The 505535-nt window shown below is 41.6% G+C and overlaps 5 protein-coding genes and 2 pseudogenes across 16 annotated transcripts; 3 read left to right on the forward strand and 4 right to left on the reverse strand.

Annotated features, from left to right (window-relative positions):
* The first annotated feature begins 10156 nt into the window (after positions 1-10156).
* Tc2n (tandem C2 domains, nuclear) lies at positions 10157-92914 on the forward strand. 8 transcript variants are annotated; one of them, XM_076921387.1, is made up of 15 exons: positions 10162-10311; positions 17335-17410; positions 18357-18387; positions 21498-21611; positions 23847-24077; positions 41392-41559; positions 42880-42971; positions 46184-46259; positions 46948-47048; positions 51223-51339; positions 68641-68832; positions 83218-83332; positions 84907-85121; positions 86851-86925; positions 89882-92914. In XM_076921387.1, exons 4-15 carry the CDS (start codon positions 21545-21547, stop codon positions 89993-89995), a joined length of 1563 nt encoding a protein of 520 aa, XP_076777502.1. In that variant the 5' UTR covers positions 10162-10311; positions 17335-17410; positions 18357-18387; positions 21498-21544; the 3' UTR covers positions 89996-92914. The 8 variants fall into 8 exon arrangements, with proteins under 8 accessions (XP_076777507.1, XP_076777501.1, XP_076777506.1 ...); XM_076921388.1 differs by having other exon boundaries at positions 10163-10311; positions 17335-17352; XM_076921386.1 differs by lacking the exon at positions 17335-17410 and having other exon boundaries at positions 10158-10311.
* LOC143436566 (elongin-C pseudogene) lies at positions 90450-93288 on the reverse strand (annotated as a pseudogene).
* Positions 93289-99555: 6267 nt separating this feature from the next.
* Catsperb (catsper channel auxiliary subunit beta) lies at positions 99556-242665 on the reverse strand. Of its 3 annotated transcripts, XM_076921394.1 has the most exons (27): positions 242491-242665; positions 237645-237723; positions 227343-227431; positions 217143-217283; positions 212606-212666; positions 204166-204261; positions 192590-192739; positions 180053-180148; positions 179811-179929; positions 179090-179122; positions 165173-165239; positions 164708-164754; positions 163984-164133; positions 161522-161680; positions 158081-158225; positions 150058-150212; positions 147113-147267; positions 139264-139457; positions 124619-124954; positions 120499-120638; positions 118329-118526; positions 116033-116143; positions 112323-112433; positions 105591-105726; positions 101050-101150; positions 100486-100560; positions 99556-100225 (listed from the first exon to the last, which is right to left on the reverse strand). In XM_076921394.1, exons 2-27 carry the CDS (start codon positions 237721-237723, stop codon positions 100034-100036), a joined length of 3336 nt encoding a protein of 1111 aa, XP_076777509.1. In that variant the 5' UTR covers positions 242491-242665; the 3' UTR covers positions 99556-100033. The 3 variants fall into 3 exon arrangements, 2 of the variants coding, with proteins under 2 accessions (XP_076777509.1, XP_076777510.1); XM_076921395.1 differs by lacking the exon at positions 212606-212666 and having other exon boundaries at positions 99838-100225; positions 242491-242662; XR_013106641.1 differs by lacking the exon at positions 105591-105726 and having other exon boundaries at positions 99841-100225.
* Positions 242666-248537: 5872 nt separating this feature from the next.
* On the reverse strand, positions 248538-252588 carry LOC143436567 (protein disulfide-isomerase TMX3 pseudogene; annotated as a pseudogene).
* A 9073-nt stretch (positions 252589-261661) lies between these two features.
* On the reverse strand, positions 261662-265745 carry LOC143436628 (chromosome-associated kinesin KIF4A-like). Its single transcript, XM_076920898.1, has one exon. The coding sequence runs from the start codon at positions 265678-265680 to the stop codon at positions 262015-262017; it is 3666 nt and encodes a 1221-aa protein (XP_076777013.1). The 5' UTR covers positions 265681-265745; the 3' UTR covers positions 261662-262014.
* Positions 265746-319932: 54187 nt separating this feature from the next.
* On the forward strand, positions 319933-361683 carry Ppp4r3a (protein phosphatase 4 regulatory subunit 3A). Of its 2 annotated transcripts, none has more exons than XM_076921396.1 (15): positions 319933-320881; positions 331401-331456; positions 335416-335514; positions 342079-342696; positions 345086-345163; positions 345269-345385; positions 346983-347138; positions 348906-349037; positions 349132-349234; positions 350645-350803; positions 356137-356306; positions 357207-357349; positions 358332-358522; positions 358893-359119; positions 360391-361683. In XM_076921396.1, exons 1-15 carry the CDS (start codon positions 320740-320742, stop codon positions 360502-360504), a joined length of 2505 nt encoding a protein of 834 aa, XP_076777511.1. In that variant the 5' UTR covers positions 319933-320739; the 3' UTR covers positions 360505-361683. The 2 variants fall into 2 exon arrangements, with proteins under 2 accessions (XP_076777511.1, XP_076777512.1); XM_076921397.1 differs by having other exon boundaries at positions 319937-320881; positions 346983-347099.
* A 15789-nt stretch (positions 361684-377472) lies between these two features.
* Ccdc88c (coiled-coil and HOOK domain protein 88C) lies at positions 377473-495659 on the forward strand. Of its 2 annotated transcripts, XM_076921398.1 has the most exons (30): positions 377473-377640; positions 378068-378168; positions 384136-384244; positions 423033-423102; positions 434181-434239; positions 434962-435045; positions 436995-437135; positions 437547-437731; positions 438637-438718; positions 439015-439173; positions 450698-450844; positions 451489-451633; positions 454690-454874; positions 457418-457555; positions 459410-460471; positions 463436-463563; positions 464282-464423; positions 465197-465379; positions 466258-466419; positions 467473-467750; positions 469969-470112; positions 472818-473004; positions 474496-474641; positions 477649-477738; positions 479177-479415; positions 484770-484958; positions 486500-486568; positions 489395-489463; positions 490858-491147; positions 493453-495659. In XM_076921398.1, the coding sequence occupies exons 1-30, from the start codon at positions 377581-377583 to the stop codon at positions 494434-494436; spliced, it is 6027 nt and encodes a 2008-aa protein (XP_076777513.1). In that variant the 5' UTR covers positions 377473-377580; the 3' UTR covers positions 494437-495659. The 2 variants fall into 2 exon arrangements, with proteins under 2 accessions (XP_076777513.1, XP_076777514.1); XM_076921399.1 differs by lacking the exons at positions 377473-377640; positions 378068-378168; positions 384136-384244; positions 423033-423102 and adding an exon at positions 428886-428999.
* Positions 495660-505535: the final 9876 nt, after the last annotated feature.

The following is a 505535-nucleotide window of genomic DNA, read 5'->3' on the forward strand; positions in this document are numbered from 1 at the left end:
AAATTGATGGACCTAGAAAATATCATCGTGAGTGAGGTAACTCAATCACAACAAAATAGTCATGGTATGTACTCACTGAGAAGTGGATATTAGCCCAAAAGCTTAGAATACCCAAATATAATTCACAGACCACATGAAACTCAAGAAATAGGAAGACCAAAGTGTGGGTACAGGAGATACAGCATCAAAGTTTGGAGCAAAGACTGAAGGAAAGTCCATCCAGAGACTGTTTCACTTGGGGATCCATCTCATATACAGTTACCAAACCCAGATACTATTTGTGGATTGTGCTTGTTGACAGAGGAAGTGCATGCTGACAGGAGCCTGATATACCTGTCTCTTGAGAGGCTCTGCCAGAGCCTGACATATACAGAGGCAGATGCTCATAGCTAACCATTGAACTGATCATGGTGTTCTCAATGGAGGAGTTAAAGAGAAGACTGAAGGAGTTGAAGGGGCTTGCAGCCCCAGGGGGTAATTGACAATACCAATCAACCAGAGCTTCCAGGGTCTAAACAGCTAGCCTGGGAACACACATGGAGGTACCCATAGCTCCAGATGTATATGTAGTGGAGGATAGCCTTGTCAGGCATCTGTGGGAGATGAGGGCCTTTGTCCTGTGAAGGCTGGATATCCCAGTGTTGGTGAATTCGAGGGCCAGGAGGTGGGAGTGAGTGGATGGGTGAGGACACACCCTCATAGAGGTAGGAGGATAGTGGATGGGATAAGGGGTTTCCAGGGGGAATGGGAAAAGGGAATAACATCTGAAATGTAGATAAATAAATTATCTAATAATAATAATAATAATAATAATAATAATAATAAACCCAGATAATGGAATTGGCTATCACAGTCGACCATTTGAAACTTTTTGTCAGCAAACTAATATTACCCATATTACTGGGATTCCTTATAATTGTCAAGGACAAGGGACTGTAGAAGTGACTTATGGAACTTTAAAACAATTTCTTTATAAAATAAAAAAAGGGTGAGGTATATTCCTCTACACCAAAAATTTATTTAAATCATGTTCTTTTTATTTTAAAATAAAAAAAATATTTGGATGCCAACTTTCTGCTGAGTGTCTATGGCACTCTACATCTAGCCATACTTATGCATAGGTGAAAGGAAGGATCCACTTACTGGCATATGGCATGATCCTGATCAGGAATTTAATATGGGGAGAGGGCATGTTTGTGTTATTTTCTGCAGGATGCTGAAGGAGTATGGTGGCTGCTAGAGCAATGGGTGAGACATGCTGATGCCAGGACCAAGAATGATGCTGAACTGTAAGCTTGCTGAGTTCCCTGACAGTGCTGACTGGGAAGCTATATTGGACATATGTTCCCAACCTACCTTTGCTTACCTATACCCCAGATGGAACAAGCTGCCTTGTCTCAAGTTTTTAGACCTTGTGGAATAGAGAATCAAAAACAGAAGTTATAATGATTCTTGTATTTTTCTTAAATGTGACCAGTTATTTGGATTCAATCATAGACTGGTCTAGAAATCAATCCATTTTTTGGAAATAACAGTCTTCATTTGGAAGGCTGGTTCTGGACATTTTCAGAGACATATTTGGAAGTTAGCTGTAGTTATGTTATGTTAACAAGAGATAAAGCTGGGACAAGGTCTGGGTTTCAGTCAAGTGTTAGTACATGTGTCAAAGCTCTTTTAATTGTCAAGTTAAAATTACTTTTGTTTCTTCTACAGTATTTAATGTAAGTTGCATTGATTGTATACTTTCTGATTGTGTTAGTATGTTGAAACCTGGCATGTCTGTTACAGAGGTTCATCAACCAGCTTTTCTTTTATTGCCCTGAGCATCACAGAGCCTTGCTATTCTGAAAACAAGCTTGCAAGTACTGGAAGAAGTGAGTCAACCTTTAACAGAAGCAAGAGGGTAGTGGGCTTGATTATTGCTGGTATAACAGTTTTAATTACATTAATTGCTAGCACCACTGCTTCTGCAATTGCTTTGACACAAGAAGTTAAGACAGCTACTTTTGTTAATCATTTAGCAAAAATGTTACTAATGTGTTGAATATACAAGAGGATTTAGATAGGCATTTGGAACAATGGATTGATGCTCTTTATCCTATTCAAATTATTGGAAGGAGGGTCAGAGATTAAGAGTAAAGAGCCATATCAAGTATCATGCCAAATACCATTGGATTCATTTTAGTTCTAAAATTTACAGTGATAGTCATTATAATTAGGAAAATGTTTAAAGACACTTGCAGTGTATTTGTTATAATTCTAACACCTCTCTGGATGTTTTAACTTTGAATAGTGAGCTTACAAATTTAAAGAATGCTGTTCTTCTGAATGTTGCTGTGGCAGATACTGCTGATAAAATTACCCATAACCTGAGGTCACTATATCTATTTTGGTCAAGCTTCAAGAATGGTATATATAGTTCATTTTGTCCTGGGAATATTTTTATTCCTGCTCATCATGTTAAAGCCTGTCTTTATCAACATCAGCATGTTGGCAGCTAAAGTACATGGCTTGTACCTGAAAATGGACCCCAGACAGAGTTATTAAAACAAAAGCCTGGCAAGCCAAGGACTGGTAAGATTCTGCACAGAGCCTAACCAACCTAAGACAGAATTGCATTGCTTTTGATAATGCATATTCCATGATGGGTAAGGAAGGCATTCTTGGCAGAACGACCTAAGAGAGGCTCAGTCGTGTTTATGAAATAAAAAAGGGGGAGAGGCAGAGAACTTTTGAGGCTGCTTGGCAATAATCTGTCATGTGCCAAGGACAAGAAACGGGCTGCTTTGCAGGAATCTGACATTGGCCGAGGACAAGGAAGTGGGTTTCAGGCAGGAGTATAACAATAGGCTTGATCAAAGAACTAATATCAGGCAGGAATCTAACTCTTAGGCTAGAACAAAGAAGTAATTTCAGGTAGGAATCTAAATCTTAGGCTAGAAGAAGGAAGGAGGTTTCAGACTTAAAAATGACTTGGGGCTACGACAGGAAAGCAGGCTCAGATATTTTGGTCATCCTGATAAGCCCTTAGAAACAGTGGTCACAGGAGTGATCATGGAACTTTGTTTATTGCCTTGCTTGTTCTTTGACTATTTGCATTGTATTGCTAGTATTGTATTGCTAGTATTGCATTGTATTGCTAGTTCCTCAACGTAGAACTGTCCTTAATACTTGCATGTAATTAAAACAGTAATTAAAAGCAAATGGAGGAGGGGGGATGGCATAGGGGGTTTCTAGGGAGAAAAAAATAGGGAAAGGAGATGACATCTGAAATGTAAATAAATAAAATATTCAATAAAAAGTAAAGTGGAAAACAAAACAAGAAAACAAAATAAATACAAAAAAGAAATAGAAATGCTTGCTCCCAGGAACCTGCTGTAGCTATCTTCTGAGAGGCTCTGCCTGAGCCTGACAAATACAAAGGTGGATGCTCACAGACAACCACTGTACAGAACACTTTTACCTTATCCCTCTTGAGCATACATGGTAGCCCTGCTCCTCTGGACTCACTCCATGAATACACCTTATGGCTTCAAAGGATCTTTTGTACAGGTTCTCCCATGGTTAGCCTATTACTCCTCAGATGACTTTTTCCATTTATGGAACCAAGAGGAGCACCTTTCCTGGACCTCACCCTCAAGACAGGATGAAGTTCTCCTCCGACAAAAGCAAGAGCCCATCATTGCAGTGACTGTTGCAGACATCTTGAGGCTGGGGGGCAGTGGGCGCTGGGACTGGAATTTCCTCCCTTTTCCTCTCCAACCGCTACTACTCTGAGCTTAGTGCCACCATTGATCAAGATGTTAGAGAGCGACAGCAGAGCAGCGAAGCCCTTAGTGAGTCACTTTCTTTTTTAGCTGAAGTTGTCCTCTAGAATACACGAGGTCTAGCTCTCTTGCTCCTTCAACAGGAAGGACTGTGCACCGCTTTAAAAAAAGAGTGCTGCTTCTTTGCAGATTAATCAGGGGCAGTAAATGATAGCATGCACAGAGTTCGAGAGGGCTTAGAGATAAGAAAGAAAAGAAGAAAAGAAAAGCGAGAGCTGGTATAAGAACTGGTTCTCTACCTCGCCTTGGCTTTCTTTCTTTCTTTCTTTCTTTTTTTTTTTTTAAGATTTATTTATTTATTTTATGTGATACACTCTAGTTGTCTTCAGACACACCAGAAGAGGGCATCAGATCCCATTACAGATGGTTGTGAGCCACCATGTGGTTGCTGGGAATTGAACTCAGGACCTCTGGAATAGCAGTCAGTGCTCTTAACCACTGAGCCATCTCTCCAGCCCACGCCTTGGCTTTCTACCTTGCTCCCTTCCATCCTTGAACCTCTTCATTGGCCTTCTCTTGCTCATTTCTTTTGGCCCCTGGGCCTTCTCCCGCCTTACTATTCTCATAAAGATCCAGGTAGACAACCTGGTGGCCAAGCCACTCTAGGTCCATTACCTAAAATTGGACTCTGATGATGAACTCACTTCAGAAGTTGTCAAGCGCCAGCCCCGACGTGGTGCTTCAAAGTTCAGCCCCCCCCCCCGCGCCCCCAATTCCCTAGAGCAGCTGCCTTTATGGGGCATCTTAAAGGCACCATCCTCTGTAAAGGGGGATGCTGGAGGGTGTGAGACAAAGTATTGCAGGGATACCTCTTTCTTTGTGCTCAGAGATGGGATCCCGAGAAGCATGCCTGATTGCATACGGGTTGGCGTAGGTCACTCTGTCCGTTCCCTTGAAAAAGTGCCTGGGAGGCTGGGGCTCGGTCTCCCCAACCAAGGATTGCTTAGACCTTCAGCGCAATGCCCAAAACTTAGAGGGGATCAGGCCTCTACTTCCCCCTCCATGCTTCCAGTGCTCTATTATACAGGGAAGGGGGAGATGTGGGAAGCCATGGCAAGGCCTTACTCTTGGCAAACACTCACCCTTGGCTCTCCTATCTACTATTCTTCTTTCTGCTTACCTTCCATGATTCACTTGTCAGTTCTCAGAACTTCAAACAAGGCCTCATAGCAACCCACCTTAATAACCCTTCCTCCTGATCTCTAGATTTAGACAACATTCTGCTAGATAGATGTTTTTAGAACCCCTGGTAATGGCAAGGTATTGTGAGAACAACAGGGTATAACTTAGTTAGACCCCACAGCTGTAGCTAGCTTCCTCCACCTGCAAAGCCCCTTTTCCTTTCCTACCCCTCCCCATATCCTGTTTTTAGAGTATATAACCTGTGTGAACAATAAAATCTTTGCCAGCTTGATCACACTTCTTGACTTGCTGTGCCTCCTTATTTTCTCACGCATCTCAGTCCTCTCCACAGGGTCTAAGGGTCCCACTTGATTGTCCAGTTGGCCTGGACACAATATGAATCAACCAACTGAGAGCTCTCACCCAGAGCTCTCAGGGACTAAACCACCAACAAAAGAGGACACATGGAGTGACCCATGGCTCCAGCTGCACATGTAGCAGAGGATGGCCTTGTCAGGCATCAATGGGAGGAGAGGCCCTTGGTCCAGGGAAGGCTCTATGCCCATGTATAGAGGCAAGAGTGGATGGGTGGCTGGGAAGCAAACACCTTTATAGAAGGAGTGGGAAGGGAGATGGAATAGGGGGTTTTCAAAGGGGAAACATAGAAAGGGGATAACATTTCAAATGTAATTATAGAAAATATCTGATAAAAATGATCGAAAAAAATAAAAGGGCAAATGGCAACCCATAGATTGGGAAAATATCTTTACCAACCCAATATTTGATAGAGGACTAATATTCAATATCTATAAAGAACTCAAGAAGTTAGACTCCAGATATCCAAATAACCCTATTAAAAATAGGTATACAGAGCTAAACAAAGCATTCTCAACTCAGAAAACTCAAATTGCCGAGAAGCACCTAAAGAAATGTTCAACATCCTTAGTCATCAAGGAAATGCAATCAAATAAACCCTGAGATTCCACCTTATAACAGTCAGAATGGCTAAGGTCAAAATCTCAGGTGACAGCAGATGCTGGCAAGGATGGGGAGAAAGAGAAACACTCCTCCATTGTTGGTGGGATTGCAAGCTGGTACAACCACTCTGGAAATCATTCTGGTGGTTTGTCAGAAAATTGAACATAGTACTACTTGAGGACCCAGCTATGCCATTGTGGGCATATAATCAAAAGATGCTTCAACATATAACAAGAACACTTGCTTCACTATGTTCATAGTAGCCTTATTTATAATAGCCAGAAGCTGGAAACAACTCAGATGTTCTTCCACCGAGGAATAGATACAGAAAATGGGATACATTTACACAAAGGAGTTTACTCAGTTACTAAAAACAATGAGTTCATGAAATTCTTAGGCAAGTGGATGGAATTAGAAAGTATTGTCCTGAGTGATGTAACCCAGTCACAAAAAACACACATGTTATCTACTCAGTGATAGGTGGATATTAGCCCAAAAGCTTAAACTACCCAAAATACTATTCAGACTACATGAAGTTCATGCAGAAGGAAAACAAAAGTGTTGGTACTTCAGTCCATCTTAGAAGTAGGAACAAAATACTCAAGGCAGGAGATACAGAGTAAAGTGTGGAGCAGAGACTGAAGGAAAGGCCATCAAGTGACTGCCCCACCTGTTGATTCATCCCATATACAGACACCAAACCCAGACACTATTGTGGATACCAGGAAGGGTTTGCTCAAAGGGGGGATGATATAGCTGTCTCCTGAGAGGCTCTGCCAGAGCTTGAGAAATACAGAGGAGGATGCTTATAGCCAATCATTGGACTGAACATGGGGGCCCCAATGGCAGAGTTAGAGAAAGGACTGAAGGAGTTGAAGGGGTTTGCAACCCATAGAATGAACAACAATACCAACCATCCAGATTCCCCAGAGCTCTCAGGGACCAAATCACCAACCAAGGAGTTCAAATGGAGAGACTCAGGGGTCCAGCTGCATATGTGGCAGAGGATGGCCTTGGTGGACATCAGTGGGAGGAGAAGCCCTTCTTCCTGGTAAGGCTCAATGCCCCAGTGTAGGGGAATGCCAGGGCAGGGAGGCTGAAGTGGGTGGGTAGGGGACCACCTTTATAGAAGCAGGGGAAAGAGGATAGGATAGGTGGTTTCTGGAGGAGAAACTGGCAAAGGAAATGACATCTGAAATGTAAATAAATAAACTATCCAATAAAAAAATGAAAATACTTTTGGCTACAACACAAATACCAGGATTATATAAGATGACTGTCAAAAGCTTTGTAAACAACACAGAACTGCATATTGGTGGTAAATTATTGAAGGTGAATGTTCTAGTACTCCAGCGCTGTTTGTAAAAGTGTGATGATGATGGGAATACATATTTCTCAAGAATAGAGTTCTGTGATTAGATTTGGAAATGTAAGATTAGCAAAATGAAGCATGTTTTTTAGGTTGTAAGATGTGAATTTTAAGGGAAACAACTCTACTGTCTCTTGTCTTAAATCACACTTCTCATGGAACAGCCCAACCTCTTCAGGACCAGCATCTCCAGCACTCATTTCAAAAAGGATATGTATAATATTCACATTTTAGTAATATGGAAGCCTGATAACAATTCTGTAAATTTATGAGATAATTGTTCCAGCATTGAGATACTGACCATGGAGGAAAGTGTCAGCCTTTAACAAAGTTAACAGGCATTCCCTCTTACAATTGTCACACCTATGGACAGTTGATTTTTGACAAGAAGCCAAAACCATACAATGGAAAAAAAAAGCATCTTCAACAAAAGGTCATGGTCTAACTGGATGTCTGGATGTAGAAGAATGCAAACAGATCCATATTTATCACCCTGCACAAAACTCAAGTCCAAGTACATCAAGGATCTCAACATAAAAACAAATATACTTAATCTAATAGAAGAGAAATTACAAAATAGCCTTGAATGCATTGGTACAGGAGACAACTTCCTGAACAGAGCACCAATTGCTCAGTCCCTAAGTTCAACAATTGATAAATGGGACCTCATAAAACTGAAAAGCTTCTTTATGGTAAAGGACACTGTCAACAGAATAAAATAACAGCCTAAAAATTGTTAAAAGATCTTTACTAACTGTACTTCTGATAGAGGGCTAATATCCATAACATATAAAGAACTCAAGTAGTTTAACTCCAACAAATATAATAACCCAATTAAAAATGGGGCACAGAGTATTCTCAACAGAGAAGTCTAAAATGGCCAAGCAGCACTTAAAGAAATGTTCAATATCCTTAGTCATCAGAGACTTTCAAATCAAAACGACCCTGAGATTCCACCTTTCACACATCAGAATGGCTAACATCGAAAACTCAAGCAACAGCACATGCTGGGAAGGATGTTGAGAAAGATGGACACTCCTCCATTGCTGGTGGGATTGAAAACTTGTATCTACACTCTGGAAATCAATCTGGCAGTTTCTCAGAAAACTGAGAATAGTTCTACATCAAGATACCAGCTATACTGCTCCTGGGTATATACCCAAAAGATGCTTCACCATACCACAAGGGCATGAGCTCTACTATGTTCATAGCAGCTTCATTTTTAATAGCCAGAAACTGGAAATTCCTCAACCGAAGAGTGGGAACAGAAAATGTGGTTCCTTTACACAATGCAATAGTATTCAGCTATTAAAAACAATGATGTCATGAAGTTTGCAGGCAAATGAGTGGAACTAGAAAAATATCACGAGTGATGTGACCCAGACCCATATGGACAGGCATGACAGGAGCCTAGTGTAACTGTCCTCTGAGAGGCTTCATCCAGCAGTGGACTGAAACAGATGCAGATACCAACAGTCAAACGTTGGATGCAGGTAGGGGACACTATGGAAGAGTTGGGGTAAGGATTGAAGGCTCTGAAGGGAACGAGAACCCCACAGGAAGGCCAACAGCATCAACTAACCTGAACCCCTGGAGCTCTCAGAGACTGAGCCACCAACCAAAGAACTCTCAGGCTCCAGGCACATATGTAGCAGACAGGCAGCTCAGTCTGCATGGCTGCCTCATGTGACCTCAGTATGAGAGGATACTCCTAATCTGGTAAAGACTTAATGTGCCAGGGTGGGTGGATACCCATGGGTGAGATCTCAGAGGAGAGAGAGGGAGGAGACAGGGCTAGGGACTCCATGAGGGAGGGACTGGGAGAGGAGCTTTTGGGATGTAAACAAAGAATGGGAGAGGTACATGGTGTTGTAGTTGACACATTCAATAGTCTATTTCAGGGAATATTAGCAGGGCAGTAGACCTTGGACTAGGAACAAGAGACTTGGAGAGAAGAGAGACTGAAGAATAAACGTGATTTAATCACACTATGTCTGGTCCCCATTCTTCGAGTCTGTCCTCACTCTATCTCTTGCTGAACCCCGACCTGCAGACTGGAGCAGCTTGGGGCAGTGCTGGCTCTAACAATTTAGCCCCCAAGGCTTTTGGCAGTGCGGGTTCCAATATTGATAGATCGGTCCGCGACATTTTGGCCTCCAAACGTGGGGTAGAGCGGTTCTCAACAAAACTTCATTTCAGTTTACAATTAAACGTTTTATAAAGCATTAAAAGTCCCCAAATCACAACTTCTCTGTTTTGAAAAGAGGGTACAGACACCTCCAGCAAAAAGACTGAGTTTTAGGGGGGTCAAATTCAGAGTTCCTCAGGCCAGTAGCTTTCCCTCTTTACTTCCCCTTTTGTTTCAGCACCCTTGAGGCTCTGCCCCGTTGGGTTTAGTCTTTCAGGAGCGAGCTGGCAAAGGCCTTCAGCTAGGGGCTGCGGAGCAACCAAGACAGCTGGAGGGCCGCAGTTTTAGGTGCCAGTGCTGAAAGTCCCACCCTGAGGGGCGGGGCGGACGCGACGAGGGGCGGGGCTATCCTGGGAGGCGGGAATTCTGAGGTGGTGGGGAGGGGTACCTGGTGAGTGAGTGTGTGTACGTGTGAGTGTGTTTTTTGTGTGTGCGTGTGTGTGTGTTTTCTCCTGGGGGCGGGGAAGCCTGAGAGGAGGGGGAGTAGCAACTTAAGAGCATAGGCCGGGCTTCCCCAACGAGGGCCCGGCTGGCTAGAGGCGGGTACCTGGGTGGGGAGCGGCCCCTGAGGGTCGAGGGGCGGGGAGCGGTTTTGTTGGTCGGGAGCGGGCCTGGGCTGACAGAGGCGTGAGGGGCGGGGCAAGGGGTGTGGCCGCGAGAGGTGCTGGGAGGAGCTGAGCGCCGCGGACGCAGAGCGCGGGTGTCAGTCACAGGTAGCAGGCTGAAGCGGTGGGACGCCTCCTCGGCCGTGGCCGCAGCGAGGGCGCCCGCGCCTCGAGAGCCCCGAGGGAAGACGCCGGGAGGAGCGCCAGGCCTCGGCGACGCAGGTGCGCCTCTCCCTCCGGGCGGGCTTCTGGGGGCTGTGAGGCGCGTGAGGGCGGCCCCGTGCCCGCGGAGTTCTGGCCGAGGTGCCGCGGAGCCGGGTGGTTTCGCGCTCTGCGCCTCTGTAGCTTCCGTCAAGGGGCGCGGTGGCCTAGGTGCACCGGCTGTTCCCGAGACCCCTTCGGACGCCCGCGGTGCCGAGGCCGGTTCCCCGCGCGGCTGTGAGACGCGGGACCCGGACCGCGGCCGGCCGAGCGAGCGCCCACCCAAGCCTGCCCCTGCCCGCTCGGGTTCCCGAGCCCCAGGGGCACTCCTGCCTGACGGCGGAGGCGAGCGTGGCGAGCGGCCCGCGGGGACTTGACCTGCGGAGCTTCTGAGACTCTGCGAAGCTGAGAGGGTGTCAAGTGCCAGTTTCCCGTTTCTTTTTGCACTTCGCGATAGGGTTTCTAGCTCTTCTGTGGCTTTTTCCCTCTCTCTCTCTCTACTATGATTTTTCTTCAATATAGGGAGATAGAATACTGAAGTTGTGGGATAGATGCCAAGCCAAACATTATTTAGAATATTTTAAAGAAAGAGCGTATAGGTTTTGCTTTTGTAATTAAAATATTTTGATTCTCACTGCAGGTAGGCAGTCGGAGTTGTAGTTCCCCCTTTGCCATAACAGAATCTACAACGACCCCCATTTTTCCTACCTGTTTAATATGCAACTTGATTAAAACCATCTCTAGAAGGAAGTTAATAGTATTTGGCTCCGAGATTCGAGGAAATTTGTTTTTTATCGTCTTTGTAATTTTTTTTTCTGTAAGGTCATGACCATTTTGCCCTTATAACTAGGAGAGAGTACTTTTTTATCCTTCACAAAAATTTAACTAGGTTTTGAACTTTGGTTCAGTTGAATTATAATTATTCATGAATAGAACTTATTGATGAAGAAATTAACTCAGGTTGAGGGAAAACGAATTAAGATTCCTTTAGGACATCTGCCTAGGCAGTATTTAGTCGGCAGCAAGATTTATTGGTAGTATTAGGTTTTTTCTGAACCCAGACTCAGAAATCATGTAAAGGTATAGAAGATCATTTAAGTAAGTACAGAATTAGAAGAGAGCAAGACCATGGAAATTATGAATATTTAAGTGATGGGTACAGACAACCAAGGAGACTGAAGAGGCTTTGAGAAAATAAAAAGAGAGATTCTAGAAGACAGTGGAACTTAATGAGTCAGGAAAGGAGAGTTTTAATGATGTGTCAAGTGACCTGAGTCAAATGGATCAGGAAATAAAGTGCCTATTGACTTTAGTAACTAGTGGAGGGTGTCTTTGCTTTCAGCACACATAAGCACACATAATCACACATAATTTGAATGAAATAGTAAAAGCAGAAGCTAAAGTTGAATTGATTTGTGTTGCAGCCCAAGCTGCCCCATGTTTGGGGGCCAAGATGTCAGGGACCGCTCTATCAATGTTGGAACCCGCACTGCCAAAAGACTTGGGGGCTAAATTGTTAGAGCTGGCACTGCCCCAAGCTGCTCTGGTCCATGGGTTGGGGTTCAGTAAGAGAGAGAGTTAGGACAGACTTGAAGAATGGAGACCAGACAGAGTGTGATTCAATCCTGCTTATTATTCAGTCTCTCTTCCTAGTCCAAGTCCCAAGTGTTCCTAGTACCTAGTTCCTAGTCCTTAGTGCCTCCAAGTTCCAAGTTACTTCTTCCGAGTGCTAAGCGCCTAATGTCTAATTCCAAGTTCTTCCTCCAAGTGCCTAATACCTAATAATAATTTCTTCTGTCTGCCAGTCTTCTTTTATATGTCTCACTTCTAAGCCACACCTTTAAGTCACACCTTTAAGTCATGCCCTTAGGTCTTGTCTCTAAATCTGATCTCTAAGTCATCCCCTTAAATCACACACCTTTAAGTCTCACACACTCAAGGGAAAATCCTGGGTATCTAAAACAAGATTTTATCAGAGTGTGCTCAGCTGTTGTAGGCTATTGTAAACAAGTCTCTTGTCAGGGTATATGGCTCAAGATGGCTGCACGGATGATAGCCGCCTTCTGTTGGCTCCCCACAAATTTGAGTTGTAAATAGAGGATAAAGAAGTAAAAAATAGTGAGTGTAGAATCTGTTTTGAGAAAAATTAGGAACAGTGTCAACAGTGGTTATTAGAAGGGAGCTTATTGTGAAATTGGAAAAAATATAAAGACCATAGAATAGCTTTTTGTTAAAATTCATTTTCTTCTCTCAAATTTTGGAAGCTGAGGTCAAGTAGCTAATCATAATGAATAGCACTATTTATAAATTGTGAATAATGCTACTTTAGTACTTCATTTTATATATTGGGCTCAGCAGTTGTTATTAGTATTTAAGCTACAAATATGAACTGTATCAGACTGTATTTCACTTGAAGTCTAGTCATTTGACTTGTTCAGGTATGTCCTAATGATTCTCCTGGATGTCTTATGTGGAAATCAGGTATTTTTACCAAATCACAATTGCTGCATACATTAATTGGAGCCTTGGGTTTAATGTGCATTTACAGGTAATGCTCTTGGATTTACAATTTCTGTATTCTGTGTTCCACTTTGCTCTCCATTTGAAGTTTTGTTGTTGTTGTTATTCTACAGTTCAGATGAGTATTTAAATGAATATATTTCTTAGTAGTATGGAAAGGGTGGTTCAAACGGAAAGTCTAATTACCAACTATTTAATATGAAACTCTGATACTTTTGCTGGTGGCAGTTTATTGTAATCATTTTGAAAACCCTTTTTTTGGTAGTATATAATAAGGTAAATAAACTATATGGAAACAATTACCCAACAGCATTCTAGAAAATGTTGTAAACCAACACAACAAAAACCACATTAAATTATTACAATGAAAGACTGTAAGTAGGATGGATTAAAAGGGAGCATTGGCTAACTTTTGGGAATGTTAGATATATTAACTTACTGGATTGTGATAACACTTTTCCCCAAATATTCATATATGGCTTATTTAACTGTAAATTTAAAAATGTGCAGTTTATTTTGGGACAGTTTTGTACATTGATAAAGTAGGAAAGTAAATAAAAAGAGGAAGAAATGCCATTATTTGAGTATAGTTGCTTCCTTTAATAACTATAGTTATGTCAGGATGATAAGATTGTGAATATTTTTAATTTTCTTTATATTTTATACTCTATTGTTAATATATAATTGAGAAATTATTTCATATATGCAAAATGACATTAAACACATCTACAGATTTAAAGAATACAAATACTCATATGCTTAAGAAATAAGACAGTATATTTAAAGCTATTCATTGTATTCTATTTTTTTCCTTTTGATTTTTCTTTATGATTTTATTAGATGGCTATGTGTTTCTAAAAATTGTTTTGTTTAGTTTTGTCTCTTTTGTAGTGTAATATAAAGTAAATTATACTGTATGATTTCTATGACTTAATTTTTATACACAATGTCATTATGTAGCTCAGATTGGTCTCAAATTTGCCATTCTCCTGTTTCAGCCTCCCAAGAGAAGGGATTATCACATCATTACATCCTGCTTTATAATTTCAATACTTTATTTGTTATAGTCTTCCATGTTCATATGTTATAGATCATTTGCTTTTTATTGTTGTGTATCATCCTATATGTAGGATATTCCCATTTACCCATAATCCTGCTGATAGATGTTTAGGTACATTTCCATCCTTTTTTTTTTTTTTTTTTTTTTTAAGTTTTTGCCATTAAAAGCTGTTTTGTGATACTCTTCCAGTCTATGATTCTTTATATCCATATAGATGCATTTCCTTGGCTTTTAAAAATCCAAGAGTAGAACTGTGGATTTTTGTTTTAGCTAGCTAGTACTGAGTTATTTTATGTGGTGCTTGCACCAGTTATACCATCATAAGTTAGTGTTCTCTCTGTTCTTATTACCATAAGAAATTTGCACATTTGTAATTGCCTGGAATTTTCCTTTTGACAGTCTAGTGTATAAAAAATAGTATCCCTTTGGGAGGTTTATTTTATATTCCTTTAATTATAATGTTGAATCATATGTAGTTCTGTGGGGTGTCTTTTCTTTTTTATCTTCTTCTAGAAGTTCTTTATCTGATTTTGAACTTGATCATTTACCAGTTATACATGTGGTTTTTTTTTCAGTAAATAGCTTGTCTCTTTAGTTTGTAGTGACTTTTTGAAGAATGTACCATTATGTTTTAATATAAATGTCTGTGTCAACTTTTTTTTGGTTTCTACTTTTAGTGTATTGTTTAGTCTTTCGTTTCCTTCATCTTATAAAAATGGAACTTTCTATTTTCTGCTGAAAGCTTTAAAATGTTATCTTTCAAGGTCTATATCTCAATTTTCTGTAGCACCTAAAACTACAATAAAATACTCTATTAAAAACTGATCTTAGGCCAAGGGGATGGTTTGGAGAGTGAAAATGCTTGTTCTGCAAATCTTAGGACCTGAGTTTTGATCCTTGGAACAGAAGGAGGAGCAGTAGAAAGCTGATGGATTTATAATCCCAGCACTTCTATGGTGAGATAAAAGGAAAAGTCTGCCAGTAGCTCATGGGCCAGCTAGTCTGGAGTTAGTATAGTGCATGAAACAAGAGAGACCCTTCCTCAAAACAAGATGGAAGGAGAGAACCAACTCTTCAAAGGTTGTTCTTTGACTTCTACAAGCACAGAGTGATATTTGTGCCCTCATGTATACAATTAAATAAGTTAATTTTGAAAAATCCTATCATACTTAGGAAGTATGCTATTATAGCAGGAAGCCAGCTAGGCTACATAGCTACTTCAAGGTAAGCCTAAACTACCAAGTAGCAAAACCTTGCCTCAAAAACCCAAGATAGGAGTATTGCTTAGTGGTAGAGTGTTTGCTAAGTATGTGCAAAGCCATAGGTTTCATCTTTAGTACCATAAAAAGGGAAAAATTCTTTCATATTTATAGTCTTAAGCTATGTGTAATTGTTTTCGTGTGTGTGTGAAATCCAGGTTTGTGTCCCCCCCCCCATATAGGTAATTCATTTACTGAATGCTCTAATTTTCATCCTAGTGATCCCTGTCATGTGCCAAATGTCTGTGTATTTGTGAATGTGTTTCAAAGTTATTGCTTCTTTGAACTGTTTATGTTTCCTTACTTTATTGGCTTGCATTCATTGTAGAAAGAGCCTTGACACTATTCCAAAATCTTAAAACTAGACTTCTAAAATTATTTTACTTTTCCTTTTCCCTTTTAGAAGTAAACTTTTTTGTAATGTATTGCTTTAGTTTTGAACAAGTACTGTGATCACCTTAGGTGAAAGACAAACAAAAAACAAATAAACAAAACCCCTAAAGGCACTCTAATGTAAACCATATTGGGTGTAAATCTTGTCCTATTTCACCAAAGCTAATTTTAAGTTAAAAAGTAAACATGGAAATTAATTTAATTTGGAAATATAATAAGTTGCAATTTGGAGTATATTTTACATAAAAACAACTAAAGATGCTATATCCTAAGAAATGGGAATTGACACGTCAGAAAACTAAAAGAATGCTGGAAATACGAGAGTAAGGAGCTCTTAGATTCTATTTGCTTGAAAGGTATTTGCTTAACCAGGGTAACTTGATGGCTGTGAAATACTTGGGTATTTGTAGTGTCAGGGATACTTGGAATACATCCAGAACACCTTGAAGATAAGTTAAAGACAGAGGTTCTGCCCATAATTCTAAGATCCCAAGGGCTGATTGGTTGAAAAAGAAGTAAAAAATTACTCTACCTTCTTCAAAGAAACAACACTGCAAGCAAAATGCTGTGATGCCTAACTAAAATAGAAAGTTGAGAAAAGCCTATCTTTGGCAAGTTGTGACCATCAAATAAGCCAAGTAAGGATTGGTGGAGTGGGGGGTGTGGAGAGGTGGTTATCTTTGATAAATTGAAAAAAATGATCTCATTTTAATTAAATTCACCCTGTTAAATTATACCGTCTAGGAAACCACAAGACTGCTTGTGGTTCCCCTAAAATAGTAGTTCTCAACCTTACTAAGGCCGTGACCCTTTCATACTATTCCTCATGTTGTGGTGACCTCCAACCATAAATTTACTTTGTTGCTATTACATAACCATAATTTTGCTATTGTTATGAATCACAACATAAATATCTGATACGCAGGATATGATATGGGAGCCCCAAAGGGGTCATGACCCACAGGGTGAGAAATGCTTCCCTAAAAAGAACATTGTATCCATTTGTATTATAGTAACTTCCTAGTTTCTCTCCTCCAGCTTCTAGCAACCACTTATTTATCTTGTGTCTCTAGATTTGCCTATGAACAGAATTATGTAATCTGATCCCCATGTCTTACTTCTTTTACTTAACATATTGTTTCCAAGGTTTCTCCATGATAGAGCATGAGAGGTACTTCTTATTTTTTTGGTTGAATAATAACTACTGTTTAGGCAAATATATGTCACATTTTATCTTCTCATGGATGGTTGGCTGTTTCTATTTCTTTAGTCTTTCAAGTAAGGCCACTATGAACATTTATGTTCAGATTTTTCTCTTTGCATGAAAATATGGTTTTCATTCTCATAGGTACTATTAAACAAGAAATAGGATTCCTGGGTCATATGGTAACTTTTAGTGAAGTTTTTGAGTAAGATCATGGTATTCTTTTAACAAAACATTTGCACCATTTTACATTCTTAGCAGTAATGTGATGATTCCAGTTTTTCTTGATAGACTTTGTGTGTTTTCAATTACACTTTTTAAAGTGATATTTCATTGTAATTTTACTTTTATTTTCCTTATAGTCATTGAAGTTGATCCCTTTTTCATGTTTATTAGCCACTTGTTAATTTCGAGAAATACCTTTTTTTTTTTTTTTTTTTTTTTTTTTTTTTGCTCATTTGGATTTGGTTCTTTCAATTCAAAATATGAATGTAAAATAATCAAGTTAGGTAGTATAAATACATATCCTTAAAGATGTCAGTTTTTATAAATGTCATTTTTATAAATGTTCTCAATGAAAATGTCATCAAAATTTTTTTCTCTTATAGCTAGACCAGATTGCAAAGGTAATTGATAAGATCAGGCAAGTATGAATAGCAAAGAAAAAGCTGAAAGTTAAGAGCAGTAAGTATGGCTAGCCCTACTATACATTTTAATCTTTTAAAACTAAAATTACATGGTATCAATACAGGAATACATTGACCAATGGAAGAGAATAGAAAATACAGAAACACATTCAATAATACATGGAAATTTAGTATTTTAACAAAGGGAGCATTCTATTGGTAGTGAGAAAAATAAAAAAATTAAAATATGTATTTTACTTATCTATTTATTTACAAGGGTGTGCATGTCTGTGTGTAAGCTCCAAGTATGGAGGTAAAAATATGGACTGCCTTACAAATTTACATATCAGTTCTACATAAGGGCCATCCTAATCTCCATCTCACTCTAGTTTTAATATATGTGCTGCTGAAGTAAGCATATGGGATTTTGAATAACTGGTGTTTGTGGTACTGGGATAATCAACTTGGAAAGATATGTTTAGACACATTTTTCATACCATGCACCAGGATGTACATACAAAAATTTAACATACTAATTAAAATAACATGAAGGAAAAAAGGGTAAATTATTTATGACCTAGATATGAAAAAACTTTACTATGATTCAGTCTAGCTGCAAAATGAAAATAATAGATATAATTACATGTGTAGGTATATAGTTAAAATATTTATATATCCAAAGTGCTTCAGAATCTGAAACTTCAATGTTAATATAATGCTATAAGTAGAAAATTTCACACCATAGAACTTTGTTTCCTGTACAAAATAACTTTTGGTTGCATAAGGTGTATATGTAAGGTGTATATGATAAAAATTATACTTAGATCTGGTTTCATTCCTATGCATCTAATTATTTTTGTTGTAAATGTTGCAAGATCCAAAATGTGAAACACTTCTGATCTCAAGCATTTTGGACAACAGTTACTTAATTTGCATATATGTATGTAGTATTTTTGTGTGTATATATATATATATATATGCATGCATTTTGGTGTTTGTTGCAGGGGATCAAATCTTGGACTTTGCAGCTTGTAGGTAAGTACCTTGCCACTGAGCTACATCACAAACTTATATAAATCCCTTTTTCATAAAAGAGATCATAGTAATCAAATCAAGAAGCAAATGATAGATTAAAAGAACATTTCTCACTTATATAATGGACATGAGTTAATCTCTGAAGTACATAAAAAATCTTCTAAAACTAGATAAATGGGAGCTTGTGAACACAGATGATTCATGTAAATGGCTGTAATTTTGGCTTATGTGTTAAATGATACCCAACATCATATTTTAAACATATATATATATATATATATATATATATATATATATATATGTATTTTGACAGCATATATGTATGTGTATCATGTAAGTGTAGTGGCAGTAAAGGCCAGAAGAGGGTGTCAGAGTTACAGACTTACTATCTATTGTGTGGATGTTGAGAATTGAATACCATTCCTCTGAAAGAGCCAATGTTCTTTTTTTTCTCTTTTTATAATATTTATATTGATTATTTGGGAATTTCACAACATGAACCTGGATTATACTCATTTCTCAGTCCTCCCAGGCTCATCCTCTTCAAATAGGAAAAGGAAAAGGATGAAGAGTAGGAGGAAGGGGGGGGAGAGAATGGAGAAATGAGAAGAGAAGGAGGAAGAGGAGGAGATAGAGAAGGAAGAAAAAGAGGAAGAAAAAGAAGAAAAGGAAGAGGAGGAGGGGGGGAGGAAGAGGAAGAAGAAAAGAAGTAGTAGTAGTAGAAGAAGAAGAGGAAGGAGAAAAGAAGAAGAAGAAGAAGAAGAAGAAGAAGAAGAAGAAGAAGAAGAAGAAGTTGTTGTTCAATTTGTGTTGTTCATATTCATTCTCTCTCTCTCTCTCTCTCTCTCTCTCTCTCTCTCTCTCTCTCTCTCTCTCTCTCTCTCTCTCTCTCTCTCTCTCGTTTTTCGAGACAGGGTTTCTCTGTGTAGCCCTGGCTGTCCTGGAACTCACTCTGTAGACCAGGCTGGCCTTGAACTCGGAAATCCGCCTGCCTCTGCCTCCCAAGTGCTGGGATTAAAGGCGTGCGCCACCACTGCCCAGCGTTGTTCATATTCTCAATGAAGCATGGTCAGAATAAGAGGGAGAGAAAAAGGAGGAGAAGGAAGAAGAGGAGGAGGAAGTAGTTGTTCAGTTTGTGTTGGCCATATTCTCAGTGGCATATGGTCAAACTCCTGGTGGTCAGCCTGTTAAAGAAGACTGAGTCTTTCCCCACCTGCATCCCTACCAGAATCCAACAGTTAGCATCTTTATACAGATTTTAAGAGTTATTTTCTATGGCTTTCTTCAGGCTGTTATTTTTGGGGGTGGGGGTGGGGGGGATTCACTTAGGGGTTGTCATACAGGAGTTCTGTGTCTCTTTTTCTCAACTGTGAGCCTGCAGTAGTCAATACCATGGAAAAAGAAGCTTCCTTGCTTTTTACTGTCAGTGGAACATGCATCATGGACTTCTACATGATCTCTGACAGCATCGTATACCTGGACCTCATGATGGTCTTCAGTGGCAGTACAGACCACAGACAGCAACATGGTCCTCTGCTGCAGCACTAGCCATGGACACCATCATAGCCCTTGGCAGCAACACAGGCCAAAAAAAAATCAACATGGCAATAGGTGCAGCTATTGTTTTTAATCACTGAGCCATCACTTCAGACCTTCCCAACATAATTTTTAATAAGAGTGATGCAAATTAAAACATCAAAGTAAATCACTTCTTTCATACTAACAAAAAAGCAACATTTGAATAACATTGTGTTGGCAACAAATATTAGTTTACATAGTTCTGTTGTAAATATAAAATGATAGCAATTTAGAGAAATTTTAGCACTAAAAACAGAATTACACATGTACTTTATGATCCAGTAGTCCTATATCTTACAGATATATGCTGACAAATTTATGAGTAATACATACACAATAGTACATAGAACTAGTGGTAATATTTCTAACAGCAAAATGTACAACAATTTAATTTTATCTTGAATTCAACAAAGCAACTCTTAAAAACTAGAAATCATAGGTGAAACTATATAGTATATAATATATTAACATATTATATATTATATTTAATATATATTAATTTATTAATATATAAAAATATATTAAAATTTTCATGTCTTGATATTAAATTTTTATATGTGATAATGCTATTGTGATTATTTTAAAAAAGAGTACCTCTTAGAAATGTTATAATTTATTTCAGATGTTTTAATACTAGCTAGTGAGAGCTTTTCAAAAGTTAACTCCAAAGGCCTTCTGTCACATCTTGTACTGATTACTACATAAGCATTTTTTTTTATTAAATTATGTTTGAAACTTATTTCAAAGTAAGCAGAAAGTATAGGGCAAGTTAGAGGTAGAGATAAAATAAGATTTACCATGGGTTGAAGATTGTTTAATTCAGGTGATTTTGTTATTGTTGGTTCTCTTGTGTGTGTGTTTAAATTTCCCACAAAAATGTTTAGAATTTAGATATATGTAAATAAACAGAGTTCCTTGGGAACCGGCACATTGGAATTAGGGTAGGAAATTGGACAAAAAATTCTTGTGCACTATGTTTCTGATCAGTATAATACATAATTCATTTGTAATATATCTTATTTGTGTGCTTGCTCTCTTTCTTACCTGTATATGTGTGTGAATGATACAGTATTTAAGATATATTTTTATGTCAGTTTAATTCTTAAGATTAAGACAATTTACAAAATTTATAGTGATTATTTTTGAGTCTCAATTACAAAGGATTTTGGATATCAAAAAGATTGACATAGAGGAAGTAAAAATTTTCTGTCATACTTTTTATGACAGCCATATTTTCAGATTTTGCTTGGACATACATCTAGATGTATCAGATATAAAAAAATATTGAAAAGGGAATTTTTCTTTTTCAAATTGTAACATTGAAATTGTTCATTTAATAATTTTAAGTATGCTGTTCTGATAAATTGTAATTCTGATAATGTATTGTATAAAATCATATAGAAGAGTAAAATTGTATCTTTTAAATATTTTTCTTCAGAGCTGTCATGCATTAGAAAGGCATAGTATGATTTGTTTAGATACAGCCAGTAGCATTAACCATGATGATTTTGTGCTTTCTCTTTTACAAATAGGTTGATATCAAAATTGGAAGTTTTCTAGTTATTAGAAATTGAAAGTAATGGCAGCAGAATTTATAAAGAGTTGTTGTAGAGGATGTTTCTATGGTGAAACAGAAAAGCACAAGTGTGAGTATCTTTGATTTTGGTAAACAGTGCCTTCTTTGCCATTTTATAATATATGAATAAATTAAGAATGTCTTCTGACTTTGAAGGGAAGGCCAAAAGGGAAAGCATACTAGATCATTATTTCAGAAACTCCTAGGGACCCTGAAGTATAGTGGAGAGATTGATTAAATCAAACCACAAGACAACCCTGGATATCACTATAAAGATAGCATTTGCTGTGGGAGCCTGAATAGGACTTAGCAAGCTGTTGGGAAGAAGGAAGTATGAAAATAGAAGAGTTGGACATAGGCAGATAAAGGAAATATAATCAAGGTAAGGAGAGATTGTGCTTGGGGAACAATAAATTCTGACAAAAGTTTTGATGCAAATAAAGACAACTTCCACTTTATATACAGTACATTAAAAATACTTTGTGAACAAATGATCACGGTGCTAGCTAATTTTATGTTAACTTGACACAAGTTAGATTTATTTGGGAAGGGGGAACCTTAATTGAGAAATTGCCCCCACAAGATTTGCCGGTAGACAATCCTTTTTTGCATTTTCTTGATTTATTATTGATATGTATGTATAAGGGGAGGGCACCTCACTGTGGGTAGTCCTGGTGATTCTGGGTGCTATAAGAAATCAGGTCCAGGAAGCCAATAAACAGCACTCTTCATGGCTTCTGTTTTAGTTCCCCCTTCAAGTTTCTGTCCTGAGTTCCCTTGATAGTGGACTACAAGCTATAAGCTGAAATAGTTCTCTTTCCTCCTTATGTTGATTTGGTCATGTAAAAACTCCAAGACAATCACTGAAGAAGAAACTCATAACTTTATCAAGTCTTGCATTTATGAAGGATTCCTAGTCTAACTATTTCCTTTTATATTGTATAGTTACTTATCGCTCTGGGGTTAAGATTAGAACTTTGTTTTTCTCTGGCACTTTTATTTCTAGAACTTCTTAGTATATATCTTGATATGAAGTTTTATTATTTTTTATTTTATGATACCAATAATACAGTACATCTGTTATTATTGGATAAGATATTTTGACTCACAGTTCTGAAGGTCAAAGGTGATGATTTTTGTTGTTGTTAGCAGTATCCTGAGGCAGTGCAGAGTATCATTTGATAGAAAAATGGGAATGAATACATGTAACTTTGTTTCTCTCTGTTTCCTACAAAGCCACTATCATTCAACTATGGATTCTCTACCCTCTCAAAGGATACTAATCCCAAAGGCCCCACATCTAAACACATGATTTGGTTTAAGTTTCCATAGAGAATTTTACATTCCTTACAGTGGAGATTGTAGGTTAATATCCTTATAGTAGGGATTAAATATCAACACATGGGGATACACTTAAACCTTTATCCAGTCCATAGCAAAAAGTTTCTTTTTTTATATTAAAACATTCCACAAATTCCTGTAGTATGGTAGTTGTACTTCTATTCATTCTGCAGATTATACTGTTATCATACATAAAGATCAGCTGTCCTTTTACACTTTATCTTATGTTGTGCAGTTATATATATACTATTTTAGAGAAAGATAAAATAGTCTATAGAAGCTCAGGCAGAAGCAGTTGCTAATATGATAAATATTTGGTCAGTATTCATTTTATTTAATGATTTGATGGAAAGTTTTATAGACTTGAAGATTTTTGGCTTCTCAGGATTATGTATTTGAGACTCAGGTTTACCCATAAAATTGACAAAAATTGCTTTGTTTATAGCATTTAAAAATGTCTAGATTTTTTTTAATTGAAGACACTACTTATTTAACTGTGAAATAAACTTTGCTTTCCATGAATGAGCTTTTATGAAAATGACTCTTAAACTTCTTTTCCCATTCTAATAGGATAATGCGTTTTGGCAATAACATTAATTGATCAAATCTTGGTTGGCCAAGATTAATGTAGATTCCAGAAGAGGTTGTTAGAACTCAAGAGTAGCTTGAATCAGGATGTTTTTCTAAAATTGTTTTTAAAAGGCCCAGCTGGCATATTCTGTTGTCCTAGCATTCAAGAAGTAGCAGCAAACAGCAGATTCTATCAGATCTCTGTGAATTCTAGGCAAGCATAGTCTCCAGTGCAAGTTCTAGGCCAGTTAAAGATCCATAGTAAGACCTTGACTCAAAATAAAACAAAATAATAAAGTTATTTAAAAAGTTCTAACCATTCTGGGTTTAGATTATTACATATAGTCTATATGCATAATTGTGATTTCTTTCCCATTTTCTCTTTTTAATGCAGTTTCTGTGGAAAGAGACTTTAAAGCATCAGCCTCAAATAACCAAAATACCATTGGTATACCTCCATTGACTTCTGTTTTAGTAAAGCCCCAAGTTGGTTGTAATGAGGATTATTTGCTTTCCAAATTACCATGTGATGGTAAAGAAGTACCATTTGTGGTGCCCAGGTTCAAATTATCTTATATTCAGCCGAGGACACAAGAAACTCCTTCACATCTGGATGAACTGGAAGGTAAACAATAAAATATCAGGATTTAAAAGTCAACATGGACAGCCGGGCAGTGGTGACACACGCCTTTAATCCCAGCACTTGGGAGGCAGAGGCAGGCTGATTTCTGAGTTCGAGGCCAGCCTGGTCTACAGAGTGAGTTCCAGGACAGCCAGGGCTACACAGAGAAACCCTGTCTCAAAGAAAAAAAATAAAATAAAAAATAAAAGTCAACATGGAAAAAAATAAAAAAAAATAAAAGTCAACATGGACCACTTAAATGCTATTAATATTTTTTTTTGCTTTTTTTATATCATTCACAGAAAGTTTATATAAATATTTATAGTTTGAGTTTTATAAGTTCTTTTCTGTAGAACTTATAAATGAATAGTATTTTTGAAATGAATAGTATTTTTCTTAAAGAATAGTATTTTTGAAATATCCCATTGTAGAAACTGGCAATAATATGTCACATTTATATATAGTTTGGCTTAAAATGATTTATTTTTATTTGTATATATGGATATGTTTGTCTATGTATACCACATACATTTTGACGCCGGTGGAGGCCAGAAGAAGGTACTAGTACTAGGATCTCCTGGAGCCAGAGTTATAAGTGGTTGTGAGCTGCCAGTGTGGATGCTGGGAACTGAACTTGAGTCCCCTGGAAGAGCAAGTGCTTTTACTTATTGAGCCATATCTCCAGTTCCTCCTGCTTGACTTTAAAAAGTAGTTATATTATCATAGAAAGAAAAAAGTAAAAGAATTTAATCAGTAAATAATGACACGGAAATAGCTTGCTTACTATTTTCTAAAATTTGGTACAGTTAAAACAGGAAAAATTTTAAGCATATAAAGGAGTTGAAAGAAGGTATACTTTTATATCTTAAATTTAAATTGTCTCATTAATGTTTTACTATATGTACTTTTTAAATCATTAATCTATGTAACCCCATACTTCTATCCAACATTAGCCCTCTTTTTGTCAGGGAATAGGTGAAACATTTAAGAATAAATTGAAGCAACAATATATTCCTTCTAAGTACTTGTAGATATTATTTATTGAAGTTTACCAATCTAATTACAACTTTATTTTAACTTGTACCTTAAGTACAATGTACTTTCTAAAACTATTTTTGAATTTTGTGTGTATTTGTTGAGTTTCAAATATGTTATGTATTCGATAGTGACAAATACATATTAATATAGTAACATTTTTAGTTACTTTTTAAAGAGTGGTAAGCTATCATGTAGTGTTACATTCAGTTTTGTAGCATTTTGGTTTAGTAAACTGAGATAAATTCCAGTTGAACCTAAGATGTGTATTGTCTGAAGAAAAAAATTGAATTCTTTAGTGAGTTAATTGTATGAAATAAAAATGAAATGAGAATATTAATTATATTTTAGGGATAGCTTATAAAAGTTATGAGCCATCTTTGATGGACTGAGGATCTTTAGTAATCATAATAACTATAATAACTATTATTTATTTGTATATAAATTTATTTATATGTTATATATAAATATATATTATATGCTATATGTAAAGAAAATGTTTTATTTATATTACATAAATATATAATTTAAAATTATATCTTATATAAAATATATCATAATTATGATGATAAGTAGATAATGCTCTTAGGATTATTGCTATTTTGTTGCCATAAACTAAGACTTGTAGTAACATTTTGTTTATGTGCTAAGTGATTTAAGTGTTAGTTTATAAGATATATAAATAGTGTCTCTTAGATATCACAACTTTTCAGAATCTCCCAGCTCTGTACTATAGTTGGATTGTGCACAGCGTTAACTGAACCAGAGTGAAGATAAAATTTCATCTAATATTTTCTTTTCTGAACTCAGTGTAAATAATTTGTTTTATCATTTAACTTAATTCAGAAAATACCAGTTTAAACTATAGGTTGAATTTTAAGTAGGACAAAGTAGGACAGAGAAGCAAAGATGACAATAATTTAAACTTTTTCTTTTATAATTTTTTGTGTGTTTGTGTGTGTATAATGTATGTGTGTGTATATATCTGAATGTGTGCGCATATATATGTGCACAAGTTTGTGGACATCAGAGATTGACACTGGTTGTCTTCTTCTATTGCTTTCCATCCTAATTTTTTGAGGCAATGTCTTTCTCTGAGCCCAGAGATTATCAACTGGCTCTGGAAATCCTCCTGTCTTTGTCTTTTCAGAGCTAGGATGACAGACAAGTGCCAACATAATAGATTCTTATGTGAGTGGTGGAGAGCTAGATTCAGGCACTCCTGTATGTATGGCAGGCATTTACTGAGTAAGCCATCTTCTCATCCCTTAAATTTTAAACCTTTAAAAAATATATGGGTGTGTATATGGGTACATGCATATATGGAGTTCAGAAGACAACCTCTGGTGACATTTTCAGGAACATCATCTGTAGTAGTACCCAATTTGTGCTATACAAATCAACAGAGGCACACACACACACACACACACACACACACACACACACACAGCTTTAATATTTTAATATATCTAAAACTGCTCAATGGTTGGGCCAATTCCCTACCTTCATGTGGCTGATCAGCCCCCTCTGATACTCCTGAGTTATTACTTACTAAAATCTATATTCCATCTTTGCTGCCCTAGACCCAGACATTCAGTCCTCTTGGGCTATGATCCCTGGAACCTATCTGCACCTCTCAGACATGATGTTTCCTCTCCTTCCCTGGCATGGTAGCTGTCATCTTCCTCCATCCCTTGCCCAGGAATCCTAAAAGATCTCCCTCTGTCTTCCTGCCCAATTATTGGCAACTGGAAAATTTATTTACCAATTAAAACCAACTGGAGGCAGAGTCCCTCAGTCTTACATGCTGGACACTACAAACAGGTTTCTGAGAAACTTAATTATCATGAGAATAGTAGCGGCTACATTTCCCCCTTTTGTCCATTAAAAAGGCTTTTCTCTCAGATATACATTCGCCTTCTGTCTTAGTCAGGGATTCTATTCCTGCACAAAAATCATGACCAAGAAGCAAGTTGGGGAGGAAAAGGTTTATTCAGCTTACACTTCCACACTGCTGTTCATCACCAAAGGAAGTCAGGACTGGAACTCAAGCAGGTCAGGAAGCAGGGGCTGATGCAGAGGCTATTGACTGATGTTACTTACTGGCTTGCTTTCCTATAGAACCCAAGACTACCAGCCCAGGGATGGCACCACCCACAATGGGCCCTCTCCCCTTGATCACTAATTGAGAAAATGCCTTACAGCTGGATCACATGGAGGCATTTCCTAAACTGAAGCTCCTTTCTCTGTGATAATTCCAGCTCGTGTCGAGTTGATTCACAAAACCAGCCAGTACAATTGACCCGTTTTAACTTGACACACAAACACATCACTATTAAGTCTCAACCCTTACTTTCTTATTCATCTCCAAGATCTAAATAACTTTAAAAGTCCCACAGTCTTTGCAAATTCTTACATATTAAAATTTCAATCCCTTTAAAATATCCAATCTCTTTTAAAATTCAAAGTCTGTTTACAATTAAAAGTCCCTTAACTGTGGGATCCACTAAAATAGTTTCTTCCTTCAAGAGGAAAAAACATATCAGGGCACAGTCACAATCAAAATCAAAATCAAACTCCAACTGTCCAATGTCTGGGAACCACTAACGATCTTCTGGGCTCCTCCAAGGGCTTGGGCCACTTCTCCAGCCCTGCCCTTTGTAGCACACACCTTGTCTTTTAGGCTCTAGCTACCTGTACTCCACTGCTGCTGCTGTTCTTGGTGGTCATCTCATGGTATTGGCATCTCCAAAACACTGCTGTCTTCTGCTATAACTAGGCTTCACCAATGGCCTCTCATAGGTTCCTTTCATGGTGCCAAGCCTCTTTTGGATGACCCCTTCAGTCCTGGGCCATCAATTGCAACTGAGGCTGCACCTTTACCAATGGCCTTCCATGGCCTCACAGTACCCAGTCTCAGCTGCTCTTCATGACCCCTTCATGCCTTCAAAACCAGTACCACTTGGGTGACTCTTACACATTACCAAGTCCAGCCACAGCACAAGGTACAACCTTGGCTATCTCTGGAACACAGCCTCTGTGCTTTCAGAAAACATTTCCCAGAAGATTTCACCTCAATAATGCTAGTCTTTTCTTAATTGCCACAAATTTCTTATAAGGCTCCAGCTAACCAGCACCAATAGTCCCAGTAATGCAAAGTTTTTGTTTTTGTAGTTCTGATATCTTGTTAATCACAGCTGATTTTTCAGCCCCAGCTAACCAAAACCATAGAATCTTCACAATCAAAACAGCAATGATCCTAATAAGAGTCCTTAATCTTCCCTCTGAAATTTCACAAGCCAGGCTTCCATCTTCTGTACTGTTCTCAACATTATCTTCCAAGCTCCTACAGAATATCCCACAGAGCTCTTAACATCCCAATGGTTCTTCTAGTTCAAGGTTCCAAAGTCCTTTCACAGTCCTCCCCCCAAACATGGTCAAATTGTCACAGGAATACCCCACAATGCTGGTACCAATTTGTCTTAGTCAGGGTTTCTATTTCTGCAAAGAAAGTGTGACCAAGAAGCAAGTTGGGGAGGAAAGGGTTTATTCAGTTTACATTTCCACACTGTTGTTCATCACCAAAGGAAGTCAGGACTGGAACTCAAGCAAGTTAGGAAGCAGGAGCTGATGCAGAGGCCATGGAGGGATGTTACTTACTGGCTTGCTTCCCCCTGGCTTGTTCAGCTTGCTTTCTTATAGAACCCAGGACTACCAGCCCAGGGATGGTACCACCCAAAATGAGCCCTCCTTCCTTGATCACTAATTGAGAAAATGCCTTACAGCTGGATCTCATGGAGACATTTCCTCAGTTGAAGCTCCTTTCTCTGTGATAACTCTAGCTTGTGTCAAGTTGACACACAAACCCAGCCTGTACACTGCCCCTATATATACAGATGGGGGTAGGAAAATTGGAAAAATTAGTTTGATTTAAGAAAGCTAGCTTTAGTATCTGTTTTCCAGTCTCTATATGCTTAAAGGGTTTAGGGCTTGAGTGAAGTTGTGATTGGATCTGTTTGAAAGACTGGATGAACCAAGTTCATAGGGAATTAGCAGCTGTTCTTGAAGATGTTCTGGAAGCAAGTCTCTGGAAACAGCATCAGGTGAGGCAGAATCAGGCAGGGAGCTGGAATAGCAGGTCTTTTCAGCATTTGTGAAGATGAATCTGGCCAGAGCTGCATCTTGTTGTTTTATTCTGCAATGTGAATCTTACAGCCAAAGTTTTAGTACTATAAAGATATTCATATGGATTGTGCAAGGTACACTTATCAGTTAAGGATCAATTTCTGCTCCTTGTTTGAGCAGGTGAAAGACAACTATGTTTTTTTAATGAGTTAATTTGATCAATAGCCAATTTTAGTAAGTTTAATTTCATGCTATGTGAAGGATGGCATAATGAATCTTAAGGATTCTATAAGCAGCAAGATTTATTGTCTAATTTTAGCTAAAGTTAATTTTAGCCAAAATTTTGGCTAGAGACATTTTTATGTCTAAGCCAGTTTCTGGGCTGTTCCCACAAGGAGGGATCAACATAACATGTTACCTGTCCTGTTTGGTCTTGAATTTTTATTTTATCTCTGTAGCCAAGATTTTCAAGGAGTTTTCCCTATCCTATTTTATCCATATCACTTTGGAACGGGTCTAAAGCATTTACTTCTTTCCTGTTATTACAGATACAGAGACTCTCTCCCAATATAGCAGCACCTGAAATCTTAAAAAGCATAGATATATTCAATTTAGCAGCCTCCTTTTTCTTTAGAGCTGCTCTATTTTGACCTCTCTCATAGAGGATTTGTAATACCATAATTATCAAATTTATAACCATTTGCATTTTGATAATTAAGACAATTCTAAGCAATTAAAGCAATCTAAACCATTATTATTCATTGAGGATAATAGCTTTTGGGTTAGGAATGGGGAATCCATTTGGTACAGACTTGTGGAGGTCCTGTTCATGCTGTCACAGTTTGTACATGTGTGCATTGGTCATGCTCTGTTTAGAAGACCTTTTTTTTTTTTTTTTTCCTCTGTCACCCCTGGCTCTTACACTCTTTCTGTCTCTTCTTCTGAAGAGTTCCCCAAACCCTCAGGGGAGAGATTTGATAGAGACATCCCATTTAGGGTTGAGTGTTCCAAAATCTCTCACTCTCTGCACATTATCTAACTGTGGGTCTCTGTATTTGCCCCCATCTGCTGCAGGAAGAAGCTTTTCTGATGATTATCGAGCAAGGCACTGATCTGTGAGCATAGCAGAATGTCATTAGGAATCATCTTATTGCTACATTCCTTTAACAGCACAGTCATATTTGACTTTCACCAAGGTCCCTGGCTTATCTTGTCTCAGATTCTTGACTACACAAACAGTGTCAGATATGGGCTCTATCTCAAGTAGGGGCCCTTAAATCAAAACAGATATTGGTTGATTATTCCCACAGGGTTTTTACCAGTGTAGCACCAGCATATCTTGCAGGCAGGTCATCACTGTAGATCACATGGTTTGTAGCTGTGTTGGTGTTTACCTTTCTTCTTTGATAGCATGCAGAATACTTTCCAGTACCATGAACACTAGTTTATAGGGGTAAAGGCACTATGTAGGCATCAACTCATTTTCTCCATGGTCAATGAGTTATGTAGGTGTTTTCAGCAATGGGTCCTTACCATAAGTTTGTAGAGAGCAACCAATAGCCTTGTCAATAGCCTGGGTTATTTGGGGGTTCTCATGGGACCCCTTTGGCCAACAACTTGATTATTTTGCAATTCCATTTATATAACCTTCATATATGTATATATTTTTGGAAGCTTTTACTGTTTTAGGTTTCTATATGACTGCTCAAATGACCCTTAGTTTTAGCTATTCCTTCTTGTATTCCCTCTTTTGCCCCCTCTTCCCTTCCTGTTTAATCCTCCCATCCCAGCCATCACATCTATCCATAGCTATCTATTCTATTCCCTCTACCTAAGGAGATTCCCTCCTGACTACTCTCTTACTCTCTACCTAAACTCTGTGGCATATTCAGATTGTATAGCAATATAATATATTATATTGCTTATCAGTGACTTAACAGATAACATTCACATATAAGTGAATGCATACCGTATTTGTCTTTCTGGGTTTGAGTTACCTCACTTAGGAAGATTTTTCTAGTTCTATCCATTTATCTGTGAATATCATTTCATCTTTTTCATTGGTTATTTTATTTATTTATATTTCAAATGTTATCCCCCTGGGTCCTGTTTACTTATCCAGACTGTTAGTCTATGTCTTTTTATTGGAGAATTGGGTTTATTGATGTTGAGAGATATTAAAGACCAATGATTGTTGCTTTCTGTTATTTTTGTTGTTAGAGGTGGAATTATGCTTGTGTGGTTCTCTTCTTTAGGGTTTGAGTGAGATTAGTTTCTTTTTCTAGGGTGTAGTTTCCTTCTTTGTGTTAGACTTTTTCTTCTATTATCCTCTGTAGGGCTGAATTGGTGGAAAGATATTGTTTGAATTTGGTTTTGTCATAGAATATCTTGGTTTCACCCTTTATGGCAATTGAGAGTTTTGCTGGGTATAGTAAGCTGGGCTGGCATTTTTGTTCTCTTAGGGTCTCTATGACATCTGCCCAAGATCTTCTGTCTTTTAGAGTCTCTGTGGAGAAGTTTGGTGTAATTCTGATGGGTCTCCTTTTTATGTTACTTGACCTTTTTCCCTTACAGCTTTCAATATTCTTTCTTTGTTCTGTGCATTTGGTGCTTTAATTATTATGTGATGGGCAGAATTTAGTTTTAGTCTCATCTGTTTGTTGTTTTGTAGGCTTCTTTTGTGTTTATGGGCATCTCTTCCTTTAGGTTAAGGATGTTTGCTGGCCCTTTTATTTGGGAATCTTCACTCTCTTCTATACCTATTATTTTTAGGTTTGGTCTTTTCATTGTGTCCTGAGTTTCTTGAATGTTTTGAGATAGGAACATTTGCTTTTTGTATTTTCTTTGACTGTTGTGTCAATATCTTATATGGCATATTCTATACCTGAGACTCTCTCGTCTATCTCTTGTATTTTATTGGTGATGCTTGCATTTTTGACTCCTGATTTCTTTCCTAGGTTTTCCATCTCCAAGGTTTCCTCTGTTTGTGTTTTTTTTAATGTTTCTATTTCCATTTTTAGATCCTGTACAGTTTTGTTCAATTCCTTCATCAGTTTGATTGTGTTTTCCTATATTTCTTTAAGAGATTTATAGTTTCCTCTCTTAGGGCTTCTACTTGTTTACTTGTGTTCTCCTGTATTTCTTTAAGGGAGTAATTTATGTCCATGTTAAAGACCTCTGTCATATTCATGAGATGGGATTTTAGATCTGATTCTTGCTTTTCAGGTGTGTTGGGGTATCCAGGGCTTGTTGTGGAGGGGGAAATGTGTTCTGATGTTGTCAAGTAGCATTGTTTTCTGTTGCTTATGGTCTTGTGCTTGTCTCTTGCCATCTTGTTATCTTTAGTGGTAACTGCCCTTGCTGTCTCTGACTGGGGACTGTCCTTTCTGTGAGCCTGGTTATGTCAGAACTCCTGGGAGTCCAGCTGTCCCTGTGATCCTGTGATTCTGTGATTCTGTGATCCTGAGATCCTGAGATCTTGGGTGTGACAGTGCTTTTGGGAGTCAAGCTGCCTCTGGGATCCTGAGATTGTGGTGTGTCTGATCTCCTTGGCATCAAGGTTTCTCTAGGTGTGGCAGGAGTGGGTGGGGATCTAAAGTTGTGGGTCTGTTCCAGGCATAGGTACAAGCCTGAAGGAATGTGTGCCTTTTCCTGGCTGGGGTTTCTGTGGGGATTGCATTTACAGTGGTTGTTGGGGCAGATGTTGTGGCCTCAACTGTGATCTTGGGTGTCTCAGATCTCCTGGGAGTCGAGCTTCCTCTGTTTTCCTGTGATCTGGGTGTGTCAGAGCACCTGAGAGTTGAGCTTCCTTTGAGTGTTGTAGGAATGGGTGGAGAGACAGTGCCCCGGGTCTGCTAAGGGCACAGGTTCAAACTGGAAGAAACTTGTGCCTCTGGCTGGGCCGGTATTCCTGTGTCTCTGGTTCCTGAGGGTCTCAGTTATGCCCGTGTTGGAGCAGATGTTGTGGCCTCACCTGTGATCCTGGGTGTCATTTTATCTTTTTATAATAGCTCAGTAATACTCCATTGTATAAATATACCACATACCACATTCTCTTTATCCGTCCTTCTGTTGACAAACATCTAAGCTTGATGTGTCCAATTTCAGGCTGTTATGAATAGAGCAACAATGAATATGATTGAAAAAGTGTCTCTAAAGTAGAATAAAGCATGCTTTGTGTATACCCAAGAGTGGAATAGATGGGTCTTGAAGTAAATAGATTTCCATCTTTCTGAATTATTGCCATGATGATTTCCATTGTGCCTGTACAAGTTCACACTCTGACCAGCAATAGATGAGTGTTTCTCATACTCCACAGCTTCACCAGCATGAGCTGTCATTTGTTTTATTGATATTGGGCATTCTGATTGGTGTAAGATAAAATCTTAAAGCAATTTTGATTTGTATTTCCTTGATGACTAAAGATTGAACATTTCTTTAAGTGCTTTTCAGATGTTTGGGTTTCTTCTTTTGGAATTCTTGGTTTAGATATGTACTCCACATCTTAATTGGGTTATTTGTTTTCTTGATGCCCATTTTTTGAGTTTATTATGTATTTTGGATACTAGCTGTCTTTCAGATGTGCAATTGGTAAAAATATCTTTTTATATTCTGTAGCTCATTGCTTTGTCCAAATGATGGTGCCTTTTTCTGTAAAGAAGCTTTTCAATTTTTTGAAGTCTTATTTATTTATTTATTTATTTATTTATTTATTCTCTTTAATCTTTTCTTACAGTCCAGTCATTATCCCCCTCCCGTTCTGCGCTCTGACAGTTCCTCATCCCATTACTTTTCCCCCATCTCCAAGAAGATGCCTCCCCATTCCCTGGGGCCTCAAGTCTTTCAAGGGTTAGGTGCTGCTTCTCTCATTGAGGCCAGACTAGGTAGTCCTCTGCTGTCTGTGTCGGGGGCCAGCTAGTATATGCTGCCTGGTTGGTGGCTTAGTGTCTGAGAGATCTCGGAGGTCCAGGTTAGTTGAGACTGATGGTCTTGCTATGGGATCGACCTCTTCAGCTTCTTCTATCCTTTCCCGAATCCAACCACAGGGGTCCCTGGGTTCTGTCTGTTGGTTGGATGTAAGTATATGCTTCTGTCTCAGTCAGCTGCTTGTTGGGCCTCTCAGAGGACAGCCATGCTAGGCTCCTGTCTGTAAGTACATCATAGCATCAGTAATAGTTGTCAGGCTTTAGAGCCTCCCCTTGAGATGGGTCCAATATTGAGCCACTCACTGGACCTCCTTTCCATCAGTCTTTTCTCCATTTTTGTCCCTACAGTTCATTTAGATAGGGACAATTCTGAGTCAGTAATTGACTGCGGGATGGCAATGTGATCTCTCCACTTGATGCTCTGTCTTTCTACTAGAGATGGATTCTACAAGTTCCCTCTCCCCACTGTTGGGCATTTCATCTAAGGTCCCTGCCTTTGACTCTTGAGATTCTCTCACCTCCCCCATCTCTGGTATATTCTAGTAGGACCTCCTCCTCCCAAGGTTGTATATTTACATTTCTTCTGCTGTCCCTTGGGGCTTCACTCCTGGTTCCCCAGTACCTGATCATGTTACAATTTTTTTCATAACCCTCCCCTTTCCCGCTCACACTCAGTTTCCTACCTCCTTCTGTCCTCTGATTCCTTCTCTCTCCCCAGTGGAATTGAAACATCCTCACTTGGGCCCTTCAGCTTGTAAACCTTCTTGAGTTCTGTGGATTATATCCTGGGAATTCTAAATTTTTTTGACTAATATCCACTTATTAGAGAGTACATACCATGCATTTCTTTTTGGATCTGAGTTACCTCACTCAGGACGATATTTTCTAGTTCCATCCATTTGCCTGCAAAACTCATGATGTTCTCATTCTTAATAGCTGTATATTATTCCATTGTGTAAATGAACCACATTTTCTGTATCCATTCTTCTGTTGTGGGACATCTGGGTTGTTTCTGACTATCACAGATAAGGCTGCTATGAACAAGAGGAACTTGTTCCCTTGTGGCATGGTGGGGTATCTTTTGGATACCACATTTTCTTTATACATTCTTCATTTGAGGGACATCTAGGTTGTTTACAGTTTATGGCTATTAAGAATAAAGCTGCTATGAACATAGTTGAGCAAGTGTCTTTGTAGGATGATGGGGCATCTTTTGGGTATATGCCCAGGAGTGGTATAGCAGAGTCTTGAGGTAGAACTATTTTCAGTTTTCTGAGAAACTGCCAAATTTTTTGTAGTCATTTTTAAAAATTGGATATTTTATTTACAATTCAGATGTTCCCCCCACACCCCTAGCCCAGGAACCCCCTATCCCATCGACCCTCCTCCTGCTTCAATGATGATGTGCCCCCACCTAACCCCCCCACTTCCACCTCCCCACCCTTGAATTCCCCCCCCACACGACGTCCAGCCTCCATGGGATCAAGGATCACCTCTCCCACCTATGCCTGACAGGGCCATCCTCCCTTACATTTACAGCTGGAGCCATGGGTCCCTCCCTATGTGCTCCCAGGCTGGTGGTTTAGACTCTGGGAGCTCTGGTTGGTTGGTATTGTTGCTCTCTTCATAGGGTCACAAACCCTTTCAGCTCCTTCAGTCTTCTCTCTAACTCCTCCATTGGGAACCCCTTGATCAGTTCAAGGGTTAGCTGTGAGCATCCGCCTCTGAATATGTCTAGCTCTGGCAGACCTCTAAAGACACAGCTATATCAGCCTCCTGTCAGCATGCACTTCCTGATATCCACATCAGCATCTACCTTTGGTGACTGCACATGGGATGGATACCCAGGTGGAATGGTCTCCAGATGGCCCCTCCTTCAATTTCTGTCCCATACTTTGTCTCTATATTTGCTCCCTTGAGTATTTTGTTACTCCTTCTAAGAAGGACCAAAGCACCCACACTTGGTCTTCCTTCTTCATGAATTTCATGTGGTCTGTGAGTTAAATTTTGGGTATTTCAGCCTTCTGGGATAATATCCAATTATCAGTGAGTGAATACCATGTGTGTTCTTTTGTGATTGGGTTACCTCACTCAGGATGATATTTTCTAGTTCCATCCATTTACCTAAGAATTTCTGGAATTTATTGTTTTTAATAGCTGAGTAATACTTCATTGTGTAAATGTACCACATTTTTGTATCCATTCCTCTGTTGAAGGACATCTGGGTTCTTTCCAGCTTCTGGCTATTATAAGTAAGGCTGCTATGAACATAGTGGAGCATGTGTCCTTGTTATATGTTAGAGCATCTTCTGGGTATATGCCCAGAAGTGGTATAGCTGGATCCTCAGGTAATGCTATGTCCAATTTTCTGAGGAACCGCCAGACTGATTTCCAAAGTGGTTGCACCATCTTGCAATCCCACCAACAATGGAGGAGTGCTCCTCTTTCTCCACATCCTCGCCAGCATCTGCTATCACCTGAGTTTTTTTATCTTAGCCATTCTGACTGGTGTGAGGTGTGTTTCTAAGATCAAGAAACTGTCAAATTGATTTCCAAAGTGGTTGTATAAGTTTGCACTCCTACCAGCAATGCAGAAGTGTTCCTCTTGTTCTACATCTCACAAACATGTAATGTCACCTGAGTTTTTGATCTTAGCCATTCTGATGGGTGTAAGATGGAACCTCTGAGTTGTTTTGATTTACATTTCCCTGATGACTAAGAACTTTGAACATTTTTAAAAGTACTTCTCAGCATTCAGTAGTCCTCCGTCAAAAATTCTGTTTAGTTCTGTACCCTATTTTTTATTGGGTTATTTGGGTTGTTGGTGTCTTACTTCTTGAGTTCTTTGTAAATTTTGGATATTAGCCCTCTGTGTGATGTAGGGTTGGTGAAGATCCTTTCCCAATCTGTAGGCTACCAATTTTTCCTATTGACAGTGTTCTTTGCCTTACAGAAGCTTTTCAGTTTCATGATGTCCCATTTATCAATTGTTGATCTTAGAGCCTGAGCTATAAGTTGTATTCTGTTTAGGAACTTGTCTCCTATACCAATGTGTTCAAGGGTATGTCCCACTTTCTTTTCTATGAGATTTACTGTATCTGGTTTTATGTTGAGGTCCTTGATCCACATGGATTTGTGTTTTGTTCAGTGTGATAAATTTGGATGTACTTTCATTCTTCTGCATGCACACATCCAGTAGTACAGCACCGTTTTTGAAGATGCTTTCATTTTTCTATTGTATGATTTTGGTTTTCTCAAAACTCAAGTGTTCATAAATGTGTGGATTTTTATCTTGATCTTTACTTCTATTCCATTGATCAATGTGTTAGTTTCTATATCAATACCATACAATTTTTAATCATTCTGTTATTATGTTTGTAATCTCTGTACTTGAGGTCAGTGATGATGATTCTTCCTGGGGAATTATTGTTTAGGATTGTTTTGGCTATCCTGGCTTTTTTGTTTTTTTCATATGAAGTTAAGATCAAGTAGGCTTCATCATAGGATGTAAGGATGGTTCAATATATGAAAATCCATCAATGTAATCCAACATAAAAAACAAACTGAAAGAAAAAAACATGATTATCTCAGTAGATGCTGAAAAAGACTTTGATAAAATCTAACACCCCTTCATGTTAAAGGTTTTAGAGAAATCAGTGATACAGGAAACATACCTAAACATAATCAAAGCAGTATACAGTAAGCCAATAGCCAACATCAAAGTAAACAGAAAGAATCCTAACGCATTTTCAATAAAATCAGGAACAAGACAAGGCCCACTTTCTGTTTCTTCAGTATAGTACTCAAAATTCTAGCCAGAGCAGTAAGACAACTAAAGGAGATGAAGAGGATACAAATTAGAAAGTAAGAACTCAAAGTATTGCTATTTACAGATGATATGATAGTATACATAAGTGACATAATTAGAGAATTAAGTTCTCTAATTGTATTAGAGAACTCCTACAGCTGATAAGCACTGTCACCAAAGTGGCTGGACTCAAAAAGAAATCACTAGCTCTCCTTTATATAAAATGATAAATGGGCCAAGAAAGAAATTAGGGAACCAACACCCTTTAGAATAACCATGAAGAATATAAAATATCTTGGTGTAATTCTAACCAAGCAAGTGAAAGATCTGTATAAGAACTTGAAGTCCCTGAAGAAAGAAATTCAAGAAGATATCAGAAGATGGAATGATCTCCCATGCTCATGGGTAGGTAAGATTAACATAGTGAAAATGGCCATCTTCACAAAAGTAATCTACAGATTTAATGTAATCCCCAGAAATTCCAATTTTTAATTTAACTTGAAGTCTCATTTACTAATTGTTGTTCTTAATGTTTGTGATATCTATGTTCTGTTCAGAAAATGTTTCCTTGTTCTGACCTTTATTTAAATGAAATGACATAGTCAGCATATATTTCTTTGTTTTTATCTTTTTTATTCTCCATTATGCTTATGAGATTTCTTTCAAGTAGCTAGCAATTTTTTGTGCTTTATATCCAAACATAAATGTGCTTTATAGTGTATTATTTGTCTTAAATGGCATAAGCTATTGTAGTATACTTGTACAGAATACTAGTGTAAAATATTTTTTCATGACAGATATATGCTGTTTTTTTATTTCACTGTTGGTGGACTTTGGACTTATTTTTCCTAATTTTTGGATACTAAGGATAACAATAGTTGTGAACCTCCTTGTATATGTATCTTTCACATATATAGTAATTGTAGCTTTATATGTATGGAATAGCATTGTTGGGTCATAGAGTATAAGTATATTCAGCTTTATTAGAAATTACCAAGCTCTTTCATAATGATTGTATAGATTTACATTCACACTAGTAGAATACAACTGTTTATATTGTTCTACTTTCTTGTTTCTTCTGTTATTGTCAGTCTTTTTAGTTTTAACCATTTTGCTTCTGTTTCTGTCTCTGGGGTTTTAAACCAGACTAATTAGATTTGTAACCTTCCTTCTAAGTGCCTGTTTAATTGTAATTCAATTTGTATAGAGGTTTATCTGTCTTCTTATTGACTTTTGGAGGTTTCTCAAGTAAAGGGCCAGTTATATTTTGTTGCATGTGTCTTTTACCATTCTGGATTTTCTGTGTACTTTATTAAGTAGCCTTTTAGTGAAAGTCTTTTAAATTTTAATATAGTTAAAATACTTTTATAATTAATAGTCTATGTTCAAATAACTCTCTTCTACAAATAACTATAGGAGGTTTGTCTTTGATGTTGACTTACATAATTTAAAAATAAATATGATTAAATTAAGTATTTTCCTCCATATTAGTTTTCAATTATCACTTTAGTGAGAAGACCATACTTTTCTTCTCTGCTAGATGAGGTCATGTTGGCTATATATCATATGTCCATAAAATAAGAACTCTTTTAGGGCCTTGTATTCTGGTCCATTAATCTCTTTTTCTATCATTATACCAAAGTTCAATATGCCCAGTATAAAAATAAATTTTTATTTTTATTTTCTTCTTTTTTGTTTTCTAAAGATTTTTATTCATATGTATGTGTGTATGTGTCATGTGTGTGTGTGTGTGTGAATGTGAATTTGCACACCTAAGGAATATAGAAGATGAATCCAGGTACTCTGGAGCTGGAGTTACAGATCGTTGTGAACTGCCTGACATGGGTACTGGGTTCTAAACTCTAGTCCTCTGGAAGAACAGTGTCTTAGTCAGGGTTTCTATTCCTGCACAAACATCATGACCAAAAAGCAAGTTGGGGAGGAAAGGGTTTATTCAGCTTATACTTCCACACTGCTGTTTATCACCAAAGGAAGTCAGGACTGGAACTCAAGCAGGTCAGAAAGCAGGAGCTGATGCAGAGGCCATGGAGGAATGATACTTACTGGCTTGCTTCCCCCTGGCTTGTTCAGCTTGCTTTCTTATAGAACCCAGGACTACCAGCCCAGGGATGGCACCACCCACAATGGGCCCTCCTTCCTTGATCACTAATTGAGAAAATGCCTTACAGCTGGATCTCATGGAGACATTTCCTCAGCTGAAGCTCCTTTCTCTGTGATAACTCTAGCTTGTGTCAAGTTGGCACACAAAACCAGCCACTACAAACAAGTGTTCTTAATAGCTGAGCAATCTCTCAGGTCCCTTGATTTTTTTCTTGTTACATATTTTCTTCTTAATTGTTACATTAAAAAAATTCTTGGTTCTTAGTATTTTTTTTTTATTTTATTCTCTCATGTATTTCATCCTATAGTTTCATCTCCCTCACCATTCTCTTTTCCCCACCTCTCCTCTTCCCCAGCCCCCAACCACCTCATTCTATCTCCCCTCAGAAAAGAGTAGGTCTCTCAGCAACATCAAACAAACACAGCACAACAAGATAAAATAAGACCAGGCAAATACCATCACATTAGGGTTCATGAGGCAACCCAGTAGGAGGAACAGGGTCCCACAAGCAGGCAAAAGAGTCAGAGATGGCCCCAGCTCCCACTGTTATTCCCAAGCTTTTTAGGTATAACATTTATGCAGAGGACCTAGGTCAGACCTTCATAGGTCTCCTGATCTCTATGAGCCCTCTTGAGTCCCAGTCAGTTGATCCTGTGGGATGTGTTCTTGTTGTGTCCCTGACCTCTCTGGTTCCTCTGATAGGTACTCCTGCTTATCTTTAGGATTCCCCAAGTTCTACCTATGTGTGGTTGTGGGATTCTGCATCTGTTCCCAGCAGTTGCTGGATGGAGTCTTTCTGGTAGTTCTTAGTATTTCTGTAAAAATTTTCTATTAATTTTGTTGTTGTTATTTTTCAACTTAATTGCACTGTGGTCAGAAAATTTTTGACCTCTTCTGAGTCCTTTTGTTTTGAGTCCTTTCAAATAAAAGATCTGCTTAGTGTAGCTTATTGTATCTGGTCAATTTTTCAATTGTTGTCTTCTTAAAAAAGTATAGAAAACTAATTTCATTTAAAAGATATCATATATATATATATATATATATATATATATATATATATATATATATATATATTCAGGTCATGAACTACAGAATTTTGTAGAGGGCAAAGAAAAATGCTAAAAATTTGCCAGGCTGTCTTGAGAGCAGAACACTTGGCTCATTACTTTTATATATCATGAAGTTAGAATTCTATAAATGTGTGTTGGTTAAGGCATATGCTTTAGTATCATTTATGACAAAGTATTTTTAACCTGTTTCTTCAGTATATCAGCTGTTGGTTATAGAAACACTTGCTTTCAGGATCTGCTAGAGCATGTTTTGGAGATCAAAAGACAGAACTTTGTAGTTCATTCTACCATGGACCCAGCTATGATGTGTATAATCCATGCTATATGTATCAACACTTTTCACCTGACTTAAGTAGGCGTTTTCGTCCTCATTGTGAAACAAAAAAGTTATATGGATCTGGTAAGAAAACAATTTTTTTTTTGCATTTCCTCTGAGCTTATCTTTAACAAATTTAGAAATTAAATTTAAGATCCTAGCAGAAATAGTTATTATTAAGAACAGTTTTAAAATAAGAACAAAGCAGACTTCACAAATGTATGATGGGTGTCACAACTTTTTTCTGGTGTTATAATTAGTATAGATGTTGTCCTTATAAGAGTTGTTTCAGTCATGGTATATGTTCACAGCAGTGAAAACCTAACTAAGACAACCACCAACTAAAGAATATACATGGAGGGACCCATGGCTCCAGCTGCATATGTAGCAGAGGATGGCCTTATCTGGCATTAGTGGGAGGGGAGGCCCTTGATCCTGTGGAGGCTCAGTGCCTCAGTGTAGGGGGATGCTAGGGCAGTGAGTCAGGAGTGGGTGGGTGGGTGGGTGAGCACCCTCATAGAGGCAATGAGGGATGGTGTAGGAGGTTTGTGTAGGGGAAACCGGGAAGGGGTATAACATTTGAAATGCAAATAAATAAAATAACCAATAAAAAAGAAAAAAGATGGATAGATAATGTATTATGTCTGCCGATAGTTCCAAATTCCATTTCTTTTTTCATTTTTAAAAGTTTTTATTACAGATTATTTTACATAGTTTTTTGTTATATACTTAATAAATTCCACAATAGATATTTATAATATTTTTTGTTCTAATCAGGTAAATGACTTTTAGAACTCATGATTGGAAGTATACACAAAGAGAGTAGAAAATAACCAGTAGTTTTTAGTTTGATATTTGAGACTATATCGATTATATGAACTACCATATGTATCTTGGATTCATAAAATTTTCAGGTTTTCAGGTTTTACAAGTCTATTGCATGCATGAATCATTGTCACTGAAAATAAAAAAATATTTTATTAAGGGTCTGCTCTAGCACTGTGCTAGAACACAGACTTGGTGTGTAAAGTTCCTTTTTTAAAAGATCTTACAGTTTGGAGGAGAACTAGAAATATAAGAGCTCATGGGATTCAATATTGAAACATAATGTTATATGTGCTCATAAAATCATAGTTGAATTACATTTGTCAAAGAGTACTTATATCCTGTTAAATTACTTTTTATGGATGAGGGATTGGGGAATATAAGCAAACCCATGCTTAATATTTAATGTGGATATGAAAATGTATTGTTTGACTACTAGAGATTTCTGCATTAAAGATTAAAATAATTTAACATCTTTAGATTTTACCAAAACTTTTTAAAATGTAAATTTGTATGTAATATATGTGATGAACTCCTACTGTTTTGTTTTTATTAAAACCCCCCTTTTTCCTTTTGTAGTTTGTGATTTAAGGACCAGTAAACTTTCTGGTTCCCCTGGGCTAAGCAAGTCTATGCTCGATCTTACAACTTCATCTCAGCGATTCATCCAGGTATAATAATTATATAATTTCATTATATGTGAACTATTTCAAATAAAAATCAGAACTATGTGAATTGCTTTAGGAATCACATGTATTTCTTTGACTATGTGTATTATAGTATCTGAAGAATAAATACTTGTCATTTTCTATATTCATTAGGAAATTTTCAGTGGTTAATAAAAGGTATTATATTTCTTTCATTTTGCATAATTTTATATCTCTTAATTGGTATGCACTGAAGTATCTTGAGGCAATTGGGATTTGTAATTGTATAGTTAAAAGTATTTACTTGGGACTTCTGGTCTGGGCTCGAGCACTGAGCGGATCACGGCAGTAGCTCTGCACCCAACCTCACAAAACCCAGAGGAAGCAGGGCTCCCAGGAGCTCTAACCCGGGTAATATCTCAGGTAAAAATGAATCACCTGTGATGTCTGCTGTTAGAAGTTCTAATCCTGATGCTGGCCTCCAGACTTATACTACTCAAACCTTCAATGGGCCTTTGACAAGGACATAAAACATCTAGCTACTGATATCACTAATCTGAAGAAATCCCTCGTTTCGCTGTCTGAAGTGATCTCCAAAAATTGCAAAGGACTTTATTCGACTTGCTTTTCTCTTTTACAATAGAAAAAACTGTGTACAGCTCTAGACTATGTACAGCCTCTAAAGAAGAATGTTGCTTTTACATAGACAAAACAGGGACGATTAAAGAGAGCATGAAAAAGGTCAGAGAAGGCCTTGAGAAAAGACAGAGAAAGAGAAAGATGAGAGCTGGTACAAGAATTGGTTCTCAACCTCTCCATGGTTGTCAACCCTACTTCCTTCCATCTTGGACCATTAATTGGGTTAGTTTTACATATTTCTTTTGGTCCCTGGGCTTTAAATAGGCTGACTAACATTGTAAAACAACAGATAGATAATTTGATAGCAAAATCTATTCAGATACATTAACATAAGTTAGCTATGGATGGCCACGAGACTCAAGATGAGGTTGTTACTCTATCCAGGGTGTTCTCAAATCCCATCTCCACCTAACCTAAAAGAGGGGACTTCAGCCCCTAGACCAAGCGGAGAGGGGCCACCCAGAACCCCCTCTGACTGGCGATCTGAATTCTTGCTTAGGCCACAAGGCTAAGCACTGCAAGGGAATATAAATAAAAGTTAAAAATATCTTTCTGAGTTCATGGAGGGACAAGCCTGACAGCATAGGGGTTGATGTCAAAAGTATCCCCTCTCCAGAAAAAAGACATCAGGATGGGTGTGGCCTTCATGCTTCACTGGACAACGACAGGAGGACCAGAGCCATTACAAGGTCCCCTTTAATTACTGGAGGTCAGGCCTCTATCCCCACCTTGGCAAGATTAGAATCACTGCGGCCCTTCTATACTTGGAGAAAGGAGGAGGTGTCAGGGGCAGCCCTGCTTATACACTGAAGGCCTAAAATCAGCCATAAGCCTAAAATTAGCAATAGGCCTGACATACATGCCTGCTAACACAAAGTCTTGGGTTTCTGTGGAAAAACACTGAAACAGATGGCTATAACCTATTGTAAACAGGCAGCTTCTGTGGAAATTTACCAGCCTGAGTAGTCATAGACTTTGTAAATAGGCAGCCTTGGTGGATAGTACCAACTTAGATAAGGATAAATGAATCATAGGGAGAGTCATAGTGACCTGTCCCCTGAACCTTTACCCAGCTGATACCCTTTTCTGAAAGATATCTGTACTCCCCCTGAACACCTATGCTCCTGTGTCATCCCCTTCCCCACATCCTGCCTTTTTGTTTTTATAACCCCTGAGTTAAAAAGTAAAAATTATGATTTGATAATTAAAAAATAAACTTAATAAGAAAAAGAGAAGAATCAAAAAAGTACTTATTTAACTTTACTTTTTGAACATAACCAGGCAGTTAGTAAGAATTAGTATTTCTACTGAGGTGTAAGACTTCAATTTTTATTAATAGCAATATAGCATCCTTTGATAGATTTAATGTTTTCTTTTTAGTTCAGTTAAGTTCTGTTTGAAATTAGGACATAAACCAGAAATGATTCCCTATGTTTGTAATCTCAGCATTTAGAAGGCTGAAGCAGGAGGATCAATTAAGAATATGTGGCCAGCCTGGGTGACACAGTAATAAAACTATGTCTGAAAACACCAAAAAGGGAAATAGCAGTAGAGTAAAGAAAAGTTTAAAGTAAGGTCATCTGTCTTTCTGTAAATGAAAGTAAAAGTACTCTGAACATCTTTTTACATATATTTATGGGCTTCTTTTTAAGTTCATTCTCAATTAGCCTTAATAATTCTATCATTGATTTTTAAATAATTAATTCTTATACCAGGACTAAGACCCACCAGCAATACGAATAATGACACAGAGGCATAATAATATTTTAAAGCCTAGGTCTTTGGCTGAGCAGTCTCCAGACTAAACCTGGCTCTTGCCACATAGTCAGGTGTACTTCTCTGCCCAGCTCTTGTCCATCTGTCCATCTTCATGTCAGCTGGTACCTCTGCCTCTGATTTCTTCTCCTGGAGTCTCTCTGTCCAGAAGATCCACCTTCCACTTCCTCCCCAGCTATTGACCAATCAGTTACAATTCTAGAATGCCTTAGGTAGGTAAGGAAGAATGAATATTTACAAAATATGAAACCAGTGATGGGCCATTAGCTCTCTGCTAGTACAGAATTAACAATTGAATATACAGAGACATACCTTTACACAGTATATCCCAACTAATGCTCTATAATAGCACTCTTTAAACACACATCTGAATTGTTTATTTTGTTAAATACAAAATGCCAAGGCTTCATTTACCCCTAGAATTTTCAATTCAGTAGTCCTGTGATGGTTTCTGAATTTTTATTTGTATAGTTTGCATGATGCAAATGCTCTTGGTCTAGAGGGATTAAGCTATGATAATAGTGTTTTACACTTTTAGGTTTCTGGACCCTTCTGGTAATGCATGCAATATGAAAATTCAGACCAAACCCAAAATACTAAAGTTTTTCTAATGTTGTTAACTACTAAGGTATTTCTCAATACGTTACAAGTTTCTTTCTTCTCCTACAAGCATGGGAAATTTGGACCAATAACATTGACAAGTTGATTAACATCAAGTTTGATACCAAGGTGTTTATTGGAGCATAAGTATGAACATTTTTAAAGTTTGATACTCAGTTTCTGACTGAAGCATATTGTTGCTATTGTTATTGTTGTTGCAGAGATATGACTCATTTTCCAGTGTGCCTAGTAGTTCTTCTTCAAGAAAAAATTCTCAGGGCAGTAACAGAAGCCTGGGTAAGCAATACATTGTCCTATTTATACTGTTCAGCAGGTTATTTCTACTTAGTAATAGCTTTCCAGTGTTATAGTTGGATAAAGAAAAAAGTGTGCAATACATTTTGTTTGCTGAGTATTGTACCAATGTCGATAGTATTATCACAAATTGATATCAGATAGCCCATGACTCAGTGTTCCAGCAGAAATAAGTATTTTTTAAATAAGCTGTTACATATCTTTTTATTTATGATTTAAAGTACATGGATTAAGGAACTTTCAGAAGCACATCAACCTGATAAATGCTGTTTGCAGAGTTTTAACTTAATTCCTCACAGTTCTGTTAAATTCCTAAAAGATACGCATTCTTAGTGTATTTTATTTCTAAGACTTCACTACAAAACACAAAAGTGTGATTTTTATCTTACTACCTTGAAAACTTAAAAAACTATATCAGTTATTGCTAGGCATAGTGGTACATTTCTTTAATTTCAGCACTTGGGAGTGAGAGGCAGACAGATCTCTGTGAGTTCAAGGCCAGCCTCATCTACAGAGTGAGTTCCAGGACAGCCAGGGCTACATAGTAAGATATTGTTTCAAAAGTCCAAAACATTTGTGTTATTTGTGCTTTCAAACTTGGTTTAAATCAAAGGTTAATTGGATTAACAATATTGCCTGGAATTTTTATTCTTTATCCTTTATAATTCAGATACAATTACCCTATCAGGAGATGAAAGAGACTTGGGGAGATTGAATGTGAAATTGTTTTATAAATCTTCAGCAGAGCAGATCTGGATCACAGTTTTACAGGTAAATTAGTGTAGTTAATACTGATTTTATTATAAAATTGAATATTTATATTTATTTTTACATAATTGATGATAAAAATTATTCAATTATTTTATATTCATTTCTTTATATTCATTCAATTATGTTATATTTTATAACCTACAAGTATGGCTTTCTTCTAAAATAAGGGCTAATAGCTATCTTTGAAATTTAGGATTCTATTGTATTTTCCAGAAAAGAGTGTTTAATAAAGTGTTTAACACTGAAACTGCTACAAGAAAACAGGGAAAGCACTTCAAGATACAGGCATAGGTGAAAACTTTTTGATTAGAACTCTAAAGCACAGTAAATTAACAACATTATCCAACCCAGAGATTAACAAGTGCAATTTCACAAAATGTAACTATTTCTGAACAGCAATGAAACTATCGGCAGAGTGAATGGACAATCTGCAGAATGAGAGAAAATCTTTGCCAGTAATTTTTTTAGGCAAGGAATTAATATGTAGAATATATAAAGAACTGAAAACATGAAACACCAAATCCCCAAACTGCCAAACAAATGAGCTAAGAATTCAACAGATAGTCCTTTAGTCCTTGAAAGGAGAAATACAAAAGGATAATACATTCTAAGATAGTACTGGGTGGGACTGGATTTGTAGAAGCAGAGATACAGTTCTACCTACTGTTGCCCTGGTTGGAGTGGACAGTTAGTTGGTAGGGGGTTTCTTCTGGTACTACACCTCTTATAATGGAGAATAGATATATGTTTCTATGGATATATCTTGATCAAAACTACATGTAATGGATGAGTCAACATCTTTCATTTTGATGTCACAGAAAATTTGGACATTACTGTGTGATTTATGACATATATGACATGTTCTATTTTTTTTTTTTTGCTTCACACTGTCATGAAGAATTTGAAATTAAAAATAACACAGATTCCAAAAGCTTAAGGACATGACTAAATGTCCTAGCTCCCATGATGTAAAACCATTTTAAATATGAGGAAAGGACTTATCTCAAAAATATTTTATTTTGGGGAACTTGTGTTCATTATGTAAAATTGCAAGAATCAGTGTTACAGTCCAACAGATATACAGAAAATACATCGGAATATAGAATTACTTTATCCCTCATCTCCCAAACTCAGTTATCATTACAATGTAGTCAGGTTTACATTGTCTTTAGTTTCCACATCAAAGGAAGAACAGGTGGTTTTTGTTTTTCTTATATTCATTTTATTTTTCCACCTTTCTGTCTCTGACAGTGTATCTGTCTCTCTCTGTCTCTATGTATCTGTCTCTCTCTTTGTCTCTCTCTGTGTCTCTTTCTTTCTCTTCTGCCATCATACTGAACTTTTAAAAATTAAAATAATGTTAAACTTTTCACATATTGTATGTTAGGCATATGCTCCCTTCCCTTTCTTCCCATTCCCTTCTCAATATTCATCTTTTCCCTATCATTAGTTTTCTTTGTACTCTTAAACAGTTTTACTCAGTTCATGTTATAAATACTTTTATGAATCTACATAAAATTAAAATCCACAAATATGAAAACATATGTATTTGTCTGCCTAGATATACCTCTCCTGGAAATTTACCTAAATGACTCCAAGTCAAGATATAACAGAGGTAGTTGCACATCAGTGTCTATTGTAACACCACAGAACTAACCTAGGTGTTTATATTAGTCAGAGTTCTCCATAATAATAGAAATTGTAGAAAGTCTGTCAGTATCTGTCTGTCCATCCGTCTGTCCATCCATCCATCCATCCATCCATCCATCCATCCATCTACCCATCTATTTATCTGGACAAAGAATTTATTAGAGTGGCTTATAGACTATGGTTCAGCTTTCCCCACAATGGCTAGAAAGGAAAGAAAAATCTAAGAATCCAGTAGTTGCTCTGTCCATGAGTTTTGATATCACAGCTCATCTTCAGTATACACTAGAGTACCAATGAAGTAGGCCCTTATGTGAGTGAAGGAGTGGATTTGCTAGCAAGGCAAGGGCAGAAAGGTAAAGAACAAATGATTCCCTGTTACATGTCCTTATATATATGTAGGCTTCTAGTAGAAGGTTTGGCTCACATTAGATTGGAATGAAAGCCTTTCTTTTTTCAGGTCAAAAGATCGGTATTACAGATGTGCCTTTCTACATAAAAGATTTGGTATATAAGTAGATATTCCTATGTCATATTAAACAAAAATCCACTCACAGGTGTGCTCTGAATTTTGGGTATTTAGGTCCAGATGTGATGTAGTCACGTTGCCAACCAGGACTAGCCACCATAGTGTCCATAAACAAAGGGAATGTGTTATTTACACAATGTATTTCTTTTCAAATATAAGAAGGATGAAGTCTTTTCATTGGCAAGGAAATGGGTGCAAATGTAAAAATCTCTAATGAGTGATCTGCTTCATTTAGTATTCCAATTAATGTTAAGGATATACTGTGCTGCACATGATAGAACTAAATTCTTTTTATGGAAGAATAATATTTTTACATACATAAATAAAGCACATGATCTACATATCTATATATTATTCCATATTTTATGCTACTTGTTATTAATAGTATTGCAGTAAATATGAATATGCAGCTGTTTCTTTGATATATTGAGTTCATTTTACACAGATATGAGAGGGTTGGACCACATGGCCAATATATATATTGGTAGAGTGTCATTTAACTTCTGGATTTCAACAATACAGACTTCATTTAGTTCCCAATGAGATCAAAGTTTATGTCATAAAGACAAAGAGTATGTCTTAAATGGTCCTCATGTATTTTATGCAATATTATAGTAAAGTTTACTTTTATATTAAGATACCCCTTAATACTGAGGTACAAACACTTTACTGGTAGAATGTTCCAACTCATTCAATATTTTTACATATATTGAATTGAAAAATATACATATATATTTTTTCACTCTATCTCTCTATATATAATTTATAATTCATTCTCTTTCTCTTTATATACTTATACATATATTGACCTATTAAAATTAAAGAATTTAATAAAAAAAAGAATCTTCAGTATCCTCAGACATCAAGTAAATGCAAATTAAAACTTCTTTGAGATCCTATCTCATCCCAGTCAGAATGGCTATCATCAAAAGATGAATGACAACAAATACTGGTGAGGGTGTTAGGGTAAAGGAACCCTTTGCGGGAGTGTAAACTGGTATAACCATTATTGAAATCATTGTCCAAATATTTAAATAACAAAACAAAACAAAGCCCCAAACACCAAAACCAAAAAATGATCAAAACAACCAAAACTTGAAATAACCCCCACCCCCAAACTCAGAAATAGAACTACTAAAGGGTTCCATTCCTAAGCATATACCCAATGGTCTGTAAATCCTACTACAGATATACTTGCACCTTCATGTTTATTGTTTTACTATTTATAATAGAAAGGAAATTAAATCAGCCTAGATGTCCATCAACATATGAATTGATAATAAAATATGGTACATATACACAATGGAATTTTATTTAGCTATATAAATTGAATTGTGAATGTTTCAGGAAAATGCATAGATCTGGAAATTAAGAAGTGAGATAAACATGACTCCCAAGACTATTACATGTTCTCTTTCATATACTGACCCTCCTTTTAATTTTGATGTTTGTACTTATATGTATATAAGTCAGGAAATTAGAAAGAGGAACATAAAGGGGATGGATTTTATGTATTCTTTTTTCATTATTTGTTATGGAAAAGAGTTTTTAAGGAAGGATTTAGGGATGATAATGGAATACTTGCTACTTAAAATCTAGAAGAGGACAATTGGGAACAAGTGAGAGGCACGGTAAGGAGAGGAGTAGAGGAAGAGTGATAAACTAAGACAAAATATGTATGATAATGTCATGAAGGAAAATGTCAAAATGTTAATGTGGATAAAGTGTGAAATCTTAGTATTCTAAAATTTATTTAAAAATTTTAGCTAAAAATAATTAACTCGGTAGGCACGGTGGCTCATACCTCTAATCCCAGCACTTTGGAGGCAGAGGCAGGTGGATCTCTGAGGCCAGCCTGGTCTACATTGTAAGTTCCAAAACAACCAGTGCAGTGTAAAGAGACCTTGCCTCAGAAAAGTTATTAACTCAATAAATATATATTTGTGTTGTCAGAGGCCTTTGTAAAAACTTAACTTATACTTTCATTTTCTTTTAAAGTGCAGAGATATAAGTTGGCCCTCTAGTTTTGGAGACACTCCCACAATTTCTATAAAAGGAATTTTAACATTGTCCAAACCAGTACATTTTAAATCTTCAGCCAAAGAAGGTTCTAATGTAAGTGGCTCTTTGTGTTTGAATTTTTCATTCTTCTCTTATTTGTTAATTTTATTTATGTAAAATGTGAGAATAAGAAAGTGTTTTAATTTGGACAAGCTAAAATGTTTTGGCTTTTAAAAGATATTTTTAAATCCTAATAGTATTTTTTTAATTTCATTGTCTGATAGTAGATGAATTTAAAAAGAAAACTAATTACTAGCATATGTAGAAGATTAGCAATAAGTAAGAAACTTCTTTACTTGTTCCCAGCAACTTGGCTTTGAAAAGTCATTGCAAAATTGTAGTTAATCTCTTTCTCAAAATCTTCCAAATATTATAACTAGAAGTTTTATTATCTTGAGTTTTGTTTTATGAATTTTTTCATATTAATTTAAAGACATGCTTATTATTGTCATTTGATATGGTTAAAAGTTAAGTTTTTACATACAAATGAAATGATATTTTAAAAAATATTTAAAATCCTTTATATTTAAGTGTGTGTGTGTGTGTGTGTGTGTGTATGTGTGTGTGTGTGTGTGTGTGTGTGTGTGTGTGTATGTGTATGCACACAGGCACACATGAAGCCAGAGGATTGCATCTCCTCAAGCAAAAGTTAAGAGGTGGTTCAAGCCACCTGAAATCGATGCTGAGACTTGTACTCAGGTCCACTGCAAAAACAGTATGCACTCTTTAATAATATATATATATTTACATCCCAAATACTGTTTCCCCTCCTGGCCCTTCCTCGTCTATCCCCCCTTCACCTCTAAGAGGGTGGGTCCCCCTGGATATTCTCCCCACCCTGGTTCATCAAGTATCTGCCAGATTAGGCTCATTTTCTCTTGCTGAGGCCATGGAGACTGAGCTACATGTCTGCTACATATGTGCGGTGGCCTCATTGCAGCTCATGTATGTTCTTTGGCTGGTGGCTTAGTCTCAAAGAGCTCCAGGAGTCCAAGTTCATTGACTCTGTTGGTCTTCTTATGGGGTTCTCTTCCCTTCCAGGACCTTCAATCCTTTCCCCAACTCTTTCATTAGTGTCCCCGACCCGCGTCCAGTGTTTGGCTGTAGATATCTGCATCTGTTTCAGTCCACTGCTGGGTGAAGTCTCTCAGAGGACAGTTATGCTAGGATCCTATCTGTAAGCACAATAGAGTGCCATTAATAGTGTCAGGGATTGGTGATTGCCCATGAATCGGTTTTGAGTTGGGCAGGTTATTGTTTGGCCTTTCCTTCAGTTTCTGCTCCATCCCTGGATTTCTTTTAGACAGGACAAATTTTGGGTTGAAAGTTTTGTGGATAGTTTGGTGTCCTTATTCCTTCACTGGAGGTCCTGCTTGGCTATAGGAAGTGGTTTGTTTATGTTTCATGTACCTGCTGTTAGGCATCTTGGCTAAAGTGCCCACATGGACTCCTGGGAGCCTCCCCTATCCCAGGTCTCCTGGGACTTCCTAGAGATTCTCTCCTCCACCCTTACAACCAGCATCTACAGATTTCCATCCATTCTCCTGGCCCTCTAGGCCTCTTTTCTGTCTCTCCCCACACCTGACCCTGCCTCCCCATTCCTTTCCCCTTACCCTCTCCAGCCTTGGACCCACCTTCCCTCTACCTCCTATGATTATTTTGTTTCCCCTTCTAAGTGTAGTTTGAGCATCCTTGCTTGGGCCTTCAAACTTGTTTAGCTTCTTTGAGTCTGTGGGGAGTATCTTGGGGATCCTGTACGTTATGATTATTATCCACTTATCAGTAAGTATATGACATGCATGTCCTTTTAGGTCTGCATTCAGAATGATATTTTCTAGTTCCATTCATTTGTCTGCAAAATTCATGATGTCCTTCTTTTTAAATAACTGAATAGTATCCCATTATGTAAACAAACAATGTTTTCTATATCCATTCTTCCATTGAGGGACATTTGGGTTGTTTCTAGTTTCTGGCCAATACAAATAAATGTTCTAGGAACATAGTGAAGCATGTGTCACCTTGTGGTATGGTGGAACATCTTTTGGGTATATGCCCAGGAGCAATATAGCTGAGTCTTCAGTTAGAACTATTTCCAATTTTATGAGAAACTATCAGATTAATTTCCAGAGTGGTTGTACAAGTTTGCACTCCCACCAGCAATGGAGGAGTGTTCCCCTTTTTCCATATCCTCAACAACATGTTTGATCTTTTGATCTTAGTCATTCTGATGAGTATGAATGAACCTCAGAGTCATTTGGATTTGCATTTTTCTGATGACTAAGGCCATTGAGCATTTCTTTTTTTCTTTTTCTTTAGTCTTTAATTTTTTGAGTCCAGATTTTATTCCCCTCCAGGTCCACCCTCTGTTCCATATCCCATACTTCCTACCCCCATCTCCATGAGGATGTCTCCAGCTCCCCCCCACCCACTCCACCAGACCTTCCCACTCCCTGGGGCCTCCAGTCTCTTGAGGGTTAGGTGCATCATCTCTGACTGAGTCCAAACCTGGCAGTCCTCTGCGGCATATGTGTTGGGAGCCTCATATCAGCTAGTGTATGCTGCCTGGTTGGTGGCCCAGTGTCTGGGAGATTTCAGGGGTCTGGGTTAGTTGAGACTGCTCGTCCACCTACACATGAGGGATGGGGTAGCCATCCCACAAGTAAAAAAACTCTGACCTATAGTTGTTTTTATCTGAAAGAACTGCAGGGACAAAAATGGAGAAGAGCCTGAGAAAAAGGAGGTCCAGCAACAGGCTCAAATTGGGATACAGCTCAAGGGGAGGCCCCAAGACCTAATGCTATTACTGAGGGTATGAAGCGCTCATAAAAAGGCACCTATCAGGACTGCCCTCCGAAAGACCCGACAAGCAACTGAAAGAGTCAGATGCAGATATTTGCACCCAACCAATGGACAGAAGTTGTTGACCCCTGTGGTTGAATTAGGGAAAGCAATGTTCCTCTGTTGAGAAAGTCCTGTTTAGTTCTGTACCTCATTTTTTAATTGGGTTATTTGGTTTGTTGGTGTCTAAGTTCTTGAGTTCTTTATCTATTTTGGATATTAGCCCCCTATATCTTTTTCCAATCTGTAGGTTGCTGTTTTGTCCTGTTGACAGAGTTTACCTTAAAGAAGCTTTGCAATTTTATTAGGTCTCATTTATCAATTATTGATCTTAGGGCCATTTTTGGTGTTTGGTTCAGGAAATTGTGTCCTGTATTAATGCATTCAAGGCTATTTCCCACTCTCTCTTCTATTAGAGTCAGTGTAGTTGGTTTTATGTTGAGGTCCTTGATCCACCTGGACTTGAACTTTCTGCAGGGTAATAAACATCAATCTATTTGCATTCATCTATATTCAGACATCCAGCTAGCAGTACCATTCATTGAAGATGCTTTTTTTAAATTCTTTCATTTTTTGGTTTTGGCATCTTTGTTGAAAATCAAGTGTCCATGGGTATGTGGGTCTACTTCTGGGTCTTTGATTCTTTTCTGTTGATCACCCTGTCTGTTTCAGTACAAGTCCCATACAGGCTTTTGCTGTTGCTGCTGTTGTTGTTTTTCTTTATAATCACTATGTACTACATCTTGAGACCAGGTATGGTGATGACTCCTCCAGAAGTTCTTTTATTGTTCAGGGTTTTTTTTTTTTTTTTTTTTTTGACTATTCTGGGCTTTTTGTTTTTTCATATGAAGTTGAGATTGCTCTTTAAAGGTATGTAAAAAATTGTGTTGGAATTTTGATGGGAATTGCATTGAATTTGTATATTGCTTTTGGTAAGATGGCCATTTTTACTATGTTAGTCCTATTGATTTATGAGCAAGGAAGATCTTTACATCCTCTGATATCTTCCTCATTTTTTCTTCAGGACTTGAAGTTCTCGTCATATATGTCTTCCAGTTGCTTGGTTAGAGTTACACCAAGGTATTTTATGTTGTTTGTGGCTACTGTGAAGGGTATTGTTTCCCTAACTTCTTTCTCAGCCCATTATCACTTGTGTAGATAAGGGCTACTGATTTCTTTGAGTTAATTTTGTACCCAGCCACTTTGCTGAAGGTGTAGGAGTCCTCTGGTAGCATTTTGGGGAATCACTTATGTATACTACCATTATAACTTCATTATAACTTCTTTTTTTTGATTATCTGTTCTGCAAGGTCTAATAATTTGAGGCAAGGTAGCTTGTTCCATCTGGGGTATAGGTAAGCAAAGGTGGTCAGGAACATATGCCTAATACAGCCTCCCAGTCACCATTGTCAGGGCACTCAGCAAGCTCATAGGTTAGCATCATTCTTTATCCTGGCAGCAGCATATCTCACCCATTGCTCTGACAGCCACCATGCTCCTTCAGCATCTTGCAGAAAAAAACACAAACATGACCTCTTCCTCATATTAAACACCTGATCAGGATCATGCCATATGCCAATAAGTAGATCCTTCCCTTTCACCCATGTATAAGTATGCCTAGTTGTAGAGTGCCATAGACATTCAGTTCCTATAATTCTGGGCATGTTAGAGCTTCTGGGAGTCCAGCCTCCTCTGGGTTTGGGGGGATTGGGTGCAGAGCTGAAGCCCTAGGACTGCTCAGGGCACTAGCACAGACTGGTGGAAGGAATTATTTCAGTCTTCTTGTGTCTGTTGAGGCTTGCTTTGTGGCCTATTGTATGGTCAGTTTTGCAGAAGGATCTATGATGTGCTGAGAAAAAGATATATTCTTTTGTTTTGGCAAAATGTTTCCATTAAATCCCTTTGGTTAATAACACTGGTTAATTGTTCTCTGTTTAGTTTCTGTTTCTATGAACTTTCCTTTGGCGAGAATGGAGAATTTAATTTTTCACCATTATTTTGTGGGATTCAATGTGTAATTTGAACTTTAGTAAAGTTTCTTTTATGTATTGTGTTTTCCTTTGAATTTGGAACATAGATGTTCAGAATTAAGACTTCATCTTGGTAGATTTTTCATTTGATGAGTATGGAGTGTCCTTCTCCGTCTTGTTTGATAACTTTAGGTTGAAAGTGTATTTTAGGAGTTATGAGAATGGCTACTCCTGCTTGTTTCTTAGGTCTTTTCTAGCCCTTTACTCTGAGATAGTGTCTGTTTCTTTTGCTGAGATATGTTTCTTTATGCAGAAGAATGGTGGATACTGTTCACATACCCAGTCTGTTATCCTGTGGTTTTTTTATTGGTGAATTGAATCCACTGATGTTGAGAGCTATTAATGACCAACAATTGTTAGTTCCTACTGTTTTGTTGCTGGAGGTGTGTGTGTGTGTGTGTGTGTGTGTGTGTGTGTGTGTGTGTATTTGTGTATGTGTGATTTTCTTCTTTTGGTTTTGGTGTGAGATCATTAAGATGATTAATTTCTTATATTTTTTTGGGTGTAATTGCCCTCCTTGTGTTAGTGTTTTCCTTTTAGTATCCTCTGTAGAGTTGGATTAGTGGAAATATATTGTTAAATTTGGTTTTGTCTTGTAATATATTTGTTTCTTTGTCTATGGTGATTGAGAGTTTTGCTGGTTGTAATAGTCTGGGCTGATATCTGTGATCTCTTAGAAAATGTAGGACATCTGCCTAGGCCCTTCTGGATTTTAGAGTCTGTTGAGAAGTCAGGTGTAATTCTGGTAGGTGTGACTTTATATGTTACTTGGCCTTTCCCCCTTACAGCTTTTAATATTCTTTCTTTGTTCTGTACGTTTAGTGTTTTGGTTATGTGGTGGGAGGATTTTCATTTTTTGGTCCAATCTATTTGGTGTTTTGTAGGCTTCTTGCATCTTTATAGCCATCTATTTCTTTAGGTTAGAGAAGTTTTCTATGATTTTGTTGAATATGTTTTGTGGCCCTTTGAACTGGGAGTCTTCACCCCTTTCTATTCCTATTATTCTTAGGTTTTGTCTTTTCACAGTGTCCCAAATTTCCTGCATGTTTAGAGTTACGAACTTTTTACATTTGGCATTTTTGTTGACCAATATCAATATCTTCTTTGGTATCTTCTATGCCTTAGATTCACTCTTCCATCTCTTGCATTCTTTGGTGACGCTTGCATCTGTAGTTCCTATTCTTTTTCCTAGGTTTTTTATTTACAGGGTTTCCTCTATTTGTTTTCTTTCTTGCATCTATTTCCATTTTTATGTCTTGGGCTGTTTTATTCATTTCCTTTTCCTGTTTGACTGAATTTTTCTGTATTTATTTAGAGGATTTGTTTTCTCTTTAAGGGCTTCTACATGTCTGACTGTATTTTCCTTTGTTCTTTTGAAGGGATTATTTACATCCTCTTTAAAGGCTCCTATCATCCTCATGAGGTGGGATTTAAGGTCATAGTCTTGTTCTTCAGGTATATTATGATATCCAGGACTTTCTGTAGCAGGAGAGCTGGGTTCTGATAGTGTCATATCGTATTGGCATCTGTTGATTGTGTTCTTGTACTTGTTTTTCACCACTTGGTTGTCTCTGGTTTTGGCTGGCCTTTGGTTTGTGTCCTGGGTTGGGGCAGGCTTCCTGGGAGCTGCTGGAGCTGTTTGTCTCTTGTTTGAGCAGGCCTCCTCAGAGGCTGGCGGAGCTGTCGGGTGGGGCACCTTGTGCTGATCTGTGACTTCTGCAGGTATAGGTGTGTACCAGAAGGAAGATGAATCTCCATCAGGGTGGGTCAGTGCCATGGGGCTAGGCTTGCTGGGGTCCCAGCAGAAAGGGTAGTGGTGTGGAGAGGCGTGTATCTTACCTGTGTGTGTTGGGTTAGAGCCAGCCTCCTGGGAGGCAGGCAGAGCTGTGGGGTGGGGCCTGGTACCCTGATCCAAAACTGCTGGAGGTGGAGGTGTGAGGTGTGGACCAGAAGGCCAGTCTGCAAGCTCAATAACTAAGCCATCTCTCTAGCCCTGAAAAGATAGTTTTCAAAAGAACATGTCATCCTAAATTTATAAAATTCATGTCTAAGAATTCAAGAAAATTCATTTTAATAATTAATCATAAAATACATACTGATTTTTTACTTAATATAATTAGGAAAATTTCACTGAGAAAAATTTCACATATTTTAATCATGCTTTTTTCCTTCTCTGACTCCTCCAAGATCCTCTGAACCCACTCAGTTCCATACAGGAAATATTTTTAATGACTTTAAAACAGTGATTCTCAACCTGTGGGCCATGATCTCATTGGGGGGGCTCACATAATAGATATCCTGCATATCAGATATTTACATAATGATTCATAACAGTAGCAAAACTATAGTTATGAAGTAGCAAAGACATTTTATGGTTGGGCTATTACAACATAAGGAACTGTATTAAAAGGTCATGCATTAGAAAGACTTAGAACTACTACTCTAAAACATACACATTTTAGAAACATTATTTTGATAACATACCTCAAACCTAAAAATATTTACAGTTATTAACATGGATATTTTATTTGAAATATGTTCCGTGAACATAATCTAAGATGCAAACAAAAGCATATATAAAATGTTGGTAATTTTGTGTATAGTAGTAGAAAAATTGAAATAAAATGCCTAAATGTAAATAAAATAAATAAAAAAAAATAAAGGCGTGCACCACAAAAAAAAAGCTCCACCAATGATGTAAAGAAGGAAATTTATAGCTAAGAGCAATTTTGCACTCAGTCTCTTTTTTTGTTCTTTTCTTATTTTATTTACATTTCAGATGCCATCCCCTTTCCCCATTTCCCCTCCCTAGAAAATCCCTATCCCATGCCCCCTTTTCCTTTTTACTTTTATACAATTTTTTAAAATGTTAATCAAAGGCTTTATAAGTTTGGTAATGCTCAATCAGAAGTGTTACCCAATACCCAACCTAGATATATAAACTATCTTTGACTGGTGGAGACAGGTGAACATCTGCCTCCATGTTCCCCTCTCTTTCTCTCTCTTTCTCTCTCATCACCTAGCTTCTCCTCTCCTTTATCTTCTCTCCTTACTCCATCTCTTCCTCTCGGTACTCCTTCCCCCTTAGCTCCTCCTACATATCACCCTTCCTGTTAAAATAAAAATTTTCTCTTAAAATACAATTAGAGCATAATTATTCCTAATTGTACCAGTGAGGTACAAGATAGTCCTAATACCCAGTCCATCATTTTGTTGACTAACCAGAACCTCTGTCATTTCTCTTAACTAAAACACTTACTTTTGAACCTGGCTTTTTCTTGGCTTTAGAATGAATGTCAACTGAAAACCATCCACTCAGATCTTTTCTCTCAAAGTAAATAGCCAGGATTGGCTATGAGACTGTAGGTCTTCAACCCTGTCAGAAATCCAGAATGACTGAGTTAACTGAAATTATGGGAAGCACTAAGCATAGCTTCTAAAACTTAGCCAATTTATAGAGACCGCTGAACACCTGAAAAGCCCCTATACTATGGAACGTTGGAGCATCAAATCTTCAGCCTTCTGGCCCAGAATCATCTGACAGACCTTAGTGATGTAGAATTATTAAAGGCTGATTACTCTGTCTAGGCAGATATAATCAGTCGACTATTCTGCATGTGTGTCCTTTTCTGGACAGTAATTTGTCTGTAGATGGAGAGAGGCAATTCTTGCCTAGTGGCTGTCACCACACAATTGGAGTAACTCCAAGGATGCTCAATTTCTTCTTAGAATCCATGACAGGAAGCTGTCAGGAGCAGACAGGTCTCTAATAAAAATGAACATTAATATAGAAATATTTGTAACATCAATTCTATGGACTTCTGATGTTTTGAAACCCAACTATCCATGTAAGGCAATTTGGACTGTTGTCTGTTAACTCCTCTCAGCTATTTCTAAATAAAATATGGAAAACACCCTAACAATAAACTCAAAACCATGAATTTGCTATAGTCCCTTAACTCATAGGCTAACAGTCCCAAATCAGTTTTAAAAAGTTAAAGAAGGACTGGGTCTAAGCCTTGTATTCCTAAATGTGTTACACAGGCACAATGCCCATGAGAGTATCAATATTCATCTCACTTTTATATCAATAAGAAGCTCGTACCAATGAAAACCTTAAATTTGAAATCAAAGTAAATTTTATACAATTTAAGAGATTATACCTTCATCTTGATATTAATTATACAGATTTCTATCAATAGGTTATGGCTATGCAATAAGTCCTAGCTAATCCTCCCTGTTCCAACAAAACCACTACTTTTCCCTAGAAAGACAGACCAATATTAACCACCTCAGTCCACAAGCCCAGGGAATAGGGGTTCTGACTCTTCTTTAACTTCTTCAAGCTGATTAAGGGCATTGAGATATTAGAAGAGGGGTGGGGGGAAGAGTAAATTGATAAGCCTCTGACACTGTGTTTTCACTGCATCCAGATGGAATTCCAGGACATCGGAGGTTTGGGCAGGTCTGCTCAGTATGCTTGATAAGTAGATACACCAAGGCTGTGTATTCTGCAAAATACAATTCTCAGAACAAGTTTTAGTATCAAGAAAAAAAATTTTTTTTCCTAGAGGGCTGACATTTTTTTTTAAAGATGTTGGTTCTAACAACTTTTCTTTTTTTCCCCTTTTAAAAATTGGTTCTAATATTTACATTTCAAATTTTATCCCCTTATCCCATTCCCCCCACCACCCAGGAACCCCTTATCCCATCCCCCCTCCTAGTGCTTCTATGAGGGTGTGATTTTCCAGTTTCTATGATGCTGTTTCCATTAACATAAACTGCCTCCTTAATTTCTAAATTCTTCCCTTCGTGTTATTAAATCTCCTATTTTCTTTTTTCTTTCTTTTTGTCTCTTTTTTCTCCTTTTTTCCTTTTTTTCTCTCTCTCTTTTTTAAAATTGGGTATTATATTTACCTTTAAGATTTTATCCCCTTACCCCACTTCCTCCCGCCACCCAGAAACCTCCTATCCCATCCCCCCTCCTCATGCTTCTATGAGGCAGTGCCCGTACCTACCCCCCACTACGCCCTCCCCACCCTCACATCCCCCCCCCCCACTCTGTGTTCATTTTTCATGGGACCAAGAAACTCCTCTCCCACCTATGCCCAAAAAGGCCATCCTCCCTTACATATACCGCTGGAGTTTGTGCTTCTAAGGCCTTGGGAGGTGTGTGGGTTCTCCTACCTGCGGTCTGTGACCTCCCTAGGATGCCTTGGTACTCAAGTTTCCAGAGGGGAGCAGATCAGCTGGGAGACTGCTCCAGCCACAGGTATCCAGGCCAGGGCCACTCAGTCTCTTTTAAAAAGGGAATTCAATTCTCTTTATGTGAGCAACTTGGATTTTTTATGCTTAGTAAACTTGTATATGAAATTCTTGAAATATTCTCATAAAATTTTGAAAAATTGTGATAAATAGCAAGAAATGTCTATTAGAAAACCAAGATAGAAAAATAATCTAATTTTCAAAATGGCAAAGCTGTATTCTGGTGAGGTTATTTTTAATAAGGAAGAATTGTAGAGCTAAATAATACAGTAAAACAAGAACTCTGTTTTCATTTTTAAAATGGTTTTCTTTTTTATTGATATTTTCTTTATTTACATTTCAAATGTTAACCCCTTTCCAGGTTTCTCTACCCCCCATCCGGAAAACCTCTATCCCATCTCCCCTCCCTCTGCTTATATAAGAGTATTCCTCCCCATGACCCCATAACCTCCCTCTCATTCTCCTACACTGGGGCATTGAGCCTTCACAGAACCAAGGGCCTCTTCTCCCATTGATGCCCAACAAGACCATCCTATGCTCCATATGCAACTGGAGCCATGGGTCCCTCCATGTGTACTCCTTGGTTGGTGGCTTAATCCCTGGGAGCTCTGAGGGTTCTGGTTGGTTGATATTGTTCTTCCAATGGGGTTGCAAACCTCTTTCAGTTCTTTCTCTAACTCCTCCATTGGGGACCTGGTGCTTAGTATAATGGTTGGTTGCAAGCATCAGTCTTTGTATTTGTCAGTCTCTGGCAGATCTCTCAGGAGACAGCTATATCAGGCTTCTGTCAGCATGTTCTTCTTGGCATCCACAATAGTGTCTGGGTTTGGTGACTGTATATGAGATGGATCCCCAGACAGTCTCTGGATGGCCTTTCCTTCAGTCTCTGCTCCACACTTTGTCTCCATATTTCCTCCTGTGAGTATTTTGTTCCCCTTTCTAAGGTCCAAAGCGCCCACACTTTGGACTTCCTTCTTGAGCTTCATGTGGTCTGTGAATTGTATCTTAGGTGTTCCGAGGTTTTGGACTAATATCTACTTATGAGTGATTGTATGCCATGTATGTTCTTTTATGATTGGATTACCTCACTCAGGATGATATTCTCAAGCTCCATCCATTTGCCTAAGAATTTCATGAATTCATTGTTTTTGATAGCTGAGTAATACTCCATTGTGTAAATGTACCACATTTTCTGTATCCATTCCTCTGTTGAAGAACATCAGGGTTCTTTCCAGCTTTGGCTATTATACATAAGGCTGCTATGAACATAATGGAGCATGTGACCTTGTTATATGTTGGAGCATCTTCTGGGTATATGTCCAGGAGTGGTATAGCTGGGGCCTTATGTAATACTATGTCCAATTTTTTGATGAAGCACCAGACTGATTTCCAGAGTGGTTGTACCAGCTTGCAATCCCACCAACAATGGAGGAGTGTTCCTCTTTCTCCACATCCTCGCCAGCATCTACTGTCACCTGAGTTTTTTATCTTAGCCATTCTGACTGGTGTGAGGTGGTATCTCAGGGTTGTTTTGATTTGCATTTCCCTGATGACTAAGGATGTTGACTATTTCTTTAGGTGCTTCTCAGCCTTTTGATATTCCTCAGTTGAGAATTCATTGTTTAGCTCTGTATCCTATTTTAATAGGGTTATTTGGTTATCTGGAGTCTAACTTAACGAGTTCTTTGTATATTTTGGACATTAGCCCTCTATTGGATGTAGGGTTGGTAAAGATCTTTGCCCAATCAGTTGGTTGGCATTTTGTCCTATAGACAATGTCCTTTGCCTTACAGAAACTTTACAATTTTATCAGGTCCCATTTGTCAATTGTTTATCTTAAAGCATAAGACATTGGTGTTTTGTTCAGAAAAATTTCCCCTGTCCCCATGTGTTCAAGGCTCTTTCCCACTTCCTTTTCTATGAGTTTCAGTGTATCTGGTTTTATTTGGAGGTCCTTGATTCACTTGGAATTGAGCTTTGTACAAGGAGATAAGAATGGATCAATTTGTGTTCTTTGACATGCTGATCTGCAGTTGAACCAGCACCATTTGTTGAAAATGCTTTCTTTTTCCCACTGGATGGTTTTGGCTCCTTTATCAAAGATCAAGTGACCGTAAGTGTAGGTCCTTATTTGTGTCTTCAGTTCTATTTCATTGATCTTCCTGCCTGTCTCTGTAGCAATACCATGCCATTTTTAAATCACTATTGCTCTGTAATACAGCTTGAGGTAAAGGATGGTGATCTCCCCAGAAGTTCTTTTATTGTTGACAATAGTTTTTGCTCTCCGTTTTTTTTTTTTTTTTGTTTTGGCTATTCCAAATGAATTTGAGAATTGTTCTTTCTAACTCTATGAAGAATTGTGTTGGAATTTTGCTGGGAATTGCATTGAATTTGTAGATTGCTTTCAGCAAGATGGCCATTTTTACTATGTTAATCCTGCCAATCCATGAGCATGGGAGATCTTTCCATTTTCTGAGATCTTTTTTGATTTCTTTCTTCAGGGATTTGAAGTTCTTGTCATACAGATCTTTCACTTGCTTGGTTAGAGTCACACCAAGGTATTTTATATTATTTGTGACTATTGCGAGGGGTGTCATTTTGGTAATTTCTTTCCCAGCCTGTAAATCCTTTGAGTAGAGGAAGGCTACTGATTTGTTTGAGTTAATTTCATATCCAGCAACTTTGCTGAAGTTTTCTTTATCAGGTTTAGGAGTTCTCCGGTAGAATTTTGGGGGTCACTTAAGTATACTATTATATCATTTGCAAATAGTAATATTTTGACTTCTTCCTTTTCAATTTGTATCCCTTTAACCTTTTGTTGTCTAATTGCTCTGGCTAGGGTTTTAAATATTATACTGAATAGGTAGGAAGAGAGTGGGTAGCCTTGTCTACTCCCTGATTTTAGTGGGATTGCTTCAAGTTTCTCTCTATGTAGTTTGATGTTGGCTACTGGTTTGGTGTATATTGCTTTTACTGTGTTCAGGATGGACCTTGAATTCCTGATCTTTCCAAGATGTTTACCATGAAGTGGTATTGAATTTTGTCAAATGCTTTCTCAGCATCTAATAAAATGACCATGTAGTTGTCTTTGAGTTTGTTTTTATAGTGGATTAAGTTGATGGATTTCCATATATTGAACCATCCATTCATCCCTGGGATGAAGCCTACTTGATCACGATGGATGGTTGTTTTGATGTGTTTTTCGATTTGATTTGTGAGAATTTATTGAGTATTTTTGCATTGGTATACATAAGGGAGATTGGTCTCAAGTTCTCTTTCTTTGTTGGGTCTTTGTGTTGTTTAGGTATGAGCATAATTGTGGCTTCATAGAATGAATTGGGTAGTGCTCCTTCTTTTTCTATGTTGTGGAATAGTTTCAAGAGTATTGGTATTGGGTCTTCTGTGAAGATCTGATAGAATTCTGCACTACAACCATCTGGTCCTGGGCTTTTTTGTTTCAGATACTTTTAATGACCACTTCTATTTCTTCAGGGGATGTGGGACTGCTTAGATGGTTTATCTGATCTGGATTTAACTTTGGTACCTGCTATCTGTCTAGAAAATTGTCCATTTCATCTACATTTTCCAGTTTTGTTGAGTATAGGCTTTTGTAGTAGGATCTGATGATTTTTAAAAATTTCCTCAGTTTCTGTTGTTATGTCTCCCTTTTCATTTCTGTTTTTGTTAAATTGGATACTGTCTCTTTGACCTCTGGTTAGTCTGGCTAAGGGTTTATCTATCTTGTTCATTTCCTCAAAGAACCAGCTCCTGATCTTGTTGATTCTTTGTTTCTACTTGGTTGATTTCAGCCCTGAGTTTGATTATTTCCTGCCATCTACTCCTTTTGGGTGTAATTGCTTCTTTTTGTTCTAGAGCTTTCAGATGTGCTGTCAACTGCTGTTGTATGCTCTATCCAGTTTCTTTTTGGAGGTACTTAAAGCTATGAGTTTTCTTCTTAGCACTGCTTTTATTGTGTCTCAAAAGTTCTGGAATGATGTGCCTTCACTTTCATAGAATTTTAAAAATTCTTTAATTTCTTTCTTTTATTTCTTCCTTGACCAAGTTATCATTGAGTAGAGAGCATTGTTCAGCTTCCAGGTGTATGTGGTCTTTCTGTTGTTTTTGCTGTTACTGAAGACCACGCTCATTCCTTGGTGATCTGATAGGATGTATGGGATTATTCCAGTCTTCTTGTATCTGCTGAGGCCTGTTTTTTTGACCAATTATATGGTTTATTGTGGAGTAGGTACCATGAGGTGTCTGGGGGTAGGGAAGCAGTCTGATGTTCCCAGGGACAGAAAGAGCTGGCTCGGGTGTCCCTGGGCCTGCAGGGAGGCTGGGGCCATCTTGTTCTCAGACCCTTGTTCTCAGGCTCGTGGCCATCCAGGCACCATTGGAAGCCACAGAGGAGCTGAGAATGAAGTGGGGTCCCTGTGATCTAGATCTAGCCTGGGGCCAAGGGAGAAAAGGAGGAGTGTCCCAACTGTGTCCTACAGAGAGAGTCCTTGGCTTGTTGGTAGGTGGCTGGCTTGGCTTGGCGGAGGCCATGGCTGTGAACACAGAGAGGCTTTGTACTGGAGATGTGTCTTGAGGCTACATAACCTGTGGTCATGTCCTATACCTGTGGAGGGGCTTTGGGTATTGCCCTTATGTGACTGATGGCCAAAAATCTATGGAGGTCTGTGGCCTCCTGCCTGTATTTCCTGTATGCAGCAAAAATGTTGGGTCCTGTATATATATCCAGATCTGTTAGTCTATGTCTTTTTACTGAGGAATTGAGTTCATTGATGTTGAGATATTAAGGAAAAGTGATTGTTGCTTCCTGTTATTTTTCTTGTTAGAGGTGGAACTATGTGTGGCTATCTTCTTTTGTTTGTTTTTGATAGAAGACTATTTTCTTGGGTTTTCTAGGTTGTAGTTTTCCTCTTTGTGTGGAGTTTTCAATCTATTATCCTTTGTAGGGCTGGATTTGTGGAAAGATAGTATATATTTGTTTTTGTCATGGAATATTTTGGTTTCTCCATCTATGTTAATTGAGTGTTTTGCTGGTTATAGTGTCCTGAGCTGGCATTTGTGTTCTCTTATGATCTGTATGACATCTTTCTAGGATCTTATGGCTTTTATAGTCTCTGTTCAGAAATCTGGTATAATAATGACAGGTCTGTTTTTATATGTTACTTGACGTTTATCAGTTACTGCTTTTAATATTCTTACTTTGTTTTGTGCATTTGGTGTTTTGACCATTATGTGATGGTAGGGATCTCTCTTCTGGTCCAGTCTATTTGTAGTTCTGTAGGCTTCTTGTATGTTCATGGGAATCTTTTTCTTTAGGTTAGAGAAGTTTTCTTCTATACTTTTGTTGAAGATATTTACTGGCCTTTTAAGTTGAGAAATTTTGGTCTCTTCTATACTTATTATCCTTAGTTTTGGTCTTTTCACTGTGTCCTGGATTTCCTAGATGTTTTGGGTTAGAAGCTTTTTGCATTTTTCATTTTCTTTGAATATTGTGTCAATGTTTTCTATGGTATCTTCTGTGCATGAGATTCTCTCTTCTATCTCTTGTATTCTGTTGTTGATGCTTGCAACTGATCTCTTCTAGGTTTTCTATCTCCAGGGTTGTCACCCTTTGTGATTTCTTTATTGCTTCTATTTCCATTTTTAGATCCTGGATGGTTTTGTTCAATTCCTTCACCCATTAATGTTTTCCTGTAATTCTTTAAGGGATTTTTGTGTTTTCTGTTTAATGGCTTCTAGCTGTTTGCCTGTGGCCTCCTATATATCTTTAAGGTTATTTATGTCCTTTTTAAAGTCCTCTATCATCATCAGGAGAAGTGATTTTAAATCTGAATCTTGCTTTTCTGTTGTGAAGGGGTATGCAGGGCTTCCTCTAGTGGAAGAACTGAGTTCTGATGATGCAAAGTAACACTGGTTTCTGTTGCTTATGTTCTTGTGCTTTTGTCCCACCATCTGGTTATCTCTAGTGCTACCTGCCCTTGCTGTCTCTGTCTGGGTCCTGTCCCTCCTTTGATCCTGGTTGAGTCGGAACTCCTCAGATTTCAGCTGTTTCTGTGTTCCTGTGATTCTGTGATTCTGAGATTCTGGTTGTGTCAGAGCTTCTGGGAGTCAAGCTGCCTCTGGGATCCTGAAATCCTGGTGTGACCAAGCTTCTGAGATCTTGTGATCCTGGGATATTAGAGCATCTGGGAGTCAAGCTTCCTCTGCGTGTTGTGGGGCTGGGTGTGGAGCCAGAACCCAAGGTCTGCCCTGGGCAACATCTCAGACTAGAAAGAACCCGTGCTACTGGCTGGGTGGGGGTTCCTGTGTCCCTGGATCCTGGTGATCCCAGTTACTCCCAGTATTGGGGCACATGTTGTGGCCTCCTCACTTATGATTCTGGGTGTGTTAAAGCACCTGGGTTGAGCTTTTCCTGGGTTTTATGGGGCTGGGTGCAGAGCCAGCACCCAAGGTCTGCTCAGGGCACTGGCTCAGACTGGAAGGCTATTTTCATTTTTAAAAAATATTTATCTGTATTCTTTTTTCACAGTACAGTCATTATTTTCTTCCAGTTCCGCCCTCCAGTAATTCCTCATCCCATTTCTCCTCCCCCTGTCTTCAAGAGGATGTCTCAACACCCCTATCACCACACCCCACCTTGCCAGGTTTCCCTACTTTTGGGGGCCTCAAATCTCTAGAAGGTTAGGCATGTCTTCCCTCACTGAGGCCAGACCAGTCAGTCTTCTGCTGTATATGTGTTGGGGGCCTCGAATCAGCTAGTGTATGCTGCCTGGTTGATGGCTCAGTGTCTGAGAGATCTCAGGGGTCCAGGTTAGTTGAAGCTGCTGGTCTTCCTGTGGGGTCACCCTCTTCCTCAACTTCTTTCAGCCTTTCCCTATTTCAGCCACAGTGGTCCCCAACTTCAGTTCATTGGTTGGGTGCAAGTATATGCTTCTGTCTCAGTCACCTGCTTGTTGGGCCTCTCAGAGGGCAGCCATGCTAGGCTCCTGTCTGTAATTACATAATAGCATCAGTAATAGTGTCAGGTCTTAGAGCTTCCCCTTGAGATGGGTCCCAATTTGAGCCAGTCACTAGACCTCCTTCCCTCAGTCTAAAAAATACTTGTAAAATATATTTTACATACTTTTCTTAGGTATACAAATTTATTCTATAATTGCATATAAACTTTTAAAAAGTGTTTATGTTTAATATTTTCTTGTTTTATAAGGCTATTGAATTTATGGAAACATTTGTATTTGCTATTAAACTACAAAATCTACAAGCAGTGAGACTTGCATTCAAGATTCAAACCCAGACTCCCAAGAAGAAAACCATTGGAGAATGTTCTCTTTCACTCAGAACTCTTAGTACCCAGGAAATGGATTACTCGTTGGAAATAATACCACCTTCAAAAATTTCTGTAAGTTGATAATAGTATCCAATAATAGACATAGTTCACATCTTTAAAATGGTTTATTGAATAACTTTCATTTGTTGGAAGATAATTTGAATATATATTGAAATATGTGGGAAGACTATGTAAGTTTTCAAGAAGTAATATTATTTAAAATATTATTTTAGAAATAATTATAAAACATTGACATAATCATTTTCCTTCATTTTCTTAAAAAAAAAATCATGACACCCCTTTCCCCACATTTTTCATTAGTGTTTGCTGTAGTAGTGGCAATCCTGAAAGTAATAACAATGAAGTATAAATATCTTCAAATAATTTTCAAAAGATTTTAGTAGCTGATGACTGAGAAAAAATAAGAATGAATCATAAAATCCATATGCAATCTGAGATTACTATAAAGTGAAATTAATAAAAATGGTTTTAATTTTAGGTAAGCTATGTATCTGTTCACAAATTGGTTAGAGTGTAATTCAGGTCCTTCCTGCACCTCCTTACGAGGGATGGAGTCCAGGACCTTATATGTTGAACACATTTTCTGCTGCTGGACTATAACCCACCCTCATCACAGAATGAAAGTTTGTTTTCATTTTAATAAGTTTTTGCTTTTATGTCAAAAATGTTTGTATTATTTGAGGAAGGAAGATGTATTCTATAGCATGTGTGAGAGGTCAGAGGACAACTTGTGGGAATTCTCTTCACTGTAGGTTCTGGGGATCAAACTGTGGTTGCCAGGCTTAGCACTAGTCACCATTAGACTGAGCCATCTCTTTGGACCAAGCATGGGTATTTTTAAAGTTAACTTTTTAAAAATTTTTATTGCTACAAAAAGTGCTTCCTTGACTTTTGAGACCTGATACTTTCTTCTCTCAGACAGTTAAACACTATCATTATAGTATTTAGAAATTCTTAATTATTTAACTATAGACTTTTTCTGTTGGGATAACAGTTTTAGAAATCAGTCTTAAGCTTTAACCTTTATATGATTTTAAATTTATATAGGATTTATATTTTATTTCTTTAAGAATATTTAGGATGACTTGAAGTAATAATTAAAAGAGTTTCAGCTATATATTGGTATCATTTGGAAACTTTAAAAGCATATCCACCTGGCTTTTTTCTTGGCTTTAGAATGAATGTCAGCTGAAATCCATCCACTCAAATCTTTTCTCTCAAAGTAAATAGCCAGGATTGGCTATGAGATTATAAGTTTTCAACCCCATCAGAAATCCAGAATGACTGAGTTAATTAAAATTATGGGAAGAACTAAGCATAGCTTCTAAAACTTAGCCAATTTATAGAGACCGCTGAACACCTGGCCAGTCCCTATAATACAAAACTTTGGAGCATCTGATCTTCAGCCATCTGGCCCAGGATCATCTAACAGACCTTAGTGATGCAGAATTATTAAGGGCTGATTACTCTGTCTAGGCAGATATAATCAGTTGACTATTCTGCAAGTGTATCCTTTTCTGGACAGTAATTTGTCTGTAGATGGAAAGAGGCAATCTTGCCTAGTGGCTGTCCCACCACAACTGGAGTAACTCCAAAGATGCTCAATTTCTTCTTAGAATCCAATACAGGGAAAAAGACAGGTTCAGAACTAAGTGTTTTAGTTAGGAGAAATGACAGAGGTTCTGGTTAGTCAACAAAATGATGGACTGGGTATTAAGACTATCTTGAACCTCACTGGTACAAATTGGCATAATTATGCTTTAATTGTATTTTGAGAGAAAAGTTTTATTTTAACAGGAAAGGTGATATGTAGGAGGAGCTAAGGTGGGAGGAGTACTGAGAGGAAGAGAAGGAGTAAGGAGAGGAGAAGGAGAGGAGAAGCTAGGTGATGAGAGAGAGAAAGAGAGGGGCGTCATGGAGGCAGATGTTCACGTGTCTCCACCAGTCAAAGATAGATAGTTGATATATCTAGGTTGGGTATTGGGTAACACTTCTGATTGAGCATTACCAAACTTATAAAGCCTTTGATTAACATTTTTAAAAAGTGTATAAAAGCAAAAGGGAAAAGGGGGCATGGGATAGGGGTTTTCTGGGGGGGGGGGGAATGGGGAAAGGGGATGGCATCTGAAATGTAAATAAAATATCCAATAAAAAATTTTTAAAAAGCATATCTACACCTAAACTAATAAGATTAAAATTTCCTAAGTGTCAGGACAAACACATTTGTAGTCTTCAATAACTTCCCCAGTAGTAAATCTACTGTGTTGTCTGGCTTGAGAACCACCAAAGTGGGAGACTAAAATGAATAACAGAACAAAACAAAAAATTGTTAAAGTGGTCAGAAGAGTTAAACTTTCTTTTTTTTAAAAAAAATGGATATTTTATTTATTTACAATACAGATGTCATCTCCTTTCCCCATTTTCCCTCCCTAAAACCCCCTGTCCTATACACCCTCTTCCTTTATGCTTTTATAACATTTTGATTACATGCCTGTATTAAGGTCAGTTCTAGGTTGAGAGTCTAGCAATACAATAGATGCAAATAGTCGAGGAACAAGCAATAAAATAAGCTCAAATAGCCAAAGAAAAAGCAAGGCATTAAACCCACTTACATGAACACTCTCATGAACACTGTTTCTAAAGGCTTATCAGGATGACTGAAGTATCTGAGCCTACTTCCCTATCCTAGCCCAGAGTCATTTTCATTCAGGACAAAAGTTCTATCTACATGTGACCTAATGAGGATAAAGCAGACCTTACTGAATACACTGTCATGGTTGCAAAAAAAAAAAAAAAAAAAAAAAAAAAAAAAAAAAAAAAAAAAAAAAAAGTTCGGAATTGGTAATACATGTTCTTATCCCTATTCATCGTCTGTTTATAGGAAAGGGGAATACAAGTCTCATACATTGTTGTGGAGAACTCAGAAGCAGGGTGTAAACAGTTACTGGGCAGATTCCTTGGAGACTTTCTCAAAAACTACATAAAACAAGAGAAAGTTGCTTCCCATGGCTGATGACCCCATGCAGAGCCTTTCATGAGTCACAGAAAAGGAGGCAGGGAGAGTCTTAACATTAAACTGTCTTTCTAGTTGTTTTTTGATGATATTTTTAATCTCGGCTCCCAGTGTGTGTGTTTATAACATTTGTTACATCATTTTAAAACTTATTTAAATTACTTTTTTGCTGTTAAATCACAGTAATTGTGACAGAAATTTGTCACTGGCATCAATTATAATAGCTTAGTAGATAGTAATATGCAGTCATATTTTATTGAAGATATAAATATCAAATGGATGTTTCATATATCAAATGCTAAAGATAGGTTATATCAGAAGATAACTCAGTGAAAGAAATTGAGAAATTATTTTCTTTGAAGAATTTAAGGGCATGGTTATAGATATTTTCTTGTTTTTTAGAAATAAACTTTTTTGTTGTTTTTTTTATTAGATATTTTATTTACACTTCATATGCCATCCCCTTTCCCCATTCCCCCCTTAGAAAACCCCTATCCCATGCCCCCTTTTTCTTTTTGCACATATACATTTTTTAAAAAATGTTAATCATAGGCTTTATAAGTTTGGTATTGTTCAATCAGAGGTGTAACCTACTACCCAACCTAGATATATCAACTATCTTTGACTGGTGGAGATACATGAACATCTGCCTCCCTGTCTCCCCCTCTTTCTCTCTTTCATCACCTAGCTTCTCCTCTCCTTCTCCTCCTCTTCTTACTCCTTCTCTTCCTCTCAGTACTCCTCCCACCTTAAATCCTCCTATATATATCACCCTTCCTGTTAAAATGAAACTTTTCTCTCAAAATACAATTAGAGCATAATTATGCCAATTTGTACCCGTGAGGTACAAGATAGTCCTCATACCCAGTCCAAGATTTTGTTGACTAAGCAGAACCTCTGTCGTCTCTCCAAACTAAAACACTTAGTTCTGAACCTGGCTTTTTCCTTGGCTTTAGGATGATTGTCAGCTGACGACCATCCACTCAAATCTTTTCTCTCAAGGTAAATAGCCAGAATTGGCTATGAGGCTATAAGTTTTCAACCCCGTCAGAAATCCAGAATGACTGAGTTAACTATAATTGTGGGAAGCACAAAGCATAGCTTCTAAAACTTAGCCAATTTATAGAGACCTCTGAACACCTGGACACTCCCTATACTATAAAACGTTGGAGCATCTGTTCTTCCACCTTCTGGCCCAGGATCATCTGACAGACCTTAGTGCTTCAGAATTATTAAGGGCTGATTACTCTGTCTAGGCAGATATAATCAGTCAACTATTCTGCGAGTGTGTCCTTTTCTGGACAGTAATTTGTCTGTAGAAGGACAGAGGCACTTCTTGTCTAGTGGCTGTCTCACCACAACTGGAGTAACTCCAAAGATGCTCAATTTCTTCTTAGAATTCAATATATGAAGCTGTCAGGAGCAGACAGGTCTCTAATCAAAATGAACATTAATACAGAAATGTTTGTCATGTCAATTCTGTGGATTTCTGATGTTTTGAAAACCAACTATCCATGTAAGGTAATCTGAACTGTTGCCTGTTAACTCCACTCAGCTATTTCTAAATAAAACATAGAAAACACCCTAACAATAAACTCCAACCCATGAATTTGCTGTAGTCCCTTAACTCACAGGCTGACCGTCTCAAATCAGTTTTAAAAAGTTAAAGATGGACTGGGTCTAAGCCTTGTATTCCCAAGTGTGTTGTACTGGTACAATGCCTATGAGGGTAACAATATTCATCACACTCTTATATCAATAAGAAGCTCGTACCAATGAAAACCTTAAAATTTGTAATCAAAGTAAATTGGTGCCATTTAAGAATTTATATCTTCATCTTGATACTAATTATACAGATTTCTACTAATAGGTTATGGCTATGCAATAAACCCTAGCTAATCCTCTCTATTCCGACAAAACCACTACTTTTCCCTAGAAAGACAGTCCAACATTTACTACCTTAGTCCCCAAGCCCAGGGAATAGGGGCACTGACTCTTCATTAGCTTCTTCAAGCTGACTATGGGCGTTGAGATATTAGAAGAGGAGTGGGGGGAAGAGCAAATTGATAAGCCTCTGACTTTGTGTCTTCACTGCATCCAGATGGAATTCCAGGACCTCAGAGGTTTGAGCAGGTCTGCCCAGCTTGCTTGTTGAGTAGATACACCAAGGCTGATAATTCTGCAATATACAATTCTCAAAACAAATTTTAGTATCAAGATAGTTTTATTTTTTAAAGAGGGCTGACATTTTATTATGGATGTTGGTTCTAACCACTTTTCTTTTTTTTCCCCCTCTTTTATTGGATATTATATTTACATTTCAAATTTTATCCCCTTACAGCATTCCCCCCACCTCCCAGGAACCCCTTTTCCCATCCCCCCTCCTGCTTCTATGAGGGTGTTTACCCACCTACCCCCCAAACCCCCTCCCCACCCTCAGATTACCCCCCCCCACTCAATGCTCAGCCTTCAAGGTACCATTGACCTCATCTCCCACCTATGCCCAACAAGGCCATCCTCCCCTACAAGTACAGCTGGAGTCATGTGGCTCTCCATATGTGCTCCTAGGCTGGTGGTTTAGACCCTGGGGAGCTCTGGCTGGTTGGTATTGTTGCTCTCCTCATGAGGCCACCAACCCTTTAGGCTCCTTCAGTTTACTCTCTAACTTCTCCATTGGGAACCTTTGATCAGATTAATGGTTAGCTGTATCTGCCTCTGGGTATGTCAGACTTTGGGGGACCCCTAATGAGACAGCCTTATCAGGCTGCTGTCAGCTTTCCCTTCCTGACATCCATATCAGCGTCTATTTTTGGTGACTGCACATGGAATGAATGCCCAGGTGGAATGGTCTCCATGTAACCTCTCCTTCAGATTTTGTCCCACACTTTGTCTGCATATTTGCTCCCTTGAGTATTTAGTTACTCCTTCTAAGAAAGACCTAGGCATCCTCACTTGTTCTTTCTTCTTCATTGAGCTTCATGTCGTCTGGTAGTTGAATCTTTGTTGTTTCAAAATTTGGGCTAATCTCCACTTATCAGTGAGTAAATACCATGTGTGTTCTTTTGTGATTGGGTTACCTCACTCAGGATGATATTTTCTAGTTCCATCCATTTACCTAAGAATTTCTCAAATTCATTATTTTTAATAGCTGTGTAATATTCCATTATGTAAATGTACCACATTTTTTGTATCCATTCCTCTGTTGAAGGGCATCTGGGATCTTTCCAGCTTTTGGCTATTATAAATAAGGCTGCTATGAACATAGTGGAGCATATGTCTTTGTTATATGTTGGGGCATTTTCTGGGTATATGCCCAGGAGTGGTATAGCTGGGTCCTCAGGTAGTGCTATGTCCAATTTTCTGAGGAACCGCCAGACTGACTCCCAGAGTGGTTGTACCAGTTTGCAACCCCACCAACAACGAAGGAGTGTTCCTCTTTCTTCACATCCTCGACAGCATCTACTATCACCTGAATTTTTTATCTTAGCCATTCTGGCTGGTGTCAGGTGGTATCTCATTGTTGTTTTGATTTGCATTTCCCTGATGACTAAGGATGTTGAACATTTCTTAAGGTGCTTCTTGGCCATTCGTGTTTCCTCAGTTGAGAATTCTTTGTTTAGATCTGTACCCCATTTTTTTGTGTTTTTTTGTTTTGTTTTGTTTTGTTTTTCGAGACAGGGTTTCTCTGTGTAGCCCTGGCTGTCCTGGAACTCACTCTGTAGACCAGGCTGGCCTCGAATTCAGAAATCCGCCTGCCTCTGCCTCCCAAGTGCTGGGATTAAAGGCATGTGCCACCTCCGCCGGGCTGTACCCCATTTTTTAATGGGGTTATTTTGTTGTTTGGTGTCTAATTTCTTGAGTTCTTTGTATATATTCGATATTAGCCCTCTATCAGATGTAGGATTGGTAATGATCTTTTCCAAATCTGTTGGTTGCTGTTTTGTCTTGTTGACAGTGTCCTTTGCCTTACAGAAGCTTTGCAATTTGATCAGGTCCCATTTGTCGATTCTTGATCTTAGAGCATAAGCCATTGGTGTTCTGTTCAGGAACTTTTCCCCTGTGTCTAGGTATTCGAGGGTCTTCCCCAACTTCTCTTCTATTAGTTTCAATGTATCTGGCTTTATGTGAAGGTCCTTTATCCACTTGGAGTTGAGCTTTGTACAAGGGGATAAGAATGGATTAATTTGAATCCTTCTACATGTTGACCTCCAGTTGAGCCAGCACCACTTGTTGAAAATGCTGTCCTTTTTCCACTGGATGGTTTTAGCTCCCTTGTTAAAGATCAAGTGACCATAGGTGTGTGGGTTCATTTCTGGGTCTTCAATTCTATTCCATTGATCTTCTTGTCTATCTCTGTACCAATATCATGCAGTTTTTATCACTACTGCTCTGTAGTACATTTTGAGGTCAGGGATGGTGATTCCCCCAGAAGTTCTTTTATTGTTGGGAATAGTTCTCACTATCCTAGGTTTTTTTGTTATTCCAAATGAATTTGTAGATTGCTCTTTCTATCTCTATGAAGAATTGATTTGGAATTTTGATGGGTATTGCATTGAATCTGTAGATTGCTTTTGGCAGGATGGCCATTTTTACTAAGTTAACCCTGCCAATCCAGGAGCATGGGAGATCTTTCCATCTTCTGAGATCTTCTTCAATTTCTTTCTTCAGAGATTTGAAGTTCTTGTCATACAGATCTTTCACTTGCTTGGTTAGATTCACTCCAACATATTTTATTTTATTTGTGGCTATTGTCAAGGGTGTCATTTCCCTAATTTCTTTCTCAGCCTGTTTATCCTTTGAATAGAGGAAGGCTACTGATTTGTTTGAGTTGATTTTATATCCAGCCACGTTGCTAAAGTTGTTTATCAGGTTTAGGAGTTCTCTGGTGGAAGTTTTAGGGTCACTTAAGTATACTAGCATATCATCTGCAAATAGTGAAATTTTGACTTCTTCCTTTCCTATCTGTATCCCTTTGACTTCCTTTTGTTGTCTAATTGCTCTAGCTAGGACTTCCATTACTATATTGAATAGGTAAGGTGAGAGTGGGCAGCCTTGTCTAGTCCCTGATCTTACTAGGATTGCTTCAAGTTTCTCTCCATTTAGTTTGATGTTGGCTACTGGCTTGCTGTATATTGCTTTTACTATGTTTAGGTATGGGCCTTGAATTCCTGATCTTTCCAAGACTTTTAACATGAAGGGATGTTGAATTTTGTCAAATGGTTTCTCAGCGTCTAGTGAGATGACCATGTGGTTTTTTTCTTTAAGTTTATTTATGTAGTGGATTACATTGATGGATTTCTGAATATTGAACCATCCCTGCATTCCTGGGATAAAGCCTACTTGATCTTGATGGATAATTGTTTTGATGTGTTGTTGGATTCGGTTTGCGAGAATTTTATTGAGTATTTTTGCATCAATATTCATAAGTGAGATTGGTCTGTAGTTCTCTTTCTTTGTTGGGTCTTTCTGTGGTTTAGGTATGAGTGTAATGGTACCTTCATAGAACGAATTGGGTAGTGTATCTTCTGTTTCTATTCGATGGAATAGCTTGAAGAGGATTGGTATTAGGTCTTCCTTGAAGGTCTGAAAGAATTCTGCGCTGAAACCATCTGGCCCCGGACATTTTTTGGTGGGAAGATTTTTAATGACTGTTTCTATTTCTTTAGGAGTTATGTGACTGTTTAGATGGTTTATCTGCTCCTCCTTTAACTTTGGTACCTGGTATCTATCTAGAAAATTGTCCATTTCATCCAGATTTTCCAATTTTGTTGTGTATAGGCCTTTGTAGTAGATTCTGATGATTTTTTTTAATTTCCTCTGTTTCTGTTGTTATGTCTCCCTTTTCAGTCCTGATTTTATTAATTTGAATACTGTCTCTGTGCCCTTTGGTTAGTCTGGCTAAGGGTTTGTCTATCTTGTTTATTTTCTCAAAGAACCAGCTCCTGGTTTTATTGATATTTTGTATAGTTCTTTTTGTTTCAGCTTGGTTGATTTCAACCCTGAGTTTGATTATTTCCTGCCGTCTACTCCTCTTGGGTATATTAGCTTCTTTTTGTTCTAACACTTTCAGGTTTGCTGTCAAGTTGTTAATGTATGCTCTTTCCAATTTCTTTTTGTGAGCACTTAGAGCTATGATTTTTCCTCTTAGTACTGCTTTCAGTGAGTCCCACAAGTTTTCATATGATGTGTCCTCATTTTCATTTAAATCTAAGAAGTCTTTAATTTCTTTCTTTATTTCTTCCTTGACCAAGTTATCATTGAGTAGAGCATTGTTCAGTTTCCCAGTGTATGTGGCTTTCTGTTGTTTTTGTCCATGTCAAAGACGAGTCTTAGTCCATGGTGGTCTGATAAGGTACTAGGGATTATTTCAATCTTTTTGTATCTGTTGAGGCCTGTTTTGTGACCAATTATATGGTCTATTTTGGAGAAGGTACCGTGAGGTACTGAGAAGAAGGTATATTCTTTTGTTTTAGGATGAAATGTTCTATAGATGTCAGTTAAGTCCAATTGGTTCATAACTTCTGTTAGTTTCATTGTGTCTCAGTTTAGTTTCTGTTTCCATGATCTGTCCATAGCTGAGAGTGGGGTGCTGAAATCTCCCACTATTATTGTGTAGGGTGCAATGTATGCTTTAAGCTTTAGTAAAGTTTCTTTTATGTATGTGGGTTCCCTTGCATTTGGGGCATAGATGTTGAGAATTTCGAGTTCCTCTTGGTACATTTTTCCTTTGATGAATATGAAGTGTCCTCCTTTATCTTTTTTGATTACTTCTGGTTGAAAAATGATTTTATTTGATATTAGAATTGCTACTCCAGCTTGTTTCTTGGGACCATTTGCTTGGAAAATTGTTTTCCAACCTTTTACTCTGAGGTAGTGTCTTTTTCACAAAGGTGAGTTTCCTGAATGCAGCAAAATGTTGGGTCCTGCTTACGTATCCAGTCTGATAGTCTATGTCTTTTTATTGGAGAATTGAGTCCATAGATATAAAGAGATATTAAGGAGAAATGAATGTTGCTTCCTGTTATTTTTGTTATTGGCAGTGGAGATATGTTTGTGTAGCTACCTTCTTTTACGGCTTTTGGAAGATTACTTTCTTGCTTTTTCGAGGTTGTAGTTTCCCTCCTTGTGTTGGAGTTTTCCACCAATTATTCTTTGAAGTGCTGGATTTGTGTTGAGATACTGTGTAAATTTGGATTTGTCATGGAATATTTTGTTTTCTCCATCAATAATGATTGAGAGTTTTGCTGGGTATAGTAGTCTGGGCTGGCATTTATGTTCTCTTAGGGTCTGTATGATATCGGTCCAGGATCTTCTGGCTTTTATGGTCTCTGGGTGAGAAGTCTGGTGTAATTCTTATAGGTCTGCCTTTATATGTTACTTTGCCTTTTTCCCTTACTGCTTTTAGTATTTTTTCTTTGTTTTGTACATTTGATGTTTTGACTATTATATGGCGGGAAGTATTTCTTTTCTGGTCTAAACTATTTGGAGTTCTGTAGGCTTCTTGTATATTTATGGACATCTCTTTCTTTAGGTTAGGGAAGTTTTCCTCTATAATTTTGTTGAGGATATTTACTGGTCCTTTAAGTTGGGTATCTTCCCCCTCATCTATACCTATTATCCTTAGGTTTGGCCTTCTCATTGTGTCTTGGATTTCTTGTATATTTTGGGTTAGTAGCTTTTTGTATTTTGCATTTTCTTTGACAGTTGTATCAATGTTTTCCATGGTATCTTCTGCACATGAGATTCTCTCTTCCATCTCTTGTATTCTGTTGGTGATACTTGTGTCTATGACTCCTGATCTTTTTTTTTAGGTTTTCTATCTCCAGGGTATTGTCCCTTTGTGATTTCTTTATTGTTTCTACTTCCATTTTTAGATCCTGCATGGTTCTGTTTAATTCCTTTTCCCGTTTGGTTGCATTTTCTTGCAATTCTTTAAGGGATTTTTGTATTTCCTCTTTAAGGGTTTCTGTCTGTCTACCAGTGCTCTCCTTAAGTTCTTTGAGAGTGTTATTTATGTCTTTCTTAAAGCCCTCTATCATCATCATGAGAAGTGATTTTAATTCTGATTCCTGCTTTTCTGGTGTGATGGGGTGTTCAGGGCTTGCTATGATGGGGGAACTGGGTTCTGATGATGCCATGTAACTTTGGTTTCTTTTGCTTGCGTTCCTGTGCTTGCCTTTTGCCATCTGGTTAACTCTAGTGCTGCCTGTACTTGCTGTCTCTGACTGAAGCCTGCCTTTCCAGTTATCTAGCTTGTGTCTGATCTCCTAGGGGTCCAGATGTCTCTGTGATCTTTTCCAGCTGCACTGATTACAGTGGTACCTCTAAGATGCCTCAGGATATGGTGCCTCCAAGGTAGTAGTCCAGCTAGGTGTCTGCTGTTCTGGGTGCAGTGTCTCCTCTAGAATATCTCAGGATATGTTGTCTGATGCTCTGAGTTCAGTTGTTCCTCTGTGGCTCTGGGTTGAGTGGACCTTCCAGTATGTCTCAGGTGGAATCTGGGGTCCACACAACAGCAGACCTGGCAGAGGTCTGATCCAGGCCTCAGATTTGAGAACTAATTTCTAAGACACTGTCCAAGTTAGAGCGCCTGGGATCCCTGCTTCCTCTGTGTTCTTGGAAGTTGGGGACAGAGCTGCCTCCCAAGATCTGCTCAGTGCTCTGGCTCAGACCGGAAGGAACCAGTGTTCCGGGATGGGAGTGACTTCCCGGGTCCTTGTGGGTCCCAGTTACTCCCTGTTTAGGGCGGGCCCTGCTGTCTGCTTACCTAAGATACTGCCTGAGTTAGAGTGCCTAGGATCCCTGCTTCCTCTGGGTTCTTGGAGGTTGGGGGCAGAGCTGCCACCCAAGATCTGCTCAGTGCTCTGGCCCAGACCGGAAGGGGCGTCTTACTTTTTCAGAAAGCCACTTCTTTTGTTGAGTTTCTGTATTGCTCTTTATTTTATTATTTCCCCCTAATATTTTTAATTTTTTATTGGTTATTTTATTTATTTACATTTCAAATGTTCTCCTTCCAGGTTTTCCCTTTGAATTCCCCCCCCCCATCACATCCCTCCTCTCCCTGACTCTATGAGGGTGCTCCCCTACCCACCCACCCACCCACCTCACCACTCTAGCAGCCTCCTATGCTGGGGCACCAAACTTCCACAGGTTTAAGGGCTTCCCCTCCCATTCATGCCAGACAGATAAGGCAATCCTCTGCTACATATTCATCTGGAGCCATGAGTCCCTCCATGTGTACTCTTTGGTTGGTGGTTTAGTTGGGAGCTTTGGAGGGTCCAGGTAGTTGATATTGTTTTTCTTCCTATGGGATTTGAAACCCCTTCAGCTCCTTTAGTCCTCCCCCTAATTTTTTCCATTGGAGTCCCTGTGCTCAGTCCAATGGTTGGCTGCATACATCTGAGTCTGTATTGGCCAGGCTCTGGTAGAGCCTCTCAGGGAACAGGTATACCAAGCTCCTGTCAGCAAAGTGTTTCTTGACATCAGTAAGTGTCTGGGTTTGGTGTCTGCAGATGGGATGGATCCCTAGGTGGGGCAGTTTCTGGATGGTCTTTCCTTCAGACTCTGCTCTACTCTTAGTCCCTGCATCTCCTTTTGACAGGAGGAATTCTACATTATTATTTTTGAGGTGGGTGTGTGAAGAAAAGTTATTAACAAAAATAAACAGGATTAATGGTTTGAAATGATTTGTGTTTTGTGTTTTCTTGAGTGTAGTTAGCCTCATTGGAGGTTTTCTTCTAGTTTCTTCTGTAGTACTGTATTTGTGGATAGATATTGTTTAATTTTGGTTTTGTTATGGAATATCTTGGTTTCTCCATCTACAGTGATTTAAAATTTGCTGGGTAAAGTAGTCTGGGTTGACATCTGTAGTCTTGTTGTATTGGCAATAGATCTTCTCAGGCTCTTCTAGCTTTTAGCGTCTCTGAGAAATCAGGAGTAATTGAGATAGGTATGTCTTCTTATGCTCCTTTGCCTTTTCCCTCTTGGTTCTTCTAATATTCTCTCTTTGTTCTGTACATTTAGTGTTTTGATTATTATGTGGTGGGAGGATTTTCTTTTCTGGTCTAGTCTGGTGTTCTGTAAGCTTCTTGAACAATTACAGACATCTCTTTCTTTAGGTGAGAGAAATTTTCTTCTATGATTTTGGTTAAGATGTTTTCTGTGGTTTTGAGTTGGGATTTTTTTTCTTCTATTCCTATTATTCTTAGATTCGATCTTTTCATAGTATCCCAAATTTCCTTGATGTTTTGTGTTATGAACATTTTAGATTTTGCCTTTTCTTTGACTGATGTATTGATTCCTTCTATTGTATCTTCTGAGATTCTCTTCCATCTCTTGTATTCTGTTGGTGATACATCTGTGGTTTCTCTTCTCTTTCCTCAGTTTTCCATCTTTGGGATTACCTCAGTTTGTGTTTTCTTTACTGCTTCTATTTCCATTTTCAGGTTTTGGATAGTTTTATTCATATCCTTCACTGGCTTGATTATATTTTCCTTGATTTCTTTAGATTTGTTTGCTTTGTCTTTTAGTGCTCTGCCTGTTTGATTGCATTTTTCTATACTTCTTTAAAGGTTTTATTCATTTCCTATTTACAGGCCTTTAGTATCTTTGTAAAATTGGATTTAAGATCCTCTCTTGTGCTTCAGTTTCTTTAGGATAGCCAATATTTGCTGTAGCAGGATAGTTCTCTGGTGGCGCCATATTGCCCTGGGTCTTGTTGACTGTGTTTTTATGCTATCCTTAGGCATCTGGTTTTCCCTGATGCTAGCAGGATGATCCTAATGGCAGCAGGACTTCTCAGGAAAACGGGGGAACTGTGGGCCAGACTTTGGAGGTCAGGGTACCTGACTGTTGGCTGTGCCTCAAGCAGAACCCATTGACAAGGGATTGGTGGGGCAGTATTTCAAGCTGGTAGTTTATTGGAACCCTTGCAGTCCTCCAAGGAGAAGCAGGATGATTTTGGGGTCCCACAAGGCCATTGGAACCAAAGAGTGGGTCCAGAGCTAGACAAGTGAGGTCATGGATCCCCTGCAACTTGCCTCTGCTGGCTATGTCCAGGGCAGACCTGACTGGGAAGGGATTGATGGAACATGATTCCAAGCTGGTTAGTCTCCCCCCAAGGCCTCCAAAGAGGAAGGAGAATAGTCATGGAGTCCAACATGGCTACTGGGGGACTTATTTTTTGGTATCAGTTATTTTGAAGTTCACTATATAGATATGTCATATATTTTCAGATTCTGTGCAAGTGAATATATTTTTGAAATTCATGGTATTTGTCCTCAAAACCTCTCATGGCTGCTGAGTTTGGGTATCAGTAGAAAATAATACTTTGAAAATTTTTTACTCTAGCTTTTTATGTTAGAACTTTTGAAATATGTCAAAATTCTATTATGAACTGTCAAATGATGTTTTTTCATGTATAGGTTTGCCAAGCAGAACTTGAACTGGGGACTTGTTTTCAAGCAGTAAATAGCAGGATTCAGCTGCAAATTCTCGAGGCACAATACCTTCCAAGTTCATCAACACCTCTGGCTTTGAGTAAGTGTATCAGTGGTTCAAAGAACATACAATGTGAAGAGGTTCCAGTAGAATAAGATCTAAAAGATGAGTGAATTAAGGTTTGTGTCCTTCTCTGAATGTTCAACTAGGGACTGTGATACATTGGTGAGCAATGCTTAGTTCACCAGGTCACCCTTATAGCTATATGTTTGAGAAGAACCCTATATTAACAGCTAAGAGTGGGAGGAAATTATCCTCCCCCAGTAAAAGTATTTTCACTAAGAAAGATAAAAAAGATATAAAACTGACCATTCAATTTAAGAAGTTAGAAAAATAAGAAGTATTCAGAAAGCTGAAGTTGATAAATAAAAGTTAAGAAAAGACAATATAACCAAAAGTTTTTTTCTTTAAAGGGACCATTAAAATAGAAAATTTTGTAGGGAGTTGGATGAAGCAAAGTAGAGGAAACATGAGTAGTATGCTGAACAGTGAATATTATATAATTTTAAAATAAGAAATTTGTAAGTCAGAAATTTAATAATATGCAAGACAATTTTGTACCAACTATGCTAACTCATTTGTACATACACAGAAATTAAATGATGTCCTTAAAAATTCACTGAAGAATAGGAAGAATCTGAAAAGAATAATAAACATGAAAAAGTGAAGAACTCCTTGTAAAAAGCACTAAGCAGGACTAGGGTGGGAGATGGCTCAGTTGGTAAAGTATTTTCTATACAAACGTTAGGACTTGAGTTCCGATCCCTAGGGCCATATAAATAGATCCCATTCCTTTTCCTGTGATCCCCCACTTTCTAGCCATTTCCTCTTGACTCTCTTGCTGCCTTTTTAGCCCCAGTTATACTAACTGACTCCTCATAGTAGTCAGACAACAGTTGTTGCTTAAGCTATAGTCATTTTGTATCACATCGAAAATTATGGTTAGGTGAAAAGATACTTTACCCACAGTTTTATCCAGGGCAGTTCTCTAGTTGATATTCCTGCTCCCAACTTCTTTAATATCCTTTTCTCCCCTTTGCTTTAAATAACAAAAGTTTTATTTTCTCCAAGCTCTAAAGACTGAACATTCCAGTATTAAGAGCGAGCAGAGTTGGTTTTGAGGGATCTTTACTGGTTTTTTTTTTTTTTTTTTTTGTATTGTTCCTAAAGTTCTTAATTGTTATGTTTGGTAATAGTTCATACAAACTATTTTATCATTGTCAAAGTGCTAGATCTCAAATTTATGTAAGAATATTTACTCATTTTATTCTAGTGCACATACACTTGTGGCATCACAAGCAGAGAAATTTACCTATAAAATTGTGAAATTAATACCTCTGGATGTCCACAGAGTTGACACTTTTCTTGTAATACTTTTCAATGTGTTTTCCTTTTAATAATTGTTTATTCTGTTTGATGTCAGTTAGACCAGAGGAATATTAAGTTCATTTGAGGACACAGTAATTATTTGTAAAGTGTGACAAAAGTTTTGTGTTTTATAGTCAAATAACAACCCAGAAGACCTTTCAAGTTGATTGTTTATATTTTATAACAATCCATATGTAGATAAAAATCCTTAGGTAGTATTTCACATAAAATCTTATAAACTATAGCTTCTTGTTTCCTAGGTTTCTTTGTGAAGGTAGGGATGTTCAGCTCAGGGGAGCTGATTTATAAGAAGAAGACACGCTTACTGAAGGCCACCAATGGAAGAGTAAAATGGGGAGAAACTATGACTTTTCCACTTATACAGACGGAAAAAGAAATTGTTTTCCTTATTAAACTTTACAGTCGGAGCTCTGTCAGAAGAAAACATTTTGTAGGCCAGGTTAGTATATGTTACTTTGAATTTCTCCCTGATACATCTCTGTGTGTTACTGTGAAGTTTATTAACAAAGGAAAGAAGATAAAATTAAGAATGAATATAGGAAACTTCTTCAACATTCTAAATTAAAATTCAGTATTGCCTCTGAATCAAATTTGTCAGATGTTTTGCTTTAATATAAAAAGATAATATTTCTGAGCAGTGAAGCTTATTTTTTAAGCCTTCTGAACTTTTCAACTTTAAAAAGAAGAGAAACCTAAATATGTAAAACACACTTAAGACTTTGAGTAACACATTTATTTTATTGTTTCATCTTGAACTTTTTATTAAAAATGATACTTTTATCATATTACCATATAATATATTAATATATTAAGATAACTTAGTTTTAATAGATTTTAATTTCTAGAAATTGTCAATTTTTAATAATGTTTTTTATATCATCTGGATAGTTGGTTCTACTGTGGATTAATTAAAATTCTGAGTAATTTGTATAGGGCTTGATAACATATAAATCTATAGAATTCTTTTTTATGTTTTCTTTTTTAAATCTTTGATTTGTGATAGCTATTATTTAGCTTTTTATCTTAATTGCAACTGTTTGTGCTACATTTAAATCGTGAAGTCTTTAACTGATGTTAAAACTTTCACTTGACCAAAAAACTGGTACTAGTAGTCTAGGTGAGATTTTCAGATTATGTGTATGATTTTTCAAAAATTTATATAATCTCTCATTTTATGTAATTAGACTGCTAATTTAAAGTGGTTTAGCTTTCTGTATTCTTATTTGGAGAGAAGCTTGAATTAAAGAATTCATGGAAATTTAATTTGCGAGATGATTTCCAGGATAGTAAAACTGGATTGCTTCTTTCTGGTGGCCTCAGGAGTCAGTCACCATAAGGGAATCCATATGTGGGATCAAGTTCTCCCAGTCTATCAAACCCAGTACTCTTAATGTTACCTGTGTTATATATTAGAGTTTATGTAAGATGTTGTTTAAAGTTCTTCTTAGGTTTTGATAGAAAAAGAATTGAAAACCAAAGATTTACTCAAATCTATTAGAAGAATTAGAAATTTGCTCTCAGGTAAGTTAATTCCAAGGTTACAGCATTTGTGAGTGTTATAGCCAAGACAAAGATTCAAGTTTTTTCAGTTGTTTGTCCATCTTGTTTCCATGTTATAAACTCTTTGTGATGCATTGTATTTGTACAATACTTCAAGTTTCTCCAGATGATTCACATGTATCATCTTCTATAGTTATAGAAGTAATCAGTATGATGAAATTATTATGGATTAAGAATGGCAATTTATTAGATTTCAATTAAGATTATAGTTTCCTTTAATGTAAAAGGAGCTCAAAGGCACATTTCTTCTATGTTAAAATCATTGCCTCAGTTTAGAAAACTTGGCAACAATGTTATTGAGTAATAATGATCAATTTTATTTGAGCTCCTAGATTAATTGAACAGGAAGGAGTACTCAAGGTGATTTTCTAGAATATTTCAGTTTTAATTCTTAAGTTGAATTGGGTCAAATAATCCAGGATGATTCAACAGGTTAAATATTTTAACATTTAAGGGTCAAATCATCAAGCCCCTTTTGAAAAAACGTGGAATGATACTTATTTAAAGATATGTTTCCAAACTTGTCAATATCTCCTAACAGTAAGAGTACTTATTTAAACTCAGTTGCTAATAATTATCAAGTTGAACGGTTGTACTGTTCTTTACAGCTCTGGATAAGTGAAGACAGTGATAACATTGAAGCAGTGAACCAGTGGAAAGAGACAATTACAAATCCGGAAAAGGTTGTTATCAAGTGGCACAAGTTAAATCCATCTTGAAGACTTCGGACATTAATTTAGTGAAGAGACAGCTTAACATTCTTTTAGAACATACTTTCTAAAACATGTAATGAGTTCTATCAGGCATACAAAGTGAATGAAATGTTTTAAAATAGTGCCAAAATATGATAAAAGGGTAGTAGTATTAGGCCAACTTAATGGATTATAAAATCTATAAAAATATCAATCCTAGATAGGTATTTCTATATTGGTTTTACTTTTGTTTTTAACATATTCAAAATCATTGGTGTTCTGTTCAGGAGCTTTTCACCTATGCCTAGGTATTCGAGGGTCTTCACTAACTTATCTTCTATTAGTTTCAGTGTATCTGGTTTTATGTGGAGGTCCTTTATCCACTTGGACTTGAGCTTTGTACAAGGAGAAAAGAATGGATTGATTTGCATTCTTCTACATGATGACCTCCAGTTGAACCAGCACCATTTGTTGAAAATGCTGTCCTTTTCCCACTTGACAGTTTTAGCTCCTTTGTCAAAGATCAAGTGATCATAGGTGTGTGGGTTCATTTCTGGATCTTCAATTCGATTCCATTGATCTTCTTGCCTGTCTCTGTACTAATACCATGCCTTTTTAAAAATCACTATTGCTCTGTAGTACACTTTGAGGTCAAGGATGGTAATTCCTCCAGAAGTTCTTTTATTGTAGAGAATAGTTTTTGCTATCCTGGGTTTTTTGTTATTCCAAATGAATTTGCAAATTGCTCTTTCTATCTCTATGAAGAATTGATTTGGGATTTTGATGGGGATTGTATTGAATCTGTAGATTGCTTTTGGCAAGATGGCCATTTTTACTGTATTTATCATGCCAATCCATGAGCATGGGAGATCTTTCCATCTTCTGAGACCTTCTTCAATTTCTTTCTTCAGAAACTTGAAGTTCTTGTCATACAGATCTTTCACTTGTTTGGTTAGATTCACACCAAGGTATTTTATATTATTTGTGACTATTGTGAAGGGTGTCATTTCCCTAATGTCTTTCTCAGTCTGTTTATCCTTTGAGTAGAGGAAGGCTACTGATTTGTTTGAGTTGATTTCGTGTCCAGCCACTTTGCTGAAGTTGTTTATCAGGTTTAGGAGTTCTCTGATAGAAGTTTTGGGGTCACTTAAGTATACTGTCATATCTGCAAATAGTGAAATTTTGACTTTTTTCTTTCCTATTTGTATCCCTTTGACTTCCTTTTGTTGTCTGATTGCTCTGGCTAGGACTTCCAGTCTATATTGAATATTAGGTAGGGAGAGAGTGGGCAGCCTTGTCTAGTCCCTGATCTTAGTGGGATTGCTTCAAGTTTCTCTCCATTTAGTTTGATGTTGGCTACTGGTTTGCTGTATATTGCTTTTTACTATGTTTAGATATGGGCCTTGAATTCCTGATCTTTCCAAGACTTTTACCATGATAGAATGTTGATTTTTGTCAAATGCTTTCTCAGCTTCTAGATGATGATGATGATAGCAAGATGATCATGTGGCTTTTTTTTTCTTTGAGTTTGTTTATATAGTGGATTACATTGATGGATTTCTGAATATTGTACCATTCCTGCATTCCTGGGATAAAGCCTACTTGATCATGGTGGGTGAGTGTGTTTTGATGTGTTCTTGGATTTGGTTTGCCAGAATTTTATTGAATATTTTTGCATTGATATTCATAAGGAAGATTGGTCTGAAGTTCTCTTTTTGTTGGGTCTTTGTGATGTTTAGCATGATTGTGGCTTCAAAGAATGAATTGGGTAGTGTTCCTTCTATTTCTATTTTGTGGAATAGTTTGAAGAGAATTGGTATGGCTTATGCTCTAAGATCAAGAGTTCACAAATGGGACTTCATAAAATTGCAAAGCTTCTGTAAGGCAAAGGACATTGTCAATAAGACAAAACAGCAACCAACAGATTGGGAAAAGATCTTTACTAATCCTACATCCGATAGAGGCTAATATCCAATATATACAAAGAACTCAAGAAATTATACTCCAGACAACCAAATAACCCTATTAAAATGGGGTACACCCTAAACAATTCTCAAGTGAGGAAGCTCAAATGGCCGGAAAGTACCTAAAGAAATGTTCAACATCCAGTCATCAGGAAAGTGCAAATCAAAACAACACTGAGATTCCACCTCACACCAGTCAGAATGGCTAAGTTCAAAAACTCAGGTGATAGTAGATGCTGTCGAGGATGTGGAGAAAGAGGAACATTCCTCCATTGTTGGTGGGATTGCAAGATGGTGCAACCACTCTGGAAATCAGTCTGGCAGTTCCTTAAAAAAGTGGACATAGCATTACTTGAGGACCCAGCTATACCATTCCTGGGCATATACTCAGAAGATGCTCCAACATATAACAAAGACATATGCTCCACTATGTTCATAGCAGCCTTATTTATAATAGCCAGAAGCTGGAAAGAACACAGATGTCCTTCAACAGAGGAATGGATACAAAAGATGTGGTACATTTAAACAATGAAGTATTACTCAGCTATTAAAAATAATGAATTTGAGAAATTCTTAGGTAAATGGATAAACAAGAAAATATCATCCTGAGTGAGGTAACCCAGTCACAAATGAACACACATGGTATTCACTCACTGATAATTGGTATTAGCCGAGAAGTTTGAAATACCCAAAATTCAACTCACAGACCACATGAAGCTCATGAAGAAGGAAGACCAAGTGTGGGTGCTTTGTTTCTTCTTAGAAAGATTTTCTAATGTTTTAATCACTTTTTACTCAAGTATTTTTCAGCTGAAGATGTATTGAATGTAAACATGTATATTTATTGTATCCTTGAAATTTTTATGTGAAAATGTAGATACAAACACTTGTGTTAATAGGTATTCTTAGAGAGAAAAACAATTAGGAGCCAATAACAATAACTGAAGTAGTATGCAAAAATCATTTCCTTTTGTATTTTTTAGGCTGTTCTTGACCTTTACTTACTTGTAACAAGGAAAAGGGAACCAAGATGCTGTTGGGAAGCCAGCTGGAAACCAATTAAACTTCACAACAGGAGGAGGATTATTCATTTATAAATTATATCATTTAATATATATTAAACTGTGAGAGAGAGAGAGAAGAGAGAGAGAGAGAGAGAGAGAGAGAGAGAGAGAGAGAGAGAGAGAGAGAGAGCACAAAAAGTTATAGACCATGTCAGAATATTACTATTTGGCATTGATTTAATTTTACACAATGCTATTCTCTTAATAATGTTTTTTTTTTCTGCCTTTCATTTCTTTTCTCCATTTTAAAAATGAATTGGTATACTTGTTTACTTCCCAGGTTTTGGAAGTATCTTTAATATGTTGGTATAACAAACACATTCCAATTCAAATAGCAACTACAAATTGGTGTGCAGAAGAACAGAAGTAATCTGTTCTACAATTAATTTGCTCAGTTGCATGCAAGCAATATGCTATGTGTGGAAAAATTACCAAATTACAGATGTTGAATACTAAATGATTTAACAGTTAATATGATTTATTTTATTTAACAATATAGGCAGTTTGAAGCCATCAGCAACTCCAGTGGTAATTTTAGGTACAATTGGGAGTTCAGGAATCTCAATGAAGCTATTAGTGTAGCTGACTTTGTGGGTAAAATATATGCATCTCTCAATAGCAAATGTGAAGGATTCTCTAAAATTGTCCTCATTGATTTCATTCTCAGCAAACTGTCCTTGCCCACACAGCATGGCCTTTATGTTTCATGGTATTGGTGCATGTTTGGTTTTTTTTTTTTACAATAAATTCATGATCTCCTGAAGGTATTAACTTGATATATATGGCATGAAGACTTTCTCAGCCACCATAGTTTTTTCCCCTCCACCCATTATGTTATTATAAAAAATTAACTAGTATTAGTAAATCAATTAATATTATATTATTATAAAATATTAATATGTTATTAAAATAAAACTTTGTAAGTTTTTCCTACACATTCTGGAGGACTAGAAGAACTAACTTCTCCCAGATTACAGCTATTTTCTGCAACAGGAAGGAGATTAGTCAACAATGGATTTATTTGTTTTTTTGGTTTTTTTGGTTTTTGGTTTTTTGGTTTTTTGTTTTTGGGTTTTTTTTTTTTTTTTTTTTTTTTGGTTTTTGGTTTTTGGTTTTTGGTTTTTCGAGACAGGGTTTCTCTGTGTAGTTCTGGCTGTCCTGGAACTCACTCTGTAGACCAGGCTGGCCTTGAACTCAGAAATCCACCTGCCTCTGCCTCCCAAGTGCTGGGATTAAAGGTGTGCGCCACCACTGCCTGGCGCCAACAATGGATTTATAAACTCAGATAACACAGAAAGTTACATCCCATGTCAAAAAATGACCTTATTACTTGGCATTCATTTAGTATATATACATAAATAGAAAATAAATAAAGGCTGTCATTCTGCTTCATCCAGAGCAAGTGTTTTTTCCAGATGCTTCAATTTTCCCTTTCCTGTCTTTCATTCTCTTTTTTTCCCTCTAGTTCAAAAAGAGTTAACAAGCTCCAAGCACCTCACCTGGCCAGTAAGGGGGTCTCAAGCCAGAAAGAAAAGAGCCCTAGCAACTAAAACTTCTTTACCTAGTCCTCTGCTGCTAACAGCACAAGCCGATTACCAGAAACCAGTGGCTTTTAGCCACAGAACAGCAAGAGAGTTAAATTTCCAGAGGCCATGAGCTTATGGCCCTTAGAAAAGTAAGAAAGACTTACAAGGCCAGACAACATCAGTATTTGACCTTTGTCCAATGATGTGTCTCAACTCAACAGTATTTGTAAAGATGGGGACAGCTCCCTGACAGGTGGCTACAAAGCTGCTGTACCATAAAGTCTTCATCCAGTGTAAATGATAGGTCCCCCATAACTATAAGGATGGAGTCTCCAATTAACCTTCTTCAGCATACTACATGCAATTAGCTCAGAGTTGCACACAAATGGCTCACAGGAGGACCTGGAATCCCTCATACACCCCTCTCCCCTCAAGAAATGTCCACAGTCAACAGTTCCAAACATAATGCTCTCTCAAAAGTAGGCACAGATGATCTCAGGAAGATTATAGCTGTTTTGCTTAGAGGACTATCTTCTATAACAACTATGTAGATTACAAACAGTTTTGGAGTCTGAGAAGCCTGATAACAAGGTGCTGATAAATCAGTTTCTGATGAAGGCATGCTGCCTCAGTCATATTCTTATGTAATTTTCCATGGCAGAAAGGCCAAATATCCATCACTCTTGACTCTGTTTTGAAAGAACATTTATCCCATCCATGAGAGCTCCATTCTAAAGACCTAAGCATGTCCCAAACACTAACTTCCTATACCATCCATTTTATAAGGATTGCAATTTCAACACACAAAACTGGACATTTTTTCCACTGTAATTTTTATAGGTTTCCTTTGTCAATATTGAAACCTACACTACAAATTATGTCTGTATAACTCAAAGAATCCAGTACAGGAAGCACAACAAATAGGGAAAACAGGGCCTAATAAATAGACCATCACCCTAGAAAAGGCTGAGAAGAATGGATTCAGAATTTACAAGGTCTGGCTATCCAACATGAGGTGGAAAGAATAGATAAAAGCAAAACTACACTTGTAGGTATGCTAGAAGGTAGTTGAAGGAATCCAAGCATGTTTCCTTTGAAAGCAGGAAATAAGAACCACTAAGTATTAAAAAGGGAGGTACATTAAAGAGTCAAACGAGTGGTATTAAAATTGCTTGTCATTGAGTCAGCTGACAAAAGAAACCAAGATTTCCAGATGGGCAGTCAGTAATGATGCGTTCGTGCTACCAGAGTTCTTGGATATGTATGTGTCAGTTAAGGGATCAACCAAACCTTTCCTACTTCTTTCATTTTCATTTAATTCTTTAATTGGATACACAAGGCATTTTATCCATACAGCAATTTTTTTCTTATAATCATGCTTTCTCTGGTTTACTTTGCAAATAAAAAAAACAATATAAAATCTCAATATGAACAATGATGTTTTATGTATTTAAATATGTAATGTGACTCATTTACAACTTTAGTCATTTCATGATTAAAACAGCATACATTATATAATCAAAGAAGTTAAAAAACCCAGAAATTAAACTGAAGGTCAACTTAGTGTCACAATCAATTAAACTTACTTTTGCTGAAATAAATCATTATATCATAAGAAGCAGACTTTTTGAAAAAATTATCTTCTATCCTCAAAACTGAAGAATGATGACCTTAAAATCCCATGACATGAGACTATTAAAAGCATTACTGAATAATTATCAACACATTTATATATATTTGTATGTATATATGTATATTGTCTCTAAAAAATTACCTCATACAACTATCAGGCAGAACCATTACAGCAAGGTAATTGATTATATGATTTTGTAAATACTAATACATTCCCATAAGTCCTTAGTAAGTTTAAGGCAATAATTCATGTCATAAATGATTAAGAGAAAAGGAATAACAGCAGAAATGTTTACATGTATTTCGATTAAGACTAGTATCTCACCAAACATTATCTGTTACTAGCCACATAAGTTCATTGTAAGTTAAAGCAATATTTTTTAAGATTTATTTATTTTAATATATGTGAGTATATTGTCCTGTCTTCAAACACAGCCAAAGAGAAGACATTGGATCCCATTATAGATGGTTATGAACCACCATGTGGTTGCTGGGAATTGAATTTAGGACCTCTGGAAGAACAGTCAGTGCTCTTAACATCTCTCCAGCACCAAAGCAATAATTTTTATGTCACAAGTTAGCATGGTTTTGTCAAGAGACATATCATCTGCCTGTATCTTATTAGTTTTGAAGTTTTGAATAAATAGTCAATATTTTATAAATTGTTCATTCCCAGTTTGGTTACTGGATAATGGTCTTATACCTAACCTAGAAGTAATGTTTTATTTCACCATAAATTTGTTCTAAACCTGTTTTCTTTTAGTGTGATTAGCCTGTGGCACATGAAGGTTCACAAAGCTCTTATTTGCAGCTTTTATACTATAGAAGACTTGAAATTACTTGTATAATTTTAGAAATTCTATAAATAATTTCAATAATTAATAAATCATAATTAATAATTATAATTAATAATAAATAAATATAATTTCATAATTAGGAATTATTAAATCATTCATTTGTCTATACAGCATCACTACATGAGAGTACATCTTCATGTTAGTCTGCAAAAAATCTACCCAATGAACTGGGCTAATGCCAGGAATCATTAGGGTATTTAATAGTGACAGAAAAGGCATATTCACAGCAGGAAGCAATTTTGGGATGAAATCTCTTGGGACTTTGCCTCACAGAGCTCACCCATCCTAGGCCAAGCAAAATAGTGGGCCATCTCTTGAAAATTCACTTGCATGTCTTTAGCCTTTCCTAGATGGCTTCTGACAGCTACCCACACATTGTAAACAACCCTAAGCATGCTCTGTAAGTGATCCAAACAAATCTATTAGTTCCCACTGGTTGGATTTTGGTGAACTTTGATTTGTTGTTGGGAACTTATCAGGAGGTTACTTATGTTTTCCTAGGGATGGAATTCTGCCAACACCATTTATTTTGTTATATCATTCAATAGACTAGGAAGAAAATTACATAAAACAGGGAAGAATGCAGTGTGCTTCTCAAAGTGTGTTCTCCCAGGTTCCCAAAGTTTCCTAAGGTATGCTTTATGACTGACTCTGTAAGTTAGAAAAAGCAAAGTCTCTTTGCTTACATTGGAATTCTTTTTTCCATTATCTCAAGAGTTTCTATTCTTTCTTGCTTTCACAAGGCTGATTCCACCCTGTCCCAGGCCCAGCTTTACTTCATATTCTAATCACAAGTCATAAGATTTCAGGTTCACCGTAAAAAATGTCTTATTTGGTTATGTGTTACAACTTGCTATAACTAACCCTTCCTCATAATTTTTCTTAGGATAGATCATAGAACCTAAGGGAGTATTTTATTTATATAGCAGTGTATTATAAAGCTTAGGAGCAGCCAAGGGAAAAGATGCATACAGTAAAGTATAGGGCATGATTATGGTACTTTGTATACACTGTACTGGCTACCTTAATGTCAAGGTGACACAGATTAGAGTGATGTGAGAGGAAGGACTCCCAATTGAGAAGATACCATTTTAAGAGTGCGCTGTAGGCAATCCTGTAAGGGCATTTTCTTAATTAATGATTGGTGTGGGAGGAACCAGCCCATGGGGGGATGGGGCACCCCTAAACTGATGGTCCTGGGTTTCACAAGAAAGCAGCTGAGCAAATCAAAGAGAGCAAGCTAGTAAGCATTATTTCTTTTTTTTCAGTTTAGATAAATAATTTACTTGAAATGAGGTTTCTGTGGCTTAGCAATGACAGTATCAAATGCTTCTAGTAATGCCAACTAAAAGGACTATGTATGTATTTCACCATAATGTCTTAGACCAAAATTCTCAAAGTTTAGAACACCAAGATTCTGTTGGTCAACTTAAAAAAACCGTCCTTAAGCAAAGGAGATGTAATGGATTCCTAAGTGACAGTTATTCCTGTGGCAGGGTGTCCAGTCCTCTGGAGAGACACTGCAGACACTGATTGTGTTCAACAGAAAAGCAGCCCCATTTCTAATTCCATAGAGCAGGGGAGCCTTATAAAACCCACTGAAGAAGTTCCAATAGATAATGCTCAAACACAGCAGCACTTTTATTAACAAGAACAGAGTAATCTGATCACAGCAAATATAGGTGTGAAATAAATGATATCTCAGGTGACATAGATGAATACTAAAAAAGAGGAGACACCCATGTGTGTCTCACAACTGTTGAGTATGAAAGTGGCCTGTTAGCAATGAAAGACAAGAGCAACATTTACACCACAGAATGACCGCAGACCAGGTCACTTTGAAAAAGGTAACGAAGGTCATGTCCCATAACCAGAAAGGGGAGCCATCTGATTATTAACTGGGCCAAATGCTCTTGGGAATTTCAATACTGCCTGATACTGTTTCCTCTTTGAGATAAAGAAGTCAAAGTTTATGTTCTTGATAGTGGCCATTAAGTGTTCTGACTGAGAAGCCTAAACCCATTCGCCCTCAGAACACTGGGTCTAAGAGTCAACTACTTGGAACACTGATACATTTTTTTTGAGGTCTTCGGTGGAACTAAATCAGCATGTTAACATAATCTGAAAATGAAAACAACAAAGGTACAAAGCAGTCAGATGTGCACAAATATACACACATGTGAAAGAGTCCCAGTTCCAGTATCACAGGACAGAATTTATGGTTAAGATTATTTTAGACAGTGAGTCTTTCTGGCCACTCAGTTACTAAGATCCCTTTTCATCACATGATAGCTCTAAACACATACTTGGAATGCTCAGAAGAGTCCACTTGTAGCCTTGTAAGATATAATTTAAGGTGAGACTTGATATGAACATGCATTATTTCTCTATGGCTTCACTATTACTGTTACCATCCAGTTTTTATTACTATTACTCTGTAGTAAAGCTCAAAGTCAGGGATGGTGTACCTGCAGAAGTTCTGTTATTGTTCAGTACTGTTTTAGCTATCCTGGGTTGTTCATTTTTCTATATGAAGTTGAGAATTGTTGTTCATGGTCTGTAAAGAATTGTATTGGAGCATGTGTCCTTGTTATATGTTGGAGCATCTGGGTATATGCCCAGGAGTGGTATAGCTGGGTCCTCAGGTAATGTTATATCCAGTTTTCTGAAGAACCACCAGACTGATTTCCAGAGTGGTTGTACCAGCTTGCAATCCCACCAACAATGGAGGAGTGTTCCTTTTTCTCCACATCCTCACCAGCATCTGCTATCACCTGAGTTTTTGATCTTAGCCATTCTAACTGGTGTAAGGTGGAATCTCAGGATTATTTTGATTTGCATTTCCCTGATAAGAACCCAGATGTCCTTCAACAGAGGGATACAGAAAATATGGTACATTTATACAATGGAATATTACTCAGCTATTAAAAACAATGAATTTGAGAAATTCTTAGGTAAATGGATGGAACTAGAAAATATTATCCCGAGTGAGGTAACCCAATCACAAAAGAACACACATGATATTCACTCACTGATAATTGGATATTAGCCCAGAAGCTTGAAATACCCAAGATTCAACTCACAGACCACATGAAGCTCATGAAGAAGGAAGACCAAGTGTGGGTGTTTTAGTCCTTCTTAGAAGGGGTAACAAAATACTCAAGGGAGCAAATATGGAGACAAAGTGTGGGACAGAAACTGAAGGAGGGGCTGTCTGGAGACCATTCCACCTGGGTATCCATCCCATGTGCAGTCACCAAAGGTAGACACTGATGTGGGTGCCAGGAAGTGCATGCTGATAGGAGGCTGATATAGCTGTCTCCTTAGAGGTCTGCCAGAGCCTGAAATATACAGAGGAGTATTCTCACAGCTAACCATTGAACTGATCATGGGGTTTCCAATGAGGAGTGAGAGAGAAGACTGAAGGAGCTGAAAGGGTTTGTGGCCCCATGAGGAGAGCAACAATACCAACCAACCAGAGCTCCCAGGGTCTAAACCACACAGCTGTATATGTAGGGGAGGATGGCATTGTCAGACATAGGTGGGTGAGGAAGTCCTTGGTCCAGTGAAGGCTGGATGCCCCAGTGTGGGGGAAATTGCAGGTGGGGAGGTGAGAGTGGGAGGGCTGGGGGAGGGGCATATTCTTATAGAAGCAGGAGGAGGGGGATGGAATAGGGGGTTCCTGGGTGTTTGTGGGGGGGAAGGGGATAATATCTGAAATGTAAATATAATATTCAATAAAAAGTAAAAAATAATTGTATTGGAATTTTGATGGTAATTGCATTGAATCTATAGATTGCTGTTGGTAAGATAGCCATTTTACTATGTTAATTCTACTGATCTATGAGCATAAGAGATTATTTCTATCTTCTGATATCTTCTTGAATTTCTTCAGAGACTTGAAGTTCTTGTTATACAAGTCTTTCAGCAAGATATTTTATATTATTTGTGGCTATTGTGAAGAGCACTATCTCCCTAACATCTTTCTCAGACTATATATCACTTATGTAAAGGAGGGCTACTGATTTCTTTGAGTTAATTTTGTATCCAGATACTTTGCTGAAGGTGTTTATCAGCTGTAGGTGTTCTCTGGTAGAAATTTTGTGATTACTTATGTATACTATCATATCATTTGTGAATAGCAATACTTAGACTTTTTAAAAAAATATGTATTGCTTTGACCTTCTTTAGTTGTCTTATTCTTCTAGCTAGGACTTCAATTACTACATTGATGAGATAGGGAGAGAGTGGCTAGTCTGGTCTTGTCCCTGCTTTTAGTGGAATTGCTTTAGGCTTTATCATTTAATTTGATGTTGACTATTGTATTGTTGTTTTTGCCTTTATTGTGTTTAGGTATGGGCCTTGTATTCCTGATCTCTCCAAGACTTTACAATGAAGTAGTATACTTCATTTGTCAAAGGCTTTTCAAGATCTAATGAGATCTTGTGACTGTGTTCTCTCAGTTTGTTTATATGGTGGATTGTGTTGATGGGTTTTCATATACTTATACTAAAGCATTCCTGCATCCTTGGGATGAAGTTTCATTGATCATATTGGATGGTGTCTTTGATATGTTCTTGGATTCAGTTTGAGAGTATTTTATTGAGTATTTTTGCATCAATGTTCATAAGAGAAGTCGGTCTGAAATTCTCTTTCTTTGTGAAAATGTGTGTTTTATGGATCTGGTGATTGTGGCCTCATGGAATGAGTTTGGAAATGTTTGTTTGTTTGTTTTTATATTTTATGAAATAGTTTGAGGAGTATTGGTATAGTTCTTTGAAAGTCTGGTAGAATTTTGTGCTAAAACCACCTGATCCTGTGCCTTTTTTGTATTTCCTTGGGGGTTATCAGATTACTTAGTTTACCTGATCATGATTTAACTTTGGTAAGTATATCTATCTAGATAATTATATATTTTATTTAGATTTTACAATTTTGTGGAGTACAGGCTTTTGAAATAAGAACTAATTTTTTTTTTAATTCTTCAGTTTCTGTTTTTTTTTTTCCTTTCTCCATTTTCATTTCTGTTTTTGTTAATTTGGGCAATGTCTATTTGTCTTTTATTTAGTTTGGCTAAGAGTTTTTCTATCTTGTTGATTTTCTCAGAGAACTACCTCTCTTGGTTTTGTTGATTTTTTTTTTTGTAATGTTCCCTTTGTTTATAAATGATTCATTTCAGCTCTAAGTTTGCTTATTTCCTGCCAACTACTCCTCTTAGGTTGTGCAAAATTCCACCCAGAATTCTGTGGACATTTGGCATCCCCTCCTACCCACACTCTGATCCCTGCTACATCCTCTTCAAATTTTATTCAGCACATAAACACTGCTTCTTCTAGAGTTTTCAGGTTTAATTTTAAATCATTACTGTGAAACCTCTCCAAGTTCTTTATGAATGCACTTAGTGCTATGAACTTTCCTCTCAGGACTGTTTTCATTGTGTCCTATAAGCTCTAATATATTGTGCCTTCACTTTCATTGAATTCTGGAAAGTCTTTAATTCCTTTCTTTATTTCTTCCCTGACAGAGAGATCATTGAATAGAGAGTTGTTCAGTTTTCATGAGTTCGTAGGCTTTCTGTTGTTGAATTCCAGCTTTAATTCTTGGTGGTCTGATAGGCTACAAGGAGTTATTTCAGACACAGATACAGCGACCCACAATCAAACATTAGAAGGAGCTTGAGGAAAGGTTTTCAGGATGTAAAATATTGCCCTATTTCCTCATCCACTGATGAGCCTCTCCATACCTGGCTCCCATTGTGTACTGATGCCCTCACTATATCACAATTTCATCTAAAACCTGGCCCTACAAAATGACCTCTAGAGCATAAAAGCTATATATTGCAGAAAACCCACTCCACACAGAATTGGTTATCACTTTATATTTTAGAAAACAATCCAAAAAAATCCCATTCCATGTAAGTACTGAAACAATGTTTTACGTATTTTAAAAATAAGAAAATGCAATGTGGAACTGCTGGCCATCAGGAACTAGAATTATAATAGTATAATAATTCTGTAGCATTGTGATTGTCATTTGTTAATTATATAGACTTTCAATTATGGGCTGACAGTTGTAGTTGAGGTAAATGTGGGATTTCCCCTAATACATCTCTTCAATGCTCTCAGTGGGTGGATGTTACGCAGCTGGAACACAAATGCTATAAAAATTAATCCCCCTAGCACTACAGATGTTGCAACAGCTATTAGTGTGTGTCCAGGAAAAGGCAATGGTACGTCGTCGACATAAATCTAAAAGTAAAAGCAAAGTGGTTATGTAAAACACTAGACATTGTCTGATCCCCACAACTAACCACACAGCAAAATTCTACCCAGAATTCTGTGGACATTTAGCATCTGCTACCACCCACACTCTGATCCCTGCCACACCCTGATCAAACCTTATCCAGCATACAAATATTACCCCTGTTGTCTTTATCCATAATTTGGATTGTTCAGAATTGTGTCATTTTCCCACTCATCTCATTTTGTAAGTTTTGCATTTACTATACCTGGAATTCTTCATTTAATTCACAAAAGCTGACTCCAGGAACCAGAGACACCTTGAAGTGAAACAGTTCAGAGCCCTGTGGAACAAACACAGATGGTCATCCTCAACATATGTGTTTATTTCAACTAAAGTACCCAGGAGAGCCACTTTTATGAGACTACATCTACGAGAATGAAAGAAACATAAAACTACTTGACTTTTAGGAACACTTTGTGTCACTACTAAATTTCTGTAGTTTTAATGTTTCTCCCCATTTCTCCTGTTTTCCAGACTTACTTGGGCTTTATTCCTGAGATCCCTAGCTAGTGGAAACAACTTTTCTGCTCCCCTTAGCCAACTGATCTGGTTTATCTCTTACAAAATAGTAAATTAACATTCCACTAAATATTCTGATTCATTGAAAAATAAGAAACCAAGAGAAATTTTTTTTAAAATAAAGATTTTTCTATATACTTTAAAGCTGCTATTTACACTATTCATCAGCTTGTAATCTTTCAATCTTACTTTATTATACATGCTTTACTTTGAACTCTACATGGTAAAAATGATAAAGCTGTCAATTTACCTTTATGGTTAAGTTGAGGCCTAAAGGATTATACACTGGAGTCTTAAGCAGTGGCTCTAAGTAATCCTTCATTTTCTTAACGTTTTCTGGCTCACTGTGTTCTGAAATACGTGGAATACATTTTAAGCATACTTATATTTTCATATATTAGCCTAAATGTTGTTACATGCAGTAAGGTACAACAAAATATTGTATTGTGTGACATGACTAAGGAACTCATGCTCTTAATTTTGAGTTGTAAGTATCCTTAGAGTTGTGTGTTCCTAAGATATTTTAATATAGGCTAAAGCAGAACAGCTAAGAAAAAAAAGAGACACCCAGAAGATAGTAAAATATACCAGAGCATGTGTATGGACATCTCAAAGAGTTGCAGAAGACAGACCCAAGTGTATGTATGGGCTCAAGAGAGACTTATTTTTATTTTCAAACTGTGTTTAGTACTTAGGGCTGGCAAGATGATGGAGTGACTAAGAGCACTGGCTACTCTTGTAGATGACCTGGGTATGATTCCCAATACCCATGTGGCAACTCACAACCATCTGCAATTCCAGTTCTAGGGGATCTGAATCTTGGCCTCCTCTGGCTTTTGAAGGTACCAGGTACTCAAGTGATGTCCAGATATACAGACAAAACACCCATATTCTTCAAAAGCAAAGAGATTCTGGTACTTGGTAGTTGAACCCCAGTGCCTTGTTCATAGTAGACAAGACCTCTACCAAACGACATACTTCAGGTGGAATTAGCTTAACTGCTCACATTGTTCCGATGTGCTTCTCAAGAAGGAGAGGACTTCTGCTCTCTTTGCTTTGGAGTGAGTTCTTTTTTTCTAGTCTCTGATGTATAAGAAACCCTTCTTGATATGATCATTCTTTGCATTTTTCATAGTGGTGGGCAAATGATTTGCCTAAGATGGCAGTAACCTTGCACAATAGGACCACTAAAGGGTTCTCCAAGAGAAGTAAATAGCTTGCCCCACCTATTTTTTATTTATTTTCTAAATAAGTAAGCTGGTGTATATGTTATAAACTACAGCAATATAATGGGGACAGGAGCTAAAGAAGATAATTCAATCTCTGCCTGTCTTAGCTGATTTCCCTTGGGAATAGTGTCACCACTGCTAACTCACTAGTTTAACACTCTGCTTTTAAAATGCTTATGTATTTAAAAGTCAATTCGCCAAACCTGGTTAAAGACACCAGGGAACCACAAAAACTGGGAATATTAATTTGGAAAAATGGAAGCTTTATTTTCTTCCCTGGAGTTTTCACTTCAAGAAAGCATTAAATTTGGCAGAGTAAGACTCACTGAACCAAATGTCTGCAAACTTAGTATTATAGTGGTGACTAATCAAATTTTGATTCAGTTCATCTACCCACTTCACTAGACTTCTCTGCCATCTTCCTGTCTTTTTTGTGGGGCAACACTGGAATTGGACCTAGGGCTTTGAGCATTCTATGCAAGCATTCTACCACTAAGTTTCTGTCCCAGATATTAACTCTTTTCTCTGTCTCTGTCCCTCTGTGTGTCTGTCTATCTATCTATCTATCTATCTATCTATCTACCTACCTACCTACCTATCAATTACCTGAATATATTCACACATAAATATGTGACTAAAATTATATCTTTGGGGTAAAACTGAATTTAAATAAATTTCCTTTTGTGTTGTATAATGTGTTTGTTTCTTTTTAGCTCTTTTACCACAAAATTCCTGTTCTATTTTCCTCCTCCTCCTCCTCCTCCTCCTCCTCCTCCTCCTCCTCCTCCTCCTCCTCCTCTTCCTCCTCCTTCTCCTCCTCCTCCTTCCTTCCTTCCTTCCTTCTCCTTCTCCTTTTCTCCTTCTCCTTCTCTCTCCTTCTCCTTCCTTCTCCTCCTTCTCCTTCTCCTCCTCCTCCTCCTCCTCCTCCTCCTCCTCCTCCTTCTCCTTCTCTCTCCTTCTCCTTCCTTCTCCTCCTTCTCCTTCTCCCTTCTCCTTCCTTCTCCTTCTCTCCTCCTTCTCCTTCTCCTTCTCCTTCTCCTCCTCCTCCTCCTCCTCCTCCTCCTCCTCTTCATCATCCTCCTCCTCCTTCTCCTTCCTTCTCCTTTCTCCTTCTCCTTTCTCCTCCTTTCTCCTCCTCCTTCTCCTTCCTTCTTCTTCCTTCTCCTCCCTTCTTCTCCCTTCTCCCTTCTCTCTCCCTTCTCCCTTCTCCCTTCTCCCTTCTCCCTTCTCCCTTCTCCCTTCTCCCTTCTCCCTTCTCCCTTCTCCCTTCTCCCTTTTCTCCCTTTTCTCCCTTTTCTCCCTTTTCTCCCTTCTTTCTCCTTCTCCTTCCTTCTCCTCCTCCTTCCTTCTCCTTCTTCTCCTTCTCCTTCTCCTTCTCCTTCTCCTTCTCCTTCTCCTTCTCTCCTTCCTTCTCCTTCTCCTCCTTCTCCTTCTCCTTCCTTCTCCTTCTCCTCCTCCTCCTTTCCCTTCCTTCTCCTCCTTCTCCTTCTCCTTCTCCTTCTCCTTCTCCTTCTCCTTCTCCTTCTCCTTCTCCTTCTCCTCCTTCTCCTTCTCCTTCTCCTTCTCCTTCTCTCCTTCCTTCTCCTTCTCCTCCTTCTCCTTCTCCTTCTCCTTCCTTCTCCTTCTCCTTCTCCTCCTCCTCCTCCTCCTCCTCCTCCTCCTCCTTTCCCTTCCTTCTCCTTCTCTCCCTTTTCTCCTTCTCCTTCTCTTTCTCCTTCTCCTTCTCCTTCTTCTCCTTCTTCTCCTTCTTCTCCTTCTTCTCCTTCTCCCTCTCCTCCTCTCCTCTCCTCCTCCTTCTCTCCTTCTCTCCTTCTCTCCTTCTCTCCTTCTCTCCTCCTCTCCTCTCTTTCTCTCCTTTTCTCCTTCTCCTCCTCCTCCTCCACTTCTCCTTTTCTCCTTCTCCTTTTCTCCTTCTTCTTTTCTCCTTTTCCCCTTCTTCTTCTCCCTCCTTCTCCCATCTCCCTTCTCCCTTCCTTCTCCCTTTCTCCCTTTCTCCCTTCTCTTTCCCTTCTCCCTCCTCCCTCCTCCCTCCCTCCTCCCTCTTCCCTTCTTCTCCCTTCTTCTCCTTTCTTCTCCCTTCTCCTTTCTTTCTCCTTTCTTTCTCCTTTCTCCTTTCTCCTTTTTTCTCCTTTTTCTCCTTTCTCCTTTTCTCTCTCCTTCTCTCCCTCTCCCCTTCTCTCCTTCTCACCTTCTCTCCTCTCCTTCTCTCCTTCCCCTTCTCCTTCTCCTTCCCCTTCCCCTCCTCTTCCTTCTCTTTCTCCTTCTCCTTCTCTCCTTCTCCTTCTCTCTTTTTCTCCTTCTCTCCTTCTCCTTCTCCTTCTCCTTCTCCTTCTCCTTCTCCTTTTCTCCTTCTCCTTCTCCTTCTCCTCCTTTCTCCTTTCTTCTCCTTCTCCTCCTCCTCCTCCTCCTCTTCCTCCTCCTCCTTCTCCTTTCTTCTCCTCCTCCTCTTCCTCCTTCTCCTCCTCCTTCTCCTTCCTTTTCTCTCTCCTTCTTCTCCTCCTCCTCCTTCTCCTTCTCCTTCTCTCCTTCTCCTCTCCTTCTCCTTCTCCCCTTCTCCTTCTCTCCTTTCCTCCTTCTCTCCTTTTCTCCTTCTCCTTCTCCTTTTCTCCTTTTCTCCTTCTCCTCCTTTTCTTCTCCTTCCTTCTCCTTCCTTCTCCTTCTCCTTCTCCTCCTCCTTGTCCTACTTCTCCTTTCTCCTCCTCCTCTTCCTCCTTCTCCTCTTCCTCCTCCTCCTCCTCCTCCTCCTCCTCCCTTTTGTCTCTCCTCTTCCTCCTCCTCTTCCTCCTCCTCCTTCCTTTTCTCTCTCCTTCTCCTCCTCTTCCTCTTCCTCCTCCTCTTCCTCCTCCTCCTCCTTCTCCTTCTCCTTCTTCTTCTTTTGAACAATGTCTCATGTATCCCTATTTCTTAAACTGACCTCAAACTTCTGATCCTCCCTTTACCTACCAAGTGCTGGGTTTATATCTGTGTGTTACTACATCCAACTAAGCAAAATTCTTCTTGAATCTTTACTTACATAATTAGAAACATATCCTACAAATTACCTGAAAACACTTAGAACATTTTGATAACTGCTGTGATAGTGATTAATAAAGACACACACACATCTGGTACACAATTCAATCATCATTGCTACTAATCTACAACATGAGTTTCAGATTCATTCTTTTCTGGCAAATTATTTGCTAAATATTTTTAATTATGCTTGTATGTGGGTATAGGCATAGGAATAGAACACCCTGCAGCTGGAGTTACAGACATTATGTGAGTTGCTTGACTTCAGTCCTCTACAAGAGCAGTGTGCTCCTTTAATACTGAGCAATATATCTAGTCCTGAGTTCAAATAAGAAAATGGCCTTAGTCAATCGAATTCAGGTTACCAGATGTGATGAGAACATAAAAGGACATGACAATGGTGTGAATGTGAACATGCCAATGACTCAACTCCTTTTTCAAATTCTCCTGATTATTTCTCATGTGAACAGTCTTTGCAATCCACTCATTTTTGAAAACCACTAATAAGAGAATGGCTTGTAAGATAAGCAGAGTAGAGAGAAAGTCATACTTAGTTGCCAGTTTTCCCTCATATTCACTTCAGTCATGGTAACTAAATATGGAGGTTCCACAGAGACTTTATCGTTTTCATTGAAAATTTCCAGAACAACTGGGTATTGTGTGACTGGAAACTTGAAACGATGAACCTAAAATACAAATTCCATGAATGCATATAAGAATGGAAAATGTAATAGTATCATTTCTGTCCATGAATGAATGAAATGTTCACATAACCTTGGCTATTCTAAGTGGAATGCTTCTTAGGATCTCTGCCTTTCAGATATGGAAATGGTTTATCACAACCAAATCCATGAAGATTCCAAGGGAGTAAACATAGTAATGAGATTCATAACTTTTAAAAACACTAAAATTAGTATACAAGATGATACATGCCATTATGGAGTTTTCTTACACACACATAATCATATATATATATATATATATATATATATATATATATATATATATAATTATAATTATAATTATCCTGGAATTTTCTTCCATAACTGTCATTGTACATTAGGTCTTTGTTTTGTACCCTCTACTATAAAATCCCCTTCTCCTGAGACAGAACTCCCTTCTGCTTTTATGTCACATAAATTTTCTTATCTATTTAACCACAAATTAAGATCTTTTCCTCATCTTGTATGGTTTCTTTTCTACTTTCTACTTCCCCCATATAATTTTAAGTGTAGAGTCTTCATATGAGGAAAAACATAGTACTCCTCTTCTAAGCCTGACTTATTTAACACAATGATCTGCAGTACCATCAAATGGTACTTTTCCTGCAAATGTCATGACTTCATGTTTTGTTTTGTTTTCTTTACTGATGAAAAATACTTCTGGACAAATATTGTTTATCCATGGACATTTAAGATAGTTTCATTTCTTAGTGATTGTGAGTACTGCAGTAATAAACATGTATGAGCATACATCTCTGTGGTATGTTGACTTAGGGTGTATATCCAGAAGTGGTACAGCTAACTCACATGAGAGAGCTGTTCTCCCAGGAGTAATGTCACTCCTAAGCTAACAGGTGAGATCACCATTTTTGCTCCAGTAACTGGCCAAAGAGGGGACCCATGAGGAGTGCACAGGGCACAGGAACAGAGGAGCAGCTGGATATAGAAGACTTCTGCTCTCCATTTGTGCCCTGGAGCTAAGGCTGTCCCATAGTCCTCTGTACTCAAATCCTGCCCTGAGAGAGTTGGTTTCCCAGGAGCACTGTCACTCCTAAGTTCACAGGTGAGATCACCACTTTTGCTCCAATAACTGGCCAAAGAGGAACCTGTCAGGAGCACACAGGGCACAGGAACTGCTAAACAGCTAGGGACAGGATCCTTCCAGTTTCAATCAGTGCCGGGAGCTAACTCTATAACACAGGTCTCCACAGTCAAATCCTATCCAGAAAGAGCTGGTTTCCCAGGAGTGATGACACATTAAAGAACATAGGCTCACAGGCCCACAGGAGGGATAAGCTCCAGTCAGACACAGCAAGATCAACTTGTACCAGAGATAACCAGATGGTGAGAGGCAAGTGCAAGAACCTAAGCAAGAGAAACCAAGGTGACTGGGAATCATCTGAACCCAGTTCTCCTGCCACAGCAAGCCCAGGGTACAGCAACACACCCAAAAAGGCAAGATTCTGATACAAATTCATATCTTATGATGATGATAGAGGGCTTTAAGAAGGACTTAAATGTAACTCCCTTAAAGAAATACAGGAGACCACAGGTAAACAGCTAGAAGCCCTTAAGGAGGAAACACAAAAATCCCTTAAAGAATTACAGGAAAACACATCAAACAGGTGAAGGAATTTAGCAAAATCATCCAGGATATAAAAATGGAAACAGAATCAATAAAGAAATCACAAAGGGAGAAAACCCTGGAAATAGTTAACTTAGGAAAGGGATCTGGAGTCATAGATGCAAGCATCAAGAACAGAATCCAAGAGATAGAAGAGAGAATCCCTGGTACAGAAGATACCATAGAAAACATTGACACAATATTCAAAGAATATGCAAAATGCAAATAGCTGCAAACCCAAAACATCCAGGAAATCCAGGACACAATGAGAAGACCAAACTTAAGGTTCATATGTATAGAAGAGACCAAAAATTCCCAACTTAAAGAGCCAGTAAATATCTTCAAAAAAATTATATAAGAAAACTTCCCTAACCAAAAGAAGGAGATGCCCATGAACATACAAGATACCTCAAAATTGTATTTGGTTACAGAACTCCAAATTGATTGGACAAGAAAAGAAATTTCTCCTGTCACATAACAGTCAAAACACCAAATACAAAAAAATAAAGAATATTTCTCAACAGAAACATGCCAGAAGATTCTGGGCAGGTATCATACAAACACTAAGAGAACACAAATGCCAGCCTGGGCTACTATACCCAGTAAAACTCTCAATTACCATAAGTAGAGAAACCAAGGCATTCCAACACAAAAACCAATTTACACATGTTTTCACAAATCCAACTCTACAAAGAATAATGAATGGAAAACACCAACACAAGGAGGGAACTACACCCTAAAAAAAGCAAGAAAGTAGTCTTCATTCAACAAACCCAAAAGAAGATAGCCACACAAACATAATTCCACCTCCAACAAAAGAAATAACAGGAAGCAACAATCTCTTTTCCTTAATATCTCTGAACATCAATGGGCTCAATTTCAGTATCCATCCCATGTGCAGTCACCAAAGGTAGACACTGATGTGGATGCCAGGAAGTGCATGCTTACAGGAGCCTGATATAGCTGTTTCCTTAGAGGTCTGCCAAAGTCTGACATATTCAGAGGCAGGTGCTCACAGCTAACCATTGAACTGATCAAGGGGTTCCCAATGGAGAAGTTAGAAGACTGAAGGAGCTGAAAGTGTTTGTGGCCCCATGAGGAGAGCAACAGTGCCAACCAACCAGAGCTCCCAGTATCTAAACCACCAGCCTAGAGGACATAGGGAGGGACCCATGGCTCCAGCTGTATATGTATATGCCCTTGTTGGGCATAGGTGGGAGAGGATATTCTTGGTCCCATGAAGGATGAACACCACGTGGGGGGGGGGGGGATTTGAGGGTGGGGAGGTAGGAGTGGGGGAGGGTAGGTGGGACACATCCTCATAGAAGCAGGAGGAGGAGGAGGGGGGATTGCATAGGGGTTCCTGGGAGTGGGGGAAATGGGGTAAGGGAATAACATCTGAAATGTAAATAAAATATCCAATAAAAAAATGTAAAAAAAAAAAAATAACCTCGGGTGTCAGCAGATGCTGGTGAGGATGTGGAAAAAGAAGAACTCCTCCATTGTTGGTGGGATTGCAAGATGGAACAACCACTCTAGAAATCATTTTGTTGGTTTCTCAGATAATTGGACATAGTATTACCTTAGGACTCATCTATACCACTCCTGGGCATATACTCAAAAGATGTCCCAACATATAACAAGGATAGATGCACCATTATGTTCCTAGTAGCCGTATTTATAACAGGCAGATGCTGAAAAGAAACCAGATGGCCTTCAACAGTGTAATGGATACAGAAAATGTGGTACATTTACAGAATGGAATACTACTCTGCTATTAAAAACAATTTCATGAAATGAGGTAATACAGCCACAAAAGAACACACATAGTATACACTCACTGATAAATGAATAACAGCCCAAAAGCTTTGAATACCCAAAATACAATTCACAGACCCCATGAAGCTCAAGAAAAAGGTAGTCCAAACTGTGGACACATTGGTTCTTCTTAGATGGGGGAACAAAATAATCATGGGAGAAAATACAGAGACCAAGTTTGGAATAGAGACTGAAGGAAAGGCCATCCAGAGACTGTCCCACTTGGGTATCCATCCCATATGCAGTCACCAAACCCAGACAATATTGTGGATGTCAAGAAATGCTTGCTGACAGGAGCCTGATATAGCTGTCTCCTGAGAGATCTGCCAGAGACTGACAAATACAGAGGTGGATGCTTACAGTTAACAAGAGGACCCCAATAAAGGAGTTAGAAAAAAGGACTAAAGGTGTTGTGGCCCACACTGCTCTGCATTTGGGGGCCAAAAATTTTGTGGACTGATCTGTCAATGTTGGAACTGGCACTGCCAAAAGCCTTGGTGGCTAAGTTGTTAGAGCTCGCACTGCCCCAAGCTGCTCAGGTCTGCTGGTCAGGGTTGAGCCAGAGAGAGAGAGAAGACAGATTTGTAGAATGGAGACCAGACAGAGTGTGATTCAATCCTGTTTATTCTTCAGTCTCTCTTCCTAGTCCAAGTCCCAAGTCTTGAGTTCCTAGTTCCTAATTACTAGTCCCTAGTGCCTCCAAGTTCCAAGTTACTTCTTCCAAGTGCTAAGTGCCTAATGTTTAATAATAATAATAATAATAATAATAATAATAATAATAATAATAATTTCTTCTGGCTGCCTCTTGCCTTTTATATATCTCACTTCTAAGCCACGCCTCTAAGTAATGCCTTTAAGCCATGCCCTTAGTTCTTGTCTCTAAATCTGATCTCTAAGTCACGCCCTTAAGTCACACACCTTTAAGTCTCACACACACAAGGGAAGATCCTGGGTATCTAAAGCAAGATGTTATCAGAGTGTGTTCAGCTGTTGTAGGCTATTGTAATCAAGTCTCTTGTCAGGGTATATGGCTCAAGATGGCTGCAAGGATGATAGCCGCCTTCTGTCGGCTCCCCACATGAAGGAGCTAAAGGTGTTTGCAACCCCATAGGAAGAACAACAATATCAACTATCCAGACCTTCCCTCCCCCCAGAGCTCACAGGGACTAAAATACCAAAGAGTACACATGGAGGGACACATGGCTCCAGAAGCACATATAGCAGAGGTTGGCCTCTTTGGGCATCAATGGGAGATGGAACCCTTGGTCCCATGAAGGCTTAGTTCCCCAATGTAGCGGAATGCCAGCACAGGGAGGCAGCACTGTGTTGGTGGAGGAACACCCGCATAGAATCAGGGGCAAGAAGAGAATTGGATAGTGGGATTCCGTGGCTTTTGTAAAACTCTGAAAGGGGATGACATTTGAAATATAAAGAAAGAAAATATCTAATTAAAAAAAGAAAATATCCTGAATGAGGTATCCCAGTCACAAAGGAAAATACATAGCATTTACTGATAGGTGGATATTAGCCCAAAATCTCAGAATACCCAAGATACAATTCACAGAAAATATGAAACTCAAGAAAGAAAGGAAGGAAGACAGACCAAAGTGTGGATTCTTCAGTCCTTCTTAGAAGGGAGAACAAAATATTCATGGGAGGTAGAGGGTGGGAGGGACTTTCAAGGAAGAGAAGAGGGGGAGGGGGAAAAGAGGGGACAGGATCAGGTATGGGGGGAGGATGATATACAGAGGGTCAGGAATTTGAACAGAGGTGTGTGTCAATAGGGGATGAGGAACTAGGGGTAGCCACCAGTAAGTCCCAGATGTCAGGAAAGCAAGAAGCTCCCAGGACCCAAAGGGAATGAGATTAGCTGAAATGCCCAACAAAAGAAGGGAGAACCTATAGAGACCATATCCAGAGGTTAGGCAAGGCTCCCAGTTAGGTGATGGGGCTACCCCCTCATCTCCAATTTTTTAAACCAAGAATGGCTTCTGTGTAAAGGAAATACAGGGACAAAGTGTGGAGAAACTGCCCTACCTGAGGATCCATCCCATATACAGACACCAAACCCAGACATTATTGCAGATGCCAAGAAGTACTTGCTGACAGAAGCCTGTTATAGCTGCCTCCTGAGTATCTTTGCCAGAGCCTGACAAATACAGAGGCTGATTCTCACAGCCAAGCATTGGACTGAACATGGGGACCCCAATGGAGGAGTTAGAGAAAGGACTGAAGGAGGTGAAAGAGGTTTGCAACCCCATAGGAAGAACAACGATATCAACCAACCAGATCCCCCAGAGCTCCCAGGGACTAAACCACCAACCAAAGAGTACACATTGAGTGACCCATGGCTCCAGCAGCATATGTAGCAGAGGATGGCCTTGTCTGGCATCGATGGGAGGAGAGGCCCTTGGTCCAGTGAAGGCTCCATTCACCATTGTAGTGGAATGCCAGGCTGGTGAGGTAGGAATGGGTGTGTGGGTGAGAGAGCAGCTTCATAGGAACAGGAGGAGTGGGGATGGGATAAGGGGGTTCTGCTGGGGAAACCAGGAAAGGGGATGACATTTGAAATGTAAATATATAAAATATCCAGTAAAAAAATAATTAGATTAAGTTAAATTTATTATTATTGTTAATTCTGTGAGTGTTGACACACGTGTATATGTGTCACATGAAATGGAGAGTTCAGAGCAGATAATTTTGTTTTACATCAGAGATAAGTTTTGATAACTAACTCTCCCATGTACAAAAGTCAGATCTTTTTAGTGGTGTCATATTTAGTTCTAAGTCATAATAGACATTACTTCCACATGTGAGATTTTATTTTTTTAAGATTTGTTTTTATGTATATGGAGTTTTGCCTGCATGGTTGTCTCTAAGCTGAGTCCATATACTGCCAGTGGAAGCCAGAAGAGGGCATCAGATCTCAAGAACTGGAGTTACAGAAGGTTGTAAGCTAGATGTAACCTGAGTCTTTGGCAAAAGCAGCAAGTACTCTTATCCACTCAGCCATCCCTCCAGCCCCCATGTTTGAGTTTTCATTTCTAATTAAAAGGCCTATTTCCATTCACAGGAATAAGAAACCACTCCATCATGAGGTAAATCCAAATTGCCTTACCTTTTCTTTGCAATCTGAGAAAGCAACATTATCTGCAACCTTTTGATATTCTGAGCAGTTGCACATTGCCCGATTGGTAACATTAGCACACTGTTTGTATTTACCAGTTTCCTGTAGACAGAAGCAACAAAGGTTGACTTGTTTTTATAATTTGTAGTTTTCCCAAAATAAGTGTTTAGGAAACGTTTATTCTTTGAATAATGAAGTTTCCAGAAGTTTAAAGAAGAAAATTCATTAATGACAAAATAAGAGGTATTGAGGGTATAGATCTGCATAGAGTACTTGCCCAGGAGATGACATTATGAAAGCTGTAATGTAACAATATTCCTGCATAATTCTTTCAGGTTACACACAGACATTTTATTCATAAACATTGCACAAAAAGACACAACTTCCTTCTTCTGACTTTTCCTTTCACAGTGAGTTTCTCTGACTAGTGTGCAAGCCCATAGAGATACCATTTGTCATGAGCAGGGATATAACCTTAAAGAATGGTAATCCGTGTCTGATAACACTAGAAATGCTGAAATTTATGACTGTCATATGCCACAAACCCTGTATTCAAAACCCTCTTAGGGGGCAGATGTGGTGACACTTGTCAGCAAACTCAGCACTTTGAGTTGAGATGATCAGTAGTTTCAGGTCAGCTTGGACTATATAGCAAGTATGTGCTAACCTGGATTATACAGTTAAGACCTTGCTCAACAATACAAAACAAAATAAAGCAAATGATCAAATCTTCCTCTTAATTAATTGATATGATTTAGGTTTATTTCCTATTTAACACTCGGGGAAATCATGGTGGGGAGATGTTAGGAGGATTGGGACATGTAACCTTAGAGGCAAATTCCTCATGAGGGTCAATTTGAAAATTGCCTGAGGGCCTAAAGATTCGTGACACAATGACAGCCAATCCAGAATTGCCACTTGGAAGACAAGCTTGCTTGGGACCAATGGGACATGGGCTGAGGGTATAAAGGGTGCTCTGGGAGATTTCAGCAGCATTCTCATGAGCTTGCTGTGGAGTTCTCACCTGCTACTGGAGTCTGAGCCATTGATTCCCTGCCACCCAATCTCCAACCCACTACAGTGAGTATGGTCTAAAGGCAGATGGTCCAGGGTATAAAGCAACAGGGGCAATCAAAGGAAAGTAAGGGTATCTAAGTAAAAATATCTTAGGTCAATGGAGGGACTTGGCATAGTAAGAAGACAGGTTTTTATCTTTGAAAGAAAATGTAGTTGGAGAACTCAGTGTCTTAGTGGCTCACTGTTTGGAGCAAAAATTCTTGCCCTTAAATCCTAGGAATATTTTGTGTGTATAAGAACATGCATATAGTATATATTATTAGTTTGTACATACTCTCTCCCTCTTTCTCTCTTTTGAGGCAGTGTCTATCTGAGGTTTCAGCTTACTGTGTTACACAAGCTGTCCTCAAACTTCTGATGCTCCTGGCTTGGGCTTAATTGCTGAGATTACATATATATGTGACATCATGATATATACTCATTCAACAGTTTCTGAACACTCCCTTGTCAGATGCTGTCTGGGCTATGTGGGATATCGTAGGAATAGGTCAAAACAAACAAAACCCTCCACTAGCATGTCCTAGGCCTTGGTTTGACCATTTGTATTAGGAAATACAAAGCAAACCAGAAAGAAATCAGCCTTGTTTTATGAGCTTACTTTCTTGTGAGGACAGAAGGACACAAAAATAAAACTAATGAGTAAAGTGTTAGAGTAGTAACTCCTGGTCTGGAGAACACAGGAACAGGGAGTCATGGATGGTAGAGGTGGGGCTACCATTCCTCAGGGTTTGGTCAAGGAAGGCCTCACTCTGAGCTGGGTATTAAAGCAAAACCCTGACATAGGTCACAATGAGGTATGACATATGACAGAAGATGGAGGGGGATTCTTGTAGCTGCAAAGGTGTGAGGTGGAAACATATCAGAGAAACAGAAAAGAGGCCAACATGATTTAGGATAAGTGAGCTTGGGTTTGTCACTTTGAAGAATGATGAAAAGGCAAGGAGAAGGGGAGATCTCTCATCCCAGAACCTAATATGGATTTCTGTTTGGCTTAGTGTCTAGAACTTCAACACATCTGACAAACTGAAACTACGACTTGGATTTGGAACCGAGGCAATAATCCTTTTTCTGCATGATCTGTCACAGCAGAATAGAGGAACAGTCAGCTGTGTGGGCTTAGGACCAGAAGTCATGTGACTTTTGAGTTTAACTATATTAGCACTTCATTCTCACCCTTGAATTTGAACAATGAACTGCACCAACCAGTGAACATCTCATTTACAAAGGAAATTCTCCTTTGACCAGCCAGACTGGTCAAGGCCTTGGCTTTACACCTCACAGAGAATTATCTTCCCTTGTCTTTAGCATTCTGGAATGTTGTTCCCAACACATTGGACAAAAGGAAATACTTAAGGGAGATAAACCAACAAGTACAACAAGCTTTTTTAAAAGCCTCTTTTAAAAACTTTGCTTAAGGCTATTTTTACTTCATCTTTGACAGGGTTGTAAATTGTGTCCTTTAGCAATGTGGTTTCACATGTTTCAGAAATGATATGACACTTAAGGTCCCTGTGTCTGAACAATAGTGCTTAACAATGCTTAAGTGTAAGGTATATACCAATGCCTTCCTTGACTTTACTGTCCAAACTGAGCTCTTCTTGGGTCTGCCTCGGCCTGGAATTCTCTTCTGTGGCATATTCAAGATTCCAACTCTAGTTACTGGAGGTCCCTAAGGGGAAACTCATCAGGCTTTGTCTTTCTGTCTCTCACTGACAAGAATGATGATGTCATACCTGTATGATGTCAAATCTACACTTTTACTTTGAAAGTAATTGGAAGACACTGAATAGTTCTCAGCAAAATAAATGCCAATTTGATGTAGTGTATGCCTATGTCTGTTTGTACATCAGACACTAGAGGTTCACCACCAAGTAACTTTTTCTCTGAACTCTAACATTTCTCTCTGTTCCATCATGCTTCTCTAACCTCCAGAGAGGTGGCTGTCCAGTTCCAAGGAGCCAGCCTATCTTCTAGGCATGATATAGCAGGAGTTTAAATGTGCCTGTGCTAGCACAAGGAATTGCTGAAGACATGAGACAGTTGTAAGTTCTTCTCCCCTTTGAAAGCACAGTGCTTTTTGTCTATGTGTCTCCTTTGAGATGTATTTGGGAGCTGAGAAGTCAAGGAGAGGGTCCATTGAGACTTCTTGGCTGGAAAGTAGTGTCTGAGAGTAGCTGAAAGTGACAAAGCAGTGGCTGAAAAGGGGGCAGCATAAGTCCTTAAGAAATATGAAAAATAGTTGAAGTATCTCACTCAGTCCTACAACGGTGTCCATCTACAGTATAAAGGGTTTCTCTTTAAAAATTGTAAGTATGTATGTATGCATGTGTTAAATATATATGGAATGTTTGTGTATATGCACATGAGCACAGGTGTATGATGCACTTGCATGTGCCTGTGTGTGTGTTAGTGTGTGTGTTGAGTTTGTTATGGTGTGTGGATAGAGTCCAGAGTAATCTAGCTGGAGGCAATTCTTTCCTTGTACTACTACTTCCTAGGGGTCAGTCTGAGATTCAGGCTTGATGGCAAGTACCCTTATCAGCTAACCTATCTAAATGAGGACAGTGATTTTTTAAAATATGAATCAAGCACTGCAGTAGTTCATTTATAGGCAAATTACTCACCTTTGACCTGTGAAATAGATTTCTAGGTATGGGTTTGCTAGGGTCTGCATGATAAAAATTATCTGTGAGTGGAATAGAAATTCCCATATGAGATGGAGGTCTGTAGTTTATCTGCAAGAGATTAAGGAAAGGAGGAGGGCTATGTGTTATTATTCACCATTGCATACATGTTTTGTTTTTTTCTAGACAACTGTTCTGTGCAAATACTTTTTAGCTGCAGGTACTAAAATATATTTCACCACTTGACTTTCTCTCCCACTCAGTTTCTGTAACTTCAAAACCTGACTCTGTAATGATGTAATTTGGATTTTATAAGGAGGTGAAAATGACTTTTAGTACTTAACTTTCATAAAGTTAATTCAGGGTTTGTCTAAGCATTTTTAGAGAAGAGTCTCAGTGGTGCACTTAGAACACAGTTTCAAGTTTTGATTATTTGGTTTCTGTCATAGACCTAAATGTAGTACATCAGCTAATTTTTAGGATTTTCTATGGCTCAACTTTTTTATTATTTTTTTCACTTCATTTTTAAATCAGTAAAGGAAACTGGGTCCTAGAAGCTGCAGTGAGCTAAGCCGCAGCAATTTTGTACATTCTTCTTTTGTTTAAATATTTTTAAAGTATCACACTGCTGGCACACTTCATTTGCATGAAATTCTGCACCATGTATACTAATTGTAGTAAAGTGATTTACTCCCTATACCAGGAAGAAAACAAAAACTTACTCTGGAAGATAATTTTCACTGAAATGTAATCAAACTTCATTAAGTGGATTGTGACAGATTATAAATGATATCATTTTAACATTTGGCCATCAACTTAAGAAAATCGTTTTCTATATAAATTCTTGCAATTTTTAAAGGTAATATATTGTACCTCCATATGGTCCTCAAGATTAAAGCATAATGAAAAGGAAAAGAATGCAACAGAGTGTTAAGTCATGAAGGTAGAGTATATACGGACTAGAATGCAGAATTCCATAGGGCCAACAAAGTAACAGTCTGTTTTGTTCACTTACACAGGCCAAGTGGAATTTGCAATTACCAGTTATGTTAAATGCACCAAATAAAGTTTCTAAATTGACACTATAAGGCACCACCTTATGGTTTTCAGGCTGCAACTGTGCATAATTTTAAAATGGTTTCTTATATGTATTTATTTTTTCTTTAAACATAACACGAGGAAGGTGTTAAAACTGGTGTAATAGCTCAATAGAATAAGTATTCCAGATTTTGGGAGGGATGAAGAGGAAGTTATTTGGAACCCTTCACCAGAATGCCCCCCACTTGACCATAGTGGATTACTGATGTGCTTTGTGGTTGGGGTTAGTCAGTGATATCAGCTTGACGGATCTTTCTTTGTGTACCAAATCCCATTGAGTTATCTGGTCCCCTTGGCTGATGAAGAACCATTAGCCGTGGAGCACTAGTATCTTCCCCACATAAAAAAACCACCATAACTAAATAGATGGCTGAGCAGATGTCTCAATTGTTAGGTAGTGTCTGCCACTCAAGTGTGAGCACCTGCCCACATTTGGATCTTGGTACCCAAGTGCAACCAACTGTGGTATTACTAACCCATAAGCCCAATGCTGGGGGCAGAAGAGGCCATTCCTGGTAACTGTTGGCCAATCTAAGGAAATTGATGACATCTAGGCTCAATGAGAAACCTTGCTTTAGGTATAAGGCAGAGAAACTATTGAGGAAGACATTGTATTGTTAACTACTGTCATATACATAAGCCGGCATAGGCAAGCACACCTGCACACACATACCTGCATACATACTTCCACATGTGTGTGCTGGCCATTCCCATACATACAAACACAACATTGAAAGACTTACAGATACTATGAAATGAAAGCAAAAATTATATATTGAAATGGGACTGTTCTCAAGAGAATTGAATCTTCAAGTTTATTATTTTGAGACTTTTTTAAGGAAAAACAATCAAAACATCCATACCCAAAGAGAATTAGAATCAGTCAGATATATTAGCATGAAACTAGTCATTTTAAGCCAAAATAGCTGCATGTATTACAGATGCCCACAGTTATACCCTCATCCTATTAATAATTACTGGTCATGAGAAAAGATAGTGAAAAAACAGTTATTTCAGAAAGGTTTCACAGTTTAGAAATGAATTATCACCATCAGGTTCTCAAAATGACACAGGATTTGAAAAATGATGGAAATGCTAGAGCCACTAAACCAGAAATGATAACACAGATTGGCCATAGATGCGCCTGGGACACATATATCACTTGTCCTCTTAAAGGTGCTATAGCTAGATTTCTTACCGGCAGAGTTTTGATCATATTGAAACCATGACTGTCCTTGTGAACTCCACTAATCCAGTCTTTAGGTGGTATGTTTCTGCCAGGAGTGTGTTTCATAGTCTTGAGGTAACTGCAGCTGCTCTTTATGGTTAACAGAAGTGCAGTAGTCATGCATGAACCTGATCCCTCCCAAACATTCAGTGTTAGTGTTGTGAAACCCTGGAAAGAGCCAAAAATGAGATTTAGAACATCCAAACTACATTGTTTTTAAAGATCCAGAGAATGACCTATGATAGCTATATTTTTGGTTATGAATGGATGAGTTTATTAAGCATATAGCAAGCTAGCCAAAGGAAAAGAATAAATGACAAGTAGAGAGATACAAAACATCAAATCAGGTATTCAAAATTCTTAATACAAATAGTCTTATCTTTTGTTTATTTGTTTTGTTTGCTTTTTCTTATTCTTTCTTACACTGGTGTATGTGTGTGTGTGCGTGAGTGTGTGTATGTGTGTGTGTGTATGTTGTGTAGTTCATAGGACAACTTGCATGAGTTGGTTCTTTTCTCTTTCCTTGACCTTCCAAGTACTGGGACTATACGTGTGCATTAACATACCTGGTATATATGATGCTGGGATATAACCCTGGGAAGACCAAAGTGTGGGTGCTTTGGTCCCTCTTAGAAAGGGGAACAAAATACTCACAGGATCAAATACGTAGACAAAATGTGGAGCAGAGACTGAAGGAAAGGCCATCCAGAGACTGCACCACCTGGGTACCCATCCCATACACAGTCACCAAACCCAGACACTATTGTGGATGCAATAAGTGCATGCTGACAGGAGCCTGATATAGCTGTCTCCTGAGAGGCTCTGCCAGATCCTGACAAATACAGAGGGGATGCTCACAGGCAACCACTGGACTGAGCATGGGGTCCCCAATGGAGGAGTTAGAGAAAGGACTGAGGGAAGTGAAGGGGTTTGCAACCCCTTAAGAACAATAATATCAACCAACCAGACACCCCAGAGGTCCCAGGGAGTAAACCATCAACCAAGGAGTACACATGGAGGGACCCATAGCTCCAGCCACATATGTAGCAGAGCAAGGCCTTGTTGGGCATCAAAGGGAGGAGAGGCCCTTGGTGCTGTGAAGGCTGGATGCGCCAGTGTAGGGGAATTTGAGGTCAGGGAATTGTGAGTGGGTGGGTAACACCCTCATAGCAGCAGGTGAGGGGGAATGGGATAAGGGGTTTCAGGGGGCAGGAAAAGGGATAATATTAGAAATAAAGAAAATACCCAAGAAAAAAAAAAGAAAAGGAGAGAGCAATGAATGAACACCCCCAGCTTAGTGCTCACATCGTACATTTTCATTCAGTCCACTGTCCATCCCATGAAATGCTGGGGCTCTATCCAGAGTGGGTATTGTTTCCTCTGTCAACCTAACTAAAATCATTTTTCTTAGGCATGCTTACGGGTCAGCTTAGTCTAGACAAAGTTCATTGAGACCCCTTTCTCAGGTGATTGTAGATTATATCAAGTTGGTAGTGAAAGCTGACTATTAGAAACTTAGCATTACTTAAGGAGGAAGAACCAAACTGACAGTAGCATCATCAAACTAAATCAGATATAAAAATATAATAAAATATATCAATTAAGGCCAAGTACTATACTATCAATAATCATATAAAATAAAATGACCAAAAATAATATAGAGTGAGAGTTGAAGTTTGAAATATTAAGGTAAAATATGAAACAATAAGGGGCAGAGGGTGGGGGAAAAGGGGGGAAGTAGAAATTATGATTAACAATTAAAGAACACAAAAGTTAACTTAGAAAAGAGGTTTAAAAATGTAAAAACATAAAAGTATTTTATTTTTTATTATTTTAAATTTTTTTTACTATGTAGCCTTGCATGGCCTGGAACTCAGTCTGTAGATCTGGCTGGGCACAGACTCTCATATATCTGTCTGCTCCTGTCCCCAGTATGCTGGAATTAAAGGTATGTAGTATTTCTGACCAGATCACATATTTCTTTTATCATAATCTCCACCCTGCCTTATAAAATACCACACATGTTAAATATGCTTACTTATGATGAATGGAAGGATTAAGTTTCTCTTTCATAGCTCTAAGTCAACATTTTCTATATCTAATAAACTGTTTTGTCATAAAAATGATAAAAAACACTTACTTTTTGAAAAAATTTGCCAGCTATGTGAACATTCAGATAATAATTATCATTGAGGTCAAAGGTACCTTGTGTCTTAACTTCCACCAATGCTGGGTTTCCAACCAGCATAGAGACTGAAGGGATAGGATATGTTGTTAAACCTATGGAATCAGTGCCAACAGTTAACATTACATAATGAAAATTATAAACACAACTAAATAATGATTGGCAATTTTAATAGTTCTTAGAAAAATTTACCTTCAGAGATGTTTTCCTCAGAAAATACTTTTTCTCTTTCACTCCTCCTTGCTTACCCTGGTTCTCAGATGGATAGCAAGGTTGCTTGGGTACTACTGCTTATGTTTCTGATGAGGCAGGTACTTGTAGGTACAATTACCTACAACTATGGAGCTGAGGAAGCTGATGCCTGTTAAACAACTATTAGTATCCTTGAACTCAGTTCTCTGCAATAGCCATGTGAGCCAAGTGCTCCTTTCAAAGATTTGCATCGATATGTACTGTTTTGTGATAATCTCCTCCAGAGAAATTGAAGGAAGCAGAAACAACAGCCCAGTCTCTCTGACTCACTCTTTTTAGGTAAGCTAGGGTAAACTTTGCTCATTGTAACACTATGTTTTCTGCCCTGTGGCATTTCTAACTGCCACATCCAGTTATGAACAATGCATGACCTTGGACTTGAACTGAGCTTGCTCAAAAATGTCCCCCTCCGTAAAACAGTCCTAGGTGAAGGATGTATAATTTTTCTCAGTAAGAACTTTTTCTTCTTTCGTTTTCTGCAGAGACATTGCTTAGGAAATTATTTCGACTGGATTCTTACTTGCTGGAAGAAGAAAGCCTTTTCTTCACACTGGCATCTCCTGCCATTGTTGATTAGACTTGTACCCACATAGAGGCAAATCTAAGGCAGTTAGTGACAGGCAGGGTACAGAAGATAAAGAAACTCTGGGCCCCTTATCTCTAAATAGATGTGTGTTACCCATAGAGATTAAAACATTGTGAAGTTTGGATTTCATATGTTAATATCTTTACATTTGAATTTCTGTAGATAAGACTCTGCCGCAGTGTAGGCAGTAACAGTTGTGCATGCTCCTTCATAGAGCTGTGAAAGCTTTGTGAAAAGCATTGACTCTTTACTTGAACTTGCAGATGTCTGAAGAGTGACTTAAGTGGGATGAGAAGTTTGACATCTCTGTGTAGACATTCCAGAACAGGGACCTAGAAACTTCTTTTGTTAAAAAAAAAAAAAAAAAAAAAAAAAAAAAAAAAAAACCATCGACTTCTATTAAAGTACACTTGGAAACTAGGAAGACAAAAGCCTGGCACTCCCACCTACATTTCAGATCTGTCCTTTACTTTGGGCCAGACACCTGCTTAACTTTGCATGCACATATTAGTTGTCCAAAGAGTATCCATAAACAAAGTAGCAATCCTATAGATAAAATATGATGCTCCATTTTCCATACACAGATGCCTTAGGGTTTCAGAGAAACATCAGATGTTGTGTCTCTCATCCCAAAGGCTTACTCCTGCTTGTCTGCTTTTTGGCTACCCTTCTTTCAAAGTTAATGCTTATCTCTAGTGAAAAATACAGGGTTAGGGTAAATACATTTGCTCTTTACAATTCAGATGGCCTGAGTCCCATTCTGGGGACTCATAGTTTAGACAGAAAGACATTACTCCCAAAAGTTGTGCTCTGATCTCCACACAGGCACTGTGGTCTATGTATGTAAACATATAGCCTCACAAACACAACCAAAACAAAGGTTAATAAAATCAAAACAATTCAGACACCCTACTATGTGACTAAATGCACATATTAAGAGAGGCCATGGTCTGGGACATGACTAAAGCGGATACTGGCACAGTTATATCACAAGGCAACATTCACAATAGCTGATGTCCAAGACTGAACATTTGCACAACAGGATGTGGGAATAAATTCCAGAGATAATGAGAGGAGTGGTGCACAACGGGTGATGAAGTTGAGATGTCAGATGGGAAGGACTGTACCTTCTGTAAAATCCAATCAGTGGGGAAGAGGGAGAAAGGACTTGTACTTGAGGCTATAGAATGGATGTTTCATGCTCAGTGGGGCACCCGCCACTTTGTTTGGGTTAGCAAGAGTCTCTCACTGAATCACCTGAGCTCATTATTATGAGCAGGAGGCCTGAAATCCCACAGTATCTAACGTATCTCAGGCCTTTTCAAAAATGAAGATGTAAAGTAAGAGGAACTGAGGCATTTTCTCCCAGTCTTTCCACATGCTGGTCAGAACTCCGTTCCGCATTATTGCCCTAAACCTGAAGTGGGAATAATATGAGCTGCGCACATAAGCAGGAGCAATCATCTCACAGGACCTGGTTTGTCTCTTCTGGCTTTGTGAACAGTGAGAACTTAGAACCAATATGTACTCGCAGCATTGAATAAGCAACTAGACTACACTTAACTGAAATTGCTTGATTATTTCTCCTGCTCCAACTCATCCTCTATTGAAACCTAATACATGTCAGTACTCTAAAGTGTGTATGTATGTATGTGTGTGTGTGTGTGTGTGTGTGTGTGTGTATATATATATATATATATATATATAATCTCACAATGGTCATAGCAGTACCACTGTCTTGCCTATGTATACAATTTCTATCCTATTAACTCCAACCAGAAAAAAAGTCTGGCAACCTCAAACAAGTACTTCTTATTGATGATTCATCAAGCTCAAGACAGCCCTGCTGTGAGTTCTCCCACTGCTCTCATCTACAATCTATGTCTTTAAATGTACACAATCTATGCCTTCCTCTTTTCAATTGCTACCTTGCCATACTGCCTATAGTTGTCCCAGGACCTGGTCCTTTCCTAGCTAATATTTCTAATGGCTCATTACATCCCATTACTTCAGAGAAACCTCACAACGTGGAAGTGTTGTTTTCACATACTTAAACTTCTTATGATTATTTACTAATTCATTATTGTTGTGCGTATACAATATGTGTGTGTTCACGTGTGCGTATATGAAAGCCATGGTGGGCATGTGCAGGCCAGAGAGAGTCACTTTTGGGAGTTAATTCTCTCTCTCAGCTGTGGAATCCAGCGGCCAAGCATGGGTCATTGGAGTTGCATGGCAACTACTTCCACCCACTGAGCCTTCTCATCAGCCCTCACATCTCACAGGTATTTTATTATTGCTGTAGTTTTACTTATTTTAAAATTTATTTGTTTACTTAAAAATGCATTTGCACGTGTGTTTCTGTGCACTTGTGAGTGTGTGTGTGCGTGCATATATGTGTGTGCGTGAGAGTGTGTGTGTTTGTGTCTGCATATGAATGCAGGTCTGCACATAAGATGGTGTTCTTGGGAAGGTCAGAGGACCATTTGTGGGACTTGGTTCTTAATTCTTCTCCTCCACTATTTTGACTATGGTTCTCTGGTGGCAGTGTTGGTGGAAAGTGTCCTAACTTGCTGAGCCATCTTCCCAGCATAGCTTCACAGGTTTTAAAATAATTATGTGAAAATCAAAGATACAGTTTATTTTGTGTAAAAAATGTTTGGCTTGAATTAAATACCTGAAATAGGGGCTGGAGAGATTGAGTGCTCAGTGGTTAAGGGAACTTGACATTTTTGCAGAGGAACTTGGTTTGATTCCCAACACTCACATGGTAGCTTACGACATGTATTTTAGGGGATCTGGAACCCCCTTATGGACACCGAAGTCAGACACATGGTGCAGATACATGCAGGCAAGACACTCATAGACACAAAATAAAAATAAACATGTTCTTTAAAAATACATAAGATATATAATGCTGTAACAAAGAAATTAAAGCTTCCTTTTAGAAAGACAAAAAAAAATCTATGCTAAAATATGACTAAAGTGTTTACTATGAATTTACCTTTATTTCCACATTTTCTTCCTTTGTTGTGATTATTGTCTAGATTTTAGGGTGATTATAAACATTAAAAATGTCTATAAAATATTCAATATAGAGCTTAGAATATAACCATAATTAGAACAACCTGTTAGTAGTAGAAGACTAGCAATCAGGAAAGCCAAATTGAATATCAGAATGTGTTTTATACTTAAGAAAAGAAACATGGATTTTTTTTTCAATAAAAGCAAGCTTACCTTTTGACTTTGGAATAAACTTAAATTTATAATCTATTTTGTTTCCCACATCAATATACTTCACAAGATTAAGAGACATAAAATCATGACTATCTTCTTGAATCCAATAATTACATGGTTTTGAGGTTATGGTCCAAGCCTGTCCTCCAACTGTGCCAAAGTTGAATATGAACCAAGAGCCTTCTGAAAAGTTCAATGTTGATTTTATTGTTTTAGGCATAGTAGCCAAGGCTGAAGCAGTCCATTGATCCTTAATTTCTGTGATCAAGAAGCTACTATGGCCAGGTACTAACACAGTCTTTTCTACATCTGAAGCTTTAAACGCATAGTTGGGATCTGAAGATAATATAGAGAAAATATAATATAGAAGAAAACAGTTAATGTTGATTAAGCAAGTGTGATCATAACTAACAAGGGTTTCATCTGGCTATTTAAAATGATTTTCATAGCCTCAGAACATTTTCCAAACTTCAGCTACAACTAAATTACAGTATTTTATAGAAACACTGTATTTTAATATGGCATATTAAGAATATGCCATATGCAAAGCTATTCTTTAATGTTTACTTTACAATCATTGTATAAAATTCTCAGCAGAAAGGCTAGAAAGATGGATCATTGGTTAAGAGCATTTGCTGCTCTTCCAGAGGACACAGGGCTGGTGTTCAAAATCCTCTGACTTCTGCAGGCATGGATAGTCCACATACATACATGAAAGGAAAACATGCATATCCATTAGCTAAAAGACATAAACCAAGACAAAATTTCTGCAGGAAAAAACACACACAGAAGAACCTACCTTCTCTCCTTTCCCCCCTCCTTCTTTACCTATCTCTCCTATCCTTCTTCTTGTTCCTTTTTTTGTTCTTTGTGAATAATAAATACTTACACTTCATATTTAAAAGATAAGCATTAGATTTCTTATCTGTATTTTTGTTTCATTGCATGTATGTAAGTGTACCACAAACATAATGATGCTTTCAGAGAAAGAAAAGAATGTCACAACTCCCAAACTAGAGATAAAAATGGTTGTGAGCTACGATGTGGGTGCTGGAATCAAACCTGGATCCTCTATAAGAGCATCGAATACTTTTAACTGCTGAGCTAACTTTCCAGCCCTGGACTTCAAATTAAAACCATACCATCAATCATGTCCCATTAAGGAAAAAGGAGAAGACAGAGAAATATGATTCCAAGGCTCTCCCTGTCCTTTGTGGTAATTAAAATCCAAAATGTAGCCTTCTGGCCAACACCTAGTGCCAAGGCAGACTGCTAGTCTATCTGTTTCCCTGAAGATAGCACAGCCTGAAGGCATCGCAAGAGTTCCACTGCATGCAGGGCAAATGACAACACAGGCTGAAGGCATCCCAGGTGCTCTGCTGCATGCAGGTCAACTGACCCAACAATCTGAAAGCCTTCCTGGAGTTCTGCTGCACACAGGGCAACAGACCCCACAGTCCAAAGATCTCCCGGGAGAACAGCTACACACAGGGCAACAGCTTGACTGCTCCTCTGAAGACCTAACAGTCTGAAGGTCTCCCAGAAGATCTGCTGCAGCCAGGGCAACAGATCAGCAGCTTCTCTGCCCCTTCAAAAACTCCACAGTCTGAAGGTCTCCAAGAAGAGCCACTGCAATCAGATCGACAGGTCACCAGCATATACACCCCTCTGAAAACCCCACTGGAGGTTTGCCAGATCCAGGGACACAGCTAGGGCTACAGGCCTACCAGGAGACCTGAAGGAACCCAGGGACACAAGAGGCAGGCTCCAGACAGAGATTCCCAGATTAACAAACACAAGGGATAACCAGATGGTGAGAGGCAAGCACAAGACCATAAGCAACAGAAGCCAGTATACTTTGGCTTCATCAGTACCCAGTTCTTCCACCACAGCAAGCCCTGGATACAACAACACACCTGAAAATCAGGCAGCAGATCAAAAAATACTATCTTATGAAGATAATAGAGTCATTTAAGGAGGATATAAATAACTCACAGAAAGAAATACAGGAAAACACAGGAAATTGGTAGAAGCACTTAAAGAGGAAAAAATAAATCCCTTAAAGAAATACAGGAAAACACAATCAGGCAAAGGAATTGAACAAAGTGGCCCAAGACCTAAAAGTGGAAGTAGAAACAATAAAGAAAACACAAATGGAGGCAACCTTTGAAATGAAAAACCTAGGAAAGAGGTCAGGAATTACAGATGTGAGCATCACCAACAGAATACAAGAGATAGAAGAGAAAATCTCAGATGTAGAAGATATTTTAGAAAATATTGACACAACTGTCCAAGAAAAAAACAATCCTAACTCAAAACATCCAGGAAATCCAGGATACAATGAAAAGACCAAATCTAAGAACAATAGGAATTAAGGAGAGGGAAGATGCCCAGCTCAAAGGACCCAAAAAACATCTTCAATAAAGTCATAGAAGAAAACTTTCTCAACCTAAAGAAAGATAAGGCCATAAATGTACAAGAAGCCTATAGAACACCAAATAAATTGGATCAAAAAAGAAAATACTCTCATCACATAATAATCAAAACACTGAATACATAGAACAAAGACAGAGTATTAAAAGCTGCAAGGGGAAGGGTTATATACCTTATAAAGGCAGACCTATAAGAATTACAGCAGACTTCTCAACAGAGACACAAAAAGCCGAAAGAGCCTGGACAGAGGTCATGCAGATCCTAAGAGACCACAAACGCCAGCCGAGGCTACTATACCAAGCAAAATTATCAATCAATGTAAATGGAGAAACCAAAATATTTCAGGACAAAACCAAATTCAAACAGTATCTAGCTACCAACCCATCCTTACAGAGGATTCTAAGGAAAACTCCAACATAAGGAGGGTACCTACATCAAAGAAAAAACAAAATATTAATCATCTCACAACAAAGCCAAAAGGAGAGAATCACATGCACATAATGCCACCTATAAAAACAATCATAACATGAACTAACAATCATCTGTCTTTACTATCTCTCAATATTAGTGGACTCAACTCACCTAGAAAAAGACATAAGCCAACAAACTGAGTATGAAAAAGGAATACAGGATTTTGCTGCATACAAGAAACACATTTCAATTACAAAGACAGACACTACCTTACAGTAAAAGGCAGGAAAAAGTCTTCCAAGCAAATGGTCCCAAGAAACAAACTGGAATTGCCATCCTAATATTCAATAAAATAAATTTTCAACCAAAAGTTATCAAGCAAGATGAGAAAGGACACTTCATAGTCATCAAAGGAAAACATTACCAAAAGAAACTCTCAATTCTGAAGATCTATGTGCCAAATGGAAGGGCACCCACATTAAAAAAAAAGAAACTTTACTAAAGCTTAAAACATATACTGAACACCACACAATAATAGTGGGAGATTTCAACTCCCCACTCTCACTAATGAACAGATGAATGAAACAAAAGCTAAATAGAGACACAATAAAACTAATAGAGGTTATGAATCAAATAGATTTAAGAGATATCTACAGAACATTTCACCTTCTTCTCAGAACTCATGGTACCTTCTCAAAAACTCACCATATAATCGGTCACAAAATAAGCCTAAATAAATACAAGAATATTGACATAATCCTATCCATCCTATCATGGCCTATAGCTCATCTTCAAAAATGACAAAAATAACAGAAAACCCACATATTTATGGAAGCTGAAAAAACTCTATTCAGTGATAATTTGGTCAGGGAAGACATAAAGAAAGAAATTAAAGGCATCCAGGAATTCAGAAAAAACTATACAAAATGTCAACAAAACCAGGAGCTGGTTCTTTGAGAAAAATCAACAAGATAGATAAACCCTTAGCCAGACTAACCAGAAGTAACAGAGACAGTATCCAAATTAATAAAATCAGAACTGAAAAAGGGAGACATAGCAACAAAAACTGAGGAAATTATAAAAAAAAAAAAAATCAGATCCTACTACAAAAGCCTATACAACAAAACTTGAAAAGCTGGATGAAATGGACAATTTTCTAGACAGATACCAGGTAACAATGTTAAATCAGGAGCAAATTAACCACCTAAACAGTTCCATAACCCCTAAAGAAACAGCATCAGTCATTAACAGTCTCCCCATAAAATAAAATTCCAGGACCAGATGGTTTTAGTGCAGAATTCTATCAGACCTTCCAGGAAGACCTAATACCAATTCTCTTCAAACTATTCCATAGAATAGAAACAGAAGGAATAATACCCAATTCATTCTATGAAGCTACAATGACTCTCATACCTAAACCCCACAAAGACCCAACAAAGAAAGAGAACTCCAGACCAACCTCTCTTATGAATATTGATGCAAAAATTCTCAATAAAATTCTGGCAAACTGAATCCAAGAACACATCAAAACAATCATCCATCATGATCGAGTAGGCTTTATCCCAGGAATGAAGGGATGGTTTAATATTCAGAAATCCATCGATGTAACCTATTATATAAACAAACTAAAAGAAAAAAAACACATGATCATCTCACTAGATGCTGAAAAAGCATTTGACAAAATTCAACATTCCTTCATGGTAAAAGACTTAGAAAGATCAGGATTTCAAGGCCCATACCTAAACATAGTAAAAGCAATATACAGCAAGCCAGTAACCAATATCAAACTAAATAGAAACTTGAAGCATTCCTACTAAGATCGGGGAGTAGACAAGGCTCCCCACTATTCAATATAGTACTGGAAGTCTTAGCTAGTGCAATTGGACAACAAAAAGAAGTCAAAGGGATACAAATAGGAAAGCAAGAACTCCAAATATCATTATTAGCAGATGATATGATAGTATATTTAATTGACCTCAAAACGTCTACCAGAGAACTCCTAAACCTGATTAAAATACTTCAGCAACATGGCTGGTTATAAAATCAACTCAAACAAATCAGTAGCCTTCCTCTACTCAAAGGATAAATAGGCTGAAAAAGAAATTAGAGAAATGACACCCTTCACAATAGTCACAAGTAATATAAAATACCTTGATGTGAATCTAAGCAAGCAAGTGAAAGATCTATATGACAAGAACTTCAAGTCTCTAAAGAAAGAGATCAAAGAAGGTCTCAGAAGATGGAAGGATTTCCCATGCTCATGGATTGGCAGGATTAATATAGTAAAAATGTCCATCTTGCCAATAGCAATCAACAGATTCAATGCAATCTCCAGTAAAATCCCAACTCAATCCTTCACACAGAAAGAGAAATTCTCAAATTTTCAAATAACCCAAGATAGCAAAAATTATTCTCAACAATTAAAGAATTTCTGGAGGAATCACCATTTCTGACCTCATTCTGTACTACAGAGAAACGGTGATTTAAAAAATTGCGTGATACTGGGACAGAGAGAGGCCAGAAGATCAATGAAATAGAATTGAAGACCCAGAAATGAACCACACACCTATAGTCACTTGATCTTTGACAAAGGAGCTAAAACTGTCCAGTGGAAAAAGGACAGCATTTTCAACAAATGGTGCTGGTTCAACTGGAGATCAGCATGTAGAAGAATGCAAATCCATCTATTCTTATCTCCTTTTACAAAGCTCACATCCAAGTGGATACAGGACCTCCACATAAAACAAAATACACTGAAACTAATAGAAGAGAAGGTGGGGAAAAAACCTTGAATATTGGGCACAAGGGAAAAGTTCCTGAACAGAACACCAATGCTCTAAGATCAAGAATTGACAAATGGGACCTCATAAAATTGCAAAGTTTTTGTAAGGCAAAGGACACTGTCAATAGGACAGAACAGCAACCAACCAATTGGGAAAAGATCTTTATCAATCCCACATCCAATCGAGGGCTAATGCCCAATATATACAAATACCTCAAGAAATTAGACTCCAGACAACCAAATAATCATATTAAAAATGGGGTACAGAGCTGTCAAGGATGTGGAGAAAGGAACACTCCTCCATTGTTGGTGGGATTGCAAGATGGTGCAACCACTCTGGAAATCAGTCTAGTGGTTCCTCAGAAAATTGGACATAGCATTCATTACCCGAGGACCCCACTATACCACTCCTGGGCATATACCCAGGAGATTTTCCAACATATAACAAGGACATATGCTCCACTATGTTCATAGCAGCCTTACTTATAATAGCCAGATGCTGGACAGAACCCAGATGTCCTTCAACAGAGGAATGGATACAAAAATGTGGTACATTTACACAATGAAGTATTACTCAGCTATTAGAAACAATGAATTCAAGAAATTCTTAGGTAAATGGATGGGACTAGAAAATATTATCCTGAGTGAGGTAACCCAATCACAAAAGAACACACATGATATTCACTCACTGATAATTGGATATTATCCCATAAGGTTGAAATACCCAAAATTCAACTCACAGACCACATGAAGCTCATGAAGAAGGAAGACCAAGTGTGGGTGTTTTAGTCCTTCTTAGAAAGAATAACAAAATACTCAAGGGAGCAAATATAGAGACAAAGTGTGGGACGGAAACTGAAGGAGGAGGCCGGGCGGTGGTGGCGCACGCCTTTAATCCCAGCACTTGGGAGGCAGAGGCAGGCGGATTTCTGAGTTCGAGGCCAGCCTGGTCTACAGAGTGAGTTCCAGGACAGCCAGGACTAAACAGAGAAACCCTGTCTCGAAAAAAAAAAAAAAAAAGAAAGAAACTGAAGGAGGGGCTGTCTGGAGACCATTCCACCTGGGTATCCATCCCATGTGTAGTCACCAAAGGTCGATGCTGATGTGGATGTCAGGAAGTGCATGGTGACAGGAGGCTGATATAGCTGTCTCCTTAGATGTCTGCCAGAGCTAGACATATTCAGAGGTGGATGATCACAGCTAACCATTGAACTGATCAAGGGCTTCCCAATGGAGGAGTTAGAGAGAAGACTGAAGGAACTGAAAGGATTTGAGGCCCCATGAGGACAGCAACAATACCAACCAACCAGAGCTTTCCAGGGTCTAAACTACCAGCCTTGGAGCACATATGGATGGACCCATTGTTCAGGCTGTATATGTAGGGGACTTTGGTCCTGTTGGGTATAGGTGGCAGAGGATATCCTTGGTCCCAAGAAAGCTAGATGCCGAGTGGAGGGGAACTCAAGGGTGGGGAGTTGGGAGTGGGGGGATAGGTGGGGACACATCCTCATAGAAGCAGCAGGAGGTATAGGGTGTTCCTGGGTGGTAGGAGCAATAGGGTAAGGGGATAAAATCTGAAGTGTAAATATAATACCCAATAAAAATAAAATAAAATAAAATAAATTGGAGATATCCTACACTAGCAACTTAACAGCACACCTGAGAGCTCCAGAACAAAAAGAAGGAAACACACCCAAGAGGAGTAGACAGCAGGAAATAATCAAACTCAGGTCATAGTCAAACTCATGTCTGAAACCAACTAAATAGAAACAAAGAGAACCATAGAAAGAATCAATAAAACCAAAAGCTAATTCTTTGAGAGAATCAACAAGATAAACACTTAGCCAAACTAACTAAAGGGCCCAGAGGCAGTATCCAAAATAACAAAATCTGGAATGAAAAGGGAGACATAACAACAGAAATGAAAGAAATTTTAAAAATCATCAGATCGTACTACAAAAGTCTATACTCAACAAAATTGGAAAATCCAGATGAAATGGATAATTTTCTAGACAGATACCACATACAAAAGTTAAATCAAGAGCAGGTAAACTATCATATCTCCTAAAGACATAGAAGAAGTCATTAAAAACCTCCCAACCAAAAAAAAAGCCCAGAGCCAGTTGAATTGAGTACAGAATTCTACCGAATCTTAAAAGAAGTCCTGATACCAATATTTCTCAAAATATTCCATAAAATAAAAACAGAAGGAACACTACCTAATTCATTCTATGAAACCACAATTACTGTGATACCTAAACCACATAAGGACCCCAAAAAAGAGAACTTAAGACCAATTTTGCTTATGAAGATCGATGCAAAAATACTGAATAAAATTCTCACAAACTGAACCCAATAACACATCAAAACCATTATTCACCACCATGAAGTTGGATTCATCCCAGGGATGCAAGGTGGGTTCAATATATAAAAAATCCATTAATGTAATCCATTATATAATCAAGCCCAAAGAAAAAAATCACATGATCATCCCCTTAGATGCTGAAAGAACATTTGACAAACTACAAGTCCCATTCATGTTTAAATTACTTGAAAGACCAGGAATTCAAGGCCCATACATAAACATAATAAAGACATCATACAGCAAACTAACAGCCAATATAGAATTAAATGGAGAGATACTTGAAGCAATCCCACTAAAATATGATACAAGACAAGGATGCCCACTCTCCCTGTAACTATGCAAAATAGTACTTCAAGTTCTAGCTAGAGCCATAAGACAATAAAAGGAGATCAAGTGGATACAATTTGACAAAGAAGAAGTCAAGGTAACACTATTTACAGATGATATGATAGTATACATAAGAGACCCCCAAAATTCTACCAGAGAACTTTTACAGCTGATAACCAACTTCAGCAAAGTGACTAGATACAAAATTAACTCAAACAAATCAGTAGCCTTCCTTTATACAAATGATAAGTAGTCTGAAAAAGAAATTGGGGAAACAACACCTTTCACAATAGTCACAAATAATATAAAACATCTTGGGGTAACTCTAACCAAACACATGAAAGATCTGTATGACACTAACTTTGTCTCTCAAGAAAGAAATCGAAGATCTCAGAAAATGGATCTCCCGTGCTCATGGGTTGGCAGAATTAACATACTAAAAATGGCCATTATACCAAAAGCAATCTAAAGATTCAATGCAATCCCCATCAAAATTCTAATACAATTCTTCAAAGACATCGAAAGAGCAATTCTCAAATTCATCTGGAAAAGCAAAAAACCCAGAATAGCGAATACAATTTTTAACCATGAAAGAACTTTTGGGGAAATTACCATCCCTGAACTCAAAGTATACTACAGAAAAATCATGATAAAACCTGCATGGTATAGGTACAGAGACAGACATGTTGATCGGTGGAACAGAATTTAAGACCAAGATATAAAACTACATACTTACAGACCCTGGATCTTTCACAAAGAAGCCAAAAATATACAATGGACAAAAGATAGCATCTTCAACAAATGGTGCTGTTCTAACTGGCAGTTTGTATGTAGAAAAATGAAAATAGACCCACATTTGTTACCTTGCACAAAGCTCAAGTCCAAGTGGATCAAGGACCTCAACATCAAACCAGATACACTGAATCTAATAGAATGTAGAAAAGAGCCTCAAACTCATTAGCACAGGGAGAAATTTCCTAAACAGACCTCCAATGGCTCAGACTCTATGATCAAGAATTGATAAATGGGACCTCATTAAACTGGAAAGCTTCTGTAAGGCAAATAGAATAAAGCCAATAGAATAAATCAGCAACCTACAGATATGGAAAAAAATCTTTACTAACCCCACATCTGATAGAGGGCTAATATCCAAAATGCATGAAGAACTCAAGAAGCTAACCACAAAGAAACCAAACAGCCCCATACAAAAATGGGGTTTAGAACTAAACAAAGAATTCACAACAGAGAAATCTGGAATGGCTGAGAAGCACTTAAAGAAATGTTCAAAGTACTTAGTGACCATGGAAATGGAAATCAAAACGACCCTGAGATTCCACCTTACACCAATCAGAATGGGTAAGATCAAAACCTTAGGTGACAGCACATGTTGGTGAAGATGTGGAGAAAGAGGAACACTCCTCCATTGCTGGTGGGGTTACAAATTGGTACAACCACTCTGGCAATCAAACTGGAAGTTCCCCAAAGAATTGGAAATGGATCTAACTGAAGATCCAGCTACACCACTCTTGGGAATATACCCAAAAGATGCACCACCAGGTCACTGGGGCCCTTGTTCCACTCTGTTCATAGCAGCCTTATTTGTTCATAACCAGAAGCTGGAAACAACCCAGATGTCTCACAACAGAAGAATGGGTACAGAAAATGTGCTTTATTTACACAATGAAAGACTATTTATCTACTAAGAATGAGGATATCATGAGTTTTGCAGCAAGTGGATGGAACTAAAAATATTTTGTGAGTTGAGGTAACTGAGACCCAAAAGGACATGCACTTATAAGTGGATATTAGCCAGAAACTACAGCTTAGGCACTCTACAATCCAGAGCCAAGGAAGCCTAAAAACAAGGAGGTAGGATGTTTGAGTCTTTCTCAAAAGGGGAAATAAAATAGATATGGGAGGTGTACTGAGGGAGGGAAATCAGTGGGAAAGGGGATGGGGAGAAGACCAGGTTGAGGGGATAAGTTGTAGGGAGAGCAAGGGAGAGAGAATGGAAATCAGAGGTTGAAGCCAGGCAGGTGGCATCTCTAGGATGGACCAGAGAACTAGGACGGGGTGGGGGAGATCCCAGGTTGTCTATGGGGGTGACTACTGAGACTATTAGCACTTGCAGATATGCATCATGAAATGGCCACTTCTAATAGCCAGGTAGGACTCCCAGTAGAGGAATAAGGATAGCAATCTACTCACATAATCATTGATCCAAAATATATGTCTTGCCTTTAAAATGTGCAGGGGCAAAAATAGAAGAGAGAAAGAGTGAATGGTCATCCATTGACTGGCCCAAACTGAGTCCCATCCCATGGACAAATACCAATCCTTGATACTTGTTTGCAGATAGGAGCCTAGCATAACTGTCCTCTGAGAGGCTCCACCTAGCAGCTAATGGAAATATATGCAAAGAACCACAGCCAAACATTAGATGGAACTAAGGGAGTCTTCTGGAAGAGTTGGAGGAAGGATTAAGGGGCCCAAAGAAGACAGGGAAACTACAGGAAGACTAACAGTGTCAACTAACTTGGATCCTTGGGGGTTCTCAAGAGTCTGAACCACCAAACAAAGAGTGAGCATGGGTTGGACCTACCCGCCCCTGCAAGCCACCACACATATGTGAAAGATGTGCAGCTTTGTCTTCATGTGGGTTCACCAACAGCTGGAACAGAGGCTGGCCATGAACCTGTTGCCTGCCTGTGGATCCTATTCCTTTAACTGGTCTGCCTTGTCTGGCCTCAGTGGGAGAGCATACACTTAGTCCTGCAGAGAAATGAGGTGATGGGGAGGGGATGGGTATTGAGGATTTATCCAGGAGGGTCTTTCTTCTCAGAGGAGGAGGGGAGAGGAGAATGAAGGAAGGTTCCCTGTGTGTGTGTGGAGGCGGGGGGGGGGGGGACTGGGATGAGAAGGTGGTTCCTATTAGGATATAAAATGACAAAAGAAAGAAAAGAAAGGAAGGAAGGGAAGAGGGAAGGAATGAAGAAGAGAGAGAGAGAGAGAGAGAGAGAGAGAGAGAGAGAGAGAGAGAGAGAGAGAGAGAGAGAGAGAGAGAGAGGCTGGAGAAAGGGAAGGAAAGAGAGACAGAGAAAGGGACAGAGAGAGAGAGACATACAGAAACAGAGAGAGAGTAAGAGAGAGACAGAGAGTTGAGATAATAGAGTTGTAGGTAAGATCTGGAAAGAGTTTGTGGGTTTTTTTTTTTCAATAGAAATGAACAAAACAGGCTTTTGCTATGTAGCTGAGACTGACCCTGAATTCATGTCTCTACTGTCTCTGAGTCCCAAGTGGTAGGGCTCAGGGGTGAACCACCTAGTGGTATTCAGGTTTATTCATTCTTTCTCTCTTTTTACCTCCTTCTTTTTGTACTGGAGCATGCTTGGCAGATGCAGGTTTGGCAACTGCATAAGTAATAGGAACCTAAAATGTAGCATGGTCTCCCACCTGATGACTTCCTTCATCTGGTTTTTCTGCTTTTCTCTATGGTTTGTCAATATTACCTGCCCAGTCACAGAAGACTTGGTGATCTTGTTCAAACTGTCACAACAGGTCATTTTCTAGCAAAATGCTCTAATGTCTTCTTGGTTACTCAAAACCTAAATCCATCATTAAATTAACAAGACTAATTATGTGTAGTTGTGTGTGTGTGTGTGTCCATGTGAGTATAGGTGCCCTCAGAGAGCAGAGACATTGTATCCCCTGGAGTTGGAGTTCCAAGCTGTTCTGAGTACCTGGGATTGGTGCTGAGAACTGAACTTGGGTCTTCCACAAAAGCAGTAAATACTTTATCATTGAGCCACCCATCTAGCCCCAAAGCCTATTAACTTCTGTTGTGTATCTATCATTAATAATTAGAAATAGAAATATCCTTTATAATAGAGATTCAAATACCTTTTGTTTGTTTTGTTTGTTTTCACTTTTTGGGACAGGGTTTCTCTGTGTAGCTCTGGCTGTTCTAGAACTCACTCTGTAGACCAGGCTCACATCAAACTCATAGAAGTCTGCCTCCTTCTGGTTCTGGTTCACAAATGCTGTGAGTAAAGACATATGCTACCACTGCCCAGTTCAAACTTAGTTTTATTATGTAGGGCAAAATTTCCATAATTTTTTTGAAAAAGAATGACACAAGTTACCAGGAGCTTCCCAGCCTGGAGTGGGTTGAAAGGAGACACAGAGTGGAACTCTGTTGTGTCTTTAATGACTGAGGGTCTCCAGATGTTCCAGCTCTCTATACTGAATGTTAATGATAACTTCTAAAAAGTCTTAAAAACATTCTTCTTAATTCTGAGGGTTGAAAGCCACTGTCTTAGGGGATTAACATCTGTAAACTAATGTGAGGCAGAAGGTGGGGGGTGGATTAAATAATTTGGCCTTTGTTCTATCTGTGCAGGAATTACATGGCTCTAACTTTCAACCTGTTAGTTGAAGTCACAGAAAGAAAAAGGGACACTTTGAAAAGTGAATTTAGCATTTATTTCTAAGATGTAAAACATTTCCTATGAAATCTCTCTAAGAAAAGGGGAAAAAGCAAAATGCTCATGATGATCCTAAGAAGGATAAGGGAAATTTGCACACTTCTGTCTTCAGCTCTCTATACTGAATGCTGATGATGACTTCTAAAAAGTCCTAAAAACATTCTTTCTAATTCTGAGTATTAAAAGCCACTGATCTAGGGTATTACAGAATACACCATCACATGGTAAAAAGTTCATCACAAGTTTACACATAAATTCAAATCATAACTTGAATAAGAAGTTTACAATGGAGAATGTTTACATGTATGTCCATTAGGAGTAATTATCTGGCTAAACATTCATCACCTCTTATAGCTCCAGAGATTCATGGAAAGTTAAAGGACCATAACTAAGTTAGTAGTGAGATTTTGTATAGATAGATACACCCAGTCAATATTTTATCTTCTGTCCTAGTACCTATAGTAAATCATTAGTTCCCTTTTTTATGACCTTTGGTTAATGGCTTATAGTGTCTTGGAATGTGCTCTGAGTACTAGAATGTCTTCTTACTATCTAAGAGGCAATTAACTGGTGACACATGGGAGACTGGCAGAATTATCATTGCAGTTTTGACTATCAGAAAAGGATCTAATAAGCAGTCCCACTAGAATAGAGCTTAGTAAATACTGATATAATTTTAGGAATGCTTATAGGGTCATCATTAAGAAATAAGACATCATGTATTTGTCTATATAGCATCACTACAAGAGAGTAAGTACATCTTCATTGTTTTGCAGAGATCTGCTCAAAAGTGTGGGCTAATACCTAGTGATTGTTATATATGTGATAAAACAGGAAAAGCATATTAATAGCAGGAATCTTTCCTGAAGTGATTTTCTTCTTGGCCTTGCCTACCAAAGTTCTATAGATTTTAATCTAAGGTGAAGTCATCTCAGGAAGATCCCGTGCTAGTTATTAGCTTGTTGGCTCCTGAGAAGTCTCACTATATATCGTTCGCTAGCTTGGAACTGGGTATCCATACTAAATTGCCCTGAAACTTACAAAGATCTGCCTACCTCAGACTTTGCCTCCTAAATGATAGGATTAAAGGTATTGCATCATCATTCCTGACCACTTTTTAATAAAGAGTTTTAAAATATTTCATTCAAAATATATTTTGATTGACAAAAAATTCTCATTTTCTCTAACTTCTTCTGAGCACTGTTCAAAACAAAATAAGTCTCACTATAATAAATAATAAAGACTACTTATTGAAAATATATTAATAAAGTTGTAGGTATATTTTGTTACATTACAAACAACTGATCCTATAACTTAAGTATCAGTAATCTTTGTTTGATTTCCAGTTGGACTAGAATTTGGTAATAAGGGGAGAACTGAAATGGTAGAGTATTTGTCTAATATATACAAGGATTTAGGTTCAATCTTTCAGCAACACACACACAGACACACACACACATTCTCATACCCATACACACATAAACATACATATATACATACACAAACATACACATACATGCACCCACACATTCACACACACGTGCACATACACACACATAAACATGGACACATACATCTATGTATATTCTCACACATAAACACACACAAGTACACATACTCACACATATACAGATAGCCACAAATACACACACTTATATACATATATGCACAGACTCACCTATACACACATACCACATCCACACACATTCACTATACATATGCATACACATTCACATACACACTCATATTAAAACTATTACATTAAAAAGAAATATGTAACCTTCTCAAAATTTAACTTTTAATTTTTGAAGCCAAAAGAGATAGGTTATATTGTTATACTTACCTTTTTTTTGAAGTGTAAGTGTGTAGTATATTTTTCCAGAATATTTAATTTCAATATTGTTAAGTAAACAAGGGCTCTCTGTTTCATTTTCCATCGAAAATGGGTCCATTAATTTTATGTGAATTGATGACTGAAATCCCACAGGCTCATCTTCATGTATAAATACATTTATAATATAAGCAATTCCAGCTTTACTAAAAAAAAAAAAAATCAACAACCATAAAAAAATGGATATCCGAGTGACTTAAAAGAGCAGCCACAATAATGTGTAATTTAAAAATAAAATATGTTTAAAAATAAAATAAAATGTTATGATTGATAATAGTAATATACCAGCTAACAAATGACTCTTTGTCTAACAGTTGTTCAAACTTTTTAGCTGTTGGCAAAATGACATATACAACATATTTTTCACACTGCAAGTGAGCAAAAGTTATCTATACATCTGTCTACCTATCTATCTATCTATCTATCATCTGTCTATCATCTATCATTATTTAGTGCTGGGGCTCAAATCTAGTCCTTCATGAATGTTAGGCAAATGCTAAACATCCATCCTACAAATATTTATAAATGTCAGCATTCAGAAGAGATGATACTTGAGTGGAAATAGATGTGAATTCACTATGAATATGAATATAAATTAAGTTTTCTAGAAAGTATTTCACCAGTTCACATTTGAATGAAAAAATTAAAAAAAAAAAAAAGAAAGAAAAGAAAAAGAGGAAATTACTGCTCTTAGGTCTGGTGGAGGGTAAATTTTATTGTAGATAAGATGAAGCTAATAGCCAGAGGCATCTGGAGGAGTACAGACTAAAGACAGACAGGTATAAAAGGAGGAGGTGGGGAGAAAGAAGAGGGAGCAAGCAAAGAGAATGAGGTATGGTAGAGAGGGTTTGTAATCTCAGGACGGCAGAGATTGGTTCAGGCAGATGCACAAACGTGCATGTGCATACACAGAGAGAGAGAAAGAGAGAGGGCAAAAGCAAGAGGAATTAGAGAGAAAGAAAAAGAGAGAGGTAGAGAGATGGAGGGAGAGAGGAAGAGAGGAAAGGAGGGAGGGAGAGAGAGTGGCAAGTAGATGGCAAATAAGGACAGAAAAAGCAATTCATCATCAGGGAACTGGAAATGAAAAAAAAAAAAAAACAGAAAGTGACAAAATAACAAAACCCTAACACTAACCATGCCAAATGCTGGCCAGATATGAAAGAAATTCTAATTTATTGCTGGTGGGAATATAGAAAGGTATGGCAAGTTAGGCAGTTTATTTAATCTCAAATTTTTTTTTATGCAATATTCTAGGTATTTACCTAAATGAACTGAAAAGACATGTCTATACAAAAACCTGCATATAAATACCAATAGCAGTTTGTTCATTGGGAGCAGCTGGAATGTCTTTTATTTGGTGAATAAGTTGGGGGTGAGGTGATAATCAGTATTTAACAGCACTGGGTGCTCTTCTAGAGGACCTGGTTTGGTCCTCCACATAGCAACTCACAAACACATGCAACTGTGTAGCAGCATATTTTCCCTGCAAGTTTGGAGGAGCTAAGGTGGGAGGAGTAAGGAGAGGAAGAGGAGAAGAAAGAGGAGGGGCTAAGGGGAGCAGAGATGGAGGAGGGTGGAGAACCACACATGTATTGGGAGCAGTCCTGGGTAATAACTTATATCTAGGTTAAATATTGGGAAACACCTCTAATTGTGTGAGCATCTAGTTAATTGAGCATTATCAAACATATAAAGCCTTTGGTTAATCTTTAAACTTTAGGGTCTCATTTCTACCAGGTACCACGTAGATGGCAGGATGGTCTGGGCCCAACCTAGCCTTGTGGAGACAGTGTGGAAGATTGGCAGAGCCATCTTCCATGCTGGTGTCTCGTGGGTTGCAGGGCCAGTGTCTCTGGCCACCTGAGCCAGTTGCCTGAGCTGGCAGCCTGAGCCACGACAGCAATGACAACATGCCTCTGCTCATGACCTCGGGCCTAGCCTAGTCGGGAAGATTGTGGCTAATTAAGAACAAGCAAGATTGGGAGCTGCTGTTTTAAATATCTCCCTCAACACAACTCTTCTAGCCTAGGGATCTCTTCTAGCCTCCATGGTCACTGAATGAAACAACAATACATAAAATAATAAAAGCAAATTTAAAATATGGGTGAATAGTTATATAAAATGTGGTCTAAACAGACAGTGGAATACGAATCATCACTAAATAATTATCAAGTCAATAAAAGATAGTAGAAATATTTTTTACGTTTTTTGGAATTAAAATATAATGAAATCACTTCCTACTTTCAGTTCCTCCCTCCAACCCTTCCCATGTCTGCTCCTCCCTCATCATGGTCCCTTTCAAATTCATTACCTCTTTTCTTCTAAATTTATAGATAGATAGATAGATAGATAGATAGATAGATAGATAGACACACACATGCTTTGCTTAATCCATTTACTGTACTTGTATGTGTGCATGATGTTTTCAGGGCTGAAAACTTGATACTGGATAACCAATGAAGGGACTCATGCCTGAGAACGACTAATTTTCCAGCTCTCAGCATTTCTTTTTGCCTGTAGTTCTTATCTAGTGGCGGGGCCCATGAACTTTCCCCTTCTATTGTTAGCGTTATCAACTGACTCAATAATTCTTATGGTCTTATTTAAGCAGGGTAATAGCAATTTTAAGGCATACTCTAAGTAGAAGAAGCTAACTTCAAAAGGGTATATAACTCCAACTACATTGTATTCTAGAACAGGCAAATCTAAGGAGATAGCAACAACAACAAAAAAGTTGCCAGGAGCTGGGACAAGGATTACCAGGTGAGACATGGGAAGTTTCATACAAGACTATGGTATGTACACTATAATGCCAATATACACTTGTTCCAACCCACAGAAAGGGCATCAAAACTGAAACCTAGGTTGGCCATGGAAGTACTCAGGTGGCTGAGGCAGGAGGATTGAGGATTTGAGGCCAGCTTTAGGCTACACAGCAATTTCCTATCTCAAAAAAGTGAACCCTGCCAGAGTTATGATCTGTGGGTGAAGTTATGTATGCATAGTTTATTAGTTTGAGCAAGTGTGCAATGTTTTCTAATTAATTTTTTATTTACTTATTTGTGTATTCTTTTATTTATTTACTTTTTTAATTTTGTGATTATAATTTTTTAATTTTTAATTTTTTTATATTATCAAATTGTAATTTTTACTTTTTAACACAGGGGTTATAAACACAAAATGGCAGGATGTGGGGAAGGGGATGACACAGGAGCATAGGTGTTCAGGGGGAGTACAGATATCTTTCAGAACAGGGTATCAGCTGGGTGAAGGTTCAGGGGACAGGTCACTATGACTCTGCCTATGATTCACTTGTCCTTATTTAAGTTGGTACTATCCATGAAGGCTGCCTATTTACAAGGTCTATGACTACACAGGCTGGTAAATTTCCACAGAAGCTGCCTGTTTACAATAGCTTATAGCCATCTGTTTCAGTGTTTTTCCACAGAGATCCAAGACTTTGTTTTAGCAGGCATGTATGTCAGGCCTATTGCTGATTTTAGGCTTATGGCTGATTTTAGGCCTTCAGTGTATAAGCAGGGCTGCCCCGACATCTCCTCCCTTCTCCAAGTATAGAAGGTCCGTGGTGATTCTAATCTTCCCAAGGCAGGGATAGAGGCCTGACCTCCAGTAATTAATGGCTAGGGCCAGCAGCCAACTCCATTATCAAAGCTGTCCTCCAACTCCTCCCATTTGGAGTCTCTAAGTGTCAAGAATTGCTATTAGGTGATCAGGTACTGTGTGGTTCAAAAGGAGGAGAGAAATAAACCTTAAAAGAAGAAATAAGGGGGACCAGGGCAATAAGGGATGGGCTTACATTAAGGGATCAGTGTGTTCTGGAGGTAACAATCGCTGCTGAGTAGACAAATGCTGTATTACTATGACTGTCATCAATGGGAATGGATACATCAAGTAACTGCTCTGATGCTCTAGCTTGCTTTTTGCCTGGATCCCATGTCAGTGAAACTGCTTCCATCCAGAACATTCTACCCTAGAGTACATCCAAATTTAAAGTGACTTCTTGGTCCTTATTTTAGCTACTCTCCCAGTGCTGGAGTGCTTTTGGAAGTATCCTGTTTTGGGTTTAGATGCCTCCTTCTAGGCTTTTCTATCCCTGACTACTCATTTTCAGCTTCACACCTGCCCCAGTCCTGTTACTTGAATGACTCTTCTTTATGTCATAATCTCCTGCAATAGAGTTACTCATGTGTATGTGAACAACTGCCACATGTATGTGTCTGCTCTTTTCTGCATAAAGAGTCATGTATCCAACTGTCCACTTCAGGTTGTCTTCACACTGTCTTTTAAATATCCAGCAGACATTTAAAAGCATTTTGCTTTTACCCTTTTTCTTAGAGAGCTTTCATAGGAAATGTTTTACATCTTAGAAATAAATGCTAAATTCACTTCTCAAAGTGTCCCCTTTTCTTCCTGTGACTTCAACTAACAGGTTGAAAGTTAGAGCCATGCAATTCCTGCACAGATAGAACAAAGGCCAAATTATTTAATCCACCCCCCACCTCCTGCCCCACATTAGGTTACAGATGTTAATCCCCTAAACCAGTGGCTTTCAACCCTCAGAATTTAAATTTAAATTTCTAATGTAAAATTTATATCTGCCAAATCTTCAAGTTCTTCATCTCAGAAAATGACAGCATTTGCTTGAGCTGCAAACCAAACTTCCCTAGGATTCTTTTAACAATTGATTTATTGTGATGCTTAAGGTATGTATGGTTTGTATCACGGTGGCCACCTGTGTGCATAGCACCTTTGGAATTGGTTTCTATATCTCCATTGTGGGTTGGAGGGATCAATTAGAAGTCATTAGGCTTGTACACCAAGTGTTTGTACTGGCTGAGTCATCTTATCAGCCACCTACCTGGTCCTTGATTCACCACAACTCTACCAGAATCCACCAAGTCCTGCCTTCTCTCACGTGCACCTGTTTCAGCACCATTACTGCTCTCTCTTCATCGACCCTGAAGTGTCTGCACCTTTTACTCTTACCCTGTTTCACCCTTTCCATTGTAGTCAGAGTGAATATTTATAAATATGAATTCTTTCATTCTTCACCATAGCATTTTGCAATGGTTTCTGCTGACACTCCTCATGCAGCCTGTCTACTGCTGTATAATATGACCTTTACCCTCTCCCCGATGTTATGCCAGCTCAACATACTTGCAAGCACTTGTCATCTTCCTGCTTATTAAACACTCCCCACATTATTTCCTGGCCACTGGATTCTCATCTGGATTTCTTTCACTTCGACAGCTCTCTGCTAGGCACTCTGTTATTTGTTCTCAGCATTCAATCCTTATATCCCATGTCTCTGTTTTGTTTTCTTCATAGTACATTTGAGATCTAATTGTTTTTTCTTTATCCAATTGTATGCTTTTGTCTAGTCATTAGAATGTTGCTATAATTTCTTTGTTCTTTGTATTTTATCATTCGTGTATTGAGAATTGGTTCCTTGAAATAACGTTAAGAGGTAGGGCTCTGTGATAGTTATATTATCAGAGTTTATTCTAGTTAGGATATATATTTGTTTATGGGTATTTGTGTTTTGCATACATGTATATATGTGCGCTGCATGTCTGCTTGGTACTGGTATAGTTCAGAAGAAGGCATTCAATCCCTGTGAACAAAATCTGTTTCCTCTGGAAGAGCAACAAATGCTTTTAACCACTTAACTCTTCAGCCTCCTGTGCTAGCTAGTTTTGATGACTAAATTGGCACAGCCTAGATTCATCTGAGAGGGAAGCCTGTTGGCCTGTCTGTAGGTTACTGCCTTCATTGTTAACTGATGTAGGGAGGCTCAATCCACTGTAGGCAGCACTGTTATCTGGGCAGGCAGATCTGAAGTGTGGGTGTGTATGTGTGTATGCACACACACACACACACACACACACACACATATCTAACTATATATACACACACATATATATACACACACATATATGTATATATATACATATATAGTCAAATGTGAGGCAGTGATGCAGCTAGCACACAGAATTAGAACTGTCCAAAGTGCTGATAATAAATAACTATTGGTATGGCAAGTGGACAAGTGCTTATCTCCAAATGGGCAATAAATGTCCAAGCTATATCACCTCTCTACAGCTCAGGAAACATTGGGAAATGGATGGCTGGAAAGAATGTAAGAACCAAAGGAAGGGGTAAAGTTGTAGGACTCTCTGTTGCATGTACATAAAATGGAAACTACCCCCTTGAAGTTACAACAGTTGTGATTATTCACAAAAGACTCTTACAAAGTAAGCCTATTTACATTCCCTCATGAAAGTCATGGAGATCTCAGGAGACTTTGAAGCCCCTCTCTGTTCCTAAGACATAATTAAAAACATTGCTTGGTCATGGCATAATCTGAAGAGAATACAATAGAATTGAATACTTCCGTGATAAACAGAACATGAGCTGCCAAATTCGTTCTTTATTTTTATAAGGTTTTCCATGACACATAAATCTTATGCTAAGTAAAATTGTGTGATTTGTTTCAGTTTATGTCAATTTAATCCTTAGACTCAGATATAAAAATTTCCTAAAAGGCCAGAGGTAAAACTTTTACTCCCCACAAATATATTCACAATAATTGACTGCATAAGTGGCTTTATTCCAAGTACATAGCGTTTCAAAACATTTCCAAAAGCAAACTTTTAAAGCAGATAAAATTACTATCCTAAGATTTTTCTAGAAAACAGTATTTATGAGGTTTTCTAATCTTGTTAATAGTGAAAAAAATTGTAGATAAACTTCATTTATGAACACAGATGCCAAAGTCCTAAATAGACTTAAGTCCAGAAATTCAGGATAGATAACACAAAATGATAAATCAGGAATATTGAATCAATAACAACCCAAAGTATTCATCAAAATTAAAGGTGTACTTTTATGGATTAGCTTAATTTATGTTTAAAACAAGTCAAAACTAAATATCCAAACCTTTGCCTGACATGGAACTAGTAACTAAACGTGGAACCTTCTGCCAGAACATTGTGACCCTATTAATTACTAAGCTATTGCTTCTGCCACATCTACATTTTTTTGAGACAGGCTCTCTCAATGAAACTAGAGATTACTAATGGACTACAAGGATTAGCAACCAAGTCAGGCATACACTGTATACCTCTCTAGTCACATGTGTTCTTTAGATCTGACCTCAGATGTGTATATTTGTGCAGCATATCTCCAGCCACCATATCACCAAATCATTTAACAAGAAAGAGATTTCATTTTTCAATGGGTTAAAAACTATAAAAGAGTTCATGTTATGGTGAAATGTTTAAAATATTCTTTTAAAACCCAGGAGCAACAAGGAAGATATTGTCTATATAAGGTGTTTATTATTAGGCCTATAAAATGTAATAGGACAAAGGTACAATACGCTAACAAATTTTAAGAAAAAAATTGAAGTTATTTGCAGGTAACATGTTTGTTTACTTAGAATTAGATCTAATTCTACTAGGAAAACATAAAGGAATATGAGGAAGATGCACCAGAATTATTTTTAAAAAAAATTAGGGAATGCAAATTTACTATACAATAGGAAATGACAGAACTTTTGCTTTTGTATCAGTTACAAGAAAATAAAAATATAAACTCATCTCTTTCCTTACAGACATCAGGTAGACATACTTTTAACATTATTTGTGCCCTTCAAGAGTTATGCTGAGCTTTATTCCTTTATATTTCAGTGCTGTGGGGTGGAGACCAGTAGAGATGTGATACTTTTTCTTGGTTGTTAACCTTGATACATTTTTAATTAACCACAATCATTAATTACCTTAACTTGACCATTTTCCCAAGTTGAAGATTTTTAAATCTCTTTTTCCACTGTATGTCTTTAGGCACATTCAGAGGTACATATGCAAACAAAAACATTTCTTTGGAGGAGATATATTGTGGAGCTAGAGCAGTTCTAATTGCCAAATCAGGCGACTGAAATTGGAGAAAAGAAAATATTGTATGATGAATGTCTAATGCTTCAATTATAATGTCATCCAAATAGCATGCCTGTTTCCCATTGATATCAAAATGATACTGCTTTACTTATTGATTAGTGTAATATACCCATATGATCTTTGGATATCTTTGAATATCTACATGTGTGAATGAGAAAAAAATGTGTAGAAAAAAAAGAAGTTTGATAAATAGACCCCAGTTTGAAGTTTCTGTACCTGTGTAGGAGGGTGTGGTGGTGTATGTGAGGAGATTGGAGGTGCAGATTTTTGAGTTGTGTTGTCTATGGTGACACCATCCTGAACACAGAAGATCTTGTCATGACTAGTTCTAATTGGAGCTCTCATTTGGTTCCAACTGGTAGTTTTGTCATGGAAGGTCCAACAAAGTGTCTTCCCTTTGAACACTGCTACCCAAGTGCCTTGATGGTTCTGGCTTTTGTCTCTGCCAGTATATCCTATTCACTGAATTCACAGAATGTTCAGACTATCTCTTAAGAGACTGTTTACCTAGATTTCTGACATCTAATTCTTTTATGCTGAACTGAACATCAGGTTTGGAGTACTTTCAGTGGGTGAAAATAAAAATGAATGCCAGCTTCAAAAAGGTTGTTGGAGTTGATCCTGCTGCTTAGGATATCAAGTGTATGTGTGGTTGTAAATAGTGTACAACCTGTTTGGTTTGGGACCAAAAGTCTGTTAGGGGCCATATCTATCCAATATTGACTCCAACAAACATTTCTGTCATGTTTTCTTCCCAGTGTTTTAATTTTTGGTACTCACCAGCAGTGAAAAAATTAAGAAAATAAAGTGTCTAAAAGGACAGACCCTGAACCAATTGCCTCAATAAAAAGCCCAATACCAATACCTCAGCTGTCACATAATTTGGGTAATTATTTACTCCCAGGGTCCCTTACATATGTAATAAGGAAATGGGGAGAAATAGTTGTTATAAGATGAAGAGTTCATAGCAGTGCCTGACACATAATAAGGGCTAGTGATTACTTTCTTCCAGAAAGGATGCATGTATCATTTGTGTGGAGGAAAAAATCATATGGTTAAGTCAGACTTTCTTCACTCTTGCCCCGAGTATAGAAATTCTGGTAGTTTCTCCATCTAAACAATTTCAAATTTTATTGAAGGGAACTAAGCCGCTTTCTGCAAAACAGTGATGTTAGTGAAATTCTGATGGTTGCTTTTATTGGGTATGTCTAGCAGATTGCTCACATCCTCTGCTTTGTACATTTGCCAAGTCCACAAGCTAGACTCCAGGTACATGGTGGCATGTCCCTTTCATGGAGTTCCTCTTTACTTTGTGTGTGCATCTCAGACAGAGGATGCTAAAACACTTTTCTCTTGATCTACAGTCCTAGCCTGGTTGGTGGATAGATCATTTAACTGATATGTGTCCTAGTTTACTTTCTAGATCTGATAAGATCTAGATAAGCCAGTCAGGGGAGGAAATAGTTTATTTCAGATTATATCTATTACACCGGGAGGGAAAATTAAGAATATGCCTTTTGTTGAGAACTTGGAGGCAGGAAAAGGAGCAGAGACCATGTAAGAATGCTTCTATCTGTGACTGCCCACATTAATCATTAATCAAGAAAATGCCTCAAAGACCTGGGTCTAAGCCAGATGTAGGCAATTCCTCAAGTGACAGTCCTCTCCCAGATGTATATAGGGTTGTGTCAAATTGACAGAACCAAACCAGCATAGTGTGCATATATGCAACATATATGTACCTACTGGTTTTAGAAGTCTTAAACATGTATTGGATATTCTGGAGCTATAGTTATAGATGGTTATGAGTCACTCTGTGGGTGAGCACCAAATTCTGGTCCTCTAGAAGAGTGGCAAATGCTCTTAGGCACAAAATTATCTCTCTAGGCATAAACTGACCTAGAAAGAGATCCATCCTTTTCAAAAATTTTCTTTAAGACAAATGAAACACATTTTAATCTTAGCTGCTTTGTTGATGAGTATTCACTTTTATGTCTATGTGCCAGTAATAATTTTCTTTGCCCCCCACTCTGGATATAACATTATATATTACAATCATGAAAAATATGTTGTACCTACTATTATCTGTGAAGGTCTGGAAAACTCTGCTCTATGTTGGCATTAAACAAGGAATAAACTAGTGATCAAGACTATTTAAAATGGAAGGTGTCAAAAATCATATTTCTTCAAAGTCAACTTTGGAACGTAGAAAATAGACTCCCCCAGGATCCAAGTTGCTTGTAACAGATCCAGTTTTAGATGTTTTTCCTGTTCTGCTGGGAAATCTTGTATGATGATGACTGGAGGGCACCTGTGAGACTTAGAGAGGATTTTGGAGGTGTTCAACGTTGTGTATAAAATTTTCCTCTAGCAAAGAATGTTTGTCCTGATGGATCTAAAAGTATGGCTCAGATGTTAGGAGCACACACTTGATCTTTGCAATGAATCTGAGTTTGGTTCTCAGGTACCCTACCAAGTGGCTTGCAACTGCCTGTAACTTCACCTTCAAGGTAGACTCAGCACACCTAACACAGACACATGTACTTATATGCACACACATATAATTTTAGAATCTTAAAGGGGGATGTATTAAAGAAAACACCCTCTCATAATACAAGCAAAGAAATAAAAAACCCAAAACAACAACGAAACAAACCCCAACCAACTAACCAAACAAACAAAAGAAAGCACCCTCTCATTAATGTGCACATAGACTGTGCCATCTGCTCTCAAAAGAAGGCTAACAGTTTCAACACACGTTACTGACCTTTCCAAAAATAGCGTGAGAATTTCCATGCCCTAAAAGATTTGTACCAGCATCAAAGTTTTGTGGAGTCAGTTTGTGTATGTATCCCAGATGATCATAGTACACTGTGAAAACTTCATCATCAAATTTCCCCAATATAGTATATCTTTTTAATCCTGTTAGGAAATAAATAGAACCCTGTTGTTACTGATATACTACAACTAGAAGAAATGTTATATTATACCTATGAAAAATTGTTTAAATTAGGGGTGGGAGTAGGGCTCTGAGACCTCTGATGTAGTAAAATACATGCTACTTTGTGTTACATCCTTGGAAAGCCTTTTACAGTTCCGCTTCATTATAGATCATGTTTGCCAAAGTAGAGGGTAGTAAAGAACAAAGGGGTTGTCTAATCAAAGAATATGGAAGTTAGGCATTTTGTTACCTTAGTGAGGTTTACACTCCCTGAGGCTATCAAATTGGATTTCTGCCTAGGTAGAAACTGTGAGAAAAGCTTAGGCTGGCAAACACAATCAGTAGCTATCACTAGGATGTTGATATCAAAGAGAGTGAGCTGTATATTATTTAAGCCAAATATCCTAGGAGATTTTCAAGTCAAGTCTGGCTTGATTTCTGAGTCCTATAACCAAGGAGCTTTGTGTTTTCAGAAATAGTGTCTCACTGCCTAGCTATGATAGGCCTAGAGCAATCGTAACACCCTATGTTGTTATGGAGACTTTTGGGGTTCTTGCTGACCAGTGACTCACAAGGAGTTATCCCAAGCCCAGCACTAAGATTTTTCTTTAATAATCAATGTTTCTGGGACTAGAGGGTGCCTGCATACAAGTTTCTTTTTAGAAAACTGTATTTAAAATTAACTTACAAAGTATTTCTCCCTTTTCTTTCAAACTCCTATTTCCATTTATACTTTAACCTCCAGTATTCATCCACTTCCTCCTTCATATCACACCTTCTACTATAACTACTTCTCACACTTTAATTCCCATTCTTTTCTAGATTCCTGATCTTACAGAGATTACAAATAAAACACAAATCTGATCTTTGAAGTTTAGATCCAGAACATGTGAAATTATCTTTTAGGGCATGGGTAACTATATATAGTATAATATTTTCCAGTTCCCCCATTTCATGAATAGCACAGGAAGAGATGCTACTTAAGACTAGAGACAGCTTTGTACAGGGAGCTAAGAATGGACCGATGGGCATTCTTCTACATGCTGTCCTCCAGTTGAACCAGCACCATTTGTTGAAAATGCTGTCCTTTTTCCACTGGACAGTTTTAGCTCCTTTGTCAAAGATCAAGTGACCATAGGTGTGTGGTTCATTTCTGGATCTTCAATTCTATTCCATTGATCTTCCTGCCTGTCTCTGTACCAATATCATGCAGTTTTTTTTTATTATTATTGCTCTGCAGTACAGCTTGAGGTCAGGGATGGTGATTCCTCCAGAAGTTCTTTTATTGTTGAGAATAATTATTGCTATCCTGGGTTTTTTATTATTCCAAATGAATTTGAGAATTTCTCTTTCTAACTCTGTGAAGAATTGAGTTGGGATTTTAATAGGGATTGCACTGAATCTGTAGATTGCTTTTGGCAAGATGGCCATTTTTACTATATTAATTCTGCCAACCATGAGCATGGGAGATCTTTCCGTCTTCTGAGACCTTCTTAGATTTCTTTCTTCAGAGACTTGAAGTTCTTCTCATATAGATCTGTCACTTGCTTGGTTATATTCACACCACGGTATTTTATATTGTTTGAAACTAATAGAAGAGAATGTGGGGAAGAACCTTGACTACTTGGGAACAAAGGAAAAGTTCCTGAACAAAACACCAAGGGCTTATGCTCTAAGATCAAAAATTGACAAATGGGACCTCATAAAATTCCAAAGCTTCTGTAAGGCAAAGAACACTGTCAATAGGACAAAACAGCAAACAACAGATTGGAAAAACATCTTTACCAATCCCACATCCAATAGAGGGCTAATATCCAATATATACAAAGAACTCAAGAAATTAGACTCCAGACAACCAAAACACCCTATTAAAAATGGGGTACAGTGCTAAACTAAGAATTCTCAACTGAGGAATCTCAAATGGCTGAGAAGCACCTAAAGAAATGTCCAGCATCCGTAGTCATCAGGGAAGTGTGTGGTACATTTACACAATGGAGTATTACTCAGCTATTAAAAACAATGAATTCAAGAAATTCTTAGGTAAATGGATGGGACTAGAAAATATCATCCTGAGTGAGGTAACTCAATCACAAAAGAACACACATGATATTCACTCACTGATAATTGGATATTAGCCCAGAAGCTTGAAATACCCAAGATTCAACTCACAGACCACATGAAGCTCAGGAAGAAGGAAGACCAAGTGTAGGTGCTTTGGTCCTTCTTAGAAGGAGTAACAAAATACTCAAGGAAACAAATATGGAGACAAAGTGTGGGACAGAAACTGAAGGAGGGGCCGTCTGGAGACCATTCCACCTGGGTATCCATCCCATGTGCAGTCACCTAAGGTAGACGCTGATGTGGATGTCAGGAAGTGCATGCTGACAGGAGCCTGATATAGCTAGCTGTCTCGTTACAGGTCTGCCAGAGTCTGACATATTCAGAGGCGGATGCTCACAGCTAATCATTGAACTGATCATGGGGTTCCCAATGGAGGAGTTAGGTAGAAGGCTGAAGGAGCTGAAAGGGTTTGAGGCCCCATAATGAGAGCAATACTACCAACCAACCAGAGCTCCCAGGGTCTAAATCACCAGCCTGGGAGCACATATGGAGGGACCCATGGCTCCAGCTGTATGTGTAGGGGAGGATGGCCTTATAGGCATAGGTGGGATCATTGGTCCCTTGAAGACTGGATGCCCAGTGTGGGAGAATTCAAATGTGTGGAGGTGGGTGTGGGGGGATAGGTGGGGGCACATCCTCATAGAAACTAGACAACAACAAATCAAACAACCCAATTAAAAATGGGATAAAAATGGGATACAGAGCTAAACAGAATTCTCAACTGAATAATCTCTAATATCTGAGAGGCACTTAAAGACATGTTCATATTCTTAGTTATCAGGGAAACACAAATCAAAACAACTCTGAAATTCTATCAGAAATAGGGTTTCTAAGTTTAAAACTCAAGAGACAGCTCATGCTTGCAAGGGTATGAAGCAAGGGGAACAAACTTGTACAACCACTTTGAAAAGCAATATGGCATGTTATCAGAAAACTGGAAATTCCTTTTCCTCAAGACCCAGTTATATCACTCCTGGGCATATACTCAAAAGATGTTCCAATGTACCACTAGGAGACTTGCTCAACTATGTTCATAGCAGCTTTATTTGTAATAGACAGAAACTGGAAACAATCTAGATGTCCCCAAACTGAAGAATGGAAAAAGAAAATGTGTTACATTTACATAATGGAGTATTACTCAGCTATTAAAAATAATGACATCATGAAATTTGCAGGCAAATGAGTGTACTGGCAAATATCATCCTGAGTGATGTAACCCAGACCCAGAAAGGCAAACATGGTATGTGCTCACTTGCAAGTGGATATCAGCTCTAAAATAAAGGATAACAATGTTACAATCCACAGAGCCAAAGAAGCTATGTAATAGGGAGGGCTTAGGTTGGACAGGGAATGTGAATCTCTTGAGGAGGAGAAACAGAATAGACATTGCAGGTAGATGGGAAAGGACACTGGAAAAGGGAAGGGACAGGGAGGGGAACAGGAGGTATCAGGTAGGAGAAGGATAAAGGGAGACAGTTCTAGGAGAGACAACTGGGAGGGGACAGGCATCTCTCAGATGATCCAGAAACCCAGGACTATAGTGACTTCCGGGAACTGATGAGAGTGACTCTTAGCAAAGGGGGATGTAGAGTCTGAACTGGTTGTCTTCTGGAACCAGGCAAGACTTCCATTGGAGGCGTTAGAAAACCAACAAAGGCACAAAAACTTCCACCTTCAATCTGTTCTGCCTACAAGATGTGGTGGTGTAAAGGTGGCATGGAGATTGCAGGAGTGGTGAACCAATGACTGGTGCAGCATGAGACTCATGCCATGAGAGGGAGTCCATGCCTCACATTGCTTGGAGGGCCAGGAAGCAGGCACTAGATTGCCCAGAGTCCCATGGTAGAATCAAACATGAATGGAAAAAAAATAAATGAAATGATTCTTAATTCTATTCTGCTATACCTAGATATTAGCATCTAGCATAATTGTCATAAAAGAGGTTTCACCCAGCAACTGATCAAAACAGATGCAGATACCCAGAGCCCCACACTAGGTGGAGCTTGGGGAATCCTGCAAAAGAAAGGGGAGAAAGATTTGGAAGAACCAAAGAGGTCAAAGACACCATAGGAAAACTCAGCAAAACAAATACATAAGGCCCATAGTGGCTCAGAGATACTGAACTGCAACTCAGGGAGTCTGCATGGGCCTGACATAGGCTCTCTGCACATATGTTACTTTTTCTTTTCCTGGGACTCCTAATGGTGGGTACAGGAATGGGCTCTGGCTCTGTTCCCTGCCTTTAAAACACTTTACTCCTTTTGAGTTGCCTTGCCTTGTTTCAATAGGAGCAGGTGTACCTAGTTTTGCTGTAATTTGCTGTGCCATGCTGGTGATATCCATTAGGAACCTGCCCTTTTCTGAAAAGAAACAGAGGAGGAGTAGATGAGTAGAAGGGAGAAGAGGGGAAGTTGTGAGGAAGGGACTGTGGGAGAGGAGGGAGAGGAACTGTTGTTGTACTATAAAATGAATAATAACAAAAACCACAATGTTTTTAGGAGATAAAAATATCAGGAAACAGAGAAGTTAAAGTATTCTAATTTGAAGATATGATCTCTCTCTCTCTCTCTCTCTCTGTCTCTCTCTCTCTCTTTCTCTCTCTGTGCTTATACATAAATGTCATAATGGGAAGTTTTTCAGTTCATAAACACTTTTAGAAAAGTAGCAGGATATAAAATCAACATAAAAGTTCACTAGCCTTCCTAGATACAAATGACAAGTACACTGAGAAAGAAATCAGAGAAACAATACCTTTCACAATAGCATCACATTAGAAAATATCTTGGGACAACTCTATCAAGGCAAGTGAAAGACTTGAAGAATAAAAATTTTAACATTGTAGAAGGTGATTTAAAAAGACAGCAGATAGAAAGATGTACCATGCTCTTGAATTAATATGGTGAAAATTGCTATTCTACCAAAAGCAATCTACAGATTCAATGGAATCCCCATTAAAATTCCAATATAAATTCTTCATAGACTGAAAAAAGTCAATCTTCAACTTCATATACAAATACACAAGCACAAACAAAACCAACAAAACAAAACAACCCAATTGTCTTAGTCAGGGTTTCTAGTCATGCACAAAATATTATGGCCAAGAGGCATGTTAGGGAGGTTAGGGTTTATTCAGCTTACACTTCCACACTGCTGTTCATCACCAAAGAAAATCAGGACTGGAACTCAAGCAGATCAGGATACAGGAGCTGATGCAGAGGACATGGGGGGATGTTTCTTACTGGCTTTCTTAGCTTGCTTTCTTATAGAACCCAAAACTATCAGCCCAGGGAAGGTACTATCCACAAGGGACCCTTCCCTCTTGATCACTAATTGAGAAAATGCCTTACAGCTGGATCTCACAGAGGCATTTCCTCAAAGGAGGCTCCTTTTTCTTTGATAACTCCAGCTTGTGTTAAGTTGACACAAAACCAGCCAGTACACCAACTTAAAAGGGTGTATATAACTAAACAGGGTTGTCAAAAGATGAAACAGAAACAAAAGCTTGACATCGTTAGCCATCAGAAATGCAAACCAAAACTAGTTTGTGATTCTGAAAGATAAAATACAAATGGCTGAGAAGTCATTTTAAAATGTTCAACAGCCTTAGTCATCAATGAAATGCAAATTAAAACTACTTTGAGATTTCCTCTTACAGCAGTCAGAATGGCCAGTGGCAGTCTTTATTTTCTTTTCCATAGATACTTGTTTGTCCATATTCATTGCTACTCTATCCATAATAGCTAAGACATGGAAACAACCCAGATGTCATTCAATTGACAAACTGATAATAAAAATGTGGTAATAAACACTATGGAATATCACTTAGATGTAAAGAAAATAAAGTAAAAATTTCAGGTAACTGGTTGGAAGTCAAAAAGATCATATTGTGTGAGAGGTAACTCAGACTCATAAAGACAGCTGCATGTTATTTCTCATCTCTGATTCCTAACTCCAACTTCAGATATCAGTAGACTACCTGAAATAATTACCTGTTTCTTGCAGGAACCAGGAAAGTAAAACGAGAACATAGAGAAAAGAAATAGACTGAGGAATCCCAAGGTAGAAGTGATTTGAAGGGGAAAAAAAACAAAGTACATTATTTAAGATGAGAGATAAAAGCCAATACGAAAGGACAGAAGTACAATAACAGTACTGATGTCTGAAAAAGTCATAAGGAATCATATTATTATCTTTTACAAAAGTGTGTGGTGTGGGTGTGTGTGTTTGTGTGGGTGTGGGTGTGTGCTTTTTTTTTTAAATGAAAAATTATCACCTTGGCTGATAATGCCCCAAGATCCATAGACTCTTTAACAAAGTCCTGAATACTAGGCACAAGAAACTCACTTTCAATTTGATGGTTTGTGTAAGTCCAAAAATTTCACAAACATTATAGCCTAGTGTTCCTACACTTGTGTAATGGAGTTTTAATCTGCCTACATGATTGTTCTGGCAAGGGATCATGGCCAAAGTCCTTCTGAAAATTTGTGTCCTTCTGGCTGGAATGCAGACACTCCACACAACTTTAATCCCTCTGGCTGGAATACAGACACACCCTGTGCATACATCTTTAATCACTAACAAAGACTTCTAATTGGAAGTTGATAAAGTGAAGAACGAGAGAAGGATTTCACAGAATAAGTCAGAAATAGGACATGCCAAATTCAAGAACAGCACTGGAAAGAGAGGCTACTTAAGAAGGCGGTACAGATCGCCCCATTGGTCTGCATCTCCACCTATACCACTAGCAGATCAGGGCGAGAAAATCTTCAACAAAATCATAGAAGAAAACTTCTCTAATGTAAAGAAAGAGATCACCATAAACATACAAGAATTTTACAGACCACTAAATAGATTGGACCAGAAAAGGAAATCCCCCCACCACATAATAATTAAAACACTAAGTGCAGAGAATAAAGAAAGAATATTAAAAGCTATAAGAGAAAGGAGCTAAGTAACATATGGAGGCAGACGTGAGTTTGAAAGAAAGAGGGAGGACATATATGGGAGGAGTTGGAGGGAAGGAAAGGGAAAATCACGTAATCATATTTTAATTAATAATTGTTAACAAAATGGAAACACTAATTCACTACAAGAAGGTTTTAAAAACTCAATGATAGAATGGCAAAATAAAATGCAGATTATAGGGATGCAGAAATACCAGGACCATGCCTTTCATGATTCAGGTACTGAGTCTGGCTAACCGTCTTCAAATATATTGGAAAGGAGCAGATGATAGTCGGTTTGGGTCAGTCACTACTAGCTTTTCTTTCATTGTGCAACAGACCAATAGGTTTGTGATCAAAAAACCTGTAACAATATGGAGACCAAACTATCTTTAATATGATATCACCTCTAACGTTTCTGTGACTTACGCTGTATCTACTTTAACAGCAAAATCAAAGAAAAATCACCTTTTGTCATTGTGGTTGTACGTATTGAATGATATGCTGTCTATGACATGTGAGACACAATTGTATGTTCACTGTGGCATCTATTATTATTTAGTTTGGGAGAGGGTAACAGTACTGGGTACATAGCATGCTAATGCAGGGTTCCTCTTTGGCATGGCTGTTCATATGATTTGTCTCTGTAAATCCAACCAATCCATTACCCACTGTTTGAGACCTTATTGTCAGTCGATTAAGACAACATGTTTTTCAGACAGCTTACCTTTCTGACCCACATGTAAAGCGAACAAACAACACCAAACAAAAAAAAAATTCCTCACCTGCCTTTGTCATGTAAATAGTTCCATCTTCTCCAATATAAATAATATCTAAAGTATAAGAGCTGTGAGAAGTCTTTTTTATATAGTGTGAGAACAAGTTACACAGCATTTCAAAAGAATTGCCACCATCCATTGAAAGCCATATCTAAAGGAATAAAAAGATAACACCTTACTAAGAACTGCCTCTAATCCTTAAATTACATATTAGCCTGATCTCCATACTAAGGAAAATATATGCAGTACGATTTCCTCATATCTCTATGTCTATCACGAACCCAGGTACACATCAACTACTTTCCCACTCACCCATTTGATTTACCTTTCCAGGGTTTGTATTGTCAAAGGTAATTAGTTCAAATAAGTGGTTGAGTGTGGTATCTTATTACATTCTGCTTCTCTCTCAGTGTGTGTGTGTGTGTGTGTGTGTGTGTGTGTGTGTGTGTGTGTGTCTTGCATGCACATGTATGGGTGAATGTGTAGAAAGACTACAGGATGAGACATTGGGTGCTCTCTGCCTTATTGAAATAGAGTCTTTTCTTGAACAAGAAGTTTATTTTTTTGGCCATACTGGCTGGCCAGTGAGCTTGCGGGATCTGCCTGTCTCTGCTTCCTAATGTTGGGGTTTATAGATTTGCAGAGTCACGCTCAGCCTTTTATACTGGTTTAGGAGATTTGAACTCAGGGCCTCATGTTTTCAGAGCAAGTGATTTTACCAGCTGAGCCACCTTCCCAGCACCACATACTGCATTTCCGATTTGTATTTTCTTGGAACTTAGGAATTGTAGCATCTCTTCACATGTTTATTTGTTTCTATTTTCATTTAAATGTGCCTCTTTGTTTCATTTCTCTTGGTATTAGGTTTTCCTTTTGAAAGTACTTTGTATAAAATCTTTCATTATTGTTATTTTTAATTCTCCCCTCCATTGTATTCCTTAAACATTGTGGGGTCTATATTGCATTTTGTCTCTCCAAGCTGGGACTAGTGTTATAGTTCTATAATACTAGCACTTGGGAGGCTAAGGCATGAAGGGCAAGGTTCTGATGCTGAGGTCCTGTTCCCCAGTTGGTTCCGGATTTGTCAGTAAAGAAGGCCAGGGGCTAATTGCTGGGCAGGAGGTACAGGCAGGAATTCTAGGTCTCAGGAGGATAGGCACACCCAAAGAAGGAGAGAGAAGTTTCTGTCATGCTTTGGAGGGAAAAGAACACAGCTAGTATGTGAGATCTCGAGGGGAGCTGAGGTCTGTGGTCACTAGTAGGCAGGTGGCCAGGGATGTTTGACAGGGGCTAGGTGGGACTAGTCACTGATGTTTAAGGCACGTGGAGAGGTGGAGATAATAAATTGGTAAGGGCATGCTTCTCCAGGTGGGGGATATCAGCACCCAGGAATTGTGCCAAGAAGGCAAGTTGTAAAGAGACAAACTGTGTCATGTCTATTGTCGAGGATAAAAAGGAAGCCAGATGGGGGCTGGTAGCACAGCTGTTCCTGGAGCAAAGGCAGTAGCATAAAACTATGTGCAATAGTGGCAGGCAGGTTCAAGACTAGATTGAGCTACATAGTGAGGTCCAGGACAGGCTGGACCAGAGTGTAAGACTCTGTCTCAAAGAGAAACAAAATACACTCATGAAAAGCTTGAACCATGGGGTCTTGTGGTAATATTCCTGACTTATATGCTTTTAAGCCATCAAATCTTAGTATAGTAATCGCTTTTAAAAATCATTTTCAATCCATAATACCGAGAATTCCAGAACTGAAGATAATGAAGCAGTCACATTGGCAAAATTTGACAGGAAACTGTTAGATGAAGTCTTAGAATTTGAGTACAGTTTGTGTGATACAGAGAATATAGCATGCAATTTATGTTGAGAAGAAAGCATGCTAAGGAATATAAGATGCTTGTCTACAAAATGTACAGAGTAATCTAGAAACAGCAGAATGATTGGGAAAAAATTCAATGGCTAGAGGAGAAATTAGAGGTTGTAAATTGTTAATATAAAAACCAAAATAAGGTAGTTTCAAGAAGCCCTAATACCGATAATATAGCTTTATATAAAGGTTAGAATCCAGGAATATTCTTATAGACTTCTCTGGTTCTACACTACATTGAACCTGTTTTATTTTTGTTTTGGGGGGGGGCCTGGGGGGCAGGTGCCTGTCATTTGTTATGTTGTTGTTGTTTGACATACGGAGGTATACTGAGAGAATAAATTGCTATAAATTAAATGTTTCAAAAACCCTATGTTGTGTCAAGTGAGAAAGACTGAATGAATTAACAATAAGACACAATGCTAAAATCAACCTAAACAGCTTTGGTTGGCCTTGTCAGTTGCCCAGGTTGTTTTTGTTGAGACGGAATCTCATACTAGAGCCAAAACTGGCTTTGTACTCACAGCAGTTCACCCAGCTCAGCCTTCAGACCGCTGGGACTGCAGTCTGGATGAGCCGTCATGTTTCACTTCCCTGATTGTTTTCAACAGCTTAAGGGTGGTACTCAATGTCTTTCTACATCTGTGTCTGCTCCAAGGAGTTGTTACTCATAAACAATGATGTTCTGAGAGAGTCATTAAGTGAGCAGAAATTCTAGGGTTCAACTGCCAATCTCTGAAATCTTTAACCACTTTCTATCCAAATAGAAATGTTACTCTGAAGCTAATGACTGAGGAGCTCATGTCTTTAAAGTAAAGCTGTAACCTGCGTCGTGATCTTAGACGCTCACAGAGAAACTCTGTTCCCTTTCTTGACTAAACAGCAGCCATTAAAATTTTTCATTTCCCAGGAGGAAATCTCACTGTGAAAGTAAACTGAGTGCTTTCCCTGGAAGATACCACAGCACCTCTTAGTTCTGAATGCCTTCAGGTTTCATGTTTTGTGACCTTACTTTTAACTTGTGTGATAACCATAGGTATTTGGCAAAGCTTCACAAAGCTTTCAGGTTACTGATAATAGAACTCTCTGACTGGAAACCCAAGAATAGAGAACATTACCAAAAAGAGCTCAGATATCAACAGAGCCAGAAGAGGATGCTTTGAGAAATCCAGGTAAAGAGAAGGCAAAACCTAATTGCAGAAACACCAGGTAAAAACCCTACTTTCAATGGATTAATGGCAAAATCTGTCTTTCAATGTTATAAAGAAATGAGTTATTCCCAGTATATTAAGAACCTTGGTGCCCCATGTCTCATTTTTATCAGCCAGTGAACAAATTGAAAGGTTACAACCAACTCCAGACTACTAAGCTTAACATACAATAAACAGCTGATAAGCATTTATTACCTCCCCTTCTACTTCTACCCCCTAGATCATCAGAGTACTTCAGTTCTTCATGTACATAGTCATGCAGTCTACCAAAGTTGGACTATCACTCTTATTCCAAAAAAGAAAGAAAGAAAGAAAGAAAGAAAGAAAGAAGAAAGAAAGAAAGAAAGAAATTTTATGTCTGCTTACCTGATTGCCATAAACATACAGAAAGTGGCTTCGGGGATGAAACACCATTCCAACTGGATGAATGAATGTGGAAGGAAATTGGTAACTAGGAAATTTGGGTCTAGGACTTGGTTTCCCATCCTTGAGCATAGATACAGTGACAAAGGTCTGTTTGGTATCCTAGATAAAGCAAAGGAAGACTTAAGATTTGTCCTTTTATCCTTTGTCCACATTAATAATTTCTAGACTTTTCCATTATTTCGGTTTTAATTGAGACAAGGGCATACTATAATCGGAGGAAAGATTTCAAAATTAAATTAGAAATCACTGATAACTCTACCCCACTAGCCCAGCTATCAGTTTTATTGATGCTGAAATGTAGCATTGGAAACTAAGGAATCTGTTCTAAACTAAAAGCAGCAAATTGTATTAAAGGATACTACCTGCCAGGAGCCTCCCAGCCTGGAAAGGGTAGTGGTGGTGGCACAGAGTAGGACTCTGGTGATGGCTTTAAAATCTGAGAGTCTCAGGGCTTTCTAGCTTTCAAACTGTACTGGAATGCTGATGATAACTTCTAAAAAGTCCTAAAAACTTTCCTGTTTTCTCTGAGTGTAAAATCTGCTGTCTTGGGTGATTAACACCTGTAGCCTAACAGGGGAGGATTAAGCAAAGCAACCTTTGTTCTATCTCAGCAGGAATTGCTGGGCTCTAACTTTCCTCTGTTAGTCTGAAGTTGCAGGAAGAAAAAAGAACACTTAAGTGATTATACAGTTTATTACTAAGTTGTAAAATGTTTCCTATGAAAGGTATTTAAGAGGAAAAGCAGAAAGATCCTAAGAGGAGAAAGGGAAAAATTCTATTCTATCTGGGGAAAGGGAAAAATTTCTATCTGTCTCATCTCTTTGTCCTAAGTTCTTATATATCTTTCAGAATACATGATCATATGTTACAAAGTTCATCACAAGTTCACACAAAAAAATCTGGGTAAACATCTATTACCTGTCTAGCTCCACAGGTTCACTGAAGCTTTAAAACCATAACTAAGTTATTAGTGAAGTTTTGTATAGATAAACTCAGGCAATATTTTATCTTCTGTCCTAGCACCTATAATAAATCATTAGTTTCCTTTAATGACATTTGGTTAATTGTTTTACAACCTCTTGGAATGTGCTCTGAGTAGAGGAAGTCTGGTTACTATCTAAGAGCAATTAACTGATGACACTTGGGAGACTGGTAGAGTTCTCATTGCAGTTTTGACTATCAGAAAAGGACCTAATAGCAGTCACACTATAAAACAGCTTAATAATGATTGATATAACTTTAGGAATTCTTTTAGGGTCATCACTAAGTCTTAAGAAGTCATCTATTTGTCTATATAGCATCGCTACTAGATAGTAGATCTCCATGAATCTGCAGGGATCTGCTCCAAAGGGGTGTGCTATAACTTAGTGATTGTTATACATGTTTAATAATAACAGGAAAAGTAATATTAATAGCAGGAATCTTTCCTAAAATGAATCCCTTACAGTGTTGCTTGATAAGATGCACCTGTCACAGATTATATAATAATCTGAAGCAGACCATTTCAGGATGATCTCCTGCTAGTTATTAGCTTGTCCCATTATGGCTCCTGACAACCACCACATTTCATCTCACAGCAGACCTATTCTCAGAAAAAAAGACAGTAAGTAATATCTACCCTAAATCATTTTCCAGGGAAGTAGTATGAGTCTGAGAGTGATACATATACAGGCTTATGCTACCACTTTCTCCTCTCTTATTGTTCTTCTGAAACCTATTTATCTACTAAAAAGTTTTGTTGTCTTTTTTTTTTTTTTCAGAAAAGCATCAGTTTCATCTAAAATACGTTCAGTTCAGCATAGGCAGGCATGGTGGTAAATGCCTCTAATTACAGCACTCAGGTTCACAGGCAGGCATATCCTGTGAGCTCAATGATACATAGTATTACATAGTAAGACTCTGCCTTAAAAATTTCAATTGAAAAAGCAGCTTATTTTAATGTTACATTGGGGTTTAGAGGGGTGATGTATACATCCCACTTAGGAGTTAGTGCCGAACAGCTACTTGGAGAACCTTTGGGTTTTCTAATGGTTTTGAGAATAATTCTAATTAATACTCATGGTTAAGGACTTAAGCAACAAAAATATACATCTGTGGCAACGGGTTCCCCTTCTTTGTCCATTTAACTAACCCTTTCAGGGAACTTTAAATTTATGTGGAAAATATTCAGCTTGTTTTTCCCTGAAGAGTGAGAAATGAACAATCAGAAAACAAGTAGCATTGTGCCTTTCATTTTATACACTTGAATGACAAATAAAAAGAAATGTGCAGGAGCAAACTATTCCACAAATGATTTCATCAATTTCTATGCCAGAGATCATGACAAACTGGAAATGAGGTCTGCTAAGACTGGTTTGTAGTGCTTGGTGACAGACAAAACCCCTCTGAGCTATAAGACTTACTTGCATATGTAAGAGATAAATTCCACTTTCAGTTTCTTGGTCAATAAGAAATGTTATCACATGTGGAGTGGATCCTTCATTTTTAGAAGTAGAATATAAGCAAGGTAACCACTGAAGAAATGGTTCTTTACTGAAAAAGCAAGAACTGGACTACAAAATAGAGAGAGAGAAAATTGTTTCTGAAACATAAATTCCAACTACTTACTGTAGAAAACAAGCTAATGGATCATTGTGTTCTTCTCCCCTTTTCTTATGCATGCATGCATGCATGGGTACACACACTACCATGCCCACGCGCATGCACATGCCCATGCACATACACAGACTGGTTCTTACTATGTGACCTAGGCTGTTCTAGATCTATGTAGCACAGGTTTGTGTGCCTCCACCAACTGATTGCTACAATGACATGTGTATAATTCTACACGTGGCTCAGAAATCATAGATTAAATTCTTTAATATCTATTCCTTTCTTCTGGGTGGATTTTATTTTTAGAAATGCTGAGAAGAAACTCTTCTCTGGCATGGAGTATTTGTCAAGAGCCACTACATACATTTATTTAGCTTTAACAAAAGTAGGTATCTGCTATTAAGTATACAAGGAGACACCACTGGGACTGGTTCAATATTGCTGTGTGTTCAAGTACCAAATTGCATATCAAGAACAGTTCTTGAAATCATGCTTAACAAAATTTCCTACCTTTGAATATTTTGTATATCATACCTCACTGAGGGTCCTGTTTCTGTTGAAAGTGATAATCACATAATCAACTGTAAAATACAAAGGTGCAAGAATTATGAACAACATCTATACCTCTTAATATGAAACTATTAGTGTTAACAAAGCTGCCTACATAAGATAAAATGGTAGTTTGTGCAATCTATTAATGTATCTTTGGACACAGCTCTGTTGCAATTGGGCAGCAGTGCCACTCTCATTCATTTCTAGAAAAGGTCTCTCAGCATGTGGCCCAGGGTAGCCTCATGTCTGCAGTGTCCCTGTTTCCCCAACTGAGTGTTAGAGAAATGACAGGTATACACCACTAGTAAACCTGGCTTTCTCATTTTTAGTCCATTAATTCATACCTATGGTTATCTTCATACTTTTTTCAATTTTGTATTTAATGCATTTTATTTGATCTATATAAGTAATCTATAGTGATAAAAATCTATTTGTCTTAAAATTTACCTTCAAAACTTTCTCTGTTTGCAAAACATCTTTCATTATACCACAGTTTTCCTCTGATATAGTCACCCTATATAAATATATAAATGAAAACATCAAGTGGGTCATATAGAGAGTTATATGTTAAACAGAAAGAAACTTACTTTAAACTTTGTAAGTTTTGATCATTTGTGGATGTGAGGCCAATTAAGAAAAATTTTGGACACATATAAGAGGGTGAAGACTAAAGTCAAGAAATTGCAATTTACATTGTCAACAGTAACTAAGAAAGAAATGCACAGGCATGATGGTGTTCTTGGCTATGAAGTGTCTTCTTAAAGCACCCAGAAGCTTCTTAGGTCTTCACCACACTTAGAATGGTGCATATGTTTATTTTTTTGTGATTGTTCCACATTTTGCTGCAACAGGGCAAAAGAAACCTGAACAGAAAACTGATAATGGCAAGTAACATCCATATAAAGGCACTAAGAATCAATCATAAGAAAGAAATGGTAGACAAGTAAAATGATTTTTGTTGAATGTTAATTATAATAAGATGAGAAAGTTTGTTAGGGGAAGGTTTCAACTTTCCAGTTGGGGTTCAGACAAGGAAACCCTTGTTGTTTTGATTTGTTTTTCAATTTCCTTTTTTTTTTTTTTGAAAATTTTTAAATTTTTTATTGAATTTTTTATTTACATTTCAAATGTTATCCCCTTTCTCAGTTCCACTCCTTGAAACCCCCTATTCTATCCTCCCTCCCCTGCTTTTATGAGGGTTCTCCCCCACCCATCCACCTACTCCCACCTCCCCACCCTCGAACTCCCCATACACTGGGGCATCTAGCCTATGTCCAATTTTCTGAGGAACAGCCAGACTCCCGGCCAAAATCCCCAAGATACTTGCACTTTCTGGTTTTGTCTGTTCCACCAGTTTTCTTATGATTTCTCCTGGACCCTCTCCTCATGGATGAACCTCCACTTCCTCTCACTCACCCACTCCCCTGGCTGGGAGGAAGTTCAGCCCTACTTTTTCCCCTGTTCCATCATTGAGTTTTCAGCTTTTATTGACAAATAAGGAAATAAATGGCTAGCAATGTTCATCATGTGTTAAATCAGGAGATACTTAGAATAAGCATTACAATGCCATGTCCAGATTGTAACCAAAGAAGTTGAACAATACAAGGATACTCTATAAACAGGGCCTAATAATATGCCTACATCTCCCCATTTTTATCCAATAAATGGCTCTTTCTCTTAAAATAATGTGATTTACCTTTATGTATTTGGCAACCTTAAAGAACGTATTCTATTATTTATCATATCTTGATGTATGAAAAGTTCTATACCTAAATTAATTTCTATCATCATGACATGTGTAGGCCTAAAAACATTTTATTAAATCCTAAACAATTTGAGCTTGATATACATACTGAAACTATCTAGTCTTCAACTGCATCAGAGACGTGAAAAGGAATAAATATTACCTGAATATACAAGTGTAGGAGGAGCTAAAGTGGAAGGAGTAATGAGAGGAAGAGGAGAAAAAAGAGGAGGAGCTGGGGAGAAAGACTAGGGAGAGGAAAAATGGCAGTGACCATGCACGTGTCTCTAACAGTCAAAGGTAGTTGATATATCTAGGTTGGGTATTGGGTTACACCTCAAATTGTGTGGGCATCTTGTTATTGAGCATTACCAAATATATAAAGCCTTTACATGTGGAAGATTGGCAGAGACATCTCCCACACTGGCGTCTCATGGGTGACAGAGCTGGAGTCTCTGACCACCTCAGTGGGTGGCCGAGGCTGAGCAGTGGTGGTACAGCCGCTCCTGGCCACAGACCTAGGCTAGTTGGGCACAGGGTAGCTGATTAAGAAAAGCCAGACTGAATGCCGCCGATTTAAATATCTCTTTCTACAAGTGATGCCCAATGTGAGGCACGCGTTCACTAGAAATTTAAGTCTATTCACCTGAGAGTAAAAGTTGTATTTTTATTTTTAAAGAAGAAAGTGAGTGAGTGGTTAGCGCTGATAGGAGTCATGTGACTCCTAGTGCAGGAACCCTGAACAAAAAAACTGCAGCTGAGTTCCCCTGCTGTGGGGAAATGCAGGTTGCTTTTTTGGTCAGGAAAAGAAGAAAGTAGCTGACTCTAGAGAGTACAGTATCTGTGAATTAAAATTGAGAGTGTTTGTTTTTAAGATAGATTTAGAAACAGTTTTGTCTGATTCACTTGGGGAATCTCGCCTGAGGCTCGGAACAAAGATAGGTAGAGGAAAATTGTTTGTGGCTCTAGGCACAGAACCACAGACAGACGGGTATACATTTTAGCCAAGAGAGCTAAATAAATAAGCCTCCCTTGTGGAGCAGTTACTGATTTAAATATAAAGTTAAAATATAGGGATTATTTGCTTTTAGGAAAGAATTTATAAACAGATTTGTCCAAATCATGTGGGGATTATTACCCGTGGTTTGGAATTTAGGAATAACTGTCACTGGCTCTAGAGTAACGAGTACAGTGTATAAGTGGAAGCTGCTCTAGAGTACAAGGCCAAACAGATAAATGGTATAAATAAAAAACTGTTCTAGGCAGAGAGCCGAACAGAAAGACAGTGTAAATCGGGTGTATTCAGATGACATAAAGTTATATTGCCTCACAGGAGACTCGGGTTCTATCTAATGTGGGCCCCACAGGGATTCTGAGTTCATTTCCTGCTTAGAAAAATAGAAAAGGCCTAAGAATAGGCATATACAGTATTTTAGCTATTAAATTGATTTTATTTTCAAGATGAGTGTGATTTTCAGTTTTGTGGTTATATTTTTCCTCCGGGAAAGAGGTCAAGAAAAAGGTTTTTCTGGTTACTGGCTCAAGGAGATTCTGTTTTGGGGAAAGGTTTTGACTGTGTGTTTTCATAAGAGATGATTGAGGTATTTTCTGGTTATTGGCTCAAAGACATGTGTTTTGGGAAAAAGGTTTTGTCTGTGTGTTCTCAGAATAGATGATTAAGATATTTCTACCTCCCAGATTTATATGGATTAGACATGACAGAGGCAGGCACCAGAAGACTAGATTCCAGAATTCAAACAAAAAATTATCTTGATACTAAAATTTGTTTCAAAACTTGTATGTTGCAGAATACATAACATTGGTGTATCTAGTCATCAAGGAAGCTGAGCAGACCTGCTCAAACCTCCAATGTCCTAGAATTTCAGTTGGATGCAGTAAAGACACATCGTCAGAGGCTTATCAATTTACCCTTACCCCTGCCCCTCTTTTAATATCTCAACACTCAAATTCAGCTTGAAGAATTTGGTTAATGAAGAGTCAGAACCCCTATTCCCTGGGCTTGGGGGCTGAGGTGGTTAATATTGGGCTGTCTTTCTAGAAAAAAGTAGTGGTTTTGTTGGAACAGGGAGGAATAGCTAGGATTAATTGCATAGCCATAACCTATTGGTAGAAATCTGTTTAATTGTTATTAAGCTGAAGTTATAATTTCTTTTTTGTTTGTTTGTTTTTTCGAGACAGGGTTTCTCTGTGTAGCTCTGGCTGTCTTGGAACTCACTCTGTAGACCAGGCTGGCCTTGAACTCAGAAATCTGCCTGCCTCCGCCTCCGAAGTGCTGGGATTAAAGGTGTACGCCACCATCGCCCAGCGAAGTTATAATTTCTTAAATGGTACAAAACTTATTTCGATTTTAAATTCAAGGGTTTTATTGGTATATCTTCTCCTATTAACAAAATTGGTGGGTACAATGCTTAGACCCAGTCTTTTAATTCTTTTTAACTGATCTGAGATGATTAGCCTGTGAGTTAAGGGCCTATAGCAAATTCATGGCTCTGAATTTATTGTTAGGGTGTTTTTTATATTTTAATTAGAAATAGCTGAGAGTAGTTAATGGACAACATTAATCCAGATTGCTTTACATGGATAGTTGGTTTTCAAAACATCAAAAGTCCACAGAATTGATGTTACAAACATTTCTGTATTAATGTTCATTTTGATTAAAGACCTGTCTGCTCCTGACAGTTTCCCTGTCTTGGATTCTAAGAAGAAATTGAGCATCTTTGGAGTTACTCCAGTTATAGTGAGACAGCCACTAGGCAAGAATTGTCTCTTTTCCTCTACAGACAAATCACTGTCCAGTTGGGAACATGGCGGCTGATTGAGAAAAGCCAGATTGAATGCCGCTGATTTAAATATCTCCTTCTACATACAGGAAGTGCAGGGAAGCAGTTTCCAAAACCATAAAAGTAACAGATAGCTGGCTGCCTGGAAAGTCCTCCAGAATTTTTCTATAACACAGAAACATCTATCTTCAGCTGAGACTATCTGACAGACGTTTCCATGAAGGAGGAGTTATAAAGGACTTGCCTACCTGTACTGGCACAGCTTGGCCATCAACTGCCCTGAATCCAGTATGTCCAGTTTAGACAGTATTCTGTCTGCATTTGAAGCAAGGCCATTTCCTTGCCCAGTTGCTAGCTTACTACATATGAGGCAAACTCCACATGAAGGTTCTTTGATTGCTTTTCATGTTCTTTGAAGCGGGATAAGGTTCTGCTAGGATCAGACCTATCTTACTAACAAAAATGTCTGAGATTAATAAAATACCTTTAAATGTCATATTCTGTATATCTCTGAGGTTTTTTGGAGACCATTTATTTGTGTTATGTACATCTGAATTGTTTTTTCTATTTATTATCTATTCAATCTAAAAAAACATATTTTTGTAGTTAACTAAACTAGTTTCTAACATGATCATGAGTTTCATTGTCTGACTGCTAAGTTCTGTTTTTTTAATTCTCCTAAACAGTTTGTAATAGCAGCTTTAAAAGGACTAGAACTTAACATTAAATTTTAAGTATTGCATGAATACAACACCTTAGCATGATGTAGCAAAATATAATGTTAAATCTGTATTAGTATACAAAGTTCTATGCAAATGTAACCAAATTTAAACTTAAATTGTATCACTATACAATGATCTATACCAATGTATCCAAGTATAGCTCTAATTTGTATCAATAGACAAAGGTCTGTGCCATTGTAAGATACATGGCTTTTTAATGTTCTTTGGTCTAAGAGTAGATTCGGTAATCTACCCCTTTGCTTATCATTTCTATAACCAAACCCCTAAAGCAACAAGAATCTTCCAACAAACTTTTATCCCACAGAATGACCAACATTTGGTTAAAGATGATTCTTTGTTCTCTGTAGAAGCAAGAAAGGCATTTTTTTCTTTATATGTTAGTTTGGGCTGCATAGCTAAGATGTAATATAAATTCTTATGTATGCCATTTGAAAGGATGGCATGAGAAGTAAATTTTATTCTAAGGCATCTGTCCATTCTTTACAATCTTTTTTCTTGTATCTCTATATTTTTAGTATCCTGTTTATTTTTGTTTATAAATTTTTCTACACCCACTCACCTCAAAAATAATAATGCAGACTTCCTCCTGTCAAAAGGAAATGCAGGGACATAGAGCAGAGCAGTGTCTGAAGGAAAGGCCATCCAGAGACTGCTCCACCTAGGGATCCATTCCATCTTCTGCAGATACCAAATCCAGACACTATTGCTGGTTCCAAAAAACACTTGCTGACAGGAGCCTAGTATAGCTGTCCCCTGAGAGGCTCTGCCAGAACCTGACCCATACAGATGGGATGTACACAGCCAAAGATCTGACTCAGAAGAGGGAACCCAATGGAGGAGAGTTAGGGCAAGGACTGAAGGAGCTGAAGGAGTTTGCAACCCCATAGAAAGAACAACAATATCAACCAACCAGACCCCTCAAGACTCCAGGGAATAAACCACCAACCACAGAGTCTGCATGGGGGGACCCATGGCTCCAGCTGGATATGTACCAGAGGATTGCTCTATCTGGCATCAGTGGGAGAGGAGGAGCCCCTTGTCCAGTAGAGACTCGATTACCCAGTTTAGGGAAGTGCTAGGGTGCTGTGGCTGGAGTGGGTGGGCAGGTGAGGGAGCACCCTCATAGAGGCAAGGGGTAGGGGAGGACACAGGGGGGTTGTGTCAGGGAAAGTGGGAAGGGGGATAATATTTGAAATGTAAATAAATAAAATAACCGATAAACATATGAAAATAAATAATTTTTTCTAATTTTTCTTTTAATGTTTGTATCTATTTTTCATACCTCTCCTTACCTTGTTTTGCTAAAGCCTTCTTTTTCCAGAAGGCATAAAAAATCAATACGATTATTAAGAAAAGATCACGGTTATCAATGGGAAAATAATCACAATTAGTAATAAGTCAGTTTCAGTTAAGTCATTTATTCCTTTCTCTTTCGTTCCTAGCTTTGAACCATTTAAAAGAGCATTTTATGAATTTCAAAAGTTTTGTTACTGTGCCTCTCATGTTTGTGTGTTTATTTTCTTTAAACTTATCAATTTTAAGTTATTCATATGTATCTATAAAATTTTCATATCCAGACTAATTCCTTTTTTAACATTAAAAATGTTTAAAAAATGACTTTATATATTTTTCCCCAGGTCAGAAGTTTTCTTGTTTTGATATCTTGCCTTCTCTCAGTCTGCCCCTACCTCCTGCTTCCTTCATTGTGAGTAGCCACACCCTGTCTTTTGGTTCATAGGGGGAGGCTTTTCTACCACCCAGCAGCTGCCTCACCAGATCCTAACCCCTCCTCCACTCTGGGAAATTGTTGTGTCCAGAGGTGTTGGCTCCTTTGGCCAGCATTGCTCCTTCTCAAAGGGACTTCGATTGCCAGTTTTTACTCAGCAGGAGCTCCATAAAGAATTGCCTCTTCTTTGCCTCACTGTTTTTGTTTGGTTTGGTCTGGTCTGGTGTTTGTTCATTTTGCAGCCAGCTATGGGCCTTTATGCACTATGGGGGTCTATTCTAGGAGCCTTGAAATCCTGCCTGAGAAACTGGTAACATTCTGGTTTTGTGTGTGTGTGTGTGTGTGTGTGTGTGTGTCTGTGTCTGTGTGTGTGTGTCTGTGTCTGTGTCTGTGTGGTGGTTGGCCAATAATGCTTGTCCCAGGAAGTAGCACTATTTGGAGACTGCTTTATTGGAGTAGGTTTGGCATTGTTGGAGAAAGTATGTCACTGTGGAGGTGAGTTTTGAATCTCCTCCAAGGATAGTAGGGTCAGTCTTCTAACTGCCTTCAGATGAAGATGTTGGACTCTCAGCTCCTCCTGCACCATGCCTGCCTGGATGCTGCTATGCTCTAGCTTTAATCATAATGGACTGCCATCCACATCAGTGTCTACCTTTGGTGACTGTACTTGGGATGGAGACCCAGGTGAAATGGTCTCCAGATGGCTCCTCCTTCAGTTTCTATCCCACACTTTGTTTCCATATTTGCTCCCTTGAGTATTTTTGTTACTCCTTCTAAGTAGGACTGAGGCATCCACACTTGGTCTTTCTTCTTTATGAGCTTCATGTGGTCTGTGTGTTGAGTCTTGGCTATTCCAAGCTTTTGGGCTAACATCTACTTATTAGTGAGTAAATACTATGTGTGTTCTTTTGTGATTGGGTTAACTCACTCAGGATGATAATTTCTAGTTCCATTCATTTACCTAAGAATTTCTCAAATTCATTATTTTTAATAGCTGAGTAATACTCCATTGTGTAAATGTACCACATTTTTTTTTGTATCCATTCTTCTGTTGAAGGACATCTGGGTTTTTCCAGGTTCTGGTTATTATAAATAAGGTTGCTATGAACATAGTGGAGCATATGTCCTTGTTATATGTTGGAACATCTTCTGGATATATACCCAGGAGTTACCAGGAGATATATATAGTATATAACAAGGAGTTACCCAGATATAGCTGGATCCTCAGGTAATGCTATGTCCAATTTTCTGAGGAACCACCACACTGATTTCCAGAGTGGTTGTACCAGCTTGCAATCCCACCAACAATGGAGGAGTGTTCCTCTTTCTCCACATCCTCGACAGCATCTACTATCACCTGAGAATTTGACCTTAGCCATTCTGACTGGTGTGAGGTGGTACCTCAGGGTTGTTTTGATTTGCATTTCCCTGATGACTAAGGATTTTGAGCATTTCTTAAGGTGCTTCTCAGCCATTCAAGTTTCCTCAGTTGAGAATTCTTCGTTTAGCTCTGTACCCCATTTTTAATGGGGTTATTTTGTTGTCTGGCGTCTAATTTCTTGACTTCTTTGTATATATTCGATATTAGCCCTCTATCAGATGTAGGATTGGTAATGATCTTTTCCAAATCTATTGGTTGCCATTTTGTTTTATTGACAATGTCCTTTGCCTTACAGAAGCTTTGCAATTTTATGAGGCCCCATTTGTCAATTCTTGATCTTAAAGCATAAGCCATTGGTGCTCTGTTCAGGAACTTTTCCCCTGTGCCTAAGTATTTACTATGTTTAGGTATGGGCCTTGAAATCCTGATCTTTCCAAGTCTTTTACCATGAAGAAATGTTGAATTTTGTCAAATGCTTTCTCAGCATCTAGTGAGATGATCATGTGGTTTTTTTCTTTGAGTTTGTTTATATATTGGATTACATTGATGGATTTCTGAATATTGAACCATCCCTGCATTTCTGGGATAAAGCCTACTTGATCATGATGGATGATTGTTTTGATGTGTTCTTGGATTCGGTTTGCGAGAATTTTATTGAGTATTTTTGCATCAATATTCATGAGAGAGATTGGTCTGTAGTTTTCTTTCTTTGTTGGGTCTTTGTGAGGTTTAATTATGAGTGTGATTGTAGCTTCATAGAAAGAATTAGTATTATTCCTTCTGTTTCTATTCTATGGAATAGTTTGAAGAGAATTGGTATTAGGTCTTCCTGGAAGGTCTGAAAGAATTCTGCACTAAAACCATCTGGTCTCATACTTTTTTTTTTTTTTTTTTACTTTTTTTACTGCTTCTATTTTTTTAGGTGTTGTGGGAGAGTTTAGATGGTTTATCTGCTCCTGATATAATTTTGATACTTGGTATCTGTCTAGGAAATTGTCCATTTCATCCAGATTTTCCAATTTTGTTGAGTATAGGCCTTTGTAGTAGGATCTGATGATTTTTTTTAATTTCCTCCATTTCTGTTGTTATATCTCCCTTTTCAGTTCTGATTTTATTATTTTGAATACTGTCTCTGTGCCCTTTGGTTAGTCTGGCTAAGGGTTTATCTATCTGGTTGATTTTCTCCAAGAACCAGTTCCTGGTTTTGTTGATAATTTGTATAGTTTTTTCTGTTTTTACTTGGTTGATTTCAGCTCTGAGTTTGATTATTTCCTGCAGTCTACTCCTCTTTGGTATATTTGCTTCTTTTTGTTCTAGAGCTTTCAGGTGAGCTGTCAAGTTGTTAGTGTGTGCTCTCTCCAGTTTCTTCTTGTAGGCACTTAGAGCTATGAGTTTTCCTCTTAGTACTGATCCTTCTACATGAATACAGTCCTGAAGTGGCTGAAACATAAACGGTCTCTAGCCAGAACTTCACCTATGCATAGTGAAAGGATCTTGTTTGTCCAGAGTTCTCAAGATTCATAATGTAATCTTTTCATATAGCTTGAATTGAGATTTATATTACAGTTTGGTTATATGTTCAAACTAACTCATAAAGAAAGTTGTCTTTCACCAGCTCAAACCTGGGGGAAAAATCATCTTTAACTGATCTATGCACTTTCCATACATTATAGTAGTAATAAATATATATATTATCTTTAAAAACTTTATGTTCATTGAAAAAAAAAAAAGAATATAGTCCTGACAGGATTCAGCATCAAGGATGTTGAGTTTTTGAGACCTGTGGCTCCATCTTCCTATTAGATTCTGCCTCAAACTGGTGCTGTTAGCTGTGCTTCTAAAACAGCTTCAAAAAAGGGCTGTTAATCCCAAATGACCTTGGTTCATCCATACTTTCAGACTGTTCCAGTCAAGATTTCAATTAAACCCTGAACTTTCTCAACACATACAGACTAGACAATAAATGCTAGAGCTAGTTTTCTTTTGACTTATCCATTTTTCCAATTTCTTACTGGGGCCCCAAACATGAATTCTTTGTCCCAATCCAACAGGAAGCAATTATAAGGAGATTGTCATTCCATTCCCTTAAGTCAAAGAGGATGGCTTGGGTCATTTTATAAATTATACGTATATTGTCATTTTGAGGGATAATTTATAAATAAGTATGGTCTTAGGAAACTATGGAGGAAATTAAATAGGGAGGATACATTCAGGGATTTCTATTTTTTATTTCCTTTTCTATGTTCTTTCCTCCTTACATAAAGGGTAGGGGGTTGAGAAGACAAAGAGGGGATATAGAAATGTTATATAAATTTTAAAAAATAGTGGTAGATTATTGGATCATCTCTTTTAAACAAAAAATATCCTATAGCCATAATCTTATATTGATATAGATCTTTATATATTGATGCAAAATTGAGGTTATATTTTGCTACATTCATACAGAATTTTGTATACAGATACAGGCTTAAGGTTTCCATTGGTATAAATCTTTGTATATTGATACAAAATTCAAGAGATTAATTGTGTTACAATATAATATAGGTATGTTTCAATTTTTAGTTAGGCATTTTGTCTATGTTACCCATTTAAATATACATGATTTAGTCCCAGTTCTTTTACTAGCTGCTATTTCAAACTGTTTAAAATAATAGGTAATGTTTGTTAATGGTCAGAGAGTCAAACTAATGGCCATGTGAGATATTAATCTAAATTGTACATCATGGATTAAATAGATAATGGGTAGCTAGGGACAGACAATTTTTGCTTGCTTAGGTATGCTATAAGTAGATAGATGATCTTCAAAAGCATCAGAGATCCACAGAATTTGGCATGTAAAATTATTTGATTATTTAAAAATCTTTGACTATGAGACAGGTCTGCTCTTGACAATACACCCATTCCACTTTAAAGATGATTAGCATCAATAACCTCCTTGTGGAGTTGCTTCAATTGAGGCAAGCTAGCCACTGGGCAAGAAATGCCCTAACCTCATCTACAGACAGAATGTTGTCCAAAAGAACAAATGGGCACAGGCTGGTCAACTGTTATGTTCTAACAAGATAGGGTAAGCTAATCCTTCATAATTCCGGCTTCATGTAAGGTCTGTCAGATGTTCTGGAACAGTATGAAGAATGTTGGATACTGTCCAGGAATTCTGCTGTCTCTGTCATTCCTATAATCTTGGGAAGCTGCATTCCTGCATACTCAAGTAATATTTATTCCTTCTCAGGTCTCTGATGGGCTTGAAGACCAACTAGTCATAGACTTACTATAAGCTTAATTTGTTTTCAATTTAAATAGATGTTCTAAGTCTGAGATGTTTTTACTTTAATAATACATACTAGAATAGAAAATGGTTTCGATATAAGACTCTAAACTCACCGAGATAGTATATATGATAGAATATCTGAGTTCTTGATATAAATGGACAAGCTTTTCTAAATGATTATCATACCTTATAGTTTTCATAATTGTTATAATTGTATTCAATTTATATCTAAGGAGAAAAAGAGCATTTTATTGGACAAACAAAAAAAATTGTTTGATGATCCATCTATCGCTAAGTATTGTAATGCTACATCGCTAAGTATTGTAATGCTACATACTGACCCCCAAGGCCTGCCTGCTCCCACAGGCAAAAAACATGTGCTTGCAGATGCAGCTGATGGTACATGGCCTTGTCACCCACACCAAGATACCTATGATTGCTGAATAAATATGTCTACAGCCTATAGCTGAGCAGAACTGAGTTAGGCAGTGTTTGGTGTTCTTAGTCTTGAGGGTCTAATGAGAACCATGAGGGAGAGAGACAAGAAGGTGGAGAGAGGAGGAAGCTATCATGGGGTAGGTGAGTCCAAAAAAATTATACGGTCATGAGGGTTAGCTAATTGGAGTTAAGAGCTAAGAGTTCCCAGATGGAACATGGCAAATTATAAAATGGCATTATCAAGGGGAACATAGCACAGAAAGTAGATATCTGCCCAGCTCTAATGCTGATTAAGGCTTATTACAATAATAAAATTTGTATGTCTTTTATCCAGGAACTGAATGCTCAAAGGTGTGGCAGAAACTTCCGACTGAGATTAATTATCTTCTATAACGTTGCAGTTTTCACTTAACCCAGCTAGTTCCCAAATAATTGAGGCAGAACTATTTTAATTATTTAATATTTGTATGGCACAACTCAGCAATATTGATCTATTTTAATCCCCTAAACTAATCTGCCTACCTCCCAGACCAAACCCCAAGATACTTGCATTTTATGGCTTTCTGTGCTCCAGCTGTTTTCTTAGGATGTCTCCTGGACCCTCTTTTCATGGATAAATTCTCACTTTATCCTTAGACCCTCACTTTATCCATGGACCCTCTTCTCATGGATAAATTCTCACTTTAACCCTGGCTGGTTGGAAGTCCAATCCTATTTGCTACCCTGCTCAGTCATTGGCTGATCAGCTTTTGACAAACCAGAGAATAAATGGGGAGCAATGTTGTGGTGGTTTGACCATGCTAAGCCCAGGGAGTAGTACTCTTAGGAGGTGTGGCCTTGTTGGGAGTTGGTATGACCTTGTTGGATGAAGGTGTCACTGTTTGCATGAGCTTTGAGACTCTCCTCCTTCCTGCTTGAGAGTTCCCCTGCTGCCTTTAGATCAAGATGTAAAACTCCCAGCTCCTTCTCTAGCACATGTCTGCCTTGATGGTGCCATTTTTTTTTTATCATGATGGTATTGGACTGAACCTCTCAAATTGTAAGCCCGCCCCAATTAAAGGTTGTCCCTTAGAAGAGTTGTCTTAGTCATAATGTCTCTTCACCTCAATAAAACCCTAACTAAGACAAATGCTTACACAGCATTGAGACAGGAAATACTTAAAATAAGCAGTACAATATGATGTCCCAATTACAACCAGACATGGGGGCAGAGAAATCAGCATTTGCATAATACAAGGATAAACTTTATACAATCAATGCACAATAATATTAGTCCCACAATAACTTATTCATGAAAACTGTTTAATGTCCTTAAATTGATTCTGGTGGTGATTACACAACACTACAAATACACAAAATACCATAGGGATGAACATATCAAAAACAGAACATTTATACGATGTGAATTTTACCTTGATAAAACTGCTAAGCAAAGAAAAAGACATTTCAAGAGTGAATGCCCCATTACTTATTTGAACCATGCTGTATCATTACTGAAATTATCCAGTTAAAATAAAACTTTTGCATTTTTTAAAAGCCTTCAGGTTTGTAGAATACCATAATTATCATTATTAATCTGGGCAATTTTAATATAGAACCATTATTGGGCCTTAAACTAAGCCATGCCGCTTCCTTCTGTTTAGATTATTCCTGCATTTTTCTCTATGAATCCAAACTGGAACAGCCTTAGGAATGATTTCACTTATGTGAGGCTGACCTCAGGCCAAGGATGTTCTGACCCAGAGTCACAGGATTAGTAGTTCTTAGAGTCATGAGGATAAGCTTTTTCTCTGCAGGATCCTCTACTTGCCTATCCTCTACAGCTCTACCATCCATGAGCCATGTCCTCATTAGTTTGGTTTGTATTCTATTGTTTAAAGTTGAGGGAAATAATTGCCATGCTCTAATTATTATGTTTCACTAGAACAACAAGTAAATGTTTGTGTACATTGAATATAATGTTGTTGCTTGGAATTGAACCCAGAGCCTGAACATGTAAGGCAAAGGCTCTACTATTGAGCTACATCTCCTGAATGTGAGCCATCTCCATAGCAACCTCAGCAAGTCCAGAGAGAACCAACCAGTGGGAAATTGTGGCTACTGAAATGAGAAGGGCCTGATAGCTATAGAGAAAAGCATTTAGTTTAAACTAAAAATAATTTTGGTAGCAAAAAAAAATCTAGATTGTGAATTATTGCTTTGCAAGTTACCAAGTGAATAGGTATCTTCTAAACCAGTATTAGGAAATCAAAAGTCTTACCTTTTCAAATCCACAAAACTCTGCTCTTGAAAGCTGTAAGAAGAAGACAGAAGAAGAAGGAGAAGGAGAGGGAGGGGGAGGGGGAGGGGGAGGGGGGAGGGGGAGGGGGAGGAAGAAAAAGTTTAAAATGTAGTACCTTTCAGAGTCATAATAAACTTTGTATTTTAATTGAGCCACAAAAAATCCTTTGTTTTCTTTTGTGTTCCAGCAAATATGTGGCCAAACAATGTAGCTGCTCCTTTAGTCTACTCATGGAACTTAATTGTATACATATAGCTCCATCTAAATATACGTTTTCCTTCTCTTCATCCCAGCATTATGTTAGCTTTTACTTTCTTATATGTCTTTCTGCCTGAGGAAACTTTCTATTCTCTGTAGCTAGGCCTGGATAAACAGTCCCCACTTCACTTCTACTTGCTTCTTGGTGGAATAATTTTCAGTTACCCTATCACAGGGGTTAGTATATTAATTTAATAATGTGAAGAAAAGTATATCAGCTGCAAGAAGCAATCCTGAGATCACTTTGGAACCTTGCTTCCTAGAGCTCACCCTCCACTGACCATTCAGTAAGCGATGGACCTCCTGCAGGAAAGCTATCTGCTAGCCTTAACCTATCCTAGATGGCTCTTAACAACTACTCATCACTCAATTTAAAAATATTTCTTTGTATACCACAGACAATATTAAGAGATAACAAGGAAATACAGAGCGTTTTTCATACCTTTATCTGTGAAGTGGTTGGATAACGAAGATCACTACTTACATAAAGACCCAAAGAGGTTAGGATAACTAAAAAATGATTTGTTAAAACCAAATCTATCACTGTGAGTCCTTGGTGTTCTGAAGGAAGAGATCAAGCCACACCATAAATTAGAAACAGTGAGCTCTTATCAAAGACATTTCATAAATACTGAATTTTGATGTAAGTAAAATGATGAAGATGAAAATAGCCAGAAAGATTACCATCATTAAGTTCTGCATAGATGATTTTTGTCAGATTATGCCATATGCATTCCTCATAGGTCCAAAATCCGGAAATGGTTTTGCCTATGTAAACACCTACCATGAAAATAAGTAATTAGAGCCAGGCAACTTTAAAGAACTCTGTAAACACAAACATGCTACACCTCCAATCCAGGCTCCTCCATGCCATTTTAGACAAGGTTGACTAGAACTGACAGAATGACTGTCTGTCTATCTATCTATCTATCTATCTATCTATCTATCTATCTATCTATATCTATCTATCTATCTTGAATATATATTAAGTCATCACAAATTCAAATTTCCAAATGAAATAAAACACATATGTGTATACATAATTATATATGCTTATATGCTATAAACACACATTTATATGAGGAAGGTTAATGATTAATTAAAATGTCATACAGTCTGTAATCCAGCTGCTCCAACAATGGCTGTTTACCAATGGAAAGTCCAGGAATGCAGAAATTGTTCAGTCCACCAGGCTGGGTGTCCCAACTGACTTGAGCTTATGCCAGAACCCTGACAAAGTAGGATCTACTGCCAATAAAGGAATGCCCTTTCTAGCAATTGTATGGGCAACAGGCAAAATACAAAAGTTTTCTTCTTCTATGTCCTCTACATAAAATGCCACCAGTGGATGTATCCCTGATTAAAGGTGAGTTTATTCACTTTATATGATTTAATTAAGAAACAAAATCCCTCACAGGTATATTCAGACTTTTTAGGTTTTAGTAGATTCTAGATGTAGTGAGGCTGACAGCCAAGAATTGCTATCATGAGTTTGCCTCTTGTCAATTTGACAAAAAATCTTAGTTCCTTATGTCAAGGTTAATTTCCAAATGAAACTAATAAGCAGGTCATAACTGTACCTCCCATGATATACCTTTTGCCCTTGTGGGGCTGAGGTACTGGGGAACTGGAAAGAGCTGGTCTGTAGTAGGAGTAGGGTTGAGCCATGTCTGACCCCAGAAATCTTGTCTTGAGATCAGTAGGAGTTTGGACCACTTCCTCCTCTGCCTCGGACCATTGTGTCCTGGCGCACACAATCACACACTGCCCCCTACCTTTGCCCCCAGCAGAAGAGGTCACATAGTCACAGCCAAGTTAAACTTAACCTCTGCTTATACTGTCATGGTCAAGTTCAGCCAAGTTAAACTCAACTTCTTATATTGTCAGGGTCAACAGAACTTAAAGTTGTGGGAATAGGAAGCAAAAATTTTTCTAGTGAGTCACTAGAGTGATAGTGAGTAGGACTATTCCCTTTATCACCCCTTGATTCGCAGACCTGTGGATCCTGGGTATAGGAGAGATATTACCATATATTTGATTCTAGTCAAAAGCATAAACCACTTAGCCCTGCCAATGAGTACACTTACCTGAAAACCTCTACCAACTCCCCAAAGGTTTTAATAACCTTTGTTTCCCCTCCATGTCCCAAATTAAAATGAGATTCTCAATGAAGCCTGCCTCCAATGAAATCTGTTTCTCCCAACTTTCACCCCTTACCTGAGGTCTCCGACACCCCAGACCATTCTGTCTCCTGATTCCTCTTCTCAGATTACCCTCATCCCACCACCACCACCACCACCACCACCACCACCACCACCACCACAACCCCTGGCTTGGTTCCAGTTGTGGGGCCAAGTTTCCCAGAAAGGGCAGTGCAAGTGGAGACCTAATGGCATCCATTCACAAACACAAACATATCATTTACTTAAATAGGTCATAATTAGGCCTAACATGCTATAGCAATGCTTTATACAAATGCAAACACATTCTAGAGGTTAGAATAGGGGGGCAATGTTCCTTGAGTAACATTCTTTTAGTATTTCAAATTTTCAAATACAATAACCACAATATCTCTTAATCAGTGTTATATTGCATGCTAAGAACAACTGAGGAAAAAAAAACCAGAAATACCTGCAAAAACACATTCTTAAGAAAATATTAGAGAAACATCAATTATACTCTGGGTTTCTTCAAGTGGTCACATGACACTAGCTAGTATTTATAACTATCTTCATCTACTATATTTTCTGTATTTCCATTCACATTCAGCAAGACCTCAGAAGTTCTAGGCTCTTGGCCTAGAGAACTGAGACACAGTCCTTCCTTCCTGATGGGTCTGTGTCCTTTGTCAGCCTGCCTAAATTAAGCTGTTGAAATTTCTCCTTGGACACAGGTATGGTAACACCAAGAGACACCCTAAAGGATCTTCTGTATGCTAGACATAATCTTTTTTACCTTCATTGTGGAGACGCATTTCAGTTTCTCCTTTTTAATATCAATCAATCGCTATCCTAACACTGCTTTTCCTTACTTACGCTTAGGGTTAAGAGCCTCAGAAACCAAAGTGACCACAGGAGAGTCTGAGTTTCCAGTTCAATGGAATACATGTTGTGTCTCCTGGCAGGTGCACTCCCCCCTCTGAAACAAAACCTTTTAGGTCAGCAGAACTTAGGGTTGTGGGAATTGGAAGCAAACCTTTGGCTGGGCAGTGGTGGCGCACGCCTTTAATCCCAGCACTTGGGAGGCAGAGGCAAGCGGATTTCTGAGTTCGAGGCCAGCCTGGTCTACAGAGTGAGTTCCAGGACAGCCAGGGATACACAGAGAAACCTTGTCTCGAAAAAAATGGGGAAAAAAAGGGAGCAAATCTTTTTCTGGTGGGTCACTACGGGTGATATTGTGTGGGAATATTCCCTTTGCCACCCCTTGATTCCTTTCCCTGTGCATCCTGGGTATAGGAGAGAATAGTTCTATATATTTGATCCTATCCAAAGCATATACCACTTTCTAGAAATTCTTGACCCAGCCCTCCAGGCTATTACTGCCACTTAATCTGTGCTATAGTTGTGTGTTCAAAATACCATTCCATTATTTTACCAGGCTAGCTGCTGCAGGATGCTGTGGAACATACTAAGACCAGTGAACATAGGCCCACTGTTGCCCTTCTCTGGCTATGAAGTAAGTTCTTGGGTCCCAGGCAATACCATGTGGGATATCATGATGTTTCTTAAGGCATTCTGGAATGGCACAGATGATGGTCTTGGCAAAACAATATTAGGTGCAGAAGAGGCAAATGCATACGTACAATAAATACCTACTCCAGGGTAGTTATCAGGGTACAAATCACTCTTGCTTCTCTCGAGGAAATTGTCCATTGTAGTCAACCTGCCACCAGTTTGCTGGCTGCTCATCCTGGGGAATGGTGCCATATCTGGTGGGTGGGTGGGTGGGTGGGTGGCTCAGTGTTGGTTTTTACTGTTGGCAGATCTGGTACTCAGCAGCAGTTGTGTCCAGGTCAGCTTTTGTGAGTGGCAGTCTACCTCTTCAAGTTCATCTATATCCTCCATCTCTGCCACCATGGCCTCATTGTTTATGGGATTGATGGGTAGTGACAAACACAGCAGGGGTAAGAAGCTAATTCTTCAGAAAAATGGGTCTTTTTATCTAAATGATTATTGAACTCCTTCCCAACTGAAGTTACCTTTTGATGGGCATTTACATGGGATATGAGTATGTTCACATCCTTTACTTTTTTGGAGAGACCTATCCTCATACTTCTTCCCAACATGTCTTTCTCAGAAAGTTTTCAACCATTGTTTTTCCAATCACTGACATCCAGCCATTCCATTGGCTACAGCCTATGAAGCAATAAACAACCACACATCTAGCCATTCCTTCTTTCAAACAAAATACATAACCATGTGTATTGCCTGATGTTTTGCCCACTGTGATGATTTCTCTTTGCTGGTGCCTTGATGCTCCTAGAAAGCAGGCTGTAATACTGCAGCTGTCAACCTATGCATTGTGCCTGCATAACCTATAGAACCATCAGTAAACCAGGCCCTACTCTTCTCTTCCTTAGTCAGCTGATATAGAGCACACCCAATGAGGCTACAGTTGCATACTTGGAAATAAGCAGCATTGTAAGAGGAGAAGAAACTCTGTGCATTTGGGAAACTTCTTCATGAAACCTGCCTATGCCTTCAGGACCTCAACAGGCCTGATCTTATATTTCATTTCCATTTAGTAATAGATTGCTAGTGTGCACATAGCTTCCTGGCTTTATGGTTCATAATGGGAAGCTCATTTTGCATGGTAACTTGGTGGTTCAGATTCCAGTAAGACCGTTAACAGGCCAAGAAGTATCTCTCAAAGAGAGAAGAGATGTCTGCAGATGATGGTTGAGTCTTGCTCCAAAATCCCAAAGGTGTCTTTGGTGATTCTCCTAATTAGGCCCTCCAAAGGCTCCCAATGACATCCCTGTCTGCAAATGACACCTCAAATATAATTGAGTCTGCTGTGTCATATGGTCCATGTGGTAGATCTACCTTCTCTGCAGCCTGGCCCTGGTAAGGCACCTTCTCCTGTGCTAGCCTTACACAAAGCCAGCAGCTCTCGGAGTCACTTGGTATATGGGCCAGAGTAGCACATTCAAATGAGGAATATGCTGTCTTTAGAATCCAAACAGGCTCACTAAATGTTGTGCTTCTTTCTTGGTGGTGAGAGCGGGCCAGGTACAATAACATCCTTCACGCTAGAATGAATATCTCTGCATACTTCATAGTAATGGACTTCTAAAACCTTCCCTGAGATAGGTAGAAGACCCTTGAATTTTGAATGGATTGATTTTCCATCTTCTGATGTTTGTTTCTGTTACCAACAAGTCCAAAGTGGTTGCTACCTGCTGTACACCTGTTCCAATCAGCATAATATCATCAATATAGTTGCCCAAGGTGATATTTGTGGGAGAAATATCCCTTCTAAGTTATGAAATAGGAATGGATAGTTAATACATACTGAGGTAGAACTGTAAATGTATACGCTAAGCCTTTACAACTGAAAGCAACTTGCTTCTGAAGTTCCTTATGTACATGTACTTAAGAAAAGACATTTGATAGATAAATAGATGCACACCATGTACCAGCACATGTGCTAAACTCCTCAAGTAGAGACAATATCTGGTACAGCAGCTGCAATCACTGTCACTACTGATACCTTTTTATAGTCAGCTGTCATTCTCTAAGAAATATATGTCTTCTGCACAGGCCAGTTAGGAGACTAAAGAGAAGATGTGGTGGAAACCACTACCCCAGCATCTTTCAAGTGCTTGATGCTGGCACTAATTTCTGCAATTCCTCCTGGGCTGTGATAATTGTCTTCGATTCACTATTTTCCTAATCACATGCTAGTCTAATAGATTGCACTTGACCTTCTCAACCATAACAGCCCTTCCTCCACAAGTCAGGAAATCAAGGTGGGTGTTCTCCCCATTCTCAGAATATCTGTATTAAGTATACATTCTGAAATGAGGAATAACTACAGAATGATTCGGGGACCTCCTTCAGTCAAAACTCCATTAAACATCTGACCTCCACAAACCACTTTAGTGGAAGGGTCACAGTTATTCATAGGCTCACCAGAAATCTGTGTCAATTATAAACCACTATCCAATAGATCCTGGGAAGTCTGAAATGTATTTTTTTCTTTTCTACAGTATACAGCTACCCTTGTAAAAGGTCATATGTTCCTTTACAGAAGGACTGAGGAAAGGCCAACAGTAAAACTCTTAGGTATTTTAGCAAAGTCCTTACTCATGAGGATCTGACCTTCCCTTCATTCAGTAGGTTCAGGATCTGTAAACTGGCTCAAGTCTGGAACTTGGTTAGAACCTGAGATTTTTTTTTTCTTTTGCTGCAATTCAATGTAATCTTTCCTTGATTTGTGAATGTTTCCAGTCATGTAGATCAGACAAAAATGCAGTAGAATCATTCTCTATTCCATGCTTGGAAACATTATTGATAGTCAGTTCTAAATGTCCACACCAGTCATATCACCATAAAAATCACTCTGCCTATGCTGTGCATGAGTCAGGCTATTGTGGATACTGTTTTGTCTCTGCTGCCAACTACAATCACCTTGTCTTTGTTGATTCAGTGCTGCTACCTGCCACCTGCTACTTCAAGGCTCAACTAATCCCTTTGCATTTAATTCCCCCAACCAAGCAGCAGCATCTTCATCCCAAAAGTCTGACACAAGGAAATAGGCAACAACTATAATTGGGGTATGTTCTTGTAACTGGGCTTCCTTTTCTGGCCTCAGTGGGAGAGGATGCCCCTAGCCTCACAGAGACTTGATGTGCCAAGGTGTGGGGATACCCAGGGGGCTTTCACCCAAATAGGGGAGAAAGGGATAGGGTATGGGGGGAAGGATTGTGGGAGGGGCTTACTGGGAGTGGGGAGTGAGATTGATGTATGAATAAGTAAAAATAAAATAAAATAAATTTTAAAAAGAAAGAAAGAAGATGGGAAACAACAAAGCTCTTCACATGTGCTGGTGCCCCTCTCACCATTTTCAGTATTATAGGGTTAGTGAAGAGCATGTCTTCTGGGCCTTCCTATTGTGTAGGATTAGGATAAACCATACCCACTCTAACATTGCTATTTCCTTCCTCAGTTCTAAGACAAAGAGTAACAGCTATCTCCAACCTTTTATCAGTAGGCCATATTTTGACAAATGCCTCAGCCAACCAATCAAACAAACTTTTGATGCCTTTTTGAAACTTCCATATTTGTGAGTTTCCACATTTAAGCCTGCGATCTTTACTCAGTGCACACATATCAATAACCTCAACCTGACTCAGTTTTATTCATCATTATCCCACACACTTAAAATCCATTCCCACACATATCCCTCAAACTTCTCCTTGAGTGAATTAGTTCTCTGATAGTATAGCACACATCTTCATGAACTACATTTTCTATCTACTTTCTAGGCGCCTGCATAACTAGAACTCTGGTTACAGGTCAAGAGGCAACTCTTGTGGGCTCTGAGGGATATTAGTATTGTCTTATCTGACATATCCTTCAGGGAAATTTACTGCTGACTTACCAGAAAATAAAGAAAACATTTTCTCACTTGTAGTTGGATAGGGCAATATTTCAGAGGTTGAAGCAGGAATATATCTTTTGGTGAAGGTGAAGAGACTACTTCCTCAGATGTGATAAACCCTCATGAACCTGAGGGTTCAAAGTTCCCAGCCTCACTAGGATACTCTCACACACCTCAATCCCAAGATACAGGATTTCATTCTTTACCAATAAAGCCCTTAATGTAATCGCCAACACCCACCAAGGCTGTGTATCTGTGTTACCAACAAGTCCAAAGGGGTTACTTCCTGCTGCTCACTTGGTCCAACCAGCATAATGTCATCAATATAGTGACCCAATGTGATATGTTGTGGGAGAAATAAACAGTCAGGATCCATTCTAAGTTATGAAACAGGGATGAAGAATTCATAGAGTTGTATTTTCGTTCTAATTCTGTCAATCTTACAGTGAGGGCTTTGGTTTGATTTTCTGCAACTGGAGTTCCATGATTCCTGGAGAGAAGATCCTCTTCTTGGGTAAACTTAGACACCTTTTAACTCTTTATGTACATTTGGAGATGGTCAACTTTATGTTGAGTTCATTTTTGTCTTTCACTGTATTCTGAGATGCTATAAATTGTTTGATATTATCACCAAGTCCTTCTTTTCCTTTGTCAGTTTATAAAGAGGTTCTTAGAACAGCCATCCAACAACATTTTTTTCTTTTTTCTTTTTTCTTTTTTCTTTTTTTTTTTAAATTGTCAAAACACTTAAAACAATCACTAAATCCCTTGCCTCTTATAATCAGCAAAGCATTAGTCTTGATAAGTCTGTAATATAGTTCACACCACCAGATTTTGGTACTCTCTAAGTATCTAGGAGAGCCTTTAGTAACTATAGCTGTCAGTAAATTCAAAAGTCCATTCCAGATAATTAAAAATTTTCATTCTTATTTTTTTCATTTTTCATCCTTATATTTCAATTGCTCTAAAACTACTTCTGGTTTATATAATACTAATGCAAAAATATATTAGACTGGGTTCTCTAGAGAAATAAAACATATATAAATTCAATATATATTAATTACATGGGACTTATAAGTGGTATTTGCAGACTATGGTCTAGCTATTCTACCAATGACTATTTACAAATGGAAAGACCAAGAATCCAGTAGTTGGTAATTCCTTAGGTCTGGATGCCTCAGCTCATCTTCAGTGTGTACCAGAATCCTTAAGAGGTAGGTGTGAGACAGTGGAGCACACCAGGAAACTTGGTAGGTGAGTGGGTTCAGAGTCTCCAGCACCTGGGCACCCACCTGAGATGGTAGGCACCTCCCTGCTCCCTGTCAGATTCCTGGCCTGGAATACTTCCTACATATGGAGCCGTGACCTATGGTCATGTAACTCCAGGACAGAGTTCTCCATGCTAATGAGGTATCTAGAGACCCTGAGGGTTTAGCCAATAAGCTTCCCTTCCCAGACATTCCTTACTGCAAAAAACATAATCTCTGGCCCACTCTGAGAAGTTGGTATGCATCTATTTTTCACGACGAACACTAGATAAACAGTAGGGATAAATAGTCTCTTCTATCAAAACCACTGCCCTCAGTGGAGCATGGAGAAGGCCTTTGCCTACACAGCTGTAGACGAAGTCTCCCATAGAATGCCTTTCTGCACTTCCTACAGCTGCTGCTAAGCTAAAGACAATCACAAAGGAGCTAATCTGGAGTTTCTCATTTGCCCAGCCCCAAGTTCGTCTTAGTTCTCGGCCTGTGGGCCAACCATTCTGTTCCCAACTCTTCTTGACTCGTCAGTGTCTGGATGTCCAGGAATTTGGAAACACCTGGTCCCATTTCTGGGAGTCAGGGAACCCCAGCTTCGACCTCTCACATTTTAAAGTGCCTTTCCCCACCCCTCTAAGTGGTGGTTGGTGCCTCCCTAAAGTCCAGCATCAGACAGCAGTGGTCCTGGGTAAAGGCAGTCAAGAGCACTCCTCCTCTTTTGCTTCCAAGTGGTCTATCCCACACTCCAGTGACTGGGCGGAACGTGGACCCACAGGTAGGGTCTAATGCCAGTGAAGGAATAGACTTATCAATGACAGCAAGAACAAGCAGGCAAAGAGCAAATGCTTCATTTTTACATGTCTTTTATTAAGGCAGCCACCAAAGGGTGTGGCCTAGATTAAAGGTGGTTCTTCCCTACTCAAATGATCTAGACAATAAATGGGTCATGCTGTATCCAATGAAAGGAAAATTCCCTGTGGGAATACCCATCTACTTGAGTTTTAATTAACTGCATATATAGTCAAGTTGACAACCACGAATAGCCATCAAAGAACATGAGCTTTCCTTTCCTCACTTTGCATCACACTCTCACTTTCCAAGACATTGGGAGGATGAAGAAGGTTCAGGCAACCCCATAACGTTTCATGAAGCACCTCACTGCCTCCTGTGACTATCGAGTGTTTCTCATGGTAGAACATGTAGTGCTGAGCCTGGCTGCCCTACTGAGGTGCATAGGGTGTTGGTTCGGGTAGAGGGATAAAGAGAAAGAGCTACCAATGGAACAAGGAGGGAAATAAGCTGAGTTTTCATCTGTGTTGACATAGTTTCTAGTATAAGAAAAACAGAGGGAGGCATGACAACATGATAATGATTAAACTAATTCAGCAGAAGACAGTTACACTTAGAGGTATTCAACAGACTCTAAGACATTAGGTGAGGAAATCATACTAAGACTTTTTCTATTGCCACTTTAAATACATTGATTAAATTTATTACTATATTACAAGGTACTCTAGGGAATTTGTGTGTGTGTGTGTGTGTGTGTGTGTGTGTGTGTGTGTGTGTGTGTGTGTGTGTATGGTTTGTTCTCAATCTTATCTCACAGTTTGATGATTCATTTACTGTTAAAGATGCTTAATTTTGACTGTATTCAGACACAGAAGGAGAAATTATTGCTTGGATTGATGGCATGAATCTTGTACATTCCAGTACATGACAAGTAGACATGGATCTTTTTAAGTCTGAAGCCAGCCTGGTCTGCATAGTGAGCTCCAGGATAGCTGCTTCAGCCAGCTACCCACTAATATCCTGTCACAAAACAACAACAAAGAAAGCAAAAGGTTTTACTGAAGTGACCTACATTTCTTGGGTTGCAGCTGCTAGTGTTTTGGCTTTTCTTCATTCTTTTACCCCATAGGTATTATTATTATTATTATTATTATTATTATTATTATTATTATTATTATTCTACAACCTCTTCCTTAATTTTCTTGGTGCGTTTTTTTCTTCATAGCAATTATATAGTGTCTTTGTTGCAGAACACAGGTAGTAAAAAGAGAATGAATGTTGGGAGCTTTTGATCTAGCATTCTTACATTCTTTGTTTATGAAGATGTTAGACAGTAAATGGAGGGAAACCATCTTCTTTAGAGAGATTGAAAATATCCTCTACTAATTCTCTTGGGCCACAACTGACAAAGTAAGAGTATCTATCAGTCTAATAAAGTGCTCTCTTGCTCTCTCTCTCTCTCTCTCTCTCTCTCTCTCTCTCTCTCTCCCTCCCTCCCTCCCTCCCTCTCTCCCTCTCTCCCTCTCTCTCTCCCTCCCTCTCTCCCTCTCTCCCTCTCTCTCTCTCTCCCTCCCTCTCTCCCTCTCTCCCTCTCTCTCCCTCTCTCCCTCTCTCTCCCTCTCTCTCCCTCTCTCTCCCTCTCTCTCCCTTCCTCCTCCACTCTCTTTCTCTCCTTCCCCATATCCTCAATCTGATATTACTTAGATTAGCATCCACATAGCATCCCTAAAGAAACTTACACATTCTGTCTTCAGATCTCCTTGGTTCATAACATGAATGACCCTTACTCAATAGCAGCCACACTCTGCACTGGGTCAAGACACCTTTCTTCAGTAGAAAGCCTTGTCATTCTGACAGTGTTCTCTTTCACTCTTCACCTGAACATCAGTAGCAACTTTTGCATTATGTACTTCTCATAGGAAGTGGGAAATTTGCATTCATTGTCTACTTTGATGAGTCTCTGAAAACTGGTGGCTGGGAAGGAGATATTCAGCTTCATCTCTATACAGCCAAGACCAAACCCTACTTTGAAGTTGAGACTTGAACCTTCATACCTAGGCCTCAAGAAGGGAGAAACCAGAGGCTGACTTAATGATTGATCATTCCTATGTAGTGAAGCCTACAATCTGTAAATTACAAGCTTTGGAGGAATTCCAGGCTGACATACATACCCATGTCCTGGGAGAGCATGTAATGCATTGCTATGGGACAGAACTTCCTGCGCTTAAGAATTGCCTAGATTTTACTCCCGATACCTCTTTGTTTGGTGTTCACCTTCATCCTTTGTAACATCCTTGACAGTACCCTGATACTGTTAAAGTGGAGAAGTAGAGAAGGAGAAATTCCCCTGATTTCTTTGAACAGACTAAAAAAGTACTGAATTTAAGAAGGGACTCAGGATCCTTTGATTTATAGCAGCCAGGTTAGAAGTACAGGCTACAGCCTGGGACTTGTTACTGGAATCTAAAATAGGAGACAGTGCTGTTTTAACTTGTGACTATTGATGGTGACTCTATCTTCTATGGCCAAAGGTGAATTAAATCTCAGGATGTCCACTTCGCCACTTCAGTAAACAGAAAAATTGCCCAGTGTTGGGAAATCCATACATTTGATGCTAAAAATATTATAAATGAGAGTTTAGAGAAAAATAGCTATTTTTACTGCATATTTCACTAGATATTTAACAATAGGTTAAAAATACCTTTTAAATAAATAGATGACTAAATAGTGTCTCTAGAATAACTATACTGATTTATACATGACATAATCAAAGATAGACTAGAAGCAATTTAAAAAATCTTTGTGTGGAGAGCTCTTGGTACTGCTTCAAGGGAATTGGCAACAATACTTGACATTAGGCTAAGACAAAGAAATAGGCTCAAGGAAAATTACAGCTGAGGAATGTATTCCTTATATCTTGATCATCCTAATAAGTCCCTGGATACAGTGATCATAGGACTTTTGTTTATGCCTTGTTTGTTTCTTGACCAAGAACAAACCCAATTTTTGCATATACTTTTTAGAGTTGTATAAAAGCAGCTTGGGAAAAAAAATACACTTGCTTCAGTGCTTGCTGGAGTCATGATATAGTGTTGTCTAATTGTCTTTTTTCTTTCATCTTCAATCCCTCTCTAGAGATGTCGTTGACTGACTGAGTGGGCTTGGTCATCTCTGGGAATATTCAACAAACTTAGAGAGCTGAGGACAACTCAGTCAGGACAGCTTCCTATTGATTGACTGATGGGTTTGCTTTGTTGGTTTTTGAAGAAGGGTTTAAAAGAAGGGGTTCAAGTTATCCTTAAACTTAGTCACTTTGCCTCAGACTGCCAAGTAGCTAGGATTATAAGCATATGCCACCATGCCCAGTTATAAATCACCATTCACATAGCAAAGGTTACAACAGAGCAGTATCTCTCCTAGCACAGCACACTGGCATGTAGAAGAGGCAGAGTGAAAAATGATACATTTTACTCTCTGCTTGTAATCGGTGTGTAATTCCACTTAAAACCACCCTTAATGACTACAAAACACTGGTTACTACTAACATTCAATTAGAAGGTAAGCTTACCATTAGATGATGGCTTCATAATTAAGCCCATTAAAGCCACATCATTGGCACAGGGGCTCCTTGTCACTTTGATGTCTTGCACCTCTGGATATAATTTTTTGAACTCCATCTCACTAAGTACAGTTCCAAGATTCCATTGAAGAATAGGCTCTGCGGATGGCAAATTTAGGCATTTAAATCAAAGCAGTATTCTTGAAACTGAAACACCAGTCCCCCTTTAAAAAGGGTGAGAGGTTAGAAAAACTATGTAATGGAAATATTTGATTGTCCCAAAGGTGTAGGCAACACAGTAGAAGCTGGAGAGATGTTTCAGCACTTAGGAACAATGGCTGCACTTTCAGGTGACCTGTGTTTGATTCCCAGCACACAGAGCAGCGCAGTATTTTTTGAAGCTCCAGTTCCAAGAAATCCAGTGCTCTTTTCCAGTCTCCCAGGGTACCAGTCACCACACCTGATGGACAAACATGTGTACAGGCCAAACACCCATGAACATATGACTTTACACATAATCAGTTAGAAACTGGTAAATGTTTATTATGCAAAGGAAAAAGAATAAAATCCCCTTAATAATTCTGTGGCAAAGTCACAACAGCTGAAGAATGTTTAGAACAGGAGATATTGTTTTACCCATATATGGCAAAATATATGGTCACATGGTCTGTGCTTGGAACACAACAGCTGGAACACAGAACAGGAATATTGATAATTTAGGGACCAGTGTCTGCTTCAAAATCAAACATGTCTGTTTGCTTCTTTTTCCAATTCTATCAAAACAGTAGTAGATAAATTAAAAAGAAGAATAAACCTAGAATATAAGCAGATGTTATCATCAGTGGCTAAAGTCTCTTGGAAATAGGTAGACACTGGGAGTGGATTAACAGAAAAAAGCAAGCCAATGTTAGACTCTTCAGCCAATCAAAGGATGCATATCAGCTCACATAGTCAGGGTCTTTCCTATGGCAAAGCATATTTTCCAGGATCTGGTGTTTTGTTGTTTTTATTTTTTTAATTACTCTGCTTTGCTTTTGCTAAATTCTAACTCAGAAGTTTCTGCTTTTCACCATATCTGTTCTTTCCTCCCTGAGAAGCATTCCATGCAATTTGAGAAGAAGTGGGGCTCTCTCTGGACCTCAGTGCAGCTGAGTGTCACTGGAACTCAAGAGTCATAATGTGTTCTTCCTCAACAGGCTGGAGTAGGTAAGGCTCCCCTTTGACAGATAACTGTTACAGTTTTAAAACTTAGAAATCCTACATGGATATGAAAAAGGTTGAAGTTAAGCCAAATTTAACATATATAAAATCAGTTTATTTTTCCTTCTGGTGAAAAGGAACACTGAAAACATTTTAAACAAACTAAGATATTTAAAAACTCCAGAAGAATAAAAAATTTTCTTCTTTTGAAAAAAAAAAAAATAAGAGACAAAGCAACAGAAATGTACAAATATAGCCCAGGGAGACTTGAAAGAATACTGCTGTGTGATTTTAAAGCAGTCAAAGCACTTCTAACAACAGAGACACCAATAATCAGTTCTTAGTTGTTTGTATTCTACAACATAGTTCTATCCCCTCAAACTGTCATAGTCATCTGCAGACACCAACACCGTAGGAAGGTGCACTCTTCCCCTGACTTTGCATAAAGGAAGACATGCAGTTGTATTTCTGTCTTTTGGGAGGTATTATTCAGTCTAGCTACAGCCTGGACGGGGGGAAAGCAATGTCAGCTACAAGAATTCAACAGCAGAAGTTGCTTAAGACTTCTGAGGAGCTTGAGGCAAAGAACTGAGTTAAGCATCAGACGCTGTATTTTAAATAGTCTTCCAAGGACTGGAGTAACTGTTAGTTACCTAAGCTGCAGGTGTGCTGAGAACTGATGTGGAAAGTTGATCTGACTGACAGAGGGCAAGAGCAGCACTGACACTTGTTGGCATTCACTACCTTTCAACTGCAGGGGAACTGACTTGCTATGGTAAAGACCATTCCTGAAGGTCTCCTTTTTGTCCATCCTAGTTAGGGTTTTATTGCTGTGAAGAGACAATATGAGTATAGTAACACTTATAAAGGAAAACATTGAATTGGGTCTGGCTTATACTTTCAGAGATATAGTTGATTATCATCATGGGGCAAGCATGGTGGCCTGCAGGCAGACATGGTGCTGAGGAGCCCAGAGTTCTTTGTCTTGACTGAAGGCAGCAGGGAGTGAGTGTGTCACTGGGTGGAGCTTGTGCATATATAAGACCTCAGAGCCTGCCTCCACATTGACACACTTCCTCCAACAAGGCCACACCTATGCCAACATTGCCACACCTCCCAATAGTGCCATTCCCTGTGAGCCAAGCATTCAAACACAGGCGTCTGTGAGGCCATTCCTATTCTAACACAGTAATCCTTCAACTGCCATGTGCACAGTTTCCACTCCTGGGGCCCTTCAGTTGTTCTGGTTATAAAAACAACTCTGTTTCTGGAAAATGAAAACAAAACAGGAAAACTAAAGAGTGCTTCAGGTTTGATGACTGCTAAGGTAAGAGAGAGAGAGAGAGAGAGAGAGAGAGAGAGAGAGAGAGAGAGAGAAAGGAGAAGTGGCCAATGTGAAGGTCACTGTTGACCTGTGATTAAAAAGCAGTTTATGTGCAGGAGACAGAATTTAATGCATGACTTGTCTGTTAGATAGGAGGCAGTAAGAGGATTGTTATGCATCCCTTTGTGTTCAGTATCGAGAAAAGAATTAGAACCATGCCCTTGCCTTTTCCTTGGCTCTCCCCTTTGTTCCCTCATATCTCTAACTCACAGTAACCGGTACTGCTCTACTTGATAGCTTCATAGCATTGGAGGAGTCATCCTTGGTCCTCCTAGTTCCTCCAGCCCCGGTCATCAGGAATCCCATCTGCTCTCCTTTACAAAGTGTGATCTTTGCGCTGCTATTGCTCAACTCCTGTACTCCATGCTCTACAGCCTGAGGATTACAGAGACCTCTTGGTTGTAATGATGCAACAGCCACCAGTTATGGCCTTTCTTCCATTCCTGCCATCTTTCCCCAGAGTCAGGTTCCTGGCTGACAAGCACCCAATACTGGGACCTTTTCTAAACATAACTCAGAATGTGCTTGTGTTTAGAAAGTACTCAATGTGCTCAATGCATGCAGTTTTGTTATAGCTGGTAAAATCCCACATCGTCTCCACAATCCCTGCCAGCCTTTACAAACTCAGAACACACCAATCATGCCATCATTTTCTGTGCTTCAGCAAGGAGTGGAGGGACTCTGGCTCTGGCAAGCAAGCAAGCTTGGTGTTGGCAGGCTTTGCCCTTCTTCCCCATTTCCTTTGCTTTGTTAAAAATCATTAGATTGCATCCCTAAAGCAGCCACCAAGATTTACTCCCTTATTGGTCACTTTCTCCTCCTAAATTCTAGGTATTACAGCTTCAAAGTCCAGACCCCCCCCCCCTTGGTTTACCTAAGGAACATGCTCAGTGAAAATCTGCAACTCCATCACAGCCCATTGTAGCACAGACCTCCCTTTCTGCTCTACTTTGAGATTACACCGCCAGGTCGTAGAATGCTGTTGATTTAGGTCATGATGCAGCCACTTAAACTTTTCTTCCTACATTAATAAAGGTTGTCTCTGTGAAACCAGGTATTTGGGTGTGGTTTCTGCTTAGTGTGGGGTCTAGTAGGGAACCCCCCCCAATGTGCAACAATTTCCCAGGAAGAGTTCTTTCAGCTCAAACAGACCAATCCTATTTCTGAAATTGTTATAATATTTCTAATGCCTCAGCAACTGTAATCATGAAAATTTATGCAGTGTACCTCAATATGTGAGATTTCAGAGTTTCTAATATTTGAAATGACATTTATATTGGCATTTTAAGGCTTAAAATTAGCATAAGTTACCCAAGTATTAAAATCCCAAAGCCAGTACTACAATTTCCATTGAATAAATGCCTTTTCTTAATTTTTAGAAACCATGAACAAAGTTAACTGGTACAATATTTTGTCAATTTACTTTTAGACATATTTTTTAAGGCTTGGGGAATCAAACCCAGGGCCTCACACATGAAGTAAAGCCTTCAACCACTGCACTACATGTACCCTTAGTGGCAAGTGTTTGCATTTTGTTTAAGCAAATAAAACAATACAGATACTATTTAAAATTTGTCAGCTTCTTTCCATAGTCCCATGCCAAATCTATAATCAAATACACAAAATACATGAGTGTGTGTGTGTGTGTGTTTGTTGTATGTTTGTGTGAATATCAAGGCCAAAAGGCAACTTCGATGTCACTCCTTAAGCACTGTCTACCTGTCCTGTTAGATAGAGCTTTTCATAAGCCTGGGGTTCTTGATAGCCTAAGTTGGCCTGCTAGTGAGTCCTAGGAATCCACCTCAGTGCTAGAATTAAAACTCTATTTGACAACAGCCGAAGTTTTTAGGTTTGTTCTAGGAATCCGATTCAGATCCTCATACTTGAAAAACACTTGAATATTTGAACTGTTTACTCCGCCCCCGGTCCATGTTATTACATGTTATGTTTTTACTACTCTTTACACATACATGAAGAATTCAGAGCACTGCTTTGTATAATTTTTGAAGTTTAATTATGGTATTTTTCTAATTGTTAAAGATCAATTAACAAGTGTGTGTGTGTGTGTGTGTGTGTGTGTGCTCGCGTGTGTGTTTCTTGTATATACAAATTTGTACCACATGATGCCTGGTGCCCTCAGAAGCCAAAATATAGTATCAGATGCCCCTAGAACTGAAGTTGAGGTAGTTATTGGCTACCATTTCTGTTCTGCGAACCAAACTTTGGTCCTCTTCAAAAGCAACAATTGCTCTTAGCTTCTGAGCCATCTCTCCAGCCCTTCTTTTAGAAAAAAATTTCACTTTCTTATATTGTAGACTCCAAGAAGGAGGAGCTTCAGGAGGCAAGTGAGCTTCTTGGAGATGGTTCACTGTTTTGCTCAGCTGTGATGGGTATACCTTGAAGAGGCACAGCCCCAGGGCCTTCATCTGAAGATTGCTTCTTGCTGCTGCTGTGCCTTCTCCTGTTTGTAAATTACTGTATTTCTCATCTATCTAGCATGGTGTGATGGGGAATGGGGAGACCCTCACTTCTTATAATTTGGTGAGATTGTACATCTTATTGGAAAATTGTCCTGCAAATCAATATGAAGGTGGACTTTCTTAAAATAATATTATTTAGATGAACTAATGATTTTACAGCATTCCTGACTCGACTTGAATATTTTTAGAATGTTAGGGTATTTGATACAAAATTTAGAAAGATGGCTTAAGTTGTTCTGCCAGAAAGATCTAATAAAATGGGAATCTAGAATAGAATGCCCCTCCTTGTAGAATATTCAGGGCCACATAGGTGAGGAAAGAGTATCATGAGCTTTATTTCCTTGCAAGTACATAATTGTATTTGGAAGAGAATAATCGGCCTCGTAAAAAAGTTAATGATTAAAGAAAACTTTTTATTCAAGGTTTGACTGAGTTCCAGAATCTTGTGGTCTAGGGATGTGACCACAGGTTTCACTGTGCACCATGAAAACACAGGGTTATGAATAAACAATAAATCATTATATTATAAGAATAGAGAATAGATGATTACCCAGTTTAACTGAAGAAGAGTTCAAATAATAAAACATAAGACAGATATTGATCTCTTTCTTGCTAGATACAAATTGTCATCAGCTAAGTATAGGAAAAAAAAAAAGCTGCTATGGACCAGCTTGCTTAGATTTTGTTAATCAATGACAAAGAATTATTGCTTTGGATGAACTCGTGCAAAGAAAGTTAGATGGAAAACATTTAGTTAGGTTTGAGATTTAAAAGCAGAATCTATAACCAAAGATCCTGTTTTAATTTCATCTTGTGTAATGATTTCAATCTGTTTTTGAAGAATATGTTTTTTGTGGTCATTGATTTTAAACAATATGTAATTTCTGGCTATGAGGTTATCTTTTTCTTACATACAGAACTTTGTCTTAGATGGTATTAAAAGGCTAAGAGAAAAAAAGTAAAGTTGTTGGAACTTGCTCATAGGGGTTTTGCTCCATCTATCCAATATTTCTGTCTATCTGTGTCTTTCCGTCTGTATATACGTATGTACAGTATGTATCGGTATATATATGACATTGTTGGAGCTTGTTTTGTTTCATCCACTCAGTGTGTGTGTCTGTGTTTGCATGTGTGTGAGTGTATGTATGCATGTGTGTTTGTGTGTGTGCGTTTGTGTGTGTGTCCACGTGTATATATTCTCCTTTTCTCTTTTCCTTCTCATCACACTTTAACGAGTTTACTGTGTTCAGAGAGTTTCTTTCGAGTCACAGAGAGAGCTGGCCCCAGAGACTCAAGGTTTATTTGTTCTTAGAATAGTCTGGTGAGTGTTGAATCACTTACTGCAGACTCAACTCTCTACAGTTTTCCTGACCTGTAAATCTGGCCTTTGGCACTTGTATTCACATGAGAATGATGTGTATCTATGTGTAGAGGCAGTGTGGGCATGTGCAATGTGAGTTCTCTTCTTTCACCATGGACTCAAGGACTTAAATTCATGTTCTCAAGTTTGTGAGACAAGTACTGTCTTAGTAAGGGTTTCACTGCTGTGAACAGACACCATCACCAAGGCAACTCTTATAAGGACAACATTTAGTTGGGGCTGGCTTACAAAATTCAGAGGTTCAGTCCATTATCATCTAGGTATGGCATACAGCATCCAAGCAGGCATGGTTCAGGATGAGCTGAGAATTCTACATCTTCATCTAAAGGCTGCTAGCAGACTACTCACTTCCAGGCAGCTAGAACTAAGGTATTAAAGCCCACACCCACAATGACACACCTACCCTAACAAGACAACACCTCCTAATAGTGCCACTCCTGGGCCCAAGCATATACAAACCATCACAAGTACTTTTACTGGTTGAACCATCTCACCAGCCCTCATATTCTTTTTTTTTTTTCAAAAAATTGTGTGTGGTGTGCATGTGTATGTGCATTGGTGTATATGTAGATACACATAAATATATAGTTGCACATGCACAAGGAGGCTCAAAGTTAATATTGGGCATTTTCTTTGATTGCTCTCCTGTTTATTTATTGTGGTAGGATCAATCATCCCCCAGACTTGAAAACCTGGTGCTCCCAGGTTCAGGCTAGTCTAGCTAGCTAGCTTGCCCTTGACCTCAGCTTGCCCTTGACCTTGTAAGATGGCCTCTGTCTCTGTCTCTGTCTCCCAGGTGCAATTAAGTAAGGGCAATTGCCACAGCTGCTCAATTTTTGCATGTGTCTCTGTACTCCAGTCCTCGCACTTTTGCAGGCAGTGCTTTATCCACTGAACAGTCATTCAGTCTCCCAAGCCCTTCCCTACTACATTGTGCAACTTGATGTTTTCACTCCATGTCTCTGAGGTCAGGTCTGTCTGACACGTGTCTGGTTTTGTACTTGAGTGGCATGTACCTGCATGCTTTTGTTCCTCTCCTTGTTAATAGACACAGATGTTGTTTCCAGTTCTTATCACAGACAAAACTGCATTAAAAAGGATGAACAGGTCTCTTAGACTTATAACTTATTCCTCGAGAGTCACTCTCAATGGGAGTTTGGTGGAAGACTTGCAAAAACTGAAGTTGTGTAGCCTATCTATAGAGATAGATTTAAATCTGTGAATGTATAATGGAGGCTAATGATAATCCTTTATTTTTGTAAGGTTACCAAAGTATTTCTTCCATAAAATGTAATTTTATATAGAGTTATAGCAGATTGGTATTAATACCAGCAAAAAATTAATGCAATTAAAGAGAGAAAACCTGAGGAATATTAACATCTTACACTAACTACAGTGCTACAGGTGATCAATAATATTAGGGCTGGGCATGGTGACACATGTCTTTAATCCAAGTAATTTAGGACAGAGACTGGTGGATTTCTGTAAGTTTGAACCAGACAGGGCTATAGGGTATATTCCAGGCCAAATGGAACACTTAACTAGGTTACATCTCAGAAAAATATTAAGCTGTTTCATGTCAATCAGATAGAAGCCTAAGCATTTGTAACACACAGTGTTCATGAGCTTAAAACAGCTAACCTTTAAAAAAAAATTGTCTTTTTTTCTTTTTTCTCTCTGTTTCTCTCTCTGTTTCTCTCTCTCTCTCTCTCTCTCTCTCTCTCTCTCTCTCTCTCTCTCTCTCAATTTTTATGTGCATTGGTGTTTTGCCTACATGTATGTCTGTGTGAGATCCCCTGGACCTGGAGTTACATATAGCTGTGAGCTGACATGTGAGTTCTTGGAATTGAACCTGGGTGCTCTGGAAAAACAACCAGTGCTCTTAACCACTGAGCCACCTCTCCAGCCTCTAAACCAGCTAACTTTTATTCACACCAATTAATTATTCTACTGGTTATAATGGCACCTGGCACTTGAGAGGCTAAGGCAAGAAGGTGGTGGTACCTTCAATATAGACTGAACTGCATAGTAAGATCTTGTGTTGAGAAAGAAGTTCAAGAACAATTTCAACTATTCTGACTAAAACTGAACAAGATGTTTTGCTGTTGTTCCTCATTATAAAAAGCATTGCAATGTGCTGGTGCTATAGTTCAGTGGTAAAGCACTTGCTAACAATGCTTAAGTCTTCTGGCCTAGGTTCAACCCTCACACTGAAAAAAAAAAGAAAAATGAAACCAACCAAACAATCCAACAATCTACCCACCAGAATTGTGCTTGTGGGCACACAAATATTTTTTTAATAAGCCTGTGATACAATGAAAACTTAGATTCAGATCAAATATATAAAAAGTTAACTTTATACAGCCACTGTTTTGAATGACCCCACAGATATCATAAGTAAATAAAAGTTTTTATAAATTACCTATTAATATATGTACATAACATATATACACACATATATATCATGTACATACCTACATCATATACATAAAATACATATGCACATACACACACACACACATGATCCAGGTGCAGTTCTCAGTGTCCTCATGGAGTCTCATAGCTGTTTGTAACTCCAGTTCCAGGTACTCAAACATGTCAGGAGCTAACAAGCTCAAAACTACCAAGAGATCTTCCTGAGGTGAGACTGCCTTGGATCAACCATCCATGACAGATTTGCTCCCCTAGGCAAAGCCCAGAGGAAATTCACTTTAGGAAAGATTGCTGCTATTAATATGTGTTTCCTGTTATTATTAAACATATGTCACCCTACCACCCCTTTCAAGCAGATCCCTGCAGAACTATGAAGATGTACTGTCTTATAGTGATGCTATATAAACAAGTAGATGATTTCTTTATCCTTAATGATGACACTATAAGCATTCCTAAATTTATAGTAATTATTAAGCTCTTTTAATACCACTGCTATTAAGTCCTTTCTGAGAGTCAAAACTACAGAACTCTGTCAGTCTCCAAGGGTCACCGGTTAATTGCTTCTGATAGTAAGCAGGCTACTATCAGAATAACAGCTGATGAACGTTTAGCCAGATAATTTCTCCTACTGGATATGAACGCAAACATTCTCTGTTGTAAAGTTCTTATTCAATTTATGATTGAATTTATGTGTAAACTTGTGAGGAACTTTTTACCAATTGATCACATACTATGAAAGATGGATAAGTGCTAAAAGCAAACAGAAGAATGAGCATTCCACTTTCCCCCTTTTTCTTAGAGAGCTGTTATAAGAAACTTTTTACAACTTAGAAATAAAAGCTAAAATTGCCTTTCAAAGTGTCCCCTTTTCTTCCTGCAACTTCAGCTAGCAGGCTGAAAGTTAGAGTGTGTAATTCCTGCAGAATTAAAACAAAGGCTACTTTACTTAATCTCTTGCTGTTTGAGGATGAAGTGCTAAATGCCAGAAACTGTAGTTTCTGGCCTCAGAGGAACAAAAAGGAATGCAGAGGACTACAGAAGACAGGTCAGCTACACTAGCAAAGCAACTTAGACTTAGATAAGTAAACTTTATTATTATACAGCTACCCTAAATATCTCTTTTTTATCATTTTTTTATATTTTATTTACATTTAAGATGCCATCCCCTTTCCCCTCCCTAGAAAACTCCTGTCCCATGCTCCCTCTTTCCTTTTTGCTTTTATACAATTTTTTTAAAATGTTAATCAAAGGTTTTATAAGTTTGGTAATGCTCAATCAGAAGCGTAACCCAATACCCAACCTAGATATAAAAACTATCTTTGACTGGTGGAGACCAGTGAACATCTGCCTCCATGCCCCCTCTCTCTTTCTCTCTCTCATCACCTAGCTTCTCCTCTCCTTCATCTTCTCTCCTTACTCCATCTCTTCCTCTCAATACTCCTTCCCACTTAGCTCCTCCTACATATCACTCTTCCTGTTAAAGTAAAACTTTTCTCTCAAAATACAATTAGAGCATACTTATTCCTAATTGTACCAGTGAGGTACAAGATAGTCCTAATACCCAGTCCATCATTTTGTTGACTAACCAGAACCTGTCGTCTCTTCTAACTAAAACACTTACTTTTGATCCTGGCCCTTAGAAATAGCTGAGAGGAATGAACAGACAACAGTCCAGGTTACCTTACATGGATAGTTGGTTTTCAAAACATCAGAAATCCATAGAACTGACGCTACAAATATTTATATATTAATATCCATTCTGATTAGAGACCTGTCTGCTCCTGACAGCTTCCTGTCGTGGATTCTAAGAAGAAATTGAGCATCCTTGGAGTTACTCCAGTTGTGTGGTGACAGCCACTAGGCAAGAATTGCCTCTTTCCATCTACAGACAAATTACTGTCCAGAAAAGGACACACATGCAGAATAGTCGACTGATTATATCTGCCTAGACAGAGTAATCAGCCCTTAATAATCCTGCATCGCTAAGGTCTGTCAGATGACTCTGGGCCAGAAGGCTGAAGATTTGATGCTCCAACGTTCGGTAGTATAGGGGCTTTTCAGGTGTTCAGCAGTCTCTATAAATTGGCTAAGTTTTAGAAGCTATGTTTAGTACTTCCCATAACTTCAGTTAACTCAGTCATTCTGGATTTTCTGATGGGGTTGAAGACCTATAGTCTCATAGCCAATCCTGGCTATTTACTTTGAGAGAAAAGATCTGAGTAGATGGTTTTCAGCTGACATTCATTCTAATACCCTAAATATCTCAAAGGCTTACCCTCATGTCTTGTAAGACAAAGTCTTACCCCACCCTCACCCCTCCACAGAAACTCTTCTCCCTCTGCTGCCTCTAGAGGAACCAGGAAGAAATAAGATCTGCCATGGCTGGCTCCTGGAACAAATACCCTCTTCTGGACTCTTTGAGCTTCCTACATGGTACACATGCATATATGTACACAACACAATCACACATATACAACCTTTAAAGTACTAAAAAACAGATGTCACTAGCACAACAAAAGATTACTCAAATGAAATTCATCCCAGAGATTCAAATATATTTATAATTTGAGTATATATTAAAATATACATTATATATTATATATAAAAGCAATGGTCCTGAACTCTGGGACTTGGCACTATGTGTCAATCATCAAAGTTTGTTCAAAGAGTATGTAAATGACATTCTACTTTTTAGGCTGATATTTACCTCGGACAAGATCCAATAAGGTCCCGTCAGTATCATAAATGTTTAATCCTTCATGCATTGTGATCTTTATAATCCATTGTTCTATAGCTGCGATGTCTAAAAATAAAAGATAAATAACTTTTTATGTGTCATGTTGGTGAAACTGGAAGCTATGTGAACATTACTCTTTTGAAATCATTTTGGGTACATGAATGTGTCAAATTTCATACATTTTTCTGCAAACATTTTTTTTCTGGTAAAATAATGAACAATTGTAAAATCATTTAGCTACCATCACAATGTATTCAATGCTAATAAGTTTAGATCATAATTTCTCTCTTATAACTATGGCAAGGACAATGAAAATCATAAGCCCTTTGTGAAGGGGTGTAATATTATTTTAAAATACTTGTCAGAGGAAAGTACAGGACTTGTGACAGTGGCAATGCTGAGTTTGATGAAACAGGTAAGGAAATGTTAACAACACTTCTCACTCAACTAGTCCCCAAAAATGAAGCAGAAGGGTTACTTCTAAATACATTCTACAACCCAGTATTATCCTGACACCAAACCAATAAGGACAGACCATGATGAGGAAACTCAAAGCCAACATTTCTGGTGAACCTTAAGGCAAAATATCCTCAAGCAAATACTCGAATGGTGGAAGCTGAAGAGATTGTTCAAGTTAAGAGCACTTGCTTCTCTTTTAGAGGATCCAGGTTTAGTTGTCAGCAACCACAAGGCCAACAGAGCCATCTGTAACTCCAGTTCCAGGATTTCAAACACCATGTGAGCTTTGTATGCACAAAATTGACCTGCCTACGTGCAGACATGTCTGGCCTTAGTGAGAGAAGATGCTCATAGCTTGCAGAGATTTGACATGTCAGGGTGGGAGGTCCTTCACCTCCTCAGAGAGGAATGGGAGGAAAGACAATGGAAAGTTTGTGGGAGGAGGTAACAGGAGCAGGGTAGAGAGTGGAATATAAAGTGAATAACAAACAAACAGAGAAAAAACCCAAATAGCCTTCCAGGTTCCATTTGTGCCTGGGAGCTGACACTGTGCTACAGCCCAATGCACCCTCGTACCAGTCCTAAAACAGAAGGATATATTTTCTTCTCAGCACCTCAAAGTACCTTCTCCAAAAGAGATCATATAATTAGTCACAAAAAAGGCCTCAACAGACACAAGAAGATTAAAATAATCCCATGCAGCCAATCAGATCACCATGGACTAAGGCTGGTCTTCAATATCAACAAAAATAATGGAAAGCCCACATACACATGGAACTGAACAACGCTCTACTCAAGGATGACTTGGTCAAGGAAGAAGTAAAGAAAAAATTAAAGACTTTTTAGAATTTAATGAAAAATGAGGACACATCATACTGAAACTTTTGGGACTCCATGAAAGCAGTAGTAAGAGGAAAACTCATAGCTCTAAGTGCCTACAAAAAGAAACTGGAGTGAGTATACACTAACAACTTGGCAGCACACCTGAAAGCTGTAGAACAAAAGAGGCAATTACACCCAAGACGAGTAGAAAGCAGGAAATAATCAAACTCGGGGCTGAAATTAACCAAGTAGAGACAAAAAGAACTATAATTAGAATCAACAAAACTGGGAGCTGGTTCTTTGAGAATATCCACAACATAGATAAACCCTCAGCCAGAGTAATCAGAGACCACAGAGCCAGTATCCAAATTCACAAAATCAGGAATGAAAAGAGAGACATAACAACATAACCAAGGAAATTCAAAAAAATAATCAGATCCTACTACAAAAGTCTATACTCAACAAAACTAAAATACCTGGATGAAATATATTAATTTCTAGACAGATACCAGGTACCAAAGTTAAGTCAGGATCAGATAAACAATCTAAATAGCCCTATAACACCAAAGGAAAGAGATGCAGTCATCAAAAGTCTCCCAACCAAGAAGAGCCCAGGACCAGATGGTTTTAGTGCAGAATTTCATCAGACCTCAAAAAAGAATCTAATACCAACACTCTTCAAACTATTACACAAAATAGAAACAGAAGGAACACTACCCAATTTTTTCTATGAAGCCACAGTTACACTGTTACTGAAACCATGGAAAGAACCAACAAAGAAACAGTACTTTAAAACAATTTCTCTTATGAATATCCATGCAAAAATACTCAATGAAATTCTTGCAAACTGAACCCAAGGACACATCAAAACGAATATCCACCATGATCAAGTAAGCCTCATCTCAGGGATGCAGGAATGGTTCAATATACAGAAATCCATCAATGTAATCCAATATATAAGTTAACTCAAAGAAAGAAAACCACATGATCATCTCATTAGATGTGGAAAAAGACTTGGAGAAAATACCCATTCATGACAAAAGTATTGGAAAAATGAGGAATTCAAGGTGCATACCTAAATATAATAAAAAGCAACATAAATCAAACCAATAGCCAACATCAAGCTAAATGGGAAAGAACTCAAAGCAATCCTAATAAAACCAGGGAGTAGACAAGGTTGCACACACTCTCCCTACCTACTCTCCCTACCTATTCAATATAGTACTGGAAGTTCTAGCTAGAGCAATTAGACAACAACAAAAAAAAAAAAGATCAAAGGGATATAAATTGGGAAGGAGGAAGTCAAGTTGTCACTATCTGCAGATGACATGATAGTATACATACGTGGTTCCCAAAATTCCACCAGACAACTCCTACAGCTGATAAACAACTTCAGCAAAGTGGCTGGATATATAATTAAACAAACAGCAGCCTTCCTCTATTTAAAGGGTAAATGGGCTGAGAAAGAAAGTAGGGAAATAACACCCTTCACTATAGTCACAAAAAAAATATAAAATATCTTCCTGTGTTTCCAACAAAGCAAGTGAAAGATCTGTATGACTAGAATTTCAAGTCTCAGAAGATGGAAACATCTCCCATCCTCATGGATCTACAGGATTAACTTTGTAAAAATGGCCATCTTATCAAAAGTAATCTACACATTCAATGCAATCCCTGTCAAAATTCCAACTCAATTCTTCACAGAGATAGAAAGGCAATTCTCAAATTTATCTGAAATAACAAAAACCCAGGATAGCAAAAGCTGTCTTCAACAATAAGAGAACATCTGGAGGAATCACCATCCCTGACCTCAAGATGTACAATAGAGCAATACTGATAAAAAAAAAAAGTGCATGGTATTGGTACAGAGACAGTCAGGAAGATCAATGGAATAGAATTGAAGTCCCAGAATTAAACCCACACACCTAGGATATCAAATCTTTGACAAAAGAGCCAAAACCATCCAGTGGATAAAAGACAGCCTATTTATCAAACAGTGCTGGCTGAAATGGTTGTCAGCTTGTAGAAGAATGCAAATGGATCTATTTTATCTCCTTGTACAAAGCTCAAGTCCAAGTGTATCAAAGGCCTCCATATAAAACCAGATACACTAAATCAAATAGAAGTGAAATTGAGAAAGGCCTTAAACACATCAGCAAGGGTAAAATTCCCTGTACAGAACACCAATGGCTCAGTCTCTAAGATCAATTATAGACAACTAAAATGGCATAAAATTGAAAAGCTTCTGTAAAGCAAAGGACACTGTCAACAGGACAAAATGGTAACCCCCAGATTGAGAAAAGATCTTTACCAATCCTACATTGGATAGAGGGCTAATATCCAAAATATACAAAGAACTTAAGAAGTTAGACTTCCAACAACCAAATAACCCTATTAAAAATGAGGTACAGAGCTAAACAATGAATTCTCAACTGAGGAAACTAGAATGGCTGAGAAGCACCTAAAGAACTGTTCAAAATCCTTAGTCATAAGGGAAATGCAAATCAAAACAACCTTGAGATTCCACCTCACACCAGTCAGAATGGCTAAGATAAAAAACTCAGGTGACAGCAGATGCTGGTGAGAATGTGGAGAAAGAGGAACACTCCTCCATTGATGGTTAGATTGCAATCTACTACAGCCACTCTGGAAATCAGTCCAGCTGTTCCTCATAAAATTGGACATAGTACTACCTGAGGACCCAGCTATACCACTCCTCAGCATATACCCAAAAGATGCTCCAACATATAACAAGGACATATGCTCCACTGTGTTCATAGCAGCCTCATTTATAATAGCCTGAAGCTGGAAAAAACCCATATGTCCTTCTTCAACAGAGGAATGAATACAGAAAATGTGGTACATTTACACAATAGAGTACTACTAAGCTATTAAAATCTATGACTTCATGAAATATGCAGGACCATGGATGGAAATAGAAAAAGTCCTGAGTGAGATAACATAGTCACAGAAGAGTACAAATGGTATGTACTCATTGACAAGTGTATATTAGAAAAAAAAAAATCTCAAAAAACCCACAATACAACTCTCAGATCATAGGAAGCTCAAGAAGAAGGAAGACCTAAATGTGGATGCTTCAGTCCTACTTAGAAGGGGGAACAAAATAACCAGAGGTAGAGGGAGGGAGGGACCTGGGAAGAAGAGAGCAGGGGGGAAGGAAATGGTGGCAGGATTAGGTGTGGGAGAAGACAGGAGATAAGTACAGAGTTTCAGGAAATTGAATGGAAGTGTGTAGCAGTGGGGGAAGGGGAAATGAGAGTAGCCACTAGAAAGTCCCAGATGCCAAGAAAGCAAGAGGCTCCCTGGACCCAATAGGCATGCCATTAGCTGAAATACCCAACAAAGGGGAGAAAGAACCTGTAGAGAACATATATTGTTGTTAGGCACAGCTGCCAGTTGACGGATGGGGCCACTCACCCGTCTCAAAAATATTAACCCAGAATTTTTCCTGTCCAGCTGCATATGTAGTAAAGAACTGCCTTAACTGGAATCAATGAGAGGCGAAGCTCTTGGTTTTGTGTAGGGCCGATGCCCCAGTACAGGGGAATTCTAGAGCAGTGAGGCAGGAGTGGGTAGGGGAGCACTCTCCTAGTAAAAGGGGGAAAGAGTGAAAGAGATAGGGAGTTTGCAAAGGAGAAATCAGGAATGGGGTAACATTTAAAATGTAAGTAAATAAAATAACCAATAAGAAGTAAAATTAAATTAAAAAAGAAAACCATCTCTCAAAATACTACAAACAAGTCTTTGTTATAGTAAAAGAAGACTCATGATGGAATACATAGTTCAGTAACAAGAGCGCAAACATGGGGAGGACTGCTCTAACCAAGATTGAGACCCTTGCCCCAACTGCTACACCACCTGTGACCCCAAAGAGCTCAGCAGAAGAGAGATCTCTCCCGTCCTGCTGGAGCCCTATCTCCCTTTTAGTCTGTACCTCTAACTGCGCTCAGGGCAGGTTGGCACTGCCACCTACCCAGCTCTGCCTGTCTCCCAGGTGGCTTGCTCTACCACAGACAAAGCACTGCCTACCTCATGTGAGGCCTGCTCCAATCCAGGACACCAAGGCCAACTAACACTAGAAACAACCAGAAGGTGAAAGGCAAGCATAACAACATAGTCAACAAAAGCTGATGCAATGAGGCACCATGAGAACACTACTTTCCTATGACAGCAAGCTCGGGAGACCCTAACACACATAAAGAGCAAAGTGATGACCTTCAATCCAATCTCATGAAGATGATGCAGCCCAATTTAAAAGGATATAAATAATTTCTTTTAAAAAATACAGGAAAACACAGTCAAACAGCTGGAACACTTAAAGAAGACACCAATAAAAATCCCTAAATGAAATACTGGAAAATACAACCCAACAGGTGAAGAAAATGTACAATACACTTCAATACCCAAAAAATTAGAAATAGAAACAGTAATAAAATCACAAATAGAGGCAAACCTGGAGATGAAAAACCTAGGAAAAAGAACAGGAACTACAGACACAAGCATTGCCAACAAATTACAAGAGTTGTAAAAGAAAATCTTAGGCATAGAAGATGCCATAGAAGACATTAATAAACGAGTCAAAAGAAGTGTCAAGGGTAAAAAGTTCCAAATAGAAAACATCCAGAAAATTTGGAACACAATGAAAAGACCAAACATAAGAATAATAGGAGTAGAAAATGTGAAGAGTCCCAATTCAAAGGACCAGAAAACATCTTCACTAAAATCGTAGAAGAAAACTTCTGTAACTTAAAGAAAGAGGAGACAATAAATATACAAGAAGCCTAGAAAACACTAAGTAAGTTGGACCAGAAATGAAAAACCTCCCACTATATAATAATCATATCACTAAGTATACCGAACAAAGAAATAGTATTAAAAGCTGTGAGGAGGAAAAAGGCCAAATATCATATAAAGGCAGACCTATCAGATTTACACCTGGCTTCTCAACAGAGACTCTAAAAACCAGAAGATTCTGGAAAGCTGTCTTGCAGACTCTAAGAGACTATAGATGCCAGCCCAAGCAACTATATTTAGCAAAACTCTCAACATAGAAGGAGAAACCAAGATATTTCATGGAAAAAACAAATTAATGATATCTTTCTACTAATCCAGCCCTGAAGAGGATATTAGAAGCAAAACTCCAACACAAGGGTGGTAACTAAATCCAAGAAAACACAGAGGGAAAAGGAGGAACATCAACTTCCAGTAGTTGGGTATATTAACCTAGAAGTAGCTATGCCAACTACCAAGAGAGAAAATCAATCAACAGGCCTACAGAGCTGTGATACCTACAGACCACAGCAATGACCAGCACAGCAAGATATTGCTTGAGGTGCAAGAGTGGCTCTTATCTCCTGTCTCCCCCATACCTAATCCTGCCCCAACTTTCCCTTCCCTCTCTCCTCTCTTACCCACGTTCTTCCCTCCCTCATCCTTTTATGAACCAAATAATTGAAGCATCCTCACTTGTACCTTCCTTCTTCTTAAACTTCTTAAGGTCTCTGGGTTGTATCATGGGTATTCTGTACTTTTTGGCACATATCCAGTTAGCAGTAAGTACATGCATCAGGAAAATGAATGAAAATATGCAGCTACTGGGGTTGGGGTAAGAGGAAACCTCTAGAAAGTTCGAGAGACTTGGAATGTGAGAGGATTCCAGGACTCCTTAGCCAAAATGCCCAGCAGTGGGAGATGGAACCTGAAGAGACTACCACCAGTAGAAATTCAGGGTTTCCAGTAGAGGGGTGGGTTCACCAATCTACCTTGAAAATTTTTGACCCCGAATTGTTCCTGTCTAAAAGAAATGCAAGGACAGAAATGGAGCAGAGACTGAAGGAAAGGCCTTCCAGTGATCAGCCAAACTTGGGATCCATCTCATGGGCATGCAAAAAACCCTGACATTATTACTGATGCCATGTTGTGCTTGCAGACAGGAGCCTAGCTTTAGCATAACTCTCCTCTGATAGGCTCTACCAGCAGCTGACTGAGACAGATGCTGATACTTATAGCCAGCCATTGGAAGAGTTGGGAGAAAGATTGACGGAACTAAGAGGACAGGGACTTCATAGGAAGACCAACAGAGTCAACTAACCTGGACCCTTGGGAGCTCCCAAAGACTGAATCAAAAACCAAAGAGTGAACACAGGCTGGACCTAGACTCCCTGCATATCTGTAACAAATGAACAGCTTGTTCTTCATGCAGGTCCCCAACAACTGGAACAAGGGCATTCCCCTAACCTGTTGCCTGCCTGTAATCCATTTCCCCCTAAATGGATTGCCTTGGCTGGCCTAATTAGGAAAGATGTGCTTAGTCTCTCAACAACTTGGCAGGAACTAGCAGGTGAGTGTGGGTGGGTGACACCTATCAGGGGGCTTCTCAGAGAACTAGAATGTGAATTTAGGGAAAAGACTTGCATAAAGGAATGCTGGCAAGAGAGGAGAGCTAATATTGGGTTATAAAGTGAATAAATACATTTTTAAAAATGATTTGATTGTATTAACTAAATTATTAGTTCATAATATTGAACAATACATATTCTAAAACAAACAAACAAAACAGAACAAAATTTCCTCCAGAGAGCTTGCCTTGGCTCAGCAACTTCAGTGGGTTAACCGAAAGATACAAATTCAGAGCAGAAAGGAAGTTTCTTGGGTACCTCCACCCAGCTGTGTAAGGGAGTAAATATTTGCTGAGATAGAGACTGACCAGACATCCCAGAAGAGAGAGATGTTCTGACTGTATGTCTGGACACATGCTTGTAGAGAGATATTGTACTGCAGATTTTGGGGACTCACACCCCATGTGAGGGTGGGCTTTCTAGTGATGTGGCTGCATTTGAGTTATCTGTATTTCTCCTAAGTAACCCCTCACAATATGCTTAGTTAAGCCTAAGAAAAATTCAGTTCACCAAAATGGACATGGTGTAAACCTTGTTCTTGGTCTGTTGCTGGCTTACTTCCTGGATTGAGTAGACATGTGTGTTGTATTTCTCCATGAAAAGTCCGTCATCAATAACTGAGGTAAGACCTGATTTATTTTATGAAGTCAGTGATGCTAAATTTGTCAATGCAGGCCCATGAGTATAAGAATTACTTAGATCACTCTTACCTGTGTTTACTGTGATGTTTTCTCTAGGAATATCAATTATCCACTGAAGCTGATTACTGAACTTGAAGACAGAGGAATCAGATTACATTATTTTGCAATGTTAATAACAAAACTTATTTTGGTGTATTCTGCACAACTTTTTAAAATTAAAATTAGTCAACAATATCCAAATACATACACATTTGTATACCTATAGAGAAAGGTCTTTCACTAGCAAATTTCACTGCTAGGGAATTTTCCACATGTACACTTACAGATGAATAAAATGACACACACTCAAGGATATTTTGCATCATTTTTTGTAATAGCAGATTGATAGCACTGTTAATAAGACATAACATTATATAGTTGCATTGAACAACCCAAGAAGAGTCAAGGAATGGAGCTGGCAGAACATTTGAAAAGTAAAGAAAGAAATTCCAGGAAAAAGAGAACAATAAGAATGGGGAGTTCTAAGATTTACAACAGAAAACATGTCTAAAGCCTCCTGCTACACCAATCCAAAAAACATCCCAGAACAGCTTTAAAAAGAAAAACAATGGAAGCCAAAATCAAACCACAGAGATAATAACCATTAGAACTATAGGTATGAGAGTTTGTGAGATTTTTTTATTGTTACCAAGGAAATCATCTGCCTTTTAAACTAACAGTAAAAATAGCACCTCTTTGAAGAACAAACCAGAATCCAGAGTCAACACATGTTTGCTTCAGTGTCCAGTTTTCAACAACAACAAGAAGAAACACGATAGAAAAATAAACAGACAAATGAAACTCATATTATGGAGGAAATGAAGACAATCAGTTGACTTAAGTTTCAGGGAACAGACAATGGATTAAATGCTGTACTTAAAAATCTGTGCAAGACATAAGGAAACTGTCCCAATGAGTGAGTGCATTGGTAATTCTGAACCGTAGAAAAGGCACACAGACAAAACCACGTAGAAACAATAAGGCTGTGAGGATGATAGCTGAAGTAAATCCACACTGAATAGGATCAATAGGAGACTGAATAAGATCAATAAAGAATACCTGAATTTAGAGATATATACAAGTGACCCAATAATACAAAAGAAGAAAGAAGGAGCATGGCTGAAGACAGTAACAAGGCACTACAGATTTTAAAAAGTTAAAGGGGGGACTTTAACATTTTTAGAATAAGACATGAGATATTGCCTTAAATAAAAAGAATACAACATTGCAAAAAAAATCAAGAACAAAAATGGTACATATTTGAGAGTGTATATTTAACCTAATGCAAACTTTACATGATATGCACATTTATGGAAATACCATCAGATACCCACTAATATGTACATTTTTATATATTTATGCATCAGTTAAATTTAGAAAAAATGAAAATGTCTATAAAGAAATATAAGAGTTTTAGAAATTTGTGGGTTGGACAACATCTTGCCTTCTAAAATTTGAATAATTAGCGTTCCAAGGAAAAAACAAACAAACAAACAAAGGGGCAAAAAAGAACACGAAAATAATTATTCAGGGCTTTCAACATTTGACAAACACAAATTATGGAGCTCAGATATCCAGACAAGAAGGTAGAAAGAGAAAAATTTGAACATGTGCAGAGACAAGTGACAAATAACATACAGAAAGAATGATTACATTTAAAGCCAACTTCTTATCTAAAAACAATAGTGGCAAGTGACTTTAGAATTGGGTGTTGCAAGTGCTGAAAGAAAATTAGGTCAACGAGAAATGGTATATCTGATAAAATTATCTTTCAAAACTTTGGTGACTAATGAAAATCTATTAGAAGTAACAATATATTTAGCAGAGTTGTAAAAGAAAAGTACACAAAAGTGAAATGTTCTCCACATAGATTTAATAGCGTAAATAAAAACGAATACCCTTGAATACCACATGACATTGTTGGAAGAAATCAAACGATATCTAAATAAATAAACAGAATGATGTCTTGCTCATCAGTTGGAAAGTCTACATTATAAAAATGCCAGTCTTAACCAACTTTATTTGCAGATTAAACACAGTCCAAGCAGCTTATTTTGTAGTCACTGGCAAGGTTATCTGAAAACTAAGGAAACAAAAGGGACTCAAACTAGGCAAAAAAATAGTCAACTGAGGAAGAGTGAATTGAGGCTTCTTCAATATTTAGCACAATGCCATGATATTAAGATCACATGTTGTTCAGGAATGGCATATATAGCTTGATCAGGCTAGTCCTTCTTGTCCTAGGAATAATTTATTTCTGTCCATTGTGTTAAAGCTTATCTTTAATAACATCAACATTTTGGCAGCCAAACTACATGGCTTTTACCTGAAAATGGACCTCCAGACATAATTATTAAATTAACAGGCTGGCAAGCCAAGGATGGGTAAGATTCTGCACAGAGCCTTACCAACCTAAGACAGAAGTGCATTGCCTTTGATAGTGCATATTCCATGACAGGTAAGGAAACCATTCTTGTCAGAATGACCTATGACAGGCTCAGTCTTGTTAACAAAATAAAAAAGGGAGAGAGGTGGAGAGCCTTTAGGGCTGCTTGGCAAGAAGCTGACATGGGCCAAGGACAAGGAAAGGGGCTTCTTGGCAGGAATATGACATTGGCCAAGGACAAGAAAGTAGACTTCAAGCAGGAATCTGACACTAGACTAGAACGAAGAAGTAATTTCAGGTAGGAGTCTAAATCGTAAGCTACAACAAAGAAGTAATCTCAGGCAGGAATCTAAATATTAGGCCAGAACAAAGAAGTAATTTCAGACAGGAATCTAAATTTTAGGCTAGATCAAGGAAGTAGGCTTCAGACATGAAAATGACCTTGGGCTAGGACAGGGAAGTAGGCTCAGATACTTTGGTCATCCTGATAAGCCTTTAGAAACAGTGATCACTGGAGTGTTCATGTAACTGGGTTTGATGCCTTGCTTTTTCTTTGACTATTTGTGTTTATTGTATTATATTGTATTGTTTGTTCCTTGACTATTTGCTTCTATTGTATTGCTAGACCTCAACCTAGAACTGACTTTAATACATGCATGTAATCAAAAAGGTATAAACGCATAAAGGAAGAGGGGGTATAGGATAGGGGCTTTTAGGAAGGGGAAGTGGGGAAAGGGGATGACATCTGTATTGTAAATAAATAAAATATCCAATAAAAAAATTTCTAAAACGGTGCTGAAGGGATTATTCTATTGTCCTTCTTAATCAAACTAAGATCAGCACGTCTTACTAAATCATATCATTGATCTGTTATTTAACATAATAAATAACCAATAATTCATAATGAAAACATTGTAAGAAAACAACTTAAAGCCACATATGCCCCAAACAAAAGGAATAAAATACCAAAGCTTGTCCAACCATAGACTTACCTAGACTTTAATGAAAATCAACATAAAGATCAGAATGACAGAGCCAAGAGTTACATTGTGGGCTCAGCTGAATTGGTAAAACACTTGACTAGCATAGTGAAGCCTTGGGTTTTATCCCCTGCACCATATAAGCCAGGAGTGGAGGTGGACTCTAATTCCAACACTTGGAAGGTAGAGGCAGGAGGATCAGTAAGTTGAGATCATCCTTGATTATATAGTAAGTGAGAAGCCCAGTCTTAAAAACAAATAAATGTTAGTATTGTTATAAATGAATGAGGTTATAAACATTTTCACAGGATTCCTTTGTATATTTTAATTTTTAATTTCTCATTTGTAAAATCCCTCATTTTATTTGAGCTTCCCTAATTTCTCATATAAAGAAACATAAATATTTTATGTCATTTAGGATACTATTACTTATAAATCACATTTATTTAAAGTATTTGGTCAATTAATACATAAAATATCCTTTTTATTTACTTGAATACATTACTACCAAATCAAAATCACAAATTATTTTCTTTAGTCCTTTAGTTCTTTATTCACTAAATAAACTTTATTTACTCTTTTGCATAGTAAAAAAAAAGATCACATGGTGTTAACATAAGGGTTAGACACACAGATCAGAGCACTAGTATAGTTTTCAACAGAGATGCTAAAAACATTACATCAGGATAAAAAAATCAAACAAAAGATCCTTCTCAATATAAGATGATGGACTGCACTCAAAACAATAACTAAAGCACCCTGGGGCTCTGTCCACATGCTGCAGCTCTCTGAATGGCCATGATGCACTAAAAGAAAAGTCCTTACTCACCAGGGAAATGCAAATCAAAACTATTATGAGGTTCCTTCTGATACCTATCAGAATGGCTAAGATAAAAAATAAGATAGCACATGCTGGTGAGGATGTGTAGCAAGGGAAAAACTCCTCCATCACTGGTGAGTGTCAATCTTGTACAATCACTTTGGAAATCAATTTGGAGTTTTCTCAGAAAACTATCATCATTTAAATTATGTTCTAATTATTTGAAAAAAACCCAACAGTATATTATATCATACTGTATTATTGTATTTAAAACATTTGTAGAGATACAACACTACTGATTTTGTAACTTGTAAAAAGACATCTAATAAGAGTGTGCTTCTTCTCAATAACATACCATAGAATAAAACAAAACATAATTACCGGAGTTAATTTAAAATTGTAGCCACCGTAGTATGTACTGTTCATAATTATCATGTTGGGAGCAAGGCCTCCTGATGTAAAACGACCCAAAATTTCCTTTGAAGGACTGTGATTTTCATTTTGGAAGAAACAGTAGACTTTCTTTAGGAAAGAAAGAAACATAACAGGCAATGAGACATTTATATAAAGAAGCAGACTACATTACTGAGAAGAAATTTGTGAAAAATAACTGCTGGTGTAGACTGCTATCTTTAATGAGTCCCATCTCCATGGGGAAAAACTCAGTTTACAAGCATGTCCTCAGAACTCAGTAACTTATTAATTTTCCTAAGGTTTTCCACTTTATCCTTATTAGAGTGTTCTTAGTAAAAAATATGGTGAGTTTTTATCTTTCATTCTCAGAAAATGAAAATGATCTAGTCACACGTGTAGAAAAGAAATGACTTTATTAAAAGAGTTGTTTTCTGACAAAGTAAAAAAGAAAGCAAATTATCATCCATTTCCCAGTTTTAAAAAAGATGTGAAATAACACACCATAATCATGAACTTTACTGAAAAGCCAAGACAGAAACTGAGATTTATCTGTTGGTTATCCTACTATTAGAAATATTTTGTTTCTCCTCCCACCTGACCCTGCTGGCACAGAGACCTGGTGCTGGACCCCATCCCTCACAGCACACACCCCAGTTGCTGCTCAACCTCTCAGGTATGTAAACATTTCCAGCTTCACAGGTGAGATCTTAAACCCCTCCCAGAGACCCACTGTACCAGGACCATGGGACCCTGGGAAGCATATTCCCACCTTGCTGGAAACACGGGTGCCTTCTGGCTCCCACCAGTGTCTCCCTGGAAGAGAGACCTGATTCTACACAGTACACACACCAGTGGCACCTCAATCCCCCAGCTTGACTCCCCAAGATAACTGGATCACAGAAAGGACAGTCTCCAATCAGAGGCAGGGAGGCTAGATAACAACAGAGAGAACCAGATGGCCAGAGGCAGGCACAAGAATAAAAGCAACAGAAATCAATTTGAATTGGCAGCATCAGAACACAGTTTGCCCACCACAGCAAGTCCTGGATACTCAATCCCACCCTTAAAACAAGATTCAGATCTAAACTCTCATTTCATGAAGATGATAGAGGACTTTAAGAAGGACATAAATAACTCCTTTAAAGAAATGCAGAAGAACACAAGTAAACAAATAGAAGCCATTTAAGGGGAAACCCATAAATCCCTTAAAGAAATATAGGAGAATGCAATGAAACAGGTGAAGGAATTGAACAAAACAGTCCAGGATCTAAAAATGGAAGTAGAATCATTAAAGAAAACTCAAAAGGAGACAGCCCTGGAGATGGAAAACCTAAGAAAGAGATAAAGAGTCACAGAATACACCAACAGAATACAAGAGATAGAAGAGAGACTCTCACCAGCAGAACATACAATATAACACATAGACACAACTGTCAAAAAAAATACAAATAGCAAAAAGCTCCTATCTTCAAAACATTCAAGAAATCCAGGACACAATGAGAAGACCTAATCTGAGAATAACTGGTATAGAAGACAGTGAAGATTCTCAACTCAAAGGGCCAGCAAATGTCTTCAACAAAATTATAGAAGAAAAGTTTTCTAACCTAAAGAAAGAAATGCCCATAAACATACAAGAAGCCTACAGAACACCAAACAGATGGGACCAGAAAAGAAATTCCCTTTGTCATATAATAATTAAAACTCCAAATGCACAGAACAAAGAAAGAATATTGAAACCATAAGGCAAAAAGGTCAGGTAATAAAAGAAAATTTTATGGGTCCCATGAATTATAGATTCTTTTTCCCTAGCCTGAGTAGCTAAAGTTGCCCCTCTGGTTTGCCAACCAGAGGCCAGTTAATCCGTAAACAAAGAATGCAGAGTTACAGGACAATGGGCTACAGAGGCATCCCAGGAATGAAGATCCTGATAAGGAACTGCTCCCTGCCCCCATGGACCGGTTTGGCCAGATGTTCAAAAATTGGAAAACAACCAATCGTATGCACCCGCGCGAAAGTTTCTCCTTTTCCCCACCCTGAGCTTATATAACCCTAAACCCTGGAGCCACGAGGTCGATGCCCCTGTCTCCCACATTGAGACACGTGTCGGCCAGGAACGTTCCGCCATTAAACTACCTCGTGTTCTTGCAGCAAGTTGGTCTTCCGTGTGTCCTTTGGGTTCGCGCCATCCTGTGACTCGAGTGGGGTCCCCTTTGGGGGCTTCCCGAGCCTTACAGTAACATATAATGTCAGACCTATCAGAATTACACCAGACTTCTCACCAGAAACTATAAAAGCAGATGTCATACAGACCCTATGAGATTTTTTTTAAAAATGCTAGCCATGGCTACTATACCCAACAAAACTCGCAATTACCATAGATGGAGAAACCAAATTTTTCTAAGACAAAACCAAATTTAAACAGTATCTTTCTACCAATCCATTCTTACAGAGTATAATAGAAGGAAAAGTCCAATGCAAGGATGGAAACTACACCAAAAGAAAAAAAAAACAAGTAATTAATCTTTTCACTACAAACCCAACAGAAACACACAAATGTAATTCCAACTGTAAGAACGAAAATAACAAGAAACAACGATCATTGGTCCCTAATATCTCTCAACATTAATGGACTCAATACCTCAATAAAAAGATATAGGCTAACAGACTGGATACTTAAATAGGATCCAGTGTTTTACTGCAAACAGGAAACATACCTCAGAGTCAAAAGATAGACATTCGCTGAAAGTAAAAGGGTGGGAAAATTTGCCAAGCAAATGGTTTCAAGAAACAAGCTGGAGTAGCCATTCTACTATCCAATAAAATAGACTTTCAACCAGAAGTTATCAAAAAAGATGGGGAAGGACAGTACATGTGCATCAAGGTATATATCTACCAGGATGTACTGTAAGTTCTGAACATTAATGCCCAAATGCAAGGGCACTCACATTTGTAAAAGAAACACTACTAAAGCTCAAAACACACATTGAACATCACACAATATTCAATTAATATCATGTATTCTATTAGACCACCACAGACTAAGACTGGTCTTCAATAGCAACAAAAACAAAAGACCACATACACTTGGAAGCTGAACAATGCTTTACTCAATGATAACTTGGTCAGGAAAGAAATAAAAAGAAATTAAAGACATTTTAGAATTCAATAAAAAGGAAGCCACAATATACCCAAACTTATGGGACATAATGAAACCAGTCCTAAGAGAAAAACTCATAGCTCTGAGTGCCTCCAAAAAGAAACTGGAGAGAGCATACACTAGCAGCTTAACAGCTCATGTGAAAGCTCTAGAACAAAAAGAAGCAAATGTGCCCAAGAGGAGTAGAAGGCAGGAAAAAAATCAATCTCAGGGCTGAAATCAACCCAGTAAAAAGAAAAAGAACTATAAAAAGAATCAATAAAATTGGGATGGGGTTCTTTGAGAAAATCAACAACATAAACAAATTATTAGCCAGAGCAACCAGAGGGCAAAAGAGTCAGTATCCAAATTAACAAAATCAGAACTGAAAAGGGAGACATAACAACAGAAATTGAGAAAATTAAAAAAAAAAAAAAAAAATCAGATCCTACTACAAAAGTCTATACTCAACAAAACTAAAAAACCTAGATGAAATGTAGGAATTTCTAGACAGATACCAAGTACCAAAATTAAATCAAGATCAGATAAACCATCTAAACAGCCCCATAACACCAAAGGAAATGGGTGCAGTCATTAAAAGTCTCCCAACCAAAAAGAGCCCAGGACCAGATGGTTTTAGTGCAGAATTCTATCAGACCTTCAAAAAAGATCTAATACCAATACACTTCAAAATTTCCACAAAATACAAAAAAAAAAAAAAAAGACTCAACAAAGAAACAATACTTTAGAACAATTTCCCTTATGAATATTGATGTAAAAATACTCAAAAAAATCTTGCAAATCGAATCCAAGGACACATCAAAGTGATCATCCAACATGATCAAGTAGGCTTCATCCCAGAGACACAGGGATAGTTTGACATACAAAAATCCATTGATGTAATCCAATATATAAACAAACTCAAAGAAAAATGCCACATGATCATCTCATTAGATACAGAAAAAGGCTTTAACAAAATATAACATACATGTTAAAAGTATTTGAAGATCAAAAATTTAAGGTACACACCTCAATTTAATAAAAGCAATATACAGCAAACCAATAACCAACATCATAAATGGGGAGAAACTCGCATCAATCCCATTAAAATCAGGGATTGGACAAGGCTACTCTCTCCCTACCTATTCAATCAAGTGTGGGTGCTTCAGTCTGTCTTAGAAGGAGTAACAAAATATTCATGGGAGCAAATATGGAGACAAAGTATAGGACAGAAACTGAAGGAGGGGTCGTCTGGAGACCATTCCACCTGGATATCCATCCCATGTACAGTCACCAAAGGTAGACGCTGATGTGGATGTCAGGAAGTGCATGCTGACCGGAACCTGATATATCTGTCTCCTTAGAGGTCTGCCAGAGCCTGACATATTCAGAGGTCAATGATCACAGCTAACCATTGAACTGATCAAGGGCTTCCTAATGGTAGAGTTAGAGAAAAGATTGAAGAAGCTGAAATGGTTTGTGGCCCCATGAGGAGAGCAACAATTCCAACCAACCAGAGGTCCCAGGATGTAAACCACCAGCCTGGGAGCACATAGGGAAGGATCTATGGCTTCAGCTTCATATGTAGGGGAGTACGGCCTTGTCGGGCATAGGTGGGAGAGGAGATCCTTGGTCCCATGAAGGCTGGACACAGAGTGTGGGGGAATTTGAGGGTCGGGAGGTGGAAGTGGGGTGTTAGGTGGGAGCACATCCTAATAGAAGCAGTAGGAATGGTGATGGGATAGAGGGTTCCAATGCGGGCTTGTGTGTGAATGGGGTAACGGGATAACATCTGAAATGTAAATAAAATATCGTATAAAAAAGAAAGACTATGGAGGCTTTTAAAAAAAGAGGTACTTACAGATAAAAACCAAGTAAATGATCAATGCAGAGGCAGATCCTTGGAGCCAATCATAAGGCTGAACTCAGGGAACCTGGTTGGGGAGCTGGCAGAAGGACTGGAGCAGTGGAGGGGGATTGTGACCCCATTGGAAGAACAACAAAGGTTGGCCTGACCACCCAGTTCTCCCAGAGACTAGACCACCAACCAAAGAGTGTACTGAAAGGTACCTTTGGCTCCAGATACATGTGTAGCAGAAGAGGACCTTGCCCAACAGCAATGAGAGGAGAGGCCCTTGGTCCTTGGGAGATTTGATGCCCCAGAGTAGGGAGATAATGGAAAGGTGGGGTAGGAGAGTGTGGGTGGGTGGGAGAGCACTCTCATACAGGCAAAAGTGAGGGGAAAGGGCAAATGTGAGATGGGGGTGTGCAGGGGTAACCAGGAAGTAGGATATCATGGGAAGGGGGAGTTGGTAGAGCAGGTATGCAGGAAGTGGGATATCATTTGAGATATAAATGAATGGAGTAATTAATAAAAAATTTTAAAGAATATTTTGTCAATGATGGCCTATAGAATGTGAAAAGATCTTCACCAATCCTATATCCAAAGGAAACTAATATCCATAATATATAAAGGATTCAAGAAGTTAGACACCAAACATCCAATTAACCCAATTAAAATAATAAGGAAAAGAGCTAAACAGAAATTTTTCAACAGATAAATCTCTAATGGCATAGAAACACCCAAAACATGTTCAATGTCCTTAGTCATCAGGGACATACAAATCAAAACAACTCTGAGATTCCATCTTATGTCCAAGAGCATGGCTAAGATCAAAAACTCAAGTGACAGCACATGATGGTGAGAATGTGAAGCCAAGGAACATTGCTGGTAGGGGTGCAAACTTGTACAACCAATCTGGAAATCCATTTTGTGATTTCTCAGAAAATTGGGAATAGTTCTACCTCAACACTCAGCTAAAGCACACCTGGTCATATACCCAAAAGATGCTAGACTATACCCCAAGAACATAATAGGTCAACTATGCTCATTCCAGCTTCACTCCTAATAGCCAGAAACTGCAAATAACCCTGATCTCCTGTAGCAAGGCAGGACTACCACTGAAGGGATAAGGACACCAAACAATCACAAAATGTCCCCAAATTTTCCCTGCATACAAGAATTGCAGGGAAAAGATGGAGCTGAGAAAAATGAAATCATCAATCAATGACTGGCTGAACTTCAGTCCCAACCCATGGTCAAGAACCATTTCCTGACACTATTAGCTTCCATGTGTACATGGGGTTTCTGTTGTTTTCATTGTTATTGAAGACCAGCATTAGTCTGTGATGACCCAATAGAATACATGGGACAAATTTAATGTGCTCGTATCAGTTGAGACTTGTTTTGTGTCCAGGTACATGGTCAATTTTGGAGAAGGTACCATGAGGTGCTATGAAGAAAGTATATTCTTTTGTTTTAGAGAGAAATGTTCTGTAGATATATGTTAAATCCATTTGGTTAATAACTTCAGTTAGTTTCACTGTGTCTCTGTTTAGGTTCTGTTTCCATGACTTGTCCATTGGTGAGAGTGGGATGTTGAACTCTCCCACTATTATTGTGTGAGGTTCAATGTTTGCTTTCAGCTTTAGTAGCATTTCTTTTACAAATGTGATTGCCCTTGCATTTGGGCATAGGTATTCAGAATTGAAAGTTCATCATGGTGAATTTTTCCTTGAATGTGTATGTAGTGTTCTTCCCCATCTTGTTTGATAACTTTTGGTTGAAAGTCTATTTTAATGGATATTAGAATGGCTACTCCAGCTTATTTCATGGAACCATTTTCTTTGAAAACATTTTCCATCTTTTTACTTTGAGGTAGTGTCTGTCTTTGTAACTGAGGTGTGTTTCCTCTGTGCTGCAAAAAGTTGGATTGTGTTTACATATCCAGTCTGTTAGACTATGTCATTTTATTGAGGAAATGAGTCCATGGATGTTGGGAGATATTAAGGACTAATGGTTGTTGTTTCCTGTTATTTTTGTTGTTAGAAGTGGAATTATATTTGTAAGGCTCTCTTCTTTTGGGTTTGCTGTGAAAAGATTAATTTCTTACTTTTTCTTGGGTGTAGTTTCTCTCCTTGTGTTGGAGTTTTATTTCTATTATCTGCTGTAGGCCTGGATTAGTAGAAAGATATCGTTTAAATTTGGTTTTGTCATGGAATATCTTGGTTTCTCCCCATCTATGATTATTGAGAGTTTTGTTGGGTATAGTAGCCTGAGATGACATTTTTCTTCTTTTAGGGTCTGTATGACATCTGCTTAAGGTCTTCTGGCTTTTAAAGTCTCTGTTGAGAAGTCTAGTGTAATTCTGATAGGTCTGCCATTATATGTTACTTGAACTTTTTCCCTTGCCACCTTTCCCTTACCCTTAATATACTTTCTTTGCTCTGTGCATTTGTTGTTGTGATTATTATGCGATGGGAGGAATTTCTTTTCTGTTCCAATCTGACTGGTTTCTGCAGGCTTCTTGTATGTTAATGGGCATCTCTTTCTTTAAGTTAGGGAAGTTTTCTCCTACAAATTTGTTGAAGATGTTTCCTGGACCTTTGAGTTGGGAATCTTTGCTATCTTCTATAACTATTATTCTTAGGCTTGGGCTTTTCATTGTGTTCTTTGTTTCTTGAATATTTTGAGTTAGGAGTGTTATGCTTTTTGTATTGTCTTTGACTGTTGTGTCAATGTCTTCTATGGTATCTTCTACATCTGATATTCTCTCTTCTATCTCTTATATTCTGTTGGTGATGCTTGCATCTGAGACTCCTGCTGTCTTTCTTAGGTTTTCCATCTCTAGGGTTGCCTCCTTTTGTGCTTTCTCTAATGTCTCTATTTCCATTTTTAGATCCAGGATGGTTTTGTTTAATTCCTTCATTTCTTTGATTGTCTTTTTCTGTATTTCTTTAAGATATTTATATGTTCCTTCTTTAAGGACTTCTACTTGTTTATCTGTGTTCTCCTGTACTTTTTAAGGGAATTCTTTATGTATTTCTTAAAGTACTCTATCATATTTATGAGTTGGGATTTTAAATCTGAATCTTCCTTTTCTGGTGTGTTGGGTTATCCATGGCTTGCTGTGGTGGGGTAACTGAGTTCTGATGATGCCATGTAGCATTGGTTTCTGTTGCTTATATTCTTGTTCTTTCCTCTTACTATCTGGCTATCTCTGGTGCTAACTGGCCTTGCTGTGAGTCTGTGATTCTGTGATCCTGGTTGTATCAGAATTCCTGGGAGTCCAGCTGTCTCTGTGATCCAATGATCCTGGGATTCTGGGTGTGTCAGAGCTCCTGGTGGTCAAACTGCCTCTGGGTGTTGGTGGAGTAGGTGGATAGCCAAAATCCAGGGTCCACAACCAGGCACAGGTGCAAACCTGACACTATTAATGATACTGTGTTATGCTTGGAGACATGAACCTAGCATAATTGTCTTTTGAGAGGTTCCACTCAGCTACTGATGAAAACAGATGCAAAGACCCACAGCCAAACATTAGATTGAGCTTAGGGAATCTTGTAGAAGATTTGGGGGAACAATTAATGGATCTGGAGCAGATAGGGACTCCACAAGAATACCGAAAGAATCAACTAACCTGGAACTTTGTGGGCACCCAGAGACTGAACCACCACCAAAAGAGGATACATGGGCTGGACCCCACTTATATGTAGCAGGTATCCACCTTGGTTTTCACGCAGGTCCCCCAGAAACTAGAGCAAAGGCTCTCACTGATTATGCTGCCTGCCTCTGGATCCTCTGCCCCTAACTGGTCTGCTTTAAGTGGCCTCAGAGGAAAGGAATGTGCCTAGACATGCAGTGACATTATGTGCTAGGGTGTGTTGGTACCCAAGGGTGCTCCTTCCCCTTCTCAAAAGAGAAGGGGTAATGGGAGGACAGACCACATCAGGAGACAGGGGCTCAATAGGAATATAAAGTGAATAATAAATTTAAATAAACTAGTGGGGAAAAAAGAATACTTTGTCTGGGACCAGAGAGATAGATTAGCAGTTAGGAGTGCTTGCTGCTCATACAGAGAACCTAGGTTCCATTCTCAGAACATACATGTTTACAACTGTTTGTAACTCTAGTTCTAGGGAATCCAACAACCTCTTCTTTCTTCTCTAAGCACTAGTCATGATACACATACATACATACATACATACATACATACATACATGGAGTGAGAATCCTCATGCACAGAAAATTAAATAAGTAAATCTTAATTGAAAAGAATACATTGTGAAAATGAATGAGGCCATGACCAACCACAACATGTAAAATATCTGCTATAATTTGGGTAGAGTTGAAGGTGCAGGTGATATATAAGGAATAAAACTTACAACATTCCTGCCTTTTTCTTAGAATTGACATTCTAGTTAAGGATGGCAGAAAGACAAATTTGTTGGTTAGAATAGTGTGTAAATTTACAGTTGTATGGAGGACAAGATAGACCAAGAAAATTAGTTTAGTCACCAAACATAGACTAAAACAGAGAAGGAGGAGTAGAAACACAGGTAATGGAGAAATTTGTTTTTTAAAAAATTATTACAATTGTGTGTGTGTGCCTACACATGCACACATACACATGTACACTTGTGCATGTTGTGTATGTTGAACCCAAGGCTTTGAATATAGTAGGCAAGCACTCTATCATTGTGGTCCCCTTTACCCAATGACTATCTTAATATTCTTTTTTATTTCATTCTGCTTGTTTGGTTGTTTAAAAATCTCCCAACAGTTGAATGAAAAGGTCCTATCACCCCTTCTACAAAATTGCAGCTGCTACATGGTTCTTGATATACAGGAAAAAATTTATTTTTTAAGATCATGTGAGGTATATTTCTCTGACAAGCTACTTCTGTCAATCTTCACATTGGATTCACATCAGATGAAGAGTGTGGCAGCTGAATTAGAAAAGAAAGGCAAGCATAATTTGCTTACAGTAGTCACAGAGCATGGCTACCCAGGTTGCTCAATGCTAAATGAATATATACTTCCCTATCTAACTACAGAAACAATTCCATAGAACCTCACCTTCCTGTGTGGACCGTGGAAGGTACTTGAGAGTACAATGTCACAGCTTTTCTATATGGGCTTAAAAGGAACATATAGGGCTATTGCAATACATGCAGTTGATGGACCTTACCAAATTGTCAGTGGTAAGAAACAACTTGATTGTAGGCAGGTCTGTGGGCATCCCGTCATCAGAACAAGAAAAGTGAGTTCGATCCTTACCTAAACAAACAAACAAACAAACAAAACAGATCAAGGGAGAAATCCTTATGTAAAAGGCACCACATTTTATCAAACAGACAAAACATTTTTTAAAAAGAATTGTACATTGAAAGCTGGATATGGACCTGCACATCTGTACTTCTACCTCTCAAGAGGTGGAGGTTCAAAAATCAATAGTCAGAAGCCATGCTTGGCTACAGGAGATCATGTCTAAGTTACTTTCCATCCTCCACAAAAGCAGAATTGTAATTTTGAATTCACTGACTTTAGAGAAAACCCAAACCTTGCACTTTTTCTTCTTAAAGCTATACTATCAGGAATGAGAAACAACTTATTGGGCTAAATCATTAAACTTGATGTTACTTTGTTTATTTGCTTGTTTAAAAATCTTCTTGAATAGAATGTTAATATCACTCCTTAAACAAACTGACAACTGAACAATGGTCCTAATTATAAGTAAAAAAAAAAAAAACGATGTCTTAAGATCATGTGATGCATATGTCTCTGTCAGGCTAAAGCATTAAAGTATAGTATAGGGTATGCTGGACCATGAATTCAAGTTTGCAGAGCGTAACAAAAACCAGGGCATGACTCTTCAGTTCCTCACTCTTCTTATGAGCATAAGATTATTAAAAGCTGGAGTGTGGAGAAAGATTTGGCACTTTTGTGACAAAATTTCATAGTCTTGTACTAGCTTGTTCTGAATTTGCTATGAAGTTCCGTCTTTTTCTTAATAACAGCCACCTTCCTGTCTTCACCCTATTAAGTGCTACGATTGTACATTTATACCATCACACCAGGCTGGAGAGGGAATGTAGAGCTCAGAGAACAACTGGCAGGAAGAGGTTAGAAGGAGAACCCATTCATATTATCTTGAAGGGAAAAGGTTGTAATGGGTACAATAGAAAATATAACATGTAATTCTCTAGTTGGAACACAGGCTGGGACTCCTGCTTAGCAAAAGAACAGGGTGCTTTGGCAGATAAGGCATGGCACTCTGAGAAAAACAGTTATTTTAGAAACCTGTCATGACCACAATTCTAAAAATTTCTAATTTTTTAGAAATACACACACACACACACACACACACCAGCTTAAGGTCACTTAGTGTCCTGATCTCAAAATTATTTTGGAATTACAACTGGATCTCAGCAGAATGTAGTCCAAGGAATGACTAAATATGTTTATCAGCTAGTGAAAGAATAGACAACTATTGGGGCTATGGAAGTTCCTTTCCAAGTTTGGAACTACTGTACTTCTGACATACTAGTAGTTCAGTGGAGCAGAGGGAGTATGAGGGACCTGGTGAAGCATCTACAGTTGGAGGGCAAACTTTATATCTGCTGGATCTAGAGGGTGCAATTGTGTGATTGTCACATCAGGATCTGCTAGGTAAAGCCAGGGACACCTTGGAGCTTATCCCTCCCCATCTTCAGTGTAGAAGCATAAAGTTTCAAATGTTAAGGCCAGAGAATGAAACAGACTTGGAATATTAAACTGAAGAGGAGGAAAGAGAAATGCAGGCTTCTTGCAACTAGGCCCAAACAAGGGGAAAGCAGCCTCTAATATAAAACAGAGTTGTGTTTGGAATGTTTCATAAGGCTGGAGACTTGATTTATAACTATTAGGACTCAAACCCATATCCATTGCCAGGAAATAGATCAGATTGCAAAAAATAAAACAAAATAAAATATTTCTAAGACAGGTCAAAATTTTGACTAGTGTTAGAGGAGACATTAGGATTATATTGGATTTTAGTAGTAAGAACTAAGAATAAATTTATTCTGCCTATTGTTTGTACAACACATATTGTTTCAATGTTGTTCTTAAATCTGTCTATGTAACAATATCAGTGTAAGCATGACACGTGGAGCTTAAAGTGTGTCAGAGAGTTATGGTAAGCAGTTTTGAAAGGACTTTCAGCTCACACATCTATATTCATTATCTGTCCGTCAAAGTGTTCCCAAGCTTGGTTTTAAGCTATAATTCACTTCTAAAATCCAAATTGCTATTTTGTCTGCTAAAAGTGGGCAAAAACCTCACTTATGATGCTTAATGAATAAGGGAAGGAAACCAAAAACCAAATCAAAACCAAAAAAAAGAATACCTAAGTGTTTTGAAAAATGTGATTTGAGCCACCATGGGGATTGTAAGCCATGTAACATCATTCCCACAATACTTTGTGCCATCTGTACCACTGTGACCCTTTAGGAAGAAGCAACTAAGATTTAAGTCATTCAGCTCACAAGTCATATACCTGACAATATACCTGACAGTAAGTCAAACTGGAAAAAGGTCTGTGAGGACCTTCATCTATCCTACCAGACAATCTTCCAATAAGCAGGCCCTCTTTTCACTCTTCTGAATTAAACTTATACCCAAGCCCATCCAAAATGCTACCAGATGCTTTTAACCCCTGTACTTTGAACAGATTTTTAACTTACTTTGGTCTTCAAATAAAAGTTGTCTACTGTTTTTCTCAAAGAAATTAACTGATAGTCTTGACTGTTGCATTATTTTGAGAGTTGTGTGTCGTATCAGCAGGCTCATTTGATGCTGGGGTACAAACGGTTAGTCAAAAATAGGTTGTAGCCAGAGACAGAAGCAAATTCTAGGGTTGTGCCTTCGCATGAAGAATCTTTCTAGAAACTCTCAGAGCATAGAGTTTACTAGATTTTTAACACTAGAATGGTAATAATATTTAAGTGCTTCTAGGAAAGATGGAACCAGAGATGTGACATCATTAACAATTTTAGACATCACAAATGTGTAATTCCTGAGGGATCATCTGTTCCAAAAAAAAAAATAAAGTGACACTCTGGGACAAACTTAGAGAACCAGTGTCATTTATTAAATGCATTCACTGTTCTGCTCACAGTTACACAGGTATAGTAATGAACATGTAGCCAGAGGCAACAAAACTCCCTTCTCTCACCAACAATTCAGTTCACACTGTGCTGTTGGAAGAGATCAGAAAATACTACCCTGAACATAAACCACTTTGGCATGGGGATTATTTCAAGCTTAAAGAAACTGTACTTTTCCTACCACCAAAAAAAAAAAAAAAAAAAAAAATGTCATTGAGTCTGCTCAAACCTATTAAAACAGTGTTTATCTTCCATCATTTCCCTTCTATATATTTCCTAATAGACTCATCCTCTGTTAATCATCCCCAACCCCTTTTTCTTCTCTTCTCCCATCTCCCCCAACTTGTTACTTTTTTGGTAATATGGTACATTATCATATTGGGTTAACCACTTCTTTAGGACCTCACTGCTTTCCTCAAAGATCTCGACGCTCCATAAAATATTGATATCAAATGAAATCCAGGTAATTTTTCCCATGTTGGTCTATCCTTTGTTAGATTAAGAACATCGGCCACAGAATATAACAAAATAGGGAAAAAGTATTTCTCACCCTATGTTGCCATATTGATTCAAACTCAAGCTATGGTATATCACTATTTCGCTGAGTTTATTAGATTTAAATAATTCTTTTTGCCACATGTGCATATACAAATTAGACCCATTTTAAAGTCTTAGCTGAACTGTTCTCTTTTATATGAAGCCTTCCTTAAGAACTTGCTTCTCCATAGCCAGATATAGTCACTCTTTTCTGGGATATCCCTCCTTCTAAGACTCTCCAAGATTAGCTTATATCCACATGTATGTTGGGTACCTCCTACTACTGTGTGAGAATTAAAAATCTGAATAATAAATATCTCCTTGGCATTGGTTTCTTCCGGTCTGGGCCTGAGCACTGAGCAGATCCTGGGTGGCAGCTCTGCCCCCAATCTCACAGAACCCAGAGGAAGCAGGCCTCCCAGGAGCTCTAAACCAGGCTGTATCTTAGGTAAGGAGAAAGCAACACCTGCCCCAAACAGGGATTAACTGGGACCCAGTAGGACCCAGAAAGACACTCCTGGCCCAGAGCACTGAATCCTTCCTGTATGTGCCTGAGCACTGGGCAGATCTTGGGCCCCAGCTCTAACCGCAGTAGTAACACCCACCCCACACAGTTCTGATACAACCAAAATAATAGGAAAGACAGGATCCTGTCAGAGACAGGGCAGGTAACACTAAGGTGATCCAGATGGTGAAAGGCAAGTGCAAGAACATAAGCATCAGCAACCCAGGGTACTTGGCATCATCAAAACCTAGTTCTCCCACAAAGAAATTCCTGAATTCCCCATATCACTAGGAAAGCAAGATTCAGATTTAAAATCACTTCTAATGATGATGTTAGAGGACTTTAAGAGAAACATAAACAATACTCTCAAAGAATTTGAGAAGAACACAGGTAAACAGGTAGAAGCCCTTAAAGAGGAAGCACAAAAATCCCTTTAAAAATTACAAGAGAACACAACCAAACAGGTAAACGAATTGAACAAAACCATCCAGGACATAAAAATGGAAGTAGAAATGATAAAGAAATCACAAAGGGAGACTACTCTAGAGATAGAAAACCTAGGAAAGAAATCAGGAGTCATAGATGCAAGCATCACCAACAGAATACAAGAGATAGAAAAGAGAATCTCAGGTGCAGAAGATACCATAGAAAACATTGACACAAATGTCAAAATATGCAAAATACAAAATGTTCTTAACACAAAACATCCAGAAAATCCAGGACACAATTCGAGGACCAAATCTAAGGATAACAGGTATAGATGAGAGTGAAGATTCCTAACTTAAAGGACCAATAAATATCTTCAACAAAATTATGGAAGAAAACTTCCCTAATCTAAAGAAAGAGATAGATGCCCATGAACATACAAGAAGCCTATAGAATGTCAAATACAGTAGACAGGAAAAGAAATACCTTCCATCACATAATAATCAAAACACCAAGTGCACAAAACAAAAATATTAAATGCAATAGGGAGAAAAGGCCAAGTAACATATTAAGGCAGACCTATCAGAATTACACCAGACTTCTCACCAGATACTATAAAAGCTAGAAGATGCTGGACAGATGTCATACAGACCCTAAGAGAACACAAATGCCAGCCCATGAGACTAAGTCTCAATTATCATAGATGGAGAAACCAAGATATTCCACGACAAAACCAAATTTAAACAATATCTTTCCACAAACTCAACATATACTCAAAGTATAATAGCAGGAAAGCTCCAATACAAGGAGAGAAATTATACCCTAGAAAGAACAAGAAAGTAATCCTCTTCCAAGAAATCCAAAAGAAGATAGCCACACAAAGATAATTCCACCTCTAATAACAAAAATAACAGGAAGCAACAATCACTGTTCTTTAATATCTCTTATAATCAATTGACTCAATTCCCCAATTAAACAACATAGGTTAATGGACTGGATATGTAAACAGGACCCAGCATTTTGCTGCATACAGGAAACCCACCTCAGTGACAAAGACAGACTTTACCTTAGAGTAAAAGGCTAGAAAACAATTTTTCAAGCAAATGGTCCTAAGAAACAAGCTGGAGTAGCCATTCTAAAATCTCCAGCCTGAGAACACAAAAAGAGGGACTCATGGCTCCATCTGTATAGGTAGTTGAGGGTGGTCTTGCCAGGCATCAGTGGAAATGGACAGCCTTGGTACCTGAAAATTTGGATTCCCTAGTGTTGGGGAATTCCAGAGCAGGGAGGCAGGAATGGGAGGATAGTGGGAGCACACCCTCATAGAAACCCTCAGAATTATATGAATTAGACATGACAGAGGGAGGCTGCCAGAAGACTAGATTCCAGAATTCAAAAAAAAGTATCTTGATACTAAAATTTGTTTTGAGAATTGTATATTGCAGAATACACAGCCTTGGTGTATCTACTCATCAAGCAAGCTGAGCAGACCTGCTCGAACCTCTGATGTCCTGGAATTCCAGCTGGATTCAGTGAAGACATAGCATCAGAGGCTTATCAATTTACTCTTCCCCCTGCCTCTCTTCCAATATCTCAACACCCATAATCAGCTTGAAGACATTAATGAAGAGTCGGAAGGGTGATGTGTAGGAGGAGCTAAGGTGGGAGGAGTAAGGAGAGGAAAAAAAAGGAGTAAGGAGAGGAGGAGGAAAAGGAGAGGAGGAGCTAGGTAAAGAGAGAGGGAAGACATGGAGGTGGATGTTTGAGTATCTCTGCCAGTGAAAGATAGTTGATATATCTAGGTTGGGTATTGGGTTACACTTCTGATTGTATGGGCATCTTGTTATTGAGCATTACCAAACTTATAAAGCCTTTGATTAACATTTTGAAAAATTGTATAAAAGCAAAAAGGAGAAAGGGGCATGGGATAGGGGTTTTCTAGTGAGGAAAAATTGGGAAAAAAGATGGCATCTGAAACGTAAATAAAATATCCAATAAAAATAAAATAAATAACTTTTAAAAAATAAAATACAAATTCAAGAGAGAAAAAAATATCTCCTCAATTCTGCAACACATCTGTGAATAGAAGGTCTAAATTCTATCTACCCACTTATTAAACACCACTGTATCCCAACATGCACTCTTGAATGCAGGAGCATCTCACAACTATGCACAATATGATCATATCACAACATGAGAATCTCATGTGCAGAAAACACCGTAGAAAACATTGACACACTGCCAAAGAAAATGCAAAATGCAATAACCTTCTAACCCAAAACATCCAGGAAATCCAGGAAACAATGAGAGGACCAAACCTAAGGATAATAGGTATAGAAGAAAGCAAAGATTCCCAATTTAAAGGGCCAGTAAATATCTTCAACAAAATTATAGAAGAAAACTTCCCTCACCTAAAGAAAGTGATGTACATGAACATACAAGAAGCCTACAAAACTCCAAATAGACTAGATCAGAAAAGAAATTCCTACAGTCACATAATAATCAAAACACCAAATGCACAAAACAAAGGAAGAATATTAAAAGCAGTAAGGGAAAAAGTAAAGTAACACATAAAGGATGACCTATAAGAATTACATCAGAATTCTCACCAGAGACTATAAAAGCTAAAAGATGCTGGACAGATGTCATACAGACCCTAAGAGAACACAAATGCCAGCCCAGGCTACTATACCCAACAAAACTCTCAATTACCATAGATGGAGAATCCAAGATATTCCATGACAAAAGCAAATTTACACAATATCTTTCCACGAATCCAGTCCTACAAAGGATAATAGAGGGAAACATTCAACACAAGGAGGGAAATTATACCTGAGAAAAAGCAAGTAATCTTCATCCAACAAACCCGAAAGAAGATAGCCACAAAACATAACTCCACCTCTAATAACAAAAATAACAGGAAGCAACAATCACTTTTCCTTCATAGCTCTTCACATCCATAGACTCAATTTCCCAATAAAAAGACATAGACTAACAGACTGGATATGTAAACAGGACCCAACATTTTGCTGCATACAGGAAATGCACCTCAGTGTCAAAGACAGACACTACCTCAGAGTAAAGGGCTGGAAAACAATTTTCCAAGCAAATGGCCTCAAGAAACAAGCTGAAGTGGACATTCTATTGAGTAAAATCAACTTTCAACCAAAAGTTCTCGATAATGATAAGGAAGGACACTTCAGGAAAAATCTACCAAAATGAACTCTCAATCTGAACATCTATGCCCCCAATGCAAGGGCACCCACATTCATAAAAGAAACTTTACTAAAGCTCAAAGCATACATTGCACCTCATATAATAGTGGTGGATTTGAACATTCTACTCTCGTCAATGGACAGATCATGGAAACAGAAACTAAACAGAGACACAGTAAAAGTAACAGAAGTTATGGATCAAATGGATCTAACAGATATCTATAGAACATTTCATCCTAAAACAAAAGATTATACCTTCTTCTCAGCACCGTAAAGTACCTTCTCCAAATCAACCATATAATCAGTCACAAAACAGGCCTCACCAGATATAAGAAGACTGAAATAATCCCATGCATCCTATCAAATCACCATGGACTAAGGCTGGTCTTCAATAGCAGTAAAAACAACAGAAAGCCCACATACACATGGAAGCTAAACAATGCCCTGCTCAATGATAACTTAGTTAAGAAAGAAATAAAGAAATTAAAGACAGAAGAAATAACACCCCCCATTTCTATGCAAAGGGTTTTTGATTTACAAACATGGCGAGAAGTAGATGCTCCAGTAGATACTCTAAATATGTAAAAAAAAAAAAAATTTTTTTTATTTAGTGAAGACATCATTATAGTGACCATGCAAGCTTTCTTCAAGTTATTAAGAAGATATGACAAGATGGACGCATGGAACCTGAGCATAGGTAACCAGCCACATGGCAGAATGTAGGTTAAAATAAATAGATTATTTTAGTTGTGATTTAATAAGAGAAAAGCCTAGCAATATTGCCAAAGTATTTGTAAATATATAAATTAAAAAAGAGATAACAGGCAAAAAATGCCTCGTAGGCAGTTCGTTATCTTGATAATCAATAAATAAAGGGAAACAATCAAAAAAAAATTTCTACACCAGCTGAGCTGTGGTGGAGCACAACTTTAGTCCCAACACTTGGGAGGCAGAGGCAGGTGGATCTCTAAGTCTGAGGCCAGCCTGGTCTACAGAGTGAATTCCAGCCAAGGCTATGCAGAGAAACTTTATAAAAAAAACATTCAACAAACAAAAAGCAAACTCCCAAAACAAAAATAAATTTTATAGCTTATTGTTAGCATATGTGTGCATGATGAGGGGGCAAGAAGAGTGGCGCACACATGAAGGTCAGAGGAAGACTTTGGGAGTCAGTCAGTTCTCCCTCCTCACCTTGAGTTTGGGGGACCAGACTTTCTGGTCTTCAGACTTGCATGGCAAGTGCTTTCACAAGTGATAAACACCTCACCACTCTGAGAGTATTTTCTGATATGACTTTTTCCACACTGTAATACTGGGTTACAGTGCAGACTAAAACATGTTAAAAGACTATTGAAAGCCAGTCAGTGGAGGTACACTCCTTTAATCCCAGCACTGGGCCAATAGAGGCAGGTGAATCTCTGAGTTCCAGAACAGCCAGGGCTACACAGAGACACACTAACTTAAAGAAAACAAAACAAAACAAACAAAAAATACACTTGAAATTTTTAAAAATTTTTGTCTGCTTGTATTAGCATTGCCCCTCACCCATTTTTTATATTTATTTTTAATTATGTGTGTATCTGTGAACATGAATGCAGGAACCCTTGGGGCTGGAGTGACAGTGGTTTTGAGCCACCCTGCACAGTGCTGGGAATCCAACTCTGGTCCTCTGCACAAGCTCTTTATCCCTAGGTCTTCCCTGTCTCCATCTTTCCCCTCACCCTTGTTTGTTTTCCTTTTTTTTTTTTTTTTTTTTTTTTTTTTTTTTTTTTTTGTTTCAAGACAGTGTCTCACTATGTACAACTCACTATGTAGGCAAGATTGGTTCACAGAGCTCTGCCAACCTCTGCCTTCAGAGTGCTGGGATTAAAGATGTGTCCTACCACACCTGGCTCTCCTTGTCAGCTGTTCATTGGTTGGTTACTTGGATTTGAGATGAGGTACCTTGGTGTAGTGCTGGAATCACAGACAAGTGGCACAGTGCCTAGCTGGATGCCATTTTTAATATTACATGTACGTTGAGAAAAATGGGAGAACTTAATACATATAATGTTGGTTATCTCTTATGAAATGTTTGGCTTAAAAATAATTATCCTCAGGCTGGAGGGGTGGCTCAGTGGTTAAGAGCACCGACTGCTCTTCCAGAGGTCCTGAGTTCAATTCTCAGCAACATATTGGCTCACAACCAACTGTAAGGGATCTGATGCCCTCTTCTGGTGTGTCTGAAGAGACTGACAGTGTACTCATAGACATAAAATACATAAATCTTTTTAAATTAAAAATAAATAAGTTTTTCAGCCTACTTCCATTTCCACATTTCTTTCATGAAATTCTACTTTTAATTGACTAGACAAATAACTCACTCTCACCATTCACACAAGAATTTTATATCTATTCAAATAATAAATTAATTCTTTTAATGTGAAGCATTCTATGACTTGAAGGTCAGAGGTGCTGTAGCAAAGGCCTGCAGACACAACTTAGTAACAATGGGTTCACAATAATTTTAGTACACACCTGCACCAGAGTAAATAGGTAGTACATGAGAATGACGAGAAACCCTTCCAGAATGAATGCTAAATGAAAACATTTCAACTAATATAGGGACGGTAATGAATATGAATTCCTAAGAAGGAAATAAATAATCATAGTCTGAAACTTACCCTTATTGATCAATACGCCTGATGAGTATTCAAATACATTCAAAAGCAAAAACATAGCATATATAGGTGGTGATTCCATCTGTTGAAATAAATATAAATTATTTCCATTCAGTTATTCTGAAAATACTATTTTGAGTTTTTAAAAAGTACACAAGGTAAGAAAACATCTTTTCAAGTGAAAATTATATTCTATTTGGGAGAAAACCGGATGATAGGGCTCGAGTTCCAGTGCATGCCTAGTAAGCATACAGCACTGGGTTTGAGCCCAGCACCCAAATCACAATTGGCCAACCAACACAACCCCGAATCACACACACAGCACTTTACCAAGTTCTAAGTCTCCTATTCAAGATTTAAAACATATAAATCTACAGTCATTGTGAGAGACAGATGGGGAGGGGCTCATGATGTTCCTCAATACAGATAGCTGTGTGAGAAGTGAGATTTATAATCTTGGATCAACTATATGATCCAGAACCTGGATCAATAAACACTCTAGGGAAGACAGAGATGACAAATATGTATATTTGTATTTTACTATTTTAACATTTATTTTGAGAGAAGTAGTCTACATAGTCCCAAGCATTCTTGCATGTTCTGCCTACAGCGACAATACAAGTCTCTGATGCTCTTTATCCATGGCTTTTGCACAGGTTCCTATTTCAAACAAACAGGTGTAAAGGAGTTGCAACAGCAGGCCAGTTTCTATGGTGACTCTCCTAATATTAGTGTTCTTCCCCTGTGATGCATCTCATTACCCATGAAAGTATCACTTACAACAAAATTGGCATATACAAGTAATAATCCCTAGAATGTGATTCTACTTGGAGAATAAGGTCATTGGTAATGCTCTAACTGAAAATGTCTAGTGTCCTTAAAAAGCTAAGTAACTTGGGCACGGGGTTGCACAAAGGAAAGTGGAAGAAAAGACAGAGTCAAGACAATCACCTACAAATTCCTGGGAGACCAGAAGAGATCATTCTCTCATGGCCCCTAGAAGAAATCAACCACAGAAACCCTTTGACCTCAGGCTTCCAAACACCAAACTTGTGGAAAATTTACTTTGGCTAAATCTGCCAAGTATGTGGTTCTTTGTCAAGGAACCTCACAAAATGCCTTTGGACTTTGGAAATGAAAGAATTGAAAAGATCTTCATGCTGATACACTACCTATGCTTTTTCTCTGTGAGTAATGATGCCTTTTGCCTCTAACCTAGGAATCTAATGGCTTTTACCAGCATCCAAGAAAACAGGCACTAGACTGAGTTGTCAACTTTAAGTAGACTGAAATCCCAGACTCTGAAGAGCTCCTGATAACTGCTCAAGTAATTAGGGGTTTCCCCCTTCAAACTTTGATTTGCTTATTTAAGAACATTTAATAACCAAGTGCTCAAATGTCCATTAGAATTTTGAATTTATGATTTTTATATTTTTAGGGAGATCTATTTTTTTTATTTACTCAGTTATTTTTAGAGAAATGGTTTCACTGTGCTGGTGAACTCACTATAGACACCAGTCTGTTCTTCAAACTACAAAGACATGCATGTCTCTGCCTCCAAGTGCCAGGATTTCAAAGACATGTACCACAGTACAACCTTTGAAAACTTTTAAAAGTCCATGTATTATTTGTTCTCCACAAACTACTGATAAAGTCTTACTGTTGAAGACAACACTTACATATTTCATTGAACAAGAAAAACTCAAGTTGAGCCTTCATCTTTACCAACTAGAATTCATAGTACTGAAAGGTACTTTTGCAAGCTATTGGAGAATGAAGGCAACCATCAACCCTGCTATAAACCCTCTGGTTAATTCCAACTAGAAAGTGATTGGGTTAAAGCCTACTCCGTGAGGTTCCCAAGAACCTGAAGCAGAACAGGTTATGGGATTAGGGAAAAAACAAGTAACATTGACCCCAATCAAATTTCCACTGTACCTATAGATGAGTGTCTCAACTCAGCCATCACCAGGGAAACTTCCTATTACAATAGGTGTTAACTAACACAGAGATGCACAACTGGACAATGTGCCAAGTGTGAGAGATTTTGTAACATTCAGTCCTCAAGGAGCTGTTTTCATCAAACCACCCTCCTCAGGGCTCAACAAGCTATGTAAAAGAGGAAGTGAAAAGATTTTAAGAGCCAGAGGTAATAAGTGACTCCAAGGAAACTGTCTGCTAGACACACCAGGGCTAATCTACATATGAAGTCACAGACACTGTGGCAGCATGTACAGGGCATGGGCAGGTTAAAGCCAGCTGGGATTGAGGAGGGTAATGGACATGGGCTCCCATCCATAACCAAGAAACTATCTCCTTAATTACATCAGCTTGAAAAGGAAAATTTAGTTTCTTTCAATGGACTCTCACCGGGCATACTAACCGCACTTCAGGGTAAGTTTTATGTCTAGCAGTACGTGGCCAACACAAAATAAACTCAGTGGTAATTTTGTATCTCGTATGGCTTGGTTTGTTTTGTTTTGTTTTTGTCCTACTGGTCTTTGGCTTGGTTGTTATGGTTTTCCGAGTTTGTTTTTATGGCTGTGTGTGTTATGGCTCTGTGTGTATACCTCTTTGCCTGTGTTTTTTGTGTTCTTTTCTTTTCTTTTCTTTTCTTTTCTTTTCTTTTCTTTTCTTTTCCTTATCTGTTTGTTTTGGAAAGGGATAAAGGCTAAAAAGGTATGAAGTAGGGTGGGAAGATGAGAAGGATTTAGGAGGAATTGGAGGTGGAGAAGCTCTCATCAGAAAATATTGCATAAAAACATGTTTACTCTATTTTTAAAAAAATAGAATAAAAAATGTTTTTGGTCACCCCCATAAATAAGTTGTCACAAGCCAGGAGGAAAGAGCTATTATGTTAAAGTATACCAGCGTGGTGCCAGCCTCAATTATGGTTTTGTGTAAGAATAAGTTAAACATTATGTTAAGATATGGTCATTGTTATTATCAAAAATCTTGTATTATTTACCTAAATATTTAAACTAAATGAGATAACACCATTAGAAACCATCAGCTTTTCTCTTCAGTTTAATGAAAATACATTATGCCGTAGGTATCCAGTTTGTTTGACCTACACTATTGTTATCCTCAATGTTGCTATAATCCTTTTTATCAGGTAGGCATAAATTTGCTATTTTAATTTTATTGGATTAGGATATGGCTTGTCTTTGACAGAAGGACTAATAATTTACTGTGAAAGACTTTAAACATTCATGTAGGAAAGAAATCTGTGGGAGTTACAAGAGAGACACATCAGAAGTGGGCTCAGGTTCCCTGTGACTCTTACTAACTGCACACCCGCTTTTTCAGGATTCAGCCTTTCTACTTATTCTTTGAGTTTAATGACAGAATGCATTTTTGGGTTTCTGGTGGTTTGGATGATCTCCCCCCCCCACCCCCCATTGTCTCAGACATTTGAACACTTGGTTCTCAATTGATGGCACTGTTAGGAGCTTTAGGAGATGTCACCTTGTTGGAGGGAGTGTGTCACTCAAGGTGGGCTTTGAGTATTCAGTCTCTCCGTTTTCTGCTTGTGGTGCAAGATGTGATCCCTCATCTTCCTGCTGGTTTTCCATGCCTTTGCTCTGCCACCATAGACTCTAACCCTCTGGAACCACAAGCCCAAACACATCCTTGCTTCTAAAGTTGCTTTGGTAATGTCATTTTATCACAGTAATAGAAAAGTAACTAACAAAAACACATTTCAACTTCATTACTACCTACGGACAGGTGAGTTTGGAACCATGATCTTTGTACTCCAAAGGTTTAATATACACTGGAAGATGCCACAAAGTTAAAAATTCAAGGATATAAGAAATATGCCTACAGTTGAATTATCAGTAAACCGAGCGACACCCATCTTTCTCTCCTTTATCCTTCAATATAGCAATCCTTCCTAACTTGAAATTCCCTCTTTTCAACAGTCACTTTATGTCTAGAGAGACTGTCTAAATTTTAGATTGAGTTAACCTTGAACAATTGAAGTACTTTTCCGTAAATTGCTTCTCTAAGTTCCCTTTTTATTCAGTAAGATTGGTGTCCCAGCTACTGCACAATGTCTGTAATTACTGTATGTGACAGCTTCATTACAGAAAATACTTTGTTAGTTCTACAGGTTCTTTCTTCTGTTATGTAAAGTTCAATTTCATACATCGGAATGTTACTTCTTATGAGGCAATTACGCTATTTCTTTCACTAGTCAGAATCAGACCTTGAAACCACATAATGGTACATGACAAAGTCTTTCACCCCTTTTTTCTCCTAAAACTATTAAACTGACAACAGCTGAACAACTCTGGCTCCCATGCCTTTAGTTATTGTGACTTTTATATAACTGTCTGTGATAAGTCACAGATTTGGAATTTCCCTCTTCTCTGGTACCAAACACTGGGGACTGTATGAAAGAAGGAGCCTAACTTCTCTCCATCTGCTTCAGTTGTAACTGTTCCATTGTTGTAGAAAAGTAATTACTTTAAATTAATATTATAGCAGGGAGTTTATTTTAATATTCATTACTGTAATTACCTCTAATTGCTATATGATTGCCTTTTCTTTTTATCTTTTACCCATGTTATTTGTGTGTAGAGTCTTCCCTGTAGACTGAAGATCCAGTATCAAAAACTGATTTTTCCAGTATCAACAACTCAATTTACCCAAGTGTCTAAGTCAAATAAGATATTTGGGATGATGTTTCCTTCTGTGATTAAGAACATTGTGAATTCAACGAGAGAAAAAGCCTAACTTCTCCTCATTTGAATCTCTTGTAGGAATTCCATTGGCACAGAAAAGTGATAACATCAAATTATCATTAGAGCAGGATGCTTATTTTAATGTTCTTCTCTACAATTACCTTTAATTGTATGTCTTCTTTGTTGCCTATCTTGTAGTTTTGTGTTCCTGTTTGTTTCTATCTTAGCCTTGTTTCTTCTCTACAGACTGAAGACCCAAGAATCAAGAGCTGAGTTTTCACAGTTAACTGCCTTAGCGGTCTACCTAACTTTGGTAACAGCCAATCAGCTGCTACTAAGTACAGAAGCCTGCTAAGAACAATCTTAATGGATAGGCAGTTGGAATTTCCAACTAAGTGCCTCTATCAAGAGTATCAGAGATTTTCTGGGGAGAGTTATGGGAAGTAGTAGTTCTCCAAACTTATATAATTCTTGATATAATATCTACTTTAGAGTGTTATTGAGTACTTAAGGAAAAACATCAAAGCCAAAGGGTCATTCTGTCTCTATACATTAAAGCTAAAGGCAACCATCAAAGAGAGCTTCATATCTGTCTTGGAAGAAAAATAGGCCTAAACCTAATGACTTGCAAATGAACTTATTGAAAGAAAAACCAACAAGCACACAAGGTGCAAAGACTGGGAAGAGCTGCACGTGCACAGAACTTTCCATCGTCTCCCATATTCACTGCTGTGTGGATGCTCTTTGTTGGGTGTACAGACTCACTAAGGGTCCCCAGCATGAAGCCAAATGAGTTTCTCAGTACCAAATAGTCATAAGTGGGCACAAAGCTGACAAGTAATGTTGCAATGATGCTAGTTAATCCCATTTTATAATCATACTTTCCTGCAAAAGAACTGTCACGTGACCACATAAAACCTACTTGTATAAATATCACAGAAGTAACCTGCTCACTGTTTAATGTGTAAGAAATACTCTTTTCTTCTCCTCTGGTGTACTTGAATGAAATAGGTTAGTCCTCACCCTGAAAGAAAGTGCAGAAAAAAACAAAGTATCTCTACTAGTAATAACAAAATGCAGTCCCAGATACTAGAGACTCCTTTCTGTTGTATGCAGTCTCTTGAACTAGACGGTGGTAAGCATTTTCCAGACAGAGTCTCTCACTGAACCTGGAGTTCACAGAATGAGGATACTGGGTGGCTTATAGGACCCGGGAATCTGTCTGTTGCTGCCTCCCCAGTGACCTATTATAATGGTGCTGGAGAGTAGAACTCAAGTCCTTTTTCTTGTCTAACAGGCACTCTGTTGAATGAAGTATTTCCCAACTCACTCAACCCCATTGCTCAGTTCTAAGAGAAAATGTCTTTTAAAAAATGAAACAAAATTATAACACTTTGGGCCTACAAATAATAATGATTCCTGTATATTCCTGAGTCCTACCCAGTGTCTGCTTATGTTTCCTCAGTTGTGTTACTCATAATAGTTCCTGTAGTTGTAGGAAACAAGATCCCATAAAATCCATACTTTGTTGCTGGTTGATGTGTAGTCACATGTTACTTAAGGTCAGGGATGCATCCTGGAAATTTGTCCTTAGGGGACCGCCCAGCTAGAGGCACATGTTACTTCAGGTTTGCACCTGTACCTGGAGTGGACCCAAGACTCTGCATCCCTGTGCGGCAGTGGACAGTGAGAGGTAGCCTGATTCTTGGTTGTGCTAAAGGCTTTGAAGCCCTGGAGACTGTGAAGTGACTGTAGGAGCTTCGCCTGCTCCTGGGCACCAGGCCCCTGTTACTAGCCACAGCCCCCCATAGATCTGTGGTCATCAGTCATAAAACAGCAAGGCCTCAAGCCCTTCCACATGTAGATGGGGCATCCTAAACACCTCAGACTAAGACAATAAGAAATGAGATGTGACCTATGGTCATGTAGGCTCAAGACAGAGAACTCCATGCTAATGAGATACCTAGAGGGCATAGCTTTCCTTCTCAGACATTCCTCCCCCAAAAAGGTATGTAATCTCAGACCCTCTGAGAAGTGGGCTAAGGTTTTATGCACCCACTTTCCACCATGGCAATAAATGATTTGGAACCACAGACTAATCTCTTTTCATTTGGATCCACCATGGGGAGCTGTGGAGAAGGCCTTTGCCTATAGAGCGGCTGTCTAATCTCCCATAGAAAGCCTCTCTGCACTCCAGTGCCAACTGCCACCAAGTCTGCTGCTGTTGTTAAGCCCAGTTTGTGGGAATCCCAGGAGACCACCAGGAACTGTGAGTCCAATGCAAGAACATGGAGAGTATTATATGAGTCTGACTCAGGTCACAAGCCTTCCCTGCTCCACAAGGTAGGAATTCGATGTTCAAGTCCCTGGGCTTGAGAGATACATAGGAGTGTGCATAAGCTGGAATTCTCGAGCTTTGATGTTACATGATTGGGGAGGGGATAAAGGAGTGCTGTCCTTCAAATCTGATAATGTTTCTTCAGACAACTGTTGGGAGATGACTTTTAGCAGAAAGCAGCTATCAACTTTGCAGCCATCTCCAGCCATATACCCTGACTAGAGACTTGTTTTTCAACAGCCTACAACAGCTGAAGCACACTCTGATAAACATCTTGTTTAGCCCATATATCTTGTTTTGCTTTTTAGTGACCCCAGCTGGATGGTTCGTGTGGTAAAGTGTCTTCAGCTGTGTTCCCCTGCTTGTGCTTATAAATACCCAGGATTTCCTTGCAATAGGGAGAATAAGAGGAGACAATAAAGAGAGAGACAATAAGAAAGAGACAGTAAATGAGACTTGACTACACACCCTGTCTTGTCTCCATTCTTCACATCTCTTCCCCTTCTTCCCCCACTCTCTCTCTTGCTAGACCCTGAACTGAAGACCGGGTCGGGACAGACAACTGGGTGGAACCATGCAACTGGAAAAGGACCTTCCTGACCTGGGAAAAAGTAACTTGCTCTGTTATCAGAATCTAGTGTATTTTACAAACGGGTCACAGCTGTCTGGGAATACTTAATTACCTTTTTCCTATAGTCTAAGAGTGGCCTTATATCACTCCAAGGATATTGGCTCCTGCCTCCTTCAAGAGCAGGAGCCATCTGCACCAGAGAAATGCTGGTTGTTAATCAAGATAGGTAAGGAAAGTTTAGGCGACTGGAGGCTTGAGGCTGGAGGCTAGGGTAGTCAGCCTTTCATCTGCTTCCAGAGGCTGGCATCTTTGGGGATGGGAGAGACAGAAGGGGTGGGGGGGAGGGAATGCTGGCCACTTTGACTCAGCATAAGGACAAGGGTGTGCGAGCCAAGGATGAATGCAGAGACAGGACATGTCTCTTCACTGTCAAGCCAAGGACAATCACCATGGGACTAGCCAGAACTCCCCTTCCCCCCACACCCTCAAAGCCCCAGGTAGATCCAGCCTGCAGGCCTCCAACTCTATTCTCAACTTTTCTGCAGATCCGAGCAACACCAGGGTGTCTGAGAGTCTGAGAACCAGACACTTCAGGCCTCATAGCTGGCCGGTGGCCAAAACAGGTCTGGCTGTTCCTTGCCTCAGACTAAAATTTCCTACCCTGAGCAATGCCTCTGTACTTCCCAACAGCCCAGCACACACCCTGCATAATGTGAGACAAGTGCACCTAAACTCCCTGCATCCTGCCTCCCCAGTGGCAGAACAAGCACTGGGCAAAAACAAAAGAAAAGAAAACAAAAGAACAACAACAACAAAACTCTACAGCTCCACACCAATTCCTACAACACACAGAGAAAGCTTGATTACCAGGAGCTCTGACACATCAGTATCTCAGGATCACAGAAACTTTGACATGCACAAGATCTCAGAGTCAGCATGACTCCCAGGAGCTCTGACAGACCCAGGATCTCAGGATCATAGAAACACAGAATCAAAGAGACAGGTGGACTCCTAGGAGGTCTGACACAACCAAGATCACAGGACCACAGGATCACAGGTTCAGAGGAAAGACAGACTCCAGTCAGAGACAGCAAGGGTAGTTAGCACTAGAGATAACCAGATGGCAAGAGGCAAGCACAAGACCATAAGCAACAGAAACCAATTCTACTTGGCAACATCAGAACCCAGTTCTCTCACCACAGCAACCCCACGATAATGCACCTGAGAAGGAAGATTCAGATCTAAAATCCCATCTCATGACTATGATAGAGGACTTTAAGAAGGACATAAATACCTCCTTTAAAGAAATACAGGAGAACACAAGTAAACAAGTAGAGGTCCTTAAAGAGGAAACTCATAAATCCCTTAAAGAAATACAGGAAAAACAAAATCAAACAGGTGTAGGAATTGAACAAAATCTTTCCAGGATCTAAAAATGGAAAAAGAAAACACGAAGGGAGACAACCCTGGAGATGGAAAGCCTAGGAAAGGCAGCAGGAGTCACAGATGCAAGTATCATCAACAGAATACAAGAGATAGAAGAGAGAATCTCAGGTGCAGAAGATACCATAGAAGACATTGACACAACAGTCAAAGGAAATACAAAAAAGCAAAAAGCTCCTAATTCAAAACATCCAAGCAATCCAGGACACAATGAAAAATCCAAACCTAAGAATAATGGGCACCCAATTCAAAGGGCCAGTAAATATCTTCAAAAAATTATAGAAGAAAACTTTCCTAACCTAAAGAAAGAGATACCCATAGACATAACAAAAGCTTGCAGAACAACAAACAGATTGGACCAGAAAAGAAATTCCTTGCTTCCTTCCAATTTCCATCTGTGCCTGGAGCTGATCCTGTGCCACAGCACTGTGTGCTACAGATGTCCAACCCCAAATACTACCAGGAGAGAGCTGGCCTTCTAAGAGTGCTGACACGCCTCTGAGCACAGGTAAGACCACCACTTCTGTTCCAAGGCCCCTCAGGAGGAGGAGGAGGAGCAAGCCCAGGGCTGATCCTGTGTCACACAGCTCTCCATACCCAAATACCACCAGGAGAGAGCTCCTGTCTCAGGATCTAGCTTTCATCACCTCTTGTGAGAAATCTGGTGTGAATCTGATTGGTCTGTCTTTATATGTTACTTGGCCTTTTTCCCTTATTGCTTTTAATATTCTTTGTTTGTTTTGTGTATTTGATGTTTTGACTATTATGTGATGGGAGGAATTTGTTTTCTGGTCCAATCTGTTTGTACTTCTGTAGGCTTCTTGTATGTTTATGGGCATCTCTTTCTTTAGGTTAGGGAAGTTTATTTCTATAATTTTCTTGAAGAGGTTTACTAGCCCTTTAAGTTTGGAATCTTCTCTCTCTTCTATACCCGTTATCCTTAGGTTTGATCTTCTTATTGTGTCCTGGATTTCCTGGGACATCAAACCAATCATCAACACCAAACTAAGTGGAGAGAACCTTGAAGTAATTCCCCCCAAATCAAGGACAAGACAAGGCTGCCCACTCTCTCCCTACCTATTAAATATTGTACTTAAAGTTCAAAAAAACATGATAAATATGACTTTTGAAAAACATTATTTTTAATTAATGGAAATTTTAGAAGTAATGTCAATATTTAAAATAAAATGAAAGAAAACAAAAATAGGAGGGTAATTTGGCTGAGGCAAGGTGGCCTAATGGGCCTCATGTTCCTATAGTGATAGATCATGTGCCCACTGACTACTACAAAGTCATGAGCTGAAGGTGCCATGCCCTGTGCATCTTGTCATTTTACAAAGACCAGTAATGACTGTTCCCCAACTTTATGAGACCATATGTTAATATTATAGTAAGAAAACTAAGTATAAAGTAAAAAAGCAACATTTTGATTTTAAACAGCAAGATAAGCACTCTGTACTTTAAAAAAAAATAGATCACACCATTTTTAACCTCAGGATCTCAAATTTGATTCAATAAAAAAGTTATTAATTTTCTTAAACTGACTAAATTTTAAAGGCTTAGTTTTGTTTGTATAAACCTTATCTAAACTATAGGAGAAATGTCATTGTATGTGGAAATACTATTTTTTTTACAAGTAAAACAACTATTATTACTGTCGTTATTGTTGTTGTTGATGTTGTTGTTCTTTGAGACAGTGTCCCTCTATAAAGCCCTAATTATCCTGGAATTCGCTATGTATTCCAAGCTGGCCTGGAACACTTCTATAGATAAGTAGGTCATGATTAAACCTCTAAGTTCAATAAATAGACTCTAATAATTTGAAATTCTATCAAATATTTTATATCTGTAAAGGCTCAATCTCCTTTCTTTTCTAATAATATACTGTTGGGCTCTTTGCAGTACAGATCTGCCACTGCTTGATTCCTGGTCCCCTCTATATGTTCCTAGTTTTCCATTTAGCTTTTAGACATACACTTCAGATCAGTCTCCTATTTGCCTCTCTCCCTGTACTAGCTGAGTGAATGCCATAGCGCTTGATGCTGATGACACCCAGTGGCAAGCCAAAGAGAAGCAGTCCATAAATGAATAGCTATTGAACACAGATACAATTGAAAATTTGACATCAAATACAATTATTTTTAATCTCTGCAAAATGCTACCCTTCCTTGGGCTGGTACTGTACCATCCAAAATGCTATTAATATACTGAAACCTGTCACTGGTTTCTTTATTATGCCTATTTAGCCAAAAGTATAGTTTGTCTGAAGTATTCGGTACAACTGCAGTTGAGATTGTCAATTCATCCATCAGCAAGGTATTTACATAGTCATTTCCACCCATATGACCAAACTAAAATTCTCTATCAAAGTGGTCTCTGTGATCTCTATCAACTCTCTGAATAATTGACTGGTATGTTCAAGTGATGACTTTTTCAATAACTACAGTGACCACAAGCATTCCCATGTCTCCAAGTTCCTTCAAGAGGAAGCCATCCATAGTTAGGTAGTTCTGAAACAAAGTAAAATCCCTTCCAACACATGGGTCCAACTTCAAACTCATTGTAAATATTGTACACAGAGGACAGAGGACATGCATTTAAGTGCCACCTACTAAGGACCTTCTGAGACAGAAAGGACTATGCATATACAATTAATCCCAAAGCAGCATCTATGCATTTCTCTTTCCAACGTCAGTCTTCCAACAGTATAAATCAAAAATACATGATGCTTCTTAGGCACAAGATCAAACACTTCCTTTGTAATTATATGTCAAGTTTCCCTTTAATAGTGCATTGTTAAGGAACCCCAAAATCCAAACTCTGAAGCAATGCACTGTCACAGAAAATTTGAATCTGTTTCTAGTTAGGGTGTGACTCAGAGACAACAATTATTCAGGAAAATAAAAGTTACTTTGATATATGGCACTCAACATAGTTGGAAGGAAAACCCAACATGATTGAAGAAGAAAGGCCACCAAAATTGCAGAAAGCAGAGGAATCTGACAGAATTGTTGCAGAGGACAGGAGACCTCTGACAGAAAGCTGCAGAGGATCATCTTCCAAGGAGCCATCAGTTCCACAAGTTCGGCTGGTGCCCAGAGAGGTCCAGGAGTCTAAAACAGAAGGAGCCTCAAGGCCAGAGCAAGGAAAGAGGCGAGGCAGCCTCAATGACAGCAAGTCACCATCAAATCATAGTAAGCCACCTTGAAAGACAGATTCTTCCCACATCGGAAAATAGGAAACACCGTTTCAGATTCCTTAAGAGCAAGGAAAAGGACTTGAGGGGATAGAAATGTTTCTTTAAAAAGACATAGCAGTACTCATTGCAATTGTGGTGACCAAAGTAACCTCCACACACACACACACACTTTTAATTGCAATCTTCATATTTTTCCACTCAAAAAAAGGTTGAAAAAATAATTACCATCAGAAAACTTAGCTATGATAATACAAAGGCTTGAGAGAGAAGCAGCAGAGAAATTAAGAGAACAAGAACTGCTTAATTGTGAACCTATGGTACATAATGAATTTCAGAATCAAGATAGTCAATCCACTGATGGTGAGTAAGAAGCCTGCCTTGCTGGCATGGAGCCCAGCTAACTGGTTGCTCTGGTCGCAATCTGGACATGGCATTTTAATGCTTAGTCTAAGAATCTCCTGTCTCAAGCCATTGGTGTTCTGTTCAGGAACTTTCCTACTGTGCCCAAGTGTTCAAGGTTCTTCTCCACCTTCTCTTCTATTAGTTTCAGTGTATCTGGTTTTATGTGAAGGTCCTGTATCCACTTGAGCTTTGTACAAGGGGATAAGAATGGATCAATTTACATTCTCCTACATGCTGACCTCCAGTTGATCCAGCACCATTTGTTGAAAATGCTGTCCTTTTTCCACTGGACGGTTTTAGCTCCTTTGTCAAAGATCAAGTGACCATAGGTGTTCAGGTTGATTTCTGGGTCTTCAATTGATCTTCCAGCCTGTCTCTGTATGAATACCATGCAGTTTTTATCACTATTTCTCTGTAGTACAGATTGAGGTCAGGGATAGTGATTTCCCCCCAGAAGTTCTTTTGTTGTTGAAAATAGTTTTCACTTTCCTGGGTTTCTTGTTATTCCAAATGAATATGAAAATTGCTCTTTCTATCTCTATGAAGAATTGATTTGGAATTTTGATGGGGATTGCATTGAATGTGTAGATTGCTTTTGGCAAGATGGCTATTTTTACTATATTGATTCTGCCAATCCATGAACATGGGAGATGTTTCCATCTTCTGAGATCTTCTTCAATGTCTTCAGAGACTTGAAGTTCTTGTCATAAAGATCTTTCACTGGCTTAGTTAGATTCACACAAAGGTATTTTATATTATTTGTCACTATTGTGAAGGGTCACTAATTTTTTTCCTCAGCCTGTTTATCCTTTAAGTGGAAGAGGGCTACTGATTTGTTTGAGTTGATATTATATCCACCCGCTTTGCTGAAGTTGTTTATCAGGTTTAGGAATTCTCTGGTGGAGGTTTTGGAATATATATATATATATATATATATATATATATATATATATTCATCTATAAATAGTGAAATTTTGACTTCTTCCTTTCCTATTTGTATCCCTTTGACTTCCTTTTGTTGTCTAATTGCTCTAGCTAGGACTTCTAGTACTATATTGAATAGGTGGGGAGAGAGTGGGCAGCCTTGTCTAGTCCCTGATCTTAGTAGGATTGCTTCAAGTTTCTCTTCATTTAGTTTGATGTTGGCTACTGGTTTGCTGTATATTGCTTTTACTGTGTTTAGGTATGGACCTTGAATTCCTGATCTTTCCAAGACTTTTACCATGAAGGGATGTTGAATTTTCGTCAAATGCTTTCTCAGCATCTAGTGAGATGATCGTGTGTTTTTTTTTCTTTGAGTTTGTTTATACAGTGGATTATATTGATGGATTTCTGTATATTGACCACCCCTGCTTTCCTGGGATAAAGCCTCCTTGATCATAATGGATGATTGTTTTGATGTGTCCTTGGATTTGGTTTTCAAGAATTTTATTGAATATTTTTGCATCATCCTGAGAGAAGTAACCCAATCACAAAAGAAAACACATGGTATGTATTCACTGATAAGTGAATATTAGCCCAAAAGCTCACAATACCCAAGATACAACTCACAGACCACATGAAGCTCATGAAGAAGGAAGACCAAAGTGTTGGTGTTTTGGCCCTTCTTGGAGGGAGTAACAAAAATACTCCTTGGAGCAAATATGGAGACAAAGTTTGGGACAGAAACTGAAGGAGGGGCTGTCCGGAGACTGCTCCACCTGAGTATCTATCCCATGGGCAGTCACCAAAAGCAGATGTGGATGCCAGGAAGTGCATGCTGACAGGAACCTGGTACAGCTGTCTCCTTAGAGGTCTGCCAGAGCCTGACATGTTCAGAGGTGGATGCTCACAGCTAACCATTGAACTGATCATGCGGTTCCCAATGGAAGAGAAGTTAGAGAGAAGACTGAAGGAGCTGAAGAGGTTTGAGGCCCCATGGGGAGAGCAACAATACCAACCAACCAGAGCTCCCAGGGTCTACATCACCAGCCTGGGAGCACATAGGGAGGGACCTATGGCTCCAGCTGTATACGTAAAGGAGGATGGTTTTGTTGGGCATAGGTGGGAGAGGAAGCCCTTGGTCCACTACAGCTGGATGCTCCAGTGTGGAGGAATTCAAGGGTGGGGTGGTGGGAGTGGGTGGGGGCACATCCTCATAGAAGCAGGAGGAGGGGGAATTGGATAGGGGGGTTCTGTGGGGAAAATGGGGAAAGGGGATAACATCTGAAATGTAAATAAAGTATCCAATAAAAAATTAATTAAAAAAATGATTTAAGCCCTAATTTACTTCTGTAGCAGCACTGTGTTGGCCTGCTTACTGCCATAATCCCTGCAACAATGGTCAGACACTCTAACCCTCTGAAACCATGAGTCCCAAATTAAATGCTTGCTTTTTTTTTTATTATGCTTTGTCATGGTGACTCATCAGAGGAATCAAAAAGTAACTAAAGCACCCATAAAGCTTCTAAATCTCTAACAATGTACTGAATAAATGTAGTAGGCTTATGGTATAAAAATATATCACTATTAGAGATCCATCAGAATTAAAAGTATAATCATCAAAGTCTAGATTATGGGAAAAAGAACTAGTTACTTCTTTAACAAGCTACTACTTGTTAATTCATTGGTTAATTTATTAGTTAAAACTACTCGGTCTCTTGTTTTAAAAGACAGACAGTTTGCTTTACTAAGAGGCTTCAAATCAAAATATAAACAGGTTTCAGATGTAGCTTTTTACTGCTCCTTTATTTAAACTTGCTTTGCTATAACTCTTCTCAGTCATAACTACTTGTGTCTCCGATAAATGATTGGATGGAAAGAAAAAGGTTCAGAGTGTTATAAGGCATATAAAGGTCTGAGGCCGTAAAAGCTTAGGTGCTTTCTGAGTGTCTGAAAATTATCTAAGGTGTATAAATGCAAGTTGCAGAGGTATAAAAAAGTGATTTAAAGTATCTGAAAAACGGAAAATGTTTCAGATTTCTTTCCCTCATCTGTGCTATTATTACCCTAAGATTTCAAAAGTTTGATATTTTAACATTGATCAGTGGAATTCTGATAAGCAAATGGGGCACTAGGGACTTACAATTCAGTCACTAGCTCAAGGTTTTAAATCCCCTTTAGCTGTCTTCTGAAGGTAAACTTGAAGGTGTTTTTCATTGTGCTAGAAACATCTCTGTTCAATCTGTGTATCTAGTTCTCTTGACTGGAGAAACAAAAGGTCCCATGCCTTTTAACCCAAAATTATAGCTTTCGCTAGGTCTCAAAGATGTAAGTCTACTCCTATTAATTTACAGATACCTTTTAACTGTAAAATAGGATTTCAATGCATGATAACTACTAATGTATATCTAGGTCTCAAAGACATACGTCTCCTCCTATAACTTTACAGATACCTGTTAACTGCTTTTTGTAAAATAGAATTTCAATGCATGATAAATACTAATGTATATCCTCTTGTAACTAAAGATCACATAAGCTTTAGAAAATCAAGAAGTCATAAGAGTTGGATCTACTTACCACAGACGCAGATGGATTTCAGATGCGTGTACCTGCCTGTTCTTGAGAGTGGGATTTATCCCTTGGTCTTGGGGTTTTCTTACCCTCCCCAATTACTTGGAAAATTTTAACTTCTATCCCTAGTTTATATTTGTCCCAGCAGATTTTCACATGGCTGACATCCAGGGACCACCCACCTGAGAACTGTAGATGGCTGACTTTGGACTTGCTGAAAGCTTATGATTAACCAGCCCAATTGATATGACTATTCCCTGTCCTTCAACTGGATCACCTAATCAGAAGCTTCTGATAAATCCCCCATTGTCCAGCCTTTCACTAACATTTCAGCCTCCTTGGGCCCCTATGACAGCATCCTGATGCCAACAGGAAGCAGTTACAGAAAAAAAAAATACCACATCCATTACCACCCTTACAAGCTGAGATGCTAAGTCAAAATGGCCCACATTTTGGCAATAACTTATGATTCTTAGGTCCCAGTTGACCCTGTGGCCAATGACTTGAACCTTGGGAAAAAGAACTGATGAATCAGTGACTTGATTCCGTTTCAAATCAGGGGCAGCAAATGAGAGGACTGAGTTAGCGCCAGGCTGACTTTATGACAGGTTGCAAACTAGCAGTTTGGGAGACTAGGCCTAAGTTTCTGTTTCCCAGAAATGAAAATCCAGATCCAAGCACCTGTGGTCAGCCAACGACAGCTGTGGGCAGCCAATCCAAGGATGCCTTGCCACCCTGGAAAGTCCCCAAAGTCCTAACAAATCACAAAGGCAACCATACCCATGAAAATAGAGCCAACCAATCAAGGGAAAGAAAGATAAAAGTCACCCACTCCTATGCTAATAGGCTTTAAATTGACCCTGCAAAGCATACACCTTTGTCTTTCATTTAGATGTGTGGTAGACCTCTGTATGCTGGTTCTCTGCAGAATAAATGTTCTCTGCTGTTGCACACTATTTGAGTCTGAGGTATCATTCTTCAGTGTGTAGTGCCAGGGAAATATTAATGATCCCCCACCCCCCAAACAGACAGGAGTTGATCCAATGCAATCACAGAAATGCTTTTTTATTTCTAAATTAATCATTTTATTTGTTTACATCTCAAAGGATATCCTACTTCCAGGTTACCCTCCACAAGCCCCCCATCCCACAACCTCCCTCTTCTCCCTCCCCTTTGCCTCTATGAGTGTGATTACCCATCCACCCATCCAGCATCCCCCTACACTGGGGCATCAAACCAACACAGAACCAATGGCCTCCCCTCCCATTGTTGTCAGACAAGGCCATTCTCTGTTACCTATGTATATGGATCTATGGATCCCTCCCTATATACTCCTTGGTTAGTGGTCTCAACCCTGAAGGCACTGATGGTCCTGCCAGCTGATATTCTTCCTATGGGGTTGCAATCCCCCTCAGCTCCTTCAGTCCTTCTGTCAGATCCCTGACCAGGGTTCCTGAGCTCAGTTTGATAGTTGGCTCCAAACATCCACATCTGCATTGGTCAGTTGCTGGCTGAACCTCCCAAGGAGCAGCCACATCAGGTTCCTGTCAGCAAGTGCCTGAGGGCAGTGTCAATAGTGTCAAGTTTGATGTCTGCAGACAGGATGGATCCCCAGGAGGTGCAGTCCCGGGATGGCTCTTCCTTCAGTCTCTGCTCCAGTTTTTTTTGTACTTGTTCTTCCTCTGAACAGGAACATTTCTGGGTTAAAAATTTTGATATGGGTATGTGGCCCCATCCCTCGGCCGGGGGCTGTGCCTATCTACTGGAAATGGTCTCTACAGGTTCTGCCTCCCTTTCTCTGCTAAAATAATCCCCATTAGCTCCTGGGGGGGAGCTCTCTTCTATCCCCTCCAGTACCTGATTCTGCTCACCTTTTTTCTTCCCCCTCCTCTTTCCCTCCTAGGTCTCCCCTCCCTCCACCTCCCTAGATCATCCTGTTCCATCTTCAATGCAGGACTGAAGCATCCACACCATGGTCTTCTTTCCTCCTAAGTTCCGTATGGTCTGTGGGTTGTATCATGGGCATTTCGAATTTTGGGGCTACTATCCACTTATCAATGAGTACACACCATGTGTGTTCTTTTGTGTCTGGGTTATCTCAATCAGGATGATATTTTCTAGTTCAATCAACTTTTGGGACTTTCCTGAAGTCATTGTTTTTAATAGCTGAATAGTACTCCATTGTGTAAATGTATCACATTTTCTGTATCCATTCTTCTGTTGAGGGACATCTTGGGTTCTTTCCAGCTTCTGGCTGTTGTAAATAAGGCTATTATGAACATAGTGGAACATGTGTCCTTGTTACATGTTGGAGCATCTTTTGGGTATATGCCCAGGAGTGGTATAGCTGGGTCCTCAGGTAGAACTATTTCCAGTTCTCTGAGGAACTGCCAAACTGATTTCCAGAGTGGTTGTACCAGCTTGTAATCCCACCAACAATGGAGGAGTGTTCCTCTTTCTCCCCATCCTTGCCAGCATCTGCTGTCACCTGAGTTTTTGACCTTAGCCATTCTGACTGTTATGAGGTGGAATCTCAGGGATGATTTGATTGTCATTTCCCTGAGGACTAAGGATGTTGAACATTTCTTTAAGTGCTTCTCAGCCATTCTAGAATCCTGTTGTGAGTTCTGTTTAGCTCTGTACCCCATTTTTATTGGGTTGTTTTGTTTTGGGTTTTTTTGGAGGTTAGCTTCTTGAGTTTTTATATATTTTAAATATTAGCCCTCTATCAGATGTAGGGTTAGTGAAGATTTTTTTCTCAATCTGTAGGTTGCCAAATTGTCCTATTGACTATGTAGTTTGCCTTGCAGAACCTTTTCAGCTTCGTGAGGTCCCATTTATCAGTTCTTGATCTTAAAGCCTGAGCCATTGGAGTTGTTTAGGAAATTTCTCCCTGTGCCAATGAGTTCAAGGCTCTTTCCCACTTTCTCTTCTATTAGATTCAGTACATCTGGTTTTATGTTGAGGTCCTTGATCCACTTGGACTTAAGCTTTGTGCAAGGAGATAAATATGGATCAATTTGCATTCTTTTACATACAGACCAACAGTTAGACCAGAACCATTTATTGAAGATGGTTTCTTTTTTCCACTGTATGGTTTTGGCTTCTTTGTCAAAGATCAAGTGTACATAGGTGTGTTGGTTTATTTCTGGGTCTTCAATTCTATTCCATTGATCAACCTGTCTGTCTGTACCAATACCATGTGGTCTTTATCACTATTGCTTTGTAGTACTGCTTGAGGTCAGGGATGGTGATTCACCCAGAAGATCTTTTATTGTTGAGAACTGTCTTGACCATCCTGGATTATTTTGTTTTTTTCATATGAAGTTAAAAATTGCTCTTTCCCTGTCTGTGAAGAATTGGGTTGGAATTTTGATGGGAATTGCATTGAGTCTGTAGATTACTTTTGGTAAGATGGTCATTTTTACTACATTAATCCTACCAATCCATGAGCATGGGAGATCTTTTCATCTTCTGAGTTCTTCCTGGATTTCTTTCTTCGGGATCAGAAGTTCTTGTCATACAGATTTTTTACTTGCTTTGTAAGAGTTACACCAAGATATTTTATACTATTTATAGGTATTGTAAAGGGTGTTCTTTCCCTGATTTCTTTTTCAGCCTGTTTATCATGTGTATAAAGAAAGGTTTTATACAAAGGAAAGATTTGTGAGAGCTAATTTTATATCCCACTACTTTGCTAAAGGTTTTATCAGCTTTATGAGTTCTCTGGTGGGATTTTGGCGGTCACTTATGTATGCAATCATATTGTCTGCAAATACTAATACTTTGATTTCTTCTTTTTCAGTTTTATTCCTTTGTTCTCCTTTTGTTGTTTACTTGCTCCATTGGGAACCTTTGATCAGATTAATGGATAGCTGTGGGTATCTGTCTCTTGGTATGTCTGACTCTGGGGGACCTCTAAGGAGACATTCATCCTAAAGCCAGGTTCAGAACTAAATGTTTTAGTTAGAATAGATGACAGAGGAGCTGGTTAGTCAACAAAAGGATGGACTGGGTATTAGGACTATCCTGTGCCTCACTGCTACAAATTGGCATAATTATGCTCTAATTGTATTTTGAGAGAAAAGTTTCATTTTAACAGGAAGGGTGATGTGTAGGAGGAGCTAAGGTAGGAGGAGTACTGAGAGGAAGAAATGGAGTAAGAAGAGGAGAAGAAGGAGGAGAGGAGAAGCTAGGTGATGAAAGAGAGAAAGAGGGGGGAAACAGGGAGGCAGATATTCATGTATCTCCACCAGTCAAAGATAGTTGTTATATCTAGGTTGGTCAGTGGGTTACACCTCTGATTGAACAATTCCAAACTTATAAAGCCTATGATTAACATTATTTTAAAAAGATGTATAAATGCAAAAAGGAAAAGGGGGCATGGGATAGGGGTTTCCTAAGGGGGGTCGGGGGGAATGGGGATAAGGGATGCCATCTGAAGTGTAAATAAAATATCTAATAAAAAAAAAGAAAGAAAGAAAAATCTAGTGTAATCCTGATGTGTCTGCCTTTATATGTTACTTGATCATTTTCCCTTACTGCTTTTAATATTCTTTCTTTGTTCTATGTACTCAGTGCTTTATTACGTGACAGGGGGATTTTCTTTTCTGATCCAATCTATTTGGTGTTCTGTAGGCTTCTTGTACATTTATGGCCATTTCTTTCTTTAGGTTAGGGATATTTTCTTCTATAATTTTGTTGAAGTTGTTTTCTGGCCCTTTGAGCTGGAATTCTTTGCCCTCTTTTATTCCTATTATTCTTAGGTTTGGTCTTTTTCTTGTATCCTGAATTTCCTGGATATTTTGGGTTAAGAGCGTTTTACATTCTGTATTTTCTTTGACTGGTGCATCAATGTCTTCTATGGTATTGTCTTAGTTAGGGTTTTATTGCTGTGAATAGACATTATGTCCAAGGCAGCTTTTATAAGGACAGCATTTAACTGGAGCTGGCTTACAAGGTCAGATGTTCAGTCCATTATCAACAAGGTAGGAGCATGGCAGCATCCAGGCAGGCATGGTGCAGGATTTGCTGAAAGTTCTACATCTTCATCTGAAGGCTGCTAGCAGAATATTCACTTCCAGGCAGCTAGAATGAGAGTCTTAAAGCCAAGACCCACAATTACACACCTGCTCCAACAGGAACACACCTTCTAATAGTACCACTCCCTGGGCCAAACATATACAAACCATCACAGGTATCATCTACTCCTGAGACGCTCTCTTTTATCTCTTCTATTCTGTTGGTGATGCTTGCATCTGTAGCTCCTGTTCTTTTTCCTAAGTTGTCCAGCTCCAGGGTTGCCTCCATTTTTGTTTTCTTTATTTTTTTTCTACTTCCATTTTTAGGTCTTGGACCACTTTGTTCAATTCCTTCACCTGTTTGCTTGTATTTTCCTTTATTTCTTTAAGGGATTTATTTGGTTCCCTTCTAAGAGTTTCTACCTGTTTGCCTGTGTTTTCCTGTACTTCTATAAGGGAGTTATTTATATCCTACATAAATAATTATAAATAATTTAACTGTAGCTGTCTTCAGACAAACCAGAAGAAAGCATCAGATCCCATTGCAGGTGGTTGTGAACCACTATGTGGTTGCTGGGACTTGAACTAAGGATGTCTGGAAATGCAGTCAGTGCTCTTAATCACTTAACCATCTCTCCAGACCCTATTTATATCCTTCTTAAAGGCCTCTATCATCTTCATGAGATGGGATTTTAGGTCAGATATTTCCTTTCAGGTGTGTTAGGGTAACCAATGCTTGCTGTTTGGAGGGAGAACTGGGTCCTAGTGGTGCCAAATTACATTGGCTTCTATTGCTTATGTTCTTGTTCTTACCTCTTGCCATCTAGTTATCTCTGGTGTTAACTGGCCTGAGTGTCTCTGACTGTAGCCAGCCTCCTTCGAGGCAGGTAGAGCTCTGTGACATAGGTTAGAGCTGGTCTCCCGGGAGGCAGGCTGTGCTGTCTCTGGTTAGGGGGTTTTCCTGTGTCACTGGTTAGAACAGGCCTCCTGTGTCCCTCGTTAGGGAAGACCTCCTGTGTTCCTGGTTAGGGCCATCCTCCTGGGGGGATGCAAGCAGGCTTTGAGTTCCAGGGGCAGGATCTACCCCAGTTGCAGATGAAGGTGCACACCAGAAAGACTGTGCTTCTGGTTATTGCAGGCCTCCTGGAAGACAGGCAGCCTATGGGGTTTGGGAGGGTATCAGTCCTGCCTATTGGGCCCATGTGGAAAATAAGCCAAGAAGGAATGTAGCTCTACAAATTTTTACCTTCGATTAATATAGTGTGGTATAAGTTGTTAATTAAAAGCCCATGTTTCTAAATGATTAGAACATATCAATAAAGAAAATAATGACAATGATGATGATGACGATGATGATGATAAAACGAATTAGCCTGGTATAATGGTAGAGAGACCTGAGAATTCCTGTGAGATCAAGGCCAGCCTGGAATACAAAGCAAAACACTCTCTCTGCACCCATCCAAAAAATAAATTATTTATAAGAAATGTATTTTAACAATTTCTATTTCTATTGCTGTCTATAGATCTGATATCATTTCCCTTTACTGTCAATTCCTTCCAGCATTTTGCAGTGGCAGTCTCCTGGTAGAGAACTCGCTGACATTGATCTATTAACACTTACAAAACTTTCACCTTAATTTCTAACAAATTTATTAAGATAAATTCCCATAGAATTCAATTCACCCACTAAAAGTATGTAGTCCATTGCTCTTTAGTATATTCAGAGGTGTACCAGTTCACTAGTATATAACTCCAGACCATTTCATCATCTTGAAAGGCAACATGAAGTCATTGCCTGTCATTCCCCATTCTCTTTATACATTCTTCAGCTCTGAACAGCCACTATTCTACTCCAGCCCTCTCTCCCTTTCTATAGATTTTCTAATTCTGCACAGACTGTGTAAATAAGATACAATACATAGTATTAGTGGATGTCTGTTCCAGTTTTCATAATGTGCTCAAGCTCCATAGAGAGCAAGTGAAGTGTCAGTGTTTTGTTAATTGTATAGCTAATTGTCTACTGTACACAGAGCACACTTTCTTTATCTAGCAGTAGATGAACAGTGGACTTTGTCTCTGTGCCTCTTATAGCTAATGCTGCTGTGAACGTTTGTGTACATGGTTCTCTATGTGGAAATGAGTTTTCATTTCATTGGGGTACCTAGCTAGGAATGGAATTGTTGGGATACATAATGAGGAATTGCTGGTTTACAAATTGGTAGTACTCTGCTTTTCTACCTTGGACTATTTTGGTCACAATTTTTCTACAACCTTACCAATGCTTAATATAATCTCCTCATGTATACAAAATTCTATATCATCACGGTTTTGATTTGCAGCTCCCTAATGCTTCCCATTAGTTCTCGTGCTTACTGACCACTTGAATACCTTCTTAGGGGAAATGGCTATTCTTATTCTTTCCACACTGTTAATTGGGTTTCTTAAATTTTCATTGTTAAATTGTGAGTGTCATTTATATAATGTAGGTGCAAGTCACTTATATATGATTTGCAAATACTTTCTTGTACTCTAGAGTTTCTGTTTTCACATCCTCCAACACATCTAAGGTTTTTTTTTTCCTTTTGAGGATTTTTAGATTTGTTATTTGTGCTCTTTCTCTCACATTCAGAACATCGTTGCCTGATCCAAAGTCTTAAAGGTTCCAGGTGTCTATAGTTTTCATTTTTTTCCTCTTTAAACAAATTTGTCATCCGTTTTTGATTACTACAGTAAAATAAGAGTTGATAGCCTTTTGTAAAATAGCTAAGGTTAATTTATTCAACATTTAAAAATGAAAACAATTTGGGGGTCCTGTGAAAACATTTAAAATCCAGAAAGAATCAGGAGAGATTTATCCCAGCCTGGTTCCTGAGGTGGGGTGAAGAAGTTGAGCCCAGCCTCCCATCTGGACCAGGCTTTACCATAAGCTGGCAGGCCTCAGGCTCGTACCTATGAGCAGATAGCATTAACTAATCACAAAGAATGAACTGCAATGACCTGAAGGTGGTTTCCTGAAGTGTCCATGGACCTTTCGTAGATGGCTTTCATTCTGAAGAAGAGAATAGTGGTCTCAATTGGGGGTCTGAAGACAAAAGGTACTCTTTCAGTAATACCTTGTCCCTTTTTCTCAGGGAAGATCCAGGGAAGTGAGTAAAAACCACTCTCTGCTGCAACTTGGAAGAGTCTGTCAGGGCAGATGGGGCTAGAGCTGACCATATCTCAGCAGGTCTCTTCTTTGGAAGGAGAACAGCCAGAGAAGAAGTTGCTATTGCCGGCCAGAACTCGTTTCTTCTTCTTCCCTGTGGCTTTATTTTCTTGGGATTCTACTGGTCTGTGTTTTATGTCTGGGCGGTCTAAGGAACCTGCAAGGCCAGTCTTCCTCAGCAGAGCCTGATCCATATCACACATCTCTTTAAGGAGCTTTGTATTGGGAGTGGCACAGACAGGGTTGAAGAAGCTCAGTCCTGGGGTCACCTCTGTAGGATCGTCCAGTTTGAAGGAGCCTTCAGAATCCTGGTTCCACTCAACAGTACCCAAGCTTTCTTCTTCTTGCTGGCGGTTCCTGCACTTTGTGGAGTCACAGCCACAGGCCACACAGCAGTCTACCCCTTGCTTCCTGCACCCACAGTGTTTGTTCCTACACCAGCCCTTGCAGGAACACCCTTGGATAGTCTTCCTGGATGCTTTAGCCAGTTTCCTTGGTCTCCACTCCTGATCATTTTCATCACTATCTTCAGATTCACTCACAGAATGCTCAGAATTAGCAGTGTCCATGCTTTGATCCAGGAACTTGCTTCTAACACGGGATGCTTTGGGTAGAGGTGGGATGTAGTCAAAGGTAGAGTCTGGAGATTGAAGGCCATCCTTGGGAAGATGAGATTTCTGGTCTTTGGCTCCTTGAAGGAGGCTCAGTTTCTGCCTGATGGCTTCATTCTCTTGGAGAAGCTGCTGGTTTTGCTCACACAATCCCTGCATTTTCTTAAACTGATCCTCCTGACACTGCAGTGTGCTCAACAGCTGCTGTTCCTTTCCACTAACTGACACCTCCAGCTGCTTCTCTGCCATTTGGCTTTGCTGCAGCTGGCCGAGAAGGTAGATAACCTTCTCTTGGTGCTTTTGCTCCACCTTGTGCAGCTCAGCTTTCAACTCTGTCTCTACCTCAACAAGATGACTTTGCTCCTCAAACAGCATCTTCTGCATTTTAGAATGGTTTGCCTGGCTCTGTTTCAGGTTGCTTTCAAGCTCACTGACCTGAAGTTTGGAGGAAACCACCTCTCCAACTAAATATTTCAGAGCACATTTGGCTTCAAGAACTGTGGCAATAGTTTCCCAGTGTCGTTTTGGCCTGTCTTCACTTTCTGCATCCAGGAGCTTTTGCTGTAGGTCAGCAATCTGAGCACTCCTGAGTTCCATTTCAGCCTCTAGGCTCTTAATATGCTTTGCAATAGAATCCCCGGGCTCTGAGATATGACCACATACTTCATCACTAGAAAATGTCCACTTCTGGAGCTTAGGAGGTGGGTTTTCCGCAGGTTCCTTGTTTTCCTTAAGTTGAGCCACATCCAGGGCTATTATCTTTCGCTCTTCCAGAAGGTCACTCAGGTGGCGTTTGACTTCTTCAGTACTGACCATAACTTCAATTTCATTGCTAAGCCAGTTCTTCACTCGTGTTTCTGTGCTTTCTATTCCACGGTTCTGAGTCTCTTTCCGTTTATCTGCTACTTCCCGTTGCTTTTGAAGGGCATCCTTGAGGCGCTTGTTTGCAGCTGCTGCCTCTTGAGTTTTACGCCTGAGCACGTTGGACTGTTTCTGGAAGTCTCTTTCAAGTTTAACCAGCTCATACCTCCTTTTACGGTCTTGTTCTCTTAACTGGATGACTTCCTTATCTTTTTGTTGTTTCCACTGTCTAGACTTCTCAGCATCTTCCTTCATCTGGCGCATTAACTGGACTCGCTGGGTTTTCATCATCTGTATCTCCAGAGTCAGTTTGGAGACAGTATTCTCGGTGGACTCTTTCAGTTTCAGAAGCTTGGACTGTTCGTTTAGTTTCCTCTTCAAATCAGCTATTTGACCCTCCAGCTCTTGGAGACATTTGCGGCGGTACTCACTCAACTTGGCTTGGTTGACATCCTTCTTTGCCAACTGAAGATCCAGAAGCAATTGTTCCTTTTCCTTCTGCAGACTGGTGACTTCTGATTCTAGACTTTTGATGTTAGCCTCATACTGGCAGTGAGTGGGCTGTAGTTGGCCACCATTGAAAGTTATCTTCCTAGCTAGGGCCTCTTTCACTGCAAGTGCTTGATTCAACTCAGTGAGTTCCTTAGACATCTGAGCCTGGCGTAGAGCATGCTGTGTGGTGAGGGCATCAGAAGACCTCCTACTCTCTGGACTGATTGCCACTTGAGCTTCTAGTTCCATTGCCGATTCAGTGGCCACAACATTTTCATCTGATAGATGAATAACCACTTGTTGCAGACTGTGCATCATCTCTACTTTTTCTATTAATTCCTGGTCTTCCAACGTCTCCATTAGCTTTTGGAGATCCACTTCACAGGCTACATGATGCCTGAGCTCTTGTAGCTTGGTGTTCAGTTTTTCATTTGCTTGCTCTGTCACAATGATCCTTTCCAACATCTGGGCTGTCTGACCAGCTGCCTCGCTCAGAGCATGACTTAACTTTTCATTCTCCTCTCCCAGGGACCGATTCCTGTCCATCAGAGACTGCAGACTCTCTGATGATTCTGCTTTTATAGATCCAGGCAGGATACCTCCATGGGCCTGTAGCAATAAGACTTGTAGCTCTTGTACCTGATGCTTAAGATGATTAAGTTCAACTGTCTGGGGATCCATATTAATAACAGGTTTGTTCTTGATTTTTCTAGCTCTGTCAGCATAGCGTAAGGTATTCAATGTTTCCTCTAGACTAGAGTCAGCAGGACTCACACAGGCGATCATAAGAGTGTGGCTATTGCCTCCCAGAGAATCTTGAAGCAAGCGGGTTAACTTGGAATCTCTGTAGGGCACAAAGCTGCCTTTTTTGCCATCCCCAAGAGCACTGATTACATTTCCCAAGCACAGGAGTCCTCGGTTAATATTAATACCTTCTCTCAGTCGATCCCCTTCAGCCTTGGTTTTCTTCTGCCTTTCTGATCCGGCAAGATCTACCAGACACAACTTAGAGTGAAAATTGCTGTTCTTGTCCATTTTCTTCCTTTCCCTTATGAAAACTGTGAAGATGGCATGAGATCGGGAGGACTGTGAATTCATAGCTGTGGCAGCTACAGTCCTGGCATTGTTTCCCTGCAACAAACAGGAAACCATGTCGGAGGCAACTGAAACTGTCTTCTCAGTGAGTCCCACAGTCTTTATTCCTGCCTTGGGATCTTCCCGGATATGTATTTGAGAAGCTCTCTCACAAGGTGAGCAGAGAAGATCCAAAATTTCTTCATTGTAAATCTCCAAGTAAGACACTCTCAGTGTAAACTCGGAGTCTCTCTTTTCTTCCATCTCTTTGAAAAGAAGTTGTATTACTCTAGGAATGATCCCGATGGTTGGTTCATTCTCTTGATCTGCACTATAGGCACCTCCCATAGAGTAGGTTTTTCCAGAGCCAGTTTGTCCGTAAGCCAGGACAGTGGCATTGTAACCTTTAAATATCCCTTTAATGAGTGGTGCTACTGCTGTGTTGAAGACCTCCTCCTGTTCAGTGGAGGGGTCAAACACAAAATCGTAGGTAAAGGATTTATCGGTACCTATCACCACCTGAGGCTTCCCAGGTACAAAGGAAAGGCACACCTGACAGCCCTCACCAATCTCTTTCGGGACCAGAGGACGACACCGCAATGCCACCCTTACAGGAATTCCCTTCACCTCTTCCTTCATCATACTAGTTCAACATCTGCTCAAACTAATCACTCAGCCCTTAGTCGTCCCTGCCTCCTCGTCCCCTCCCAACTGGAGTTTTAACCGCTGTTTCCCAGCCTTCTCAGAAGCAACAGCCAATCAGAGAGTAAGCAGCCTGTGGGCGGAGCCCCAGAGTGCTATAGTTATTGTTTGAGTACACTCCAGCAACTTATATTGACGAATACTGTTGTTGTTTTTGTTGTTGTTTTGTTGTTTGTTTATTTTCCTGATGGAATGGTTTTAGCATCTCTGTTGAAAACTATAATAGTGCTTTGATCTGCTTGTCTAACTTTTATGTTAATACTATGTGATCTTAATATTGTGGCATTGTTCTCAAGTTTGAAGAAGCCTCAATTCATTTTTTTTCCTCAATTGACTGGGTTTTTGTTGTTGTTGTTGTTGTTGTTGTTGTTGTTGTTTTTGTTGGTTTTTGGGTTTTGGGTTTTTTTTTTTGGTTTTTTGCTTTGTTTTGTTTTGTTTTGTTTTTTGGGTTTGTTTTTTTGGTTTTTTTTGTTTTTTTTTGTTTTTTTTTTTTTTTTTTTTGGTTTGGTTTGGTTTGGTTTGGTTTTTGGTTTTGGTTTGGTTTTGTGGGGTTTTTTTGGTTGGTTGGTTGGTTGGTGTTTTGTTTTGTTTTGTTTTGTTTCTTTTTGCCTAGACTGAGTCCCTTTGGTTTCCTTACTTTTAGGATAACCTTGCCAGTGACTACAAAATAGCCTGCTTGAAGTGTTTTCAGTCTGCAAATAAAGTTGGTTCACTTCCATTTTTGTAACATAGACTTTCCAACTGATAACTGTGAGACATCGTTCTGTTTATTTAGATCTTTTTTTTATTTCTGCCAACAATGTCATGTGGTATTCAAGTTTATTCATTCTTATTTACATTATTAAATCTATTCCCAACATTTCATGGTTGTGTACTTTTCTTTTACAACTTTGCTAAACATATTGTGACTTCTAATAGATTTTTATTTTTTTGGTTTTTTTTTTTTGTTTGTTTGTTTTTGTTTTTGTTTTTGTTTTTGTTTTTGAGACAGGGTTTCTCTGTCTAGCCCTGGCTGTCCTGGAACTCACTCTGTAGACCAGGCTGGCCTCGAACTCAGAAATCCACCTGCCTCTGCCTCCCAAGTGCTGGGATTAAAGGCATGCGTCACCACCGTCCGGCCTAATAGATTTTTATTAGTCACCTACGTTTTGAAAGATAATTTTATCAGATATACCATTTCTCATTGACTTAATTTTCTTTCAGCACTTGCAACACACCATTCTAAAGTCACTTGGCACTATTGTTTCTAAATAAGAAGTTGGCTTTAAATTTAATCATTCTCTCTGTATGTAATTTGTCACTCTTCTATGCACATGTTTAAATTTTTGTCTTTCTACATTCCTGTCTGGATATCTGAGCTCCAAATTTTGTGTCTGCCAAATGTTGAAAGCCCTGAATAATTATTTCCCCATTTTTGTTGCCCCTTTGTTTGCTTGTTTTCTTCTTAGGACTCTAATTATACAAATTTTGGAAAGCAAGATGTTGTCCAACCCACAAGTTTCTAAAACTATTAGATTTCTTTAGACACTTTCATTTTTTCTAAATTTAACTGATACATAAAGATATAAAATTGTACATTTAGTGGGGTATCTGATGGTATTTCCATAAAAGTACATATCATGTAAAGTTTGCATTAGGTTAAATATACTCTCTCAAATATGTACCATTTTTGTTCTTGGCTTTTCTTTGCAATGTTGTTTTCTTTTTATTTGAGGCAATATCTCATATCTTATGGTAAAAATGCTAAAGTCCCCCTTTAACTTTTTAAAATCTGTAGTACCTGTTACTGTCTTCAGCCATGCTCCTGCTTTCTTCTCTTGTATTATTGGGTCACTTGTATATATCTCTAAATTCAGGTATTCTTTATTGATCTTATTCAGTCTCCTATTGATCCTATTCAGTGTGGATTTACTTCAGCTATCATCCTCACAGCCTTATTGTTTGTATGTGGTTTTGTCTGTGTGCCTTTTCTACGGTTCAGAATTACCAATGCACTCACTCATTGGGACAGTTTCCTTATGTCTTGCACAGATTTTTAAGTACAGCATTTAATCCATTGTCTGTTCCCTGAAACTTAAGTCATTGACAAAATGTAACCATTATTTATACAGAGTTGACATTGTACTAGGTAATTTATATCATCTATCAAGGTATAATATAAAATATATGAGAATATACATAGGTCACATGCAAATACTAAATTATTTTTAAAGACATACATATTTATTCATTTATTATTGCATTGTATGGGTGTTTTACCTGCACGTATGTCTGTGCATTATGTGCTTACAGAAGCCAGAAAAATGATCGAATCTCCTGGAACTAGATTTACAGACTGTTGTTAACCACCATGTCCTTGACAGTCAACTTGAGTCTTCTGGAAGAGCAGTCGGTGCTCTTAACCATAGCTCTCTATCCCTAATGCTAAGCTATTATATGGTAAGGGACTTGAACATTCTCAGAGTTTGGTGTCTGTAGAGGGCCTTGGAAGTGCTACTGGGCAGTGAAACAATGTCTATAGTGTGACTGCCACCTGGTGGACAATAATCATAAGACACATCAATGATAAAATTTTTTAATTTCTGAATATCTAAAATATGAAACAAGTATATGATTACCAATGCTAAATAGCATTGTATCCGCAAATTTTTTATTAAAAAGTTCTCTAGATGCAGTGGTGGTGCACACCTTTAATCCCAGCACTTGGGAGGCAGACACAGGCGGATTTCTGAGTTCAAGGCCAGCCTGGTCTACAGAGTGAGTTCCAGGACAGCCAGGGCTACACAGAGAAACCCTGTCTTGAAAAACAAAAAAAAAAAAACAACAAAAAAAAAACAAAAAAAAAAAGAATTACAAATTTTTTGAAAAGATTTGAGCGGATGGTTTTCAGCTGACATTCATTCTAAAACCAAGAAAAAAGCCAGGTTCAGAACTAAGTCTTTTAGTTAGGAGAGATGACAGAGGTTCTGATTAGTCAACAAAATGATGGACTGGGTATTAGGTCTATCTTGCACCTTACTGACACAAATTGATATAGTTATGCTCTAACTGTATTTTGAGAGAAAAGTTTTATTTTGACAGGAAGGGTGATATGTAGGAGGAGCTAAGGTAAGAGAGTATGAAGAGGAAGAGGAGGAGTAAGGAGAGGAGGAGGAGAAGGAGAGAAGGAGCTAGGTGATGAGAGAGAAAGAGAGAGGGGGGCCAGACATGGAGGCAGATGTTCACATGTCTCCGCCAGTCAAAGATAGTTGATATATCTAGGTTGGGTATTAGGTTACACTTCTGATTGATATTGAGCATTACCAAACTTATAAAGCCTTTAATTAACATTAAAAAATGTATAAAAGCAAAAAGGCGAAGGGGACATGGGATAGGGCTTTTCTAGGGAGAGGAAATGGGAAAAGGGGATGGCATCTAAAATGTAAATAAAATATCCAATAAAAAATAAATTAAAAAAAGTTCTCTAGACAATGAGAAAAAAATATATAATTTCTTAGAAAACAATACTACACATAAAAACGTGAGTAAATATTTCTCAGAACATCATGATCAAATACACAAAAACTTGACCATTAATGATGGGAGGGGAAGGGCCTGGAGAGACATATCATTTGTTAAGAGTACTTTCAGATGACCCAAGTTCAATTCCCAGTACCACATCAGTCATAACTGTCTATAACTCCTACACCAGATGAACCAACACCTCCAGTGCACTTACCCACATGCAGACACACACACATCTTCACATAATTACAAATAATAAAATGAAACAATGTATAATGTGTTTTCTGTGCCTTCAGAAGCTAGAAAGTGTTGGGAGCCGACTCATAGCAGAAAGTGGCTATCAGCTTTGCAGCCATATTGAGCCATATACCCTGACATGAGACTTGTTTTTCAACAGCCTACAACAGCTGAAGCACACTCTGATATCCCACATATCTTGTTTTGCTGTTTAGTGCCCCCAGCTGCAAGGCGCACGTGGTATCCACGCCTGCAAGGTGCATGGTGCATGTGCTATCCACGCTATACACACCTGTAAGGCATACGTCATATCCACACCTGCAAGGCACGTGGCAAAAGTGTATAAATACCCCAGATTTCCCTTCAATAAACAAGACTTGATCAGAACCTCTGTCTTGTCTCCATTCTTCGTGTCTCTTCCCCTTTATCCCCACTCTCTCTCTTGCTAGACCCTGACCCGCAGACCGGAGCAGCTTGGGCTGGAACAAGAAAGGGATCAAATCTCCTGGAACTGGATTTATAGACTGTTGTTAACCGTGTAATTGACAGTCAACTTGAGTCTTCTGGAAGAGCAGTCAGTGCTCTTAACCATAGAGCCATCTCTCTATCCCTAAGGCTAAACTATGACACGGGTAAGGGACTTGAACATCCTCAGATTTTGGTGTCTGTAGAGGGCCCTGGAAGTGCCCTCTTCAATCCCCAAAAGCCAAACTTTTGCCATACCTAAAGGTGATCCAAAATAAGACTTTCTCAAATTAGCATGAATATAAGACTTGATTTATTTTCTATTTCATTATCATTAATATATATATATATACATATATATTACAATCAGAAATATTTTAAAGTAAATTATTTTATAATTCACTTAAAATGTGAAAGTAAAAGAGTATACAGAAGAGAGCCACCAAGCTTATCTGATATGCATGAAGCTTCGGTTCAACCCCCAGCACTGCGACAGAAAAGAAAAACTGAATAAGCATGAAAACACGGTAGGAGGACAAAGCAGAATACTTAGAAAACAAAACAGGACAGCCTCAGGTAGAACTGGTCCATCAGGATTACCAGAGGCATTGTGTATTGCCTTATTCCATAGCACTTGTTGGCAACCTCTTACATGCCCCACACTATTCCACTCACTAAAGATATTGTGATCCTTTTTCTCATCAAGCATGTACACTTGTCAAGAACTATTGATAGTTAACAGCACCAAAAAAAAAAGAGGTTGTATGGTTAGAGAGATAACTCAGTTAATAAAATGTCTGCCCTCTAAACATGAAGATTTGAGTTGAGTCCTGAGAACTCGTGGAACGATGCCAGATGAGTTGGTACATGGCTATAATCCAAATGCTAAGAAGCCAGGTCAGGAGAATCCCTGGGACTTGCGGACCAATCAGTCCAGCCTAATCTTTGCCCTCCAAGCTGACAGAAAACTTGTATATCCTCTGCCCTGTATATGCACATGTAAACACACACAAATGCTTGGGTGGATTTAAGATGTGTGTGTGTGCCTGTCTGTCTGTCTGTGTTGACACAGGGTCTCACTATGCTAGAACTAACTATGAGATCAGCCTAGCCCCAAATTAATAGAAATCTGCCCGCCTCTATCTCCCTAGTGCTGGTATTAAAGCCATGCACCACCTTGCCCAGATAGTTACTGTGTTAGTTAGTTTTCTAGTGCTGTATATGTGTGTATATATAATCAGTTAAAACATATTAATAGTGAATTATTAGACTTTTTTCACCATACAGTATAGGTAGTATGACAATGGCTGTCTTTACACTGGAAAGGCTAAGAACCTGGTAGAAGTATAGTTTATGAGTCTGAGGAGTCCCAGTCTGGCATCCTACTGAAAGGCTAGAGGATTCCTTGGAATCCACTGGTCTTTATTTCACATTGGAAACCAAAGAAGCTGTGTTCTTGTGTCACTAAAAGATGCCAGCAGGACCAAGGTAGAGGAAGGAAGATGAGAGGCCAAGGCAATCAGGCAAAAGTAAAAGTTTTTCTCATGGACCTCCTTTTATCTGGGCTGCCACCCAAAGGTGCATCTAGATTTCGGTGAGTCGTCCCACTTCACTTAAATTAATTATGGAAATAGGTTAGTTGATTACAGGTCCAGTCAAATTGATAACCAAGATTAAATGTGTTTTTAACTATGTTATTTAAAACTTAAAATGGGTTTATCAGCATATAATTTCATCAGAAGTAAATATATATATATGTACTTTAAAGCAAAACTTGATAAAATTTATTGATGTAACTGGTTTTATGTTAAAGTCTTTGATTCACTTTGACTTGAGTTTTGTACAGGGTGATAAATATGGATCTATTGGCATTCTTCTACATGCAGCCATCCAGTTGGACCAGCAACACTTGTTGAAGATGCTTTCTTTTTCCTATTATATGGTTTTAGCTTCTTAGTCAAAAATTAAGTGTCAGTAGGTGTATGGATTTATTTCTGGGCCTTCAATTATATTTTATTAATCAACATGTCTGTTTCTATACTAATACCATTCAGTTTGTATTACTATTGTAATACAAGAGTAATACAAATTGTTTGTATTGCTCTGTAGTACAGGTTGAAGTCAGGGATAGTGATACCTCCAGAACTTCTTTTATTGTTCAAGTTTATTTTAGCTATCCTGGGTTTTGTTTGTTTTTCCATATGAAGTTGAGAATTGCTCTTTCAAGGTCTTTAAAGAATTGTGTTGAAATTTTGATGAGAATTGCATTGAATCTATAGATTGCTTCTGTTAAGATGGCCATTTACTATTCATACCTATCCATGAACATGGGAGGTCTTAGCCTTGAACACATTGGTACAGGAGATTACTTCCTAAACAGAACACCCATGGCTCAGGCACTAAGATCGACAATTAATGGGACCTCATGAAATGGAAAAGCTTCTGTACAGTGAAGGAAACTGTCAATAGGATAAAACAGCAGCTTACCAACTGGGAAAAAATCTTCACTAAACTTAAATCTGACAGAAGACTAATGTGAGTTTTCTTAATGTGAAGTTCAAATTGCTTTTTAGGGAACTTGCCTTAACTTATAATCATACCAGTAGTGAATATTTCTATTTCCATCCAAGTATTATCTCTAGTGAAGAGTGATGTTTAAAAATATTTGTAGGCAGGAACACACCTCAGAAACCTCCCATACTCTTAGTTTAGACTCAAAAAAGCCACTGACACAGCTTCCTGCCCACCCTCTAACTCCACAATCCTGCCCTACCCAAACCTTGGTCAGATATCTTCTGCTCAGGTGCAAACAAAATGCCAAAGAAGAAAGATCCCCTGTTGGACCAAACGCCATACTAGCTGGCAGACGTCCAGCTCACAACTCTGACTGATAGAGACTCTCTGCTGAACCAGAAGCTATGAAGGCTACCAGAAATATAGATCAAAGAGACCAGAAGACCATAGAGGAAACAGAAACTTAGGAACAAAGCACACATCCAACAAAGACATCTGGATTTTTATAAAGAAGCCAGAAATATGCAATGGAAAAAGAAAGCATCTTCAACAAATGTGCTAGTCTAAATGGAAGTCTGCACGTAGAAGAAATGCAAATAAATTCATATCTACCACCCTGCACAAAACTCAAGTCCTAGTGGATCACATGCCTCAACATAAAACCAGATACATTGGACCTGACAGAAGAGAAAGTACAGAATAGCCTTGAACACATTGGCACAACAGATGACTTCCTTAACAGAACACTAATCACTCAGGGACTAAAATTGACAATTAATAAATAGGACCTCATGAGGCTGAAAAGCTTTTGTAAGGCAAAGGACACCATCAACAGGACAAAATGGCAGCCTACAGAATGAGAAAAGATTCACCAACTCCATATTTGACAGTGTTAGCCAAAATATACAAAGAACTCAAGAAATTAGATATCAACAAACGAAATAATCCAATTAAAATGAATTATAGACCTAAACAGAATCCTCAATAGAAGAATATCAAATGTCTGTGAAGCACCTAAAGAAATGTTCAAGATGCTTAGTCATTAGAGAAATGCAATTCAAAACAACTTTGAGATTCTATCTTACACCTGTCAGAATAGCTCAGATCAAAAGTGCAAGTGACACTGTCTCTACTGTGATCCATCTTCCAATCCACACCTCTACCTGCAATCCCAGATCTGCATGCTACTCCACAGGCCAGAGTTCAGCCTGCCTTCCTAGCCTAGCCTGTCTCCCTGGAGACCTGCTGCTGCCTGGGACAAAGAGGACAACCAGTTCTGCCTGCTTCCCTGGAGGTCTGCTGCTATACAAAATAATCAGTACTCTGCTGCCATTAGAGACCAGTTCTCTCTGCAGTCCCAGAGGCCTGTTACCAGGGACTACCAGGCTAGCCAACACCAGCAACAAACAGATGGCTAAAGAGAGTACAAAACACAGTCAACAAAAGCAAAGGCAATATGACACCATGAGAACCCAGCTATCCTGCTACAGCACTCCCTAAATATCCTAACACATCTGAGGAACAAGAAATCTCATCTTATGAATATCATAGAGGCCTTTAAAAAGGAAATAAATAAATCCCTTAAAGAAATACAGGAAAATATAATCAAGCAGGTAGAAGCCTTTAAAGAGAAAATGAATAAATATAAAGGAATACAAGAAAATACAATCAAATAGGTGAAGGAAATGAATAAAACTGTTCAAGACCTGAACATAGAAATAGAAGTAATTAAAAAAAACACAATTGGGGGCATCTCTGGAGATGGAAAACTTAGGAAAGAGAACAGGAACTACAGACAGAAACATCACCAACAGAATACAAGAGATGGAAGAGAAAATATCAGGCATAAAACATAAAATGGAAGAAATTGATATATTGGTCAAAAATGGTCTAAAAAGTTTCTAACACAAAAAATCCAGGAAATTTGGTATATTATGAAAAGACCAAACCTAAGACTAATAGGAATAGAAGAAGAGGGATCCCAGATCAACGGCCCAGAAAAAAATCAACAAAATCATAGAAGAAAATGTTTCTAATCTGAAGAAAGAGATGGTAATAAATGTATGAAAAGCTTACAGAACACCAAATAGATCAGACCAGAAAAAAAATCTTCTCCTCCACATAATAATCAAAACACTAAATGTACGGAATAAAGAAAGAATATTAAATGCTACAAGGGAAAAAGACCAGGTAACATATAAAGACAGACCTTTCAGAATTACAACTGACTTAAAAAACAGAGGCTCTAAAACCCAGAAGGGTCTGAACAGACTCCAAGAGGCCACAGATGTCAGCCCAGATTACTATACCAAACAGTAATCATAGATGGAGAAATCAAGATATTCCATGATAAAACCAAATTTAAACAATGTCTTTCTACTAATTCAGGCCTACAGAGGATACTGTAAGGAAAACTTTAACACAAGAAAGGTAACTATATCCAAGAAAACACAAGAAATTAATAATTCCACAGCAAATCCAAAAGAAGAGAAATATCTCTCTCTCTCTCTCTCTCTCTCTCTCTCTCTCTCTCTCTCTCTCTTTCTCTCTCTCTCTCTCTCTCTCTCACACACACACACACACACACACACTAATACCACCAACATCAAAATAAGAGGAACTAACTAACAATCATTGGTCATTAATGTCTCTCAACATCAATGGACTCAACTCAACAATAAAAAGACACAGGCTAACAGAGTAGATGAGTAAACAGGATCCATCATTCTGCTGCATACAAGAAACACACCTCAGCAACAAAGATAAATACTCCCCCAGAGTAAAGGGCTGGGAAAGGATTTTCTAAGCAAAGAGACCCTAGAAACAATCTGAACTGGCCATTCTAATATCTAATAAAATAAACTTTTAGTCAAAGAGATGCAGAAGGACACTTATACTCATTAAAAGAAAACTCCACCAACACCAAAGTGATGTCTCAATTCTGAACATGCATGCCCCAAATGCAAGGGTACCCACCTAATTAAAAAAAGCTTTACTAAAGCTTAAATCACAAATTGAACCCCACACATTGAGAGACTTTGACACCCTACTCTCACCAAGAGAAAGGTCATTGAGACAGAAATTAAACAGAGACATAATGAAACTAAGAGAAATTTTAATCAAACGGGTCTAACACATATCTACAGAACAATTCACCTAATCATAAAAAAATACATGTTCTTCTCAGCACATTACAGAATCTTCTCCAAAATTGTCCATGAACTTGGTCACAATGCAAGCCTCAACAGATACAAGAAGATTGAAATAACCCCTTGCATCTTATCAGATCACCATAGAATAAAACTGGAATTCAACAATAGAAACAATAGAGAGCCTACAAACCCATGGAAACTAAACAACTCTCTACACAATGATCACTTGGTCAAAGAAGAAATAAAGAAATTAAAGATTTTATAGAATTCAATGAAAATGAAGGCACAACATACGCAAACTTACAGGACACACTGAAAGCAATGCTAATAGGAAAGTTCATAGCAATAAGTGTTTTCATAAAAAAATTGGAGAGTTCTCAAACTAACTATTTAAAAGTATACCTGAAAACTCTAAATAAAAAAAAATAAGACAGAAAGAAAGAAAGATGGAAAGAAAGAAAGAAAGAAAGAAAGAAAGAAAGAAAGAAAGAAAGAAAGAAAGGAAGGAGGAAGGAAGCAATTAGACCCAAGAGGAGTATATTGCAGGAAATAGTCACACTTAGGGCTAAAATCAATCAGAAACAAAGAGAACAATACAAAGAATCAACAGAACCAAGAGTTAGTTCTTTGAAAAAATCAACAAGATAGCTGGGCAGTGGTGGCACACGCCTTTAATCCCAGCACTTGGGAGGTAGAGGCAGGCGGATTTCTGAATTCAAGGCCAGCCTGGTCTACAGAGTGAGTTCCAGGACAACCAGAGCTACACAAAGAAACCCTGTCTCAAAAAAAAAAAAAAAAAAATCAACAAGATAGACAAACACTTAGCCAAACTAACTAAAAAGCAGACAGTATCCAAATTAACAAAATCATAAATAAAAAGGGAGACAACAAACACTGAGAAAATTTTAAAAATCATTAGGTATTACTTCAAAAGCCTTCACTCCATAAAATTGGAAAACCTAAAAGAAATAGACAATTTTCTAGATAGATACCACTTACCAAACTTAAATCGAGATCAGATAAACTATTTAAATATTCCTAAAACCCTAAGGAAATATAAGCAGTCATTAAAAGTATCACAACCAAGAAAGTCCAGGGCTGCCAGGCGGTGGTGGCGCACGCCTTTGATCCCAGCACTTGGGAGGCAGAGGCAGGCGGATTTCTGAGTTTGAGGCCAGCCTGGTCTACAGAGTGAGTTCCAGGACAGCCAGGGCTACACAGAGAAACCCTGTCTCGAAAAACAAAAAAAAAAAAAAAAAAAAAAAAAAAGAAAGAAAGAAAGAAAGAAAGAAAGAAAGAAAGAAAGTAAGTAAGTAAGTCCAGGACCTAATGGTGAATGGTGTTAGCACAGAATTCTACCAGACTTTCAAAGAAGGGCTAATACCAATACTCCTCAAACTATCCCACAAAATAGAAACAGATGTAACATTAATTTACTGTTTTCTAAGAGATAGGCCAGATCAATTGGCTAAAGGGAAACAGAAAATGTGTGTCCTATAGCTAGGGATTTCAGGGATACATAAAAACCCAGGTAGGTGTGAAAAACAGGGGGAAATGCAGAGATATGTTAAAACGACAGAAATGTGGGCTAAATCAAAGTGTTTGTCTTAGTTAGGGTTTCCATTGCTGTGAAGAGACACCATGATCAAGGCAACTCTTATAAAAAACAACATTTAATTAGGGCTGGCTTACAGGTTTAGAGGTTCAGTCCATTATCATCAAGGCGGGATTCATGGTAGCATCCAGGAAGACATGGTACTGGAGCTGAGAGTTCTATATCTTGATCCAACTGTATCCAGAAAAGGTCTATCTCACAGGCAGCTGGGGTGGGGATCTCTTCCACACAGGGCATAACCTGAGCATAGGACCTCAAAGCCTGCCTACACAGTAATAGACTTCCTCCAACAAGGCCACACCTATCTCAACAAGGGCATACCTCTTAACAGTGCCATTTCCCAGGAGCCAAGCTTATTCCAACAACCACAATGTTCATAAAAGCCAAGCAGTTTTATGTTTCAGTTTCATTCTGAAAATAAAATTGTGTTACTGAATTCCTCTTTCAATACCTCTTAATTGTATATGTGATATATATATATATATATATATATATATATATATATATATATATCCAAGAGGCTTGGCACTCTTCATAGATGACATCTATGGAAGTGGCTCTCCTGGGTACTTTTGTTGAAATAAACACACGTGTTGAGGATGACCATCTGTGTTTGTTCCACAGGGCTCTGAGCTGTTTCACTTCAAGGTGTCTGTGGTTCATGGAGTCAGCTTTTGTGACTTAGATGAAGAATTTCAGGTATGTTAAATGCACGATGTACAAAACGAGATGAGTGGGGAAGTGATACAACTCTTGTCCATCCAACTTATGGATAAACGGGGGCAGTGTTTGTGTGCAGGATAAGGCTAGGACAGGGTGGGGCAGAGATGCGAATGTGGGTCATAGAAGATGCTAAATGTCCACAGAATTCTGGGTGGGATTTTGCTCTGTGGTTAGCCGTGGGGATCAAACATAACCACTTTTGTTTTTACTTTTAGATTTACGTCAACGAAGTACCATTGCCTTTTCCTGGACACACACTAATAGCTGTTGCAACATCTGTAGTGCTAGGGGGATTAGTTTTTGTAGCATTTGTGTTCCAACTGTGCAACATCCGCCCATTGAGAGCATTGAAGAGATGTATTTGAGAAAACACTGCACGCTCGTCAAATATAAGTATCAGTTCATAAATGAATGCTGAGGGCCAGCCCTAGCAGGTCTTCTTTCTTGGGTGTTTTGTTTTGTTTGTTTTGGTGGGGAGAGCTGGAAAGACTTGGTCATGTAAGATATTCAGGGTTGTTTGGGTTGCAGTATAATACTAAAACAGTTACCTGTATTAAGTCTAAGTCTGTTAGTCTGAGTTCCGCTGAGGCAAGAAACTGTTTAGCACCTCATCATAAAACAGGAGGGAATAAGTGAAAAGATTTATTGCTGGTGCTGCTTTCTCTGGTGAATCAACCAGAAGCTTCTCTGGCTAAGCTAGCTAACTTGTTGTGAACCAGAGAGGAAGGAAAGGAGAAGAATTAAGATGTTTTATACAGGCAAATATGCACAGACACATGTACATTCAAACATTCATATACCCACATGCTGGCCAGGCCTGACGACCTGTCACAATCAACTCCACAAGTATTCACACATGCTTACATACATACACATATACATACACACAAACATATAAACAAACATATACATTTGGATGGATGAATGGGTGGATGGGGCAAAGCTCCCCAGCCCAAACCATTTAACCAACAATTTTATTTCTTTTCTTTCATCTTTTTCTACCTTCTTTTTTTTTTTGCTTCTTTATTTTTTATTGGATATTTTATTTACATTTCATATTACATATTTCATATTAATATGTAATGTTATATTTCATATTACATTACATATGTTTCCCCTTTCCCCATTTCCCCCCAAACCAGAAACCCCCATTCAATCCCCCCTCCTCCTGCTTCTATGAGGACGTACACACACACACCCACTACTCACACCTCTCCACCCTCAAATTCCCCCACACTGGGCATCCAGCCTTCACAGGACTAAGGACTTCCTCTCCCACCTATGCCCAACAAGGCCATCCTCTCCTACATATACAGTTGGAGCCATGGGTCCCTCCCTATGTGCTTCCAGGCTGATGGTTTAGACCCTGGGAGCTCTGGTTGGTTGGTTGGTATAGTTGCTCTCCCCATGGGGCTGCAAACCCCTTCAGCTCCTTCAGTCTTCTCTCTAACTTCTCCATTGGGAACTCCATGATCAGTTCAATGGTTAGCTGCAAGCATCTGCCTCTGTTTATGTCAGGCTCTGGCAGACCTCTAAGGAGACAGCTGTATCAGGCTCCTGTCAGCATGCACTTCCTGGCATCCACATCAGTGTCTGCCTTTGGTAACTGCACATGGGATGGATACCCAGGTGGACCCGTCTCCAGACGGCCCCTCCTTCAGTTTCTGTCCCACACTTTGTCTCTATATTTGCTTCCATGAGTATTTTGTTACTCCTTCTAAGAAGGACCAAAGCACCCACACTTTGGCCTTCCTTCTTCATGAGCTTTATGTGGTGGTCTGTGAGCTGAATCTTGGGTATTTCGAGCTTTTGAGCTAATATCCACTTATCAGTGAGTGCATACCATGTGTGTTCTTTTGAGATTGGGTTACCTCACTCAGGATGATATTTTCTAGTTCCATCCATTTGCCTAAGAATTTCATGAATTCATTGTTTTAATAGCTGAGTAATACTCCATTGTGTAAATGTACCACATCTTCTGTACTCATTCCTCTGTTGAAAGACATCTAGGTTCCTTCCAGCTTCTGGCTATTATAAATAAGGCTGCGAACACAGTGGAGCATATGTCCTTGTTATATGTTGGAACATCTTCTGTGGTGATAGCAGATGCTAGCAAGAATGTGGAGAAAGAGGGACACTCCTCCATTGTTGGTGAGATTGCAAGCTGATACAACGACTCTGGAAATCAGTCTGGCAGTTCTTCAGAAAACTGGACATAGCATTACCTGAGGACCCAGCTTTTTCTGCCTTCTGATACAAAAGTTCTTTAGAAAATTACCTCATAGACAAAATGTTTCATAAAATTGGAGTTACAGAAAGATGTTAATATTGAGTTCAAAGCAGTGTTTAATTATAATATACTCATTAAAAGTTCAAAGCAACAGTTTTTATGTACCCTTGCCTTATCATAATGCACACTTTATCCATGACTCTAAATGTCTTTCCATGAACACAAAATTGTCCTGACTATTTGTCTTTTTAGTGTAATTATGTAATAATAAGAAAGTATATTTCTTATTATGCAGCCTTTACTTACTGTTCTGAGGAGTGGGCATATTCTATTTCTAATTCTAACTTTACTACATCTCTCTAGCAAAGCAACTAAAACCATCTCTAAAAACTTTCTTCCTAAAATAATTTTAATCAAATCAGGAATTCTATAGAATTATTACCTATTTGTCTATATAGCATCACTACAAGATAGAACATCTTCATAGGTCTGCAGGGATCTGCTTAAAAGGATGGGCTAATACCTAGTGGTTGTTATATATGTTTAATAATAACAGAAAAAACATATTAATAGCAGGAATTTTTCCTAAAATGAATTTCTCCTGGGTCTTGCCTACCAGAGTAACATCCATCATAGATTTTAACCTAAGGTGAACCAATCTCATGAAGATCACCTGGTAGTTTTTACTCCTGACAAATAAAAGCCTGGGTGGGGAACAAATGATAATTATCTTTATTTCATCATTCTATTAAACATGTACACACACTATATTTATATTTTTAAAATACACATTAGGTACAATGCTATAGAATTTATTAAAGTTATAGTTCAAATTGCTGTTGGCCAATAGTTCCATAGTTAATACATTGGAAATTATTTTATCACTTATATGGGTGTTGTTTCATTTTAAATTGTTTTGGAAAATATAAACTTATAATCAATTCTGTTTTGTTTTGTTTTGTTTTTTGGCTTTTCAAGACAGGGTTTCTCTGTGTAGCCCTGGCTATCCTGGAACTCACTCTGTAGACCAGGCCAGCCTCAAACTCAGAAATCCGCCTGCCTCTGCCTCCCAAGTGCTGGGATTAAAGGCGTGTGCCACCACCACCCGGCTATAATCAATTCTGAATGGAATGGATTTTCTGCATCATTCAGCTCTTTTGGTCTACAACCCATTGTGTAGAGCCAGGTTCTAGATAGATCAGTAGAACAACAAGGATGTTATTACACCATGTGAGTCAGGTAAGGAGAGGTCATCAGTGGACATGTTTTCAGAGCCCTAGGGAGGGGAGTGGACAGGAAGAAGGCCATTGGGTTTAGTGATGGTTTGAATGAGACATTCCCCCATCATTGTGGGCATCTTAATACTTGATTCCTACTGATGGCTCTGTTTGGCAGGACGAGATGGTATTATTGCTAGTGGATGTGTGTCACTATAGGCGGGCTTTAAGAATTTAAAGGCTCACATCATTTTGAGTTCACTCTGTTTCCTGTTTATGGTTCAAGATATGTGTTTTCAGCTTGTTACTCCAACTGTGGACCTGTTGTTTCCCTGCCATTATGGAATACTATGCCTGTGGAACCATCAGCCAAAGCAAACCTTCCTTCTATATGTTGTCTTGATCATGTTTATCACAGCAATAGAAGAGTAACTAATATAGGTTTCTTGAAGAAGCCAAAACCATCCTGTGGTACCCAATGACAGGGGATTATGACATCATCATGGAGTACTGGAGGAGTATAGTGATTGGGCTAGATGTTGATTTCAAACATTCAGCATACAGAACTCCAAAGGATATGTCTCTATGTATTTTTAGTGAACCTATTACCATGCTCTAGAAAGTGATGGCTACACCCTGGGATCAGATCTGGCACGCATGGAGGATTGTAAGTGAGGTCAGTGCTATGGGTACATTTGGGCATGGAGAAGAAACAGAGTAGACTATTCAGAAATGGCCAGCCCCCCAAGGACTGTAAAGTTTAAGGTCAGTGTCGTTTATTTGTTGTATAATGACCTCTTACTAAGCGAGATGACATTACCTGAATCAAAAGATCTCAGAGCCTCAACATTCATGGGCACTTATTAAGCATAAAATCTTAAGGCAATCTTGGAGCTAGAATGATGGCTCAGTGGCTTAGAGCACTTGTTGCTGTCCAAAAAACCCACATTCAGTTCCAAGCACCTAAGTGGCAGCCTGTTTCAGTTCCAGATCTAGGGTTTCTTCGGATCTCTGTGCCACCAAGCAGGCAAGTGGTGTACATACACCTAATAAATGGATCTAAAAAGTAAATTAATAATAATAATAATAACAATAACTTAAAGATAGTCTCAAATATTCTAAAATGATTCTAAGTTGTCTTTAGTGAAAGTTTTAATTTTTTAGGGAAAAGGTTAGCTGAATTGTTGCTATCTGGCAAAGCATACAAGTTTTCTGAAAGGGGTTGAGAAGTGTATTAACCAATCAGTGTTAAACCAACATTGACAACAAAGCAAAACAAAAGGACCATTCAAACAAGAATCAAATAAAACCCTTATTAACATTAAATGCCCAGGAGCATAAAGACAGAGAGGTGGAGTCACTGCCAAAGTGAACTCTCTCTAGTCAGGGAAGAAGTTGAATAGACAGGAGAATTGTGGGTCCCTGGGCAGAGAAGGGTGAGCAATAGACCCTCAGCCATAATTATTTTTGCTTTTTTGTTGAGACAAGGTCTCACTACATATCCCTGGCTGGCGTGGAATTTTTTATGTAGACCAAGCTGGCCTTGAACTCACATAGATTCCCTCTGACACTGCCTCCCCAGAACTAGGATTAAGGGCATGGGCCACCAAACCCAGCCCCAATTTTTCTCTACCCTAAAGTTTTTTGGTTTTTTGGTTTTTTGGATTTTTGGGTTTTTGGGTTTTTGGATTTTTGGGTTTTTGGGTTTTGGGGTTTTTGGGTTTTTGGGTTTTGTTTTTGTTTTTTTTGTTTTGTTTTGTTCTGTTTGGTTTGGTTTGGTTTGGTTTTTTTCGAGACAGGGTTTCTCTGTATAACCCTGGCCATCCTGGAACTCACTCTGTAGACCAGGCTGGCCTCGAACTCAGAAATCCGCCTGCCTCTGCCTCCCAAGTGCTGGGATTAAAGGCGTGTGTCACCACTGCCTGGCTACCCTAAAGTATTAATAGAAAATAGAGGTTCAGTGGTCCACTGGACCACAGGTTCTATTCTTTACCTCCTTCTCATTCAGAAACAACAACAAAAACAAATCTTCAATTTCAGATGCATTTTTAACCTTTGTTGTTGTTTTTCAAGACAGGGCTTCTGTATAGGAATTTTAACCCAGCAACATGGCTGCTCTGATCATATCCAAACACCTTCTTGGTCTATATGATCTGGCTGAAATGCAAACATGCTCTTAGTACATGTCTTTAATCCCAAACAATGAAGGTAAAGAAGATTTGTAGAAGAAAGCACCCATGTTTGAAAGCAATATCTAATTGAGAGGCAAAGTGACAAACCAGAAAAACATTTGACAAAATAGGATATGCCCAACTCTCATAAAAACAGAGAGGAAAGAGAGGAAACATAAGAGGAAGCAGCATAGTGGGAAAGAGGAAGGAGGCAGTTTTATTGGGACAGTTGTACAGAGAGATAGGTGGCAGCGAGAACAAGCTAGACACAGAAGAAGACAGAACAGGCCTGAGAATGAGATGGAGCCAAAGATTAGAACATATTGCCAAAATTAGTATGAGGCTAAGTAGAGCAATTCAGTCAGAAGCAGAGAGAAGCTAGTTTGAATCAGTCAGCTTGGAGAGCAGTTTGATCCAGAACAGCTGAGTTAAATGAGAAAAGAACTAAAAAGGGTGAGCATGTTCAGCAGTAAAGTAAGCTTCAGAGGCTGAGAACATCCTAGATCTGGGTAAGTTGTACAGAGACTAGAAGCTTCCAGGGCTAGGCCTAGGTTAGCAGATGGAGGCAGTAAGCCTCTGTGACAATTACTACAGGAAAATAGTTACATTTGCAGGTTTCTCTGTGTAGCTCTGGCTGAAACTCTCTCCACAGACTAATCTGGACTCAAATTCAGACATCCACCTGCCTCTCCCTCTGGAGTGTGGGTTTAAAGGTGACCATCTCCACACCTGGCTCAGATGTATTTTTTAAAAGGTATCAGGCATTTTCAATTGTAAGTTTGATCCTCAAATAACTCCTTCAGAGTGTTTTTATATTATTCACTGTAAGACATAAATGTCATTTTGAGTTTTTCAAAAGATTGGCTCACTTGAAAAGGAAAAATCCTCAATTTCTTGGGTCAGGAATGAGAAACATCCCTATATCCTGGTCCAGATAACAAGTGCACCACAAAGATCCCAGAGAGCCATTTGGTGAGCAAAGCATTCAAGACTCAAGGACCCTTTGAAATATATATATAAATTTGGAATTTCAGTTAAGTATACATTTAGAATAACTAATCAAATAGAGTCACATGCTTTAATCCCAGCATTCAGGAGACAGAGGCTGACAGATATCTATGAGTTCAAAGCCAGCTTGGTGTACATAGTAAGTTCTAGGCTATCACAACTACACAGACCCTGTAATGTAAGAGGGCCTTAGTCTGATCTGTAATATGGAGTAAGCTCAAAGTATTCTGAATGATTTACATAATTCTTCCTAAAGCCACCACCACTAACATTTCAGATATTATAATACATTGTTGCTATGCAGGTTTTTTTTTTTTAGGTAAGATTTATTTTTATTATTTTTAATTATATATGTATATGTAACATATATAATATATATTATGTAGCACATATATTATATATCATATCACACATTACATAATATATATGGGAGGACTTATATGGATGTGAGTGTAGGTGGCCACAGGAGCTAGAGAAATTGGGTCCTCCAGGAGCTGGAGTTAAAGAGAGTTGTGAGTTGAGTAACCTGATTTGTTGTGGTAGTAATTAATCTCAATCAGGATTTTCCACCCTATCTTTGATCATTCCATTCCCAGATAAAAGACACAAAACTTTTATATTCATAATAAGCCTTTAAAGCATTAGAGCTGTGCAGATATCCACTCTATGCTAGTATATCTATTTCCCTATCAATAACCCCAAGATATAACTTGCCTTGTAAGCAGTATTCCTCCCCAGCTTCTGCCTCAGCTTCCCTCAATGAATTGTAACACAGAATATGTAATCCACATAAACCCTTTTCTTTTTAAGTTATTTTTGGTAATAGTGTTTTACCATGACAATATAAACCCTAAAGCAAAAATTGGGTCAAAGCCATGGGGTGTTGCTGCCAGACCTGACCATGTGTTTTGAGAATCTTGTGGCAGCATTTGGACTTTGGGCTGGAAAATCTGTTAAGTACTCAGTGGACTATTCAAAGATAAGAGTGCTTCGAAGATGAGTGCTGAGAGAGATGCAGATGATGGAGACCTGGTTTGTGAAGTTTCAGAGGGTGGTATGAGAGTCCCTTAAACACTCTATTGAGGGCAGTTTAATATTTTGAATTAAGAATCTGTGTTTCTGGTTATCTGGAGCTGAAGGATTGGCTGTGGTTAACAAGAGAACCACAAAAGTGAACTTTTGCTTTACTGGGACAATAATACTGTTAACTGGGGATGAAGAATCATCTGGGATTAAGAAGAGAACAGCATCCCTAAGGTAAAAATCTCCTGGGATGTTTCCTAAGGGTCAGCACACAGGTGTTGTGGTCCAAAGGGCACCAACGCTGCATCTCATGCTGTCAACTGAATTTGATAATATGTAAGAGTCTCTCAGGTGGTACAGGTTTGAAGACGTAAAAGAGTCATGGATAGCTGCTAAGGTTTAGCACTATCAGAAGCCAGGAGAGGTCAGTTGGGAAGGTATAGCCTCTGTTGCAGTAGAAGCCCCAGATTTGAATGGGTCATGGAGAGAAGCTGAGATTTGGCACTAATTGGCAGGGTCAGAGTCCCTGAAAAGAAGCCAGGAGAGGCTATCAGTGAATGTACAGCCTAGTTGTAGTACAGATCCCCCTCGGTAAGGCAGGATGACCACCAAGTACAACAGTTGTGTAAGAGGCTAGAGGAACTGGCCTGAGCCTAGGAGATAAGCTGTGTGTAATGTGGATGGCAGAACCAGACAAATGCCAAAGCCCGTTGGAGCCAAGAGGATCCTGAGAGGATCCCAGGTATCAACATTTTAAACTATTACATTTTGGTTTTGCTTTGACTTGATTGTGGCTGTGCCCTGGTTTTTCCCTTTGGAGGAAGTATCCATAGTTGATAGATTTTGGAATTGTTGGGAGCTATCAAGAAGCAGCTAAAAACTAAACTAGCAGGTGATCTTCCTGAGATGGTTTCACCATGGACTGTAAAGCTTTGATGAATTCACTCCTTTAGGCAAGGCCAATGAGATTACATTTGAGGAAAGATTCCTGTTAGTAATATGCTTTTCTTGTTATTAAATGTATATAACAATCATTAGGTATTAGCCTACCCTTTTGAGCAGATCTCTGCAGAACCATGAATATGTACTGTCTTATAGTAATGCTATATAGACAAATAGATTAGATAACTTCTTAATTCTTAATGATGGTTCTATAAGAATTTGCAAAATTATATTAATAACTATCAAGCCCTTTTAAATAGGACTGCTATTAAGTCCTCTCTGATAATCAAGACTGCAATAAAAAATTCTGCCAGTCTTCAAGAGTTAAGTGTTTCTGAGATAGAAAGAAGGCACTTACAACTTATCCAAGAGGTTGTAAAACAATTAACCAAAGGTCATAAAAAGGGAACTAAGGATTTATGGTAGATGCAAGGTCAAACAATAAAATATTGAGTTTATCACTACAAAGCTTCAATGATAACTTAGTTATAGCCTTTAACTTTCCATGGACCTGTAGAGCTAGTGACAGATAATGGATGTTGTGATGGTTTATATATGCTTAGCCCAGGGAGTGGCACTATTAGGAGGTGTGGTCTTGTTGGAGTAGGTGTGTCACTGTGGGGTGTGAGCTTAAGACCCTCACCCTAGCTGCCTAGAAGTCAGTCTTCCACTAGCAGCCTTCAGATGATGATGTAGAACTCTCAGCTCCTCCTGCAACATGCCTGCCTAGAAGCTGCCATGCTCCCACTTTGAACCTCTGAACCTGTAAGCCAGCCCCAATTAAATGTTGTCCTTTATAAGACTTGCCTTGGTCATGCATGGTGTCTGTTCACAGCAGTAAAACTCTAAGGTAGATGTCTAGTCTTAATGGATACATATGTAAATATCTGTTATAAACTTATTCAATTTATGATTTGAATTTATGTTTGAACTTTTAGTGAACTTCTGTTTAAAAAACAAGATGCTTGAAAAAAACATGTTATCTATTTTCTTAGATAAGGTACAAAAGACTAGAAATTATTAAATTGCATTTGGAGTAAGGGAATTATTACATCAGAGGTCATTATTATTACATCAGAGCAGGAGGAGAGAGCGAGATAGGGAGGAGAAGGACAACAGAGTAAGATAAGTTACAATTAAAAGGAAACTTAGAAATTGAGAGAGCAATATGCAGAATGCATAGAAAAAGACAGACGAAGAAGAAGCTACAGAGAGAGCAGAAATAGCAGGCAGGCTTCTCCTTATCATGGAACTGAACAGGTCTTTTCTTAACAGCAAGGCAGGCTTCGCCTTACTAAAGAGAACAAAGCTTCCTTCTTAATGACTCGGATTTGAGTCGTTTAGCAATGAAAGGGTAGAAGCTTTTTCTTTCTCTATGCAATAAAGAGTGTAGCTCATTTTTCATCCAGAAAGAATGAGTACTTTCTGCACTGGTGCTTGATCTTTTACTCCATATGCATATGTAAGTATAGCTGTGTATGGGGTAAGTATGTAATCAAAAGTATGTAGTTGGGCCCAACTGGTTTCCATAAAGATGTATGAATATATATGCTTGAATTTGTATATGAATTTGTAGAGTTTATGCATACTTGCTTGTGTAAAAGTTTTTCTTTCTCCTGGATCAATAAGTTTATTGCTCCAAACCTCCCTCCAGCCTAACAAGCCAGATCGAGGTTTCTGAGAAAGAGAGAGAAAAGCCCTAGTAAGTTCCTTGTATATATTGGATATTGGCCCTCTATTGGATGTAGGATTGGTAAAGATCTTTTCTCAATCCGTGGCTTGCCATTTTGTCTTATTGACAGTGTCTTTTGCCTTACAGAAGCTTTACAATTTTATGAGGTCCCATTTGTCAATTTTTGATCTTAGAGCATAAGCCATTGGTGTTCTGTTCAGGAACTTTTCCCCTGTGTCCATGTATTCGAGAGTCTTCCCCACCTTCTCTTTTATTAGATTCAGTGTATATGGTTTTATGTTGAAGTCCTTGATCCACTTAGACTTGAGCTTTGTACAAGGAGATAAGAATGGATCGATTTGCATTCTTCTACATGCTGACCTCCAGTTGAACCAACACCATTTATGAAAATGCTGGGGTTTTTTCCCACTGGATGGTTTTAGCTCCTTTGTCAAAGATCAAGTGGCCATAGATGTGTAAGTTCATTTCTAGGTCTTCAATTCTATTACATTGATCTACCTGTCAGTCTCTGTACCATTACCATGCAGTTTTTATCACTACTGCTCTGTAGTAATGCTTGAGGTCAGGGATGGTAATTTTTCCAGAAGTTCTCTTATTGTTGAGAATAGTTTTCGCTACCCTGGAATTTTTGTTATTCCATATAAATTTGAGAATTGCTCTTTCTGTGGAAAATTGAGTTGGAATTTGATGAATACTGCATTGAATCTGTAAATTGCTTTTGGTAAGATGGCCATATTAATTATTATATTAATCCTTATGCTCTAAGATCAACAATAGACAAATGGGACCTCATAAAATTGCAAAGCTTCTGTAAGGCAAAGGACACTGTCATTAGGACAAAATGGCAAACCACAGATTGGGAAAAGATCTTTACCACCCCTACATCTGAAAGAGGAATAATATCCAGTATATACAAAGAACTCAAGAAGTTAGACTCCATGCCTGGCAGTGGTGGCACATGCCTTTAATCCCAGCACTTGGGAGGCAGAGGCAGGTGGATTTCTGAGTTTGAGGCCATCCTGGTCCTCAGAGTGAGTTCCAGGACAGCCAGGGCTACACAGAGAAACCCTGTCTCGAAAAACCAAAAGAAGAAGAAGAAGAGGAGGAGGAGGAGGGGGAGGAGGAAGAGGAGAAGGAAGAGGAGGAGGAAGAGGAGGAGGAAGAGGAGGAGGAAGAGGAGGAGGAGGAGGAGGAAGGGGAGGAGGAGGAAGGGGAGGGGGGGAGGAGGGGAAGGAGGAGGAGGAGAAGGAGGAGGAGGAGGAAGAAGTTAGACCCCAGAGAACCAAATAACCCTATTAAAAAATGAGATACAGAGCTAAACAATTCTCAACTGAGAAATACTGAATGGCTGAGAAGCACTTAAAGAAATGTTCAGCATCCTTAGTCATCAGGGAAATGCAAATAAAAACAACCCTGACATTCCACCTCACACCAGTCAGAATGGCTAAGATCAAAAACTCAGGCAACAGCAGATGCTGGTGAGGATGTGGAGAAAAAAGACCATTTCTCCATTATTGGTAGGACTGCAAGCTGGTACAACCACTCTAGAAATCAATCTGGTGGTTCCTCAGAAAATTGGACATAGTATTACCTGAGAACCCAGCTATACCACTCCTGGGCATATACCAAAAAGATGCTCCAACATATAACAAGGACACATGCTCCACTATGTTCATAATAGCCTTATTTATAGTAGTCAGAAGCTAGAAACAATCCAGATGTCCTTCCACAGAGGAATGGATACAGAAAATGGGGTATGTTTACACAATGGAGTACTACTCAGCTATTAAAAATAATGGCTTCATGAAATTCTTAGGCAAATGGATGGAACTAGAAAATATCATCCTGAGTGAGGTAACCCAATCTCAACAGAACACACATGGTATGCACTCACTGATAAGTGGATATTAGCTAACCCAAAAGCTCAGAATACCCAAGATACAATTCACAGACTACATGAAGCTCAAGAAGAAAGAAGACCAAAGTGTGGCTACATAGACAAAGTGTGGAGCAGAGACTGAAGGAAAGGCCATACAGAGACTGCCCCACCTGGGGACCCATCCCATATATAGTCACCAAACCCAGACACTATTGTGGATGCCAAGAAGTGCTTTCTGACAGGAGCCTGATATATCTGTCTCCTGAGAGGCTCTGTCAGAGCCTGACAAATACAGAGATGGATGCTCGCAGCCAACCATTGGACTGAGCATGAGGTTCCCAATGGAGGAGTTAGAGAAAGGACTGAAAGAGCTGAAGGGGTTTGCAGCCCCATAGGTGAAACAACAATGTCAACCAACTAGACCTCCCAGAGCTCCCAGAGACTAAAGCACCAACCAAAGAGTACACATGGAACGACCCATGGCTCCAGCCACATATATAGCAGAGGATGGCCTTGTCGGACATCATTGGGAGAAGAGGCTCTTTGTCCTGTGAAAGCCCGATGCCCCAGTGTCGGGGAATGCCAGGACAGGGAAGCAGGAGTGGGTGGGTGGGGGAAGGGAGATGGAATAGGGGGATTTCGGAAGAAAAACCAGGAAAGGAACTAACATTTAAAATGTAAATAAAGGAAAAATCTAACTTTTTTTAAGCCCTAGTAATTAATCTTTTACTTAATTCCCAGCTGTTAGGCTATAGGTGTTAATCGCCCAAACCAGCTGTTTTTAACCCTCACAATGAGCAAGAAAGTTTTTAGGATTTTTTTTTAGAAGTTATCAGCAAGCATTCAGTATAGTTAGAGAGCTAGAAACCCAAAGACCATCAGTCTTAAAAAGCTACACCTATGTCCAACGCTGTGTTCTGCTTCAACCCAGCCCAGGCTGAGCAGGCTCCCAGCAGGAGACTTTGGAGAGACTTTGAATATTTTATGAGCCAGGGCAAAAATCTGACTTGGTTTGGAGTCCTCCCACCACTATGGTGACTTGGCTCAGTCAGCTAAGGGTGTAGGGAAAGATCTAGAGACTTCTCTTATAAGCAATTAGACCTTTGATAGAGTACTCTCCTCTCCCTCCTTGTGCCCTTCCTCAGCCTCGAGCAGGCCAGAAAGAATTTGACCTTGCTACAATAGGACCTAGGTGGAGTCATCCACTCTGGCTGCACATGCAAATTCCTACCAGAACTTAGAAGAATAGACTTGACTTGCGACATAATCTGGCTGAAACAAAGGATGGGTTAGGTGGGGCTTTCCCTATATATACAATTGCTGAATATTAAACTTTAAGCCTTGATCAGAGAACTTTGTCTTGGCTCCATGTTTCTCTCACCCCTCCATCTCCTTTTCCTTTCCAGCCCTCCTTTCAGGTGAACCCAGTTTGTCCATGGCCGCTGGCAGCTACACTTCCTTCTTTCTCTCTCTCTCTCTCTCTCTCTCTCTCTCTCTCTCTCTCTCTCTCTCTCTCTCTCTCTCTCAGCTTGAAAGACCCTTTATGGAAGGAGTTCCAGGTTAAGAGATAGGGATTTTCTATTTGGGCTTACAGGAACAACAGAGAAGTAGCTGGCAGGACATAGGTAAACCAGTATTCTAGGAAAGAGAGTTAAGAGCCGTCTTGGGTTACATTCAAGAGAAAAGTAGACTAGCTAGGTAGAATGACACAGAGATTTCTAAAGAGCTAACATTTTATTTGTAGAATCAAGCTTGTAAATAGGTATTTTGTATATAGTTAAGAAAATAAAGATACCTTACTAAGCTAGCAGATTTTTACCTCAGTTTATACCTCCCTGTCTTTCTTGGCATAAATATTAGATAATTTAAATGTTTACAATGGTGTTGTATCACAGCAATAAAAGTCACAACTAAGATATAAACTTACCAATCCTGGTGAGCTGAAAGTGAGAGTCATAGGGTCCTCCCACAGTTATAGAAGCAGTAAAACAATTGCTCCAGAGATAGCAGGGAGTGGAACACCAGGGAAGAGACTCTGGCCAGCTAAACTGCCTGAGCCATTCTTTGACCTATCAAGCTGCTTGCATGTCCTTCTTTTTTTAAGTTTATTTTGATTTTATGTATGTGGGTATTTTTACACAAATGCAGTGTGCATATGAAGTACCTGCAGAGGCCAGAAGAGGGCATCCGTTCTCTGGAATTAGAGTTACAGATGGTCCTTAGCAGCCACTTTGGTGCCAGAAACTCAGTTCTCTGTAAAGGCAGCAACTGCCCTGATTTCAGGGGACTCGATGCCTTCTTCTGACCTTTGTAGGTGCTATTGTTGTAAGGTATTTAATAACTCTATCAGTTCTTATTATAACCCGGCCAGCTCCCTGGTAATGGAGTAAGAGTCTTACTGATTTATTTAATCAGCTTTAGCACAATTGCTGGGTGATTACGCTTATTTTTCTCTCCTAGACTGGCTATTTCCCAGGTTTCTTGTTCTTTTTGCTCCATCAGTCAGGATGCACTTCTCTCCCTTGCTCTGTGCTCCTGGCCATCCTAAGGGAAATCTCTCCTGCTCTCTGTCTTTTTTCTCCTCTTTACCTCCTTGTAGTCCCTACCTGTGAACCCCAGCCTGGGAACCGAAGCCCTGCCTCCCTCTACTCTCCCTGTCAGCCACAGTTATTTAACCACTCAGAGAGAATTAGCAAGCAAAGTTTATACAACATAACTTGTTGTGAGAATGTGCTCATCTAGACTGCAACTAAATCTTGGGGGCCAGTATCATGCACATAAAGGTAAATTTTATCTTATTTGTCTTATATATACATATATATGTACATATATTCTGAAAACTAGATATTTCAGAGGCCATGTTGACTTGAAGGGCAAAAGCAATATCTTTAAAAACATTGTTACTTCACACAAGAAGTACCAATGTTGAGTCATATTAATTTTTATTTTTAGTAAACTGACCATCTGAAAGAAAACAAGCAACCTGTTCCTTGTGCCACCAACAGTACTTGATATTGTCAATTGATTACAATATTTACCTTTAGCCATTGTTAAGTATTTGTACATATCTAATTATGGAATTACTTTGCATTTCCTTGATAACTAATGATCTAAAGAGCTTTTTATGACTATCTCTTTGGTAAAATGTCAGCTTGTGTCTTTCACAGATTAGATTATCTGATTTTCACTGTTGAATGCTTAGTGTTCTTTACATATTCTAGAAAACCCTTTATCAGATATATGATTTTGCAAACATAATAATGACCCAGTATGTAGCATATACTTTTATACTAGGGAGGTGGTTTGAGTATGCTTGGCCCAGCGAATAGCACTATTGTTGGAAGAAGTGTGTCCCAGAGATAGCCAAGGTTGTACCTTGTGCTGCAGCTGGGCTTGGTAATGTATAAGAATCATCCAGGTAGTGCTGGTTTTTGAAGGCATGAAGGGGTCATGAAGAGAAGATGAAGTTTAGCACTTCAAGAAGCCAAGGAAGGCCAGGTAAAGGTAAAGGTGCAGCCTCAGCTGCAGTTGACATCCCAGGACTAAAGGGGTCATGCAAAGAAGTTGAGGCTTGGCCCCATGAAGGGAGCTTATTAAAGACTACTGGTGAGACCTACATGCAGCAGAAAACCTCAGCCTATTAGAGATGCCATTACCTTGGGATGACCACCAAGAATAGCAGCAGCAATGGACTGGAGTCAACCAGAGGCTAGAGTGCTATAGACGCCAGAGCTGGAGAAGTGACCTACGCCCTTTGGAGGAGCCCAAAAGATCACTAATCATGTGTGGATCCTAGTCATTGGAACAAGAAGCTGTGAAGTTGAAGTTGCCTGGGATACCCAAGATATCAGAGATGCCAGAGCCATGGGATACCTACTGAGGAAAGCTGCTAACAGGGAACAGAACCAGCCTAAGAGAAAGAAGTTTGTTGCAGTCATCAACACTGAAAGGAGTTGAACATCAGACATGGAGATGTGAGTTTGAAGTTGCCCAGCTAGTTTTTGGTCTTGCTCCCATAGACTCATGTGTTTGATAAGGCCTTTGGAGACCTGGGAGTAGAATGTGGTGGTTTGAATGTGCTTGGCCCAGGGAGCAGCACTATTAGGAGATGTGACCTTGTTGGAAGAAGTGTGTCACTGTTAGGTGGACTTTGAGAGAACTTCCTCCTAGCTGCCTCAAAGGCAATCTTCTTCTAGTGATCTTCAGATGAAGATGTAGAACTCTCAGCTCCTCTCATATCATGCCTGCCTGAATGCTGCCATGCTCTCACCTTGATAATTATGGACCTGTAAGCCAGCCCCAATGAAATGTCCTTGCTCATTGTGTCTCTTCACAGCAGTGGAAACTCTAACACAACTAGTAACAGAATTTTTCACAGAGGAAACATTAAATTCTTACAAAATTCAGCCCATTAATTCCTCTTTTACTATCAGTGTCAAGTTCGAAACTGCTACAAATGATTTGACATTATTCTTCTCCTAGTTTACCCTGAAAGTCTAATCACTTCTCAAAAATGTGTTATTTATGTCATTGTTCTCAGAGTAGATTTTTAAAGGAACAAATGCTGGGCATTCGCATTTCCCTGAGTTTAATCTGCAGCACCTCAAGGAGCAGAAGAGAGACTGTCATACTTTCTATTTTTCTCCAGGACTCTTATTTATATACCTACCTACCTATCATCTATCTATATCTTTCTTTATATCTGTCTCTCCTTTATTTTGTTTAAGACAGTGTCTTCCCTATGCAGACATAGCTGGCCTGGAACTTACTATGTATAATAGGATGGCTTTTAACTGACAGAGATCTTCCTGCTTCAGCCAAGCATGGAGGTCAGAGCCATGCACCATACCTGGGATGCCTGAGGGCCAGGAGGAAGCCCATACTTCCTTTTTCTTTTTAAAAAATTTATTTTTATTAGTATTTTGCATGTATGTGTATCTATATTACATTATACAAATCTGGCTACTGCAGAGGCCAGAGGAGAGCATAAAATCCCCCTGATAATCAAACCTAGATCCTCTGGAATAGTTCTCAGTGGTCTTTGCCACCAAATCATCTTTTCAGCTCCACTCCCATGCCCCATACGTTCTTCTCACCATTATAACTTACACTCACAACTCAGAAAACAATAAGTGCTATTTGGACAGTAGTACCAAGTTTCCAACAATAACTTGAGATAAGATGATGAGATGGTTCATGGGTCTGGCATCCTGTGTCACATCTGTCTCACCATAATTAATGGAGGAAGGTAACTGAGAGAAGGAGGACCATCGTGTAAAAGAAACAAATTTATTTGGAAGTTTGCCTCTGGCCTTAGATTATATCACAAAGCTGTACCTTTTCTTTCTCTGGCTGCCTGGCTCTTCTCTGGGCTCTCCTGGCATCTCTAGCACACTCTCAATTCTGGCATTCTTCATGACCTCCTAAGACCAGACTTACTGAGAGACAGATTCTTGGACCATGACCTCTCTTCACATGCGTAAATATAAATGTGTAAGTAAAAATTATCCACATTAACTATAAATTGTATGTCAAATATAAATTATGCAAGTGTCCTTGCTTGGTCCTTGTGGCTGGGGCAGACACCTAGCTGATCTGCTCCCATGAAGACACCATATCCTGAGATATCCTAGAGAAGCAACTGCACTCAGAGCAACGGGTAAGAACACTCTCCCACTACCCTACAGAGCTACAAATGGGAGCAAGGGGTGCTCAGGACCCACCAGGCACCCAAAACCTGCCCCTGCGGAATACTACTCCCCTTCTGCCTCTCTCTTGGTCCTTGTGGCTAAGGAAGACACCTAGCTGGTCTGCACCAGTGGAGACACCATATCCTGAGACATCCTAGAGGAGCCACTGTACTCAGAGCAGCTGGAGCTCAGGATCACAAGATCACAGGATCACAGAGACATCTGGACCCCGAGGAGTTCTGACACAAGCAAGATAACTGGAAAGACAGGCTCCAGTCAGAAACAATGAGTGCAGGTAGCACTAGAGTTAACTAGATGGTGAAAGGCAAGTGCAAGAATGTAAGCAACAGAAACCAAAGTTACTTGGCATCATCAGAACCCAGTTCTCCCACCATAGCAAGCACTGGACACCCCAGAAAACTGGAAAAGCAGGATTCAGAATTAAAATCACTTCTCATGATGATGATAGAGGACTTTAAGAAGGACATAAATAACCCCCTTAAAGAAGTACAGGAGAACACAGGTAAACAGGTAGAAGCCCTTAAAGAGGAAACACAAAAGTTCCTTAAAGAATTGCAAGAAAACACAACCAAACAGGGGAATGAATTAAACAAAACCGTCCAGGATCTAAAAAATGGAAGTAGAAACAATAAAGAAATCTCAAAGGGAGACTACCCTGGAGATAGAAAACCTAGGAAAGAAATCAGGAGTCATAGACACAAGCATCACCAACAGAATATAAGAGATAGAAGAGAGAATCTCATGTGCAGAAGATACCATGGAAAACATTGACACAACTGTCAAAGAAAATGCAAAATGCAAAAAGCTCCTAACCCAAAACATCTAGGAAATTCAGGACACAATGAGGAGACCAAACCTAAGGATAATACGTATAAATGAAAGTGAAGATTGCCAACTTAAAAGGCCAGTAAATATCTTCAACAAAATAATAGAGGAAAATTTCCCTAACCTAAAGAAAGAGATGTACATGAATATACAAGAAGCCTACAGAACTCCAAATAGACTAGACCAGAAAAGAAATACCTCACATAATAATCAAAACATCAAATATACAAAGCAAAGAAAAAATACTAAAAGCAGTAACGGAAAAAGGTAAAGTAACATATAAAGGCAGACCTATAAGAATTACACCAGACTTCTCACCAGAGACTATAAAAGCCAGAAGATCCTGAACTGATATCATACAGACCCTAAGAGAACACAAATGCCAGCCCAGACTACTATACCCAGAAAAACTCTCAATCACTATTGATGGAGGAACCAAGATATTCCATGACAAAACCAAATTTACACAATATCTTCCCACAAATCCAGCACTTCAAAGGATAATTGATGGGAAAACTCTAACACAAGGAGGGAAACTTTACCCTAGAAAAAGCAAGGAAGTAATCTTCCAACAACCCCAAAAGAAGATAGTTACACAAACATAATTCCACCTCTAATAACAAAAATAACAGGAAGCAACAATCATTTTCCTTAATATCTCTTAATATCAATGGACTCAATTCTCCAATAAAATGATATAGACTATCAGACTGAATACATAAACAGGACCCAGAATTTTGCTGCATACAGGAAACGCTCCTCAGAGACAAAGACAAATAGTACCTCAGAGTAAAAGAATGGAAAACAATCTTCCAAGCAAATGGTCCCAAGAAACAAGCTGGAGTAGCAATTCTAATATCAAATAAAATCAATTTTCAACCAGAAGTAATCAAAAAAGATAAGGAAGGACACTTCATACTCATCAAAGGAAAAATGTACCAAGAGGAACTCGCAATTCTGAACATCTATGCCTCAAATGAAAGGGCACCCACATACATAAAAGAAACTTTACTAAAGCTCAAAGCATACATTGTACCTCACACAATAATAGTGGGGGATTTCAACACCCCACTCTCAGCAATGGACAGATCATGGAAACAGAAACTAAACACAGACACAATGAAACTAACAGAAGTTATGATCCAAATGGATTTAACTGATATCTATAGAACATTTCATCCTAAAACAAAAAAATACCTTTTTCTCAGCACCTCATGGTACCTTCTCCAAAATAGACCATATAATTGATCACAAAACAGGCCTCAACAGATACAAAAAGATTGAAATAATCCCTTGCACCCTATCAGATCACCATGGATTAAGGCTGGTCTTTAATAATGATGAAAACAATGGAAAGCCCACATGCAAGTGGAAACTGAAAAAAGCTCTACTCAATGATAACTTGGTCAAGGAAGAAATTTAAAAAATTAAAGACTTTTCAGAATTTAATGAAAATGAGGATGCATCATAGCAAAACTTGTGGGACTCCATGAAAGCAGTAGTAAGAGGAAAACTCATAGCTCTAAGTGCCTACAAAAAGAAACTGGAGAGAGCATACACTAACAACTTGACCGCACACATGAAAGCTTTAGAACAAAAAGAAGCAAATACACCCAAGAGGAGTAGATGGCAGGAAATAATCAAACTCAGGGCTGAAATCAACCAAGTAGAAACAGAAAGAACAATACAAAATATCAACAAAACCAGGACCTGGTTCTTCGAGAAAATCAGCAAGATAGATAAACCCTTAGCCAGACTAAGGGCACAGAGACAGTATCCAAATTAATAAAATCAGAACTGAAAAGTGAGATATAACAGAAACTGAGGAAATTTTAAAAAAAATCATCAGATCCTACTGTGAAGGCCTATACTCAACAAAACTGGAAAATCTGGATGAAATGGACAATTTTCTAGACAGATACCAGGTACCAAAATTAAATCAGGAGCAAATAAACCATCTAAACAGTCCCATAACCCCTAAAGAAATAGCAGCAGTCATTAAAATTCTCTCCACCAAAAAAAAAAAAAAAAAAAGCCCAGGACCAGATGGTTTTAGTGCAGAATTCTATCAGACCTTCAAGGAAGACCTAATACCAATTCTCTTCAAACTATTCCACAAAATAGAAACAGAAGAAACACTACCCAATTCATTCTATGAAGCTACAATCATACTCATACCTAAACCTCACAAAGACCCAACAAAGAAAGAGAACTTCAGACAAATCTCTCTTATGAATATCGATGCAAAACTACTCAATGAAATTTTTGCAAACCAAATCAAAAAACACATCAAAACAATCATCCATCATGATAAAGTAGGCTTTATCACAAGAATGCAGGTGTGGGGCGGTGGGCTGTGAGAAGCAGCTGGGTGCTTGGTCGAGAATGAGCTTGGATCCCCGGAACCTAATTAGATGGCAGGAGTTCAGCTCTGCTCCCAGGCTCTGGTTCTTTTCATTTAGCTTCAGCTCTCCAACAACAGAGAGGTCTATGGCCAACAGTCACAAGGAACAGGCCTCAGGCCCTGGTGAGATTTACATACTAATGAGGTACCTGAAGGCCAGAGGGTAGAGCCAATTAAGCATTCTTCCCCAGCCCCTCTCCCCGCTTTCCCTCCCTATTTAACTCAGGTCTGCCCTGGGTTTTGTGGGGGTGTATCCAGATCCATCCACCATCCACCATGACATTAAAGCCTGTAAAAACCCATGGACTTTCTCATGTCATTGGGGCCACAGCCACTGTGCCTAATTTCCCGGTGGAGTACCCAGAGCATTCCCAGCCAACTACCCACAGCCCGGTGTGAGGAACCCTGCATTCTCTAGCCACAATTACCTACATGCAGGGATGGTTCATTATTCAGAAACCCATCAATGTAATCCACTACATAAACAAACTCCAAGAAAAAACCCACATGATCATCTCACTATATGTTGAGAAAGCATTTGACAAAATTCAACATCTCTTCATGGTAAAAGACTTGGAAAAATCAGGAATTCAAGGCCCATATCTAAACATAGTAAAGGCAATATACAGCAAGCCAGTAGCCAACATCAAACTAAATGGAGAGAAACTTGAAGCAATCCCACTAAGATCAGGGACTAGACAAGGCTGCCCACTCTCACCCTATCTACTCAATATAGTACTGGAAGTCCTAGCCAGAGCAATTAGACAACAAAAGGAAGTCAAAGGGATACAAATAGGAAAAGAAGAAGTCAAAATTTCACTATTTTCAGATGATATGATACTATACTTAATCGACCCTAAAACTTCCACCAGAGAACTCCTAAACCTGATAAACAACTTCAGCAAAGTGGCTGGATATAAAATCAACTCAAACAAATCAGTAGCCTTCCTGTACTCAAAGGATAAACAAGCTGAGAAAGAAATTAGGGAAATGACACCCTTCACAATAGTCCAAATAATATAAACTATCTTGGAGTGAATCTAACCAAACAAACAAGTGAAGGGTCTATATGACAAGAACTTCAAGTCTCTGAAGAAAAAAATTGAAGAAGATCTCAGAAGATGGAAAGATTTCCCATGCTCCTGGATTAGCAGGATTAATTTAGTAAAAATGGCCATCTTGCCAAAAGCAATCTTCAGATTCAATGCGATCCTCCATCAAAATTCCAAATCAATTCTTCATAGAGATAGAAAGAGCAATTTGCAAATTCATTTGGAATAACAAAAAATTCCAGGATTGCAAAAATTATTCTGAACAATAAAAGAACTTCTGGGGGAATCACTATCCCTGACCTCAAACTGTACAACAGAGCAATAGTGACAAAAAATGGCATGGTATTGGTACGGAGACAGGAAGATCAATGGAATAGAATTGAAGACCCAAAAATGAACCCACACACCTATGGTCACTTGATCTTTGACAAAGGAGCTAAAACCATCCAGTGGAAAAAGGACAGCATTTTCAACAAATGGCGCTGGTTCAACTGGAGGTCAGCATGTAGAGGAATGCAAATTAATCCATTTCTATCCCCTTGTACAAAGCTCAAGTCCAAGTGGATAAAGGACCTTCACATAAAACCAGATACACTGAAATAATAGAAGAGAAGGTTGGGAAGACCCTCGAATAACCTAGGCACAGGGGAAAAGTTCCTGAACAGAACACCAATGGCTTATGCTCTAAGATCAAGAATTGATAAATGGGAACTCATAAAATTGCAAAGCTTCTGTAAGGCAAAGGACACCATTAATAGGACAAAGCAGAAACCAACAGATTGAGAAAAGATCTTTACCAGTCCTACATCCAATAGAGGGCTAATATCTAATATATACAAAGAACTCAAGAAATTAGACTCCAGATAACCAAATAACCCAATTAAAAAATGGGTACAGAGCTAAACAAAGAATTCTCAACTGAGGAAACTTGAATGGCCGAGAAGCACCTTAAGAAATGCTCAAAAACAAAGAAAGAGAAAAAAGAAAAAAAAAAGAAAAAAAAGAAAAAAAACAAAACACACACACAAAAAAAAAAAAAAAAAACCAGAAAGAAAAAAGAAATGCTCAAAATCCTTAGGCAACAGGGAAATGCAAATCAACCCTGAGATACCACCTCACACCAGTCAGAATAGCTAAGGTCAAAAACTCAGGTGATAGCAGTTGCTGGTGAGGATGTGGAGAAAAAAGACCATTTCTCCATTATTGGTAGGACTGCAAGCTGGTACAAACACTCTGGAAATCAGTCTGGTGGTTCCTCAGAAAATTGGACATAGCACTACCTGAGGACCCAGCTATACCACTCCTGGGCATATACCCAAAAGATGCTCCAACATATAACAAGGACACATGCTCCACTATGTTCATAGCAGCCTTATTTATAATAGCCAGAAACTGGAAAGGACACAGATGTCCTTCCACAGAGGAATGGATACCAAAAAAATGTGGTACATTTACACAATATAGTATTACTCAGCTACTAAAAATAATGAATTTGAGAAATTCTTAGGTAAATTGATGGAACTAGAAAAATATCATCCTGAATGAGGAAACCCAATCACTAAAGAACACACATGGTCTTACTCCCTGATAAGTGGATATTAGCCCAAAACTTGAAATAGCCAAGATTCAACTCACAGACCACATGGAGCTCATAAAGAAGGAAGACCAAGTGTGGGTGCCTCGGTCCTACTTAGGAGTAACAAAATACCTAAGGGAGCAAATATAGAGACAAAATTTGGGACACTGAAGGAGGGGCCATCTGGAGACCATTCCACCTGGATATCCATCCTATGTGCACTCACCAAAGGTAGATGCTGATGTGGATGTCAGGAAGTACATGCTGACAAGAGCCTGATATAGCTGTCTCCTTAGAGGTCTGCCAGAGTCTGACATATTCAGAGGCAGATGCTCACAGCTAACCATTGATCTGATCAAGGGGTTCCCAATGGAGGAGTTAGAGAGAAGACTAAAGGAGCAGAAAGGGTTTGTGACCCCATGAGGAGAGCAACAATACTAACCAACCAGAGCTCCCCAGGGTCTAAACCACCAGCCTGGGAGCTCATAGGGAGGCACCCATGACTCCATTTGTATATGTAGGGGAGGATGGCCTTGTCAGGCATAGGTGGAAGAGGAGTTCCTTGGTCCCATGAAGGCTGGACACCCAGTGTGGGGGAATTCAAGGGTGGGGAGGTGGGAGTTAGGGGGTAGGTGGGGACACACCCTCATAGAAGCAGGAGGAGGGGGGATGGCATAGGGTTTTCCTGGGGGGGGGGGAATGGGGTAAGGGGATAAAATCTGAAATGTAAATATAATATCCAATAAAGAAAAAATGGAATAAAATAATTAAATAAATTATACAAGTTAAATATAAATTATATACATGAAATATGATTTATATATATTAACATATATACAGCAAATATAAATCATTCATTAAATATTGATTACATACTTTAAATGAGTTAAATATGAGTTAAATCTATAAAATATAAGTTATAATCTATATGATATATATATAATTTTGCATGTCCTCAAGGACAGGGAATTAAGGAACAAGTCCATGGAGCTCTAAAATATCAGTTACAAAAAACAAAAAAGAGGGAGTTTGTATACTCCTTCACCACAAAATTTTTTTTCCTTTTTTTTTTCGAGACAGGGTTTCTCTGTGTAGCCCTGGCTGTCCTGGAACTCACTCTGTAGACCAGGCTGACCTAGAACTCAGAAATTCACCTGCCTCTGCCTCCCAAGTGCTGGGATTAAAGGCGTGCGCCACCACCGCCAGGCTCACCACAAAATTTTATTTTGAATTTTTTGACCTTGGATGCCAAGGGACTCTGCTGCTGAGTGTCCTTGGCACCCTACAACTAGACATACTTATGCCTAGATGAAATGGAAAGATCCACTTACTGGGATATAGCATGGTCCTGATCTGGTATTAATATGGGGAAAAGAGCATGTTTGTAACTTTTTGCAGGATGATGAAGGAATATTGTGGCTGCCAGCAAGATTGGTGAAACATGCTGATGCTGGGACCAAGAATGATGCTGATTGAGGTCTTGTTGAGTGCCCTAACCATGGTGACAGGGAAGCTGTATTGGGCATATATTTTCCTGACCCACCTTTGCTACATCCTCTGTATGGTCAAGTCCAGAAGTACTTGTGACTTCTAATAATACTCAGCTGTTAGGATTTCCTTGGTATGAAAGTAAAAAGTTTTCCAAATTAGTGAATTATACTGTTATGACCTGTGCCTATGTAGTTTACTAGAAATAATAGCAATGCTGGATGTTTCTCTGGATACTCAGACTTAGAAGAAAAATATCTTTAAGACTGTAGTGCAAAGCATTAAGACGGGAATGCTTCTATCCCAGACTAGACAAGCTGCCTTGAAATGGGAGACATTTAAAATACGGCACTTGGTCCGGCTTGTTCTCAGGCAGCCGCCATGTTCCCGCTGTTCTTGCTCAGACCACAGCTCTGGCTAGCTAGAAATGCCTGCCCTGGCACCCACAAGACACCAGCGTGGCAGCTGGCTCTGCCAATCCACCACACTGCTCCCACAAAGCTCAGCTGAGCCCCTGATAACATCTGCCACGCTCGAAGTACCCAGTAGACTGAAGACTCTTAAAACTTAAAGATTATCCAATAGATTTATATATTTGGAAATGCTCAATTAACAAGATGCTCACACAATTAGAATTGTTACCCAATATCTAACCTTTAGGTATAAGTTGTTTCTCAGGACTGCTTTTGACCCATCTGTCTTCCTCCATGGTCATTAGCTCTCCCCTTCTCTTTCCTCCTCCCCTTCCTTTCCTCCCAACCCCTCACTCTGTCTACCTCTTCTACTGCCCAATCACTGAACTCCACTGCAAATATAATGTAACAGAAAAAATATCCTGCTACATATCACCCTTTCTGTTAGAATAAAAGAAAAAAAACTTTCCCTCAAAATATAATTAGAGCACATCTATTACCAATTTGTAACCGTAAGGTACAAGATAGACCTAATACCCAGTCCAACATTATTGTCAATAAAAAGGCCATTGTCATCTATCTTAACTTAAAAGACTATAGTTCTGTACCTGGCTTATGTCTTGGATTTAGAATAAACGCCATCTGAAAACCATCCTCTCAAATCTGTTCTCTCAAAGTAAATAATCTGGGTTGGCTATGAGACTATAAGTCTTCAACCCCGTCAGAAATCCAGAATGACTGAATTAACTGAAGATATGGGAAGCACAAAGCATAACTTCCAAAACTTTGCCAATTATATAGACAGCTGATTACCTGGACAGTCCCTTAAACTTCAACATGTTGGAGCATCCGATCTTCAGCCTTCTGGCACGGGATCATCTGACAGACCTAGTGATGCAAAATTTCTAAAGGCTGATTTCTCTGTCTAGGCAGAGATTATCAGTCGACTATTTCACAGTGTCCTATTTCTGCACAGTAATTTGTCTGTAGATGAAAAGAGGCAATATTTGCCTAGTGGCTGTCTCACTACTACTGGAGAAACTCCATAGATGCTCAATTTCTTCTTAGAATCCAAGAAAGGGAAGCTGTCAGGAGCAGACATGTCTCTAGTCAAATGATCTTTAATAAAGAAATGTTTGTACAGTCAATTCTATGGACTTCTGACGGTTTTGAAAACCAACTATCGCCGGGCAGTGATGGCGCATGCCTTTAATCTCAGCACTTGGGAGGCAGAGGCAGGCGGATTTCTGAGTTCGAGGCCAGCCTGGTCTACCAAGTGAGTTCCAGGACAGCCAAGGCTATACAGAGAAACCCTGTCTCAAAAAACCAAAAAAAAAAAAAAAAAAAAAAATCTCTCTACCCTAAAAGTAGGTTACTGGATTCTTTTCCTCACAAAAATTCACCTGCAATTTCTCACAGCAGGGAACCTCTGCCTTGTCCCAGCACTACTCACTCACTCACTTTTTTAAAAAATAAAAAATACAACTCTAACTGTCAGGTAAATAATCTCAAATTTCTAGTGAACTCATGCCCAAAGTTGGTGTGCCACCTGAAACTGGAGATATTTAAAAACGGTGCTCAGTCCAGCTTCTTCTCGGGCAACAGCCATGTTCACTCTGTTCTCACTCAGACCATGGCTCCAGCTACCTAGAAGCACCCACCCTGGCACCCTCAAGATGCCAGCATGGTAGCTGGCTCTGCCAATCTACCATGCTGCCCCCACAGAGCTCAGTTGAGCCCCTGATAACATCTGCCACGCTCGAAGTACCCAGTAGACTGAAGACTCTTAAAACTTAAAAATTATCCAATAGATTAATGTATTTGGAAATGCTCAATTAACAAGATGCCCACACAATTAGAATTGTTACCCAATATCTAATCTTTAGGAATAAATTGTTTCTCAGGACTGCTTCTGACCCATCTGTCTTCCTTCATGGTTGCTACTTCTATCCTCCTCTTCCTTTTCCTCCCAACTCCTCACTCTGCATACTTCTTCTACTTCCCAATCACCGAGCTCCACTGCAAATATAATGTAACAGGAAAATATCCTGCTACACTGCCTTGCCTCGGGCTTTTGGACCTGGCAGGACAGTGAACAAGGAGCCTGTGGAACCTGCCTTTGAAAAATCAATCAAATAGAGAAATTGTTATAATAACCCTCTTCTTTCCTTTCATGTCATTGGTTATTCTGACTCAAACATGAAAATCAATCCAATATTGGACAAAAAGGAAATGACAGTGGGCATTTGGATGGCTGGTTCTGGAAATTTTCAGAGACATATTTGGAAATTGGCAGCTTCCTTGTATGATGTTATGTTTGTTGTGGATAAAAATAGAACAGGTTATGGAGTTAAAGTAAGTGTAACATCCTGTGTTACCCCACCTAATCTTTTACTAATCAGGAATGTTATCTTTGTTGTAGTCCTGATAATGAGTTCAATGTCTCTTGTTTTAATTGTGTTTTGTCAAATTGTGTTTCTGCACTGTATGATGGTCAATCTGTAATGTTAGTACACCAACCAGCTTGTATTATGATTTCTGTAAATTCATCTGAATCTTGGTATTCTTAAAAAGACTAACAAATATTGAAAGAATTAGATCATGCTCTAGCAAGGAACAAACATATTGGTTGGGCTGATAATTGTTGGTGCTGTTGCTCTCATAACTCTTCTAGCCAGTGCTACTACTTTGATATTAGCTTTAACACAAGAGGTACAGAAAGCTAGTTTCATTAATCATCTTGCTGAAAATGCAACCAATGCCCTGAGAATACAAGAAGATTTGGATAGATGGCTAGAACAAAGAATTGACACATTATATAATAAATATAGTTCAGATCATGGGGGATAAGGTACAGGAATGAAAGTCAGAAGCCATTTGGAATGTCATGCTCAATATCTCCCAAAAAATGTAAACTGAGAGTCAGCATTAAACCAAAATAAAAAGATATCTTCAAGGTATATGTCATAATACTAATACTTCTTTAGATTTATTAGTACTGCGTAAGGAGGTTGTACATTTAAGAAATGTAATGCCTTTGTATTTTGATGCTGCTAGCATTGCAAATGATATTCTGAAAAACTTACAGGCTGTCACTCCTTCATGGTCCTCATTTATATTTCTCTTACAGGGCATAGCAGGACTTGGCTTTAGGATCCTTTTTATGGCATGTCTATTACCTGTTCTTTTGAGAGAAATTATCAGAGCTTTTACAGATGTCAAAGGAGAGTTCCATAAATTCAAGTTCCAATGTCTTCCCTAGCAGAAGTTGGAAGTCAATGGCAAGTAAGATTGTCTTGAAAACTTTCTCAACCTAAGACAGGACACAAATATAAGATTATTTGCATGCCAATAATGAGTAAAAGCTGTGTTTTCAGATGGCAACCTAAGACAAGCACAACTTTCTGCTGATAAAGTGTGCAACATACAGATAAAAAAAAGATGGGGGGCAGGGGGAGGTAAGATCCTCTCAGAAGTGGATCAACCTAAGACAGGGCATGAATACTAGGATTCAAGTACCAATGACTGGTAAGGTCTACATTTCTTGAGGGGATGCCTAAGACAGGCATAGTCTTTCTGCACCAATAACTGAGATAGTTTTGGCTTGTATAGATTTAAAAAGGGGGGACATGTGGGGAACACATCCAGAGTTAACTTTGGCTGACTTCTTGCTTGTCATTAATCATCTGCAGACATCTGTCTTTGTTTTCAATTAAGATGTGCATAACATTCTGCCAAGTTCCTCCACTTATGCATAAGTCCTTGAAAGATTGTCCAAACTTGAAGGAAATTGCCTTAATAAAACATAGATACTATGTACCATAAACTCACCACATAAGCATTTTTGTTTAACTTCCTGGAATTGGTCATTTTTCTGTTGCTTGCCTCTAAAAGACACTGAGAAAATACACTCAGCCAGGCAGTGGTGGTGCATGCCTTTAATCCCAGCACTTGGGAGGCAGAGGCAGGTGGATTTCTGAGTTCAAGGACAGCCTGGTCTACAGAGTGAGTTCCAGGACAGCCAAGACTACACAGAGAAACCCTGTCTCAAAAAACAATAAAAGAAAAGAAAAGAAAAGAAAAGAAAAGAAAAGAAAATACACTCACTGCTGGCATGGTATTGACCAGCAGCCCTCTCATCTGTCCCTTGCATCGTCTTTCTGCCTTTCCTCACTCCCCCAGTCATGGTTTTTGTGTGGACTGACAAGCTGGCTCCAGCAGTTAGGTGTTATTATAACTTGATTATTGTTTTCATTTGGACATAAAGAGATATGATTCTATGTCAAATTGACAAGGGATGGATTGTGATCACTCGTTGTTGTTCTCAATTTGATTAAGATCTAAAATGAAAAAGCAAAGCGTAGGTTCAGGCATGGTGGTATACACCTTTATTTCCAGGAGACAGAGGCAAGCAGATCTCTTCAGTTCAAGGCCAGCCTGGTACAGTGCAAGTTCCAGGTAAAGAAAAGCTTAGGTCAAGGGGTGGTGGTACATGTCTTTAATCCCAACATTCCAAGAAACAGAGTCATGCAGATCTCTGAGTTCAAGGTCAATATACAGAGCAAGTTCCAGGACATCGAATCTTAGGTAGTAAAGGAGTTGAAAAACAGAAAGCCAATAATAATGTAATAGAACAAGGGGGTTGTGTTCCAGCTCCAGCAAACAGCAGAACTTAGCAGATTTGGCCATTTTGGGTCTGGCTTTAGAGTCAAGACTAGAAGTGACTACTGGGACCATTGATGCTAATTAACTAGAGCTACATATGGAATTAATAGTGATTTAGAAGAGATTAGCATCACTGAGGTAAAATGAAATCTGAGAAGTGTTTTCTTAGAGCACAAAGAAGCTGTGTTCCAGAGATAGCCAAGGCTGTATGAAGTGGAAATTTCTGGTTTCTTTGGAGATTCAGTTGTGTCATGTGATGTTTTTCTGAAAGTTGTCTTATGAATGGATGTTTTTGCTGAAGCAGACACATGAAAGGATATTTGGAAAGGATATAAATATAACCCAACAGACAGTGGACAATACTGTGTGGTATTGGTATACCATTCTTTGCTGGTCATTGTTGAGCTTTGCTGAAGCTTGTCTTCACTAATGACACTGTGTAGAATTGGTACACCTTACTGTTCTTTACTTGCCATCATTTGTCATGACTTCATAGACAGAAATTGACCAAAGAACTTCTGGTGGTGTTCTGGTGGCTTCTTGCCACTTCTGAGAACTTAGGCAGATTGGCAGAGCCTTGTGGTTTCTTCTGGATCTACCTGCCATTGCTGATTTGTGAATGGTGTTTGTGAGTGGATCAAGCTGCCATGAACTGCTGATATCCTGACAACACAGATTGGATTTGCTCCAAAAAACTATTTCTAAACAGGTTTATATCCTCCTTTACCCGATTAACCTTTCCTTTCCACTACCTTTGGGTGGTGGGCTAGAGGGGAGGTTAAAACATTTAAGATTCCTTATTAAAAGTGGGTTTTGAAAAAAAATCTAAGCCTACAGATGTGCCTTGTGCTGCAGCTGGACTTGGTACTGTCTAAGAATCACCCAGGTAGTACTGGTTTTGAAGGCATGAGAGATCATGGAGAGAAAATGAGGCTTAGCACTTCAAGAAGCCAGAGGAGGACATTGGTGAAGGTGCAGCCTCAGTTGCAGTTGACAGCCCAGGACTGAGGGTCATGCAAAGAAGTTGAGGTTTGGCATCATGAAGGGAGCCTATGAGAGACTATTGGTGAAACCTACATGCAGCAGAAGACCCCAGCATATTGGTAATGCTGTGAAAATAAAATTTGAAAGCAGCGTTGAAACAATAACAAAAAATTCATGGTCAGCAAAGATCACCAACAATTTGTTAAATTTAGTCATAATAAAATATTAAGTCCCTGCAGGGGCAGGGTGACCAAAAATAAAGGCATGCAAGGGCGTGCCCAGACAAGTCCAAACAAGCCCAAGTGAGTAATGGGCTATCTGGTGTTTACTTCTCTCTCCCTCCCTTTCTGGGAGGTCCGAGGTTCTGCAAGTTCTGCCAGTTCTGCAAGTTGCTGATGTTTGAAATATCCAATCATGTGTAGCCTCTCGAAAGTGCAACCAATCATATGTAACCGCACCAAATTTTCCCGCTCTCCCCAACCCCCACCCATAAATATCCCAAGTTTTCTGGGTTCTGGGTCGGAACCTCTATCTCCTGTGTGAGATATGTTCCGGCCCGAGGGCCCTCGTCATTAAACCTCCTCTGCAATTGCATCAAGATGGTTTCTCGTGTGTCCTTGGGTTCGTTCAGGTCCGGACTTGGGTGAGGGTCCCCTTTTGGGGGGTCTTTCAATGCCAGTGCCATGGGATGACCACTAAGAATAACAGCAGCAATGGAGTTGAGTCAACCAGAGCCTAGAGTGCTATAGAGGGCAAAGCTGGAAATATGACCCAAGCCCTTTGAAGAAGCCCAAAAGTTCATTATGGATCCTAGACATTGGAACAAGAAACTATAAAGTTGAAGTTGTCTTTGATATCCCAAGATGTTCAAGATGCCAGACCCATGGGATATTTGCCAATGAAAGCTGCTAATGGGTTTGCAACCAGAGAAAGAGAATGAAGTTTGTTGCTGCAGAATTCCAGATCTGCCAATAGCAGTCATAAAAGTATAAAAGGAATTGGAGATCTAAAGAGTGCTTTGACATTGGACATGAAGACTCTGAATTTAGAGTTTGATCAGCTGGTTTTTGGTCTTGTTTTGCTGAAGTATTTCCACACTATGACATTTTAGAACAGTAAAGTGTGTCTTATGCCATGATGCTGGAAGAATGTGATCTGCTTTATGATTTTGATTTTATAGATTACAGTTAAGAGATTCCATGAATCTCAGAAAAGACTTGGAACTTTGGACTTTTAAACATTAATAAGACTGTGAATAGACTATGGGTAATTTTTTTGAAGTTGGACTAAATGTATTTTGCATTATGCTATGACTAGGTATGGCCCCCAGAGACTAATGTATTGGAACAAGCCCATGGGGGCCAGGGAGTGGAATGTGGTGGTTTGAATATGCTTGGCCCATAGGGAGTGATACTGTTAGGGAGTTGTGGCCTTGTTGGAGGAAGAGTATCACTGTGGGGGCAGGCTTATTCAAGATGTAGAAATCTCAGCTCTTTTTCCAGCACCATGTCTGTCTTGATGCTGCCATGCTTCCACCTTGATGATAATGGACCAAACCTTGAAACTGAAGGCCAGCCCCAATTAAATGTTTGCCTTTATAAGAGTTGCTTTGGTCACGGTGTCTCTTCATAGCAATGGAAACCCTAAGATGCCTAGCCAGACCTGGTTGTACAGGTGTGTAACTCCAGGTACTCTGGAGGCTGATGCAGGAGAATGACAAATTTAAGGCCACCCTATCATATACAATGAGCTTGTATATGATAATCTGGGTTTGTATGCGCAAACCTGGGGCAATATTTTCTTAAAAACAAAACATACAAACAACAACAACAAAAGCAAAAACTGAGAATATGGCTAGTGAAATGACTAAGCAAGTAAAAGCTATGTAAACCAGATAACCTAAATTAAATACCTGGAACCCACGATGGAAAGGCAGAACCATCTCCTGAAAGTTGTCTTCAAAAATCCACAGGCATGCCTAGAATGTGCCACATTCATGGATATACATCATACACACTATATATCAAATAATAAAGCCAGTAGAAGGCTGAGAGTATGGCTTAGTAGTAAATTGCTTATCTAGCATGTGAAAGGTCTTCAGTTTAATCCCCATTACTAACACAGGAGGAACATTGCATAAAAGCAGTATACCTATTACCAGCAGGGTTTTTTTTTTTCCATGTGTGTATGTGCATGTGTACATGCAAGTGCATAGAATGCATGTAGCTGCCAGAACTCAAGTTGGATATCTTCCTCAACTCTCTACCTTAGTTTGTTTTTTATTTTATGTGTGTGTGTGTGTGTGTGTGTGTGTACCCAAGAAAGTAAGAAGAGGACATCAAATCCCTTGGAGCTGGAGACATTTGTGAGCTGCCCGATATGGATGCTTGCTTAGATCTAAACATGGGCCTTCATGTTAAAAGCAAGCACTCTTTCCAATCCCTTTCCCTTACTTGTAGGGATCTGTCAGTAGCTGAGCCCCAATCTCACTAACTGGCTACATTGGCTGGCCAGCTGGCTTCACGGATTCATCTGTCTTCGGTCCCTTGGCACTGGGGTCATAGGAATAAGCCACTGTTGCCGCCCACAGCAATAGTTGAACCGGGTTCACCTGCAAGAGAGGCTGAAGATGGGAGAAGGGCGGGAAGAGATGAAGCCAGGACAAAGTTCTCTGATCGAGGCTCAAAGTTTAATGTAAGACCATCAAATAAAAAGGGGGAGACCCCACCCCCAAAGAAGAGTCTCTTCTGGCACTTCAGCTCAGCAGCATGGTTGAGGGGTATGCATCCTTAATCATGGGCAGGGCAGAGGTGTATCAAGCAAGCTCAGCAGGCAATCTATTCAACTTGACTCCTGTGGCAGACTTCCAATACAGGTCTCCAATACAGGCAGCTTCCCAGGTCCTTTGTTATTCGGTCTCTAGTTCCGGCCTGCTCAGCCTGACAAGCTGGCAGCCTGGGGAAAGGGTACAAGCCACTATGCTTATCTTTTAGGTGGGTACCATGAATCCAATTCTCATGCTTTCTCAGCAGGCACTTTACAAGTAAAGCTGAGACTGTCAGTCAAGGTAATTGTCTAGCATGCTCAGGCCTTAAAATAAAACACTATCTAGATGTAAGACCCCCAAAGGGGATCCTCACCCAAGTCCAGACGTGCACTCACCCAAGAAAACACGAGGCCCGCCTTGATGTAATAACAAAAGGTAGTTTAATGGCGAGGGCCCTCGGGCCAGAAAATATCTCACATAGGAGTTAGAGGATCCGACGTCCAGCCCAGGAAACTTGGGATATTTATGGGTAGGGGTTGGGGAGAGCAGGAAAGTTTGGCAAGGTTACATATGATTGGATATTTCAAACATCCGTTCCCAAGCCTGGTTTCCATCTAGCCCCCATCCCAATTATCTTAATTTACATCTGTATCTTGCTCCTGGGAGAATTCCTTTTAAGTGACTTCCGTTTACCCAGGTGTTTTATTGCCTCTCTCTTGGGTCTTTTGTGCCTTTGAAATGTTTATTCAAGCCCTTGGAATGCACCCCAGGGGCAGCTAACACTTGAGTGTAAATTGAAACTCTAAACCTAAGAAACTTTTACGTTGAGACCTAAAATTTCATTTTTACCATTTATTCTCACATAGATCCTATTCATTCAGTCCTGACAAAATCAATGTCTACCCTCTTTGAAAGTAGACTGGCCAGATGTCCACTTTCCCAGCATTCAGGAGGCAGAAGCAGGCAGATCTCTGTGAGTTCGAGGCCAGCCTGGTCTACAGAGTGAGTTCCAGGACAGCCAGGGCTACATAGAGAAACCCTGACTGGAAAACAAAATAAAACCAAATAAAAAAAATAATAACGAAAAAGAAAATAGACTCAATTACACAGATAACAGTCTGCTTTCTATTGCTATTGTAGAGTGAAAAATTATAAAGACCATTTTATAAAATATATGTAGACTTTTCTTTGCCCTTAGACCTGGGCAGAAAAATGCAAGTTCCAGAAAGTGGAACTGAATGTAAGATTTTCACTACCCCAGGACACATTCCGGGTGAAGGACATTATGGATTACATTCCTCAAGCCTAAGGCAGTAGGCCCACCTATGGGTGGGAGAAGCCCAAGGCAGGAAGACACATTCCTAACCACAGATAAAGATGCAAGCCACCTAGGTGGGGCCATAGCCGGAAGAAGTGAAGATAGTTAATCTGAAATAGTTGGTAAATGACAGGATGGGACACAATGACCTGGTAAAACCACATTTTTGAGAAAAATCATTGTACTGAGTAATTTCCATGGCTATTAACCTTTCAGGGTGGGTTTCTCTGGAATGTTTCGCTATTCTTATGTTATGTATTCTTGGCAACCCCTCACCCCCTTCCCACTCCCCTGGTTTGTGGTTTTTCCCTTTAAAACCCTCCTCAGACTGGCAGGCAGGGTCAAACTCTACTACTGTTCGAGTATGTATTCAGACTGCTGGCTGCCAGCTCTCTTCTCTAATAAACCTCTGCTGATTGCACTCAGGTATAGTTTCTTGTGAACTTTGGGTGGTTGTGATTTCCTGAGACTAGAGGAAGGGTCTCCCGAGTATGGGGGTCTTCACTATGATGTACCATTACTTCCAAAAATCTGTGCTCAGGCAAGCGTTTTACTGTGCTTTGGATTTTATTGGTCAGGGATGGGGAAGGCTTAGCTGGGCAGTTCCTGGCCTGAGGCCTGTTCTGCAGTTACAAAGAAATGCCAGCCACACCATTCCCTAATGAAACACACATGGCAACAGCTGTTGATAGCTGTCATCTGGAGCTCAGCCAGGGCTCCCTACACCTGTGCAGCCACAGGTGGCCTTTCTGGCAGGGCATTTGTTGAGTCCTAACATAGTGGCTGGTTTCTCCACAGAATGCATTCTGAGAGAAGCAGGCTGAACCCACTTGCCCCTTCTGTCCTAGTCTCTGATGTCAACAGTGTCAATCCTACTTGACTCCGTTGGGCACAAACAAGTGCTGGCACCTGCCCAGGTTTGGGGAAGGAGGAGTTTTGCTTTTGTTTGTTTTGATTTGTTTGATGGTCTGAGGGGATAGATTTTGAAAAGTTCAAGGCCTGCCTGGGCTACAGAGAACAGTCTTATTATTTAGCTCAGGCTGGCCTCAAACTCACATATAGTCCTAATGTCCACAAATTCACAATCCTACTGCCTCTGCCTCCAAAATGCTGGGAGGCCTGTGCTACCTCAGCTGTCTTGAGACTCTATTTTGTTGTTGAGACAGGTTCTTGTTATGGTATAGGTTGGCCCCATACTTGTTGTGAACCAGGGATGATATTGAATTTCAGTTCTTCCTTCAACTCCCAAGTGGTGGGATTACAGGCATTCTCCACTATTCCTGGTCTAAGCACTGTCAGACTGAATCCAGGGTTTTCTTTGTGCTAAGCAAACATTCTATCAACTGAGCTACATCCTCAGTCCCAAGACTTCATTAAAAAAAAAAAAAAAAAAAAGATGTATTTTCAGCTGACATTCATTCTAAAGCCAAGAAAAAAGCCAGGTTCAGAACTAAGTGTGTTAGTTAGGAGAGATGACAGAGGTTCTGGTTAGTCAACAAAATGATGGACTGGGTATTAGGACTATCTTGTACCTCACTGGTACAAATTGGTATAATTATGCTCTAATTGTATTTTTGAGAGAAAAGTTTTATTTTAACAGGAAGGGTGATATGTAGGAGGAGCTAAGGTGGGAGGAAGAGAAGGAGTAAGGAGAGGGGAGAAGAAGGAGAAGAGAAGCTAGGTGATGAGAGAGAGAAAGAGAGAGAAGGGGGGACATAGAGGCAGATGTTCATATGTCTCCACCAGTCAAAGATAGTTGATATATCTAGGTTGGGTATTGGGTTATGCTTCTGATTGAGCATTACCAAACTTATAAAGCCTTTGATTAACATTTTTTAAAAAATTGTATAAAAGCAAAAAGGGAAAGGGGGCATGGGATAGGGGTTTTCTAGGGAGGGGAAATGGGGAAAGGGGATGGCATCTGAAATGTAAATAAAATAGCCAATAAAAAAAAAAAGAAAAGAAAACAAAAAACAAACAAAAAAAGATGTATTTTATGTGTGTAGGCCTGAGTGTGAATAAATATATACACATGTGAGTGCAGATGCCCATAGAGATAGAGGCCAGAAGAGTGTGCTGGATCACCTGTAACTAAAGATATACACAGTTGTGGGCTGCAGAGTTGTGAGCAACAGAACCTGGGTTCTCTACTGTACTAGCTCTCCAAGACTCCATTTTTAGCTTAACAGTAAGTACCTTTCCTCACTAAGATATCTCCAGGTCCTTTGAGAGAGACTTTAGACTCCTTTTAGGTATTTAGAACTAGAAAGACAGCCCAGCAGTTTAAATCACATGCTTCTCTTGTAATGGACCAGGTTTTGTTTCTCATCATGCACATGTAGTTCACAATTGCCTGTAATCGCAGTTAACAGGTGATCTGACATCCTTTCCTGGTCTCCAACAGTACCAGGCACACACATAGTGCACATACGTATACGTAGACAAACTCCGATACACATAAAAATCATTCTCATTTTTTAAGAAGTCATCTTGGATGTTTACTCATGCAGTTGCTAAGAGGGAAGGTTGCATTTGCATCCAGTGAAGCAGGGTAATTCCAGCGGTAGAAAGAGAATCGTTACAGGAGATCTGATCACACTGTGAAGCCCAAGACTGTGTTATTTACTGAAGAAAAAAAAAAAAATGCTGTTTTTAATTTCACTGTGGCTCAGCCCTTAGCACACACCTTTAATCCCAAACAGTGAAAGTAAAGTTAGTTTGTAGAAGGAAAGACCCAATTTTGAAAGTGATGTCTAATTGAGTGGCAGAGAAAGAATATGCCCAACTCTCACGAGAAGAGAGAGCAGTGCAGAAGAGGAAAGGGGCAGTTTCACTAGGACAGTTGTACAGAGAAAAGCTAGACCCGGGTGAAGACAGAACAAGCTAGAAAGTGAGAAGGAGCCAAAAGAACAGATTTCTAAAGTTAGTATGAAGCCAAGCACAGCAATTCAGTCAGAAGTTGAGAGAAGCCAAATTGAATCAGCTATCTTGGAGGAATTTGAGCCAGAACAGCTGAGTTAACCAGCCAGCCAGAGATCAGAAAGAACTAGGAAGGGGTGAGCGTATTCAGCACATCTTAGAGGCTGAACACATTCTGAGCCTAGAATGTTCTGCTTTCTTCTCAACGGTGCAGATATTTACATTTAAGACGGAGTCGTGGGTGCACATGATATGCACATCCCCACCCCTCTTCCTCAGTAACAGTCTGAAAAATGTAAGCTGTACATTGGCCTGGCTTTTGTCAAGTACAACCCTAGCCACTGTGACCAGATATTGAGGTACTAAAATGTCCCATTGTTTAAGGAACATCATATTAGCCCCAAATTAAAAACTAGCAATAAAAAAATTATATTTGGAATTACAAAAACCAAGTCACAACCTATAGGCCACTAAAGATAGCTTAAAAAAAAAGTCTATAGTGTAGTGACGGTACACAATTGCACTCAGGAGGCAGAGGTAGGAAAATAGAGATCTGAGGATGGCTTGGTTTACACAGCAAGACCATGCCTTTCTGTTTGATTTTGTTGTTGTTCTTTGTTTAAACCAATACATTTATGTCCGCCATCTTTGCCACTTTGGATTATCAAAGGTGGGAAAGAAGCTGGGTGTGGTGGCACAGGCCTGTAATATTAGTACTCTGGAAGTAGATTGTGAAGGACCAGGAAAAGTCACGGTCATTCTTGACTACATAGTGCATTTGAACCCATCCTAGGATATATGAGATCCTGTCTCGAAGCAGCAAAGAGAATGGAGTGCACAGACACTTGTATACTCAAACAAGACAGGCTATTTTCTCTTTATCGATAATAGAAAAATCCACCACAAAGTAATACTTGAAAATGCAAGGTTCTCTTGTCATTTGGACACCAGAGATGTTAAGCTGAACTCAACTGGACTGGGAGCTTAGTAAAGTATAAGACAGAAAAGGAAGTAGAAATGTGATGTGACCTGGAAAGAATCCAGGCTCCTGAACAGGAGCAAGGAAGATATATGAGGATCTTTCTCAGACTTGAGCAGATACAAACTTCTTTATTTACTTTTCCCCCCAGGGACCAACTTACTACATAACCAGAGATGACTTTGCAGCTCAGATCTTCCCGCCTCCACCTCTGAAGTGCTGGGATTAGATACTAAGGTTTTTTAATCTGAAGAGTGAACTGTTTAGCACTTCCTGTTGCCTGAATCAGTTCTAAGTTAGGTCACTAGCCTCTGGTATATAATAAGTCCTGTCAGAGAAGGGGAGGGGAGCAGAAAGAAAGGAAGAATGGAAGAGGAGAGGAAACAGGGTTCAACAGTGGGGATGTAGCTCAGTAGCACAGTTCTTGTCAAGTATATGCAAGGCCCTGCATTGGAACCCCAGCGACATATTTTATTTAAAAAATAAAGACAGAGAAAAAGATAGATACTACTACTCAGGCAATAAAGCCAATAGCCTATGGTATGTGTCAATTCACAGTTGCTCATTTTATTATTCAATAAACTGAACAATGTCCCCATATTCTTGTGTATATCCAATACATTAGCAGATAGGCTTTAAACTGCTCTGATAAAGTTATCTCTTGATGGTAAGAAATTTGTGATTAAAAAGAACAAAATGTGGCAAGCCACCAAACTGCAGTCTGCTTCTGGAACTTTGCTTTTTACCCCACAGATGAACTTTTGGTTCTGCAAATAATCTCAGGTTGGCTGTGTTCACTGGGATAGAAGGCAAGCTTGCTTCACATTCCTCTAATTTAAACAGATCTCATGTGCCCTACTTTGCTTTGTCAAGTTGATACAGCCTAAAGTCATCTGAGAAAAAACACTCAGTTGAGGAACAGCCTAGATCAGGCTGCCCTGTGGGCATGTGGTTGGTGTGTGGGGATATTTGTGGGGACTTGTCTTGTTAGTTGACATAGGAGCATCCAGCCCACAGAAGGTGGCACCATTTCTGGAGTAGCTTGTCCTGGACTTTATAAAAAAGCTAAGTGTGAGGGGAGCAAGCCAACAAGCAGCATTCCTCCATGGTTTCTGCTTCAGGCTCCTGCTTTGAATTCTTGCCCTGATCTCCCTTGGACCAATGGACTGTGACCTAGAAGTATAAGCCAAATAAATCATTTCCTCATGGTAGTTGTCCTAAAACACAAGCTGGCTATTCTGAGAAGTAGAAATCCTGGTGTGGATGGGCGGTGGTGGCGCAGGCCTTTAATCCCAGCACTTGGGAAGCAGAGGCAGGCGGATTTCTGAGTTCGAGGCCAGCCTGGTCTACAGAGTGAGTTCCAGGACAGCCTGGGCTATACAGAGAAACCCTGTCTCAAAAACCAAAAAAAAAAAAACAAAAAAAACTGATGTGGCCTGATACAAAGTCACTAAAATACACTTTATAGGGGAGAGGGAGACGCGGAGCAGAACAATTTAGAAAAGCAAATTAGTTTGTAAATGATTTCCTGCATCAGAATAAACCAGGAGACAAAATACGGAGACTGGCTACGTTGTTTTATTGGGTTCTGTCCTCCAGCAAGGCAGTTTCAGAGGGATGAAAGCAACAGTCTCTTCTTTGATGGGTAAAGAATTAAGGCAAATAAGGAACTATTCACTGTGTAAGCTCTGCCAGCCGATCTCCAAGGCTCTTTAAAACAGTGGTTCTCAACATGTGGGTCTCGACCCCTTGGCCATCAAACATGGAACACATAGCAGATATGCTGCAATTATACAGTTATGAAGTAGCAACAAAATAATTTTATGGTGGGGGAGGGGTCACCACAACAAAAGAAACTGTATTATAAAGGGTGGCAGCATTAGGAAGGTTGAGAACCATTGCTTTAAAATATCAGCATAGAGGGTCATACTGCTAATCTGTTCTGCTTGGAGCTCATGGGCTCCATCCAGATGCTTGAAATGATTGCATTCCGGTCTTTAGAATAAGCAAGTGCTTTGTTCGTACATCCCAGTTTTGTTTGCAAATGCTTTCAGGTATGTCTTTGAGAGCTCTTGTCTCTGATGTGGGTAAGCAAGATCCCAGCTTTTCACTCACATACGTTGCTTCAGCCAGTCAGAGCAACATAGTCAGACCTGGTCTCAAAAAAAACAAACAAAACAAAACAAAAACAAAGAAATTCATCTTAATCATACAGTACAGCATTATCTTTGCAAGCCCTTCAAGATGCGTTTTATTTTGTTTAAAAATAACCAATCAATCAACCAAGGGCTAAAAGACTATCAACTTTGATAACCGACAGAGAAAGGGAGATCGCCGCTGTTTTGTGAGGTGACTGCTCAGAATGACCCCGGGGAGCAGTGCCACGCAAGGAACACCGCGCCGAGAGTTTGAGACTTTGCCCGGCCAGTGCGCGCCGCACCGCATCCCGCCAACCTCCCAGTCCAAACGGTCCTCTCGCAGAAGAGGCCAGAGGAGGAGGAGGAGGCCAAAAGCCAGCGCCTCCGGGCCGACTGCAAAGGTCCTCCCTAAGGCGTCCGGAGCAGGCACACAAGGGGAAGGGCGAGCTTCAGGAGCAGAGTCCAGACTGGCTCCCAAAGCCGCCAACAGCCTCCACACCCCTTCCCAGCCCTGAGCGGAGCTGATGACGAATACAGGGTGCGACGGACGCACACGCAGCCCGCGCTTGCACGATAGTACGTGCAGGGCAGCGCGAGGGAGTCCCGGTCCGTCACCGACGCGACTCGCGTCCCGCCTCCTCCGCTCCCGCCACCCCCGCCGCTCCGCGACCGCCTCGGTGCGAGGCCTCCGCCGGAGCGAGGCTGCTGGCTCCGGTCCTGTCTCTTTAAGTGGTGGGGCTTGCGGGCCGCCCCTGCCGCTACTGCCTAGGTGGCCCCGCGCGCCGCTTTTGAGGGGCGAGTCAAGATGGCGGCGGCTTTGGCTCTGTGAGGAAGACGGAAGAGGCGGCGGAGTAGGGAAGGCGACTTCTAAGAAGAGCCAGGGGTTCTCGGGTGGCCAGGGGCGAACAGAATCTCCCGGGAAGTGCTACCTCGTCGGCTTCGGATGCTTTAAGCGGGAGGAGCGGAGCGGAGGCTCCGGCTGCAGCGACTGGGCCAGGTACAAGGAAGGAAAACATGGCGGCGGCGGCCTGAGGAGGCGGCGGCGCGGGAAGCGGCTCTGCGGAGGTCATGGCGGAGGCAGGAGCAGGGCTGTGAACCGAGTCGCACCTTGTTTGAACGGCGGCCCGGTAGGCCGCGCAGTGCTGCGCCTCCCTGTCGGGGCTGCTGGGCGGCCACGCTCGCCCGGCCTGGACAATAGCGCCGAGGAGAGGGAGACGAGAGAAGGCGGCGGCCCAGGGCTCGGACCCGGGAGCGGGCCATGCGAGCGGCGGCGCAGCTCGGCGGCGGCCAGCGGCGGCACTGAGGTCCCGGAGCTCCCCGTTTGCGGCCGCCCGCCGTTTCTGGACACCGTCCCTGGGCCACTCGGGCGGGGCCCCCGGCCGGCACGATGACCGACACCCGACGGCGGGTGAAGGTCTACACGCTCAACGAGGACCGGCAATGGGACGACCGGGGTACTGGCCATGTGTCCTCCGGCTACGTGGAGAGGCTGAAGGGCATGTCCCTGCTCGTCAGGGCAGAGAGCGACGGTAAGGAGACCTCACTAGTCCCCCCCCCCAGAGCAGTGGCGCTCAGCCTGGGACCTCGGGAGTGCAGGCGGGAACGCCACGGCTACCCGAGTCCCGTGGAGCTCGGTGGCCAGCATTCGGGGGGGGGGGGTTTGCTGAACCCGAGAAGCTTGTGGCGTTGGGATTTCGAGCAGAGCAGAGCACGTTGCGCTGTGCCGCCTCTCCAGGGTAGAAAGGTCGGAGACCTGGGATCCTCTGCCCGAGTTGTTTATGCACTATGGTGACCTTGAAAAAGGCATTTAACGGAAACGATCTGCCCTTAGTTCACCAATCTCTAAAGCAGACATAAAACCTTGCTTGGCGCTCATGAAAGTTCAGAGCTGTTGCACACTTTGAGAAAGTTCTGTTCTGCTGTTTTCGTTGTATTAAAAAAAAAAAAAACTGTCCACTGTATCTTTCAGATTAGGGTCTATAAATCTGGCGACTCCACTAGACAGAAAATGCTGCTTTGGCTTGCGAGGACACTTATGTCTTGACGCGGGTTGGTTGCCTTTTTCATAAGAAAGAGATTGTTATTGTTGTTGTATTTTGAGACAGAGTTTCTGTATGTAGCCAAACTGTCTTGAAATTCGCTCTGTACACCAAACCGACCTCGAACTCAGATCCACCTTCCGCCGCCTCTCCAGTGCTGGGATTCAAGTGTGCTACCACACCTGGTTAAGAAAGACTTTAAGTCTATTCTGGGAGCTCGTGAACCTTTGGAACATTTTATTGCATGCTTTTCTTTCTGATTGTTTAAGTATATGGGCCTTATTTGGTTCAGTTGGCTGGTGGGGAGAAGTATTTTTTTTAACACTTGAATAGGTCCTGCTTTCGTCTCGGGTCTGTTGAAACAGTTTTCAGTGTCCAAAGATCAGGTTGTTCGAAATAATGGTTTCGCGTTTTAAAGTATCCCTTTCTTCAGGGCTTTCTTGGTTGCATTCTCTGAATTTCACTTAATGGAAGAAAATATACATGTTTGTCAAAACTTCTCAAATGGTTTCTTTGGAGCAGAAGTATAGTTAGTTACCTTGTTGCATTAATTTGCAGTTTTACAGTTGAAAACTATTTGTAGCTTTTTTATGTCTGAAATAGTGAAAATTCATTTCAAAGCTCTCCCTCCCCCCCCCCCCTTTTGGACTCTACTCAGAAAGCATTTCACAAAAAACAAGATTTTTCTGCCTGTAAAGATACCCCAAATAAGTTACTACAGGTAAAAAGTTACTTCCTAACATGAAAGGCAGGCAGTTTCCAGTGATTTGGAGGCCAGCCTGGGTCTACATAGAGTTCTAGGTCAGCTATGGTAAGACTTGGTCTGAAAAAAAATTTCTGATTACAGTAGGTATATTTTTCAGAACTGGGTTCTTACCTGGCTGTTAATATACAATTGACTATGTATGTGACTGTCACATAATCTCCACCTCTGCATGTTTGTATATATGGAAAACTTTCCTTACAGTAAAGTGAAAGTGTGGGTTTCAGGGTTAAGTTAGCTGCCTTTTGTGAGGGTGGGATAAGTGGGAATGGAATCCAGACAGGGTCTTGAGTTTGCTAGGCAAGTGCTCTACCACTGAACTGCCTCTAAGACCCAATGTAATTGTGAGATTTACCTAGGTGTAGGCTTTAGATCAAGTCCTTGAATTTTGATTATGCAAAGATCCTTTCGGGTTTTTGGAAAGAGTCTCCTGTAGTACACAGACGTTTTGTGTAGCCAAAAATCTGGAAGTTCTGATCCTCTTGTCTCTTATCTTCCCAAAGCCTGGAATTAGAGGTGTACACTTCATCCAACCTGGTTTGGTTAGGTTTGGAGCCATTAGCTATGGCTGGCCTGCAACTCAAAGCTATTCTCCTGCCTGAGCCGCTCAAGTGTTGGGATTGCTGGCAGTGAGCTACCACAGCCAGCCAGTTTTACAAAGACCTTTTGAAAGGATAAACATGCAGATTTAATGTCATATCATCTTAGAGAATCTTCTTCTAACGAGGTTTTGTAAAAGTCCGGTGTTTTATACCCTTTTGTTTTTATCACTTAGGAAATAGCCTCTAAGCCCCTTTCTTTCATTTGGAATTTTGAAGTTCTATGGTTTTATTTTTACCCAGGAGGGAAAAGAGATAAACATAATTAATTACTGAGCCACCCCTTTAAGTCTGTGTTGTGTGTACAGCTAACTCTGAAGACTGGATTTAAGCCGGTGTGGTACCTTCTTCCTAGTCCCACCATGAGAAAGCAAGGTGGCAGGACCTCAGGATTAGGGATTACAAGTAAAACTTTTTCACTAGACAACAAAGAAAAAAATGGACTTAGGAAAGTTGTAGGACACTTGTGAAGAAATCTATAGTTTTATTACTAAAGCCTTTTCCCCTCCTTAACAGATAAATTCGAAATACATTTAGTAATTAAGTTTATTGAGTACCTCCTATGTGCCAGGGCCTCTTTAAGCAATTCATTTGTATTTACAGACATAATTCTTAAAACCATTCTCCAATTTAGATAATATAATTAGCAATGTTTTATAGGTAATTTCAAGTCTGAGGTGCTAAGTATAGGTTGCTACATGTTCAGCCTGGGGTGGTGGTCTGTTATTTTAGTGAGAAATCTAGCCTACAACTTAAAAGCATTTACAGCTACCTATAGTGAGCATAATCTCTTACGCTTTGGGCTCTTTACATGCTGTTTTATTCTTGGCCTCAAGGATTATTTCAAAGAAAACAAAATAAGTTTTACAGACTTTAATTTTGTTATAGGCAAATTTTCATGGTATCCTAGGCTGGTCTTGAACTTGGCTGTATAGCAAGGTTGACCTTCAGTTTCTGATCCTGCCTCCATTTTCTCCTGTTGAGATTACTTATGTTGTACCATCATGCTTTATATGATAGTGGGGGTAAACCCTGGGCTTTTATGAGTGATGGGCAAGCATCAATTTAGCCATACTTTCAGCTGCAAGAGAGCTCTAGTTATGTATTTATTTATTTAGGTAGGATCCTGCCTGGCTGCTTAAAGTTATGGAGTCTACTACTAGTTTGGATCACCCAGTATTGTGCTGCTCTTTGTTCTGTTACATATAATTGAGAATTCTTTTTTTTTTTTTTTTTTTTTTTTTTTCCCATTGTGGACAATGTAGGCTTTTTTAAAATTTATACTTATTTTGTGTGTATGGGTGTTTACATGCATGCCTGGCGGGCCGGGGGGTGGTGACACATGCCTTTAATCCAAGCACTTGGGAGGCAGAGGCAGGCGGATTTCTGAGTTCGAGGCCAGCCTGGTCTACAGAGTGAGTTCCAGGACAGCCAGGGCTACACAGAGAAACCCTGTCTCGAAAAACCAAAAAAAAAAAAAAAAATGCATGCCTGGTTCTGTTGAAGGTCAGAAGACCCTTAGACCTGGAGTTACACTGTCATGAGCTACCTACCATGTGGGATGGTAGCCTACATGAAAACTGAACCCCAGTCCACTACAAGAACAGCAGGGTCTCATGTAGCCAAGACTAGTCTTGAATTCCTATCCTCCTACCTTCATCTCCCAAGGGCGGGGACACTACAGATACAAGTGTCTGCCATCATGCCTGGCAAAATGGGAAGTATTTGGTTTTCCATTGTCCAGTAGAAAATTGAACAGCATAAATTTATAATCTTTCTTGTAAGTGGAATGTTTGGGGGCTTGAAGCAGAAGTATCTCTAGTTCTAGACTAGCTTAAGCTTCACCAGAGACCCTTTCTCAAAAAAGAAGAAAAGGACATTTAAAAAAGTTATTGTGAATGGGCTTGACCTCTAGAAATTGTGTCCTTTCTCCCCTTTCCTCCATGAGTCGAGTTTTTCAGATTATTATTTGAAAATTTAGCAGAGTCTGGGGGTACATGTGTGTAATCAAAGTACTAGGGCTACATACTAAATTTTGGACACCAAGCTGTCCTTAAACCCTGTCATCCACCTGCATCTGCCTCCTGGATATTGGGACTAAAGGTGTGCACCACTGCCTGGCTTGATGAGATGCTTAATTTCTAGCTTTTTGAAATATAGTGGTTTGAACCCAGGGCTATACATGCTAGGCAAGTTCAGTACATCCCCACCCCTGAAATTTTTGGTTGTGTCCATCTGACTTCACAGTGTTGTGTGAATGTGAAGGTCAGAGATCAGATTGGGAAGCAGGTTCTCTCCTCTCAGTATGTGGATCCTAGCAACAGAACTCAGGTTGTGAGACTTGGAACTAAGTACCTTTCCCTGCTGTGACTTCTTGTTGCTCACCCTGGAGTAAGCTATTTATTTATTTATTTATTTATTTATTTATTTATTTGATGTATAAATGTTCTATGTGCATATACACCTGCATACCAGAAGAGGACATCAGACCCCATTATAGATGGTTGTGGGCCACCTTGTCACTGGGAATTGAATTTAGGGCCTCTGGAAGAACAGTCACTGATGTTAACCATATCTCCAGCCATGAAGTAAGCTTTTGTGATGTGTTAATTTTCTTTGTTTGACATCCTAGACTGTCTTAGTTATTTTTAAATTCCTGTGATAAAACTTCATGACCAAGACAACTTAGACAGGGCTTACTTGTGCTTATGGATCCAGAGTGTTAGTCTGTGATGGCAGAGTGAAAACATGAGGACAAGTAGCTACAATAGCTGCTTGAGACCCACGAGCAAGAGGCAGAGAACACACTAAGAAGAATGGTTGGATGTGTCTTTCGAAATTTAAGAGCCTACTCTCACTGTTAATACCTCCCAATAAGGCCACACCTTCTAATCCTTTTTAAACAAAACAGTTCCACTAACTGGGGACTCAATATTCAAAGGTATGAGCCAGTTTTGGGGCATGGGTGGCGTATTCTTATTCAAACCATCATGCATACTTTTCCAAGACTAAGACAGTTTCTGAATGTCATTATTTGTGGCCACATTCATTTATGGGTCACACGTCAGCTCTTTAGCTTGGCTGATTTGTAGCCCACCTTCCGTTGCTTTAGAGGAAAGAAATGTGTTGCTAAGCTGTTAGCCCATTTCATGGATTACATTTTTATTCAGTAGCTCTCTGCTGGCAAAATTATGTTAGAGAAAGACACCCTTCTTTTTAAGATTTTTTATTTTATATGCTGAGTGTTTTAGATGGATATGCACTATGTGCATTGGTGGCATTTCTAAAGATTTAGCTTAGAATACCTTTGTTCTTATTTTGGGATCTCACACACAATTCATTTGATTTTATCATTAATATTTACTGGATATTTATTGGAAATTAAAACTGAGACTTAGATATTTATTCACTTGAAAATGGTTTGATTATCAACAAAATAATGGTTAGACGTGTTTTTTTTTCTTTTGATTTTCAAGACAGGTGTTTTGTTTTTTGTTTTTTTGTTTTTTTTTTTCTTTATGTAGATCTGCCTGTTCTAGAACTCACTATGTAGACTAGGCTGGCCTTGAACTCAAAGAGAGGCACCTGCCTCTGCCTCACAAGTACTAAATTGAAGACATGTGGCACCATGCCTGTGTTTTCTCACAAGTTGGAGTGGGGAAGGACTGTCCTGAATGCCTACTGCAGTTACTGTTAAATTACTTTTGCCAGAAGCCTGTGTTGCTTTTGATGAGAGCCTTTGCTGACTTTTCATTAATAGGACTGAAGTCTGCCAAGGATCATTCTTATTTATTGTTATTATCTTATGTTTTGAGGTCCTGCCTGCATGGGTTTATACGAACCACATGTATATCTGGTGCCTGTGGAAGCCAGAAGAGGGTATCAGATCCCCTGGAACTGGAGTTACAGATAGTTGTTAGCTGCCATCTAGGTGCTGGAAACTGAATGCCAGTTCTCTATTGAAGCAGTGACTATTTTAAACACTGAAACATCTCTCCAGTTTGGGAATGACATTTATTTTCCCTTGTTGGAGTAGTGAATGCCTGTCAACTAAAATTGAACTCTGTCAGCATCCACACCTATATATTACAATAGAATTACTGTTTCAGGTCTGTAGCTGACATTAGCTACCACAGAACGATACCTCCTTATCCTTTTTTGATTTCATGTTTATTTCTAATTTTCATTATAGAAATTAAGTGATAGCTAGGGCAAATTTTTTTCAAACATTCAAGTGCCAGTGGGGTGTTTTTTTTTGGGGGGGGGGGGTTTTAAACAGGTTTTCTTCTTTTGCCTGGGTTATAAATTAGGCTGCTAGTAGGCAAATCCCGGGGATTAGTGTCTTTGCTCTCCCAATGTTGGGATTACAAAAGTGTGCTACTATGTCAGGTTTTTCACGTGGGTTTGGGGAATTCAGTTTTTCATGGTTGCATGCAAGTAAGTACCTTCGTGAGCCAATTTCTGAGCCCTGGCTTTAAGATACATAGGTAGATGGATGTGTGTATTTATGATAGATAGATGTATACATTTAGGCATTTGGTGAAGGAAAAAGAAGGGTTCAATGTATCTGAAAGGTTCAATGTGTCTGAAACTACTTATGTTGTACAATAGAAAAAGTTCAGGAGAAATGATGTACTAAAACTCAGAATACCTTCCGAAGAATAGCAGATAAGCGTAATACTTCTTTTCGTAAGCCAAGTGTGTGATACACACCTGAAATCGTAGCATTTGGGAGGCAAGAGAATCAGGAATTTGAGGATGACTTTTCACTGCACATGATTTCAAAGCCAACTGCACCATAATGAGACCTTAACTCGAGAAGTGAACCAACTATTCTACAGAGTTTGCTACTCCAGTGACTCATGTTTTACTAAAACAGTACCAATCAGAGTCACACACCTTTTTTGTTTTTAAAGCAAGTGTTTACTTTGTAGCATAGACTGGCCACAAATTCACAGTGGTTCTTCTGCTTCAAGACATTATGATGTCTGTTAAAGTGTATGAATTTGTTTTTCTTTTAACACTTGGAGCATCCCATTTTTATCAAGGTCCATGAATTTGTACATGCCTTTGACATTTGGATGATAAACACCACTTTGACAACTTCTTTAATACCCTTAATGATGACAGTTGACAGTATTAACACAGATATTAGAGCTTATCTAGGACATTCTTAGGTTTCTCTTGAGTGAAAATACAGGTCCTGCTGTAACTTAAGTTTACTTTTTGGTGAAGTCCACTTAGCAGTCATACCACATGATTTATTTAAAATCCTTTCTCCAGTGCAAAGGGACTCGTCTTTTACAGGAAGAACAAATTTCAGTGGCTTTGTTTTTTCATTAACATTCATCTGTGATCTCTGAGAATAAACAATGATATTCTGGACATCTTTAACACTGATCTATAGTTTGGCAGTTCTCTCTTGATATATTACCAATAACCTTTCACTTTGGGATATGTGATTATTTTTAATTATTTTATGAATATATGTCTGTACCATGTGCTTAAGATCATGTGCTTGGAGACCAGAAGTCAGATCCTGTAGCATTGAAGATGGTTGTGAGCCATGGTGTAGGTGTGGAATTGAACCTGGCTCTTTAACTGCTCTCTAGCTTCCACTTTAATTTTTTTAAAAGCAACTTATACATGTTTAATCAACAATCCAAAGTATACAATAAAGCCACAGTTTAATTTTTAAAGCACCCCAAGGTTGTAGCCATACCACAATCTAATTTTAGAAGGAACATTTTTCTTAGTTCAGCTCTCTGCCTTTAAATGTAATGCATTTCTAAAATAAAACTTGTGTGGTACTGAGGGTTAAACCTAGAACCTCACATACTAGGCAAGCGTTGCCCGTGAGCTGTATCCCTGGCCCTTCAATTAAAACTTTGTTTTTAAAAAAGAAAACAAAACCAGGTTTGTTTTGTTTGGATTTTTGGTTTTGTTTTAATTCTTGTGATTTTTTTTTTCCTAGAGTTAGATTGGGTGTGGTGTGGTTTTCAGATGGTCTTGCTGTGTAGCCCTGACTGACTCCTAGCTCCCAATATATAGGTGGATTGCTTTTGAGGATTCAGGTTGTAATTCTTTTTTTGTTTGTTTGTTTGTTTTGTTTTTTCAAGACAGGGTTTCTGTGTGTAGCCCTGGCTGTCCTGGAACTCACTCTGTAGACCAGGCTGGCCTCAACTCAGAAATCCACCTGCCTCTGCCTCCCGAGTGCTGGGATTAAAGGCGTGCGCCACCACTGCCCAGCCAGGTTGTAATTCTTAATGGATTTTGTTGAGCTGGATTTTTTTAAGATTTATTTTTAATATATGTACATGGGGGTGGTATGTGCACATGAATCCAGGTGCAGGCAGAGTCCTAGAGATGGAGTTACAGGTGGCTGCTAGGATTTGAACTCTGGTTCTCTGGAAAAACCATATAATCACTAATCTGCCGAGCCATTTCCCTAGTCCCCTATATTTTCTCATAGAAACCATTTTAAATGTAATTACATATATGTCCTCACTAGTCCATTAAAAAATAAATTTAGCCTTTAAGCACATGGCCTGAACATCATTTTAGTGGAAAATAATAGAATGCAATTTTTGTTTTAGTAAACAAATTGAAAAAATAGAAAAGTATTGTCTTGGCAAGGTCTGTTTATTTTCACAGTACTGGGGGTTGCCCTTTACATGCTAAAAATGTAGTGCATCACTGCGATGTGTCCTGTCCTGCTGACATTACCATTTTCAGAAGTTCTGAACAGTCCGTTCATTTGCCTGCATTTTTCTTGTGATGGATCACTGGCACAGATCTTAATCAGTAAAACAAGACTCTGAAAATTGTCAATAGACTTAAATGATTAATTTGATAAAAGTTGGGGGGAAAGGAAGTGATTAAAACCTTTTCTCTTCCGAAATTGTAGTAATTTTTGTCTGAACCTCAGTAAGCAAGAAGTTAGGAAGGTGCAAAAAGGAAAGAAGGCTTAAGATATGGGATTTGATGGGTGTGGGTAAACAAAAAAAGTGTAGCTGCCTTAGATTCTGAGAGGATAAGAGAAGTGGTCCCTTAGCTCTGCTCTGAGCAAACACTTAGGAAGTGCATTTAAGATCAGGCCAAAGTGAATTTGGATGTAGTAAGCATTGGCCCTTTGTCAGCTTTTGGAGTGTGAAGCAGCTGTAAAGTGTGATGTGAGAAGGGAGGAAAGGCTGCAGAGGAAAACTGTTCCTCAATCCACAACTCCTGGTTAGATAGTCTGTCTCCGGATAAACTAGAAGTGGATGATGAGATGATGTGTAGAATCTCATTCTTAAAATATTCAGAGGGCGGAGGAGGTAGACAGGGTGGGTGAACATAATGGTGCATGATCATAGTCTGAGCTATTCAAGAGACTGAGGTAGGAGAATCGTGATTTTGATGTCTGTGTTACATAGTGAGAACATAACAAAAAACAGGAAGGATAGGAAAAATAAAATCAAGGCTTCTGAAGGTGACCTGTAAACTGATCTCTCCTTCCTGTTTTGAGTTTTACTTATGTAATTACTTATGCTTGGTACGAATTCTTTTGTTTGTTTGTTTGGTTGGTTGGTTGGCTTTTTGTTTGTTTGGTTGGTTTTGTTTTGTTTTTTTGAGACAGGGTTTCTCTGTGTAGTCCTGGCTGTCCTGGAACTCACTCTGTAGACCAGGCTGGCCTGGAACTCAGAAATCTACCTGTTTAACACTTTAATCCCAAGTGTTGGGATTAAAGGCTTTCGCCACCACTGTCTGGCCATATCAGACATTATTAACCCAAGATTATCTGAGGATTTCAGAGGCTCCAAACAAAATAATGGTATAACAGAAATATCTATTAACCTGATTAAGATCAGTACATGTTATTTATATTTATTGAAATATTACTGTGCTGTATAAATTTAGTTAGTGTAACTTTTGAAATTAATATCTAGCTTCATACTTCTGGTTTGCTGTCTTATGCTCTATAAATTGTTGGGTTAGTTGGAGGGTGGGGAGGCATCTAGACAAGGTTTTTGTGAGTAGCTCTGGCTGTCCTGGAACTCATTCTGTAGACCAGACTGGCCTCCCACCTCTACTTCCTGTGTGCTGGGATACACCACTACCCCAGCCAAATTGTTAGGTTTTTATTGCTTCCCAGTCTTCAAGCTTCATATTATTATGTCTGTCTTGTAAAAACAAAGCAGAAACAAAAAAGACAAAAGTAAATTTGGCTAGGAGGGGTGTGTGTGTGTGTGTGTGTGTGTGTGTGTGTACACTTGAGACTTGACCTTACCTGTACTACCACCAAAAATCCCAAAAAGGTAAGCAGCATTCTTAAGCTACAAGTTACTGCATTTAAATTTCTTTATTGTATTTATTATTTTGTTTGTATATGTGAAAATATCTCTGTGCCAAGGTAGGCATGTAGAGATGGCTTTCAGGAATAGTTAGTTCCATAGTAGATTTTTTGGGATCAAAATCAAGTCATCAGGCTCTTGCAGAGAATACTTTTGCCTCCTGAGCTATCATCTGGCCAGTCCCAAATTACGTTTCTTAAAAATGTGTTCCTTAACTGAAGGTTTAAATGCAACTGACAGCGAAAAATAGGCATAAGTAGATATAAGGAAATCTAATTTTCTGTTTTGCAATAACATTTTTTTCTGTTTTATAGGTTCTCTTCTTCTAGAGTCCAAAATAAATCCTAACACTGCATACCAGAAGCAACAGGTAAAAAAAAAAAAAAAAAAGTTATGCTGTTGTGTATTATGTGTTATCTTTGCTTTTCTTTCTTTCTCTTTAAAGACTTATTTATTGTATGTATGTGAGTACATTGTAGTTCTCTTTAGACACACCAAAAGAGGGCATGGGATTCTATTACAGATGGTTGTGAGCCACCATGTGGTTGCTGGGAATTGAACCAGGACCTCTGGAAGAACAGTCAAGTGCTCTTAACCACTGAGCCATCTCTCCAGCCCCCATGTGTTATCTTTTCAATTCTTTATCATTGGATTCCTTACAGTAAAATCAGAACAGATTGTATAACATTTTGTCAGTCTCACTGTTAATAAATGTCTGTCTGTCTGTCTGTCTGTCTGTCTTGTACCTGTGGGGGTCAGACTTGAGGAAGCTGATTCTCTATTCTGGGTATTATGGGTTGTCAAGTTTGCTGGAGGCCTGGCCTTCATTACATACTGAACCTTTTTGCATACAGTCTAATTTTCCATTCTGTTAATGGCTAAAAGGTGGTGTTTGTTTGTTTCATTGTTTGTTGTTGTTTTGTTCTATGTATATGGGTATTTTACTTGCAAATATATCTATATAGTATATGCATGACTGGTGCCCTCAGGAATTGGCTATCAATCAGAAGAAGGTATTAGCTTCCCTTTGGAATCGTTGCAAGCTGCCATGTGGATGCTGGAAACTGAACTCAGATCCTCTGCAAGAGCGGCAAATACTCTTAACCACTGAGCCATCTCTGTAGCCTTGGTTTATTTTGTCTTTTCATTTCAGGTACCTGCAAAGCTAGAAAAGAATTTTGGATCTCTTGGAGTTGCAGGTGTTTGTGAGGCACCTGACATAGCTGGGGTCCTCATGATGGAGCAATAATTGCTCTTAATCACTGAGCCATTTCCTTGGGCCCCTTTTAATTTTAGGTTACTGTTTTGGGGGCATCCCCCACTCTTTGAATTTATTTTATTTACTTTGTGTGAGAGTATGGGTAACCTCACATGTAGACATTAGGGGACAACCTCAGGTGTCAGTCTGTTCTTTCTGCCTTAGGCTCTGGGGGCATTGTCACTCTTGCAACTACACGCTTTTATTTATTTAGCCTTTCTCCCCAGTTCTTAGCCAGATTTTTTTTTTCCAAGACAGGGTTTCTCTGTGTGGTCCTGGCTGTCCTGGAACTCACTCTGTAGACCAGGCTGGCCTCGAACTCAGAAATCCGCCTGCTTCTGCCTCCCAAGTGCTAGGATTAAAGGCAGGCCCCACTGGCGCCTGGCTCTTAGCCAGATTTTTTTTTTCATTATGCAGCCCGACCCCCCCCCCCCCCCCCCCCCCCCCCGCCCAGCTCCAAGCCAGAGCCTGACCCAGCGGCTGCACATGCGCACAGGCCAGATTTTAATGAAAGAAAAAGGCTGTCTCATTCCAGACATTCTAGCGCGCATGGTTCTCTAAAGTTAAAGTAGCAGTTTCTCCGTTGTTCCTGAAGGAAAGAGTGGCCATTAGTGTAATAATCAACTACTAACACAGCCATGTGGTTGAAGTTCCTTTCTGTGCTGCCATAGATGATTCTGCAGACAAAATGTTAGAATGTCCTCTAGAATAGTGAGTGTTTTATAGATAAGGAGTCTGATACTGACTCAGTAGGACCTTAGATCGCTGTTAACAATGTTTGAAAATAACTTCAGTTTGACTTGGTACTCTTTCTTATTTCCTTCTAACCTAAAGGTAAATTCTTCACATAATACATTCAGGTATTACCTTGAAGTCTTTTGCTTATGCAAATAAAATATACTGCGTGTTCCACAAAGCCATTGGGATCAAGAAATCTCTTAATTGCCCTGAAGGATAAAAAAAATACGTTAACAACCTATTTATAAACACAGAACTTTGCTTTATCATTGAGTTTTAAAATGAGAGTAAAAGAGCCGGGCGGTGGTGGCGCACGCCTTTAATCCCAGCACTTGGGAGGCAAAGGCAGGTGGATTTCTGAGTTCGAGGCCAGCCTGGTCTACAGAGTGAGTTCCAGGACAGCCAGGACTACACAGAGAAACCCTGTCTCGAAAAACCAAAAAAAAAAAAAAAAAAAGAGAGAGAGAGAGAGAGAGAGAGAGAGAGAGTAAAAGGAAGTTAGTGTTGGTAAGGGCTAGTAACACATGCCTGTGGTCCGAGTTCTTGTAGGATGGAAGATGGACAACAGGTCAGGAGCCTTAGCTATAAGGTTTGAGGTCTTTTCACAGAAAAATAAAACAGACATAATCACAGTGAGGCATAGAACAAGTGTAAGGTCATACAGTGCTGGTGGTATATACTCCTGAGTACTCAGTATTCTGGAGGCTGAGTCAGGCAAGATCCTGTGTTAGGTGTAAAGCAGAACATCAAGTTTTACAATTTGAGATGTTGGGGAGAGCAGGTAGGTTCTTTAGAGAGTTCAGGGGCAGGAATCACTGGAACCCACTAGCCTCAATCCCACTTTTACCCTGGAAACCTGGCAGAAAATGTCCTGAGCAACAGGAGGAGGATATGGAGACATTGATAAGGACTGCTATAGTGAGACTTGCAAATGCCTACCTCCAGCAGGCTGGGGCAACTGCATACCCGGAGCAGAGATTACCCAGCTCAGGTTGAGAGAGATCTATGGATCCCTAGGGAGGACTCAACCTTTGGGTAGAGGCTGGCCCAGATTATAGGACTTCCTGAGCCCCGGCCATTGCTTTCAGGAGCTAGACACTCTCATTGGTGTTACATCCAAAACATAGGAGAGGCTGGGCTCCTGAGGAAGACCTCCCAGAGGCTAAGTAAAGTGAGTCCACTACTCAAGCCTTTCTGTGTGGAAATGTATCTGATAAGACTCTTACCCTAAGGGTAGGATCCAGGTCTTAGGTCCAGGATCTCCAGCTTAGCTCCAGAAACTATTCAGTGCTCCTTGCTGATGCTATGACAGGATTGCCACCTGATGCATCCTTAAGAACCCACAATTTAGTGCTCCTTCAGGTTGAGCCTAGCAGCTTAGAACCACTCAAGCCTCATAGTGAAAGGAGTTCATTCCCTTGAAAGTTTCTCCTGTTTACAATGCTAATTAATCATTGCTGTAGACTTTGTTGTGGGCACACGGGTTCATTGAACCACCTTTGCGAGGTGACTCCTTTTTGTTTTGTTGTTAAGCTGTTTATTAGCACCCCCTCCCCTGCTTTTTTTTAAGAATACAAAAGTCTGAACTAGATACAGAGACGTACTAGGAATCTTAGCTACTCAACCCAGTGCAAAGCGGCCTAGAACAATACTATGAGACCCCATTTCAAAATAAAGTTCTAGGCTAGTAAGATGAGTCAGCCAGTAAAAGTGCTTGCTATCCAGCCTGACAACCTGAGTTCTAGCCCCTACATCTACATGGTGTAAGGAGAGCGCAGACTCTCTCAAACATGTACCAATAAGTGTAAATGTTTATTTATATGATGTTTTGCATCCATGTATATATGTGGGCCACATATATGCTCATTGCTTGAAGAGCTCAGAAACAGGCATTGGATTCCATGGAACTAGAGTAAGAGACAGTTGTGGGCTTCCTTACGAGTTCAGGGAACCAGACTCAGCTCTGCAAAAGCAACAAATGCTCTTGCACACTGTGCCATCTCTCTTAAACTTTTTCAAAAATAAAGCCAAGTCCTATTGGAATGGGAGGGAAAGTGGTAGAAGCTATGGATGTGCTGTTTCTTGACATGTGGTGCATTTATGAAGGTACTAAAAAAAACTCTAAATAAATGAGTGGCTCACCTGTATAGGTTTGACAGTGGACTGTAAAAAAAAGCATTGATAATTACCAGTAGAAATGTCGAAACTGTAAAAACTAGTGTTCTGAATTTCTCTTGCCTGTTACTTTATTCATTTGCTATATATACCTTGAAGGGTTCGTGATAACACATGTAGTCATTCAGACTTTTTTTTTTTTTTTTTTTTATTCAAAGGATACTCTGATTGTGTGGTCTGAAGCAGAAAATTATGACTTGGCCCTTAGCTTTCAAGAAAAAGCTGGATGCGATGAAATTTGGGAAAAAATATGTCAGGTAATTATGAGCATAGAGAAACAATACACTGTTAATAATTTTTCATTCAGCATACAAAATAGTGGGTTTCGTGATGATATTTAAATATGAATACATTGTTGTGCATTGTTCACATCTCCATTGTCACCTTTTGTCCTCCCTTTGTTCCTTTTTTCCTCAAGTAGTCCTGCTTTTGTCATGTGTTAAGGCTAGATTCTGCCTATGAAAGAAAACACATAGTTTATCTTTCTTCTTCTCCATTACCTAACTGTTGCTTCCCTTTTAAGATCTTCTTCGAGATTCACTTATCCAAAGCATAGTAGTCCCTGTGCTAAGGATAAACTGGGGCTAAGGGAGATACCCAGTTGACAGATGTGGGGAGTGAGAGGCAAGCTAAGCTCAGCAAACCCCGAAGGCAGGGACAGCACAGTCTGCAGACACCAGACATGGGGTGGAAGCCAGAGAGGGAGCCAAGGATTCTCAAGTTTTGGCCTGAGCAAGAGGAAGGATGTCAGTAGAGCTGGGGACAACTACAAGAGCAAACTTGCTAGAACATGGTGGCACATGCTCAGGAGGCAGAGGCAGGCAGATCTGAGTTCAGCGACAGTCGGGATTATACAGAGAAACCCTGTCTCAAAAAAAAGAAAAAGAAAACCAAATCCTTCTAACCCGATAAAGAACCTATTCTACATTCATGTCCCATTTATGTCTCTTTATAAAAAGAAACAGTTTTGCCTGTCTGGCCTAATGATGATCTCTAGTCCATCCATTTTCCTGCAAATGACACTTCATTCTTTACAACTGAATAAAACTCCATTAAGTGTATATACCATATTTGCTCTATTCACCCACCTGGTGACTATGTGCTTCTGGGCCTACTATGTGCTTCTGGGCCTGGCTCCTTATCTTGGCTATTTTAAATGGTGTAGTGAACATGGACATGTAAGTATCTGTGATATTGACTTAAATTCTTTCAAATGTTTATTTGGGAGTATTAAAACTCCCATCATATGGTGGTTGCTTTTGTATTGTTTTAAGAACCGCTGTACAAATTTCCGTAAGTAACTGCAATTAGTTTGTGTTCCCACCAGCAGTGTTTCTTTTACATCTTTGCCACCATATGCTGTCACTTGCTTTCTTCCTGGTGGCCATTCTGATAGATACTTTTTTTGATTTGTAATTTTGATTAGTGTTGTTTTGGTGACTGAGAATATTTAACATTCATTTTATTTAACTCAAATAAAATTGTGCATAATTATATAATATAATTACACAGTGTGGTGTGTGCTCTATGTCATGGCTAAATTCAACCAATTAACTTGTATTTCTTCACCATTTTTGTGGGGAGAACACTCACAACACATTATGATTAACTACAATCAACATGCTCTCCATAGACCTCAAGACATCAAAGGGGCCCATTCCTCTTGTCCAGCTGCAGCTTTGTGTCTTTAAACCGACAATATCCCCATCCTAAATCACCTACATCTAGTCCTGATAAACATACATTTTGCAGTGCTTCTAAAGCTTATCTTTTTCTGGATTCCCCATATAGATGAGATCCTATGGTATTTGTCTTTTATGCTTGGCTTATTATATGTAACATAACTTTCTCTGGGTGTGCCCATGTTACTGCAAACGGCATAGTTTTAACACTCAGTTGTAGAGCGTGTTTAACTTTTCTCACTTATTGGCTATTTAGGTTCTTTTGTGAACTTTCTTTCAGTTAAATTGCCCATTGGTTTGATTGATGGATTGATTGTTTTGATTAATTTGGGTGGTGGTGTCGTTGTTGTTGCTTTAATTTATCTAATTTTATTTTATGTGCATTAGTGTTTTGTCTGCATTCGTGTCTGTGTAAGGGGGTTAAATCCCCTGGAACTAGAGTTACAGACAGTTAAATTGTTATATGGGTACTGGGAATTGAACCTGGATCCTCTGGAAGAGCAGCTGGTACTCTTAATTACTGAGACATCTCTCCATTGATTTGTTTCTGAGGAATGAAAACTAGACTGTTGCCAGGCAATGGTGGCGCATGCCTTTAATCCCAGCACTTGGGAGGCAGAGGCAGGTGGATTTCTGAGTTTGAGGCCAGCCTGGTCTACAGAGTGAGTTCCAGGACAGCCAGGACTACACAGAGAAACCCTGTCTTGAAAAAACCAAAAATAGAAAAAGAAAAAAGAAAACTAGACTGCTGTTTCTCACACTGTACAAAGTTCAGTTTCATTTGGATCAAAGCCTTAAGACTTCAAGGGAAAATGTGTTAGAGATACAGAATAAGTAAGATCCTTCTGAGATGTCTAATAGCCCAGGAAATTGAACCTTGTAAACAGAAAAGAGAGCCTGTAGAGTGGGAAGGATATTAGCTTATAAGGAATTAACATCTGACATTTTATTTCTTTAAATGCTTTCAACTAATGTCCACATTTTTAAATAAAATTTAGATAAATTTTTTAAATTCTGTACTGCCTTAGTGAAAAGCTCAGACTAAAAGCTAGGAATGGTACAGACTTCTGTAATTTAACACTCAAGAGGAGAGGTAAAAGAATCATAAGTTCAAGACCAGTGTGGACTAAAAAGTTTGTTGTTGGGGGGGGGGGGTGTTTAATTTCTAAAAAGGAGAAAAGGGACTTAACATTTATTTTGGAATGTCTTTTCTGTGTTAAGTTTTTCATTGTTTTCTGTTCAGCAGCTGTTTTCATAGCATGTGACTTGCCCTGTAGAGTTCCTTCATAGAAAAGGGGGAGATGTGTGGGTTTAGGTCTGATAGACAGATTCTTTACACCAGCAGTATCTTGTTCTCTGTCTTTCTGAGTTGAATGGTCTCCTATTAAGCCAGTATTTAATCCTTGGCTCGTCTTAATGTTGTCTCATCTTTACTGTGCCTTTCATTAGTCTTCTTAAAACAGGGTATCATGTAGCCTAGGCTGGTCCTGAGCTTGCATGTGTAGCTGAGAATGATTTCAGACTCATGATCCAAAAGGTGGGTGCTTTCCTTTACCTCCTGAGTGCTGGGATGATACATGTAAGCTACTATACCTGAGTTTTGTTGCTCTATATTAAGGATTAAACTCAAAGCCTCATGCATACTAAGCTAAGTGCTCTTTCACCTAGGTTACATTCTAAACCTATTCCCTGATGTTTTTAAGGTTTGTTATATGTGTGTTTTTGTGTCTGAGAGTGTTTATGTTTGTGTGTGCTAGTGTCAGGCCAGAACATATTAGGTCCTTTTGGAACTGGAGTTTACAGATATTTGGAAGCTACCCCACCTGACTGCTGGCATCTGAATCAGGGTGATAAGATCAGCAAGGACTGGTAACTGCTGGACCATCTTTCCAGCTTATGTTTTTTTGTTTGTTTTGTTTTGTTTTTGAAAGTATTTTGTTTTGTTTTGTTTGTTTGTTTGTTTGTTTTTGAGATAGGGCCATAGCCCAGCCAGACTTTGAACTTGTTAGGTAGCTAAGACTGACCTTAAAACACCTTATTATCCTGTCTCCACCTGGGATTAGAGGCATGAACCACTGTGCCTAGCTTCCTTAGTCTTTAATGCCATGTGGTGGTAGTGGTATTTCAACCTATCTTCATTTGCAACACAAATAATACATTATTTGTATGTTTTCTCTATAATAACTTTCCTAAGTGCTTTATATTATGTTTTGTAGTTTTCCTTTCCAACTTCATACAGCTTATTTAAACTGTCATTTCTTGCCATGTATGGTAGCTCATATTATTGTAATCCCAGCACGTTAAGGCAATAGCAAGAGGATCAGTAAGAAACTTTCCTACATAAGAGTTCTGGGGTCCATTTGGGATACAAAGTAAGATCCTACCTTAAGAAAGTAATCCATCAAGTATTATTTCTTGGTTACTTTTTTTTCTGTGTAGCCTTGGCTGTTCTGGAATTCACTCTGTAGACTAGACTGGCTTTGGATTCAAGAGATACGCCTTCCTCTGCTTCCCAAGTGCTGAGATTAAAGGCATGTGCCACCGCAGCCTGGCCTCAGTTGCCTACTGTTTTGTGGGTTCTGACTTAATAGTTTTCTAGATCCCATGTTTCTCTTTCTTTGGAGCCTTTTCATCATTTTTGATGTTAAATAGCTAAAAATGTTTCCATTTTTAAGTATCCCTTGCTAGCAATTACTAGATCTGAGCTCAAGAGGTGCATTTTTCTCTTAGTTTTGTTTATGAATAAAAAAAATCTTACCTTTTTTTCTTTTTTGGTAGATAAAGACATAGTATTGGGATTTGGAACCTAAAGCTGTCATGAAAACTTGTGTAATTAACAACACAGAATCAACTTGAGACTGTTCCTAGTAGAAATTAAATGTGTGTGGCATTCTTTCAGTAGTACAGCCCAACTGGTTAAAAGTCAAGGTCATATTACCTCATGGTATATTTCAAAGCATCAGTCATCAACCCTTGCAAAATCTATCAATTTCAATGTGTGTGTTCATTCAAGCATGTGTATCTGTCTGTCTCGTCCTGTGTTCCCCACCACCACCAGGGTCATGCTCTGTAGTCTTGGCTAACCTGCAAGTAATATGAAGACTTTGAATTCACAGATCTGTTTGCCTTCTAAGTGCTGAGACTAAAGGCTTATACTGTGTCTCCTGCTAAGTAATTTCATATAGGACCTAATTTTTACATCCCTTTACCACTCTGCTTGACCTACTAGGCTGATCTAATAGTGTTCTAAATACACAGCAGAATTTATTTCATTTCACAATCTCTTAGGCTTAAATTGTGTTTAACTGTAAAGACTTCTAAGTCCCCTTTTCTTTTTAAACTAGCATATATTAGTTATGTATGTTGAGATTCATTATGGCATTTTTAGACATATACACAATTGTTATTCAGCACTCTCCTTTACCGTCTTTTGTCCCACGCCCACTAAGACCTTTTCTCTTAATGAATTCCTCTTCTACTTCAATGATGTCTGTGTGTCCTTTTAGTTTATCCATCTGTCCAACTATCACAGTGAGTTTTGTTAAGATTGTTTGTTATAAGAGTATGGGTATCCTACATCACAGAAGGAAATGCCTCTCTCCACATTCCTTATTGACCATTAGCTGTGTATGAGTGCCCAGGGTGCGTGGGAGTGATGGAGCCCCATGATCCCCACTCCCACACTTCCATGACAGAATGTCAGTGGGCCCAGTATTGCAAGTAATCTTAGCTGCTGGTGCCGAGGCATTCCCAGAAGATAGGTCTACAGTACTACATTTCTACCCCACTCTGGCTTTTATAGTCTTTCTATTCCTTCTCCAGTGATGTTTTCTGAATTATCCTTGTAGAGATGTCCAATTTAGGGGTGAACATTAACAGTTATTGCAACTACCACAAAAAGAAGCTTCTCTCACTAGAGCTGACAGCAACATTAATATATGGACAATAATAGTTTTTTAGAAGGAAATTCAATAAACATGTCATGTCCATTTACCAAGACAACTACTAGTTGTACTTGGGCCTGTGATCTCCCTAGCCATGGCTTTTGAACAGATTTATAATACCAGATGTGAATTCTGTTCTTTGGATTGGGCATCCGATCTAATCAAAATGCAATTGGTTACCCCCCAGAACAGACTTGCCACTATTGAGCTCATCTTGCCTGGTAACTTAATGTTGAAATGAGTTAGATAGCTAAGTGTTCAACAGCAGCACACAGCCCAGTTCCTGCCTGACTTCTCTGTGTCTTGCAACACATGTGGTGTCTTCAGCAGTAGGGTCTTAACCACTTGTTTTTAAGTCTCTTTTATATTTAGAACTTCTACAGTAACATAAAGTTTGGATTTATAAGAAAGGCTTCTGGAGAATTATAAAGTTTACACATTTGTATGTGTGGAAAAGAGAAAATGTTTTTATTGCTTGCTTATTTAACTTTAGGAGATACTCCTGTGGACAGTTATACCCACACAGATTTAGATTTTACTTATTGTCTATGTGGCTTTGTTATTATAGGTGCACTTGTGTCCTAACCAGCTTTCCTTATTACAGGGCTACTACCTAGCATTTATAATAGACCATTGATACACTTTGGTCTAAAGCTAGTTTTTTCCTGGTCTTTGGGAATCAATTAACATTAGGGGTTTTTCCTTTTTATTTATAGTTACATATATTCATTATGCCATAGCATTATTATATTTGATATTCCTTTGAACTTTATTTAAATATTGAATTTATCCAATATATAGCACACTTCTAGGAATGTTTCTCTGGACTTTCCCTAGTTAGAAAAGACATGGACAGAAGACTGTTAGGTGCTTTGACAATAGTCCTCTATGTGTAGATCTTGAAGTGACTCTGATGACAGTTTCGGTTTAGGCTGTCTTTGATATACTTGTACTCCAGGAGGCTGTCTATTCCTCGACTTTCAGTTTTCATAAACATGAAAACATGTCATTTGGAGAGTTACAGCATAGTAAACAGTTCTATCAAGTTTGATAAAATAGTCTTAAAACTTGAAAGTTGAAGTTTGAGGGGAGGTAGTTTTTTTGTTTTGTTTTAAATAATGTGTCCTTTAGCTCAGGCTGTTGTTTAGACTTACTGTTTGAATTTTGTTAGCTACCACAAAGTCTTTTTTTATAGGTTCAAGGAAAGGACCCTTCAGTGGACATCACTCAGGACCTGGTAGATGAATCTGAAGAGGAGCGATTTGATGATATGTCCTCACCGGGTTTAGAATTGCCATCGTGTGAATTAAGTCGACTTGAGGAGATTGCGGAGCTTGTGGCATCATCTTTACCTTCCCCCCTCCGACGTGAGAAACTCGCACTAGCACTGGAAAATGAGGGTTATATTAAAAAGCTTTTAGAGCTTTTTCATGTGTGTGAGGATTTGGAAAACATTGAAGGACTGCACCACTTATATGAGATTATCAAAGGGATCTTCCTCTTGAATCGAACTGCCCTTTTTGAAGTTATGTTCTCTGAGGAATGTATAATGGACGTCATTGGATGCTTAGAATATGACCCAACTTTATCACAACCACGAAAACACAGGGAATTTTTAACAAAAACAGCCAAGTTTAAAGAAGTAATTCCCATATCAGATCCTGAGCTGAAACAAAAAATTCATCAGACCTACAGAGTTCAGTATATACAAGATATGGTTCTCCCTACTCCTTCAGTCTTTGAAGAAAACATGTTATCAACACTTCACTCCTTTATCTTTTTCAACAAGGTAGAAATTGTTGGTATGTTACAGGTAAGTTGGGTCATTCTCCATCCCCTGTCCCCTGTCTGTCCCTCCCCTACTTATAAAAAGGTACCTGCATTGATTGATAACATTTAAAATGCTAACTGCTTTATGCAAGATAATAATTTCTTAAATTATTGCATTGAAACTTAATCTTGTGATATTATGGTGTTTTGATAATATTAATTTGCATTATGATAAATAATGATACTCTTGAGACCTTATGGTTGTTATCTGCTGGATAGGAATGGCAAGAGTGATAAGTTAAGAACATGTACTGTTCTTCTAGAGAACTGGAGTTTGGTCCTATTACCTGTATCAGGTACCTGTGCATGGGACCCTCCCAAAAGTGGGTTTTTGTAATAGTCGAGAGTGTTGGCAATTTGGATTCTACTTAGTTGTTACTTAGTAGCTGCTATGTGATTTGAACATTTGTTTAACTCTTGAGTTTCCCATCTGAGGATTGGTCATATTAGTACCAAAGGATACTATGAAGTGTCTGAAGATCAAGTGAAACCATTACAGTAAAGTATTGAACGTTTTTATAAAACATAGGGGCTTTTAAAAAGGATCTCTTTTAGTGATTGATTTGAATGTGAACTATGTCATAGTATTTGACAAAATGTTAGTCTATTCTAACTGAATAATAGAATTTTCCTATTTCATGTGGGTGTGGTGTAATAATATTTGTACATGTATTTACAGATAAATACACCTTTGTATACACAAAGGCCAGAGGGTGTCCTCTGTTAATTTGCTGACTAATTCCTCTCCGGACTATGTGTCCTTATTTGTTCCTGTTTTCAACCCTACTCATTGGGGGCTGGTGGTGTATACAAGACCATTCCCAGTTTTGTCTGGATGCTGGGATCTCAAGTTCTCATGCTTGCGCATCAAGCTCTCTTAAACACTGAGCTTTCTCTCCAGCCCCTAAAGTGTAATTTTCCCTGCCAGTCTTTTCTATGTATACATATAAAGTTACACACTTTACCATTGACTAGTTCCTCTGTAATACCATTAAATATTCTGATCTCAGCTGGAATGTATGTTGAAATTGGGTGCCATTGGTTTTGATAAAAGAAGAAAACATGGTCAGAATCATATGTATTTATACCTATTTATACTTTCTTAGAAGTAACCAACTTTATAATCAAATGTCAGAGAAAATGTTTGCTAAACTAAACATCTACTATAATGAATATACTACTTATCATATTACCAGCAAGATGGCTCAATGCTAGGAGAAAATCGACACTGCCCTCACTTCATATATATATATATATGTATATATATATATATATATATATATATATATATATATATACATATATATATATACACACACACACACATACATAAATGTAATTTTAAAAAAAGACTAACCTACACTGTAGGCTTCATGTACTTACACTTTAGCTGGAGTAGTACTGCATGTACTTGTAGCTAAGAAAATAGATTTAAATTATCACAATCTAGATGAGAGAATATAATGAGGAAAATTCAGTTGGTACCAGGTCTGATCTGTATGGCCTGTTACTTTTTCAGAAAAATATCCTGTGATAGAATCTTTTGAGGCCTTTTCAAAATAGTGTGGTAAAGACTTTCTATGTAATAATTATCTTCAAATAATAGATACTTTAAGAGCTCTAATTTTAACATTTTAAAAACTTGAAAAATTATTTTTATGTCTTTGAAACTTGAAGAAAGTTTCATTTTCATCCTTACTGGAAAGAAGTTGTAGATCTTTGATTTTTACCGTTAGCTCATGTAAACTTAGAAAAATGAGCTTGGCAAACATTGGCTGTGTTTGTATGTGTTTGTTTTATTTGACTGTTTAAGAATCTCACTGAAGCTCATTCTGGCCTCCCAAGTTTCCAGCCTCTTCCTCCCCCCTTACCCCCCCCCCCCCCCTTCTTCCCAGTGCTGGGATTTTAAAGTATTTTCCACTAGGCCAAGCTTCATTGTAACACAGCTATGCTCATTTGCCTACTGCCTGAATGTTCTCCTACAGTAGTAGAATGTGAGAAACCCCTGGCCTTCAGGGTATGAAACACTTACTTCCCGGTTGGGTTAGGGAAAGAGTCTTGTTAAAGTACAGTGGTAATCTTTCTGATAGAAATCTCCAGTTTATCTTTGGTTTTGGTTTGAGACAAAGTTTCACTATGTAGCCTTAGCTGTCCTGGAACTCATAGAGACCCACCTGCACAGAGAGTAAAGGTATGCACATCCCATATTTGGCAGTATGTATACATGCGTGTATATATACATACATGTATCTTAATTTTTTCTTTTTTTTTAATTGTCATCTTTGTTTTATCAGGCTAATTTGCATCATGTTGAAATTGTATTTTATACAATCTTACCAGTAACATACTTAAATCTGTCATTTATTTCATAGGAAGATGAAAAATTTCTGACAGATTTGTTTGCACAACTAACAGATGAAGCAACAGATGAGGAAAAAAGACAAGAATTGGTAAGAAATCAGACAAATACTAGAAGGGCAAAGAAGAAAAACAACCTCAATCTTTTTCTAATTTTAGATTAACCTTTTAACACTTGTCCTTTTTCCTGATTTCAGGTTAACTTTTTAAAAGAATTTTGTGCATTTTCTCAAACGCTACAACCCCAAAACAGAGATGCTTTTTTCAAGACTTTGTCAAATATGGGCATATTACCAGCTTTAGAAGTCATCCTTGTAAGTTTGCTCCTCTTCATTCTGAACCACCTATGGGAGCCTATATCAAAAGCTGGATGTAATGTCATACAGTTGTACTGTTTGAAATTATATCACGTTCTCCTTTCCTTCTTCCCATGCACCACCTTGCTCTATCTTAAATTATTGGCCTCTTTCTTTCATAATCACAAGTACACCTGCATACATTTATATATAGCTAACTGGTTTTATATAATAAGCAAATCATTTGAGTGTAGCTGATATTTAATACTAGCTGTGTATTACATAAAGTTAACAGAAGCAATATAATCCCAGTATTAGAGTCCCCCAGGTGTTTAATTAACAGACTGCTTGGGTAAAATAATTTTCTGCTGCGTGTGGTGGTACAGACCTCTAATCTCAGGTAGAAGCTGGTGAATTTCTGTGAGATTGAGGCTGGCCTGTTACACAGTAAATTCCAGGCCACTGAGAGCCATATAGTAAGACCTTGTCATTCATTCATACATACATACATACATACATACATACATACATACATACATACAAGTAATTTATCACCTCTTTGATAATTAGCTTTGTAGCTTATCAAATGAAATGTTAAAAGGCAAGCCTGCACATTGTAATTAATGCACATGCCTTTAATTCAAGCACTCCTGGCCTTTTTTATTTTTATAAGAAATGCTTTTAAGTATATCTTAAGGAGGCTGGGGAGATAGGTCAGATACATCTAAGTACATAGATATATCTGTAACCCCAGAACTCATAATTAAAGGGAAGACTGAGACGGGATTATCCAGAAGCTTACAGGACAGCTAGTCTTGACTGCAGCATAGCAGTAAACACCAAGAAAGGCCTTGCCTCCTAAGGTTTGCCCTTTGCCTTAGTATTTATGCTGCTTGCCTCCCACCCCCAAAAAAGTTTGTGTATATGTGTTTAAGTATGGTCACACAAGACACTGAGCATGCCGAGGAGGTCGTTGTACTACTTGGGCATCAATCTTTTCCTTCCATCGTGTTTAAGAGAAAGTCTCTTGCCTTATGTTGCCATACCACATGCTATCTAGATTAGGGGCTTTCAGGGATTCTTCTGTCTTCACCTCCATAGGAGCACTGAGGATACAATTTGGGCACTATCATCTCTGGCTGTACTTGGGTCCTTGGGATTCGAACTTGGGATTTTGTTGTGGGGTGGGGTGAGTGTTGTATTTTTTAATATATATTTTTTGTTGTGTTTTTTTTTTGTCTTGTTTACTTGACAAGTGCTCTATCTACCAAGCAATCTCCTTAACCCTTAGATAAATATTTACAGTTTTGACCATTTCATACAGTGTGCTGAGATCATGTTCCCCCATCTCACTCTTGCTGAACCAACCTCCTCTTCCTTTCATGTCTTCTTTCTGTGACCCACTGGTTTTAACTAGGGTTGCTTACACAGGTAAGCATGTATAGGGAGTTGTTTGCTGGGACATCAAGCAGCTTATAAGTGGCTACACCAACAGGAAAAAGAATTCCTTCCCAGCAACCATTTAGATGTTTCTTTTATGTTGTGCTTTATGGTAATTTCATTGATAAAGTTTGTGTTTTTAAGATTATAAGAGACTGGTACTTTTCCTTTGAAGGGCATGGATGATACACAGGTGCGAAGTGCTGCTACTGATATATTCTCATACTTGGTTGAATATAATCCATCCATGGTACGAGAGTTTGTCATGCAGGAGGCACAACAGAATGATGATGTAAGTAAGAAGTTAACAGAGCAAAAAATAACCGGCAAGGTAAATATTATTTACACTAATAGTAAGTATTTATGCATAGGAGGCTGTAGCTGGGGTTATTTTTAAGATCTAAACTACTGTGCTTTTTGGGAACAGGTAGCCATAATGTCAGATGGCTCATTCTTCCGCTCAGTTTCCTCTCCCTTAGTTTATAAATTTATTGTATTTGTCTTCAACTTTTTTAATTGTAAAGTTGAGTTGGCTATAATGTTTTATTTATGCCGTTAAATCAGTTGACCATTCTGAATGTGGTACTATGAGTAATTTTCATTGGAAAGTACTACCAGAGGTAGAGTCTCAGAATTCATCAGGATGAAAGACATAAAATATGGTCCCTGAAAAGTATTAGGGAAGAATAAGAACAAGCTAGTAACTGTATGCTGTAGCTGTATTTAATCAGAAGTTAGAGTCGGTGAATTGGCTTTAAAAGTAGCTTAGACTGTGGTAGTGTAGATTGAGTGTCCTGTACATAATATGTGAAGAAGCCTGAATGTGTGTGCTCTTCTACTCTGTTTTATTAACCTAATGCTTCTGGTTTTTATTCTCCTTCCAAGTTTTACTCAATCGATTAAACTATCTTGAATTCCTTGAGAATGAGAAAATGATTTCTCTTTTAGGGGAAGGAAGTCTGCAGAATGTCAGCTTGCAGTGTTTCTTACAAAATGAAACAGCTTCTATTACTTTTTAAAAATCTGTGCCAGATTGAAGTTGAATGCTTAATAATGTCTATGTTTATGGTTTGTTTTTAAAATTGTAGTGCTAGAGTACATGCAGAACTGTACCATGAATTGCTGAACCCTACTTCACAGTTTTCTTCTATGAAATAGTCCTATCTTAAGAACCAGAATATCTTGAGTAATTAAAACTAAAGGCTGTTCTTTTAGGCTCTGTAGCCACTGGGTGAGCAGACATGCCTGTGTGTGTTTTCACACTTCACAAACATGCATTAGATTAGGCCTCTGGATTTCATTTTCCAGTCATTTTCATGTACTGTCTGTATTTTCTTTGTCCTTGTCTGTTTTACCACAGCATATATAGACAAATGGAAGATTTCTTTCTTTATCTCCCTCAGTTTTTATTTATCCCTTGAGTCAAGAACACCAGCCCTAAAAGGTTCTTAGGGAAACCAGAAGTTGGTTTTCTTTGACATTTGAAATCTACCTAATGTACTGTACACTCTAGTTTCATTTTATTCAATTTATTATTTCCATAAGGAAAACTATAAAAGTAAATGGAGTGAAACCAACAGATTTATACATTCTAGCTAAGTATTCTTACTTTGAAGCCATAAATGTGAAGCTCATGGGTTTTCTGCAGAAGGCAGATGGAGTTAGTACAAAAGCAAGACATGTTTAACACCAAACCTGACCTGTGTGGTGTGGTTTTGTTTTCTTTTGGCACCCCTCCCTTCTTTAATCAGATGAGTTTAAAGATAATAGAAAAACCGTAAGTGGTAGCACACTACTTTAATCCCAGCACAAGGGAGGCAGGCAGCTCTCTTACGAGTTATGGGCCAGCCTTTTAGTTCCATGCCAGCCAAAGCTATATAGTGAGACCTTGTCTCAGAGAGAGTGGGGGAGTACTTTTAAAGTTCTTTTGGTATTATTTATTGTCTTTGAACCACCCATCAAGGGAAAGAGACATTTCCATCTATCCTGTTAAATGAATCTGTCATTCTGTTTTGAGATTAACAAGACAGCTAGAGGTAGCTGTAATTCTATAATATCTGTCTTAGTGATCTGTATTGTGTATATTTTTTATCACCAGGATATTTTGCTCATCAACCTCATTATAGAACATATGATTTGTGATACAGATCCTGAGCTTGGAGGAGCAGTCCAACTTATGGGCCTGCTTCGAACTTTAGTTGACCCAGAGAACATGCTAGCCACTGCCAATGTAAGTCATAGCCATTTCTCCTTTTTCATAGCAGTATGTATTTTATTGCTAACCAATACAGTTAAAGTTCATCAAAGTATTTTTGATTCCATAGAAAACAGAAAAGACTGAATTTCTGGGTTTCTTCTACAAGCACTGTATGCATGTTCTCACTGCTCCCTTACTAGCAAATACAACAGAAGACAAGCCTAGTAAAGGTAAGGTAACACAGGGTCATAGTTTTCTTGAATTGTGAAACTCAAAGCTGATGTTAAATAACTAGATTTAAGACAGTGGGGCTAGAGAAATAAATAGCTCAGCGGACCCTGGTTTGATTTCAAAACACCCACACAGCAACTAACAACAGTCTAAACTCCTCTCCCAGGTCATCTAACACTCCTTTGTCTTCTGTGGGCACTGCACACACACACTTTTGGTCTCAGAAATATATGCAGGCAAAACACTAATGCACATAAAATTAAAAAAAAAAAAAAAAATTGGGCTGGAGAGATGGTTCAGAGGTTAAAACCACTCACTGGCTACTCTTCCAGAGTTCAATTTTGATCATCCGCGTGTGGTTCACAACTATAGTGAGATCTGGTGCCCTCTTCTGGCCTGCAGGTGTGTATGCAGGTAGAACATTGTATACATAATAAATCTTTAACAATAATAATAATTAAGTCTGTAAAAGACAGGTAGAGAAGTAACAATCTTTAAAGTTTTATAAATAGATTAGGATTTTTTTAAATGTATTTTCAAGAGACTTTTAAGGTGAATTTTGTTTTAAAAGCACCATAATCACAGCTAACAGAAAAGTACAAAAGAATGTAATTTGTTTCTGTGGTCCATCGGTTGGTTGGTCGTTCAGTTGAGAAAGATTGTTATGTATCCATGTTGGTCTCAGGTCTTTTTGTTTAGCCTCACCAGTGCTGGGATCACAAGTGTTTGCCATGGTAAACAGCAAACTATTACAGTTTATTCCTTAGGACTTGAGTATGTGTTTAAAGAGTAGTTTCAATGTCATTATTGGAAAATTGCTGTTGAGGCTCTGTCTAGGAACCCATATATTATTTTCCCTTAATAATTTCACAATGTAGTATGTTTAATTTAAAACATACTTAATTTATAGTATTATTAATGTGTTGAATAAAAAGTGTAATAGCATTAGTGTAAAACTGGCTTACTTTTTTCCTCTGTCTCTGAAGTGCTAGAATTTAACATGCCCCGCATGTTAAATGAACTGTTGTGTGACCCTAGAAATCAAATCAAGTCTTTGAAATGTCATTTTGCTTCTGTCTGTGTTTATTCATATTGGGTAAAATTTGAGGCCTATTTCCAAATTAACAAGTTTAAGACACATTTACAAAGAACTTGTAGAAGGGACCGTGCTATAATCAGTGGGTGCTAAGTTGTAGAAAGAAACCGGTAGAAACTTGCTGACTTTAAAGAGTAAAGATTAATCAGTAAGTATACTTCTTTAAATGAGCTCATTATAAGTCTGAAGAAAGCACAGAATGCAGTGAAATCAGTGAGAGCATAATTACACCAAAGATGAAGGGCGTTTGCTGTGATTTCACACTGTTTGCTGTCTGCTCAGCATACATATGACCATGTTTTGCTTATTTTAGATGACTTTCAAACTGCGCAGTTACTAGCACTGGTATTGGAATTGCTAACATTTTGTGTGGAGCACCATACCTACCACATAAAGAACTATATTATCAACAAGGACATTCTTCGCAGAGTGCTAGTTCTTATGGCCTCCAAGCATGCTTTCTTGGCATTATGTAAGTGCTTCTTAAAGAATTGTTGTCTTTCTGTTACTGTTTGTAGCTTTGAAGCTCATTGCTGAGAACATGACTGGCTGAGGGATCATCAGGCCTAGGATCGTAGTGCAAGCATGAGCCCTGGTGACAGTAGTTTGGCAGGGGATAAGGAAGAACTTCATTCATACAAAGTTGAGTGGCCAGAAGGTATCTGCCAGATCAAGTCGTATTTCCACTAATGGCCTTCCACTATCTTTTGGTGATTGATTGGTTTGTTATTTTAGAACCAAGTGTTAACTACAGTTTAGCCAAAACTACCAATAGTCTGTTCTTTTGCATAACCTACAAACTGGAAAATGGTTTAATATTTTCTTAAAGAGCAGCTTAATAAAAGAAAAACAAATAATAATACCACAGAGACTGTATGTGGCCCACAGAGCCTAAAATACGTACGTGTGGAGCTTTATGGAGATCTGTGAGCTATTTTGTGGTGTCTTTTGCTTTTGGTTTGCTGGGGCTGGGGTGGGGTATTTGGGTTGCTTTTATTGTTTTAACTTTTTATTGATGGTGTTTCTGCAGCCCAGGCTGGCCTTAAGCTCACAGCAATCCTCATGCCTGGGGTTGTAGGTACAAGCCACCATTCCTAGCTTTACACACAGTGATTTTTATTTGTGTGTGAGGTACTATGAATTGAGCCCAATACCGAAAACATTTGCATACGTTTGACCACTACAATGCACCCTTAGCCTAAGAGCAATAGTACATTTTTAACAAGATTATTCTTGTTATAAGATCATTCTTATACTTTTTTTAAATGTTAAGACCTTAGTTTAGTCTAGTAAAACATACTTGTGAATTAGAAGTAGGTTGATCCATAGGTTCTGCTGTAGCCAGACTTGAGTAATAAGTTTGCATATCTAAACTGTAGTTATTGTAAGTTGACAAGTTTAGAGGTACTCTGAAGGCTTGGATACTGCCAAGTAACTTTTGTCAGTTGGCTTTTAAAGGTAAGTTGGTGGTTTTGTTTTGTTTTTTAAGGATTCATGTTTTAAGTTTTCACTTGTTTTTTGCTTGACACATATGTGATGAAAATACACGTACTTGGAATGTGTCTTTTTGTAAGTTGAAGAAAACATTGGATTCATTTACTTTCCACTGAACTTTCAGAGCGCTAAATGTTAGTCGTAGCATTTGCATTATTGACAATGTTGAAGATTTTCTAAAGACTTCAAAAATTAAATCATCTTCTACCAGTGAGCTCAGCACGTACAAAGAAGGGCATTAGATGACTCTGGTATAGATGGTCTTCCAGAGGTTCTGAAGTTGATTGCCAGCACCCACATGACAATTCATAACTGGCTATATTCTACTTTCAGGATAATCTGACATCCCCTTCTGGCACCAGGTACATGGTACATAGACATACGTGTGACCAGAACACCATACACTTACTATAGGAGAAGTGATGGTACCAGGGCCAAGTTTTAAGTCACCATAAAGAGTTTTGTCTATTTGGGGAAAGGAGGCAGAAAGGAAAAACTGAATGAATAGATGGTTTAGATAGCTTTATTTCAACAAAGAAAATAGCCAGATACGGTGCCACCTGGTACTTCAAAGGGTAGGCAGGCCTGTGTGAGTTCAAGACAGGGCTACATAGAGAGACCCTGTCTCCAAAGAGGGGAGGGGGTGGGAGATGGAGGGAGATTAAACACAAATTACTACTATTTTCATTGAATCTGAGATTGAATCTTTATATACTTACCATCTCAAGCTAAGGTAAGCCTTACAGCTGATGGCATGACCTTTATAATTAGTTTTGTTTTTATAGTTTATTAGGAGAGATTGTGAAAATCAAAAGTCCAACTGAATAGGAACTGAACTTGGAGAATCATAGTAATAACTTGTTCTAAGTGAATCTGATCAGGCAGTTTTCACAAAGGTGTTAACTTGAATTGTCTTGTTCATGAGAAAACAATATTCTTAATTAAATGTGAAGTTAAGATGTTAACTATAGGAGAGTGGTGTCTTTTGCTAATACATAGGGAACTTGAGTCCAGCTGAAGAGTGTCAAGACATGGAAGCTAAAAGAAAAGGCTTTTTCTTTAGTTCAGGCACTCCCCTTGTCTCTTCTTGCAGTATTTTAAAAAGAATTGTAATCCAATAAGAACTATGTAGAAAATCATTTTACAAGATCAAAATCCTATTGGAAACTGCGATTTATTCTTAGATATATTTTATTCATATTTTATAACTGTGACAAGTTACTCTGAAACCTAAATCCTTCACAGTTGGCCTCTTCCCAGACTTGAAGGTGAGAGCATCTCAGACAGTAGTAGTCATCAATAAGTCCTTTATAAAGACTGGGTTTATAGTGTACTTAAGAAACTGTATAAATGTGGTGAAACAAGATTTAATGCTGCATTGAAAAAAAAGTTAGAGCCGGGCGGTGGTGGCGCACACCTTTAATCCCTGCACTTGGGAGGCAGAGGCAGGCGGATTTCTGAGTTCGAGGCCAGCCTGGTCTACAGAGTGAGTTCCAGGACAGCCAGGGCTACACAGAGAAACCCTGTCTCAAAAATAGAGAGAGAGAGAGAGAGAGAGAGAGAGAGAGAGAGAGAGAGAGAGAGAGAGAGAGAGAGAGAGAGAGAGAGAGAGAGAGAGAGAGAGAAAAGTTAGGCATGCTATTTCAGAGAGAATTTCATAAGTTAGATAGTCATCGTAAGTAGAAACACAGTGATGCATCCAGTATCTACTTACTGTGCCTTTTTAAGGCTTTGGGTACTTTCATGTTGACGTTCAGTGTTAGAAAGTATTGAACTCAGGCTGGAGAAGTGGACTGCTGGATAACAGCAGCTTGCTGCTGAGTTTGGTCCCTTGAACCTACATGGTGGGAGAGGACCAACTCCTAAAAGCCGTCTTCGGACTGTCACATGTGAGCCGTGGCACACATATTTCTCCTCTCGCGCATACTAAGTAGAAAACAAAAACAACTCTGTAAAAATGATAAATTTCTTTTAAAGCTTTATTGTAAAGCCAGAGGCAGCTCAGTGGTAGAGTGCTTTACCTGGCATACTAGTGTCATGAGGCCCTGACTCAATCCTCAGCATCAGTGGGATGGGTGAAGGAGGGAACAGAGTTTTGGTGCAAAGCTTCTATTACTGGTTCCATGTGTGGCATGTGTCAGTGAGTCTCAGACTTACTCCATGAAATCTTGTGTCAGTGTACTACAAAACATCTGATCAAAACAAGAGATTCTTCCCCTTAATGAAGATTGGTGGTGTTGTGAGTGGAAACGGTACACTTTACAGTAAAAATGCCAGTTGGGCATAACTAGGAGCTTTCTCAAATCTCCTTTGAAGAGCTGGACTTTATAGAATTGACTGGTAACATTTGGAAAACAACTTATTTAGTAGCAAAAATAATAGTGTTGGATTTTTTTTTTTAATGTGGGGCTATTGGGGGTATGATTTTAAACAAGTAATTATTGATGTAAACCAGGACAAATGGAAATAAGAGAGGGAAGCCCACTCCCCTACCTCCCACACCCCTCCAAAAACCACCTAGAACTTCCTTCTGCTACATCAGCACTTCCTGGGCTAGGTGTTCTTTTAAGGAGTTGTTAAGGGTCTCGTCTGCATGTCCTGGCCTCACTGAATTCTGAAAAGGTAGGAGATTCTTTTCCCATGCCTAGAACTGCATATATAGCATCGGGTTAATGTGATGTTTTGATAGGACACAAGTCTCCACAAAGCCTGCAGAGTTAGATTACCAAATCTTAGAAGAAGAATTACAAGCTCTTGCTTACTAAATGTTTGGAGGTCACCTATTAGCCTGAGCTTTTGATTTTTATCAAAACAAGTGGAGCTGTCTCACTAAGTTCCTTTGCCAGATAACCAAAAACAAGAGAAATCACTGTTTTAGAAATAAACCCTTGTCAGGCCTTCATTCACCACACACAACAATATCTCTTGCTGCTTAAAAGGTCTTCACCATACTTATGTTTTTAAATTTTTTCAGTAGTTTAAAAATAAAATGTAGTTATTACTCTAAACTATTTTCAAACTCCCTGCCCAGAGTGTTTCTTTATGAAGATACACTCTTAAATAAGTTGGATTGTTAGGGCAGTTTCTAACCAACTGTACCTAATTGGGCATTCACTTGTGGACCTCTTTGTGCCAACGAAAGAAAAATTGAGCTGCTTTACTCCTCTGCCTTCCCACCCAGAAACCGTGTCAGCATGGTTGCCTGGCTACCTGCTCATGAAGGACTTGATTAATAACAAATTGGCAATTTAACGAGCCACTTCCATGATCTCCAAAGAAACCAAAATACAAACACAATATTTAATCTTGCCAACCGAAGACGATGTGCCTACATGAAGTGAGTATGCTTTTTTGAACTGTTTACAGTAATTGGGGCATTAACTTACTGATAATTCCATATAGGTTAAAGAGGGCTTTGCTGAAGTCTGGCTGTCTAAGCATATTTGGATCTTGATGGTGACTTAAGTAACACCCCATATCTCAAGATGCAAATATATATCTGCTGATCTGTAAGTTAAAGCCTAATTATTAAAAGAAAAACTAGGGGAAAATTAAAAAGCATACTCGCTGTAATGAGACTAGAGGACCGCATTTTAAAACAATCTAAACTTATATCTAAACCATGGGAAGGCAATTTTGGGGGCATGCAGATTTTCATGGTTTCTTGTCTTTTTTCTTTTTCTTTTTTTTTTTTCTTTTTCTTTTTTTTTTTTTAAACCACATCTACAAATAGACCAGTGTAAATCCATTAACTCTATAAAATAGTAAGAGTGTCCAAAAACTTGAAGATCAAATTATAGTACAGTGGATTGCCCTAATAAAACAGTGCTCTTTTTGGTTGCTTTAAAATGTATTTAAAGACGTATGATGAAGGAATTATCACCTTAAGTATTATGATAATCTGTCCTTGCCTCAGCAATAAATTACATTTTGGCTGATAGTGATTGGTATATTCCCAGAACTTTTCTGGCTTTCTAAGACTTGTGTTCTATGATAACATTACACTACCTTTTTTTCCAGGGTGGGCAGGGTCTCCTCACATCCTCGCCCTGGCTGTTAGAACTCACTGTGTAGCCCCCTCTGACCTTGAACTCTAAGCAAACCTCTTTCTCTTTCCTAATGTTGTATTACAAGCATAAATTTTATAACCTACAGACATGACACTGTTTGGAATGCCTTCTCTTACAGTACTCTTGACATCCTTATGTTCAGGTTCATATGCTGCATACAAGTGAGCATGGATGTCTGTTAATAGGCTGTTTGTTGACTCTGGGATGTAGACGTTTGAACAACAATACCTCTGTGTTTCAGGTGCCCTCCGTTTTAAGAGAAAAATCATTGGATTAAAAGATGAATTTTATAACCGCTACATAATGAAAAGTTTTTTATTTGAACCTGTAGTCAAAGCATTTCTCAACAACGGATCTCGTTACAATCTGATGAACTCCGCCATAATAGAAATGTTTGAATTTATTAGAGTGGTAGGTTCTGTCTTCTTACTTTAGAATTTTGGTTTTAATATATGTGAAAAACTTAAGTAACTATTACTACTATTTTGTCTTTTAGAGTGGAGAGATTTTCTTTTAAGAACCATGCTACAAAAATCCTAAAAGGAATTCAATTTAGACTAATAAGAAACCCCAAAAGTATCTACTATACTTTATAGAGCTACATATGGTGGCTTGCACCTAGTACTCCTCAGACCCTGTCTCAAACAAACAAACAAAGAATTGTGAAAAGATATACAGAACTTGAGAGCCAGGCAGCAGTGGCACACACTTTTAATCCCAGGACTCAGGAAGCAAAGACAGTTGGATCTCTGAGTCTAATGAGTGGTTTTAGGAAAGCCAAGGTACCACAGAGAAACCCTGTGTTGGGAAAGGGAAAAAAGATTTACAGGGCTTGCCATTTTCACCATTCTAAAGTGTATTCTCTGAGGGTAGTGTTCTGTGTTACTGTGCAACTGCCACAAAAGTCCATTGCCAGAACTTTGTGTTTTGAGATGAGGGAGGGTCTTGCTCTGCAGTTCAGGTTGTCCTCAATCTTGTGACAGTTCTCCTGCCTCACCTCTGAAAGTACTGGTATTGGAGGTATGCCACTGTGTCCATTTTTGGGGAACCAGAATCTCTAGAACTTGGATATACACTCTAGAAATACCTCTGGACAGTTCCCAGGAGCACCAAAAGCTGCAGACTAAGGAAGGTGCCAGGGTATTATATATACTCTTTCCATTTTTATTTCTGACTACTTTTAAAATTGTACAGTAACTGTGAAATTAAACTTTTAATGAGTCTTAGGAATTGCCACACTAATGCCTAATCTTATCTTGTTAAAGTAATGTTTTCATATCTGATTTATTTCACTATAATTCTTTTCTGTAGGAAGATATAAAATCATTAACTGCCCATGTAATTGAGAATTATTGGAAAGCATTAGAAGATGTAGATTATGTGCAGACTTTTAAAGGATTAAAATTGAGGTTTGAACAGCAAAGAGAAAGGCAAGACAACCCCAAACTTGATAGGTAAGTTTCTACGTATTTGAATGTGCTCATTATTCAGCAATAGATTCTGTGTGATGCTGGCTTTCTTGTTTTTTGTCAGTATTTGAGTTGGCCAGTAGAAAGAAGATGGGAAGATATGCAGAGAAACTGTGGGAAATGGAGGAGGTGTCATTGTCTTTTTTTCTTCAACATTTTTTTTTTATCTTTTATGTGTGTGTTCACACACAAGTACACCATGATGGTGTATCTTCAGGACAGGCTGCAGGAGTTGGTTCTCTCCTTCCACCATGTGGTTCTGGAGCTCAAACTCGGGTTTGTCATACTTAGCAGAATATATACCTTTACCCTTTGCACCATCTTGGTGATGCCTATGCTAGTTTTGTTTCTGAAAATATAGATAAATTATAGTAAGATCTTCAGACACCAACATAAACTGATAATAGCAGTGAAGTTCCATATGTCAGAATATTATCTTAATTAGTTTTTTAAGTATAGATTACTTAAAATACCATGTACCCTCTTTAATAAACTATATTCACATTTGCGGTTTGGGTTGTTTTTTCCCCATTGACAGTGTGTGTGTGTGTGCATGCGTACGTGCATGTGTGTTGTCTGTAAGTATGTCTGTGTACCAGGTATGCTCCCGGTAACCACAGAGGACAGAAGAGTATGTTGGATTCCCAGGGACTAGATATATAAATAATTGTGAGCTGCTATTCGGTGCTAGGAATTGAACTCAGTTCCTAACTCCTGTGCCATCTCTAGCCTCTGTCTCTGTAATAGGGTTTAAATATCTGTACATTGATCTATAACCGTCACCATTTTGGAAATAGGGAGTTTGATTCTAGTAGTTTATATTAGATTTGATAGGGTCAAATTTAATACATTCAATTATGTATTTGTTTGAGTGTGGTTTGATATTTGGTTTTGGTGGTGCCCAGGATCAGCCCCAGGATATTGTTAAATTATACCTCAGCCCTTACAGTCTTCCATTTTCTCATAGCATGCGGTCCATCTTGAGGAATCATCGATATCGACGAGATGCCAGAACACTAGAAGATGAAGAAGAAATGTGGTTCAACACAGATGAAGATGACATGGAAGATGGAGAAGCTGTAGTGTCTCCATCTGACAAAACTAAGAATGATGACGATATTATGGATCCAATAAGTAAATTTATGGAAAGGAAGAAATGTATGTTGAAACAAAGGGCAAGGGAAAATGAGGCTCTCAGTCCTGATCCTTCCTTTAGTCGATACTCTGAGTATGCGATAATTCAAAGACTCACAGGATGTGGTTGCATTGCTGACTATAAAGGTGTAGGCTGAGTTTTCCTAATGTAAGGAAAATGGTTTGGAGGTTATGGATACTAAAAGTATACTGAAGATCATACTTCTGCTAGATAATGTATTTGGTGGTTGGATAACTTTGTTCATAGGTTGGACTTCATTCAGGGCTGTTCCTCGGCAAAGAAATATGCTGGTTACTTGTGTTTTAGTATCATTTTATTTGGAGGAATTAAGGGAAATAATGAGTGAAAGGTATTCTACATTCTCATTTTTAGTGAAAGAAAGTGAAGAGAAGGAGGTGCTTCTGAAAACTAATCTTTCTGGACGACAGAGCCCAAGTTTCAAACTTTCCCTGTCCAGTGGGACAAAGACTAACCTCACCAGCCAGTCATCCGCAACAAGCCTGCCTGGTTCTCCAGGATCACCTGGGTCCCCAGGCTCTCCAGGCTCTCCTGGATCCGTCCCTAAGAGTACATCTCAGACGGCAGCTATTACCACAAAGGTATAATACGCTTGGAGTCCCCACGTGCTGGCCCTTCCCTACCATGCTTTAAGCTTACTCAGCAGTCTTTATGCCTGGATTATCTGTTTGGTTTTCTTTTCTGGAACTAGCTAGCTAGATGATGTGAACTGGAAGGTGAGACTTCATCACAACCACTACTGATGTCCAGTGTCCAATGCAAATCTATAGTCTGCCTGTGGTGTTTTTTAATACCTTTACATTTCCCAATTAGAACCCAGGTGAAAACTTGGGAGGGGGAGCAGGAGTTTCTGTTACTATGTGCAGACACATCAAAGCTTGTGTGTGGAGGTCAGTTCTCCTTCTGCCATGTGTATCCAAAAGATCAAGCTTAGGTCATTAGGCTTAGAAAGCACTGTGCCGTCTTGCTAGCCCCATAATCTCATTTCATCTGACATAGGCAGGAGATCCCTCAGGACTAGGCCTGAGTCTAACATTGTTGAAATGCAGGCTCAGGCTGAGAGCAGAGTGATAGGAATTTTCATAGCCATTCAAGTTGTATTGTCATAGTGTCTGTTGAAGAAGCAGACCTAAAAGGAAAATCAAGAAGAAATAATGACAGAGGAACAGTAGAATCTCTTTCCTGTCTGCCTGCAATTTGATACTATTTTATCTTTTATCTTGAGATACATTTGAGCCAGGCATTGTACTGCATGTCAATAGTCATAGCTACTCTACAGACTGAGAAAGGAAGATTGCTGGAGCTGGAAGAGGTGGCTCAGTGGTTAAGAGCATTGACTGTTCTTCCAGAGGTCCTGAGTTCAATTCCCAGCAAGCACATGGTGGCTCACAACCATCTATATAAAGATATCTGATGCCCCCCTTCTGGTATTTCTGAAGACAGTGATAGTGTAGGCATATACATACAATAAATAAAAATGTTAAAGGAGAAAGGATGGATGGATGGATGGATAGATAGATAGATAGATAGATAGATAGATTGATAGATTTAGAGGTATACAAGAGGGCTAGGTATGTAGCAATAGTAGATAGAGCCCTTGGCCTGGGCATGCATGAAGCCCTGGGTTCAACCCCAATACCATAAAAAAAATGAACTCTATATAGTTAGTCATAAGCCATTTTACATAGCTTAAAAGAACCTTACAAAAATATGAAAAATTTAAACTGTATATAAAAATTATTTTCAGCATGCTAGCATGGGGCCTATACTTTTTTTTTTTTTTTTTAAGCTTAACAACAGATATTTTCAAGTGTAGTGGGTTGTTCTTTACATAATTCTTCTTTCTCAACAGGGAGGACTCGTGGGTCTGGTAGATTATCCTGATGATGATGAAGATGATGATGAGGATGAAGACAAGGAAGACACACTACCAGTGTCAAAGAAAGCAAAATTTGAGTCCCAATAATAGCAACTGCCTGTGATCAGTACCTGTTGACAAAACTGGTTCTTTACCCCTCCCCCCTACAAAATCCACATCAAAGTGCAGTGGTCTCTTGTGAATGACTGACACAGATCAGCACCACACTGGACTTCTGCTCATCAAGTGCCAATTCCATGGAGCAGGAGGAGGGGGATGCCGTGCAGTTAGGGGAAAGACAAGCCTGTGAGCTCTCCAGCTTGGACCACACATTGCCCTTTTCTCAGGGAAGGAAATGGAAATTTAAAAGCCAACAGGGCAGGGGTTTTGTCAGTGGAACTCTGGATTGACTGGTCAGTTGCTACAATCAGAACCTGCTTTCTTGGACCATGTTTGACACGTAGAAGAATGGGTCTTTCTGCCATAGTTCCTCACTAGTAAAGAATGCCAGCAGTCTCTTTGTATAAAGAGACCTGCCTTTAAAATCGTACATTCTGAACATTTCAGTCAAGCTACAACAGGTTTGGAAAACCTTTGTGGGGGAGGGGCAAAATAAAGTATCCTCTTTTTCTTTTTTCTTTTTTCTTCTTCTTTTTTTTTTAATCTGTTCCCTTTGCCCTTCAAACTGCAGATTTTTTTTTTTTTTTCGAAGTGGGGATTTGTCCCTACTTGATTAAAGATTGAGTGGAATTCTAGATGTGGTCATTTGTGTCATAATTTTTCTTTTTGTTTCAGTTTGTTTCTGTTTTGTTTTTTCTCTCCCCCTGAGTGTATGATTAGCTGTTGAATATATATATTTGGGACCATTAAAACTTTTTTGATGTAATATAGCCTAACGTGCTGGCACCTGCTTTACATGTGTAATTTGTGTTCTACATCACAGTTCTTAATTTGTTTAGAGTTTTATGAAAGATGGTATAGTTTTTATTGACAAAAGCAAAGTAATCTTACAACTATGTGCATACAAAAGCAATACTATTTTGTGACTAAATATTTTATATTAAAATTTGCATCAGCAGCTGTCTTGAGATTTCAGGGAAATAGAGTGGAATTTAAAACTTCAGCAGTTTTGTTAAACCTAGAAACATGAAATTAGTATTCCAAAGAGATTCAGAAATTTCATATCTTGGAGAAATGACGGTACATTAAATCAAAATTGAGGATGGATGATTTAAAAGTAATACTTGACTTTTGAATAATAAAAAGAAAAGTGAAGAGTAAGAGAAATTGTATTAATTGTATGTTTCTTTTCTTTCTTTTTTTAACATAAGCCCTTTGGAATACAAGTTGTGAGTGGTGGTACCTAAGTAAACCCCCAGTGACCATTAGGTGGCACCTTATTAAAACGCTATTTTGGGGTCTGGTGATACAGCTTAATAGTAGAATGGGGTGGGACAGTTTCATTTTTCAGCTCCATTACCACCAAAAAAAAATAATGTATTCTTAAATAGGGTCTTTATTGTTAGACATACTAAAATGTTTTCAAGAAAATTAGTGTCTGAGTTCCAAAACCCTCACTTTTTAAAGGTGAAAAGCAGAGCTTGCTTTGTAATTGTAAATGAATAAAATGTTATGCCCAGGAGAGGGCACTATTGTGGATATACTTGGAATACACAGCCAAGCACTTTGTGCTTCTATCCTAGCTGCTGCTTATCCTGAGTAAAAAACAGGAAATTCAGAATATACTGCAGGTGGTGATGCATGCCTTTAATCCCAGCACTTGGGAAGCTGAGGCAGGTGGATCTTTGAGTTTGAGGCCACATAGTCTTGTGGGGAAAAAGTAAAAACAAGACCTTCAGAGCATAATAAAGTATAAAAAGATTTCATTCATTTCACAATAGAGCTGCTTTAAGAAAGAAAAAAAGCCTTAAACAGCTGGAGGTAACACAGTGGTTAAGAGCACTGGATGTTCTTCCAGAGGACACAGGTACCTAACACCCATCTGACTGCTCACAACCATCTGTAACTCCAGTTTCAGGGGATCTGGATTTATGTTTTAGCCAAGCAGCGGTGGAGCACACCTTTAGTCCCAGCACTGTGGAGGTAGGAGTCAGATCTCTAAGACCAAGTTGGTCAGCTGTAAGAGCAACAAGTGTTTGTAGCCACTGAGCCTTTTTCCAGCCCCCTTTTTGATCTTTTAAGACAGGCAGTAGGTAACTTAGAACTATCTAGACCAGACTGGCCTTCCTGAATGCTGGAGTTACTGTTCAGTGCCAGCTTGCAATTAGACGTTCTCCTGAGTCAGATTTTGGCTGTTAATAATTGAAGTTAACAACTATTTTGTTTGGTTTTTTTATCTCACTATGTAAACCAGTCACCTGCCTCTGGCTCTAGAGTGTATGCCACCATACCCGAGTCAACTTTCCTTGTATGTCTAGAAGAAAGAAGATCTAAGTCAACACTGTCTTCACTGTTAACTAGAATATTGTGTCAAATAATGGTATCTTAAACATTTTTTTTTTCCCAAGAAAGCATTTGTAGCTGAACTCAGGATCTTCCTGACTTTGCAGAATGATTCTTGGGACACTAGCTTTTATATTGGGACACTTGGGCAGAAACTCATGACTTATCTTCATAAATTATCCAATTATTTTAAAGAAATCTGTATTGGCCTTTGGCCATGTTAATTCAGATTATTGCTTTCTTAGCTCTTAGTGCTTATGGTTATTTAAGCAAACTTGAAGGTTTGCTACAAAATAGGTAAAAAGGGACTTGTAGTGGAGATCTACCATCAGCCAGAAATGACTGGACATTCAGCCCTGGAATTAACATCTAACCAAGAGGCTACTGTATTGTTTACACTCTGGGGATTCAGCCCTGGACTCTAGTACCCTAAGTACATTCTGTGCATCCACAATCCTAAGCTCAGCTACTGTCTTGGTGCCTGGTATGAATAGAGTATAAATTATTTTCACCTTAATGATACCAGTGAGTTGTTTTGCTCATTTTGTAGTGTTTGGGGTGAAGAAAATTAAAACTCCCTGAAGTGATGAAAGCTTTATAATTACTCCAGAAACATCCTCTCTCCCACAACTGCTACCCTGGTAGTTTTGAATGGGTTGTGTTTGATTGCTATTTCTTGCCCAATTGTCATCAAATCTTGTATGCAATTTTATCAGAACATCCCTCTGGTCTATCAACATGTTACCCAGACACCCTATTAATCCTTGGTGAAAAGCTCTTATCTTGTTTCAACGAACATCTCACACCATAGAACCTACCTCCATGTCACTCTAAGGAAATGCTGAGTGCAGAAAAAGACCCGTATGTGCTCAATCTGCTGATGGCTTAGATAGTTTAGTTTTTCAACCATGAATTACCCTTTTTAGTGGATAGAAATGGAGGACTACACACTTTTAAAAAATAACTGGATCTTCAGGGTCGTTTTATGAAACTAGAACTCTTAGTGGCAATACCATGCTAGTTTGAGTACATTTTTAATAATTCCTGCTGGGTGTAATGGTGTATACCTCTAACCCCAGAGGCAGAGGCAGGCTGATCTCTGAATTTGAGGCCACCCTGGTCTAAAGAGCAAGTTCCAGGGCTACACAGAGGAGGAACTATCAGGAGCAGGGAAGAGCTAGTTTTAATATACTAGAATCTAAATCATTTCTGTCCCTATTGTTTCTTGTGGGACGAGCACAGTTAAGGTTTCTCTTACACTGCTATGTAAATTCACACAGCAAAGAATAGCCTCCTTATCCTGGCTTTATCTCCCAGTTGTGCCACCATACCCAGTCGAACAGCAAAGATGGAACTCAGGCTGGCTGCCCTAGAACTTAGGATCCTTCTGCCTCGTCCTATAACATTTAACATATAACATGGAGAGACATCCAGAGTGTCTCTCCGGGGCCAGCTTCCTATTTTAATCCTGTTTTAATCAGGTTGGGTTCAAGCAATCCAGTCTCAGCTCCCAAATAAGTCGAACTTCAGACATGTGTCACTGCACCTGGCTTCTGGATTGGTTTGAGACAAGCACCTTGATTTAGGCTAGCATTCTATTCTTCCTCTGATGTCACATGTATGTTATCACCGCCACTACCTTTACATACAAACTTACATTAATACAGGAAGAAAAGTAAGTACATTTTACACGTTCATACAGAAATTACTAGTTTGTTTGCTCTCATAAGTTTGTGTGCTCTAGAGGAAGGTGAAGATACAGTTGTATGCTCTTAGCCTTCATGGTGGTCCTGACGAGGTAGCTCTTGAGAAGTACAGACCTTACATGTAAGAACCCAGGAAAACTGGGTGTTTGGAGAACCTTCAAGTTCTATTCAAGTACTTGAGGGTCCATCTTTGGATGAATAAAGTAAGGTAGGAGGGCCACAAATGAAGTCAAATGAGCATCAGAAAGCCCCACCTGTCCTACCTGTCCTACCTGTCCACTGATTGCTCACCTGACTCTAAACTGATTGAAAGGTTATGGACAGAATGTAGAGTCTAGAGATGTAGCTTAATGGTACCAGTCTGGCCTGCAATATGAGAAACTCTGAATTTGGTTCCCAGCAAGAGTGTAATGGCAAGAGCATAGAAGGTTTGATCAAGTTTCTTGATCCTTGCCTGTACTGAAAAACTACAAAATAACTGAGGGCTAAAGAAAAAGGTCTGTGTAAAATAACTATCTTAATGCCATGTTACCTAAATGGATGATCACTTTAATATCCCAGCACTGCAAGAGATGTGTATGTATACTTGCTTTGGGGGTTGTTGGGAAGTCAAATCCAGGATAAATGCTCTACCACCAAGTCAAATCAGCTGTGTGTATGTGTGTCCACACAATAGCTAGCATTGTTGGGAGCCAACTTTTAGCAGAAAGCGGCTATCAGCTTTGCAGCCATCTTGAGCCATATACCCTGACATGAGACTTGTATTACAATAGCCTGCAACAGCTGAGCACACTCTGATAACATCTTGCTTTAGATACCCAGGACTTTCCTTGGGTGTGTGAGATTAAAGGTGTGTGACTTAAAGGTGTGACCTAGAGATCAGATTTAGAGACAAGACCTAAGGGCATGATTAAAGGTGTGACTTAGAGGCATGGCTTACAAGTGAGACATATAAAGGCAAGAGGCAGACAGAAGAGTTCAGAACAATTTGGAGTAACAGAGATTCAGACACTAGGAGTAGGAGTAGACATTAGACACTCGGAAGAGAACAGATTGAGTACAACTAGGAACTAAGAACTCAAGACTTGGGATTTGGACTAGGAAGAGAGACTGAAGAATAAACGGGATTGAATCACACTCTGTCTGGTCTCCATTCTTCGAGTCCGTCCTCACTCTCTCTCTTGCTGAACCCTGACAGGCAGACCGGAGCAGCAGCTTGGGCCGGGAAACAGTGGCCGCCAAGCGTGGAGTGGAGAGGGCCGCAACAGAGCATAAATTTCAATCACTAAGCTACATTTCCAACCCTACATATGTTCATATAGTCAAAGCTTGGATAGAGATAACTATACTATTTCATCTGTACCTAAAATTTTCTGCTCTTAGTCATCCACAGTCTATGCAGCAAGAATTGTATATTGGTTAAAATTAAATACCTAGAATTCACAAAACCTTGTAGAGAGACTCTTGTGCACTGTGTAAAAGCATCATCTGTCAATAGAAGTTGTTTGTCTTTTGGCTTAGGCAGGAAATAGAAGGTGGGAGTTCCACCAGGGAGAGAGGGATTCTGAGATAGAGTCAGGTGAGGGAAAGATTTGCCCCAAGTACTGATAGAGACAGATTCATGAACCTGAGGAGAGGCAAATAACCACATGCATGACTTAGACTAGTTTAAACAGGTGACAGAGCCATGAGCTAGCAGAAATGAGCCCAAACTATTGGCCTAGGCATGTATTCATATATACGAAGTCTCAGAGTCGTTATTTCAGAGAACAAAAAGGTGGAGTGGAAAAACCTGCGGTTACAAGTGGCATCCATTGTGGTAGGCATGTAATCCAAACTTAGCTAAAAATCCAAGCTTAGAGCCTGAAAAAACCCTGAATGGAAGTCAAGGAACAAGCACTTCCCAGATTTGGACACAATTCCCTAGCCAGGAAGAGGAAGGGGGATATGAAATCTCCCAGAAATAGATTAATGCTTTATTGACTTCAGATTTTTAAATGTTAATGATACAGATAACACAGCTGCTAAGAGACATTGAGTTATGATAGGGGGTGGGGGGAACCCTGCTGAACTAAATCAGCCTATTATGGATGTCCTCACCTCAGAATAGAAGGAAAGAAATATGTAACTTTAGGAGAGAGATTTTGCCTTTGTTTCAATAGGAAAAGATTTTAACATCTTGGCTTCAATCAGAAAGAAAGAAATCATGAAGGCCAAAGAACAGGTAACTTGTATCGCTGATCCTTCTATGTGCGAACACTGAGACTGGCTGAGACATGAAAATATCGCCAGCAGATCTTGTTGGCTACAGATTCTCAAGGCTTAACACACTATCCTTTTAAATGGCATAAATAGAAATTTATATTCCAGTTTGGTTATACAATCCAAACTAACATAAAGAAAGACTTATAAAGAAAGAAAGCCTTACCTGCTTGAACTTAGAGCAAAGAATCATTATTAACTGAATTGTGCATATGGCACATTCCAAACATATGTTAATGCAGAAATATATATCTTTGAAAGCTTGTATGTGTGCAGAGAAAAGGACCAGACACCAAAGAAGACAAGTAACCCGGGTGATTCTACCTCCGATTGTTTCAGTGTTGTTTCCTCAAAAATTGAATCCAGGACAATTTCAACATGGCTAGTTAGATCATCCAGAATCACAGACTGTTCCAGTCAGGACTTCAGAGAAGCCTTAAAATTTGGTAGCATGCAGAGACTAGACAACTGCTAAAGCTAGCTTTCTTAAGATTAACCAATATACCAATTTTATTAGGGGGCCCCCAAAAGGAAAATGACACTCCCAAATCAACAGGACACATTTTTAAGAGAGCAATACACCTATTCACAAGAGCTGAAGTGGAGTAGATGGTTTTGGTGGTTCAGTGGATGATGGATGTTTGTCATCATTTAAAGGGGGTTGTTACAAGTTGTTATGGTCTTAGACAGGGAGGAAGCAAAACAAGGGAGGTTAGATTCAGGGACTTTTTCTTTCCTCTATCCTTCTTTCTCACCTATCTAGTATTAGGAAGAGACGGGATGAAAAGGAAAAAGGGGAGATATAGTACTAACTGGATAAAAGGATAAATTATTCAATCTACTTTTAGACCAAAGAACATCAACAAGACAAATATTTTTACATTTGGTATGTACTTTGTATATTGGTATGGATTAGGATTATATTTTACTACAACATAATATATATATATATATATATATATATATATATATATATAAATTTAAGATATCGTAGCTATGTAATATAAAGTTCTAGTTCTTGAAAGCTGCCATTGCTGTTCAGGATAATTAAGAAATGCAAGTTAGCCTGGTCTACGGAGTGAGTTCCAGGACAGCCAGGACTACACAGAGAAACCCTGTCTCAAACAAACAAACAAAAAAGAAATGCAAGTTAACTGTCAGACACTCAAAATTATAGGAACATTAGATAATAGTTTAGTAATTACAGAAATATGTTTCCAAGGGTAAACAGATAGTTAAATAGCTAGAAACAAGCAACATTTGCCTATTCATATGTACTATAGCTAGATAGATGGTCTTCAAAAACCTCAGAATTCTACAGAAAGTGGCATTTAAGGATGTTTTATTAACAGAAAGCTTTTTTTGACGAGACAGGTCTGCTCCTGGCAGCACCCCCATTCTATTCCAATGAAGATGATAAACATTAGCAATCTCCTTATGGAGTTTGCTTCAAATGTGGCAAGCTGCCACTGGGCAAGAAACTGTCCTTGCTTCAACTGCAGACAGTATGCTGTCCAAACTGGACAAACAAGATGCAGAAAAGAACACTGCCAAGCTTTGTCAAGACAGGGCAAGCTATTCTTCGTATTTCCTGCTTCACAGAGTGTGTCAGATATACTGCGACAGAAGGCTGAGATGGATGTTTGTCCAGGCAACCAGCTTTTCCCTCCATCATTCCTCTAGTTTTGGAAGCTGCTTGCCTGCACTTTCTGCATATCCAGGTAATATTTACTCATTCTTGTCTCTGATGAGGTTGAAGACTAGATGGTTACAGTCTCACATACAAGTATAAATTGTTTAGGATTTAAGAAAAAAATTAAGTCTAAGATGTTTTAGCAAAGAAGTAATTACAGGCAGGAATCTAAATCTTAAGCTAGAACTAAGAAGTAGGCTTCAGACATGAAAACGACTTTGGGCTAGGACAGGGAAGTAGGCTCAGATATTCTGGTCCTCCTGATAAGCCCTTAGAAATAGTGATCACAGGAGTGATCATGGGACTCTGTTTATTGTCCTGCGTGTTCTTTGACTATTTGTGTTTATTGTCTTGTTTGTTCCTTGACTATTTGCATCTATTGTTTTGCTAGTTCCTCAACCTAGAACTGAACCTTAATACTTGCATGTAATTTAAACAGTATAAAAGCAAAAAAAGGAGGAGGAATAATGGATTAATGGGGTGGGGAGAATGGGGAGAAGGGGATAATATCTGAAATGTAAATAAAATATTGAATAAAAAAAGAAAAAAGATGTTTTAGATTAGTAATGCAAGTTATGATAGAAATTGATTTAGATACAGAACTCTGAACTCACCAAGATAGGACAGACAGTAAAGTACTTTCTCCAAGGTCGCCAAATACATATGGACTGGACATTGTGAATGTAATCTTGCCTGATAGTTTTCATAATTGTTCTCATTGTATATAGTTTATTTTCTAAGAAAACAGGCCTTTTATTGGACTAAAAATAGGAAATGCAGAGAGAATCTCCGTGCACTGTGTAAAAGCATCATCTGCCAATAAAAGCTGCTGGCCTATTAGCTGTTGATTATAGGAGGTGGAAGTTCTGGCAGGGAGAGAAGGATTCTGGGATAGAGTCAAGAGTGGGAAAGATTCACACAAAATGCTGATGGAGACAGATGCATGAACCTGAGGAGAGATAACTAACTGTGTGGCATGAGTTACACTAGTTTAAACCTGATAAACAAGTCATGAGCTAGGAGAAACAAGCAGAAGCTATTGGCCTAGGCGTGTATTCATATATAAGAAGTCTCAGAACTTGTTATTTTGGCAAACAAAGAGGCAGACTGGAAAACCCTGAGGTAACAGAACTTTGCAAATTTCATTAAATGAAGTGGAGTGGCCAAACCAACAGCTTCAAGAATAATCAAAGGTATATTGGAAAGAAGGGTTACATCTCCTCAGGAATCTCAGATAAGAGCAATGGCTTCCGCTTCCACCTTCCTCACCACCTCCTGGTCCTTAACCAACCCTGAGGTAGGTAAAAAGACAGATTACTAAAATCAATTACCTTTATGCAGCCTGGAGAGATGGCTCAGCAGCTAGGAGCACTCACTTGTTGCTCTTCCAGAGGACCAGGGTTCAATTCCCGACATTCACATGGTAGCTCGTGATCATTTGTAATTCCAGTTCCAAGGGATCACAACCTTCTTGTGACCTCCACAACCACTACACACACATGTAGTGCACAGACATACATGTTGGCAAAATTCCCATACACATAAAATAATTTAAAAAAAATACATTTAAGGTAAAAGTGCCTAACACGAAGCCTTAGTTCAGTCTGATGTGAGGTTAATCCCTGGGCCTGGGCCCCACTCATACAGTAGAAGAAGAGAACTGATTACTGTCAGTTGTCCTTTGATTACAATATCATGGCAGGTATGTGCCCCCACACATGTACACACAGAAGTAAATAGAATCTTTTTTTAATTTAAAGATTTATGTATGTATATGAGGGCTCTGTCTGCATGAATGCCTGCAGGCCAAAAGTGGGCAGATCCCATTGTACATGATTGTGAGATGCCATATGGGTGCTGGGAATTGAGCTCAAGACCTCTGGAAGAGCAGCCGGTGCTCTTAACCACTGAGTCATCTCTAGTCCTCAGTAAATAGACTTTTTAATTGGTTAGGACATTAAAGAAATTAAAAGGATAATGAGGGAATAGTAATAATTATTGATAAATTACATTGATGAAGTGACATGATCCTAGAAAGATGGTTTAACTCAAGAGTTTAACTCAAGAAGTAACAAGGAACTTGGTGACACACACCTGTAATCCCACCACTTAGAAAGTAGAAACAAGCCAGGCAGTGGTGGTGCAGGCCTTTAATCCCAGCACCTGGGAGGCAGAGGCAGGTGGATTTCTGAGTTCGGAGGCCAGTCTTGTCTACGGAGTGAGTTCCAGGATAGCCAGGGCTACACAGAGAAACCCTGTCTCAAAAAACAAAAAAAGAAAGAAAGAAAGAAAGAAAGAAAGAAAGAAAGAAAGAAAGAAAGAAAGAAAGAAGCTCAGGAATTAAAAGTTTATCCTCAGCTATATAACGAGTTCAAGACCCTGTCTCCAAAAACAAAACAAACAAAAAAGTTGTATTTATGTATACTTGCAATGATTAAAAGCTGAAATTTAAAACATAATTCAATATACACTGGCACTGGGCAACTCTTTCTGAAATTTTGGAGTTTATGAAGGCCTTCTAGGAATAGGATTTTTAAAAACAATCTGTCTGTTGTAAGCATATGTGCACATGGATGCCCATGGAGGCCAGAAGAGAACATCAGATCTGGAGCTGGATTACAAGCAGTCATGAACAACCAGACATGAGTGCTGGGAACCAAACTCTGGGCCCCTGCAAGAGCAGCCAATGCTTTTAGCCTCTGGGCCATCTCTCTAGCCAGGAACAGAACTTCTACAACAAGTTTGGAAAACTGCTGTCTTAGTCAGGGTTTCTGGTCCTGCACAAACATCATGACCAAGAAGCAAGTTGGGGAGGAAAGGATTTATTCAGCTTACACTTCCACACTGCTGTTCATTACCAAAGGAAGTCAGGACTGGAACTCAAGCAGGTCAGGAAGCAGGAGCTAATGCAGAGGTCATGGAAGGATGTTACTAACTAGCTTGCTTCCCCCTGTATTGCTCAGCTTGCTTTCTTATAGTGCCCAGGGATGGCACCACCCACAATGGACCCTCCCTCCTTGATCACTAATTGAGAAAATGCCTTACAGCTGGATCTCATAGAGGCATTTCCTCAAGGGAAGCTCCTCTCTCTCTGATAACTTCAACTTGTGTTAAGCTGACACACAAAACCAGCCAGTGCAGCTGTCTACTAAACTACAGATCTCTGGAGCTCAGAGATCTTCAATTTGAATGTTTATACCCAAGATAAGATAATTCTATCTGGACAAGAGATATGTTAATGTGGACAAAGCAAAACAATAGAAACTCCTAGCAGCACCCAAAGAAAGCCAGAATAATCTGAAAAGAGGTAGTTTGTAATCACAGAAAGTTTTTTTTAAAAAGACTTGTTTTAAAGCCAAGCATGGTGGTGCACACCTTTAGTCCCAGCACTGGAAGGCAGAGGCAGGTGGATGACTGAGTGAGTTCCAGGGCTACATAGGAGACCACCACCACCACCAACAACAACAACAACAACAATAAAAATAATAAATTAAATAATTAAGTAAATAAATAAGCCAGGCAGTAGTGGTGGATGCCCTTAATCCTATCCCAGCACTTCAGAAACAGAGGCAGGCTGATCTCTAAATTGAAAGCCAACCTGGTCTACAGAGTGAGTTCTAGGACACCAGGACTACACAGAAAAACACTGTCTCAAGAAAATAAACAGATGAAAAACAAAAATTGTTAATTGTATGTGTTATCATTGTTTTGCCTGCGCATACATTTGTGCACCACCTGCCTGACTGGTGCCCTTGGAGGACAGAAGAGGGTCTCAGAGCCCCTGAACCTGGAGTTGCAGATGGTTGTGAGTCCTACCATGTGTGTGCTGGGAACCGAACTCAGGTCCTCTGCAAGAGCAATCAGTGCTCTTAACCAGTGAGACAGCTCTCCAGCCCTAGTATATGCCAGAATCTGCAACAACCTGCCTGTGGAAGGCCAGTGGACCAGGGTGAGACCAGTGTGATGCAGTATCCTTTGAGGGTGTAGAAATCACATAAAGAAGAGTGGGAAGGATTGACACATTTAATAAAAAGTGCCGAGTCTATGCCCATGTTCAGAAATATAAACATTGTTGAAGGAATCTGAAAAAGGCTTAAATAAGTGCAGAATACCTCATGCATACTGGACAAGAGTGTGGTTCAAGTGGCAGTGCATCCCCAATTAACATCCAAATTCAGCCGAAGACACCAGAGTCCCCAGCTGACTTCTTTATAGATGCTGAAATTTTCTAACATTTATGTAAGCAAAGAAAGAACTCCATGGCACAGCACGCTCACCACCCACAAAGGCCCTGGGTTCTGTCTCCAGCACCACAATAAAAATGAATTAGTATGAATTACAAGGGACTCAGAATAGCTGGACAATGGTGGCACACGCCTTTAATCCCAGAACTTAGGAGGCAGAGGCAGGTGGATTTCTGAGTTCGAGGCCAGCCTGGTCTACAGAGTGAGTTCCAGGACAGCCAGGGCTACACAGAGAAACCCTGTCTCGAAAAACCAAAAAAAAAAAGAAAAAAAAAAGAAAAAAGAAACACCAAAAAAAAAAAAGAGAAAGAAAGAAAGGAAGGAAGGAAGGAAGAAAGAAAGGAAGGAAGGAAGGAAGGAAGGAAGGAAGGAAGAAAGAAAGAAAGAAGGGAAGAAAGAAAGAAGGAAAGAAAGAAAGAAAGAAAGAAAGAAAGAAAGAAAGAAAAGGGGAAAAAGGGACTCAGAATAATTCAAGTGATCTTCAAGAAGGAAATAATGGTCTGGCAATAGGATTGTATAGTTCACTGGAAGAGCAGACATGTAAAGTGTACCAGGTCCTAGGTTCAGTAAATGTTGTTAAAAACAAGCCAACAAAACAAAACAAAAGTTTATTGCAGAGCAGAAGTGACCAAGACCATGTGGTACTGACATACAGAGGTCAAATAGAATTAAGGCATCTGGAGGCAGACTCGAGGTGCACATAGACACATACATGCAGGCAAAATATTAATGTATACAAGTAAATCTGAAAAAATTTAAAGCATTTAAATAGAGGTACTTTGAATAGGCAAATAAAACGTTTCCCCAAAGCCACAGTTATAATAATTCAAGCACCAGTGAACAGCCTTATGAGCTGTTGGTGAGGGAGGCCCTGAGACCCTCAGTTGGGCAGCTGAGGCCTGCTGCACATTCCTAGTCAAAAGCCCATGTCTGGGGCAGATCACAAGCTCTAGAGAGAAAGCTAAATGTCCTGCCACTGTTTTGCTAAGTGGACATGGTATGCCCATCCAATTGCCTTCTGAATAAGTGCTTATGCCCACAGGCTACTGATTCCGTCAGCTTTGGTCAAAGAAGCATCCTTTTACAGTAGGCACTGGGAATGCAGCAACTCATGACTGGTCAACGGTGCCAGGAATCAGGGATTGTTGAGTGCTCCACCCTCTATACCTGCGTTTATCTGTATTACTCCCTCCAAGGCTTAGAGAATGCTGCAGAGGAAAGGGTAGAGAGAATTAAAAACCGGAGGATGGAGTGAAATGCCGTGGACCCTGTCTTCTGAGCATGCTGCAGCCATGACACGCTTGACCTTACTGTAGCTGTTGTTACCTGTCCAAGATCGGGTCCATCAACATCCTGTCCTGGAGGTGGGAGGGGCTTTGTGAAGCCCCACAGTTAATGGTTGGTGATTTTTCCATAATGTAAAGACTGGTGGTGAATCTGTGCTCCTGTAAATACTTTCTTACTCAGACTGCTGCAGTCTCAATGAAAGTCACTGGGAAGAGGGGTGGGGACAGACAAAGAGAAGGAGAGGGAGGTGATGAGCGGGAGTGGCAGGGAGGGCGGAGGGTAGAGATGGTAAAGATAGTGGATGTATTCAATATATATGAATATCAACAAAATTTATGTATAATTAATATATAACATATTATATAATATATTAATACATCATATTAATATATCATATTAGTAATATAAATATATAATATATAATTATATTATATACATTATACATTATATATTTACATATTATATTAATAATATAATTATATATTATGTATAATTATATAATATATATGATATAAACATATATATTTATATAAAATATTTTATAAATAAATAATTTTATATATTTACACATTAAATATTTATATATTTATATATATTATATATTATATGTTTATATATAATATAATGTATATTATATATAGTTAATATGTATAATTAATATATGCTAATAAATCCCCTCACCTTCTAGTTGGACACACAATTTAAGCTATGACCAGGTGACACAGAAATGTTATTAGTTATCATGATTGAGTCAATATTTCCTGAGAGGGAGGAGAAGCTCCTTTATCAGAATAAAAATTGAAGGCCTGCTTCCTACTGGGCGTGGTGGCCCATGCTTTTAATCCCAACATTTTTTTTTTTTTTTTTTTTTTTTTTTTTGGTTTTTCGAGACAGGGTTTTTCTGTGTAGTCCTGGCTGTCCTGGAACTCACTCTGTAGACCAGGCTGGTCTCGAACTCAGAAATCCACCTGCCTCTGCCTCTAATCCCAACATTTGGAAGGTAGAGACAGGTAGGTCTCTGCGTTCTAGGCCAGCCTGGTCTATGTAGCAAGTTAAGTAAGCCATGGCTACACAGTGAGATTGTTTGAAAAAGAAATTCTTCTGTCCAAGAACTATAAAAGCAACATAGGCATTTATAACCAGAAACAAACAGAGGCATTTTAAGACAGAAGAGGCCAGTGGAAGGACATTATTTGGCAGTTCATTAGTTCTCCTGACACTCAGTCCCACCAAGATGGAGCTCAGGGCAAACAATTCTCTTTAGAGCAGCAGCAGCAGAATGGGGGCCAAGATGAGGAAGACACAGTGGTTATGTATCACTGCAAAATTTGTACATGCTTCACTCTGAACTTCCAACTTACCTAGAAATCCTTGAGCAGGGAAAACAATTCCCAAGACTTGCAAACCCCATTGTTTGAAACCTTTGTAACCATAACTGGGTCCCCTCTGGAGTTCACTGCACAGCTGTCCACAGGGAAGAAGGAGCTGGGGTAAATCCTTCCTATCCGGATGAAGAGGTCTAGCCAAGGAATGGTGGTGACCATCAATGATCACAGGCAACCTCGGATATGGAATAACTAACTGCATTTCTGTGTCACCTGATAGGACCTTAAATTGTGTCTAAAACTAGAAGGTGAAGTGACTTTTATAAAAACATTAATCATACATAATGTTTCATTGACATTGCTATGAAAAGTCCCCAGGGTGGCTATGTAGCGACTGCCAACATTTCCAGGAGAAATTATTCCCACACTAGAATGAAATGTCTCACGGCAGTCAGAGAGCATTTGTTCAATGCAGTTGTTCATATGAAATAACATGCTTACTAAACAGCTAGAAGGACTTGTCTTTTTTTTTTTTTTTTTTTTTTTTTTTTTTTTTTTTTTTTCTCGAGACAGGGTTTCTCTGTGTAGCCCTGGCTGTCCTGGAACTCACTCTGTAGAGCAGGCTGTCCTTGAACTCAGAAATCCACCTGCCTCTGCCTCCCAAGTGCTGGGATTAAAGGCGTGCGCCACCACCGCCCGGCCAGGACTTGTCTTTTTAACAAATTAGGTTGGTACAGAAAAGAATAACAAACCCATAAAGGCACTCCTTACTCTTCCAAAACAGGGTAGTCTATGCTACCCACCCACCACATGCAGTCATCAACCTCGTTATGTAGCCGAGGCTAGTCTGGAACTCAAGGCCCTCCTGGTTCAGCCCCACTAAATTCTGTGATTACAGGAACCAGGACTGACTGCCATGGTCTGAGGCAGGGTGTCATTGAGCCCTGGCTAGCTCTGAAGTCGTTATGTAGCCAAGGATAACTTGAAGACCCTTTTGCTTCCATCTCCCCAGTACCGGGATTATAGAGCTGTTCCATCATTCCCGCCCCACTTTTTGGTTAGATTTATTAATTTTACTTTTTATGAGTGTTGAGTGTTCTGTTTTTATCAATGTTTGTGCACCATGTGTATGTCTGGTGCCCTCAAAGGCCTTGGAACTCAACTTAAAGATAGTTGTGAACCATCCTGTGGGTGCTGGGAAACAAGCCCAGGTCCTCTGAAATAGCAGCAAGTGCTCTTCATTGCAGAAGCCCTCGACCCCTTTTGTTACCCTAATTTCCACACTTCTTGGAACCTTGCCAGTACACTAGGGGGGCTACAGTCTATTAACAGGCTTCCCAGCCAAGCAGAACTGTAATGCCACATGCCATCAGCAGATGTCGCAGCCCTACTATGTAACAAAGCCACGCTGCAAAAATTACTAGCCACAGGGCAGCCATTGAGTACCTGATGTGTTCTCGCTAAGCGTGTGACAGGGGCCTCGGGTTAACACTGCCACACCACAGTGAGGATTTAACTCCCCAGTCATATAGCATACATGCAACAACCGCCCAGCTCCGAGAGCGAAGTTAGTGTCAGGAAATGGTGAGAAAGTGGGGCTGCAGGCCTCCTAGCACACAGCCCCGCCAGCAGGGGGCACGGCGTCCATCGCGCTGGGGACCCAGCTTCAAAGCTGCCGCTGCGCACTGCGGCCCGGATTGGCTGTCCGCCACGGTGTGCTATGGTGGATGGAGGGTAGAGCCATAGCAGGGGCGCACACGCGTGGGGTGTGTGTGCACGCCAGCATCCTGAAGGAACTTCTGGAAGGGAGAAGCCGGGGAGTCGGCAGAGCCGATGCACCGGTGCGCAAGCCGGCTGCTTGAGGATAACACCGAGCCTCTTCCTCCCGGGCCCAGGTCTGCGCGCGCAGGCTGCACCTGCCCGCGCACTCGGGCCGCCACGTGCTGTGGCCCCGCCCCGCTCCCGTCCCCGCTCCCCCACGCGCTCCCCGCCCAGTGCGGCTCCGCTCCGCTAGGCTGCGCAGGGCACCGGGCGACCGAGGAGGGACCTCGTCGCCTCTCCCTCCCCCTCCTCGCCCCCACCCTCTCGCTCTCCCCGGGCGGGCGGGGCCGCAGCCGCGCACCGTGGGCTCGCTCCCCGCCTTTGTCTCCCGCGCCCGCCGCCGGCTGCCAGAGCCGCTTTGTGCGGCGCGGCCGCGGCTCAGCATGGACGTGACGGTGTCGCAGCTCGTGGAGCTGTTTCTGCAGAGCCCGCTGGTGACCTGGGTGAGCGCTCGGAGCGGCACCGGGGACCGGGAGGCTCCGTGTCGGGTGGGCGGCTCGCGGCTTCCCACTCGGGAGCGCGCACCTGTTCCCGGCCGCCGTGGGGGCGGGGAAGGGGGGCTTACCCCTCCTGAAGCCCAGAGCCCGGCGGTGGGGACGCCGAAAGGGAACGCGGACCCGCGGGCTGAGCGTGCTGCTTTTCAGTGCATCTGAGACGTGAGGAATTTGTTGAAAAGTCCCTTTTATTTATTTATGTATTTTCCTCGCGCTCTGGGACGCCGGAGAAAAGTAATCAGAAGTTTTCCTCCTGCCCGGCGCGTCTGTTGCCTGGCTCGGGAAGAGCCTGCGAAGAGTACCGCGGTGGTGGGTGACCTCCCTGGCCTGCCTTGTCCCCCCAGCGTCAGACCAACATGCTTTTGCTTCCCCGCAGGTGAAAACTTTTGGCCCGTTTGGAAGCGGCCACCAGGACAACTTGACTCTGTACATGGATTTAGTGGACGGCATCTTTTTGAACCAAATCATGTTGCAAATGTAAGTTGCCTCTTCAGGAAGGAAGGATGCTTTAGGAAACCTAAGATTGTAGTGTGGGTGGCGTCGGATGGCCAGGGAGGGATTCGGTTCAGGTGGGCCGTTGGGCTCCTACCGTATTCGAGTTAAGGAAATTTGCAGTTGACTCATTTGCACATTCAAGGACTTGGTAGTGTGAACCCTGACATCAAAAGTCCCTTTTCTTTTTGGAGGGACACCAAACTGTAAAGAGGGTCTGGTTACAGGAAATGTCCGCTGGGTCTGGAGCATCGCGGTGTGAACTCCAAGTTTCACTGTGGCTTGGGAACTGAGCTTCTGAATCTCCTTCCCAATTGTTGGGCTAGATGCAGTCAGTCATTAAACCTCCTTGTGTCAGTCCTTGGGTTCAGAAGGCACACAAGCAGCCATGCTGCGTTTGGACCGCTTGCTTGGGCTTAAACAGGGTCTCGTAGATGTTACTTGCCTCTGACCACATCCGTTGTGGAGTTCTGCAGAGCCTGTGTCTGTCTGACATCTTACCACCACTTAGGTGTTGGCTCCTATAGTTCTACGTTTAACTTAGAAGCTTCGGGGATCATATTGAAGTGAGTGACAGTGTGAGTCACAGGCACTTGGAACAAAATAAAACTGGATCCGCCTTTACATGTACCCACTCAGCTGGGACTGATGGGGAGGTGTTACACTCAGTAATCCATTAGCTGATGAAACACAGCTCAGATTTGTAGCTGGGGGTGGGGGCGGGTAGGGGTTGGTTTCCCAATTAGATGATTCCATTTGTTTTTATAGGACATTTGATTCAAGGTGGTGGAAACCGTGTCTGTCTGTCTGTCTTTCTGTCTTTCTTTTCTTCCAATCTCACTGGTCTTCAGCGTTTGACCAGATTCTAAAGAGACGTTTGCTGTTGGCTTTGGCTGGGCTTCTCAAAGGACTGATGAGAATGAGTTTTTCTGAGGCTGCCTCTAAGGAGGCTTGGGCTCTGGCCACGCTCCTGCCACCCAGTTCTATCAGGTCCCAACGGCTGGGTTCCATTGGTGTAAGGACCATCCAGCCTATTCCTGTAAAGCTTGAGACTGTTTAATTAAAAAACACAGCAGTGTCCTCCAGTCTCCCACTTAGCTACACACAGGCACCGGGGAGAACAAAAGCCCAGGACCGAGTCTCTTTCTTCCCTGACCTTTGGAATTCCTGAAGCCTTTACCACTTGCCTGTAAATCAGGGAAGCCTGTTGGACTTTCCTGAAAAATGCCAGCTCATCACTTATTTGCACTTGGCCCTGGCTAAATTCTGTCGAAGGGTTGGCTGCTCCCCTCCCCGACAGTTTTCAGACTTAGTTTTCCCTCTGTGATATTTAAGTCTGATCATTCTGGAAGAAGGACCTGGTAGGTGTGCAGCAGTCCTGGGACAGCCACAGAGACAGTAAGTGGCTTTCCTGTACCAGGAAACAGAGGCAGGAGTGGGCACAGGACCTGCCAATCATAATTTTCTGCTTCTAGGGAATCATAACTTGGTGCCAGGTAACAGGCATCAGAATGCCTTTGCTTCCGGAAGTGGGTGGGGCTTGACTTCCATGCAGGCTGTGGAATGACTCCCTGGAATGCATTTTCCCCAACTCCGGGGTGTGACTTACTATGCACACATTTCACTCCTTGTAAAAGTAACCTCGATAAGATACAAATAGGGGCTCCTGTAGTTTTCTGGTATTTACCTGTAGTGTCCAGAGTCCTGGGTTCCATACCTGCCACCTCAAAAGGTGGGTAACTAAAAAAACCTTGGATGATATGTGGTGGTGCACAACTTTATTCCCAACACTTGAAAGGTGCAGGGTCAGGAGATCAAGGACGGTCTCAGCTACATAGCAAGTTCAAGGCCAGTCTGGGCTATATGAGACCTAAAGAAAAAATAAAAAATAAAAAAGAACCCTGACCTAGTGTTGAGCATTCTAAGTGGTCAGATTAGGCTTGAACCTGAGGTCATCTTGCCACAAGCATTGTGACACTGGGCTCTTGCTGGTGCCTCAGTTTCCTCATCTTAAAAGTGGGAGGTAGCTGGGTGGTGGTGGCGCACGCCTTTAATCCCAGCACTTGGGAGGCAGAGGCAGGCCTGGTCTACAGAGTGAGTTCCAGGACAGCCTGTTCTACACAGAGAAACCCTGTCTCGGAAAAACAAAAACAAACAAACAAACAAAAGTGGGAGGTAAAGTTTGCCCTAAAGAAATGGTCCTGGAGATTAAGTGAGATGATTTGACTTGCTAGCACCTTGCTTAGCACTGGATAGGAATGGGTGTTGGGGGCAGTCACATACACAGGGTGCTGGGGCACCTTGCTTAGCACTGGATAGGAATGGGTGTTGGGGGCAGTCACATACACAGGGTGCCGGGGCACCTTGCTTAGTACTGATAGGAATGGGTGTTGGGGGCAGTCACATACACAGGGTGCTGGGGCACCTTGCTTAGTACTGGATAGGAATGGGTGTTGGGGGCAGTCACATACACAGGGTGCTGGGGCACCTTGCTTAGCACTGGATAGGAATGGGTGTTGGGGGCAGTCACATACACAGGGTGCTGGGGCACCTTGCTTAGTACTGGATAGGAATGGGTGTTGGGGGCAGTCACATACACAGGGTGCTGGGGCACCTTGCTTAGCACTGGATAGGAATGGGTGTTGGGGTCAGTCACATACACAGGGTGCTGGGTTTCTTCAGTCTACTTAAAAAAAAAAAAGTGTGCGTGTGCTTGTGAAGTCAGAGGGCAGCTTGCAGGAGTTGGTTCTCTCCTTCCTCTGTGGTTCCTGGAGGTTGAACTCAGATTTAGTGGCAAGCGCCTTGACTTGCTGTGCCAGCTTACCCATCCCTCTGCAGTCTGCCTACTTCCCTGTGTTCCCGGTGAAGTATGGGCTGAGTCTAAAGTCTAGGCCAACACTTGATTTTCCTTCAGCTGGGCCTTAGTCTCCCTTTCTGCCCAGTGGAGCAATGTTAGCCTGAGGATAAGGTGAATGATAGCGGGTGTTACCTTCTTCCTGGGCTGGGTGGGTGCCTGGAGACTGCTGCTGGGCTATTTTTGATCAGTTTTCTCCTGGGCTATTTTTGATCAGTTTTCTCCAGGTGGGAGGCTGTGGCCTTTGGATATGGCAGAGCAGGGTGGCTGACTGAGTTGGGGTAGGGCTGAGATAAGAGGCTGTTACCTAATACTTCAGAGCCTTCTGAAGGCTGGTGGTGGTCACATGACTGCACCTGACCATTGTCTATGGCAACCCGAGAAGGCTGGGTAGTAGTCTCTTGGCCCTGGCCTCTGCTGACATCAGGCTCACCTGGAAGCAGGGAAGCCCTGGTGGGCTCAGCTTTCAAGGGAGGCCCAGGGCTAGGATTCCCGAATGAGAGAGTCTGCTGAGTGGTCTGGATCACTGGCTCTTTTCTTCCTGTCCGTGAGGACTGGAAGGAAGCTTTGCTTGCTTCAGGCAGGGATCGTTTCCACCACTCACTGTTTCTGCTACACTGGGCAGATGGCCCTACTCTGAAGCCTCGGTTTCCTGATCTGTGATAAGGGGGTAGAGTTTTGTAGATGAGCGGAGGACTAAGCAAGATGGTGCGCTTTAATGTCTGGTGTCGTTAGTGTAGTCTGAGTGGAGGCAGGGCTGGGTCATGTGTGTCTGTATAATCATGGTGGTGTGCATCTTCTCCTGAGAGGAGCTTCTGGATCAGGGGCCCTGTCTACTGACTTGTGCCCCTGTTAGGCAAGAGGCAAATTCCCCTCAGCCTGTGGCTTATTCAGACTCTTATGACCCAGCAGCCGATGTGGGGCATTGAATGGTTAGCTTTGCCTTCCTTAAGCAGTGCTAAAACTTTTGGTTTATTTCCTAACAAGCGCTCTTTACCCTGAGAGACTTATTAACTGAGGAAATACTAATGATCACGATAATTAGTCTAATTAGTCATAAACTAAACTAATGTCAGGGTTCTTTTCTAGTGTTCTTCAATTAGCTGTCTCTTTCCATGCCTGGGGAGAACGAAAGCAGATATGGCTTGCACATCTCAGGCCCTGGGTATGTGCCGACCCTTTGCCAATGGGTATCTGTCCATGGTGCATATTGATATTGTGGGTACCTGATACTCCTGAAGTGGCCCCTCTGCTGCACTCTGATGCAATCTAGAGGCAGCAGGTGTGGCTGCATTAGTAAGATGGTTGCCTAGTATTCTCAAAGCCCTGGGTTCAGTCCCTGGCATTGTACATAGCGAGTGTAGTGGTCCACCCTTGGAATCCTGGTAAGAAACAGAGGCAGGAAGGTCAGAAGCTCAAGGTCGTCCTCGGTTATTTAGTAAGTTTGAGGCAGCCTGGGCTACATAAAACTCTGTCTCAAAGAAAGAAAAGAAACCCTGGATTAAAACAAAGGTGAAACAGTTGGGTGTCCTAACACTGCGATCTCAGTCATTTATTTTAAAGGCTGAGGTATGAGGAGCGTTGTGAGTTGAAGGCCAGCTGGGCCACATAATGAGAATCTCAGAAGTGAAAAGGAGAAAGAGAAAGAGAAAAGGTTGGGGTTGTAGCCCGGAGGTGAGTGCTTGACAAGCATCTGCAGCCCGGGTTCCTTCCCTCCTTCCCCAAAACAAGAATGGCAGATCAGGAAAGCCTACTGCTTCCTTCAGATCCATGTGTTAAGCTTTGGTCCTGTGAAACTGCTGCTCTGCCCGCAGCTGGTCCCTTAATGTCACCCCTTACTTGGTCATGCTAGGAAGGCTTCTGTGGCTAACCGCCTTTACAGTTGAAATGCAGCATGCTGCCTCTTTGCTGTGTTAATTCCGAGAGTGTTCCTGGCCTTTATCTCCTTGGTAACAAAGGACCCTAGAAGAAACAAGTAAATACGGTCTCAACCGACTCCATCATGCAGTGGGGACAGTGTTGTCACCTGAGGTGTCTGTGTGAGATGGCTGTGAAGTCAGCGGCTGTAGGAAGAAGGTTCAGATGCTTAGGGCACTGTGTGGAGCCTCTAGAGTATATGTCAAATATTTACTCAAAGGTTGACCGTTAAACAGCTTGCGTCACAAAAGAGCCTTGTGCTTCCGGTGGCATTTGAAATGTTTCAAGGTGTGGGTCTTTTCCTTCTCTTTCTCCATCTTCTGTTAATGTGGCCTCCAGTGAGCCAAAGAGCCCCGAGATTTATTTCTGTGGCTCCCCATCATCTCCGAGTAGGCTCTGTGCCTTCATCATCACAGGGCCTTTGATAGATGAAACCAGGAAGAGGGGCTTTGAGTTCCCTGCCTTTATTCTTGGTGGTGCCTTGGGAGCGGGTGGAAGGGAGGCCTTTGCTATGAAAGGCAGAGCCCCTCTCTCCACTTTGCTCTGCTTGGCAGCCGTTTCCCACACTGAGGATTTGGGGGAACCGTCCTGCATGTAGATGAGCCGCGCTGTCCTCGGCTTGAACTGACGTCTAGTTCCTTTACGTGATTTCTCCTGAGGTTGGAAAATGATGCTTGGGGCTTTCCTACACTCGGCTTCTCTTATGCAGTGTGACGGTACACCAGTCATATCCTAGACCTGGACATCAGCTTGTCAAGACACTGTTGCATCCCTGGAGTGTAGATCATGAGCAGGACCCACCTAATTTCCAGATGGCAGGGAGACCTGTACTGAGCAGAACATGATTCTGAAGGTCATAAAACATGCCAGGGTTCCTGTTTTGTATTTTCCTTTCTTTCCTTTTATAAAAAAAGATTTATTTGTTTATTTTATGTATTTGCGTGTTTTGTCTACCTGTATGCTTGCACACCAGGAAAAGGGTATCTCACTGGATGGCAGTTGCAGACGGTTCTGACTGCCATGTGGGTGCTGAGGAGGGAACCCAGGACCCTCAGCAAAGTAGCTGGTGCTCTTAGCTGCTGAGCCAAGGGAATAACAAGGCTCATGAACATTGGCCCTCTGCTGGGGAAGGTCACAGAGTGAATGCCCTGGGGTGTGACTTTTACTGTTTCTTACTCTAGAGACCCCAGGCCCAGCAATCAGCGTATCAACAAGCACGTCAACAATGATGTCAACCTGCGCATCCAAAACCTGAGTATCCTGGTGAGAAACATCAAGACCTACTACCAGGTGAGGCTGCTTTGCTGGCCCTCCTATAGGTCTGTGATGGGGCCTCTGGAGTGGGTTTCTACATGTGTGCACAGAGGTCCCTCAAGTGGGTGTACAGAGGGCCCTTGAGTGAGTTCCCATGTGTTTGCAGTGAGGCCCCTTGAGTGGGTTGCCACAAGAAGCCAGAGTAAGTGGTAGCTGGCCCTTGGTGCCTTTGTGTTAGCCCTCTGTGAGGTGTCAGTTCAGAGCGGGAGGGGCCTGCATTGTTGATTGGTTCCTTCTGAATGCCATAAGGGCTGGAGGCCCTTGGTTCACAGCCTGTTCTCTGTGTTTTACTGGGGGACTCTCTGGAAGACGGGCATGACCCGTGCCTCTGGCTTAGTGGCTCTTGTGCAAAAGCCACTCAAGAGCAGAGGGAGAGAAGGAGCCACAAGAAGGCTTCAGGGGCCAAGAATGGAAGCATTGTGTTCCTAGGCCAGCAGGAGTCTGGGTTTAAGGAGTGAAGGAGCCACTTTACACTTCTCGACGTGTTTGAGCAGATGTGCGGTGGGTCAGCATTGCTGACACTCGAGAGTGTTGGTGAGCTCTGGGGCCTTTCAGATGTGGTGTGCTCCCTGCTGACCTGATTCTCCCCTCTGCCTCGGATGCTGCCTTGAGTCAGCTGCGAGACTACTGGCTGTGACTTGGGCCTGCACTGGCCCTGTCTAGCACCGTGGATGTTTCAGGACCCCTTGCCTTCTCTTGCAGTCTGGATTTGAGATGGGTTGGGAGAGGGAAGAAGTGAGTAGTGTCTTGGGTATTCTGTCATGGTTACGTCTGTCCTCCCATCAGGGGGGGTACAAGTGTTGAGTTTGATCCCCACATTCCATGTTTTAAAAAATCCAGACATGGCTGCAGGCACTTGTAATCCCAGAACCGGGGCATCGGAGATGGGAGGATTCTTAGACTCACTGGCAGCCAGCCTAGTCTAATTGGTGAGCCTTAGGTCCCAGATTGAGACCCTGACTCAAGTCTATGGCCACAAGAGGAACAACACCTGAGGTTGACCTTTGGCCCCAAAATGTACACACACGTGACTATTCGGAGCATGGTTGTGGCTCCATGAGATTCAAGTTTAGCTTCCAGAAACTCTAACAGTCCCATCTCTGTAGTTGCAGGTGTTTAAGGAAGGAGCCGGGGTGCAAGGAGATAGCCATGGTGGGGAGACGCCTGACAGCCCTAGGAGACAGTTCATTCTCTGAGCTAAGGGGAGCTACACGTGGGGCTGGGTGTGCTGTGAGCTGGGGCATTTCAGCCAGTGCCTCTTTTTGTCAGCTGGTCAGGGCTAGCGGTGCACCCTGTGAACTTGGCATCTGTGGTGAGAAGCCTGGGGGGCTGGCTAACAGCAGACTCCTATCTGCAGGTGCCATCTGTAACAGGCAGGTACTCTCCGCCTTGTACCAGAGGAAACAGGTGGTGCCAAGCATTCAAGAGGCTAGACCCCTACCCAGTCTATGGAGCCAGGCAGTGGTAGCGTGCACCTTCAATCCCAGCACTTGGGAGACAGAGGCAGTCGGATCTCTGAGTTTGAGGTCAGCCTGGTCTATAGAGTGAGTCCCAGGACAGCCAGGGCTACACAGAGAAACCCTGTCTCGGGGGAGAAACAAACAAACCCCAAAACAGAAGAAAACAAAACATACAGAGTGGAGCAGTACAGTTACTGGGAAGATGGCCTAGGTCTCAAAGCTGATGCTAGTCACCTTTCACTGCAGTGTAGGTCCTTGAAAACACTGTGTACCCAAAGGCCCAGTGGGTCCCCCGCTGCCAGTGATTAGCAGCTGTGAGGGACCAGGTCTGAGCTGGAGACAGTGTGCCACTGAGAGGTGTTTGCTGCTGAGTTCCAAATGGGAAACTGTCTCACAAAGGAGGAACGGGGTGACTGAGAAGGGCATGGGGTGGGAAGGGGACCTTTGTGTTCCTGTCACCTTCCACTTTCTTAGCTCTTTGAGAGTGGGGATGGCACTGGTCACTGTCTAGCTCCAGGTAAACAAAGAGTACATAAGCACTTGCTGGGAGTTACCTTCCCTGTCCCCTCATCTTGCCAGTTTGCAAGGAGCTGGCACCATGTGTGCAGTAGTGGCTGGCACATTACCTCTGCACAGCATTCTGCCTATACTTTCTGATTTATGGGGAACAGAAATTCAGTTCTTACGTTAGAAGAACACTTGGCCTGTAGAAACAGCTTGAAAAACAAGGGCCATGAGGGCAGGCAGCACTCAGCCCTCCTCTGGGCCTATCTCAGTTAGTGTTTCCTGCCTGTTGTTGGGTGAATGGGTTTTGTTATGGGCATGCCATAAGTATAACTGTACATCCCGCCCTTGTCCCTTCATAATGTAGCACTGTAGCTTATTTTTGAGGGTATTCAATGGGCAATTTTCCCAAGGAACCAGTGCCCAGCTTCCCTGTTGGAAAGTAGCCCAGAGAATGGGATGAAATGACCCGCATGCCATTCCCGGCCAGGCTCAGTGGAGTATGCGTGTGAGCTCACGTGTTAGAGGGGCAGCAACAGTGGGGTGGAGAGCTTGGGCCAGCTTGGGCCAGCTTGGGCTGTACATCGAGTTTGAGGACAGCATAGGTCGCACAGTGAAGACTGTCTTACAAAACCAGCCAAGAATGCTGCTTCCTTTGGAGGTGGCCAGGAGGGAGAGGGGTCACCCCAGTGGTGGGTATGTTATTTACATGTATGGGTGTTTTGCCTGCATGTATGACTAGGCATCACATGTGTGCCTGGTACCGCAGAGGCCAGAAGGGAAGGTATAGAGCGTTGTGAGTTGTTATTTGGGTGCTGGGAATCAAACTGGGGTTCTTTGTAAGAGTGCTCCTAATGGCTGTGCTGTCTCTGCAGCCCCCAGGCTCTGTGCTCTTGAAGGGCTGCCCTCAACCACGCTAGGCAGTGGTACTGACAGAGCTACATTTCCAGTCACGCGAATTTGTGTGACCCTTAACCTCTATAAGAGGTAGATGCCGAGCCTGTCAGCCCTTTGTCAGATAAGCACGTGACAGGTTTGGCAAATGGGAAGGTGTCTTGAAAAAGTGAACGGTTTGAAGCACGAAATACTTTTTCATGCGTACCACTGTACCTGTGGGTCAGAGGACAACTTGTGAGAGCCAGTTCTCTTCCTCCGACCATGCGGGAACTTGGCCACAAGGCCATCTTGCTGGCTGGAATGAAATACTTTGTCAAGAGTAGGACCAGAGTCAGACAGGGCAGTCAGTACACGCCTATAACCTCAGCACTTGAGATGGAGTCAGGGAGGGCAAACCTGGGACCATCCTTGGCTACATAGACAGTTCAGGGATAGCCTGGGCTATATGAGACTTGGTCTTAAAAAAATGGCAAAAAATGAATAGAAGGCAGTAGACACTCTGCATCGGTGATGGCTGCAGCGTGCTAATCTCAGCTCTGTGTTGTGTGCCTCAGAGAGTGCCAAGCCGTGTTTCCTTAGCCTGTGTGTGTGTGTGTGTGTGGGGGGGGGGTGCTGGGGCTGGAGGGTGGGTAGAGAAATTCAGGCACACACAGAGCTTGCTTCATGAATAACACATTACATTGGCTTTGCAGAGAAATTACCTTCCCACTGCTGACTTGAAAGACTGAAGCATGTGCTTGTCCTCTTGATTGGCTCTTTTGCATCTACAGCCGAGGAATTTAAAGATAATGTTTTTGACTGGGAAATGTTTCCTTTCTCCAGGTTAGGAAATGTGAGAGGAATTTAGTTCATCTGTCATCCCCACCTGGAGTTCCCCCCACCCCTCAACATTTTGGTCCTTAATTTCCTATGCCTCTAGGCAACCTATTTGTTCTTTTTGTCATTTAAGGTGGGCTTAGTGTTTTCCCTTGCATTTAAACATTCATGTGTTTGAATATCCGCGTCTGTGTGATGTTTTATTTGGCTCTGCTGACGTTGACACTTCCCATATCCCTGGTTTTGAGTTATGAACAATACCACCTTGAACATATATGGTACATAGATGTTCAGTAAATAACTTTTTTTTTTCTTCATTTCCTCAGGGTAAATTCCTGGCAGGGGGTTGTTGGGTCAAAGGGTGTGAATGTTTTATAGGGGGGGGCCGTTTGCTCCTTAGTGCTACAGCTGCCCTGTTTATAGACCTGTCCTTTTTCCTGGTGAATTGCTGTTTTGTGCCTTGCCCAGCCGTAGTGGCTGCCGCCCTATTTGAAGCCACAGCATATTCTATGAACACTGGAGATGTCTGTGTCCTTACCCCAGCCCAAAGCTCTGGGGGGTATGTTTGTGTGCTTCCTCACTTTGTAAAAGCTGGTGCCTCTCAAATGTCAGGGTGGACTCCCTCTCTCATGTGGAGCCCACTGAAGGCAGTTTGGGGATGGTAAAGGAGGGGAGAGACCATAGGGTCCAAAGCAGCAAGGATTGGCTCTGTCCCTTGTGGTCAGTTGGAGCCTTTGTTTATTCGTGGGATTCGGTGTGAATGCTGGCAGTTAGCTTAAAGCTCAGAGCATCTGGGGAAATGAGTGGAGGACAGCCGGCTGAACGGCCCCTCCTTTCCTCTTCCTGCCCCCTGTTCCCTCACGGGTGTATGCAGAGTGATGAAATGCAAGACAGGAAGCCCTGGTGGCCCAGAGGTGGGTGTGGCTGGATTCGGATGCGGGTGGAGGGGTGGGGACATACCCATTCTTTACTGTGTGTGTTTCTCATGATTCTGAAGGCTGTTGTCTATATCTGAGATACTTTGGGAGGAAGATCAGGTCAAACTGTGATTGCAGCTTGTCACAGGACATGGTAGTGTCTCTGAATACAGGTCCAGGAAAAGATGAAGACCCTGACCGACATCTATCTCAAGCACTTAGCTTGCACCTGTGTCTTAAGGGAGCCAACTAGTGGAGGGGTATCCTGGGAGGCACCTGAAAGATGGATCTGAAGCAGACTGGAGACTATAGATTTGGGACAGGGGTGAGGGTGGGGCCTCTGGAGATGGGGCACTTGGGGTGTGAACATGAACCTTATTCTACTGGATTTTGGATCTTACGTATTTTTTGTTTTACTAGAGATCAAAGCTAAGACCTTGTGGTAGGCAAGCATTCTATATCTGAGTTGTGCCTGCGCTCGTTCTGTCTGTCTGTCTGTCTGTCTGTCTCTCTCTCTCTCTCCTCTCTCTCTCTCAGAACTCCTGAAAGTGAAAGGCTGTAGCTTTTTTTTTTTTCCTGCTCTTTTTTTTTTTTTTTCAAGACAGGGTTTCTCTGTGTAGCCCTGGCTGTCCTGGAACTCACTCTGTAGACCAGGCTGGCCTCGAACTCAGAAATCTGCCTGCCTCTGCCTCCCAAGTTTTTTTTTTCTCCTTTTTATTTTAGAAAGGAAAATAACTTAGCTGAAACTCTGGCACCTCTGTGGAGACTGAATGATGTGTTGGCCCTTGCAGGGAGCAGAGTTGGGAGCTGGTCATATGGCCTACATCTGACCAAGGTCAGAAAACAAGGTGATATGGGGGACTTGGTGGTAGTAGACGCACCAGCCTGAGGAGAAGAGAAGGTCTCTGATTGTCACCTGGAGTCTGTGGTTACACATAACATGAGGAGCCAGTGTGGAGAGCAGATCAGCTTGGGTTTGGGATGAGTCTGGCACCTGGGGTTCGCAGAGCAGTCCTGCCTGGAATCACCGGGTACTGTGAGTGATTCCACAGTCACGTGTCAGCTTTACAGGTAGTGTAGCCTTCCAGGTGGTAGTAAGCCCAGGATCAGGTTGTGAGAGCTCCCTAATGTGAAGACAGGGAACCCCAAGGTTCAGCAGAAGCCAAAGGAGAGGAGTGGTCAGCAGAGAGCAGAATCACTAGGGACTGAGCCAGCCCACACTCAGCCTGTGGACTTCCTCAGCTGTGGGCTTGCAGCGATGGTCTGCAGGGAGCTGCTCCCCCTCAGCCTTGTGGGCACGGGAACTACTGCTGGAGGCCATAGCACTCAGGGCCACTGCAGTCTCTTTTCTACGTTTGACTCCCAGGTATGGTGTTTTCTCTCCCCAGCCTGCCAGTCCCTATGTTGTTGGCTAGGGGTGGAGGTCATGAAGCCCAGGCCCTGGTGACTTGCCACATTCTCAGACCTCTGGGGAGGCAGGATAGGTTGTCACCTGCTTCTCTTCTCTCTCCCCTTAGCTCCTCCCTTTTCCCTCACCTTTGTTATCACCTCAGATATCAGAAGGCTTATTGAATACCATCAGGAATGTTGGGGTGGAGCCTAAAGAGGAATCAAAAGGCTGAGACAGCAAGGGGAGGGAGCTTAGTCTTGGGACCAAAGCTTGGCTGTCCTGTTCATTATAGCCACATCCTCAAGAGGAAGAAGTTACTGGCCCCATTTTACAGATTAAGAAACTGAGACTTAGGAGGAAACTTCGGCCCCAGGAAGCATGTTTTCCTTAGTTGTTGGCTGCCTAGAGAAACTTCTTTCTCAAAGCCAAGCTTCTGGAGTCTGTGGGTCATGACTTGCTCTGGGTAGATCAGCGTAGGTGCACCTGGATGCTAAGCTGGGGGCTGAGCTAAGCTGGCAGCCGAGCATAGTGGATCAGATTGGGGTATTGTTTCTCAGAATGTCCTGAAAGGACTGCCCCTGTTTTTGTGTCAGCCGGGAGCCTCAGAAGTAGGGACTGGTTTGCTTGAGACACTTCTGAAACCAGTATTTCCGGGGTTGGGCAGAGGGAGCAGCAGCTGGCTCAGTCTCTCACCCACAGAGCAGCAGGAAGTCAAGATGCAGGGCTAATTGCTGCTGGTGGGAGGGGTGAAAGGTGGGTCTGAGGTAATTAGCAGAGTTGGGATTCTGCCAGGGGCTTTGGAGGCTTATGTTAGAGCTCACTCGCTTGAATGAACATGAGCACGTGTGTGTTAGTATGAGTGAGTATGCTCGTGTCTGTCTACATGCAGATGAGTATTGTGTGCAGGTGTAAATATGTGTGTGTGCATACACTTGAGTCTGGGATGTTCCTGTGGGCTCTTCCTCTTGGCCTTGAGTCCAGATCTTGAATAGCCAGGGTTTTTCTAAATATCCCTGGACCTGTGTGCTGGCCTGTTCCATTGGTCCTCTGCTCCCAGGTGTGGAGAATGCCAGCAACCCTGTGGTGGAGGCCTGTTCTGTCCACCCCTGTGCTCAGGGGCTCAGGACTCAATCTCCAGGCTTCGGCCCAAAGGCCTGCACCTTTCCTTCCTGGCCTTCTTGTCCAGAGTCTCTAATGCCCTTTTTCACCATATCAAGGTGTGTTTTTCCACCGTGGCTCAGTCTTCTGAGGAATTGTGTTTGGGAGTCCCTCGTTTGTGGTGTGTGCACAGACTTGGTTGGGAAGACCATAAGTGGTCTGCATTCCTGCTGCCTACAAAATTATAGCTAACACCATACACACTGCATCTTCCAACGTCAAGGGCCCCTGAGTCTCTGGTCCACAGTGCTCATTGTTCGGCTCTTAGAGAGAGACGTGCTGGGCGCTCAGTGGAATGAGAATCAATTTGGTCCTGGAATGAATGTAAGTTTAACGATTTATTCAGAGGTGGTTTCCCACACAGAAGAGGTAGGAACCGGTCTCGCTTGTGACCAGATAGAAGAAATGGAGTTCTTAAAATTTTAAAACGAGGAGGGGGGGTCTATTTCTTTGAGGTGGCTGTCAATGCCAGGGTCAACATGTTTGATGTTGTAACTGGTTTATCAGATGAAGCCTGACAAGAACTTGCCCAGGCAAGCTTTCTTGCTCCCTAAAAGCTGGCTGCCTGGTGCACAGCCAGGCTAATAACAGTTTTTGCTGTTTAACTCTTCCCTTTGGAAAGACAGTTGGCTTTTTGTTTTATTTTTTTCCTTGTGACTTTGCCAAGGCGTTCAGAACCCTGGCCTTTCCCAGATAATTTCAGTCCTATGTTTCTAGTAAGAGGAGCCAGGATTATAAGGGAATGCACAGGCCGCACTCCACCTCAGATTCTGAGTTTATAGGTAATAATTTGGGGTGTAGGCATTTTGAGGAAGTAATTAGTGTGATAATGTGTACGCCACAGGGGTCTAATGGCTTGAGATCAAGTTTTCAGCAGACAGCAGGTGGGTGGATGAGCACCAACTCTGGATGTTAGGGTTCTCTGTTTCTGCAGAGAGCAGACCCCTGTCATTCTCATGAGCTACTAGTCTCGGCCTGGAAGAGTGTCATCAGGTCTCTGACTGGAGAGCACTGGGTGGTAGCCTCTGTAGGTACTGGTAGGCTGTGAAAGTGAAACCAGCAGCTGGAGGACAAACGGGAGGGCAGCCATCATGGGGAGTTTCATTAGAGCGTCAGCTTGGGCCCTTTAACTCATATCTGGATCTAGGAACCCATGTGATGCCATTCGTAGCCACTGTAACTTCATCTGTATAATGAAACAGTTGCCTTATGTGCTATTGGAAGGCATAATGCCATGACCTGAGTTTGTGGGGTCTGTGAACCGAAACAGCATAGCTCCCGCTCCAGGCTGGCTTTGTTGGGTGAGAGCTTGTGTTCTGTAAGTGAGGGAATAGGGCACATGCAGATGGAGAATGTAGGCGTCAGGAGACACAAATCCATACAGAAGAGTAAACAGTTGTTGCAGGCCTCTGCAGAAGCCACGGGTGACCTGCTCAGTTCTTCTTCCTGAGTTCCTTCCTATCTGGAAAGAGGGGTGATTTGGCAGTGCCTGCTGAGGAGGGTGGTCGGAGGGTTTAAAGGGGCTTAGTGCTGGGGTTGTGCTGCACCTCGGATCTATCACTGGGCTGGGCTGCCTGGTGATCTGGTAGAGGTATGGTAGACAGGCAGCACTTCATCTCTTATGGAGTGGATCATAGGACCTTTGAAGGGCAGTCTGCTCAGCCTCATGTGCATGCGTATGAAATGCACGCACATGTGCATGTCTCTTCCCCTGCTGGCCCTTCTCTCTGATCTTTTATCCTTTCTTGGGTACATGTGGAGTGCAGAGTGGTTTCCACACTTTCCCACTGAAGGAAGCTGCCCAATTTTGTCTGACACTAGCAGTGAAACTCTAAAAGCAAGACACTAAATCCTTTTATCTTTTATGTTAGTCTGTCACCGCACCCACGTAGAAACAGGGATACGTTCTATGTGTGTTAGTGACATGAGCAAAATAAGTTGCCGCCTGATGAAGTGAGTAATTTAGATAAAATCATTTCATTCATGGAACTGGTGGGGTGCGTAGGGATCCTGGCTCACCACAACAACCCTACAAAGCCCCTGACCTGTTACCCTTTCTAGGTTGTTGACTACTTGGTGGGCTTAGGCCTGGTACAGGGCAGGCTTCAACCCTGGCTGCACACAGGTAGCTGTCTGAGGCACAGTGCTGAGGGCCCTGGAGTCTAAAGGTCCCCCACTGTTTTCTCTCTGGCCTGTAGACTTTGTGTGATGTTTGCTCTGTTGATGGAAATACCACATGTCATATGTACTAAGCGTCTCAAGCTCTGGGGGAATAAAAATTAAATTGATTTTGTTTTCAACTTGGTGTAGCCAACTTGGCTCCCCTGAGCCTTCTAAGGTTTATGCTTAATGAATGGCCTTACGTTAAAAACAACAGCAACAAAACAAAACAAACAAACAAAAAAAACCCTTCCTTTCAAACCTACAGGCTCATCTCACGCTCTTCGTTCTTGCTTCGGGTCAGTAGCTGCAGGCGGTGAAACTGAGAGGCTGCTTTGGCACTTTCTCTAAGATGTCTTGAAGCCCTTGCCTTGGGAGGAAAACAATGGTGACATGAATTTTACGGCTGGAGCTTGAAGGGTGGCATTTTGGGGATAGAAATGGACTGAGTCGTGGGAAGTGGGACGAGGGTGTCCCAAGCTTGAGGAGTCAGAGGGCTGACAGTTTCTGGTGATTCTGGCCTGCTCTCCTGACCTTATGGGATAGAATGTCCACACTTTCCTAGGAGACTGGCTTGGTGCTGAGTTACCCAGAAGAGTTAGCGCTGCCCCCACCCAAAGCTTTCCCTTCCTCTCCTGCCCTACCTTTGTTTCTTGGGAAGCCACGTGACAGACCTTTTGATCTTCTCCTTCTAAACTTGTTGGTTTTTAATTGGGAAGGGAACTTTTTTGTGCAGGTTGCCTCTGGCTGGGCAGCACCTTTGAGGGGGCCTGAGGAAGTATCTTCCTCATCAGTCAGGAGTTCAACAGCAGGCAGCTGGATTTGCCTGCCCTCCTCTCCTGGCTCAGTCTCTGTAGGCTTCCCTGTTGCCATGGCAGCCAGCAGAAATCCCTGCTGCTGGACTCCAAGCCCTTTCCTTTTCTGTCCAGTGAGGTAACTTCTGGCCTCAGCTCCCTGGATTTGGCCAGTTCAGGGACAGGGTTACTTAACTGGACTCTGCTTTCCACTGGTGTCTGGTGAGCAGGGCTGGTTTTTATGACCAACTTCTGTCCGCGTTGTCTCTCCTGCCCGTGGTTGCTTCCCTTGGCCTCCTCTGGAAGGCCACACATGCTCCTGAACCAGCTCATCACCATCATCTCATGTCCCTGCTCCCATATGCTGTCTCCGTGTCCCAAGGGCAGGAACGCTGGTGCCAGCTTCCGCCCTCAGACTTGCCATGGCTCTGCTCTGCTTGAATCTGGTGACTGATGCTTTCCTAAAAGTAGCCCAGCTGCTCCAGCAGCTTCCTGCCCTCCCCCAGGAGCCCAGAGCCAGGTGAGAGGTGGGGTCAGATGGAGTGGTTCACTCCGGATTGAAACTCAGTGCCTCATTATCAACAGAGGTTCAAAAGGTGGGCTAAGGTGATTTGTCAAGTCAGATCCTTGTGACAGGCCTTTTGATCTCCTCCTTCTAAACTTGCAGTTTTTAATGGAAAGTAATTAGAAATGTGACCAGTGAAGCTTCCCTGTCTCTTTCTGTTGTGACTGATTGGGGTTCCTGCCCGGCTCCATTCTCGGATGGGAGGTTCAGGTCAGGACCTCTGTCCTCCACATTCACAGTTCACAGCCTTCCCCTACGTCCAGGGTTAGTGGTTAGAATTTGTGGGACCGTGGGAGGAAGAAACAATCTGATGCCAAGGTTTATAGGTCTTCTGAGTCCCTGGACCTCCTTGAACGTCTCCTGGGTCCAGTGTCTGAACCACCAGGCACTAGGTTGTCGGGAATAGCATCAACTGGAGGAGCTTTTATCTGGTGGCCACGGAGGAGGCTGGCACCTTAGGAGGCTCCCCAGCTCAGGGTCAGAAGTTAGAGAGTGCTAAGTTAGGAGATGGTTTGAAATCCAAGTGCATGTTCAGGGTTAAAGAGTTTAGAGGGCATTGAGGGGTAATGAAGCTTTTAAATTCCTGAGTGGAGCCAGAGCTTCAAAAAAAGAGAAGAGGAAGGTATATAGTTTTCCAGAAAACTCATCCCTCCCCTTGTGGAAGACCGCCTGGTTTTGGAAGTCATTAGTTCTTAAGCACAGAGCCCGGGGAGTTACTGTGGAGACAGGGGCAGGATGCTAGTACAGCGGTGCGTGCACTGGTGCACTGAGTGCCACTGGAGCGTATACCCAAAACAGTGCTGTTTGATGTTGAGTATGTTTTACTGCAACTCAGCAAGACAGGTAGACTGTGAGGATGTGAAACCAGAGCTGAGTGTTCTGTGCTTCAAGGGTCTCATAAGGCATGACACACACGGCATCTAGAGAATAGGCAGGGTGGCTTCTGAAGCTTCTAGAATGTCCTAAGTCTTGACCTCTGTGTCAGGTGCTTGGTGTTGATGATGGAGAGTTTTGGGTGCTGTGGTATAAATCTTTGTGTGTCTTTCTCGTTGGTTTTTTTTTTTTTTTTTTTTTTTTTTTTTGTTGTTGATATGATGTGAAAGTTTTATTTTGTTTGAAGCAGAGTCTCTAATGTGTAGCCTTGGTTGACTTACACCTCACTATTGTAGACCAGTGTGGCCTAGAAGTCACAGAGACATGCCTGTCTCGCCTTCTACAATATGCATTCTTGTCTTAAAGATGAGGAAGTGGGAGTTTAGAGAAACCAAGGATCCTGTAGGTTGTGAGGTCTAGGATATAAAACAGTAAGTGGCCAAGCCGAAGCACAACTTTCCCGTCCTTCTGGGGCCTTGAACTCTGTGCTCCCCTGTTCTCAAGGAAGTGGACTTGTTGCCTTCCTCTCTCTGACCTTGCAGTTCTGAGGGGATGTAAAGTGCGACCAGTGGCTGGCACCTTGGATAGGGCTTGTCAGGAGGGTGTGGCAGGTGGGCCTTGGCTTTGTCTCTTGTCCAGCAGTGCTGGTTTGGAATAACCAGTTAGCAAATCCTGCACCACCACTGTGCTACCAGTACATTCTATAGTGCTAACACCAGGGGCCATAGACAAGACTAAGTTTTTTTTTTTTTTTTTTTTTGGTTTTTTTGAGACAGGGTTTCTCTGTGTAGCCCCTGGGTGTCCTGGAACTCACTCTGTAGACCAGGCTGGCCTCGAACTCAAAAATTCGCCTGCCTCTGCCTCCCAAGTGCTGGGATTAAAGGCGTGTGCCACCACCGCCCGGCGACATGACTATTTTTAACCAGCAGAATCTTCTTCCCCTCCCAGTTCTGAAGGCTAGCAAGTCTCAAGTCTAAGAGGCAGCACCTGGCCACACCCTCATTTTGTGCCTTGAGGTGGCAGAAGGGGGAGGGATCACCTCTAGATAATGAGACCTGTGGTAAAGCCTTTATCAGTTCTTGAGAGCTGGGGCCTAATCACCTCTCTAACACTGTTGCCTTGAGGATCAAGTTTTCACACACTGAACTTCAGAGGACTGTCCTCAAACCTGCAGCAGCTGCTTGTCCACCGGAGGCTCAGTTTAAGAAGTGTGAAAGCCGGGCGGTGGTGGCGCACGCCTTTAATCCCAGCACTTGGGAGGCGGAGGCAGGCAGATTTCTGAGTTTGAGATCAGCCTGGTCTACAGAGTTCCAGGACAGCCAGAGCTACACAGAGAAACCCTGTCTCGAAAAACAAACAAACAAAAAAAAAGTGTGAAAGCCCCGGAGGCCATCTTGAGTTGCCCTCATCCAGCACGCTGTACGCTGTAGGTGTTACACTGAGGAGCTGTGTACATAACTGATGAAGAGGCCACGGGCATAAACGGGTAGGGTAGGCTGGTGTGGAAGTTGTGACTGCGTGCCGGATATTTTTGTAAGGCACGAGTGGGCTTGCAGTAAGAATATATGTGGTGGTAATCGTAAGGGCCCTGACCTTCAGAGAGGATAAATAACATAGTTGGTTGAATTACTTAATTTTTATTGCTGTGCTAAAACACCACAGCCAGGCCAACTTAAGGAAGGAAGGGTTCACGTAGGCTCACAGTTCCAGAGGGGTAAGGGCCCATCATGGTGGGGCAGGCATGCAGGAAGTAGAGAGAGCAAACTGCAGTGGGTCAAAGCTATAAACTCTCCAGATCAGGGGGAAGCATTTTCTCCTACCTCCTAAGGGATCTCCAACCTCCCCAAACAGTGCCATCAGCCAGGGACCAGGTGTCAAATACTTGAGCCTGTGAGACACATTTCTCATCCCGACTACTGCACTGCTAGGCTGCTCAGCCAGCCTCTCCCTCCCTCCTTTCCTTCTTTATTCTGTCAGCTTAGGGCTTTCTCTGCATTGAGACAGTCTTGAGTCCTAGCAGCCGAGATGTCCCTGTGACTGATGGGTTGTAGTAGAAGAATTTTTGTTAAAGTCCTATTTATCATCGTCTCATCATTGTGTGTGTGCGCGAGCGCACATGCATGCACTGTGTGTATATGGGTGCTTGTGTCATGCATGCCTGTGGAGATCAGAGGAGGACAGCTTTGTGGAATCTGTTCTTTCCGCCTTACATTCCATGAGCTGTAAACTGAAGTCGCCAGACAAGGGCCTTCATTACCCAACGAGCCATCCTGCTGACTCAGCAGAGATCTTTCTAGAAATTCATGTTTGCGCTGAACTGGAATTAACCTGGCAGAGGCTGAAGTATCCCTCCCCACTTGAGGCCTTGGATCTGATCTTGGACTTGCTATCAGACAAGAAAGGAGTGGCATCCCCTGGAGGTGGGTGGGGCTAGAGGCCTAGAGGAAGGGGGAGCAGAGAATGGAAGGAGGGTGGGTTGGGTCGTGGTTTCCCCCAACTCCAGTTCTCTCAGCCATTAGCTACTGAGCCTGGGGGGCTCTGTCCGGCTTTCCTTAAATAGAACAAGTTTGATCCCAATGCAGGTTGTGTGACTTGGGGACCTTGGCTTTGTCTGGCCCCACCTAGTACTGCCGTGGGGCTAAGAGGAATCAGGACCGTGTGTGCGTTGTTTCTGGCCTTCTATTTTCTATCACTTAAGTCATAATGAAAGGAGAGAAGACGTACCTGCTACTCATCCTCCTGCCGCCTCAGCACATTAAAGTGGTTCTCAGTTTGCTGTCTGGCTGAGGCTGTGGCCCGTCCCCTGGGAAGGGAATCTCTGGCTTCCCTGCGACAGCTGAGGGCTATTAATATCCGGGGAACTCCTTTTGGCGGATCCCCGAGGGAGGGGCTAACAGCTTGCTCCCCCAGTGTGCATCTGAGTCATGGCCCACTGTTGGAACAGATCTGTCTTTATTTGGTGGAAACGGCATGTGTCTGAGGGTTTCAATCCTTTTTTAGTCATTTTTAGTGTTCCTCACAGGATGACAGCTTGCCATGTGCGCTTCTTGTTTATTTATCACTTTGGGCTCCTACTGTGAACTGTGGAGTTAAGCAGCAGGCATAGTTACTCTCTGCTCTGATCTATGCTATGCTTCTCATCCACATTACACAGGAGTGTGGCTCAGCCGTCATCCAGAGCTCTGCAGCCAAGCATAATCATAGCTTAAGACACACCTGAGCTCAGAGGCCAGAGTCAGTGTCAAGGATGTTAGAGAGTGGATTATGGCAACCCAGAGCTACAGGTTTCAGCTCAGCCCTATTAATTTATATAGGTGAGGGTTATCTGAGAGCACATAAATGAGTTAATAATTCAGCCAGGGATACGGATGTAGCCCAGTGAGAGACCACTTACCTCACGTAATTGAAGGCTTGTGTTGGATTCCCGGCAGCACACATGCGTGCAAAGTGGAAGAGCAGAGCTTATCCGTGGCTCCACATAATAGGGTTGGCAGAAGTCTAGCTGTATGTCATACATTGGCTAGAACTCACTTGAGTACCCCATTTCTCACCCACTTCCTGACTGAAAACAGTTGGGATATTAACAAATGTCCCCTAGTGTTTCTGAGACTGTAGTAGTTGTTTACTGGTTAATAGATGTGTAGCTTAGTGTTGGGTTGCTTTCATAGAGCGAGCACTGGGTTCAGTCTCTAGCACCGTCCAGTCATACAGGACAGATGCCTTTAGCGCACACCTATAATCCCAGCATTCAGAAGGTGAGGCAGGAGGTCCAGGAGTTCAAGGTCATCCTTGACTACATGCAACACTATCTCAACAAAACAAAAACACTTGTAAAAGAGGCTTCAGTGACCCAGTGTGGTAGTGCTCACTTCTGGCTTCTCTGAAGGATGCTTGGGAAGCCCATTCCCCATGAGAGACCAGCTAGTTAGCTGACCCAATGATCTAGGATGCCAGCATTGCTTGAGACTTGGATCGAAATCGTTCTCTTTGCAGGATTTTGGTAAGCAGTGCAGGCCCAGAACATCGATGGTTCTAAGCCACTCCTGTTTAGCGCAGGGGACAGCATAGCAATGGGCCATCTGTGGTTATGCTCCACCTCTTGGAGATCTGAAGACAGCAGCCGCTGAGTCCAGACTTTATAACTCAATTCCAGTCCCTCAGGTTGCTTCCCTCCTTGCCTTGTCTTTCCAGGCATCAGCCTGGACCCTTCCTGAAGCTGCACAAATCTGTGTGGAAAGCCCCTAGGGCGGTTGCTGTGTATCTTTGGTTTCTGTGGACGTTTCGCCCAAGGAAGGCCAATGTGACTTTGTTGCTTGGAGCCTCTACCAAGGCAGACTCTACAGTGTGCACCTGACTAGAAATGTGGGGCTCTAGGAAGAACTTTGGGGGTTGTAGCCCTCAGTGGTGCTTTCCTGGGCTCAGTTATCTCTGATTGTATAGTTCAGAGTAGGTTCTGCCAAAACCACCTGGCCTGAACTAGTCCCTGGGGGACGGTGCTACAGCTCCAGGCATCCTCCAGGCGTCCTCTGGGCTGGTTTGCAGGACTTGCATGGGCTGCACCCTGTCTCTAGATACCACATCCAGGAGCATGTGGAGGTATTAAAGTTGGGGTTGTGCACCTTCAAACCTGCTTAAGCTGGATGACAGATAGGTCCCTGGGAGTTTGTCTTAGGTGAGCAGGCTTGGATACCATCTGCTATAACCATGCTCAGTTCTAAGCCTCAGACAAGGGACCTGGTTCCAAAGGGTCTAATTGGATCTTTTCCACGTTAGGCATTTTCAAAGCTTAACTCCCTGCTTTGCCCCGGCTACTCCCTTCTGCCCCCATCGCTACTCATCCTTGTGGGTTGGTTCTCCAGTCTCCCTTCTGTAGAGTATTTGCCATACAGCCAGCCTAGAGGTCCTAACTCAGAACCTGAGCTGATAGACAGTAACATAACTCAGGCAAGAAAACCCCGCCAGCCACTGCAGAGTTGATGTAGCTTTGCAGGTTTGACTCTCTGTGTTCAAAACCCTGCCATTCACATTCCTTCTCCAGCATCACTGTCATTCTTTGTGCCTCAGTTTCCTTGCTTACAAGCTGAGACAGCAGATTGGGCTAAGGATATGTGGGTTGGTCTACTTAAAACACTTAGAATGCTGTCACTTAGTTCATATAGCAGTCACCACCGCCTCTGTTGATCTGAGGATGCTCAGAGGTGGGGCAGACACCGAGTTCTGGCTGCCGTAGTTGACTTCAGTACTTGAGATAGGTGTAGACTGGTTTCTAGCGGCTGACAGTAGAGCCCTGGGGTTGTCCCAGGTGTGAAAAGGAAGTATGCTGGCCCATAGAGAATGCATGTTCCCTTCCACTTGAACAATTGCATTGTGGGAAAATCTGAAGTGTGCTAGTAACAAAATGACACACGTGTACACTATGGTGGTTTGAGTGATAATGTCACACGTAGTCTTAGACATTTGAATACTTGGTCCCCGGTTGATGGCACTGTTTGGGTAGGTTTAGGAGGCATGGCCTTTCTAGAGAAAGTATGTCACTGGGGGCAAGCTTTGAAAACTTAAAGACTCAGGCCATTTTTAGTTGGTTCTCACTGCTCCATGTTTGTGGCTCACAATGTGAGTGAGAGACTATAGCTTCCTGCTACAGCCACCATGCTTACTGCTTGCTACCGTGCTTCCACCTCTCCATGATAGACTCTTACCACTCTGAAAGTTGCATTGGACGTGGCACAACAACAGAAGAGTAACACACACACACACACACACACACACACACACACAGAGAGAGAGAGAGAGAGAGAGAGAGAGAGAGAGAGAGAGAGAGAGAGAGAGAGAGAGAGAGATTGGGCCCTAGAATGAATAAGACTTTTGGTTAGCCTCTAGAGCATGGCCATAGAACAGGATGGTGGTTGAGCTGTGTGTACCTCAAAGTTGTGCTTGTGTATGTGTGTGTGTGCACGTATGAGTGCATGCCTGTGGTTGTACATGCTGCCTTATTGGTTCTGGCATGGATTAGCTTTTTAATTGTAGCTTTGTCATATGAGAAACAAAGAGAGTAAGCCCAGTCATCAAAGAGCCCATTAAAAATTATGAAGCAGATGGCTTGGGTATTGTCCTTATTTCACTGATGAGAAATGAGGCCCTGGAGTGTGGAGAGGCTTGCCCTGGGCCATACCCAGAGAGAGAGAGAGGAGGGAGAGGGAGAAAAAGGGAGGGAGGGAGGGAGTGTGTGTGTGTGTCTGTGTGTGTGTGTGTGTGTCTGTGTGTGTCTGAGTCAGAGTGTCACTGTGAAGCCCTGGCTGGCCTGGAACTCACAGACATCTGTTTGTCTCTGCCTCCCTAGTACGGAGACTAAAGGCCTGCACCTTCTTGTATGGCCTGAGTCTCTGCATTGGTTTCAGAGCCCAAGTCTTTCCACTCTCTGGCCATAGCTTTCCTCTGCACCATTTGGCTTCTGAAATAAAATTCCTGTGGTGACTTCTGTTAGAGGTGGAGATGTGCTGTAGGGAATAGTTGCTGCTCAGGACAGAAGGAGCTCTGATGCAGTAGGAGCAGAGTGTGGATGGGTATGCTTATAGTCCTGGCCCCCTGGGCCGCAGGAAGATGGAGAATTCCAGGCCAGCCTTGTTTATGCAGTAAGACCCAGGAAGGTATAGCAGCCTAGAGAGAAAGGGAAAGGGGTCTTACTACAGAGCTTGGGCTGGCCTGGAATTCTCAGTCTTCTGGGTGGATCTGCCTCGCTGTTGGAACTGGCAGTAACATGCATCACAGTCCAGATGCAGTGGAGGGAGGTGGAGCCGTAGGAGTTCATGTTGAAGTCCCTCACAGGTCAGGAGAACTGTGAATCTGGTAGGACATGAAAAGGCTCACTGCAGCCCCGCATCCGATTGCTAGCATTCATTGGTGGCCCTGAGGACCCAGACTTCAAAGCAGCACCAGCCTGGGGTGCCATGCTCAGTGAAAAGGAGTATTAATGCTGGCCCTTGGTGTGGTGCATTAAGAGGCACCTGGAGATCTGCTAGGCCATGGTGGAGGTAGATGTGTGTGTGGGGGGGGTAGGGAGTATTGCATTGAATAACAAGAAAGGATGAAGTCTGTCCTCTTTGGAAGACAGGAATTGTATTATGCTTTGATACTGAGTGTCTGGGCATGAGGGACAGATTTAAGACATCGCTGCATAACGAAGGAAGTGAGTGAGGATTTCAAGACCAGAGTCCAGCATCTGGCTCATTAGCCCCACCACGACATGCCCAGTTCACCAGTTAGCCCTGTGTGATGGAAGAGCTGTTTGGGTATTAGGTATCGGTAGAAGGATGGGTGACCACTCCTTCCTTCCATGGTATGCTCTTGAGGCTGGCTGGTCCTCGTGGCTTGGATGGTGAAGCACTGACTGTCTTATTTCAGTCTTACTACTGTGCACTAGTATCCAGATGAGATGCCTTCATTCTGCCTCCCCAGGACTTGGTGTACTGTGGTACCAGTGCATAGTGGGGTGCTCAGAAAGGCTGTCCCCTCCCTCATGCTGGGTGCAGAATTGGCCTTTGTCAAGGAAACAGGGAAGCTGCCTTTTTGCCAGCTTTGTGACAGTTACCCCACTTCTGTAGAAATTTACACACAGATGCATTCATTTGTCTCACTGTGAGAAAAACCACATCTTTTTGAAGCTATTGTGTTACTGTGTTGTGTGCTCTCCGCTAGAGAGTCAGGTTCCCTGTCCCAGCATGCAGCGGACAATAAAATAGTTTATAACCTGTAGGAGTGCTCCTGACTTTTCCCAGCACCTTGTTTCGTTGAGAAGGAAGCTGTTCTCAGGGGTGTCTAGTTTCCCATCAGCCATTCACCAGGTCCTACACTATTCTTGAACTGGGAGAACTGGTTTTGTCAAGTGACAGCTCAGTACAGGTACAGTCTCAGCCAGGGAGATGAGCAGCTAGCCAGTTGTGGCTGACAGTGGAGGAGGCCAGCCGCTGGGCTCCTGGCTGTCTTCTCCCCAACAGGGTCTCCTGGGTCCTCTGCACTCCTGCATTCAGGCAGAATGAGGGAGGAGCCCTCCCCTTTCTGGATAGTAGGGTGGAAATCCAGATCAAAGGCTGCATTCAGTTGAAACCAAGACGTCACGCTTGGCAGATCAGATGGTGGCCCCCTGAGTTCCTAGCTGGACCTCTGACCGAAATAATGCCAGCCAGAGAGACAGTTTGCCCGGGGGTGGGGGGAGGTAGGCACCATAGCTGGGGCTGGAGGGATGGCTCACTGTTGAGGAACAGTTCCCTATCCCCAAGTCTGTAGGCAAAGAGGCAGAGGCCTGGACCTGGAGGGTACTGAGAAGGGGCCAACCTGGTCTGCTTAGTGAACTCAGGGGTGAGTTCCAAAACTTCTCAGGGTGTAGCTCAGCATAGAATATTTCCTAGCAAGCACAAGGCCCTGGTTCAGTCCTCTGTAATACAGAAATACATACTGAAGCCAGTCATGGTGACTCTGGCTTATCCCAGTGGTCAGGAGTGAGAAGCAGGAGTTCAAGACCCTGTCTCAAACAAAAACAGGTTGAGGAGATTGTTCAGCAAGTAAGAGCTTGTTATGACAGCATAAGGACCTGCATTTAAATCCCCAGCAGCCACTCGGATGGTCTGATAGGTACACACATACCTGTAATTTGAGTACTGTGGGGGAAAGACCGAAGGATTGTTGGAGCTGGCCGTCTGCTAGCCCTGTCTCACTGGAATAAGATGGGGGTGACAGAGCTGGAAGCTTGACCTTGGCATACACATAGTGGATTAGCTGGCCTTTGCATGCACATAGGGGCTAGCACACATATACACATACACGTACAACATACCTATCCACTCCAACCCCTATGCTCACACATGAATAAAAGGGCTAGCTAAGAATGTGACATGCACAGTGGTAGAACACTTGCCTGGGCTCGGTGGAGCTTTGGGTTCAATTTCCAGTATCACAAACAAAAATAAGATAGAATAAAAAGTAAAAATGTCTAGAGGATGTGACTTGGTGGCAGTGTGTCCCTGACCAGTGTGATGCCCCAGGTTCGATCCCCAATAGGGAGCCTGTGAGCTGTGGTCCTGCCCTCACATGGTCCATGGGATGCAGATGAGTCTTCTTTTTCTCACTGCTGGCTGGTTTGATGAGACTCAGCATGGACCTGGCTCAGCCTAGGGCACTAAGATGTACAAGTGTGCCTCGTGCTGTAGGTGCTCAAAACTTGGGGGGGACACACCAAGACAACAACTTCTGAGGGCCTTTGTTTGAGAAGCATTTCAGGTTCTCATTTCTAACTGAGGAGGCTAACTTGGAGTACCGTTGCATGCTCTCCTACCCAGTGCTGTATTGTGACCCCACCATGGTTACAGTCCTCCTAGAGACCTTCTAGGCCTAGGAGTGGCAAACAAGTTATGAGAGAGGGAGGGAGACATTCTCTCTCTCTCTCTCTCTCTCTCTCTCTCTCTCTCTCTCTCTCTCTCTCTCTGTGTGTGTGTGTGTGTGTGTGTGTGTACAGTCTGTTGGCTGTGGAGGCAGGAGGACAGGCCTGGTATCCTTCCATGCATGAAGTGTAGTATCATTTTACAGATGGAAAAAAAAAAATTGAAGCCCAGAGAAACTGTACCTGTGTGCCCAATTGCGGGCCCAGAGTTAGAATCCAGTGTGTTGCAGCCTCTCATCTCAGTGCTGTTTTGTTGCCTTGACATCGGGATCATCCTAGCTAGAGGGAAGACAGTGCTAAATGACTGGGGCAAGGTGTCAGCGGGCTGAGAAAGAGACTGGGAGAGGACAGAGAGAAGCCTGACTGGTGTAGAAGATCGATTTGCTATCTTCCCTTCAGTGCCTGGGGCAGAAAGGGTGAAGCTGCTGCCTGGACCCCTAGTGCTAGGTTTTAAAGCATTTGTGTCCTCAGCAGCAGGGAGAATGTGGTGTCAATCATCCACTTCTGGAATGGCTCAAAAATGCATGCAGAAGTCTTTCTTTATGAAGCACTTGGGGAAAAGGTGTTTGAAGTGTGCGATCGCGGTCATACTAGAAAGTGCTCGTCTTTGTAGCCAGCACCTTGTGACGGAGGGGTGGAAGGGTAGTCCGTTGTACAACAAAGAGGAGTATCCTGACCCCAGAAGATTTTTGTGTCCTTGCTGGCTGGGCCCATGTATTGTATCTCCAGTACTCTGTGTTCTGGTTGAGACATCTTTTGCACACATGTGACGTGGATCTGGTGGGTCTTAGTCTCTGTTATGTATCGTGCATGGGCAAGAGACTGGAACCCCACAGGAGAAGCCTCTGCACCCTTCTCTTCCACTCACTCAGGAGCTTCTTGGAGCCATGAGTAGTGTGTGACATGTCCCATACAGGGGCCACAGCGCTCAGGAGGCCCAGCTAAGAGTGGATCCAGGCAAACATGGCTCCAGCTAGAAGCTCATTTTTCTTACAGGAAGAAGTAGGGGCTTGGCGGGTGGAAGAGTTGCCTAATCTTTCTCGCCAACAATGTTACGGCATCCTCCTTGTGTGGGATTGGTGGGCCACACACTCAACCTAATGATTTGCATTCTGTTGGGCTAGTGGCTGGCAGTCACAGTCAGGGATGGAAGAAAACAAAGCTGCCGGGGTGTATAGATCACTGCCTGCCCGAGACTGTAGCTCAGTACCACAAATGCTGTAACCAAGCTGGCTGGCCCTTTCTCACTGTCCCCAGCTCGCTACAAAGACACATTGCAAGTTGTCCTCTGCCCTCTCTTTCTTACTCATAAATAAATAAATGTAATTTTTAAAAGTTTCATTTTATTATTTATTTATCTGTGTGTGCACACTCGTGTGAATGGTGGTGCCTGTGGAAGTCAGAAGAGGCTGTTGGATCCCTTGAAGCTGGAGTTTCGGGCATTGTGAGCTGCTCTGGTTGGGGAACTGAACTCAGGTCCTTTGCAAAGAGCAGTCCATGCTCTTAACCACTAAACATCTTTCCACCTACAAATGTAATTAAAACAAAAACAAAACAAAAAAAACTTGCAGAATGTGTGTGGCTTTCTGCTGTGGCCTCACTGTCACGGTGGCCTTTCTAAAGAGGCTGCTTCAAAGCACTCTGGCTCTGTGCTTTTGCCCCTCCTCCTTCTTTAGCTTTATGTAATTAATTAATGTTTTATTGAAAAGTTGTGGCATACCAAGTGCTTCCTCAAATGACTGGAGCTTCATCATTGGCAGGTTTGCAAAGGTTATTTATTCATAATGCCTGTGTATAAATAGCGAAGTGAGGTTTGTTTTTATTGGACAAACAGTAGCAGGAAGTAAATGAGATGGTGTGAGGTCATGATTCTCCCAGGATCTCCCTGCAGGCAAGGTCCCAGGAGAAGGGTCCTTGGAGGGTCCTGTCTCAGAGCATGGAGGGGCTTCCTCACAGTGGGTGTGGCCAGGCCCCAACAGCTTTGCCCCTCTTGAAACCCTGCCAGCGATTATAGCCCAATGGTATCTGTACTCCGTCCCAGTTTCTTGCCTTGACTGAAATGCTTTCTCATCCTATTCTCGGGTCTGACTCCTTTCACAGTAACTAACCCCCTGAGGACAGACAGTTGATGTTTTCCAGCAGACCCACCACTAGGAAGACCAGAAAGCATAAAGAACTCCAATTGGAAGCCATGGCCTGCTGAGGTAGACCGTGGCTGCCAGCTGTTCAGAGTAACATGCTGACAGCTGTCAAGGAGAGCAGGTGCCAGGCTGCCATGAAGGAAGACAAGGTCTTCCTAGTATCCATTCTCTGTGGACCCATGGGGGCTGACTGAGAGGAAGCATATGAATCAGGGGACTTAATGATGGAGTGAGAAATACTGGACATATAAAACCAGTTAGACCTCTCAGTGACATACCCCAGCCCATTCATTCCCAAGGCACCCTGTATGGCCATGGCCTGATCTTGCTCAGGCTGGTCTAAGTATCTTATCTGTGTTTCAACACTTGACCCTGTGTAGGTGTTATCCTTGATGTACTACTCCTACGACAAGAGTGTTATCTTCCCTTGTCTGAGCTACTACCTCAGGCAAGAGATAACTGGGCATTTTTTTTTCACTTGTTGGTGGGAGGTGTGGGTGGCAGAACACAGGGTTTCAGAGTCAGGTGAGTTTACTTGCTTCTGTGAAGGGGACATTGCAAGCCCACGTTGGTTCACTGGGGGCTCCCCTGACTCGTCATTCACTGTTCTGTTTCTCCTCTGAGTGTGAATTGTCACCGTTGCTTTGGAAATTTTATCTGGCATTGTCTGGCGTTCCACACACCCCGCAACCCACCTGGCTTCCTTCCTAGGAGCATACCAGAGAAAAACTAGCACACAGACGGACGTTAGGAGACACGGAAGGGAATGGCCCACTGTACTCGAGTGCACAATAACAAAAACCTGGAAGCAGCCCAGATGCCTAACAGTGTAGGACAGTTGGATACACTGAGACACGATTGCACAATGGAATATTACCCAGCTGTCTAAACAAATTAAGTGCAGTGGCATGCGGTGCTGAAGATGAATTCTAGCAATACATAAAGATCAGGTAAAAATAGCGTGCTCCCGACACCACGTGCAGCACTGTTCCTTTGTTGTAAGGTGAACGGATACTAGGATACTAACAAGAGGTGCTTGCTAGGAATATTTACAGATACGATAATAAGATTTAAAGAAGCAAGTGGAAGTTTTCAGTTCTGAAACCTGGGAGTGGGGTGTCTGGTTCATTGTTGGTTCTGTCGGGGTCCTGGCCTTTGTTTTGGGTTGAGGCTTTGCGGGTAGAATGTGGCGGAATGAAAGTGGGCTGTGTGTCTCATGGAGATTAGAACCAGGAGCCCAGGATTACCCTCAGTAATAAACCCTGTTCTGTGCACATCAGGCCAACAATCCTGCAGCTGGAGCTGGTTTTTAGCTAAGGCTGCTGTGGCCCAGCGTTTGCTGGGGGTGGAGTTTGTGTTGTCATAGTTACCCCCCCCTTCTGTCTAGTCACCACCTGTCCATCCAGTTCAGGTCTCTCTTCTTCAGGATGCCTGCTGGCTACTGTGACCTCAGCCAGCTTGTGGCTTTTCTCTCCCTTAACTACTTGTTTCCTATCTGTGACACACAAATTAATGTATGGCCTCCTGGGTAACCGTTCCCACATGTGTTCATGTGGGTCTCTTGTGAGATAGTAATCCCTACAGGGCAGAGGTCAAGAGTTCCACCTCTTCTGTGGTGGATGGCTCCCTAGTTCTGAGCCTGCTTGCCCTTTCTCCCATACAGCCGAATTCCAAGTCCCGTTGTAGTTGCATGGCCAGGTAGGCCATTTGGCTGTGTGAAGTGTATTGTAACACAGCTACCTTGCTTCTGGGAAGCCCTCCTGAGAGGAGCTGCCTGCCTGCTTGCCTGCCTGCCTGCCTGCCTGCCTGCCTGCCTGCCTGCCTGCCTGCCTGCCTGCCTTCTTTCTTTCTTTCTTTTCTTTCTGCAGAGCAGAGAACTGACCATGGCTTCAGCCTCCACCCAAATGGCACTGAAATCAAAAGTACCCAGGGTCACAACACCCTGTGCCGGGGCTCACCTGGCTTCTCATAAACCGGAGTCTCTGAGTTGCTACTTTTTAAGGTTTTGTCACCACAGTTGAGCATAAGTCTCTGTGATGTGTCCCGTAGCCTGCCACTTGTTCTTAGCATTGCTGGTACAGGATACCATGAACTCAATGTCTTGAAAGTCTGTGGCATCTCCTGTTGACTTCTAGACTCTGGGATCCCTTGCATTCCATTTGCTGAGAGACCTGGATTCCCAGTGACTCCTTTGATCCTGTCTGCTCACCCTCGGGTACCTGGGCATCTCTTGACTCTTAAACCCTATCTGTCCACTAGTTGTCTGAGTTAGCGAGGTACTTGTGTCAATCGGATAGTTTGCCACAGAGGGTCTGTGTGTTCAGACCCTCATTTGCATGAGCTGCTGTCTTTGCAGCAGTCCACAGAGGGGGATGGGGTAGGGTGGTCCACAGGGGACGGGCTGAGAGCCCAGCATCTCTGCACAGGAATGGGTGTTACTGATGGTCCTGTTGAGGGTGGTTGCTCTACCTTGATCCTGCCAGCCATCAGCCATCATTCCTGTCTTCTTCCTAGAGGAAAACTGGTATGTATTTTGGGGCTGGAAAGTGGCCCTTATTATGCTTCAGATTCTCTTTAATCAGTTCATTTTGGTGTTTTTGTGGGGTGTGTGTGTGTGTGTGTGTGTGTGTGTGTGTGTGTGTGTTTGAGAAAGTCTCACTATGTAGTCTCTTATTGTCTCTCTTCTTGGGGAGGCCAGTGTCAGTGGACCCAGGATGATACCTAACCTGGGAAAGAGAATGGGGGTGGCTTGGCTGTGTAGGTGTAAGGTTGTCTCCTAGGGCAGTCCTATACAGAGCCAGCAGCAGCCTCACCCTCTGACTGGGCAATTCTGGAATGCTAACCTCAGGGCATGTCCAGCCTCAGCAGTCTGACTGTTGGGGAGAAAGCCCTTTCCCATCTCAACAAGCCTGGGGCTACTGTGAGTGGCCAGCTGGAGACTGCGCCAACCTGGCTTACCCAGTGGTGGCTGATCTGGGAGGACGCTACCCTGTAGGTGGAGTAGGCCAGACTTTTACTATTTTGTTTTCTGCCTTTCTTGTAGGCGGCAGCTTGTGGTGACTAGTACTGGCCTTGCAACACTCTCTCTTTACAAGCAGGTATCTTTTTTGTACCCAGCAGGCAGTGTCTCTTGCTGATCTCACAGTGGGGAGGACAGGAAAACTGTATTTCATTCACATTGACCCCCTGGTGCCCCTTTGTGAACAGGGGGAGGCTCAGCTACACTTGAATGAATGATGAAGACCTGAAGGAATCTAAAAGTGAAGCAGCTGAGTATGCAAATCAGAAAATGGAGACCGAGGTGGGGAGGCAGGTGGCTTACAGAAGTCCTGAGAGAAAGCTTAGGCCTGAAATGGTCTGGGAACACGGGTGCAACTGCCTCAGAGAAGCCTGGCTTGTTTATCCATCTGCCTTTCCTTGGATCTCCATATTTGTGTCACCAGTCACCGTGACCTCAATGTTGGGAGGTCACACTCCACGTGGGGGTTACTAGCCGTGCACTAGGGCTCATAGCTTGTATCTTCATCTGTTCCTCTATACTTCCAGTAGAATGTGCAGCCGGAGTGAGCTGGCCATCCACTCCCATGCCTCACAGAAGCTCATGTGGCGGGCTGTCAATTATTAGGCCCATAGTCTTCTCATGTCATCTTTGGGCTACAGCTGGAGGAAGGAGTCCACCTGCTGCTATAGCAGGGATGGGGTGGACCGCCGGCTCCTTCCCAGTGGGTTGGGCTGCACTGAAGCAAAGATGGTGTACTTAATGACCAGGCCCTCAGCTGGCTGGCTGTGGTACCATGTGGCTGCTGGTCTGACTTTTCTGAGCTCCTTGAAGGCGCTCTTTGACCCTGGCTGTCTGCCTCAGACTCACCTAACCCACAGCTGATGGGAACAGGAAGGAAAGGCCCTTGGTCCTCAGGTAGCAGCTGGCTCAGTGTGCCCCGGCTGAGGGACAGTTTTTAATCCCTGTGAGTAAGATCCACAGTTAGGCTATTTACATCCAGGGTGAACATGCTTCCTGGGGAGCGGTGGGCCCTGAATTAGATCATTTGGTGGTTGACTCTCCTGAGTGCTGGGCTGCCATTGCCACCTTAGGAGCCCACAAGCCAGGAAGGGAACTGCAAAGTGTGGCTGGTTGATTCACAAAACCCAGGGCACAGCTTTGTAAGCAGTGAAGGTCGCACTTGCCCACGTCCCCTTAGCCTTCAGTACCACATACCGTTATAGTCACCTGTCACATTTGATTACATGGAGGGGGTGACACCATACCTAATTCCTGGCTCGGGTATTGTTCAGTCAACCATAGCACATTCTGCTTTTGAGTTCAGATTTGGCCTTAGAATTCCCCCCCCCCCTTTTTTTTTTGAGATTTAAAATTTATATTCTATTTGTATGGGTGTTTTATCCACATCTGTATTCTGAATCATGTGTATGCCTAGTGCCCAAGGAGACCAGAAGAGGATGTTGGATTCTGTGGAAGGGGAGCTACAGACAGTTGTGAGCTGCCCTGTGGGAACCAAACCCAGATCTTCTGCAAGAGCAGCCAGCACTCTTAACTGCTGAGCCATCTCTCCAGCCCCACTCAGGGTCCTTACCCTCCAGAGAGCCATCGCCAGCCACCTCAGCCTAAAAGCCAGATGTCGAATGCCTTGCAAATGCTGGCTCACCTGAGGGGTCTTTGCTCCTCAGAGCAAGGGATATCGGACCACAGGAGCCCATGGCAGATGTAGTTGGGCTTCCAGAAGCTTCTTCCGTCTGGGCTCCTCTCACTTGATCTTTCTTTTGCCTGTAGTTCTCATTCCACATCTCTTCCTGCCTCACACCCCACATCACACCCCTGGCCTGTGCAGTCCTTATTTCATCTGCCGCCCTGCTACCCGTGACTCAGATCTACTTCTTCTCAGCCCCTCCTTTACCACAACATCCTGCTGAGCCCTGAGCTGTCAGAGGGAATCTCTGGATCCGCCTCCCCCTTTTTTGGAGACATTGTCTAACTATATGGTACAGTCTGGTACCTGGTCTGTATATGAGGCTGACCTCAAACTCACAGAGATATGCTTGCCTCTGCCTGCAGAGTGCTGGGATCAAAGGAATGGATTTTGTATTGGCAGGTGGCAAGTGACCTAACTCTGGCTCCACCTTCCTAATTTAGGACTGAATAAGATAATGTGGTATCTGCTTGGTTACTGGCTCCTTAGGTAAAGTACCCTTTGTACTGGAGATAGGCAGTGTGTGTCAAGGTCCTATGGCTCCTTTTTGAACTAGACCAACCTCCCTTGTGGCCATCTCTGATCAGCCAGTACTTGGTAGGTGTCTCCCAGGGATAGCAGCCCTAAAGCTGATAACATCTGTTGAGATTTCACTTCCTGCCAATATATGAAACTGGTTTTTTTTCACTCCTCCCCCCTCCCCCCCCCCCCCCCCCCCGCTTGTGTCAGCTCTGTCCTGAGCTGTCCTCCCCAGTTTCCTGCTAGAGACAATATTCTTGGTGATGGAACTTTCTTGCTATCTAGGTGAAATGTCTTCTCTTGCTACAAACTCCTGTCTTTGGTGGAAAGTGGCCGATTTACAGAGATTTACCCACAGGGTGGGATACAGTGAGGGGACTGTTGGAGGGTGGACACACAATCCTGCTCATTTATGCACTCTGTTTCTTTCTGCAGCCTTTGTCATTCATTCTCCCAAGCACAGACTGAGTCTGGCAGCTGTCACTCAACCACTGCTGTATACCCTCCCCCACTGAGCCCAGACTAGGCCCTTCCATTCTCAGTGGGTGTTCCACTAGCCCTGGAGAGTCGAAACTACCCCTAATGATACAGGCAGGTGTGTGTGTGTGTCTGTGTGTGTGTTCATGCTGTGCGTGTGTTTTTCCTCATGGGTTGGAGAGAGAAGAAAGTTCCAGCAGATGGACTTGTTCAGCCCTCCTTCCTTTCTTTGCCTGGCCCAGAGGGATGGAGACCACTGTGAGAACATTTCTGTTTCTGAAGCTTCAAGAATGGAATTGACACCTTCCCTCTCTATACACAAGTAGCCGTGGTCTCTCTCTGTCTTCAAGGACTTCACTTTCTGGGGGCACGACCTTGGATCTTCATTACAGTCAGGCTTTGCTGAATCGGTGCAAGAGGCAGGGACCATCTGTAGCTCCAAGTATTGTTGGGAATGACACCTGGCAAAACCCGAGGTTGCCAGAGTGGCTTTGGGTTTAGTCAGCTCTGGCTGAGGGCCTGATTGCATGCTGAGTATGGAGTTTGGTCACCTGTGGGTTAGGAAAAACACTTGCTTGTCTGGCAGGTGTTCTGAAGTTGGCAGAGAGGCTCTTACAGACCAAGATGGGGCACTCCTTGGTGAGTCACACTCTGAGCAGTGGCTCATACTGGGGCTCTGGAGGGGGAAATACATTACTTCAGCCTTGGGGTTGGAGGACAGGGCTGGGTGCACCTCTGCATCTTGTTTGCTCTCTGTTGCCACCTCCCCTGTCACAGACCCAGGCAGCCTACATACCTGCACATCTTGGTTGGTACCTGTTCTTTTTTCCTTGTCATTTCACTTCAAGGCCACCTCCCTCTTAGAGCCTCTGACTTAACCCCTTCTATTACTGGAAGGAGACATCCAAGGCAGTGCAACTATGAAGAGGTTTATTTAGCTTACAGTTTGTGGGACTGAAAGCCCAAGTCCAGGCAGCTGTTTTGTATGCCTAGTGGTAGGGGCCGTCACAAAGGCAGGAGTGGAAGAGAAGAGATCACATAACAGGCAGAAAGCAAGTGAGATTTAGGAGTCCCTTGAGAACTACCTGATGGCCTCCCATTCATTCAGTTCTGTCTCTTAAAGTTTCCACCATCGTCATTGCCACACTGGAGACTAAGCTTTCTTTCATGAACCTTTGAGGATTGCACACTGTATCCAAACCATAGCTGGACCCCCCTGCCCCCCCCCCCCCGTACTCCCAGCATCCTCTGCCCAGCAGCCAGCTGTCTTTGTAAAGGTTCTAGGCTTGCTGGAGGAACTGCCTCCATCTGGCTGTGGGCTCTGAGAACAGGTCCACCCACATACCCAGGCTGTCCTCTCTGCTCCCTGCAGTTTTTACGGTTTTTGGTTTTGGTCCACAATCTCCGAACAGGTATACCGTGTAACTCCCAGAAGGCACCCAGAAAACAGAGAGGCCAGCATTAAATAAAACCACATATAACACATTTCTCTGCTTTCTAGATGCTTGTGATGGGCGGGGCCGGGGAGGCGTTGCTATCCCCAAAAGTATTAGTGGTCTCAGGGTACTTGAACGGCAAGGTCTAAGCTTGTCCTGGTGTGTGGAGTGATACTTGGTGGGACCTCGATTCCAGCTCACTTTAAAGCTCTCACAGCTCCTGTGTGACACGGGCTGCCACCTTAGCTGGAGGCTCCTGGGCACTTGCTGCTGCTCTTGCTCTGGACCCCAGGAATGAAGAAACCAAGGGTAGTGTGCCAACTGTGGTGGGATGCGGTAGTTGGGGTGGTACCACCTGCTGGGATGTAGGAAAGGCTCTGCCTTGGTCACTGAGCTGTGGTTGGTGGAATGCTCAGGGTAGAAGGTGTCTACTGGGGTTGGCCTAGACCCTCCCACATGACATGAAGTGCCACTTCACTGCACCCTGGATGGTATGTGTCATGCTTGTCTTAGCCAGCCCTGAAAGTTGCATTGTCCCCTGATAGGGGGCAGGGAAAGGGCAGATTCATTTTAACAATCCAGTCTCCAGGGAGCATTCCCTTTCCTTGCTTTCTCACCAGGGAAAGTCTTGGCCTTTCCTGGAAGCCCAGAGATCCGCCACCTGGTTGACAAATAGTCAGATCCCTCCTGCTTTTAAGATTGGGCTCCTTGTATTACTCCTTCTCCATCCTGTAAGCTAACAGTGGAAATGTTGGTTAGCAGAGAATGGGACAGCCCTGAAGTGTAGGACACAGCTTTCTCATCTCAGCTGCACAACTCTGTCCTTCCTTTCCCAGGAGGCTTGTCATGGTGCAAAGTAGGGCCTCATTGCACACTCTTTGAGCGAAGGCTCTGTAGTGTGATGTAGAGAGCCCTAAGGCAGGTTCCAGTGGGAACTGGTTCTAGACCCAGATTTTATTTTACTTGGGCTTGTTTTCTGGCTCTATAGGAAGAGCTGTAAAGCTGTTCTGACTTGAAATATGGATCCTTGGAGCTGGGGAACAGCTCAGCAATTAAGAATGGACAGTGCTCTCAAAGAGGATCCCAGTCCAGTCCTCAGCATCCATATCAGGTGACTGGCAACTACACGTAACTCCAGCTCCCACACACCTGGCTACACACAGGCACACGTATGCATGATTAAAAATAAGACTTTAAAAGGTAGTAAATTCCTCATATTTCCTAATGGTGGTTGGACTTTTTGTTCATGGATGAGACCTGCCACCCCTACACTTATGGTTGTTGATGACATCATTAGAGAAGTTGGTCCCCAAAGCCCCCCTCTGGCTTCTTGTGACCAGGCGTGTATTCTCCTCATACAGGATTCCCTAAGCACTTTCACTCTGCTCTGATTCCTGAGCGTTAAACGGACAGCTGCCCAGAGAGCAGCCAGGAACATCACACAACCTTAAGGGGGAAGGGCAGGCATTTCTTGGGATCACTTGAAATGTCCTTGGGGTCCATCCCTCCTGAGTTCCTTGGGCTCCTCCTGATGGGTGTGCAGTTGCTTGCCTGTCCGAGCAGACAACACTGGGGTCCTAGTGTAGGATGATGTCACACCCCCGTCGTCTGCCCCCAATCCTCTCCCCTCCCCTGCTTCCATTCTGAAGGAAGTGGACTCCCTTAGAAGCTCGAGGCCTGTTCTGTTACGTGGGCCCAAAAGGGCCGCTTGGTTTGCCTTTCCTCATGGTGCTGGCTTTTCTAGAGGCCCCTCCCCTACAGTTCTCTTTGGTCAGCTCAGAGGTTTTGTCTGTCTTTCTGTCCATAGGGAACAGGCCTGGTGCTTGGTTCTCTTCTGTCGGAGGAGGGTTTCTGGTGACTTGGTAACCCCAGACAGGCCTTAAAATTGCCTTATCCTAGAACACAGCTTGGCCTAATTAGGGAGACCTGGGCTGCCATGCTTGTTCAGATCGGCTGGTTTCGGGCCCTGGGGACCCTGGATTAATTGAAACGAGGTGGAACAGATGGATTGAGTCTATCAGCAGCGCTCCATGGCAGCCTCTTCACACTAACGCACTTCATTACCCGCCGATTGTACCAGGGCTCCTGCTCCAGTCAGCAGGGGCTGTGTCAGGACTGGAGGCCCCTGTGCAGATGGAATTACAAGCTCCTGGTCCCCCGGGTCATGCTTTAAGCAGGTGTCATGGATAAATCACTGTTTTATGTTTCTTCGCTGCAGTTAAATTGGAAAATCGTGGTCCTGTCGGCAACAGTCTCCAAAAGCTCTCTGTGGCTCATGATTTTGGGGTCAAATCCCTATTGCCCTCTCAGGAGTGGCAATGTGGGAGGCATGCTGGCTGAAGTGGCAGTCTGGAAGTGTCATGTCATAGTGATGGTATGAAGCAGGTGTCAGCTGCAGGAGATGTTCTGGTTTGGGCCATGGGGAGATTGTGTGGTGCTGGACAGGCTTGCTCAGTCTGCTCCTCTCACCCTAGTTCCTCTTAGGAAATCTCTGAGCAGCAGGTCCCACAGACTGTGTTGGTGCTTCCTGTCCTTGCTACCACATAGGAAGATGGGAGGAAAGGGACAGGAACCTCTCTGTGGCTGGGTACTTCTAGTGAAGCGATAGGTAGTGTGTGGGAGCTGTGTTGGCAGGCAGCTTTTGTTTTGCAGTGTTGTTGAAATGCAAGGAACCCTCTTGGCCAAATCCAGGTGAGGTGTTTTGAGATGTAGCATGTGTAAGAATGTAGATTGGTGGTACAAGTGTCAGGCCACCAGGGCGCAGATGACCCATGTTACATTCCTCCCAACTTCAGGTCTCTGTGGGGCTCTGTTCATGCCACACTGGGCAGAGCGGTACCTCGTTCCTAGAGAAGTTTCACAGTGGGGCCCTGATGGCGTTTGTAAACCAGTGAGGCCATTCCTGAGGGCCGTCACCACGGTAGTGTGAGAATTGAGGAGTAATCCTTGTCTTGCTTCATATGCTCTAAAGATGATCACATTCGGAACTCTCCAGTTTATAAAGCACAGTATGTTCAAGCCAGCGTCACAGATTCACTTCGGAATGTATCTTTTTGCATTTATATTCAGAATTCCATTTATAGACATTCTCATGGAAAATTATAAAACATTATAAACTATTTCTTTTTTTTTTTCCTCCCACTTTGAAATAGTTCATCTTTTGCTAACAGCTACAAGCTGTGAATCTTAAGGAAATAGTGAGAGATTGTGCCAGGTTTAAAGGCATGGGTGATAGATAACTCTGCACAGAAAAACAGTTGGATTTTCAGAGTTTGATTCCTCATCAGTATGGGAGACAGAAGACACCTGCATAAAAGAGGCTTTGTAAGAAGCTGTAATGCAAACCTTCAGGAATATTTTCTGACTAAATTTTCCCAGCTGTCACTGTTAGAGGCTTTTTGATGCCTGAGTGGGGAGCTGATTGACAAGTAAAATGTACCATGTAAGTGGCAAATGGAGAATTAGAAATTGAGACAGAGAGACAGAGGGGAGCAGGCATGTGGTCTCGGCTGAGATTTGGGAGCTGAGAAGGCTCTGCCAGGTGTTTCAGGGTTGTGTGTGGAAGGGCATCTCAGTGGAAAGAGCAGATTGTGCACCCTCTAGTATATTCATATTCATTCTCTCTCTCTCTCTCTCTCTCTCTCTCTCTCTCTCTCTCTCTCTCTCTCTCTCTCTCTCTCTTTGGTTTTTCGAGACAGGGTTTCTCTGTATAGCCTTGGCTGTCCTGGAACTCACTCTGTAGACCAGGCTGGCCTCGAACTCAGAAATCCTCCTGCCTCTGCCTCCCAAGTGCTGGGATTAAAGGCGTGCGCCACCACCGCCTGGCTAGTATATTCTCAATGTAACCTGGAACAGCTAGACTTTTCTCAGCCTGGTCCTTTACCTGTCAGACTCCTAAGCATCCTTCCAGTCCAGGCCATAAACCCCCACTGCCGCCGGGAAACCCTTGGCAGCACTTGGGCTGTGCTGGGGCTGTCTGCCTGCTTGCCATTCTCAGACACAGCAAGGTCTGCAGTGTGTGTTCTGTGTCTGAACCCAGAGAAGACCTGAAGGGTGTGCAAGCAGCTCACACAAAGCTGATGTCATTCATGTTCCCGCCTTCTAGTCTTGACTCTGACTGAGAGTGTGAGTAGGTCAACAGGAACACTCTCTGTGGTTTTGTTTTGCCTCTGCAGAAAGCTCCTGTTTTGCTCCATGGACCATCCCTATCTCCTTGGCAACGGAGAGCATCACTTTCCCCCTGCTGCCTGTGCAGTGGTTAATTTTGGGGGAGCTTTCTTCTCAATTCAGAATTCACAGCTGCTATGCCAGCTTACAGAGAGTGAGTCCTAAACCTATGTCCTTGGCTTTAGCATCTCGTAGTTTTCTTTCTGGACAAATCGTCAACCTATAATATTGAGTTTCTGTGTGCTGGAGAAATAGCTTAGCCATTAGCTGGCTCTCTTCCAGGAGACCCAAGTTCTTTGTGAGTACTCATACATGGTGCCTCATAGCCATCTTTAACTTCAGTTCCAGGGGACCTGATACCCTCTTTTGGACATCACAAGTACCAGGCATGCATGTGATGCACTTATATATATTACATGCAGACAAAACACCCATACACATTAAAAAAAAATGTAAGTTTCACTCAGGATGGTGGAGGGCTGTTCTTTCTATTTTTTATGAAATGGTTGTTCTTTTGTTTGACTCATTTTGGTGACAGGGTCTCACTATTTGGTCTTGGTTGGCCTAGAGCTTGCTTTATAGACTTTACAGATTACCCTGGAGAACAGTGAATAGAACATTGCTTCCTTACCTCTTTTTGAGAAAAGTGCTTGAAAGTTCACTGTGAACATTCTGTATTTCAGTCTCTCTTAAAGTTTCCCCCCACCCATTAAACATGTATCTTAACAGCATCCATTCGTTAGATGTCCATTCAGCTTGCTCTTTGGTTTGGTTCTGTTTTGCCTGTTTGAGGCAGGATCTTGCTTGTGTAGCCTAGGTTGGCCTTAGACCAGGGCAGTCTTCCTCCCTCAGCTTTCTAAGTATTGGGATGATAGACCTAAGATCCACACCTGGTTATGTTCTTAGAACTCTTACAGTGACTGCTAAAAACCACAGATCTTGAAACTGCCAGCTGGGGTCATAATCCAGGCAGGGTGTTGTTCATAGTGCAGGCACAGATGCTGTCCTAAAGCCGTCAAAGCTGGAGTGACAGGTGCCCCCTGAGAGTGTTTTGGCTGCTCCTCTTGGTCTTAAGCAATTAATGAGATCCTATATTTTGGATTTGAGGCCCAGATTGGCATGGTAGAAAGGATACCTTTTTATTTTTACAATATAAAGCACTTTCCCTCTGGTTCCTCCCTGTGGCTCAGGCTGTTTCTGCAGGATGCAAACACACCCTCCACTGACCCAGATTTGGGAGATTGAAGCAGTTAACTTGCCAGTAGGTCATACCAGGATTGGATTTAGTCCACTTTCACTTATGAAAAAGGAAATCTGGGGTTTCCACAGCATCTTATGTGAGGCAGTGACAACAGATCTCAAGCATGGTGGGATAGTGAGGGGAGGGTAGAAAATCTTACCCACCACACTGGGTAGTGAGGGGGTTCTCTCTGGAAGGACAAATTGTCAAGCCTAAGACTATGTCTAGGCTTGTCCCCCATCCCCATACCAGGATGCAGCTGTGGTATTTTGGGGTGGTTTGGTCTGGGGGACTCTGGAGAACACAGTGCTGGGCTATACTCCAGCATCAGCCAGCCCCAGTGCTCACAGCCAGCCTGGGTGGGACCAGGTGTCCAAAGCAGACTGTGGCAGCCAGTTCACAGTGGCTTTCTGTTCTGAGTGCCAGGCAAGGCGGCCTCTCGTCAGCACCCTGCTCACGTCCCCACTAGGCTGAGGGCCTGGCCTGAAGGGAGGCTCCATCACTGTGGGAGCCTCCACACATTTGCTAGACTTTTGTTGGGGAGGTCAAAAGTGCAAGGGAACTCAGGGGCCACCGAGCGCCTTGTCACCTTTGTGGGTGTCCTGTAACCATCCATGGCTGTCAGAGACATGGCTGGTGCATCAGGGGAGATGAGTTACTATCGTAGTTCGTTTGGATTGAAAGAGCAGGTCTTCACTTAAGTGCATTTGGAACAACTAGGGAATTGAAATTGACTTGTTCAGTTGTAAATTTTATGAACATGTACAATTCAAGTTTTTCCAAATTGCATAGCAATTGCAGAATGATCTAAGTGTAAAGTACACTCTGGATTTCAAAGATCCTTGAAAAATAATGTAAGATGACTCAATAATAATTTTTATCTCAAGGTTTTTTTTTAAATGATTATATTTAGATACACTGGGTTAAAAGTATTAGGAAAATACTTTTGCTTTTATTTACCTTTTTAAAGCTGGCTTCTGGAAAATTTGGAATTCTTATGTGCCTCAAGTTACATGTTATTGGCAGGGCCGACCTTTGAACCTGTGCTCGAAGGAGAGTGATGGATGTTTCTTTAGGGGAACTGGTTAATGGCCCTTGGGCATTTTCCCCATTGACTTGGTTTTTAGGAGACACCTGGTATTTTAAGAAGAACCACTTTTTAAAGGCCTGTTTATAAGATATTAGGGTATTATTATTAGTTCTTTGAGACATTGTCTTGCTGTGTAGCCCAGGCTGATCTGAAACTCACGGCAGTCCTCATACCTCACCCTTGTGACCACTGAAATAGGCGTGCCTCCTCTCCCCCCACCACCCATGCCATTAAACAATTTTTTACGTTGCATAAATAACGCTTTTCTTGAGGGAAATTAGGAAGTAGTGATTAACTGAGGCGACGCCCCAGTTTTGAAAGACTGTTTTCCCAACAGCACTTTCTAATGATACTTTGCTTAGTGTTAGCGAGAAGCTTCTCAGAGACTTTACAGAGTACCCTGAGAGCGGTGAAGAGAGCATCGCTTCCTATGATCACCTCTGTTTGAGAAGAGCGCTTGAGGGTTCAGAGGCCTGGACAGGGTGGCAGGAAAGCCAACGGGGGCTCAGAAGGGGATGCAGACAGTTGTCAAGGACAGTCTTGTTCTCCCAGGGTAGCTTCATGCTGGGGCCCGCCTGGGCAGGGTGCTGCCTAACAGGATGGGCGTGCTGGCCAGAGAGAACCCTGCTTTCCAGATGTCCTGTTTGCACATGTGTGGGGAGAGCTTCGTGTGTTTGAGATGACAGCTTTGGTTGGCGAGGTGACGTGTGAGCCCAGGTACTAGACAGTCCCCACTATCACTTCATGGTTCTGAGATGGTTTTGAGGTGCTCGGCTGTGGGGCTAGCCTACTGGCTAGTTTTATCTCTCGAATGCCAGTGGGAAGCCTGCTGAACACAGCCAATGCCTCCCCTTTGTGTAGCAGAGAAATTCCACTCAAGCTGCATCCCAGAGGAAACACTGTCAGAGGCATGAAGCTTCCCTGCTGTGCCACCCACTCCTCTCCTTGGGTTCCGTAAAACTAGATTTCTCTGTGTGTGTGTGTGTCTGTCCATGTCCATCCGCCTGCCTGTCCATTTGTCCATCCATGCATTTATGCACATGGAGCCAAAGGTGATGTTGGATTTCTTCTACCACTCTCTACCTTTTTTTTTTTTTTTTTTTTTTTTTTTTATTAAAAACAAAAAACAAAAACAAAAAACCTCAGAGTCTCTTACTGACTGACTGGCCAGTGATCTCTGGAGACAGCTTGTTATTGCTGCCTGCCCCTGTTGCCACTGCCACACGCATGTACACACACACACAGTCACACACACAGATAATATCCTCTCTGCCATGCCACACTTCTTCACATTGGGGATCTAGACTCAGGTCCACATGCTTGTACAGTAGGCACTTTACCCACTGAGACATCTCCCTAGCCCCCAATTGTATTTTTCTCTTCCAGTTTGTGAAAAGCAGTTCTAAGCTGGGAGGAAGGCAGGCTCTGTCCAGCCCAGGGGCCAGGACAGAAGTGAGAGACCCAAAGATGCTAGGCTGTGACTGATGGCCATGTCCTGCCTTCTTTCAGTGCACTCCTGTAAGGGTCAGGAGGCAGCTGTCCCCAAGGCCACCTGACTGGGCTGAGTAGCCAGACGTATTCTTCTCTTAACAAAGTCACTCTCTGTGAAAAAAAAAAAAAGTAAAATCTCCTCTAACAAAATGTGCCCCAAAGCTTCATCTTGCGCTCAGACTTGTGGTCCTTAGCATGTTAATGCTCGGTGGTGTCTCCATTTTTTATTCTCTATTTTGTTTTAACTGCACCAGCTATATGAACAAAAACAATTCAGGAGAGCGTTTAAAAGCAAGTCAATCCTGGCATGCCGTTTATCTCCTCCCCAGGCTTCTGCATATGCAGCCATCGTTTCTGTCTGATGAGCAGGACAGAATGATTACACTCTGTGTTGATGGTTTATCCTATCATTTAGAGCCTTCACAGTTGCCATGTCGTGGCTGCAGGCTTCTCCAGCGACTTTATTACCCAGTGGCTCTTTACTCTTGCCTCCTCTCCTTAACGGTGCCTTTCTCTCTTTGTCTCTGTAGGAAGTTCTCCAGCAGCTGATCGTAATGAATTTGCCCAATGTTTTGATGATTGGCAAAGACCCACTGTCTGGTGAGTGCAAGAGCCCCACCCCCACCTCCTGTAGTGCCTAGGCGATGCCATCAGTTTGGACAGCTGTTAGCCACAGTTCTGGCTACCAGCTTGGAGGCAGCTCAGGGAAACACGTGGTGGTTTTGGTACAATTTTAGAGAGTGGTTTATCGTCCTGAGGCTATAAGCCAAGCGTGCTTTCCTTCTCCGTCTTCAGATGTGCATGCAGAGACAGAGAAGGCCTGTGCTTTGTCCCTTCAGAGAGGACAGTTCTAGCTTTGGGAGTGGAAGTTGTGATGGTGTCTGTAGGCACTACTCTGTAAGTGTGGTATCAGACTCCATTGTGATGTGTGTGTGCCTAGATTGGGAGGTAAGCACCTTTAGGGAAGCCAGCGTCTCTCCTCAGGGATCCTGTGATGTTTGTGTATGTTCTGTGAGCGGTCCCCTATGTGGTCTCATGTTCTTCACTGGACTTAGAGCGCCTGGCCAGCAAGGGTTCTTGGACACTGCATAAGTCTATAAAGTGGCAAATCCTCCTACCACCTTCTGGGTGTCACGGGTAGTTCCCAGGTGACCCAGGTGGTATGTGGCTGCCCTTACACATGGTCACACAGCGGTATACAGTATGCACTCCAATTCTAGGGTGAGAGCTCCTTATGCTGGCTCCATGTAGTTCATTCTTTATTGAGGTGCTAAGACAAATAAGGGAACCACACCTGCAGGGTGGGTTGAGGCCAAGGGTCCTGAGACTTCACAGTTTTTACAGAAGGAGTCTATCTCTGTGAGCTACTCCTTGGCCTCGACAGCCTGGAGTCTAGCTGTCCTTTCTCCTGATTGGGACAGTACCTAAGTTCTCTTAAAACTGGAGGAAAAGTATACCCAGTGACCAGCCTAGGATGTGACTTTTAAAAGAGCCATTTGCTCCTTGGCGTGTTCTTGGGAGTGTCAGCAGCAGCTTCCTGGTACAGTAGAGGTAGGCAGGACACATTCTTTTTGGCCTCTAGCTGGTAATATGCCCACCTGTTTTTGTATTGTACACTGAAAAAGAAATATCCTTGACACTGGACCATGAGCATCTGCACCAGCATGCCCTGGTAGCCCTTCCATGTCCACCAGGTTGCTTGGTGGTTCCTGCCTGTGAGGACCCTCCCCATACCATCTCATTGCATCAGCAATAGGAAGGAGCCTTTGGTCCTCCAGACTCCAGCTCTGGCTTTGTCCAGCCACCTCTGAGCCCTAGAGAAGGTTAGGACCTTAGAGACTTGTATGGTGACCCTGGGGAAGCGGGTTGCTTCTCTGAGAACTGTGTTGTCTTCCAGGTTGATACGGGGCTGGTGTTAGCCAGGAGACAAGTGATGGCTTGTAAGGTAGCTGTGCCAGCAAGGGCTGCCGTTCTGTCTGCTTTGAGGGCAGAGGAGGAGCTGGAGAGTGCTCCTGTGCCAACCTTTGAACACATTTAAAAGTGTGGAAATGACAGTGTGCTTCTGGGTGTGTCAGTGCCATTCCCATTTATAGGTGAGGAATTTAGTTATGCACACACCCTTGTCACTAGGCTGATAAGCAGAGCAGCTGATTGGCCTGAGTTCGGCCTGTGTCACACACCCTGTCCCAGCAGTTGCTGGCATTCAACCTTTTTGACCACAAAGTTGGTTAGATCAGGGTGCTGAGGAAAACGTCAGTGGTGAATGGATCAACACATTCTCTTTGCCCTGCTGAGCCACTCCCCCAGCCTTCTGCTGCCCCCAAATCTGGATGCCTTTTTCCTCTCTCTTCTCTTCCTCTAGGCCTCTTACTCATACCAGAGACAGATTGTCCATGTCAGGGAAAACAGTCCTCTGTGGGACTAAACCAGAATACCTGGAAGTAGATTCTTTATACATCTACTGAGCCATCTTGTTAGCCTAACCCACCTTTGTTTGCATATTGCTGAATTCCCTCTGTTTTAAGTGTATAGTTTATGTGACTGCTTTTTCCCACAAGTCTACAGAATTGTGTAACCCTCCCCTTGGTCTATCCTGAGAACATCAGGGGAAGCTGCTTTTCAATGTTTGTCAGCAGGTGAGGTGAGTGGTCCCAAGGGCCCACTGTGATACATACCCAGTGCACACCCATTCCAGAGGCTCTGGCTCCAGCTCCTGAGGAGAAGTGATGCGAGACAGTGAGCATCAGATATTAAAGCAAAGAATGACACCCACACCTAAGCTCAGCTGCCTCGGCAGGGCTGACTGACTGCTAGATAGTGGCCTCAGCAGGCTGCCTTTGAGGGCAGCGATGGCCTCACCATGATGCATGGATAGGCAGGTTTGACGGGGGCTCTCGAGGGGTTTTGAGAGTCAGGGAGGATGGCAGGAGACATCCGCCAATAAGAAGATACAAACAAATCCCAGAGGCAGAGAGACATATTTATGGAATCAAATTTTCAGTTTTAAGTTTTAAAAATAGATCTGTGAAGCATTTTGTGGTTCCTTTTAAACAAAGAACAGAGTTAGCATTGAAAAGGAACCATGGCTGCCCCAGAGTAGAGAGAATTCCTTTTTACACTCGTTCTGTCTCCTGCATCTAATGAGGGGCACACCTGAGCCTTTTTTGGCAGATGGTTCACACCACACTGTTAATCATAGCATTCTGATGTTTGACGTTAGGTTTGTGCTGTTGGCACATGTACCACAATGGAACAAGGTCACTGATCCCAAAACAGTACGATTCACTGACACACCCTCCTGGCGCCATCGACTGCTCTTCTCTCCCTTGCTACGACTCCTCTCAGGCACCCACAGGGCAGCCTGTCAAGTCCTTGCTCCTTGAACCTCTTCAGTGCAGCCCTCCTGGCCTCTTTGCCCCATTTATCTTGTCCTGCTTTCCCTTCTCCCCTAGCTCCTTTGAGCAAACAGTCTATCTTATACCCCAGTGTCTCCATCAGAGCCTGGCATGAACTATCTGCTCAACGAACACAGCCACAGCCTGTGTGTGGGAGACCTGTTCCCGCCCCTCCATATGCTACTCCTTTAAGCCCAGCTTCCTACAGCTGTTTAGTCACAGACTTGGGTACATAAAAAAGGTCATCCGGGTGATGTTTAATCCCTGCTCGGTAACAGCTGTGTCTCTTCCTTAGGCCAGAGATGGCCTACAGAGAGAGCCACACTATATTGCCAGCTGCATATTCATCAAGCCCATTCATTTGGTTTACTGGTGAGACTGTTCTGCAGGAGCCTCGTGAAGACCAAGGGCTTGCCCCAGCTCTGACTGTAAAATGACGTAGAGCGGTGTGTACAGCACTTGTGGTTTCTCAGCAGCCAGGCCTGTCACTGTGCCACACACACACAAGGACTATATTTGTCTGACAAGAAGCCAGAATGTTAGGAAATTAATTTCTTCGGTGCATCATAGAACAGTTTGGGAGAGAGCTTGTTTCTTCTTCCAAGGCATGTATCCAAGCACAGTAGTTATTTACAGACTCATAAATTGCTGAGGTCATCTGCATCGGCTAAACTGGAAGGGAAGGAGCCATGAAGTTTAGAGGCATGGAGGTCAGTAAACACGTTTAAATCCGTACGCTATGCAGATGTTGTGGTTTGGGGTATTTGGCCATAGGTCCTGAGCAGGACTGACCACCACCATTGCTGTGCTCATTCTAAATTCCAGTTCTGATTCCTGGGGTCTGTGGAGGTGTTATGACCCCATGTGTGTACTCTGCAGGGACCTGTCTATGAATACAGCTAGAATTCTTGGGCCAGCTGTCAGTGGGGCTGGCCATTGGTCCCCAAGTGTTCCGTATATGGCACTTGAACATAGGTCTGCAGGAGCAGATGTAGCACTTGAGGGGCTCAGAGTAGTCTGTGCATAGCTGTCCTCCTTGGTTGGCCACAGGCCTGGTTTCTGACCCCTCCCAAGGAGACCCAAATGCCCTTGCATCTTTTTTCATCCTAGCAGGCTGCCCCTTGGCTGGAGCCTTGCAGAAGGAGCTCAACACAGACCTCTTCCCCAGAATTTGCTGTTCAGATGGTCACTATATGGAACCAGTGAGCCGGAGCCATAGAGAAGTCCCCAGTGTATATTGGGGCAGGGAGGTTATAGAGGAGACTCCATAATGGAGGTCATCCCCTCGTGCTTCTCTGTGTAGATGGGATGATTAATTTTACCCAGGCAAGTGGGGAGTGCTGGTGTTTGGGCAGGGATTTGATGAGCTCTTAGCAGAGAAGGCAAATCATGCTTGCTTTCTGTCACAGAGCTAATACTTGAGATGACCACCTCTTACAGGGGTCATGTTATTGGGATGCTGCCATTGCTTTGGGACCTTGAAGCATATGTTGGGGCAAAACCGCCCACGATAGGGCCGCAGAGCAGAGGAATAAGTGACCAGGGTCATGGCATGCCTAGGCACACAAAATTTAGACCTTCTGTTAGGTCCTACCATTAATCTGCTTTGGGACCAGCCCTTCAACACATGGGCCTTTGGGGGACATCCTCCATCCAGACTATAGAGGTGAAGAGGGGTGTCAGAGGTGGGAGGAGATCGGAGTTGGAGATGTGCAAGATCCAGCAGCCCTACTGGGAGGAACGCTCCAGGCAGCCATGCCTCTTTGCCCTCTAAGGGAGCAGCCCTGAAGTTCTGGATCCTCACACAGCTCATGCGGAACAGCCCTGCACAGCTAACTGAGGTACCTAGATGGATGCGCTCGTTCTACAGGCTACCTCCTGCAAGGGCCCAGGCGCTGCCTGTCACCATCCACCTTGTTGATAATACCTAGGTTGCTCCCCTTAGAACTGAAAGGGCCCTTTTCCTCCACGGCTGGCTTCCTGGAGTCCTGCAGTGAGATGGATGGGGCGGGTGGGGTGGCGAGGCTGTTGAGCCATTCTTGTGCCCTTTTCTAGCCTATGTTTTAATCTTATTTATCCAGGCCTGCATTTGTTCTAAGCCTGTTTGTATATTTATTTACTACATTGACTCTGTGTGTGTGTGCGTGCATGTGCGTGTGCCCGCTCGTGCCACAGTGAATGTAAGATCCGACGATTGCTCTTAGGAGCCAGTTCTCTTTCCATCACGTGGGGGGATCTATCTCAGGTTGTTACGCTTGGTGACAGGCACTATTACTAACAAGCAGCGTGCTGACTATAAATTGGAAAAACCTTTAGTTCTTGGAATGGGGAGAGAGAAAATGTAAGCGCTAATGGTTAATATTTGTTAAGTTGATTCGATTGGGACCCACGTGTGTTTCTGAGGACATTTTCAGATTGAGTCTGAGACTGAATAAAAAGAAGAAAAGGAAGAAGCCAGTGAGTGCCACCGTTCATCTCTCTCCTTCCTGACTGCAGATGCAGCGTGAGCAGGTGCCTCACTCTGTCTCCACATCTTCCCTACCTTGACGCGGCATATTCCTTCAAACCACGATTCTGCATGCACCTTTTATCAAGTTGCTTTCACCAGGTTCTTTGTCACAGCACTGAGAAAATTAGCCAATACAGTCAGTTTGTAAAGTCCCCCTCTTGCCAGAATTTTGATCACTCTGGTATCTCCCCTTTGATCCTTGAGAACAGCAGCTCAGAAAAGCACCTTGATGTTCTGAGGGACATGTTGTTAGCTTGCTCCTGGCTTTCCTGCTGCTTGCTAGTTCAGAAATGTGTGCCTTCTGTCAGGCTCCAGTGCTGGCTTGATGGCCTGGACACTAGAAGTCCATGCCATGCCTCCTAGGAACAGTTGGAGCTTGGTTCCCTAACACGCTTGGGCCAGCACAGTAGTCCAGGGCCAGCCCTCTGGCCAGCAGGGCCTGCTTAGAAACCAGACTTTGTTTAGTAAACTTCCTGGAGTTTCAGAGAGAGCCCCAGCTACCAGCACCATGGCGGCTAGCAGTTCGGCTCTCTGTGGCTGTGAGCAGTCGAGTCGGAGGAAGAGAATGAAGGAGGAGATGTTGTTTGTCAAAGGTCTTTGTCTTTCTCACTGATGTCTGGGCCTGGGCTTCTCCATCTGACTCTGTTCCTGCTGCATGGCCCTCATCTCTCCTGGGCAAACTCTGTCCCTCTCTTATTTGCTTGGTGAATTTTCTGTCAAGTTTGCATTCCAGGCTGGTAGAGACAGGCTAGGATGGTGAGGGTGTCCTAAGGGGCTTCTGGTTTCAAATTGGGGACAGCTGTCTTCTGTCCTTTGTGGTGGTGCCAGGGCACTCAGAGGCATAGGGCAGACTTGATATAGAAGACAGAGAGACACCAGGATGGAGGGGCAGCTGGTCAGGTGCACTTGGGGTACTCCTGTACTATTTCATACGGGCATGAGGCGGTATGCCTACCCTACCAAAAGTGTATAGTTGATAATGTTTGTTGAAGGACTAAATAAAAAATAGGGGATTGAATGGTCACTTCTGCGCCTGGTGGGTGTCATGTATGATCACATTCTGAGGGTGAGAAAGCTCACAACCCCCTGCCCCAGAATGTGAGGCTGCTTCCTATCACTGGAGTGGGGCATGGATGGTGGAGGTTGTCCCGTGCTCCCACGCATGAACACTTGTGCATGATTTCATGGTAGCGCCATGGAAGGCTATTCTATCTAAATAATATAAATAGTAATGATACTACTAATAAATAATAATACATGAGTTTCCAGAAAGGCCCCAGAGCTAAGCTTCTTGGGTGAATCTCTAGATGTACATGGGGGACTATTGATACCATGTTCAAACTGCTGTTTTTACAAATAGGACAGCCCTGTAATCATGATTATGAAATGACTGGTTTTTAACTACAATACCAGGGAAAGCAGTGTTAGTGGGCCACCCTCGCATGTAAACCCAGAGGAGAGCGGAATGTAGAATTACCAAGAAAGACATCTATCTGTGGAAACCAAACCTCCTATCTTAGCAGTTGATCTTCTGCAGTAGTTGGCATCAGTCAGCCAGCAAATGTGGAGGGGCACTTGCATAGCAAGTGCTGGGGTGCCAGAGAGGAGGGAGGAGGAAGGAGCTGCGGGTTCAGGAGCAGATCTTAGCTCTGACTCAGCCTCCTCCTCCTCTTCCTCCTCCTCCTCCTCCTCCTCCTCCTCCTCTTCCTCCTCCTCCTCCTCTGTGAGATGGAGATGCTGCTGCCGTTCTTTCAGGACTGTTTGGGGGATAACACAAATGGTAGCCATAGCACTTGGTTCTGAAGTACAGTGGTAGTGCCCATTGGTACAGAGGCTGCATATCTGCAGGCTCAGGCCAGTAGGCCAGTACTCTGTCTGTGTACTGTGTGAGTGTAAGGCTGACATGTCCCCCTGACCCCCCAGCCACCCCTGCAAGCCTGGGATTTACAGTCCTCAACCTGCTGAGTTAGCAAGACAGGGTCGAGCTGCCCTGCTGTTCTTTGACCCTGTCTCCAGATTCAGTGCGTCCTTCCTGCCTTCCTCCAGGCTGAGAGTACAGCTAGGGCAGGGAGGGCTTCTTTAGAAAAGGACGCTTGCTAGCCTTGCCTGCTCCTCAGCCATCTCCTACAGGTGACCCGGTTTATTCAGGTTCTGAATCTCAACACAAGAGGTCAGCTCTAAGCATTCCAGTGGCTTCAGCCAAAGAGATCCAAGGAGGGAGCCGGAAGACACGGAGGAATGCAAGCATTATGCCAGACCAGTTCTGTGTGGTGTGCTGGTGTCCATTGGTACCAGTCTGTAGACTTGTGCTCAGGACTCTGAGGTGTGATTCCTTACTGTCCGCATGGGCTTCGGGGAAGGTCCAGAGGCTTTTTCCTCTGACCTAGCCCAGCTCCATGCTATAGCTAACTGCCCACCCTTTTTCATCCCACACCTCACTCTGTGTGCAATCAGATGCTTTCTCCTGCACTAGAGTGGGTGCTGTGTGCATCTTCCAGTTTTGTGTGTTCATTGACCAGTCAGTTCATCTGCTGCTTTCCATTCTGGCTGCAAAGAACTGGGTGACTCTGACAGGCTGTAGGCAGGCTGTAACCAGGCTAGTGGGGTTTTTTTAGACTCCAACACTGACTCAGACTGCCGGGGTTCCACAAGATAAAGTGGGTGTCTTGACTTCACTACCTGGGGTTCCTTGTGAGTCACCAGGCCTAGAAAATGACAGTGTTTCATCCCCAGCACCATCTCTGAAAATCAGCTCCAGTAAGCCTAACCACAAAGCAGTTACAATTTGAGAGACATCATGCTTTCTTACCCCTGTACTTTTGTACATGCTGCTTCCTGTGCCTAGAAGAAGCCTTGCTTGACACTGCAAACTAGGTCCTTTTTCTAGGTCACCGTGTGTGTGTGTGTGTGTGTGTGTGTGTGTGCGCACACGTATGTGTGTGTCAGGTGTTTTGACTGTGTATATGTCTGTGTAACACATGTGTGCAGTTCACATATAGGCCAGAAGAGTGTCAGATCCCCTGGAACTGTAATTACAGGCAGTAGTTAGCTACCATGTGGATGCTGAGAACCCAAACTGGGTGCTATGGAAGAGCAGCCAGTGCTTCTAACCACTGAGCCTACTACTCCAGCCCCTTCCATGTAGTTTTGAGCCCTCACATCTCTGCAAGTTCTAAACCCCTTGCTGTCCAAGTACTTGCTTGCCTTCTTGCTGCTAGCTAGCGTCAGGCCTGTCCAGCACTCATTGATACTTTGATTTGTTTTTAATTGGCAGACAATTACAAACTGAATGCACTGTGACATGTTGATACATTTATAGTGTGTACTGATTGACCTTAAGTTACCCATTGCTCCAACACTGATTTCTGGTGAGAACACTCAAGCCCTCTCTGTACAAGCTCTTTGGCACCGTACTGTGAGCTGTAACTGCTGTGTGGTAGGACGCAGTGCTTACTCCCCACCATCTGATAGGAACTGTCCCCTCAAGCCTACCTCTCTGTATTACTTTAGTCTCCTATTCTAATGGATCACTGGAGTTGTCTCAGTTATTCTGAAGGATGCTGTAATTAGATCCTTTGGCCCTTGACTGAAGAGTAGCGATTTTCTTCATGAGCTCAGACCTTAGAAGCATTTTCTTCCCGTGTCTCAGATCCAGTGATAAGGTCAGGCAAGCATGGACGCAGGGGCTGTGTATGTATATCTTACTGTAAGGCCAGGAGCCAGTACTTTTGTGTTCACCCAAGGGTACATGAGGGCCACCTGCCTGCCAGTGATCTGTGACACTCAAGAGGGGAAAGAGGCGGATGCTGACTGGCAACGCCCCGGAGTTCCATTGGCCTGACTGACTTGAGGTTGTTAGCGCTTATTGTGGGAGTTTCCTTTCCTTCTGATTAAAACCAACCTGGAAGGCTTGATTCTCTCGGTGATAAAAAGGGAGTGTGGGGACAAAGAAATAGCCTCAGGTCCCACGGTGAGCCTGGGAGGTGCTGTGGGCCTAGGGGAGTGAACTCGCAGCTAGCTCCCTGCTCTGAAGCTTGACAGCCATGCTAGCACAAGGAGCAAATTCAGCAGTCTTGGCCAGGAATTAGAAGTCTCTCACAGGTTACTGCCCACACCTCTTTGTATCCCAGTTCTTGGGTGCAGTTTACAGTTTTTATTTGGGCAGTATATTACTTACTTTTCACTTTGTTATAAGATACCAGACAGAACCAACTTAAGGGAAGACGAATGTATTTGGCTTGTGAGCTAAGAGGGTCCATCATGGTGGGAGTGTAGGGCTCCTTACATTACCACATGTCCTGCTTCTGTCAGGACAGAGTGGGGGTTGGGTGCTGGCACTCAATCAGGCTCCTTCCCTTTTCCTTTTTCTTCAGTCCAGGACTCCAACCCACGGCATGATACAGGCATGATACATCCATGTGAGAGTTGGGCTTCCCTCCACAGTTAAACCTCTCTGGAATTGCCCTCAAAGATTCCTACAGAGGTATCCTAGGTGCTTCCAAATCCAGTCAAGTTGATGGTGAAGGTTAATATCACAAGTGTCTCCAGTTGATACTTGGTGCCATTTTGGAACAGTATGATAGAGTCAGAAGTCTTTCAAGTAAATAGTGATTTTTGTCGTACACTTTTCTTTCCCTGTTGTATGACAGGATGTGATGGAAAGGTGTTTTTTTTTTGTTTTTTTTTTTTTTTTTAAACAAACCTCCATGAGAATCCTGCTTATGATCCAGGCCAGCCACCTCCATCTCACAGAAGCAAGAACTGATGCTGGAGACAGAGTATGGCTTTCCCCAGTCACCCCATTATGGAGAGACCAAGCCAAGTTGAGAGCCCAAAGACAGACAGTTAACTTGGAATGAAGTATGGTTTGGGATCCATCCTAGTGGCAAAATTAAGACAGTCACCAGATATATTGACCAAGGTTGGAATGTGGAAACTGTTGTGTAATTCACAGCAGAATGGAAAAGCCCGTCTTCAGGACAGTTTGGCCACATGACAGATGTAGTAGTATTTGCCCCAAGAAAGTGTATAGGGCTGTTCCTAGAGAATTGACCACTAGGACGCTCTTTGCAGCAGCTTGTATATTGAAAACCTGCCCCTGGAAAGCAGTTGGTGATTGTTTGGGCTTTTATGCAAAGTGATTTGGTAAACATCAAAGTATAATATATATCCAGGTGTGTGATTGTAACCTCACAACTTGGGATAATGAAAAGGGAAGATGACAAGGACCAGGCCAGCCGGGGTTAACATCGCAAGCCTTTGCCTCAGAAAACAAAAGGTGTCAGATGTGTTCTCTGTGGTTTATTGTACAGCACTCCCGCCCAGCACTGACCCTCACAAGCAAGGAGGCGTGAGGTGCACGAGTGTTAGTAGCATGAAGCGGAACACATGTGGTTCTCCTACTGTCCTGCCTCTCTTCCTGAGCTCTCACATGACAACAGGCAGAGCTGTAGACAGTTGTCCCCTCCTGGGCTTTGCTTACAGCGCATGCTGTAAGTTTTGAGACCTGTCAGTTATCACAGAGAGAGATTTATGAGGTATGGGGATGGTAACGTGCTCGAATGGCTCTGCACAGAATTCTCACGAGGTAAAAAGTAAATAAATGAACTTCTGCATAGTGTGCACTTGTAAGCAGTTACTGGGTTGTTGTTGTTGGGTTGTTTTGTTGTGGTCTTTATCTGTTTGTTTTTTTTTTTCCTCAAAGCAAAATATACGTTACTCGGAACTTTCTTGAGCAGTTGTATTTAATTAAATCTCTTGCTGTTTTGTCACAGGGAAGAGCATGGAGGAGATTAAGAAAGTGCTGCTGCTGGTCCTGGGTTGTGCTGTTCAGGTAGGGCTGTGCAGTGGTTAGGGAGGGTTCTGGATGGCCAGTACATTACATGGAGACGGTGTGACAGCTGTTTGTAGTTCTTTGGGCCAGGATACCATACTGTGTCTTTCCTTTAGCATGTAGGCCAGATCTCAGGCACTTATTTTTATAAATAAGTTTTATTGAGCTACTGTTCTCTTTGATTTTTGCAGTTGTCACTGCGTGTTTTCCATCTACAGTGGCAGGGTTGAGGATCTAGGACAGTTTCTGTCCTCAGAGGACAGAAAGTATAAAACTGCCGACATATAGCTGGGTGTAATGACACACATCTGTAATCCTAGCACGTGGGGGTTAAGGTAGGGGTATTCTGAATTTTAGGGTAATCTAGACTATAGAGACCTTGTCTCAAAAAACCAAGGGCTGGTGCCAAGCTCAGTAACAGAATGCTTGGCTAGTATGTATAAAGCCCTGAGTTCTATCCCCAGTGCCACCAAGCAGAAACTGTTGCCCTCTGGGGTGTGCCTGCTTGCCCTGAGTCACGTGTGCTCATTTGGAAGAAGTGCTTGTGTGGAGTCAAACTTGGGCTTCTGAAGCCAGTCTCCTGTGGGTGGCCAGAGAGTTTTGTGCAAAGTCTTGTTCTGAGGATAGTATAAGGGCCCCAGGCTGCTGTGGGTGTGGTTGTTACCACTGGGGTTTCCTGTACCTGGAAGAATGCTTCTGTTGATTCATATAACCCTTCACAGTGTGAGAGAAAAGAGGAATTCATTGAAAGAATCAAACAGCTGGACATCGAGACCCAGGCTGGCATTGTGGCTCACATCCAGGAGGTAGGTCTGGGGTCAGTCAGGGGGTAGCCATGGTGAAGACTATGTTACCATGAATGATTTTGTTAATTTTAGATTTTATTACACCACAGACGCGTTGATTCTGTTTGGAAAGGTAGCCACCAGCAAAGTAAAATAAAAATAGAGGTTTGAAAAACACACAAACCACACACACTTCAATCAAGTCATCTTCTGCCTGCGTCTTCTTGCCTTATATGGACTCAAGACTATTTTTAAGAGCTGTCAAATGGTTTAGGCTCAGAGTTTGATTTATAAGCCCTGAAAATGTATTCTGGCAAATGTCATCCCCTCTGAACAGTTGATCTTTATAGAGAGTCTCTGCTGCTGTCAGTGACACACAAGGAAACAAGCTACCACCGAGAGAGATGTCAAAACCAGCACGTCCTTAGAGCACTTCTCAGGAGGCCGTTACACTGTCACATGGCCATGGGGAAGGACAAGTCAGGCCTTCCTGTCCCTCTGCCTAAGATTGACTAAGGTAGCATCAGCAGAAAAGGTGGCTTCCTTGTGGGACAGATGTCCACGCAGGATGAACCTTTCTCTCAGTGCTGGGTGCCTCCTTAGGGCTCAGAACTCACTGTAATTAGATCAAGTAGATAAATGCAGGAATAGGACCATGCAAGAACCGCTGTGCCATTAGAAGAGGCACCACATACAGGGCTTTCATGGTAGATGCTGGTGACATGGCTGTGGCTGCGACATCTTGGGGTGGAGAGTTTCAAACCAGGATTTGAAATAGGCTATAGATGTCACTCATTGCATTTGGAGGCCCAGCTAACCTGATGTAAGAGAAAGTTGGTACTGAGTAAATATTTTCAAGCATTACTGTACTTCTTTGGGTTTAAGAAGCAGTCGGCCTTTTAATTTCCTTGGGGGTGTTTTGCAAATGTGCATGTCTGGGGTCATTGAGATTTGTCAGCTCTTTGCCACTCACTGTCCTTCCTGTGCAGACAGCAGGATATTAAAAATATAAAAATAAAAAGGAATATACAACCAAAGAGGCCCATGTGACTATCAAACTCAGCAGCTGGCATAATTAAAAGTCCACATACCCAGGATCTGTGTGGAGCCGCTTGTTAGAATTAGGGAGATAGAGAATGAGCCTGTAATTAGAAGCTCAGCAGGTGACCATGTGCCACTGGCTTAGGGACTCTGAAGGGACCCACAATGGCCTTGAGACTCAGGGTCTCCCCAGCCCTAGCTTAGATCAGGCTGGGACCTGGCCCTCAGAACTTAGCTTCAGGGTACCATGGGATAATATTTATCCCAACTCAGACATCTATCTTCCCAGTGCTTCCCAGTGGGCCCCTCTCTTTTCGTGGTGCCCCCTTTGAGACTTGTGTGTTATACTGTTTCTCTTCCAGCCACGAGAGGACAGCAGCTCAGCACATCTCAGCTCTCTAACAGTGGTAAAGCCAAGCTGCCCTCTGTGGTCTGTGGGATTGAGACTCAGGCCCCCAAATCACCTTAGACTGTAAATAACTCCCCCGAAGAAAGCCAGGATTGCTATGTATGCACTATTCTGAACTAAGAGGCTTAACATTTTGTTCTGTTTGCATTAGATTTTATTTTAAGGAATAAGGTAAGGCCTGTTCCTTATCCTTCCACTGAGAGGCCTACCTTCTCTAGGTTATGCGTTAATGCAGCTTAAGGCATCCCAGTGACTGTGTCTTGTTATCTGAAGAAAGGAAAAGTGGCCTGTATTCATGGCTTCTAAACTGTCTTAAGGAGCCCTTCTGCTATGGGAAATTTATCAAGGAGGGCTTAGTGGTGTCTGCGAAGTAGGTTGTTGTCTTGGTTGACTTGGTATGGGAATGAGGTGTAAAGTGGGCTCTGGCCTCTGCCTGGGTCACACACCACATGGCCCTGTGCATTCAGGAATACCAGGGCCGAGCACAGCAGCCTCTGCAATACAGGACATATTCCTACAGGTGACCCACAACCAGGAGAATGTGTTTGACCTGCAGTGGCTGGACTTGCCAGATGTGGCCCCAGAGGAGCTGGAGGCCCTCTCCAGAAACATGGTGTTCCACCTCCGCAGACTCATCGATGAGCGTGACGAGTGTACCGAGGTTTGCCTGTGGGGCAGCGGTAGCAGGCAGGAGGGGTCCCTGAGGTGGCCGCTCCTCCACCTCTTCTCTCTCGGGTCTGAGTGCTCCTCCCGGCCTGCTGGTTAGGATCTTTGGGGTGGGACACTGATATTTCACCTGGGTCCAGCCCCTGTAGTGTATGGTCTTTGAGGAGATGCCCACAGAAAGACAGAGACCTCAGGGCGCCTAGCACTGTGTGTGTGTGTAGGCTGCTTCCACTCACGTTTTGTCACACTAAATAGATCTTCCTTCTGAAAACATGTAACACCCTCTCCCTCCTGGTTCTCAGTGTGTTGTCTCAGTGGTTCTTCACCTAGTCAGGCCTAGGCCGTGCGCCAGTCCAGGAAGCACTGGTGAACCTGTGTGTTCCCGTCTTATCCCTGTCTTATGCAGCTGATCGTGGACCTGACACAAGAGAGGGACTACCTTCAGGCGCAGCATCCTCCCAGCCCTGGCAAGTTCTCTAGTCCAGATTCCACACCAAGCCCCACCAGCAGCCTGTCCAGCGAGGACAAGCAACACCTGGCCGTGGAGCTGGCTGACACCAAGGCCAGGCTGCGGCGCGTCAGGCAGGAGCTGTGAGTGTTGTTGCTTTTCCCTCTTCTTTGGTGTAGACCAAACAGGGGCCTCTCCTGTAGTTTGCTTGCTGTGGGATAGCTCTGCTGGCATGCAGCTGGCAGGGCTGCTCTGAGCTCCTTGTGGCTGAAGGCTCAGCAGCAGGCCTGCACTTGTAGGGAGGGCTTTCCGGTGCTCAGGCTCCAGCCAGACGGTCTATCAAAGCAGGCTGCTGTGCCGGGCAGGCTCAGTATAGGGCTGGGTGAGCCGTGTTTTCTTGCCTCAAGAAAATGTTCCTGTTTTCTTGGAAGTTGTAAATGTTGCTTGTCCGTCTGGGGAGTTGCCCAACCCCGATTCTCCATGTCTGTTCTCACAGAGTCATCTGTGAACTCAGAGCTGTGGCTACACTGTCCTTGTCTGTCTTGTGCACTTAGGGACAACAGGCGATGATTGGACCCAGTTTAAGGGTACATGTTAGAAACCTAAGACTTTTGAACTGGGGAGATGGCTTAGTGGGTATAGTACTTGCAGAGTTTGGAACCCCAACACCCACATAATAGCACATCTGTAACCCTGCACTTGGAGATTGAGATGGAGGGATCCCCAGGGCTTGCTAGCTAGCTGGTCTAATAGCAAGTTCCTCCTTCAGTGAGAAACCCTGCCTCAAGAAAATATGAAGGGCATACAGAAGAACATGAACTGTCGGATGTCTAGATCTTACATGCACTTGCACAACTGAGCATGTGCGCGCACATGGACACTTGAGTTACCACATGCACAAACACACAGAAGTGTCCAGAACATTTTTACAGGCTCCCAGAGGCCTGTGTGCCCTCCTTTCTCCTCTGTGGTCCTAGAAGTAGCAGCCTGTTCACAGAGCCTGCCAAGTAACATCCTCCCCCTCACAATCTCCTGATCACCCATGCAGGGAGGAGAAGACGGAGCAGCTCGCAGACACCAGGCACGAGGTGGATCAGCTGGTCCTGGAGCTTCAGAAGGCCAAGCAAGATGTGAGCACAAGACCCGGGCCTGCATGTCTAGGGGCTGAGTCTGGGGTTCCCCAGTAACTGGCCCCAGGGGATCAGGAATGTAACATGGAACTTGTCCAGCAAAGCTGTCCAGAGTTGTTGTCCTGAGAGCATCCTCAGGGTGCCAACTGTGTTTCTTAGTGTGAGGAGACCCCACAGAGAGGCATGGACATGTCACTCCTTGGCCACCAGGAGACCCCACGCTGTAGGAATTTGACGCTTTCTTCCTCCTCAAATGGGTATCTTAATCTGGGTTTCCACCTTCTCCACTCTCACAGAATATTCAGCTTGCAGCAGATGCCCGGTCAGCCCGTGCCTATCGGGATGAGCTGGACTCGCTGAGGGAAAAGGCGAACCGTGTGGAGAGGCTGGAGATGGAGCTGGTACGCTGCAAGGAGAAGCTACACGATGTGGACTTCTACAAGGCTCGCATGGAGGTAACTGGCCACCCCTCAAGATGGAGTGAGGTTGCTAGACAGGCGTCCATACACTGTTGCTGGACACAGCCTCCGAAGTGTGTGTCCTTGGAGGATCTGAGGAGAGATCCATACTGAAGCAACTGCTTCCTTTATAGCTCACCTGCCTAGACCCTTCTGGATTCCCTCTAGCCCTTCTTTTATCTCCAGATGTTAGATGGTCGAGAGGGGGTAGAGTTGACTGATAAAGGGCAGTGATGCTTCATAGAGTTTTTCTTTCTCCCACTTCATGCCTATCTTAGGGTTTCTGCTGCTGTGATAAGCACCATAACTAAAAGAAACTTTGGGAGGAAAGGGTTTATTTCATACTGCAGCTTGTAGTTCATGGTTGACAGAGCCTAGGACTGGAACCTAGATGCAGGAGCTGATGGAGAGGCTGTGGAAGAGTGCTCCTTCCTGGCTTGCTCAGCTCAGGCATAGCACTACCTACAATGGGCCAGGCCCTCCCATATCAGTCTCTAAGAAAATACACTCTAGCCTTGCCTTCAGGCCAGTCATTCAGAGGCATTTTCTCAATTGAGAGTCCCTCTTCTCAAATGGCTCTAGCTTGTATAAAGTAGACATAAAACTAGTCAGGACAGCATAATGAGGACTTCTGTTTGTGGTTTGGTGTTTGTTTGTTTGTTTGTTTTGGGGTTTGTTTTGTTTGTTTCTTAAGGCTTGCAATTTTCTAGACTATTTGCTAGGCCTCAGTCTCTGCATCTATAAAATAAAAATACTGTTGAAATCTTAAAGATAAACAAATATGGAATGCTGGTGCTTACGCAGGTCCCTCATGTACTCACAGACAGTGGAAGTCTGCCAACTTACTCTGTTACTTCACTCATTTGTTTGCAACTGTGGGCACATACCGTGCGTGCATGCCTGCCTGCCTGCGCGTGAGAGTGTGTGTGTGTGTGTGTGTGTCAGGATGTCTTGCCGGTTGTTGGTTCTCTTTTCCCTTGTGGAGGCACAGCCTTTGTTGTTTGTGCAGTTCTGCGTTCTCCAGACTGTCCCACCTTACTGTAGGGTGCTGTGACAACAGATGTGCCATCACACCAGCCTTTCACAAACTTTTTAAAAGAAACCTTACTTTTAATGGCTTGTATGTAGGTGGGAACCATGCACATATATATGCACTGGTGTGTGTGTTGCATGTGTGTGCAGGTGTCCACAGAGGCTGAGATTAAAGGTTGCTGTGGTGTGCTCAATACACAGGTCCTGGGGACTAAACTTAGGTCCTCTGCAAAAGCAGTAAGCAATGTTAACCATTGGGTCACCTCTCCACTCCCTTGTGTCTAGTTTTTGATGTGGATTCTAGGGATGCAGCTTGAGTTGTCAACCTTATATAGCAAATGATTTTATGTACCAGGATATCCTGTTTGTCTCTTTCTCTCTCTGTCTCTTTCTTTCTTTGAGATTGGGTTTTGCTTTTCCGCCCACACTGGCCTTGAATTCCTGGACTCCAGTGTCTTTCCTTAGCCTTCTGAGTGCCTGGGCTATAGGTACATGCCACCAAGCCCAGCTCAAGACTTTACATTAAGTCCTGTGTAGATTATGGGTCAAGCCAGGTGAACAAATCAAGGATAAACCTAGGGGAGGTCCCTGATGCCTTGATCATGCTCTGTGATGTCCTGCCATCTGTAGACCCCCTTTGCTGGCTGAAGGTTTGTGAATATCACCCCCTCCCCTCCTCCTTGGGCTCTGGAAGTGACATTAAGTGCCTGCTCAGGACATGTGAAGAGTTTAGCACTTGTTCAGGGCACTCATTTGCTGTAAGAAATCCCAGTGTTTCTTCTTGGTTGTTGGTAGCTTCTGGGGTGACTGAGCACAGGTGTAGGCGCCCTGTCATTTCTGCTGTGGGACTTGGCTCTCTTGCTGGCACACTCACCCTCTAGCTGCCGCCATGGCTGGTGAGGTGAGCTCCAGGCTGGGTATGGCCGAGCAGTGTTTCTCAGACCGCTCAACTAGTATCCCCCTGAGGAATGTGAGTGCCTCACTTTGCTCCCTGCTAAGAAGACACCTTGGATTCTGGGCAAGGCTGGAGTGGGAGCCCAGGCCTTTCTTTGTCTGGCTCCGTGGCTGACTTAGGAAGTGTAAGTTCCAGCCTGAAGGGCTGCAGGCGGACAATGTGCATAGTTGGGCTTGATGCTTATTCAGATGCCGCTGTTGGAGCCTCAGACATGGTCTTGTACAGTTTCAAAAACTGCTGCCTCAGCGGCACCCCCTGAAGTTGGGACCTCGAAAGGTACCCAGGCAGGGTCAGGAATACAATGTGATTGGTCAGGACTCGCTTCAGTACTCTTGTTTCCCCAAGGTGGGTAGGTCCCCAGATCTAGACTTTATGTTCATTCCAACATTGTCCCAACCATCTTCCTCTGTGCAGATAAGCTACTGTGCTAGGAGCTGCTGCTGCTGCTGCTGCTGCTGCTGCTGCTGCTGCTGCTGCTGCTGCTGCTGCAGGGGTGGTGGTAATGGCGATGTAGGAGTCATGTTCTCTGAACAGGGAGTATCTCAGCTTTGAAAAAGGTTTGCAGGGAGACTCCTTTCCCACCTATTATTTCAACATCTGACACAGTTCAGTACAGCGCCACATTTTATACTATTAGTTTCGTGTCATTCTGTTGTTAGTAAGAGAGGATGCGTTTGCCGACCTGCGACCTTTCAGAGCAGGAGATGCATGGGTTCGCAGACACCGTGGGGTCAAAGCCACCTGGTGACTTGTGCGTGAGAGGAGCCCCAGGACTCGGGTATTGGTGGAGCACACAGCACCTGGATGCTCCTTGTACTGAAGAATTCCCAGCAGCCGTGTGAGCTGCCCTGGAGAATGTGTAGAGCAGTTATGACACCTTTGCCCTCTCCACACTTGGAACACTTGGGTGTGTGATTCACTTTGCTGCTGTGGCAATGTTGACTGAGCAGCGTGGAGACTGTCATGGGAATGACAGGGACACTGTCAATCCCCTCACAAAGCTTCCTGTCTGCTGAGAAGCAGGTGAGCAAGCCTGCAGTTAGGATGTGATGTCCAAGTGCTCTGCAGGTCAGGGTTACGCCGTCCTGCTGTGTCCATGGTAGACAGTGCAAGTGAGTTTGGAGGGCTTTGGGGCCCAGCCAGCCAAGGTATACAGAGTATACCATCTTCATTCAGAGTCTTGTGAGTGGAATGGTAGTGTGTATCTCAGAGGCTCCTTTGGGCTGCCACTCAAGCCTGTCACCCTACTTCCCTGGGCCAGGTCAGAAAGGTCTTTGAGGAAAGGAGCTTGGTTTGCATTGCTGATGGACATATATTCTTAGCAACTGGGACAGTTCTGGCCCACACCAGGGACTGGGGATCATGCTTACTGGATTCTCTCTTGGTGGTGCTGCATTGTAGATCTGGTGACTACTGCACATCTTGAAGATACAGGCTGTCGCTGGCCACTACTGGCCTGTGCACGCTAGTGTTCACTCAAGTGAGGTAAGTTGCCACTAACATCAAGTGCAGCTTGGAGACCGTGGGTAGTCTGCTCTGCCTAAAGATCCTAGTGTTGCTCTGGGCCTACAAAGATTAGGATAATTGTTCTCCCATCAGAGGGCTGGGCCTGGGCTTACAAGCACCTCCTAGGGTTGAGTGTCTTCTTGTCAGGGGGCCAGTGCTGTCTTAGTGCACAGTTGATTTTGATGGGTTTATTTTTAATTAATTATATCTAACTTAATGTAAAAATCAGAAATTTTTAAAGTGTGGCGATAATATATTTTTCCAAAGGACTCACCATGAGTTCCTTTTTTTTTTTTTTTTAAAGATTTATTTATTTATTATATATATATGAGTACACTGTCTGAAGAGGGTATCAGATCCCATTACAGATGGTTGTGAGCCACCATGTGATTGCTGGGGATTGAACTCAGGACCTCTAGAAGAGCAGTCAGTGCTCTTAACCGCTGAGCCATCTCTCCAGCCCCCTCACCATGAACTCCTTAAGAGTCGTTTTTTATTAACTAAATTGATTTTTTGTCTATTTCAACCATGCATGCAATGCATTCTAGTTACTCACAACCCCACCCACTCTTCCTGACAGTTCATGTTACTTTGCTTTATTTTGGGACCACTGAGTTTAACCATGGCTGCCTGCATGGCCATGGGTGTGGAACTGGCCACTGCAGCTGGTTGGCTCACCATCGGTCACACAGCTAAGGCACAGACTCCTCCTCCCTGGCATCCATCAGTAACTAATAGTCCTCCAGAGGGAAGTAAGAATTGTTTCTGAGCAATTAAACCAGTGCCGTGGAGCGTGTGTAGATTGCGGCTGACCTGTGGGAGTCCTAACGTTAGGAAGACAAGTGTAAGGTGGGGACATCTGGAAGTAAGAATGAAGTTAGCAGTGGGCAGATGCTTAGGCATGAGATGAAGTAAAAACGCTAACATGTTTGTAATAGAGTCTGGGAGATGTATATGGAGGTGTAGACCTGGTTAGCTTTGACTTTTCAGTACATTTTATATTTTTTATAACCAAATATTAGTGAAAAAAGGGACAGGGTAAGCTGAGTGTGTGTGGTGGTGCATACCCGTGTGGGGGGGCACATACTCGAACTCCTGTCACTTGGGAGGTAGAGGCAGGAGGACCAGGAGCCATTCCTGGCTGCACAGTAAGTCTGAGGCCAGCCTGAGTTATATGAGACCTTGTCTCAAACAATAAAAAAGAGTCACATAGGCAGCCTAGTCTGAGATGGTTCACTGAGTATGAACAGTTGCTGTCCAAGCTTGAGGACCTGAGTTCGGATCCCCAGTGCCTGCATAATGTGACCTTTGGCCTGTAAGCCCAGTGATGGGGGGGGAGTGGAGACATGGATAATGATGAGGTTTGTTGGCCAAAGAAATAGTGCCCTCCAGGTTCAGTGGGAGATGTATCTCAGGTGAATACAGTAGAGAACTGAAGGGTATATCCTTCTCTGGACTCACTTGCTTATAACAACAGAAACAATTAGGTTTGATTTTTGTTTAAAATTCTCTCTCTCTCTCTCTCTCTCTCTCTCTCTCTCTCTCTCTCTCTCTCTCTTACACACACACACACACACAATTTAAGTAAAAGGAGGAGAACGTTAGCTGCACACCCGTTGGACCACATCAACTTCATTATGAGGCAGTTAGAACTATCAATTACTTTGAAGCTGTGAAACACCGTCCTTTCCTGAATCTCAGCTCTTCATTTCTCAAGCTGTTGTCTGAATCAGCCTTGAGGTCTGTTAAAAACACACATTCCAGGTGGTTAAGAGCCCCGGCTTTTCTCTTCAGAGGCCCTAGGTTTGATTCCTATCGTTGACATGGCAGCTCAGAAGTATCTTAACTCCAGTTCCAGAGGGTCCCGTGCCCTCTTCTGGACACTCTGGGCGTCATGCCCATGAAGCACAGATAGCATGCAGGCAAAACACCTACATGTATAAACAATAAACACGCACATTGCTTTTAAAAGGTGAGGGTTGGTGATGGCTCGGTAGTCTAGCCACATAATCGGGAGGGCTGAGCTCAGATTGCTCCGCAGTCCCAGCACTGGGGCTTGCTGGCCGGCTAGTCTAGCCAGTTAGTGAGTTTTTAAAATAAAGTAAGAAAGGAATTGGGGAAGTTCCTCAACACCATTTGCACTGCCCAACACACACACACATACACACAGAGAGAGAAAGAGAAAGGGGGGGGGAGAGGGAGAGGGAGAATGAGAGAGAGAGAGAGAGAGAGAGAGAGGGAGAGGGAGAGGGAGAAGGAGAATGAGAGAGAGAGAATGAGAGAGAGAGAATGAGAATGAGTGTGAGTTAGTTTGAATCCCTGTATTTCTGAGTCCCTAGGTCTGTATTTCTGTAGATGGTGCTTCTGCACTCCTGTGCTGGTGCAACTTTGCCAGACAAGTTTCAAACAGGGTCTTACAAAGTGTAGCCTGGGCTGGATCCTTCTGTCTCAGCTTCCTGAGATGTTAGGATTATAGGGTTAGGGTTACGGTTAGGGTTAGAGATTAATTCATGAGAGAAAAATCAATTTCAACATCTTAAGCCAAATTTGAAACAGGTTTTACTAAATACTGACCAAGATGGGCTTTGGTCAGGACACATTTTGCAGGCACTTTTAAGAACAAACCCATATTGTACTTTCCCATGAGGCTTTGTTATTTATTTATTTATTTATTTTTAAGCAAAGAACTATAATTCCCAGCATTCTAGAAAGTTACCTGTTCCTTGGGTGGGTGGGTCTTCCAGGTTGATTTCAGGTATCACACTACCATCCATACTTCTCTACTGAGGGAGGCTCTTGGATGCAGGATGCTCACTTCTACAAGGACAGTTACAGAACTCACTACCTGTTCATGGTCGGAGGCTCTGTCTGTGTGGGCTTCCAGCCTTGGGGATTCTACCTCACATGGTAACAGAGACAAGACCCTTGGGAACCAAAGCACAGAGTGAAAGAAACCATTGCCGTGTACCATATTGTGCTCTGGGGAAAATGCAGGGGAGAAGCTTATGGTTCACTCTCCCTGGGACTGGAGTGAGCCCAGTTACAGTGCTCATCTAAGTAGCATCAGATACAGATAAGAGATACAGTCTGGCTATAGCTTAGAGTCAGCCATCCACATTTGTGACACTTCTGAGTAATTGTGCTAGGGGCAGGGTGACACAGACATTCTATCTGACCTGAACTGCACCAGTTCAGATCCCCAGAGGGAAGAACGTGGCAGTGTCAGGTGGGAGCAGAAGATAAGGAAGAGCTTGTGTGCACGGGCAACTTCGCTTTGTCATATGTGGACCACAAATTTATAGTTTGTTTTTAAACTCCAACAGCTTTTCTGAGGCTCCTGGTCCAGTTCACAGAGGGGTTGAAACCAGGTAACAGGGAGCAGGACAACCACCCAGAAACAGGAGGAATTGAGGAGTGGGAGGAGTGGGTACTTAGCTGGCCCATGTGACTTCCCTTTGAAAATGGTAGTCCTCCTCAGAGCCACTGCCTGGGGCAAGAGGGAGGGAGTCAGAGGCCTGGAAGGTTTTCCTTTTCAGTATTTCGTGATTGGCTTATAATTTCTGCCTAAGGCTAAATGCAAATTCCCGGGTACTGGGGGCGTCCTCACTATAGTGGCAGTGGTTGTCCCTGTACTGTGTAGACCAACAGCTCTCTAAGAAGGGCTAGTTTCAAACTATCAGAAGGGCTAAAACACAGCAAGCAGTATACTGTTCTCCCAAATGTGGGGCAAGTCTTGTCCTGTTATGAAAGGAGGGGCATGTCCTGCCCTGGCCTCCCAGGCACAGAGGCATGCCTGCAGCGAGCTTATCCTAGCCAGCCTTTCTCTGTAGGGAACCCTAAGTGGAGATAAAAGCTCTGGAACAGGTCCCGCAGGGAAGAGGCAGCCAGAGAGATGGGTGGGTCACTGGCAAGGCCCTGGTCTTAGGAGCTAGGTTAATGATGAGTTCCAGCATGGTTCATACCTAACACCCCTCCCCCGCCCCCATTTCAAGATGACAGTAGTGGGGCCCAGGGTCAGGAAGGGATAGAGTGGGTCAGCTCTAACTCCTGGCTGACTCGCTACCCTGTATGGTAAGGTTCCTAGCTCGTCAGATGTGCTTGTCACCTTCGGTGGGTGATACTCAGGGCTTACTGATAGTAAGTACCCAGTGCCTTGAGCGTTGAGTCCCTTTTGTGCTTTCAGATCTGCATCTCATTGGAGTCTTAGTTAATGCATTCAGAATCATTGCCTGCCTTCCATACCAGCCTGTGTTCACTGTGGAGTCGGTCATTTTCCTTGCACTTGGTGCTTAATCCCAAGCTACAGCTCACCCCCCATTTGTCTCCTCACCTCACCCCACCCCAAATGGGTCAAGCTCATGGGCTTACCACCCTTCAAGCTCAAGTCCCAGCGTGTTGTCAGTTCATTACTCTCTGGCTGTCTCCCCCTGGCTTGCTCTGGTTACTCCAGTGTCTATACCCAGAAGCCCTCTCTGAACTAATCTGGCTATGGTGCCCAGTTCCCTGGCCTTCTCCAGTGGTCCACACAGTACCTCTCCATCGCTGGGATAACGCTGCCTGCCTCTCCTTGTTCTTTCAGGAGTTGTCAGCTTACCGCCAGAGCAGGGCTGAATCTGTGAGCTTAGTGAGCCATGTCCCCAATCTCATGCTTCACAGTTCTTTTTCTAAGCCAGCTTCCTCTTTCGTGGTAGTATCAAATACGGTATCACCGTGATGTATGTTTCTGTCTGTTTCCCTGACCAGACCGTGAGCCTGGGAAGATAGTCTGTGTCATACTGTTAGTGAGGACTCTGTGCCAGTGAAGTTCTTTACTCTGAAGCCAGTCCAGTCAACTGTAGTCTCTAGATTAAATCCAGCCCACCGTTGGCTTTTATGAGTGAAGTTTTATTGGAATACAATGCCTCATCCCTACCTCCGACAGAGAGCATTGCTCTCTGGCCCCTTACAGAGCAGGTGCACAGTGAAGCCTTTAGGTGAGTACAGCAGTAGTGACTGTACAGCCCAAACTGTGTTTAGCTCTAGGTCCACCATAGCATTTAAAGCCTACAGTGATCCTGTGAGGTGTAGCAGCCTCCTTTCTTCAGACAAGAAAAGGCATCACAGTTGCTAAGCAAGTGGTCTGGAATCGGAATTTGTCTGGCGGTCTCCAGAGCCCTGACCGGCTGCCAGAGAATGAGGGGGAGCTCTGACCATAAGGAGCAAACAAGGGAATGGAAGGGTGGCACAGGGGAACTAGAGATGCTTATGGAGGGACCCCAGCCTCCCACAGCTCATGGTGGACATCATGTCCCAAGTGAGGAATCTTAAATTGCAGGGAGCTTGCTGAGGAGAACTCAGATGCTGGTGGGCAATCTTCTGTTTTGCCTTGGGACTTCATCCCTGTTGCTTCTGGGGACTCTGATGCCATCTGTCAAGTTGAACAGGACAGAGGGGCCCTTTGGTTTCTGGTCTGGCCCTGCATTTCTTCAGGTCAAGTCATGTTGTAGGCAGACAGGCCTTCAGGGTATAACGCATCCTGCCCTCTACTCTCTATGGCATGTGAGGTGTGTGGTGAGGGATTGTCCTTCTGGAGACAGGACAGGGAGGAGTGAGAGGCCTGTTGCTATGGGCCCGGTGGCCAGGCACTCGCTTTCCCCAGCACCCCTGGGTTTTCTGTTGCAATGGACGCTAGGAGCCATTGTGTGTTGTGATTCCAAGCCCACTGGAAAGGAGGCTGTTTCTTTGACTCCACATCCCCTCTGGTGTTTGCTATTTTGGGGCGGTCAAGAGGTACTCCTGGAAACCAGTTATTTTTTTGTTGTTTGCTTTTGTTTTTCAGTGTTAGGGGCAGAACTCAGGCCTTCGTGTAAGTCATTCACTGCCCAGCAACACCCCTAAGCCCTTGTAAGAGTTTTTGTCTGTTGACAAGGGAGCTGTTTCATGGGTGAGTGCTAGATTGAACTTTGTCCCTCACAGGTGTGAAGTGTTTGTGTCTGGACAGCTGGTGAGTTCAGGCATTGAGTGCTGAGAATCGTACACACGTTAGTAACCCACATTTTCAGTTAGGCAGAGTTACCCAGCCTGAGAGTCCATACAGTTAGAACTTGTGGCAGAAATGGAGTTGACCCATTGGCTCCCTGCATTTCTCTCTGAAGTCACAGTGGCAGATCTGAAGAGGACTCTCAGATGACTTGGGTACAGGTCCTCCAGTCTAACCTATGACTGTATAAACACCCTAGCTGTTGACTGGGTGGGGTTGGGCTTGATAACAGTGTTCTGGTTGGAGCAGATAGCTACGTCAGGCTCAGACAGCTGCCCAGAGCAGTGGAGTCAGCCCTCTCAGCCCTGCAGACCAGCAGTGGAACTGTTGGTCTGCAGGAACTTGAACATAGCATCCTTCAGGGTTGCCTTGTCTTGTGAAGTGGTCGATGTACGAGGGAGAGTAGATTCTGTCTATTATCTAACACTGTGGACATTGAGACCACCAAAACAGTGTCGACGGAGCTGAGAGATGATTCTGTTGGGTGCTATCTCTGCCTGTCAGACTATCTGAGTCCTTCAAAGGCCAGCACATATGCATAGAAGTGTAACAGCCCTGTCCCAAAGAGTTTCAAGAATGGTGACAGGACAGTCACCATTTCCTCAGGACAGGAAGGATAGAAACCCAGAAATACCTGACTTGATCTAGTGAACAGGACAAAGGAGACAGCCAAGTCCTCAGAGGGAGTCGTTCAGGATGGGTTTTGAGGACTGAGTAGGAGCTGACCGTGTGCATGAGGTATAGAAGCTGCCCTGTGGTTGCTTACTGAATAAAAGTAGCGAGAGGCCGGAGGTGCTGGTGGGTAGACCTTATTAGACGCGGGGCAGGTAGATAATGACCACAAAGAAAGGCCTGGACCCTTTTTCTCTGATTTGAGACTTAATGTCGTTAGAGGCTGTCTGGGCCTCTTAATAACCTGAGGGCCATGGAGAAAAGACAGGGTCCAAGCCCTGCATCCTGAGAGAACCTCAGCCTTAGCCCAGCAGGTCTGTGACTTTGGGCACATTTCTTACTGCACTTGAGTCAGTCCTTCATCTGTAGGGGGACACTGATCCTGATCTGCCTCTCCCCAAGGGGTGCTGTGAGGCAGGACCAGCCACAGCGGTGTGGTCTTTGTTGAAGATGGAATCTCTAGAGGCACGGGAGAGACCCTAGAATCAGTGGGCTGCTTCCCCAGGGCCAGCTTTATAAGCTGTGAAGCATGTGACAGATAATGCAAGTTTGTCCACTGGCACTCGTGCGCGCACACACACACACACACACACACACACACACGCGCGCACGCACACACACACACGCACACACACACACACACGCACACACACACACACACACACACACACGCACGCACACACACACACTGAGGATACCATGCATTGCTGGCTGGGAAGGACTCCTGGACATGAGAAGCTCAGACAAGGTCTGACAAGCATGGCACACAGACTGGCCTTTCTGTGACTGTGGGATTCATATCTGCCTACCCTGCTGTGCTGGGACTTGGCCATTGTAGACTTCCTTATCTGACTTAAATACTGAATTTTGAGGATCTGGCTTAGTCCTGGGCTCCTTCCCCTCTGTGGACTCTCAGCCACTCCATTCCTCTTTGTTAAGGAAACTCAGGCATTGTCAGCTGAGTCCACTTTCCCACTGGGGTCCAAGCGTAGGATCATCTGGCTTGTGGAAGACCTTGAGGAAGGGTTGCCTTTTCGAAACCGGTTATTCAGTGTTTACTGTGCTGAGGAGCAAACCCAGGGCCTTGCGCATACGAGGCAGTCACCCTACCACTGATCCACGCTCCAGGACCATTAAGTATTTTCTTGATTCTTGAATTCTTCTTTGAGAGTTCTTGTTATAGATGAGGGTGACAAGAACTGGGTGCAGGGCTTCCTGCATAGTGTACCTAGGCTGGCTGCTTGGCACCAGGGTCCTGAAAGTGCCTTGTTTAGAAGTCCAGTGGTCACAACCCTGGTGTTTTATCTGATGGCTGTCCTGTTGGGTTTGTTCTTCAGGAGCTGAGAGAAGACAACATCATCTTAATCGAGACCAAGGCCATGTTGGAGGAGCAACTGACAGCCTCCCGGGCTCGCGGTGACAAAGTCCACGAGCTGGAGAAAGAGAACCTACAGCTTAAATCTAAACTCCACGACTTGGAACTGGTATTAATGGAACGGGGTGCAATGGGTGGAGGTGGGGGAGGGGAGGAAATGGGGGCGGGACTAGTAGTGGTGTAGGAGGGGCATGTGGGGAAGGGTAGGCTCTTCTGATGTGTCAGCTTCTGAGTTTGCTGCCTGCCAGCCAGCAGCTTGTTGACTACAAGAAGAGCTTGCTAAGCTCAGTGGCTTGAGTGGGCACTTAACTGTCCTTGACACAATCGGGACCTGACTTTTATATCACCTCTGCAAAAGTGAACACAGGTGTGTTCTTTTCAAGGGTCCTCAGTGGCTCTTGGATGCATTGAGCACTAGTGTAGTGTACCTGTCACAGCATTTGAGGCTGCAGAGACCTACTTAGAGCCAACAAGTGCCCATCCCCAGAGTGCCTGTCACAAAGCACTGCTCCTTGTGTCCCTATGTTCAGAGAGTGTTCACTGAGACCTTAGGACTTCCTTCTTGACCTAAGTAGAAATGTCAAGGGACTATCCAGGAGCAGTTCCTATTGCAGTGGGGCCCTGAGTCGGGTGTTTCTCTATGGCTCTCTGTCTGGCAGGAAGCATGCTGTCCTCCTGCAGTGGATGGAGGTAGATACTGCGAGTCTGAGGCTAGTCCGACCTGTCCTCACACTTTCCCTCTTTCTGCCTTAGGATCGTGACACAGACAAGAAACGAATTGAGGAACTGCTGGAAGAGAACATGGTCCTGGAGATCGCACAGAAGCAGAGCATGAACGAGTCGGCCCACCTGGGCTGGGAGCTGGAACAGCTGTCCAAGAACGCCGACTTGTCAGATGGTAGGCAGTGCCCGGAGCCTGGGCTCCAGCCCCGGCTCAGCTGCCGCTGCTTTTCCTGGAGCTGAGCCCCAGGCTCTGAGTCTTCCTACCAACCCACCCACTCCACAAGTAAATGTGATTTCCTCAAGTGCCATTTGGAGCTGTTTCATTACAGTCCTCCCCAGGGGAAACATGAGTGGCCTGGCAGCCCGATGCCCGGAAGTAAACTACAAATTAAGTGTTGGGATTTCTTGGTTTCCCATATGGACACTCAGGAGCTTCCAGATCACAGCTCTCTTTGCTGATGACAGAAAGCCCTGACACCAAGAAGTGTCCCCAGTGGTCACTAATCCTTATTATAAATGTACCCTGGACATTATTTGCGCTGTTCATTTGCATAATTGGGCAGGATGGATGCAGCTTATCCCATCTCCCTGGTGGGGATGCTAAGTGCTGCTCCCCAGTCCCAGGCTCTTTATAGATCTTCCGGGGTGGGGGGTGGGGTGGGGGAGTCCTCTTTCCTGGCAAGTACTACTGCCCTCTGCTGGTACCCTGAGATAAGGTGTCCATTATGGGAAGGGTGGGGGACCCCAGTCAGCACTGCAGCAGGAAGCTCCAGCGCCCGACAAACAATAAGCCAATTCCTGTGTTTGAAAATAGCTGTGTTCACCTTTCCCGTGCACCCGATTGCCAGTTAATATTGAATTAGCACTTTATAGAGCCGGCATGGGCATTTGCCTTATTTTAGGTTTGAAAGATACTGATAAAAGTTCCCTGAGACTACTACCAAGGTCATTTTTCCAGTGCTCTTCCCAGTTCCGAACTTGAAAGCATTGAGTTAACAACGTGTGTGTCTGTGGACACTGAGTTTGTGTCTGCTTTGGTGCCTGCAAACCAAGCTGAGTGAGGTGCCTGGGAGCCACACAGGGTGGGAGAGGGCATTGTCTCTCCTGTGAAGTTTCAAATCTATAAGGAGGAACATCTGCCCCCTGGTGGACTAGAGAAGCAGTTTAAACCCTCAGGGCCACCCTCAAAGGCCTGATCAGTTCACACTGCTTGGTATATAGTTTATGAATCTTTTAAGGTCAGGCACAGACATGTTTTATTTATTCTGTCATCATCATTATCATTATTATTATCTATATGTGTATGCATACGTGGAAGTCAGGACAGTTTGTGGGAATTGGTTAGTCCTTCACCATATGGGTCCTGGTCTCAGACCCAGGTGATCAGGTTGTGTGGCATCCATGTACTTTTACTCACTGAGCGGTCTCACTGGTCACATGACTTATGTGCATGGGTGTTTACTGCGCTGTCTCACTGGCCACAGGACTTATGTGCATGCTTTGGCCACATGTAAAACCTAGAGGGTCTTGGATCCCTTGGAACTGGAGTTAGGATTATGAGCTGTCTTGTGAGTGTTGGGAACTGAACCCAGTGCTCTTAACTGCTGAGCCATCTCTCTGGACCAGTGGCTGCGTTACTTTCCTTAGCTCACTGAGAGAAGGCCTCTTGAGCGGCTCTGGACCTGTGTTGATACTAGAATTTGACATTCTGTGTTGTTGTCACAGTTCCCTCCCTTCATTGCTGTTGTGGCTTTGAGTCTTTAGGATGGTCTAGCCTGTACTAGATGGTCTAGCCTGTTGGGTCTGTACTGTTGCTCCAATGGATAATAACAATGCAGAGGACACACTCATCGGTCCTGATAGTTGCCCAAGGATCCAAACACATGCATCACACACAGCATTTGAACATGCGTGGATGCCTGTGCTGTGGAACTCAATACCCTGTCAGAGCCCCTGGGTGATGAATTAGAGTCAGGAGTGGAAAGAGAGGACATCAGCAGTACAGTGTCGTAATGAATATTAATTGAACATTAATTTCTACCCCACCTTTGATCATTTGGTTCCCAGATAAAGGCACAAAACCTTTATTTTATATTAAGCCTTAATAGCACTAGAGCTGGGCCGTGTCAACGCTCTGTGATATTTTGTCTACTTCCCCCTCGATAACCCCGAGATATGGCTTTGCCGTGTTCCATCTGGGCTGCTCGTACTCCGACTGGCCAGCCCTCATGGCCAGTTCTCATGACCCCTTCCTTACTCATGGTGTCTTCTCTCTTCACTCTCAGCTCTCCTCTCCTCCTCGGCTCTTTGCCTCAGACCCCAAGCCTGGCAACTGAAGCCCCACCTACCTCTCTTCTGCCCCCTAGAGGCATCTTTATTTAACTAATACCTTAAGGAACAAGGTCACATAGCACGCTGTTCGGTGAATGTGAGGATTTCCTTGTCCCTGAGGCCAGTACTTTGCATTACAATACATAGCAATAAACCTCTACTGTACAGCGTGATAAGGCTCTGATGGGTGAGTAGACAAGGAACTGACTGTTTCCTTAGGGTGTATGAGGCCTATCTTCCTCCTGAGAAGCTCTAAGACTTACCTGAAGCCTTGCGTCTGCTTGTAGGAGGAAAAGACCAAGAAGTCTAGTTCTTGACTCTCAAGAAAGTGCTGGGTTGTTTAAAAGCAGAGTAGATGACTTTTAAAACATTCAGCTTTTCTCTAGTCTCACTGAAAAGTCTAAAGCAGCTTGCATGTGCTGACTTTCCTTCAACACAACTGAAATTGGAAGAACTCTCTAATATCTAGCTTTTAGCCCAGGTTGTCCAACAGTGTGTGTGTGTGTGTGTGTGTGTGTGTATATATATGTATGTATATATATATACACACACACATATATATGTATATATATATATATATATATATATATATACACACACATATACATACATACATATACATACACACACACAAGCACAGCTTTCCTTCCCCTCAGTCAGCTGGTCACTTTCCCTCTCTGCTGAAGCATAGATTCCTGATGGTAATCCGGTTTCTCCTTAAGTTCTAGATTGAGTGGGCCCCAATTCTGCCAGCAGGGGACCTCACTGTTGGGTGCTGAAGCAGCAGCCCTACTGGGATGAGAATGGAGAGGAGGGGATGCCTAACGCTTGGGGCTCAGCTTATGTCAGAAGGTGGAAGCAGTTTCCAAAGTGCTAGGCCCTAACAGACTCACCCTTCAGCCTCCAGGAAGTCCTTCGTGTTTGAGCTGAACGAGTGTGCCTCCAGCCGCATCCTGAAGCTGGAGAAGGAGAACCAGAGCCTCCAGAGCACCATCCAGGGTCTGCGGGACACGGCGCTGGCGCTCGAGGAGAGCAGCCTCAAATGTGGGGAGCTGGAGAAGGAGAACCAGCAGCTTAGCAAGAAGGTGACCTTCCAGGACCCTTAACACATCTACCACCAGGCTCTGAGGAGATGTCCTTACTGCGGCTCTCCTGTGGGACCTGTGTCTCACGTCTGTATTCTCCTGACATGCCATGACAGTGTCGTGAGGCTCCTGGGGTAGTGGGCAGAGGGGACAAGCTGGGAGGAAACCAGGCCCCAGGACCGCACCTCTGCTGCTTTTTCTCCTTTGCCTGGGGTGTGTCACATATTTCCTGCTGTGGAAAAGAATCTCAGGGAGCCATCTAGCTGCACTTACCCCCTTTAAGTACTGAGTGTCATGTGACATTTTCACCTTTGAGGGACTCGTTCTGCCTTTAGAGGACAGTAGGAGACACTCCTATCACATGTTTTGTCCTTTGGAGCAAAGCAAAAATGGGAAAAGTGACCACATGATTTGGTCTCTTAGATTTCTGTGGTCTTAAGGCAGGGATGTCTTTATAAATGGGCACCAAGTCTTGTATAATATAAAAAAGAGATGACATAAAAGAAGTTAAGACCCTCCCACTCCATGGGTTCTCCGGCAGGAAAGCCTGAGGTATCTTCTTGCTGGGCTAGGAACAGTATGGGTCACCTCTGCCCTTTAACCTTTTTTCTGTATACAAACGTGTGCAATGGGCACTGCCACCAGCATGACTGCCCATGTCTCAGTCAGTGGGTGTGGGTGTATGTGGGGGGTCGATTTTCAGTAAGCAACAGTATGGAACAGAGAAACAAGAAAGGAAACGAGGTGACCCATCCAGAGGGTTCAAGCAGGACACAGGAACATCTCATGTTTGGATTGCAGAAGCACTGTCAGACACAAAGTCTGGCATAGCTCTCTAGGAGTGAGGTCAGGCATATTTGGTGGTGAGGGTGTAAGCCAAGAGGCTGTGGTATTCATTGTCATTCAGGGCAGAGCTGGGAGCCCTGTCCTACAGGCCTGAGAGCATGTGTAGGAAGGATCCAAGTCCTAGTCCTTCGTAAAGGCACTGGGCTAGTCACTGACCTGTGGTCAGTGCTCTTCCATAACTGGCCCCACTGCCTACTAGCAACTGCTTCTGTTTCTGGCCACACAGCATGCTCTTTGCTAAGGCAACTCTGCCTCCCTTCTGAGGTCTTGGGTAAGGGATAGCACAGAGCCGCATGTGATACATCATAATACCCTTCTGGAAAGCCATAACCAGGCATGACTGGTTGAGGCACACCTGGCTAGGGTCCAATGCTGGGACTCTAACAACCATGATACATGCACACCCCTACTGACCTCACCTTTCCCACTAGTGGACCCCAGCTCTCTCCTCTGTACAGAGTGTCATGGTGCCCCTAACTATGAAGTAGGAAGGAGAAAGATACAGTCAGTCTGGTGGGGGGGGGGGGCTTAGAGCTGTAGGAACTGGAACCTTCGGTGTGAGCCACTCTGTGCTCTCGGGTTCAGATTAAAGGTTCAGATTGAATGGTAGCTGAGCTTCAGATACTTCTTAGTATTGCCTTTTAGAGCAGTGACACCCCCCACCCCCAATCAGCAGCCTGAGGCACACATAAAACACAGATCCCCAGGTCCATAATGTCAAAAACTGAGCATGGACCTAGCAGTGTCCAGGCAGGGTCAGCTGTCTGAGGTGCAATAGGTATTATGGTTGAGCATGACAAATGTCTCCGCCAGAGATTCCTTGAGGACACATAGTCAGTATGGAGGACAGACTTTTGACTCTGCCCTCTGAGACCAGCACAAGTGTCTCATGCTGAGTATGCTTGGTGATAGCAAGAAGAGACAGCCCAGGCTTGAAGCCTCAGCAGAGTAGACTATAGTGTGGTCATCTCCAGGGAACAGGATTGCCAGTCCCGCTGAGTCAGGACCTATATCCTAGTGGGCACGCAGATGCTCTGAAGATATGGAGAACTCTTATGCAGGTAGCTCATGTTCTAGGAAGCTTGGGCACTGGTGGATTCCCCCATCAGAGCCTGGTGTTGGTCGGTGGTGACGGGAGGAAAATTGTCCAGGCAGCACATTCTGGCTTAGGGCAGTGGCAGTGGATTATAGGAGGGAGTAGAGTGGGCAGAACGGGCAAGACTTGATGATGGGTTTACCTGGAGGGTGACAGAACCTAAGCAGCTGGATGCTGTCATCAAGCAAAAGGAAAGAGGGGGGAGCTGTACGGTCCTGGTCGGGAATGTGGCACTAGGTGCTTTGGGTATGTGGTCCGACCTTGAGCAGACAACCCTGAGCAGACGTGGATGAGGTCATGGGAAAAAAAGAAGTAAGACATAGAGTAGATTGGCTGCACGGCACCATGGGTAGCCTGGGACAGACAGCAGGCTGCTGCCCAGTGACTTCTCTTACCCCAGGCAGAAAGTGTAGGTCATGTCGGGCCAGTGACTGAGGGAAGGTATAAAGACTTTGCAGCATGGTGACATTGGTACCTTTTTTCCTCAAGGGCCTGTATTATTAATAACCTGGGCAGAGGAGGTCTGTCTGTCTGTCTGTCTGTCTGAACACAGCTCACCTGGTTAGACTGACTGTCACAGGTTGGATTTTTACATCTGCAGATTGAAAAGTTACAAACACAGTTGGAGAGAGAAAAGCAGAGTAACCAAGACCTGGAGACGCTGAGTGAGGAGCTGATCCGAGAGAAGGAACAGCTGCAGAGTGGCATGGAGGCCCTGAAGGCCGACAGGGCCAGGCAGGTAGGCATAGCCAGCATCGCCTCACTCCCTCCTGCTGGACGAGGAGCTGAGGAGGATGGCCAGGTCATCGGGCAGTATCCCCAGACAGTTCTGATTGTTCTGATTCTGGGAAGGAAATAATGAGAGTTCCTGGCACAACTATTCTAGTTCCGTTCAGCTGCTGTGACAAACACCATGACTGAATGTAGTGTAGAGGAAGAAAGGTTACACCTTACAGGTAACAGCCTATCACTGAGGGATGTCAGGGAAGCAGGAACTTGAAGGCAGGCCTACTTGGTACCCCACGCAGAGTTACTTCCAGGAAATGAACTTACAGCCAAGGACACACAGCAGGAATAGTGGAGAAGGATGCTTGTTCTCTGGCTCTGGTGGGCTCATGTTGTGGTAAATCTCCAACCCAAATAAGTCCGGTCAAGGAAAACACAACTCAATATTTATGATTATAAACTGCAAGCCTAGATTGGTCAGATTTACCATTGCACTACTCTATTCCCCAGCTGTGAGATCCCTTACAACTTGCGGTTTTTCAAGGCCACATTCTTCTCCTCCATTGTCCTTCCACCTCTGGCTCCTCCGCAGCCTCTGTAGCCTCTCTCCTGTCAACTTCCTCTTCCAACTCCTCCTCTTCTGATTCCTCTTCTGACTCCTCCCCTAAGCCTTTTTCCCCACCTCCCCTTCTACTGCCCAATCACTGGCTCTAGCCTTTATTTTACAAGTTCAATTGGACAGAAGGTTCACAAGATTCACTCCTCCTCTGCAGCCCCTCCCAGGAGTTCACAAAACACGAGGCTGGGGCTATCAACAACAGGCTCATCCTTATTTAGCTTTCCTATATAGACCAGGACTGTCTGCCTAGGGAGTGATGCTGCCCACAGTGGACTGGGCCCTCTTACATCAATAAGACAATGCCCCAGAGGCCAATCTGATCTGGGTAGTCCCTCAATTGTGACTCTTCTCTGCTGGCTTGAGTCTGTCAGATTGACAGTTAAAGCTAGCTAGGACGTGGGTGGAGGCTGCTAAACTTTACTCTGCAGCACACAGGGCAATGACTTATTTCTAAAAGCTGTTAGTGACAAGGGTGAGACTTTGGCACACCTGCAGGGTTCTGCTTGTTTCCACCATTGGCAGTGTCAGGGTACTGATAAGTAGTTCAGGGGTGCCATCAGGATCAGGCCATTCTAAAGCCACCAAACATCTCCAAACTCTGGACAGAAAAAAATGGAGAATAAAGAGCAAGGCTGGGTTATCTAGTACTTTAGGTTTTTAGCTTCTGTTGTAGATGATAAGCGGGAAAAGGTCAGACAGCACTGTGCAAGATGAGCACAGGTGGGCCCTGCCCATGCAGCTCACCGTGAAGGCAAGTACCAGGCAGCAGGCACAGGAGTCTTTGTTATGATTGGACAAGGTGTGAGACTAGACAAGGTAAGGGCTGATGGGTAGTAGTGGGTGCAGGGTCTCTTTAGAGCTGTTGTGCAGGGTTTCTTGGGGCACTGACTGACTGTGAAGTTAAGAAGACAGAGGAAGGGAGCAGCAGCCTGTTCAGTGTGTCTTTCAGGAAGATGCTGGGAGACAGTAGAATGCTACAGCAGAAGGTCATGGAGGCGGGCGGGGCGTCCACTGGGTCCTGACCACGACAGAGTGGACCGAGGGAATCACTCACATTTTTAAGAAAGAGATGTGTCATTTAGGTTTAAGATCATGCTCACGGCACTGAGTACATTTTGATGAGCCATGGACGGGTTTGGGTGCACTGTAGCTATTGATGACTTCTACGTAGAAGCCCTCGTATGAACCTAGATCACTAGTGGGGGTTCCTGCAGCAGTCTGGGTCATGCCTAATGTGTTTGCTCATAGATAAAGGATCTGGAGCAGGAGAAGGGCCACCTCCACCAGGCTGTGTGGTCCCTGCGGGAGAGGCCGCAGGCCAACAGCACGAAGGATGTGGAGAAGGAAAACAGAGCCCTCCACCAGGCTGTGACCGAGGCGGGGAGCAAGCTCAGCCAGCTGGAGCTGGAGAAGAAGCAGCTGCACAGAGACTTGGAGGAGGCCAAGGAGAAGGGCGAGCGGGCAGAGGTGCTGGAGAGGGAGCTGCACCGGCTGGAGAAGGAGAACGAGCAGCTGACCAAGAAGGTGACGTCCCTGAAGACGGTCACTGAGAAGGTCGAGGCCCTGGAGCATGAGAGCCAGGGTCTGGAGCTGGAAAACCGGACGCTGAGAAAGTCCTTGGACACCCTGCAGAACGTGTCTGTGCAGCTCGAGGGCCTAGAGAGGGACAACAAGCAGCTGGATCAGGAGAACCTGGAGCTGCGCAAGATGGTGGAAGCCATGCGCTTCACCAGCGCCAAGATGGCGCAGATTGAGACGGAGAACCAGCAGCTGGAGAGGGAGAAGGAGGAGCTGCGCAGGAATGTGGAGCTGCTGAAGACCTTAAGCAAGAAGTCGGAGCGCCTGGAACTCAGCTACCAGAGCGTGAGCGCTGAGAACCTGCAGTTGCAGCATAGCCTGGAGAGCAGCAGCCACAAGTCTCAGGCCCTGGAGAGGGAGCTGAGTGAGCTGGAGGCCGAGCGCCAGGCCCTGAAGCGAGACCTAGAGACTCTGCAGCTCACCAACAAACAGCTGGAGGGGGCAGAGAAAGACAGGAAGGCCCTGGAGCAGGAGGTGGCCCAGCTGGAGAAGGACAAGAAACTGCTGGAGAAGGAGACCAGACGCCTGTGGCAGCAGGTGGAACTCAAGGACGCCGTCCTGGATGACAGTGCTGCCAAGCTGTCAGCGGCCGAGAAGGAGAGTCGTGCGCTGGACAAGGAGCTGGCCCGCTGCCGGGATGCAGCCAGCAAGCTGAAGGAGCTGGAGAAGGACAACAGGGACCTCACCAAGCAGGTCACCGTGCACACGAGGACGCTGACCACCCTGAGAGAGGTGAGCCTTGTGCATGGGCAGTGACAAAATGGGCCTGTTTTCGGGCGGGAGATTCTAGAATAGAAGGAGGATTTTGGTGTATCCTCCTGAGGTGTTTTCCCTGGAGCTGGGCATGCGGTAGTTACAAGTCTGGTCGGCCTGGGTGAGAGGCCTTGTTGGTCTCACTGCTCACTGACAACCCCGTGGTAATCAGTTCCTCCTTCCCTGAGTCCCCATGCTGGTGCCCCTCCACTCACAGGCTTGTGTCCCCGTGGACTCACTGTAGACTAAAACCATAAGTAGAAGATGCACTTAACACACCTGATCCCATGCCCACCAGAAGCTAAGTCACACAGTTCTCCATGCCTGTGATTGCCCTCCATCCACAGCCACATCCACTGGCTTTGCCCAGCGCTTAGAGCCAGCACTGAGCCATGTTTATTGCTAGCCTGGAGTAACACCAAAATTCCCCAAAACTAACTATAAAGTAAAAAGAATCCCAAGACAATCCTGCACTGGAGGAGGACTGCCCCATTCCAGACTACAAATGGCCACGCTATTGTGCTTTTTTTCTTTTAATTACGTTTTCAAGTTTTCCCACATGAAGTAGGTTTCAGGTTTTGGGTCATGGTTTTCTTTTCTTACGTGTATTTATTTACTTTGTATATGTGTGTGTTGGGGAGGGGGCCGTGTGTGTCACAGCTTGCATGTGGAGACTGGAAGACAGCCTGAGAGAGTCCTTTCTGTCACTCCACCATTTGGGTTCTGAGGTTCAAATCAGGTTGCCAGGCTTGTCAGCAAGTGCCCTTATTTGTGGAGTCACCATCCCCACAGTGAACAGGTTTAAAAGCCATGCTTTCTCTATGACGGCAAGATACTAAAGCCCATAGATTTACTTTGGTAATTACTGGCCCTCTTAGATTGTTCCCCAATACTCCCCACCATTTTGGTTTGGGTTTGGGGTCCTTTTCTTTCTCTTTGGTGTTGAGGATTGAACACGTACATCTTGAGCATGCTCACTGAGCACACCCTCCCCCCCCCCCACACCCCGCCCCCTTCCTGCTTAGTGGTCCTGGACATTCTTGGCCCTTCGGGAACACATCAGACACTTTTTAAAGGATATGTTCCTGGCACTGGAGCAATGGGACCAAAGTGTGTGACCATTTTAGCCTGTGGTCTTTTGTGCTTCCCCGAGTGCCTGTTCTACTTCGTGGATGTTCGCGGTGCTCAATTATGGTGTAGCTCTAGAAGACAGCATTAGTGTCTGGGTGGTCCAACCTGCAGGTTTCATCTCGGCCTATGTTCCAGGAGTCTTCACTGGTTCAGGCACCTGGCTCCTCAGCATGTGGCAGGTAGACAAGGAAGAGATCAAGGGAGAGAGATGCCGCTCTGTGGAACTCAGCCTGAGGTGACTACAGGTTGCTATGTGCCTAGTGAGAGAAGGAAAGTGATTTCAAAGTGAGCCCAGAGCCACGACAGTGTTTTTTTTTTTTTTTTTTTTGTTTGTTTGTTTTTTAAAGACAACTGTTGGTGTCAGTGAGCCAGGGAGGGACTCAGGCCCTGCATGCCACCCTCAGTCCATGTCTGTATAGTGCAGACAGCTGTGACGAAGTCACCAACTACCCAGGGACCTCCAGGGCTTGTTACATAGATGCACCTCCCACTCACCACAGTAGGGACAACAGTCTGCCATCTGTCCCGGCACTTACCAGTCCAAGGTGCTGTCCTGCTCTTGTTTTTGATTTTGAAAACAGAATCTTTCTCAGCTTGCTCAGGCTAGTCTGGGATTCCCTATATAGCCCACGCTAGCCTTGAACTCTTGATCCTTCTGTCTCAGCCTCCTGAATGCCTACTTCCAAGGGACTTTGACCTAGAACTCCTCCATCTCAGCACTAGGTATGAGTGGTGGCCATGGCAGGTTAGAAAGCTGTCAAAAAAAATCCCGCTCATGCTAGCTCTCCTCTGCTTCATCCAGATTCATCCAGATCCATGACATTCTAACCCATAACCCCTTGCCAGAGCTGCTTACCTGGCACTAGCTGCTAACCCAGCAGGAACGTTCAATGGTGGGCGGACTATCCTGCATATGATTTGGTTAGGAGGGATAGCTGTGCCCCAGGCAGGAGATAATAGCTTCCCTCAGCGAGTTGTGTGGGGATGGAAGGAGGCAAAGGGATTGAGGAGATGAACCTTGAGCTCATTGTCCATATTCTGAAAGGTTAACCAAAGCCAGGGTTTAAAATAAACTCTTTCAGCATGGAGACGGATGGGCAGCTTGGTTGGGAGCGTGCTTGCCTAGTGTTCATGAAGCCCTCCCTAAGTTGGCACAAAATCGAGCATGGTGGCGCATACTTGTAATACTAATAATTGGAGATAGAGTTGGAGGTGGAGGCAGGAAGAAGATTAGAAGTCCAGGTTCATCCCCAGCTACACACCAAGTCCAAGGCCACCCTGAGTTACCCTCAGGTGACTCAACCCTATCTCAAATAACAGCAACAAAAACAAAATCTCCCATTACAGATGGTTGTGAGCCACCGTGTGGCTGCTGGGAATTGAACTCAGGACCTTTTGGAAGAGCAGTCAGGGTTCTTAACCTGAGCCATCTCTCCAGCCCAGAATCTCCTTTCTTTATATTTAAGTACTTGCTCAATGTGTAATTTTCACAAGTGAGTCATATTAGTAGAGAATCCTTGCTGCTAAAAGCCATCATAGCAGTAGTCCTGGCCCATTTTGGAGGAGAACATTCTGGTTCCGTTCTCTATATGGTTGCCATGTGGTCTGTTGTTTACAGGGCTGGGAAAGGCTGTCCAGCCCTTTCTTTTGGTAGAACATTCTGGAATTGACCTAGCCTACTTGCCTGAAACATCTGAAACCAGCAGATTTGGGGAAGAGGTGGCGCAAAGCTTTGACACCGTCATGAGACTGTAGCCTCCCTGCCATGCCCCTGCCAGCCTCCTGTCCACAGTGGTGTTTCCTGTCTTGCAGGACCTGGTACAGGAGAAGTTGAAGAGCCAGCAGCTGACCAGCGAGCTGGACAAACTGAGCCAGGAGCTGGAGAAGGTCGGCCTCAGCAAGGAACTGCTGCTGCAGGAGGATAACAGTCATGGTGACACGTAAGGACGGTGCCCTGCGTTAGCACTTGGCTCTCTGATGAGTGTGAGCTTCTGGGTCACTGTGTGACTTGACTCCTTGTGCCTGTCCTTTGCAGTTCAGGTCTTGGCCCTAGGAGTCTCAGGAGCTCTGGAAGGAGATTGTTGTGTGTGATAAAAAGGTTATGGTGCTAGTCAGTAACCCCAGGGCCTCCTGCGTGCCTCACAGGCTCTAGACTGACCTGCACTCAGCCGCAAGAAGAGCCACTTCTCTTTTAATGATTGCACTTTTTCCTAGCTCTGCTTTCTCTGAACAGTGTGGCTTTTCTGGATTTGTAACCTACAGACTCACATGCCTGCTTTGACATGTTTGTTGCAGTGGAAAGGCTGCAGGCCTGCCACATGGCTAGCACTGTGACTCTGGACCGGTGGCTGGGGTTTCCTGAGATGGGAGTCTCCCCAGCTATAAAGTGTTTGTGATAGAGCACTTCTTTAAGGACTGGCTGTAAAATGTAGTTATGATATTTTGTGTGATGGTGTTGTGGGTATGTCAGCCGAATAAACAACCCCTTCTCCCACCCCCTGCCAAGGGATCTCGGCAATGGGTTTGGCTCCCAGGGTCCCTGGAACACCACTGTACATAAAACCAGCTTAGTGGGAAGGGTGTGTTGGCCACAGGCAGATGGGATCAGAGATGAAGGGGAAGAAAATCTCTACTATTATTGGATCTTTATATTTTCAGAAAAGGCAAGATTTTGGAAGGCAAAAACGAATCAGCGTTGAAAACAACACTGGCTATGAAAGAAGAAAAGATTGTGTTTTTGGAAGCACAGGTAGAAGAGAAAGACAGCTTGAATCGCCAACTCCAGATTGAGCTGCAGATGGTGAGGGCCAGGCCTTTGTCATACCTTCCCCAGAGCAACCAAGGGCAGGATCCTGAGGGTGCCACCATCAGGGTATAGGGCTGGGCACACAAGAGCCAGATGCACAGTGGGAAGGAAGCTGTGGCTCAGGGAAGTCCCACACTTCCAGGTGAAGTATAGCAACATGAAACAGCCCAGAGGACCAGATAAAGACCGCAGGCTCCTAAGGCCCCTTGAATGGGACAGGGCTTGTATGAATATGTGTGTAAGCTCTTGGGTACATACAAGTGCATGTTCTCATACATGTAGAGAACATGTGGAACACATGTGCATACTCTACATACATATAGACATGCTTTCCTCACTCATATTTCCCACATATGTCAATAAGGTGTTAAACACACTTTTAGGTGCATCCAGTCTCCATCTATGGAACCACATGTATGGTTGGTTCCCATTTTGAACCTGTGGCACATGTCCTGGTTACAGAGTTGATTTGGGATCTGAAGTCTGAGATGTATGACTGACTGTGCCTGGTTTGCCTGTATTGTACGCCATGGACTGGAGGCTCAGGCAACCAATGAGCTGCCAGAGTATAGCTAAGGTGGGGCCTGAGAGTTCACATCCCTGCCTTTCCTGTCTTTGGGGGGCAGAATCATAGCAAAATAGAGCATCTGGCCCCTTCCCTCCTTGGATGGGTGTCTGAGACTTTGTGAGGGGTTCCTCCCTACTCACTAGTGGGGCTCCTGCATGGCTCCTTCCTGCCTGAGTCTGCTTTTCAACACCGCCTACAGGTAAAGAAAGAGCGAGAGCAGCTCAGGCAGACCCAGGAGGATGGAACCCAGGCACAGAACATGCTGAAGCACCCTCCTGCCAAGGTCATCAGTCAGGAGAAGGAGGCCTGGGGGCCCAGCCACAAAGAGGCCACCATGGAGCTACTCCGTGTGAAGGACCGGGCCATCGAGCTGGAACGCAGTGTGAGTGGACTGCCCGTGAAGTGACCATACTATTAGTAGTTGCCCCCATACACATATTGTCACTGAGTATGGGATGGCAGAGGCCATGGAGGACGGATCTAGTAGGACGTTTGCTGAGTTGTCCTGGCCGGGCCCTTGGGTGGCTTTCATCATTCTCCCTTCAGAGTTCCTAATACAAAGGACACACTCAGTCTCCTGGGCTGAACCCCACCTGCTGTGACCGGTCCAGAGTGTGTCCAGCCTTCATCCCGGTAGTGCTGGGTTTTCCAGAGCTTCATTCCTGCCCCTCCTCCCAAGCTGTGTCTGAGCAGAGCTTTACTGTCAGGTGGTCACACCTTTTCTATTTGCTTTCCCGCTGCTGGGGCATAGACGACGATATGGCTACCCAACCTGAATGTACTTACCCTTGGCCCTTATCAGAGAAAGCTCTCAGTGCATGTGTGCCCCTCCAGTTCTGTTGGCTTCACAACAATGACTTCATGAAGTCCATCCTGATGATTCTCAATGGACAAGAGAGCTGAGACAAGATTAGAGGCTTTCTGTAAGGCATGTTCATGAGGGCTAGCACCGGCCTGTAGCCTGAGGCCTGCCCCCCAGCCTGATCGGTGGCATAATAGATAGGACCTTTGCTAGTTTCCTAGTCTTAAGCACTCTGTTCCACTTGCTGTCTCAAGGATGTGGACAGCTGGTGATGATGGCTTGAGCTCTGTAGTCAATGGGGGACAGGCTTCAGCTCACAGAAAAGCACTTTTGAGGTATTCCACACCGAAGGGAACAAAGGGAGTCGTGAAAGTGGCCTGGGGCGTGCTGGCACACAGTGTGCCATGCCCAGAAAGAGCTGGCACACTGTGTGTAACCGACGCGTGCTTCTCCCCTAGAACGCAGCTCTTCAGGCCGAGAGGCAGCTGCTGAAGGAGCAGCTGCAGCACTTGGAGACTCAGAATGTGTCCTTCAGCAGTCAGATCCTGACCCTGCAGAAGCAGAGCGCCTTCCTGCAGGAGCACACCACCACGCTGCAGACCCAGACTGCGAAGCTGCAGGTATCAGGGCGCTGATGGCTCCTCGGTGGGAGCTGCAAGGCCAAGCATGGAGGACCTGGAGTCCGGGTGGTGGTTAAGAGGCGTACTGTATACCGTCGACGGGAATCTTTGTATGTGGTAGAGAGACTCTTGGGACATTTCCTACAGCTGGGCCTAAAGGTGCTGGGCTAAAACCTCATTTGTCTGCTTTTTTGTGTGTGTGTGTGTGTGTGTGTGTGTGTGTGTGTGTGTGTGTGTGTTAAAGAAGAGAGAGAGAGAGAGATTTGGAATCGAGTAAGCCTGGTTGAAGAGTCTCTGCAGTCTACCTGGCAGAGCTATATTATGCTGATAGAGGACAAATGAGGCTAAGACCTGGCTTCCTTCTGCTGGAAGCAGCCGGCTGGGCCAGCACCCCAGTCTGCTTATCGTGTGGTCTGTAAGTGGTGGGAAAATGAAAAGTTACTCATTAATGTAATTTCTGGGAAAAGTTGGAAAGTTACATATGGGACAGAGACAATAAACAGGAAACTTACTTGGCCAAGAAGTTGGGTTTGTTTTGTTAAAATAAGAAAATAGGATGTTGGTCTGTTACTTTGTTTTGGCTTGGAAAAGAAGTCTTTGTCTGGTTTTAATATCAGAGCAGTTCTGGCCCCTGTTCAGTTTTTAATGTCTTGGGATTGTGTTAGAATACTTTAAAAACTCAGGTGTTCAGATGTAGCCCATTAATAAAAGCGCTTAGCATGTACAAGGTCCTCGGTTCAGGCCCTAAGGGTACATAAAATATGTAAAAATCAATTGGTTGACTGTATTGTCTAATACTCGAAAAAATAGGCTTTAAAAATAACCGGCAATGCCATGTAAGGGGCTCATGTAGGACAGGATTTCTGGAGTTGGCTCTGGAAGGATGGCAGCCTTTTCATGGCCAGTTTTCACCATGTTGGCCCTACTTCCTAAGCCAAGTTCTCAAGTTCTGGTATCACTCCCCATGGCTGGCCTGCCTTGAGGTCCCTCTGAGGCTGTCTGTGGTTGGTCATCCTTGGCCTGATCACACACAGAGCTCTGCTCTCCCTACAGGTGGAGAATTCCACGCTGAGCTCCCAGAATGCAGCGCTCAGTGCTCAGTACACAGTGCTACAGAGCCAGCAGACCGCCAAGGAGGCCGAGCACGAGAGTCTGCAGCAGCAGCAGGAGCAGCTGGCAGCTGTCTATGAAGCCTTGCTTCAGGACCATGAGCACCTGGGTGCCCTGTACGAGCGCCAGTCCTCAGAGTATGAGGCCCTCATCCGCCAGCACAGCTGCCTGAAGACGCTGCACAGGAATCTGGAGCTGGAGCACAAGGAGCTGGGCGAGAGGTGGGCCTGGGGACAGGGAGGCCGGGTATACACGTGAGGCAGTGAGAGGCCTGCTGTAGGGATATGGCTTGTGGTGGGGGCAGCTGGTGTATGGAGCTGTCACAGAGCTCCCTTAGACAACCCTTAGGCTGTCACAGAGCTCTTGGTACTTTCCTGAGGCCCAAATGTGCCTCCGTCTCTCCCCCACATTTCCTCTTGGCGGGCTGCTTTGCATTGTTGCTGCACCTGAGCCTTCTCAAGGGAAGGAAATAGAACCTTCAGCGACTTCTACTTCCTTTTTGTTTGTCCAGCTGGGGACTGTGGCAGGGGACACTGGGGCCAAGGAGTGAGTGCCATGGCTCACTCTGGCTCTGGGTGGCCCAGTGTGGACACTTGGAGACCTGTCTTCTAAGAAGTTTTTCTCCTTTGTCACTTTTCTTCTCTTCTGACCTACACCCCTGGGAAAATTCTGGCTACTGCTGTGTAGGGTTGTGTTCATTCACAGTGTAGACTCCCTCTTCCAAGTCTTAGGCTAGAATGCTTGCTTAAAAGGAAAAAAAAAAAAAGAATCCTCCCATTATGTTAAGTATTGAACATGCAAACAAAACACAAAGTAATCCCACATCTCTGATCTCAGCACGGTTGGAAGGTAGAGGGAGGGAGGGAGAGAAAGAGGGAAGGAGGGTGCTGAGTCCCCAGGTATCCATAACTTAACTAACATAACTTAACCCTTTAACTTAAATACTTTTTTTTTTTTTTTTTTTTTTGGTTTTTCGAGACAGGTTTCTCTGTGTAGCCCTGGCTGTCCTGGAACTCACTCTGTAGACCAGGCTGGCCTCGAACTCAGAAATCCGCCTGCCTCTGCCTCCCAAGTGCTGGGATTAAAGGCGTGTGCCACCACTGCCTGGCTACTTAAATACTCTTTACCTGGCTGTTTTTGTTTTGTTTTTAAAGGTAAATTTTGCATATGTTGAAAAATACACGTGTTACCCGGGATGTGTGTCTTAATTCACCCACTGTTGGCTGAGACCCTGCCCATACGCTGAGGATTCTAGATTCCTGAGCACATGTACTAAGGGTCCAAAATCCTGTCTTGTCAGCTACTTAGTGTCCATGGCTGGTTGGACACAGCTGGAGGCTCCTTCAGTCTGTGCATTGGGCTGTGAGCACCTGTCACACAGCATTGACAAAAGTCTGGGTTCTTTTCATCTGATACCTAACCGGACTCCTGTCATAAATTTACTTACTGTGTCTTGTCAAAGGCTCAGTGGTAAGCAAGATCCCATAGCCTGCGGGCTTGATGCCTGTGCTCTGCCGAAGTGTCACAAGGGGAGCAGGGATCAGGCAGCCTTGCTGGTCAGGTTGGCCTTTATTTGTCAACCTTGGATGATTCCCCCACAATCACTATCTTGGCTGTGGAAGCCCGACAGTCCCCTCATCTTACCCCTCTGTCCCTTGGCCATTGAGTTTCCTAATCCGATCCCAAACTTGGGGATCCAGTGAGGTGATCAAGGTACAGCTGATATGGAGGGCAGAATTAGAGAAGAGACTGGAGACCCCAACAGCAGGACCCCAACAGTGCTACATACTCAGAAGAGAAAGGGGGTTGGAGGAGCAGTTTCCTGAACTGGATGAGAAACCTGCCTCAGACCACTCCTCTCAGTAACTTGGAGATCCTGGGTCATCTGCAGGGTGACAGTTCAGGGCTTGTCACAGTTCCACCTTGTGCTCTGCTGCCCCCCAGCGGCAGCTGTATAACCTGCAAGGATTGAATGAGAAAGAAAATTCATTGTTTCAGGGAGGTCTTTCCCACCCCACCCCCCCACTCCCCTGCCAGGAACAGATACATGGGTTCCCATACAGATTGAGGAGTGTGGGAGGAGGGATTAGCCGGTTTCCTACCATGGAATTTAGCTGTTTATTCTGTGCTTTCCTTTAGATCTACTGGTTCTTAGTGAACCACTTTGTAACACAGAGTCTCTAAAATAAAAGGTGTAGAGTAAAAACCTCATGCTCTCGGGTGACCTACAAAAGGGGCCAGGCTGTGACAGGGAAGACAAGGGACCAGAGAATGGAAGATGAATCTGGCATTTATCTTGCTTCCCTGTTGTCCAGTCTCTCACCTCTCCACAGAGAAAAGGTTTCAGAGGAATCCCCCCTTTCCGAGAGGGTATGTTCCAGTCTCCTGGGGTGTGAGTTGCTTGTTGTAGATAAAACCTGGCCATGTTTTCTCCACTAGGCATGGAGACTTACAGAAGCGTAAGGCAGAGCTGGAGGAGCTGGAGAAAGTACTGAGCACGGAGCGGGAGGCACTTCAGCGGGAGCAGAGGACCAATGCCATCGCCACGAGCGAGAACCAGAGGCTGCGAGGAGAGCTGGACAGGTGAGCACCTGGGCACACCAGCCTGGCCCTGGGAGTGGTGGAGGTGACATCAGTAGTCTGTACAGACCAGTCCTCTCTGAAAACCACTGGTGGAGGCTTGTGAACTCCTGGCCGTGTGTTCTTATGAACTGCATGATGTTAGCTAGGTAAGGAGCTGAGGGCTGTGCTGGTTGGCGGGGGTGTGGGGCAGGGCTGGGTGGTAGTACTCAGCCAGTTCAAGGAAGGGATGGGTCTTGTATCTGGGTAGGCATAGTTACCTTCAGATGTGAGCCCAGCTCTCAGGAGCCACTGTGGTCTCTCTAGTCAACAGATCCCGCCTCTCACTAGGGCTTAGTTGTAATCAGAATCTCATTCCTATTTGTGGATCTTTTGTGGACATGCAGTTCATAGAATATTTGAGTCTTCAAGTTCACCCAGCTGCCTTGTTTCATCTCTCCCATTACTAACGAAATTCTTTTCAGGATCTGTTCTATGCCTTGCCTTTAGTGTTTAGTGTAGAGTCCTTATCTTGCTGTGTAAAACAGCCCCGGGCGTAGTGCTTAAGTACAGTCAGTGTCCCTGAGTGCAGAATGGTAGCCATGTGCCTGGCAGAGAAAAAAGAAACCTGTGTTAGATAAGCTTCCCCTGCCTGGAGTCACCACCCTGGAGGCCGTGTTACATAAAATGCCTCTGAGCAGGCGCTCACCCGAAACAGCATCTAAATCAGTTGTAAATCACTGTGAGCCCTGTGTTCTCCCTACGAGCTAGGTTCAGTGTTCACTAATTCCATGTTCGCAGCGCAGGAATTTAATAGAACTGGACTGCCGGCTACCACCCCATCTTGTTTTAGAGATGAGGAAATCTGGTAGCTCAGAGATCAGGTAACACACAAGGTAAAACCTTTGGTTAACAAGAGCGAGGGCTGAGTTCAGATCTTCTCTTGTTTCAAGTCTGACTGGGGGAGGAAAGACTGCTTCCTTCCACATCCTGGGGTTACTTTATCTTGGGTTTTACAAACCAGGTGCCTGTGGTGAAGGGGCCCAGCAAGCATTTGGGGAAGCAGTGCCCCAGCTGGCACAGGTTGTGATATGGTCACAAGGGTCCTGTAGTGGACTGAACTTGGCCTCCTTAGGATCAGGTTGTTTCTGTTTCTATTCTGTGAGGCCGGGTATCTCATATGTAGCTGGGAAGCATCTGAATTCTTAGATGTTGACAGTGAACTTGATTTTTGTGAATGTTTATTTTTAAGATTTAATTCTATGTCTTAATTGTGTGCCTTTTGTGTGTGGGTGTGTGCACATGAGTGCAGATACCCATGGAGACCAGAGATGGCAGATCTTCCTCCAGCTGGAGTTTATAGTTAGTGTGAGCTGCCCTTTAGGGGTGTGGGAATAAGGCTCTCTGTAAGCTGCATGTGCTCTTAACTGCTGAGACATCTCCCCAGCCTGAGATTCAAGTTTTTGAAAAGCTAGCTGACTTACGAGAGTTATGATGGCAGTAAGTGTAGTAGGTTTATATAGACCTTTACCTACATATCCCATTTTATAATCTCAGGAGTTAGAAAGCCCCACCGAGTTGGGCACAGCAATTTTTATTTTTATTTTATTATTATTATTATTATTATTATTATTATTATTATTATTATTATTATTATTATTTTGGTTTTTCGAGACAGGGTTTCTCTGTGTAGTCCTGGCTGTCCTGAAACTCACTCTGTAGACCAGGCTGGCCTCAAACTCAGAAATCCACCTGCCTCTGCCTCCTAAGTGCTGGGATTAAAGGTGTGTGCCACCGCTGCCCGGCACGGGCACAGCATTTTTTATTATTTTATTTTTTACAGTGAATAACTTTCCATATGTTTTCTTACAAAAGTGTAATATAATTAAATATGATTTCACCAGCTCTGATTAGGTAGGTAGGTAGGTAGGTATCAGGCATAGTCTGGTACCTTGCTGAGTTGGTCTTAAGTTCAATTAGAGAGTTGTTGGTTACTGCCCAGGTTCATGTACCACTATTGCACTTGTAGGGTTAGGTTGATTTGGTTCATGGGCATCATGGCTGGGTGGAACTGTTGGTTGTCTCTCTCCTTTGGAAGCTTGTGGGCACTGAATTTTAGAGGAAAAAAAAATCTCTATTTTTCTTTGAATAGCACAGGCTTTTTCCCCTCCCACTTATACCAGAATGCCTGAACTGTAATGTTAAAGGCCGTGTGTCTTTTATAATAGTCCATGATGTCTTCTTCATTTCAGTAGATGTTACATAAGCAAAATGGCCTGGGTTTGAGTGTAGCTGCCTTGGTTAGATCCTGGGACTAGATGATCCAGTGGTTGGTGACATAGAGCTGGATCAGAACTGGCCATTATGGGTCGAAAAGCCTCTCAGACAGATCCCTGTGTGCAGAGAGTTTGAGGAGAGCAAATGGGTTTCTCCTCATCTCTGAGAGACTCCTAGGAGACACATAGACCATGATGTCCTTTTGTGTCCAGTGTCTTCGTCTGCTTCTTGTCCCCCCTCCCCCCAGACCAGTATGCCATCAGGGATGTATGTCCTCCTAGAGCCCCAGAGAATACAGTTTGAAAAGCAGCAGTTTTGCTCAGTATTCATACATTACACACAGGTTGACTTTGTGTGACTGCGCAGTCTGCCCCGTCAAAGCAAAAATGCTGCAAGCTTCTGTCCTTGGAATGTGTTTTAGCCCCTTTGCCCTGTGACCCTCCACCCCCTAGGATCAGTTTCCTGCACCACCAGCTGAAAGGGGAGTATGACGAGCTGCACACCCACACCAAGGAGTTGAAGACCTCCCTGAACAACTCTCAGCTGGAGCTCAACCGCTGGCAGGCGCGCTTCGACGAGCTTAAGGAGCAGCACCAGAGCATGGACATCTCTCTGACCAAGCTGCACAACCACTGTGAGGTGAGACGTGGCTTTGGGTAGGAATGTGAGCGGCCAGCCTCCTCTCAGGTAGCTTCTCTGAGACGTGAGATGTTTCTTAAAGCCACGGTTAGACCAGAGTGCCACCTGTAGTAGGAACATCTCAGAAGCCCCACGAGGTTGGTGGTGTCTTCCACTGGTCCTTCAGGCCATGGTAGCGCCATCCTTGGTTCCTCTTCATTTCAGGAGACAGCTACATGAGCAAAATGGCCTGGGTTTGAGTATAGCTGCCTAGCTTGGATCCCGGGGCTGGGTGATCCAGTGGTTGGTGACATAGAGCTGGGTCAGAAATGTCCATTATGGGAAGCAACCCCCTCCTTTAGATAGAATTTGAGATAGAAATGAATGGAGAGTTTGACGAGAGCAAGTGGGTTCCTTCTGATCTCTGAGAGACCCCTGGGAGATACATAGTCAAGTAGGATAGGAGCCCAGTCTCTGCCTTCAAAGCCTCTGGGCCTTCCCACTTCCCACAGTACTGTCCTTAAGCAAAATCTGTTAAATTTAGCCCACGGGCCAGTCCGTCCCTACCACCTGCACTAACTCAGCTCATGAACTAAGACTGGCTCTCTACGTCTTTAACGGTTGGAACTAAAAATCAAATGAATGATATTTTGTGACTAATGAAAATTCCATGAAATTTTCGTCAGTGTGTGTGGATGAAGTTCTGCTGGGACATAGCCGCTCTGCGGTTATCCAATACAGCTTTTATGCTGCAAGGGCACAAGACGCTAGAGGACTTGGGGCACCCAAGGTCTTTATAGTCTCTGGCTTTGGGCATAAAAGGCTTTCTTTCCCAGCAGAGTGTTTAGTTGCAATATGGGAACTACATATGCAGTTAAGCGCTTTGTAGTAGCCGCCTTCAAAACAGTTCCTTTCTTAAATGAGATTTAATAAATTTTTCTTTTTCAGTGTCTTTTACCACTGGCCCTAATGAAATTAATTGTAATAACACCTTATTTAACCAGTAGATCAGAAATACCATTTCACATATAATCTTTTTTTTTTTTTTTGGTTTTTTGAGACAGGGTTTCTCTGTATAGCCTTGGCTGACCTGGAACTCACTCTGTAGACCAGGCTGGCCTCGAACTCAGAAATCCGCCTGCCTCTGCCTCCCAAGTGCTGGGATTAAAGGCGTGCGCCACCACCGCCTGGCTTTCACATATAATCTCATGGTCCCCTTTCTCATACCAAGTTGTTAGGATCTGTTGTACGTCTTGTTTCGCACCCTAGTCCTGGTGTCTGATCTGTGCTCGCTCGACAGCCAGGAGCTGCTGGATGGGGAGCAGGGTCGGATGGAGTGCTTACAGGGAATCCAGCCTTGCTGGCTTGTTGATCCTTCCCAGGTTTTCACTGGTGCAGACAGTACCAAGGTGGACACCCTGTGAAAGTGTTCCTTTCCTCTGAGAGGCTGAGTTTGCAGTATGACATCCCAGGGTCACATGGCTTCTGAAGCACTGTTGGTCTGTGTTTCAGTTGCTCTCCCGTCTCAAGGGGAACTTGGAGGAGGAGAATCATCACCTCCTGAGCCAGATCCAGCTGCTGAGCCAGCAGAACCAGATGCTCCTGGAACAGAACATGGAGAGCAAAGAGCAGTATCATGAGGAACAGAAGCAGTACATGTAAGTGGGCTGTGCGCTGTGGCAGGCGCTGTGTTCATAAGGGGCCCCTGGACCGCCTTCCCTAGCCCCCCACAGGATGCAGTCTTCACTCAGCCTCCTGATGCCCTGTCTTCTCCTCCCCCAATACACCTGTCACTCTCAGGACAGAAAGTAGGCCCTAGCCATTAGGGTTTAGAGGGTTAGAAATGGAACTGTACCATTTTAGGGAATGTTCTAGATTTCCAAAGAAGGGTAGATGTTGGCTTGTACCTATGTGAGGTTTCCTACTCTCATGTGTGCGCTCTCTCTCCCCCTCCCTCTCTCCCTTTCTCTCTCTCTGTCTGTATGCACATGTATGTGGAGGGTGTATATATACATATATGTATATATGTGGAAGCCAGAGGTCACCCTTGAGTGTCATTTGAGACAGTGTCACTCATTGGTCTATAACTTTCTGATTAGGCTAGGCTGGCTGGCCAGTGAGCCCCCTGGATCCACCTGTCTCTTCCCCACTGAGATTACAAAGGCACCTCACTATGCCTGGCTTTTTATGTGGCTTCTGGGGATCAAACTCAGATCCTCACGTGCTTCCATGGCCATTATTTTACCGACTGAGCTACCTCCTCTCCCCTCATCCGCTTCTTTTTTTTTTTGTTTGTTTGTTTGTTTGTTTGTTTGTTTGTTTGTTTGTCTGTTTTCCGAGACAGGGTTTCTCTGTGTAGTCCTGGCTGTCCTGGAACTCACTCTGGCTGGCCTCGAACTCAGAAATCCGCCTGCCTCTGCCTCCCAAGTGCTGGGATTAAAGGCGTGCGCCACCACGCCCGGCTCCCTCATTCGCTTCTTCTAAACTGTTATCCACAGTTGGAAGGAAGGCCTCTTTTACTTGAGTTCATTTGTGGAAATAGGCCTTCAGCACCTATTTATAGGGATTGGCAACAACCATGTATCTCAGGGAGAGAGTTCTGATTAAAAGCCGAGAATCAGTTTTTCCCTCACCTGACTATGGCAAGTAAGTTTGTTCTATGCTTCACTTCCTCCAACCTTGTGCAGGCTCTGGGAGCCTGGAACTGTGCGGTGACAGTTGTGAACAGAGCTTTGTTCCCTCCTACTAAGATTAGAGAAGTATAAAAGGGAGAGTGGAGGGAGTCAGTTTATGCTTCGGAGATGAGAAGAGGCCATGTTGGGTAGGGAGGGTCGGGTGTGGCAGGTGGTCTAGGTGTGGGAGAAACGGATGCCCAGCTAGAGACACCGAATGCGGGGAAGTGTTTGAAGACATGCTTGTCTAGTCTCTTGTCAAGGGCAGTGAACAAGAGGAAGAAGTCTGATGCTGGAAACCCACAGTTGAATTATCCAAGGTGTGCCATGCTGTATGGTGCCTGTCCCTCCTCTTGACCAGCATCTCAGGCAAGCTTGGTGTTTCTGGCTCGAGTATGCTTAAGACAAGACAAGCCAGGCACGGTGACACATGGCTTCAGTCCTAGCACTCAGGAGGCAGAGGATCTCCTATAAGCTTGAGGCCAGCCTGGTATACATGTCAAGTTCCAAGACAGCCAGAGCTACATAGAGAGACCCTGTCTCAAAACAAAATAAAAAAAGGGCAGTGATTATGGAGGGGTGTGGTCACTGGACCCCTGGTGCTATCCCAGCTCTCTCTGATGTAACATTGCTGCCTCCTCTTTGCCCTGCTGCATCTGCTCGCTGCCTACTTGAATGGGTTCTGTGTAAGTCCACACTGTAATTTGGAATCTAAATGACAGTTGCTTGAAGTTGACCCTCTATAAACCATGTGGTAGAATCTCCAGCTGAGGCTGGGCAGATGCTACCAAGCAGGGTTTAGGAGTCTGGTCCTAGGGAGATTATTAGTGATGGGTTTTTGTTTGTTTGTTTGTTTTGGGTTTTTTTGCATTAGAGACTGTCTTTGTCAGGCCAGTGGCTTGTCACACCTCTCAGCTTCTTCCAAGCTGTGTGTGCCCCACCGGTGGCTTTTCCCAGGGTGCAGCTGTCACAGTGGGCTCATGGGAAAGCCTTCAGCATGGACAGGACCTGCTCTGCTCCACCAATGAAGTGATCTGAGCAGTTACTGCCTAGGGCTTCACTGTACCATGAGGAAGTTGACAAGTCTGAGTCAGTGGACCATATAGTGGATCCCCAGAGCCCAGGAAGCATAGCAGACGCCCCCAGGAAGCAGAGATGCTGGGTCTGTCAGTCACTTGCTATGATGTTGGAAGTGTGAGCCAGTGTCCACCATTCAGGAACAGAGATTGCTTCAGCCCCTGAGGTTGGTTTTCAAACTGTTCCCATACCCAGCTGCTTTCTTCCTACATAGCTACTCTGCCGGGGGCAGGCTGCCTGGGGCACGCTCAGGCTTGCCATAGGCCCCACTCTTTGGCCTTTAACCTGCTGCCTTCTCTACTTGCCCCTGAAAGCAGTTCACTTCACAAGCTATTACCAGGCCCCAGGATGCCTTGGCTACACTGACATTTGCAACCTCAGAGCCCAAGGGTTAACGTGTCTGGCTGCATAAGAGCGCGTCTGTGTCAGGCTGGAGGTGCCTGAGTCCTATACAGTTTGGCCTAACTGGGAAACCATGGGAATTTGCAAGCCCAGGTTGACAGGTGGCCACAGATTTACCATCCTGAGCCCACTTAGCCAGATCCCAAGTGTTCCCGGAACATTTATAGCTGGGATCTTGTTCATTTATTTTTGATTTACTTTGTTTTGAAAATTTGAGATAAGATCTCACTTTGTAGCTTTGGTTAGACTCATAGGAACTCACTATGTAGACCAGGCTGACCTGGAACTCAAAAGAGATACACCTGCCTCTGCCTCCTGTCGTGGGTTTAAAGGGGCGTGCCACTGTGGCCAGATCCATAGCTGGTACGGCTGTGGGATCATAGATCCCCAATTAATGGGAGTGTGGGATGAGCCTGAATCCAGACACTGACTTCTGATCCGAGTTGGGCTGGTAAGTACACTGACTCATTTATTTAAACTGGATTGATCATCTTTCTGTCGCTTCTGTTCACAGAGACAAATTAAATGCCTTAAGGAGACACAAGGAAAAACTGGAAGAAAAAATCATGGATCAGTACAAGTTCTATGACCCTGCTCCAAAGAAGTGAGTGGATCTAAGATCAGTGCTCATAGCTAGCTTAGCTGAGAGACAAGACAGCCTGGGAGCCATAGGACAGGACCAGCCCTATGTCGTCCCCCCCTCCCCCCCATTTACAGATGCCTTACCACAGTGGTTCTCAACCTTCCTAATGCTGCAACCCTTTAATACAGTTCCTCATGCTGTGGTGTCTGCAACCATACAATTGTTTCGTTGCTACTTCGTAACTGTAGTTTCGCCATTGTCGTGAATCATAACATAAATATCTGAGATGCATATCTGATGTGTAGCCCCAGAGGGGTCGAAACCTGCAGACTGAGAACTGCTGCCCGTATAGCAAAAAAAGTTAGAGCTTCTCTCAGCTCCACCCTGCAGACCCCAGCTTGTCCTGTGAGGGGTGTCAAATGCCAGCCAGCCCTCATGAGACATGGAGGTGACTCACCCCTGAGATCTCATAAGAGGCAGAAGGCTGTGAGTCGGAGCCATTAAAGCTGAGCCGTGTGGTTGCCTCAGAGTTAGCCATGATGGGGTCCTGTGGGGGAAAGTGATTGTGAGCAGAACAGCTGGCTGGGCCCCACAGTTATCAGTCATGGGGTGCACACTGGCCTTATTCCCTCTGTAGACATAGACCCTCTGGGATGGCTTCACGAGTAGTGTGTACCCCTGTGAACAGTGGCCGCAGGTTGGGGGGCTAGCTCAGCACCTGCAGTAGCACACCATGTCTTGTAGAACCTACCCTGATCACTGGCCTGAGCCTCGAGCTGTCCTTATGGACTGTTTTGGCCAAGATGTGGAGTTGAAGTCACTACCAGTCCTTCAAGGGAGGTCATTGAGACTCCTAGCCTCAGTCTTCTGTGTAATGGGGAAACTGAGGCTACCATGAGGAGTGGGAGTGGTAGTGGCAGGTACCTAAGAATGCCTCCAGTTTCTTCAGAACTGATGAAGTGCAGCTCCCTTTAACCCAGACAGCTCCTGTGCCCCCGGGGCAGCTTGCTCAGTGCCAGGGGCCCAGTCTGTGAGCACCAGCTTTGTCGGTTAACGTGTGCAGGTAATATGCCTAAAAATGACTTTCACAGGAAAAATAAATGAATAGCTAGTTAGTACAGCCCTGTTCTGGCACATCCAGATGAGGAAGGGTACTGTATAAGTGGTCTTCCAGGAGACCAGCATGGATTTCTGATCACACAGACCCTTGTGCTGCTGCACAGCCTGCACCCAAGAATTTTGCTCCTCAATTCCAGGTCTCAGGTGTACAAATAAGATCACGATGGTGTTCATGAACACCACCCTCTTTTATCGAGGGTACTGGGATGGAATTTGGGACCTTGTGAATTCTAAACAAGAGTCCTGCCACCAAGCTATACCTCCAGCCCAGTGCCATGGCTTGCCTCTCTGAGCATGGGTTGTAACTTCTAAAAAAAAAATATTTTTTTTTTCTAATTAGGAAGAACCACTGGATTGGAGCCAAAGCCCTAGTCAAACTTATCAAGCCAAAGAAAGAAGGTTCCAGAGAACGGTTAAAATCCACCATAGATAGCCCTCCCTGGCAGCTGGAGCCCTCAGAACCTGCCTCGCCATCTGCCTCTCAGGCTCTCAGATCACAGACAGAGATCTCTGACAACCCCCCATCGGGTCCAAACTGTGCAGAAGAACGAGATACCCACAACGGACCTGTGGGGAAAGGTAGGTGCAGCTGCCAGACGGGGCAGGGTAAGGAGAGGCCCTGAGAATACCACTCACTGCTGAGGTGTTGTAGCGATATGTGTGTCCATGTGAGCATGCCCTCCTACCTGGGCATGTCACCAAGCCCACCTCTGCTATGGTCGGGACGCCCAGAGTACTTACTTGGTTACTTTAGAGTGGGAAACACCATTCATTACTTGGGCTGGTTGGTTATTTAAATGTCTAAAATTGGTGCTTGGTCGGGCACCTCCGGAGGCACAGCAGCTGATGTGTTTGGGGCTCCCTCGGGTGTGTCAGAGGTTGTGACTCGTTCTTTTTTATACAGTGACCCCATGTGCATTTACCACATCTTTACCAAGCCCACTCTGGGGAAGTCCTGAGTGGCTGTCATTTCCTGTCATTTCAAAGACACCTTGGCTTATCCTCCACACAGATCTGTCTTTGAATCTTGTAGCCTTGGGACACTGGGGGTTGATGTTTGGAGCTGGCCAAGGGCTCTGAAGTAAGAACAATGGTTCCTCCAGAGTTTCAGGCCAGACGAGTGGCACATGCCGCTGGCAAATGGCCTTTCACCTCCGAGGGTTGCATCATATTCCTGTGCAGTAAAAATCTTATCTAAAAGATACATTGTAGGAACTGGAGAGATGGCCTGGTGGTTAGGAGCACAGGCTGCTCTTGCAGCAGATATAGGGTTTTGATTCCCAGCACCCACAGGGCAGCTCACAACCACCTGTAACTCCAGCGTCAGGAATGCCATGTCCCTTTGTGTCCTCCACAGGCACTGCATGCACGTGGTGGACTTAGATACATACAGGCAAGCAGTCATACACATAAAATAAACATTTTTGGTTTTTTTCAATACTGGTTTCCCTGTATAGCTCTGGCTGTCCTGGGACTCTGTAGACCAGGCTGGCCTCAGATTCAGAGATCACCTACCCCTGCCTCCTGAGTGCTGGAATTAAAGGTGTGCACCACCATGTCTAGATCTTTTTGTTTGTTTGTTTTGTTTTTGTTAAATAAGTCATTGTTATGCACAATGCAAAAGGAAGAGCTTGGTGAGGTACCAACAGTGCTTTTACCATCCCTGCCAGGTCTGTAACAACTGAACATTTCTAAAGCTGGGTTCAAATTTAAGATCTGTTATGGTATCAAAAATAACTGTCATAGAACCTGAAATACAAGTTATCTTAAACCCTGGAAAGTTCAGGTTTACTGGGAGGTGGGTTATTTATTTATGCCAGACCTTCACCTGAGTAGGGTAAACATTTATCAAAGACACCAGAACTTTCTGAATGTACCTCAGGGAGTACTGTGCTCATGGGGTGACAGAATCTTGAGTTAGGTGCCCTCTGTGTGTGGGTGAGGTCACATTCACCGCTAGAAGTGGCGTGACATCATCTGTGGGGGGGATGCACGCACCTGTCAGTTGCATCTCTGTTGGTTATGAGGACTGGAGTAGGTGAAGGAAGTGTAACATTTGAGACAGGGTCTCACGCTTTAGCTCAGTCTCAGCTGAACTCACCACATAACCCAGGCAACCCTGAGCTAGTGACAATCCTCCTACCTCAGTCCTGGGACTACAGCTGAGGGCAGCCACACCCAGCCCTTAATTGCCTCTAAACCCTATCTTAACATTTCTTACAACCAGAGAGGGCCTGTTACTTCCGGTTTCCATACTGGTGACTTTTAAATGTTTCCCATTTCAGACTACATTGTTCTTACAGTTAACTGAATTAGCTGTGCTCAGCTTAACTGAGCTAAGAAAACTTTCAGAAGCCATGGTATGCTGGCACACTCCTTTAGTTTCAGCACTCTGGCAGCAGAGGCAGGCAGATCTCTGAGTTTGAGGCCAGCCTAGTCTACAGAGTGAGTTCCAGGACAGCCAGAGCTACACAGAGAAACCCCATCTTGGGGGATAGGGGGTGGGGTGACAGCAAGAAAGACAACTTCAGAGGAGTGTCTGCCTGGTGCAGGTTGCCACTGGGGGCTGAGAACCCTCTGAAATACTTTTATATGCTTTCTGTCCCATCTAATCCATAAAAACCTATGAACATCAATCATTACTGTCCATTTTTTTTGTTATTTATTTAGTTTTTGGAAGGTGGTCTTGTGAAGGTAGTAACCCAGGTAACAGTAAGACGGTAAAACCGATATAGTAACAGAGATCCAAACCCGGGTGTCTCAGCCTCAGGCTCCTGAGCTGCCACCACCTTCAAGGAAAGCAGCTTGGGTCCCTGCACATTCCAGAGAGTCCAGCTGTGGAGTTTTGTTTAATGCCTCCCTCAGCTGTGGTCAGTATCTGGAACCTTTATTCTGTAATGTGGGATTTGACCACTAGGTGGTGGTATAGCAAAAGAAATAGAGATTCTCTTTTCTCCTAAACCAGAAATCTGTTGGATCCCTTAATAAATACCACTGAGAGGTATGTTCAGGAGCTTACATCAGTTGCCTGTTTTGTGGTGTCTCCACGTTAAAGGCTAAAGAGTGCAGGGCGGGGGGATCTGAAGGGAGATAATTTTTCCAGGTCTTATGAGGTTGAGGTATGAAAAAGACATTTTAGTGTTACTGAATACATCTTGCCAAAGGAGGTGATTTTAGAATTATAGACTGTTTGTAAGTGTTCCAGGTAGACTGTATCCTGACAGTGGGCCAGCCTGTCATTAGGTGTGTCCAGCCTTCTGAGTGGGAGCAGCAGGCTCTGTGAGCTGAGCAGTCAGCGAGCCTGTCATTAAAACAGCTGAGTAAGAAGTTGGCTGCAGTGTTAATGAGCGTTCTTATTCAATAATTTAACACACTGAAATTGAAAAATCCTCCAAGCCAGTGGGGCTTGTACAGTTCTCCTGTTGTGCTTCCTGAGTGATGGTTAGCACTGGGTGCCACTAAATTAAATTGAGTCAGAGCGTCAGTGGTCTGGCCTGGGTATTGGGCATCGGTTGGACAGGATTCTGCCTCCCTAAGTACATTTTGCTGACTTAGACTCATCTGTAATTATTGTTGATTTCATTTGTGTTTTTTTTCTTCCTCTTTTTTCTCTCTCTCTCTCTCTTTTTTTTTTCTATCGCAATGATAACAATTTAGCATTCCATCGCAAAAAGAGTCCTTTTTTGAGAAGCAAAAGCAAGGACAAAGACAAGTCTCCATTGGTCCACCCAGCTCTCTCTAAACGCCTGCGGTTCTGGTCCTCCTCTGACATCCCATCCTCCCCTAACGAGTCTGTCTCTTTCTCAGACATTGGGGATTTCTGATCCCTTTTTACCATGTGTCCACATCATGTGTCCCTCCTTCATTTCTGAAATTCAAACAACCAACCAAACGAAGTTAGTCCCTAAAGGCCACTCAGTCGCTAGTGGACGGACCCTTGTTCTTCCCCCAGTTCCAAAGTAGCCATCGTGGATTCTGATTGCAAAATAGAAGATGATTTGCCGTGCTCCCTGGACCCGTACTTCAGCACGGCACAGTGTTAGGGACCCCAGGATGTACGTGCACTCACTTGCCCTTGGGCCAGGAGATTCATGCTAAGTAAGTGAAGAGGCCTCATGCTCCTCCCCCTCCCGCAGCTGCAAGCTTCTGTCCTGCCCTTGTGCAAAGCGGAAGTGGCCAGTTGTCGCTATGCTTCCTAAAATACCCACCGGCGGGTGAGCTACCTCTCTAAAGATTTACTTCTCAGCAGCTAAACCTTGTCCCCTCTCTTTATCAGAGCAGTTATTGGCTTCTGCTCCTGAGCCCACAGTTCTGAGTTTTGAAGGACTGACTACTCTGTTAGAGCATTTTGAGTGATTGAACCAATTTTGCCCAGCCAGACTGAAGTTTTATGGCTGTGTTGCGATTCTCTGGCATCTTGGATGGTAAAATCAAAGCCACAGTGGACAGAAAGTGTATCATGACATGAGTCACACCTAGAGCAGGGGAAGATGGTGACCAGAGAGGTCACCCCTACTATCATGTCCCCATCTTGAGCCATTCTTCCACCCCAGCTCTGGTTTGGGCCATGGCCTCCTGTCTCCTGTGTGCATTTTTTTTTTAAAAAAAACATATTCTCCCTTAAAGTGACTCACTGCTGCTCACTTCATCTTAAAAGGAAAGGTTATTGCCAGTGCTGTGCTCACATGGAAAACAAGTGTCACCGTAGAAATCAGGTGGCCGTAATAAACCTGTCCCTATGACAATGTTAAGGTTAGTTGTGATTGCCACTAACTTCAGCTTGTGACCCCGTCTTTAAGAACGCCAAGCCATCAAATCTCCCGGTCCCAGTTTGTCTTCTTCATGTGCTGTTGGAATCGTGCTTGTCCCTGTCTGGTGCTCCTGCTATCTGCTCACCTCACCTCCCTCGGGACCTTCATTTTCATCTGACACACAGGCCTGTCACTGTTCAGTCTACCAGACTTGCAACTTGCTTCTCATAAGGTTGTCCTCCAGAACCCAAATCCCCTCTTCAGTTCACACCTAAGATCTGGGCCTTGAAAGCCAACAGAGGAGAGCCGTGAGGTTGAAGGGCTGAGGAGTCCGGATTATGCGGGTGCAACCTCCACCTGCCTCCTGGTCTTTGGGTATAAGGCATAGGCATTGCACAGAAGGCCTGCTGGGCTGTGAGAAACACTCATGTAGTTTTGTTTTTGCTTTTGTTTATCTGGGGTTATTTTGTTCTGAGGTCCTGGGGATCAAACTGTGGGTCTTAACACATATGATGCAAGCACCTCAGTTCTGTCCACAGCCCTTCTGCTCCTTCATAGCTTGTATCTGGAGATCACAGACCCAGTCCTATTTGATTTTCTGTTTATTTGGATGGCGGAAACTTTTCAGAAATATTACTCAATTTCAACAGATATGTTTATAGCAGAAAATTAACACTGCTTAAAAGTGTAAAGTGAGAGGTGAAAGACCCCCTTGAGGAGATTAAAGTTGCTTTTCTTTTTTTTTTTCTGAGAAGAAACTATTGTGAGCTTGGCAGTGAACTTTTTGACACCCCAAGAAGTCCGGTTGTTAGGGTCCTCAGCACCTCCCCAGCAGTGTGGAGAAGACATCTGCAGATACTTGTCTGAGTTGTCGAGACAGGACTTGGAGTTGTGTGCAGCCCACAGAATGTGTGCCCTACAGCTGAACTTTTGAACCATCCAATCTTTGATTTATCCTTTTGAGTTCTGTTTCTTCCTGCCAGTTCTTCCAATGCTAACCATGTGGCCCACACTGAAGCCTGAGCTAGCCCTGTGATGCCCTCCTTCCAGCTGCATCTGGAAGCCCACCCAGCTTGTGTCTCTGTGGTCTATGTGCCCTGCTGCACCTGCTTTGGGCCTCAGTGTGCTTGCCCAGCCTTGGCACGGGCTTACAACCTCATTTCTCGATGTCTTCTACCCCAGGCCCCGGGGATCTAAAAGCAAAACGAGGGTCCCCACGTGGAGGCAGTGTTGACCGCACAGACACCTCCACTGACCCAGCTGTGAAGTCCTGGCCCTCGGAGCCTGGCTCTCGGACCTTCTCAACCTCAGCCACCACAGCAGCCCTTCCAAGCTCCACTCCTATCCCCAAGCACCTAGGCCGCACCAAAGGTGAGTATGACCCCGTCAAAGGGTGAGCTGCAAACCTGGGGCCTGCCTAAAGACCAGACATATTATGAACAGAGGGAGAAGCTGATGAAGATTTTGGAGTCATACTTTGGTGCAAGCCTTATCTCTGCAGCCAGCCAAGTGATTTTGGCTAAATAATTCAGCCATCAGTAGGCCTAAGAACCAGGAAGAAAGCCTCAGAATCCACCACCAGCAGCATTCAGGCGTTGGCAGCACCAGGGCTGGGCTAATATCAGGCAATTCTCTGGAGTCAAGAGGTATTTTCTCTAAAAAAAAAAAGATGAATGAAAGAGTCTCTAACCCAGAAGTCTGTTGACAGAACCGAGGGCATAAGTCCTATATTGGAAAAATGTCATCAGGGAAGGTTTTGCAGATGTGCTGTATCCTTTGGTGGCGATGTGTTCACAGCTCAGATGCAGCATTAATAGTCTTTTGAGGAGGAATTCCAAGCCAGATGACTTAGTCAGATGTTGCCATAGAAAGCCCATAGAAGCTCAAGGATTCTGTCGACAACCAAGAAGAAACCGCAACCCCAAACAGAGGAAAATAAATAAATAAATAAATAAATAAATAAATATGTAAAACCATGCAAAGGTCACTGACATAAAGTGGGGTGTCAGGAGGAATTGCTAAGAGAATGTTGAAACGCCTACCAGTGACACGAAAGGTTACTGTGTTCACGAAACAAGACCAGGACGCCATGGAAAAAGTAATGACAAGAGGGGACCCATACTAGTAAACAAGGGGAGGACCACTAAACTGCCATAACCAGAGAGAGAAAATACAAGAAGAAAAGGGAAAAAAAAAAAGACAAAAACCCAAATCAGCTGAATATGACTACCTCTGCGGGGCTAGAGCTACACGCTCAGCCCTGGAGGGTTCGGGCGTGCACAGCCTTCGTGCCCTAAGTATAGAGTACAAGCAACACACAGGGTTCCTAAACTTGGGGACCCTCGTGATCTGGATACTTTCTGCCAGTGGGTAGGTAACTGATTTAATATGGAGACCTTGTCTTTTCAGAGGGGACCCCACGTTCTGCGCTCAGATAGAAACTGACAAGCTGAGAGAGGCCCCTTGATGGCTATCTGGAGGGTTCCCTGACTGATGTCTTGTTGGGAGCTGAGGGTACAAGGCTTGCCCACCCTCCCACCTTGGGTGGTGGGTCCCATTTGCCTTCTTTCTTTTCTCCTGTCACCCAGTGGCATCGTGTCCCTAAAAATGAATTGTTTCCACACCCTCTGCTTTTGGTTTGCTGGCCTTTGGGGTTGGAAGGGTTCCTGGGGCGCTAGAACGCCAGCTCCCTTCCCTGGTCCCGAGGCCGGAGCTAGCCCGTCTCCTCTTTCCAGCTAGACAGATGAGTAGAGCTACTCTCCACACCCCGAACCTCACTCCAAGAGCTGGGCCTTGCTGTGATCCTGGGCTGAACAAAGGCATATGTTGGTCACACAGCCAGAGACAAGGGTTTTCCCTGTGGGTTTCAGGCATCCTAGAATCTCAGCATATTAACTTTATTCTCATCTTAGGTTGTAATTCGGATGACAACCTCTGCGAGCCATCCCTGGAGCCCGAGGGCCCCTACCACAGGCAGCAGGGTGAGTGGCTGGTGCAGCGTTAGTTGGGTTTTGTCAGTAGCACTTGGAGTTTAAGCTACACCGCATGGAGTCATGGAAACCTAGCACACAGGTGAGGGTGGAATTGATGGACTGGGGACAAGAGGGCGGGGCTTCCCTGAGCCCTCCTTCTCTGCCGCCCAGGAGCCTCATCTGGGCTCTCACTGGCAGTCTCTACAGGTAGAGGGCACACTGCCCCCTACAAGCCCCAGGTTCTGGAAACTCGTGACATGTGTACAGCACCATCCAGGTGTGCCAGGGAGTCCTGGTGACCAGCACAGGGAACATGTTTTAGGAAGGCCTGTGCTTAGTTCTTGCTTAGGTCCCATGTGTCTATTGTAACACCAAGTTGTATGAAATTTCAAATGAAGTTAAAAACACTTCCCCTTTGGTTATGGTTATTTTAAGTTTCTGCAGAAGAGAAAACAGGTAATATCCTTCCAGACTTCTCAAAACTACAAGTTGCTTTGGGCTCCCACTTGTCCTCTCTCCCTCCTCTGTGCCCTTCTTCCTTGAGTCTAACCTTCACATGCAAGACAAGCGCTGTGGCCGGTAAGCTAGAACCCTGTTCTCAGGTTTTAAATTTGTTTTTATTTTATGCGTATGCATGCTTTTCCTCTGTGTGTGTCTGTGTGCCACATGCCTGGTGCTCAGGAAGTCCAGAAGAGTCATAGACAGTTATGAGCCACCATATGGATGCTGGAAATTGAACCTGTGTCTTCTGGAAAAGCCTCTTAACTGCTGGACTATCTCTCCAGTTTTTAAAAAGTAATTCTAGGGGCTGAAAAAAATGGCACAGTGTGTAAGGGCGCTGCCAAGTGAAGTCCTGGCAACCTGGGTTTGATCCCCTGACTCATGTGGTTGAAGGAGGGCACCAACTACTGCATTTGCTCTCTGGCCTCCACATGCATGCATGCTGGCACATACATGTACACACACACACAGAGCGCAAATGTTTTAAAAAGAGTGAATGTTTTAAGAAATAAAAAGTAATAGGGTAATGGTTGGCTCAGTGGGTAAAGGCACTTGGCACCAAGCTTGATAGAGTTTAGTCCCAACACCCATCTGGCAAAAGGGGAGAACAGACTTCTGCAAGTTGCCCCCTGACCTTGATACATATGAATGCGGCTTGAGCATACACACACAAAATAAATGTTAAAAGCAAACCCTAGAAGGGTAGGAAGAAATTCCTTAAAAGGGAAACCTTGGGATGTTTATGTGGGTTCAGTTTACGTCTGATATGTTCAGTAGCTGAGTAGTTGAGGGCGCCAGCATCCTCTCCTACCCACTGTTGAGAGGGCATGATGGTGTTGACATTAGTTATTTATGATTCCGTGAGTAAAGACAGACTCTTTAAAGAGTGGCCCAAGTGCTCTTCTGTCTTACCCAGAATGTCTTAGACCCTGTAGTGAGAGGGGCCAGCTCACTGAATCACCAATTTTAATAGCCAGTAGCCAAATGTATGGACCACAGGGTTCTTCAGACACTTCCTAACTCCTCTGGCTTCTCTGGTTGGCATATGGAACACAGAGAATTGTTTAATGAACACAGGTGAGCAGGCATGGTGAGTCAGGCCTGTAATCCCAACTTTGAGGAGGCTCTGACAAGGGGATTGTGAGTTCAAGGCTACCCTAAGCACTAACTCAAAATAAAAAATAAATGATAAACATAGGTTCTTGGGTAGTCTCTATTGCAGCCTCCTTTCAGTGCCCGCTACAGAACGGCCTGCATTTGTTCTGACTGACCTCCACCAAGGTTAGTCCAGTGTTCCCAAGCACCATGTCTTTTTCAGCTCATCCCTAAGTACTGTTTGCCAGCAAGAGTCTTCCAGGTTCCTGCTCTGTGCAGAGCTTACCACAACTGGGACTTACGTCCATGTAGACACCTGAGCTCACACACCTTGGGGACAGCAAGTTGGGTCCTTCTGCCGTTTCTGAAGGGTTTCCTAGCCCTGCTTCACACCTGCAGTTAGCTCTAGAGCTACAGAGATGTTGGAATGCTGCCCGTTTTGGGGGGTTCAGAGCAGCAGAGGCGTTTTCTCGACCTGACACTGGTATAGGCTGCTGCAGGCAGAGGAGAGGTCACCAGACCCTAGAAGGGACAGTCCACCCTAGTCATCCCATTGTCTGGTTCTGAAGCAGACATGCAGATCTGAACATCCACAGTCACAAGGGCTGGATCCCTCCACCCTTGTCATAGGAACTTTGAGTTTTCAGATTAGGACAGATGAGTATTTGAGGCAAGTGACTGAGAGGAACCAAGGAAAGACAACATGTACTGTAGTCTCTCTGCTCCTGGCATCCTGACATCCCTTCCTGTGGTTACCTGCAGCGGGACACTCAGGCACACTCTGCATTCACATACATCTGTTGCCTCGAACAGCACCTCATCCCTGTTCTGGAAAGGACTGTTGTCATGTGTTCCAGAAAGTTGGGGGCAGTAAGACAGGTGGTCTCTGAGCTCCACCCCTGGGTTTGCCAAGAGGAGCTCTTATTATGTACTTCTGTACTAGAGGTCCATGGTGTGATCGCTTTGCTTTCATTTTAAACTAGAGGCCTTAGACCTGGTGACAGATAGAGACCCATCAGTGCCAGCATGGCGAGTCTGCTGAGTGCTGTGTCTAGCGCGCAGTTGCTGAAGCCCATTGCCTCAGAAGAGTATCTGCAGCATCCTGCAGACCCTCCTGGCTGGGGACGCTGGCCTGAGCTGGCATAGAACCGCTTTGTGTTTTCTTCCTCTGGTTGGATGTTAATCCGGGATCTGCCTGGTTATTGGCCCTTTGTATTAAATGTAGTTGTTTCCCTGTAGCATCGTGGCCAAACAGCTTGGAGAGCAGCAGGGACACGTCCAGCAACAGCTCACCTTTGAGCCTCAAGGGTAAGGTTCACACCATGCTTACAGAGCTCAGAGTCTTCGTAACAGGGCGTGAGGAACACTTGGGTGCCATCATGGGCCATACACCAGGGTTTCCAGCACAGACCAAGGAATTATGAACTAATTAGGGTTCAGATCCTTGTTTTTTCCCTGCCTGCCTCGAGGATGTGGTTAAGTCACAGATCCTCTGCGTCCAAGCTGTGTGCAATAGGGACAGGGACCAATATATACAGCATTCTGCCTGCATGCCAGAAGAGGGCATCGGATCCCATTACAGAGGGTTTTGAACCACCATCTTGTTGCTGGGAAATTGAACTCAGGACCTCTAGAAGAGCAGCCAGTGCTCTTGACCTCTGAGCCATCTCTCCAGCCCATGATTCTTTTTTAAAGAGGAGTTTTCTATCCCAGGCTGGTCTCCAGCTGACTGTATAGCCGAGACCAGAGGGTTACCACTCCAGTCTGTGGGGTGCTCGGACTCTGACCCAGGGCTCCATGCACGTTAACCAAGCACTCTGCCAGTTGAAGTATGTCCCCAGACCAGATTTGATTCATCGAAATTTTAAATTTTTCGGGTTTTATTTCATGGTCTGTTTTCATGTTTAGACCCTCTTGCCTGTTCTCCCTGCATTTGAAGAGTAGATATGTCATGTGACCTCATTGCTTAAAACTAAACTGATCAAGCTGTTTCTTCTTACTTTCGCTATGATTACCCGCTGCACACAGTGGGTGCTAAGTGAACTTGTATTACGTGAGTGAGTGAGTGAGTGAGTGAGTGAGTGAGTGAGTGAGTGCTGACTAGCACATCGAGGTTGGTGTGCTCCTGTACCGCCACTGGAGCAGCCGGTACATAAGGCTCAGCTGATAAAGTGTTGGCTCCGCATGCATGAAGCCCTGAGTTCAGTCTACAGTACTGCATGAACTAGGTGCATGCCTGTAATCCCAGCACCTAGGAGGTCAAGGCAGGAGGATCAGGAGTTCAAGGTTGCCAGCAAGTTTTAAGCCATCCTGGGCAACATGAGACCTAGAGGGTTTTTTTTTTTTTTTTTTTTTTTTTTTTTTTTGTTGTTGTTGTTATTGTTGTTTTTTTGTTTTATTTTGTTTTGTTTTTTGTTTTTAAACTAACTAGCTAAATAATAAAACATGGAGAAATAATGCCTGCTGCTTAGGAGATGAGGAAAAACTTTTTAAATACATTTTTAATTTTTAGTGAAAGTTTTCTGCTTTTACTTTTTACCAATTTGTTAAGAGCCAAAATAAAATGTTAGAAGCTACAGAAGGGATCCCTGCTGCCTAGGAGGTGATGCCCAGGGCATGGTTGTCTCAGGTGGGATGGTTTCAGGTTAGCCGTAAGGATCGGGAGAGAGCAGAGGCTGATGTGTGCCGTGTTGCCCCCCCAGGCTCCTCTGACCATCTGCACAGCCGGTGTGAGAGCTTCAGCAGCGCAGACCTGATCCCCAGCAGGGACCCTACCACACTGTCTCGTGATGGTAACACCCCGGGACGTGGTATTCTCGGACGCCATGAGTACCCTCCACCCCGGAATGGGCCTGTCCCCCAGGAGAGTATCCAGAAGAAGAGTGCAGCTTCAGCCCACACGGGGGTGCGGCCCCACTCAGCCTCTCCCAGCAGTGAGATGGTCACCTTGGAGGAATTTTTAGAGGAGAGTAACCGTGGCTCTCCTACCCATGTGAGTGCCATAGCTCAGCAGGAGCCAGTGGTGTAGGGAGGGACAGCAGGGCTGGCTTAGCTGTGGTCATCACCAACTGGTAGGGCTGGGTCTCACTCTGGATTCTTCGTGGCAGAGCTCCAAGTACTGCTTAGTCCGTTCCGTCTCCACCAGCCATTGGCAAATGTGGAAGAGTCTTCAAAGGACCACAGAGTAAATATTTTAGATCCCAGAGCCTCGTGCTTTTGTTAAACTGTCCTGCTCTAGAGGTGTTAGCCATGTCCGGTACAACTGTGCTTTCGTGCAGTGACGTTTTAATTCTGCATGACTTTCACATGCCGTGAAGTAACAGGGGCGTGCGTGTGCGTGTGTTGAACCCAGGGCTTTATATGGTAGTGATCATTTTATATTCCCAGCACTGAGAAAGTGGAGACATGCAGATCCCTGAGGCTTACCAGCCAACTTGCTGATGCTGATTAGTGAGCCCCAGGCCAGAAAAAGACTCCATATTAAAAAAAAAAAAGGACATCTCTGATATTTAAAACATGGTAGACCCCTCCCCAGTAGGGTCCACACCCAAGCCTTTGATGCTGAGGGAAAGGACATAAGTTGGTTCCTGGGGTAGCCAGGAAGGTTGACCTTCGGAAGATGGATATCCAAGACTTAGAAATACACTTACACAAAGGCAGTCGCCACGTGTACTCAGATATAGAAGCTAAAAGAAGCTGATAGAGAAGTGAGTTCCGGCGGCAGAAGAACTAGTAGAGAAGCACTTGGAGATTCCAGACACGAGGAATGTATGCTTACGTTAGGTTGTTTCAGCCCGTGTAGAAGGCCAAGTACCCTGATTTAAATGGAAGAGTTATAAGTTGGTTCAACAGAAGACAAGAGGGGCCATTGGAGAAGGAGGCTCAGCAGGTAAAAATGCTTGCCTGCAAGCCTGACAAGCCCGGTTCTATTCCCAGAACCCACACAGAAAGCCTCGTGTGTGGTGGGGCACACTCATAATCCCAGAACCCCTCTGCTGAAGTGAGAGGCAGCTAGCCTAGGGCAGCTAGCCTGGGGCAAGCAGTGCCTCGGCAGAAGTTCAAGGACCTGCCACACAGATGAGAACCAACTCCCAAGGACCTGCTCACACGCGTAAATGAGTGAATGAAAGCAGAGCCAGCGTACAGAGGGTGGCGGCTGCTGTGGCTGTGGCCCAGCTCAGAAAGCCCTGGCCTAAAACCAGACCTGCCATCTTACTCAGGGTTTCTATTCCTGCACAAGCATCATGACCAAGAAGCAAGTTGAGGAAGAAAGAGTTTATTCAGCTTATACTTCCACATTGCTGTTCATCACCAAAGGAAGTCAGGACTGGAACTCAAGCAGGTCAGGAAGCAGGAGCTGATGCAGAGGCCATGGAGGGATGTTATTTACTGGCTTGCTTCCCCTGGCTTGCTCAGCTTGCTTTCTTATAGAACCCAGGACTACCAGCCCAGGGATGGCACCACCCACAAGGGGCCCTCCCCCCCTTGATCACTAATTGAGAAAATGCCTTACAGCTGGATCTCATGGAGGCATTTCCTCAAGGGAGGCTCCTTTCTCTGTGATGACTTCAGCTTGTGTCAAGTTAACACACAAAACCAGCCAATACACCTGCAGTCTCAGGTTCTTTGGCTTGCTTGACATCATTTCTTTATCTGTCGTAAGTAGTTTTTCCATAGCGTGAACCAAACCTTATCAGGCAGCTTTTGGAATTGGGTAATGTTTTTGTTTTGTTTGTTTGTTTTTCAGATTTAGCCTAGAGCAGGTCCTGGTGGCCCAGGTGGTAAATATCATCTGTGGGCATTAATAATCACAACTCTTCCTAGATGCCCATAGCAGAAGATGTGAGAAAGCACCACAATGTTCTGGGTTTGCTAGCAGCTACAGAGGACTCCTGAGCCGCTGATTCATCCTTCAGTCTGGCACCTCTGCAGGTCACAGTAGGCCAGGGTCTAACGCTAACAGGGACCTGCCTCTGCCAGGCTGTGAGTTGCTAGCCAGTGACTGCAGACCCTACCAGCATACAGACCTTTGCCTTGGATAGTTCTGTTTGTTTCCAGAGTAGTGGCAAAGGACACCTCCTGGATGGGAGAAGCTGAGTCCTAGGGTAACGGCTCATTGAGCCTTGGGATGAACTGTCTCCATGTCTGGGTCATCTGTCTTTCTGGATCTCCTATCCTGTCTCTTTCCTTTTCCAGGAGGAATGTATGGGTGGCAGTTACAATTCTGGTGTGTGTCCTGTTTCTTTCCTGACATTGTCAATGTCCAGTTTTCCACCTCTGTTCTCTCCTCTCCCCAGGACACTCCCAGCTGCCGTGATGACCTGCTTAGTGACTACTTCCGAAAGGCCCATGATCCCCCAGCCATGGGAGGCCAGCCAGGACCACCAGCTAGAAAAGATGGAGCCAAGATGCCCACCAGCTTCGTGGCTCCCACCATCAAGATGTCAGTCAACACCTCTGAGGGGCAGCAGCTGAAGCCAGGACATTGTGTAAAGCCCAACCTGAGACCATCTGAGACGGAGGCCCTGGCTGGGATGCCTTCAAGACAGGTCCAGCCTCCCCAGAGCCTGTCTCTGGGTAGACCTAGGCAAGCCACGATGCCCCAGACTTGTCATCTGCCTGTCAGCCGAAGTGCGTCTCTGAGCAGAGCCTTCAGCCTGGCTTCAGCTGACCTCCTCCGGGCCAGTGGGCCAGAAGCCTGCAGGCCAGAGTCTCCTCAGAAGCCCGGGTGTAATGAGGCTGCAGGAGCCAGAGAGACAAGCCTGCAAGGCTCCCACATCCTAGCCCGGGAGAGGACTCCAATCGTAGGAAAAGCAGACAGTTCCTCTCCAGGCCCAGGTACCCGAGGCCGGCCACTGGACACAAGGCGCTTCTCTCTGGCCCCCCCGAAGGAAGAAAGGCTAGCCCCCCTACAGCAGTCTGCCACAGCCCCGGCACTTGCTACTGGATGTAGCAGTGGCAGCAATCCCCAGATCCAGCACTTTTCTCCCACTGTGGCTCCTGCAGTCAGGACAAAACCCAAAGTGCCACAACACTCAGGGGAGGTAGCCACAGTAGCTCCTGTGCGTCCAGGGCTCGGCACCTCAGAGGGAGATGGGGGCCCAGGGCATGGTTACAGCGAGGGGCTTCTGACCAAAAGTCCTGGTAGGTCTTCTGACTTGGTTCCCCATGTCAAGAGGGGCCCTGATGACTTCAATCAAGGGAGCTCGAAGAGCACACCGGCATCCCCAGAGCCAGGCGGGGACCCGCAGACCGTGTGGTATGAGTACGGTTGTGTGTGACTCGTGTCGTGGATCCTCAGCTTGCAAATGCTAAACTACTGGTGCGCCTTCTGATTGCAACAGCTTTTTCCCATTTGCCTGTGGTATGGGGAAAGGGTGTAGAAGGAAGAGTAGGGTTCCTATTGGCTGATGGAAACACTGTGCCAAGCCCTAAGAGGATTACCCTCCAGGGTCCGTAACTTATCTTCCATAGCTGCAGCTTCCTGCAGCTGGTATCTTATGGACAAATCTGTTTAGCATGGGAGCTGCTTAGGAGTCAGTGGCAAAACAAATTTTCCCAGAAACAGACACTACGTGAGTAGGAATACTCGTCTGCAACCTGTTGACCTCCGCTAAAGAGCATGTGCACATGTGAATACATGCGTGTGTACCAGGCTCACTAAGCTAAGCCCTGATGGGTCTAGAAACTCTACTCCCGCCTAAAAGCCATTGGTCCCAGGAAAAACTGAGACCGGGCAAACTGCAAAGATTTGCAGGTTTTTGGGAAAAGCATGGAGCAGGTCTGGCTGCTAAACCCAGGACCATTGCCATCCCATTCCTGAGGTCCAAGCACTTCCTTTTACAACAGAACCGAGCTTCAGGGTCAGCCATGAGTCTTGGCTCTTTGTAGCTGGCTCTTGGGCCCTGCCTAGTGGGCTTTAAGGCTACCTAGGAACCAGCTTTTTGGGACTTCCCAGGCTCACTTTATTACAAACACTGGATCTGCCCGGCCTAGGGTGTGAGGCAAGGAGATGCCCCACGAGTGTCCTAGTCTGGCAGGCGTAGTTACTACACGGAAGGGCCAGGCCACGCTGTCTCTGCAGTGTGGCTGTTGCACCCAGCCCTCCTTGGCTCAGATGGAATTTTTTTATTTCTGAATAACTTTTGGGGGGTAGAAACCAAATTTCTTTAATATATATATATATATACACACATGAATATATATATACATACACTTTTGGGGGCCTATTTATGTTCCGTTGGAGGTCATTCTTTCAGGAGTCTGACCTGCTGTTTGTCTGTCTGGTCTACTTCCTGACATGTTTTGTTTCCTATTGTAATGGTGCTTTTCCTGGGATGGACTAAACGATTTATTTTCTGTTTTGATGTAATGTGCTAAAAAAGAAAGAGGGGAGACCTTGAATGTTAACAGGATCCATGGTGAGGTGTTTGGGTTGTGTGTTAAATAGCCATTTGTTCTGGAAGACCAGGACAGGGCCATAATAAAGTGGAAAGGAACGTGACTGATCCTTGGTTTTCTTCAGTGAATGCTTGGCTGCATGCAGAAGGCTCCCACAAGTAGGGTCTCCTCCAGCTGTGGAAGTCCATGGTTGTCTAAGTCATTAGCTATATGAAGCTGCACAGCCAGCAAGACAAGTGTAAAGAACAGAGCTGTCCTTGGAAGTGACAGCAGCCCATGGGCCACATCACATTAAGTCAGCATCAGGTGAGTCCCAGTTGGGCAGGGGGCTCTACTTCTGTCAGGACAGGATCCCAAATCTACAACACTCCCAAGTGCTAGATCTTGGAATTGGATTTTAGGGCATCCCGTTTAAATCAGTGAAGTAGATGAAATGGGAAAAGGTATATAAATCTCCCCAGGTGACCAAACCTCGTCCTGTTTGCCGGTCTGCCCGATAATCTTGGTTCTTTCTTCACTCACCAGATTTCCTGTGTACACCACTCTTGCCTCCTGGTCCTGCCCTTCCTTCCTGAGTCTCTGCAATCTGTTGGATCTGGCTGCTTGGTGGGAGGGAACTGCTATCCGTGGAGTAGTCACTTGGCAGGCTTCGATCCATGTGGCCTTTGCAGGATTTAACACCTGGCCAGTCATGCCTCGTTGTTGGCAGCCTCTGTCTCACGACTCCGTCCCTTCTGGGACAGCCCTCTCACACACACGCTTGCAGGGCTTAACCATCCACAGAGAGCCTGTGGGCCGTCCTGAACTCCCTCAACCACGTTTCTTCCCTCCACACACCTCCCTGTACTCACAGTAGACTTCCTAGGAGCTTTAGGCATGAAGCCCGCCCTCCTGCACCCAGCTTCTTAGCTCGTCTCCCCAAGCTCTTCATCCATCTCACACCATGTGCTACAGAAGCTTGATTTCCATCTCGACTCCTCAACTGTGTGTAGACATCATGCTAGACCCTTGCCCTTGGCTAGCTCATCCCAGGCCTCATCCTCTAGCCCTGGGGCCCTAGTTCTGATTTGTCTGCCTCACTCCGACTCTTCAGCGCACTCTAGTTCTGTATAATGTAAAGGCTGCTGTTAAATTATTAGTGGCACTAAATCCAAAGGCAGTCTGGTCACTCTGGTACATTCTCCCCAGGTGACCTTTGCTCTGTGTCTTGGCAGTGGCCACACCCTGCCCTCTGCAGACTGAGTCCTGTACACCTGAAGCACACCTAGGTTTCTCATCACCCCTCATGTCCTGACAAGCTACACAGCCACAGTTCTAATTACAGGCCATTCCTAGGAGATGAGGAGCCGGCATCCTCAGCCCCCACCTCCTTTGGAATTCTAGATGTACACACATCTGACAGAGATGTCCCTAAGGTCTCTAGAACCTAACTGACACCTGTCCCAAAGCTGGGCTTCTGTCTCCCCTTTTTATTAAACCCAGGTGTTTGACATCCCTTTGCCCTCCCCTATGTTTTTTCCCTCAGATGGCTTCAACTCTGAGACCTCAAATATCTCAAGTGATGATGATCCCATAGCAACACCCTGGGTTCAGTGTGTAAGGAGTATGTCCTCCTGGGTCCCGTGCCCCACCCTCTACTCCAGTATAGTCTTTGGGTGTCTGGAAAGTACCCAAGTAATGGGTGGTTCTTCATGTTCACAGCATGGAGTGAAATCTACAGAGAGATTTGGTACAAGGGTCTCTAGAGAGAACATTTGGAACAGAATAAACATGGATCGTCCTGACCTGGGTCAGGGAGAGATGAAAACCTACATCTAACTCGTGCTGAGGTAGAGGACATGTGATATTTACAAGTAATAAAACTTTATTGAAAGTCCATGCAGCCAACTGATTGTCGTAGAATGTTTTCACTTTTGTTATGCTTACCTGTGCATGACTGGCAGGTGACTGTTGTTCCAAAATGAATGTGGGTTGACACTGGTCAGCAAGTCAAGGACAGGTTTCATTTGCTGGTCTAAGATAGTGCTTTCTGAACGCTGCATGGAGAGTTCCCCCATGGTCATTGCTGTTCACATGGTAATGGCCTCCAGTGTGGCTCCCCTTACTTAAAATGAAGGTAGGACCACAGTATTCACCCAAGACATACTTTTAGAATACTAACATTGTCTCCATTGATTGCATAAGTCAAAGGCTCAAAAAAGTTGAACCGGCAAGAGGCTGGGATGGGAGACCCTTGAGTTCCAAGCCCCCCTGAACTACACTGTGAACCCTTGTCTCAAAGCAAAACAAAAAGCCAACTACAAATCCAGCCGTGAACGAAGCATGCCTGTTTCTGTGAAGTAAATACTCGGCTGCATGGTGTAATAGACCATGGGTGAGGAAGGCAGATGTGTTCAGTACCCCCCCACACACACACACACACACTGTAAAACACACCCACTAAACGGATAAAAATCCGTGTAAACCAGGAAGGCATAGAACTGGTAAATTAGGAAGTGGGTGAATTTTGACTTTTTGTGATCTTTGTTTTCATTACATTGTTTAATCTTAGCTTCACTCAAATTCATCTTCCATAAGGGCCATCTTTAACCACTGGCTGGCATGATTCACCCTTCTGCTCTCAGGAGCCGGAATGGGCCAACTCCAGCCTCACCTGGATCACCACCTCTGAGGAGTGGGCTAGGGAGGGAGGGACAGAAGATCAAGAGGAAATGGGCCAAATCAAAAATAGGGAAGGGAAGTGAGACTGGCAGTCCTAACCCGAAATTGAGATGGACCGATGATCCTCCTGCAGCAGCTCCTCCCAGTCCTTCCAGCCTAAGACTGACTTGGAAGCGGGGTGACGGGATACTGACTCAGTATCTTGTGATACAGGTGACACAGTGGACTCTGGAAAGTCATTCCAAACTCAGCTGCGCTAAGACTGTGCTGGGGAACCCAGTGTGAGAACCTGTGTCCAGCTGACTGGGGGGCCATACCTATCCACACCCTTTCATTTCTCCAAGGAGCACAGCAGGATAACTGAGCTTGGCACTGGTGCTCTGTCTGGCAGTAGACAGCCTGAAGCCAGCCAGAGCTTGGGACAAGGTTGTCCACTGTCGTCACCTAGTGCATGGGGTGGGAAGGAGAGGAAGATGGCCTGGTGATCTATCCCATCCACCAAGCCCATCTCATCCCTTCATGTCTGTCTAACTGCACAAAATAAGTCCCCTGTTCATCTCCCTGCCCCCAAGTACCTCAAAAGACAGGGAAGGGATTTGGGTCCCTCCATCGCCAGCCAGCTGCTGTGAAGATTGCACTCTCCTCAGGCCACTGCAGGGCGGTGGGGGAGAGCTGGCCAGTGCCGATCCCTGTCGGCCTGGGGCCTGCGCTCACTGGGGTCCAGTTGATGCAGTGGATGCCCAGCCTTCATCTGACCTTTGCACGGCAGGAAAAGGGTGGGTGTGAGGAAGGATGACTGACCTTCAACCATGAGGCTTCCAGACTCCTGCCGTAGTGGAAAATTCAAAATCCAAGCTCAGGAGTAAAGGTCTAGGGGCAGGGATGGTGTGGAGAAAGATGAGGAGGTAACAGTCGTTCTAAGATCTACTATGATGAGACCTGCCACGCAATGTGAGGGTCAACAGATCAGAGAGGTCCCCTGGCCTAGACTTCCTAAGGGAGCAAGTCTCAGAAGTGCAACCCTGCCTGCCCAGGCTGCTGGGACGGACATGTCCTGACCTTCCTGGTTGTAATGTGTAGGGCAGCAGACCAGGGACCACCAGTGGCATGTTGAATGGAGGAGAATGCAGGCCCACCCTGGTCCAGGGAGAAGGAGAAGGGAGGGCACAGGATTATTTGAGTCTCAATTTACCCCTCCCTTTCTTCATTTTTTCATTATCTCATTCATTCATTCATTCATTCATTCATTCACATGAACGACCTGCTGAGCTGAGCTGAGCTTTGGCCTGAAGTGAAGGGAGCTCTTCTCTGTCAATCAACCCTGCAGGGAACCACAATTCAGAGGAGTCACAGAGGTCCATGAGGGATGTTCCTTTCTATAAGAAGAAATTGTATTCTATACCCAGAAAAGGGAAATTGGGACCCTAACACAAAAGGAAGTAGACAAATATAAAATGAAAACGAGGGCGAGCCGAGCGGAGCCCCAGGCCTGGGGCTGTCTTCTATATTACAACAGAATTCCAGCCACATGCAGGACACTCCTGCACCCAGCTGAGACATCCCCCTCAGTATAATTAGACAAATTAAGAGAACTGGATAGAGAATAACAACAGAAAGCACCAAATGCTTCCAGCTGGAGCTGTGCCTCACAGGTGATAGAAAACGTCTTCACTTCACCCGTTGACAGCAGCTGAGAGGATGCTTCTTATAGGAAGCCATCCAATGTGCATCCATTAAGAGGCCCTACCTCTCCCACTGTATCCCTCACTGTGCTTTCTTGTGGAGGCGTGTTGTTTTCTACTCGGTACATCATGAAAAGCATCTCGCTGTCTATCCAGGCTCCCTTTCTGGGGTGTTGAGGATACAGAAGAATAACTGGTCTCTTGGTCCCATTCTGATGTCCCTCTGTCTTTCTGCCTTCCTCCTGTACCTCAAAGCCCACACTTCTACTCTCCAGGAGCCTCGTTTCATTAGGAGCCCACCCTGAGCTCTCCTATCCTGGAAGGCTCCATCCCTGGTGGTGCCCAAGATGACATTTGTTTCCATGACCTGGGTAGTGGAACTAACAAGGGAGATGGTGGGTGGTGTAAAGCCACAGGTGCTCAATAGGTGCTGTGAAGTCTCCTTCGGTTGGTTCACCCTTCAGAGAGACTGCAGCGCAGGGACTCAGTGGCTACACATTTCCCGTCGCTGCTGTGTCAGACGACCACAAACACACTGTCTCAGAGCAGCAGATTATAGTCTCAGAATTTGGAAGGTCAGACCCAAGAGCTCTCAGGGTGCAGTGCTTCGTGAAGGCTCTCAGAGAGAGAAGGTTCCAGGAGGGCCTCTATCTGGTAGCCTTTCTCAGCTAGAAGCTGCCTACACTTTTGCCTCAGTCCCCTCCCCTCCAGAATGGACAGAAGCCGGTGGGCCTTCTGCTTCCCTCTCACCATTACTTGAGAGCCACTCAGATAACCCAGATAACCTCCCTATCTTAAGATTTAATCAAACTTACCACATCCCTTTTGGCATTTAAGAAGACATATTCACAGGCTCCAGGGACTAGGACATAAATATTTTGGGGGATGTCCCTGGGACCTCCGTGCTAGGGCTATGTTAAATGTAGCTGACATTGGAGAGTTGCAGTACAGTACCCTGGGAAGATGGCGTCATCAGATATCTTCATTGTACTTATGGGGTTTTTTGGTTATTTATTTATTTATTTATTTATTTATTTTGGTTTTTCGAGACAGGGTTTCTCTGTGTAGCCCTGGCTGTCCTGGATGGAACTCACTCTGTAGACCAGGCTGGCCTCGAACTCAGAAATCCGCCTGCCTCTGCCTCCCAAGTGCTGGGATTAAAGGCGTGCGCCACCACCGCCCGGCGTTCATTATACTTATGATGGACTAAGGGCTTTAGCTGAGCTCTGGAGTACCCCTGTCTGATCTTGAGGTGACCCCATCTCTCTGCCACCATTGTTGTTCCCAAGATACCAGCCCACCCCGAAGCCCCAACCAAGCAAAGACTAAAACTGATTGGATTCAGGAGGAGAGTTCTCACTGGGATGTCTCTGGTCGGGCCTTGGTCTACATTACAAGTGTGTTGTTAGTCTTCCCCTAATCATCTCGTTCCCATAGTAACCACACCCTATAGTAGACACCTAAACCATAATCCCAGAAGACTTGAGGGGGCTTTCCTGTAGATGCTTTTATTGTTTGATTGATAGTTAGTTGTTTGGTTTTCTTGTGATGCTTTGGATTGAACCCAGGACCTTGTACAAAGTTGGTTAGTAGTCTACTACTGATTTGTAGCCCCAGCCTACCCTTGCATGAATGCATGCATGCATGCATGCATCCACCCATCCACCCATCCACCATCCACCCATCCACCCATCCACCCATCCACCCATCCACCCATCTATCCATTCATCTATCTATCTATCTATCCATCCATCCATCCATCCATCCATCCATCCATCCATCTACATGCCGAGTCCCAGCGGCTCTCTCTAAGGGCTCTCTGTCATCTTCCCTTCTCCATGTACTCCAAAGTGATAAGACCGAAAAGGAGGCAACTCTTCTAGAAAGAAAACAGAATCAGTCTCCATCTTCCCAGCTTCTTGTCACAAAAAATCTCAGCACACTTGAGCCACAGTAGAAAATAGTAGCCTTCCGTGGGTGCTGCATTAAGGAAGGATGGCTTAACATTCTCAGAGCACTTGCCAGAGCCAGGCCTAGGTCTGAGAGTTTTAGACTTATTCACTCATTTGCTGCAACCCTGTGAAGTTTTGTTAGTCATGCCATTTTACGAATGAGGAATAGAGACTCGGGAACACTGAAGGTCACAGACCATCAGTGGAGGAGTCGGAGTTTGGTGCGTGATCCATAAACAAGGCAGATGCTGCTAAAAGCTATTGAGCAGACCCAACCCGGCTCATAAAACTCCAGCCAGCAAGCCCCTCTGTGCCTTCTTTGCCTCATCTCCTCTCTTCACACACCTAGTAAACCCAGTTCCTTCCTTCCTTTATTTCTTTCCTTCCTGGATGGGACTAGAACCCAAGACTAGTCAAGCACTCGACCACTCAGCTGCATCATCTCCAGCTCTTACTTAGGCTGGCTTTGAAATCATTAGAGGGGCCTCAAACCCTTCCCAGCCCACCCCATTCTCTAGACTAGCTGGGGCCACAGGCTGCACCAGCACACTCAGCTGGTGTCTGTGTGTCTCCTGGTTTCTGTGTCAACCAGGAGTAAGGGTTTCCTTATATTTGATTCAGAGGCTGGTCTTTATATTAAGCCCATTTTAAAGAAGAAACTGACCCAGTGGAGCTGCCTAGTTTTCACAGCAACAGACCTGCAAAAGTCCCCCGAACTTTCCCCTTCTCAAAGAACTCAGCCTGAGCAAACCTAGCCTGAAAGCTTCCCCCTGAAATCCCCAAACCAGCCCTCTAGGTCAGTGGTTCTCAATCTCCCTAATGCCGTGACCCTTTAATACAGTTCCTCATGTTGTGGTGACCCCCAGCCATAAAATTATTTACATTGCTACTTTGTAACTATAGTTTGCTACTTCTAATGAGTTGTAATGTAAACATCTGATATGCAGGATATCTATTATGTGATCCCCACAGGGGTCATGACCCACAGGTTGAGAACCTCTGCTCTAGATACTTCACCTGGATTTGAGTTGACCATCCCTCCAGCACACACACGTACACACACCAGGGGCTTCAGCATCTCCTGTCTGCAGATATCCCCGTTAGCCACAGCCTTCCGAGAGCCCTCAGATTATCTAGGGAGGAGCAGAAACAACCATGTGGTGCTCTGCTTGTCCAGGTCATCTGATGAATCAGCCCAGGCCCCAGCCTGCTGGTGTGTGGTTGATGCCAGAAACGATCATTCTCAGAGCAGCCAACCTCCTGCCACCCAGACTGTTCTAGAAGGTGCTTGACTCAGCAAGGGTGGGTATTTCTGAGGAGGGAAGCTGTCTACCTGCATCCACTTGCGTGATCAGCTCTGGAACATGTTCCGTGGTGACAGGAGGCACAGGGCAGGGCAGGCAGTGATGGGAGCCGAGGGGCTGAGCAGGCACAGAAGTGAGCTGGTGCTGGAGACTGGGGAGGTGGTAACTGCCTGTTCTTCTGTCTGGAGCATGAAGAGAGATTTGATGTGAGGCGGGCCAGCTCGCATCCAATGCGAGGCATTGGAAGGGCAAGCTGGGAAAACAGGAATTTTTAAAAATAGTTTATATTTGCTCTTTCTTAATTCCCCATTCTGCCCTCTGTGTTAGTCATAGTCCCAGTGGGAAGCAGGGACCTGAGGGACAGGATTCAGAGTGGTCACGTGGAACTAATGTATCTGGGGACCTGGGGCTCCCCCAAGGCCTACAGGAGGAAAGTAGGGGGAAGGACAGAAACAAGAGGCTAATAAAAGTTGACACCTTCAGTAAGAAGAGGCAGTTAACCTAAAGTCATCCTGGCACAGGGACTAAATCCCTTGAGTCCCCATTCTCCTTCTATTGGCCAGACACAGGAACCAAGGCAGGAAGCCAGGACTCAGTCCTCCAAGAAATGGGACGGGGGGGTGGGGGGGGGGGGGAGGTGGGGGGAGGGGAGGGAGGGGACTTGGACGGGCAAAGAACACTCAGAGAACTCCTGCCTGGGTTCATGGTCCAATGTCGGCCATTTTCTGGACAGTCTTTGGAGTATCATCCCAAGTTTGATCCTGGAAAATGGAATAAACCCACTGTCATTGAGCTCAGCATAAAGACTGTCTTTAGGCAAAATGCCAAAACAAACAAACAAGAAAAACCCAAAATCACAGGAGACGAGGAAAGAAGAAAAAGAGCAAACAGTGCCTGCTGGGGACTGAGAACTAACTGGCCTTGTGTCTGGGACCCAGCCCGTGAGGGAAGGGATTTCTGTGGGCATGAAAGACGGTCATTAGCAGAAGATCCCGAGTCAGCATTCCAGGAGCATTTACTATTCCAGGCCCAGGAAGCTTCTGGAAGATGATATACACTTTCGCTTAACTCAGTGAGTTGTGTGTTGTTTGTAAGGTTGTTGCCAGGTTTCATCTGCAGCACAACAAATTCCACTGCCCATGCCAAAGCCAGCCCCAAAGGGGTGGAGCAGCCAGGAAGATGAGTTTCTTTGCCTTTTTGAAGGGATGGGGTGTTCAAGACAGGGTTTCTCTGTGTAACAGCCCTGGCCATCCTGGAACTCATGTTGTAGACCAGGCTGGCTTTGAACTCACAAAAGATTCTCCTGCCTCTGCCTCCCAAGTGCCAGGATTAAAGGTATGTGCCACCACACCCAGCTTGCCTTTTCAAATCTGGAATTTTCTTATGGAAGGCAAGGCCGGAATTGTCTCAACTGTATCTCTACTACCAGTTCCGATGCGCTAAGAAACTGGGGGTAAGAGCCATGTACCACTCCGCAAGGTGAGGTACAAATCGATAGGGAGCTTAACTGAAGGGCGTGCAGGAGTGGCTCTGGGGGTTAGAGTGTTGCTGAGGATTTATGATGTTCTGGGTTTAATTCCCAGCACTACAGAGTATGTAGGTAGCCAGAAGCACAAGATATTGTTGGGGCATCTGCAAACAGAGATTATGGGATAGAATCAGGGAGATGGGACCACTAAAGGAGAGCTGCCCTGAGCCAGGGGCCATCAACCAGAGTTGATGACATAGGTTATTCGTACCACCACAGGAACTGTGAGGCGTGAGAACAGTGTGGGGTTCACTTTATAGCAACCTATTACTACATCCAGAGAGTTCGAAGCGCAGATAGCCAGCTGACAGTGGGCTTTAGAAGAGCCCTCTTCTTTCCTGGAGGGAGAGGCAGGGGTGAAGCATCATCATTGAGTGAAACAGTTTTAGGAGTCTGAGCTCCCATAGAGTCCCAGCTGGGTTTGCAGTACCTCCATTTTTCAGTCTATGAGATGGACTAAAAATAAAAAACTCAGACATAAGCTCTAAGGACACAGGAAACATAAAAAAACATAGCAGGAAGCGATGGTAGCACATGCCTTTAATCCCAGCACTCAGGAGGCAGAGGCAGGATGATATCATATATTCCTGTCTGGCTCGGACTTCTCGGGAGACCTTGTTTTAGAAACAAAGAGAGGAAAGAGGTGTTTGGAATATTGAACAGCAACTGACATCGATTGAATGTACGTCACTTCGTGCTTGAGCTGAGAAGGTGTCCCTTGGTTTAACTTATGTGACATGATAGTACCTCTCTTAGGTAGCGCCCCGTTTTCAGGGAGGGAAATGTGCACAAAGTGGCTAAAAGACTGAGTCAAGGTCACCCTGTCAGTAAGAAGGGCTGGAATTTAAAGTC

The sequence above is a fragment of the Arvicanthis niloticus genome, chromosome 23 (assembly GCF_011762505.2).
Source record: "Arvicanthis niloticus isolate mArvNil1 chromosome 23, mArvNil1.pat.X, whole genome shotgun sequence".
Classification (NCBI taxonomy): Eukaryota; Metazoa; Chordata; class Mammalia; order Rodentia; family Muridae; genus Arvicanthis; species Arvicanthis niloticus.

Coding starts and splice junctions, on each gene's coding strand:
- Tc2n (XM_076921386.1), top strand. CDS start 21,545: ATGGCAGCAGAATTTATAAAGAGTTGTTGTAGAGGATGTTTCTATGGT. Junction 46,260..46,947: donor GGGCAGTAACAGAAGCCTGG/GTAAGCAATACA, acceptor TTTATAATTCAG/ATACAATTACCCTATCAGGA. Junction 47,049..51,222: donor TCTGGATCACAGTTTTACAG/GTAAATTAGTGT, acceptor TTTCTTTTAAAG/TGCAGAGATATAAGTTGGCC.
- Catsperb (XM_076921394.1), bottom strand. CDS start 237,723: ATGGAATCACCACCTATATATGCTATGTTTTTGCTTTTGAATGTATTT. Junction 204,262..212,605: donor AAACATCACAGTAAACACAG/GTAAGAGTGATC, acceptor TTTTATTTTTAG/ACATCGCAGCTATAGAACAA. Junction 100,561..101,049: donor GCCTCAACTTAACCATAAAG/GTAAATTGACAG, acceptor TTTGTTCCACAG/GGCTCTGAACTGTTTCACTT.
- LOC143436628 (XM_076920898.1), bottom strand. CDS start 265,680: ATGATGAAGGAAGAGGTGAAGGGAATTCCTGTAAGGGTGGCATTGCGG.
- Ppp4r3a (XM_076921396.1), top strand. CDS start 320,740: ATGACCGACACCCGACGGCGGGTGAAGGTCTACACGCTCAACGAGGAC. Junction 345,164..345,268: donor AGGAAAAAAGACAAGAATTG/GTAAGAAATCAG, acceptor TCCTGATTTCAG/GTTAACTTTTTAAAAGAATT. Junction 357,350..358,331: donor GACAACCCCAAACTTGATAG/GTAAGTTTCTAC, acceptor ATTTTCTCATAG/CATGCGGTCCATCTTGAGGA.
- Ccdc88c (XM_076921398.1), top strand. CDS start 377,581: ATGGACGTGACGGTGTCGCAGCTCGTGGAGCTGTTTCTGCAGAGCCCG. Junction 484,959..486,499: donor GCACCTAGGCCGCACCAAAG/GTGAGTATGACC, acceptor TTCTCATCTTAG/GTTGTAATTCGGATGACAAC. Junction 489,464..490,857: donor CTCACCTTTGAGCCTCAAGG/GTAAGGTTCACA, acceptor TTGCCCCCCCAG/GCTCCTCTGACCATCTGCAC.